The sequence below is a fragment of the Homo sapiens genome, chromosome 1 (assembly GCF_000001405.40).
Source record: "Homo sapiens chromosome 1, GRCh38.p14 Primary Assembly".
Classification (NCBI taxonomy): Eukaryota; Metazoa; Chordata; class Mammalia; order Primates; family Hominidae; genus Homo; species Homo sapiens.
The window spans coordinates 45,314,140-45,780,584 of NC_000001.11; the positions used below are offsets into that span (position 1 = coordinate 45,314,140).

The 466,445-nt window shown below is 44.0% G+C and overlaps 13 protein-coding genes, 1 long non-coding RNA gene and 5 pseudogenes across 135 annotated transcripts, besides 55 other annotated features; 9 read left to right on the forward strand and 10 right to left on the reverse strand.

Annotated features, from left to right (window-relative positions):
• Window positions 9,758–10,052: a silencer, noted in NCBI's record as "tiled region #12838; HepG2 Repressive non-DNase unmatched - State 23:Low, and K562 Repressive DNase matched - State 8:EnhW". NCBI's record gives its function as "represses a minimal TATA promoter and a strong SV40 promoter by Sharpr-MPRA in HepG2 and K562 cells {active_cell/tissue: HepG2 | K562}" and the evidence as "EXISTENCE:reporter gene assay evidence [ECO:0000049][PMID:27701403]".
• Window positions 12,756–14,571, forward strand: HPDL (4-hydroxyphenylpyruvate dioxygenase like). Its single transcript, NM_032756.4, has one exon. The coding sequence runs from the start codon at window positions 13,010–13,012 to the stop codon at window positions 14,123–14,125; it is 1,116 nt and encodes a 371-aa protein (NP_116145.1). The 5' UTR covers window positions 12,756–13,009; the 3' UTR covers window positions 14,126–14,571.
• Window positions 12,788–12,837: an enhancer, noted in NCBI's record as "active region_963". NCBI's record gives its function as "activates an Ori minimal core promoter by ATAC-STARR-seq in GM12878 lymphoblastoid cells {active_cell/tissue: GM12878}" and the evidence as "EXISTENCE:reporter gene assay evidence [ECO:0000049][PMID:35858748]".
• Window positions 12,848–13,097: an enhancer, noted in NCBI's record as "active region_964". NCBI's record gives its function as "activates an Ori minimal core promoter by ATAC-STARR-seq in GM12878 lymphoblastoid cells {active_cell/tissue: GM12878}" and the evidence as "EXISTENCE:reporter gene assay evidence [ECO:0000049][PMID:35858748]".
• Window positions 13,858–13,967: an enhancer, noted in NCBI's record as "active region_965". NCBI's record gives its function as "activates an Ori minimal core promoter by ATAC-STARR-seq in GM12878 lymphoblastoid cells {active_cell/tissue: GM12878}" and the evidence as "EXISTENCE:reporter gene assay evidence [ECO:0000049][PMID:35858748]".
• On the reverse strand, window positions 15,103–26,301 carry MUTYH (mutY DNA glycosylase). 55 transcript variants are annotated; one of them, NR_176269.1, is made up of 17 exons: window positions 26,084–26,301; window positions 20,252–20,372; window positions 19,274–19,422; window positions 19,146–19,185; window positions 18,958–19,031; window positions 18,779–18,820; window positions 18,624–18,695; window positions 18,435–18,548; window positions 18,252–18,349; window positions 18,027–18,171; window positions 17,884–17,947; window positions 17,522–17,710; window positions 17,281–17,417; window positions 17,043–17,195; window positions 16,377–16,418; window positions 15,750–15,929; window positions 15,103–15,298 (listed from the first exon to the last, which is right to left on the reverse strand). NR_176269.1 is itself a non-coding variant. In NM_001407081.1 (17 exons), the coding sequence occupies exons 3-17, from the start codon at window positions 20,364–20,366 to the stop codon at window positions 15,167–15,169; spliced, it is 1,566 nt and encodes a 521-aa protein (NP_001394010.1). In that variant the 5' UTR covers window positions 20,367–20,372; window positions 24,368–24,517; window positions 25,837–25,981; the 3' UTR covers window positions 15,103–15,166. The 55 variants fall into 55 exon arrangements, 48 of the variants coding, with proteins under 48 accessions (NP_001394010.1, NP_001394007.1, XP_047277150.1 ...); NR_176274.1 differs by having other exon boundaries at window positions 19,274–19,358; window positions 26,080–26,301; NR_146882.2 differs by having other exon boundaries at window positions 26,080–26,301.
• Window positions 15,316–16,250: an enhancer, noted in NCBI's record as "NANOG-H3K27ac hESC enhancer chr1:45795127-45796061 (GRCh37/hg19 assembly coordinates)". NCBI's record gives its function as "activates a minimal SCP1, AML or CMV promoter by ChIP-STARR-seq in naive H9 embryonic stem cells {active_cell/tissue: H9 hESC(naive)}" and the evidence as "EXISTENCE:reporter gene assay evidence [ECO:0000049][PMID:30033119]".
• Window positions 25,353–26,020: an enhancer, noted in NCBI's record as "NANOG-H3K27ac-H3K4me1 hESC enhancer chr1:45805164-45805831 (GRCh37/hg19 assembly coordinates)". NCBI's record gives its function as "activates a minimal SCP1, AML or CMV promoter by ChIP-STARR-seq in primed H9 embryonic stem cells {active_cell/tissue: H9 hESC(primed)}" and the evidence as "EXISTENCE:reporter gene assay evidence [ECO:0000049][PMID:30033119]".
• Window positions 26,021–26,689: an enhancer, noted in NCBI's record as "OCT4-NANOG-H3K27ac-H3K4me1 hESC enhancer chr1:45805832-45806500 (GRCh37/hg19 assembly coordinates)". NCBI's record gives its function as "activates a minimal SCP1, AML or CMV promoter by ChIP-STARR-seq in primed H9 embryonic stem cells {active_cell/tissue: H9 hESC(primed)}" and the evidence as "EXISTENCE:reporter gene assay evidence [ECO:0000049][PMID:30033119]".
• On the forward strand, window positions 26,031–29,834 carry TOE1 (target of EGR1, exonuclease). Of its 6 annotated transcripts, none has more exons than XM_005270413.6 (8): window positions 26,031–26,403; window positions 26,934–27,076; window positions 27,164–27,204; window positions 27,334–27,430; window positions 27,810–27,968; window positions 28,245–28,504; window positions 28,704–28,863; window positions 28,943–29,834. In XM_005270413.6, exons 2-8 carry the CDS (start codon window positions 27,020–27,022, stop codon window positions 29,561–29,563), a joined length of 1,395 nt encoding a protein of 464 aa, XP_005270470.1. In that variant the 5' UTR covers window positions 26,031–26,403; window positions 26,934–27,019; the 3' UTR covers window positions 29,564–29,834. The 6 variants fall into 6 exon arrangements, with proteins under 6 accessions (XP_005270470.1, XP_005270469.1, NP_079353.3 ...); XM_005270412.5 differs by having other exon boundaries at window positions 26,031–26,183; NM_025077.4 differs by having other exon boundaries at window positions 26,031–26,165.
• Window positions 26,042–26,391: an enhancer, noted in NCBI's record as "active region_966". NCBI's record gives its function as "activates an Ori minimal core promoter by ATAC-STARR-seq in GM12878 lymphoblastoid cells {active_cell/tissue: GM12878}" and the evidence as "EXISTENCE:reporter gene assay evidence [ECO:0000049][PMID:35858748]".
• Window positions 26,690–27,356: an enhancer, noted in NCBI's record as "H3K27ac hESC enhancer chr1:45806501-45807167 (GRCh37/hg19 assembly coordinates)". NCBI's record gives its function as "activates a minimal SCP1, AML or CMV promoter by ChIP-STARR-seq in naive H9 embryonic stem cells {active_cell/tissue: H9 hESC(naive)}" and the evidence as "EXISTENCE:reporter gene assay evidence [ECO:0000049][PMID:30033119]".
• TESK2 (testis associated actin remodelling kinase 2) lies at window positions 29,744–177,024 on the reverse strand. Of its 2 annotated transcripts, NM_007170.3 has the most exons (11): window positions 176,713–177,024; window positions 143,425–143,732; window positions 107,586–107,707; window positions 71,773–71,821; window positions 41,164–41,310; window positions 33,779–33,861; window positions 33,470–33,554; window positions 32,840–32,923; window positions 32,554–32,640; window positions 31,738–31,855; window positions 29,744–31,419 (listed from the first exon to the last, which is right to left on the reverse strand). In NM_007170.3, the coding sequence occupies exons 2-11, from the start codon at window positions 143,644–143,646 to the stop codon at window positions 30,701–30,703; spliced, it is 1,716 nt and encodes a 571-aa protein (NP_009101.2). In that variant the 5' UTR covers window positions 143,647–143,732; window positions 176,713–177,024; the 3' UTR covers window positions 29,744–30,700. The 2 variants fall into 2 exon arrangements, with proteins under 2 accessions (NP_009101.2, NP_001307729.1); NM_001320800.2 differs by lacking the exon at window positions 143,425–143,732.
• On the reverse strand, window positions 44,513–44,609 carry LOC124904849 (uncharacterized; annotated as a pseudogene).
• Window positions 45,756–45,855: an enhancer, noted in NCBI's record as "active region_967". NCBI's record gives its function as "activates an Ori minimal core promoter by ATAC-STARR-seq in GM12878 lymphoblastoid cells {active_cell/tissue: GM12878}" and the evidence as "EXISTENCE:reporter gene assay evidence [ECO:0000049][PMID:35858748]".
• Window positions 46,116–46,195: an enhancer, noted in NCBI's record as "active region_968". NCBI's record gives its function as "activates an Ori minimal core promoter by ATAC-STARR-seq in GM12878 lymphoblastoid cells {active_cell/tissue: GM12878}" and the evidence as "EXISTENCE:reporter gene assay evidence [ECO:0000049][PMID:35858748]".
• Window positions 46,326–46,825: an enhancer, noted in NCBI's record as "H3K4me1 hESC enhancer chr1:45826137-45826636 (GRCh37/hg19 assembly coordinates)". NCBI's record gives its function as "activates a minimal SCP1, AML or CMV promoter by ChIP-STARR-seq in naive H9 embryonic stem cells {active_cell/tissue: H9 hESC(naive)}" and the evidence as "EXISTENCE:reporter gene assay evidence [ECO:0000049][PMID:30033119]".
• Window positions 76,425–76,925: an enhancer, noted in NCBI's record as "H3K27ac hESC enhancer chr1:45856236-45856736 (GRCh37/hg19 assembly coordinates)". NCBI's record gives its function as "activates a minimal SCP1, AML or CMV promoter by ChIP-STARR-seq in primed H9 embryonic stem cells {active_cell/tissue: H9 hESC(primed)}" and the evidence as "EXISTENCE:reporter gene assay evidence [ECO:0000049][PMID:30033119]".
• Window positions 79,853–79,922: an enhancer, noted in NCBI's record as "active region_969". NCBI's record gives its function as "activates an Ori minimal core promoter by ATAC-STARR-seq in GM12878 lymphoblastoid cells {active_cell/tissue: GM12878}" and the evidence as "EXISTENCE:reporter gene assay evidence [ECO:0000049][PMID:35858748]".
• PPIAP36 (peptidylprolyl isomerase A pseudogene 36) lies at window positions 100,881–101,205 on the forward strand (annotated as a pseudogene).
• Window positions 129,297–129,526: a silencer, noted in NCBI's record as "fragment chr1:45909108-45909337 (GRCh37/hg19 assembly coordinates)". NCBI's record gives its function as "represses an EF-1alpha promoter that drives an FKBP-Casp9 reporter gene in an ReSE screen in K562 erythroleukemia cells {active_cell/tissue: K562}" and the evidence as "EXISTENCE:reporter gene assay evidence [ECO:0000049][PMID:32094911]".
• Window positions 159,416–159,465: a silencer, noted in NCBI's record as "silent region_829". NCBI's record gives its function as "represses an Ori minimal core promoter by ATAC-STARR-seq in GM12878 lymphoblastoid cells {active_cell/tissue: GM12878}" and the evidence as "EXISTENCE:reporter gene assay evidence [ECO:0000049][PMID:35858748]".
• Window positions 176,682–176,731: an enhancer, noted in NCBI's record as "active region_970". NCBI's record gives its function as "activates an Ori minimal core promoter by ATAC-STARR-seq in GM12878 lymphoblastoid cells {active_cell/tissue: GM12878}" and the evidence as "EXISTENCE:reporter gene assay evidence [ECO:0000049][PMID:35858748]".
• Window positions 176,962–177,181: a silencer, noted in NCBI's record as "silent region_830". NCBI's record gives its function as "represses an Ori minimal core promoter by ATAC-STARR-seq in GM12878 lymphoblastoid cells {active_cell/tissue: GM12878}" and the evidence as "EXISTENCE:reporter gene assay evidence [ECO:0000049][PMID:35858748]".
• Window positions 176,962–177,312: a biological region, named in NCBI's record as "Sharpr-MPRA regulatory region 45".
• Window positions 177,018–177,312: an enhancer, noted in NCBI's record as "tiled region #45; K562 Activating DNase unmatched - State 1:Tss, and HepG2 Activating DNase unmatched - State 1:Tss". NCBI's record gives its function as "activates a minimal TATA promoter and a strong SV40 promoter by Sharpr-MPRA in K562 cells, with weak activation in HepG2 cells {active_cell/tissue: HepG2 | K562}" and the evidence as "EXISTENCE:reporter gene assay evidence [ECO:0000049][PMID:27701403]".
• CCDC163 (CCDC163 homolog) lies at window positions 179,727–185,934 on the reverse strand. Of its 13 annotated transcripts, NR_152413.2 has the most exons (7): window positions 185,792–185,934; window positions 185,393–185,527; window positions 185,206–185,304; window positions 183,160–183,244; window positions 182,417–182,484; window positions 181,279–181,406; window positions 179,727–181,027 (listed from the first exon to the last, which is right to left on the reverse strand). NR_152413.2 is itself a non-coding variant. In XM_024453044.2 (6 exons), exons 2-6 carry the CDS (start codon window positions 185,468–185,470, stop codon window positions 180,920–180,922), a joined length of 498 nt encoding a protein of 165 aa, XP_024308812.1. In that variant the 5' UTR covers window positions 185,471–185,527; window positions 185,792–185,934; the 3' UTR covers window positions 179,727–180,919. The 13 variants fall into 13 exon arrangements, 7 of the variants coding, with proteins under 7 accessions (XP_024308812.1, NP_001345335.1, XP_024308813.1 ...); NR_152414.2 differs by having other exon boundaries at window positions 183,165–183,244; window positions 185,393–185,934; NR_033298.3 differs by having other exon boundaries at window positions 185,393–185,934.
• Window positions 185,874–186,406: an enhancer, noted in NCBI's record as "H3K27ac hESC enhancer chr1:45965685-45966217 (GRCh37/hg19 assembly coordinates)". NCBI's record gives its function as "activates a minimal SCP1, AML or CMV promoter by ChIP-STARR-seq in naive and primed H9 embryonic stem cells {active_cell/tissue: H9 hESC(naive and primed)}" and the evidence as "EXISTENCE:reporter gene assay evidence [ECO:0000049][PMID:30033119]".
• Window positions 185,956–186,155: an enhancer, noted in NCBI's record as "active region_971". NCBI's record gives its function as "activates an Ori minimal core promoter by ATAC-STARR-seq in GM12878 lymphoblastoid cells {active_cell/tissue: GM12878}" and the evidence as "EXISTENCE:reporter gene assay evidence [ECO:0000049][PMID:35858748]".
• On the forward strand, window positions 186,161–199,243 carry MMACHC (metabolism of cobalamin associated C). Of its 2 annotated transcripts, none has more exons than NM_001330540.2 (4): window positions 186,161–186,274; window positions 193,166–193,411; window positions 194,073–194,225; window positions 194,657–199,243. In NM_001330540.2, the coding sequence occupies exons 2-4, from the start codon at window positions 193,307–193,309 to the stop codon at window positions 195,074–195,076; spliced, it is 678 nt and encodes a 225-aa protein (NP_001317469.1). In that variant the 5' UTR covers window positions 186,161–186,274; window positions 193,166–193,306; the 3' UTR covers window positions 195,077–199,243. The 2 variants fall into 2 exon arrangements, with proteins under 2 accessions (NP_001317469.1, NP_056321.2); NM_015506.3 differs by having other exon boundaries at window positions 193,217–193,411.
• Window positions 194,826–194,915: an enhancer, noted in NCBI's record as "active region_972". NCBI's record gives its function as "activates an Ori minimal core promoter by ATAC-STARR-seq in GM12878 lymphoblastoid cells {active_cell/tissue: GM12878}" and the evidence as "EXISTENCE:reporter gene assay evidence [ECO:0000049][PMID:35858748]".
• PRDX1 (peroxiredoxin 1) lies at window positions 196,912–208,751 on the reverse strand. 4 transcript variants are annotated; one of them, NM_001202431.2, is made up of 6 exons: window positions 208,639–208,751; window positions 204,799–204,915; window positions 201,515–201,668; window positions 200,734–200,856; window positions 200,368–200,498; window positions 196,912–197,275 (listed from the first exon to the last, which is right to left on the reverse strand). In NM_001202431.2, exons 2-6 carry the CDS (start codon window positions 204,902–204,904, stop codon window positions 197,190–197,192), a joined length of 600 nt encoding a protein of 199 aa, NP_001189360.1. In that variant the 5' UTR covers window positions 204,905–204,915; window positions 208,639–208,751; the 3' UTR covers window positions 196,912–197,189. The 4 variants fall into 4 exon arrangements, with proteins under 4 accessions (NP_001189360.1, NP_859048.1, NP_859047.1 ...); NM_181697.3 differs by lacking the exon at window positions 208,639–208,751 and adding an exon at window positions 207,690–207,745; NM_181696.3 differs by lacking the exon at window positions 208,639–208,751 and adding an exon at window positions 207,496–207,745.
• Window positions 206,939–207,101: a silencer, noted in NCBI's record as "fragment chr1:45986750-45986912 (GRCh37/hg19 assembly coordinates)". NCBI's record gives its function as "represses an EF-1alpha promoter that drives an FKBP-Casp9 reporter gene in an ReSE screen in K562 erythroleukemia cells {active_cell/tissue: K562}" and the evidence as "EXISTENCE:reporter gene assay evidence [ECO:0000049][PMID:32094911]".
• Window positions 208,144–208,223: an enhancer, noted in NCBI's record as "active region_973". NCBI's record gives its function as "activates an Ori minimal core promoter by ATAC-STARR-seq in GM12878 lymphoblastoid cells {active_cell/tissue: GM12878}" and the evidence as "EXISTENCE:reporter gene assay evidence [ECO:0000049][PMID:35858748]".
• Window positions 212,915–213,423: an enhancer, noted in NCBI's record as "H3K27ac hESC enhancer chr1:45992726-45993234 (GRCh37/hg19 assembly coordinates)". NCBI's record gives its function as "activates a minimal SCP1, AML or CMV promoter by ChIP-STARR-seq in naive H9 embryonic stem cells {active_cell/tissue: H9 hESC(naive)}" and the evidence as "EXISTENCE:reporter gene assay evidence [ECO:0000049][PMID:30033119]".
• HMGB1P48 (high mobility group box 1 pseudogene 48) lies at window positions 216,683–218,482 on the forward strand (annotated as a pseudogene).
• Window positions 224,131–224,631: an enhancer, noted in NCBI's record as "H3K4me1 hESC enhancer chr1:46003942-46004442 (GRCh37/hg19 assembly coordinates)". NCBI's record gives its function as "activates a minimal SCP1, AML or CMV promoter by ChIP-STARR-seq in naive H9 embryonic stem cells {active_cell/tissue: H9 hESC(naive)}" and the evidence as "EXISTENCE:reporter gene assay evidence [ECO:0000049][PMID:30033119]".
• Window positions 224,632–225,132: an enhancer, noted in NCBI's record as "H3K4me1 hESC enhancer chr1:46004443-46004943 (GRCh37/hg19 assembly coordinates)". NCBI's record gives its function as "activates a minimal SCP1, AML or CMV promoter by ChIP-STARR-seq in naive H9 embryonic stem cells {active_cell/tissue: H9 hESC(naive)}" and the evidence as "EXISTENCE:reporter gene assay evidence [ECO:0000049][PMID:30033119]".
• Window positions 229,552–229,701: an enhancer, noted in NCBI's record as "active region_974". NCBI's record gives its function as "activates an Ori minimal core promoter by ATAC-STARR-seq in GM12878 lymphoblastoid cells {active_cell/tissue: GM12878}" and the evidence as "EXISTENCE:reporter gene assay evidence [ECO:0000049][PMID:35858748]".
• Window positions 229,722–229,771: an enhancer, noted in NCBI's record as "active region_975". NCBI's record gives its function as "activates an Ori minimal core promoter by ATAC-STARR-seq in GM12878 lymphoblastoid cells {active_cell/tissue: GM12878}" and the evidence as "EXISTENCE:reporter gene assay evidence [ECO:0000049][PMID:35858748]".
• Window positions 230,828–230,877: a silencer, noted in NCBI's record as "silent region_831". NCBI's record gives its function as "represses an Ori minimal core promoter by ATAC-STARR-seq in GM12878 lymphoblastoid cells {active_cell/tissue: GM12878}" and the evidence as "EXISTENCE:reporter gene assay evidence [ECO:0000049][PMID:35858748]".
• Window positions 231,568–231,747: an enhancer, noted in NCBI's record as "active region_976". NCBI's record gives its function as "activates an Ori minimal core promoter by ATAC-STARR-seq in GM12878 lymphoblastoid cells {active_cell/tissue: GM12878}" and the evidence as "EXISTENCE:reporter gene assay evidence [ECO:0000049][PMID:35858748]".
• Window positions 236,370–236,429: an enhancer, noted in NCBI's record as "active region_977". NCBI's record gives its function as "activates an Ori minimal core promoter by ATAC-STARR-seq in GM12878 lymphoblastoid cells {active_cell/tissue: GM12878}" and the evidence as "EXISTENCE:reporter gene assay evidence [ECO:0000049][PMID:35858748]".
• Window positions 236,480–236,709: an enhancer, noted in NCBI's record as "active region_978". NCBI's record gives its function as "activates an Ori minimal core promoter by ATAC-STARR-seq in GM12878 lymphoblastoid cells {active_cell/tissue: GM12878}" and the evidence as "EXISTENCE:reporter gene assay evidence [ECO:0000049][PMID:35858748]".
• Window positions 236,687–255,910, forward strand: AKR1A1 (aldo-keto reductase family 1 member A1). 7 transcript variants are annotated; one of them, NM_001202414.2, is made up of 11 exons: window positions 236,687–236,737; window positions 236,827–237,016; window positions 238,297–238,424; window positions 247,650–247,739; window positions 252,430–252,549; window positions 252,730–252,881; window positions 253,843–254,038; window positions 254,346–254,545; window positions 254,788–254,860; window positions 255,004–255,090; window positions 255,752–255,910. In NM_001202414.2, exons 4-11 carry the CDS (start codon window positions 247,656–247,658, stop codon window positions 255,815–255,817), a joined length of 978 nt encoding a protein of 325 aa, NP_001189343.1. In that variant the 5' UTR covers window positions 236,687–236,737; window positions 236,827–237,016; window positions 238,297–238,424; window positions 247,650–247,655; the 3' UTR covers window positions 255,818–255,910. The 7 variants fall into 7 exon arrangements, with proteins under 7 accessions (NP_001189343.1, NP_006057.1, NP_001189342.1 ...); NM_006066.4 differs by having other exon boundaries at window positions 236,687–237,016; NM_001202413.2 differs by lacking the exon at window positions 238,297–238,424.
• Window positions 236,940–237,159: an enhancer, noted in NCBI's record as "active region_979". NCBI's record gives its function as "activates an Ori minimal core promoter by ATAC-STARR-seq in GM12878 lymphoblastoid cells {active_cell/tissue: GM12878}" and the evidence as "EXISTENCE:reporter gene assay evidence [ECO:0000049][PMID:35858748]".
• Window positions 241,912–242,658: an enhancer, noted in NCBI's record as "H3K4me1 hESC enhancer chr1:46021723-46022469 (GRCh37/hg19 assembly coordinates)". NCBI's record gives its function as "activates a minimal SCP1, AML or CMV promoter by ChIP-STARR-seq in naive H9 embryonic stem cells {active_cell/tissue: H9 hESC(naive)}" and the evidence as "EXISTENCE:reporter gene assay evidence [ECO:0000049][PMID:30033119]".
• Window positions 242,659–243,404: an enhancer, noted in NCBI's record as "H3K27ac-H3K4me1 hESC enhancer chr1:46022470-46023215 (GRCh37/hg19 assembly coordinates)". NCBI's record gives its function as "activates a minimal SCP1, AML or CMV promoter by ChIP-STARR-seq in primed H9 embryonic stem cells {active_cell/tissue: H9 hESC(primed)}" and the evidence as "EXISTENCE:reporter gene assay evidence [ECO:0000049][PMID:30033119]".
• Window positions 268,518–268,567: an enhancer, noted in NCBI's record as "active region_980". NCBI's record gives its function as "activates an Ori minimal core promoter by ATAC-STARR-seq in GM12878 lymphoblastoid cells {active_cell/tissue: GM12878}" and the evidence as "EXISTENCE:reporter gene assay evidence [ECO:0000049][PMID:35858748]".
• Window positions 268,978–269,037: an enhancer, noted in NCBI's record as "active region_981". NCBI's record gives its function as "activates an Ori minimal core promoter by ATAC-STARR-seq in GM12878 lymphoblastoid cells {active_cell/tissue: GM12878}" and the evidence as "EXISTENCE:reporter gene assay evidence [ECO:0000049][PMID:35858748]".
• Window positions 269,328–269,387: a silencer, noted in NCBI's record as "silent region_832". NCBI's record gives its function as "represses an Ori minimal core promoter by ATAC-STARR-seq in GM12878 lymphoblastoid cells {active_cell/tissue: GM12878}" and the evidence as "EXISTENCE:reporter gene assay evidence [ECO:0000049][PMID:35858748]".
• Window positions 269,488–269,797: an enhancer, noted in NCBI's record as "active region_982". NCBI's record gives its function as "activates an Ori minimal core promoter by ATAC-STARR-seq in GM12878 lymphoblastoid cells {active_cell/tissue: GM12878}" and the evidence as "EXISTENCE:reporter gene assay evidence [ECO:0000049][PMID:35858748]".
• Window positions 269,902–304,754, forward strand: NASP (nuclear autoantigenic sperm protein). 8 transcript variants are annotated; one of them, XM_005270888.4, is made up of 16 exons: window positions 269,902–270,066; window positions 277,084–277,131; window positions 286,246–286,318; window positions 288,116–288,226; window positions 290,797–290,877; window positions 292,343–292,452; window positions 293,182–294,198; window positions 299,030–299,109; window positions 299,957–300,042; window positions 300,154–300,227; window positions 300,874–301,062; window positions 301,166–301,332; window positions 302,198–302,254; window positions 302,487–302,564; window positions 303,324–303,452; window positions 303,922–304,754. In XM_005270888.4, exons 2-16 carry the CDS (start codon window positions 277,092–277,094, stop codon window positions 304,000–304,002), a joined length of 2,373 nt encoding a protein of 790 aa, XP_005270945.1. In that variant the 5' UTR covers window positions 269,902–270,066; window positions 277,084–277,091; the 3' UTR covers window positions 304,003–304,754. The 8 variants fall into 8 exon arrangements, with proteins under 8 accessions (XP_005270945.1, XP_011539811.1, XP_005270946.1 ...); XM_011541509.3 differs by lacking the exon at window positions 303,324–303,452; XM_005270889.4 differs by lacking the exon at window positions 293,182–294,198.
• Window positions 270,298–270,597: a silencer, noted in NCBI's record as "silent region_833". NCBI's record gives its function as "represses an Ori minimal core promoter by ATAC-STARR-seq in GM12878 lymphoblastoid cells {active_cell/tissue: GM12878}" and the evidence as "EXISTENCE:reporter gene assay evidence [ECO:0000049][PMID:35858748]".
• Window positions 274,189–274,689: an enhancer, noted in NCBI's record as "H3K4me1 hESC enhancer chr1:46054000-46054500 (GRCh37/hg19 assembly coordinates)". NCBI's record gives its function as "activates a minimal SCP1, AML or CMV promoter by ChIP-STARR-seq in primed H9 embryonic stem cells {active_cell/tissue: H9 hESC(primed)}" and the evidence as "EXISTENCE:reporter gene assay evidence [ECO:0000049][PMID:30033119]".
• Window positions 274,690–275,190: an enhancer, noted in NCBI's record as "H3K4me1 hESC enhancer chr1:46054501-46055001 (GRCh37/hg19 assembly coordinates)". NCBI's record gives its function as "activates a minimal SCP1, AML or CMV promoter by ChIP-STARR-seq in primed H9 embryonic stem cells {active_cell/tissue: H9 hESC(primed)}" and the evidence as "EXISTENCE:reporter gene assay evidence [ECO:0000049][PMID:30033119]".
• Window positions 276,685–276,885: a silencer, noted in NCBI's record as "peak199 fragment used in MPRA reporter construct". NCBI's record gives its function as "represses an SCP1 promoter by STARR-seq MPRAs in K562 erythroleukemia cells {active_cell/tissue: K562}" and the evidence as "EXISTENCE:reporter gene assay evidence [ECO:0000049][PMID:32103011]".
• CCDC17 (coiled-coil domain containing 17) lies at window positions 305,905–309,915 on the reverse strand. Of its 13 annotated transcripts, none has more exons than NM_001190182.2 (13): window positions 309,597–309,915; window positions 309,418–309,513; window positions 309,078–309,273; window positions 308,816–308,978; window positions 308,612–308,695; window positions 308,410–308,528; window positions 308,102–308,209; window positions 307,738–307,856; window positions 307,499–307,596; window positions 307,142–307,345; window positions 306,764–306,974; window positions 306,584–306,694; window positions 305,905–306,294 (listed from the first exon to the last, which is right to left on the reverse strand). In NM_001190182.2, the coding sequence occupies exons 1-13, from the start codon at window positions 309,768–309,770 to the stop codon at window positions 306,136–306,138; spliced, it is 1,842 nt and encodes a 613-aa protein (NP_001177111.1). In that variant the 5' UTR covers window positions 309,771–309,915; the 3' UTR covers window positions 305,905–306,135. The 13 variants fall into 13 exon arrangements, with proteins under 13 accessions (NP_001177111.1, NP_001108410.2, XP_016855941.1 ...); NM_001114938.3 differs by having other exon boundaries at window positions 309,078–309,300; XM_017000452.2 differs by having other exon boundaries at window positions 306,584–306,974; window positions 309,078–309,300.
• Window positions 309,916–313,164: 3,249 nt separating this feature from the next.
• On the reverse strand, window positions 313,165–373,971 carry GPBP1L1 (GC-rich promoter binding protein 1 like 1). Of its 15 annotated transcripts, none has more exons than XM_047427059.1 (13): window positions 373,844–373,971; window positions 371,437–371,481; window positions 346,045–347,086; window positions 344,889–345,003; window positions 341,051–341,180; window positions 340,404–340,690; window positions 328,288–328,360; window positions 326,071–326,264; window positions 319,957–320,097; window positions 319,350–319,508; window positions 316,343–316,467; window positions 315,437–315,539; window positions 313,165–314,269 (listed from the first exon to the last, which is right to left on the reverse strand). In XM_047427059.1, the coding sequence occupies exons 4-13, from the start codon at window positions 344,946–344,948 to the stop codon at window positions 314,117–314,119; spliced, it is 1,425 nt and encodes a 474-aa protein (XP_047283015.1). In that variant the 5' UTR covers window positions 344,949–345,003; window positions 346,045–347,086; window positions 371,437–371,481; window positions 373,844–373,971; the 3' UTR covers window positions 313,165–314,116. The 15 variants fall into 15 exon arrangements, with proteins under 15 accessions (XP_047283015.1, XP_047283026.1, XP_047283025.1 ...); XM_047427070.1 differs by lacking the exon at window positions 373,844–373,971 and adding an exon at window positions 372,927–372,963; XM_047427069.1 differs by lacking the exon at window positions 373,844–373,971 and adding an exon at window positions 372,913–372,963.
• On the reverse strand, window positions 331,633–332,546 carry RPS15AP10 (ribosomal protein S15a pseudogene 10; annotated as a pseudogene). The gene has a single exon (NR_026768.1). The product of NR_026768.1 is annotated as a ribosomal protein S15a pseudogene 10 (transcript).
• On the reverse strand, window positions 336,839–337,711 carry RPL7AP16 (ribosomal protein L7a pseudogene 16; annotated as a pseudogene).
• Window positions 362,670–363,170: an enhancer, noted in NCBI's record as "H3K4me1 hESC enhancer chr1:46142481-46142981 (GRCh37/hg19 assembly coordinates)". NCBI's record gives its function as "activates a minimal SCP1, AML or CMV promoter by ChIP-STARR-seq in primed H9 embryonic stem cells {active_cell/tissue: H9 hESC(primed)}" and the evidence as "EXISTENCE:reporter gene assay evidence [ECO:0000049][PMID:30033119]".
• Window positions 365,738–366,032: a silencer, noted in NCBI's record as "tiled region #13545; K562 Repressive DNase matched - State 14:Gen5'". NCBI's record gives its function as "represses a minimal TATA promoter and a strong SV40 promoter by Sharpr-MPRA in K562 cells {active_cell/tissue: K562}" and the evidence as "EXISTENCE:reporter gene assay evidence [ECO:0000049][PMID:27701403]".
• Window positions 372,010–372,608: an enhancer, noted in NCBI's record as "NANOG-H3K27ac-H3K4me1 hESC enhancer chr1:46151821-46152419 (GRCh37/hg19 assembly coordinates)". NCBI's record gives its function as "activates a minimal SCP1, AML or CMV promoter by ChIP-STARR-seq in naive H9 embryonic stem cells {active_cell/tissue: H9 hESC(naive)}" and the evidence as "EXISTENCE:reporter gene assay evidence [ECO:0000049][PMID:30033119]".
• Window positions 372,010–372,684: a biological region, named in NCBI's record as "NANOG-H3K27ac-H3K4me1 hESC enhancer GRCh37_chr1:46151821-46152419".
• Window positions 372,235–372,384: an enhancer, noted in NCBI's record as "active region_983". NCBI's record gives its function as "activates an Ori minimal core promoter by ATAC-STARR-seq in GM12878 lymphoblastoid cells {active_cell/tissue: GM12878}" and the evidence as "EXISTENCE:reporter gene assay evidence [ECO:0000049][PMID:35858748]".
• Window positions 372,445–372,494: an enhancer, noted in NCBI's record as "active region_984". NCBI's record gives its function as "activates an Ori minimal core promoter by ATAC-STARR-seq in GM12878 lymphoblastoid cells {active_cell/tissue: GM12878}" and the evidence as "EXISTENCE:reporter gene assay evidence [ECO:0000049][PMID:35858748]".
• Window positions 372,565–372,684: an enhancer, noted in NCBI's record as "active region_985". NCBI's record gives its function as "activates an Ori minimal core promoter by ATAC-STARR-seq in GM12878 lymphoblastoid cells {active_cell/tissue: GM12878}" and the evidence as "EXISTENCE:reporter gene assay evidence [ECO:0000049][PMID:35858748]".
• Window positions 372,705–373,034: an enhancer, noted in NCBI's record as "active region_986". NCBI's record gives its function as "activates an Ori minimal core promoter by ATAC-STARR-seq in GM12878 lymphoblastoid cells {active_cell/tissue: GM12878}" and the evidence as "EXISTENCE:reporter gene assay evidence [ECO:0000049][PMID:35858748]".
• Window positions 373,984–374,053: an enhancer, noted in NCBI's record as "active region_987". NCBI's record gives its function as "activates an Ori minimal core promoter by ATAC-STARR-seq in GM12878 lymphoblastoid cells {active_cell/tissue: GM12878}" and the evidence as "EXISTENCE:reporter gene assay evidence [ECO:0000049][PMID:35858748]".
• Window positions 374,042–380,297, forward strand: TMEM69 (transmembrane protein 69). Its single transcript, NM_016486.4, has 3 exons — window positions 374,042–374,136; window positions 376,835–376,971; window positions 379,065–380,297. Exons 2-3 carry the CDS (start codon window positions 376,930–376,932, stop codon window positions 379,764–379,766), a joined length of 744 nt encoding a protein of 247 aa, NP_057570.2. The 5' UTR covers window positions 374,042–374,136; window positions 376,835–376,929; the 3' UTR covers window positions 379,767–380,297.
• On the reverse strand, window positions 380,185–436,514 carry IPP (intracisternal A particle-promoted polypeptide). 5 transcript variants are annotated; one of them, NM_001145349.2, is made up of 10 exons: window positions 436,458–436,514; window positions 431,981–432,322; window positions 426,762–427,193; window positions 415,475–415,630; window positions 413,492–413,659; window positions 405,064–405,201; window positions 402,756–402,878; window positions 400,107–400,327; window positions 385,931–386,051; window positions 380,185–380,376 (listed from the first exon to the last, which is right to left on the reverse strand). In NM_001145349.2, exons 2-10 carry the CDS (start codon window positions 432,270–432,272, stop codon window positions 380,279–380,281), a joined length of 1,749 nt encoding a protein of 582 aa, NP_001138821.1. In that variant the 5' UTR covers window positions 432,273–432,322; window positions 436,458–436,514; the 3' UTR covers window positions 380,185–380,278. The 5 variants fall into 5 exon arrangements, with proteins under 5 accessions (NP_001138821.1, XP_047275629.1, NP_005888.1 ...); XM_047419673.1 differs by having other exon boundaries at window positions 436,367–436,514; NM_005897.3 differs by lacking the exon at window positions 380,185–380,376 and having other exon boundaries at window positions 384,572–386,051.
• Window positions 436,355–436,624: a silencer, noted in NCBI's record as "silent region_834". NCBI's record gives its function as "represses an Ori minimal core promoter by ATAC-STARR-seq in GM12878 lymphoblastoid cells {active_cell/tissue: GM12878}" and the evidence as "EXISTENCE:reporter gene assay evidence [ECO:0000049][PMID:35858748]".
• LOC105378693 (uncharacterized) lies at window positions 436,810–446,698 on the forward strand. 2 transcript variants are annotated; one of them, XR_947289.2, is made up of 3 exons: window positions 436,810–437,109; window positions 440,426–440,673; window positions 446,508–446,698. It is a non-coding gene; the product is annotated as an uncharacterized LOC105378693 (long non-coding RNA). The 2 variants fall into 2 exon arrangements; XR_947290.2 differs by having other exon boundaries at window positions 440,426–440,602.
• The last annotated feature ends 19,747 nt before the right edge of the window (window positions 446,699–466,445 follow it).

The following is a 466,445-nucleotide window of genomic DNA, read 5'->3' on the forward strand; positions in this document are numbered from 1 at the left end:
GGCCAAACCTCTTTGTTTTTATAACTTCCTATCTTGTTTCATACATAAATAATCTTTGAAGTAGACAAAAATGATTCACCTTTTTTAAAGGTGAATTCACTTTTTTTTAGCAAGAATGTTTTCCTACAATATATATTTTATTTGAAAATACCCAAATAATGAAATATCTATTATTTAATATAACTATGGATTCTAAATTATGACGTTTGTCTGCAAGTATTTATTGCATTTCATTTACCTACTTTAATTGTTTACCTAGACTATTTATGAAAATTGTGATAGTCATCATTTAAAGTCATGAAACTGCCATTCCAAAATTACAGCTGAGATAGTGAAAAAGATCTGCCCTGAGTCCATCTTGCTTCTCACCTTCAAGCTGTCTTTGTTCATTCCTGGGCGTAGGCTGAACTAACTTTGGGAGGAACGTAGTTTATAGGTTAGCTTTGAAACAAAAATGGTAAAAGTCCTTTCCCAAAGCAAACTTCCTTACTAAATTCAAGATTTAGCTGTTTTCATTAAACAAATATCAATGGTTTATTTACTAAAGATTATAAAAGCAAAGATCATTCTGTCTTGGGCTGGGTTCATAGTTTTGTAACCCTTATGCCAAATATTGATGCCGTATAGTATTTGGCAGGGACAAGTATGAATTAGTTTTAAATGTTTTCTTTGAGTTTTGGTTCTCTCTCCTCAAGGAATCTCTTGGCTCTTTTCGTTTTGGGATTTACAACTCAATCCAGAGCGTCCATGACTACCACTACCTGCAACTATTAACTCCAGCTTATTTATTTTATTTTATTTTATTTTTGAGATGGAGTCTTGCTCTGTCACCCAGGCTGGAGTAGAGTGGTGTGATCTCAGCTCACTGCAATCTCTGCCTCCCGGGTTCAAGCGATTCTCCTGCCTTGGCCTCCCGAAGTACTGGGATTACAGGGGCACCCACCCCAGTTTATTTATTATTTTACTTAAGTCACGTGAACTTGGAAAAGCTTTTGTCTACTCGTTTTTCTTTGGTATCTGATTTAAGTGCTTTCTTTTTAGCCAATTAATTAGAGCTCTTTTATGTATTTTTAGTAGTGAACCATTGTATACACAACACATAAATACATACACATATTACGCATCCCGATAGATGTACATCTTATAGATTCTTAGACTTTCAGATTCTTGATAAGTTGTTTCATAACCCTAGGCAATTGTCAGCTAAATAGCCTCAAATTTGCAGATTAAAGGAAACAAGTCGAGTGAAAATCAAATAACAATTTATATCATAAGTTACAGAGATAAAAAGTCTGGTTTGATAGGGGAAATTAAAGATGGATGCTGGCCAGGTGAGGTGGCTCATGCCTTTAATCCCAGCACTTTGGGAGGCCAGCTCACCTGAGGTTGGGAGTTTGAGACCAGCCTGACCAACATGGAGAAACCCTGTCTTTACTAAAAATACAAAATTAGTCGGGCGTGGTGTCACATGCCTATAATCCCAGCTACTCAGGAGGCTGAGGCAGGAGAATCACTTGAACCTGGGAGGCAAAGGTTGTGGTGAGCTGAAATCATGCCATGGCACTCCAGCCTGGGCAATAGGAGCAAAACTCCATCTCAAAAAAATAAATAAATAAATAAAAGATGGATGCCAAATCAAACATAAAATTACAAAAATCACCAGGTGCAGTGGTTCACACCTGTAGTCCCAGCACTTTGAGAGGCTAAGGCGGGCGGATCACTTGAGGTCAGGAGTTTGAGACCAGCCTGGCCAACATAGTGAAACCCCATCTCTACTAAAAATACAAAAATTAGCTAGGCATGGTGGTGCACGCCTGTAATCCTAGCTACTCGGTGTCAGGTCTCTGAGCCCAAGCCTGCGTGTATACATCCAGATGGCCTGAGGCAACGAAGAACCACAAAAGAAGTGAAAATGGTCGGTTCCTGCCTTAACTGATGACATTACCTTGTGAAATTCCTTCTCCTGGACAATGAATCTCAGAAGCTCCCCCACCGAGCACCTTGTGACCCCTGCCCCTGCCCACCAGAGAACAACCCGCTTTGGCTGTAATTTTCCACTACCTACCCAAATCCTATAAAACTGCCCCACCCCTAACTCTCTTTGCTGACTTCTTTTTTAGGCTCAGTCCTCCTGCACCCGGGTGATTAAGAAGCTTTATTGCTCATACAAAGCCTGTTCGGTGATCTCTTCACACAGACGCATGTGACATTTGGTGCCGAAGACCTGGGACAGGAGGAATCCTTTGGGAGACCAGTCCCCTGTCCTCGCCCTCACTCCATGAGGAAATTCCCCTATAACCTCAGGTCCTCAGACCAACCAGCCCAAGGAACATCTCACCAATTTCAAATCAGGTAAGCAGTCTTTTCACTCTCTTCTCCAGCCTCTCTCATTACCCTCCAATCTCCCTGTCCTTCCAATTCCAGTTCTTTTTCCTCTCCAGTAGAGACAAAGGGGACACATTTTATCCACGGACCCAAAACTCCGGCGCCAGTCACGGACTCAGGAAAGTCTTCCCTTGGTGTTTAATCACTGCAGGGACGCCTGCCTGATTATTCATCCACATTTCAGAGGTGTCTGATCACTGTGGGGACACCTGCCTTGATCCTTCATCTTGGTGGCAAGTACCACCTCCCCTGAGTGGCAAGTACCACCTCCCCTGGGTGGCAAGGACCACCTCACTGCCGTGTCTCTACCCTCTCTTTTCTCTGGGCTTGCCTCCTTCACTATGGGCAATCTTCCACCCTCCTTTCCCCCTTCATCTCCCTTAGCCTGTGTTCTTAAAAACCTAAAACCCCTTCGACTAACACCTGACTTAAAACCTAAACGTCTTATTTTCTTCTGCAATACTGCTTGACCCCAATACAAACTCAACAATGGTTCCAAATGGCCAGAAAATGGCACTTTTGATTTCTCCATCTTGCAAGACTTGGATGATTTTTGTCAAAAAATGGACAAATGGTCTGAGGTGCCTGACGTCCAGACATTCTTCTACATATTGGTCCCACCCTAGTCTCTGCTCCTAATGTGACTTGCCCCAAATCTTCCTTCTTTCTCTCCTGTCTTTTCCTTCAGTCTCCACCCCAAGCTCTGAGTCCTTTGAATCCTCCTTTTCTACGAACACATCTGACCTCTCCCTTCCTCCCCAGGCTGCTCTTTGCCAGGCCGAGCCAGGTCCCAATTCTTCCCAGCCTCCACTCCCCCACTCTATAATCCTTCTAGCACCTCCCATCCTCACATCCAGTCCGCTTATCCGTGACTAACCCTCCCCCACCTGCCCAACAATTTCCTCTTAGAGAGGTGGCTGGAGCTGTAGGTATAGTCAAGGTTAATGCTCCTTTTTCTTTAGCCAACCTCTCCCAAATCAATTAGCATTTAGGCTTTTTTTCATCAAATATAAAAACCCAGCCCAGTTCATGGCCCATTTGGCAACAACCCTTAGACGCTTTACTGCCCTAGACCCCAAGGGGCCAGAAGGCCGTCTTATTCTCAATATACATTTTATTACCCAATCCACTCCCAACATTTAAAAAAAGCTCCAAAAATTAGATTACAGCCCTCAAAACCCACAACAAGACTTAATTAACCTTGCCTTCAAGGTGTACAATAATAGAGAAGACACAGCCAAGAGGCACCGTATTTCTGAGTTGCAATTACTTGCCTCTGCTGTGAGAGAAACCCCAGCCACATCTCCAGCGCACAAGAACTTCAAAACGCATAAACCACAGCAGCCAGATGTTCCTCCAGGACTTTCTTCCCCAGGATCTTGCTTCAAGTGCTGGAAATCTGGCCACTGAGCCTTGGAATGCCCACTACCTGGGATTCCTCCTAAGCCGTGCCCTGTCTGTGTGAACCCCCACTGGAAGTCAGACTGTCCAGCTCACATCGCTGCCACTCCTAAAGCTCCTGGAGATCAAACCCAACATTCCTTGGCTGACTCCTTCCCAGATCTCCTCGGCTTAGTGGCTGAAGATTGACACTGCCCGAGCGCCTCAGAAACCTCCAGGACCATCACAGACCCTTTGGGTAACTCTTACAGTGGTGGGTAAGTCCGTCCCCTTCTTAATCAATACAGAGGCTACCCACTCCACATTACCTTCTTTTCAAGGGCCTGTTTCCCTTGCCTCCATAACTGTTGTGGGTATTGATGGCCAGGCTTCTAAAACTCTTAAAACTCCCCAACTCTGGTGCTAACTTGGACAACATTCTTTTATGCACTTCTTTTTAGTTATCCCACCTGCCCAACTCCCTTATTAGGTCGAGACATTTTAACTAAATTAGCTGCTTCCCTGACTATTCCTGGGCTACAGCCACATCTCATTGCCTCTCTTTTCCCCAGTTCAAAGCCTCACCCCTTACTATCCCATTAAAACCTAATCACCCTTACCCCACTCAATGCCAGTATCCCATCCCACAACAGGATTTGAGGTGACTAAAGCCTGTTATCACTCACCTGTTACAGCATGGCCTTTTAAAGCCTACAAACTCTCCTTACAACTCTCCTATCCTACCTGTACAAAAACCGGACAAGTCTTACAGGTTGGTTCAGGATCTTCACCTTATTAATCAAATCGTCCTTCCCATCCATCCTATAGTGCCAAACTCATATACTCTCCTATCCTCAATACCTCCCTCCACAACCCATTATTCTGTTCTGGATCTCCAAGATGCTTTCTTTACTATTCCTTTGCACCCTTCATCCCAGCCTCTCTTTGCTTTCACTTGGACTGACCCTGACACCCATCAGCCTCAGCAACTTACCTGGGCTGTACTGCCACAAGGCTTCAGGGACAGCCCCCATTACTTCAGTCAAGCCCTTTCTCATGATTTACTTTCTTTCCATCCATCTGGTTCTCACCTTATTCAATACTTTGATGACCTTCTACTTTATAGCTCCCCCTACAAATCTTCCCAACAGGACACCCTCCTGCTCCTCCAACATCTATTCTCAAAAGGATATCGCATATCCCCTCTAAAGCCCAAATTTCTTCCTCATCCATTGCCTATCTCAGCATAATTCTCATAAAAACACATGTGCTCTCCCTGCTGATCGTGTCCAGCTAATCTTCCAAACCCCAACCCCTTCTACAAAGCAAAAACTCCTTTCCTTCCTAGGCATGGTTACGTACTTTCACCTTTGGATACCTGGTTTTGCTATCCTGACTAAACCATTATATAAACTCACAAAAGCAAACCTAGCTGACCCCATCCTAAATCCTTTCCCCCACTCCTCTTTCCATTCCTTAAAAACAGCCCTAGAAGCTGCTCCCACACTAGCTTTCCCTAACTCATCCCAACCCTTTTTCATTACACGTAGCCGAAGTGCAGGGCTGTGCGGTCAGAATTCTTACACAAGGGCCAGGACCCCACCCTGTAGCCTTTCTGTTCAAACAACTTGACCTTACTGTTTTAGGCTGGCCCCCACATTATTTCTGATACCACACCTGACCCCCGTGACTGTGTCTGTCTAATCCACTTGGCATTCACTCCATTTCCCCATATTTCCTTCTTTCCTGTTCCTCACTCTGATCACACTTGGTTTATTGATGGCAGTTCCACCAGGCCTAATTGCCACTCACCAGGAAAGGCAGGCTATGCTATAGTATCTTCCACATCTATCATTGAGGCTACCGCTCTGCCCCACTCCACTACCTCTCAACAAGCCGAACTCATTTCCTTAACTCGAGCCCTCATTCTTGCAAAAGGACTGCATGCTAATATTTATACTGACTTTAAATATGCCTTCCATACTGCACCACCATGCTGTTACATGGGCTGAAAGAGATTTCCTCTTCTCAAGGCCGCTTTATTTCCAAAGGAAGCTGGAGTCATTCACTGAAAAGGCCATCAAAGGGCCTCAGACCCCATTGCTCAAGGCAACAATTATGCTGATAAGACAGCTAAAGAAGCAGCCTGTATTCCTACTTCTGTCCCTCATGGCCAGTTTTTCTCCTCATCAGTCACTCCTACTTACTCTCCCACTGAAGTTTCCACATATCAATCCCTCCCTACTCAAGGCAAATGGTTCTTAGACCAAGGAAAATACCTCCTTCCAGCCTCACAGGCTCATTCCATTCTATCGTCCTTTTTAACCTCTTCCATGTGGGTTACAAGCCACGAGCTCGCCTCTTAGAACCTCTCATTTCCTTTAAGACATTTGCCCTGCATTTCACTCCATCCTTGGCTACCTTCCCCTTGTTCTTCGGACTCTCCTCCTAGCTGTCCTCTTGCTTGCTTATACCTGGCCCCATGAATAGCAGTGAAAGGTTATTCATAGACACTATGCGCTTTCTCATACACCATAAAAATCGAACCTCCCCCTCTACCCAGTTGCATCATCAATCCCCATTGCAACCTCTACCTCCCAGGTACAAGTGATTCTCCTGTCTCAGTCCAAGTAGCTCAGATTACAGGCATGCACCACCATGCCTGGCTGATTTTTTTGTATTAAGTAGAGATGGGGTTTACACCATGTTAGTCAGGCTGGTCACGAGTTCCTGACCTCAGGTGATCCACCCGCCTCGGCCTCCCAAAGTACTGGGATTACAGGTGTGAGCCACCACACCTGGCCAGACTACCTGTCTTTTAACTAGCTCTCTGAGCTCTGGGCAGGGCCCACACTGAATCCTGGGTTTCCAAACCGGGAGAATTATTCTGAGGCTAGACTATCTGATGTTTTTACAGTGCACTTAAAAAAAATTTTTTTTTAAAACAAAGATATTTCTAAGTGTCTAAACTACACCCTTCTTTAAAAACCCAGAGTACCCTGTGTTGCAATAATTATTATAGTCAATATATCCGGTAACACAATACAAAAGCAAGCAGCTTAAAGGCTGAGATGAACTTGTCTGTTTACACTTTTGGGGTTCTATAAGGAATAACAAGTTTCTCCCCAAAAGGGAGTCTGGCAACTTCTCCGTTTTCTTAAAGGAACCCCAGGTGATTGTAAACTATTTTAGGTCCCTCATGCAGCAGAGGGTACAAGAGAAAGGAGAGACAGGAGAAGTGAATGAAGAAAACAGAATTCAGTCAACTAAGAAGAAAAAACTTTTCCTCAAAAATAAAGGACAACGTCCTAGGACAGAAAAAATAAATGACGGCCTTTGAATACAAACACACATATGCACACGTACACACACACATCTTGGATGTTAGCTTTTAATTAAGCTGACTTTAACCATTGAGCTCCTTTAAAAAAATGTTTTTAAATTTCATTACCATTTTTGAGCTGGGACAAATTGCCGCTGTTTCAGAAGCACAGCCATTGCTCTTTCAGTTTCGCCTGACTAGCAAAAAGGTGGCCTCGTTATGTAAATAAAGCCCCTAAAGGGGCTAAAGTAGTCAAAATCCAAAATCTGTCCTCTTTTCTCCCTTTTGCTGGCTGTTTTTCTCCCTCACCACACCGCCTTTCTTTTTTTTTTTTAATTCAACCATTTGAGAGGCTTTGTTCCACAAAATTTGGAACTTTCCTTTGGATTTGATCAAGTCAGATCTTTCACGCGCGTATGTGTGAAGACATCACCAAACAGGCTTTGTATAAGCAATAAAGCTTTTTAATCACCTGGGTGCAGGTGGGCTGAGCCTGAAAAGAGAGTCAGCGAAGAGAGATAGGGGTGGGGCCATTTTATAGGATTTGGGTTGGTAGTGGAAAATTACAGTCAAAGGGGGTTGTTCTCTGGCTGGCAGGGGTGGGGGTCACAAGGTGCTCAGTGGGGGAGCTTTTGAGCCGGGATGAGCCAGGAGAAGGAATTTCACAAGGTAATGTCATCAGTTAAGGCAGGAACCAGCCATTTTCACTTATTTTGTGATTCTTCAGTTACTTCAGGCCATCTGGATGAATACGTGCAGGCTTGGGCTCAGAGGCCTGACATTCCTGTCTTCTTATAGTAATAAGAAAAATAAAACAAAATAGTGTTGAAGTGTTGGGGTGGTGAAAATTTTGGGAGGTGGTATGGAGAGATAATGGGCGATGTTTTTCAGGGCTGTTTCGAGCGGGATTGGGGTGGCATGGGAACCTAGAGTCGGAGAGATTAAGCTGAAGGAAGATTTTGTGGTAAGGGGTGATATTGTGGGGTTGTTAGAAGGAGCATTTGTCGTATAGAATGATTGGTGATGGCCTGGATACGGTTTGGATGAATTGAGAAACTAAGCAGAAGATCCTGCTACAGTTAACTACTACAGTTAACCAGCCCAACCTATTCCTTTAATTCGGCCCATCCCTTCATTTCCCATAAGGGATACTTTTAGTTAATTTAGTATCTATAGAAACAATGCTAATGACTGGTTTGCTGTTAATAAATATGTGGGTAAATCTCTGTTCGGGGCTCTCAGCTCTGAAGACTGTGAGACCCCTGATTTCCCACTTCACACCTCTATATTTCTGTGTGTGTGTCTTTAATTCCTCTAGCGCCGCTGGGTTAGGGTCTCCCCGACCGAGCTGGTCTCGGCAAGAAAGAACTAAAAAGCTAAGGGAATACCAAAACAACCAAATGGATTCTTGGTTTGGGAACAAAATCGTAGCATGAGTCATCCCCATTCCTGGGCCATCTCCTAATAATATGCCCAGGACTAATGTTCTTACCCTGCCTAATAAACTTTTTTCAAGGATTTTTAACTGACAGGATCATGGCCATTTCACAGACAACTACCCCAAAACATCTACAGATGGCATTACTCCTATAGTCAATCCGAAACCAGAAAACTCTCCATCCCCGTCAAAAGGAAGTAGCCAGAAAGAACATGCCGCCCCTCTTTTTTTTTTTTTTTTTTTTGGGGGGGACAGAGTCTAACTCTGTCACCCAGGCTAGAGTGCAGTAGCATGATCTCTGCTCACTACAACCTGCGCCTACTGGGTTCAAGTGATTCTCATGTCTCAGCCTTCCAAGTAGCTGGGATTACAGGCATGCGCCCACCACACCTGGCTAATTTCTGTATTTTAGTAGAGACGGGGTTTCCACTGTGCTGGCCAGGCTGGTCTCAAACTCCTGACCTCAGATGATCCACCCACCTCAACCTCCCAAAGTGCTGGGATTACAGGCATGAACCACCGTACCCGGCCCTTTTTTTTTTTTTTCTTTTTTTGAGATGGAGCTTCGCTCTTGTTGCCCAGGCTAGAGTGCAATGGTGCGATCTCGGCTCACTGCAACCTCCGCCTCCTGGGTTCAAGCAATTCTCCTGCCTCAGCCTCTCAGCTTGCTGGCATTACAGGCGTGCACCACCATGCCTGGCTAATTTTTCTTTTTCTGAGACGGAGTCTCGCCCTGTCGCCCAGGCTGGTGTGCAGTGGCTCAGTCTCGGCTCACTGCAAGCTCCGCCTCCTGGGTTCACGCCATTCTCCTGCCTCAGCCTCCCGAGTAGCTGGGACTACAGGTGCCCGCCACCACGCCCAGCTAATTTTTTGTATTTTTAGTAGAGACGGGGTTTCACCGTGTTAGCCAGGATGGTCTCGATCTCCTGACCTCGTGATCCACCCGCCTCGGCCTCCCAAAGTGCTGGGATTACAGGCGTGAGCCACCGCGCCTGGCCTAATTTTGTATTTTTTTTAGCAGAGATGGGGTTTCACCGTGTTGGTCAGGCTGGTCTTGAATACTTGACCTCAAGCTATCCACTCGCCTTGGCCTCCCAAAGTGCTGGGATTACAGGTGTGAGCCACTGCACCTGGCTGCCCCCGTCCTTTTTATCACTATAGAGTCTGGACTGACGGAGCAGGAGCACTGCCATCTTGGACAAGCACTGCCATTTTAAGTTTTGCCTTGATCAAAAACTGCCTAAATCCAAAGGGCATCAGCCTAATGGCTAAGGTCAGCATGACCATAAACCACAAATGACATCTCTGACCAGAAACGTTCCAAGCCCCTCCCCAGCCAGAGACATGCCAGCCCCAAGATAACCTCCCCTTCGGCTGGAGAGGTGTCAGCCTCAAGATAACCTCCCCTCCAACCAGAGACATTCCAACTCCACCATAAACTTCTCCCTGACACAGAAACATTCCAAGCTCTCTCCAATAAATACTGTTAGTCTGGGCCAGACGCGGTGGCTCACGCCTGTAATCCCAGCACTTTGGGAGGTGGAGGCAGGCGGATCATGAGGTCAAAAGATTGAGACCATCCTGGCCAATATGGTGAAACCCGTCTCTACTAAAAAAAATACAAAAATTAGCTGGGTATGGTGGTGCGTGCCTGTAAGTCCCAGCTACTTGGGAGGCTAGCAGGAGAATCGATTGAACCCGGGAGGCGGAGGTTGCAGTGAGCTGAGATCTCGCCACTGCACTCCAGCCTGGTGACAGAGTGAGAATCCATCTCTAAATAAATAAATAAATAAATAAATAAATAGTCTGTAAGAGAGAGCACTCCTGACTGAAATCAGCCAGAAGCCCCTCTCAGGTTTGATTTTTGAGCTGCTTTTTGTGTTTCTTTCCTCTTTCTTTAACTCTTACTGTGACTTTGAACGGAATGGGAGGCAGATTGGCCCTAAGCAGTTCCCAGCTTGACTTTTCCTTTTAGCTTAGTGATTTGGGGCCCCCAAGATTTACTTTCCTTTCTTACTACCCAGGATTCCTTGGGGTGAGCTGCTCATTGAGTAGGCTGCCTAGCCTTTGGCCCATGCCAGTGAAGCCCCTGTCCCCATCTCTCTAGTAGGCCACACAACACCTTCTGGGAGGTACCACTGGCATTGTATCATGAGATAAAATAAAACAATAACTAAATAGCCAGGCATGGTGGTGTGCACCTGTAGTCCCAAGCTACTTGGGAGACTGAGGTGGAAGGATTGCTTAAGCCCAGGAGTTGGAGCCTGCAGTGAGCTGTGATCATGCCACTACACTCCAGCCTAGGTGACAGAGTAAGACCTCATCTCTAAAAAAACTTTTTTCTTTTCTTTTTTTTTTTTTTTGAGACAGAGTTTCTCTCTTGTTGCCCAGGCTACAGTGCAATGGCATGATCTTGGCTCACTGCAACCTCCGCCTCCTGGGTTCAAGTGATTCTCCTGCCTCAGCCTCCCGAGTAGCTGGGATTACATCTAATTTTTTGTATTTTTAGTAGAGATGGGGTTTCACCATGTTGGCCAGGGTGGTCTTGAACTCCTGACCTCAGGTGATCCGCCTGCCTCAGCCTCCCAAAGTGCTGAGATTACAGGTGTGAGCCACTGTGCCCAGCTCTGAAAAACTTTTTAAAATAAATAAATATTAGAATATGTGGGAAAATAAAATTAATTAAAAAAAAAAACAGTAACTACAATAGCAACAGCTACTATTTACTGAACACTTACTCCACCTCACTTAATCACAACTCTTTGAAGTAGGTACTATTATTTCCATTTTTACAGATGGGCAAATTAAGGCTCAGAGGCGTTAAGCAACTTGCCCATACAGACAGTAAGTGTTGCTGGTGATTCAAACCCAGGTCCGTCTGGCTTTTGGAACTCATGTCCTCACATTCACTGGTCTGCAGAGTAGCACCAAGTACCTTTTACCACCCTGACCAGCTCCTGGGTACTGCCCTCCTGCCTGCAGGCCTGAACACCATGACATCCAGCTAGCCCCTGTCCCCTATGACATCCTTCTCCCTCTTGCCAATGAAACCCAGTAGATCAGGCTGCCTGACAAAAAAATTTCTTGTGATGCCTTGGACTGTGGCATTCATCCTAAATGCCTCCCTAACAGCATGGCCCATTGCTCCTCTAAGAGTCTGGCTCACACTCTTACTGAGTTTTTGCTTATGCCCTTTGCCCTTCTTGGATGCCCTTCCCTAACCCTTCAAGGGCCACTCAGTTGAAGTTCCAGAAGACTACAAATTCCTCAATCCAGTCATCTCACACAATTCTGGGTTTCAGAGCCAGAAGTGCCCCCACCACAGAAATCTCTGGCTCAATGCCAAGTCAGGAAGCTGCAAAGAGCAAGGAGGGCCTGTGTTCCAGTCCTCAAAGGATGGGGAAGGGGAATGACAGCCAGGCAGCTGTTCCTTTCAGATCCCGAACCGTCAGATTTTTCCTCCAAATCTTGCTTGGGACAAGGGGTTAAATGATGTTGACAGAAGGGTGATTGAAGAAAGAGACAGGACTGGTTGAGAGATTGCCCAACACTTTGGGAGGCTGAGGTGGAAAGATGGCTTGAGCCCAGGGGTTTAAAACCAGCTTGGGCAATATAGCAAGACCCCATTTCTAAAAAAAAAAATTATTTTTAATTAGCTGGGTGTGGTGGCGTCCGCCTGTGGTCCCAGCTATTTGTGCACTGAGGCAAGGAAAATCGCCTGAACCCAGGAGGTGGAGGCTGCAGTGAGCTGTGATTGTGCCACTCCAGCCTGGGTGACAGAGTGAGACCCTGTCTCAAAACATATAAACGTGTGTGTGTGTGTGTGTGTGTGTGTGTGTGTATTCCAGGGAACATTAAGACTTAGAGGCAAACTCCAGAACTTAAAGAAAAAACATGAAAGTGCTAAAAAATTCCGTGCTTGTGGAGAGAGAATTCCAACTCTTTCCCTGAACCCGGGCTGAGTCCCTTCGCTGTGAGGTTGGGGGGATGAGTGGGAGCCCAGTGCCTGGCGCCGAGTGAAGGCAGCCATTGTGAGTTCCTGGGCTGGGGAAGGGAGGCTCAGTGCCCAAGGATGTGACCAGGCGTGAGGCCCGGGGAAAGAGCAGCGCGGCGACCCCGCAGTATCCGAGGCGACAGGGTGTGGGGGAGGGGGTGGGGAGTCAAAGGCGGAGTCACGGGCTCCGCCCTCTTTCTCCTGCTTGGCGCGAGCACAGGCACCGCGTGGTTCTCACAACCAGCAGCTCGGCTCACTGAGACCCGGTGGTCCAGACGCTGCTCCTGGCTGGGGTGGCGCTGCAGGGAGAACCGCGAGCTCTCAGGGGTCGGCGGGTGACTTCTTTCCGGAAGAAAGCGAGGAACGCGCTCTGCGGGGTGAGCCGGACTCCCCAACTCCGGACGATCAGCCCAGGACTGAGAGCCCCGAAGTCCCCAACCACAAGTAAGCGGCCCCAGAAGGACAAGTCTAGGTCGCCGTCCAGAGCGCCATGGCCGCGCCCGCCCTTCGTTTGTGCCACATCGCCTTCCACGTGCCCGCCGGGCAGCCCCTAGCCCGGAACCTGCAGCGCCTCTTCGGCTTCCAGCCCCTGGCTTCGCGGGAGGTGGACGGCTGGCGGCAGCTAGCCCTGCGCAGCGGCGACGCGGTCTTTTTGGTGAACGAGGGCGCAGGGTCTGGAGAGCCGCTGTACGGCCTGGATCCGCGTCACGCCGTGCCCAGCGCCACAAACCTGTGCTTCGACGTGGCGGACGCCGGCGCTGCAACCCGGGAGCTGGCAGCGCTGGGCTGCAGCGTGCCTGTCCCTCCCGTTCGCGTGCGGGACGCGCAGGGTGCCGCCACTTACGCCGTGGTCAGCTCGCCTGCCGGCATCCTCAGCCTGACCTTGCTGGAGCGCGCTGGCTACCGCGGACCCTTCCTACCCGGCTTCAGGCCCGTGTCCTCTGCGCCTGGCCCCGGGTGGGTCAGCCGCGTGGACCACCTGACCTTGGCCTGCACCCCCGGCAGCTCCCCCACACTTTTGCGCTGGTTCCACGACTGCCTGGGCTTTTGCCACTTGCCGCTGAGCCCAGGTGAGGATCCCGAGCTGGGCCTCGAAATGACAGCAGGGTTTGGGCTTGGGGGACTGAGGCTTACAGCCCTGCAGGCCCAGCCGGGCAGCATTGTCCCCACTCTTGTTCTGGCTGAGTCCCTTCCGGGGGCGACGACACGACAGGACCAGGTGGAGCAGTTCCTGGCCCGGCACAAGGGGCCAGGCCTGCAGCACGTGGGGCTGTATACGCCTAACATTGTGGAGGCCACTGAGGGGGTGGCAACTGCTGGAGGCCAGTTCCTGGCTCCCCCTGGGGCATACTACCAGCAGCCAGGAAAGGAGAGGCAGATCCGAGCTGCAGGGCACGAGCCTCATCTGCTTGCTCGACAGGGGATCCTGCTAGATGGTGATAAAGGCAAGTTTCTGCTTCAGGTCTTCACCAAGTCCCTTTTTACTGAGGACACTTTCTTCCTGGAGCTGATTCAGAGGCAGGGGGCCACTGGCTTTGGTCAGGGCAACATCAGAGCTCTGTGGCAGTCCGTACAGGAGCAATCTGCCAGGAGCCAGGAAGCCTAAGGATGCCCAGGGCTGGGTGCAGCCAGCTGTCCTGCAGCTCTGGGGAGACCAGCACAGAACTGAGGAACATCTGCAGGAGGCCCAACTAGTGAAAGGCTTTGCCTCCGGGGGGCAGGTGTGACTTCCATTTCATCAGTGCCTGCCAGAAGCTGTGTCTCTCATTGGGCTCCAAAGAGGTGGGATTTTTTAAAACTAAAACATTTCTTATATACAGTCTATAATAAATATGTAAGATACAAAGAACAATAAAAGAATTACACACTAGGAAATAGAACATAACCAATACTTTCGAGTCCTCCCTGTGTCCCGCTGTGATTCTATTTCCTCCCACCCACTCCTCAAATCCTGTCATTATTAGCCCTTTGCTTTTCTGTATTGTTTCACTCCGTATGTAACATAACCCTAAATAAATTATTTCGTATTTGAGGTAGGAATTTAAAACAGAACAAATCTTCTCCTGTGCTTCCTCTCCCCCTAGGGAGCGACCACTCAGGTGGGGAGGGGCTGGGTGAGAGTTGAGCCCAACTACCTACTCCAGAGTGATGCCACCACTCCAATTAGAGCTGACCTGAGACGTAAACAGAGGGTGTTGTGTGTCAGCCACTGGCAGGTTCTCCCTGTAGCTGCCTTGCCTTTCTCCTGGGGGTTGGAGGGCAGATCAGTCTGGACAGAACACCCCCACTCCAACCCCATCTGCCCGGGGCTGGCTGGGAGTTCAGCCAGAGAAAGTCAGAACCAAGCAGAACGTCACCACTTTTCTGGGTCCCTCCCTCAGATATAAGGGGTGAGGGGGCTAGGGAGAGGGTGGAAGGCTGTCCAAAATAGCTACAAAAGGGCGGGCGTGGTGGCTCATGCCTGTAATCCAAGCACTTTAGGAGGCTGAAGTGGGAGAATCACTTGAGGCCAGAATCACCTGAGTTCGAAACCAGTCTGAGCAACATAGCGAGACCCCCATCTCAAAAAAATACAACATAAAATAACTACAAAAATAAGCACTTTACTAACAACAGGATTCTCAGGGAATGGGGGCTTTCAGAGGTGTCACTGGGCTGCACTGTTGAGGCTGTGTGCATCAGTGGAGATGTGAGACCGAAAGAAATTATCCAGGACTTGCTGGCCCATGCGGGGCTTTTTCCGACTGCACGGAGAGGACACCTGGGACCTTTTGGAACCCTGTGAAAAAATGGAAGGAGGGAGGCCTTGTAGTTGGGGGAGGGGGAGCAGAGAATCCTCTCCTTGTCCTCTCTCCCTTTCCCCGACTCTACTGATCTAGCTAGGCTTAGCCTGGAATGCTGTAGAGCTTTCATCCTGCCTCAAGTATCTGCCCCATCAATCAACCCTCCAAAAGGCTGCCTGAGGGAATCGAATTGTCCTAAAAATGCAAATCTGACTCCTCTCTCCTCCACCTAAAATGAGTCAGCAGCCTAGGGCTCACACCCTGACTGACCCAGCAGGCCCTGCTGACCTTTCCAGCTAAACCAACTGCTCACAGCTCCTTGAGCACTGCAGCCTGCACTGGGCTCCACCTTTGCTCACACTACTCTTGGGACTGGAAAGAACATCGCTACGGTTGATTCCCCTCCCAAACCTGAAGAAAAGGATTCATTTCTAGGACGAAGATTACCAGCTGCTTCCTCCAAACAGCCTTTCCTGATCCGTCTCCCAATTAGAACTGATAGCTCCCATGGATGGGTGTGGTGGCTCACGCCTGTAATCCCAGCACTTTGGGAGGCCAAGATGGGCAGATCACTTGAGGTCAGGAGTTCGAGACCAGCCTAGTCAACATGGTGAAACCCTGTCTCTACTAAAAATACAAAAATTAGTTGGGTGTGGTAGCAGGCACCTGTAATCCCAGCTACTTGGGAGACTGAGGCAGGAGAATCGCTTTAATCCAGTTGTGGGAGATTGCAGTGAGCCGAGATCGGGCCACTGCACTCTAGCTTGGGTGACAGTGAGACTGTCTCAAAAAAAAAAAAAAAAAAAAAAAAGAACTGATGGCTCCACAATTCATATCCCACAAAACTCAGTACAGGCATTTCACACACCTGTGACACTGGAGAGTCCTCATCATTTTTTTCCTTTCCCTCTACCCTGCACCCCACAATGGAAGGTCTCCAGGTCAAGAACTATTCCTCCCTCCAGTGAAGCCTGGAGTGGAGAATGTTCACCCAGACATTCGTTAGTTAACTGACTAAAAACCTATGGACTCAGGCCTGGGGAGACACGGTTGGGAGAGGCCTAGGAGACTTACCATACAGGTCCCTGGCTGTTGGCCCTGATACACACGGAAAACCTAGACAAGAAGACAGGGAGGTGAGGGCTGGCACTTTTTGCAAAAGAGATAAACCGGTGTTCTGCCCTTAACTTCATGTCCCAGTACTTTTGTTTAAAATATGCTTTTTTGGCCAGGCATGGTGGCTCACGCCTATAATCCCAGCATTTTGGGAGGCCAAGTCGGGTGGATCACTTGAGGCCAGGAGTTTGAGACCAGCCTGGCCAACATGGTGAAACCCCATCTCTAAAAATACAAAAAATCATGGCTGGGTGTGGTAGCTCACACCTGTAATCCCAGCATTCTGGGAGGCTGAGGCGGGCGGATCACTTGAGGTCAAGAGTTGGAGACCAGCCTGGCCAGCATGGTGAAACCTCATCTCTACTAAAAATACAAAAATTAGCCAGGCATGGTGGCGGGCGCCTGTAATCCGAGCTACTCAGGAAGCTGAGGCAGGAGAATCACTTGAACCCGGGAGATGGAGGTTGCAGTCAACCGAGATAGCGCCATTGCACTCCAGCCTGGGCAACAGAGCGATTCTCCGTCTCAAAAAAAAATGCTTTTTTTCCTGTTTACACAGTAATATATTCATGTAGAACATGTAGGAAACACAAGGAAGTACAACAAAGACAACAAAGGTAGTGCCTTTTTCATGGCGGTGGAAACAGCTGCGGTGTGAAATTCCTCCTGCGTCAGCCAGCGAGCACCTGGTGGTACGGTGGTCACTGGGGTCTGCCCTTCCAAGGCCAGCCCATATACTTGATATGTCAGCTTGATGTGAGAGAAGGTGTGGACAACCTGGAGGAAGGGTCAAGGGGTTCAAATAGGCCTGTGGATATAGCCTCAAAAGCCAACATCCTTGGCTATTCCGCTGCTCACTTACCTCCCCAAGGTGCCGGAGGTGCGTGGCTGGGAGGGGCCCAGCCCAACGCTGTAGTTCCTGCAGCAGGGCCTTGCGCTGAAGCTGCTCTGAGGGCTCCCAGGTCACGGACGGGAACTCCCACAGTCCTGCCAGCAGACCTGAGAGGGAGGGCAGCCAGGCAGGGGTCAGGCCTCAGCTGCCGATTCCCTCCATTCTCTCTTGTTACTCATGCCACTGCCCTCCACGCCCAGTATCCAGGTACCTGAGTTGGGCCTCTGCACCAGCAGAATTTGGGCCCCAAGGGCCCCAGGCTGTTCCAGAACACAGGTGGCAGAGCTCTCCTCCCTGGGGGGCTTGCGGCTGGCCTTTCTGGGGAAGTTGACCACTCCCAGGGTCTGGTCCCAGGGCTCCGAGGGAGGCAGGCACAGGTGGCACTGTCCAGTGTTGGGAGCTGGGAACGGAGATCCCCGAACCCTACTCAAGCCAAGAGGGCTTTAGGGGCCAACCTAGAGAGTGGGCTTTGGCCGGGTTCTGCAGAATCTTACTCAGGTTAGAGGAAGAACTGGAATGGGGCTTCTGACTGGGCCAGGAAGGGTTGGGGTGGGGGCTAGGTTTGGTGCTCACCACACTCCTCCACGTCAGGACTGCCCGACAGGCTCCCTGAGGCTAAGAGCTGTTCCTGCTCCACCTGAGAGGCACAGGGTTGAGTGTCATAGGGCAGAGTCACTCCTTAGGACTTCTCACTGCCCCTTCCCCAGTAGGCTTACTCTCTGGCGTGCCCGGCACAGGCTCTCCACAGGGCACTGGCTGCACAGTGGGCGCTGTGGGGTACACACTGTGGCCCCTAGCTCCATGGCTGCTTGGTTGAAATCTCCTGGCCGGGCTGGGTCCACCAGCTGCTGGGCTAGACCCCTAAAAGAAGGGAACACTGCTGTGAAGCAGAGCTCCTTTGCAGACACCCCTGAAGCACCCTTGTTACCCCAACATCCTACCAGAGCTGCTGGGAAACAAGGGTGCTGCTGGGATCAGCACCAATGGCTCGGACACGGCACAGCACCCGTGCTACGTTGCCATCCACCACACCGGTTGCCTGGCACAGAGGGGCCAAAGAGTTAGCCTGGGCTGGGAGGAAGGAGGCTGGGCACGCACAAAGTGGGGGTGGGCTGTGAGATCACCTGGCCAAAGGCGATAGAGGCAATGGCCCCAGCTGTGTAGCGCCCCACGCCAGGCAGGAGCTGCTGCAGGGTCTCTGCTGTACGTGGCATGTGGCCCCCTAGCTCCTCTACCACCTGATTGGAGTGCAAGACTCAAGATTATAAGACACCCAAGACTCCTGGGTTCCTACCCTCCTGCCATCCCCTTACCTTCCGAGCTCCCTCCTGCAGCCGCCGGCCACGAGAATAGTAGCCCAGGCCAGCCCAGAGTTGATTCACCTCCTGTGGGTAGGATCAGAGGTCAAAGAGATCACCCGTCAGTCCCTCTATTGTTCCTATTTCCCCTACCCTAGGGTGGCTCTCACCTCCAGGGAAGCACTGGCCAGGTCCTGCAGTGTAGGCCACTTCTATAGCCACAGGCAGGCAGAAAGAGACAAGGTCAAGGGTGAAGGTGGTAGAGGAAGCCTTCTCTACACCCACCCCAAAGTAGAGGCTCTCATCTGGGGTCTGACCCATGACCCTTCCCTTCCTCCCCTGGAGTCACCTGCATCCATCCGGTATAGTAGTTGATCACAGTGGCAACCTGGGTCTGCTGCAGCATGACCTCTGAGACCCACACTGGGGGAAAGGGGTTGGCATGAGGACACTGCTGACCTGCCCCTACCTGGCCCACAGCCCCCAGACCCAAGGGCCTCGAGGCAAAGTGGCCCTGCTCTCAGGAGATGTACTGACCAGCATATGCCCGCCTGTCCAGGTCCATCTCATCTTCTGCCTGTCAATGCAACCCCAGATGAGGAGTTAGGGTGGAGGGGGCTGGGTGCCTGCCTCCCACCCACTGTCCCTGCTCCTCGCCTGCCTACCCGTCTTCTCCATGGTAGGTCCCGTTTCTCTTGGTCGTACCAGCTTAGCAGGCTCCCTCGGAAGGCTGTGACTTCAGCTACGTCTCTGAATAGATGGTATGAGGAGACAGAGGCCTGCAATACCACCTCTTCCGGCTGCCTGGCCAGGCCTGCTGGGGCCCCAGGACACTCAGCAATCATCCCTGCACAGGCTGTGCATCAGGGTCTTGGGACACAGCAGCCTGTGGCAGTATGCTCCCACTTAGGGCTTCCCCCAACTAACCCCCTTAAGCTTTGGAGCTGGAGTCAGACCAGAGTTATGTAATTGTGTGTAGCTGTGGCTAAGTTTCTGGCCTTAATTTTCTCAGGGTGGTACTACTGGCTTGTCTCTGAGCCATAATGAAAACCTAATAGTTTTAGCCAGCTAGAATGTATACTGGTGCAGGACCTTCCTATTCACAAAACACTTTCAGGCTCATAAACTCATTTGGTCCCATGAAAGCCACATGAGGGAGGAAATGCTGAACTACTGCTCCATTTTACTGGTAAGAAAGCAGCCATTCAGAGCAATTGTCCCAATGTCACACAGCAATACAGTCAGAATTACACCCTCAGTGAGTCTCTTTTGTTTTGAGACAAGAGTCTGGCTCTGTTGCCCAGACTGAAATGCAGTTGCATTATCTTGACTCAGTGCAACTTCTGCCTTCCAGGCTCAAGCGATCCTGTCACCTCAGCTTCCCGAGTAGCTGGGACTACAGACGCTCACCACCACGCGAGCATAGAGAGGGGATTTCGCCATGTTACCCAAGCTGGTCTCAAACTCCTGGGCTCAAGGGATCCACCTGCCTCGGCCTCCCAAAGTGCTGGGATTACAGGTGTGAGCCACCGCACCTGGCCCTTAGTAAGTCTCTTAATGTCTTGATACGTATCACAATCCCTTCCCAGCCTGAATCTGCCTTTCATGGCCAATGAGCCTTGGGCCACAACCTAGTTCCTTACCATCACAGGCAGAAGGCTTGGCCTGACTGTTGTTCTTAGCATGCTTCTGCCTCCCTTCCTGGCTGGCTGCCTGCTTCCTGTGACCACTTCCCACGGCTGCTCGTGGCTTCCTCATGATGGCCTGAAACAAAAAGACCCAGCCAAAGCAGTCAGTCACAATGAGGCCAAATTTTGAGGCCTTCCAAGGGTGATAGCTATCTCCCTCTCATCCACCATTCACATGGGGTCCAGCTTCTCTCAAGCACTCTCAAGATGCTCACGGGTTTACTCTTGGCTGGCTGCAGCACTGAGATACAACTAGTATAGCTGAGCAAGTGGCCTCAAGGGGGCCGGCGTTACAGCCCTGGAGACATGCAAAGACTGTGAGGCCAGGGCTGGGATGGGTCAAGGATGAAAGCCTCCTGTTTGGGAGCATTTGTGTATCTCTGATGCTTACTGTGACTGTGTGTGTGGATAGGGGTTGTTTAGGTGTGTCTGGGAGAATGGGGGTAGGCGGTTTCTCTGCCTCTTAGAGATGTAGCATGGTTACACTGAAACAGCCTGTAGTAGTCATTAAGTCCAAAACCTTCATTTTATCCTAGAAGAAACCAAGGATCAGAGGGACAAAAGATCTGTCTGAGAACAGATGGCAAATCAGTGGGAGAACAGAGATTAGCTATTTTTATTCCTAATCTAGTAAACCATAGGTGGCTGACCATCAACAATGAGAAAATGTGCCTGGTTGATTTTCACTGCTCCCTAACTGTTATAATGGCCGCCTTTTCTCTAACAGCTAAAATTAGTTGATATTTTGTGAGTGCCTACTCTATGTCAGACCCCATGAAGAGCTTTACCGGATCTCTCAATCTCCTGGTGACTCTATGAGGTATGTACTAGTATCACCTCCACCTTAGTTATAAGGAAATTGAGGTTTATGGAGATTAAGCGACTTGTTCTTTCAAATCCACGACCAGCATTCTTATACTGTGATAAAATGCAGTCCCTGCTAAGCCTCTGTATCAAACTCTCCCCCCAAACCTTTGACTTTACCACCTCATTTTCATCAAAAGAGCTTGCCTCCTCCTTCAGAAAAAAAAAAACCAACTTCAAATCTACCTCCATTTGCACTGTCTTACCCTCCTCCTCTTCAGGGTCCTGCTCCTCCAATCCCGTCTAACTGTTGGAACTCAGAAACTAATACCCCAGGCCAGGCACGGTGGCTCATGCCTGTAATCCCAACACTGCGGGAGGCTAAGGCAGGCAGATCACTTGAGGCCAGGAGTTCGAGACCAGCCTGGCCAACATGGCGAAACCCCATCTCTACTAAAAATCCAAAAAAATTAGCCAGACGTGCTCGCTTGAACCCAGGAGGCAGAGCTTGCAGTGAGCTGAGATCATGCCACTGCACAGCCTGGGCAACAAAGACAGAGCAAGACTCTGTCTCAAAAAAAAAGAAAAGAAAAGAAACCAATACCCCAAAATATGGCCCTCTGACATGCTGAACTCAAGAAGCCGCAAGGTCTCTCTGATCCTTCCACCCCAGACTCTCCCAAAGCCAGGATAAAGTTGTTCTCTGGAACTCTTTATCTGCCTAAAGTCCAAACTCACTAAAAAGAATACTTGTTTTTTCTTCCCCTCCCAATAAGACTAACATGTAACCACACCTGAACAAACCCTTTCACAGGTATTGTGTACCTCAGGATCACTCAAATTCCAAAGAGAACTATTAACAAGTCAACCTCTGTCCCCATTCCATTCTCTCTAGTAATCCTTTATTGCCCTTCAACAGAATCTCCTTCTGGCCAAAGTTCGGTTTATTTAAAAACAAATAGAGCTGGACATGCTGGCTCAGGCCTGTAATCCCAGCACTTTGGGAGGCCAAGGCAGGAGGATTACTTGAGCCCAGGAGTTCGAGATTAGGCTTGCAACATAGCAAGACCCCGTCTCTACAAAAACAGAAAAACAGAATTTCTCTTCTACCCCTTGTCAGGCCTCTGAGCCCAAGCTAAGCCATCATATCCTCAGTAACCTGCACTTATACATCCAGATGGCCTGAAGCAACTGAAGATCTACAAAAGAAGTGAAAATAGCCTTAACTGATCACATTCCACCACTGTGATTTGTTTCTGCCCCACGCTAACTGATCAATGTACTTGGTAATCTCCCCCCCACCCTTAAGAAGGTTCTTTATAATCTCCCCACCCTTGAGAATGTACTTTGTGAGATCCACCCCCTGCCCCCAAAACATTGCTCTTAACTCCAATGCCTATCCCAAAACCTATAAGAACTAATGATAATTCCACCACCCTTTGCTGACTCCTTTTTTTCAGACTCAGCCTGTCTGCACCCAGGTGAAATAAACAGCCTTGTTGCTCAGACAAAGCCTGTTTGGTGGTCTCTTCACATGGACACACGTGAGACACCCCTCCCATAATCTGTTTTGCCAGATGGTATATAAACTCACGAACTCTGTAGGGAGATGGGTAATCACTTTATGGTTCTCCCAATGTGCATGTTAATAAATTTGTATGCCTTTTCTCCAGTTAACCTGCCTTTTGTGAGCTGATTTTTCAGCAGATCTTCAGAGGGCAAAGGGAAAGATTTTCCCCTTGGCTCGTAACACAATCAAATCCCACCCTCCTTCCCTTCATAGCCAAACTTCCTTCACCAAACCTGCTTACTTCCACATTCATTCTACAATCTATTCTCCAAAGAGCAAAGGAATCTTTTCCAGATCACGTCACTTCCTTCCTTATAACCTTCAATGGTTTCCCATTCTTTTTTTTTTTTTTGGGATGGGGTCTCACTCTGTCACCCAGGCTGGAGTGCAGTGGTGTGATCTTGGCTCACTGCAACCTCTGCTTCCTCGGCTCAAGCAATCCTCCCACCCCAATACCCCACCCCAACTCCAAGCAGCTGGGACCACAGGCGCACACCACCACCACATCCAGCTAATTTTTGTATTTTTGTTAGAGACAGGGTTTCACCATGTTGCCCAGGCTAGTCTCCACCTCCAGAGCTCAAGCAATCAACCCGCCTCGGCCTCCCAAAGTGCTGGGATACAGGCATGAGCCACGGCGCCTGGTGACACCCCATTATATTCTTTTATTTTCTTTCTTTTCTCTTTTTTTCTCCCTCCCTCTTTCCTTCCTTCCTTTTTTCCTTTTTCTTTCTTTTTTAAATACTGTAGGCCTTTACTATGGGTCATTAAATTCTTGAGCAAGCTGGTTGTGGTGGCTCAACACTGTAATCCTGCTACTCTGGAGGCTGAAGTGAAGAACAGCTTGAGCCCAGAAGGTCGAGGCTGCAGTGAGCTATGATTGTGCCACTGCACTCCACCCTGGGCTCAGCAAGACCTTGTCTCTTAAAGAAAAAAAAAGATTGAGCAAATATTTATAGAGCCCCCTAATATGTGCCAAGCAGTTTTAGGCACTTGGCATACTTCAGTAAATAAAACATCAAAAGTTCCTGCCCTCAGGGAGCTTATATTCTAATGGGGACAGAAAAGGAATAATGAACATAAGTAAATTCCATAAGATGTTAGGTGATAAATATTAGCATAAAAAGCAAAAATTAGACCAAGAGGGGAAAAAAAAGAGTGCCAAGGTGGGGTTTAATGTTGCAATTTTAAAGACTGTGGTCAAGGTAGACCCAAAGCATTCTAAGTGAGTGCAAAGGCCCCAAGGAGGGTGCCTGGTATGTCTGTGGTACAGTAAGTAGGTCAATGTGGTTAGAATGGAATGAGATGGGACTGAGTGGTAGAAGAGGTCAGAGAAGTAAACCAGATGAGGTGGGGAGAGGAGGGTCACAAAGTACCTTATAGGCCATTGGAGGGATTTGGCTGCCACACCCTTGCTCTTAGAAGGCAGTCCTCTTACTACAGCCTTGCAGGTCCAGTGATCCGGGCACCATCCGCCTCATCCCCTCACTATGCTCTAGCCAAGGTTGACTGAATTTAGTTGCTTAAACACCTCAAGTGTGTCTGCCCACCTTGGGGCCTCACACAATCCATTTCCTCTGTTTGGACTCTTTTATGCTTTTACCTAACACCTTATCATTTTTCAAGTCTTGACTGAAATGTCCAAATCAGGTCCCCTCATCTTATCCTATCACATATTTCTGCCTTGTAGCTCTTACCTAATGTAATTTTACATTACTTTGATTCTTTCCATCAGTGTGTACTTCCTGAATTTGACTGTAAAAAACGACTTGAGTGCAAGGACTGATTCTCTTGTTGATTGGTGTGTGTCCAAAGTCAGTGCCAGGTAAACTGTACACAATAGATACCTGTTAAATGAATTAATGGGATGGGGGATAGTCAAAAGAGTTTCCCTTTTTTAGGATAGGAGAAATCCAAAGAGTTTTTTTATTTTTGTTTTTTTTTTGTTTGTTTGTTTTGTTTTTAGAGACAGTGTGTCCCTCACTTTGCTGCTCTGCCACTCAGGCTGGAGTGCAATAAGAACATGGCTCACTGCAGCCTCGACCTCCTGGGCTCAAGCCATCCTCTCACCTCAGCCTCCTGTAGCTGGGACTACAGGTGCGCACCACCATGCCCAACTAATTTTTAATTTTCTTTTTGTAGAGACAAGGTTTCACTATGTTGCCCAGGCTAGTCTTGAACTCCTAGGGTCAAGCGATCCTCCCACCTTGGCCTCCTAAGATGATTACAGGCCATAAGCCACTGCGCCCGGCCCAAGCAGTTCTGAATAATGATGAAATGGGCTCAGTTGAGAGAAGCTGAAGATTAACTATAAACAATGAGTAACAAAGGAGCACTGGAAGGCAGAGGTGGATGGGAATCGTAGTGTTTACGGAGGGACTAGTCTCCAATAGGAATTTTTTTTTTTTTTTTTTTTTTGAGACGGAGTTTCGCTCTTGTTGCCTAGGCTGAAGTGCAAAATGGCGTGATCTCGGCTCACCGCAACCTCTGCCTCCCAGGTTCAAGCGATTCTCCTGCCTCAGCCTCCCAAGTAGTGGGATTACAGGCGCCCGCACCATACCCAGCTAATTTTTTTTGTACTTTTAGTAGAGACGGGGTTTCACCATGTTGGCCAGGCTGGTTTTGAACTCCGGACCTCAGGTAATCCGCCCGCCTCGGCCTCCCAAAGTGCTGGGATTACAGGCGTGAGCCACCGCGCCCGGCCTAGGAACCTCTTTCAAATTCAATCACCCTCTAGGTCGACTATACCGCCTAGCTGCTTCACAATTTGTCCCTTCCTCGCCATCCATACTGCCAGCCTTAATTCAAGTTCACATTATCACTTGATTGGATTATTACAAAAGCTTCCCTACCAATCGGTCGCTCTTACACCCTGGGCAGCCTCCTCCGATGGCCCACTCCCCGCCTCTTTCACTTTCTGGAGATCACTGAGCTCTCCATCCTCTCTGGGAATTTACCGATGCCCAGAACGCCCTTCTTTCCCCCACACGACCCTCTCCTAGTCTAACTCCTGGGCGTGCTTTAAGCTCAGCTCAGGCAGCGTCACCTTCTCTGGAAAGCCCAAACCCAGCCACCCCACTACCCGCTACCCGCGGCCCACGCTGATGAAGACAGCAGAACACGGAGGCCCCGCGTTCCCGCCGCGAGAGCAGGAGAGAAAGATTACCTCCCGCGAGCTCTAGCGCGCCCGGCTTTCCGGCGCACTCCAGGGGGCGTGGCTCGGGTCCACCCGGGCTGCGAGCCGGCAGCACAGGCCAATAGGCAATTAGCGCGCGCCAGGCTGCCTTCCCCGCGCCGGACCCGGGACGTCTGAACGGAAGTTCGACCCATCGGCGACCCGACGGCGAGACCCCGCCCCATCCCCGACTGCCTGAACCGCGCCAGGAGACGGACCGCAAGTCCAGCGTACCCACAGACGACTCAGGCGGGAGACGAGCGGTGTCATGGCCGCCGACAGTGACGATGGCGCAGTTTCAGCTCCCGCAGCTTCCGACGGTGAGCGGCTTCCCAGAGGTAGCCTTCAAAGCCTCTGCGCTCTGGGAGAGGGGAAGGCCTCGGGCTCATAGTTCTAGAGGCTCCTCAAGCTTCAGAGGACTGCTCCTTCCGCCTGAACTAGCCACGAGGAGACTACAAGTTCCGTTGTACACCGCGGCTCCGGCTGCAAAAGCCTGGAGCGTTGGGAGCATGGGGCTGATGGAGGCATGGCGGGAGATGTAGTCTGGAGCTCATAACGGTTAGTAGTAATAGTTGTGATTCAGTTCAGTGGAGTGGATTGAGCGTTGTGATCCAAAGGAAGGTAGGACGTATTGGGAGCTCTGGTGTGGGGCACTGCCAGGCTCTGGGGCTTACTGGGAGCTGTTGCTTGTGGCGCTGGGGCACCATGAGAACAGTAGTATGGATCCCTGTGGGATATTAAGGGAGCTGAGATCCTCAAGCCCTACAAAATGTTTCCTGCAGGACATGGGAAAAAAGAATCAAAGGTCGTCTAGTCCAACTTTCTCCTCTACAGATTGTGAAAGCGAGGTGGGAAGTAATTTACCCAGGCTCATACAAGCCAGTAGAAGACTCAGGCTTCCTCTCCCCAAATTCAGGGCATTCTCCACTCCAAGGCCTGTGTGTAGAACACGTGGGTTACAAAGGCTTGTGGGAAAAGCTACCAATGGAAACTACCCCCCTTACCACCATCACCGTGGCCTAGCTTGGTGTCTGTTCCCCTGGGCTCTTTCCTTAAGCATGAACATCCATCACCCTCCTAACCCCCAGGTGGTGTCAGCAAAAGCACAACATCTGGGGAGGAGCTAGTAGTCCAGGTTCCCGTAGTGGATGTGCAAAGCAACAACTTCAAGGAGATGTGGCCATCCCTCCTGCTAGCCATAAAGACAGCTAATTTCGTGGCTGTGGACACGGTGAGAGTTGGGAAACAAGGAGGGCAGGTGGTTGTGAAGGGGCTGGTGCTAGAGGCCTGTCACAACTCTCCCTTTACCTACCCACAGGAGCTGAGTGGGCTTGGGGACAGGAAGAGTTTGCTGAACCAGTAAGTATAAGCCCTTTTCTCTTTAGTGCCAGCCCTCAACTGTGGAGTGGGGGGGTCACAGACCTGGGTGGTTTGGGTCCTTCATAAGGCTAACTCCTAGCCACAGCAACCCCCATACCCAACCCCAAGGTGCATTGAGGAACGTTACAAGGCCGTGTGTCATGCTGCCAGGACCCGTTCTATCCTTTCCCTGGGCCTCGCCTGCTTCAAGCGGCAGCCAGACAAGGTATGAGCTGATCTCACCCCAATCCTAGGTGTGGCTGTGGGGTGGAGGGTAGAGAGATTCTAGGGAACATCAGATAGGAAGCATTTCTCTCCCAAATCTTTTTTTTTGACTTGATAGTTTTTTTTTTTTTATTTGAATAGGTTTATGGGGAACAGGTGGTGTTTGGTTAAATGAGTAAGTTCTTTAGTGGCAATTTCTGAGATTTTGGTGCACCTATCACCCAGTGTACACTGTGCCCAATGCGTAGTCTTTTATCCCTCACCTGCCTCCATCCTTTCCCCCCTGAGTCCCCAGAGTCCATTGTATCATTCTTAAGCTTTTGCATCCTCCTAGCTTGGCTCTCTGAAATCTTGATATAGCAGACTTCTCTTTCTCCCAGGGTGAACATTCCTATCTGGCTCAAGTGTTCAATCTCACTCTGCTGTGCATGGAGGAGTATGTCATAGAACCAAAGTCTGTGCAGTTCCTGATACAGCATGGCTTCAACTTCAACCAGCAGTATGCCCAAGGCATCCCCTACCATAAGGGCAATGACAAGGTAGGCCTCTAGCCTCCCTAGCCTTGAGTCTGCCCTTTCTGTGACTTTATTTCTTCCTACCCTAGGCTGGATGTCTGGGGAGAATCTGCTTCTTAGGGAGTATGGGGAATCACTAGTGACAGGGCTTGGGAAACAAGACTGGTATGAGGAGGGTGGGCAGCATTGGGTAAGGTAGAGAGAGAGCGTTCCAAGTGGGGAAGTCTGGGATAAGTGCCCAGCAGAAGAGGCTCCCTGGGGGACTCTGTCCTCCTCATTGACCCCTTTACTTTCATCTAGGGTGATGAGAGCCAGAGCCAGTCAGTACGGACCCTATTCCTGGAGCTAATCCGAGCCCGCCGGCCCCTGGTGCTACACAATGGCCTTATAGACTTGGTGTTCCTGTACCAGAACTTCTATGCACACCTCCCTGAGAGTCTGGGAACCTTCACCGCTGACCTGTGTGAGATGTTCCCAGCAGGCATTTATGACACCAAATATGCTGCTGAGTTTCATGCCCGTTTCGTGGCCTCCTACTTAGAATATGCCTTCCGGAAATGGTGAGGAAATGGTTGAGGGAAAGGGGTGGGGCCTGATACGAGTTTATTTCATTCACTTAAGATATTTATTGAGCTCCTACCATGTGCCCAGGCAGTGTTTTAGGTGCTGAGGATTCAGCAGTGAACAAAACAGACCACAAAACCCTGCTCTTATGGAGCTTATATGCTAGTGGACCATTACCCTCTTGCGCTGTTGCAGTGAACGGGAAAATGGGAAGCAGCGGGCAGCTGGCAGCCCACACCTTACCCTGGAGTTCTGCAACTATCCTTCCAGCATGAGGGACCATATTGATTACCGCTGCTGCCTGCCCCCAGCAACCCACCGTCCTCATCCCACCAGCATCTGTGACAACTTCTCGGTGAGAGCACCCACCTGTTTCTTGGGAGGGAAGGTTCTGATGCCTGGAGCCTCTTTCTAAGCCTCTTTCCCACCCCTAGGCTTATGGCTGGTGCCCCCTGGGACCACAGTGTCCTCAGTCTCACGATATTGACCTTATCATTGACACTGATGAGGCTGCGGCAGAGGACAAGCGGCGACGGCGACGACGTAGGGAAAAACGGAAGAGGGCTTTATTGAACCTACCGGGGACACAGACCTCTGGGGAAGCTAAGGATGGTCCTCCCAAGAAGCAGGTCTGTGGGGATAGCATCAAGCCTGAAGAAACCGAGCAGGAGGTGGCTGCCGATGAAACTAGGAACCTGCCTCACTCCAAGCAAGGCAACAAAAATGACTTAGAGATGGGGATTAAGGCAGCAAGGCCTGAAATAGCTGATAGAGCTACCTCAGAAGTGCCAGGGAGCCAAGCCAGTCCTAACCCAGTGCCTGGGGATGGATTGCACCGGGCTGGTTTTGATGCCTTTATGACAGGTTATGTGATGGCCTATGTGGAAGTGAGCCAGGGACCGCAGCCCTGCAGCTCTGGACCCTGGCTCCCTGAATGCCACAATAAGGTATATTTGAGTGGCAAAGCTGTACCCCTCACAGTGGCCAAGAGCCAGTTCTCTCGTTCCTCCAAAGCCCACAATCAGAAGATGAAGCTCACTTGGGGCAGTAGCTGATGCAACTTCCACCTTGCTCTCAGGTGGAACAGAGGTATTTTGGGTCTCTCTAGCCTGAAATGTCATCCTCAACTGCTACTGAGTTTAGGGGAGGGGGAATGTCTTGACAGACATCACTGCATTGCCCTGGACCGCCTCCTTTATCCCAGTGTTTGAGGTACAAGTAAGAAGGCTGACCAGCACCTGTAACACTGACTTTATTTTTAAGTCTGAAAATGTCTTGGGAAAGTTTTACAAAAAAAAAAATCAACAGAAGCAAGTTATGAAAATATTTGACCAGCTTCATCTTTGGTTATTTCTTATTGCAGCTCTGTAAGGACAGACTGTTCCCAAAGCTCCAGCCATGGCAGGAAGGGAAGCAAATCAGTCCCTGTATAAACCATTTAACCAATTGAATGTATCACATGTTGATAAATACATAGAAGCAGGCCCTAGGGCCTACAAAACCAGCCCCACTCCCAACCACAAGGTTGAAAGTCTTATGGGGCAGAACATTAAGACTCCTTTATAAATATGAAAATAGATTAATCAACAGGAAAAGGTCTTTGAATAGGTTAGCTAAGAGCCATGACCACCACGCTGCCTTGCTGTCCCCTTGCATAGAAATGTAGTGACGTGGTCTGACCATGCAGTAAGTGCAAACAGCAATTACTCAAATGTCTTAGAATACTGGCAAGAAGCACCCCAATATTCAGGTCTGGGAAACAGCCATGACCATTACGGCCTCTTGATCAGCTCCATGTTCCACTCAGTAGCTTATATGCCCCAAGAAAAGGCAAGAGACAGACCTGGGGTGGGGAAAGAACCGGGGTAATAGCTGCCTGCCAGCTCAGCCTAGAACTAGACATCCTCTGGTCCTATCTGGGGAAGTACACTGGAGAGGGTCTGGTGGGAGGCAGACCTCCTTGCTGGATTTCAGAGGCTTGGTATCAGCTGTTGGCCCTAACTAGGAAGGCCTCTCACTGCTGCCTCCCGTCATACACAGCCAATGGGCACTGGGAGCCCAGAAGTTGAGCCTGGCTTGGCCTAGCCTGCCTGCTCTGTAGGCTCCAGGGAAGAATCAAGGCTGTGCACCTAGGGGGCCATATGGTTTCAGCTGAAGGTCCATCCCCAAGGTGAGGCAGGGACTAAACCCCCTCACCCATCCTGCTTTCCCTGGGTTTGCAGGCCTATGCCTGAGGTGGAGAAGGTGGCTGGAGTTGAGCCTGCTGGCCTTTCTTCTACCTCCATCTCCTCAGAAGCACCCGCAGGGCATGGACTGGTCCCCTGGGGCCTGGACCCAAAACCATTTTCTTCCTGGAGAATGGAGCAGTCCATAGCCTCATGGGCTTGAGCAGCTGGTAGGGCAGATGCCCGGAATGGTGGGATCTCTTTAACTCTGTACTTGAGACTACTTAGGCGTGGTGGGGGCCCATCAGATAGCGATTCTTCCCGGCCCACAAATGGACAAGCCTCTTGATGCAAGAACTCAGGCGAACCAGGCAAGGAACGCCACCGGCGAATAGGTGGGGCCAGGGGCTCCTGCCAGTCAGCCAGGGGCATAGTTCCGGGCCCTGGTGCATCCAGGTCAAATACCAGAGAGATGACAGACTTGCTGGGCAGGTCAAAAAACTTGATCTTGCCCCCCATGAGGTCCTGGCGAGCACTAAAAGGGTTGACTTTGGGGGTGCGGGCAGCACCATCTCGTGGCCGGTAGTATGGGTCCAAGACACTCACTGTACGTGGGGGCTTACGGGAAAAGATATCTGACTGGCTTCGAGACAGCCAGATGGTACGTCTTGGGCATGGTGACTTGTGGGGGATCTTGTCATCCAGTGAGCTTAGTCGCTTCACCCCAGGTGCTTTCTCCAAGAGTCCTGAAGAATAATCAAGTCTGGGTTACTCTCACTAGTCATAACAAATACAAGCAGCATTTTACCACAGAATGTTTTCACTCATGAAAGCAAAGCTGATACCATGGCCCTGTTTTACCAATGAAGAAACAGACTCAGAGAGGGGAAGCAGTATGCCAAGCCACAGCTCTTAAAAAGGCCAGTACTTTCTGCATCATCTCCTTCCCCTCCCATTTGTTTCTGGACCTGGGATCCTGGCAATCACAACCCTAAGAGGAGAAGGCCCCACATCCGAATTTCCTCCCTTAGGGTTAGGTTGGGCTCCCTGGTCTAATCTCTTACCCCTGGCTGTGGGCTGCAGCTTCCTATCCCTCTCCTGCTCTTCTTCCTGTAGGCGGCTCAGAATTTCCTCCAGGGTCTTCCCAATCTCCACAAAAGATGGGCGCAGTTTGGGATCCATCTGTAGGTATCCACAACAGCCATGAGCTCTGCCCTCCATCTCCCACCCCAAAGATGGCATTTGAGTCTATTTCTGGCATCTTTGAAGATTCAGATGTGCAGCTGAGAGACCTTTTCTAAAGGCCCCAGACAATGAAGGTGATCCCTACAGTTCAGGTCAGGGAAAACACTACTGTCTACTACCCTCCCTGTCTTAGTGTTTGTCTTATCACCTTGTCACAGAACCTTCCAAAAGTATGCTCATATTAGTTTATTCTGTTCTTGAGTTCTGCTCCTAATGTGTTTCTGGGAGGTATCTGAACAAAGCCCACCTACCCCTTGATCCTAACAGGTAAGGTCCAGCCCCAGAGCTACATACATGAAGGCCAAGAAGAGCCTTTCTCATATGCCTCAGGACCAGTTGGATCCACAGTCCAACAATAAAACCGGACCAGAGTTCCATCAACACCTAACGCAAGGAGTGATGGGTCTACCCTACAGGTTGAGGACCAGATAATACAAAACAACTTCTTTCTTTCCTTTGTCCAGAGCTCTGAATAGGTTAGCTGCCAGAGGGAGGAGGAGGAGGTGTGGTTGCTGTCACTACAGTGAAAATGAGGTCCCTCATGAAGCTAATTAGCAGCCTCTCTGTACAGTCCTAACCAGGTGAAAAGGGTTCAGCCAGCCCCTGATGAAAGGCAGAGGGAGAAAGACACTCACGTTACAGCAGTTGAAAGTAAGTTGCAGAAAATCTGGGGGACAGTCTCCCACCATGTGCTGGAAAGCATCATAGTCCAGCCCGAAATTCTGTGGATGGGTATGGAAAGCATAGGTAGACAGTTCATTAATCCCCCCACCCATCCTAGCCTGCTCAGTAGAAGTGGTTGGGAGCTGCCCCTGACAACCAGCAACAGAGAGTTCCAGCAAGTCCATCCCAGGGACAGAACAGTTCCATTGCTTCAAACTAGCCCCATCAGTGGCAATGATCCCCATGCTTGCAGCTCACCTCTGTGCGGGGAAGATAGTCCGGATCGGCCTGGATGCGGGCGATGATCTCGCAGAGGATGATACCATAAGAGAACACATCTGCCTGGTGGGTAGTCGGACTTTGGTTTCCCTCTTAATGGGTTGAGGGGTAGGGTATCTGCCCCTGCCCCTGCCTCCCCTGCACCCCACCATCTAACAGCCCAGGCCTGGGCCATATTGCCCATACTTCATCCCAGTCAGTCACTGGGCAGCTGCCAGGTACCACCACTGCTCTTGGTAGGAACATCTTGGACACTCTGCTAAGAGTGGATTCTAGGGAGAATCAGCCGAGCGCGATGGCTCATGCCTGTAATCCCAGCACTTCAAGAGGCCGAGGTGGGCAGATCACTTCAGGTCAGGAGTCTGAGACCAGCCTGGCCAATATGGTGAAACCCTGTCTCTACTAAAAATAAAAAAATTAGCTGGGCGTGGTGGTGCATGCCTGTAATTCCAGCTACTTGGGAAGCTGAGGCAGGAGAATAGCTTGAACTCGGGAGGCAGTAAGCCGAGATCGTGCCACTGCATTCCAGCCTGAGCAACATAGTGAGACCATCTCAAAAAAAAGAAAAAGAAAAAAGGAGAATCAGGCCTTGAGATCCTCCAAACTTACCTTTTCATTATAGGGCTCATCTCGGAGAACCTCAGGTGCCATCCAGAATGGGGAACCCACCACGGCCAGCTTCTCACTCCCCATGCTGTGGGGTGAGATTATACAGAAAATGAGCTTGCCAATGGCTGGTGCAATGGAATCTTTTGACCATTCCTCCACCTCAAGGATGGGTACAGACGAGGACTAAACAAATTTAGGGAGCTGAGGTTGAGCTGTGACCAAGTCCTGGCCTCTGGGGAGGAGGCTAGAATTTTCCCTTAGCTTCAGCCCCCTGTCCCTTGGACCCCAGCATCCAGTAGGGCTACACACCTGACATCGGGGATCTTCTCAGCCAGGCCAAAGTCAGCTACCACTGCAGAGTAACCATTCTCATCCCTCTTTATCAGGCAGTTCTAGGGTTCCCAGGAAGGAAGAGAAAATAATGTGGCTCAGAAGCGGGGATCAGCCATAGAGTTACCACCCATTCCCCCCTTCCTATCACAGGGCACCTTGTCCTCTGCTCCTTGGTGAACCGCACTCAAGCTGACCCCACTGGTCAGGTCAGGGGCTCTAAGACAGCCAGGTGAGATGAGTTAGTCCTGGGTCTTGGGTGGCTGTCCTAGGATACACTTCACATTCCAAACACAATTACTCATCTTTGCTTTCTAAGTGCTAGGCATAATTTTAAGTGCTAGAAATAGCTAGATGAAAACAACCAAAACCCTTGTCCTCTTGGAGCTTGCAATATAGGGGAGAACAACAGACTATCAGGCCCCTGGCCTCCCTTCCTCCTTCCTCAGAAACACAGACCCAAAGCCCAGGCCTGACCTTGCCAACTTGATATAAGCACAAGACAAGTGTCTAAGCCTTCACTAACCTTCACTGTCCACAAGATCACAACCAACCTCTTCTCTGGCATTAAAAGTCTATGATCTGGCTTTATCCAACTGGCCTAGCCGCTGTCCCCCTGTTCCTGGTGCCCCTATGCACATATCCTCATCCAAACTTGTCACAGACAAGCTTGACTTACCAAACCTGAACAGGTCCTTCAAGCCTTTGCCTTTGCTTACATTGTTCCCTTTCATTTGAAATATTCTCCCAATTATCCTTTTCACCTAAGAAAATTTTGTATTTTAAGGCAAGCTACCTTTTTAGCCATGACCTCATCTTTCTCCCTCTCATCTCAACTCTTAGCTCCTCCTCTATGCCACTCCTCTTACAGTCTAGCAGAAAAGCTATGAACCCCTCAGGAGCAAGTTCTGGTTTGCCTTCCTTCCTCACAGCTTTCAATTCATGAGACAGGCTGAGAACATGCTCACTGAAAAAATGCTGTCTTCAGGTCAACCCAAGTGACCTGTAAATAAACAAAAAGCGGCAACCAGCTCTCCCCAAATAGCTGCTTTCAAAATAGCCCTACACTGCTCTGGCTCAAGAGGCACCTCACCCCACCCGCTTCCTTCAGAATAGCAGAGAGCAGGGATCCTTGGCTCACAGAAACACTTCTGGAGCCAGCAAGGCCCCATCTGACCCAAACCAGCCCTCCCTCTTCCTTGCCAGCCTTGGTATCTAGTTGCTAAGACATGCCAAGTCACCTCCTGCTTACTCCTGTCAGGTACAAATCAATCCCTTACTCTGGCCTTGACATGATTACACTATTTCCCTTCCCCAAGCTGGAAGGAGCCGTGATTTCATCACTTCTACCCTGGATCACAGGTAGACATGCCTCATCTCTGGCTTCCAGGAAGGACAGTTCTTGTGCTTGTCCTGGCTTTGGCTCTCTAATCAGTCCTGCTGGCTCAGCACTCGCAGCTCCCTGACTTTGACTGTCTGTGAGAAGATGGGCCCTAGGCCAGCCTGCCTATTAGCCAAAGCCCCAGCTATAGGGCACCAGCCTGTGAGGCAGTGGCAGCTCAGATATGTCACCTATGTCTCTTCCCTCCTAGAAGACTTTTGAGTGAGGTAGCCCTGCCTACACTAAGCAGTAAGAGAGGACCAGTCAGATTTCCCTGAGGCAAGAGGTGACCTTTTCAGTTTCAGAAAACAGCCCAGGCACTGTTGCTGCCTGGTTCCCATTCTTCATTTCCTCACACCTATTATATCACACTGCAACAGTGACTTACATGTTTGCCTCTTCACTGGCAAGGAATGATTTCATTTGCCTCTGTATCTGTAACCTAGCACAGGTACCCAGAAGGAGCTTGGCAAAAGTGTGTTAAATGAAAGTTTAGTCTGATGACTGAAGCAACTGGGCTTCTTTTAAAAGCATGTGTCAAGCTGGGTGTGATGGCTCATGCCTGTAATTCCAGCACTTTGGAAGGCCAAGGCACGTGGATCACCTGAGGTCAGGAGTTCGAGACCAGCTTGGCCAACATGGTGAAACCCTGTCTCTACTAAAAATACAAAAATTAGCCAGGTGCAGTGGCAGGCACCTGTAATCCCAGCTACTCAGGAGGCTGAGGCAGGAGAATCACTTGAATCCGGGAGGCAGAGGTTGCAGTGAGCCAAGATCACACCACTGCACTCCAGCCTGGGTGACAGTGAGACTCTGTCTCAAAAATTAAAATTAAAAAAAGCGTGTGTCAAACGTATACAATAATCATACATTCCACTCTCCATAGTGAGGACTGAGCTGACAAGAGACTCAAAAGGGTGGCCATGGATGCATTTCCTGGAAACCTACACAAATTCTTCAGAACTGGGCCAGATCAGACACCTGAAAGTGCCTGAGGTGTCCTGGAACAGCTGCACAGTCAGTATTAACACTGAATAAAGCCACCTGAGTGAAGAAATGCCAAGTCTATTAACTCATGTTCACTCTAAAGCTGTTTCTGCAACAAAAACAACAAAACACTTTCTATGTGGCTTCACCTCTTTCCCCTCACCCGCAACAAACTGACTCCCTAAACCCAGTTAGGATCAGGCAGGAAAAGACTAAGATTCTACTGAAAGACTGAACAGTTAAGAGGTTCTTTTCATAGCACAGGGAGATCAGTGACCGAACTGCCGGACTCCTAAATGCCTCAGGGACTGTTATATTTCAAGTCTCTTAGAGGATTATCTGTTTTGGTGTGATGTGTCCCATCCCTTGCCCTCAATCCTACCATGTGATCTCATACCTTTACCATAGCTCTTGTGTAATGGCCTGCTGACTTAAATATCTCCACAACTAGAGTAGAGCCCATGGAAGGTAGAGATTGGATTCCCCAATATTGTGCCCTCTAATAGCACAGCATAAATAGTTCCCAGAAGCTGCTGATGGTTTTAATTATAAAAATTAACTTTAGGGTACACTAACAGTCATTCTCTACATCCCTCCAGCATTCAACGTTGTTCCTAATTCATGTTCTCTTCACTCTGAAAATTGGCATTTTCTATTCCTCATTGTGTGGCATAGCCTAAGACCATAACTGAATAGGCTTTTCATTCCAGTGAAATCACCTAAGTGGCTTCTATGCAGTCAACAATAACAACAGAAAAGAACTAAGAACTAAAGGTGCAATTCATAATTCATACTCATTCCCAACAGTAATCACAGAAGATCAGTTGGGCAGTAATGGTATTAAGCAGAAGCAAACTACTTTCTCAGCTGCCCCCAAGAGCCAAGGCTCGGGTATGTGTGTACTGGTTACTTCTAGAGCTACTGATAAAAGCCTGTGTGTGGCTATTGGCACTTCTTCATAGTGCTCACAAACTGAATATTTTTAAAGCCACACTGCCTCCCACTTCCTTCCAAGTAAGTTCTTGGCCTTGCCACTGCAAAAGTCTGTTTCAGGCTGTTTCTTAGAAGTAATTACAAAATTAGACTGAATGGCTATATCTGACAGACATTTTACTCTTAGAGCATTATTGCAGTAGCTGCGGACATGAGTCCTATAAAGGTAATACTACTTTCAGGAGGCACGTTGATAGGAAACTAGGGATCTTTTTGCTTCTAACCACAGGCTTAGGATCATTTGGAAAAAGGCATCTTCTTCTCTCTGTCCTGGTTTACCCACTTGGAACATGTTACCTCTACTTTAAATCCCTCTTGTTAGCTCTGGTCTGAGCAGTGTGGACTGATCGCTCCTGCAAAGTCAAGGACAGCATCTGTTTTACAGACTGGGAGCACGGAGGTTCCAAGGTCACTGAAGTCGTTCAGAGATGGGGACAAAACTGGGCCTGGAACCCAGAATCTCAGCTCTGGAGCAGGCGTTTTGGCCTCTTTGCTATCAAGCCCTTCGCCCTTCCCTGAAATAGGCCCAGGAAGACTTTATACTCTCATAGGCTCTGTGCTAGGTGGTAAGAAAACAAAAGTAAATAAGAGAAGCACTTGAGAAACTCATGCTGGTGGGAGATACAGACACAACAGAACAATCAAGTGATATGGAGTGTATAATATTAAAATATAAGAAAGCCTGATACTGTCCTTAAAGAAATAAGACACAGACCCAAGATGGACTATGAAGAGATAATTTGGAAACCTCCGAGCCCTCTACTGTCCCTTTAGCTTTATTTCTCAGAGATGATAAAAGGGCAATGAACACAGACGGTATCTCAAATTGGACAGTCTGGTTCATAAGACTCACTTGTTTGTCTTCAACTTGAGATCCCCTATAGTGTACTTCCCAGCCTTCCTCTAGAGTTTGCAAACGTCCTTTGTTCTCACCACCTGGAATTATCCTCAAAACCTCCTTAAAGTCCGGACCCAAGAAAGTACAGCCCAGAAATATAGGGAGTTATTTCTCCTATGTTCCTAGTTTCTTGTCTCAAGTCAGTTGACACTGGGAATACCCATTCCCCATAAGGAAAAGCAAAGGGTAGTGGTCTTATCCTATAGTCCAAAAAGGTTATTTTTATAATACAGCACAACAAGCCCAGACAGAACCACACTTGGACACTAGCACAATGGGACAAAGTGCTTTTGGGGCACAGAAGGGAATATGATGAACTCTTAGGGAGTGGGGGCTTTCCTCGAGGAAGCCTAGCTACCCTGGCCTAGAGTGATCTTTCCTGCTCAGAAAACTTGTCGTCTATGTAGCTAAACAATTATAAAATGCTGTGCACTACTTTTTAGTTATTTGCCAACAAAACTGTACATACCTCTAGGTCAGAAGTTCCTCTTTTCTAATATTCCTTCATCCTTGGAGCCAGGTATAGGAGACACTTGTGTGTGTGTGTGTGTGGGGGGAGTATCTGTGTAACTGATACATATTTTGTCACAAACTCCTTCTATCTTAGAAAAAATGGCGCTTTCTGAGTAGGAAGCAAAGATTTGATATCTGAGTTGATTCAGTCCCATCCATTTGCCTGGAACAAATGCAATTTTCTTTTTTTTTTTCTTTTTTTTTTCCAAGACGGAGTCTCGCTCAGTCGCCAGGCTAGAGTGCAGTGGCACGATCTCGGCTCACCACAGCCACCATCTCCTGGGTTCAAGCGATTCTCCCATCTCAGCCTCCCGAGTAGCTGGGATTACAGGCACCTGCCATCATGCCCGGCTAATTTTTGTATTTTAGTAGAGGAAGGGTTTCACCATGTTGGTCAGGCTGGTCTTGAACTCCTGACCTCAGGTGATCTGCCCGCCTCGGCCTCCCAAAGTGCTGGGATTACAGGTGTGAGCCACCATGCCCGGCCTGCACTTTTCTTAGTCTTGGTTTTCCAAAACATTCTGGGGGAGAAGAAATGGCTAATAAAGAGATAAGATATCACCTTCCAGGTCCCAACTGCCTAACTGTCCAGTTCTTACAGACAGTAATGTAGATAAAGGGCTCCTTACAACTAGGCCTCTGCTGGTTCCCAGTTTCTACTTGCCAGTCTTGTGCTCCTTCAGGAACAGTGCAGCTGACTACAAATGACTCTGCCACACACCAAAACCATTCTATGTGAGGCATCCAGGTACTTACTGCTTTAGGCTTTATTGACTCAGTACTGCTGCTTTTGTTCCCTTTCAAGCTTTTTCTTAAGATGGGCTCCCTTCCCCTCCCCTTCATCTGGGGCAGAAGGAGTAGGAGTATGTGCATGCATATGTGAATATGTGTACATGTAGGTATTGAGGGTGGGGAATGAAGTGACAGCTATTCTTAGGCAGGTACAAAACTCTTATACACCTCCCTAGCAGACTTTAATTCAGTTCTTGGGCAGCAGTCATATTAGATATGTTAGATTGCCTTATAGTTCCCCCATTAATAATCAAACGGTACTATTTATATAAGCCTTGTCATGATGGTATCTTAGGCCATTTGGCTATGAGGTGTCTGTTTTGTGGCATGGCCAACTTCCTCTGAAAGCGACTCTTTTCTAACCTGGTCACACAGCAATTTGGACAGCAAGAGAGTGCTACAGAGATCAGCTGATGCCAAAGAGGAACTGGCAGGGCAGCAGAAACTCAATCACACAGGCAGAAAATGGGTCAGTACATATGGCCCTAAAAACCTGCATTCAAGTGACTAAAAATCACTGAACTCCTGCTCTTAGCTAAGAACTACATCCTGGGGCCACAGGAAAGAAAACTGATAGGCCCCTATACTGCCTTGACTGCTGTCATTCCTATAAGGCAAGAATTTCTTAACCCTTCTCATGTCATTTGCTCCTGTAACACATATTCAGGAGATTGAAGTTAAACATGAAGGCTCTCAAGATGTATGAGTTGGCTGGGCACAGTGCATGCCTGTAATCCCAGCACCTTAGGAGGCTGAGGTGGGTGACTGCTTGAGCTCACAAGTTTGAGACCAGTCTGGGTAACATGGCAAGACCCCATCTCTGTTAAAAATACAAAAGAAAGGCTGGGTATGGTGGCTCATGCCTGTAATCCCAACACTTTGGGAGGCCAAGGCACGTGGATCACCTGAGGTCAGGAGTTTGAGACCAGCCTGCCAACATGGTGAAACCCCATCTCTACTAAAAATACAAAAAATTAGCGAGGGGTGATGGCAGGCGTCTGTAATCCCAGCTACTCAGGAGGCTGAGGCAGGATAATTGCTTGAACCCAGGAGGTGGAGGTTGCAGTGAGCCAAGATCACTCCATTGAACTCCAGCCTGGGCAATAAGAGTGGAAAAAAACAAAACAAGACCAAAATACAGCCAGGCATGGTGGTGTACGCCTGTGGTCCCAGCTATTCGGGAGGCTGAGGTAGGAGGATTGCTTGAGCCGATGGAGTGGAGGCTGCAGTGAGCCGAGACCATGCCACTGTACTCCAGCCTGAGTGACAAGGTGAGACCGTCTCAAAAAAAAAAAAAAAAAAAAAAAAAAAAAATATATATATATATATATATATATATATATATATGTTGGCTCACTCAGCACTGAAAGGAACCTGCTATAAGAAAATATAGGCTTATGGTGGGGCACAGTGACTCACGCCTGTAATCCCAGCACTTTGGGAGGCCAAGGCGGGTGGATTGTTTGCAGCCAGGAGTTCAAGACCAGCCTGGCCAATATGGCAAAATTCTGCCTCTACTAAAAATTAGCTGAGTGTGGTAATATACACTTCTAGTCCCAGCTACTCAGGAGACTGAGGCACGAGAGTCGTTGAACCCAGGAGGCAGAAGCACTCCAGCCTGGGCAACAGAGTGAGACACTGCCTCAAAAACAGAAGGAAAAGATGTAGGCTTTCTAAGGACTAACTATAAAATATAATGAATTATGTCCTCTGTGATTAAATGTTAAATCTAACACAGCTTTCTTGGCAAAAGAGAAGGGTGGTATCTCTCAATGAGTTGTGAGAGTAAAGCCTTCATACCTTAGATGTGAGGTCCCGATGAAAAATGCCTTTGAAGTGAAGGTAGCTGAGGCCCACTGCTATGTCATAGGCCAGTTTTACCCTCACAGTCCAAGGCAAATGCAGGTTACTGTCTAGCAACTGTTCCAGGTTCCCGGAGTTGATATACTGCAAAACAGAAGGAAAACCCAGCTACCATTTATCAGAAATATTTAGGCTAGTGGTGAAACCATTAGAGAGTAAACACCTGGAAGAGAGAGACTGTATTTTTTTTTTAAGTTACTGAGGGCTTATTCTGCCTCCAAGCACTATGGTAGGTGCTGCACACAATGACACTTTCCTTTAAGGAGATCACAATCTATTAAGGGACATAGTCAAACAATATCATATAATAAATATTAAAATATAGTTATGTGCAGGTAGGACAACACCATGCAGCAACAAGGATAAAGCTAAACTGTGGAGGCATGTCAGAGGAAATGCAGAGAGGAAATAAGGAGTCAGAAAGGATGACCTGGAGTAGCAGGAAAGTAGCACGAAAGACACAGAGGGAGCAGCATATGCAAAGTTACAGGTTAAGTGCATGATGCATTCAGGAACTTAATTTACTTCGATATGGCCAGAGTGCATTTATAGATGAGTCAGGAAGTGAGGCTGACATGTTTTGCTAAGATATGTGAACTTTATCCTGTCTATAGGAAACAAAAGAAGCATTTTAAGCAGGAGAGCCACATGGTTATATTTGCTTTTTAAAGAAAATATTATTTTAGCCATGGTATGATAGATGGATTAGAGTGAAAAATACAGAGAAAGGGAAATAGGAGATTACTGCAATAATCCTGGTGAGAGCAGGGCATCTGAATCATGGCAATAGTGGAGGCATTGGAACAAGGCAAGATTCAAAATGTATTTAGATGGCAGAATTAAAAAAAAAAAACTTGATAATTGCCTGGATTAGAGAATGAGAGCAATAGGCTATTGGTCCCTGGATGTCATTTTTAAATACCCAGAGAGCAAGGAGAGGAGTAGGTTTTTAGAAGAAGAGGCAATGTTAAAAGAGAGTGAGTTCAGGCCAGGTGTGGTGACTCATGCCTGTAATCCTAGAACTTTGAGAGGTAGAGGATCGCTTGAGCTCAGGAGTTCAGACCGGCCTGAACAGCATAGTGAGAGACTTAGTCTCTACAAAAATAAACAGAATTAGCTGGACGTGATGGTGCACACATGTAGTCCTAGCTACATGGGAAGATCGCCTGAGCCTGGGAGGTTGAGGCTGCAGTGAGCTAAGATCATGCCAATGCACTCCAGCCTGGGTGATAGACAGAGCGAGACCCTGTCTTAAAAAAAAAAAAAAAAAAGATAGTGAGTTCAGCTGGGAGAAGTTAAATTATTAAAGGTACAGGTGCTTATTGGACAACCAAGGTGGAAATGATCTAAATAGAGTCAGTTTGAAGCTTAAGAACAAAGTCTAAGTGAAAGACAATATTTAGGAGGCAAAAACATTGAGCTGAAGCAGTCATGCATTCCAAGGTCATGCATGCCCAGGGTTTAACATGTAAGATGGGAAATCAACAGAATCCCAAGGAACAGGCAAGAATGTCAATAGGAGAACATTCTAAATGTTCAGAAGGACGGCCGGGCGCAATGGCTCATGCCTGTAATCCTAGCACTTTGGGAGGCCGAGGCGGGTGGATCACCTGACATCAGGAGTTCAAGACCAGCCTGGCCAAGATGGTGAAACTCTGTCTCTGTTAAAAATACAAAAAAATTAGCTGAGCATGGTAGCAGGCGTCTGTAATCCCAGCTACTCAAGAGGCTAAGGCAGGAGAATCACTTGAACCCGGGAGGCAGAGGTAGTAGTGAGCTGAGATCGTGCCATTGCACTCCAGCCTGGGCAACAAGAGCTAAACTCCATCTCATAAATAAATAAATAAATAAATAAATAAATAAATAAATAAATAAATGTATGTATGTATGTATGTATGTTCAGAAGGACAATGACATTCTACATGTCAGAAGGAAAGCATTCTACAAAGGAAATGACTGACAGTATCAAAAGCCATGAATGAGGAAGACGAGCTTGAAAGGTATCCACTGAATTTGCAACCAGGAAATCATTGGCAACCTTGGACAGAGCAGTTTCAGTAAAGTGGTTAAGACGAGTAAGACTGAAGTGAACAGAGGAAAGAGTAGCAGATAAGGTTATGGAGAAACTATTTGAAGATAGTCTTGCTGTTCATCATTCCTAAATACCCATGAAGGGCAGCTTTGCTTTTTTAGTAAAAAAAAAAAAAAAGAAAAAAAAGTGAATAAGGCTGGGCACGGTAGGAGGCCAAGGTGGGAGGATCACTTGAGGTCAGGAGTTTGAGACCAGCCTGGGGAAAGTGGCAAAATCCCGTCCCTACAAAAAATACAAAAATTGGCCAGGCACGGTAGCTCCCAGGGGTGGGATCATAGTAGCTAACACCTGTAATCCCAGCACTTTGGGAGGCCAAGGCAGGTGGATTACCTGAGGTCGGGAGTTCGAGACCAGCCTGACCAACATGGAGAAACCCTGTCTCTACTAAAAATACAAAATTAGCCAGGCATGGTGGCGCATGCGTGTAATCCCAGTACTCGAGAGGATGAGGCAGGAGAATCGCTTGAACACGGGAGATGGAGGTTGCAGTAAGCCGAGATTGCACCATTGTACTCCAGCCTGGGCAAGTGACGGAGTGAAACTCCGTCTAAAAAAAAAAAAAAAAAAAAAAAAAGCCTGGGCACAATGGCTCACACCTGTAATCCCAGCACTTTGGGAGGCCAAGGTGGGCAGATCACGAGGTCAGGAGATCGAGACCGTCCTAGCTAACATGCTGAATCCCCGTCTCTACTAAAAATACAAAAAATTAGCCGGGCGTGGTTGCAGGCGCCTGTAGTCCCAGCTACTCGGGAAGTTGAGGCAGGAGAATGGCATGAACCCAGGAGGCGGAGCTTGCAGTGAGCCGAGACTGTACCACTGCACTCCAGCCTGGGCAACAGAGCGAGACTCCATCTCAAAAAAAAAAAAAAATTAGCTGGGTGTGGTGGTGTGTGCCTATAGTCACAGCTACTCACAGGTTGAGGTTGGGATGATCACTTGAACCTCAGGAGGTCAAGGCTGTAGTGAGCCATGATTGTGCCACTAGATTCCAGCCTAGGCAACAGAGAGAGACCCAGTCTCAAAAAAAAGTGAGTAAGTATATGTATTTATAAATAATAATAGCAGCTGTTATTTATATAGTATCTAAATTGTTTCAGGCACTGTTCTGAGAGTTTTGCATATATTATCTCATTTAATCTGCACAATAACCCTATAAGGTAGGTACACTGGTACTTTTTTTCCTTTTTTTTTTCATGTCAGACAACGTGCAGACATTAATAAGGTTTGAGGGTAGTACACCTCACACATGCACATGAAAATCCAATCATCGTGCTATGGACTACAAAATGACTACATACTATTACTCATTTTAGAGAAGGCATTTAGAAATTAAGCAACTTGCTTAAAGTTATCCAGTTATTAAGTGGCAGAGACTGGCAGACTCTGCAGTCTGGCTCCAGAGTCCATACTCTTTACCACTACGTTGCACTGGAGACTTAGAGACCACAGCATCTGAGTAAGAGAGCCTCATGCAGCACAGGAGCTCAAAAATGAATTTACTCAAACCTTATATGATGTATTATCTCCCTCCTCCTCCCAAGGGAGAAAAAGAGGGAAATTCCTCTAAGCCTAAAATTTATATCTTAATACATATTTTTGGGTACCATTGCATTTACAAAGGACTAGGGAACTTAATGGGATAAGAGGAGAAATATCTGAATTCTAGCCCAATTCAGCCTCCTAATAGCCATTTAACTTGGACAAATCAACTAATAAGGCTATCCATCTTTCACTTTTCTCAACTATAAGTAGGTATGATAATCCCTGATTCACCTAATTTGCAGTGTTGTTATGAGAATCTAATAAAATATGTGAAAGTTGGCCAGGCGCCGTGGCTCACGCCTGTAATCTCAGCACTTTGGGAGGCCAAGGCGGGCAGATCACCTAAGGTCAGGAGTTCAAGACTAGCCTGGCCAACATAGTGAAACCCCATCTCTACTAAAAATACAAAAATTAGCCGGGCATGGTGGTGGGTGCCTGTAATCCCAGCTACTCGGGAGGCTGAGGCAGGAGAATCACTTGAACCCGGGAGGCGGAGGCTGCAGTGAAGTGAGATTGAGCCACTGCACTCCAGCCTAGGCAACAGAGTGAGACCCTGTCTTGAAAAAAAAATATGTAAAAGTTGGCCAGGCGAGATGGCTCACACCTGTATTCCTAGCACTTTGGGAGGCCAAGGCAGGTGGATCCCCTGAGGCTAGGAGTTCGAGACCAGTCTGGCCAACATGGTGAAACCCCATCTCTACTAAAGATACAAAAATAAGCAGGGCATGGTGGCAGACGACTGTGATCCCAGCTACTTGGGAGGCTGAGGCACGAGAATCACTTGAACCTTGGAGGCAGAGGTTGCGGTGGGCAGAGATCATATCACTGCACTCCAGCCTGGGCAACAGGGTGAGACTCTGTCTCAAAAAAATAATAATAAAATAAAATATGTGAAAGCGCTTCGAAAAAAATTTAAATGTCATATATTTTCTGATGTGGTAATAATATAAGCACCAAAAAGAACCAGTTGGGGGCAGCACCATGCAGCACTTCAGATCCTTGGAAGCGTCGGACCAGTTTTGGCAAGACAGAAAGAATGACTAAAAATAAATCTTCCAACTTCTCAAAAGGGAAACTTGTTGATCTGCTTCATCCTGCTTGATAATCCATCTTTGAAAATCTTAAAATAAGGCATAATGACGGCATAAGCACAGCGCCTTGCTCTCTTCATTCTAGTTGAATCTGCCCAAGATTCACATTTGAGGTGCCCATTTGCTGAAAAGAAACTGAGCTTGTGAACTTCAGGGTTATAAGTGGGCAGTGAAGCTGACATCTAATCATGCAGGCAGATTTCTTTAGCTCTGAAAGTCAAAAGGTAGGCAGTGGTTCACTTCTTTAGCATGATGACAGTGTGATATGTCGGGCCTGTCTTCAGGAGCCACTCAGGTTTCCCAACTGAGTGCCAGGCAGAAGACACTATAATGAAAAGACTGTATGTGCACTCTCTATAGGCCAGGTGACACCAGGACTCTTGGTTCTGGGAAACACTTGTTTACTCTGTTCAGCAGTGTCTCTGAAGGCCCTGGAAATCCATATGCAAAGCCAGAGGGTGGAGAGCACAGGAAAAGGTGACAAAAGATGAGGAATCACACTTGGCTAATAGATTCTGGCTTCTCCAGGCAAACTGGAAAAAGCGCAAACCAAGGACCAGAGAGGGAAAACAAATGGAATTTGCTTTTACAACCCATTTCTCTTGCCTGCCTTTGGTGAATACATTAGTTGGGCTGATAAGCCTGTAGGCCCTCAGAAACCGCTTCTCAATGTTTCAAGACCTCTGCATGCATAAGAAAAGGAAATTTGAGATTTGTCAACAAGGAAGATTTCTTTCTTTTTTTTGAGACGGAGTCTCACTCTGTCCCTCAGGCTGGAGTGCAGTGGCGCCATCTCGGCTCACTGCAACCTCCACCTCCCAGGTTCAAGTGATTCTCCAGCCTCAGCTTCCCGTGTAGCTGGGATTACAGGCTGTGTCACCACACCCAGCTAATTTTTGTATTTTTTAGTAGAGACAGGGTTTTCCCATGTTGGCCAGGCTTGTCTCGAACTCCTGACCTCAGGTGATCCACCCGCCTCAGCCTCCCAAAGTGCTAGGATTACAGGCGTGAGCTACCGCACCCAGCCAGAAGATTGCTACACGGTCTCTGTGCCCATTAGCTGGAATGTTCACTTCTCCATAAGCAACTCCCAGTGCAGACTCAGCTGGTGTGGCCTCTAAACAAATCCCTCTGCAGGAAGCAGAGACAAGAGCAACTGCATTAGCATGTTCAGCTTTCCCGGATGGGGATAACAGCTGCTTTGCTTTCATTTTCAGCTAGACTACTCCCTCGGTCAGCCCTATAAAATGACCCAAGGCATTGGTAATACATTTAATTAATACAGAAGTTTTAATATTTTTAATTGTTGTTATTTTAACCTTTCAAGTTAGAAAACTATAATACAGTCAATAAAATGTGTTATAGATACTTCAATACCTCTCAGTGGCTGTTACCTTTTTCTATACCAACTTTACCTATACCAAAACTTGCCTCACTTCCTCACGGTCTAATAAAATAACAGAGTTTCTTCCATTTCATTTGTGTTTGATACTTGGTTTCATTAAATATATACAGCCTTTTCCTAGAAGGCACTCAATAACTTTCTAAAGTGTATTGGTAATTCAACTATATTATGTAAATAAACCTTTATTACTAAAATGCAAGAAATCATATGCCAACATCTTTTTTAAAATCACCAAAGGCACAGAGAAGTGGACACTCAGTTCTCCACTCAGGAATATCAATTCAGGTTATTTCTACAAACATTTATTGAGCACTCCTCCCCCTACTGCCACTTCCATATGAGAGTAAGAACTTGTCTCTTGGCCAGGCACAGTGGCTCTCGCCTGTAATCCCAGCACTTTGAGAAGCTGATGTGGGAGGATCGCTTGAGGCCAGGAGCTCAAGACCAGCCTGGGCAACATAGCAAGACCCCCACTCAAAAAAAAGATGGTAAATTATATGTTATATGTATTTTACCACGATAGAGAATGTGTGTACAAGTGTCCCCATAGTTCTTTAGTCCCTTCCACTATGTAAGGACACAACAAAAAGACAGGCATTTATGAACCATGAAGTAGGCCCTCACCAAACACTGAATCTGCCTGTGCCTAGATCTTAGATTGCCCAGCCTCCAGAAGTGTGAGAAATAAATTTTTGTTGTTTATAAGCTACCCAGTCTATGATATATTCTTATAGCAGCATAAATGGACTAAGACAACTGCCTAGGCTAAAGAGTATAGGTTCTTCCCACATATCCCTATAGGGTCTGGTAGGTACCAATTCAGGCACAGACAAGCACATAAACATATCCATACAGAGAATATTCTGGACTGGCTCTAGGGAATATGTACCTCTCTCTGAGGTAAATGCACCCAGGACTCCAGTTCCCAATTCTTGCTGATTCTAGTCAGCTACAGTAGTTTCAACCAATTATAACTATTCAGAACAATAAGACAAAATGGTAGTTTTAAAAAAATTTGAATTACCAGTGTACTGATACCTGCAACCAAATAAGCTTATCTCTGAACAGTGGTTCAAAGGCATTCAGAGAAGGTCTGGAGAAAATATCAACTCTAAGAATTATTATTCCTTTTTGAAAAATCTACCCAACTGGCCAGGAGTTAGGGCATTTACCCAAAGAAGATAACTGTGCTGTCATCTAACTAGCAGAGATAATTTGCTACCATCTAATTAGCAACATGGTACTGAGAAAGATTCATCCATCCTTCTGTTCACCTACCCAAACACTGAAAACCTACAATGTGAAACACAAAGATAAATGGGGCCAGTCTCTGCCCACAGAGACTAGTCTAGCCTAGATGGTCTAGTAGGGATGCCATACAATCAACTAACACTTTTTTTTTTTCACACAGGAGAATAACATGATCAGATATGCTACATAGAAATATTCTAACAGTAGTATAAAAATTGTATGAAAAGGTCAGGAACTGAGGCTGGGAGAAGAGTTAGGATAACCAAGGCCTGAATAAGACAATGGCAGCAAGAATGGAAAGGAGGTTATTATCTCAGAGACATTAGAGGTAGAATCAGCAAGATTTGGTGTTTGTTCAAAGGCAAGGAGTAATTAAAGAGATAAGGTCTAAATACAAAGTCAGTCCAGTTTGGTGTTTAGCTCATAGTACACAACTCATTCTCCCATTTAACAGTATCTTTTTAAAATTTATTTTCATTTTTTACAACAGGTAGAACCCACTATCAATAACTTATCATTCTCACGCCTCCCTTAGGTTATTCCATTAGCTTTCTAACCTGTTTTCTTGCCCCCTTTTGCATCTTGAAAAGATTTAGCCCTCATTCCAATCCATTTTCCACAATATAGCCAAGACAATCTTTCTGAAATGCCAACCTGAAGCCACTCTCCTGTTAAAATTATTCAGTGATGTGCTATTACTTGTAGGATAAAACCCACAATCCTTAGAAAGGCACACAAAGCCTTTCACTCCTGCTTATAAAAGTCTGACTCCTGCTCACCTGCACATTTGTACACATTGCTGGTCCCTTTACCTCTAATATCCTTCCCCTTTCCCCACCTAGGCCTGGCTAATATTCACTCATTGTTGAGGATTTAATTCCATTTCATGGTAACCCATAGGCAGGGTTGGGGATAAGAAAGACAGTCTATGCAAAAGGAACACAAAGATAACAAAGCACAGAGATTAGTAATTATTCTTTTTTTTTTTTCTGTATAAGTAGGGGAGAAAGTATGAAGCTAAAAAGTTAAGATGGGCAGTATAATATAGTGGTGACTGCAGTTAGGCTGGCTAGGATTGAATCTCATCTCAGACTATAATAGTTGTAGAGCCCTGAGTTGGTTACTCAGTTTGTTTAATACACATCTATAAAATGGGAATAATAATAGTGCCTAACCCACAGAGTTGTTGTGAAGATTCAGTAAGTTGATACATGTAAAATGCTAAGAATAATGTCAAGGAAAGTGCTCAATATGTCAGTTATGACTATTTCTATTATTATTATTATATTTGTTATTAGTGCAGAAGTTCTGGAATACCAAGATGAAGCATCTACAGTTAATTCAGCAGACCACAGGGGCCACTGAAGGTTTATAGGTAAAGGTATAATATGATCTAATGGGGGTTGAATTACATCCCCCCAAAAGATGCATGCAAGTCCTAAACCCTGGTAAGGTAACTATAAATGTGACCTTATTTGGAAATAGGGTCTTTGCCAATGTAATCAAGTTAAGATGAGGTCACATTGGAGTAGGGCAGGCCCTTAATCCAATACGACTGGAATCCTTATAAAAAGAGTGGCAAGAGATATAGGCACACAGGGAAAATGTCATGTTAAGATAGAGGCAGAAATTGGACTGAGACATCTACAAGCCAAAGAACACCAAAAACCTACCAGAAGCTAGGAAAAGGCAAGAAGGATCTTCCCGTAGAGCCTTCAGAGAGAACAAGGCCCTACCAACACTTTGATTTTGGACTTCCAGCCTTCAGAACTCTGAGATAATAAGTTTCTGCTATGTCACCCACATTGTAGTGCTTTGCTATGGCAGCTCTAAGAAACTAATACATGACCCAAACTGCATTTTAGAAAGATCATTCTGGTAGCAGGATAGAGAAGGAATTAGAGGCAGTTTTGGAGGGTACTGCAACAGCCAGATGAGAGGTGACCAAACATCTAACTAACAGTGCTATTTATGGGCAAGAAAAAGTTGGCTATAGTCAGAATATAAAGCTTTTTAGCAACTGAGTGATAGATATGAGAAATAAGGAAAAAGAGTCAAAGACATCTCAGAGATTCCAAATTGAAAGGTTCAGACAGCAATGGAAAAAGATTTCAGAATCTTAAATGACTCAATGTGCCATCAGTAAGTCAGAAACCTGTCAGAAACCAGTATCAATGTCAAACAGCCAAATTAGTGGCTTGTTGGCACTCTACTCTTTGGAGGGGCTCTTTGCAGAAAAGGGTTTGGGCCCCGACCTAGTTTTCACTGTAGCCCAACAATACTTTTGTGCTGGCCACCGTATGTTTGTTGGTAGGCTCCAAACACAAAGGCTAGCCGACATCCCATCCTGCTGGCTTGGGTTAAGGAAGAAAAGAAAGCTTTGTTACTGCTCTGGGTAATTCCAGAACAGACATCCCAAGAGTGCCCTGTGGGAGGCTTGTGCTCCAAAGAAGCCTCCTGTTCTCAGCTCGAGGATCCACAGCCACTACAAGCGTACATCCGTATATCTGCCAAGGACTGAATTTGCCTACCGCTCCAGGAGGTTCACCAGGGCCTGCCTGACTGAAACAGTCAGTAGTAATGAGCTGACTCAAAAAGAAAAAGGGAACACTAGTTCTAGCCACAGAGTAAAACGTTGTTAATAACCCAAAATATATTTCAGAATATTTAAGTGTTTAACTCTTGGCCTTCATATATGCTTGCTGAATACCCTTCTTCATAGCTTTGCTAATTCTTATTCATCCTCCTTGTTTATTTATTTTCATTTTTTTTATTATTATTATTTTGAGATAAAGTTTCCCTCGTTGCCCAGGCTGGAGCACAATGGCATGATCTCAGCTCGTTGCAACCTCCTCCTCTTGCGTTCAAGTGATTCTCCTGCCTCTGCCTCCTGAGTAGCTGGGATTACAGGCGTGCACCACCACGCCCGGCTTTTTTTTTTTTTTTTTTTGAGACAGAGTCTCACTCTGTTGCCCAGGCTGCAGTGCAGTGGCGTAATCTCAGCTCACTGCAACCTCTGCCTCCCGGGTTCAAGCAATTCTGCCTCAGCCTCCTGAGTAGCTGGGATTACAGGCGTGTGCCACCACACCTGGCTAATTTTTGTATTTTTAGTAGAGATGGGGTTTCACCATGTTGGTCAGGCTGGTTTTGAACTCCTGACCTTGTGATCCACCTACCTTGGCCTCCCAAAGTGCTGGGATTACAGGCATGAGCCACTGCACCCAGCCTAATTTTGTATTTTTAGTAGAGACGGGGTTTCACCATGTTGGCCAGGCTGGTCTCAAACTCCTGACCTCAGGTGATCCGCCTGCCTCGACCTCCCAAAGTGCTGGGATTACAAGCATGAACCACCACACTGGCCCTTATTTATTTATTTGTCACCCAGGCTGGAGTGCAGTGGCGTGATCCCAGCTCACTGCAACCTCCACCTCCAGGGTTTAAGCAATTCTCCTGCATCAGCCTCCTGAGTAACTGGGATTACAGGCATGGACCACCAGACCTGGCTAATTTTTGGTATTTTTAGCAGAGACGGAGTTTCAACATGTTGGCCAGCTGGTCTCAAACTCCTGACCTCAAGTGATCTGACCGCTTAAGCCTCCCAAAGTGTTGGGATTACAGGTGTGAGCCACCACGGCCAGCCACTTATTCATCCTTCTGAACTCATGGAAAGCATTCCTTGATACTCCATCCCATTCTTAGTGCTAGGCTGGGCACAGTAGCTCACACCTGTAATCCCAGTACTTTGGGAGGCTGAGGCAGGAGTATTGCTTGAGCCCAGGAGTTCGAGCCCATTCTTGGTGCCACTTTAGCATCCTGCACATGTTTCTACTATTGTTCATCACACTGTACTATAACATTTATGGCAGGAACTAGGTCCTGCTCAATTTTGTAAGCCCCTTTGTAAAACTCAGTGAAATTGTTGAACAAACAAATACATAATTAAGTGCATTTAAATAAATGGAGGTGGGTTTTAAGTTCCCTCTTTTATTGGAAGCCCCACCCCTCAATTTAATCATTAAAATGTAATTTAAGATATAAAAGAGAAATGTGCTTTTAGAGGAACTTTCCAATAAATATCATGCAAAAACAAATATTTAATAATGCTGGCTGGGCGCAGAGGCTCATGCCTGTAATCCCAGCACTTTTGGAGGCCAAGGTGGGCAGATTGCTTGAGCTCACGAGTTCGAGACCAGCCTGGGTAACATGGCAAAACCTTGTCTCTGCAAAAAATACAAAAATTAGCTGGGCATAGTGGTGCATGCCTGTAGTCTCAGCTACTCAGGAGGCTGAGGTGGGAGGATGGCTTGAGCTGAGGAGGCAGAGGCTGCAGTGAGCCAACATTGCAACACTGCACCCCAGCCTGGGCATTAGAGCCAGACCTAGTCTCAAAAAATAAATAAAATAAAATAAAATAAAATAAAATGTTTAATAATGCCTACTCAGACAAAGAAAGGCTCAGGCAAAAGACTGAGTCTGATCTTCTACATTGAGGAGACCATGTTGATTAGTGTTATATTCAAAAAAACCAATTCCCAAGTAATGCATACACAGCTGAAAGAAGGAAGTATTCCAGCTGCACCCTCCAAGTTTTCTACATCTCAGTAAACGGCATCGCCACCCACCTAGAAACTGGGCATCATTTGGTTCCTCGTTCTCCTTTTTTTTTTTTTTTGAGATGGAGTCTCTGTTGACTCCGGGTTCAAGCAATTCTCTTGCCTCAGTCTCCCAAGTAGCTGGGATTACAGGCATGTGCCACCATGCCTGGCTAATTGTTGTATTTTTAGTAGAGATAGGGTTTCACCATGTTTGTCAGGTTGCTATCCAAATCCTGACCTCAGGTGATCCACCTGCCTCGGCCTCCCAAAGTGTAGGGATTACAGGCGTGAGCCACTGCATCTGGTCACAAAGCATTTTTTTTTTTTTTTTTTGAGATGGAGTTTCTCTCTTGTTGCCCAGGCTGCAGTGCAATGGAGTGATCTTGGCTCACTGCAACCTCTGCCTCCCAGGTTCAAGCAATTCTCCTGCCTCAGCCTCCCGAGTAGCTGGGATTACAGGTGCCTCCCACCACGCCCAGCTAATTTTTTGTATTTTTAGTAGAGACGGGGTTTCACCATGTTGGCCAGGCTGGTCTCGAACTCCTGACCTCAGGTGATCTACCCACCTCAGCCTCTCAAAGTGCTGGGATTACAGGCGTAAGCCACCATGCCTGGCAAAGCACTTTCATAGTTACCTCATTTGACCATTGAAATTTTTTTTTTTTTTTTTGAGATGGAGTTTCACTCTTGTTGCCCAGGCTGGAGTGCAATGGCGCGATCTTGGCTCACTGCAACCTCCGCCTCCTGGGTTCAAATGATTCTCCTGCCTCAGCCTCCCGAGTAGCTGGGATTACAGGCGCCTGCCACCACACCCGGCTAATTTTTTGTATATTTAATAGAGATGGGTTTCACCATGTTGGCCAGGCTGGTCTTGAACTCCTGACTTCAGGTGATCCACCCATCTTGGCCTCCCGAAGTGCTGGGATTACAGGTGTGAGCCACCACACCCGGCCTGACCATTGTAATATCTTGAAACATTCTTGTCATCTTTTTGTTTTTGTTTTTTTGTGTGTGTTTTTTGTTTTTTTTGGTTTTCTTTTGTTTTGTTTTTCAGACGGAGTCCCGCTCCATTGCCCAGGCTGGGCTGCAGTGGCGCAATCTCAGCTCACTGCAACCTCCGCCTCTGGGTTCAAGCAATTCTCCTGTCTCAGCCTCCCGAGTACCTGGGACTACAGGCGCCTGCCACCACGCCCGGCTAATTTTTGTATTTTTTAGTAGAGACGAGGTTTCACCTTATTGGTCAGGCTGGTCTCGAACTCCTGACCTCAGGTGATCCACCTGCCTCGGCCTCCCAAAGTGCTGAGATTACAGGCATGAGCCACCGCACCCGGCTGGTTGGTTGTTTGTTTTTTGAGACGGAGTTTTGCTCTTGTTGCCCAGGTGTGAGCCACTGCACCTGGCTGGTTTTTGTTTGTTTGTTTTTTGAGATGGAGTTTTGTTCTTGTTGCCCAGGCTGGAGTGCAATGGCGCCATCTTGGCTCACTGCAACCTCCACCTCCTGGGTTCAAGCAATTCTCCTGCCTCAGCCTCCCAAGAAGCTGGAATTACAGGTGTGCGCCACCATGCCTGGCTAATTTTTGTGTGTGTGTTTTTAGTGGAGATGGGGTTTCACCATGTTGGTCAGGCTGGTCTTGAACTCCTGACCTTAAGTGATCCACCTGCCTCGGCCTCCCAAAGTGCTGGGATTATGGGTATGAGCCACCAGGCTGGCCCAGAGAACTTAAATAACTTGCCTATGATTATTCAACTAGTAAATAGTACAGCTTGGATTTGTATCCAAGCCTTGTGACCTAAAAGCCTGGGTTTCTTCTACCCTAGGAGTGTACATTTATGTAGGGAAGCTAAAGCAAAAAAAGCTTTAATAAATGAAAGAATGGGGCTGAGTGCAGTGGCTCACGCCTGTAATCTCAGCACTTTGGGAGGCCAAGGCAGGTGGATCACGAGGTCAAGAGTTCAAGACCAGCCTGGCCAACATTGTGAAACCCCGTCTCTACTAAAAATACAACAAAATTAGCTGGGCATGGTGGTGGGCACCTGTAATCCCAGGAGGCTGAGGCAGGAGAATCACTTGAAACCAGAAGGTGGAGGTTGCAGTTAGCCGAGATTGCACCACTGCACTCCAGCCTGGGCAACAAAAGTGAAACTCCATCTCTAAATAAATAAATAAATAAAAGGAAAGAAAAGAAAGAATGTGTAATAACAAAGGTACAAAAATTCTATATAGGAGAAGATGAATGGAGGGAAACATTATGATCAAATGAGTGGTGGCAGTGGAGGCGGGCAGAGAGGATGCGGCCGAGAAAAAGAATCAGGAAAGGTTTTATGGGGAAATAAGCGGACTCTGAGGCCAGGTCTTGAAGGTAAGATAATTTTTCTTTTTTTTTTTTTGAGATGGAGTCTTGCTCTATCACCCAGGCTGGAGTGCAGCGGTACAATCTCAGCTCACTGCAACCTCCACCTCCTGGGTTCAAGCAATTCTCCTGCCTCAACCTCCCCAGTAGCTGGGATTAAAGGTGCGCACCATCACACCCAGCTAATTTTTGTATTTTTAGTAGAGATGGGGGTTTCACCATGTTGGCCAGGCTGGTCTCGAACTCCTGACCTCATGATCCACCCACCTTGACCTCCCAAAGTGCTGGGATTACAGGCGTCAGCCACCGCGTCCAGCCAGGGAAGATGATTTCTATAGGACAGAGGGAAAGAGCATATTCTAGGTTGAAGAAACCATATGGATAAAGAGGCAGGAAAACACAGACCATGTTCAGTAAACAATAAGAAATCCAGTTTGCCTGAATTATAGAGTACTTGTTAAAGAAGAGGAGAACTAGGAGAAAAGTAGTATTATAGTAGGGCATAAAGGACTAGGATATCAGGCTGAGTTTATCCTGAATTCCATTTTTAAACTCTAGCTGTGAATCAAAATAATTTGTAGAACTTTATTTATTTATTTTTAAATACAGATATCTGCATCTCACCTAAGACTTTAATCAATGAGGAAATCACTGAAGGTTTCTGAGCCAGGAAATGCCATTGATTGTTAATTTATTTATTCAATCAACAAATATGATAAGCAGCTACCATTTGTCAGGCACTGTGCTAGGAACCAGTGGATGTCAATGTAAATAAAACAATCGTTGCCCTCAAGGAATTTATAATCTACACATACAAACAGTCAGTTGAAATCAATGATAAATTATATTGTATTATGAGAGCACATAGGAGGGGTACCAAACTACTCTTGGAAGATCAGAAAAGGCTTCCCAGAGAAAATGAATTCTAAGCTGGGGCCTGAGGAATTGGTTGGGCCAGGGGGGATGAAGAGGTGTGTTCTGGGCAAAGAAAAAGTCTGGTGCAGAGCTCTAAAGGTGGAAAGGGTCATGTTCCATTTGTGGAACTGAAAGAGGTTCAGTACAGCTGTAGCACACAGTTGAGACAGGAATAGAGAGGCAAGAGAAGTGAGGAGTGAGGCCATAGAGATAAGCAGTAGCAAGATCAGTTTTGACTTTACCCTGAGGACAATGAGGAGCCACAGAAGGGTTTTTTCAGGGAGAAACAAAATTAGATGTGTATTCAAAAGTGGTACTGGCATAAAAACAGACATATAGACCAATGTAATGGAATAGAGAGCCCAGAAATAAACACCTATCAACTGGGAAAGGACAGTCTTTGCAACAAATGAGAAATGCAAATCAAACCACAATGAGATATCACCTCACATCCATTAAGATAGCTACTATCAAAAAAAAAAAACACAGAAAATAACAAGTATTGGTGAGGATGTGGAGAAACTGGAACCCTTATGCACCATCAATGGATTGTAAAATGGTGCAACTGCTACAGAAAAAAAATATGGCAGTTCCTCAAAAAGTTAAAAATAGAACTACTATATGGTCCAGCAATCCTACTTCTGGGTATGTACCCAAAAGTCTGGAAAGTAAGGTTTCAAAGAGATATTTGCATACCCATGTTCATAGCAGCATAATTTACACTAGCCAAGAGGTGAAAGCAACCCAAATGTTCATCAACCCATGAATGGATCAACAAAGTATGGTATATACATACAATAAAATATTTATGCAGCCATAAAAAGGAAGAAAATACTATCACATGCAACAACATGGATGAACCTTGTGGATATTATACTAAGTGAAATAATGTGATCCCCAAAAGACAAATACCATATGATTCCACTTATATGAGGTATCAAAAGTAGTCAAATTCATAGAAACTGAAAGTACAGGCTGGGTGTGGTGGCTCACGCCTGTAATCCCAGCACTTTAGGAGGCTGAGGTGGGCGAATTGCCTGAGCTCAGGAGTTCGAGACCAGCCTGGGCAACATGGTGAAACCCCATCTCTACAAAAAATACCAAAAAAAAATTAGCTGGGCATGGTGATGCACGCCTGTAGTCCCAGCTACTTGGGAGGCTGAGGTGGGAGAATCCCTTGAGCCTGGGAGGTGGAGGTTGCAGGCAGCCGAGATTACACCATTGCACTCCAGCCTGGGTGACAGCGAGATCCTGTCTCAAAAGTAAAAAGAAAATAGAATGGTTGTTACCAGGAGCTGGGAAGAGGGAGAAATGAGTAGTTGTTGTTTAATGGGTATAGAGTTTGTTTCACAAGATGAAAAAGGCCAGCCATAGTGGCTCACTTCTATACTCCCAGCACTTTAGAACAAGGTGAGAGGATTGCTTGAGCCCAGGAGTTTGAGACCAGCCTGGGCAACTTAGCGAGACCTCATATTTACAAAAAATAAAAAATTAGCCAGATGTGGTGGCACACGCCTGTAGTATCAGCTACTCGAAAGGCTGAGACAGGAGAATCACTTGAGCTTGGGAGATCAAGGCTGCAGTAAGCCATGATCATCCCACTGCATTCCAGCCTGGGTGATGGAGTGAGACCCATCTTATTTTTGAAAAAATAACAATTAAAAAAAAAAAGATGAAAAAGATCTGGCAGCCAGGCACAGTGGCTCAAGCCTGTAATCCCAGCACTTTGGGAGGCCGAGGCAGGCAGATCACCTGAGCTCAGGAGTTCAAGACCAGCCTGCGCAACATGGTGAAACTCTGTTTCCACTAAAAATACAAAAAATTAGCCGGGTGTGGTGGTGCATGCCTGTAATCCCAGCTACTCGAGAGGCTGAGGCAGGAGAATCGCTTGAACCCAGGAGGCAGAGGTTGCAGTGAGCCAAGATCGTGCCACTGCACTCCAGCCTGGGTGACAGAGCGAGACTGTCTCAACAACAACAACAACAAAACAAGATCTGGCCTGGTACAGTAGCTACTGTCCCTATTACGTGGGAGGCTAAGGCAGGAGGACTGCTTGAGCCCAAGAATTTGCGGCTGTAATGCACTATGAACTCTAGTCTGGGCAACAGAGCAAGACTCTGCTTCTTTCTTAAAAAAAAAAAGAAAAGAAGGCCAGGCACGGTGGTTCATGCCTGTAATCCCAGCACTTTGGGAGGCTGAGACGGGTGGATCATCTGGAGTTCGAGACCAGCCTCAACATGGAGAAACCCCATCTCTACTAAAAATACAAAATTAGCTGGGCGTAGTGGTGCATGCCTGTAATCCCAGCTACTTGGGAGGCTGAGGCAGGAGAATTGCTCGAACCTGGGAGGCGGAGGTTGCGGTGAGCCGAGATCACGCCATTGCACTCCAGCCTGGGCAACAAGAGCGAATCTCCGTCTCAAAAAAAAAAAAAAAAAAAGAAAAGAAAAAGGTCTGGAGATCTGTTGCACAACAACGTGATAATACTTAATACTAACTGCTGAACTATATATTTAAAAATGGCTAAGATGATTCAAAACAACAAAAAAAGATTTGTATTTCAGGACCACTCCAGCTGGCAATAGAGACTATAGATTTAAAGTGTGGAACAAGACTGACAAAGAGACTAGTTAAAAGGTTATGGCAAGACATAATGATGGCAGAAGGAATGATGTAAGATAAATGATTCAAGAATAGTAAAGAGGTAAGATGAACAGGACATGGTGATTGGTAAGATTTGGAAAAGGGATAGATTAGGGATAAAGGAAAAGGAAACTATCATTTGTAGAAGAGCCATTCACTATATTAATACTTTTGCAAGTTATTAATTCATTTAACAAACATTCATTGAGCAGCTACTTGTGCCTAGTATTACAGAAGATTTTAGACAATCATTCTGCCACTATGATAGAACAACTTCTCATTTTTTGAAGTTCACTAAACTAGCCATTGACACAGTACCTGCTTAATAATTATTTGTTAAATAGGAAACAGACACAAGCAATTGCATTGAAATGAGCTAAAATGAGCAAGTAAGGAAATAAATGCCTATGACTGACTCTGGAAAACACTGATCTAAGAATTTATTATCTAAGCAAATAATGGTGACCAGGATAACAAGAAAAGACCACATAAAGAGAAAGAGAAAGTAAATACAGAAAGTGCAGACAGTGATTATGTATCAGGCACAGGGATGCAGAAATGCCCCTGAGTAGTAGCAATGTGTGAGAGGTATATTGGGAGACCCTCCTTCCATGGTCCTACTTGCTACAGATTCCAAAGTTGGAACAGCTCCCAGGAGCCAACATAGAACCAACTCCTGGGAATGATACCACTTATCAAGTTAGGAAAATTACACTTGGCAAATCTATTAGAAACATATCTAGCCTAAACTCAAAAAGAACTCTGTGAATTCAAGTGTCACACTAGTTTAACAATCATGAGGGGATTAGGAGAAAGATTAGCTAGAAATCCTCTGAAGAACTTTCTAAATCCTTCTGCTGTCCTCATACTACCAATGCTGTAAAAAGATTCATCAAATGGATGGCTGAAATGACCTTGAAAGAGGCAGATATCTTTGCAGCTAACAGTTTAACTGTTAAAAGCTCAAGTGTTGGGAGCAGTACTTATTTATCCATTTTCCATTTACCCAACAAATATTTATTGCATGCCTTTATGCTCCAGTTACTGACAATTCAGCAGTGAACAATAGCCAAGCCCAAGGAGCTCAAAGACTAGTAAGTACAGGATTATAGTCAGCCAAAACTTGATTTAAATCCTAGCTCAGCTACAAGACCTTAGCTAACTTAATCTCTTTCTGAGCCTCAGATTTGTCATCTGTAAAATGGGAAAAATATTACCTATTTCATAGGATTGCATGCTAATTAAATAATATATTGAGAGGGAGAAAAAAAAAGCTTAGCAGACCCTGGCACATAGAAAACATTTAGTATGAAAAATCACTGAATGATTTTTTTATTTTTGTTACTCAGGAGATAATACAGCAGTTGAAAAATGCCTCCTTCCAAATCAATGAAACACTCTCTAATGAAAATGTTGATAAACAGGATATGAACAAGGAAGGTATCACTCAGAGTACTCCTTCAGACACCAGTACTCTATGAAGATATCTCAACTCGAATGTCCAATAAATATCTCAAACTGAACCTATTCAAAAATGACCTCTTGATCATCTCCCATTGTGTACCTCCTATAGTCTTCCCATCTCCATTAATGGCAACTCTATTTTTTAGGTGTTCAGGCCAAAAACCTCAGAGTTATCCTTGACTTCTCTCATCCTCTCATACCCCACAGCCAATGCATCAGGAAAGCCTATTTGTTTGTTTTTCTTCTGCTTTCAAAATGGATCCAGAATTCCCAGCTCCACTGCTATCATTCTGGTCCATTACCATTAACTCTCACCTTTTTTGCAGTCTTTATGTATTGCACAGACTTTATTGTAACAGTCTCTTAACTGGTTTTCCTGCTTCCACCCTTTCTCTTTTTTCAGTCATTCACCAAACAGTAGCCAGGATGATCCCATTAAAGAATAAGTCACAAAAACCTCCAAAGACTTCACAATTTATCCTGAGTAAAATCTAAAGTTCTTACAGCAGTATATATGAGACTCTGATCTAGCCAGTGTTTCCTCTCTGACCCCATCTACTACTGTTCTCTTCATGCTCTCCACTGCAGTCACATCACCCACCTTGGAGTTATTCAACCAGACCAGGCACACTTCTGCCTCCACGCCTTTGCATATACTATTCCAACTACCTAGAACACTTTGATATCCACACAGCTAGTTCCTTCACCCTTTTTTTTTTTTTTTTGTGAGCCACTGCACCCAGCCCACCTTCTTAAATTTTAGCCTCTTTTATGAGGCCTTCCCTGTCTACATGTTGAAAATTGTAAACCACCTAGCACTTAACATCACATATATTACAATTTGTTCCCTTGTTTAGTTTAACTCCTCTGCCCGCCCCCTGCTGATTAAAATATAAATTCCAGCTGGGTACAGTGGCTCATGCCTGTAGTCCCAGTGCTTTGAGAGGCCAAGGTGGGAGGATCACTTGAGCCCAGGACCAGCCTGGGCAACACAGCAAGACCCATGTCACTACCAAAAATAAAAAATATAAAATAAAGTTAAACTTAAAAAAAATTAAAACGTGGGACAGGGATTTTTATTTGTTCATTATTGTATTCCCAGTACCTGGAATAGTGCCAGACATGGTAGGAGCCAAATAAATATCTTTTGGATGAATAAATGAGCCAAAAGCAAGCAAGCAAGTCAGAGAAAAACTGTTTTAAGGATAAAGTAAACTAAATAAACTCTTCTATTATTTGTGGGCTAGCTTGCCAACCTCAAATTCTTGTTTCTCAAATGTCACAGGGAGTTACTAAAAATAAGAACAGAAATGTACCACAGTTTGAGAGTTTTTTATTACTAAATGAGCAAAGCAAAAAAATTAAATAAAAATTACTTTTTCCAAAAGCAAAGTACATGTCAAACTGTATTTGTAGAAATATTTTTTGCACATAGAAGTTTAAGTGAAATAAACTTCTAATTATGAAAGGATTTGAGATGTGACATTTCTTTCTCTCTCTTTTTTTTTTTTTTTTTTTTTTGAGACAGAGTCTCACTCTGTCACCCAGGATAGAGCATAGTGGTGTGATTTCGGCTTTGTAGCCTCTGCCTCCAGGGATGAAGCAATTCTCCTGCCTCAGCCTCTCAAGTAGCTGGGATTACAGGCCCCCGCCACCACGTCTGGCTAATTTTTTTTTTTTTTTTAGTAGAGACAGGGTTTCACCATGTTGGCCAGGCTGGTCTTGTACTCCTGACCTCAAGTTATCCATCTGCCTTGGCCTCCCAAAGTGCTAGGATTACAGGCGTGAGCCACTGTGCCTGGCCTTCACACTATTTTTGATTTCTGGCTCTTTCCGCTAGGGCTAATTCAGCTTTCTTAGAGTTGGGTCTACACTAGACCATCAACTACAAACACACACTAAGCATATACTATGGGCCCAGCCACACAGAGTATTATTATAAGCTCTATCTAGGAGACTTAGTTCCATTAGAGAACCTGGGATTTGACACAGCTTGGAGAGAAGAGAGATAAGGACATTCCTAGTACTGGAAGGGACACCTAAAGCAAGAATGTATAGAAGAGAGCAAAAAGACCCATGTAACTAAGGGAGGGATTCGTATTATCAAACGAGATTAGAGAGAATTTAGAATAGGAAACATAATTTTTTAGACAGAAGCATCACATTATCAGGTGTGCTTGATGATGATTATTCAGATAGTAGTATGTCAAAATGAAGAAAACAGGTCAGGTGTGATAGCTCACACCTGTAATCCCAGCACTCTGGGAGGCCCAGGTGGGAGGATCCCTTAAGGTCAGGAGTTCGAGACCAGCCTGGGTGATATAGTGAGACTCCATCTCTACAAAAAATGTAAAAATTAGCTGGGTGTGGTGGCATGCACCTGTAGTTCCAGCTAATGGGGAGGCTGAGACAGGAGGATCATTTGAGCCCAAGGGTTTGAGGCTGCAGTGAGCTATGATGGTGCCACTGTATTCCATCTTAGGTGACAGAGCAGCAAGACCTTGTCTCTTAAGAAAAAAAAAAAGTATTTGTAGGAATTGAGGCATGAAATAATATTATGGCTTTGGAATGAAGAGAAAGAAAAATAATCAGAAAGATATCACAAAGAAGAAAATAGGAAAAGACGGCGGACCGATTAAATTCAAGTGATGAGAAAAAATCAAAACTAACCCCAAAGAACAAAGGATTCTAATAAGAGAACAAGGATTTTTTTTTTTTTTTTTTGAGACAGTCTTGCTCTGTTTGCCAGGCTGGAGTGCAGTGGTGCGATCCCGGCTCACTGCCACCTCTGCCTCCCAGGCTCAAGTGATTCTCCTGCCTTAGCCTCCCGAGTAGCTGGGATTACAAGCATGTGCCACCATGCCCAGCTAATTTTTGTATTTTTAGTAGAGACAGGGTTTCACCATGTTGGCCAGGCTGGTCTCGAACTCCTGACCTCAGGTAATCTGCCCACCTTGGCCTCCCAAAGTGCTGGGATTACAGGTGTGAGCCACTGTGCCCGGCCAAGAACAAGGATTCTAATAATGATAAGGGCCGGGCACAGTGGCTCACACCTGTAATTCCAACACTTTGGGAGGCCGAGGTGGGCGGATCACGAGGTCAGGAGTTTGAGACCAGCATGGCCAACATGGTGAAAACATGTCTCTATTAAAAATACAAAAATTAGCTGGGTGTGGTGGTGTGCGCCTGTAGTCCCAGCCACTTGGGAGGCTAAAGCAGGAGAATCTCTTGAACCTGGGAGGTGGAGGTTGCAGTGAGCTGAGATGGTGCCACTGCACTCCAGCCTGGGTGACAGAGCAAGACTCCATCTCAAAAAATAAAGAAATGAAATGATAAGGTTGGAATGGATGGCCAGTTTGGGGAAGGTAACCAAGCTAAGCTGTACTGCAAACACTAGCAAAATAACTGAGTGGAAAAAAAGAAAATGAACTATAATGAGTAACAACTATTAATATACAGAGAGATCTGAGAGTTAACAGCATGGGATAACAGATTTTTAAAAAACAGTTTCTAAGGAAGGGCACAGTAAGAATTTTCTCACTATCCCAGCCATTAACCATTGAGTTCATGAAAGACACTCCAGTGAACTAAAGATGGTCATTGACAGATGGCCTTAGTGACTTGCTTGACCAATAAAATGCAGCTTAAGGGACATTCTGGAACTTGCAAGGCTAGGTCATAAAAGGCTTGCAGCTTCCACTTGAGTGGTTTGTACCAGTCTAACTATCCTGAGATCACCATGCTGTGGGAAGCCTAAGCCATATGGAGATGATCTAAAGAATGAGACACCATGTGGAAAAAGAGAAGAACCAAGGAGTACCATGGCACCAGATATGCAAATGAAGAAGCCATCTTGGAAATGGATTTGCCAGCTCAGTCACTCCAGCTGACACATATGGATCAAAGATCCAGGAAAGCCCTTCTGCATACCTGACCTACAAAATCACAAGCAAACTAAAATTAGAAAGCCACTAAGTTTTGGGGTAGCTTGTTATGTAACAATAGATCATGGGAGCAGATGTCTTTTTATCCTAAACCTAAAGCCTAGCAAAGTACCTAGCCCATAGTAGATTCACTCAAAATGGTGTGTATCAAGTGAATCTCTACCTTCCCGTGTATTTTCTAATTTACATCTTTGTCGTTTCCCCCTCACTTGTCCTTTTAGGAAAACCTGAATCACAGATGCAATCACTGTTAGTACCTCTGGTGTGTCTCTAAACTACCATGTGGTGGTTAACAGCTGCCAGTCCCAAACTTGAAAGATAGGTATGCCTTTGCTGCCAAAGTTAACCCAAGGCAGGGCACCAAGCAACTTCACATCTTTATCATGGTAAATAAGGATAGGAAAATATTCTGTACTGAAACACACAAAAAAATAAGAAGCAGGCACAACTAATAACAATATCACATATCACAGCACACCAAAAAAACTGGAATCAGGGTCTGCCTTGCTCACTTTTCCTTTCTTTGAGATGGGGTCTCACTTTGTTGTGCAGGCTGGGGTGCAGTGGCAGAATCCTAGCTCATTGAAGCCTTGCCCTCCTGGGCTCAAGTAATCCTTCTGCCTCAGCAGGAGTAGCTGGGACCACAGGCACAAACTATCATGCCTGGCTAATTTTTAAATTTTTTTGTAGAGATAAGGTCTCACTATGCTGCCTAGGCTGGTCTTGAACGCCTGGCCTCATATAATCCTCCTGCCTCTCAACCTCCCAAAGTGCTGGGGTCACAGGTGTGAAGCCACTGGACATGGCCTTGGCTTGCTCATTTTTATAAATAACGCATGAGTTTGGTCACTGAACCCATGGAGTTTCATTGTAAGCTGTCTGATTATATAAGGCTTCTTATAAGTCTGACAAAACCAACTCAGAAGCAATACATATCAACCCGCATAAACAAGAAATTTCCAAAGTCACTAATACTCTTTAATAAAGAAAGAAGATGTATGGTTGGGTGGGAATAGGGAGTGACAGGAGGATCAGAGCTATGTGAATAACAAACTCTCTGCAATAGCCTTTAGCTAAAAGCATTTCTTTCAGTACCAAACATCTGCTCGACTGAGATGGCTCTGTTGTAAAAAGACCGAATCACCTCGACTAGGCCAAGGAATATTCTGCAACTGCAGAATTGGCTGAGTGGTTCTCATCGCCACAGAAGAAAATAAGAATAGTTTATTTTTTTTTAAATTTTTTTTTTAGGCAGAGTCTCGCTCTGTTGCCTAGAGCTCTGTTGGCTAGAGTGTAGTGGCATGATCTCGGCTCACTGCAACCTCCACCTCCCAGGTTCAAGTGATTCTCCTGCCTCAGCCTCCGGAGTAACTGGGACCATGGGCTTGTGCCACCCATGCCTGGCTAATTTTTGTATTTTTTATAGAGACGGAGTTTCACCATGTTGGCCAGGCTGGTCTCAAACTCCTGGCCTCAGGTGATCCACCCGCCTCGGCCTCCCAAAGTGTTGGGATTACAGGCATGAGCCACTGCACCTGGCTGGATAGTTTTCTTCATGGCAGAAAAGGCAAGAGAGACCCCCAAAACATCCTGCTCACCAAGCAATTCAATTGCTGACTCTCCTGATCAGAGAGTACTGCCATTTGTGAACCCTCTCCACAACCATATACCTTACCCAGTTCCCCAATCTTCTAGCCACTGAGAGTTTCTGCACTAACAGGTTCCCAAACTGCTTGATTTTGACGGTATTTCCTTCTCTGTGCCTTTCTTAACAATATTAAAAGGAAAAAGCGCTTTGAGATGACATACAATCTATCCAGAGGCATCTCTTTCTCTTCTCTCTTTCTTCCTCTCCTCTCCATCCCAACCTCCCACTCATCTTGGCTATAGAAGAGAAAACATATACCATGTAAGTTTTTGGCAGCTACTTTTTGATTATGAGTGACAGACATCTTTATTTTAGGATGAAACTGACAACATAAAGACAGAGCAAAGAGAAAGAATAAGGTCTCTGGACAGCGTCAATTTAACCATTGAATTATATCAATACTTAATCTAATAAACTGCTAAAATTCCAGTTATATGAGTCCTTTTGTTGTTTAAAGCCCATTTAACTATTTTCTGTTACTTGCTCCCAAACACATTCTAATACACCCAATGACCAGGAAGAAAGTATCTTTTCCAAATAACCCAGAATACATAAAAAGTGAGTCAGAATTGAATTCTACAAATACTATGCATGCTACACACATAAGATCTTGTGCTTAGCACCGTGGGGAATATAAAAATCAATTAAGCACAGCATGTTGTAATAGAAATAGACTTTGAAGTCAGATGAACCTGGATGCAATCCTACTTTGGGGAAGTAACTTAATTTCTCTAAGCTTTAGTTTTCTCATCTACAAAATGGAAGAAATAAGATTATAGCATTGTGAGAATTATAGTTAATATACAGTATCAACCATAGCATTCTGCCCATAGTGGGAGTTTAAATAACTAATAGTTGTTATGGTTTAAGAAATGGGAGAAATTCTTTACTCTCCAATGGGGCAGAAAACACAAATACTTATGATCTGCTGACTGGGATATTTACAGGGCATGGTTGATTGTCAAAGGTTCCAATTCTTCGCCTTCTACTGAATCTGTGCCTTTTGACACATAACTTTGCGGCATATTCCTGATAAGGGCAGAGCATACTTCCTACCCCTGGACTCAAGCATGTGACTTGCTTTGTCCAATGGGATGTTGGCCAAGCAAATCTGAACATAAGGAGAGTCATGAAAATCAGTTGTGCAAATGGACTGTCATATTCTTGCTATTCTGGTATCATCTTAAAAAGGACAAGTCCAGTCTAGCCCACTGGCCCCAGAAGGAGGATGAGCCAGAGCAAAGTTCTCCCAGCAAATTTCAGCCTAGAGCAGACCACCAGCTGACCTGCAGATGCATGAGTGAGCCTGAGATCAGCACAACTGCCAAATCTAGCCCCACTCAGTTCAGCTAACTCTGGAAATGTATGAGAAATAAACGTTTATTGTATGCTTTTGAGGTTTTGTGGCTGGAGGGCAACAGCTAACCAATACACAGAATTATATTTTCTGTTAAAAAAAAAACAAAGATTTACACTTCCCTGATACTTGTGACTAAGTGAAAGACAAGGTTAGGTCTTGTGAATGAAAGACATACTTATGGTACATTCCTATTCTTTTTTTTTTTTTTTTTTTTTTTTAAGAGGTCTCTCTCTGTTGCTCAGGCTGAAGTGCAGTGGTACAATCATGGCTCATTGCATTCTCAACCTTCAACCTCCTGGGCTCAAGCAATCATCCTGTCTCAGCCTCCCAAGTAGCTGAGACTGTAGGTGTGTATCACCACATCTGGCTGATTTTTTTAATTTTTTGTAGAGTCTGGGTCTCACTATGTTGCCAAGGCTGGTTTCAAAATCATGGCCTCAGGCAATCCTTCTGCCTCTACCTCCTAAAAGTGTTGGGATTATAGGCATGAGCCACTGCACCCAGCCTCAATACAGATTCATATTTCAACTCATTAAATTTAAAAGGTTTCATGTGACTTTTCACCAAACCGTTTTCACTATATATTTTTTGAAACAGGGTCTTGCTCTGTCACCAAGGCTGGAATACAGTAGTGCAAGTATGGCTCACTGCAGCCTCAACCTCCTGGGCTCAGGTGATCCTCCTACCTCAGCCTCTCCAATAGCTGGGACTACAGGTGCATGCTACCACACCTGACTAATTTTTGTATTTTTTGTAGAGACAGGCTTTTGCCATGTTGCCCAGGCTGGTCTCAAATTTCTGAGCTCAAGCAATCTGCCCACCTTGGCCTCTGGAAGTGTTGGGATTACAGGCGTGAACTACCATGCCCAGACTATGCTTTCACTTTAACAAATACTAGTTTGCTTAAAAACTTGAGTCAGCTGGCCGGGCGCGGTGGCTCACACCTGTAATCCCAGCACTTTGGGAGGCCAAGGCAGGCGGATCACCTGAGGTCAGGAGTTCAAGACCAGCCTGACCAACATGGAGAAACCCCGTCTCTACTAAAAATACAAAATTAGCCGGTCATGGTGGCGCATGCCTGTAATCCCAGCTACTCAGGAGGCTGAGGCAGGAGAATTGCTTGAATCTGGGAGGTGGATTGCAGTGAGCTGAGATCGGGCCATTGCACTCCAGCCTGGGCAACAAGAGTGAAACTCCGTCCCCCCAAAAAAAAAATCTTTAGTCTATCATTACTACAGGTAGTTTAAAAATAAAAACTAAGTGTCTGACTGTTCCAAGTTCAATTAATGTCTACAATTACAAAGAAGACTCATGGAAATGGTTCAAGCCCAGGAAAGTCCAGATCACTAATGTATATGGGAAATATTCTTCCTAATAATGTCAATGTTTTATAGGTATTAATGAGTGCCATGCTTGTCTACTGTAATTATTGACAAATAAATGTGAAGAGAAATGAAGAATGGTACTCACATTACTTTGGAGGACAAGCATTCCACCAACTGAAAAGTATTTGGTGAATGTCATCTAAGTTTCAAGGACTGTGCTAGATATTTTTAATAATTTATTTTTTATTATCCTTACCATATAGTTGTGCTGCCAAGTCAAATTATAAGGCAATTAAACCTAGAAGTCTCGAAAGACCTATGCCATCAAGGCCTTTGCTGATCCCTTCTAAAAATAACCAAGAGCATTTGGCTATTTGGGCTTCATCACTACCAGTCTATTAACATCATATTAAAAATTACTAATATCATAAGCTATGTCAAAATCTCATTAATGCTGCTGGAAAGACTGGCAATAAATACTCTTCCATAAAGTACACATTGTATGTTTTATATGGCTATAAAGAAGCTAACAAGCAGCAGATTAAGTACAACATGGCCAAGAGAATATTGCATTATGATCACTCATTACTGTCATTTCCACCACAACCTGCTTTAAAATATGCAACTTAACACAGATTTTAAAGGATGTTCTTCTCTGTCGGCAAAATTAACACACCAGCCCTTCCAATGAATTCACATTTCAGAGAACAATCACACATGCAGGGAATGCATCAAATACTTTTATGCTTGTTAGCGTCAGAACTCTGGTAGACAGAAGGAAGGGGAGAATTTTATCTCTGAAGAATTTATAGACTCACTTCCAAGAAAAAAAATACATGGCAAATGTTTCTTGATCTGGGGTGCTGGTTATGGGTGTGTTCATTTGTAAAAATTTTGTGAGTGGTACTTTTCATATGTATACTTTTTCTGATATGTTATACTTCAGTAAAAAGTCTAATTTAATGACACTAACAGCGGTATAGGACTAAGTACAAAATGAAAAATATTAACAATTCAGAGTTCAGAAGAGGGACTAGTCACTGTTATTTTGTTCAAAGAGTTAACATGTATTAAATAATTTATACATGCCAGGCACTGTACTAAATAAGTATTTTATATTTCATCCTCCCAACATCCTTGTGAGGTCAACATTATATCAACAGCATTTGCCACAATTAATACTCCTTCCTTGAAACTCTTTCCTTTTCATTACAGGCCAGCACGTTCTTCTGGTTTTCTACCTACCTCACTAACTGCTCCTTCTCAGTCTGTCCTTCTCCCCAGACTTTCATTCATTCATTCATCTATCTATCTATCGACAGGGTCTCACTCTATGTATGTATGTATGTATGTATGTATGTATGTACGTACGTATCTATCTATCTATCTATCTATCTGTCTATCTATCTATCTATCTATCTATCTATCTATCTATCTATGTATCTAGAGACAGGGTCTCACTCTGTTGCCCAGGCTGGAGTGCAGTGGCACAATCATGGCTCACTATAGCCTCAAACTCCTGGGCTCAAGCAATCTTGCTGCCCCAGACTCCTGAGTAAATAGGACTACAGGTACATGCCATCACATCCAGCTAATTATTAATTTTTTTTTTTTTTTTTTTTTTTTTTTTTTTTTGTAGAGACAGAGCCTTGCTATGTTGCCCAGGCTGGTCTCGAAATCCTGGTCTTAGGTAATCCTCTCACCTCAGACTCCCAAATATTCTAGGGCTCAGCTCTTGGTCATCTTCTCTATCTAAACTCCCTGGGGCAGGTATTATTAATTATTATTATCCCCATTATACAGATGGAAACTTTGAGATACAGACAGATTCAAACGTATGTAATCAAGACTTCAGAGGCCATGCTCTTAACCTCTTCACCATTCTGTCTTCTTTGGCTTTCCATTTAAGAGGCAGGGCATAGCTGCACACATTCCACATTCTAGTGCCTTCAGTAACTGAGAAAAGAGAGAGACTGAGGCACATGGGACCCTCTTTCATAAGCTATTAAGGACTAATACCAGTTACCAAGCCAGTAAAAAACCAACACTCTTGCAAATTCTGTTAAACAACTTTCCTTCCTAAGTTTCTTCACTTTGTACTTTGGTAATTGCTTCTCAAGGAGGAATGTGAAAAGAATCTAGAACATAGATTCTCAAATCCAGATGCTCATGAAATAATCTGAGGAGCTTTTAAAAATATAGATGTAATAGGCCCTATACAAACCTATTAAACCTAGAAGATTCCAGGAATCTGTGTTTCCAAGGAGCACCCAAGCAAGGTCTGAAGTTGATAACTTGGTACCTGAATTGGCTCTAAAGAGAGTTCTCTGATCCTCGGAGGATGAATAATGACTATCACATATTCCGCCTAGCAGAGGCTGGAAATGAAACGAGAATGAAGATGTAAACTGATTCCAACAAGTAATAAGACCAACCAGGAAACCACAGCAGGGACTGTGGAATTCTAGATCAGGACAGCAAACATTACCAGGTGGTCTGGTAATTTGTTGCCATAGAGAGTTTGCAGTCAAGTGCTGTCATCCCTTGGCTTAGGATGGAGTCATATCTAGGCAGCAAGAGCTAACTTAATACTTTAATACTTGAGCACTCATATTGTCAGAGTATTCACCAAGTATTATGAGGGAATAGAAGGACATTAAGAAATACTGCCCATTCTGCACATGTACCCCAGAACTTAAAGTGTATGTGTGTGTGTGTGTATATATATATATATATATATATATAAAGAAATACTGCCATTGTTCCCAGGCAACAGAATAAAGCATTATTAACACTGCCATTTTTGCATAAACATAAATGCACATACATTTTGTTTACATATGCAAGCAACACTTACTATGGAACTATAAATGCTGAAACTAAGGCAAATACGTTACTTCAACACTTACTGATGTCTTACCTCTGTAAGTGCATGCAATTGTCCTTGATGAACACATACACCCATGAACCTAAAGAACAAGACAGAATTATTTAACAAGTGAAAAGGACACAAATATAAATTCATATAGAGAAATCAGGTTAGTTACCCATGCATTAGAAACAACCTGTGGGGTGCGGCATGATGGCTTACATCTGTAATCCCCGCACTTTAGGAGGCAGAGGTGTGCGGATCACCTGAGGTCAGGAGTTCAAGACCATCCTGGCCAACATGGTGAAACCACATCTCTATTAAAAATACAAAAATTAGGCAGGTGTGGTGGCATGCGCCTGTAGTCCGAGCTGCTCAGGAGACTGAGGCAGGAGAATCCCTTGAACCTGGAAGGCAGAGGTTGCAGTGAGCTGAGATCGCACCATTGCACTCCAGCCTAGGGGACAAGAGCGAGACTTTGACTCAAAAAAAAAAAAAAAAAAAAGAGACTGCATCTAAAAAAAAAAAAAGGAAAGATAGATAGAAAAGAAAGGAAGGGAAAGGGAAAGGCAAAGAGAAAGGGAAAGGGAAAGGAAAGGAAGAAAGAACCTGTGAAGCCCCCTGCTATCTTGTACAGCCCTGTAGACTCTTAATCTTTTTGTTGTTTTTAATTATTTCAAGAGTTTTAGGGGTACAGGTGGTTTTTGGTTATATGGATTAGTTTTTTTACTGGTGATTTCTGGGATTTTGGAACACCTGTCACCTGAGCATTGTACACTGTACCCCATATGTGGTTTTGTTGCTTTTTTTTTGAGACAGAGTCTCACCCTGTTGCCAAGCTGGAGTACAGTGGCATGATCTTGTCTCACTGCAACCTCCGCCTCCCGGGTTCAAGCAATTCTCCTGCCTCAGCCTCCAGAGTAGCTGGGACTACAGGCATGCGCCACCACGCCCAGCTAATTTTTGTATTTTTAGTAGAGACGGGGTTTCATCATGTTGGCCAGGATGGTCTCAATCTCTTGACCTTGTGATCCACCCGCCTCGGCCTCCCAAAGTGATGGGATTACAGGCGTGAGCCACCGCACCCAGCCCCATATGTAGTTTTTTATCCTTCATCCCCCTCCCAACCTTTCCCCCCAGGTCCTCAGGGTTCATTATATCATTCTTACGCCTTTGCATAAGATTTGGCATAAGACTCTTAATCTTGATTAAGATGCCAGGCTGATAAATTTCTAAATTTACCATGAAGTATCTGGTTGTAGCAAGACCTGGTGGTAAAAAGCAATGGTGGAAGAAGGAGAGTAGTCTTGAAAACAGCATGGTATAATGGAAAAAGCCCCAATTGGAAGTAAATAAACTTGATGCTGGTTTCAGCTCTGCCATTACCTAACTAAATGCTTACACACAGACACAAAGTCACTATTTCTTTTTAGTTTACACATTTAAGTGATATTTGAAGTTTTTCTCAACCAACAGGTTATATTTATATATATGAATGATTTTTAAATAAAAACCATAAATCAATGAGTATGACTGATGATGATCATAAAGTAGGAGAAGATAAACGTCTTAAAGCCATTAACAATACCCAAGTCCCAAGTAAGTTCTAGTTTAGAAGAGCAAAGGAATGGGAAGAGACTGACTACAAGCAGAGTGTAAGGCACAGCAGTGACTGTGTTAGAAAGGATCATAAAATTTCCAGGAAGACAGGGTCCATGTCATATTCTTCCCTGTGTTCACAGAACCTAACACCACCTAGTAAACAAAGAGTAAGCAAATTCAGTAAATGATTGCTGAGTGAGAAGAAACAAAGGAGAATGCCTGGTTGGCTATAATATCACAGCAGAGTTTTTAAAACATGCTGCTTCCACATTTCAACTAATGTGGAAATATCCCAGCATTTTGGGAGGCCAAGGCGGGTGGATCACCTGAGGTCAGGAGTTCAAGACCACCCTGGCCAACATGGTGAAACCCTGTCTCTACTAAAAATACAAAAGTTAGCTGGGCATGGTAGCAGGTGCCTGTAGTCCCAGCTACTCAGGAGGCTGAGGCAGGAAAATCACTTGAACCCGGGAGGCGGAGGCTGCAGTGAGCCGAGATCGTGCCATTGCACTCCAGCCTGGGCAACCAGAGCAAAACTCTGCCTCAAAAATAAATAAATTGATTAATTAATTAATAATAAAAATAAAATAAGATGGGTCATTTTTCTCTAAATGTTCATACAACTCCCCAATCACTAGAATTTTGAGGGTATGCCATTAATTTATTAAACAATTATTTATTGAATGGCTGCTATGTTGAAAGTATTAAGGACAGAGAGTAAATAAAAACTTTCATTCTAGGGTCATTCTGTTGGAGGGCAATTATAATAAAAAGATAAATTATGCAGAATGTGGTTAAATTGTATACATGAACTGCTGTTTCTAGTCAGCCTCTTTTAGAAAGACTGCTTCTCTGAGATTAAATTATATCCCTGCCTAGGAATAATTCTATTCCCATTATCCTACTATAACAAAAACAGTTAAAGTAAAATATGATAAGCTACATTTCCTGCATGATTAAGGCTTTCCAAACTATGATGGGTACTAGCAGGAATTGGCTAACTATGGCCAACTACCTGTTTTTATAAATTAAGTTTTACTAGAACATAGATATGGTATTATCTATGGCTTCTTTGATGTTATAATGGCAGAGTTGAATAGTTGTGACAGAGACTGTGTGACTTGTAAAGACTAAAATATTTACTATCTAGCCCTTTATAGAAAAAGTCTGCTGACTACAATGGTTTGAATGTTTGCTCCCTCCAAAACTCATAGTGAAACTTAATTCCCAACGTGGCAGTATTGAGAGGTACGGCTTTTTTTTTTTTTTTTTTTTTGAGACGGAGTCTCATTCTGTTGCCCAGGCTGGAGTGCAGTGGCGCAATCTCGGCTCACTGCAAGCTCCGCCTCCCTGGTTCACGCCATTCTCCTGCCTCAGCCTCCCAAGTAGCTGGGACTACAGGCGCCCGCCACCACGCCCGGCTAATTTTTTGTATGTTTAGTAGGGACGGGGTTTCACCGTGTTAGCTGAGATGGTCTCGATCTCCTGACCTTGTGATCTGCCCGTCTCAGCCTCCCAAAGTGCTGGGATTACAGGCGTGAGCCACCGCGCCCGGCCGAGAGGTATGGCTTTTAAGAGGTGATTGGGTCATGAGGGCTCTGCCTAATCCATTCATGGATTAATGGATTATTGCAGGAATGAGTCTGGTAGCTTTCTAAGAGGAGGAAGAGACTGGGCACAGTGGTTCATGCATATAATCCCAACACTTTGAGTGGTCAAGGCAGAAGGATCGCTTGAATCCAGGAGTTCAAGACTAGCCTGGGCAATATAGGGAGACCTGAGACCTCGTCATATACATATGTTAGCTGGGTGTGGTCACACACTTTTGTGGTCTCAGTTACTCAGGAGGCTGAGGTGGGAGGACCACTTGAGCCCAGGAAGTTGAGGCTGCAGTGAGCTGAGATCATGCCACTGTACTCAAGCCTGGGTGACAGCGTGAGACCCTGTCTCCAACAAAAATACACAGGAAGAGAGACCTGATCTGGCATACTCAGCCCCTTTGCCATGTGATGCCCTGAGCCACTTCGGGACTCTGCAGAGAGTCCCCACCAGCAAGAAGACTCTCACCAGATGTGGCCTCTCAACCCTGGACTTCTCAGCCTCCATAACTGTAAGAAATAGTTTCCTTTTCTTTATAAATTACCCAGTTTCTGGTATTCTAAGCAATAGAAAACACTAAGGCATTGACCCTTCCTCTAGAGCACAGGGATATCTCTCCATTTCCACCTGGGAGACATTAAGAAAGTTACCTAATCTTTATAAATCGCAATTTCCTCATCTATAAAAATGGACAGAAAAATAACACCACCTTAAAAGGTTGTTATGAGAATTAAATGGGATATTTTCAAGTATACTGTGTAGCAATGCCTAGTGTATGCTCAAATAAAGGTCAGTGGTTTTTATTTTATCATTATTAACAATCCTAAATTACATTATCCTTTACATGGCTATGAGAGTTACCTTTTCAAAACACAAAATATGTCATTCTCTTTTTCATAACCCTTCAATGGTTCCCTTCTGCCTACAGAATAACATTAAAACTTCCCATGATCCACTCCAACTTATCTTTGAAACCTCACATTTTCCCATGAGCCTTATTCTTCATCCACCTGTCCTTTTCCTCTGGGCTCTATGACCCTAGCCTACAAATATATAGTTAAATTTCCCTCATCTTAAAAAATTCTTCCGCCAGGCACAGTGGCTCACACCTGGAATCCTGGCACTTGGGGAGGCCAAGGCGGGCAGATCTCTTGAGCCCAGGAGATCAAGACCAGCCTGGAGAATACGGTGAAATATGATCTTTACAAAAAATACAAAATAATAATTGTATTTTTTATACAAAAAAATACAAAAATTAGCCAGGCATGGTGGCATGCCTGTGGTCCCAGCTACTCAGTAGGCTGAGGCAGGAGGATCACTTTAGCCAGGGAGGCAGAAGTTGCAGTGAGCCAAGATCACGCCACTGCACTCCAGCCTGGGCAACAGAGCGAGACTCTGTCTAAAAAATAAAAATAGAAATCTTCCCTTGCCCCCTCACTAAAATATGAATCTAATTCACTTTTTATTTGTTACCAAACTTTAAGAATAGGTTACATTCTCTATCTATGTTTCTAAGGTTTTTTTTTTTTCTTTAAAAAGAGTCTTACTTTGTTGCCCAGGCTGGAGTGCAGTGGTGTGATCACTGCTCATTGCAACCTTGAACTTCTGGGCTCAAGCAATCCTCCCACCTCAGCCTCATGAGCAGCTAGGACTATAGGTGTGCACCACCACGCCTGGCTAATTTTGGTATTATTATTATTATTGTTATTGTTATTATTATTATTATCATAGCGATAGGGTCTCATTATGTTGCCTAGGCTGGTCTGGAACTCCTGGCCTCAAGAAATCCTCCCACCTCAGCTTCCTAAAGTGCTGAGCTTACAGGCGTGAGCCATTGCACCCAGCCTCTAGCTACATTTCTTTTTTTTTTTTTTTGAGATGGAGTCTCACTCTGCGCCCAGGCTGGAGTGCAGTGGCGCGATCTCGGCTCACTGTAAGCTCTGCCTCCCGGGTTCATGCCATTCTCCTGCCCCAGCCTCCCGAGTAGCTGGAACTATAGGCGCATGCCACCACACCCAGCTAATTTTTGTATTTTTAGTAGAGATGGGGTTTCACTGTGTTAGCCAGGATGGTCTTGATCTCCTGACCTCGTGATCCGCCCCCCTCAGCCTCCCAAAGTGCTGGGATTACAGGTGTGAGCCACTGCGCCCAGCCCTTTTTTTTTTTTTTTTTTTGAGACAGGGTCTTGCTTTGTTGTCCAGGCTGGAGTACAACAGTGTGATTATAGCTCACTGCAACCTCAACCTCATTGGCTCACGTGATCCTCCCACCTCAGCCTCCTGAGTAGCTGGGACTACAGGCACACATCACCACAGCGAGCAAATTTTTTAATTTTTTAAATAGAGCTGGGGTCTTGCTGTTGTCCAGGTTGGTCTTGAACTGTTTGTGTCAAGCAATCCTCCTGCATTGGCCCCATATCACTCTTGAAACTTTTCTCACTATGGAAGATTCAGAGCTTCATTTATCTCTGCATTTCTACTACCTAGTATAGTGTCTGGAACACAGTAAGCTAGTTATCAGTAAAGATTTATTAAATGGCATGAATGATTTTTATGACTTGGAAACTTGGTTGAAGTTCCTTCCTTGAATTGGAATACTATATTTACTGAAAATCATCCAAGATCAGCTAAAATTTCATCTTCTATACAAAGGATCTCCTGGACGCCCTTAGCATTAATCTCTTCTCTCTCTCTTTTGTCTCTCCCTACCTCCCACAGTATAACTAGCACTTTTCACCCTACTTTGAATGACTGCTAATTAGCATTAAGTTAAGTGGTCTGGATCTAGAGTTAGACTGCTTTGATTTGAATCCTGGCTCTACCATTTACTGATGACCTCTCTGCAATTCAGTTTCTTCACATGCAAAATGTAAATATTAATATTACCTAACCCATATGGTTATTGTGAAGATGAAATAAGATAACTTGGGCTTCTGGAACATAATAAACACTAGAAAATGTTAGCTATTCTTGCTAATCTAACATTTCTGACTCCTTCCCCAGACTGGAATATAAGGTATTGATTGATTGATTGATTGACTGATTGAGACTGTCTCGCTCTGTCACCCAGGCTGAAGTGCAGTGGTGCAATCTTGCCTCACTGCAACCTCCGCCTCCCGGGTTCAAGCAATTCTCCTGCCTCAGCCTCCTGAGTAGCTGAGATTACAGGCACCTGCCACCATGCCCAGGTAATTTTTGTATTTTTAGTACAGACAGGGCTTCACCATGTTGGCCAGGCTGGTCTTAAACTTCCTCACCTTAGGTGATCCACCCACCTCAGGTGATCTGCCTGCCTTAGCCTCCCAAAGTGCTGGGATTACAGGCATAAGCCACCGTGCTTGGCCTATTTGAATATTTTTTAGCCCGGCGCGGTGGCTCACGCCTGTAATCCCAGCACTTTGCGAGGCAGAAGCTGGCGGATCACCTCAGGTCGGGAGTTTGAGACCAGCCTGACCAACATGGAAAACCCTGTCTCTACTAAAAATACAAAATTAGCCAGGTGTGGTGGCACATGCCTGTAATCCCAGATACTCGGGAGGCTGAGGCAGGAGAATTGCTTGAACCCAGGAGGTGGAGGTTGTGGTGAGCCGAGAGCGCACCATTGCACTCCGGCCTGGGCAACAAGAGTGAAACTCTGTCTCAAAAAAAAAAAAAAAATTTATTTTTTAGAGATAGTATTGCTTTGTTGCCCAGGCTGGTCTCAAATTCCTGGGCTCAAGTGATCCTCCCACCTCGGCCTCCCAAAGTGCTAGGATTACAGGCATGAGCCACTATGCCGGGCCAAGGCTTTTAAGAGTACAGATCTTGTCTCATTTGTTTCTATATACAATGTCTCACACAAAATGTTTCGTACACAAGTTGCTAAACACACATTTATTGAATGAAGAAGCAATAATTACCAAATTAACTTCACAATGTAAACTCGTGTTACATTAAAGAACATTAGAGGCAAGTACAAGGCAGTAAAGCCAAGAGGTATTTGATTTTCTTTAATCAAATATTTATAAAGAAGTCAGGCAATAGGATTCTACTAGAAAAACAATGGCTACATTTTAAAATCATGGGTTTTTCTAGAAGCTGAAAAGACCTGGTTTGGATGTGACACACCCTTGCTTTTCTTCCTCCCAGGCCCACTATTATTTTGACCACACCATCTACAGAGATGTCATAGCACATCCAGGCAGGCACTGGCTTCATAGGAGAGTTTTCTGTCTGCTTTCTTCCCACCCTCTACTCAAATAACCATATCACAATCGTGTCACACAACTCTACTTCTACGTGCAACTTTACTGCCTAACCTCTCCCAAATCATTCCTAATGGAAAACCACCACCACATCCAAAGTGGTGTCACAGAGCTGGCAAGCTGAGACATGCATTAGCTTTATATTGGAAAAAGAGCGGCCGGGCATAGTGGCTCATGTCTGTAATCCCAGCACTTTGGGAGGCCAAGGTGGGAGGATCACGAGGTCAAGAGATCAAGACCATCCTGGCCAACATGGTGAAACCCCATCTCTACTAAAAATACAAAAATTAGCCAGGCGTGGTGGTGGGCGTCTGTAGTCCCAGCTACTCGGGAGGCTGAGGCAGGAGAATAGCTTGAACCTGGGAGATGGAGGTTGCAGTGAGCTAAGATTGTGCCACTGCACTTCAGCCTGGGTGACAGTGAGACTCCGTCTCAAAAAAAAAAAAAAAAAGAGCTTGAACAGAGTTAATCACTCTAAATGTTGTAAAAAAACAATATACTATAAAGAGGAAATATTACTCATCCTTGACAGGGAAGTGACATGTGCCTAGAAAAGCACGTAACATCAACAATAAGTTTTCACTAAAGTTTTTATTGCTAACTATATCAAAAATCGAAATGAAGCCTCAAATCATTGTCATGTCACAAGACCTTAAAAATTTATATTCTGAATGATTTTTATTCCCCTATCCCCATACCCCACCCCAAATCATACCAGCTAGAATTACTTAACTCAGGAAGGGGGTGCTTTCTTAATGCATGTGCTTTGAGAGTAAGTGATTACTCAACTTTGTTATTTTTAGTTTCATATGACATACAGATTCATGTTGAGAAGGAGGGTTGCTTTTTTTTTTGAGACAAGGTCTTGCTCTGTCGCCCAGTCTGGAGTGCGGTGGCACAGTGCAATAGTGTGATCATAAGCTCGCTGCAGCCTCAACCTCCCAGTCTCAAGTGACTCTCCTGTCTCACTGTCTCAGCCTCCTGAGCAGCTGGGACTACAGGCACACACCACAGCTGGCTTTTTTTTTTTTTTTTTTTTTGGTAGAGACAGGGTCTCACTGTGTTGCCTAGGCTGGTCTCAAGTTCCTGGCCTCAAGTGATCTTCCTGCCTTGGCTTCCCAAAGTAAGCCACCACACTAGGCCAAGGATTGCTTTTGTACTTTAGACCACTGTGGAAACAAACCCATGAAGGATCTTGTCAAAATGCAGACTCGCACTCTGTAGGTCAGGGATGGGGCCTAAGAATCTGAATTTCTAAACTCCCAGGTGATGCTGATGTCGCTTGGTCTACAGACTACATGCAGTGAGTAGCAAAGCCTTTAAACAAATGACTGTTTATCACTGCTCTAAAGATAGTAAGACCAACAGGAAACTCTTTTTTTTTTTTTTTTTTTTTTTTTTTTTAAAGACAGAGCCGCACTCTGTTGCCCAGGCTGCAGTACAATGGCTCAGTCTTGGTTCACTGCACCTCTGCCTCCTGAGTTCAAGCGATTCTCCTGCCTCAGCCTCCCGAGTAGCTGGGATTAGAGGCGGCCACCACACCTGGCTAATTTTTGTATTTTTAGTAGAGACGGGGTGTTTCACCATGTTGGCTAGGCTGGTCTCGAACTCCTGACCTCAAGTGATCCGCCCGTCTCAGCCTCCCAAAAGGCTGGGATTACAGGCATTAGCCACTGCACCCGGCCCCAACAGGAAACTCTTAACTCTGATACTACTGGTAAACTAGACTTTGTCTAGAGACTAGAGTCTTTTCTATAGCATGATTTACCATTCCCCATAAAGTGTCATTATTAAGCTTTTCCACATCTTTGCCTTTTCTCAGACTGTTCCCACTACCTAAAATGCCCCTCTCTTCATTTCCACATACCTTACTTAACGATGGGGATACATTCTGAGAAATGCATTCTTAGGTGATTTTGTGGTTGCATAATCATAGAGTGTACTTACATAAACCTGGATGGTATAGCCTACAATACCCTCAGGCTATACGGTAGAGTCTATTGATCCTAGGCTACAAGCCTGTACAGCATATTACTGTACTGAATACTGTAGACAACTGCAACAAAATGGTAAGTTTTGTGTATCTTAACATATCTAAACATAGAAAAGGTACAGTAAAAATATGGTATTATAATCTCATGGAACCACCATCATGTATGCGGTCTGTTGTTGACCAAAACATCTTATGCACTGCATTACTGTAGTTAGATTCTACTCATCCTCAAATACCAGTTCAAATACTTCCTTCTCATGTTCTTCAACTACCAAGGCAGCCATTTACACTCCTTTCTTTTCTTTTCTTTTCTTTTTTTTTTTTTTTGAGACAAGGTCCCACTCTGTCACCCAGGCTGGAGTGCAGTGTTGCAATTACAGCTCACTGCAACCTTGAACTCCTGGGCTCAAACAATCTTTCTGCCTCACCCTCCCAAATATGCTAGGATTACAGGTGTGAGCCACCATGCCCAGCCTATATCACCTTCCTATAGCATCATTTCCAAGCTTTAACTATGTTTTATCACATGCCTTATAACTTTTTTACTAGACCACAAGCTTCTTAACAGCAAGATACCATTCTCTTGCCTGGCATATGACAATATATAAACGCTTGTTAGTCTTTCTCTGAAGGAGGTTAAAAATAAAAAACACTTGCTGGGTAAATTATGGTTTGTTTTGTTTTGTTTTGTTTTTGAGGCAAGATCTAGCTCTGTCAACTACGCTGGAGAGCAGTGGCACCATCATAGCTCACTGCAGCCTCAAACTCCTGGGCTCAAGTGATTCTTCACTGGGTAAATTTATTTTTATTTATTTTTATTTATTTTTATTTTGAGACTGGGTCTTGCTCTGTCACCCAGGCTAGAATGCAGCAGCGCTATCTGGCCTCCATGTTCAAGTGATTCTCCCACCTCAGCCTCCCAAGTAGCTAAGATTACAGGCATGTGCCCCCATACCTGGCTAATTTTTTTGTATTTTTAGTAGAGACAGGGTTTCACCATGTTGGCCAGGCTGGTCTTGAACTCCTGACCTCAAGTGATCCACCCGCCTCAGCCTCCCAAAGTACTGGGATTACAGGTGTGAGCTACTGCGCCCAGCCTTCACTGGGTAAATTTAAAACACAACTCAAAATTTTTTGAGTACCTATTATGTGCCAGGCACTGGCAACGATGATAATGATGATGGTATGAGATAACTCTTTTTTTTTTTTGAAACAGAGTCTCACTCTGTTGCCCACGCTGGAGTGCAGTAGTGCAATCTCAGCTTACTGCAACCTCTGCCTCCCAGGTTCAAGCAATTCTCCTGCCTCAGCCTCCCGAGTAGCTGGGATTACAGGCGCCTGCCACCATGCCTGGCTAATTTTTATATTTTTAGTAGAGACAGGGTTTTGCCACGTTGGCCAGGCTGGTCTCGAACTCCTGACCTCAGGTGATCCACCTGCCTCGGCCTCCCAAAGTGCTGGGATTACAGGCATGAGCCACCACGCCCGGCCTGGTATCAGCTAAGTTGTTTTTTTTTTTTTTTTTTTTTTTGAGATGGAGTCTCACTTCGTTGCTCTGTTGCCCAGGCTGGAGTGCAGTGGCACAATCTTGGCTCACTGCAACCTCCACCTCCCAGGTTCAGGGGATTCTCCTGCCTCAGCCTCCCAAGCAGCTGGGATTACAAGCGTGCACCACCATGCCTGACTAATTTTGGTATTTTTATTAGAGACAGCATTTTACCATGTTGGCCAGGCGGGTCTCAAACTCCTGACCTCAAGTGATCCGCCATCCTCGGCCTCCTGAAGTGCTGGGATTACAGGTGTGAGCCACCACACCCAGCCTGGTATCAGCTAACTCTTAATGAGCACTTACTATGCAGGCATTGTTCTAAGCACTTTACCTTATATGAAATCATTTAATCCTCATAATAACCCAATGAAGTAGTACTTTTATTATCCCAATCATACCAATAAAGAAACTGAGGCACAGAGATTAAGTAACTTGCCCCAAATCATACAGCTAATAAAAGGCAGAGCCGGGAGTCAAACCTAAACAGTTGATTATAGAGTCTGTGTTCTTAATCACAATGCTATATTACCTCTCTGTATAGTTATACAAAGTATATAAAGATGAGCAAGACACAATCACTTCCCTTGAGAAACTGCTACTCAAAAAGCTTTTGTGGCAGCTTACAGATCCCGATTAAAGTCCAAATTCCTTACCATGTTATTCAAAGGTCTGAATGATCTGATCCAAACCTCTCTTGCTTTATCTCCTATTACATCCACCTGCATTCTCTCTCTTTTCTTTTTCTTTTGCATTTTATAAAATTCTTATTTTTCCAACCCGGACCCAGAGCCAGCACCGCCTGCAGGCTCTGAGGCCACAGGCACCACCTGCATTCTCTATGTTGCAGTTATACAACCTGCCACTTCTAAATATGTCCTGAATCCTCCTACTTCCATATTGTTGTGAGAATGAGTCTCTCTGTCTGGAATCCATTTTTCAAAGCTCTATGAATCCTTAAAAACTTGGCTCAAGAACACCTCCAAATAACAACAACAATAATAGCACCAAACATTTATATAGCATTTAGTGTGCCAGACATGTCCACATATTAAATCACCTAACTCTTTTTGTGTTTTTTAGAGACAGGATCTCACTCTATCACTCAGGCTGGAGTGCAGTGGCGTGATCATAGCTAACTGCAGCCTTGAACTCATGGGCTCACACGATCCTCCCACCTCGGCCTCCAAAATAGCTGAGACTACAAGCATGCACCATCTCACCTGGCTAATTTTTTAATTTTTTTGTAGAGATGGGGTTTCCTTATGTTGTCCAGGCTACTCTCGAACTCCTGGCCTCAAGCAATTCTTCTGTTTCAGCCTCCCAAAGGGCTGGGATTACAGGTGGGAGCCACTGTGCCTGGCCTGTCACTGAATTCTTAAAATAGCTCTTTGAAGTTGGTTATAAGAATCTCTAGCTCAGAGATGTAATTTCAAATATTTCCAATCATAATTAATCTTTCTCGAGGCGGGAGAATCACTTGAGGTCAAGGGTTCAAGACCAGCCTGGCCAACATGGAGAAACCCAATCTCTACCAAAAATACAAAAAAAATTAGCTGGGTGTGGTGGCGTGCACCTGTAGTCCCAGTTACTCAGGAGGCTGAGGCAGAAGAAAATTGCTTGAACCCAGGAGGCAGAGGCTGCAGTGAGCCGAGATTGAGCCACTGCACTCCAGCCTGGGTGACAGAGCAAGCCTCCGTTTCAAAAAAATAATAATAAAAATAAAAATAAACCTCTACTGGAGCATTTATTAGGCCCTGCCTTCTACATCAAGTTTTACCTAATGTCTACCTCTTCCATGATATTAAAAGGTTTTTGAGGGCAGGGATCCTGTGTGTGGAAGAGAATAGCTACTTGTTCAACAAATTGCTTCCCCTTTCCTCCTGAAGTAGATTACATTTCCCAGTGTTTATTATAGTTGGTTAAGACTGTAACACTAAGTTCTGGCCAGTGGTATATGGGCAGAAGTGATTATGTCATTTCTAGGCCTGTTCCATAAAACCTCAACACTATTTTCCACAGCTTCTTCCTTCATCTGCCAGCAGATGCAGAAGATCCAGTGGAGGAACCTGAGGCCCTCTTCTAGGTGAAAATGAGCTCTCCTTCCACCTCTACCCAACCTCCATTGGACTAGGACCTGAAAAAAAAAAAAAAAAAAAAAAAACAAGCCTTTAAGCCACTAGTTAGTCCACCTGGACAACATATACCATGTAGTTTTGTGCCTCTCCATACACTTAAAACATTGCCTTGTTCACAGTTAGTTCTCAGTATTCATTGAACTTAAATAAAAGTTGAAATTTTTTTTTTTTTTTTTTTTTTTTTTGAGACAAGGTCTCCATCTTTTGCCCAGGCTGGAGTGCAGTGGCACGATCTTGGCTCACTGTAGCCTCCACTTCCTGGGCTCAAGCGATCCTCCCACCTCAGCCTCCCAAGTAGCTGGGACTACAGGTACGCACCACCACACCCAGCTAATTTTTGTATTTTTTTTGAGATGGAGTTTTGCTCTTGTTACCCAGGCTAGAGTGAAGTGGCATGATCTCAGCTCACTGCAACCTCCACCTCCCAGGTTCAAGCAATTCTCCTGCCTCAGCATCCCGAGTAGCTGGGATTATAGGCATGCGCCACCACACCCAGCTAATTTTTGTATTTTTAGTAGAGATGGGGTTTCTCCATGTTGGTCAGGGTGGTCTCAAACTCCCGACCTCAGGTAATCCGCCCGCCTTGGCCTCCCAAAGTGCTGGGATTACAGGCGTGAGCCACTGCACCAGGCCTAATTTTTGTATTTTTGTAGAGATGGGGTTTTGTCATGTTACCCAGGCTGGTCTTGAACTCCTGTGCTCAAGCAATCTGCCTGCCTCGGCCTCCCAAATTGCTGGGATTTCACAGGCACGAAGACACTGCACCCTGCCAAAAGTTGAAATTCTTATTCCAAGGCAGGTCTTTTCCTAGGACCTACTATTAGCCAGCAGTCTCCAAAATGGGTAATGAGCCGCATTATCCGTTGGAGTATGGGAAGAAAATGAAAACTTTTACTTATTTTTGATAAAAAGAGAAATTTCATTTTACTAATATTTAATTATGGGTTAATAGTAGCACATGGGGATGTGCTCAAAAATGCTTTCCTAATGGGATACTGAGGTAGGCAGACTAATGGCCCCCCAGAGATGTCTATGTCCTAATCCCCAGAACCTGTGACTGTGTCGCATTATATGGCAAGGGAAATAAATCAAAATTGTAGATGCAATTAAAGTTGCTGGTCAGAAGACTTTAAAAGAGAGATTATCCTGGATTATCACTGTGGGTCCAAAGTAATCACAAGGTCCTCATAGGTGGAAGAGGGAGGCAGAAGAGTCAATATCAGAGTGATGCAATGTGAGAAAGACTCATTGCTGGGTTTGAAGACGGAAGGGGTCTATGAGCCGAGGAATGCAAACAGCCACTGGCAGCTGAAAAAAGTAAGGAAATGGATTCTCCTCTAGAGCCTCCAGAGAGGAATGCAGCCCTGCTGATACCTTGATTTTAGCCCAGTGAGACTCTTGTCAGACCTCTGACTTATAGAACAGTAAGATAAAATAAACGTGTGTTGTTTTAAGCTACTAAGTTTGTGGTAATTCGTTATGATAGCCACAGAAAACTAATAATAGGTACATAACACAAAAAATTGTATGGGTCACTCCCCTGTGATATAACATTAACAGATCTAAAACAAATTTTAGACTTTAACTCTTTGTAAACTAGCATAAGGAAAATAACATTAACATGTTCCTTGGTGGCATTCGCATTCAGTCAGTCAAATATTTATCAAATTCACGGTTCTGTATAAAGCTCAGAGTTAAACATTAAAGCATAAATGTCCTCCCTCAAACTTTATTACCTAAACAAAGAAGTGAACGAAGAGCCAGGCATGGTGGCTCACACCTATAATCCCAGCACTTTGGGAGGCCAAGGCAGGTGAATCACCTGAGGCCAGGAGTTCAAGACCAGCCTGGCCAACATGATGAAACCCCATCTCTACTAAAAATATAAAAATTAACCGGATGTGGTGGCACACACCTGTAATCCCAGCTACTCAGGAGGCTGAGGCACAAGAATTGCTTGAAACCAGGAGGCGGAGGTTGCAGTGAGCCGGTATCATGCCACTGTACTCCATCCAGCCTGGACAACAGAGCGAGACTCTGTCTTAAAAAAAAAAAAAAAAAAGAAGTGAAGAAAGAGGTGTGACATAGTCTAAAACATATCCTTACTCTGATTTAAAAAACACTGACACTACTGGCCAAGTGTGGTGGCTCACATCTGTAATCCCAGCACTTTGGGAGGCCAAGGCAGGTGGATCACCTGAGGTCAGAAGTTTGAGACCAGCCTGACCAACGTGGTGAAACCCTGTCTCTACTAAAAATATAAAAATTAGCTGGGCGTGGTTGCAGCTGCCTGTAATCCCAGCTACTCAGTAGGCTGAGGCAGGAGAATTGCTTGAACTTGGGAGGCGGAGATTGCAGTGAGCCGAGATCTCACCATTGCACTCCAGCCTGGGCAACAAGAGCAAAACTCCATCTCAAAGAAATAATAATAATAAATAAATAAATAATAAAAATTAAAAAAACACTGACACTGCTATTACTACTGTTCATGGACCTCCTGAAGGCTGAATAACAGCACCTGGTAGGAAGAGTTCTGGGGCCACTGTATCAAAGCTGTCAAGAAAATTACTTACTGCTTACCTACAATATACCTGGAAACTGTGCTAATTGCTTTATAAATATATTACCTGAGATGAAATTACCCCCACTTTATCATCTAGGAAAATGAGGTTTGGAGTATTTAAATGACTTGACAAAGGTTAAAGAGGGTACTGGAATCTGGATGTTTGGCTCCAAAGTCTGTGTTTTGCCTTGTGATAATGAGAAAGAAAGAAAAAAAGGCCAGTGGTTCAATAAAACCACTTTTGGTTTTTGATTCATAAAAAAGAACTGCCCTTCTACGAACCAATGAAAATCTACCTGGTTTGCTTTACAAGCTTTTCTGCTGCCAACGTTGAGCAGTAAGCAGCATACATATCATAGGGGTTCTTCTGACCCATACTGGTCTTTCCAGAAAAATGTGATTCTAAAGGTTATGGTAACAACAATTAAGAGGCCTAAATAAACCTATAATACAATGTTAAAACGTGGACATAATTTTGATACTTATGTTTTCTAAAAGGCCTACATCTAAAACACTGAAACCCTGCTAATAACCATTAAAAAAAAAGAAAAGAAAAGAAAAGAGGCCAGGCACAGTGACTCACACCTGTAATCCCAGCACTTTGGGAGATCAAGGTGGGAGGACCACTTGAGGCCAGGAGTTCAGGACCAGTCTGGGCAACATAGTGAGACCCTGTCTCTAAAAAAATAAAAAAATTAAATTAGCCAGGCATGGTGGTGTGTGCTTGTAGTCCCAGCTACTCAGAAGACAGCCAGGAGGATCACTTGAGGTCAGAAGGTCAAGGCTATAGTGAGCTATGACCATACCACTGCACTTCTCTGCCTGGGCAAAACAGCAAGATCTTGTCTTTAAAAAAAAAAAAAAAAGAAAAAGAAAAAAGAAAAAGAAACAGATGCATGCAAAGATTGATGAAACCTAAATAAATTGGTGTACTATTTTTTCTTTTTTTTTTTTTGAGACTGAGTTTAGCTCTTGTTGCCCAGGCTGGAGTGCAATGGTGCGATCTTGGCTGACCACAACCTCTGCTTCCTGGGTTCAAGCGATTCTCCTGCCTCAGCCTCCCAAGTAGCTGGGATTACAGGCATGCAGCACCACACCAAGCTAATTTTGTATTTTTAGTAGAGATGGGGTTTCTCCATGTTGGTCAGGCTAGTCTCAAACTCCCGACTTCAGGTGATCCGCCCACCTCGGCCTCCCAAAGTGCTGGGATTACAGGCATGAGCCAATGCATCCAGCCTATTCTTTTTTAAAAAGTATGTTTTTCCAGAATTTTTATCTAATTTCCTCTCATAATTTTGGAAGAAAGGGACCTGTAACGTACTCTACCAGACTCCACTAACCTTTAACACGTAGCACAAAATAAATTGCTTTGCATTTTACTCCCAAATAATACAAAGATACCATCATTTCTTGGACTTGGGCTAGAAAAAAAAAATCACCAATAACAACAACAAAAAGGCCAGGTACAGCAGCTCACACCTGTAATCCCAGCACTTTGGGAGGCTGAGGTGGGAGGATTGCTTGAGCCCAGGAGTTCAAGATCAGCCTGGGCAACATAGGGAGACCTCATCTCTACTAAATATCAAAAAATTAGCTGGGTGTGGGGCACGCCTGTGGTCCTAGCTACTCAGGAGGCTGAAGTGGAAGGCTTGAGCCTGAGAGGTTGAGACTACAGTGAGCCGTGATGGGAAAAAAAAAAAAAAAGAAAGAAAGAAAAAGATGAAGAAGAAGAAAGAAGAAGAGAAGGCAATGGCTGAGATCTCAAGTCCCAGAAGAACTATGAATCTAAACCCGTAAAAAGGCAGTAATATCCTCGGGTAAGTGCAGTTCAAACATGTTTTAGAGGTATTACATCATGGAAAACTGGTTGTGCTAGGTCTTAGATAGGAGAATTCATAAGGAAAACTCAGCTGAACAGACATTAACCACCAGAGTCTCACATCAGGTGACACTAAGCAGAGCTGGTTCAGTCTCGCTTTCTCCTTTTTGTCTTTGGTTTTTAACAGTCCAATTTTAAGACAGCCAAAGGCAGAACAAACATTGCTTAGCAATCAGATCATGTCAATAGCACTACACATAATAACAAGAGGCCCAATCAAGTTCATGGTCCAATTTTACTTTTTTGGGGTAAAGCAATACAAAGATCTAAAAAGTTAAAGTCAGATCTGCTTGCTTACAAATATTAGAACAGTTTAATAAATAGAAAACAGCCAAGATTTCTGGGAGGAAAATATATACCCTCTATCTTGAATAACAAACTGAAATTAAACAAAGAATGAATTTATAAGTAGTTTAACAAAAATTTTAAATCACATTGCTCAAAACTGCCATGCAAGCGAAAAAAAAAAAAAAAAACAAGTCTCCTGACAAAGGCAGAACTATTAATACATATACATACAGTGACTTTAAATATGGCCAAAAAGCTTTTTCTTAATCCAGGAAGTTCAAAAGAGAACTAATATCCACAAACTCAAGTATTTAAGTTGTCTTCCCAAGCCCTGAAAAAGTTTCTTCTTCCTTTCCAAATTTCTCCTTTATTCTAAAATTACTTATAAATTTACACCAAAGTAACAAAATAGAAATATAGACTTCAATCTATGTGAGCACATTTCTGAAACAATACTCTCACAATGATTTATTTCTTCTCCCTCTCCCAAAGTGAATGAAATGTATGGAGGAAAGAAAATGTCAATCTACTAAGTATGTATCAAGCAATTAATATTTGCAAGGTTTGTGCTCTCCACAGATAAATATTAGAGTACTTGAAATTTTTGTAATGCCTGTCACATATATATTAAGTACAGTGCCATGCAAAGGGGATTAAGTGGGGGCTACAGAAATAAATGTGATGTTCCCTTCTTCAAGGGAACAAACGATGGTGATGTATAACATTTACTGAGCACCTAAGGACGTGTCAGACACTGTTCTAAATACTTTTACAGAGCTTATCTCATTTAATCCTTGTAAAAATATGTGATAAGTATATTTCTATTTTATTTAATTATTTTTTTTTTTTTGAGATGTAGTCTCACTTGATCACCCAGGCTGGATTGCAGTGGCGCGATCTTGGCTCACTGCAACCTCCACCTCCTGGGTTCAAGCAATTCTCCTGCCTCAGCCTCCCGAGTAGCTGGGATTACAGGCATGCGCCACCACGCCGGGCTATTTTTGTATTTTTATTAGAGACGGGGTTTCACTATGTTGGCCAGGTTAGTCTCGAATACCTGAACTTAGGTGATCTGCCCACCTTGGCCTCCCAAAGTACTAGGATTACAGGCCTGAGCCACCACACCAGGCCTATTTCTATTTTAGAGATAAGAAAAATAAAGATTAAGTGGCTCACCTAAGGGCACACAATGAGCAAATGGCGGAGTCAGGGAGTGGATTTTTACCTCTTAAACTTTAAGCTATACAGCCTCAATATATGATACTTCAGATTATTGTGACAGTAGTAATAACAATAATAAAAAATAGTGACAGGTAAGATTTAGTGCCTTTGTACTGTGATCAATTCTTTATGTATATTATCTAATTTAATCTTCCCATCAAGCTGATACAGCAGTACTACTATTATTTCCTACTTCACAGGTAAGAAAACTGAGGTTATAGATATTTCACAATTTGCTCAAGATCCCCTAAATTACTACGAGGCACAACCATCCTGAATCTCTCCTTTGAATTCCAAACTTGTTTATCCAACTGCCAAGTTGATATCTCCTGATCTCCCATTTCCAAAACTGTTCCCCACAATGTCTCCCCAGCACAGTTACTGGCAATTCAATTCTTCCAGTTGTTCAAGTCAAAACCTAAGTAATCTGCACATGTGTATGGTGGTTTGAAATAAAAAATGAATAAATTTAAAGTTTAAAAATTGACAAACAAAAAACCTAATTAAGAGGCATCCTTTATGCCTCCTTCCCTTGTGCTAATATCCCTCACCGATTTCCTCTTTAAAAAATATTCAGGGCCAGGTGCAATGGCTTACACCTGTAATCCCAGCACTTTGGGAGGCCGAGGCGGGCAGATCGCTTGAGCTCAGGAGTTCAAAACCAGTCTGCACAACGTGGTGAAACCCCATCTCTAAAAAATATATCTATATCTATATCTATATATAGATATATATATAAAATCTTAGTGTGTGTATATATCTACATATATATACACACACACACAAAAATTAGCCAGGTGTGGTGGTGTATACGTGTAGTCCCTGCTACTCGGGAGGCTGAGGTGGGAGGATGATTTTAGCCCAGCAGGAGGCCAAGGCTGCAGTGAGCCATGATGGTGTCACTGCACTCCAGCCTGGGCAACAGAGCAAGACCCTGTCTCAAAAAAAAATCTCTATTTTTTCTTGGAGAAATAAGAAAAATTAAAAGAAAGAAGATATTCAGAACCCAGCTGGTTGCAGTGGCTCACACCTGCAATCCCAGTATTTTGGGAGGCCAGGGTGGGAGGACTGCTTGAGCCCAGAAGTCCAAGACTAGCCTGGCCAACATAGTGGGTCAGTCTGTCTCTATAAAAAAATTAAAACAAAAAAATTATCCCAGTGTGGTGGTGCTCACCTGTAGTCTCAGCTACTTGGCAGGCTGAGGCAGAAGAATTGCTTGAGCCAGGGGTTGGAGGCTGCAATGAGCTGTGATCATGCCACTGCACTCCAACATGGACAACAGAGCAAGATCTTATCTCAAAATAAATAATTATGAACAGTATTTTAAAATTTCTCAATAAAATATTTTGAACCTAAAATTATGTGGTTGGCCTGCCAACTAAATGTTAGGGCAAAATAAAGACTTTACCAAATGAGTAAGAACTCAAAGTCTCCAGGGTGTGGTGGCTCATGCCTGTAATCCCAGCACTTTGGGAGGCTGAAGTGGGATGATCACTTGAGGCCAGGAGTTAGAGACCAGTTTGGGCAACATAGAGAGACCTTGTCTCTACAAAAATAAGACAATTAGCTGGGTGTGACACATTTAGGTGGTACACACCTGTAGTACCAGCTGTTGTGAAGGCTGAGGCAGGAGGATCGTTTGAGCCCAGGAGGTCGAGGCTGCAGTAACCCATGATCACACCCACTGCACTCCAGCCTGGGTGACAGAGCAAGGCTCTGTCTAAAAATAAAAATAAAAATAAAAAAATTCAAAACCCAACTCCTCTTCACCTTTACTACCACCATGTGGTCCCAGTCATCATGAGCTCTATCTAGATGATTGCAATAGCCTCCTTAAGTAACTTAAGTTACACACTTACATAGCTTCAAATAGGCATATAATAAAAAATAACAGTCCCCTACCCTGCCCACACCACATTGAATCACCTCCTCAGAGGGAACCACTTTCAACTCTTTTTAGCTATTTATTCTATTTACCTTCATACATCTAGCTAACATACACTGCCATTTCTGACCTTATCTACTGATTTTACAGTGTAGCAGCTGAGGATTTAGCATTCTTAAATATTTCCCTTCCAATATTGTTATAAGATAATTTGGGGTAAAATTGACATTCAGGGGAAAAAAATCAAGACTCAGGATTACATCGTTAAAATTATTATTATTTTTTAGAGACAGGGTCTTGCTCTGTCACACAGGCTAGAGTGCAGCGGTGTGATTACAGCTCACTGAAACCTTGAACTCTTGGGCTCAAGAGATCCTCCCACCTCAGCCTCCTGGGTAGGTAGGACCACAGGTGGTGGCCCCACAATGGGTTTTTTTTTGTTTTTTTAATCTTTTGCTGAGACAGGGTCCCACTATGTTGCCCAGGCTGGTCTCAGCCTCCCAAAGTGCTAGGATTATAGGTGTGAGCCACCGTGCCTGGCCAGCATTTACATTATTATGACTGATTATAATCACTATGAGGCCAAGTACTATATTATGATTTCACTTTATTTCTTCTATAATTGTTTGTATTTTACCCCTTTTTTCATTTGCTTAGTTATTACATGCTATCATGGTTTGGTTGTGTCCCACCCAAATCTCATCTTGAATTGTAGCTCCCATAATTCCCATTTTGGAGGGACCTGGTGGGAGGTAATTGAATCATGGGGACAGGTCTCTCCCATGCTGTTTTCGTGATAGTGAGTAAGTCTCACGATATCTGATAGTTTTATAAAGGGGAGTTCCCCTGCACATGTTCTCTTGCCTGCAGCCATGTAAGATGTCCCTGTGCTTTTCCTTCATCTTTTGCCATGACTGTGAGGCCTCCCCAGCCACGTGGAACTACGAGTCCATTAAACCTCTTTCCTTTATAAATTACCCAGTCTTGGGTGTGTCTTTATTAGCAGCATGAGAAAGGACTTATATGCATGCCTACTGCTACTTCTTTCCAAAGCCTCCAACAAAATTGTAAAATTCTTCTGAATATGGATTTCCACCCTGCCAAACATATCAGGAAATACATAAGTTCTTTCCTCACACCCCCACTTCCCAACATCTCTCCTGAATCTTGTAATCCTTCGAATCCAACCTGAACTGCTTATTTTGTAGACTGTTGCACAACAGTCATCCTGGGACTTCCCATTACCTTTATACCCACTTCTTTCTAGGTCTCAAGGCTTCCTTTTTATTTTTATTAGGGTGTTTTGTTTACTTCCCTGTTTTGAAGGGACACATCCTCCAATAGCATCATGAGAAGGGGCTCATGAGAGGCAAATTTTTTGACAATTTGCCTATCTAAAAATATCTTCACTCTACTCTCATGCTTGATTGGTAGTTCAGCTGGACATAGGATTCTAAGTAGGAAATCATTTTCTCTCAGAAAGCATCTTCCATTGCTCTAGCTTTTTTGTATGGGATTTTTTTTTAAATTTTTTCCTCTGTGGAAATGTTTAGAATATTTTTATTACCCATATTCTAAAATTTCATAATGATATGCTCTGGGTGGCTGTTTTTTCATTCATTGTGCTGGGCCCTTTCAATCTGGAAGCACATGTCCTTTGGTTCTCCCCTCCAGGTATTAGCCAGGCCCGGCACAATGGGTTAGTCTGCATACTGAATGGTGAGAACTCAAAGAGCATGAGCCTATGGCTCATATAAAAAATGTTTTAATTTTATTATATTGCCAAAGCCAAATACTTCTGAGAAAGGTTGTCATTTTTAAAAAACTGTCTTCCTTTATTTGGGTCTATTCATTTTCTCCAGGAAAAAATCCATCAATTTCCTGGCAAGTGGCAGGGTTGAGGGTAGGATAGGAATGATTCTTGCCTGCCTGAGAGCCAGGTGATGGAAGGTGACTAGAAGTCTTATGAGCCTCACCATTCCAGTATGCAGACTATCCCCCCATCTCCTCTTTTAGGTATTGCATTCTATCAGATGTTCACTAGTATGAAGTATTTCTGGTTCAATTTTTCTCCAAAAATAAACCATGTCTTATTGGGGTGGGTGATATTTAACTGATTAGTTACAAGAAATGGGGATGTTGACTTTCAGGCCCAGTTACCCCTTAAAAGACTTTGAATAGCCCTCTTATTTTTAGCCCAAGCCTGACACCCACCTTCAGTTCCTGAGCTTTTATAAGTTTCTGTGATGCAAACTGGCTTGGTTCTAATTGGCATCAGCTTCTAGAGATACTACACTATAGGCACTACAAATACAGTGGTGAAAAAGATAAACTTCTACCCTCAGAGAGCTCATTCAATACTGGAGGCTTTAAGCAATAGGTAAACAAATGAATAAGGTTCTTTTCAGAAGTAATGAGAACTTGTAACAAATATCGATGTCTATTTTAGACTAGTCAAAAAGATTTCTTTGAAGAGGGGCTATCTCAGCAGAAATATATCATATGATTCTGGAATAAAGTAAGTACAAAGGCCCTGAAGCAGGGAAAAAAGCTTAATGTGTCTGAGAAACAAGAGGGTTAGTGAGTGTGGTTAGAATGATGTAAGAAAAAGGAAGAATGATTGGAAATATGGTCAGAGCCACGTAGGCCAAATCATTTAGGGCCTGATAGGTTAAAGCCCAGAGTATGAACTTTGAAGAATGACAAAAAGCTGTATTAGGAAATTCAGCAGGGAAATGACATAATCTGATTTACCCTCTTAAAATTCAATCTGGCTATTGTGGGGTAAAAGGGGAAGACAAGAGATCAATTAGGATGGTTGGGCTAGAGTAGTAAGTGTAGAGGTAAAAAGACTCAGGACATATTTTGAAGATAATGCTGAACTACTTGATGGTTTGAAATAGGGTGTAAGAGAAAGATAATAAGAATGGTAAGTTTTTGGCTCAAGTGATGGATGAATGGTGGGAGAGGTCTGGAAAGAAGAAAGGGAATGCGGCAGGAAATTAATAGTGGTCCATAATGGGTACTCAATAATTAGTAATCATTGTTTATATTAAAAATCTTCAGCCAAGACACAGTGGCTCACACCTGTAATACCAGCACTTTGGGAGGCCAACGGGGGCAGATCACTTGAGGCCAGGAGTTTGAGACCAGCCTGGCCAACATGGTGAAATCCTATCTCTACTAAAAATACAAAAATTAGCTGGGTGTGGTGACACATGCCTGTAATCCCAGCTACTCGGGAGGCTGAAGCACGAGAACCTGGGAGGCGGAGGTTGCAGTGAGCAGAGATCATGCCACTGTACTCCAGCCTGGGTGACAGAGTGAGACTCTGTCTCAAAAAAAAATTAAGATCACCTTACAGTCTAGTGTTACAAAAGATGCTTTGTGAACTCTCTTGAGAGTCTTTCACCTAGTTACCCACCAGGATTACAATGATAAAATCAGAGAGATCCACTTTATTATTTTTTTTTCAACCTTCAACAGATGCAAAAAAACATTTTAGGCTGGGAGCAGTGGCTCACGCCTGTAATCCCAGTACTTTGGGAGGCCGAGGCAAACGGATCACCTGAGGTTAGGAGTTCGAGGCCAGCCTGGCTAACATGGTGAAACCCTGTTTCTCCTAAAAATACAAAAAATTAGCTGGGCATGGTGGCGCGTGCCTGTAATCCCAGCTACTCGGGAGGCTGAGGCAGGAGAATCACTTGAACCTGAGAGGCAGAGGTTGTAGTAAGCTGAGATTGCACCATTGCACCCCAGCTTGGGCAACAAGAGCGAAACTCCAACTCAAAAAAAAAAAATTTTTTTTTAAAACACTGCCCATTTATTCTGGAACACACTCCACATCCACATTCACTCACCCTTAAGATATTTTAAAAACCTGATTATTTAAAAATTGTTCAACATTTAATTCAATGTGATTTCTTATTTATATATTTATTTATTTTATTTTTTATTTTTTTTTTAACATACATGGTCTCACTATATCACCCAGTCTGTGTTTCAGTGGCACAACTGAAACCACCTTTGCAAAAGAGAAATCTGACATCGTTAACTCTATCTTGCCTCCAACCTCAAGCTGTTTGTCTTTGGTCATTCCTGGGCATAGGCCAAGCTAACTTTGGGAGGAATTTAGTTTACAGTTTAACCTTAAAGCAAGGATGATAATAGCCCTTCCCAAAACTAAACTACCTTTGTAAAACTAAGGAAAGGCCACAAGGTTAGGATTATGGGAGGGGAGAGAATTCTGCTAAAATGTAGGTATAGTTCTACAATTTCTTACTGCTTGGGAGTCATGTGGCTAGAGATCACAAGATTTGTGACTTCTCCAACTGCTCCTATAGATAACATCACTATTATAGAACCTAAGACTGGTTTTCTGAGAGATTTTTTTCAGACCAACCCCACCCAGACTCATGACTCATGACTCAACTGGTCCTGTAGCCCAGCCTTCCCCAACCTTTTTGGCACCAGGGACTGGTTTTGTGGAAGACAATTTTTCCACAGACTCGGGTGAGGGTCAGGTGGAGGGATGGTTTTGGGATGAAACTGTTCCACCTGAGATCATCAGGCATTTGATTCTCATAAGGGACGTGCAACCAAGATCCCTCGCATGCACAGTTCACAACAGGGTTCACGCTTCTATGAAAATATAATGCCACCGCTGATCTGACAGGAAGCAGAGCTCAGGCAGCAATGCTTGCTCACCTGTTCACCTCCTGCTGTGTGGCCCAGTTCCTAACAGGCCACAGGCTGATACCGGTCCATAACCTGGGGGTTGAGGACTCCTGCTGTAGCCCTACACAGAGGCACACTCAGCGCACAAGGACTTTTCCACACCCCCAATTAATCAGCAGCACCCATTCCCTCAGCCCTGCCCACCAAATTGTCCATAAAAACTCTAACCTCTAGAGGGCTTCAGGAAGACTGATTTAAGTGATAACTGCCTCTTTGGCATGGCTGGCCTTGAGTCAATTAAACTCTTTCTTACTGCAATGCCACGATCTCAGGGAATTGATTTTGTCTGTGCAGCTGGCAGGAAGAAGCCATCATAGCTCACTACTCCTAGGCTCAAATGGATCCTCCCGCCTCAGTCTCCCAAGTGCTCAGATTATAGGTGTAAGCCACCATGCCCTGCCTCAGTGTGATTTCTAACAACTGATCTGGTCCATTCTCATTAAACAGAAGAAATCAAAGCACAGAGGTTAAATAACTTGTCCTAGAGAATATAATTAGGAAATTGTGGAGCTGTGTGAATTGTACAAGAGAAAGAGTGGAAGAAAAGGCTGGAAAAACAGACTGAACCTTAACTGTCAGTCTAAATAATTTTTGACTCGATTTTGAAACCAATGTGAGCCACAAAAAGTTTTAAGAAATAAACTATACAACCAGAGCTGAGTATCAGGAAGAGTGAAAAAGGGCAAAGAGACAGGGAAAATAATTCACTCCAGGTGAAAGTGAAGAAGGCTGAATTACAGCCCACATATACGGGAAGGAATAGATGCAAAAGCCTTTGAATATTTAGAATCACAGCTTAGCTTCTCATTAGAAGCAAGGAATACATGATAACCAAAAATGGCTGGAATTTTTCAGGATGGATAACTGGAAAGATGGCTGTCTTAATAACTGAGACTGGGAAAATATCCTGCCATATTCTCACAGCATTAGCTAATGCTAGTCTATTTCCTACATAGTATAATTTACTTCTTAAGGAGACTCTCTGGGAGACAAGAAGCCTCTATTTCTCTTGCATTAATCATGATATTACCTAGCACAGGGAGGGACTGAGTAGTTCCAAGCAAATATTTGTGAATTGAAGGCATAGTCTTCAATTTCATATTTGGTGAATTGAAGGCATATTTGGTGAATTGAAGGAGTCTAAAAGAAATATTAAATTTCTCATGGCATAAATAACAGAGAGACCCAGTGCAGTGGCTCAAGCCTATAATCCCAGCATTTTGGGAGGCCGAGGTGGGAGGATTGCTTGAGCTCAGGAGTTCGAGACCAGCCTGGGCAATATAGTGAGAACTTTCTCTACAAAAAAATTTTCAAAGTTAGCCAAGTGTGGCGGCATACGCCTGCAGTCCCAGCTACTCAGGAGGCTGAGGTGGGAGGATTGCTTGAGCCCAGAAGGCAGAGATTGCAGTGAGCCTGGGCAACAGAGTGAGGCCCTGTCTTGGGGTCGTGGGGAGGTATGAGAACAAATCTGAGTGTATAGTTCCTCAAAAAGGCCACTGGGGAGTGGAAGTGAGTGGGGCATAGAACTGGGTTACAGATCTTGAGCATAAGACTTCCTGGCGTAAACAACCTTATTCACAAGAGACCTAAACAATCAGTCCCTGCATTCAACAAAGTACTTTATTGTTCCTTTTTTTAACTGATAACTTTGAGCAACTGATGATAAAATAACCAATCTTCACTGGGCCCATGTATAAACAGAATACACACACATGAACAAAATTTACACAAGTACTACCTCTATGACTTACCAGGCCCACACTTTTCCTCCCAAATAGAAATCTTAGGAGGAAGGGAGATAAAGGGAAAAAGGGAAACTAGGAGGTTGGGGTCAAGAAAAAGAGAACTACAAAGGTTCAGCTCACTCACTCCTGCTGGGCACACAATAGCTCTGGCAGAAGAGAACCAAGGTATGCCCAGAGGATTAAATGCCTACCACCTGGCAGATCATGCAGATAGGCTTCTTTCCCAAGTAGCCTTTCCAAAGCACTAACAGAAGAATTTTCAACTCATTCTTTTTCTTTTTCTTTCTTTCTTTCTTTCCTTCATTTCTCTCTCTCTCTCTTTCTTTTAAGCAAGAGACCTTTTCTTCAAAACTCTTATACAGAAGTTCAATATAAAAAAGATAAAAAGTGCAACTGTTCTGACTAGATGAAGCCAAGAGAACAGAAGTCTCATCTACTCAGCCACCTCCCATACCCGGGGCCAGCACCTGAGAAGGCACATCTGTGTAATCCTAGGGTTCCAAGAGATGGATTCTTCCCAATGTAGATCTAATCTCAATTTGGGGAAAAATTCTGGTTCATACTTCTGCACCTATAAAAGAAAGCTTATAATGTTTACAGCTTGAAAATAGACTAAGAGCCATACTAACAAATAGTAACCAAAAAATTTAAATCCTAAGTATTAACAGCAAATTGCTAAGACAACCAGAAAGCATTTAGAAAATACAAATTCTAAGAACCTTGAGAATAAAACATAGTCATGCTTAGTTTGGCATTTAAGGAGTCACAGGGAAGTATAATAAATGTTTCCATTACATTAATACTCGTCTGGGTAACAAAAGCCAAAAGGACTTTGTTTGCTCTAGGCCACTGGTTAGAATAATTTCCTTTTGTTGTCTTCAAAATATATAGTGAAAGTGAAGACATAAAAACATAAATGATATAAATAATTAGAAGCTTCTTTTAAAAAGTAATCCATTTCAGGCTTTTAAACCACAGTATCTTTGAGACAGATGGCTTATGCAGAACAAAAATGGTCACCATCAGAGGGCAAACCCACGTGGCTAACAATAATTACATTCTCATGTATTATACTTGCAGTGTGACAGTTCCTGTGCCAGAGGCTTTATATATATCATCTCATTTGTGGGCTTATTGGGAAGATTTAGATAGACTGAATGCTACCTTTCATACATTAGAAAACTTGGCTGAGAGCAAAGAACATTACTTTTTTAAGTTAAGGGGGATGAGGGTGGAGGTGGGGATCATTCCTAAGCAATAGGATCAAAAGGAGATAAGCTAAGAAAGTACATCAAGGAGATATGGAATAGGAATGGTAATGTTGGTCTCATCACAACCCTACATGTTTCTAGGCTGGAATACATATACCCGTAGCAAAGCAAAGGCAAAGATGTAGGTAGCCCAGCATTATCAAATACAGTAGGCACTAGCTTCATGTGGCAATTTAAATTTAAAGCAATCCAAATAAAATTTTAATTTCTTGTTTGCATTAGCAATATTTCTGTGCTTATTAGCCACATGTGGCTACTGGACAGCAGAAATATAGAACATTTCCATCACTGCAGAAGGTTCTATTGGACAGCAATGCTTTAGTAGAAAACCGTTGAATCTATTAAAAGCAACAGTAGGCACTCAACAAGTGTTTAGTGAGTAAATGAATAAAAAAAAGATAGGTGCTTTGTGGACACTGCTGCCACCGCCAGGAGCCCCGTACTATCAGCCATGGTCAACCCCACCATGTTCTTCAACATCACAGTCAAACAGCGAGCCCTTGGGCCACGTCTCCTTCGAGCTGTTTGCAGACAAGTTTCCAAAGACAACAGAAAACTTTTGTGCTCTGACCACTGGAGAGAAAGGATTTGGTTATAAGGGTTCCTGCTTTCACAGAATTATTCCAGGGTTTATGTGTCCGGTTGGATGGCAAGCATGTGGTCTTTGGCAAGGTGAAAGAAGGCATGAATATTGTGGAGGCCATGGGGCACTTTGGGTCTGGGAATGGCAAGACCAGCAAGGAGATCACCATTGCTGACTGTGGACAACTCTAATAAATTTGACTTGTGTTTTATTTTAACCACCAGACCATTCCTTCTGTGGCTCAGGAGAGCACTCCTCCACCCCATTTGCTCGCAATATCCCATAATCTTTGTGCTTTCGCTGCAGTTCCCTTTGGGTTCCATGTTTTCCTTGTTCCCTTCCATGCATAGCTGGATTGCAGAGTTAAGTTTATGATTACGAAATAAAAACTAAATAACAACAACAACAACAACAACAAAGGCTATAATAGGCCACTGAAAGAAGCAGCCAGAGGAAAAGAAACTAATAATAATAGCTAACATTTACTGAGCACTTACCACATACCAGGTACTATTCTAAGTGATTTACGTGTACTAATTTAATTAATCTTCAATAACAACTCCGTAAAATATTTACTGTCATTACCCTCATTTTATAGATGGGAAAACTAAGGCTTAGAGAGGTTAACTAAACTTTCCTAAGATCCAGGATTTGAATCCAGGCAGTTTGATCTAGAATCTAGAGCAAGCTTGTCCAACCCACAGCCCATGGGCCACATGTAGCCCAGAATGGCTTTCAATGTGGCACAACACAAATTCATAAACTTTCTTAAAACACTATGAGATTTTTTTTTTGCAATTGTTTGTTTTAGCTCATCAGCTATTGTTAGTGTTAGTGTATTTTATATGTGACCCCAGATAATTCTTCTTCCAATATGGCCCAGGGAAGCCAAAAGATTGGACACCTCTAATCTAGAGCCTTTTTTTTTTTTTTTTTTTTTTTTTTTTGAGACAAGCTCTGGCTGTATCACCCAGGCTGGAGTGAAGTGGTATGATCTCAGCTCACTACAAGTTCTGCCTCCTAGGCTCAAGCCATCCTCCCACCTCAGCCTCTAAAGTCGCTAGGGCTACAGGCGCACACCACCATGCCCAGTTAATTTTTGTATTTTTTGTAGAGAAAACAAGGTTTTCTCTACAAAAACCATGTTTTCTCTACAAAAAATACAAAAGAAAACATGGTTTCACCATCTTGCCCAGGCTGGTCTTGAACTTGTGAGCTCAAGGAATCTGTCTGCCTCGGCTTCCCAAAGTGCTGGGATTACAGGTGTGGGCACACCCAACCTAAAGCCTTCATTTTTAATCATACTATAGTACTACTTTTTAAAATAGATCAAACATAAATGTATACAGTGTAGAATGATTAAATCAAGCTAATTAACATATCTACTACCTCACATCATTTTTTGTGGTGACATATTTAAAATTTACTCCTATTCCTGGATCATATAGCAGTTCTATTTTCTGTTTTTGGAAATATACATTATTATTAACTATAGTCACCATACTGCACAACAGATTTCAGAAATGTATTCCTCCTATGTAACTGAAACTTTGTGTCTCTGACCAACTTCCCCCTATTTCCTCCCCCATCCCATCCACTCACCCCATCCTCTGGTAACCACCATTCTTCTCTCCACATTTTTTTTTTTTTTGAGACAGAGTCTTGCTCTGTCACCCAGGCTGGAGCGCAGTGGTGCGATCTCGGCTCACTGCAACCTCCGCCTCTCGGGTTCAAGTGATTCTCCTGCCTCAGCCTCCTGAGTAACTGGGACTACAGGTGTGTGCCACCACACCCGGCTGATTTTTTGTATTTTTAGTAGAGATGGGGTTTCACCGTGTTAGCCAGGATGGTCTCGATCTCTTGACCTCGTGATCCACCCACCTCAGCCTCCCAAAGTGCTGGGATTACAGGCATGAGCCACTGCACCCAGCCTCTTCTCTCTACTTCTATGAGATCGACTTTTTTAGAGTTCATACATAAATGAGATCATGAGTTATTTGTCTTTCTGTGTCTGGCTTATTTCATTTAGTGTAACATCCTCCAGGTTCATCCAAGTTGTCCCAAATGACAGTATTTCCTTCTTTTTTGTTGTTTTTTGAGACAGTTTCGCTCTTGTTGCCCAGGCTGGAACGCAATGGTGCAATCTCAGCTCACTGCAACCTCTGCCTCCCAGGTTCAAGTGATTCTCCTGCCTCAGCCCCCTGAGTAGCTGGGGTTACAGGCATGCACCACCACACCCGGCTAATTTTATATTTTTTAGTAGAGACAGGGTTTCTCCATGTTAGTCAGGCTGGTCTCGAACTCCCGACTCAGGTGATCCACCTGCCTCGGCCTTCCAAGCTTTTAGTTTGATGCAATCTCATTTGTCTATTTTTGCTTTTGTTGCTTGTGCACATCCAAAAAATTGTCTACCCAATCTCATGGAGATTTTTCTATTATGTTTTCTTTTTTTTTTTGAGACAGAGTCTCGCTCTGTCGCCTGGGCTGGAGTGCGGTGGCGCGATCTCGGCTCACTGCAAGCTCTGCCTCCAGGGTTCACGCCATTCTCCTGTCTCAGCCTCCCGAGTGGCTGGGACTACAGGCACCCACCACCACACCTGGCTAATTTTTTATATTTTTAGTAGAGACGGGGTTTCACAGTATTAGCCAGGATGGTCTCGATCTCCTGACCTCGTGATCCGCCCACCTCGGCCTCCTAAAGTGCTGGGATTACAGGCGTGAGCCACCGTACCCAGCATACATTTTCTTTTAGTAGTTTTACAGTTTCAGGTTATACTATACCATTTTATTATATAACAAGTATATCTAAAGATTTTGCTGTAATGGAATAAAATTTATTTAAAGTCAACTTTCCATGCATTTGCTAGTTCAGTTCACAGTGAAGAGAGTAAGAAAAGGAATGATAAAATAAAAAGATTAGCAGGAAAGATGCCAAAATGCTAATACTAGTTTTAGCCCTACATGCTGAGATTAAGGGCAAGTTTTATTTTCTTTTTCTTACTAATTCTATTTTCTAAATGTTTGCATTGCAATTATGTATCACTTCTGTAATAATAAAAAAATTAAAATATTACTTCTTAAGCTAGATATTACTTAAAATATGATCATCTTAAAAATTCCTAAGCAGAATATCAAAGCCTCATCTACCTCACTCTCAAACATGGTGGAAGCCCCCTAACTGATCTCTTTGCTACCAGTCTCTCTAACACTAAACCATTCTGCATCTTGTCATCAATTACCTTATCATTCTAGTTTCTGCTCAGAATCCAATCACAGATCATAAACTACAATCCTTTGGATTTATGCAAAGCATTTCTGGATAATTTGACCCAATTCTACTTTTCCACCTTTATCTACCAATACTATCCTATCAAATCCTCAGTTCTTCTAAGAGAAGCCTGGTAGAAAGAACATAGGCCTTAGAGGAGACTTTGGCCCATACATAATCTCTTGGCCTCAATGGAGAGTGAGTGTGAAGATGAAATCTTTAAATAAGTAACACACCCAGTATACAACATGCCTTCAATAAATGGTCATTATTATTATTGTCATTATTAGCCAAATAGGATTTTATTCACTGACTCCTCAAAAAGCTTTGCATTTTTATATCTGTGCTTTCTATATCACTATTTGCTCTGAGTTCCTCCCCTATCTTCTAAAATCCTTTTAAAAATCAAGGTTCATTATTATGCACGACATGCCTGCATCAAAATATTTTATGTAACCCATAAGCAGATATACTTACTATGTAATCACAAAAATTAAAAGTAATTTAAAAAAAAATTCAAAGTCCGGTTCAAGTCCCCTCCTAGAAGGCTTCCCTGACCCTTTTTTTTTTTTTTTGAGACAGAGTCTTGCTCTGTTGCCAGGCTGGAATACAGTGGCGCAATCTCAGCTCACTGAAACCACTGCCTCCCAGGTTCAAGAGCTTCTCCTGCCTCAGCCTCCCGAGTAGCTGGGACTACAGGTGCATGCCACCACACCCAGCTAATTTTTGTATTTTTAGTAGAGACGGGGTTTCACCATGTTGGCCAGGATGGTCTCGAACTCTTGACCTTGTGATCTGCCTGCCTCAGCCTCCCAAAGTGCTGGGATTACAGGCGTGAGCCGTCACGCCCAGACTTCCCTGACTCTTCAAAGTTAATATGACCCCTCACTCATTTGAACTCCTAAGGCACTTAAGAGTTTATTCTACTCAAATGGTGGTGTCTTAGTTAATTTATTAGTTCTCTTTCCATCAATGTAAGTAGAGCAAGTAAAGTATAAATTCCTTGCTAGCAGACACTCTATTTTATATATATCTTGATATCTTTCTGATGTCTGAATATATCACCAGGCATATAGTAGATGCTCAAAAAATGTGTTAATCTGGCCAGGTGCGGTGGCTCACACCTGTAATCCCAGCACTTTGGGAGGCCGAAGCAGGTGGATTACCTGAGGTCAGGAGTTCAAGACAAGCCTGGCCAACGTGGTAAAACCCCGTCTCTACTAAAAATACAAAAATTAGCCGGGTGTGATGGCGAGTGTCTGTAATCCCAGCTACTTGGGAGGCTGAGGCAGGAGAATCACTTGAACCCAGGAGGTGGAGGTTGCAGAGAGCTGAGATCGAGCCATTGCACTCCAGCCTGGGCGACAAGAGTGAAACTCCGTCTCAAAAAAAAAGTGTTAATTTGACTTATAAATTTGAAAGAAAGTCACCACAATAAAAATACTGGCTGAATATTTTTGTAGTAGACTAGGAAGCCAATAATTCTATATAAGGATAAAAAGTTTCAAGTAAGCAGTATAATTTAATTCCATAATTTAATACCATTGACCAAACATGTAAGTCATACTTAAGCCATATGAGTTCTCTCTAGCCTAATATAAACATACAAAAAATAGCAATAAATGACCCTAAGTAAATAGTACTTTAAACTTTACAAAGCATCCTGCACATAAACCCTAACTAAATATACATTGAATTAAATTGTCTTATTTGGTCTCATTTAAAAATATACTGGCCAGGTGTGGTGGATCACACCTGTAATCCCAGCCTGAACAACACAGTGAGACCTTATCTCATTTAAGAAAAATTTTTTTTAACAAAATCATTTTTGTTTTTAATATAGGGTCTCACTCTGTCACTCAGGCTGGAGTGCAGTGCTGCAATCATGGCTCACTGTAGCTGTGAACTATTGGCTCAAGAGATCCTCCCACCTCAGCCTCCCGAGTAGCTGAAACTACAGGCACATGCCATTATACCTGGCTAATTTTTTTTTGTTGTTTGTTGTTGTTGTTGTTTGTAGAGATGGGGTTTCACCATGTTGCCCAGGCTGGTCTTAAACTCCTAGGCTCAAGAGATCCACCCACCTTGGCCTCCCAAAGTACTGAGATTACAGGCATGAGCCATCATGCCTGGCCAAATAAAATTTTTTTTTTTTTTTTTTTTTGAGACGGAGTCTTGCTCTGTCACCCTGGCTGGAGTGCAGTAGTGCAATCTCAGCTCACTGCACTAGGTTCCCAGGGGGAACCTCCACTTCCCGGGTTCAAGCAATTCTCCTGCCTCAGCCTCCCAAGTGGCTGGGACTATAGGCACGTGCCACCACGCCCGGCTAACTGTTTTTTTGTATTTTTAGTAGAGATGGGGTTTCACCATGTTAGCCAGGATGGTCTCAATCTCCTGACCTCATGATCCGCCTGCCTCGGCCTCCCAAAGTGCTGGGATTACAGGCGTGAGCCATCGCGCCCAGCCAAATTTTTTTTAAAAAGAAAATATACTTGCCTGACTAAAATATCAAAATAATTAAAGCAAGAAAGATTCAGATACGGATTATTAAAAAGTGACAATTACATAAACTTATAAAAATAATTGTCCACTTTGGGAGGCCAAGGAGGGTGAATTGCTTGAGCCCAGGAACTTGAGACCAGCCTGGGCAAATGGTGGAACTCTGACTTTACGAAAAATGTGAAAATTAGCTGGATGTGGTGGTGCGCCTGTAGTTCCAGCTGCTCAGGAGTCTGAGGTGGGGAAGCTCAACTGGGCCCTGGAGGTCAAGGCTGCAGTGAACCATGATCATGCCACTATACTCCAGCCTGGGTGACAGAGTGAGACCCTATCTCAAAAAAATAACAATTCTCAAAGGCAAAATGTGTCTCCTCAAGTGAGTGCTAAAAGTTAAGGATAGATAACTTGAGGGTGTAATTTTACATTTATTGCCACTCATTGATTTAATTACAATTTCCCAAAAAGTAATCAGGAAAAGTAAATAACCACATAAAGACCAATCTCTCCTCTTTGATAAATTACCAGTCAGCAATAGAAAACAATTGTTCTAATGAGCTGCTACTAATGTTCTAATGAGAGTAAAGCAACTTAAGAGATAAAGGAAGTTGCTTTATTAAATGCAGTTAATTACCAATAAATTAAGTCTCAATGGGTAGAAAACGACCTAGAGTACCACTAAACCCCAGCAAGATAGATTCAGCATGATAAATCCTGAATCCCTCCTTTTTTTCCTATTAGTGCTATTCTAGCAAGCCTCCAATGTTTCAGTTTTCTCATTGATCAGAAGGAAGGAAAAGCCATTACCTAAGGATGTTGGGATGGGAGAGTCTATTCATGAGCTGTACTTCTTTCAGCATGTTTGCCCGGTTACTGCTCAATGTGTTCATCTTAAGAGCCATCACCTGACCAGAAGCTCGGTGTCGTACCTAGAATATTAAATAGAACAAGAAAAGAGGGTCAAGGGCAATAGTTATATGTGAGGTCAACATCTCCAAATGTACAATATGCCAAGATATTTTTGTGCCACTTTAGATAAAATATACATCTAATTACATTAAAGTATCACTTCCATGAATGAAGATGAATTATTCTACCCAAGAACAGTATTATTTCACATTGAGTTGGCCAGAAAAACACTGTTACTAACATCTCAAGAAAACATGTCTGATATACACCATGGAATACTATGCAGTCATAAAAAGGAATGAGGTCATGTCCTTTGCAGGGACATAAATGAAGCTGGAAGCCATCATCCTCAGCAAATTAACACAGGAACAGAAAACCAACACTGCATGTTTTGAACATTGAGAACACATGGACACAGAGAGGGAAACAACACGCACCAGGGCCTGTTAGCGGGTGGGGGGTGAAGGAAGGGAACTTAGAACTTAGTCAACAGGTGCAGCAAACCACCATGGCACAAACCTGCATGTTCTGCACATGTATCCCATGTTTTCTTTTTTTTAGAAGAAATAAAGAAAAAAATGAAGAAATAAATAAAAGAAATCATGTCTGGTTTGTTGCTGTTGTTGTTTTTGTTTGAGACAGGGTCTCACTGTGTCACCCAGACTGGAGTGTAGTGGCACAATCTCGGCTCACTGCAACCTCCACCTCCCAGGTTCAAGTGATTCTCCTGCCTCAGCCTCCTGAGTAGCTGGGATTACAGGCATGTGCCAACACACCCGGCTAATTTTTGTATTTTTAGTAGAGACAGGTTTTCACCATGTTGGCCAGGCTGGTCTCAAACTCTTGACCTCAGGTGATCTGCCTGCCTCGGCCTCCCAAAATGCTGGGATTACAGGTGTGAGCCACCATGCCCAGCCAATCATGTCTGGTTTTTTGTTGTTGTTGTTGTTGTTTTTGTTTTGAGACAGAGTCTTGCTCTGTCACCCAGGCTAGAGTGCAGTGGCGTGATCTCGGCTCACTGAAACCTCCACCTTCCGGGTTCAAGCAATTCTCCTGCCTAAGCCTCCCGAGTAGCTGCGATTACAAGCGCCTGCCACCGCGCCCAGCTAATTTTTGTATTTTTAGTAGAGACGGGGTTTCACCATGTTGGCCAGGCTGGTCTCGAACTCCTGACCTTGTGATCCACCAGCCTTGGCCTCCCAGCCACCGTGCCTGGCCTGTTTTTAATACCTTAGAAAAAAAAAATGAGGGAAAATTTTTAAGCTGATTCCTCATGGCTGACCTTGGTGAGTCTTAAGACACCAACAGAAAAGAGTCCCTTCTGTGGCATTCTAAGTGTGCAAAACGAAGATATATGCATGAGCCTTATGTAACACTTAATGAAACTGTCTTTATAAGATGCTAAACCCACATACTCAAAGTCTCCCCCAAGTACCATAAAAATCCATAGGCCGGGCACAGTGGCTCACGCCTGTAATCCCAGGACTTTGGGAGACCAAGGGGGACAGATCACGAGGTCACAAAATCGAGACCAGCCTGGCTAACATGGTGAAATCCCGTCTCTACTAAAAACACAAAAAATTAGCTGGGCGTGGTGGCGGGCACCTGTAGTCCCAGCTACTCGGGAGGCTGAGCCAGGAGAATGGCATGAGCCTGGGAGGCGGGGCCCGCAGTGAGTGGAGATTGTGCCACTGCACTCCAGCCTGGGTGACAGAGCGAGATTCCGTCTCGCGAAAAAAAAAAAAAAATCTATAAAAAAAAAAAATTTCATGCTAAATATAGAAAGAAGTCCGTGAACCTTTTAGAGCTAATATTGTAGTAACTCTACCCAAAGCACCTTATAATCATTTAAACACACTCAAGTTAAATACAACAAACATGGGCCACACCACTCACACTATTACCCATATGCACAGAGGAAAGTCTACTTCTAAAAGTATTCGCCCTCTATAGAACTCAATCTATTGTGCATGTGTAAATATTATTTATCATTTCAATGCACACTCCACAGGTTTCATAAACCATAACACTTTACTTGAGAAAGATTGTTTTCACCCTGTAAATGTGGTCTCATTGGTAGCAAAATAAGACCACCAGACAAAACATTTTGTGTGATTCAAAGAAGCTAAACTGAGATATGTGTGTTTCCTGCTTAGGAATTATGAATGAGGCAGTAGAAAAATCATGAAGTCACAAAGATCTTTCTCGTTAAAAAAATTTCATTTCATATCTTGCACAACAGGGACTTTACTATGCAAAAATGTCATCATCCTACGGACTTCAGGAGTATCATTTCAGTATGCTATACTCAACCAAATGGGAATTCCAAAAGAAAACATGACAACTTACTTAAACTCTTCAATATCCAAAAACTCCTTGAAATGACAATAGCTCCACAAGTTTATCATAGCTATTAATACAGGTCAGACATCACAGCTTATCTTAGAATTCAAACAGTGTTTCAGAGAGGCCAGGCAGAAGAGGGAAGGCTGTTGAGGGGGAGGCCGGGCCAAAACACAAAGAGCCACAGGAACCCTGATCGGAAAAACTAAGGCAGGCAGAACACTGGCTGCCTCTCCTCTCCTAGATCACTGAGTGAGATTTGGAACCCAGCTCTCTTCTCAGTGCATCAAGGATTCTGTTGTAATGTACCTCTTGACTGATGAAAGAGAAGTAGCTTTCCATTTCAGATCCTGCATGGATAAGTTAAAAGAAACATTTATAAACAAAGAGCTCACTGGTAGTATTTTTCCAACTCTATTTACAGAAGACATCTGTGTTTTAATAAGGACTCTCCAGCTGAAAGTCACTCTTCTTATTTTTCCATCATCTGAAAACTGTCACACTAAGATTTTAACAAAATGGCAAAACCCATGAAAAGATCATTCATCCTGACCAACCGGGATTTATCCCTGGGATGTAAGGATAGTTCAACATACGTAAATCAATCAATGTGATACATTATATCAACAGAATGAGGGACAAAAACCATATGATCATTTCAATTAATGCTGAAAAAGCATTTGATAAAATTCAACATCTCTTCATAATAAAAACCCTCAAAAAACTAGGTATAGAAGGAACATAGCTCAAAAAGCCATATATGACAGACCCAAAGCTAGTATCATACTTAATGAAGAAAAACTGAAAGCCTTTCCTCTGGGATATGGAACACAAAAAGGATCCCCACTTTTACCACTGTTATTTAACATAGTACTGGACACCCTAGCTAGAGCAATCAGACAAGAGAAAGAAATAAAGGGCATCCAAATTGGAAAGGAAGAAGCCAAATTATTCTTGTCTGCAGATGATTATGATCTTGTATTTGGAAAAACCTAAGACTACACTAAAAAAACTATTAGAACTGATAAATTCAGAAAAGTTACAGCATACAAAATCAACATACAAAAATCAGTAGCATTTCTATATGCCAACAGTGAACAATCTGAAAAAGAAACCAAAAAGTAATCCAATTTATAGTAGCTCCAAATAAAATTAAATACCTAGAAATTAAGTTAGCCAATGAATTAAAAGAGCTCTAAAAGGCCAGGCACAGTGGTTCACGCCTGTAATCCCAATACTTTGGGAGGCCAAGACAAAAGGATTGCTTGAGTCCAGGAGTTCGAGACCAGCCTGGGCAACATAGTGAGACACTATCTCTACAAAAAATACAAAAAAATTAACTGGGCTTGGTGGTTCAAGCCTGTGGTCCCAGCTAGTCGGGAAGCTGAGGTGGGAGGATTGCTTGAGCCCAGGAGGTCAAGGCTGCAGTGAGCTGTGATCGTGCCACTATACTCCAGCCTGGGTGACAGAGCAAGACTGTCTCAAAAACAAACAAAAAAGTTCTCTACAATGAAAGTTATAAAACATTGATGTAAGAAACTAAAGATACAAAAAAATGGAAAGATATTCCATGTTCATGAATTGCAACAATCGGTATTTTTAAAATTCCCATACTACTCAGATACTAAACTTTCTATGGAATCACAAAGACCCAGAATCGCCAAAGCCATCCTGAGGAAAAGAAAAAAAGCTGGGCCGGGTGCAGTAGCTTATGCCTGTAATCCCAGCACTTTGGGAGGCCGAGGTGGGTGGATCACCTGAAGTCAGGAGTTTGAGATCAGCCTGGCCAACATGGTGAAACCCTGTCTCTACTAAAAAAAAAAAATACAAAAACTAGCTGAGCGTGATGGCATGCCCCTGTAATCCCAGCTACTCGGGAGGCTGAGCAGGAGAATGGCTTGAACCCGGGAGGCAGAGGTTGCAGTGAGCCAAGATTGCACCACTGCACTCCAGCCTAGGTGACAGAGCTGAGACTTTGTCTCAAAAGAAAAAAAGAAAGAAACTGGAGGAATCACATTACCTGATTCAAATTATACCACAGAGCTATTGTAACCAAAATAACATGGTATTGGCATAAAAACAGAAACATAGACCAATGGAACAGAATAGAGAATCCAATAACAAATCCATAAATCTACAATAAACTCTCATTTTCAACAAAAGTACCAAGAACATACATTGGGGAAAGGACAGTCTCTTCAACAAATAGTGCTGGGAAAACTGTATAGTTACATGCAGAAGAATGAAACTAGACTCCTATCTCTAGCCATATGCAAAAATCTAATCAAAATGGATTAAAGATTTCGATCTAGGACCTCAAACTATGAAACTACTACAAGAAAACATCGGGGGAAACTCTCCCATTGGTCTGCAAAGATTGCTCGAGTAATACTCCAAAAGCACAGGCAACTAAAGCAAAAATGGACAAATGGGATCACATCCGGTTAAAAAGCTTCTGCACAGCAAATGAAACAAAGTGAAGAGTCAATCCATGGAATGGGAGAAAATATTTGCAAAATATCCATCTGACAAAGGATTAATAACCAGAATATATAAGAAGTTCAAACAACTCTATAGGAAAAAAAAATCTAACAATCAGATTTTTTAAATGGGCAAAAGATCTGAACAGACATTTCTCAAAAGAAGACATACGAACAGCAAACAGGTATATGTAAAGGTATTCAACATCACTGATCATCACAGAAATGCAAATCCAAACTACAATGAGATATCATCTCACCCTAGTTAAAATGGTTTTTATCCAAAAGAAGGGCAATAAAGAATTCTTGCAGGCTGGGCACGGTGGCTCACGCCTGTAATCCTAGCACTTTTGAGAGGCCGAGGTGGAGGATTACCTGAGGTCGGGAGTTGGAGACCAGCCTGGCCAACATGGTAAAACCCCGTCTCCACTAAAAATACAAAAATTAGCTGGGCATGGTAGTGCACGTCTGTAATTCCAGCTACTTGGGAGGCTGAGGCATGAGAATCACTTGAACCTGGGAGGCAGAGGTTGCAGTGAGCCAAGATCACGCCACTGCACTTCAGCCTCAGCAAGACTCTGTCTCAAAAAAAAAAAAAAAAAAAAAAAAAGAATTCTTGCAAAGATGTAGAGAAAGGGGTAAGCCTCGTGCACTGTTGGTAGGAATGTAAATTGGTATAGCCACTATGGAGAACAGTTTGGAGGTTCCTCAAAAAACTAAGAATAGAGCTACCATATGATCCAGCAATCCCACTGCTGGGTATATACCAAAAGAAGGGAAATCGGTATGTCAAATACATATCTGCACTTCCATGTTTATTGTAGCACTATTCACAATAGCCAAGATTTGGATGCAACCTAAGTGTCCATCAACAAACAAATGGATAAAGAAAATGTGGTACATACACACAATGGAGTACTATTCAGCCATAAGAAAGGATTAGAACCTGTCATTTGCAACAACATGGGTGGAACTTGAGGACATTATGTTCAGTTAAATAAGCCAGACATAGAAAGACAAACTTCACATGTTCTCATTTATTTGTGGGAGCTCAAATAAAACAATTGAACTCATAGAGACAGAGTAGAATGATGATGGTTAACAGAGGCTGGGAAGGGTAGTGTGGGGTGTGGGGGAGTGGGGGCAGTTAATGGGTACAAAAATATAGCTTGATAGAATGAAGAAGATTTAGTACAACAGGGTGATTACACTCAACAATAATTTAATTGTATATTTTAAAATAACAGAGTATAATTGGAATGTTTGCAACACAAAGAAATGATAAATGCTTGAGGTGATGGATATCCCATTTATCCCAATGTGATTATTACACATTGTATGGCTGTATCAAAATATCTCATGTACCCCATAAATATTATCTACTATGTACCCATAAAAATAAAAGTTTAAAAAAGATGCCCCAACCATCATACACAGTTATAAAACAGCAATAACATAGCTAACATTTACAGCATTTGCTACATACTAGGTACTGCTGTATAACTTCTTTATACATATTAACTTATTTAATCTTGAAGATAATCCTGTGAGACAAGTATCACTAATAACCTCATTTTACAGCCATGGAAACTGAGGCACAGAGAAATTAAATCTTTCTCAAGATCGTACATCTATTAAATGGCAGAGACACAATTTGAATACAAACTATGCAAAGAATATTGAGCCTGATACAGTCAGACCAACTGATTCAAGAAAAAAAGCACTGTGTGAACATTGCATAAATATTCTACCAAGGGATAATAATCATGATCTTGTATGTATCTCACAACATGGTCTTGTAATATAGAAAACAAAAACTGACAATGTAAGGCAAATGTGACAAATCTATGATCTTTATTTTTATTTTTTTTTAAACAGGGTCTCACTCTGTCACCCATGTTTGAATGCAGTGGCATGACCTCAGCTCACTGCAGCCTCCCCCTCCTGAGATCAAGCAATCCTCCCACCTCAGCCACTTGAGAAGCTGGGACCACAGCTGTGCACCACCATGCCCAGCTAATTTTTATATATTTTTTTAGAGACAGGGTTTCGCCATGTTGTCCAGGCTGGTCTCAAACTCCTGGGCTCAAGCAGTCTGCCTGCCTCGGCCTCCCAAAGTGCTGGGATTACAAACATGAGCCACTGCGCCCAGCTCTTAAATTCCTGATTTTTTTTTTTTTTTTTTTTTTTGAGACGGAGTCTCGCTCTGTCACCCAGGCTGGAGTGCAGTGGCGTGATCTTGGCTCGCTGCAAGCTCCGCCTCCCGGGTTCACGCCATTCTCCTGCCTCAGCCTCCCAAGTATCTGGGACTACAGGCACGTGCCACCATGCCCGACTAATTTTTTGTATTTTTAGTAGAGACGGGGTTTCACCATGTTAGCCAGGATGGTCTCGATCTCCTGACCTCGTGATCTGCCTGCCTTGGCCTCCCAAAATGCTGGGATTACAGGCGTGAGCCACCGCGCCCGGCCCCTAAATATTATGAGACATTTTAACACATCTCTCAAAAACTGAAAGCTCGCCAGGTGCGGTAGAGATCAGGAGTTCGAGACCAGCCTGGCCAATATGGGGAAAACCCATCTCTTAAAAATACAAAATTAGCCAGGCGTGATGGTGCGTGTCTGTAGTCCCAGCTACCTGGGAGGCTGAGGCAGAAGAATCGCTTGAACCCGAGAGGCAGAGGTTGCAGTGAGCCGAGATTGTGCCATTGCACTCCAGCCTGGGTGACAGAGCGCAACTCCATCTAAAAAACAGATTAAAAAAAAATTTTTTTTTTAAACCTGAAAGCTCAAGAAGACAAGAAATTAGTAAGGATATGGAACATTTCAATAACAAAAGTGGCATCTTTGATCTAATCCTTCCTCAAAGACAGGCATTTTTTTTAAAGTATATATGACAAAATTTATCAAAATGCTACTAAACAAAAATTACAGGAGGCATAACAGTTTTGGATTGAGTTCCTGCACTAGGCTTTAACAGACGAGACTAAAAATGAAAACGGAGTTACCCGTGCTAAAGTTCTACTAAGTTGTTCCACTAAGTTGTTATCTGACTTTCCAAGAAATCAGGAAAGAGAGATAACAGCCAATCACCCAAACTGACCAGCTTCAATCTTCAATTGGCATAACTAAAGTCCCTCCGCTTTAACTCTTACACAAAAGAAGTAGCCTGAAGTTAGTTGATACTAACAAATCAGTTACTTTTCTGTTGTTTGATATCCCTGCCTTTGCATTATAAGAACTTTGAAAGGGCTAATAATACACTCTCAGGTCTTTGCTTCTGCTTTTTTAAGCCCTTCTCTGACTATAAAGCCAAATTCTTCCACTCAGCTCATTGGTACACTTATTCTATTTTAGGAAATGAAGAGTTGCTGGACTCTAGAATAGCAATAAAGACTATTGAAGTCTTTAAACTATATTTATTCTAATTTTGTCCTTTAACAGATGTGGCTACCACAAAGGGACCTGAAGGAGACTGCTGAAGACCCTGAGACCCTAAGCTCTGCTAACCCCTTTTTGGATGAGAATCTGTCTTCTCATGGAGCCTAAAGAGTTGTGAAGATGGGTATGGTGGCTCACAGCTGTAATCCCAACACTTCGGAAGGCTGAGGCAGGTAGGCTGCTTGAGCCCAGGAGTTCGAGATAGCCTGGGCAACATGGTAAAACACATCTCTACAAAAAAAAATACAAAAATTAGCTGGTTGTGGTGGTGTGCACCTGTGGTCCCAGCTACTCAGGAGGCTGAGGTGGGAGGATCGCTTGAGCCCAGGAGATCAAGGCTACAGTGAGCCATGATCAAGACATTGCACTCCAGCCTGGGCAACACAGTGAGACCCTATCTAAAACAAACAAACAAACAGAAAAAATAGAGTCGTGAGTAAACCTCTCTCAGGTCTGAGCTCTGCTCTTTTGCCTTTGATCTCTCTGATCTCTTTGCCTTTTGGGATACCAAGGGTTAGTTTGTGTTGTGAGAGAGCACTTGATGATGAGACAGCTAGGGTTAGTTTGTACTGTAGCATGGCACATGACTTTTGGGTTTGTGGTGGCTGACAAGTCACTGGCAAGGGTTGCATCTTTTTGCTTCCTCTTTGGCGACATTTCATGTGTGGTTCTATAAAAGTCTTGAGCCAAGCCCCCAAGAATATGGCTGGACAGAAATGTGGGTTACACCTCACTTGCTACTAATATATGGACGGACAGAAATAGAGGTTGCGTTATATTTGTAGTTAGCGTAAAGAGCTACAGTTTTATAAGGCAGAATCACCCAAAAAATTCTGGAGATAATCCTCCAGTGACTTACACTTCCTGGACAAAAATTGAGCTTATGGCCTAGAACCCATCTACTGAAAAGTAAGCAGATTAAACAATACGAATTATTTACTCAACACCAATTTTCTTCTTTTTTGTGACTGAAAGAAACCCAACCTGGCAATCTTCCTTGCAACTAGGAGAGTCTATGTTACACAGTGCTAGTAAGAAGATGCAAGAGGCCGGGCACAGTGGCTCACGCCTGCAATCCCAGCACTTTGGGAGGCCGAGGTCGGCGGATCACGAGGTCAGGAGATCGAGACCATCCTGGCTAATATGGTGAAACTCTGTCTCTACTAAAAATACAAAAAATTGGCCGGGCATGTTGGCACGTGCCTGTAGTCCCAGCTACTCAGGAGGCTGAGGCAGAAGAATCGCTTGAACCCGGGAGACGGAGGTTGCAGTGAGCCAAGATTGTGCCACTGCACTCCAGCCTGGGCAATAGAGCGAGAACCTATCTAAAAGAAAAAAAAAAAGATGCAAGTGGAAATTGCTGCATGGAATTTCTGGGGATGCTATTGCTTTCTTGATGAAATTGTACTTTTTACTTCCCCCTTATTATAGCCTGGAACAAAGACATGATGCGCACATAAAGAGTAGTTATTAGGGATGCTCAACCAGTAAGTATAATGCAAATATTCAAAAAAATTTTCCAAAATCCAAAACACCTCTGGTTCCCAGCTTGTGGATAAGGGATACTCAACCTTTTACTGGCCACCAGTAAAAACCTTGCTTGAAGGGGTCAGAGAAGGATTCCCAGAGGAAGTCATCCTTCAGTTTTCTTCAAGAATAAGAAAGAGCTTGTCAAATAGAACAAGCAAGGAAAGGGCATACTGAGCAGGTGTAAAAGCATGTGCAGAGTCTCAGAGGAATAAGAGCATGGGATATTCTAAGGAATGGTGAGAAACTGGGTTTGGCTCAAGGCCTGGTGGGTACATGTTAAGGAATTGCAAGCTTGTGATGAGCCTAGCATGGAAAGCAAGAACCAGAAAATAAAAAATTTTTAGGGCAAGGCACAGTAGCTCATGCCTGTAATCCCAGCACTCTGGGAGGCTGAGACAGGAGGATCACTTAAACCCAAGAGTTCAAGGCCAGCCTGGGAAACATGGTGAAACCCCATCTCTACAAAAAATACAAAAAACGTTACCCAGGCATGGTGGTGCATGTCTGTGGTCCCAGATACTTGGGAGGCTGAGATGGGAGGATCACTTGAGCCTGGGCAACAAAGCAATACCCTGTCTCTACAGAAATAAAAATAGTCAGGCATAGTGGTCCCAGCTACTTAGGAAGTAGGTCTTGAACACCTGGCATTAAGGGATCCTCCTGCCTCGGCCTTCCAAAGTGCTAGGATTACAGGTGTGAGCCACTACACTAGGCCGAGTATTTATCATTTATATGTATTGGGAACATTTCAAGTCCGCTCTTCTACCTACTTAGAAATATACAATACATTGTCCAGGCACGGTGGCTCACGCCTGTAATCCCAGCACTTTTGGAGGCCGAGGCGGGCAGATCACAAGGTCAGGAGATCAAGACCATCCTGGCTAACACGGTGAAACCCCATCTCTACTAAAAATACAAAAAATTAGCCGGGCATGGTGGCAGGCGCCTGTAGTCCCAGCTACTCGGGAGGCTGAGGCAGGAGAATGGCGTGAACTGGGGAGGCGGAGCTTGCAGTGAGCCGAGATCAAGCCACTGCACTCCAGCCTGGGCAAAAGAGCCAGACTCCGTCTCAAAAAAAAAAGATATATACAATACATTATTAATGATAGTCACCATACTCTCCTATTGAATATTATAACTTTTTTTTTTTTTTTTTTTTTTGGAGATGGAGTTTCGCTCTGTCACCCAGGCTGGAGTGCAGTGGCATGATCTCGCCTCACTGCAATCTCCGCCTCCCAGGTTCAAGCAATTCTTCTGCCTCAGCATCCTGAGTAGCTGGGACAACAGGCACATGCCGCCACACCCAGCTAATTTTTTGTATTTTAGTAGAGATGGAGTTTCACTGTGTTGCCCAGGCTGGTCTCAAACTCCTGAGCTTGGGCAATCTGCCCACCTTGGCCTCCCAAAGTGCTAGGATTACAAGCATGAGCCACCGCGCCCAGCCGCTTTTTTTTTTTTTTTTTTTTTTTTTTTTGAGACCGAGTCTCACTCTGTCACTCAGGCTGGTTGCAGTGGTGCAATCTCGGCTCACTGCAACCTCCACCTCCTGGGTTCAAGCGATTCTTGTACCTCAGCCTCCCAAGTAGCTGGGACTACAGGCACGTACCCACCATGCCCAGCTAATTTTTTTTGTAATTTCAGTAGAGACAGGGTTTTGCCATGTTGGCCAGGCTGGTCTTGAACTCCTGGCCTCAAGTGATCTGCCCTCCTTGGCCTCCCAAAGTGCTGAGATTACAGGCATGAGACACTATGCCCAGCCTATAACTTACACTTTCTATCCAACTATATGTTTGTACCTATTAACCAACTTTCTCTATCCCACGCACCCTTCCCAGCCTCTGGTAACTATCATTCTACTCTTTACCTCTATGAGATCAACTATTTCAGCTCTCACATATAAGTGAGAACTTGCAATATTAGTCTCTCTGTGCTTGGCTTATTTCACTTAACATAATGACTTCCAGTTCCATCTGCGTTGCTGAAAATGACAGGATTTCATACATTTTTATGTCCAAATAGTGATCCATTTTTTATATATACCACATTTTCTTTTTCCACTTATCCATCAATGAATGCTTAGGTTGGTTCCATATATTTGCTACTGTGAATAGTGCTGCAATAAACATGGAGATGCAAGTATCCCTTTGGTATATTGATTTCCCTTCCTTTGGATAAATACCCACTAATGAGATTGCTGGATCATATGGTAGTTCTATTTTTTACTTTTTTGAGACATCTCCATACTGTTTTCCATAGTGACCATACTAATTTACATTCCCCCCAAGAATATAAGAGTTCCCTTTACGCTGTATCTTCATCAGATCTGGTTTGTTTTTTGTTTGTTCATTTTTGGGGTTTTGGGGTTTGTTGTTGTTGTTATTGTTGTTGTTTTTGAGATGGGATCTCACTCTGTCTCCCAGGCTGGAGTGCAGTGGCATGATCATAGCTTACTGCAGCCTCAACCTCCTGGCTCTAGGGATCCTCCTGCCTCAGCCTCCTGAATAGCTGGGACTACAGGCATGTGCCAGCACACCCAGTTAATTTTTGTATTTTTGGTAGAGACGAGGTTTCACCATGCTGCCCAGGCTGGTCTCGAACTCCGGAGCTCAAGCAATCGCACCTGCCTCCATCTTCCAAAGTGTTGAGATCACAGGCACTGGCCACCGTGCCTGGCCTGTTTTTGTTTGTTTGTCTAAGACAGGGTCCTGCTCTATTGCCAGGCTGGGGTGCAGTGGCATGATCACAGCTCACTCTAGTGTCAATCTGGGCTCAAGCGATCCTCCCACCTAAGCCTCTCGAGTAGCTTAAACTACAGGTGTGCACCACTACATCCAGCTATTTTTTTTTTTTTTTGTAGAGATGGGGTCTTTTTGTCTTTTTGATGGTAGCCATTCTAAATGAGATAAGATAATACCTCATTGTATTGATTTGCATTTCCCTGATTAGCAAATTTTTTATGATGTTGAGCATTTTTCGTATACCTGTTGACCATTCCTATGTTTTCTTTCAAGAAATTTCTGTTCATGTCCTTTGCCCATTTTTAAATGGGATTTTCGGGGTAGGGAGAGATGGTTTTTTATTTTTTACTGTTGAGTTGTTTGAGTTCCTTGTATATTCCAAATATTAGCCCCTTTTTGGATAAATAGTTTACGAGTATTTCCTCCCATTCAAAAGGTTGTCTCTTCACTCTATTGTTTCCTTTGCTGTGCAGAAGATTTTTAGTCTAATATAGTCCCATTTGTCGATTTTTGGTTTTGCTGCCTATACTTTTGAGGTCTTTGCCATAAAATCTTTGCCTAGACCAATGTCTTGAAGTGTTTCCTCTGTTTACTTTTCTTTCTTTTTTTTTTTTTTCTTTTTTTGAGACAAGGTCTCTCTCTCTTACCAAGGCTGGAGTGCAGTGGCTTGATCATAATTCACTGCAATCTTGAACTCCTAGGCTCAAGAAATCCTCCCACTTCAGCCTCCCAAGTAGCTGGGACTACAGGTGTGCACCACCATGGCTGGCTAATTTTTTATTTTTTTGAGTCAGGGTATCACTCTGTTACCCAGGCTGGAGTGCAGTGGTGTGATCACAGCTCACTGCAGCCTCAACTTCCTAGGCTCAACCAATCCTCTCACCTCAGTCTCCCAGGTAGTTGGGACTACAGGCACACGCCACCACACCCAGCTAATTTTTTTGTATTGTTTGCAGAGACAGGGTTTCACCACGTTGGCCAGGCTAGTTTCAAGCTCTTGAGCTCAGGCAATCTGCCTGGCTTGGCCTCCCAAAGTGCTGGGATTACAGGCATGGGCTACTGCACCCAGCCATTTTTTTTTTTTTTTCTAAAGACAGGGTCTCACTATATTACCCAGACTCATCTCGAACTCCTGGGCTCATGTGATCCTCCTGCCTTAGCCTCCCAAAGTACTGGGATTATAGGTGTAAGCCACTGTGGTCTAATTTTTTTTTTTTTTTTTTTTTTTTTTGTAGAGACAAGGTCTCACTATGTTGCTCAGTATTCTTTTTTTTTTTTTTTTTAAGACCCAGAATAACATGCTGAAACCCCTATGTTTTCTTCTAGTAGTTTTGTAGTTTGGGGTTTTACATTTAAGTCTTTAAATTATCTTTATTTTATTTTATTTTATTATTTGAGACAGAGTCTCACTCTTTTGCCCAGGCTGGAGTGTACTGGTGTGACTGGATTTGACTTTTGTATATAGTAAGAGATGGAGATCCAGTTTCATTCTTCTGCATATATAATATACCATGTTCTCAGCACCATTTATTCAAGAAAGTGTCTTGTCCCCAGTGTACGTTCTTGGTACCTTTGTTGAAAATCAGTTGGCTGTAAACACGTGGATTTATTCTGTTCCATTGGTCTATGTGTCTGATTTATACAAATATCATGCTGTTGTGCTCAGTATAGCCTTGTAATATATATTGAAGTCAGGTAGTATGATGCCTCCAGCTTTGTTCTTTTTGCTCAGGACTGCTTTGGCTATTTGGTCTCTTTTTTGTTTCCATACAAAATTTTAGGACTGCTTTTTCTATTTCTGTGAAAAATGACATTGGTATCTTCTTTTTTTTTTTTTTTTTTTTTGAGATGGAGACTCACTCTGTCACCCAGGCTGGAGTGCAGTGGCGTGATCTCGGTTCACTGCAACCTCCACCTCCCAGGCTCAAGCGATTCTCCTGCCTCAGCCTCCTGAGTAGCTGGGATTACAGGCACACACCACCACACCTGGATAATTTTTGTATTTTTAGTAGAGATGGGGTTTCACCATGTTGGCCAGGCTGGTCGCAAACTCCTGACCTCAGAAGATCCGCCTACTTCGGCCTCCCAAAGTGCTGGGATCATGAGCCACCGTGCCTGGCCTTTTTTTTTTTTTTTTTTTTTTTTTTTTGAGACGGAGTTTCACTCTTGTTGCCCAGGCTGGAGTGCAATGGCCCGATCTTGGCTCACCGCAACCTCCACCTTCCGGGTTCAAGCGATTCTCCTACCTCCCCTCCCGAGTAGCTGGGATTACAGGCATGTGCCACCACACACAGCTAATTTTGTATTTTTAGTAGAGACAGGTTTTCTCCATGTTGGGCAGGCTGGTCTCGAACTCCTGACCTCAGGTGATCCTCCTGCCTTGGCCTCCCAAAGTGCTGGGATTACAGGCATGAGCCACTGTGCCCAGCCAACATTAGTATCTTTTTTTTTTTTTTTTTAGACAGAGTCTCACTCTGTCACCCAGGCTGGAGTGCAGTGGCACAATCTCGGCTCACTGCAACCTCTGCCTCCCAGGCTCAAGCGATCCTCCCGCCTCAGCTTCCCAAGTACTTGGAACTACAGGCATGTGCCATCATGCCTGGCTAATATTTGTATTTTTAGTAGAGATAGGGTTTCACCATTGTTGGCAAGGCTGGTCTTCAACTCCTGGCCTCAATCCACCCACCTTGGCCTCCCAAAGTGCTGGGATTACAGGAGTGAGCCGCTGCGCCTGACCCAACATTGGTATCTTGATAGGGATTTCACTGAATCTGTAGATTGTTTTTGGGTAGCATGGTCGTTTTAACAATATTAATTCTTCCAATCCATGAGCATAAGATATCTTTCTATTTTTTTGTGTCCTCTTCAATTTCTTTCATTAGCGTTTTGCAGTTCTTCTTGTAGGGTCTTTCACTTTCTTGGTTACATTTATTCATAGGTATTTTATTATAATTTTTGTAGCTGTACTGTAATTGGGATTGCCTTCTAGATTTTTTTCAGCTAATTAGTGGTGTATAGAAATGCTGATTTTTGTGCATTGATTTTTGAATCCTGTAACTTTACTGAATTTATCAGATCTAAAAGATTTTGGTGGAATCTTTAGGTTTTTCTAGATATAAGATCATTTTATCTCCAAAGAGGAACAATTTGACTTCCTCTTTTCCAATTTGGATGCCTTTTCTTTCTTTCTCTTACCTCACTGTTGCAGCTAGGACTTCCAGTACTATGCTGAATAGGAGTGGTGAAAGTGAGCATCCTTGTTCCAGTTTTCAGAGAAAAGGCTTTCACAGCTTTTCCCTATCAGTATGCTATTAGGTGTGGGTTTGTCATATATGGCCTTTATTATGTTGAGGTATGTTCTGTCTATGACTAGTTTGTTGAGAGTTTTTATCATAAAGGGATGTTGAATTTTATAAAATACTTTTTCTAGATTTTGAAGGTTACCTTAACTCTGACTACCTGGAACAGTTAAATTCTGAAATGGCTGGTTTGATATGAGACAGACAAGCAAAGCTTCTTGGTTACAGACACACATAAGTGTTGCTCATAGATGTTGGGGTTTGGGGATGGTTCTGAATACTTCCAAGTAGTCTTTTTGGGAGCATTTAATTTTTGTTCCCCAAACAGTATTGGTATATACTGACATCTCAGTCACCCAATGACTCTGAAAACTGGTATGTCAGAAATACCTAATAGGCTTTCTCCTAACTTTTACCTTTAAGTAGAACATCTACTATCTCACATCATCCTTACTGCCCAGTTCTTAGCCATCTTAACAAAAGTTACTTCATATAATTCCATGACTATAGAGCTAAACTCTTTTCTGATAGAGTAGTTATTAAAACATAGAAGCACTGGCTGGGCACGGTGGCTCACGCCTGTAATCCCAGCACTTTGGGAGGCTGAGGCAGGTGGATCACCTGAGGTCAGGAGTTCGAGACCAACCTGGCCAACATGGTGAAACCCCATCTCTACTAAAAATATAAAAACTAGCCAGGCATGGTGGTAGGCACCTGTAATCCCAGCTACTTGGGAGGCTGAGACAGCAGAATTGCTTGAACCCAGGAGATGGAGGTTGCAGTGAGCTGACACGGTGCCACTGTACTCCAGCCTCAGCGACAGAGTAAGACTCTGTTAAAATAATATCACATACCACTGATGAAGACACTTTTTTAAGTTTTTAACTTTTAATAAAAGTTTTAAGTTCAGGAGTACACATGCAGATTTGTTACATAGGTAAACTTGTATCATGAGGGTTTGTTGTTCAGATTATTTCATCACCTAGGTATTAAGCCTAGTACCCATTAGTTATTTTCCCTGATCCTCTCCCTCCACTCTATGATAGGCCCCATTGTGTGTTCTTCCCCTCTATGTGTCCATGTGTTCTCACCATTTAGCCCCCACTTATAAGTGAGAATATGCAGTATTTGGTTTGATGAAAACTTTTACAGTGAGATCTCAGAAAGGCATACAGAGAAATAAACACAACCATGAAATAAGATACTGATAATCTGAGGAAAAACCTTAAGTATTTTAGATTCAGACTACAACAATAATCAACATTTAAAAGAGAAAAGATTCACTCTCTAGACAATTTCATAAGTTACTGTTTGGAAAGTTAAAAAATTAGTCAGTTTTTAGTACAGTTGTGACACTGAGGCCACCGTAGAAGCACCAGCATTTTGAGATCCAGTATCTAAGTTTTCAGACAAAGCTCCCAAACAGAAAATATAAAAACCTTTACCTATTCAAGCACAAAAATAAAATATCCCAAAATAACATAACATTCACTTACTAAAATGTTCCTCTTACTTTCCTTAAACCACAACTGTTACAACACTGCAAGAAATTTACAGTTTGCATGACAAACTGCATATGCACTAAATAATAAATGTATAACCATGAATGCGAATGAATCAATTTTTCAGTATCAAGCAGATGGCAGATACTAGCTCTTTTAGTTTCTACATCTTTGAAGCTCAGTTTTCTCATTTATGAAATGAAAGTGTAACTACTTACAAGATTGTTATAGATACTATGCAATAAAATATATACATGTTCTTAATACAGTACCTAGCTCAAAGAAATAGCTCCATAGATATCAGCTACCTATATAACAGAAATAATAACTAGCCCTTAAATAGGGTGAATTATTTATAACATTATTCTAATGCTTTACGCATAATAGTTCATTATATTTTCTCAACAACTCTAAAGGTAGATATTATTACAATCCTCATTTTGCAGATGAGGAAACGGAGGCACAGAAGTCAAGGTCAGAAAGTTTGTAAGTGGTACAGCCAAGACTCAAACCCAGCTAGGCATGGTAGCAAACACCTGTAGTCCCAGCTACGCAGGAAGCTGAGACAGGAGAATTGCTTGAGCCCGGGAGTTCAAGACAAGGCTGGGCAGCATAGCAAGACCCCATCTCTCAAAAAAATTTAAAAATTAGCCAGGCATGCTGGTGGTACATGCCTGTAGTCCTAGCCATTCAAGAGGCTGAGGCAGGAGGATCACTTGAGCCCAGCAGTTCCAGGTTACAGTGAGCTAAAGTTGTGCCACTGCACTCCAGCCTGGGCAACAAAGCAAGCGCCCCCCCACTGCCACTTTTTTTTTTTTTGAGACAGAGTATCGCTAGGTCACCTGGGCTGGAGTGCAGTGGCATGATCTTGGCTCACTGCAATCTCTGCCTCAAGCGATTCCCATTCCTCAACCTCCGGAGTAGCTGGAATTACAGACATGCACCAGTACACCTGGCTAACTTTTGTACTTTTTGTAGAGACGGGGATTCACCAAGTTGACCAGGCTGATCTCAGACTCTTGGCCTCATGTGATCTGTCCGCCTCTGCCTCCCAAAGTGCTGGGATTAAGGTGTGAGCCACCACACTTTGCCAAGGCCCCCCCAAAAAAAGGTATCATTGCTCCAATAAAAGCCTGTATAAAACATACAGAACGGACAAAGGAGGGAATGATCAATCATGCTATGAAAACTATGATAATGGTAAGAAAACAAGGCATCTCATTTCACATAATCATCAAAAATAAAATCACACCTAAAAAATAGTGGGGCCAGGGGCTGGGCGCGGTGGCTCATGCCCGTAATCCCAGCACTTTGGGAGGTCAAGGCAGGTGGATCACTTGAGGCCAGGAGTTCAAGACCAGCCTGGCCAACATGGCAAAACCCCGCCTCTACTAAAAATATAAAAAAATTAGCTGGGCATGGTGGTGTGTGCTTGTATTCCCAGCTACCCAGGAGGCTGAGGCAGAAGAATCACTTAAACCGGGGAGGCAGAGGCTGCAGTGAGCCAAGATCGCACTACTGTACTCCAGCCTGGGTGACAGAGCAAGACTCGGTCTCAAAAAAAAAAAACAAACAAACAAACAAACAAAATATATATATATTTGTACCACTGCAGGTGACAGAGTGAGATCCTGACACTCTCGTTTGCTGACTTTAATGAATCAGGCAGCCACACTGTGTGCTGTCATAGAGAAAAGGCCACAATGGCAAGGAACTGAAGGCAGCCTTCAGCAAGAACTTGAGGCCCTCAGTTCAGTGACCTGCAAGGAACTGAATGCTTCCAACAACCACATAAAGTTAGTAGCAGATCCTTCCCCAGCTGAACTTCACATAAGAGAGCAGCTCTGACTGACACCTTCACTGTAGCTTTCAGAGACCTTGAAGAAGGCAATCCAGTAATCCAGTTGAGTCAGACTTGGACTCTTAAACTACAGAAAAAGATATAATAAATATATGCTCTTTTAAATCACTACATTTGTGGTAATATTGCTTTGTTGTTGTAATTTTGTTTTTTTGTTTGTTTGTTTTTTGAGACAGAGTCTCGCTACATCGCCCAGGCTGGAGTGCAATGGCATGATCTTGGCTCACTGCAACCTCTGCCTCCCGGGTTCAAGCAATTCTCCTGCCTCAGCATCCTGAGTAGCTGGGATTACAGGTGCCTACCATCACGCCCAGCTAATTTTGTATTTTTAATAGAGATGGGGTTTTGCCATTCGCCATGTTGGTCAGACTGGTCTCGAACTCCTGACCTCAGGTGATCCGCCTGCCTCGTCCTCCCAGTGTGCTGAGATTACAGGCGTGAGCCACCGCACCCAGCCTGTTGTTTTTTAATAGAGACAGACTCTTGCTATGTTGCCTAGGCTGGTCTTGAACTCCTGGCCTCAAGCAATCCTTCTGCCTCAGCGTCCCAAAGTGCTGAGATTACAAGCATGAACCACTGCACCCAGCCAAAATTATTCTTTTTTTTTTTTTTTTTTTGAGACAGAGTCTCACTCTGTTGCCCAGGCTGGAGTACAGTGGTGCGATCTCAGCTCATTGCAGCCTCCGCCTCTCAGGTTCAAGTGATTCTCCTGCCTCAGCCTCCGAGTAGTGAGATTACAGGTACGTGCCACCACGCCCAGCTAATTTTTGTATTTTTAGTAGAGACGGGGTTTCACCATGTTGGCCACGCTGCTCTCGAACTCGTGACCTCAAGTGATCCACCTGCACTGGCCTCCCAAAGTGCTGTGCTGGGATTACAGGCATAAGCCACTGTGCCCAGCAAAATTGTTTTTGTTTTGTTTTGTTTTGTTTTTGAGACAAGGTTCTGCTCTTGTTGCCCAAGCTGGATTGCAATGGTGCTATCTCGGCTCACCGCAACCTCCACCTCCCAGGTTCAAATGATTCTCCTGCCCCACCCTCCCGAGTAGCTGGGATTACACGCATGCACCACCATGCCTGGCTAATTCTGTATTTTTAGTAGAGATGAGGTTTCTCCATGTTGGTCAGGCTGGTCTCAAACTCCCAACCTCAGGTGATCCACCCACCTCAGCCTCCCAAAGTGCTAGGATTATAGGCGTGAGCCACCTCGCCTGGCCAAAATTGTTCATTTTTAAAGAGAGACTTTTATGGTATGTGAATTATTTCTCACTAAAGCTTTTTTTTTTTTAAATTTACATTGATACTTTGCTGTGGGATGGGATTCCAGGTTTTATAGTTTTCACAATACATACCAACAGACTTACATCATGGGTAATGACGTGTACTTGAATTATCTCATGAGACTAGAACAATCATTTTCTTACAAGATTTCAAGGAAGGAGACTTTCTAGGAAGTTTCCAATTATACTCCCAAACAAAACTAGGACTATTATAAAAAGAAAGCAAGAGCCTTTTACTGTATCCCAACAGAACCACTCTTTTTTCTTTTTGACATCCTCAACAGAAGCACTCTTAATTTGAAACATTAAACAGGTTGTCGGCCACTGCTACGCTGCAGCTGAAAAGCTTTTCCACTTACTAGAGGGTAGAAGCTGGCACAATTATTCCATTTGCTTTTATTTTCACAACTGCACACACATGTGCCACTTCCACTTCCACATACTTCAGTTCTTCCCTAAATAAATTTCACTAACATCCAAATCGTTCCAATTTTCTTTTTTCTTTTTGAGACAGTCTCTCTCTATCACCCAGGCTGGAGTGCAGTGGCGTGATCTCGGCTTACTGCAACCTCCACCTCCTGGGTTCAAGCAATTCTCCTGCCTCAGCCTCCCAAGTAGCTGGGACTACAGGCATGTGCCATCGCACCTGGCTAATTTTAGTATTTTTAGTAATGACGGGGTTTCAGTATGTTGGCCAGGCTGGTCTTGAACTCCTGAGCGCAGGTGATCTGCCTTTCTTGGCAAAGTTCTGGGATTACAGGAGTAAGCCAACATATCCGGCCTACTTTCATTATTTCTAAGAAGCTAAACACACTTAAAAGAGGAGATTTTCTGTAATCTCAGCACTTTGTGTGGCCAAGGTGGGGGGATCACTTGAGACCTGGCGTGAACCACTGTGCCCGGCCAACTAAGGTCTATTTTTAAGGATGACCAGATGATCCTAAATTCCAAAACTAAATTATTTTAAAGGAAGACAAATAAACTGGCCGGGCATGGTGGTTCATGCCTGTAATCCCAACACTTTGGGAGACCAAGGCAGGAGGATCGCTTGAGGTCAAGAGTTTGAGACCAGCCTGGCCAACATGGCAAAACCCCATCTCTACTAAAAAATACAAAAAAAAAATTAGCCGAACATGTGGTGCATGCCTGTGGTCCCAGCTACTCGAGAGGCTGAGGCAGGATAATCGCTTGAACCCGGAAGGTGGAGTTTGCAGTGAGTTAAGATCACGCCACTGTACTCCAGCCTGGGTGGCAGAGCGAGATCCATCGCAAAAAAAAAAAAAAAAAAAAAAAAAAAGGCATACAAATAAACTACATAAATCCACACTCTAATTGTAAAGTAATCCATCAACCAATCTTTATTTTGCTATCTAGGACAACTAAAAGTCCTTAAGTTACCTGCACTAGAAGTCAAATATTTCCTTTTATCACCACTGATATACTTTTTATTTAACCTGACCTTTAAAGCTCGATAATCATCTGTACTTTGTAATCAAAGATAAAACTAAACATCACCTACCGGTGCACTACAGCTATTAGATCAGGAGTCGGCAATTTTTTCTGTAAAGGGTAAAACAGTAAATATCTTAGGCTTTGAAGGCCAGGTACAGTGGCTCATGCCCGTAATCTCAATGCTTTGAGAGGCCAAGGTGGGAGGATTGCTTGAGGCAGGAGTTTGACACCAGCCTAGGCAACATAGCGATACACTATCTCTACAAAAAAATTTAAAAATTAGCCGGGTGTGGTGGCACATGCCTGCAGTCCTATCTACTTGTGAAGCTAAGATGGGAGGATCCCTTGAGCTCAGGAGTTCAAAGTTACAGTGAGTTATGATCATGCTACTGCACTCCAGCCTGTGTGACAAAATGAGACTCTATTAAAAAAAAAAAAAAAAGGCTTTGAGGGCCATATGGTCTCTGTTACAAAGTACTCGATGAGTACAGATGTGTTCCAATAAAACTTTATTTCTAAAACTTTGGTCCAAGGGCTGTAGTTTACCAAATACTGTATCAGACTATATTATATGCAACCAAAAATAAACAGACCTATTCCCCCCTTTCCCATTGATAATGTTTTCACCATAAAATTAAACAATTACTTTCTAAAATACCACAAAATACATTTAACTAGCTTTCTTCTATTTTGTAATAGGCATTCATAGTGGGATAATGCTATCCCTATTGCCTCAAATGAGGAATAACAGCCAACTATGAGATTCAGGTTTAGGATTCAGATTTGAACCACACACACTGTACAGAAAGACTGAGCCAATAAATAAAAATAAAGCATTTAGGTTCACATCCAGAATCTATTTGACCCCAGCAGAGGCAAAAGTTAGTTCACCATATTGGAACATATCCACAACCTAGAATAAAATAACTCCCAGGGAAAATGAAACCGCTTTTGCAAAATTGTAACAGTAAGAGAAATCTAACATCGCTGACTCCATCTTGCTTCTAACCACATAAGCTAAACTGTCCCTGTCCATATCCGGGCATAAGCCAAGCTAACTATGGGAGGAATTTAGCTCATGGTTTAACTTTAAAACAAAGATGATAACAGTCCCTTCAGGAAACTAACCCCCTGCTTGCTTGGGGATGAAACTGCCTTTATAAAACTAACAGACTGGCCACACAGTTAGAATTATGGTTCAGGGGTCATGCAGCCAGAGGTCACAAGATTTGTAACTTCCCCAATTGCTCCTACAGATAACATCACTATTGCAAAACCTAAGACTGGTGTTTGAGTATTTTTCGGACCTTGCATTCTGATGCATCAGATGGCACCACCTGGATTGGCAACCTATAACGAGAAACCAGCTTGACTGGTCTTGTGACACCCCCAACCACCACCATCTAGTAACTAACTCAGTGAAAGAAGGCAGTTTCAACCCACTATGATCTCAACCTTGACCCAACCAATCAGCACTCCCCAATCCCTAGCCCCCTGCCTGCCAAACTATCCTCGAAAAACCCTAGCCTCTAAATTCTTGGGGAGATAGACTTGAGAAATAGCTCTCATTCTCATTGCTTGGCTTGCTCTGTGATTATTAAATTATTTCTCTGCTGCAACTCCTGCTGTTCTCAATTTATTGGCTTTTCTGGGAAATGGGTAAGAAGAACCAGTTGGACAATTACAAAAACATCTACCCTTGAAGATGGGCTTTCAATAAAAAATTAAAACTCAAAGTAGAAACAAAAAGCCACGACCAGGTGCAGTGGCTCACACTTGTAATCCCAACACTTTGGGAGGCTGAGGTGGGAGGATCACTTGAGGCCAGGAATTCAAGACCAGCCTGGGCAACATAATGAGACCCTGTCTCTACCAAAAAAAAAAAAAAAAAAAAAATCAGTGGGCATGGCAGCATGCACCTGTGATCCCAGATACTTGGGAGGCTGAGGCAGGAAGGTCACCTGAGCCCAGGAAGTCAAGGCCACACTAAGCCATGATCACATCACCACACTGCAAACTAGGTGACAGAGCAAGACCCTGTCTCCAAGAAATAAATAAACCATGAAGAAGTACCAGTAAACACAATTAATAGCAGGACTTATGATCTACACTCTAAGAGTTGCAACTAATCTGAAAAGTATATAACAAAAAAAATTTTAAAGGTCAAATTTTACTCAGCTCTTTGCAAGTATATTAGAAAAGTTGTAAGAAATTATAATTTTCTAGTAAAATATAATTTACAAAAATTGTCCTCAGGAGAAACAAAAACTTAAGTAGACCAATTATCCTAGAAGAATAGGAAAAGTTTTCCAAGTACTTGGCACAGAATTTCACAGTGGAATTCTACCAAATATTTAAGAAATAAATCATTTTAATACCACTTAAGCTGTTTCAAAGCATAGAAGAAAAAAAACTTCCTTTTTTTTTTTTTTAGACAGGGTCTCACTATTCTGCCCAGGATAGCTCAAGATATCCAAGGTAGGCGGATCACTTGAGGCCAGGAGTTTGAACCAGCATGGGCAACATAGTGAGACTCCATCTCTACAAAAAAGTCAAAAAAATTAGCTGGGTATATTGTTGCACATCTGTAGGCCTAGCTACTCAGGAGGCTGAGGCAGGAGGATCCCTTGAGCCAAGGAGCTGGAAGCACCAGGGAGCTATGATCGTACTACTGCACTCCAGCCTGGGCAACAGAAAGAGACCCTGTCGTCTCTAAAAAAATTTTAAATAAAAATAAAAAAGAGGAAACATTAAAGCTTAAATGCATATATTAGAAAATATGAAATATTAGGAAAAACTGAGATAAGAATAACATTCCAGATCCTAGAGAAAGAACAAAAAAATAGGACCAAGAAAGTAGGCAAAAGAAAGTAACCGAAGATAGAATTAGAAAACAATGAACTATAAAATGCATACAAACAGTAGGTAATCAGTACAATCAAAGAGTAATTATTTGACTGTCAGGTTCTGCCCAGGGTAAAGCTATCAGCAGGCTTGGCAAATATACAAAGTCAAACTTCCCTAAGGCAGGTACAGGGCAAAACCAAATACCCCTGCCTCCATAATCCATTTTTTAAGCTTTCCATTTATCAGTAAACAACAGCTAGTTTAAAAAAGAAAGAAGGGGTATCCTTTGAAAGAAAACATAAATTTGTGTTAAGTGTGATTTTTTAAAATGGGGCCTCAGCCAGGTACAGTTGTTCACACCTATAATCCCAGTACTTTGGGAAGCCAAGGTAGGGGGATCATGTAAGCCCAGGAGTTAGAGACCAGCCTGGGCAACATAGTGAGACCTCAACTCTACAAATAATTTTAAAAATTAGCCAGGCACGGTAATATGCTAGTAGTCCCAGATACTCAGGAGGCTGAAGCAAGAAGATCTCCTGAGCCCAGGAGTTCAAGGCTGCAGTGAGCCAAGATAGTGCCACTGCACTCCAGACTAGGTGACTGAGTGAGGTCTATCTCAAAAACAACAAAAAATGAAATTTAAAAATATAATTGCTTCTTTCACAGTAACACTTAGCTTAAAACACAAACACATTTACCAAGCTGTACAAAAATATTTTCTTTCTTTATAAGCTTTTTCTATTAAATTTTTTTTTTTTACTCTTTAAACATTTATGTTAAAAACTAAGACACAAACACACACATTAGCCTAGGCCTACAGAGGTCAGGATCATAATATCACTGTCACCCATCTCCACATCTTGTCTCAACAGAAGGTCTTCAGGGACAATAACACACATGGAGCTATCATATCCTATGATAACAGTGCCTTATTCTGGAATATCTCCTAAAGGGCCTGCCTGAGATGGTTTTGCAGTTAACTTTTTTTTTTAATAAATAGGAGTACACTCTAAAATAACAATTAAAAGTATAATGTAGTATATATATAAACCATTAACATAGTCAATTATTATCTTTATCAAGTATTACATTCTGTACATAATTATATGTGCTATACTTTATACAATTGGCACTGTGGTAGGATTATTAGCACCTGCAATACCACCGTCACGGGTAATACATTGCACTATGATATTACAACAGGTACACAATGTCACTAGGCCACAGGAATTTTCCATCTCTATTATAACCTTATAGGACCACCATTTTATATGCAGTCCATCATTGTCTGAAATGTCATTATGACTGTATATACAGGATCTATATGAGAAAAACCACAAAACTCTGATGAAAGACATCAAAGAAGAACTAAATAAAATGGAGAGATATTTCACATTCACAGATAGGAAGACTCAATGTGTGTGTGTGTGTGTGTGTATTTTGTTTTTTTTTTTTGGTAGAGACCTTGTGTCTACAAAAAAAATACAAAAATTAGCCAAGCATGCTAATGCACACTTGTACTCTCAGCTACTCAGGAGGCTGAGGTGGGAGGATCACTTGAGCTTGGTAATTCAAGGCTTCTGTGAGCCATGACCACACCACCGCACTCCAGCCTGGGAGACAGAGTGAGACCCTGTCTCAAAAAAAAAAAAAAAAAAGAAAAAAGAAAAAGAAAACAACCTGATTAAAAAATTGAACAGATACCTCACCAAATAAGATATACAGATGGCAAGTAAGTATTTGAAAAATACTCAACATCATATGTTGTGTTAGGCCATACTTGCACTGCTATAAAGAAATACCTGAGATCAAGTAATTTATAAAGAAAAGAGGTTTAATTGGCTCACAGTTCTGGAAGCTGTATATGAAACACAGTGCCAGCATCTACTTCTGGTGAGGGCCTCTGGAAGCTTACAACCATGGAGGAAGGTGACGGGGTGGGGGCAGCATGTCACATGGGGAGAGTGAGATCAAGAGACAGAGAGGAGGGGGAGGTCCCAGATTCTTTTAAACAGCCAGATGTCACATGAACAAACTGAGCAAGAACTCACTTATCACCGACGGGATGGTACTAAACCATTCATGAGGGATCCACTACCATGATCCAATCACTTCCCACTAGGCCCCACCTTCAACATTGGGAATCACATTTCAACATGAGATTTGGAGGGAACAAACATCCAAACTATATCTTATGCCATTAGATATTTGAAAATTAAAATAACAATGAGATACTACTATATACCACTTAGAATGGCCAAAATCCAAAACACTGACATCAAATACTGACAAGGATATGGACCAACAGGAACTCTTTATTCATTCCTGGTTGAAATGCAAAATGGGGCAGGGTGCAGTGGCTCACGCCTGCAATCCTAGCACGGTGGAAGGCTGAGGCAGGTGGATCACAAGGTCAGGAGTTCAAGACCAGCCTGGCCAAGATGGTGAAACCCCACCTCTACTAAAAACACAAAAATTAGCTGGGCGTGGTAGTGGACATCTGTAATCCCAGCTACTCAGGAAGCTGAGGGAGGGTATTGCTTGAACCCGGAAGGCACAGGTTGCAGTGAGCCAAGATCACACCACTGCACCCGAGCCTGGGTGACAGAGCGAGACTCTGTCTCAAAAAAAAAAAAAAGAAAAAAAAAAAGGAATGCAAAATGGCACTGCCACTTTGGAAGAGTTTGGCAGTTTTTTATAAAACTAAACATATTTTTACCATACAGTCCACCAATTGCACTCTGTGATATTTATCCAAATGAACTGAAAACTTATGTCCACAAAAAAACCCCACACATGCGTGTTGACAGCAGCTTTATTCATAATTGTCAACATATTGAAGCAACCAAGATGTCCTTCAATAGGTGAGCAGATAAGCTGTGGTAGATTGAGACAATGGGATATTATTCAGTGCTAAACAGGAATGAGCTATTAAGCCATGAAAAAGCATGGAGGATAGATTAATTAATTAATTAATTAATTTCATGCTATCAAGAGTGTGGTGATGCATAATTTCTTGAGATTGCTACATTATTATATCCAGGTGTTTCTTTAACCACTGACACCCATTTTACAAGTTTTGATGCACACGTACAAGTGCCTGGAAGTAATTTTAAGACATCTCAATTTCAAAATAGTGAAAGTGTTAGAAATGATGAAATGTAGTAGACAGTTTTTTATGCTTAACTCATCTCGAGTTTATTTCAGTGTTTGAAATTAGGTATAAACATTTAATTTTATCTTTTTTCAGATAGTTAATTGTCTAAATACAATTTTTTAATTAGTCTACTCTCCCCCCAGTGGGTTGAAATTTCATTTTTATCCTTGAATTCTGGTGTGATTGACATTTGAATAGACAGAACAATGGAATAAAACAGAAAATCCAGAAGTAGGCTGAAATATATATGCTAATTTAGTGTATGATAGAGATATTTTCTTAAACTAGTAAGGAAAAGATGAACTAGTCAAAAGATGTTAACATAACTAGGTAGTCATCTGAAAAGCAAATAGAATTGGATCAATGTTTTATACCTTACACTAGGATAAATTCCGAATGGATCAAAAATTTAAATATTAAAATTATAAAAGTTCTATAGCAGAATATGGAAGAATTAATTTTTTTAAAATTAATAGGCTGGGCACAGTGGCTCACGCCTGTAATCCCAGCACTTTGGGAGGCCAAGGCAGGTGGATCACCTGAGGTCAGGAGTTCGAGACCAGCCTGACCAATATGGTGAAATCCCGTCTCTACTAAAAGTACAAAAATTACCTGGGCGTGGTGGCATGAGCCTGAAATCCCAGCTACTTGGGAGGCTGAGGCAGGAGAATTGCTTAAACCCGGGAGGTCGAGGCTGCAGTGAGCTGAGATCGCACCACTGCACTCTACCCTGGGCAACAAAACGAGACTCACAAAACCCACAACTATGCTGCATCAAGTCCATAAAGGCCTCTTAAATAAAAAATTAAACTTCTAAGTAATGGGAATTGTCATAGTTTAATTGGCAAGAAGTACATCTTATAATCAATGGCATCTTATATTCAACGAAATCTGTCATAAAAGCATGAGGAAAACAGTATTTTCAAAACCTCTTAGGCTATATGCAAAATCCACAAGTTGTAAATGAAAAGACTGATATGTTTATTTTGTATTTATTTATTTATTTCTTTTTCTTTTTTTTTAAATTTTATTATTATTATACTTTAAGTTTTAGGGTACATGTGCACAACGTGCAGGTTTGTTACATATGTATACATGTGCCATGTTGGTGTGCTGTTGCCTAGGCTGGTCTTGAACTCTTGGACTCAAGCAATCCTCCTGTCTTAGCTTCCCAAAGTGCTGGGGTTACAGGTGTAAGCCACCACTGCCAAACCAAGGTTTAACTACATAAAAACTAAAATGATAAAAGATGGGCAAGGAGAAAATACTTGCAACATACATAATAAAGAATTACTATCAGGCAGGCGTCAGATGTCCCCAGCACACTGGAGTCTGGGATTTGGTGCTGATGGTGCCTCATCAGCATGGACAAACACTGCCTTACAGCTGGACTTTAGTGTTGGGAGCTGTTAATTATTCTAAAGTTCCATAGATTCATGATTTTATAGTTAGAGTTTATATCTACTTGTGTTTTTAGAGGAAGAACCCAAGGCCAAATTATTTTGAAGTGGGAGTGGGCTGGACCAGAGTCTTCCTGTGCCCTTTTCATGCTGTGTTTGAGGATGTGTCCATTGCTACATCCATGTAACTCATCTGGGGCAGCAGATGTGTGACAGCAAACCATCTAACATTTTTCAGGGATAAAGTTAAGCAGAAGTATGTAGTAAATATGAGTGCAAAAGTGTGGCTGAGCCATATGTGCCCTTGATTTGATTTGGGAAGCCTGAGGGAGGCAGCATTCCTAGCCACATGCTGCCTGCCCAGCACAAGGTAGGGTGGTACCCGGGGTGGTGAAGGGGCAGCTCTGTAGAGCATGGTCTGCCTTAGGACCTGAATTGTCCTCAAAGCGCATGGACTGTGGAAATTGTTCACATGAACCAGAGATATCACTCTTTAGGATTCTATTGGCAGCACCTAAACTGGCTCGACATTTGTGGAGGTGGTGTTTCTTTGAAGCACGAACCTTTGTTTTATAATAATTAAAATCTTTATTTGGTGGCTGGGAGTGGTGGCTCACACCTGTAATCTCAACACTTTGGGAGGCCGAGGCAGGCAGATCACCTGAGGTCAGGAGTTCAAGACCAGCCTGGCCAGCATGGTGAAACCCTGTCTCTACAAAAATATAAAAATTAGCCAGGCATGATGGCAGGTGCCTGTAATCCCAGCTACTCAGAAGGCTGAAGCAGGAGAATCACTTGAATCCGGGAGGCAGAGGTTGTAGTGAGCCAAGATCACACCACTGCATTCCAGCCTGGGAGACAGAACAAGACTCCGTCTCAAAAAAAAAAAAAAATTTATTTGGTATAATTTAATATAGTTTAGAAGCTATCTAATCTGGTTTTTTTTTGGAGGGGCAAACTCTTTTGAAAATATAAGTTTTGCTTTTAATTAAAAATTAAGTCTTAGTTAAAACTCAGGCTGCACAAAATTCTTCAGTTACTTCCCATTACTTTATCAGTAATATTCACCACATCTTCCTAGATGTTTATTGATTACAGTGTTGGGATCAAATTCTGCATTAAATGTATGCAAATACATTGGACAGGCTTTGTGTTTTTCACTGTGAAATGCAATGGTGGCTTGAATAAGAAAGTATCTAGAAGCCAAATTAACATAATAATGACTTCAAAAAAGAATTACTATCAGGATATGTAAAGAACTACAAAAAAAATCAACACAACAGAAGAAGGCAGGTAAGAACATAAGTGAACAAGTTTTATAAATGACCAATAAACAAAAGGACTTCACTAACAATCAGAGTACAAAAATTAAAATGAATTAACAAGTCAGGAAGTTGAAGCAGGAAGATTGCTTGCGGCCAGGAGTTTGACCAGCCTAGGCAACACAGAGAGGGACCCCATCTTAAGAAAAAGCCTGGGCACGGTGGCTAACGCCTATAACCCAGCATTTTGGACTTTGGGAGGCAGGTGCAGGAGGACTGACCAGGCCCAGGAGTTCAAGACAAGCCTGGGCAACATAGCAAGACCCTGTCTCAAAAAAAGAAGAAAAAAAAAAAGCTGAGTGCAGTGGCTCATGCCTATAATGCCAGCACTTTGGGAGACTGAAGCAGGAGGATCATTTGAGTCCAGAAATTCAAGATCAGCCTGGGCAACAGAGCAAGACTCCATCTGTACAAAACACTTTAAAATTACCTGACGTGACAGTAACATGCCTGTAATCCCAGCTACTTGGGAGGCTGGGATGGGAGAGTCACTTGAGTCCAGGAGGATGCAGTCAGCTATGATCACGCCACTGCACTGCCGCCTGGATGACAAAGTGAGATCCTGTCTCTAAGAAAAGAAAAAAAAGAGGCTGGACATGGTGGTGCACACCTGTAATCCCAGCACTTTGGGAGGCAGAGGCAGGCTGATCACCTGAGCCCAGGAGTTCAACACCAGCCTTAACATGGTGAAACCACAACTCTACAAAAAAAAATACAAAAATTAGCCAGGTATGATGCTGTGTGTCTGTAGTCCCAGCTACTCGGGAGGCTGAAGTGGGAGGATCACTTGAGTCTGGGAGGTCAAGGCTGCAGTGAGATAGCACCACTGTACTCCAGCCTAGGTAACAGAATGAGACCCTGTCTCAAAAAAAAAAAAAAAAAAAAAAGAGAGAGAGAGAGATAAACCCTCTCTAACATGGTTAATTGACTGTGACATGAAGGGTGCCAAAACCATTCAATGGGGAAAGGACAGTCTTTTCAACAAATGGTGCTTGTAAAATTTGGTATCCTCAAGCAAAAGAATGAAATTGGACCCTTACTTTATACGATATTGAAAAATTAACTTAAAATGATCAATAACCTAAATGTAAGAGCTAAAACTATAAAACTCTTAGAAGAAAACATTGTGGAAAATCTTCATGATATTGGATTTGGTGATGATTCCTTGGATTGACACAAAAAGCAAAAGGTAACAAAAGAAAAAATTAATTTGACTTAATCAGAATTTAAAATTTCTGTGCAAAAAAGGACACCATCATGGGAGTGAAAAGACAAACTACAAATTGTGAGAAAATATTTGCAAATCATATATCTGGTAAGGGATAAATATTCCCTATATATAAAATATATAAATACAATGCAATTCAAAAATGAGCAAAGGATTCAAATACACATTTCTCCAAGAAGATATACAAAAAAGGTCAACAAGTACATGAAAAGATGCTCAATATCACTAGTTGTTTAGAAAAATGCAAATCAAAACCACAATGAGATACCACTTTTCACACCAAATAGGATGATTACCATGAAAAAGAAAAATAAGTGTCAGTGAGCACATGGAGAAACTGGAACCCTTACATATTGCTGATAGAACTGTAAAATGGCACAACCACTACGGAAAACAGTCTGGTGGGTCCTCAAAAAGTTAAACATAGATTGACTAAGTGAAATAAGGCAGTCAAAAAAAGACAAATACTGTATGTTTTCACTTACATAAGATATCTAGGGTAGTCAAACTCTTAGAAATAAAGTAGGATAGTGGTTGCCAGGGGTTGGGGGGAATGGAGAAATGAGGAGTTGTTTAATGGGTACAGAGTTTCAGTTTTGCAAAATGAAAAAGTTCTGGAGTTTGGAGGCACAACCATGTGTACATACTTAACAGTTGTGTTAAGTATGTACTTAACATAATTAAATACTGTTAAGATAGTAAGAAAAAGATTTATTTTTTATTTTTTTATTATTTTATTTTATTTTATTTTTCCCCCAGAGACAGAGTTTCGTCATGTTGCCCAGGCTGGTCTCAAACTCCTGGGCTCAGGCAATTCTCCCGTCTTGGCCTCTCAAAGTGCTGGGATTACAGGCGTCAACCACAATGCCCAGCCAAAATGGTAAATTTTGTATGTATTTTACCATAATCTTTTCTTAAACATAGAATTACTCATATGACTCAGCAATTCTATTTACAGCTAAATACCCAAAAGAATTGCAAGCAAAGAACCAAATAGATACCTGTATATCAATATCCATAGCAGCATTAGTCACAATAGCCAAAAGGTGGAAACAGCCCCACCATCGACAGATAAAATATGACATATATACACAATGCAATATTAGCCATAAAAAGGAATGAAATTCTAATATATGCTACAACATGAATAACCCTGAAAACACTATGCTAAGTGAATTAACTCTAACACAAATGGATAAATATTATATTAACCCACTTATATAAGGTACCTAGAATAAGCAAATTCATAAAAACAGCAAGTAGAAGATATTAGTGGGTGGGAGTGAAACTGCCCCCACAGGGTTCACAAGAAGTGCATGCCAGGTTCTGGACAGAAATATAGTTATAATTAAGCATTAATCAGGCCGCACTTTGGCCCACTTCCTGGTTGCTAAAAGTCATATAGCACTAGATACTGACTATTTGCATTCCTATTGTTCCTACAGAATAGGATTTCTGACATTAGGGTCATAAAACTTTAAGATTTTATTTCTATCCCCATCTTTCCTATAACAGGATCTCTGACATTATAATCATAAGGCTTTTGTTTAAGGATTGCTTAATATGTTTTTCAGACCCCTGAATTCCAGCAACCAGTTTGAAGTCCCCCACAGAGGAACGGGATCTGCAAGAGAATACAGCTTCTTCATCTCCCTGTCCCATGACTTCATCCTGTACTCTTTAACAAATAAACAATTGCCACACTTCGGCCCACTTCAAAACCCTTAAAAAACCTTAGCCCCCATCTCTTACGGGAGATGAATTTGAGGTTTTCCTCCATCTCCTCATTTGGCGGCCCTATGATTAGACCTTTCTCTGCTGCAACCTGGAGTCTCAGCTTATTGACTTGCTGTGTGCATTGGGCAATGAACCCATTTACAGTTACAGAAGGGAGAATTAGTGAGTTAACGTTTCATGGGTACAGAGATTCTGTTTAGGTGATGAGAAAGTTCTGGAAAAGGATAATGGAGATGGTTGTACAACATTGTAAATGTAATTAATGACACTGAACTGTACACTTAAAAAATGGCTAAGATGGTAAATTTATGTTATATATATTTTACTGCAATAAAAAGTATTTTAGAGAAAGACACATTAGAAAGAAAGAAGCTGGAAATGGTACATAGAGACAACTCTATGGAGTTGTTTTGGTCCAAAAAAAAACAAGACATGGGAAAGTATACCTATTAATAAAAGAAACAATAGGGGCTGGGTGTGGTGGCTCTTACCTGTAATCCCAACACTTTGGGAGGCCGAGGCAGGCTGATCACTTGAGCCCAGGAGTTCAAGAACAGCCTGGGCAACAAGGTGAAACCCCAACTCTCCAAAAAATACAAAAATTAGCTGGGCATGGTGTCATGCACCTGTAGTCCCAGTTACTCTGGAGGCTGAGGTGGGGGGATCATCTGAGTCCAGGGAGGTCAAGACTGCAGTAAGCCATGATCACACCACACTGCACTCTAGCCTGGGTGACAGAGCGAAACCCTGTCTCAAAAAATAAAATAAAATAAAATAAAATAATAGAATAAAATAGGTTGGGCGCGGTGGCTCATGCCTATAATCCCAGCACTTTGGGAGGCTGAGGTAGGTGGATCACTTGAGGTCAGGAGTTCAAGACCAGCCTGGCCGAAATGGTGAAACTCTGTCTCTACTAAAAATACAAAAATTAGCCAGGTGTGGTGGCAGGCGCCTGTAATCCCAGCTACTAGGGAGGCTGAGGCAGGAGAATTGCTTGAACCCGGGAAGCAGAGGTTGCAGTGAGCCAAGATTATGCCACTGCACCCCAGCCTGGGCAACAGAGTGAGACTCCATCTCAAAAAAAATAAAAATAAAATAAAATAAAGGGGAAATAACAGAGCCAAAATATTTGGGTTTTTTTTTTCCTTAAAAGAATTTTTTTAACATGTTAATGGTAATACTTAGTAGTGAAAATACAATGTAGAAAAGAGAGGGGAGAATTTCTTAGGCAATGCCTATTAGTAGGCAAGTGGAAATGGAATGTACAATATAAACAGAAATAATGGACTTAGGAGCATGAGTAGTTGATCCATAGTACAAGGTATAAAGGCCAAGTAACTGGGTAAAGATGTGTGTTGATAGCTATTTGTAGTAATGGAAGTCTGCAGAAGTTCTCTTCTGCTTGCTTCAATTTTCTCAGTGAATTGGGAAGCAATTCATTAATTACTGACAATGAGGACTAGTGAGGAAATACTGGGATTTGATGAGAGAAGAAAAGGTACAAAATACTCTCTTGAGGGAGTGAGTGAAACAGGGAAATATGATTGCTTAGGAGCATTATGGGCTCATATTTTTTGAGACAGGGCCTTGCTATGTTGCCCAGGCTGCTCTCAAACTCACAGCCTCAAGCGAGCCTCCTGAGTAGCTCGGGCTACAGGTGCATGCCATTGTACCCAGCTATCAATTTTACTGAAGATAAGCAAACAAAAACTATATATGTGGGTGTGTGTATATATAATTTTAATATATGTATTTAAGGTGTGTGCATAATATATGTATATGCACAGAAAGAGTCCAGAAGTATACATACTGAATTGTTAATAGTGGTTATTACTGGAGAATGTATGTGTGGATACATACACACATGTGTGGCTGGGGGTAGAGGTGAGGTGGAAGAGAATCCTATGTTATTTGAATTTTTAACCAGCATATTATTTTTGGGATTCAAACAAAATATCTTAATATAAGTTAATAAATAGCTTGAAAGGAGAATTTAGAACAGTGTTCAAGATCCACAGCACCTTTATTAGGCAAATCCTACATCCTAATTAAACACAACTATCAACCTGCAGTAAATGTGACCACAGCAAGACAATATGAGAAAAGCTGAAGACTCACTCACCTTGAACACTTCAGAAAAGAAGCCAGACCCTATTTTTTCACAGGTGAAATCATCCAAACGCGTCAGTCTGGAAAAGGCACTTATAAGAGCTCGATACGAAGATGGCCAAACTCTTCCCACCTGGCTCACATTTCCTTCTCCTCCACCACCTCCTTCAAACTCTTCAAGACGCTCCACACGTGGAGGAAATCCTGCAATTGAATTCCGTTTGCTCCGATCCATAGTCTAAATAATCACTTTTTTCTTCTTTTAAGAAGGAACTCCACACATAAATTTTTGTTGAATTTTACTTCTCTTCTGGTTTGACACTAAAGAGATCAAAAAAATTTCCACTGAAATCTTTAATGAATAAATACATGTAAAGCAATAAATGCTCAATGCAAAAATATTTCCTTTCACATTCTAGTTCCTGGTTTTCAGATCTAAAAAATGTTTTATGTCTTTACCCTCAAATAACACTGATATATTTAAAGCCCAAGATATAGTCAGTCTTTACCATGAGTAGAATATCATGAAGATCACCAATTACATTCTAAGTAACAAAATAACAATGATAATATCTATCATTCATTGAGCACCTACTTTCTAGGAAACATAGTATAAGAGCTTGACATACATCATCTCGTTTGATTCTCAGATAATCCATGATATAAGGATTATTATGTTCATTTCACAGAGAGATCAAGAAATCAGTCACTAAAAGGCAGAGATAAAATGGAAGCTGGGTGCAGTGGCTCACGCCTGTAATCCCAGCACTTTGGGAGGCCAAGGCAGGCGGATCACTTGAGGTCAGGAGTTTGAGACCAGCCTGGCCAACATGGTGAAACCCCATCTCTACTAAAAATACAAAAATTAGCCAGGCGTGGTGGCAAGCACCTGTAATCTCAGCTACTCAGGAGGCTGAAGTAGGAGAATCACTTGAACCCAGGACGCAGGGGTTGCAGTGAGCCGAGATCGTGCCACTGCACTCCAGCCTGGGCAACAGAGTGAGACACTGTCTCAAAAAAAAAAAAAAAAATTGAAGTGCAAAGCCTGTCTGATTCAAAAGCCTGTGCTTCTTTCTACCAATCAATACCCTTTATAGCCTCATATAATATTTTATTTCAAAAATTAATTCCAAATATATAAAACAAACATTACAAGGAGACTTCAAAATTATATATTATATAATTTTTAAAAAAGAAAACTATATCCAAAAGCAATCTAAAAATTCACTGTTGATGAAAAAGCACAGTCCAGTAGAAGTAACTATAGAAGGCTCCATCCCATCTGGTACATAACTAAGAATAAAAGCACAAGCCTACTTTTTCTTTTAGCCTGTCTCTCCCTCTTTCTACTTTTTTCCATGAGACTCAATTGTAAGGGTTCTATGCAAAATACAACATTGTGACTCCTCAATTAGTGAAATGCTTTCATAAAGGAGGTGGATACCTACTCAGTTTACCACCACCACTTCTAACCAGCTCTGCAACTCAGAAAAGTGGCAGGAATCCCAGGGCCATCTTAGTAACATGAGTCTGCCTCCTTACCCATTGCCAGAAGTCAGCACCGTACCCAGTGTGTACAACCACAGTTTCTTTCCTGGCAATGTGCAATTGGAATTAAATAGTCCAGTCTCAATATGGCGGCTTTCTAAAATAGAAGCCATGTAAACTCAGAAGCTGCTGGCCAGGGGCATTTTCTATAATACTGCCTGGAAGGCAGAAGAAGTCAAGAGATTGAGGCCAATTTTCAAAGAAAAAAAAAGGAAGGGAACTTTTTGAATTCCCTATTCTGCTCTAATCCCCAATTCTTAAGGCCTAACTGCATCCTGAGGTTCCATGAGATCTACCTGAATCTAGTTAATCTAGTTCTACCACAGTCTTCAAAAAAGGAAGAATACTCTGAGTTCCCAAATAACAAAACATTTAAGTACCTCTATTGAACCTATGCCAAAAAGTGGCATCAGCACCACCAGACCAAATACTTACATCCACAAGAACAAAAATTTAGGGTTAGCTGGCCACAGTAGCTCATACCTATAATCCTAACACTTTGGGAGGCCAAGGCAAGAGGATCACTTGAGCTCAGGAGTTTGAAACCAGTAAGGGCAACATAGTGAGACCTCGTCTGTATGAAAAAATGTAAAAACTAGCCAGGCATGATGGTACACGCCTGTAGTCCCAGCTACACAGGTGGCTGAGGCAGGAGGATTGCCTGAGCCCAGGAGTTTGAGGCTGCAGTGAGCTGTGATAGCACCACTGCACTCCAGCCTGGGCAACAGGGCAAGACCTTGTCTCAAAAAAATTTAGGGTTATAAGACAAAAAATTTGCAGCCACAAAAAAGAATGAAATCATGTCCTTTGCAGCAACATGGATGCAGCTGGAAGCCATTATTCTAAGTGAACTAACACAGAAACAGAAAACCAAATATCGCATGTTCTCACTTATAACTAGGAGCTAAATCTTGAGTTCACATGAACATAAAGATGGGAACAACAGACACTGGAGGCCCCCAAATGGGAGACAGGCAGGGGCTGAAAAACTTCCTATTGGGTACTGTGTTCACTATCTCGGTGGTGGGATCAACAGAAGTCCAAACCTCAGCACCACACAATATACCCTTGTAACAAACCTGCACACATACCTCCTGAATCTAAAATATAAATGGAATTTTAAAAATAAAATAGAGGCTAGGCATGGTGACTCACGCCTGAAAAATCCCAGCACTTTGGGAGGCCAAGGCAGGCAGATCACCTGAGGTCATGAGTTTGAGACCAGCTTGGCCAACATGGCAAAACCCTCTCTCTACGAAAAACACAAAAAAATTAGCTGGGCGTGGTGGCAGTCACCTGTAATCCCAGCTACTCGGGAAGCTGAGGCAGGAGAATAGCTTGAACCTGGGAGGCAGAGGTTGCAGTGAGCCGAGATCATGCCATTGTACTCCAGCCTGGGCAACAAGAGTGAAATTCTGTCTCAAAGTAAATAAATTAAATAATAAAAATAAAATAAAATAGGGTCGGGTGCAGGGGCTCATTCCTTTAATCCAAGCCCAGGCTGAAGTGCAATGGTGCTATCACAGCTCACTGCAGCCTCAAACTCCTGGGTTCAGGCAATCTTCCTGCCTCAGCTACCTGTGTAGCTGGGACTACAAGCATGTGCCATCATGCCTGCCAGTTCAAGACCAGACTAGGCAACACAGCAAGACCCCTCATCACTAAAAAAATAATAATAATTTTAAAAACCAAATTTTCTTAATTTTAGAGCCAGTAGAAAACATCAACTTCAGTCATTCATTTTATATTTGAAGAAACATAAGGCCCAGAAAGTGCAAATGCTAAAAGTTAATGCTATAACCTATTTACTAGCAAAGCTAGACTTGAAACCAAAAAGCCAAGGGTAGTGTATTTCTCAAAGTATGTCTGTTGATAATGTGCTTCAAACTACCTGAGGAGCTTGTTTAAAACCCAGAGTCATGGGTCATAATAGCTTTTTTTTTGGAAACACAAGGTTTCACTGTATTGCCCAGGCTGGTCTTGAACTCCTGGCCTCAAGTGATCCTCCCACCTTAGCCTCACAAAGTGCTAAGATTACAGGTGTGAACTGCCCCTGGCCACTGTTTTTTTTTTTTAAACATCAGGAATTTTAAAAGCATTTCCTCATTTAATCTCAAAACGTGGCCAGGCACGGTGGCTCACACCTGTAATCCCAGCACTTTGAGAATCCCTTGAACCCAAGAGGCAGAGATTGCAGTGAGCTCAGATCACACCACTACACTCCAACCTGGGTGACAGAGCAAGACTCCGTCTCAAAACAACAACAACAAAAAAACCCAGCAAGGTAGGTCTGATCTCCATTTTACAGAAAAAGAAATACAGGCTCAGAAGATGAAGTAACTTGCTAAGGATACAGAGCTAGTAGAACCAGAACTGGAACCAAGTTCTATCCAGCACCAAAGCTCAAACTTCTTCCATTTCATTATTACTTAGCTCAGTATTTTTCCACTATGAGAGCTGTAGAAAGAACAGAGACTTAAGTGCAGAGGAAGGCTAGGCTGATTATAATTTGAACAGAGACAGAAAAGAAAAAAGAAACTTTAGAAAAATAAAAGATATTGAAGTAATATACAAAACATATGTAAAGTACATAAAACATCGTTGACTATATAAAACATAGTTGTCTGCTAAACTGAACAATTCGATGTTTGCCATCAACTGACTTTTTCATTTTTGAGATATAAACTCTTTAATTTTTATGTGTACATAGTAGGTATATATATTTACAGGGTACATGAGATATTTTGATACAGGCATACAATGTGTAATAATCACATCAGGGTAAATGAGGTATCCATCACCTCAAGCATTCATCATTTCTTTGTGTTACAAACATTCCAATCGTACTCTCCCAGTTATTCTAAAATATACAATGAATTATTGCCGACCGTAGTCATTCTGTTGTGCTATCAAATACTAAATCTTATTCATTCTATCTAACTATATTATTGTACCTATTAACCATCCCATTTCCCACTCAACACCCCCAACACACTACCCTTCCCACCCTCTGGTAACCATCATTCTATTCTCTATCTCCATGAGTTCAATTGTCTTAATATTTAGCTTCAGCAATGCGTAAGAACATGCAAAGTTTGTCCTTCTGTGCCTGACTTATTTCACTTAACATGATGTCCTCAAGTTCCATCCATGCTGTTGCAAAAAAAGGGATCTCTTTTTTTTTTTATTTTTTAGATGGGGTCTCGCTCTGTCGCCCAGGATGGAGTGCAGTGGCGTGATCTCCGCTCACTGCAAGCTCCACCTCCCAGGTTCATGCCATTCTCCTGCCTCAGCCTCCCGAGTAGCTGGGACTACAGGCGCCTGACACCACACCCGGCTAATTTTTTGTATTTTTAGTAGAGACGAGGTTTCACCGTGTTAGCCAGGATGGTCTCGATCTCCTGACATTGTGATCCGCCCACCTCGGCCTCCCAAAGTGCTGAGATTACAGGCGTGAGCCACCGCGCCCGGCAGAGGATCTCATTTTTTTATGGCTGAATAATCCATTTGTGTAGGTGCCACATTTTCTTTATCCATTCATTTGTTGAACATTTAGGTTGCTTCCAAATCTTGGCTATTGTAAACAGTGCTGTAATAAACATGGGAGTGCAAACGTCTCTTCGCTATACTGATATCCTTTCTTTTGGGTATATATTCAGCAGTGGGATTGCTATATCACATTGTAGCTCTACTTTTACTATTTTGAGGGACCTCCATAGTGTTCTCCATAGTGGCTGTACTAATTTACATTTCTATCAATAGTGAACGAGGGTTCCCTCTTCTCCACATCTTGGTTAGCATTATTTGCCCATCTTTTGAATAAAAGCCATTTTAAGGGTGAGATGATAACTCATTGTAGTTTTGATGTGCATTTCTCTGATGATCAATATGTTTAGGAACTTTACATAGATCTGTTTGCCATTTGTATGCCTCCTTTTGAGAAATGTCTGTTCAGATCTTTTGCCCATTTTTTAATCAGATTGTTAGATTTTTTCCTATAGAGTTGTCTGAACTCCTTATATTTTCTGGTTATTAATTCTTTGTCAGACGGGTAGTTTGAAATATTTTCTCCCATTCTGTGAGTTGTCTCTTCACTTTGTTGACTGCTTCATTTTCTGTGCAGAAGCTTTTTAACTTCATGTGATCACATGTGTCCATTTTTGCTTTGGTTACCTGTACTTTGGGGATATTACTCAAGAAATCTTTGCCCAAACCAATGTCCTGGAAAGTTTTCCCAATGTTTCCTTGTAGTACTTTCACAGTTTGAGGTCTTAGATTTAAGTCTTTAATCCATTTTGATCAGATTTTTGATTAGGTTTTTCTTCTGCATATGGATATCCTGTTTTCCCAGCACCATTCATTGAAGAGATTGTCCTTTCCCCAGTGTATGGTCTTGGCACCTTTGTTGAAAATGAGTTCACTGTAGGTATATGGATTTATTTCTGGGTTCTCTATTCTGTTCCATCAGTCTGTGTGTCTGGTTTTTTGTTTTTGTTTTGTTTTGAGACAGGGTCTCACTCTGTTGCCCAGGCTGGAATGGAGTGGCGTGATCACAGCTCACTGCAGCCTCGATCTCCTAGGGCTCAGGTGATCCTCCCAACTTAGCCTCCCAAGTAGCTGGGACTACAGGTGCATACAACCACACCCAGCTAATTTTTGTACTTTTTTTTTGTAGAGACAAGGTTTTGCCAAGTTGCCCAGGATCATCTCAAACTCCTAGGCTCAAGCGATCCACCCTCCTCAGCCTCCTAAAGTGCTGGGATTATAGGCATGAGCCACCATGCCCAGCCTATGTGTCGGTTTTTATGCCAGTATTCTCGTGTTGTTTTGGTTACAATAGCTCTGTGGTATAATTTGAAGTCAAGTAATGTGATTCCTCCAGTTTTGTTCTTTTTGCTCAGGAGGCTTTTGGCTGTTCTAGGTCTTTTGTGGTTCTAAAATTTGAGGATTTTTTTTCTATTTCTGTGAAGAGTGTCACTGGTATTTTGATGCAGACTGCACTGAATCTGTAGATCGTTTTAGGTAGTATGGACATTTTAACAATATCGATTCTTTCAATTCATGAACATTAAATATCTTTCCATTTTTTGGTGTCCTCTTCAATTTCTTTCATCAATATTTTATAGTTTATAGCCTGGCCAACATGGTGAAACCCCGTCTCTACTAAAAATACAAAAATTAGCCAGGCATGGTGGCACACCTGTAGTCCCAGCTACTCAGGAGGCTGAGGCACAAAAATTGCTTGAAGCCGGGAGGCAGAGGTTGCGATGAGCCAAGATCACATCACTGCACTCCAGCCTTGGCGACAGAGCAAGACACTGGATAAAAAAAAAAAAAAAAAGTCTTATAGTTTTCATTGTAAAGATCTTTCACTTATTTGGTTAAGATTGTTCCTAGGTATTTTATCCTATTTGAAGCTGTTGTAAATGGGATTACCTTCCTGATTTCTTTTTCAGATTGTTTGCTGTTGGCACACAGAAATGCTACTGATTTTTGTATACTGATTTTGTATCCTACAACTTTACTGAATTGTTATCAAGATATGTTTCATTCGTAACAAAATACCTTACTAACCTCCTCAGTGCCCTCAGGGTTCCCTGAGAGTGGCAAATCCTAGTTTTCCATATTACAGCACAGAAGACAGAATTGCTCATTGCAGCTCAATGGGTCTGGTTTTACATTCTCAGCTAGCTAGGAAGAGGTAAGAAACTGCTAACTGTGGCAGGGCACAGTGGCTAACTCCTGTCATCCTAGCACTTTGGGAGGCCAAGGCAGGTGGATCACTTGAGGTCAGGAGTTCCAGACTGGTCTGGTCAACATGGCAAAACCTTGTCTCTACTAAAAATACAAAAATTAGGCCAGACACGGTGGCTCACATCTGTAATCCCAGCACTTTGGGAGGCCAAGGCAGGTAGATCACCTGAGGTCAGGAGTTCGAGACCGGCCTGGCCAACATGGTGAAACCCCGTCTCTACTAAAAATACAAAACTTAGCCAGCATGGTGACACACATCTGTAATCCCAGCCACTCAGGAGGCTGAGGCATGAGAATCACTTGAACACAGGAGGCGAAGGTTGCAATGAGCCAAGATCACGCCACTGCACTCCAGCCTGGGAGATAGAGCAAGACTCCATCTCAAAAAAAAAAGAAAAAGAAAAGAAAATTAACCAGGCATGGTGGTGTGCACCTGTAGTCCCACCTACTCAGGAGGCTAAGGCAAGAGAATCACTTGAACCCATGAGGCAGAGGTTGAAGTGAGCTGAGATGGCACCACTGTACTCCAGCCTGGGTGACAGAGTGAGACTCCAAAAAAGAAAGAGAGAGAGAGAGAGAGAGAGAAAGAGAAAAGAGATGGAAGGAAGGAAGGAAGGAAGGAAGGAAAAAAGGAAAGGAAGAAGAAAGAGAGAGACAAAGAAAGAAAGAAAAAGAGAAAAAGAAAGAAAGAAAGAATGCTAATTGCAACTGAGCTGCTTTGGTAGGAGTCTTGTTAGAAGTTTTACAATAGCACAATAGACTAAATTTTGGTATTTGTATCTTGGTTCACAGCACTTTTCAAGAGGGGTAAATGTATTTCTTAAATGTTATATGCTTAGAGATACTCTTGCACATAAACACAAGAGGCCTGAATAAAGATATTCATTTCATTTTACCAGTGTGTGTAATCAGCGGAAAGAAAGGAAACAACCTAAAGTTCATCTGTAGGAGTAATAGATAATAAACTGTGGCATATTACTCAATAAAACATACAGCACTTAGATGAACAAATTATAAGTAGCAATGTGAATGTATTTAAAAAGTAATGTAGAGTTGGGGAGAAAAGCAAGTTGTAGTTAGCGATATTATTAAAATTTAATTCAAGAAAAGGTTTTCAAAGAAGTTACTGAAAAAAAATTGCACAACCACCCCACAGTATACCATTTTTATAAAAATGTATTTTAAAAATACACAAAATAATATATACTAATCGGGCATGGTGCCTTACGTCTATAATCCCAACACTTTGAGAGGCCGAGGAGGTGGATAGCTTGAGCCCAGGAGTTCGAGGCCAGTCTGAGCAACATGGTTAAACCTAATCTCTACAAAAAATACAAAAATTGACCAGGCGCGGTGGCTCACACCTGTAATCCCAGCACTTTGGGAGGCCGAGGCAGGCAGATCACAAGGTCAAGAGATCGAGACCATCCTGGCCAACATGGTGAAACCCTGTATCTACTAAAAATGCAAAAAATATCTGGGCGTGGTGGTGTGCACCTGTAGTCCCAGCTACTCAGGAGGCTGAGGCAGGAGAATTGCTTGAACCCAGGAGGCAGAGGTTGAGTGAGCTGAGATCGTGCCACTGCACTCCAGCCTGGGCAACAGAGCAAGACTCCGTCTCAAAAAAAACAAAAACAAAAACAAAAATTACCCAGGCATGGTGGCATGCGCCTGTAGTCCCAGCTACTCAGGAGGCTGAGGCAGAAGCATTAGTTGGGTCCCAGGAGGTCAAGGCTGCAGTGAGCCATGACCACACCACTGCACTCCAGTCTGGGCAACAGAGCAAGACTCTATCTCAAATAATAATAATAATAATATATATTATATATTATATATTACAGAAAAGCAGAATAGCATAGTCATGAATGCTATGACATCTACAGCCAAACAATCTGGGTTCAAATCCTTGCTCCGTAACTTCTAGTTATATGAACTTAGATATGTTATTTAACCTCTCTACATCTCTAGTTCCCTATCTGAAAAATGAAAATAAAAACAGTGCCTACATTTTATATTTATTAACTCATTTAATCCTTACAATAACCACAAAGTTATTGATTAAATGGATAGTACCTAATAAACAATAAGCATTCAACTCCTGTTTGTTATTATAATTATTAAAGATATTACATATTTATAGTGAACATCTAAAAGCATGAACTAAAAATGAAGACACTAAATTCATAATAGTATTTGCCTCAGGGGAAAGAAAGTGAAATGACAAGAAAGGGAAACAAAAGAGACATCCACTATACTAATAAAATTTTGTTTCCTTAACGTGATGAAGTGGCCAAGTGGTTAAGGTGATGGACTGCCAATAATATTTTTGTTTCCTTCTATTGAAAAACAAACCTGTGGCAAATAACACAAAATGATATATCTGTTAATTTTATCATTTTTCATTAATTAATATTTGTTAATTCTGGGTGTTATTTATTATACTGTACTCTTTTCTGCATTTAAATTTTTTTAATTTCAAAAAAGTTTAACAGGTTTGTTGTTTTTTTTTTAAGATGCAGTCTCGCTCTGTCACCCAGACTGGAGTACAGTGGTGCGATCATGGCTCACCACAACCTCCGCCTCCCAGGTTCAAGGGATTCCCCTGCCTCAGCCTCCCTAGAGGCACGCGCCACCACACCCGGCTAATTTTTGTATTTTTAGTAGAAATGGGGTTTCACCATGTTGGTCAGGCTGGTCTCAAACTCCTGACCTCATGATCCGCCCGCCTTGGCCTCCCAAAGTTCTGAGATTACAGGCATGAGCCACTGTGCTCGGCCTTCACAGTTTTTTTTTTTTTTAAGTCTATTGCTAATGCAACAGCTATGTAGCATGCTTAAGCCAAAACATTGATAACAATTTGGCAAATAAACAGCATGCCAGTGTGCAAGCCAAGCCTCTAGACTCTCAAACTTTTATTCTGCTAAATTTCCACCGTAGTTTTTAGTCCTAGGAATATATATATCTTAGGCTAAAACTTCAAAATCATGGGTGAATTTTTGGATGGCCTAACTTATTTAAGTCCACAAACTTAAAATATTGGGTGGGATCACTGGCTCACGTCTGTAATCCCCCAACAATTTTAGAGGCTCAGGCAGGATGACTGCTTGAGCCCAGGAGTTCAAGATCAGCCTGGGCAACATAGTGAAATCCCCGTCTCTACAAAAAATACAAAAATTAGCCCGGCATGGTGGTGCACACCTGTAGTCCTAGCTACTCAGGAGGCCAAGGTGGGAGGATTGCTGGAGCCCAGGAGGTCAAAGCTGCAGTGAGCCGTGTTTGGGCTACTGCATTCCAGCCTGGGCAATAGAGCAAACGTCTGTCTCAAAAAAAAAAAAAAAATTAGAGAGCTCATAACAAACACTGATATTTAGTGTAGAGACCCTATCACATGCTAAAGTAATACTAATGATTAGATAGCTGAGATGAGTGGTAAGAAGTAGAGTCCTCTCCATGGGAGTAAGAACTGTATTAATCCATTTTAGAGAAGTGCTGAGCAAGAGAAAACTTCCAAACCATGCCTTCTGCTCCCTTGGCGAGCAAACTAAATGACTATATTTTAAATGAAATCAACCAAGCTATAAATGGCTGTCAATTTATTCTGACAAATTTTAATAACTAATAAAAGGCAGCAAAGATATACACGTACAAACCCTAAAACCAAGCCCAATTTTATAAAATGTGGGAATGATTACTTTTAAAATAAGAAAATACATTATTTCAAATATATGACATTTTATGATGGTTTCTGCCTCTGGATTACCTCTCTTGGTCTTATATATTGAGTATTATCTATTGATACTAATAGTGTCCCTCAAAGTATTAATATACTTTTTTTGGAACAGAGATAACTACAGTTACCATCACATTACCAGAAAAACATAAGGCGTTATTGTCACAATGATGGGGGTGTGGGATGAGCACTACTGGTATTTTAGTGGGCAGGTGCTAGGGAAGCTAAATGTCCTACAATGCACAAAACAAAGAATTGTCCTGCCCTAAATGCCAATAATGCCCTGGTTGAGAAACACTGTGTTAGAGAAGCTTAATCATTTTTGTTCTTAGACTAGGAAATAGCATTTAGCAGTCTTTCAAAAATGCCCAAATTATGTGGCTTATAAGGACACAAGTAATTTTTTAGTAACTATGTTCTCAACTTAAATATTATAAACTTGGAAGTTCAAAACTTTTTCTTTTCTACATAGGTAGGTTTGTTTTTTCAAATATTAATTTCATTTATATAGGAGTTGATTTGTTTTTCACAAAGAAAATACAACTAAAAGCTTTGATTGGGGAAAGTAATTTGAAAAGCTACCAATTAAAAAAAAGTTAGTGAACTAAATAGCCTATCTTCAATATTATATTTTTTAATCTTTCCAAAGTAAGAATTCCAAAAATCATTTTTCAGAAATATCAAGGAAATTTTTAGGACTCTCAGACCACACTCCTGTCTGAAATATGCTTCTGGAAATAATAACTGCAGCCACTATTTACTACAGACCACGCATTCTACCAAGGGTTTTGTATGTTATCTGTAATCTTTGTGACAACTCTGCAAAGCATGTATTATCATCTCTAATTTAAAGAAAAAGAAATCAAAATCCTGAGAGATTATGACTTCTCCAAATATAAACAACTAGTGAGACTCAGGATTCAAATCTAGTAGTTTCAAACCTAAGCACTTCCCATTATAACATGTCTCCTTCAGAAATACATCAAATTTCTGTGAAAAATGATTTGTGGGTTAGCTACGTAGAAAGCTACTACTATTCCCCAACTTCCCTCAACAGGGTGAGTAAAAAGTGTACAAATGATGGCTCTACCAGTCTCTGAGGCAAAAGCCTTCCTTCAGTCATTCAATCACATTCTACAGACAGAAAAATCAGTATTGATTTAAACAGGCTTTCTAAAGAATGGATGCCATGCTGACAGGGAAAATATGCCAAATCCCAATCATTCTCTATTTTCCATTCTAATGCACAGTATCTGCTGTTTCTCACCCCTTCATTTCAGCAAAACAAAGTAGATACAACTTCACAATAGTCCAGACACAAATTTAATCCTGCAATGCACTAGAAAGCTATCTACCAACAGGTAGCTGGATTTGGCAGTGTCAGCCAGCAATCAAAAATTGTCAATGTCCATCCAAATATGGAATCATATGTGCACAAAGTTGGTAATATTATCCCACAAAGTCATCAAAAAAGATTTCTGAGAATTCAGTGGACTTTCACACCCTAGATATAAAGAGTAGAAAAAGACTGCAAACATAATATACCAATATCCTCATCACATTGTTTTCTTTCTATAATCATAAAAAGTCCCCACCTAATCCAGAATAAATTAAGGATTCATTATGAGTAATATGTAGCCCCGAAAACTGGCCACTTATTTTCTAGAATGGGAATACTGACAAGTACATTAGCTGTGTATCAATACCAAACACATGGCAAATCTACATGACAAGTCTGCTCAGCTGTTATTCTTTCTATGGACCAACACAGCTAATACAGACACGTTTCAGGATGACTATCTAATTAAAAATAAAAGCAATACTGCTGAGCTTACCTTCCTGCTGTGAAATAATGAGTTGCAGTTTCCATTCAAACCAAAGGCAATCTAGCATAAAAACTGGCATCCCTTATCTAATTAACCACGAATATACACAATGGCATATATTAGTACCAGACAGATCAAAAGCCAGTTCTTAAAAGTGTATTAGCTCTTCTAAATAAGCATCATATTTGCTGTGTAACTTCAATCCACCAGGCCCTAAGCCATGACATAAAACAGAAACTTAGGGTGAAAGTTATAAAGGCAGTTAGAGATGAACTAGTTTAATCTTTAGACCAATTCAGGAATCCCCTCTATTAGCTGACTCAAATGTTAATTGGGTAGCCACTAGGTGCAAGGCTTTAGGACAGGTGCTATAGTATTTACTGAGCATTTACTATAATCCAGATGCTTTTCCAAGTGCTTTACATTTAATATCCATAACAGTCCTATAAAATAGATGCCATTATTACCCCCAATTTACAAATGTGTAAACGAAGGCATTAAGGAATTAACTTGCCCAATCTCACAACCAAGAAGTGGTAGAAGGCTGAGCACAGAGGCTCACACCTGTAATCCTAGCACTTTGGGAAGCTGAGGCAGGTGGATCACGAGGTCAGGAGGTCGAGACCATCCTGGCCAACATGGTGAAATCCCATCTCTACTAAAAATACAAAAATTAGTCAGGCATGGTGACGTGCACCTATAGTCCCAGCTACTCAGGAGGCTGAGGCAGAAGAATCACTTGAACCCAGGAGGCAGAGGTTGCAGTGAGCTATGATCACACCACTGCACTCCAGCCTGGTCGACAGAGCAAGACTCCGTCTCAAAAAAAAGAAGCGGAGGAGCCAGAATTCAAACCCAGAGGCTGTACTCTTAATCGCTATGTTAATATTGCCTCTCTGGTAGGAGGATGTACAAAATGGAATAAAACATGACTCCACCTTTCCAAGAACTCAGTCTCCTGAAAGATACATGTAAATCAATGAATATAATAGAGTACAATAAGATAATTTTTTTTTTGAGACAGTCTTGCTCTGTTGCCCAGGCTGGAGAACAGTGGTGCGATCTCGGCTCACTGCAACCTCTGCCTCCCGGGTTCAAGCGATTCTCCTGCCTCCACCTCCCGAGTGGCTGGGACTACAGGCACGCACCACTATGCCCAGATAATTTTTTTGTATTTTTAGTGGAGATGGGGTTTCACTATGTTGGCCAGGATGGTCTCAATCTCTTGACCTGGTGATCTGCCCAACTCAGCCTCCCAAAGTGCTGAGATTACAGGCATGAGCCACTGCACCCAAACAAGATAATTGTTAATGACAGATAAGAGGGAAGGCTTAATTAAGGTACTGGCAGTGAGGAAAAAGAAGTGAGAGAAGATAAGTGACCATTTTTTTAGAGATGGGGGTCTCACTATGTTGCCCAGGCTGGACTTTACAGGCATGATCACTGCACACTACAGCCTCGAACTCCTAAGCTCAAGGGATCCCCTTTGCCTCAGCCACCTCAGCCGCCTCAGCACTACCATGCTGAGCAGAGATAAGTGACATTTTTAAAAAGGTGTTCTGGCCAGGCGCAGTGGCTCACGCCTGTAATCCCAGCACTTTGGGAGGCCGAGGCGGGTGGATCATGAGGTCAGGAGATCGAGACCATCCTGGCTAACACGGTGAAACCCCGTCTCTACTAAAAATACAAAAAAATTAGCCGGGTATGGTGGCCGGCACCTGTAGTCCCAGCTACTCGGGAGGCTGAGGCAGGAGAATGGCATGAACCTGGGAGGCGGAGCTTGCAGTGAGCCGAGATAGTGCCACTGTACTCCAGCCTGGGCGACAGAGCAAGACTCCATCTCAAAAAAAAAAAAAAAGGTGTTCAAGTCCGGGCACCGTGGCTCACACCTGTAATCCCAGCACTTTGGGAGGCCAAGGCGGGCAGATCACCTGAGGTCAAGAGTTCGAGACCAGCCTGGCCAACATGGGGAAACCCCACCTCTACTAAAAATACAAAAATTAGCCAGGCATGGTGGCAGGCACCTGTGATCCCAGCTACTTGGGAGGCTAAGGCAGAAGAATCGCTTGAACCCAGGAGGCAGAAATTGCAGTGAACCAAGATTGCGCCATTGCACTCCAGCCTGGGGGACAAGAGCAAAACTCCATCTCAAAAAAAAAAAAAAAAAAGGTGATCAAGTAGACATATGAGGTACAAGAGGTACCCAGATGACTCCAAGTTTAACTAGAATCCCTCCCATGTTTCTGGTTTGGGTAACTGGGAGAATGGCTAGCCATTCACCTAAAGGATATGATGTGTAAGGAGACGCAAATTCTTCTCAGATCTTACTGAGTTTAAGTTGCCTGAAGGAACACCAGTTAACAATGTCCAGGAGGCTGTTGGAGACACCATACTGGAGCTTAGGAGAGAGGACTAGACTGAAGATGTACACTTAAAAGTTACTAGCATGCCGGGCGCGGTGGCTTACGCCTGTAATCCCAGCACTTTGGGAAGCCAAGGCAGGCGGATCACAAGGTCAGGAGATTGAGATCATCCTGGGTAATACGGTGAAACCCTGTCTCTACTAAAAAAAAAAAAAAAAAAAAATACAAAAAAATTAGCCAGGTGTGGTGGCGGGTGCCTGTAGTCCCAGCTAATCGGGAGACTGAGGCAGGAGAATGGTGTGAACCCGGGAGGCAGAGCTTGCAGTGAGCCGAGATCGTGCCACTGCACTCCCTGGCAAGACAGTAAGACTCCGTCTCAAAAAAAAAAAAAAAAAGTCACTAGCACTTACTAAAAAATTTCCCAAAGTACAGAATATGACTCTAGGTAATACCGAGTTCCTACCATGCACCAAAGCCCAGGCACCTTCTTTTTGTGCTTAGGTGAAAGCAGGTAAGTGGTCAAGGGAACATCAATATATACAGGACAAAAAAAGGAAGAGTATACAAATGAGACTAAAAAGGAAAAACGCAAGAATAAAACCAGAAGAAAGTATATTGCCATTGATAGTAATGACAAAAACCACAATTACTTTTGCACCAACCTAATATGTCACAGAAACCAAAAGTGGAAACAACACACATATCAAATACCACAAAGTAGTATATGGTATGAAGAAAACTGTCCACTGGATTGGACACTACAGAAGGCAGAGTCAGCCTGGCCTACTAAAACAACACCAGTAACAAAGAGCTCACTACAGTAGTCTGTTCTATTATTGCAAAGTTCTGGTTGTTAAAAAGCTTTTCTTCTTTCCAATGACATAACAAAAAGCAAACGCATTGGAGTACACACTACTATGTTCAAATTCTGACTCTGAAGAATTAACAGTTAAAATAACCAAATGCAATGATGATACTTGGCTAGATCCTGATTTGAACAAACCAGCTATAAAAGACAATTAGGGATTTTTTTTTTTTTTTTTAAGATAAGGTCTTGCTCTGTCACCCAGGGTGTAGTGCAGTGGCTCAACCATAGCTCATTTGCAGCCTCAAACGCCTAGGCTCAAACAATCCTCCCGCCTCAGCCCCCCAAAGTGCTAGGATTACAGGCATGAGCCATCATGCCCAGCCAATTGGGGAAGTTTTAATAAGCACGACTACCAGACAATAGTAGAAAATTACTGTTAATTTAGTTAAGTATAATAATGATATTAAGATCATATATGACATTTTTTGGCCAAGCGCAGTGGCTCACACTTTGGGAGGCTGAGGCAAGCAGATCACCTGACCTCAGGAGTTCGAGACCAGCCTGGCCAACATTATGAAACCCTATCTCTACCAAAAATACACAAAAAATTAGCCAGGTGTGGTGGTGCATGCCTGTAGTCCCAGCTACTCAGGAGGCTGAGGCATGAGAATCACTTGAACCCAGGAGGCGGAGCCTGCAGTGAGCCAAGATTGCACTCTAGCCTGGGTGATGGAGTGAGATTCGGTCTCAAAAAAAAATTTTCTGGGCCATGCACAGTTGCTCACTCCTGTAATCCCAGCACTTTGGGAGGCCAAGACAGGAGGACTGCTTGAGGCCAAGACTTTGAGACCAGCCTGGGCAACATAGCAAGACCCCATCTCTTTTTTTTTTATTGTATTTATTTATTTTTTGAGACGGAATGTCTCTCTGTCGTGCAGGCTCAAGTGCAATGGTATGATCTCAGCTCAGTGCAATCTCCACCTCCTGGGTTCGAGCGATTCTCCTGCCTCAGTCTCCTGAGTAGCTGGGATTACAGGTGCGTACCACCACGCTGGGCTAATTTTTGTATTTTTAGTATAAATGGGGTTTCACCATGTTGGTCAGGCTAGTCTCGAACTCCTGACCTTGGCCTGCCTTGGCCACCTGCCTTGGCCTCCCAAAGTGCTGGGATTACAGGTGTGAGCCACCACACCTGGCCTCCATCTCTTTTTTTTTTTTTAATGCAGTTTCTGATCTTCTGTGTATACTAAATGTATCTATAACTTTATATGCTGGAATATGAAATAACACAAAACTAATATTGGACCCGATGCAAATAATGTGAGATGGTAAAGCACTAGGTGAATTTATGAATTTCCAGGATAATATCTCCTTTGATCAATTTTCCTAGTTAAATATGAGAAGGCCTGAAAAGGACCACTTGGGGCAGAAAGGCAACTCATGGGCTGGGTGCACAGCATGGCAACAGAGCAAGACTCTATCTCAAAAAAAAAAAAAAAAAAAGAAAAGAAAAGAAAGGCAACTCACCTTTTCTTCTGATGTTAGAGGGCTATTTCAGAATTTCAGAGACTGTGGGAAAGAAAGTAATCAAGAGGAAAGAGGAAGTTAGGTTCCTTGTGTTAGCCTGGCCTTTTTTTTTTTTTTTTTTTTTGAGTCTCGTTCTGTTGCCCAGGATGGAGTGCAGTGACGCGATCTTGGTTCACTGCAACCTCCACCTCCTGGGTTCAAGCAATTCTCCTGCCTCAGCCTCCCAAGTAGCTGGGACTACAGGCATGTGCCACCACGCCTGGCTAATTTTTGTATTTTTAGTGGAGACGGGTTTTCATCATGCTAGCCAGACTGGTCTCGAACTCTTGACCTCAGGTGATCCACCTGCCTCAGCCTCCGAAAGTGCTGGGATTACAGGCGTGAGCCCCCACCACACCCGGCCAAGAGAATATTTTTATAGCCATGAAAAATGACAGTTGCTATCAGTACACAAAGATATATGTACAAGAATATTAAAGTATAAATTGTTGGTAACTGTGATGGTTAATACTGAGTGTCAACTTGATTGGACTGAAGGATGCAAAGTATTGTTCCTAGTGTGTCTGTGAGGGTGCGGCCAAGGGAGATTAACATTTGAGTCAGTGGAGTGGACGAGGAAGACCCACCCTCAATCTGGGTGGGCACCATCTAATCAGCTGCCAGTGTAGCTAGAATAAAGCAGGCAGAAGATGGAAAAGCAGACTTGCTGAGTCTTCCGGCCTTCATCTTTCTCCCATGCTGGATGCTTCCTGCCCAAGAATGTCAGACTCCAACTTCTTCAGCTTTTGGACTCTTGGACTTACACCAGTGATTTGCCAGGGGCTCTCAGGCCTTTGGCCACAGACTGAAGGCTGCACTGTCAGCTTCCCTACTTTTTGAGGTTTTAGAACTTGGACTGATTTGTCACTGGCTTCCTTGCTCCTCAACTTGCAGACGGCCTATCGTGGGACTTTACCTTGTGATCATGTGAGCCAATCTTCCTTAATAAACTCCCTTTCATATATACATATATCCTATTAGTTCTGTCCCTCTAGAGAACCCTGACTAATACAGTAACAGAAAAATGGAGACAATCCAAATATCCAAAAATAGAGATAGATTAAATAAATTACAGTACAGGCCAGGCACAATGGCTCACACCTGTAATCCCAGCACTTTGGGAGGCCCGAGGCAGGTGGATCATTTGAGCTTAGGAGTTTGAGACCAGCCTGAACAACATGAGGAGACTTTGTCTCTACAAAAAATACAAAAATTGGCTAAGCGTGGTGGCCCATGCCTGTAGTCCCAGCTACTTGGGAGGCTGAGGCAGGAGAATCGCTTGAGCCCAGGAGCGGAGGTTGCAATGAGTCAAGATGACACCACCGCACTCCGGCCTCGGCACTAGAGCAAGACCAATCAATCAATCCATGTGCATCCATACAACTTAATATTATGTAGTCATTAAAAGAATGAGGTAGCTAGCCAGGCGCGGTGGCTCACACCTGTAATCCCAGGACTTTGGGAGGCTAAGGTGGGAGAATCACAAGGTCAGGAGATCAAGGCCATCCTGGCTAACACGGTGAAACCCCATCTCTACTAAAAACACAAAAAATTAGACAGGCCTGGTGGCACACGCCTGTAGTCCCAGCTACTTGGGAAGCCGAGGCAGGAGAATTGCTTGAACATGGGAGGTGGAGGTTGCAGTGAGCCGAGATCACGCCACTGCACTCCAGCCTGGGAGATAGAGTGAGACTCCATCTCAAAAAAAAAGAATGAGGTAGCCAGGCACAGTCACTCATGCCTATAATCCTACCACTTTGAGAGGCCAAGGGGAGGATCCCTTGAGCCCAGGATTACAGACAGGAGCCACCGCACCTGGCCGATTTTTTAATTTTTTGAAGAGGTGGGTTCTTACTATGTTGACTAGATTGGTCTTGAATTCCTGGCCAACGTGGTGAAACCACGTCTCTACCAAAAAAAAAAAAATACAAAAATTAGCCAGGCGCGGTGGCACATGCCTGTAATTCCAGCTACTGAGGAGCCTAAGTGAGGCAGGAGAATTGCTTGAACCCAGAAGGCAGAGGTTGCGGTGAGCTGAAATCGCACCACTGCACTCCAGCCTGGGTGACAGAGTGAGACTCTGTCTCAAAAAAGAAAAAAAAAATCAAAAAAACAAATACAAAAGATATAGTCATTAAACTGAATTCATACTGATATATAATAGATGGAATTTCTTTAACTTTCTGATAGAGGTTTGCTTCCTTTAATATTTTTTCCTGATAAAAGTTCAGGAAAGTAAATTTCAGGCAGGTGGATCACCTGAGGTCAGGAATTCAAGACCAGCCTGGCCAACATGGCTAAACCCCGTCTCTACTAAAATACAAAAATTAGCCGGGCATGATGGCGGGTGCCTGTAATTCCAGCTACTCGGGAGGCTGAGACGGGAGAATCACTTGAACCTGGGAGACGGTGGTTGCAGTGAGCTGAGATCACACCACTGCACTCCAGCCTGGGCAGCTGAACGAGACTCCATCTCAAAAACAAAAAAAAAAAGAAAGATTTTAACCAAATTTCAGACTAGCCAGAAGGAAGCAACCTGTAACTGTTCAGACAATACAGGTGACAGTTAAAAATCTTCAATGATATCTGTTGCTTATAAAATTCTTTAGCCCGGCATTCGAAGACTCTGCTCCACTATAATTAGGCTAATCATTATTCCCTACTCTGCTCCACTATAATTAGGCTAATCATTATTCCCTACACTTAACGCACCCTTCTGATGTAGTGTTGACTTTCTGCCTCAGCTTATATGATGTTCATGTCATTCTAGCTCTTGTAGTAATCTGACTATACTACTTACTTGGCACTCAATTAATGTCTTTTTGGTCTTCCTAGCTCCACTCTCACACTTTTTTCAATCTGTTTCACCAGGCTAAGTAAACTTCTGAGAATCATTCATGTGTCATACAAAAGTTCTGCCTCATTTGACCCCTACCCACATCTCCAGCCTCATCTATGTCCATTCCTCTATCTGCAGTCACAATCTACTCCAAACATAGAGAATTGCTATATTTGTAGAGCCCTGCTCACACTTCAATATCTATGCATGTAATATTCTTTCTCCCTGGTGTGTTCTTCCCAGATTCTTCCACATGACTCTCTCAGTAATCATCTCATGTGGGAGGTGTTCTCTGACCCCTCAATCTCATTTTCTGTGCTTTGATATCACCCTGCACAAGTCTTAGTTATTATAGTCATCATATAGTATTTTAATTGTTGCTTATCATCTCTTTCACTGGACTATGAGCTTCCAGACTATGAGCTCTTTTAGTTCAAGCTAAGGGCTTGGACTCAAACTTACCTTCAAACTATGGCAATACAAAGTATAATACTACAATATTGAGTCAAAATGTACAGTGGAGAAAAAGCAAAATAAATAGGACATCGAGATTCCACATTTTCAATGTAAAAAACATACTCCTTCTTTCATTCACTCAGCCAACATATATTTATTTAGCACCTCTTACGGGCCAGGCACTATGCCAAATCCTGGAGAGATGGTGACGACAATATAGACATACACAGACAAATAATTCTGAGAGGATACAGTCCAAAATGTTAACAATGGTTTTTAACTTTTTTTTTTTTTTTTGAGACAGAGTCTCACTGTGTGGCCCGCTCAGGCTGGAGAGCAGTGGCACAATCTCAGCTCACTGCAACCTCTGCCTCCTGGGTTCAAGCAATTCTCCTGCCTCAGCCTCCTGAGTAGCTAGGATTACAGATGCACACCACCATGCCCAGCTAATTTTTGTATTTTTAGTAGAGACGGGGTTTCACCGTATTGGCCAGGCTGGTCTCAAACTCCTGACCTCACATAATCCGCCTGTCTCAGCCTCCCAAAGTGCTGGGATTACAGGGGTGAGCAACCATACCCAGCCTGTTTTTAACTTTTTGAATCATGGGCAAATTATGAATAATGTGTATCTTCTCCTTTAAAATCTCTATTTTCCAATTCTTCCTTAATGAATATGCATTACTTTTATAATCGCCAAAAAAATTTTTAACATCCTTCCAAAATACAAATTCCTAACAAACAGTAGCAATACAAAACCCAAAGTAAATACTATGTAATGTGAAAGTGAAACAAATGTTGAGAACTTTTAGTCAGATTCTAGTTACACCTAATACAAAGAATAATAGGACTAAGTATAAAAAATACTTTATGATTTCCATAGTGAAATCATTGTGGAAGTCATTGTGAAGAAGATTCCATGAAATTGTCCAAGGAAAACACTGACCACAAGATCAATACCACCCTAGTTTTCCATACTGCAGAAAGAAAAAAAAAATTTTTTTTTTTTGGAGACGGAGTTTTTGCTCTTGTTGCCCAGGTTGGAGTGCAATGGCTCAATCTCGACTCACTGCAACCTCTGCCTCCTGTGTTCAAGCAATTCTCCTGCCTTACCCTCCAAAGCAGCTGTTACAGGCATGCGCCACCACGCCCAGCCCCCCCAAAAAATTATATTATTCTATTTTATTTAATTCAGAGGAAGAGAGAATAGCCTCCACACTTGTTCCAAAGACAAATTAATAAATAACACCATATTTAATCTGTATAATGATTTACAGTTTACAGTTCACAGAGCATTTTGATCTTCACAATAATTGTTTTCTTGTTCCCATCGGATAGATTAAAAAAATAAAGGACTGAAATGCAGAAGGCCCTTCTTTTTTTTTTTTTTTTTTTTTTTGAGATGGAGTCTCACTCTGTTGCCCAGGCCAGAGTGCAGTGGCAAGATAGATCTCGGCTCACTGCAACCTCCATCTCCCTGGTTCAAGCCATTCTCCTGTCTCAGCCTCCCGAGTAGCTGGAACTACAGGCGCATGCCACCACACCCGGCTAATTTTTGTATTTTTAGTAGAGACGTGATTTCACCATGTTGGTCAGCTGGTCTCGAACTCCTGACCTCAGGTGATCCACCCGCCTCAGCCTCCCAAAAAGTGCTGGGATTATAGGCGTGAGCCACCACGCCCAGTCAGGCTCTTCTATCTTTTTTACTCAATATCCAAAAGCTATAAAAGAAAAGACTGAGGGCCGGGCATGGTGGCTCACACCTGTAATCCCAGCACTTTGGGAGGCCGAGGTGGGCGGATCACAAGGTCAGGAGTTCGAGATCAGCCTGGCCAATAGGGTGAAACCCCATCTCTATTAAAATATAAAAATTAGCTGGGCGTGGTGGCACACACCTGTAGTCCCAGCTACTCAGGAGGCTGAGGCAGAAGAATTGCTTGAACCTAGGAGGTGGAGGTTGCAGTGAGCCAAGATTGCGCCACTGCACTCCAGTGTGGGCAACAGAGCAAAACTCAGTCTCCAAAAAAAAAAAAAAAAGAAATCTCACTTCTGTGAATTTATCCCACAAATATCCTTGCACACATATAAAATGACACATTCAAAGGCCCTTTTTACAGCATTGTTTATAATATCAAAACACTGGAAACATAAATGTCCATTATAAGGAATTAGTTAAATAAATTATGATACATCCATTCAATGGAATACTATGCAGGTGATTAAAAAGAAAATAATAATAATAATAAATGAATAAATAAATAATATATATATAGGCCACAGTGGCTCACACTTGTAATCCCAGCACTTTGGGAGGCCAAGGTGGGTGGATCACCTGAGGTCAGGAGTTCGAGACTAGCCTGACCAACATGGTTAAACCCCGTCTTTACTAAAAATACAAAAATTAGCCAGGTGTGGTGGTGCACACCTGTAATCCCAGCTACTCAGGAGGCTGAGGCAGGAGAATCACTTGAACCCGGGAAATGGAGGTTGCAGTGAGCTGAGATCGCACCACTGCACTCCAGCCTGGGTGATGAAGTGAGATTCTGTCTCAAAAAAATAATAATATATATAACCAAAAAAAAAGAATGAGGAAGCTCTCTATGTACTGATCTGGAAAGGTCTCTAAGATATATAAAGTAAATAAGCGGCCGGGCCTGGTGGCTCACGCCTGTAATCCCAGCACTTTGGGAGGCCGAGGTGGGCGGATCACGAGGTCAGGAGATCGAGACCATCCTGGCTAATACGGTGAAACCCCATCTCCACTAAAAATACAAAAAATTAGCCAGGCGTGGTAGCAGGCGCCTGTAGTCCCAGCTACTCGGGAGGCTGAGGCAGGAGAATGGCGTGAACCCAGGAGGCGGAGTTTGCAGTGAGCCAAGATTGCGCCACTGCACTCCAGCCTGGGCGACAGAGCAACACTCCGTCTCAAAAAAAAAATAAGCAAGATTGGGGGTGGGAAGTGCAGAACAGTGGGGAACCATGGGCAACTGTACATGAAAAGTGGGAAAAACAGGACTATACAATTGACCCTTGAACAACACGGGTTTGAACTGTACAGGTCCACTCATGTGCTGTAGTTATTCACAAGTGTGATCATAGCACACTATGGCCTCAAACTCCAGGCCTCGAGTAATCCTCCCACATCAGCCTCTGGAGTAGCTGAAACTACAGGCAAAGCTGTATTACATACAGATTTTTTTCAACAAATATATTTTTTAAATTTTTGGAGATGTATAACATTTTGAAAAAAACTCAGAAACAAAACACCTAGCCTAGAAACATCAAAAAAATTAAGAAAAAGTTAGGTATGCCATGAATGCAGAAAATATATGTAGATACTAGTCTATTTTATTATTTACTATAAGATATATACAAATCTATTATAAAAAGTTAAAATGTATAAAAACTTATGCACACAAATACAAACCATACATGGTGCCATTCATAGTCAACAGTAAACAAATGGAAAGGTGCAGTATTAAATCACAACTGCATAAAATTGACTATAGTATATACTGTACTTCTGTAATAATTCTGGAGCCACCTCCTGTTGCTGTTTCAGTGAGCAAGTGTTGTGAGTAGCCCCTAAAATGCTGTGTGATGCTAATCGTCTCCACGTGAGCAGTTCCTTCCTCCAGTAAAAAGTGTCACAGTAAAAAGTGATCTCTCAAGGTTCGTGCATATTTTTCATCATGCTTAGTGCAATACTGTAAACCCTGAATAACACCATGAGATCCATACCAAGTGCCACTAATGCTGGAAGTGCTCTCAAGAAACAGAAAGGTCATGACATTATACGAAAAAGTTGGCCAGGCATGGTGGCTCACACTTGTGATCTCAGGACTTTGGGAGGCTGAAGGCAGGAGGATTGCTTGAGCCCAGGAGTTTGAGACCAGCCACGGTAACATAGTGAGACCATGCCTCTACAAAAAAATAAAAACTTATCCTGGAGTGGTGGCACACACCTGTAGTCCCAGCTACTCAGGAGACTGAGATGGGAGGATGGCTTGAGCCTGGGAGGTCGAGGCCATAGTGAGCTATGATCAGACCACTGCACTCCAGCCTGGGCAACTGCCCCTGTCTCAAAAAAATAAATAAATAAAAATTTGAATTGCTTGATATGTACCACAGATTGAGATCTGCAGCAGTAGTGGTCAGCCATTAAAAAAAAAAAAAAAAAAGTAAATTCATGAAGCCAGGCTATGCAATGCCAACAGCAACAGCAGTTAAGTTTTGCGGGAAGTCAAAAATTATACCTGGGGCCAGGCGTGGTTGCTCACACCTGTAATCCAGGCACCCTGGGAGGCCAAGGGGGGTGGATCACCTGAGGTCAGGAATTTGAAACCAGCCTGGCTAACATGGTGAAACCCTGTCTCTACTAAATATACAAAAATTAGCTGGGCGTGGTGGCAGGCCCCTGTAATCCCAGCTACTCGGGAGGCTGAGGCAGGAGAATTGCTTGAACCCAGGAGGTGGAGGTTGCAGTGAGCTGAGATGGCGCCATTGCACTCCAGTCTGGGTGACAAGAACAAAACTCCAATTCAAAAAAAAAAAAAAAATGTCCGGGCGCAGTAGCTGACGCCTGTAATCTCAGCACTTTGGGAGGCTGAGGCGGGCAGATCACAAGGTCAGGAGATCAAGACCATCCTGGCTAACACGGCGAAACCCCATCTCTACTAAAAATACAAAAAAAATTAGCCGGGCATGGTAGCGGGTACCTGTAATCCCAGCTACTCAGGAGGCTGAGGCAGGAGAATGGCGTGAACCCAGGAGGTGGAGCTTGCAATGAGCTGAGATCACACCACTGCACTCCAGCCTGGACAATAGAGAGAGACTTCGTCTCAAAAAAAAAAAAACAACAACAACAAAAAAGAGGAGCCGGGCGTGGTGGCTCACACCTGTAATCCCAGCACTTTGGGAGGCCGAGGCAGGCGGATGGCCTGAGGTCAAGAGTTCAAGACCAGCCTGGCCAACATGGTGAAACCCTGTCTCTACTAAAAATACAAAAAAATTAGTTGGGCATGGTGGCGCACACCTGTAAACCCAGCTACTCGGGAGGCTGAAGAGGGAGAACTGCTTGAACCCGGCAGGCAGAGGTTGCAGTGAGCTGTGCCATTGCACTACAGCCTGGGCAACAAGAACGAAACTCCGTCTCAGAAAAAAGAAAAAAAAAAAAAGGAAATTAATGAAGCCAGGTTATGCAACACCATCACCAACAGCAGTAGTTAAGTTTTGCCGCGAGGGGGCGGCGGAGGGGGGGTCAAAAATTATATTTGGGGCCAAGGCACAGTGGCTCATGCCAGTAATTCCAGCACTTCCGGAGGCTGAAATGGGAGGAGTGTTGATGCCCAGGAGTTTGAGACCAGCCTAGGCAACATAGGGAGGCCCTGTCTCTACAAAAAAAAAAAAATTAGCCAGGCATGGTGGCATGCACCTGTGGTCCCAGCTACTCATTCAGGAGGCTAAAAAGGGAGGATCACTTGAGTCTACAAAGTTGAGTCTACATCGAGCCATGATCCTGCTACTGCACTCCAACCTGCGCAACAGCAAGAGATTCTGTCTTAAAAAAAAAAAAAATTATACTTGGATTTTCTACCGCACAGGGGTTGGCTTCCCAACCCCTGTTTTGTTCAAGGGCCAACTGTATCATTTCATTTTTAATTCTTCTTTTTTTTTTTTTTTTTTTTTGAGATGGAGTCTCCCTCTTGTCGCCTAAGCTGGAGTACAGCGGCGCGATCTCGGCTCACTGCAACCTGCGCCTTCCTGGTTCAAGTGATTCTCCTACCTCGGCCTCCCGAGTAACTGAGATTACAGGCACCTGCCACCATGCCTGGCTAATTTTTGTATTTTTAGTAGAGACGGGGTTTCACCATGTTGGCCAGGCTGGTCTCAAACTCCTGACCTCAGGTGATCCACCGGCCTCTGCCGCCCAAAGTGCTGGAGTTACAGGCGTGAGCCACCACGCCCAGCCATATATTCTTATTTGTAAGCATTCGCCTAAAGAAAGTCTAAAAGAGGCCGAACGCGGTGGCTCATGCCTGTAATCCCAGCACTTTGGGAGGCTGAGGCGGGCAGATCACTTGAGGTCAGGAGTTCAAGTCTAGCCTGGCCAACACGGTGAAACCACGTGTCTACTAAAAATTAAAAAATTAGCCGGGCGTGGTGGTGCACGGCTACTCAGCTACTCAGGAGGCTGAGGCTGGAGAATCGCTTCAACCCGGAAGGCGGAAGTTGCAGAAAGCCGAGACTGCGCCACTGCACACCAGCCTGGGCGACAGAGTGAGACTCTTGTCTCAAAAATAAAAAATAAAGGGCCGGGCGCGGTGGCCCAAGTCTGTAATCCCAGCACTTTGGGAGGCCGAGGCGGGTAGATCACAAGGTCAGGAGATCGAGACCATCCTGGCTAACATAGTGAAACCCTGTCTCTACTAAAAATACAAAAAATTAGCCGGGCCTGGTGGCGGGCGCCTGTAGTCCCAGCTACTCGGGAGGCCGAGGCAGGAGAATGGCGTGAACCCGGGAGGCGGAGCTTGCAGTGAGCCGAGATCGCGCCACTGCACTCCAGCCTGGGCAACAGAGCGAGACTCCGTCTCAAAATAAATAAATTAATTAATTAAATCAAATTAAATTAAAAATAAAAAATAAAGTCTAAAAGAATATAAAGAGACTATTCAAAGTGTTTGGGAGAGGGCATGGAACCAGGTTAATAAAGAACAGAGATGGAAGTAAGATTTTTCACTGTTTTGTTTTTTGTTTTTTGTTTTTTTTTGAGATGGAGTCTCGCTCTGTCGCCCACGCTGGAGTGCAGTGGCGCGATCTCGGCTCACTGAAGCTCCACCTCCCGGGTTCACGCCCTTCTCCTGCCTCCGCCTCCTGAGTAGCTGGGACGACATACATGTGCCACCACGCCCTGCTAATTTTTTGTATTTTTAGTAGAGACGGGGTTTCACCGTGTTAGTCAGGATGGTCTAGATCTCCGGACCTCGTGATCCGCCCGCCTCGGCCTCCCAAAGTGCTGGGATTACAGGCATGAGCCACCGCGCCCAGCCGACTTTTCACTGTTATATAAATTTATTTTTTATTTTATTTTTTTTTTTTTGAGACGGAGTCTCACTCTGTCGCCTAAACTGCAGTACAGTGGCATGATCTCGGCTCACTGCAACCTCCACTTCCTGGGTAGAAGTGATTCTCCTGCCTCAGCCTCCCAAGTAGCTGAGATAGCAGGCGCAGGCCACCTCACCCAGCTAATGTTTCATATTTTTAGTAGAGAAGGGGGTTTCACCATCTTGGCCAGGCTGGTCTCGAACTCCTGACCTCAAGTGATCCACCTGCCTCAGCCTCCCAAAGTGCTGGGATTACAGGCATGAGCCACCGCACCCAGCCCTAAATTTATATATTAAAAAAGTTTACATTTAATAACCAGTTGAATGTATTATCTATTCAAAGATTAAATGTATCTTAAAAAAAAAAACTAAAGCTCACAAAAGATAAGTAATTTGCCTTTATATTAACCATCATATAGTTAATAACAACAGAGTTGAATACAACTAAGGTTTTCCTAATGTTCTTTTCCTTTTATCACACTGCCTTTTGGAAATTTTCAGGAATGGAAGACATAAAACTTATTACAACCAGGCTTTTCTCTGAAACAGCCACTGCCTGTGATTGTTCAGGGAAAATAACACTAGTGAGACTACACTGAAGTCATCTCCATATGATGACTTTGTAAATAGTATAATAGCCATTGTTGGGTCAAAACATTCACCATCACCCACACAATACAATGTAATAATTGGGCTTCATCTACTAGAAGGAGATGAAATTCCCATAAATGCCTTTACCATAGGTTTCAAATTCCAACACTACATTCTTTTTGCAAAACAAAATGAAATGTATGACACTAAGAATATATGTATAAATACTTTCATACAGGGAAGAAAGCATAAAAGCAAGTCAGTTTTCTCCTCAAAATAAGTCCGGGATGAGCATATTTAAATGTGTAATTTTCTTTTTACAATTAACTAAAACCTTTTGAGACCAGCCTGGCCAACATGGTGAAACCCCATCTCTACTAAAAATACAAAAATTAGCCCTGCATGGTGGCCCTCGCCTGTAATCCCAGCTACTCAGGAGGCTGAGGGGCAGGAGAATGGTGTGAACCTGGGAAGCGGAGCTTGCAGTGAGCCGAGATCTTGCCACTGCACTCCAGCCTGGGTGACAGAGCAAGACCCCATAAAAAAAAATTAATTAAAAAAAAAAACAAACGCACACACACACAATTAACTAAAACCATAAAAAAATGTTACTGAGGATCCTGAGGTGGAGAGTCCCTAGCCTCCCAGCATACACACACACACACACACACACACACACACACACACATATATACATTTTTTTTTTTTGAGACGGACTTTCGCTCTTGTTGCCCAGGCTGGAGTGCAGTGGCCCGATCTCGGCTAACCGCAACCTCCACCACCCGGGTTCAAGCGATTCTCCTGCCTCAGCCTCCCAAGTAGCTGGGATTACATGCATGCACCACCACGCCCAGCTAATTTTTGTATTTTTTTTTTCAGTAGAGACAGGGTTTCTCCATGTTGGTCAGGCTAGTCTCGAACTCCTGACCTCAAGTGATCCACCCGCCTTGGCCTCCCAAAGTGCTGGGATTACAGGTGTGAGCAACCGCACCCAGCCAGCACATATATTTTAAACAGAATCAAAGCCCATCATATGTCAAGCTTACAAAGGATTTTTTGTGTTTGAGGGTCTATCCCAAACATATATCTGTAAGAGAGAATAACACATCATACATCCAGGGCATCAAGTATCTGAGGATATCACCATTAATTCATATACAAACATCTGTACCATTTGGTACTACTTTTCAACAAGTGCCAAGGAACCACCAATCCAACTCTGGGTCCCTCCTTGGTGAGCAGGCCCACCTATAGGACTTACTATCTCCTCTGCTCAATCTCCTGCTATCATGCTGGACAACTGTGACATTCATATTGATGACATATTCAACACAGCCCCCTAATCTCCCACTACTTCAATAACCTACACCTCCATTCCCCTTCAACAGCATTGAGACAGTTAAGCCAGTTTTTGTCTTTACCTTGAAATAATGAACTCTGGGCTGTCCAATTATATATTTCTTACAAAATCTGGTCTTCAACCACATTTCTGATTGTCTTTTTATTCTCTAAGTACACCAGCCTCCCTCTAGATTTTGCTTCTTATAACTCCCAGCTTGGTCCCTTGGAATGAAACATATCTCCTACACTATCAATAGCAGTGTAAAGTTGCTTCCCATTTTATCTTTCTGTCCTGCAAGTTTCCATTTTGAATCAATCCAACCATCTTTTTTGTCCTACTATTCTTAGGCTGTTGAAGAAAGTGTAAAATCCATGCTCCTGGGCCCCATTACAAATATATTATTTCTAACTAGTAGGACCCTCAATGTGGTCAACAATCTTTTAGCTCCTGAGTTTTTTTTTGCTTTTTTTTTTTTCTTTCCCCCAGGCTGGAGTGCAGTGGTACAATCTTGACTCCCTGCAACCTCAGCCTCCCGGTTCAAGCAATCCTCCCACCTCAGCCTCTCCAGTAGCTGGGACAACAGGCATGCACCACCACACCCAGCTAATTTTTTAATTTTCTGTAGAGACGAGGTCTCACAATGTTGCCCATGCTGGTCGCAAACTCCTGGGCTCAAGCGATCCTCCCACTTCAGCCTCCCAAAGTGCTGGGATTAAAAAATCCAAAGTGAGCCACTACACCTGGCCAACAATTTTTTTTGTTAAATCTTTATTCTCTTTCATTTTCCATTTAAGATTCCCATGGCCATAATACTCAAGTCAGAAACTCACCATAGTGTCTTCAGTCTCCAAACTGACTTCTCCACAGATAAGTAATCACATCGATAAGGCCATCTGTTAAACTCCCTCACTTTCCTTCCCTTCTACCACATCATTATCCATTTTCACTACTATCCTTTTGGTGTCAAAGGGCAAAATGCCTGACTGACATATTTCCTAGATGAACCTTCCCCTCACTTACAGAACTGTTTCACCTGTACTGAAAAGAAAAACACACATGTGCCATAATGGAAAGAACACAGGTTTCAGAACTAGACATACCTGCTCAAATCCTTGTCCACAGTACTCTCCACTGTAAAAGAGGGATACTGACATGTTAACCACAAGGCTGTTGTGATCTATAAAGCATCTTTATGTACCTGGCATATAGTATATTCTCAATAAAGATGAGTTTCACTAGAACCAGCTCTCCTTCACAACCAAACTCTGGAGAATAATTTTACTCATTTCTCCTCATTTATTCCTCAATCCATCATGATCTCACTACTACCTTCTTTGCCATCCCCACCCTACCAAAACTGCATTTCAGAGGAAACAAGTGACCTCCTGATTGCTAAATATAGGGCAGGCCAGGCATGATGGCTCACCCCTGTAACCCCAGCTCTTTGGGAGGCCGGGGAAGGCAGATAGCTTTGAGCTCAGGAGTTCGAGACCAGCCTGGGCAACGCAGAGAAATCCCGTCTCTACAAAAAATACAAAAAATTATCTGGGTGTGGTGGCTCCTGCCTGTGATCCCAGCTACTCAGAAGGCTGAGGTGGGAGGATCCGAGACTGCACCACTGCACTCCAGCCTGGGCGACAGAGTGAGACCCTGACACCAAAGAAAAAAAAAAAAAAGCTTCTTAACTCTCATTCAGCTGGACCTCGAAAGCACGTGACATTGATAGTCACCGCCCCCCACTCCCTTCTTGAAATCCTTTCTTTGGCTCCTATTATAATGCTGTTATGTTCTAGTTCTTGTCCCGTTCCTTTAATCTCTCTTTTTCAGTGTCTATTACCTTTCAAACAATGATGCTCCTTCTGGTCCACAGCCCTTCTCATCTTTCAGTATTACCATTCCATACTAAGGCACACAAATATCCCCCATATATTCTCTTGACCCTCCAAATTTATGTATCCAGGTCCAAGCTTTCTCCCAATTTTCAGACCCAAATTTCCAGATACCCACAGTGATATTTCAAAACACCTCAAACTCGGCTGGGAGCAGTGGCTCACGCCTGTAATCCCAGCACTGTGGGAGGCCGAGGTGGGCGGATTGACTGAGGTCAGACGTTCGAAACCAGCCTGGCCAACGTGGGGAAACCCCGTCTCTACTAAAAGTACAAAAATTAGCCGGACGTGGTGGCGCATGCCTGTAATCCCAGCTACTCGGTAGTCTGAGGCAGGAGAATCGCTTGTACCTGGGAGGAGGAGGTGGCAGTGAGCTGAGATCGTGCCACTGCACTCCAGCCTGGGTGACAGAATGAGACTCCGTCAAAAAAAACAAAAACTAACAAACAAACCCTGAAACTTAACTTGTTCAAAACCAAATTTATTACCTTCTCTCAAAATTGCTTTTTTATGCTCCCTATTTCAGATGAGATCAGGAGCGTTGAGGGTGGTATAACCAGAGACTATGTTCCCTATTTCAATTAACACTACCGATTCACACCATCAGCCAAGTCAGAAACTTTCTACTATTCTTCTCAACTTTATTTTGAAACCTCTTGGAATTTCGGGCCATTCCCTCCCGCCTGGATGAGCACACTCGTTTTCTGCCTACCTGGCCTTTCCGCCTCCACGGTCTTCACTTTCAATCCTTCCTCTATATTTTCACCAAAGATAATGCAATCATACCAAGCTCCTGCTTACAAAACCTTCAACGGCTCCCCATGCATGCAGCATGAAGTCCAAATTCCTCAGCAAGTTCTTCTCAGAGGTATACAATTTAAAGACTTTTAAATTACGCAAACCTGGATTTCGCTTGTAGCGAAATCTGAACACTGGCTTAGTCCACTCTTCACAGCGAAGAGTAAAAAGCAGAGAGGGGAAAGGAAGGGAGACGATGACAAGCGAGGAAAGAAGAGGGGGAAGGCAGTAGGGTCTGAGGGGAGGGAATTGTTTTCCTGGGTAGAGGTGAACGTTTTCGAGGGAAGAGTGTATCGGAGGGAAGTCAAGTGAAGGAACCCAGATCTCTGAGGCAGGAGCGGGTATGCGAGCAGGGAGGCGCTCAGTGGGGAGCTGGAAGTCTCTGAAACAAGAGTTTTCCGAGAAAACGAAAGATCCCTAATGCGAGCGAGGTAACTTCTAATGGGTTCCCAGGTTCTAAGGGGGAGCAGACGTGGCGGGGAGCCTGAGGGAAGTGAGAAGGAAAGGGGAAAGCGGCCAGGAAGGGAGCGTCCGCCGCCGCTGAGAGGGGGACCTCTGGGAAGCCGAGGGGTCCCGTCGGGTGCGGAGGGACGCAGGCGCCTCTGCTCCGGGGCAGAGGAGGTGGAGCGGCAGCGCGCGCGGGCCAGGCAGGATGCCCGGGTTTGTGACCCCCGTCCTCTTTTCACGTTACCTGAGGCAGGACTGAGCAGCCAGAGGGGTGCCTGCGCGGGCAAGAGGAGGAGACGGCGGCAAAGAGGGAGCATAGTAACCCTCACAGCTCGTTGGTGGCAGCGGCTCCTTAGCCTGCGGAGGCGGTGGGAGCCCCTAGCGCAGAAGCCGGCGACTCAGCTAGGCTAGCGGCGGCGGCGAACGAGGAGACTACTGCCATGGCCCCACAGTCGGGGCCGCTCCCCCCGCCTGTTTGGCGGGGCCAGGAGGACGATCCGACCAGCGAAGCCAACAGGGCAGCTGGTAGCTCTGCTGAGCTCCCGGGCCGCGAAAGACTGAAACGCCTACCCGGCCCAGCAGGGGGGTTGGGGGCGGGGTCTCGGCTGGCCACGCCCCTCCCTCAAGCCCTCCCTCAGAGTAGCCAGTCAACCGTCAACTCCTGATAAACGAGGTAGTGGAATTGCCCAATTAGCGCTAGGAATGCCACGTGGTATGAGGGTGGGCACAATGGGCGTCCAGAAAAGCCAATCAACAGCCGTAGGTGCCAACTCCGGAGGACGAAGGGAACCAATAGGAAGGAAGTCGAGGTAAAAACAGAAGAAGCAGTGTGTGGGAAAGGCGGAACCGAGGAGGAGGGAATACACCTGGGGGAAACCCAAGTCCAGGAGCCTCTTAGAGGGCGGGGCAGTAAACACAAGATGGACCAATAAAAATGTTAAACACAGAAATGATTGGTAATTGATAAAGCCAATAGAAAATGGACTAGACTGGCGCGGCTTTCGGGTTGGTCAAGGTATAGCTGAGTAAGGAAAAGCGGTAAGAATGCTGCGTCCTGCAGGATTTCAGTATAGTGAGGAGGAAAAAATATATCAATAATACCGACTTGAAATAGTAAGAGCAATCAGTAGAGCTAAACAAAATGCTAGGGAAGCAATTAATCATGACTATGAGATTCGGTTAAGTGAAAGCTTAGAGGAGGTAACACTTCAGCTAGCTTGAAAACAGATTTTGAAAGAAAGCTGGTGGGGAATAAGTTGGGATTTTTTGTTGTTTTTGTTGGTTGTTTTTTTTTTAGAAGGGTCTCACTCTGTCGCCCAGGATGATGGAGTGCAATGGAGCGATCATGGCTCACTTGCAGCCTCAAACTCCTGGATTAAGATGATCCTCCCAACTCAGCCTCCCCGGATAGCTGGGACTACAGGCACACGCCAGCATGCCTGACTAATTTTTTGTATATTTTGTAGAGACGGGGTTTACCATGTTGCCCAGGCTGGTCTGTAACTCCTGGACTCAAGTGATCGGCCCACGTTGGCCTACGAAAGTGCCGGGATTACAGGCGTGAGCCACCGCTCCCAGCTAAGAATTCTGCCCAGCTGTTCAAGGCACATATTTCTTCACTTTTTGCATGTGCCTGGACATCAGGAGCTCATAATCTCATGACTGAAGAGACTAGAACAGGAGGAGGGCAAGAGCAAGCAGTATGGGCCTTACTGTATTAGCACTCCCAGGGGTTAGAGACCCCTTTTCAGACATCTTAAGACTTTCATCCTCCTGGAAGAGTATAAGTGGTATGCATTCCTGGTGGCCATAAAGTTTAAGAAATATGGCCAGGGCCGGGAGCAGTGGATCACGCCTGTAATCCCACCACTTTGGGAGGCCGAGGCAGGGGGATCACGAAGTCAGAAGATCGAGACCATCCTGGCAAACATGGTGAAACCTCGTCTCTACTAAAAATAGAAAAATTAGCTGGGTGTATTGGCGCGTGCCTGTAGTCCCAGCTACTCAGGAGGCTGAGGCAAGAGAATCGCTTGAGCCCGGGAAGCAGAAGTTGCAGTGAGCCAAGATCGCACCACTGCACTCCAGCCTGGGCGACACAGCAAGTCTCCGTCTCAAAAAAAAAAAAAAAAAAAAAATATGGCCAGACACAGTGATTCACTTCTGTAATCTCAGCACTTTGGGAGGCCAAGGTGGATCACTTGAAGCCAGGAGTTTGAGACCAGCCTGGGCAACATAGCGAGACCCTGTCTGTACAGAAAAAAAAAAAAAAATGAGCCCAAAATGGTGGCATGTACCTGTGGTCCTAGCTACTTGGGAGGCTAAAGCCAGAAGATCACCTGAGCCCAGAGGTCAAGGCTACAGTGAGCTGTGGATGGTGCCACTGCACTCCAGCCTGGACAACAGAGCAGGACCCTGTCCCAAAAAAATATAAAAAGAAAGAAAGAAGTGTGGTAGGAGATATTGGAGAGAGAAGAGGCTGCATGTGGGTTGGGCTTAAATGCCAATATTCAAATTTGTCTTTTGTTTTTTATGCTGTGAGAGCTATTCTTGAGCAGGACCATAAACTAAACAGGGCAGTGTTTTAGGAAGATTAATTGGTAGCTCACAGAATCTCTGAAGGGAGAAGAGAGATCACCCCAGCCCAGTCCCCCTGACCAAAGGCTTTTTGGTACCATTCTTCTGGCAACAAATCATGTGCTGCCACCTGGTGACAGCTCAAATAACAATTTTCCACATTGCTATTTAATATTTCTGTTGAGGTTGGGTGTGTGGGCTCAGACCTGTAATCCCAAGGGCTTTGGGAGACTGAGGTAGGAGGATCTCTTGAGCCCAAGGGTTTGAGACCAGCCTGGGCAACATAGTGAGACACATCTCTACAAACAAAAATCCTTTTATAATTAGCTGGGTGTGGCATCACATGCCTGTAGTACTAGCTACTAGGGAAGCTGAGGCAGGAGGATCACTTGAGCCCAGGAGTTCAAGACCAGCCTAGGCAAGATGGCGAAACCCTGTCTTTACAAAAAGTACAAAAAATTAGCTGGGTGTGGTGGCGCATGCCTCTGGTCCCAGCTACATGGTAGACTGAGGTGGGAGGATCGCTTAAGCCCAGGAAGTTGAGGCTGCAGTGAGCTGTGATCTCGCCACTGCACTCTGGCCTGGGTTACAGAGTGAAACTCCATCTCAAAAAAAAGAAAAAACAAAGTGGACCCATGCAGTTCATGTTCCGTGTTGTCCAAGTAGTGAAAAGGATCAGGATCATTAGTCACAAGGCATTTTTTAATGAAATATAATAGAAAATATCAGTGTATCACTCCCACTAAGGATAAAAATTAAATCATAACATTTTTATTTCAGTTAATAAATCTACACACATATTTACTAGGTCACAATGTAAATTGTATTTCTTACTGGAAGTCACAGCCAAAAAATTCTTAAAGCCACTGGATTAGAGGCAGAGAGACTGAAAGAAGAGACCAGGGAAGAGGCTGCTACAGAAATGCAGTCTGGGCTGCTAAGGATGATGTGTGGAGATGCCAAAGAGAGCCTCAAGCAGTAGAAGCTGGGGCTAGGCATGGTAGCAGCTCACACCTGTAATCTGAACACTTTGGGAGGCCAAAGTTGGTGGATCAGTTGAGCCCAGGAGTTCGAGACCAGCCTGGGCAACATGGTGAAAACCTGTCTCTACAAAAAATATTTAAAAATTAGCCAGGCATGATAGCGTGTGCCTGTAGTCCCATATATTATTACTTGGGGGGCTAAGGTGGGAGGATTGCTTTAGTACAGGAAGCGGAGGCTGCAGTGAGCCAAGATCATGCCACTGCACTCCAGCCTGGGCAACTGAGTAAGACCTTGCCTCAAAAAAAAAAAAAAAAAAGGCAGAAGCTGGAGATGAGGAAAGGTAGCCTCCTACTGTCCAGATCCAAGTCCCACCAGAATATCTCATCCTCCTTTGCATCCCCCAGCACTACTGCCCTAGAGCAGTGTCCTACCTCATTCTACTCACCAGAATGGGAACTCCCATTACTTTCCAAGTTCAACTGAGCTTGCACTCAGAAGGTACAGCTATAGGCTGGGCATGGTGGCTCACAACTGTAATCCCAGCACTTTGGGAGGGCGAGGCGGGCAGATCACTTGAGGTCAGAAGTTCAAGACCAGACTGGCCAACATGGTGAAACCCCATCTCTACTAAAAATACAAAAATTAGCGCACACCTGTAATCCCAGCTACTTGGGAGGCTGAGGCAGGACAATTGCTTGAACCTGGGAGGCGGAGGTTGCAGTGAGCTGAGATGGGGGGCAAGGATGGGCAGGCAGTGAAAAGCCTCAGTAGATAAGACAGATAATAGCTACTTCAAGAAGGTAGGGGCGGGCAGCCCAGAAACAGGGCCTTGGAGGGGAGGGTGGGCAAAGAAGCCTTCATCCTACTATTCTTAACGAGTCCTTACAGGTCATTCAGGAGCATTTTGGGGCCCCAAAGGAATAGGTCCTCTTGCTTAAGACTCTGGGCATGGAGCTGAAAGATGCTGGGCTCCAGGTTAGAAAGGGTGCTCCTCTGGGGATCTAAGAGGAAAGAAAAGGGAAGAGAAAACAAGTCATCAGCAAGCATTGTGATATGCATAGAACTAGGCCCTAGGCCTTTCTAATAGAGAGGGACATAGAGGACTGACAGGATAAACAGCAACAGAGGTCAGTGAGTTCACAGAAAGGCAGAGACTCCATTCTACCTAGTGTTAAATAATTAGGCAGCTGGCATTCAGGCACCATTCAGATTTAGCCTCCCCCAAAACGGGAATCCTTGTCCTTATCCTTACCTGGCTTCCATAAAAGTTCCCAGCTACTGTTACTGTCCAGAAGACTGAATTAAGAGCTGGATGAAGAAACAGACATGGTGAAGGTAGTGGGCAGAGGCAGCTTAGATTGGACAACATGAATGGAGATCCTGGAAAGGGGAACAGAACCAGAAACAGAGAAGATAATGATGTATCAAGGGGGCCCTTCCAACACAGAACTGTCCTCCTTCCTCAGGCTAGGACTCTGGTCTCCTCCCTCTTTTTTTTTTTTTTTTTTTTTTTTTTTTTGAGATGGAGTCTCACTCTGTCACCCAAGCTGGAGTGCAACGGCATGATCTCAGTTTACTGCAACCTCCACCTCCTGGGTTCAAGTGATTCTCCCACCTCAGCCTCTCGAGTAGCTGGGATTACAGGCACCCGCCATCATGCCCGGCTAATTTTTGTAGAGATGGGGTTTCACCATGTTAGCCAGGCTGGTCTTGAACTCCTGACCTCAGGTGATCCGCCCACCTCGGCCTCCCAAAGTGCTGGGATTATAGGCGTGAGCCACCGCGCCCTGCCAATCTCTCCTCCCTCTGTAACATCCAAACATACAAAGGTACCTCACTGACTCTCTATCAGGTAAAGAATGCCTTTATGGGATACAACCCAGATACTCATACTACCCCAAAAGCCCAAGTCAAATCTAGGATAGCTGAACTTTGGTCCCCAGTGCCCGACCTGTGAGACAATTTCCCTCCAATGGCACAGCACCCATACCCCCTGACCTAAGGAGGTTGTGCTCCCTCCAGGCATCTTGGTCCTCTGTCCTGGTAGCCTCCAGGGTATGACCCTTGCCTTCCTGGCCACTTTGCAACTGCTCTAACATCTGCCAGATCATGGGCTCAGGTGGAACCAAACCTCTCCCTCTCTCCCTCCCCATGACTGTCCTCTTCAGCACACTTGGAACCCTCATGTCGGCAAGGATAGTTTCTCATGGCCGGGAGCAGAAAGGTTAGAAAGAAGAGCTCTGGAGAGAGAGAGAGTCAGCACAGGGAAGAGAGGAATGAAGACAGGGGCAGGAGAGGGTATCCTGGCCTCCCTGCAGAACAGGATAGACAGAGAAAGGAAAGGTCCTCCATAGAGAAATATGCAGAGACAAGTCTGAACCTAGTCCTACCTTCCAACTGCCAACCTGAGCCTGTCGTCCCTCAGCCAGCTGTTTCAGCAGCAGCTCCTGGTGCTGGCCTGCAGATGAGAGAGAATGTAAGGGGGCTGTTCCCCAACTTCTTTCCTTCTCCCTCCCTGCCTGTGACCAGCCTGCTGCCAAAAACTGAGACAGAAACATTCTGGCTCAGCCATTGGGACGCTTCCAAGCTGACTGAAGAGATTAAACTCACACCATGAGAGACAAAGAGTGCAACAAAATACTTGGCCACACTTCTCAGTAGCTCAGGCAGTTGGAGCCATGGCCACTTAATGGGAGAGCAAGAAGACTTTCCAGGCCAGGCGCAGTGGCTCACACCTGTAATCCCAGCACTTTGGGAGGCCAAGGCAGGCGGATCATCTGAGGTCAGGAGTTCGAGACCAGCTCGGCCAACATGGTGAAACCCCATTTCTACTAAAAATACTAAAAATATGAAAAAAAGTGGCTGGGCATGGTGGCGGGCACCTGTAATCCCAGCTACTCAGGAGGCTGAGGCAGGAGAATCGCTTGGACTCGGGAGGCAGAGGTTGCAGTGAGCCAAGATTGCGCCATTGCAACACAGCCTTGGCAACAGGCAACAGAGCGAGGCTGGGCAACAGAGCAAGACTCCATCTCAAAAAGAATAAAAATAAATAAAAATAAATAAAAGAAGAAGATGACTTTCCAGAAAAGGGGACAAGGAAACGCATATTCGCCCCCAACCACCTTTTACTTACTCAACTGGTACTGCAGCAACTTCAATTCCTTCTGCATAATCTCTGACTCCTCCCACAGCACTGCAGGAGTGACAGCAGTGCTATTCTAAAGTCAATCAACAAATCCAGAGTAAGAAGGCAAGTAGAGTATCTAGGGTCTTGTGAAACTCTTAGAGAGGATGATCCCCAACTTGTCCCACTACAAATGCCAAAAGTTCAAAGGCCTCAAGAAGGCAAGGCCGCACTCAGTGCTCAATGGCGCCCAGGCTGGAGTGCAGTGGCGTGATCTCGGCTCGCTACAACCTCCACCTCCCAGCCGCCTGCCTTGGCCTCCCAAAGTGCCGAGACTGCAGCCTCTGCCCGGCCGCCACCCCGTCTGGGAAGTGAGGAGCGTCTCCGCCCGGCAGCCACCCCGTCCGGGAGGGAGGTGGAGGGGGTCAGCCCCCCGCCAGGCCAGCCGCCCCGTCTGGGAGGGAGGTGGGGGTGTCAGCCCCCCGCCCGGCCAGCCACCCCATCCGGGAGGTGAGGGGTGCCTCTGCCCGGCCACCCCTACTGGGAAGTGAGGAGCCCCTCTGCCCGGCCACCACCCCGTCTGGGAGGTGTGCCCAACAGCTCATTGAGAACGGGCCAGGATGACAATGGCGGCTTTGTGGAATAGAAAGGGGGGAAAGGTGGGGAAAAGATTGAGAAATCGGATGGTTGCCGTGTCTGTGTAGAAAGAAGTAGACATGGGAGACTTTTCATTTTGTTCTGTACTAAGAAAAATTCTTCTGCCTTGGGATCCTGTTGATCTGTGACCTTACCCCCAACCCTGTGCTCTCTGAAACATGTGCTGTGTCCACTCAGAGTTAAATGGATTAAGGGCGGTGCAAGATGTGCTTTGTTAAACAGATGCTTGAAGGCAGTATGCTCATTAAGAGTCATCACCACTCCCTAATCTCAAGTACCCAGGGACACAAACACTGCCGAAGGCCGCAGGGTCCTCTGCCTAGGAAAACCAGAGACCTTTGTTCACTTGTTTATCTGCTGACCTTCCCTCCACTATTGTCCTATGACCCTGCCAAATCCCCCTCTGTGAGAAACACCCAAGAATGATCAATAAAAGAAAAACAAACCCAAAAAAAAAAAAAAAAAAAAAGAAGGCAAGGTCTTGACTATCCCTTACTCAGTCTGCAGCTCCTGAGGAAGGCCATTGGTAGTACTGCATTCTCCTGGTCCTGTTTGCATCTGGGCTTGGGCTTGGGCTTGGGTTTGCTCCCACACCTGGCTCTGAAGGCCCTGCAGTTCCTTTCTCAGCTCCTCCAGGCATTGCTCCAGGAGAAAAGCACTCCCCTTTGGGGCCCCCTGCAGCAACCTTAGTGATGCTGTAGTGGGACAAGTTAGGGATCATCCTCTCTAAGAGTTTCACAAGACCCTAGATACTCTACTTGCAAAACAAGACACATGTGCACACACAACAGGTGTGTGGCAAAATTGTGTGCATACATATGAAGCTGTGTATATGAAGAAAATAACTGGCCAGATACCTTCCAGGACACTGATCTGGTACTTCTGCTGCTCTCGCTCTTCTAGCAGGCCCTGCACTGCCTGCCTTAGTGCCTGTCACCTCCCCAGGCAGAAAAAAGCACATGAACTACTGTATAACAGCTTTTCCCGACCCCTAGTATCCTCATCTTACACAAACATCACATATACACACCAAGGATTCCAAGCCTCACCTGAGCCTGACATTGAAATTAGGATCAGAGAATAGCAACCTCACCCCAGAGAGAGGATGGGCTCTAGGACTCAGGGCAGCTCAGCCTTTGTGGAACTATGGGAGTCTCTAAAGCCCAAGGCTGTTGAGCTTGGACTCCTGACTGCAGAGGCAAGTGATGAGAGGAAATCCAGGTCCCAGCCAGGTCCCCGGCTGAGGAAATAAGGAAGGGTTAAGTGCAGGGTCTGTGTGGGGAAACAGAGTTCAGGAAAGGACAGAGTTGGAATTTGGAAGGAATAATGGATGATACGGGCACTGGAGGAAGGCACAGAAAGAGAAAGGGCTTGGAAGTAGAAAGAGACATTACTTACCTGCGGTGGAGACCCCAAGAAGATACAGCCACTGCTACAGAAGAAACAGATGCACAGGCCAATGAGCTCTGTGGAGACCCCAAGAGGATACAGCCACTGCTACAAAAGAAACAGATGCACAGGCCAATGAACTCTGAGAGTCCCTTAGCCTCCCCACGCAAACTGGGGACCTCCACCAACCCCTCACCTTATTCCGGACCACATTTCCATCAGTAGCGTTGAGAAGCACATCCAGCTGCTCAAACCAGCTGAGGCTCGTATTCATATCCTGTGGCAGGGGAGCGGCAGGGGTCTGGCTCCCTGGTGTCTTGTGCTTGCTCTCCTAGCGGGGGATACCCAAGGTATCCCCAGGAAAGGCCACCACGTTAGATGGAAAGAGGGAAGTGGGGATGCAACACTGGGGTAGGTGGATGCACTATCAGACCAAAACTGCGATCCTGTGACTAGGGAAAGGAAGGACGCTCTTGGGGAACTGGGGGAAAAGCGGGATACCGTGATGATACGCAGATATCAGGTGGGGATTGAAGGTGCCAGAACCTGGTTGAGACCTCCCCAGAAGTAGTACACTGGCGCCACCACGCCAAACCTGTGCCAGTGACAACTGCCGCCGCCGGGTTCAAAACTTCGGGTTGGTTTTGAAAGTCCGACTTTGGACTGGCTGCCGCAGCGCCACCTGGGAAACTGAGGTCGCCTCTTGCGAACACAACCGGCGATGGAGGCGGTGGAACTACCTTTCTCTAGAAGAGACACGTACATGCACACCCCCACCGTGTAGCTTGCCGGGAAACTGAGTCTTCCTGATTTCGTGTGGCTGTCTCCAAGGAGGAAACGAACTACGCATCCCAAGATGCATCGCGCATAGGCAATATGGTCCCGCTACTGGACCCATTTCCTACCTGGGAAATGGAGTCGAAGCTGACTCAAAACGTAACGGCCCAATTGTCCTTGAGACTTCATTCCCCAGCAAGCTCAGCGTGTAACGTGCGCTATGGAGCCGAAAGTCGCAGAGCTGAAGCAGAAGATCGAGGACACGCTATGTCCTTTTGGCTTCGAGGTTTACCCCTTCCAGGTTAGTTTATCCCTCCTGCTGTTCTAGGGCGAAATATATGATTGGCTTCGTTGCAACTGGCGTGAGGCCTCGGGAGCCTCTGATCCTCCTGGGTTCCTGCAGCCCAGTGTCCATGTGACAACAGGGACAGAGTTTCAGTGGGGGCTTGGGTTAAAAAGGTAGTGGTCGAGGCCGGGCATGGTGGCTCACGCCTGTAATCCCAGCACTTTGGGAGGCCGAGGCGGGCGGATCACCTGAGGTGAGGAGTTCGAGACCAGCCTGGCCAACATGGTGAAACCCCATCTCTACTAAAAATATAAAATTAGCCGGGCGTGGTGGTGCATGCCTGTAATCCCAGCTACTCGGGAGGCTGAGGCAGGACAATTGCTTGAACCCATGAGACGGAGGTTGCAGTGAGCCGAGATTGCGCCATTGCAGTCCAGCCTGAGCAACAAAGAGCGAAACTCCGTGTCAAAAAAAAAAAAAAAAAAAAAAGTTGTCGCATGTTTAACCTTTTGCCACCATATAATGCCGGATTCGTTAACGGGAGACACCATATGACCTGTAGCGTGTGTGGCTCAGATTGTCACCTATATAATTTACAAGAAGAAAGGGACCTGTGAGGCAAAGTCACCTTGGAACTTCCTAAAGGATTTAGGAGAGGGCAAAGCCTAGAAGGTTTGCATAGCTATCATTTAGGTCAGCTGAGGAAGGAAGGGCATTCCTGGTGATGAACAGGCAAACAATTGGCTGGTTTGTTCCCTCTACCAACAGAAGGATAATTCATGATATTTCCAGTCATCAGTGCTGGGCTGGGTAATGAAACTTTGTACACTTGCCTGGCACAGCAGTCTCAGCACCGCACCCCGACCCCCATTTACACGGTTACATTTCCCCACATCAGTGCCCTGTGCACTGAGCAGTTAAGTTACAAAGCTAAATCAGCTCAGCTTGAGCCCTTTGCCTGATGCTTAAGAGACTACCCACTTCCCATTCCTTCTGCTGAGTGGCTCACAGCAGTCCTGGGAGAGGATATAGAGGGAGAAGTAGGTTGGGTCTAGCTTGAGACTGGTCTTGCCAGAAAAAATGGAATTGAGCTATATATGAAAAGATAGATTGGAAGGAAGGAGGGTTATGTACATCCCAAATATCAGAAAAAGCTTGAGTAAAGGTGTGGAGATAGTGGTGTGGTGTTACCAAGTAAAAGGGCTTGATGCCTGATGTGCTGGAAGCTAATATTATGACACTGGGTTTTTGAGAAAACAAAAGCTATTTGTTGCAGATCGACCTTTAACTCTTTGAGACACCGTTTCAGTGGATGGCAGGTGTGTGGGAGAGTGAGAATGCCTATCTGGCAAGTTGAGTAGACCTGGGTATTAGGAGCTTTTGTACTGAACAAAGCCAACTGCAGCCCTGCCAGTCACCCTAGGCTCCTACCTCTCACCTCCCTACCCCCACATCCAATCAGCCACCAAGACCTATAAGACTGTCTACTGAATCTCCCAAATCCATTCCCTTGTATTCCACCCATCTATGCTGTGGTCCAGGCCACCATTTCTCACTTGGATTACTGTAATAACCTCCTTGCTGTAATTTTACCTCCAGTCCCTCCTCCACACTGCAGCCAGTGTGATCTAAAAATGATCATGCTAGTTTACTCCTTAAATCTTCAGTGGCTCTTCACTGTCACCAAATTAAATCCATATTCCTTAAATTGGTATTCAAAGCCAATCAAAATCTCACTCCTATTGATCTCTCCAGCCTTCTCTCCCTCTGATTCCCTCTACAGACCCTTCACTTCCACCAAACTAGACAATTCTCAAATATACCCAGGAATTTTCTGCCAGTGTGTTTGCTTATGCTGTGACTTGTTTATTTTATTCTTTATTTATTTAGAGACAAAGTCTCACTCTGTCCTCCCGGCCGGAGTGCAGTGGTGCAATCATAGCTCACTGCAGCCTCAAACTCCTGGGCTCAAGTGATCCTCCCACTTTAGTCTCCCAAGTAGCTGACTCCAGGCATGCACCAACACTCAGGGTCTCACTTTGTTGCCCTGGCTGGTCTTGAACTCCTGGCCTCAAGTGATCCTCCTGCTTCGGCCAGCCACCCAAAGCACTGGGATTACAGGCATGAGTCACCGCACTCAGTCTGTGACCTCTTTTTAAAATACACACCAGTGAGTTTATGTGTTTTTTGGTGAAATATAAATAATAAATAAATGCACACCAGATTCTCCTCCCTACATCAACCTGACAGTTGACCAGTTGACTTTCTAGCCTTCAAGACTTAGCATCCAAGGAAGCCTTTTCTTTTCTTTTTTTTTTTTTTTGAGATGGAGTTTCGCTCTTGTTGCCCAGGCTGGAGTGCAATGGTGCGATCTCAGCTCACCACAACCTCTGCCTCCCGGGTTCAAGTGATTCTCCTGCCTCAGCCTCCAGAGTAGGTAGGATTACAGGCATGTGCCAACATACCCGGCTAATTTTGTATTTTTTTTAGTAGAGACAGTTTCTCCATGTTGGTCAGGCTGGTCTTGAACTCCCGACCTCAGGTGATCTGCCTGCGTTGGCCTCCCAAAGTGCTGGAATTACAGGCATGAGCCACCATGCCCGGCCACAAGGAAGCCTTTTCTAATTTCAGAGGACCCTTATCTGACCCTGTCATTGCACTAGCTATAGTACAGTCATTTCTATTGTTCTTAGTGGTTCTGCCTATTAGAACTTTCTGCAGCCAGGCGTGGTGGTTCTCACCTATATCCCAGCACTTTGGGAGGCCAAGGTGGGTAAATTACTGGAGGTCAGGGGTTCAAGACCAGCCTGGCTAACATGGTGAAATCCCGTCTCTACTAAAAATACAAAATTAGGTGGGCGTGGTGGTGTGCACCTGTAATCCCGGCTACTCGGGAGGCTGAAGCAGGAGAATCGCTTGAGCCCAGGAGGTGGAGGTTGTGGTGAGTCGAGATCGCGCCATTGCAGTCTAGCCTGGGCAAGAAGAAGAGCGAAACTCCATCTCAAAAATAATAATAACTCTCTAACTCTCTGCTTTTTTTTTTTTTTTTTTTTTTGAGATGGAGTCTCACTCTGTTGCCCCGGCTGGAGTGCAATGGCACCATCTTGGCTCACTGCAACCTCTGGCTCCCAGGTTCAAGCGATTCTCCCGCCTCAGCCTCCTGAGTAGCTGAGATTTCTGCCTCTCTATTCTAAGTTCCCTGCCATATAATACATGAACCTATAATAGACATGAGGGGGAACAGACCTAACCACAACAGTCACATTATTAGTTGAGCACCGACACAGACTTCACTTATCTGTTACAGCAGTAAAACCAGCTACAATCAAACAAGTAATGGTCATCCCACTCTGTCCCATTAATGCACAACCCCAGGTAGCCTGTGTAGACCTGTGTCAAGTGTTCTGCACTATGAGTCAGAAATCCCCAGTAAGTGATGCCGGTATATACATAGCACTTTGTGTGAACAGCAGAAACCTCCACAACTACGTGATTTAGCAAGTTCATTGCAGGTTATGTTATGGGTCTTCGGTTTGGGCTTCTTGTGACATCTCTTCTCCATGTTCAGTGTGTGAATGTGGGTGTAGACGGTGTTACAGGTGAATCCAATTTCTTGGATGTCCAGGCCAAGTGGACAAAAGCAAATATTGTGTGTCCTAAAACTGAAAATAAAGTTTGCATTAATCACATATTTGCTTTGCTGATTGGTCAACCTCAAAAACACAGGCTTGCTGGCCGGGCACGGAGACTCAAGCCTGTAATCCCAGCACTTTAGGGAGGCGGAGGCGGGTGGATCATCTGAGGTCAGGAGTTCAAGACCAGCCTCGCCAACATGATGAAACCCCATCTCAACTAAAAATACAGAAAATGAGCCAGGTTTGCTGGCAGGCACCTGTAATCCCAGCTCCTCGGGAGGCTGAGGCAGGAGAATCACTTGAACCCAGGAGGCAGAGGTTGCAGTGAGCCAAGATCGCGCCACAAACTCCAGCCTGGGGAACAAGAGCAAAATTCCATCTCAAAAAAAAGAAACCAAACACAAGATTCCTGTTAGGGGTTTGTAGACTAATATGGTGTTGACCGTGGTAACAAGAAAGTCTGTCAAAAGCAGGAAAATCCCATCCTGGGCAACATAGGGAGACCCTGTCTCTACAACAAATTATTTTTTTGTTTTAATTAGCCAGCCAGGTGTGGTGGCTCACACCTGTGGTCCCAGCCACTCGGGAAGCTGAGGAGGGATGATTGCTTGAGGGAGGGAGGTTGAGGCTGCAGTGAGCTGTGATCACCTCACTGCACTCTAGCCTAGGTGACAAAGCAAGACTATCTCAAAAAAAAGAAGCAGAAAAACCCCTGATGGGCTCAAGTCAGAGGTTAAGTACGTTTCTAGCCTCTTTGGTAGCATCAGTTCATCATTAACTGATAAAAATGGTTTTTTTGGCCTGGCACGGAAGCTCACGCCTGTAATCCTAGCACTTTGGGAGGCCAAGGTGGGCAGATCAGTTGAGGCCAGGTGTTCGAGACCAGCCTGGCCAACATGGCAAAACCCCATCTCTACTAAAAATACAAAAAATTAGCTAGGCCTGGTAGCACACGCCTGTTAATCCCTGCTACTTGGGGGACTGAGGCACAAGAATCACTTGGACCCAGGAGGCAGAGGTTGCAGTGAGCCAACATCATGCCACTGTACCCTAGCCCCTGGGCGACAGTGAGACTGTATACATTTAAAAAAAAAAAAAAAAAAAGGGCCGTTTTGTTTTTAAAGACAGGTTCTCGCCTGGCGCGGTGACTCACGCCTGTAATCCCAACACTTTGGGAGGCCGATGCAGGTGGATCATGAGGTCAAGAGATCGAGACCATCCTGGCCAACATGGTGAAACTCCGTCTCTACTAAAAAATACAAAAATTAGCTGGGCGTAGTGATGCACGCCTGTAGTCCCAGCAACTTGGGAGGCTGAGACAGGAAAATCACTTGAACCCGGGAGGTGGAGATTGCAATAAGCCGAGGCTGCGCCATTGCACTCCAGCCTGGCGACAGAGTGAGAATCCGTCTCAAAAAATAAAATAAAATAAAATAAAAAAACAAAGACAGGTTCTCACTCTGTTACCCAGGCTGGTCTAAAACTCTTGGCCCCAAGCAGTCCTCCTACCTCAGCCTCCCAAAGTGCTGGGATTGCAGGCATGAGCCACCGCGCCGAGCCTAAAAACAGTATTTTAAGAAACTGCCTGGGCTGGGCCCGGTGGCTCACGCCTGTAATCTCAGCACTTTGGGAGGCCAAGTCAGGTGGATCACGAGGTCAGGAGATCGAGACCACCCTGGCCAACATGGTGAAACCTCATCTCTACTAAAAATACAAAAATTAGCCGGGCGTGGTGGCACGTGCCTGTAGTCCCAGCTACTCAGGAGGCTGAGGCAGGGGAATCACTTGAACCCGGGAGGCGGAGGTTGCGGTGAGCCTAGATCACGCCACTGCACTCTAACCTGGGCAACAGAGTGAGACTCCGTCTCAAAAAAAAAAAAAAACAAAACTGCCTGTTCTCTCCAAATTCATCTCTAGAGTTAGGGTTATATAGCCTGGAACTATGATCTCGTCTTTTGATCTGTCTGTATGGAGATGCTCTGGATATAGTAAAATTTTAATCTATTATAACCCCTTGATCTTCAGTGAAGACATAGCTTGCTGCCACTGATAGTTTCCCCTGATGACATATCAAAAGGATAAAGAAGTGCTGGTTGGGAAGAGACTGGTGGAACCACATCGTTTTGTGTCATTTGAGGATGAGTTGGACTGTGGCATGAACGGCATTGAGGGTTCAGGTGGCTTTCTCCCTCTCAGGCTTGGCTGCAGCAACATGCTTCTCCAGATTAACAATATTTTTCTGAACAACTGTCATGGCATCATATGTTGATTCTGCTTTGAGAAATCTCCGATCTTGTTTTTGTCTTAAAATGCCTTCAAGGTGTTGGACTTGGAGGGCAAGTGCGTTGACAGCCACTTTGACTGTTCCTATGCCCTCATGCACCTCAGTCAGTTGTGGATTTAGGAACTCTGCTCTGTGGGTCCTCGTTCCTGGGTTTTTAATTTTCTTTTATTATTATTATTATTTTTTGAGGCGGGGGTCTCACTCTGTTGCCCAGGCTGGAGTGCAGTGGCACGATCTTGTCTCATTGCAACCTCTGCCTACCGGGTTCAAGCGATTCTCCTGCCTCAGCCTCCTGAGTAGCTGCGATTACAGGCGAGTGCCACCATGCTTGTCTAATTTTTGTATTTCTAGTACAGGCAGGGTTTCACCATGTTGGCCAGGCTGGTCTCAAACTCCAGACCTTAGGTGATCCACCTGCCTCGGCCTCCCAAAGTGCTGGGATTATAGCTGTGAGTCACCACACCTGGCGGGGTTTTTCATTTTCATTGGTTCATTTGTAGTTGGATGAGGCCTGAAATTATTTGCTGTCAGTCAGTCCTTCAATAAATAAAATAATTCCCTGGGCCAGGCTCGGTGGCTCACGCCTATATAATCCCAGCACTTTGGAAGGCCGAGGCAGGTGGGTCCTAGCTGAGGCCAGGAGTTCGGAGACCAGCCTGGCCAACATGGCGAAACCCTGTCTCTACTAAAAATACAAAAACTAGCCAGGCGTGGTAGTGCACATCGTAATCCCAGCTGCTCGGGAGGCTGAGGCATGAGAATCACTTGAATCTGGGAGGCCAAAGTTGCAGTGGGCCAAGATCATGCCACTGCACTCCAGCCTGGGTGACAGAGCAAGACTCTGTCTCAAAAAATAATGAATTCCCTGTCAAATTCAGTTGAGTTGCTTATAAAAATGCATCACATAGCGTCAGTGAAAATTCACTGAATGAGTGAGATGGAGGCTGGGGCAAAAGTGTGAGGCCTGAAGGTTAAGGTGTGGGCCAGGCTGAGGCCTAGACTGGCCCTCTCCAGCCTGGCCTGAACTTTCTGTTTCAGGTGGCATGGTACAATGAACTCTTGCCTCCAGCCTTCCACCTACCGCTGCCAGGACCTACCCTGGCCTTCCTGGTACTCAGCACGCCTGCCATGTTTGACCGGGCCCTCAAGCCCTTCTTGCAGAGCTGCCACCTCCGAATGCTGACTGACCCAGTGGACCAGTGTGTGGCCTACCATCTGGGCCGTGTTAGAGAGGTGAGGAAGGCTCAGTTTTCCCCCAGCTCCCAAACCTACAGCTGCCTCCAGTTCCTCCACACTCAATGCAGGATCTAGACCTAGGGCTAGGAGCCACTTCAAAGGTGAAATGATACCCTAAAGCCAGGCTTGACATTCTGTGATCTTTCCTCATTCTGCCTTCTCACACACCCAGGTTCCACCACCCTCATCTAGCAGTCCCCCAGTGTGAAATAGTCTCACTCACCCTACACTGATGGGCAACTATATGAACCTCAGACCAGGTTTTCCTTGGCCTCCAAGTGGAATAGGAATGAGTCCAACATTCCCCAGGCATTGCTTTGTCCTAGACCTGCAAGCTTTATGCTGTCCTTTTGAGGACAGAACAATATTCTCCCAACACACACTCACATATACACATAACTATGTACATACCCACTGGATCTCCCCAAAGCTGACCATGCCTTCCTTCACACCAGGTGTTATGTATTTCCCTTCAAACATGTGCCCTTCTGGAAATAACTATAACTATGTCCACACTGGAGCCTCCCAAGTTAAGGTCATGTTTTCCCTTCTGAGGACAGGACCATGTTCACACACACAAAACAAACTAGGGCTCCCTCGGACAAGGTCATAACTCCCCTCATGCTGACAGTACCCTCTATTTTGTCCACTGTTCCAGAGCCTCCCAGAGCTGCAGATAGAAATCATTGCTGACTACGAGGTGCACCCCAACCGACGCCCCAAGATCCTGGCCCAGACAGCAGCCCATGTAGCTGGGGCTGCTTACTACTACCAACGACAAGATGTGGAGGCTGACCCATGGGGGAACCAGGTGAGAGGGAAAATGTAAATAGAGGCTGAGATAGACTGGTAAAGGCCTCTCCCTACCAGGTCCCACATTCCTCAGCCTTCCCTGGATGGATGTGACACAACCCAGAACAAATTAGCTTTGTTCTGGATGGGAGGCAGTCCTGTCACATGCGGTTGTCTAACTGGGTACTCGTGAGATCAGAAAACTTAGTCTGCAGAACTGTCTTAGGATACAGGGGGCACAGCAGTGTTAAGACTAGTGGTGAGACTAGGAAGCCCAGCCCTTCCCTGTGCTCAGAATAGTTTATGAAAGGGTTTGCCAAGAAAAGGACAGAGGTTTATGTAGTCAGTGTACACTGAGTGGGAAGTGAACAGGCCTAGCTTGCAATGATGGCAGTTGACTTGGTGCCAAGGGGACCTCCATGACCTTGCTTTTCTTCACCCTCTCCCCAGCGCATATCAGGTGTGTGCATACACCCCCGATTTGGGGGCTGGTTTGCCATCCGAGGGGTAGTGCTGCTGCCAGGGATAGAGGTGCCAGATCTGCCACCCAGAAAACCTCATGACTGTGTACCTACAAGAGCTGACCGTATCGCCCTACTCGAAGGCTTCAATTTCCACTGGCGTGATTGGACTTACCGGGATGCTGTGACACCCCAGGAGCGCTACTCAGAAGAGCAGAAGGCCTACTTCTCCACTCCACCTGCCCAACGATTGGCCCTATTGGGCTTGGCTCAGCCCTCAGAGAAGCCTAGTTCTCCCTCCCCGGACCTTCCCTTTACCACACCCGCCCCCAAGAAGCCTGGGAATCCCAGCAGAGCCCGGAGCTGGCTCAGCCCCAGGGTCTCACCACCTGCATCCCCTGGCCCTTGATTTTCTCCCATGTGGACCCTGATTTATGGTGGTACTTGCTAGGACTTAATTGGCTTTGGCAAAGCAAAAGGTTTTGAGTACAAGATTACTATTTTTGATAATATAGTAGAGATCTTCCATGAAGATAACAAGGCTCAAGGAAGTTAGGTTTGGCCAAGATAAAGGCCAGGGAACCAGAATTCCCATCTGCCTTCAAATGAGTTTTTTTTTTTTTTTTAGACAGAGTCTTACTCTGTCACCTAGGCTGGAGTGCAGTGGCACAGTCTCTACTCACTGCAACCTCTGCCTCCTGGGTTCAAGCAATTATCTGCCTCAGCCTCCTGAGTAGCTGGGATGACAGGTGCCTGCCACTACACCTGGCTAATTTTTTGTATTTTTAGTAGAGATGGGGTTTCATCATATTGGCCAGGCTGGTCTTTAACTCCTGACCTCGTGATCCACCCATCTTGGCCTCCCAAAGTCCTGGGATTACAGGAATGAGCCACCGCACCCAGCCAAGACTCTATCTGTTCCCATTTCTAAGCAGTTCCCCAAGATGTTGTTACAGGGCCTAAGGGGCAAATATCCTCTAAAGAGTACCTACCAGCAGGGTGTGGTGGCTCCCGCCTGTAATCCCAGCACTCTGGGAGGCCGAGGCAGGTGGATCATGAGGTCGAGTTTGAGACCAGCCTGGCCAATACAGTGAAACCCCGTCTCTACTAAAAATGCAAAGTTAGCCGGGCATGGTAGCGCAGGCCTGTAGTCCCAGCTACTCAGGAGGCTGAGGCAGTAGAATCATTTGAACCAGGGAGGCAGAGATTGCAGTGAGCCGAGATTGCATGGCTGCACTCTAGCCTGGGTGACAGTGTGAGACTCTGTCTCAAAAAAAAAAAAAAAAGTACCTACCTCAGGTAGGGACTGAATAAACACGTGTAAGGCACTTTGGAAAAATACCTGGCATATATAGTAAGCAGTATGTTGGCCATTACCAAAGGCCCTGGGAATTCTGTACTGCTGCTCATGGGTGTAGTCGGTTCTAGAGGGGTGGGCAGGTGGGAGTAGCTGAGGAAGACAAGTGGCTGGAATGGTATCACATGATACACAGAAGTATCCTCAGTTCTGAATCTACCTTGGCCTCAAGGGCCCAGGAGAATAACTTTTCCCAGCTGACAGCCTCTCTGAGGACAATGACATATGAATGAGGATCAAAACGAGCTTTGGCCAGGCACTGTGGCGCTCACCTGTAATCCCACCATTTTGGGAGGCTGAGGCGGAGGACCGCCTGAGGCAAGGAATTCAGAACCACTCTGGGCAACATAATGACACTAAAAAAGACTATCTCTAATCAAGGCTAGAACCAAGGGAAGGCTAAGAATTGCCCAGTACTGTGCAACTACGAAAGCCCTACCCAAGGCCACCAGCCTTGTCTTCCTCTTTCCTCTGTCAGTTCAAAAAGAACAGAAACCTCCAGCTCTTTTACATAGCAGGTACCAGGCATTTATCAGAAGAGGCCAAGCTTCTGGTTCCCATGCAGCCCTTTGAATAGTGTGTCTAAACAAAAATAGGTGTCCAAGTAGTCACACTGAGACTTTAACTGGTAACCCAGCCTGTGGCGTCAGTCGCAGTGCTCTGGCCAACACTATAGCAGGGCTTATTCTTCTCCCTCATGTGTAGTGAAACAAAATGTAACACCTTGGGTTCATTCAGTTCCATTCCCTATATCTACCTGTGTCAATATAATTCCCTGATTTGGAGGCAGCTCTCCTCATTTTCCCCAAAACAGGGAAAGCAAGGAGTAAATTCCTCTTAAAATCAAAAGCTAATAATATGCTTCCTAAAATAAAGACTCATCAAGGTCTCAGTTCAAGTTTAATACAAACTACAAAAGATTAATGGGTTGCTCTACTAATACATCATACAAACCAGTAGCCTGCCCACAACGCCAACTCAGGCCATTCCTACCAAAGGAAGAAAGGCTGGTCTCTCCACCCCCTGTAGGAAAGGCCTGCCTTGTAAGACACCACAATTCGGCTGAATCTGAAGTCTTGTGTTTTACTAATGGAAAAAAAAAATACAGAAGAGGTTTTGTTCTCATGGCTGCCCACCGCAGCCTGGCACTAAAACAGCCCAGCGCTCACTTCTGCTTGGAGAAATATTCTTTGCTCTTTTGGACATCAGGCTTGATGGTATCACTGCCAGGTTTCCAGCCAGCTGGGCACACTGCAAGAGAAAGGCACCACTAATTAATAACCTTCTCAATGGTATGCACCACCATTCTCCTATGGACAAAACCAGTTCTGCACCTGAACACTCAGATACCAGGAAACCTACCCCTGCAATCAGTCTTAGATCATTCACCCTTTTAGTATGAGCTAACCATTTTACAAACATATAATCATCACCACAGCCTTAAGATACTATCATGCCTAATTTATTCATGTAGCACTTGAAATTTAAATTTTCCACAAAAAAAGGCAAAGTTTAAATAATTTGCCAACACTCTCTAATCCTTAAGGGGAAAAAAAAGCTAAATAAACGACACACATAGGACTATGTAAACCCTTAACACTAAACTGTTTCTGACAGCCCTTCAGAGCTCTGAAGACAGCAAACTCAGTCTGCCTTCTCAGCATTCTTCTAACTCTACCAAACTGGATAGCCTGAACCTTATAAAGGATCAAGAACTTAACAGAAGCCCCCGCTTGTTTCATTAAGTAACTGCCATCTACCCCTTGGTAAGCAAAAGGCAGAGTTTGAAATTTTTCATAGATTTATACAGAAAGCACAGCCTTCAACCTTTTCCTGACAATGCCTAAGAATGTGCCTCAGGCTAGCCTGAAGAAAATGAGGCAAGGGGACTAATCTCTTATTTTTCTTTTTTTTTTTTTTTTTTTTTTTTTTTGAGATGGAGTCTCCCTCTGTTGCCCAGGCTGGAGTACGGTGGCGCAATCTCCACCTCCGTCTCACTGCAACCTCGGTCTCCCGGGTTCAAGCGATTCTCCTGCATCAGCCTCCCAAATAGCTAGGATTACAGGCGCCCACCACCACACCTGGCTAATTTTTGAGACAGTCTCACATTGTCGCCCAGGCTGGAGTGCAGTGGCGCGATCTCAGCTCACTGCAAGCTCCACCTCCGGGGTTCATGCCATTCTCCTGCCTCAGCCTCCCGAGTAGCTGGGACTATACAAAAATAGTGGGGCGTGGTGGTGGACCCCTGTAGTCCTAGCTACTCAGGAGGCTGAGGCAAGAGAATCACTTGAACCCAGGAGGTGGAGGCTGCAGTGAGCTGAGATCACACCACTGCACTCCAGTCTGGGCGACAAAACAAGACTCTGTCTCAAAAAAAAAAAGTGTTTGGCATTCATTGGCTCTTAAATGGTACCTATTTAAGAGGCTGTACATGTTCCAGTGGGATGGGAAGCAGCAGAGACCAACAGAGTCTGAAGAAGCAAGCTTCTGAGTTATGAAAGCCTGGGTTCAGGAGACTAACCTATATGTAGGTTCCTAGGAAAGTCCAGTTAAAGGGCCTACTTTGCCACTGCTGCCTCCTTCTTAATGCTGAACCTCATCTCCCACAAGGGGGCAGTCTCAGCAGGTGTCAGCTGAGCCATGTGTCATCTGTCCAGGCTAACTGCCCACACATCCTTCTGCAAAGGGTACCTCTTGGTTATCAGTGCTCACTGATCCCTATATAATCAGACTCTAATCCCTGTAAAAAGATTACTTGGTGCTAGCCAAGCTAGCACCTTTGGGTCTTCCCAAACATACACCACTAATCCAGACTCTAATAACTTCATTTCCTTTAAATTACAAGATCAGAGCTGAAATAGGCCTTAGAAAGCTAGTCTGGGCTGGGCGCAATGGCTCAGGGGAGGCGGAGGTTGCAGTGAGCCAAGACTGCGCCACTGCACTCCAGCCTGGGCAACAGAGCAAGACTCCATCTTGCAAAAAATAAATAAATAAATAAAAATATGAACTATATGGATTAACCTCTTCTCTCAATAAAGTTATTTAAAAAATGGCATGCTTTATCTCTAGAGGTGATTCCCAACCATTTTGTTTTGCCCTAATACATCTGTGAGATCATCCTACATTCAGTAAGTTAGATCTTTGGGAGTGACTGATTCTAAATGAGCAGGACAGAAGAGAGGAGTATGTATACTTTGAATAAAAAGCCTTTATATTCTCCTTCCCAAGCTTTTCCATTACCCTCACCCTCACAACACACTGTAATCCAGGGGCTTCAATTTATGAAGAGAGATACCCATTTTCTTATTTGGTAGCTTCTGTTCCTACTATCTTTCCCATTCTACCACTGTGGGGAAAAGAGAGATCAGATTGTTACTGTCTCTGTGTAGAAAGAAGTAGACAGAGGAGACTCCATTTTGTTCTGTACTAAGAAAAATTCTTCTGCCTTGAGATGCTGTTAATCTGTAACCTTATCCCCAACCCTGTGCTCCCTGAAACATGTGCTGTGTCAACTCAGGGTTAAATGGATTAAGGGCTGTGCAAGATATGCTTTGTTAAAACAAATGCTTGAAGGCAGCATGCTCGTTTTAAGAGTCATCACCACTCCCTAATCTCAAGTATCCGGGGACACAAACACTGCGGAAGGCCACAGGGACCTCTGCCTAGGAAACCCAGGTATTGTCCAAGGTTTCTCCCCATGTGATAGTCTGAAATATGGCCTCGTGGGAAGGGAAAGACCTGACCGGGGTCCCCCAGCCTGACACCCTGTGCTAAGGAGGATTAGTAAAAGAGGAAGGAACGCCTCTTTGCAGTTGAGACAAGAGGAAGGCATCTGTCTCCAGCCAGTCCCTGGGCAATGGAATGTCTCAGTGTAAAACCCAATTGTATGTTCCATCTACTGAGACAGGGGAAAACCGCCTCAGGGGTGGAGGTGGGACATGCGGGCAGCAATACTGCTCTTTAAGGCATTGAGATGTTTATGTGTATGCACATCTAAAGCACAGCACTTAATTCTTTACCTTGTTCATGATGCAGAGACCTTTGTTCACGTGTTTATCTGCTGACCTTCTCTCCACTATTATCCTATGACCCTGCCACATCCCCCTCTCCGAGAAACACCCAAGAATGATCAATAAATACTAAGGGAACTCAGAGGCCGGCGGGATCCTCTGTATGCTGAACACTGGTCCCCTGGGCCCCCTTATTTCTTTCTCTATACTTTGTCTACGTGTCTTTTTCCAAGTCTCTCATTCCACCTAACGAGAAACACCCACAGGTGTGAAGGGGCAACCCACCCCTTCATACCACCACTCTGTTGTCCTGTTATCAGACAGATGGCTTACCTTCCCCATGTTTGTCAGTGAACTGGAAGGCCTGAACTAGTCTCAAAGTCTCATCCACAGAGCGGCCAACAGGGAGGTCATTTACAGTGATCTGCCGAAGAATACCCTTATCATCAATGATAAAAAGGCCCCTGGGAAAAGAGATGAAAGGAAAAGCAATACAGGTTTAGAGATGTGCTTTGTTAGAATACAGAGGCTTGAAGCCTGAAGGAAATGGACTGGTCTCCACACTCCTACTGGCCTGGCCTTAGTGAGGAGGCCCCTGCATAAAGGAATGAAATGACAAGGAGTCTCTACAGATCAGGGCTCTAGATCTCTCCAAATAAAAGGCTTTCAGCCAACTGGATACTTGTCCTGATGACATACCTGAACGAGATGCCTTCATCAGCCTTTAAGACCCCATAATCCTGAGCAATGGTGCGCTTCGGGTCTGATACCAAAGGAATGTTCATGGGTCCCAGTCCTCCTTGTTTCTTAGGTGTATTGACCCTATGGCAAAAGGCAAACATACAGTTACATTCAAACTCTTGACTTGACTGTACGCATTCCTCTTTCCCCTTTCCCATATTCCTAATCTAACTTTCCAAAAAGACTGTTTTTTTTCCGTTTTCCAGCAATAAAGTGAATGCTGAGAACAGTTAAGGTAGGTCACTAGGGTACACTCAACTGCAATTGAAGCTGCTTCTTCTCTGCTGCCAGGTCATGAGAGCAATAAGAGAAAGTCAGACTTTGCACTCCCTTCAATGAGAAGGCAATACTTGAAAGTCTATTGCCAAAGCTTCCCAGTTGCTGTTTTAAAAGTTCACATGCCAGCCAGGTGCAGTGGCTCACACCTGTAATCCCAGCACTTTGGGAGGCTGAGGTGGGCAGATCACGAGGTCAGGAGATCAAGAACATCCTGACTAACACGGTGAAACACCGTCTCTACTGAAAATACAAAAAATTAGCCAGGTATGGTGGCAGGCGCCTGTAGTCCCAGCTACTCAGGAGGCTGAGGCAGGAGAATGGCGTGAAACTGGGAGGCAGAGCTTGAAGTGAGCGGAGATCACACCACTGCACTCCAGCCTGGGCGACAAAGCAAGACTCCATCTCAAAAAAAAAAAAAAAAAAAAAAAAGTTCACATGCCAAATAGACCAAGAGATTTACCATGCTAGATGACAGAAGTGAGAATCCACAGAAGCACCAATCACTTGGCAGTTGAGTTTCTTAAATTCTTCTGCCCTATCACTGAAAGCAATGATCTCCGTGGGGCACACAAAGGTGAAGTCAAGAGGGTAAAAGAAGAACACAACATATTTTCCTGGGGGGAAAATCGGAGTCATGGTTAGCATTTGACACAGACTTCCTTGCTTTATATTTTCCTATACAAAAAGAAGCAAGTTGATGGCTGACACAATAACCACTAACTGCCAAGATGCTCAATACAGATGTCTCCTAGAAGCTACTTTTAGAACCTGGTGCATTAGGAATACCTGAATGAAAAAAACTTCCAATCCCATACTTTATTCTCCTGCCTCCATGTCATAGCTACCAATACAGAGTAAACACTGTTCAGTCTAATTTTGATCTTTTCTGAGTGGCTAAAATTAACATAAACACCAAGTTCTCCAAAGATAGCAAAAGCAAGGATGCACTTATAAGCATGGCCTAATGCCAATGCTTAACAATACCCAGAGAAAGCTGAATTGCAGTACTCCTCTGCTGTAGAGATAAGACACCAATAAGAAGTCACAGCCTTTGCACTTCTCCCGTGATGAACCATAGTAATGGAACAAGCATGGTTTAAGTGATCACATGTGTTCCTAACGTGCCTGACAGGACAGGAAAAATTTTAAGCCAGGCACAGTGGTGCGTGTCTGTAGTCCCAGCTACTTGGGAGGCTGAGGTGGGAGGATCCCTTGACCCCAGGAGTTTGAGGCCAGCCTGGGCAACACAGCAAGACTGTCTCAAAACAACAGAAATATATATATACATATACACAGAGAGAGAGAGAGAAAGAGGGAGACAGAGAGAGACAGAAAAGACAAAAGTACTAGTGAGTAACAGAACTTCTAGCTGCAATTTTAATGAAGTCACTGGGATTAACCACTGAAATAACAGATCTTCAAACTGGCCAGGCAGCCTTCTCGCCACACCCACCAGGCTTAAATACTAGAACAATTCCAAATATTCACTCATTTCCAGGTAGCAGCAATGTTTGAAAAGTCAAACAGGCTGGGTGTGGTGGCATGGTGGCTGACGTCTGTAATCCCAGCAGTTTGGGAGGCAGTTTGGGAGGCCGAGGCGGGTGGATCACCTGAGGTCAGGAGTTCAAGACCAGGCTGACCAACATGGTAAAACATGTCTCTACTAAAAATACAAAAATTAGCTGGGTGTGACAGCGGGGGCCTGAAATCTCAGCTACTGGGGAGGCTGAGCCAGGAGAATCACTTGAACCGGGGAGATGGAGGTCGCAGTGACCTGAGATCATGCCACTGCACTACAGCCTGTGCGACAAGATCAAAATTCCACCTCAAAAAAAAAAAAAAAAAGCCAAACAAGCAGCCCTTTTTGACATTTACCACTTTGCAGTATCACTGGAAACTAACTCATCTAAACAACCCTTCCAGCTTTGCCTAACAAGCACTTTGGGGCCTCAGCAGGTCAAGCTCTGGAGGGCAGAGAACAGCTCCTCCTAGACCTCCTGCTTATACCCCTGGGCCCAGGTCACCTCCCTATGGTGCAACTTACCTTGTTTGCTGGGAGAAGCCCCAAGAACAAAGTGTGATTATGTCAGGAAACCTAGTCAAATGTTCTACCAAAAACTAACTCCAGGGACTAATGCTACACCACTGAGAAAAGGACACTTGACACCTGAGTTTCAGGTTAGCATTCTAAGGAATCTATATCCTCAACTGTCCCAGGAGATCGAGCTGCTCTGGAACTACAAGGTAAAGAAAGGAGGAGCCTCAACAGAACTTGCCAAGTGTCTGCATGAAACTATGACAACAGAGGCCGGGCGCAGTGGCTCACGCCTGTAATCCCAGAACTTTGGGAGGCCAAGGCAGGCGGATCACAAGGTCAGGAGATCGAGACCATCCTGGCAAACATGGTGAAACCCCGTCTCTACTAAAAATACAAAAAAATTAGCCAAGCATGGTTGCGGGCGCCTGTAGTCCCAGCTACTCAAGAGGCTGAGGCCTGAGAATGGCATGAACCCAGAAGGCGGAGCTTGCAGTGAGCTGAGATCGCACCACTGCACTCTAGCCTGGGCGACAAAGCGAGACTCCGTCTCAAAAAAAAAAAAAAAAAAAAAAACTATGACAACAGAAAGGAGAGTTGTTCCATCTGTAATATCAACTCTCCTCCGGGGTCAAAACAGGCAAGGGAAAGTGCCTAGCCCTCAGCCTAATATTAACAGCTGTGATATATACGTGACCCAAACAAACTGAACGAGCAGTGTCACAGCTCCAGAGATTTGAGTGAGCTCTGAGACTTTAAATGTAGAATGTCTCTTATAACAAGAGATAATGAGTATTTCTCCAATAATAAAATAGAGGAGGGCCAGAGGCAGTGGCTCACACCTGTTATCCCAGCACTTTGAAAGGCTAGGGCAGGCAGAGGGCTTGAGCCCAGGAGTTGGAGACCAGCCTGGGCAACATGGCGCCCAGCTCTACAAAAAGTACAAAAATTAAGCCAGGCGTGGTGGCTCATGCCTGTAATCCCAGCATTTTGGGACGCCGAGGTGGGCGGATCATCTGAGGTCAGGAGTTCGAGACCAGCCTGACCACCATGGAGAAACCCCGTCTCTACTAAAAATACAAAAAAAAATTAGCCAGGCATGATGGCGCATGCCTGTAATCCCAGCTACTCGGGAGGCTGAGGCAGGAGAATTGCTTGAACCTGGGCAGTGGAGGTTGTGGTGAGCCGAGATCACGCCATTGCACTCTAGCCTGGGCAACAAGAGCAAAACTCCATCTCAAAAAAAAAAAAAAAAAAAAAAAGTACAAAAATTAGCCAGGCATGGCAGCATGCCCCTACAGTCCCAGCTACTTGGGAGGCTGAGGTAGGAGGACCACCTGAGCCCAGAGAGGTAGAGGCTGCAGTGAGCCATGACTGCGCCACTGCACTCCAGCCTGGGTGACAGAATGAGACCCTGTCTCAAAAATAAAAATAAAGAAAGAAAATAGACGAGGAATACTGAAAAGATAATTGAGCTAGTATGTCCAGACATAATGAAGCATGTGGTTTCTCCAGAAGTGGTTTGGTCCTAGGATATATACCCTGTAATCACTTGATAATCACCACTTCAACATGAAGGTAACAACCTAAATACTTCTTCCTAGGAGACAAAACATTTTACAGTCAAACAACATTGACACAAATCTAACAAGCCACCCCTAGAATATAAAATAACTCCATCTCAATGAGCCCAGTGTTAATTCTCTCACCTTTGTAGTCAGACAGGCTGATATCTTTAAACTGACCATCTGGCATAACAGCTGTGGCTTTGAAGTTGGGGGCAGGGTGCCCAATTTTAGCATTTCCTGAAGACATCTTCCTATCAGCTAGAAATAACAGAAATGAATTAGAAACAAGCCTTAATTTTCTACATAACCAGCAGCCTTCACCTACTTAAAGAGACTTAGCTGTAAACAATCAAGGCATTGTCCAGTGTCCCTGAATACATTAAATGTTGTTTTAGTAAGAAGCTCCAGCCAGCAGTCAAGGGTCACAGTCTGAGCTTTCCAACTTTTGGAACGAAACAAGTCTCTGAATCTCAGCCTTTGTTTTCATTTAAAAACAGCAAGGCAATTTCTTTATATACTGAGATAACCTCTCATTCTTTCTGAACCATAATTAGTGCAGTGGCATCTTATTCATTATACAGAAGCAGAGAGAGAGGCAGATGAAGACTCTCAAACCAGAATCCAAATGCACAATGCCACAAACACTTTTGTTTGGCTCCCCAAAAGTCACGTTGACCTTTCCCATCACTGTGCCTCCACCTGCCTTCATAACATCAGAAGCATATTTGACTTTTCTCCAGGTAGCTTTGTCCAAGACAGCACACAACCTATAACTAATTCAACTTGTTTTATTTGTTTTTGTTTTGTTTTGTTTTTTTGACGGAGTTTCGCTCTTGGGGCCCAGGCTGGAATGCAATGGCATTATCTCGGCTCACTGCAACCTCCACCTCTCAGGTTCAAGGGATTCTCCTGCCTCAGCCTCCATAGTAGCTGGGATTACAGGCGCAGGCCACCACACCCGGCTAATTTTTTTGTACTTCTATTAGAGACGGGATTTCTCCATGTTGGTCAGGCTAGTCTCAAACTCCTCACCTCAGATGATTGCCCAACTCAGTCTCCCAAAATGCTGGGATTACAGGCGTGAGCCACCGCGCCCTTCCAGTCAGTCCAACTTTTAAGAGGCAAGACCACTGGGCGCAGTGTCTCACACCTGTAATCCCAGCACTTTGAGAGGCTCAGGCGGGCGGATCACCGGGTCAGGAGTTCGAGACCAGTCTGGCCAACATGGTGAAACCCCGTCTCTACTAGAAACACAAAAATTAGTCGGGCGTGGTGGTGCATGCCTGTAATCGCAACTACTCAGGAGGCTGAAGCAGGAGAATCACTTGAACCCGGGAGGCAGAGGTTGCAGTAAGCTGAGATCGCGCCACTGCACTCCAGCCTGGGCAACAGAGTGAGACTCTGTCTCCAAAAAAAAAAAAAAAAAAAAGAGGCAAGACCAAGATATTGATTGGCATCTGCTTAATTTCAAATCTTTAGGTATTGTGTAAGCCCTAGAATTCCCTTCACCATTTGTGAAGGTGGGTTCCTGACTTTGGGGCTAATATCCCAGGGCGAAAACAAGTATAAGAATCAATTTACTGCTGAAAAGGAAGGTTGCACTGGATTCACCCAGATCAACACCAAGATTAGTATTGAGATCTTGGCCAAGCGCTGTGGCTCAAGCCTGTAATCCCAGCACTTTGGGAGGCCGAGGCAGGCAGATCACCTGAGGTCAGAAGTTCGAGACCAGCCTGGCCATCATAGTGAAACCCCGTCTCTAACAAAAATACAAAAAATTAGCCGGGGGTGGTGGCACGCGCCTGCAGTCCCAGCTACTCGGGAGGCTGAGGCAGGAGAATGGCGTGAACCCGGGAGGCGGAGGCTGCAGTGAGCCGAGATCCAGCCACTGCACTCCAGCCTGGGCGACAGAGCGAGACTCCGTCTCAAAAAAAAAAAAAAAAAAAAAATACAAAAATTAGCCGGGGCTTGGTGGCACAAGCCTGTAATCCCAGCTACTCCTAAGGCTGAGGCAGAAGAATTGCTTGAATTCGGGAGACAGGGGTTGCAGTAAGCCGAGACCGCGCCACTGCACTCCAGCCTGGCCGACAGAGCGAGACTCTAGCTCAAAAAACAGAGATTTAACCCACTAAGCCGCGGTCTGAAAGCTTTTCCAAGTCCCAAAGTTCTTAGTTCACAATACCACAAGCAAAAGAAATTTTGTAAGCATGGATCTTAGCAAACTTTTAACTGTTTTTTAAAAAGTCCTTAACACCTTTAACGACAAAAAACAAAAACCAAAAACTAAGGCATGCTGCAACTTGGTGCCCCCAAATGGCCTTCTCGTCCAATCCTTCTTTCCCAAGTGGCCCCCAAGTACAAAACCCAACCAATTCGGGGTAAAGGCTGCTGGGATTCAGGCCGCCACCGGGCCCCTTCAGGGGATCTGCCCAGCGTAGAGGGCCACATCCCTAAACCCCACTTCAGGTGCCCCCTGTCCCTCCCCAGCACTGGAGAAAGCACCAGCAGAGAGAGTGCTTCAGCGGGGACATTTGGGCTCATCGCTAACTCCATTCCACGTACAGGAAAATAAAGACGGGGAAAGGGTACCCGAAGCTCCGCAGCTAGTCAAGGCTCAGGACCCGGAACAGCCAAATACATAGAGGCTGTCTTCTACAGCCACGAGTCTGGATACAGGTCCATTCCAGAAGCTTCCCGAACCCACCCCGTCCGGCAGGAGGCTAGTCTCGGAGACCCCCACCACCAGCCCGCCCAGACGCCGCGCCACGTGCTCGAGTTGCCGGGGGAAGACTCGACTCGAGTCCACGCTTGCCTTGGGGTTCAACCAGGTTCCCGCACCTACGTGGGGGGCCCACGAGAGGGGTGTGCGCAGCGCTCAAGCAGTCTCGGACTCCGGGCCTCCCCCGGCTGCCTCACGCATCACAGCACCCCCACCCGAGCGCGGGCGGGCCCCGGACAGGAGGAGGAAGAGGCAACAGGCAAGAAGGGCGCGCCGCGCCTCACTCCGCAGGGGCCGCACTGCCCACACTCACCAGTCCCAACACAAGTCGCAGAAACTAACCACCGACACCAGGCAAGAACAAGACGCGCAAGAGCTCTCCGGGGCGCTGCCTTTATAGCCAGTAGGGATCTCGCGAGAGTCGGAACGGACGGGGGTGCCGGAGGAGGAGAGAGAGGAGGGGGATGTGGCCCGAGCCCCGCCCGGCGCGCCCCGCCGGAATGACTCGGCGCTTTCCCTCGTTGGGGCGGGTGCGGAAAAATACTAATACCCCACCCTGTTGCGGATGGCTGAGGTTGGAGTGAGGCGCCCTTGTGGCCGCTCCCGAACCCGAACGCTTAGGTTAATCCTAGATCTCTGCGGAAAACCAGGATTCTCTTTACTTCCAGGACCACTACGCACTGTGCCCTCAATGCCCAAACTGGAGTAAGCGTCTTAGCTGCTGCCCACGGAGGACCACGTCTAACCACACCAAGCCATGAGAACTGTCTATCCAAATATTTCTTAAGTTCGCAGCCTTAACCCCAGCGCAGATCCTCAGTAACCCTCATGGCTTAGATAGCTTCCTTCATTGTTCTCTTTAATTACAGGGTTGCTGCTTTCTGTTGTAAAGGAAAATAAAATATCAGGACTCCTAAACTTACGCCAGAGGGAAAGTTCATCTTGGGAGGCTGATTCAGTTACACGACCATCCTCTCCCCGGATGAATAATTTGACTTTACAATCTTGAGTCAAAACATTACACATTAGCCAGACCCACACGGTAAGGCAAAAGGCCTCAGACATTTCCTGATGACTACCCCCCACAAACACACATACACAAAATCATAATTAATTATTTGCTCCCCTGGAAACCTTTAAAGTATGTAGCCTCCCATAAAACAAGGACGTGTCAATTGCAACTAGATCTACAATATAAAGTCTAGTTCCTAAAACTAAAGTTTGTTCTATTCCACATTTTTTTGAGACGGAGTCTCACTCACCCTGTCGCCCAGGCTGTAGTGCAGTGGCACGGTGTTGGCTTACTGCAACCTCCACCTCCCGGGCTCAAGCGATTCTCCCGCCTCACCTCCGGAGTGTCTGGGACTACAAGCACGCACCACCACGCCCAGCTAATTTTTTGTATTTTTAGTAGAGACGAGGTTTCATCATGTTGGCTAGGCTGGTCTCCAACGCCTGACCTCAGGTGATCCGCCCGCCTTGGCCTCCCAAAGTGCTAGGAATGTAAGCGCGAGCCACCGCACCTGGCCTCTATTCCACAAATTCCATAAATGTTCACTACTAGATTACCTTTCTACTAGACTACTTTCTACCTTTCTAGTAGTACCTTACTACTAGATTACCCTGAGTCCACCACATAATTGTTTTCTTCCTCCATTCCCTTTTTCTTCAAACATTCACCTTATCTTATGTAAAAATGTAGATTTAGGCCACCTAGGAGGGCGGATCATAAGGTCAGGAGATCGAGACCATCCTGGCCAACATGGTGAAACCCTGTCTCTGCTAAAATACAAAAACTTAGCCGAGTGTGGTGGCGCGCCTGTAGTCCTAGCTACTTGGGAGGCTGAGGCAGGGGAATCGCTTGAACCCGGAGGCAGAGGTTGCAGTGAGCCGAGAGCACCACTGCACTCCAGCCTGGCAACAGAGCAAGACTCCGTCTCAAAAAACAAAACGTAGATTTCCTGAGCATTAGCTAAAGTCTTTGCCTCAATCTTTCCCACCCCCACTTTTCAAGGAAAATGTATAAATACTAAAAACCTCCTGAGAACCTCTTGGGAAGAAACAGCCACAAAAGTGTCTGTGACATGGTTTAGTCAGTTTAGTCACTCATTTCAATTAACACTATCTCTTATCCATCCCTTCCACTGCAGCTGAAGGAAATCTTTCTGAAGTCTGATCATGTCACTGTTATTCGTGGTTTAAAAGCTGGGGAAGAAACAGCCACAAAAGTGTCTGTGACATGGTTTAGTCAGTTTAGTCACTCATTTCAATTAACACTATCTCTTATCCATCCCTTCCACTGCAGCTGAAGGAAATCTTTCTGAAGTCTGATCATGTCACTGTTATTCGTGGTTTAAAAGCTGGGGCTAAAGAAAGAAAGAAAGTAAAATTTAAAAAGAAAAGAAAAATAAAAAATAAAATAAAAGCTGAGGCTCTGTAGTCAATTTACTGAGTTAAAACTCCTCACTGTCAGGGCCGGGCGCGGTGGTTCATGTCTGTAATCCCAGCACTTTGGGAGGCTGAGGAGGGCAGATCACCTGAGGTCAGGAGTTCGAGACCAGCCTAACGTGGAGAAACCCCATCTCTACTAAAAATACAAAATTAGCCACGTGTGGTGGCGCATGTCTGTAATCCCAGCTACTCTGGAGGCTGAGGCAGGTGAATCGCTTGAATCAGGGAGGCAGAGGTTGCAGTGAGCTGAGATAGCGCCATTGCACTCCAGCCTGGGCAACAAGAGCGAAACTCTGTCTCAAAAAAAAACACACACACACAAACACAAAAACTCCTCACTGTAATTTTAGGTGTGAACTTGGGCAAGTCTTAAACTCATTAAACCTTACTTTTCTCAACTGTAAAATGGGAATAATATTAATACTTTATTGTGATTATCTATGTAGTTCAGTACAGTACTTAGTTCTTATTATAAATTAGAAATGTTAGCTGCTATTAGTATAACTCTTCCATCCTTCACACTTATAACACCCAGAACACAGTGTAGTTGTTTCAAGCCTTCAGACTTTTTTTTTTAAGATGGAATTTCGCTTTTCTTGCCCAGGCAGGAGTGCAATGGCACGACTTCTGCTCACTGCACCCTCCACCTCCAGCGTTCAAGCAATTCTCCTGCCTCAGCCTCCCAAGTAGCTGGGATTACAGGCGCCCACCACCACGCCCGGCTAATTTTTTGTATTTTTAGTAGAGACGGGGTTTCAGTATGTCAGCCAGGCTGGTCTCAAACTCCTGACCTCAGTTGATCTACCTGCCTCAGCCTCCCAAAGTGCTGGGATTACAGGAGTGAGCCACTGAGCCCGGCCGCCTTCAGACTTTTGTTTGAACCTGGAAAACTCTTTCCCTGGAGAAAACATGTCTTTCAGCATTACTTTCTCTCCGGCTGTTTCTTACCTTTACTCATTCCCAGGATTTACAATTCCCCTCCTTTGTGTCCAAACAATAGCTTGTATAGCCAAAAAAATCTTTTAAGCAATTTTAGTTTTACATTTCTTCCTCTGCCTGCTAGAGTGACTTTCTGGAGAGTAGGATGTGGGTGACATCTGTCTCTGTGTCCCCAAAGTCACAACAAAGCATCTGATATAAAATAGGAGCTCAGTCAGTGAGCATTCAATCAATAGTATCATGTTTCTGTCTCTGTCCCCAGCTCCCTCACTAACTCCCTTGGCCCTTATAGTGGGATAATGAATGAGGAAGTGCTGTCTCATGCTCATTGAGCATCTCAATTTTTGTTATTTATCATACTACTTTGCATAGACGTGATTTATTTGCTTTTTCCTTCTTTGCCTGAGGCTGAATAGTTAGTTGGCATTATTCCTTTTTTTAATTTTTATGTAACTTTTATTCTTTTTTATCAGGCAGCCACCCGAGCCAGCAGCCAGCGTAGGCTCAGAGAGACTCCCCTTTCTTTCTTGCAGGAGCAAGGGCAGCATGAAAGTTCAGAGCTTAATAATGGATGGTTATTGGCTATGGGCAGGCTAAACCAATACACAGTACATACAGTCATACTTCAGCCCAAAGAAAATTGCCACCTATTGTATTCACCATATGCCAGGCATTGGGCTGGGCACTTGAGTTTATTTTTCTAATTCAAGAACAAGGCCAGGCACGGTGGCTCATGCCTGTAATCCCAGCACTTTGGGAGGCTAAGGCGGGCAGATCACAAGGTCAGGAGTTTGAGACCAGCCTGGCCAACATGGAGAAATCCCATCTCTACTAAAAATACAAAAATTAGCTGGGTTTCGTGGTGTGCACCTGTAGTCCCAGCTACTCAGGGGGCTGAGGCAGGAGAATCTCTTGAACCCAGGAGGCGGAGGTTGCAGTGAGCCGAGATCGCGCCACTGCACTCCAGCCTGAGTGACAGAGTGAGACTCCGTCTAAAAAAAAAGAACAAAAGCCGGGCATGGTGGCTCAAGCCTGTAATCCCAGCACTTTGGGAGGCCAAGGTGGGCAGATCATGAGGTCAGTAGTTCCAGACCAGCCTGACCAACATGGTGAAAACCTGTTTCTACTAAAAATACAAAAATTAGCTGGGCGTGGTGGCAGGCACTTGCAATCCCAGCTACTCAGGAGGCTGCAGCAGGAGAATCACTTGAACCCGGGAGGCAGAGGTTTTAGTGAGCTGAGATCCCGCCACTGCACTCCAACCTGGGCAACAGAGCAAGACTCTGTCTCAAAAAAAAAAAAAAAGAAAAAAGAAAAAAAGAAAAGAAAAAAGAACTAAAAGAGAGTGGAGCACATTTGGCATGTGACTATAGTCCCAGCTACTTGGTAGGCTGAGGTGAGAGGATCACTTGAGCCCTGGAGTTTGAGCCCAGCCTAGGCAGTGCTGCAAGAACCAGTCTCTAAACAAACAAAGAAAAAAAAACAGGAAAAAAAAAGAGTTATCCTAGCCTAGAGAAATGTTAACAGTCTATCCCCTTAAGATCATAAAAGTGAAATAACTGGACAGAGTACTGAAAAAAGAAGAAATCTGTTGAACAAGTCTAAGTGATTTGTAGAGTCTCTCCAAAGGACAGTAAAGATTTCAGAACCATGGGGAGGAGGCTTTCTTGCAGGGTCTGATGTATACCTCTAGTTCTATTTTTAGATATATTCCATTGTGCTCTCTTCATTTGCTCACCATTAGCATGGGAATTATTCCCCTTGTTTTATTTATATTTGTAGTAACAAGTCTAGCACAGTAACTGGCATAGAAGTACTTAATAAATGTTACAATGTGTTGAAGACTTTTGAGATGTAGAATTAAATTATTTGAACTACGTTTCAGGAAGTTGACTCTGGAAGCTGTGTGATGAATGAATTTAGTGACTAGGAGATTAGGCAAAGAGAGCAATTGGGAGGCCACGGCAATGATCCAGACAAGAGAAGTCTCAGAACTGTAATATGACATTAGCAGCAGGGTAGAAAGAAGGAAATACAAGGTATATTTCTTCAGGCTTTAGGATTAATTGGATTTAGGATGAAAGGAAAGAGTAAATTAAATCCAGTTTCTTGGTGACATGAGTGATGTCATTAACCTGTGACATAGGAAACACTGGAAGAAAAGCAGGTTTGAGGTTTAAAATAATGTTAAACAGGCCGGGAGCGGTGGCTCACGCCTGTAATCCCAACATTTTGGGAGGCCAAGGCAGGAGGATCATCTGAGGTCAGGAGTTCGATATCAGCCTGGCCAACATGGTGAAACCCCGTCTCCACTAAAAACACAAAAATCAGCTGGGCATGGTGGTGGGCACCTGTAGTCCCAGCTACTTGGGAGGCTGAGGCAGGACAAGTGATTGAACCCGGGAGGCGGAGGTTGCAGTGAGCCAAGATGGCACCACTGCACTCCAGCCTGGATGACAAGAGCGAGACTCCATCTCAAAAAAAAAAAAAAAAATGCCGGGTGTGGTGGCTCATGCCTGTAATCTCAGCACTTTGGGAGGCCGAGGCAGGTAGATTGTCTGAGCTCAGGAGTTCAAGACCAGCCTGGGCAACATGGTGAAACCCCGTCTCTGCTAAAATACAAAAAAAAAAAAAAAAATTAACCGGGTGTGGCAGTGTGCCCCTGTAATCCCAGCTACTTGGGAGGCTGAGGCAGGAGAATTGCTTGAACCCAGGAGCAGAGGTTGCAATGAGCCAAGATCGCACCACTACACTCCAGCCTGGGCAACAGAACAAGACTCCGTCTCAAAAAAAAAAAAAAGCAGTAGTTACATCACTGCACTAATTTGCTGTGGGAGACAGTTACCTGACTCATCAACAGCCATTGTCTCTTCTTCACAGCCAACTAAATGTAAAAGGTAAGGCAATTCAATGTAAGTATAAAGCCCATGTCCCAGGACAGCAATCATTTTAACAGTAGGACTTGCTAACCTGATAGCAGCCTGCTATAAACTTATAAACCATTAAAATTAAACCTATAAACCATGAAACTAAATGCTCTCAGATAATTGTAACAACAAATGCAAAATAAAATAATGGACGCCGGGCATGGTGGTGCATGCCTGTAAAGCCAGCACTTTGGGAGACCGAGGTGGGCAGATCACTTGAGCCCAGGAATTTGAGATCAACCTGGACAACATGGCGAAACTCCATCTGTGGGGGAAAAGCAAGAGAGATCAGATTGTTACTGTGTCTGTGTAGAAAGAAGTAGACATAGGAGACTCCATTTTGTTCTGTACTAAGAAAAATTCTTCTGCCTTGAGATTCTGTTAATCTATGACCTTACCCCTAACCCCGTGCTCTCTGGAACATGTGCTGTGTCAAACTCAGGGTTAAATGGATTAAGGGCTGTGCAAGATGTGCTTTGTTAAACAGATGCTTGAAGGCAGCATGCTCCTTAAGAGTCATCACCACTCCCTAATCTCAAGTACCCAGGGACACAAACACTGCGGAAGGCTGCAGGGACCTCTGCCTAGGAAAGCCAGGTATTGTCCAAGGTTTCTCCCCATGTGATAGTCTGAAATATGGCCTCGTGGGAAGGGAAAGACCTGACCGTCCCCCAGCCCGACACCCGTAAAGGGTCTGTGCTGAGGAGGATTAGTATAAGAGGAAGGCATGCCTCTTGCAGTTGAGACAAGAGGAAGGCATCTGTCTCCTGCCCGTCCCTGGGCGATGGAATGTCTCGGTATAAAACCCGATTGTACGTTCCATCTACTGAGATAGGGAAAAACCTCCTTAAGGCTGGAGGTGGGACATGCGGGCAGCAATGCTGCTTTGTAAAGCATTGAGATGTTTATGTGTATGCATATCTAAAAGCACAGCACTTGATTCTTTACCTTGTCTATGATGCAAAGACCTTTGTTCACGTGTTTGTCTGCTGACCCTCTCCCCACAATTGTCTTGTGACCCTGACACATCCCCCTCTCCGAGAAACACCCACAAATGATCAATAAATACTAAGGGAACTCAGAGGCTGGCGGGATCCTCCATATGCTGAACGCTGGTCCCCTGGGTCCCCTTATTTCTTTCTCTATACTTTGTCTCTGTGTCTTTTTCTTTTCCAAGTCTCTCGTTCCACCTAACAAGAAACACCCACAGGTGTGGAGGGGCAACCCACCCCTTCACCATCTCCACAAAAAATAAAAAATTAGCCCAGTGTGGTGGTGTGTGCCTGTGGTCCTAACTAGTCCAGAGGCTGAGGTGGGAGGATTGCTTGAGTCCCAGAGCTCGAGGCTGCAGTGAGCCGAGATGGCACCACTGTACTCCAGCCTGGGTGACAGAGTGAGCAGAGTGAGACCCTGTCTCAAAAAATAATAAAATAAAATAATGGGAACCCAAATCACAAGACAGCACTCATTTTTCTTTTATTTATTTTATTTTTTTTGAGACAGAGTCTTGCTCTGCTGCCCAGACTGGAGTGCAGCAGCATGGTTTCGGCTCACTGCAACCTCCACCTCCTGGGTTCAAGTGATTCTTGTGCCTCAGCCTCCCAAGTAGCTGGAATTACAGGTATGTGCCACCATGCCTGACTGATTTTTGTATTTTTAATAGAGACAGGGTTACGCCATGTTGTCCAGTCTGGTTTCGAACTCCTGGTCTCAAGGGATTCACCCATCTCGGCCTCTCAAAGTACTGGGATTACAGGCTGAGTCACCACTACCGGGCTTATTTTTCATACAGATGATTTAGAATATGTTTATGTTAAATTTTTTTAGATTATCACTAAAAGAAAACAGTTGAATTCTTCAATTTACAAGGATTCAATTTTTAAAATTATATTTGAATGTACAGAGGCCTACAAATACCAATTTCAGAAACACTGTTATCAAGGATATCTATTTGTTAAAATTGAATGCAACTGAAAGTAACAGATTAACTGCAAATAACAAGCTTAACCAAATAGGGGATTAATTTTTCCCATTTAACAAGGAGACAGGGCCGGGCACAGTGGCTCACGCCTGTAATCCCAGCACTTTGGGAGGTCGAGGCGGGTGGATCACTTGAGGTTGGGAGCTCAAGACCAGCCTGACCAACATGGAGAAACCCCGTGTCTACGAAAAATACAAAATTAGCCGGACGTGATGGTACATGCCTGTAATCTCAACTACTCGGGAGGCTGAGGCAGGAGAATGGCTTGAACCTGGGAGGTGGAGGTTGCAGTGAGCCAAGATCGCGCCATTTGCATTCCAGCCTGGGCAACAAGACGAGCTCCGTCTCAAAAAAAAAAAAAAAAAAAAAAAAGCAAGTAGACAGGGCCAGGTGGAGTGGCTCATGGTTGTAATCCCAGCATTTTGGGAGGCCGAGATGAGAGGATCATTTGAGCTCAGGAGTTGGAGACCAGCCTGGGCGACATAGGGGTACCCATCTCTACAAAAAATTAAACAAACAAACAAAAAATAGCCAAACATGATGACGCATGCCTGTAGTCCCAGCTACCCAGGAGGCTGAGATGAGAGAATTGATTGAATCTAGGGGGTTTAGGCCACAGTGAGCCATGAATGCACCACTGCACTCCAGCCTGAGCAACAGAGCAAGACCCTGCCTCAACAAAAAAAAAGCAAAACAAAATGATAAAAAGCAAGTAAGGCAGGGCACAGTGGCTCACGCCTGTAATCCTAGCACTTTGGGAGGCCGAGGCAGGCAGATTACTTGAGGTCAGGAGTTCTAAACCAGCGTGGCCAACATGGTGAAACTTCGTCTCTACTAAAAATACAAAAAAAATAGCCAGGCGTGGTGGTGGACACCTGTAATCCCAGCTACTCTGGAGGCTGAGGCAGGATAATCGCTTAAACCCGGGAGGCGATCATGCCACTGCACTCCAGACTGGGCTACAGAGCAAGGCTCTGTCTCAAAAAAAAAAAAAAAAAAAAGAAGTAGACAGCTGTTACAGTATGTTAAGCTCCATAGAGACAGCACCAGGGCAAGTGAGAGCCTGACAGGCACAGGGTGACTCTGTGCCTCACTGAGGAAAAATAACTAGACATGAGCAAAGGAGATCCTCAGAAACCTAGAGGCAAAATGTCATCATATGCATTTTTCGTGCAAAACTTGTCGGGAGGAACATAAGCACCCAGAGGCTTCAGTCAGCTTCTCAGAGTTTTTTTTTTTTTTTTTTTAGATGGAGTCTTGCTCCCATCGCGCAGGCTGAAGTGCAGTGGCGCGATCTTGGCTCACTGCAACCTCTGCCTCCCGGGTTCAAGTGATTCTCCTGCCTCAGCCTCCTGAGTAGCTGGGATTACAGGTGTGCGCCACCATGCCTGGCTAATTTTTGTATTTTTAGTAGAGACAGGGTTTTTGCCATGTTGGCCAGGCTGGTCTCGAACTCCTGACCTCAGGTGATCCACCCGACTCAGCCTCCCAAAGTGCTAGGATTATAGGCGTGAGCCACCACGCCCAGCCAGCATTTTCTAAGAGTGCTCAGAGAGGTAGAAAACTGTATCTGCTAAAGAGAAAGGAAAATTTGAAGACATGGCAAAGGTGGACAAGGCCCGTTATAAAAAAGAAATGAAAACCTATGTCCCCCGTAAAGGGGAGATAAAAAGAAGTTCAAAGATCCCAGTGCATCCAAAAGGCCTCCTGTAGCCTTTTTGTCTTTCTGTTCTGAGTATTGCCCAAAAATCAAAGAACACCCAGGCCTATTCATTGGTGATGTTGCAAAGAAATTGGGAGAGATGTGGAATAACACTGCTGCAGTCGGGCATGGTGTCTCACGCCTGTAATCCCAGTACTTTGGGAGGCCGAGGTGGGCAGATCACGAGGTCAGGAGTTCGAGACCATCCTGGCCAACATGGTGAAGCCCTGTCTGTACTAAAAATACAAAAATTGGCCACTCGTGGTGGTGCACGCCTGTAATCCCAACTACTCGGGAGGCTGAGGCAGGAGAATCGCTTGAACCCGAGAGGCGGAGGTTGCAGTGAGCAGAGATCGCACCATTGCACTCCAGCCTGGGCAATAGAGTGAGACTCTGTCTCAAAAAACAATGACCAAAAAAACACTGCTGTGGATGGCAAGTAGCCTTATGAAAAGAAGGCTGAGAAGCTAAAGGAAAAATAGGAAATGGAAATTGTTGCATATCAAGCTAAAGGAAAGCCTGATATAGCAAAAAAGGGAGTCGTCAAGGCTGAAAAAACGAAAGAGAAAGAAGGAAGAGGAGAAAGATGAGGAAGATGAGGAGGAGGAAGATGAAGATGATTAATAAGTTGGTTCTATCACATTTTTTTTTCTGTCTAAAAAGCATTTAACCCTTCTGTATACAAATTACTCCCTTTAAAGAAAAAATTGATGCCGGGCGCGGTGGCTCATGCCTGTCTGTAATCCCAACACTTTGGGAGGCCAAAGTGGGCAGATCACCTGAGGTCAGGAGTTCAAGACCAGCCTGGCCAAAATGGCGAAACCCCATCTCTACAAAAATACAAAAATTAGCTGGGCATGGTGGTGTGTGCCTGCAATCCCAGGTACTCGGGAGGCTGAGTCATGAGAATCACTTGAATCCGGGAGGCAGAGATTGCAGTGAGCTGAGATCGCGCCATTGCACTCCAGCGTAGGCGACAGAGCGAGACTTCATCTCAAAAAAAAAAAAAAAAAGAAAAAAATTGAAAAGTAAGGCTGTGTAGGATTTGTTTTTAAACTATACAGTGTCTTTTTTGTATAGTTAACACACTACTAAATGTGTCTTTACACATTATCTTTTAGTTTTTCTAGAGACGGAGTCTTGCTCTGTTGCCCAGGCTGGAGTGCAGTGGCACCATCATAGCTCACTGCAGCCTGGAATTCTTGGGCTCAAGCAATCCTCTTACCTCAGGCTCCTGAGTAGCTGGGACTATAGATGGGTGCCACCACGCCTGGCTAATTTGAAAAAAAAATTTTTTTTTTTTGAGATGGAGTTTTGCTCTTGTTGCCCGGGCTGGAGTCCAGTGTCACCATCTCTGCTCACTGCAACCTCCGCCTCCAGAGTTCAAGCAATCCTCCTGTCTCAACCTTCTGAGAAATTGGGATTACAGGAGCTCGCCACCACACCAGGCTAATTTTTTGTATCTTTAGTAGAGATGGGGTTTCACCATATTGGCCAGGCTGGTCTCGAACTCCTGACCTCAGGTGGTCCGCCTGCCTTGGTCTCCCAAAGTGCTGGGCACCACGCCCGACCTAAAACATTTTTTTTTGTTGGCCAGGAGCGGTGGCTCACACCTGTAATCCCAGCACTTTGGGAGGCTGAGGTGGGTGGATCGTGAGGTCAGGAGATGGAGACCATCCTGGCTAACACAGTGAAACCCCGTCTCTACTAAAAATACAAAAAATTAGCTTGGCGTGATGGCAGGCGCCTGTAGTCCCAGCTACTCGGGAGGCTGAGGCAGGAGAATGGCGTGAACCCGGGAGGCGGATCTTGCAGTGAGCTGAGATTGCGCCACTGCACTCCAGCCTGGGTGACAGAGTGAGACTCTGTCTCAAAAAAAAAAAAAAAATTTTTTTTTGTTGTTTAGACAGAGACTCTTTATGTTGCCCAGACTTGTCTTCAATTCCTGGGCTCAAGCAGTCCTCCTCCTTTGGCCTCCCAAAGTGCTGTGACTATAGTTTTTTGATTAGAAAAAAAAAAAATACAAGTTAAAAACTGGTATGATCACTCCACACTGTATCAGGAACTCAGCTCACTGCAACCTCCAACTCCCTGGTTCAAGCGATTCTCCGGCCTCAGCCTCCCAAGTAGCTGGGACTACAGGCACGCACTGCCATGAGCAGCTAATTTTTGTATATTTAGTATAGATGGGGTTTCACCATGTTGGTCAGGATGGTCTCGATCTCCTGACCTCATGATCTGCCCGCCTCGGCCTCCCAAAGTTCTGGGATTACAGCCGTGAGTCTGGCCTACTTTTATTCTTATGATAACCCTATGGTCACAAAATGTCTGCTCTACTTCCAGCCTGGACAACATAGTAAGACCCAGTCTCCAAAAAAAAAATTTTTTAATTCATTTAAAAAATAAAAAATAAATGTATTTAAGTTGCTCTTTACCTGTCTTTTTTTTTAAGAGATGAGGTCTCACTATATTGCCCAGGCTGGTCTTGAAATCCTGGGCTCAAGAGATTCTCCCACCTTGGCCTCCCAAAGTGCTGGGATTACAGGTGTGAACTGCTACTCCCAGCCTACCTAATCTTTATTTGAACTTTTCTTTTCTTTTCTTTTTGAGATGGCATCTTGCTCTGTTGACCAGGCCAGAGTGCAGTGGCGCAATCTCAGCTCACTGCAACTTCTGCCTGCCAGGTTCAAGCAATTCTCCTGCCTCGGCCTCCCGAGTAGCTGGGATCACAGGCATGCACCACCACGCCTGGCTAATTTTTGTATTTTTAGTTGAGACAGGGTTTCGCCATGTTGGCCAGGCTGGTCTCTAATTCCTGACCTCAGGTGGGGACCTCTTGGCCTCCCAAAGTGCTAGGATTACATGCATGAGCCACCACGCCTGGCCTTTTTTTTGAGACGGAGTCTTGCTCTGTCACCCAGGCTGGAGTGCAGTGGCTCAATCTTGGTTCACTGTAAACCTCTGCCTCCCAGGTTCAAGCAATTCTCCAACCTCAGCCTCCCGAGTAGCTGGAATGATAGGTGCCTGCCGCCACTCCTGGCTAATGTATTTTTAGTAGAGACAGGGTTTCACCATACTGGTCAGGCTTGTCTCGAACTCCTGAGCTCAGGTGATTCACCCGCCTCGACCTCCCAAAGTGCTGGGATTATAAGCCACCGCACCCGGCTTTTTTTTTTTTTTTTGAGAGATGAAGTGGGCTGTGAGTGCTGGCTCATGCCTATAGTTGCAGCATTTTCGGGGTGCTAAGGCAGTAGAATCACTTGAGCCTAGGAATTCAAGACCAGCCTGGGCAACATGGTAAGACCCCATCTCTACAAAAATTAAAAATTAGCTATGTGTGGTGGTAGGTACCTGTAGTCCCAGGAACTTGGGAGGCTGAGGTGGGAGGATTGCTTGAGCCTTGGAGGGTGAGGCTTTAGTGAGCTGTGATCATGCCACTGCAGTCCAGCCTGGGCAACAGAGTGAGACCCTGTCTCCAAAAACAACCAAAAAAAGGAGAGATGGGGTCTTGCTCTGTCATCCTGGCTGGAGTGCAGTGGCTGATGATGGGTCACTGCCGCCTTAAACTCCCCAGCCCAAGTGAATTCTCCCGCCTAAGCCTCCTGAATAGCTGAGATTACAGGAGTATGCCACCATGCCAGGCTTGAACTTGTTTCTGGGTTTACATTGACTTCCACTCATTATTTTATTTTTTATTTTTACAAATCTGACATTTCAATTTTTTTTTTTTTTTTGAGGCAGAATTTTGCTCTGTTGCCAGGCTGAAGTGCAGTGGCACAATCTTGGTTCACTGCCACCTCCGCCTCTGGGGTTCAAGCGATTCTCCTGCCTCAGCCTCCCGAGTAGCTGGGACTACAGGCATGTGTCACCATGCCCAGCTAATTTTTGTATTTTTAGTGGAGACAGGGTTTCACCATGTTGGCCAAGATGGTCTCGATCTCTTGACTTCGTGATCTGCCCACCTCGGCCTCCCAAAGTGCTAGGATTACAGGCGTGAGCCACTGCACCCAGCCTCAATTCTTATATTTTCTATCAGATATCAACCTTAAATTCAAGTATGATTTGATAATTGTTCTTCTATTGCTGTCCTGGTTAATACTATGCTGCTTTTCATTATTAAATAAGGCACCCATTTAGGATATTGAACGCTATGGATTTTAGCTTCAAGTTTTCATTTTCCCAGAAGATGAAACTAGAGACATAAAATATTGATTTTTCTTCTTTTCTTCCCTCTTCTTTCCCCTCCAATTTTAGGGGATCAAGAATGAATGTAGAGATATAGTCCAGACCAGAGCAGTAAAGGGAACATGTCCAAATTGGATCAATCATGAAGCCAACTTGGAATACTAAAGTTGGTTTTTATCTCTAGCTACCTGATGCTTCAGCAACTGATTAATTCTCAGATTCTTTTTTTTAGAACCAAGTCTCTGTAAGTAGAAGCACTTTTCGGTTATTTCTTAATCTCAACACTATTGGCATTTTAGGTTTGATAATTCTTTGTTATGGAGGGACCGTCCTATGTGTAATAGGATGTTTAGCAGTATCCTGGCCTCTTCCCTCTAGATGCCAGTAGCACCCCCCACACACGGTGCCAACTGTCTCCCCAGGTTGAGAACCGCTGAGTTAGAGAAGGTCAAAAAAATGACTAGAGGACTCCTAGTTTATCTAACCTTCTGACCTATTTGTCCTGTTTGTCCTGGCTGGCAGGGTCAGCTCTGCCTAGAGGCAGGGGAAAAATCTTTTACTTCTTTCATGTATTCATACGTTACTTCTAGCTATCCATCCTGGCCAAAGCTTCCAGAAATTAGGAAGCTTGCTTGCCAAAAGCACTGCAATTAGGAGAGTGATGATGTCGGGACTAGAAAGACTCACACCCACTGTAATCTGTCTTCATATTGCTCTTGAGTGCCACTCTGCCCAAAATTTATCATGTTGACAAATGACAAAAGGCTCTGAAAAAGCATACACATGAAAAAGGAGAGCTTTACCTCTAGGCAAGAATGCTTCACTCTGATTAATTCCTACCCCCAACCACACCCCTCACCACAAGATAGAATCTTGTCTTTTGTGAGGTCTTAGTCATGTTCCTTTGGCCCACTGCAGGCCATAATTCTGCAACTAGAGACATCTCTAATTCTCTCCTTCCACCTTCCCCTAGAGAAATGTCAGGCCTGACAGATGGACCCTAGTTTGAGATCTCTATGACCAGAGTGGGTTCTGAGGCAGGACCAACCCTTACGGTTGAGCAGTCTGAGCATCTGACAAAAGGGAATAGTGGGTGGTCTGGTAACCTGCCCCTAACCTGCTCATCAGAGATGGTTTGCTGAACCAGGAGAAAGCTTGGCCCTTTCTAATTATAAAATAAAACAATTTCACTCAGTATATGTTTCAAACCAGAAGATTTATCTCCCCTCTTTTCTTCTTTAACTTAAACAGCCCCATTTCCCCAGCTGCTCCTTAACTGACCTGCTTTCCAAACCCCTGCTGATATCTTCCTATAGCATTTAGCTTAGTATCAAGTTCAACCTCCTTCCTTAGCTTGACACACGAGGCTCTCTACCCTCTGACCCCTTGTCACTCCTCCCTCATATACACCTCCTGCCGCTCTAGCCGTAAAGCACTATTTGCAATCCCCGGAGTGTATGTTGCAGATCTCAGTGCTCTCCCCAATTCTCTCCACTTACTCTTTGCCTAAATCCTGCTTGAAAAAATTGGGCTTAAGTGTTACCAGTTCAGTGGTAGCTTTCCTGACAACCTCCTTATTCCCAGTCTGATTTTCAGTGCCCCTTCCTCTGTATTTCCACCATACCCTGTGCATATTTCTATCATATGCTTACATAGTTCCATAATTGTTTATAATTTATGTTTCTTTTCCCCCTTTGGACCATGATCTTTGTGAGTCAAGGTTATGGTGGTTGTAAGTATCTCAGAGCATTGAATAGAAACCGATACAACCATTGCATTGAACTATGCATTCCTTGAGGGCAGGGCCATATCTTCACCTCTGCATACCAACATCTAGCATATCACCAGTAAATAGTTGGTGTTCAGTGAATGAAGAATGAATACATGAATGCTTCAGGCAGAAGGTTGCTCTCATGTGGCTAGCTACACATTTGGTGATCTTTTTTTGTTTGTTGGTTTGCTTGTTTTTTGTTGCTGTTGTTTTTGTTTTTTGAGACAGAGTCTTGCTCTGTCCACCAGGATGGAGTGCAGTGGTGTGATCTCGGCTCACTGCAATCTCCGCCTGCCGGGTTTAAGCTATTCTCCTGCCTCAGCCTCGGAGTAGCTGGGACTACAGGTGTGCGCCACCACACACAGCTAATTATTGTATTTTTAGTAGAGACAGTGTTTCACCATGTTGGCCAGGATGGTCTCAATCTCCTGACCTCGTGATCCACCCACCTTGGCCTCCCAAAGTGCTAGGATTACAGGCATGAGCCACCGCACCCGGCCTTTTTTATTTTATAAAGACAGAGTCTTGCTCTTGTCACCCAGGTTGGAGTGCAATGGTGTGATTTTGGCTCACTGCAACCTCTGCCTCCTGGGTTCAAGTGATTCTCCTGCCTCAGCCTCCCGAGTAGCTGGGACTACAGACACCCACCACCACACCCAGCTAATTTTTGTATTTTTAGTAGAGACAGCATTTTACCATATTGACCAGGCTGGTCTCGAACTCCTGACCTCAGGTGATCCACCTGCCTTGGCCTCCCAAAGTGCTGGGATTACAGGTGTGAGCCACCGCACCTGGCCCTTTTTGTTTTTTTCAGTCTGAATCTTTTTCATTCAGCCTGCTGCCCAGGCTGGAGTGCAGTGGCGTGATCTCAATTCACTGCAACCTCCACCTCCCGGGTTCAAGCAACTCTCCTGCCTTAGCTCCCTGAGTAGCTGGGACTATGGGCGTGCACCACCAAGCCCGGCTAGTTTTTGTATTTTCTGTAGAAACGGGGTTTCGCCATGTTGGTCAGACTGGTCTCGAACTCCTGACCTCAAGTGACCCACCCGCCTCAGCCTCCCAAAGTGCTGGGATTACAGGAATAAGCCACCATGCTCGGCCATATTTGGTGATCTTATTTTTGAGTGTCATGACGATGCAAAGAGGACATGTTGGAGCCAGGAGACTGATGGAATCCTGCCCTCACCCAATTTATTGGTATCTGTCATAAGTGTACAAGTCCCATATTCATGTCAGCAGAGAAAGTGCTGAACAGGGCCGGGCGCGGTGGCTCACGCCTATGATCCCAGCACTTTGGGAGGCCGAGGCGGGCGGATCACAAGGTCAGGAAATCAAGACCATCCTGCTAACATGGTGAAACCCCGTCTCTACTAAAAAATACAAAAAATTAGCCGGGCGTCGTGGCGGGCGCCTGTAGTCCCAGCTACTCGGGAGGCTGAGGCAGGAGAATGGCGTGAACCGGAGAGGCGGAGCTTGCAGTGAGCCCAGATCACGCCACTGCACTCCAGCCTGGGCGACAGAGCGAGACTCCGCCTCAAAAAAAAAAAAGAAAAGAAAAGAAAAGAAAAGAAAAGAAAGTGCTGAACAGATATTTGCTGAATTAATCAGTCTCAATTTCCCCATTTTCAAAGATCTTAGTACCTGCTTCCTTCTACCATATGTTAGCAAGAAGATTAAATATAAAATTAATATACTTATTACTATTTTCTGAGTTTGTTGGAAGCAGAGAGTGTGGTAAGTCAGCCTCCTCTAAAACGGAGCCAAACACAGCCACTTTGGATGGTGGCGTGGAACTGCTGACAGGAGTGAGCTTTACTTATGGAGAACTAATCTAAGCCTGAGAATTGCACTGTAACTTCTATCCTTCTCCTTCCTGGAGGGGGAGGGGGGGAAATACAGGCATTTTTCTTTTTCTTTTTCTTTTGAGATGGAATCTTGCTCTGTTGCCCAGACTGGAGTGTGGTAGTGCAATCTCGGCTCACTGCAACCTCCGCCTCCTGGTTTCAAGCAATTCTCTTGCCTCAGCCTCCTGAGTAGCTGGGATTACAGGCACCTGCCACCACACCCGGCTAATTTTTTTTTTTTTTGAGACGGAGTCTCGCTCTGTCGCCCAGACTGGAGTGCAGTGGCACGATCTCGGCTCACTGCAAGCTCCGCCCCCTGGGTTCATGCCATTCTCCTGCCTCAGCTTCCCAAGTAGCTAGGAATACAGGTGCCCGCCACTATGACCGGCTAATTTTTTGTATATTTAGTAGAGATGGGATTTCACCGTGTTAGCCAGGATGGTCTCGAACTCCTGACCTCATCATCCGCCTGCCTCGGCCTTCCAAAGTGCTGGGATTACAGGCATGAGCCACCACATCTGGCCCCAGAGTAGCTTTTTTTTTTTTGAGACGGAGTTTTGCTCTTGTTGCCCAGACTGGAGTGCGGTGGCATGATCTCGGCTCACCGTAACCTCTGCCTCCCGGGTTCAAGCGATTCTCCTGCCTCAGGCTCCCGAGTAGCTGGGATTACAGGCATGCACCACCATGCCCAGCTAATTTTGTATTTTTAGTAGAGATGGGGTTTCTTCATGTTGGTCAGGCTGGTCTTGAACTCCCCACCTCAGGTGATCCACCTGCCTCAGCCTTCCAAAGTGCTGGGATTACAGTTGTGAGCCACTGTGCCCAGCCCAGAGTAGTAATTTTTGTTTGTTTGTTTTTTGAGATGGAGTCTTGCTTTGTTGCCAGGCTGGAGTGCAGTGGTGTGATCTTGGCTCACTGCAACCTCTACCTCCCAGGTTCAAGTAGCTGGGAATACAGGTGCGTGCCACCACGGCCAGCTAATTTTTTGTATTTTTCAGTAGAGATGGGGTTTTACCGTGTAAGCCAGGATGGTCTGGATCTCCTGACCTTGTGATCCACCCGTCTCGGCCTCCCCAAGTGCTGGGATTACAGGCGTGAGCCACCACACCCAGCCCAGAGTAGCTATTTTTTAAGTGTGTAAGAATTGGGCCCCTACTGCCTTAGGTGGGACAAACCAGTGTGGGGATTTTCACTGGAGATGTTTTTGATCAGTGCTATAAACTGGATTTGCTGCTTCAATCTCAAGGGGGTTTTCAGACAGGGTCTGGCCAGGGAACTCCAGAGTTCTAATTAACTTCTAATTGGCCATTTAAATAATAATATCTCGGTCTGTCCAATGCTCAGAGATCCTGAAGGATTTTATCTAATGAAGAAGGTATTTTGCTTCTTACTAGTGTCCCAGGCTTATGTGGAGCTTAATTAATGTTCATTGAGTGCCATTTGCTTCTGGTGACCCTGAAATCCTGTTGCCTCTCCGAAATAGACTCAAATATCTTGTCTCCAACTGGACAAGAACACAGTCAAGCCAAGTAGCTTGGCTATAATTGGTCTATGACTAACATGGCAGCCTTATATCAAAGGCTTATTGCTAGAATCCCTAGAAAAAGAAATGAGGTAAAAGTACAGCAGGCGCCATGTCTGGCCACAAAGACGGCAAGAAGCCCCTGAAACAGCACAAGGAGCAGGCCGAGGAGATGAATGACTAAGATGACGCTTTTAAGCAGAAACAAAAAGAGAAGCAGGCCAGGCCAGGCATGGTTGCTCATGGTTGTAGTCCCAGCACTTTGGGAGGCTGAGGCTAGAAGATCACTTGAGTCCAGGAGTTCGAGACTAGCCTGGCCAAAATGGCAAAACCCTGTCTCTACCAAAAATTTTAAAAATTAGCCAAGTGTGCTGGTGTACACCTGTAGTCCCAGGACACCTATAGTCAGGAGGCTGAGGTGGGAGTATCACTTGAGCCCAGGAGATCAAGGCTGCAATGAACCATGATCACACCATTGTGAGATCCATGATCTAGCCTGGGTGACAGAGTGAGATCCTGTCTCAAAAAAAAAAAAAAAAAAAAGGGAAGCAAAAAACCAAACCAAAACAAAACAAAAGATAACATAAAAACAAAACAAAAGGAAGCAAAAAGCCAGGCATGGTGGCTCACATCTGTAATCCCAGCACTTTGGAAAGCCAAGGCAAGCAGATCACCTGAGGTCAGCAGTTCGAGACCAGCCAGACCAACATGGAGAAACCCTGTTTATACTAAAAAAAAATATATATATATATATACAAATACAAAAATTAGCCAGGCGTGGTGGTGCATGCCTGTAATCCTAGCTATTCTGGAGGCTGAGGCAGGAGAATCGCTTGAACCCGAGGGGCAGAGGTTGTGGTGAGCCAAGATCGCACTATTGCACTCCAGCCTGGGCAACAAGAGCAAAACTCCGTCTCAAAAAGAAAAAAAAAAAAAAAGGAAGCAAAAGAAACTCAAGAGCTAAAAAATGGAGGTCTCAGGGACGGGCCTGGCTGAGGTGGGAAGATCACTTGAGGCGGGAAGTTCAAGACCAGCCTGGGCAACATAGAGAGACACTGTCTCTACAAAAAAGTGAAAAAATTAGCAACGCATAGTGGTGCGTGCCTATAGCCCTAGTTACTCAGAAGACTGAGGTAAGAGGATCCCTTGAGGCCTGGAGTTTGAGATTACATTGAGCTATGATTATACCACTGCACTCCAGCCTGCACAATAGAGCAAGAATAAACTTTTGGCTGGGCATTGTAGCTCATGCCTGTAATCCCAGCACTTTGGGAGGCTGAGGTGAGTAGATCATGAGGTCAGGAGTTCAAGACCAGCCTGATCAATATGGTGAAACCCCGTCTCTAATAAAAATACAAAAAAAATTAGCTGAGCCTTGTGTCAGGCACCTGTAATCCCAGCTACTCAGGAGGCTGAGGTAGGAGAATTGCTTGAACCTGGGAGGCAGAGTTTGCAGTGAGCCAAGATCGCGCCATTGCACTCTGGGTGTGCAAAGGAGAGTCTCTGGAGCAAGACTCCGGAGCAAGACTCCATGTTAAAAAAAAAAAAAAAAAAAAGAATAAACCTTTAAAGAAAAAAAAGAAAAATCATACAGTGGCTTATCATCTCCCAGCCCAGAATCCTACCAGAGTTGGCCCTTTGGTCTTTGTTCTACTCTAAATTATGTATCACCTGGAATTAAACCAACTGATTTAAAAAAAGAAGAAGAAAAAAAGAAAGGAAATCAGGTTCTTAAAGCCCAGCACTAGTAGAGCTCAGACAAGTTACCTTTTTATCCTAATGAAGTAGGAAGGGCACCACTATGTACCTAGCACCCAGGAATGTTTAACCTTTACTCACGTTCTGCCTGGAGAAGGAAGCCAGGCTGCAATGCAGGGATCTGGCTCCTGAACTCTGTCAAGGCTGAGGCAGGGCTGGATAAGAAATCTCTACCCCCATGTCAGGCTTGTGACCAGCCTCCTCCCTCATCTTGCACAACCTTGATCCAGGGGCAGGAACTGATACACTGGCCTTTGGAAGCCGTAGGACTTTGAACTTCGTTGAACTTCGGAGCTGAAGGGCTGAACAGAGCTGGTGCCAAACCCACTTTTAGTAACCCCATAGTTTTTTTTTCCCCCCACTTAACAACATATCAAAGACATTTTTTCCACAACAATACTTACATATTTACTTTATCCTTGTTGTGTCTGTATTTATCACATGGATGCACAACAATTTATTTTGGATATTCCCTTCCTACAAATATTTACGTAATATGTTTTAATTTTTTTATATTAAAAATATATTTTAAAAATAGAGACAGGGTCTCGCTATGTTGCCCGGGCTGGTCTCAAACTGCTGGCCCCAAGCAATCCTCCAATCTTGGCCTCCCAAAGTGCTGGGATTACAGGCGTGAGCCACCACGCTCAGCTGATTTGGGTAATCTAAACAACACAGTAAACAGCCTTGTCCCTTTTCTATTATTTCCTAAAACTAAGTTCCTTACAATTGCTGAATCAGAAGGGATGGACATTTAACATTTTCATATATATTATCAAATTGCCTTATATATATGTTTTCTTTTTCTTTCTCCTACTTGTATTTTGAAGTATATATATTTAAATTTGTAATACTTTTTTTTTTTTTTTTTTTTTTTTTTTAGAGACAGGGTCTTGCTTTGTCATCCAGGCTGGAGTGCAGTGGCACAATCATAGCTAACTGTAACCTCAAACTCCTGGGCTTCAGTGATCCTCCCACCTCAGCCTCCATTGTAGCTAGGACTACAGGTGCACAACACCTCTATTTTTGTAGAGACAGGGTCTCAGTATGCTGCCCTGGCCTCATGTGATCCTCCCACCCAGCCTATGCTCCCTTCTTATCAAACCACATGTAGTTCCTGGAATGTAACATCCTGCTTCATTCCTCCACAACTTGGCACATATCAATTCCTCTGCTCAGACTACCATTCTCCAGCTTCCTTTAACTCCCTTCCCAACAACAGTCTATTTTTCCAAAAAACTCCTGGCACATGGTAGATATCATTAAATATTGGTCAGTCGAATGAATAAATCAATCACTTCTACCCACTTTTAGCACAGAGCAGCCTCTGTGGGTGACATGTGCAACAGAAGACCGTAAAATTAGGAAATGCAGTTGACAGGGGAAATCCGCACCGCCATATGACAGGCTGTCTGCTTCCGTCAGCGGTTATTCCCTTGCCTGCCTGCCCTAGCCCACACCACTTCCTCCTCTTCCCCCCACCCCCGACTTTCCAGTCCCAGTCCATTGGTTTCAGTTGGCTGCAGCCTCCTTTCCACCACTTCACTGCAGCATTGATCTTTGTAACTGCCATAATAGAACTGATTCCTACCCTGATATAACTATAGCTTCTATGCCAACAGCTGTAGCTCTACATAATCATGTGTGTGCATGTACAGGTGTAAGTGTGCTTGCATGGGTGCATGAGTGTATATGTGCGCATGCATGAGAGAGAAAGAGACTGCAACCCTGTGCAGAGTCCTCCTCCTCTATTCTGGAGTTCTGTCTCTGTCAGGGATGGGTGGCAGTTTGTAGTAGTTTCACTTGAAGGGGTAGGAGAAGAGGGAACAGTTTTCCTATTTCAACCTAGCTTGCAGCAGCCTATTTTGAATATAAATAATAATCATTACCACTCATTAAATCTCTATGTACCACCAGGCACTTTACATCCATTGTTTCATTTAATCCCCAAACAACTCAAAAAAGTAAGCATGGCCAGCTTGGTGGCTCATGCCTATAACTGCAGCACTTTTGGGAGGCCAAGGTGGGAGGATCGCTTGAGCCCAGGAGTTTGAGATCACCTGGGCAAATATAGTAAGACCTCGTCTCTACAAAAAATAAACAAAATTAGCTGAGCACGGTGGTGGACAGTTGTAGTCCCAGCTACTTGGGAGGCTGAGGTGGGAGGATTGTTTGAGCCTGGGAAGTCAACACTGCAGTGAGCCGTGATCATGCCACTGCACTCTAGCCTAGATGATAGAGTAAGACTCTGTCTCAAAAAATAAATAACATATATTTAAGAAATTAAGAATTTTGCTTTGGTGCATAATCAGGAAAAAAGCAATAAATGGTTCTGAGGACCAAGTCACTCTGGTGGGATTGGGGATTGGAGCTCAGATCCCAAAAGATGAGGTAGCTGACTGCATAATGCAGTCCCCAGGGCCTGGTGCCAGCCTTGCTGGCTCTCAGCAGCCACTTGAATGGGACCACAGGATTTGAGGGGCCTGAGAGGGAGAATAATGCCTCAGTGCACAGGCCCAGGGCCATTTCCAGTAGCTACCTGTGTAGGGACTTTCACTACTTGGGGGAAATGAGTCAGGTCTTGTGAAGTTGGTTTCAGAGCTGGCCAGAGTTTAGGAATGATTCGGCCCTAATAGGGGATTAGAAGGAACTTAAATATGTTCCTTAAATGTGCGCTCATTACAATGTCACTAGAAGGTCCACGCATAAAGTCAAGATCTTGTTCAGGCCCCCTTATCGCCCTGCTTCGTATATGGGTCCTCTGGGAACCTGAACTCTGTTCTTCATTCTCATTCAGACAGCCTAGCCTACAGTAAGCAGGAAGTGCCAGCAAATAAGTCACTGGGGTAGCTCCGGGACAAACTCAGAGACTTGGACAGCAGGCATTTATTTCTTCATCTCTTCTACCTGGCCACATTCCTCTTAGGGTCTAGAAACCCCTGCCAAATGCTAAAACGTTCAGTGAGGGGTGCTGAGAACTTAACCTTTCCCTCCCTCCTGCCTAGTTGTCCAGAAAGGGATGCTCCCTTCTCCTTCCTAGACAGCCATTCTCACTTTCTAGCTCTTCATCTGTTTCAGCCTCCTCTGTCGCCACACAAGGCCAACCCTGCACACACACATAGGTATGCATTCTGCCTGTTCTACATTAGCCCCTCTGGACTGTGAACCTTGAAGGCAGAGAACAAGGCTGGTCCTTTTTTTTTTTTTAAATTTTTGTGATGAAATCTCACTCTGTCACTCAGACTGGAGTGCAGTGAACAATCTTGGCTCATTGCAACCTGCACCTCCTGGGTTCAAGCACTTCTCCTGAGTAGCTGGGATTACAGGTGCCTGCCATCACACCCGGCTAATTTTTGTATTTTTTGTTTGTTTGTTTTGATTTTTGTTTTTCCGTCGGATTTATTTCCTCACATTACAGCATACTTTTCATATGAGCCTACACATATCAGATGGTAACTCTGGAATGGGTGAGTCTGTGACACTGACCCAGCACAGCTGTGAGGGTGATGACAGGCAGGTTAGCAGGTGCGCACAGAGGGGCTTTCTTCTAAATTGGAGGTCAGGTTAGATGATTCAGCTCCGCAGAGCTCATTCAGTGCTCCGTCTTCTGGTGGCTTCCCTTGATTTCTAATAAAAGCTGCAGATGGAGTCACTCAGTTCCACATGGCTGGGGAAGCCTCAGCAAACTTACAATCAAGGTGGAAGGCACCTCTTCACAGGGTGGCAGGAAAGAGAATGAGTGCCTAATTTTTCTATTTTTAGTAGAGATGGGGTTCCACCATGTTGGCCAGTCTCGTCTCAAACTCCTAACCTCAAGTGATCTTCCCACCTTGGCTCCCAAAGTGCTGGGATTGCAGGTGTGAGCCACCGTGCCCGGCCAAGGCTGGTCCATTTTTGTGCCCAGTGAAAGGACTAGGACATAGTATATGCTAAGTAAATGTTAGCTAAATGTATGATCCATGATCCCCCCCACAATTATCCCATTATTTTTTTTCTTTTTCTTTTTCTTTTTTTTTTGAGACAAGAGTCTCGCTCTGTCACCCAGGCTGGAGTGCAGTGGCATGATCTTGACCCACTGCAACCTTCACCATCCAAGTTCAAGGGATTCTCATGCCTCAGCCTCCAAAGTAGCTGAGATTACAGGCGTGCACCACCATGCCCAGTTAATTTTTTGTATTTTTACTAGAGATGGGGTTTCACCATGTTGGCCAGGCAGATCTTAAACTCCTAATCTCAAGTGATCCACCCGTCTTGGCCTCCCAAAGTGCTGGGATTACAAGCTTGAGCCACCGCGCCCAGCTTCCCTCCATCATTTTCTCCACTTTCATATCTCCTGTCTCTTCCACTGGACCCTTCCCCGCTGCTTAGCACGTGGTCATGCTCGCATTTCCCACATAGTGAAAAACTCTCCCTCCATCTGCATCAAGTCACTATTAACCCATAACTTTTCTTCCTCTTACTTTTTTTTTTTTTTTTGAGACAGGGTCTCACTCAGTTGCCTAGGCTTTGTAGTGGTGGGTGCGATCACAGCTCACTGCAGCCTTGGCCTCCCAGGCTCAGGTGATCCTCCCACCTCAGCTTCCCAAGTAGCTGAGAACACAGGTGCATGCTACCATACCCAGCTAATTTTTGTATTTTTTGTAGAGATGGGATTTCACCATGTTGCCCAGGCTGATCTTGAGAACCCCTGGGTTCAAGTGATCTGCCTGCCTTGGCCTCCCAAAGTGCTGGGATTACAGGCATGAGCCACTGTCCCTGGCCTTTACTGTATCCTTGAGAAGTCCTTCCTCTGATTCTCCATGTCTTCATCTCCTGTTCATTCCTGAATTCAGGTCATCTGGCTCAGGATTAACCATTCCACTGAAGGAGCTCTCCACATTGGTCACCAATGATCTTCATGTCCACCAAATCCAAAAGTTTCTGCTGTGGATATCAGACAACATGAATATAAAGACTATGGTAAGTAGTGGATGCTCAATAAAGTGGTTGTTCTTATATTCTTATTTGCTCACTTCTGTTTTTTTGTTTTTTAAAAATTATTATTTATTTTTGAGATGGAGTCTTGCTCTGTCGCCCAGACTGGAGTGCAGTGGCACCATCTCGGCTCACTGCAACCTCTGCCTCCCAGGTTCAAGCAATTCTCCTGCCTCAGCCTCTCAAGTAGCTGGGATTACAGGCACCTGCCACCATGCCCAGCTAATTTTTGTATTTTTAGTATTGATGGGATTTCACCATGTTGGCCAGGCTGGCCTCGAACTCCTGACCTCAGGTGATTGGCCCGCCTCGGTCTCCCAAAGTCCTGGGATTACGGGTGTGAGCCACCACACCTGGCCTGTTTGTTTTTAGACAGGGTCCTTGGTAAAAAGAATTTGAGGGGAAAAAAAAAAAGAGACAAGGTTTTGCTCTGTTGTCTAGGCTGGAGTAGAATGGCACAATCATGACACACTACAGCCTCGAAGACCTGGGCTCCAGCAATCCTCCCACTTCAGTCTCCTAAACACCTGGGACTATAGGTGTGCACCACCGTGCCCAGCTAATTTTTATATTTTTTGTAGAGATGAGGTTTCACTATATTGCCCAGGCTGGTCTTGAACTACTAGGCTCAAGTGATCCTCCCTTCTTAGTCTTCCACAGTGCCGGGATTACAGCCATGAGCTACTGTGCCTGGCCTGTAGGTTCTTCTTTTACGTATTTTTTTTTTTTTGAGACGGAGACTTGCTCTGTCACCCAGGCTGGAGTGTAGTGGTGCGGCTCACTGCAACCTCTGCCTCCTGGGTTCAGGCGATTCTCCTCCCTCAACCTCCTGAGTAGCTGGGACTGCAGGCGCGTGCCACCATGCCCAGCTAATTTTTGTATTTTTAGTAAAGACGGGGTTTCACCATATTGGCCAGGCTGGTCTCGAACTCTTGACCTCGTGATCTGCCCGCCTTGTGCTGGGATTACAGGCGTGAGCTACTGCGCCCGGCCCCTTTTTTTTTGAGACAGAGTTTTGCTCTTGCTGCCCAGGCTAGAGTGCAATGGCACAATCTTGCCAAACGCAACCTCTGCCTCCTGGGTTCAAGTGATTCTTCTGCCTCAGCCTCCTGAGTAGCTGGGATTACAGGGATGTGCCACCTCACCTGGCTAATTTTGTATTTTTAGTAGAGATGGGGGTTCTCCATGTTGGTCAGGCTGGTCTCGAACTCCTCACCTCAGGTGATCTGCCTACCTCGGCCTCCCAAAGTGCTGGGATTACAGGCGTGAGCCACCATGCCTGGCCTATTTTATTTTTTTTTGAATACAGGCTGGAGTGCAGTGGCGCGATCTCAGCTCACTGCAACCTCCGCCTCCCTGGTTCAAGTGATTCTGTTGCCTCAGGCTCCCAAGTAGCTGGGATTACAGGCTCGCATCAATACATCCAGCTAATTTTTTTTTTTTTTTTTTTTTTTTTTTTTTTTTGAGGGGCAGTCTCGCTTTGTCAAGAGGCTAGAGTGCAGTGGCTCGATCTCGGCTCACTGAAACCTCCGCCTCCCGGGTTCAAGCGATTCTCCTGCCTCAGCGTCCTGAGTATCTGGGACTACAGGTGCGCGCCACGACGCCTAGCTGAATTTTTTTTTTTTTTTTTTTTGAGATGGAGTTTCACTCTTGTTGCCCAGGCTGGAGCGCAATGGCGCAATCTCAGCTCACCACAACCTCCGCCTCCCAGGTTCAAGCAATTCTCCTGCCTCAGCCTCCCGAGTAGCTGGGATTACAGGCATGTGCCACCACGCCCGGCTAATTTTGTATTTTTAATAGAGACGGGGATTCTCCATGTTGGTCAGGCTGGTCTCTAACTCCTGACCTCAGGTGATCCGCCTGCCTCGGCCTCCCAGAGTGCTGGAATTACAGGCGTGAGCCACCGCACCCGGCCAAGTCTGATTGTTTTTATGAGGATGGCCTGATACATTAGACATTTGGTCCACCAGGACATCACTTATGTTGGGGAGACAGTGGGGGATAACGGGGGTGGGGAAATGGGAAGAGTTGCTCTCAGGGAGTAAAGGTGTGGGGAAAAGCAGAGCCAAACCGAGATAACCCTGTGTCTTGCCCATCCCTGCCAAGGAAAACACATACATGCAAGACACCTCTCCACTCAAACAGCACAGACTATTTCAAATCGCAGATGTGTCATTTAATTAATACCTGTGTGACTTTGGGAAAATTATAAATAGCCTTAACCTTGCTGAGTCTGTCCAATCTGTAAAATGGATTATGAATACTTTCCTCACAGGCTTATGGTGTGCTGGTAATATCTTCCTCTGGATGGCAGTTACATTGCAAAAAATAATTTAAAAAAAAGAACTGTATACATTTAAGATTTATACATTTTCTTTCTTCCTGGATGTAGAATAGGAAAAAAAGAAAAAGAAAAAAAAAAAGACTGGTGTATTTTCTGTATATATGCTATACTACGATTTTTAAAAAGGCTTGTACGAAATAAAAGAATATTCCTTTTCGGCCAGGCGCAGTGGCTCACTCCTGTAATCCCAGCACTTTGGGAGTCCAGGGCGGGTGGATCACGAGGTCAGGAGTTCAAGACCAGCCTGGCCAAGATGGCGAAACCCCGTCTCTACTAAAAAATACAAAAAAATTAGCCAGGCGTGGTATCGGGCGCCTGTAATCCCAGCTACTCGGGAGGCTGAGGCAGAGAATTGCTTGAACCAGGGAGGCGGAGGTTGCAGTGAGCCAAGATCGCGCCACTGCACTCCAGCCTGGGCGAGAGCGAGATTCCGTCTCAAAAAAAAAAAAAAAAAAGGAATATTCCTTTTCCAGGATTATTATGAAGATTCAATAAAACCATGTTTATTAAGTGTTAAGCACAGTGCCTGGCACATAACGTGCTGGGCGGGGTCTATGGTCCAGACAGGGGGACCAGGCACTTTCCAGCGCCTGGATCTGCAGACGCGAGGTCTTCTGTATTCTGGCCAATCTTGGTGTTGCAGCTGCTCTCTGGGCCTCAGTTTGCTTGAACTAAATGTAACGGGGCCAACTTAGGTGAACTTTGGGAATCCAGCCAACCTGACTTTAGGGAGAGTATGGAGCCACGGATGGCATTGTGAATCCGGAGGGCCGACACCAGAAGAACCTGCAACGTGGCATCTGCTACCTTACTTCCCCCGGAAAAGCGCCTGCGGCGGCGCCTAGGCGCGCGGTGCAATGTGGGCCAGCAAAAGGCGAGGCTGGCCCCGCCCCTTGCACCGCCCACGTGGCCAGCGCCACCTGCCTCATTGTGCCCAGGAGTTCTCCAAACCCGCGCTGCGGAGTGAGTGACCAAGTTCCGGCCAGTTCGACCTCGAGGATCCAGAGGTGGAGACGGTACTACCTCCCAGCTCTGTTTTCCATCCCCTTCAGGTCCTTCCTCGGGAGGCGGCGAAGGCGGTCCACCCTGCGCGTGATCCTTTATGCCCGGCCCCTGCCCCTCCCTCCGGGTGGAACTTCCCCCTCACCGCCAGACTTAAGCTGAGGATCGTTGGATCTCTGGCGGGGTGCAGAACTGAGCCCAGGCCACAGTACCCTATTCACGCTCTGTGCTTGTGCCAAGGTGAGTTTCTCTTGCTGCTGGCCTATCTTTCTCCCGGAGGAGATGGCCTCGATTCTTTACTACTGAAATGTAAGCCCCTGGGGTTGAGTGGAGAGCGCAGAGCACTGGAGGGGACGAGACTTGGTTTCGGATTTGAGCTCTTCTTTTTCTCTGTATGATCTCTTGCTAACTTCCCAGTTTCTCTGAACCTGTTTCCTCAGCAATAAAATGAGGTCCTACATTAGAACTGTAGCAAGAATTGAGATAAAGCTTTGAAGGCGCACAGCGCATACTAGGTGATCTGCAAGTTTTAATTGCCATCTTTTTGTTTGCTCACCTATGTGCTTTTTCCAGCTGCTCCGGCTTTCTTATGCAGGTGCAGGGATAGTTCTCAGAAGTGGGGAGAAGTGGGGATAATTCTCTTACTTAGACACCTGCTTTGGGTCTGAGAAAGTCTGACATGTTATTCTGTTGCCCCAGAACTCTGTTAAAGTAAGACACAGATCTGAACCTTCACTGGATGAGGCTACTGTTAATTAACTCTTCCCCTTCAGATCGTTCATACTCAGGGCTGCAGGCCTGTTACTTTTCCAAGATCTGTTTCCTTATCTTTAATACAGGAGCAATCTCAGTATGATTCTATCTGGTCCACTGGGATTTTTTGCCGAGTATAGTAAAGTGCTTTGATATTCTCCAAGAGGATTCTTTTCAGGTTTTCCAACAGGTAAAGGAAGAAGGTGACAGAGGCAGCGACTTCCTCAAATGTCCTTCCAGCTGGCCAAACTCAACCTGTCAAGATCTCTCCCCCATAAGCTGTGTGTGTGTGGTGTGTGTATTGTGTACATTGTATGTATGTATGTATGTATGTATGTATGTATGTATGTATGGGACAGGTACTCTAGGAGTGAGGGGTTCAGGCAGATGACAGGCTCAGACCTCAAGGAGTAGCCAGGTTTGTGGGGGAAATTTATATATAAACAGAAAAATGTAGTGATGTGCACATGCTATCAGTACATGGAAGTAGCCATCCATTTATTTATTTATTTATTTTCTTTTTAGAGATGGATGGGGGTCTCTCGGTCTTTTGCCCATGCTGGAGTGTAGTGGTGGAATCCTTGCTCAGTGCAGCCTCAAACTTCTGGGCTCAAATAATCCTGCCACCTCAGCCTTTGGACTATAAACTACATGCCACTGTGCCCAGTTAATCTTTAAAATAAAAAAAAAAAAATTCCCCCTAGCAAGCAGACTCAGAAAGAAAAAAACAAATTTTTGTAGAGACAGTGTTTCCTTTTGTTGCCCAGGTTTCAAGTGATCCTCCCGCCTCAGCCTGCCCAGGTGCTGAGATTACATGTATGAGCCACTGCACCTGGAAAGGAGCCAGAAATGTGAAGTGCTAGCTGAAGGATGAGCAGCAGCTAGCCAGGCAAAGGTAGGGTTTGGGGAAGGAAAGTGCACACACCTAGAGTCAGGTAAGTGATGTGACCCTGTTGAGTGTTCAAAGTCTGGAATACAGTCTGACATGAGGAGGTGGTGAAATGAGAAAGATAGAAGCCAGGTTTTGAGAAGCCTGGACTTTATCCTGAATATAGGGGAGAATTGCTGGAAGGGTTTGAGACTGGGAGTCACATGGTTGGATCTGGTGATGGACTGCGGGAAGAGGGACCACTCTGGAAGCCAAGATCTGTGGTTTAAGTAAAGAGTGATGGTCAGCTGGGCACAGTGGCTCATGCCTGTAATCCCAGCACTTTGGGAGGCCAAGGTGGGTGGATCACCTGAGGTCAGGAGTTCGAGACCAGCCTGGCCAACATGGTGAAACCCTCTCCGTACTAAAAATACAAAAAGTAGCTGGGTGTGGTGGCACACACCTATAATCCCAGCTACTGGGGAGGCTGAGGCAGGAGAATCACTTGAACCCGGGAAGCAGAGATTGCAGTGAGCCGAGATCATGCCACTGCATTCCAGCCTGGGCAACAGAGTGAGACTCTGTCTCAAAAAAAAATTTAAAAAGGCTGGGCACAGTGGCTTATGCCTATAATACCAGCACTTCGGGAGGCTGAGGCGGGCAGATCACGAGGTCAAGAGATGGAGACCATCCTGGCCAACATGGTGAAACCCCGTCTCTACTAAAAATACAAAAATTAGCTGGGTGTGGTGGCATGCGCCTGTAGTCCCAACTACTGGGGAGGCTGAGGCAGGAGAATCGGTTGAACCTGGAAGGCGAAGGTTGTAGTGAGCCGAGATCACACCACTGTACTCCAGCCTGGCGACAGAGCGAGACTCTGTCTCAAAAAAAAAAGAGTGGTGGTGGTCAGAGATGGGGCAGTGGCAGTGGAGGTAGATATGGATGGACTAGAGAAAGATTTAGGAATATATATTTTAAAATTCTTTTCACATACATCAAGAAGTACAGGAAGCATTATTGCAATCTTAGGTCTTAGGTTACATATTAGAGCATTCTCTTTTTCTGTAGCTATTAAGTATTAACAAGATTTAAAACCCAGCTAAACTGACAAAATCTGGCCAACATTACATATGTAAGGTGATTTTCCAAGCTGGCTTTTCTAGAAGTATAGGAGAGGCCGGGTGTGGTGGCTCATGCCTGTAATCCCAGCACTTTGGGAGGCTGAGGTGGGCGGATCACGAGGTCAGGAGATCGAGACCATCCTGGTTAACATGGTGAAACCCTGTCTCTACTAAAAAATACAAAAAAATTAGCTGGGCATGGTAGCGGGCACCTGTAGTCCCAGCTACTCGGGAGGCTGAGGCAGGAGAATGGCATGAACCCGGGAGGCGGAGCTTGCAGTGAGCCGAGATCACGCCACTGCCCTCCAGCCTGGGTGACAGAGCGAGACTCCGTCTCAAAAAAAAAAAGAAGTATAGGAGAAAGCCAGGTGTGGTGGCTCACACCTGTAATCCCAGCACTTTAGGAGGCCAAGGTGGGAGGGTCACTTGAGGCTAGAAGTTTGAGGGGGCAACACAGTGAGACCCTATCTCTACAAAAGAAAAATAAGGCCAGGCATAGTGGCTCACACTTATAATCCCAGCACTTTGGGAGGCTGAGGCAGAAGGACCACTTGAGCCCAGGAGTTTCAGACCAGCCTGGGCAACAAGGAGAAACCCTGTCTCTACGAAAAACACAAAAAATGAGCTGGACATCGTGGCCCATGCTTCTAGTCCCAGCTACCTGGGAGGCTGAATGGAAAGGATAGCTTGAGCTTGGGAGGTGGAGTTTGCAGTGAGCTGAGATCACACCACTGCCCTCCAGCCTGGACGTTAGAGCGAGACTCTGTCTCAATAAATAAGTAAATAAATAAGCTGGGTGTGGTGACATGTGCCTGTAGTCCCAGCTACTCGGGATTGCTCCAGTCCAGGAGTTCGAAGCTGCAATGAGCCATGAATGGGCCACTGCACTCCAGCCTGGGCAACAGAGTGAGACCCTGTCTCAAAAAGAAAAGTACAGGAGAAAATACTCTCCTCACCAACTACTTATCAAAACCATAATCTGATAATACTCATAAATGCCTGCAAGGAACTACAAATACTTTCTTTAGATGGCTTTTATTTATTTATTTTTTAGACAGGGTTTCAGTCTGTGGCCCAAGCTGGAGTGCAGTGGTGTGATTTCAGCTCATTGCAACCTCTGCCCCCCAGGCTCAAGGGATCCTCCTGCCTCAGCCCCCTGAGTAGCTAGGACCATAGAGACACATCACTATGCCTGGCTAATTTTCATATTTTTTGTAGAGATTAAGTTTTGCCATGTCCCCCAGGCTGGTCTCGAACTCCTGGACTCAAGCAATCTGCTTGCCTCAGCCTCCCAAAGTGCTGGGATTAACAGGCATGAGCCACCACACGCAACCAGATGTTTTTTTTTAAGGCCCAAATGGATTATACTATCAACATGTTGTCTGGTTTGCTTTAACACTTGTTATCCAGGGCTTTGGTCTTTTGGTGAGATAGAGTACAAAGTCAACACTCTATCCACAAGTTGTGCATCTGCGGATTCAACCTAGAATCAAAAATACTTGGGAACAAAAACCAACTTTAAAAATTCAAATAAAAAAATACAGTATAGGCCGGGCGTGGTAGCTCACGCCTGTAATCCCAGCATTTTGGGAGGCCAAGGTGGGTGGATCACCTGAGGTCGGGAGTTCGAGACCAGCCTGACCAACATGGAGAAACCCTGTCTCTACTAAAAATACAAAATTAGCCAGGCGTGGTGGCGCATGCCTGTAATCCCAGCTACTCGGGAGTCTGAGGCAGGAGAATCACTTGAACCCAGGAGGCGGAGGTTGCGGTGAGCCGACATTGCGCCGTTGCATTCCAGCCTGGGCAACAAGAGTGAAACTGTGTCTAAAAAAAAAAAAAATTATAACACCTATTTACCTAGCATTTAGCATTTATATTGTATTAGGAATTATAAGTATTTAGAGTTGATTAAAATATACAGGAAGATGTACTTAGGTTTATGCAAATACTATGCCATTTTATATAAGGGACTGGAGCATCCCAGGATTTTGGTATCTGAAGGGGTCCTGGAACCAATCTCCTGTGGATACCACGGGATGACTATACAGAAAGAAGAGCATGGGTTAGGCCCTGTGCAAGGTGCTTTAGATATAGTATCTCTTGAAAATATCAGAACTGAGATTCAAACCCAGGTCTGCGTAGCCCCACAGCCTAAACTGTTTCCTCTGTACTCTACTGCTGGATTTGATGAGTACAGTTTTGGACATGGCGAATCTCAGATGCCTATACATACTAGTGGAGAGGTCCAGAGGGCGTTGAATATACAGAAGTGGGGTGAGAAGAATCAAGGCCTAAGGCGATAACCGAAGACATGAACTCAACTAGGGAATGAGAAGATTGAGGAGAAAACCCTGAAGGGACCTTTCCTTTGCCTCCCACACCAGCATATGTGGGAGCCAGAGGAGAGGCCCATGCAGCTAGGAAACACTCATGTAGATATTGTTTCCTTTTTTTCCTGTGTCTTCTACTTCCCTGCAGCCAGGCAGCAACTGTAGAGCCCTTTGAGAAAGAAAGAATTCAACAGAGGGAAGGAACCTAGGCATTGAATTGGAAATAATAAAACCTGATTCCTGATAATACCCTCCTCCCCACTCAACCCACACATCTCTCTTTTACACTTGAATATAACATGAAGGTTTCCGCCGGGCGCGGCGGCTCGCGCCTGTAATCCCAGCACATTGGGCCGAGGTGGGTGGATTGCTTGAGGTCAGGAGTTTGAGACAAGCCTACCCAACATGGTGAAACCCCGTCTCTACTAAAAATACAAAAAATTAGCCAGGTGTGGTGGTGGGCGCCTGTAATCCCAGCTACTCTGGAGTCTGAGGCAAGAGAATCACTTGAACCTGGGAAGTGGAGGTTGCAGTGAGCCAAGATCGTGCCACTGTACTCCAGCCTGGGTGACGGAGCAAGACTCCGTCTTAAAAGAAAAAAAGGATAGCCGGGCGCAGTGGCTCACGCCTGTAATCCCAGCACTTTGGGAGGCCGAGGTGGGTGGATCACAAGGTCAGGAGTTCGAGACCAGCCTGGCCAATACAGTGAAACCCCGTCTGTACTAAAAATACAAAAATTAGCCGAGCGTGGTGGCGGGCGCCTGTAGTCCCAGCTACTCGGGAGGCTGAGGCAGGAGAATCGCTTGAACCTGGGAGGTGGAGGTTGTGGTGAGCCAAGATTGCGTCATTGCCCTCCAGCCTGGGCAAGAAGAGTGAAACTCCATCTCAAACAAAATAAATAAATAAAGTAAAAGATAGGCTGGGCACAGTGACTCATGCCTGTAATCCCAGCACTTTGAAAAGCTGAGACTGGTGGATCACCTGAGGTCAGGAGTTCAAGACCAGCCTGGCCAACATGGTGAAACCCTGTCTCTACTAATAATACAAAAATTAGCTGGGCGTGGTGGCACATGCCTGTAATCCCAGCTACTGGGGAGGCTGAGGCAGGAGAATCGCTTGAACCCAGGAGGTGGAGGTTGCAGTGAGCCAAGATCGCGCCATTGCACCCCAGCCTGGGTGACAAGAATGAAACTCTATCTCAAAAAAATAAAAATAAAAAAGATAACATGAGGGTTTCTGAATGCTGCCAAAGGTCCAGATAGGCAGTTCCTGACAAGCTCAGAGTCTGGAATCTGTTCACGCACAGCTAGGCTGGAAAGCAGTTGTATCAAGCAGAAGATGAGGAAGTCAAGAGCTGGCCGAGGATGATTTTCTGTCCTAGAGAAAAACATCTATGTGGCACCTTCATTCTTCCCTAGGGAGCTCTTGTTCTTTGCAGATCTCCTCCATCTTTCATCCCTGTTCCCCAAGCCTCAGCCTTTTCGGTGTTCAGTTTCACCAGCAAAAGAAAGGGAGAAGCAAGATTCAGGTTTCTTCTTCCTTTTCCCCTTAAGCCAGGGTGTTGTTCAAGCTCTCACCCCAGGTGTAATTTCAGAGCCTTCTCATGCGTGCTGGGTAATCTGCGAGAGGCCAACAGGTCATTGGGCATTAAGCCCAGGAAACCTGCCTTAGACCCTGGTGGCAGCAGGCCACCAGGTTCCTCTTGTCAAGTCCAGACTTGCTTGCTTGATCCCTTGGAAATTTGATTATAAAGAGCATTGCCCTGGTAGCTTGTGGTTTGACACTCAGATTGAAGTTTTGATTTTGTTTTAGCAGAAAAGAGTGGTTTCCAAAACCAACTTAAACTAGACTATAAAATTCTTCCTGGGTCAGAAGTATTAGGAAAGACAGTGTTGGTGTACTGGCTTTACTCACAACTTGTCTTTTTTTTTTTTTTTGAGATGGAGCCTCACTCTGTATCCCAGGCTGGAGTGCAGTGGCATGATCTCAGCTCACTGCAACCTCTGCCTCCTGGGTTCAAGCGATTCTCCTGCCTCAGCCACCCGAGTAGCTGGGATTAAGGTGTGCACCACCATGTCCAGCTAATTTTTGTATTTTTAGTAGAGAGGGGGTTTCGCCTTGTTGGCCAGGCTGGTCTCGAACTCCTGACCTCAAGTCTTAAGTGATCTGCCTGCCTCGGCCTCCCAAAGTGCTGGGGTTACAGACGTTAGCCACTGTACCCAGCCTCAACTTGTCTTATTATTATTATTATTTTTTGAGACAGGGTCTCGCTCTGTTACCCAGACTGGAGTGCAGTGGCACTATATCAGCTCACTGCAACCTCCGCCTCCCGGGTTCAGGTGATTCTCATGTCTTGGCCTCCCAAGTAGCTGAGATTACAGGCATGTGCCACCACGCCCAGCTAATTTTTTTTTTTTTTTTTTTTTGAGATGGAGTCTTGCTCTGTCACCCAAGCCGGAGTGCAGTGGCTCAATCTCGGCTCACTGCAACCTCCACCTCCCGAGTTCAAGCGATTCCTCCTGTCTCAGCCTTCTGAGTATCTGGGACCACAGGCATGTGCCACCATGCCCGGCTAATTTTTGTATTTTTAGGAGAGACGGGGTTTCACCATGTTGGTCAGGCTGGTCTCGAACTCCTGACCTCGTGATCTGCCCTCCTCGGCCTCCCAAAGTGCTGGGATTACAGGTGTAAGCCACCAAACCCGGCCTAATTTTTGTATTTTCAGTAAAGATGGGGTTTCGCCATGTTGGCCAGGCTGGTAATACCCTGACCTCAGGTGATCCGTCGCATCGGCCTTCCAGAGTGCTAGGATTACAGGTGTGAGCCACCACTCCTGGCCACAGCTTGTCTTATTACTTGCTCTATCCTACATCCTTTTAGAACCTGGAAACTAAGATTATATTTATAAAGATATTGTTGGCAATTAAATCAATCCCAAGAGTGATATTCATGGTACTGATGAGATCAAGGGAAAAGGTTGTATCTACCTCATTGGCTCTTGGTGTGAACATTCTCTCTCCTTTTCTTTCACTTGAATAGCTCCTGTTCAGTTATTCTTTAGGACTTGACTCAGGAAGAGATTCCTCCAAGAAGCCATCCTAGCAAGGTTACCCTTTTCTTGCCACCCTTGTGCAGCTCTTGTGCAGAATTTGATCAAAGCTCTTATCACAGTGTACTGATATCACCTGTTCCCATTACAAGACCATAAACTGAAGGAAGGCAGTTTAAATATTTAAATACATTTTTCTCTTGGGTTTAGCACAAGAGTTGGAACATTCAATTTACTGACAAAACGAGTATTCTTGGGCCATTTGGTGACCTCTTATTTGCATAGCTTTCCAGAGGGGGAGGCTCCAGTTACCTGCTTTGTTTGGTTGGAAATTTACTTGTATCTGTAATTAGTTACTTTTCTGCTGCACTGAAGTCATGTGTATAGTTTCCTTTCCTGGAAAGAGTTCTTCCCCTTAACTCTTGGGAATTCTTAAAAACCAGTGTCAATATTTCTTTGTCCTTGCCCTTTTCTGTAGTACATCATACTTGTGTCTACCATGAGTATCTTTTTATAGGTCTGTGTTTATTTGCCTTTTTTCCATTAGCTCCTCCTTAGATCCTTGGTTTTGCCACTTCTTTTCTCTTTTCTTTTCTTTTTTTTTTTTTTTTTTTTTTTTTTTGAGACGGAGTCTCCCTCTGTCACCCAGGCTGGAGTGCAGTGGCATGATCTCAGCTCACTGCAACCTCCGCCTCCCGGGTTCAAGCAATTCTCCTGCCTCAGCCTCCCAAGTAAGTAGCTGGGATTATAGGCACCCGCCACCATGCCCGGCTAATTTTTCTATTTTTAGTAGAGACGGGGTTTCGCTATGTTGACCAGGGCTGGTCTCGATCTCTTGACCTTGTGATCCGCCCACCTCAACCTCCCAAAGTGCTGGGATTACAGGCGTGAGCCACTGTGCCCAGCCAGTTTTGCCACTTCTTAGCTGTTGATTTGGAGCAAATAACTTCACTTTTTTTTTTTTTTGAGATGGAGTCTGGCTGTGTCGCCCAGGCTGGAGTGCAGTGGCGCAATCTTGGCTCACTGCAACCTCCGCCTCCCGGGTTCAAACGATTCTCCCGCCTCAGCCTCCATAGCTGGGACTACAGGTGCATGCCACCACGCCTAGCTAATTTTTGTATTTTTTGGTAGAAATGGGGTTTCACTCTGTTGGCCAGGCTGGTCTCTAACTTTTGACCTCAAGTGATTTGCCTGCCTTGGCCTTCCTATGTGCTTGTATTACAGGTGTGAGGCACAGCGCCCGGTCTAACTTCACTTCTTTGAGCCTATTTTCTCAACTAAAAAATTAAAGATCTGGATATGGTGGCTCATACCTGTAATCCCAGCAACTCAGGGTGCTGAAGTGGCTGGATAGCTTGAGGTCAGAAGTTCAAGACCAGCCTGGGCAACCTAGCCAGAACCATCTCTAAAAAAGTTTAAAAACATCCAGGTGTGCTGGCACAGGCCTGTAGTCCCAGCTACTTGGAAGGGTGAGGCAGGAATATCACTTGAGCTTAGGAGTTCAAGGCTGCAGTGAGCCATGATCACACCACTGTTCTCCAACCTAGGAGACAGAACCAGACCCTGAGTCTAAAAAAGAGTTCCTTTTTTAGGACTCCCTTTACCTCCCTTGCAGGAGCCCACTCGGGCCTACCAGCATGGCTGACCAGACCTCTGTGAAAGGTACTTGGAGAATCTCTGCAGTTCTTTTTTTTTTTTTTTTTTTTGAGACAAAGTCTCGCTCTGTTGCCCAGGCTGGAGTGCAGTGGTGCAATCTAAGCTCACTGCAACCTCCGCCTCCTGGGTTCAAGTGATTCTCCTGCCTCAGCCTCCCAGGTAGCTGGGACTACAGGCACCCGCCACCACGCCTGGCTAATTTTTTGTATTTTTAGTAGAGATGGTCTTTCACTGAGTTAGCCAGGATGGTCTCGATCTCCTGACCTCGTGATCCACCCGCCTCGGCCTCCCAAAGTGCTGGGATTACAGGCGTGAGCCACCGTGCCTGGCCGAGAATCTCTGTAGTTCTGACAACCTCCTGGGAACATTTATTTCATTCTCAGAGAAGTGGCCCCTTCCTGGGCCTATTCAGTTACCTGGTCTCTCTCTCATAATGGCCTTTGCCTGCCTTACACTGGCTTGAGACCTTATTTAGTCAAGACTGGGTGCTTCTGTGTGGCCACCCTGCTTTTGTTTTTAGATAGTGCAGTTCTTTAACAGAGATCTTTAGCCTGCCACAGAGAAGGGCAGCCAGGCTGGTGGTCTGGTTAGTGTTTGTCCAGGAGCTACTGGCCATGGTTGGTTTTGGGCACCCTGTCTCTGCTGCCTTTGCTCACAGGCACATATATAACCACGTGTTTGTCCTACACATCTGTCCCCTCTTCCCGGCCCATGCTTTGTAGTAGTGAGACAGAGTCTTACTCTGTCACCCAGGCTGGAGTGCAGTGGCGCAATCTCAGCTAACTGCAACCTCCACCTCCCAGGTTCAAGTGATTCTTGTGCCTCAGCCCCCCGAGCAGCTGGGACTACAGGTGCGCGCCACCATGCCTAGATAATTTTTGTATTTTTAGTAGAGATGGGGTTTTACCATGTTGACCCAACTGGTCTTGAACTCTTGACCTCAGGTGATCTGCCCGCCTCAGCCTCCCAAAGTGCTGGGATTACAGGTGTGAGCCACTGCACTTGGCGCTTTGCAGTATTCTTGACAGTGGAAATCTGAGACCTGAACAACAGCACTAACCCCAACACCATTCTCTTCCCATCTGTGTTTCAGGGGGCAATGGCGGCTTCCTGTGTTCTACTGCACACTGGGCAGAAGATGCCTCTGATTGGTCTGGGTACCTGGAAGAGTGAGCCTGGTCAGGTGAGGGATGGGGGAAGAAAAAAGAAACTTGTTGAGCCTCTGCCTGCATTTTCCTAGCAGCCCCACCCCCATACTCCCCTTCCAGCGGGGATGAGCCAGTGGGAAGAGATAAGAGAAGACACCAATTATACATCCTGGGCTTCCCCAGCTGACTCAGAGAGTGGGCTGAGGGGCCCAGCAGGGCTGGGGGCATAGGAAGGACATCTTTCTCTAACTGGATCTGCACTGAGTGCTGTGGCAAACATGGGGCCCCTCTGTGCCCATCCCTATGCTATGACCCCTAATATGGCAGTTATCACCCTGTGCTGTGATCATGTCTCCTCTCCCACACTGGGTTCTTTGAGGGCTCAGCCTCTCCCTACTGCTCAGTCCAGAATTAGGCACATAGCAGGTGTCAAGGTTTGAAGAATAACTAGGTGAATTGTATATTGTATAGACCAAAGGTCAGCAAATTTTTTTTTTTTTTTTTTTTTTTTTACTCGAGACAGGGTCTCGCTCTGTTGCCCAGGCTGGAGTGCAGTGGCACAATCTTGGCTCACGGCAGCCTTGACCTCCTGGGCTCAAGTGACCCTCCCACCTCAGCCTCCTGAGTAGCTGGGACCACAGGCACACACTAACACACGGGCCCAGCAAACTTTTTTTTTTTTTTGAAACCGAGTCTCACTCTGTTCCCCAGGCTGGAGTGCAGTGGCGTGATCTTGGCTCACTGCAACCTCTGCCTCATGGGTTCAAGTGATTCTCCTGCCTCAGCCTCCCGAGTAGCTGGGGCTACAGGCATGAGCCACCACACTTGGCTAATTTTTGTATTTTTAGTAGAGACAGGGTTTTACCATGTTGGCAAGGCTGGTCTTGAACTCCTGACCTCAGGAGATCCACCTGCCTTGGCCTCCCAAAGTGCTGGGATTACAGATGTGAGCCACCTTGCCCGGCCACAAACTATTTTTTAAAGAACAAGATAGGGCCAAGTGTGGTGGCTCATACCTGTAATCCCAGCACTTTGGGACGCCAAGGCAGGAAGATTGCTTGAGCCCAGGAATTTGAGACCAGACTGGGCAACACAGTGAGACCCCCGTCTCTACAAAAAATTAAAAAAATTCGAATGCGCCTGTGGTCCCAGCTACTTGAGAGACTGAGTTAGGGGGATTGCTGGAGCCCTGGAAGTCGAGGCTGCAGTGACCTATGATCATGCCACTGCACTCCAGCCTGGACAGAGCGAGACCATCTTAAAAAAAAAAAAGGTAGGCTGGACACTGTGGCTCACGCCTATAATCCCAGCACTTTGGGAGGCCAAGGCAGGTGGATCACAAGGTCAGGAGTTCGAGACCAGCTTGGCCAACGTGGTGAAACCCCGTCTCTACTAAAAATACAAAAATTAGCCAGGCGTGGTGGCACACACCTGTAATCCCAGCTACTTGGGAGGCTGAGGCATTAGAATTGCTTGAACCTGGGAGGCAGAGGTTGCAGTGAGCCAAAATTACGCCACTGCACTCCAGCCTAGGCAACAGAGCAAGACTCCGTCTAGGGGGAAAAATTAAGGAAAAAAAGTTAAAAAACAATTAGATTCTATTGGACAAGTTACAGATGGAGGTGATTATACACTCATGTGACCTTTTAATATGTAACCACTTAAGCTGGGTGTGGTGGCTCATGCCTGTAATCCCAGCACTTTGGGAGGCTGAGGCAGGCGGATCACCTGAGGTTGGGAGTTCGAGACCAGCCTGACCAACACGGAGAAACCTCATCTCTACTAAAAATGCAAAATTAGCCAGGCGTGGTGGTGCATGCCTGTAATCCCAGCTACTCAGGAGTCTGAGGCAGGAGAATCACTTGAATCCGGGAGGCGGAGGTTGCAGTGAGCCGAGATCGTGCCATTGCACTCCAGCCTGGGCAACAAGAGCAAAACTGCGTCCCAAGAAAAATAATAATAAAATAAATAAGTAACCACTTAAAAATATAAATGTAGTTCTTAACTCAAGAACTGTTAAAGTTGATAATTGACTGACCCCTGGTGTAGACCATCCCAGCTGAGGGGAGTCTGGGAATATGGACCTGCTCTCTCAGGGTGGACGTAGCTATGAGATTTGGCTCCTGCCTGGAATGGGGCATTTCCCCAGGGCTTCTTCCTTCTTCCTTGGAAATCTTGAGTCAGAGTGAAGAGAAGTTTGGGGATTAAGTTTCAGAGAAGCCCCAGCAGAGAGAACAGATTCTTCTATCTGGGATTTAGACTGATGTTTGTGGTGTGCTTGGATGACCTGTGTCTCTTTTCCCTTTTGCTTTCTTTCCTATAGCTGCCAAGGAGCCTGGAGCCAGGGTCCCTGTGCTTTAGGCAGGCACTTCTCACAGCCTCGGAGAAGTCCAGGAGCTAGGTCAAGGCAGAGGGTTGGGGGCCACAGACAAGGCCAAGGCGGGGCATGGAACAGCAGGGGTCAGATGTTAGGGGAAGTACGTCGGCACCCGGGTGGGGATCTTGAATACTATGTCAGGCACCCACAACAAGAGCTTTGGGTGCTTTGTGTCTAGGGCCGGGTACCCTTGTTTCTGCTGCTGATGCCGTGTTTCCAGTCTGGATTTTAGCAAAATTAACTGACCCATCCTTCTATCTGATGCCTGTTTTCTTCTCTCTCATTAGGGAGTTCTGGGTCCAGCTTTTAGCCCACTTATCTGCCTCCAGCTTTCAGCCTACTTATCTGCCTTCCTTAATCTTTTCCCCCTTCTAACCTCTTTTGCTGGCCTGTGCTCCCAGAGTTCCCAGAGTCTGTCTACACAACTCCCTGTATGTCCTTGGCCTAGGAATTTTTTCCTGTGTTTCTCTAACCAGCTCCTTAGAACCTGGAACTTGTTTCCATGGTCTATACTTCTTTTCTCTATTTATCCATCTGTCTTCTGATTGAAAAAAAAAATTATTTATTTTTGAAAATTTTTAAATTTTTATTTATTTATTTATTTATTTAATTTTATTTTTGAGATGGAGTCTTGCTCTGTCGCCCAGGCTGGAGTGCAGTGGCGCAATCTCGCCTCACTGCAAGCTCCGCCTCCTAGGTTCACACCATTCTCCTGCCTCAGCCTCCTGAGTAGCTGGGACTACAGGCACCCCCTACCACGCCCAGCTAATTTTTTGTATTTTTAGTAGAGACGGTGTTTCACCGTGTTAGCCAGGATGGTCTCGATCTCCTGACCTCATGATCCACCCACCTCAGCCTCCCAAAGTGCTGGGACTACAGGCGTGAGCCACCACACCCAGCCATTTTTTTTTTTTTTTTTTTTTTTTTGAGAAGGAGTTTCACTCTTGTTGCCCAGGCTGGAGTGCAATGGCATGATCTTGGCTCACTGTAACCTCCACCTCCCAGGTTCAAGCGATTCTCCTGCCTCAGCCTCCCAAGTACCCGGGATTATAGGCATGCACCACCACGCCCAGCTAATTTTGTATTTTTAGTAGAGACGGGGTTTCTCCGTGTTGGTTAGGCTGGTCTCAAACTCCCGACCTCAGGTGATCCACCCACCTCGGCCTCCCAAAGTGCTGGGATTACAGGTGTGAGCCACCGCGCCTGGCTTTTATTTAAAAAAAAAAATTTGTTTTCAATTTTTTGTTGTTATTTTTTTTGTGTTTTTTTGAGACGGAGTCTCACTCTGTCTCGCCCAGGATGAAGTGCAGTGGCATGATCTCAGCTCACTGCAGCCTCCCCCGCCTGGGTTCAAGCGATTCTCCTATCTCAGCCTCCTGAGTAGCTGGGACTACAGGCATATGCCACCATGCACAGCTAATTTTTGTATTTTTAGTAGAGAAAAGAATTTCACCATGTTGGCCAGGCTGGTCTCAAACCCCTGACCTCAGGTGATTCACCTGCCTCTTCTTCCCAAAGTGCTGGGATTATAGGCGTGAGCCACCACGCCTGGCCTTAATTTTTTTTTTTTTTTTAAAGAGGTGGGGGTCTCACTATGTTGACTAGGCTGGTCTTGAACTTCTGCCTTCAAGCAATGCTCCCATGTCAGCCTCCCAGAGTCCTAGGATTACAGGCGTGAGCCACTGTGCTCAGCCTGAAAAAATATTTACTGAAGCCCTCTTTATGGTAGATGCCGGGAAAATATTGTTAGTTTTTGCTAGACCTTGCTGAGATGGCTTGGGTAGGAAGGCATCTTAGAGACTGGTTGGGGTGGGAGCAGAGCAAAGGGTTTGGAGCCTCTGAAGAGGCTTCTGGTCCCTTAGACTGAAACCATCTTCCATCTTTTTTTTTTTCTTTCTTTGTTTTGAGATGGAGTTTCGCTCTTGTTGCCGAGGCTGAAGTGCAGTGGCACAATCTCAGCTCACTGCAACCTCTGCCTCCTGGGTTCAAGTGATTCTCCTGCCTCAGCCTCCTGAGTAGCTGGGATTACAGGCACCTGCCACCACACCTGGCTAATTTTGTATTTTTAGCAGAGATGGGGTTTCACCATGTTGGCCAGGCTGACCTCCAGCTGGCCAGGCTGGTCTCGAACTCCTGACCTCAGGGGATCTGCCCACCTCAGCCTCCCAAAGTGCTGGGATTACAGGCGTGAGCCACCGCGCCCAGTTCATCTTCCATCTTTTCACCTCCACTGCATAGATGTGCCTGTTATATTTCTGAGCCCCCTTCCCCCAGCATTGACCTTGGGGTGGTGACAGTAGAAGGCTGAAACCAACATAGCTGAAACCTCTGCTTCTCTCACCTGGCAGGTAAAAGCAGCTGTTAAGTATGCCCTTAGCGTAGGCTACCGCCACATTGATTGTGCTGCTATCTACGGCAATGAGCCTGAGATTGGGGAGGCCCTGAAGGAGGACGTGGGACCAGGCAAGGTAAGGACTGGGGTTGTAAATAGAGGTGGGATAAGAGAACTTAGAAGCTGAAGCTAGGGCTGGGGCCCAGCTGGAGGGAATCTGGCATCAGCTTCCTTCCAGTTCCTCTCCCAGAGTTGAGGGTGGGTGAGACCACGTGCTCATGGCTCTTCTCACTGTGGGCCCTGCCCCCTGCACTAGGCGGTGCCTCGGGAGGAGCTGTTTGTGACATCCAAGCTGTGGAACACCAAGCACCACCCCGAGGATGTGGAGCCTGCCCTCCGGAAGACTCTGGCTGACCTCCAGCTGGAGTATCTGGACCTGTACCTGATGCACTGGCCTTATGCCTTTGAGTGAGCCTTGCCAGAGCCTCATCTGGGGAATCAGGGGGTTGAGCAGGATGGTGTTAGTAACTTATTGTAAGTCACAGCAGCAGAGCAGGATAGGAACACTCATTTGCATGCCAAGCTGAGGAGCTTGACATGGGATCTTAGCCTCTTCTGCTACAGCAGCTTAGCTGTAGCTACAGGAGTTTAACTCTGGAAAAAGGAAGGCAGTCTCACATGGTGTGTACCCCAGGGTATGCACCTGTAACCCTCCTGCTCCCTTTATTCATTTAGAAAAGGTGCTGACTTTTCTGTTGAGCACCTGGGGTTACAGTAATAAGTAAGTCTCAGCAGAAGATGTGAGAAGAGCTCACCATTAGTGCCGTGCCCTGTGCTGGAAGAAGGGTGGATAACTCCCTGAGGATGAGTTAAGGAAGACTTCCTAGGGGAGAGGAGATATCTACGTCTAGGAAGAGGAGGGGGCATAGGCATTCCATGTAAACTTAACACCTGGGTTACGATCTGGAAGGATGAAAAAGCATGGCTTTTTTTGGCCAGGCGCGGTGGCTCACGCCTGTAATCCCAGCACTTTGGGAGGCTAAGGCGGGCGGATCACGAGGTCAGGAGATCGAGATCATCCTGGCTAACACGGTGAAACCCCGTCTCTACTAAAAATACAAAAAATTAGCTGCGCGTGGTGGTGAGCGCCTGTAGTCCCAGCTACTGGGGAGGCTGAGGCAGGAGAATGGCGTGAACCCAGGAGGTGGAGCTTGCAGTGAGCTGAGATAGTGCCACTGCACTCCAGCCTGGGCGGTAAAGCGAGACTCCATCTCAAAAAAAAAAAAAAAGAAAAAGCATGGCTTTTTAAAAATTCTTGGCCCTTTGTCCTCTCTGGGATTGGAGTTTGGGACATAGAGTGGCTGGATGGGCAGGTAGGGTAGAAGCCTGGCATTTGTGTCCACACTTGGTGGGGCTGTCTCTCACTCAGGCGGGGAGACAACCCCTTCCCCAAGAATGCTGATGGGACTATATGCTACGACTCCACCCACTACAAGGAGACTTGGAAGGCTCTGGAGGCACTGGTGGCTAAGGGGCTGGTGCAGGCGCTGGGCCTGTCCAACTTCAACAGTCGGCAGATTGATGACATACTCAGTGTGGCCTCCGTGCGTCCAGCTGTCTTGCAGGTAAGGACAGCAAGCAGATGAGTGGTTTAGGGGTTGTCTGCTCAAGAGCATGAGGGAGCAGACGATGGATCTGCTTAAGGGAGATAGCTAGCAAGTTGTCAGAGTGTTGGTGCAGAAGTCCTCTGCATAAAGGTGGGCATTGAAGCAGTGGGAGAGAATGAAATTGCCGATGGGAAATGGTGAGAAAAGCAGGCTGAAGGGGAGTGGAGGAGTCAGCAATAGGGGGTGGTCCAGACATGCATGTCTGGGATGGGCCAAGCAAGCTGGGTGTCACCACTTCATGGTGATGGGTTATTCTTTGGCTCAGGTGGAATGCCACCCATACTTGGCTCAAAATGAGCTAATTGCCCACTGCCAAGCACGTGGCCTGGAGGTAACTGCTTATAGCCCTTTGGGCTCCTCTGATCGTGCATGGCGTGATCCTGATGAGCCTGTCCTGCTGGAGGAACCAGTAGTCCTGGCATTGGCTGAAAAGTATGGCCGATCTCCAGCTCAGATCTTGCTCAGGTATGGGGCAGTCTTAGGGAGAGGGCCCTGGGTTGGGAGGCAAGGGTTAAGGGATTTCTTATTTCAGTGTCTGGGTGAGGCTGAGGATCTTGCCTTGTGATCTGGAGGGAGGCCACTGTAGGCATATTTCCCATTTCAGCAGGGCTCAGGTGCTCCAGGAGCTTAGGGAAGCTGCATGGGGAACAAAATAGTGCTTATGAATACTGACCCCTTTTCCTCATCTGTCTAATCCCCCAACTTAGGTGGCAGGTCCAGCGGAAAGTGATCTGCATCCCCAAAAGTATCACTCCTTCTCGAATCCTTCAGAACATCAAGGTACTTGGTAATGGGTTCTATCTTCTTTAGCTCTTTGGGACATTTTCTTGGCCCTGACTCTACCTGGCTAAAAAGGCAGTGTTGTGGAACCCCAGCTTCTGCTCACAAAGCTGGCTTTCTTGAACCCCACTCTCCATCCTCAGGTGTTTGACTTCACCTTTAGCCCAGAAGAGATGAAGCAGCTAAATGCCCTGAACAAAAATTGGAGATATATTGTGCCTATGCTTACGGTGAGGATGTATCAGCCTCCTAGACTTGGGGAATGTGAGATTTGGGGTGGGATTCTGGCCCAGGTGTGACCTAAGGCTTGCTGGTTGTGAGAAGGACACAATGTTGTGGGTGGGATTGCTATGCTGGACATAGTGCCCTCATTTCTCTTTATTGAGCTCAGGGAAGTAGTATGGCTCAGGGATAAGGCATATAACCTGTGAGTCCCAGTCCTGCTTCTTGATATCTTGTAACCTAGAGCAAGTTATTAAACTTCTCCAAGCCTCAGCTTCCTATGTGTAAAATGAGCCCAGTTCCTGACATGTAGTAGATTCTCAGTAAATGATATGAGGAGAGCCCAGAAGGCGTTGTTGACCTCACTCGAGGGATTGGGGTTGGGAGGGAAGTCGGCTGTACTTAGGGAAATAAATGGTTCCTGGCCTCTTGATCTCAGTTCAGACTGCAAACTCTTAGGGGCAGGGGTAGCTACATATCAGGCTATGGGTTTGGTGCTAGAATGGTGTTGATACTGTGGTGTTCTCTGAGGATGGGGATCCCAGCCAATGCCATCTGGCATAGTGCTGTACACAGGTGAGTTTGTTTAGGAAGATTTGGGGAAGATGCCTGGAGTCTTTGGAATGGCAACTCCTGCTGATGGAGTAATCTATCTGTCTCTCTTTCCAGGTGGATGGGAAGAGAGTCCCAAGGGATGCAGGGCATCCTCTGTACCCCTTTAATGACCCGTACTGAGACCACAGCTTCTTGGCCTCCCTTCCAGCTCTGCAGCTAATGAGGTCCTGCCACAACGGAAAGAGGGAGTTAATAAAGCCATTGGAGCATCCATATTGCTTGCTTGTCTTATTTGCCTGGTCAGGCCTGAGATGGAGGCTGTTTCCCTCAGGGATGACAGACCTCGGGCTGCTGGATGTGACCTGCCCTTGAAGCCCAAATATTCATATCCTGGTTCTGGAGGAACCTGTGAGGAGGCTGAGTAATTCTGTATCCTTGCATTAGGCACGTTGGGAAGTAGCGCCATCTACTGGCACATCTTAAGCACTGCATGCTTCCCTGGAGTCTTCTCAAGAATGCCTCAAATTGGCCACCTCAGGAGTGAGCGATCAGGGCAATGATTGTCCGTTGGTTTCAAGGCAGTGCTGGACCTGGGCCTTAAGTTTCCATCCCCCTGTCCTGACCAGTGCCTAGGTTTAGTAATTTGAAGAGTCCAAGCGACTTACATTAAGAAGTTAGGGAATCCTAGCTTGCAAAATCACAAAAGGTGGGGACAGGGGCTTTCTCCATCAGACACTATAGTCAGTGTGCATAGGTGACCTGCAGGAGGCAACAGTCCTGCCCAGACCTTGTCACTCGGCCCCTAAGGCCCTATCTTATGCACTTTTTATTGGTGGGCACCAGAGACCACTGATAAACAGGTTTTAGGAAGGTTTATGGCAAATCTCTCTAACCTCCAGTCACACGAAACTCTTTACTTTCCCAAACCATTGCTCTTTGTTCAAGAAGTATTTATTGGGTACTTATGGGTTAGGCATGATGCTAAGCCCTGGGGATATAGCTATAACCAAGACACATAAGTCCCTACAGCCTACTTGAGGAGACAGACTAAGTAATTGCATAATTAGTTTAATTACAGTCGGAAGAAGTGTTATGAGAAGTGCAGGGCGAGTAGCCTACTTATTTAATCAGCTAAGATCTGAAAGATGAATAGGGATTAATTAGTTAAAGGAGGTAAGAGTGGGAACAGCATTCCATACAAATTGGACAGCTTAGGGAAAAGTCTTGAAACTGGAAGACGCTGCTGGAAAAGCCTAAAGAAGACTTGTAGGACAGCAACTAAAAGTAAGGGGGACCTGGTGGTAGAGGCGATGGCATAAAACAATGCTGGCATTGGTAGGAACTGATGATTGGAAGGCCTAAAAGACTGTTGAGATTTCTATTATTTATTTTTTGAATTGAGGTCTCTGTCACCGAGGCTGTAGTATACAAAAATTTTAAATTTTTATAGAGATTAGGTCTCCTTATGTTGCCCAGGCTGTTTTTTGTTTGTTTGTTTTGTGATGGAGTCTTGCTCTGTCACCCAGGCTGGAGTGCAGTGGCGCCATCTCGGCTCACTGCAACCTCCGCCTCCTTGGTTCAAGCGATTCTCCTGCCTCAGCCTCCTGAGTAGCTGGGATTACAAGTCCCCGCCATGACACCTGGCTAATTTTTTGTATTTTTGGTAGGGATGGGGTTTCCCCGTGTTGGCCAGGCTGGTCTTGAACTCCTGACCTCAAGTGATCTGCCCGCCTCAGCCTCCCAAAGTACTGGGATTATAGGCGTCAGCCCTCCCAGGCTGATTTTGAACTCCTAGGTTCAAGACTCCTAAATTCTTGGCCTCCCAAAGTGTTGGGATTACACGTGTGAGCCACTACACCCAGCCGCTTCCAAATCTTTGTGAACAGTGCTGCAACAAACATGGAAGTGCAGATCTCTCTGATACACTCATTTCCTTTCTTTTGGGTATATACTCAGCAGTGAGATTGCTGGATCATATCGTAGCTCTATTTTTAGTTTTTTGAGAAACCTCTAAAATGTTCTCCATAGTGGTTGCACTAATTTACATTCCCACCAACAGTGTTTGAGGGTTCTCTTTTCTCCACATCCTCTCCAGCATTTGTTATTGCCTGTCTTTTGGATAAAAGCCGTTTGAACTGGGGTGAGATGATATCTCATTGTAGCTTTAACTTGCATTTTTCTGATGATCCGTGATGTTGAGCACCTTTTCATATGCCTGTTTTCCATTTGTATGTCTTCTTTTGAGAAATGTCTATTCAAATGTTTTGTGTATTTTCACTGGATTATATTTTTTCCCATAGAGTTGTTTGACTTCCTTATATACTCTGGTTATTAATCCTTTGTCAGAGAGATAGTTTGCAAATATTTTCTCCCATTCTGTGGGTTATCTCTTCACTTTAATGATTGTTTCCTTTGCTGTACAGAAGCTTTTTAACTAGATGTGATCCCATTTGTCCATTTTTACTTTGGTTGCCTGTGCTTGTGGGGTATTACTCAAGAAATTTTTACACAGATCAATGTCCTGGAGAGTTTCTCCGGTGTTTTCTTGCAGTTGTTTCATATTTCGAGGTCTTAGATTTAAGTCTTTAATTCATTTTGATTTAATTTTTGTATATGGTGAGAGATAGGGGTCTAGTTTCATTCTTCTGCATATGGATATCCTGTTTTCCCAGCACCATTTATTGAAGAGACTGTCTTTTCCCCAGTATGTGTTCTTGGCACGTTTGTTGACAATGAGTTCACTGCAGGTGTGTGGATTTGTTTCTGAGTCCTCTATTCTGTTCCATTGGTCTATATGTCTGTTTTTATGCCAGTACCATGCTGTTTTGGTTACTATAGCTCTGTAACAAAATTTGAAGTAAGATAATGTGATTCCTTCAGTTTTGTTCTTTTTGCTTAGTATAGCTTTGGCTATTCTGGGTCTTTTGTGGTTCCATATAAATTTTATGATTGTCTTTTCCATTTCTGTAAAGAATGTCATTGATATTTTGATAGTGATTGCATTGAATCTGTAGATTGCTTTCAGTAGTATGGACATTTTAACAATATTGATTCTTCCAATTCATGAACATGGAATATCTTTCCATTTTTTTGTGTCCTCTTCAATTTATTTTGTCAGTGTTTTATAGTTTTCATTATAGAGATTTTTTCTTTGGTTAAGCTCATTCCTAGATATTTGGTTTTATTTGTAGCTGTTGTAAATGGGATTACTTTATTTCGTTTCCAGACTGTTCAGAAATTAGTCTTGACTTAAACATCTCACCCTGCCTAACATTAACATTCTCTATAGCAAATGTCTATTTTGTTGTTGTTAACAACTTACCTGAAAAATTAGCAACAGACATCTTTGTCTAATCACTGTGGTTGTAGGAAAATCCAGGTTCTTGTCACATGAACAGGAAAGATTAGGCTCGCAGAAACTTTGAGGGGTGAGGGGGATGGAATTTATTGGGGAAAAAGGAAAAACAACACAGCAAAGCAAGAGAGGGGTTCCTGTTAACAGGCCCTCATCTCACAGATTGAATCCCAGGTTCCACACAGGAACAGGAGGGGCCAGGCTCCTCCCCACTGCAAACAGCATGAACTTCCATGGCTCCACCCCATTCTCCCAGTGCGCAGGCCAGTCAGATGTTCTCTGGGAACCCCTTTATACTTGGCTGTCTCATTCCCCCGTCTAAAGAAGTACATCTAACTGCTCTTAGAGTGAGGCTAAGGACAAAGACCAATCTTAACTGCTTCCTGCTGACAGGGGGTGCTGTTTTGGGAAGACGGCAGTCAGATCTCCCTCAGAGGCCTATATTAGGGTCCCCTGCAGAAGGGGCCATTGTCCAAGGCTCTGGTTGCATGTCTGTTTGGAGTTTGATGGCCTGAAGCTGAGAAGAGACAAACTGGGTTATTAGAAAACATGTATCAAACCAAAACAAGGGTAAGGACAGGTGAAAAATCATGAGGCCTTTTACCAGTTTGTATGGGGAGAGGGAGGCCAAAAGCCCAATTGGTAAAAAAAACTTTTACCCTTTTGCTGGCATGTCAGGCTTCTGGGTTCCCTTCCTCTGAGCCCAATTCTAAGTTAGCCAGTTTAAGGTTCGGGAAATTAACTCTTTCTCAATTTGGAGGATTATCTGAGGGGAGAAAAAAAAGGTGTTTTTTCAAAGGAGTCCCAGGAGTTCAAGATGCATTCAAAAGGAGTACAAACTGAAGGTGAATGGCTACTCATCTAGAAAGGGGCAAGCAGGCGCCCCTAGTTCCTTTCTCTTCCTACCAAATACCTGGGGTATGTGAGGGAGGGAAAGTGAGGCATTCCTCTTTCTTTCCACCATCCTTGTATCCCTGAGTCCTGGCGAATGCAACAGCATGCCACCCATGGGTGTTAAAGAGGCTTTTACCCATGTTAACTAGCGGGGCTGGGGGAGGGAATTATTCACTCTACTCACATACGCCTTATCTCCCCTGCTGTAAGTAGCCGTGAATTCCCTAGACTTCATTTACGCCATGGATACTAGCATGACTTTTATCCATGAAACAGAAAGCTTAGCTTAATTGGCAGGAGTCAGCCACGCTCACCTGTGCTGTGCCTTTTAACTTCCATTATCTTCTGCCTCTGGATCCCTCAGATCCAGTCTTCTTTCCTAGGGCTTTGACCCAAAGCTTGGAATTGAGTTTGAGACAAAAATGTGTCTTGGAGGGAGTTGCACGGACTCCTTATCATAAGCCAAATGCTAAAGTGAAGCTGTGGAATTGAGTCCTCCCCCAACAAGGGAAAGAAAAGGTTGTCTTGTGACACACCCAGATAACTGGTGGCTATAGTTATGCTTGCTAGGATTTGGGTGCATGGTGCTTGGCTTTGGTTAGCTCCCTTGGTCTTGCTTTCCCAAAAAGGAAACCCCCAGGTGATGGGCACCCTATTTATTCCCATTGCCTGGCAGGATTTGATGTATAATTGCTCAGAACAAGAATATTGATCCAGATTTCTACATTACCCATCCCTTTTGTTCTTTCTGAGCTGTAGCTGGAGATTGCTGGTTGGTTCACAGGAACAAGCAGGGTTAGTCTAAAATGCAGGCAAAGACTTAAAAACAACTAATTAGTTTAGAATTTAATGACAAATGAAGTCGGGTGCGGTGGCTCACGCCTGTAATCCCAGCACTTTGGGAGGCCAAGGCAGGTGGATCATGAGGTCAAGAGATTGAGACCATCCTAGTCAACATGGTGAAACCCCATCTCTACTAAAAATACAAAAATTAGCTATGGTGGTGTACGCCTGTAGTCCCAGCTACTCAGGAGGCTGAGGCAGGAGGATTGCTTGAACCCTGGAGGAGGAGGTTGCAGTGAGCCAAGATCGCACCACTGCACTCCAGCCTGGCAACAGAGCGAGACTGTCTCAAAAAACAAACAAACAAACAAACAGAATTTAATGACAAATGTATACGTTTTGAAACATAATTTCTTTCTCTGCAGTTCTCATTTATTTTTATTTTTATTTTTCAATTTTTCTTTTGTTACCAGTTCTCATTTCTGTTAAAAAATCATGATAGGACTGAGTTGTTTGCAAAATAGACTTTAGTCTTATACTTGGCCTGATTAGTTGCATAAAGTGCAGCAAGAATAACTATTTCTACATAGGCCTTTTAGATTGGCTTTGATGCAACTCTTTTCCACAAGGACTCTTAGAGAAGACCTTTTAAAGCCGAGCCCAGCCATGGGTCTGTATCCTTAAATACCTGTGAGTTGAGTGCTCCTCTTCTCTTAAGGTCCCAAGATAAACTTGGAACTCTGGGCCAGTTAGAAAGTGACACTCTTGGCTGGGCATGGTGGCTCACACCTGTAATCCCAGCACTTTGGGAGGCCAAGGCAGGCGGATCACGAGGTCAGGAGATCCAGACCATCCTGGCTAACATGGTGAAACCCCATCTCTGCCAAAAATACAAAAAAAAAAAAAATTAGCCGGGTGTGGTGCCACATGCCTGTAGTCCCAGCTACTCAGGAGGCTGAGGCAGGAGAATAGCTTGAACCTGGGAGGCAGAGGCTGCAGTGAGCCAAGATCATGCCACTGCACGCCAGTCTGGGCGACAGAGCAAGACTCTGTCTCAAAAAAAAAAAGGAAAGTGACATTCTTTACTGACCACAGGTCAGGAACCCTGTACAGGGACTGTGTAGGCAAGGGTATGAAGCCAGTTTTCTCCCCAAGGGGATTTTTTTGGCTCTGCAACTCGAGCTTGACTGCTTAAAGGGAAGCATACCCTTGCACTCAAAGCCTTGGTAAAACAACCAGTTTCTCCAGTTGCATCCTGTTGCAAAAGAAAATGGATTCTTACTGCACTGATGCAAACAACTATATTACCACAAGTTAAAAATACTCACAGAGGCTGGGTGCAGTGGCTCATGCCTGTAATTCCAGCACTTTGGGAGGCCGAGGTGGGCAGATCACCTGAGGTCAGGAGTTCAAGATCAGCCTGGCCAACATGGTGAAACGCCATCTCTACTAAAAATACAAAAATTAGCCAGGCGTGGTGGCAGGCACCTGTAATCCCAGCTACTTGGGAGGATGAGGCAGGAGAATTGCTTGAACCCGGGAGGTGGAGGTTGCAGCGAGCTGAGATCATGCCATTGCACTCCAGCCTGTGTTGTGGGAAGTCAGGAACCCCGAATGGAGGGACCGGCTGAAGCCACGGCAGAAGAACATAAATTGTGAAGATTTCATGGACATTTATTAGTTCCCCAAATTAATACTTTTATAATTTCTTATGCCTGTCTTTACTTCAATCTCTGAACATAAATTGTGAAGATTTCATGGACACTTTTCACTTCCCCAATCAATACCCTTGTGATTTCCTATGCCTGTCTTTAATCTCTTAATTCCGTCATCTTCGTAAGCTGAGAAGGATGTATGTTGCCTCAGGACCCTGTGATGATTGCGTTAACTGCACAAATTGTTTGTAGAGCACGTGTGTTTGAACAATATGAAATCTGGGCACCTCCGAAAAAAGAACAGGATAACAGCAATGTTCAGGGAACAAGAGAGATAACCTTAAACTCTGACTGCCAGTGAGCTGGGCAGAACAGAGCCACATTTCTCTTCTTTCAAAAGCAAATGGGAGAAATATCACTGAATTCTTTTTCTCAGCAAGGAACATCCCTGAGAAAGAGAATGCGTCCCTGAGGGTAGGCCTCTGAAATGGCCACTTTGGGGGGCAGCTGTCTTTTTTGGTCGAAGCTGTAGGGATGAAATAAGCCCCAGTCTCCCGTAGCGCTCCCAGGCTTATTAGGACAAGGAAATTCCCACCTAATAAATTTTGGTCAGATCGGTTGTCTGCTCTCAAACCCTGTCTCCTGATAAGATGTTATCAATGACAATGTGTGCCAAAACTTCATTAGCAATTTTAATTTTGCCCTGGTCCTGTGGTCCTGTGATCTCGTCCTGCCTCCATTTGCCTTGTGATATTCTATTACCTTGTGAAGCACGTGATCTCTGTGACCCACACCCTATTCGTACACTCCCTCCCCTTTTGAAAATCACTAATAAAAACTTGCTGGTTTTACGGCTTGGGGGGCATCACGGAACCTGCCGACATGTGATGTCTCCCCCGAACACCCAGCTTTAAAATTTCTCTCTTTTGTACTCTTTCCCTTTATTTCTCAGACTGGCCGACACTTAGGGAAAATAGAAAAGAACTTACATGACTATCGGGGGCAGGTTCCCCCGATAAGCCTGGGGGACAAGAATGAGACTTCATCTCAAAAAACAAACAAACAAACACAAAAGCAAAAAAGAATACTCACAGATAGTTTCCAAATTCTAGAGGAACAAGGCAGAGAGAAACAAAAAACATGCTCCAGGCCGGGCGCGGTGGCTCACGCCTGTAATCCCAGCACTTTGGGAGGCCGAGGCGGGCGGATCACGAGGTCAGGAGATTGAGACCATCCCGGCTAAAACGGTGAAACCCCGTCTCTACTAAAAATACAAAAAATTAGCCGGGCGTAGTGGCGGGCGCCTGTAGTCCCAGCTACTTGGGAGGCTGAGGCAGGAGAATGGCGTGAACCCGGGAGGCGGAGCTTGCAGTGAGCCGAGATCCCGCCACTGCACTCCAGCCTGGGCGACAGAGCGAGACTTCGTCTCAAAAACAAAACAAAACAAAACAAAACAAAAAAAAAACATGCTCCAGATTTTGTTCAGAAGAGTATACCTTACTCCTCATGCCTGTAATCCCAGCACTTTGGGAGGCCGAGGCTGGCGGATCACAAGGTCAGGAGATTGAGACCATCCTGGCTAACACAGTGAAACCCCGTCTCTACTGAAAATACAAAAAAAATAGCCAGGCCTGGTGGCGGGTGCCTGTAGTCCCAGCTACTCGGGAGGCTGAGGCAGGAGAACAGTGTGAACCTGGGAGGCGGAGCTTGCAGTGAGCTGAGATTGTGCCACTGCACTCCAGCCTGGGAGACAGAGCGAGACTCCATCTCAAAAAAAAAAAAAAAAAGAGGATACCTTACTCAATTTATTAAAGGACATAAATAGCTCAAAGTAAGTTTCCTTGACTCTGAAAAACAAAATAAGGATCAGCAATATTCCAAGCAAAAGTTAAAAAGTTTGCTTCAGTTTCTTGAGTACATTCAGTTAACTCTTGTTTTACTTGATATTTGTGAACATTTTAGCTCTTCATGAGTCCTGTACGTTTTTCCTTTATTCCAATGTCACAATCTCCAAAGTTATCAGAAACCTGTATTTGAGAGCACCTGTCAAAGTTCTATAGCTTATTATAAACCTTGTTTTGAAAAGGATTAAAACGAAACAACAATTGTCTGTGAATAACAAAATGTTCAGTGTAGTTACAGTTAGAAGCACAATTGACAAAGAAGTTTGATTATCTCCGTGGTTTACAAAAACTTAACAACCTTAATTATGATTGATAGCATATACTCAGACATTAGAATTTTAGAAATTCCATACAATTTTGGAACATGTATTATTCACCAAAATGTAACCTAAAGAAGATTGAACACAGTATCAAGTACCTAAATGTTTCAAATAATCCTGTTTAGCTCTCTTTTCTGGACACTCTAGGGGCCCTTCTGAAGTATTCGAAAAGCCAGGTGTCAGGAAAGACAATTTTGAAACTGAAGTTTTATTTTGGAAAGCCTGTTAAATATGTTAGAGGTTTGAAACACTTAAAATAGAATTCCAGATTACAATAAATTATTTATTTTGCCAAAATAATGACTCAGAAACATAAAAAGAAAAAAAAAAAACCTTTTATAAGCCTTTACAAATTTTGCCAAAGAGCAGATTAGTGCCTTAAGAGTACCTTATTGTGCTTTTATTTCAATGTTCAATTTACAGAAAAATCATACAATACACTTTTGAATTTAGTCAATATGTTCACACAGATAATTTCTTTGCAAGATTAATTTTTTTTTTTTTGAGATGGAGATGGAGTCTCACTCTATCACCCAGGCTAGAGTGCAGTGGCATGATTCCAGCTCACTGCAACCTCTGTCTCACGGTTCAAGCAATTCTTGTGTCTCAGAGTCCCGAGTAGCTGGGACTACAGGTGCCTGCCACAATGCCAAGCTAATTTTTGTATTTTTAGTAGAGACCAAAAAGCAGTTTATAACCATAAAACATTTAGCCAACCTGGTATCTGACCTGCATAATTTAGTCCAACTATTTTTTTTTTTTTTAAGACAAAGTTTTGCTTTGTTGCCCAGGATGCAGTGCAGTGGCACGATCTCGACTCACTGCAACCTCTGCCTCCTGGATTCAAGCAATTCTCCTGCCTCAGCCTCCTAAGTAGCTGGGACTACAGGAGCACGCCACCATGCCCAGCTAATTTTTTGTATTTTAGTAGAGATGGGGTTTCACCCTGATGCCCAGGCTGGTCTTGAACTCCTGAGCTCAGGCAATCCGCTCACCTCAGCCTCCCAAAGTGCTGGGATTACAGGCGTGAGCCACTGCACTCGGCCCAGTCCACTTATTTATATTTTGATGACATTGGCTTTTTACCAATAATCTTTAAGGCTGTTTTCATTTCTCAAAGATTAAAGTCAGGTGAACTGAAAAGTATCACAGGTTTTATCTTTCCTTTTATTTTTTTTGAGATGGAGTTTCGCTCTTGTTATCCAGGCTTGAGTGCAATGGCACAATCTCAGCTCACCGCAACCTCCACCTCCCAGGTTCAACTGAGTCTCCTGCCTCAGCTTCCCAAGTAGCTGGGATTACAGGCATGGGCCACCAAGCCTGGCTAATTTTGTATTTTTAGTAGAGATGGGGTATGTCCATGTTGGTCAGGCTGGTCTCGAACTCCTGACTTCAGGTGATCCGCCCGCCTTGGCTTCCCAAAGTGCTGGGATTACAGGCGTGAGCCACCACACCCAGCCTATCTTCCCTTTAATAAATATTTGATCCAAGTGCTTATCTTCCTTTAGGCCAATTAATTAGAGCTATTTCTATAGACGTCACACACAACACGTATATAACTCCACGGACAGGCAGAAGAAAACCCAGCCCCCACAAGATCCTTCATTTGCCAATCTCCTATTTGGACCATTGGCCTTTGAGGACTTTTAATTCCTGGGGTTACATGAGGAAAACAGGCCGGGCATGGTGGCTTATGCCTGTAATCCTAGCACTTTGGGAGGCCAAGGTGGGTGGATCAGCTGAGGTCGGGAGTTCAAGACCAGCCTGGCCAACGTGGTGAAACCCCATCTCTACGAAAACTACAAAAATTAGCTGTGCACGGTGGTGCTCGCCTGTAATGCTAGCTACTCAGGAGGCTGAGGCAGGATAATCACTTGAACCCAGGAGGTGGAGATTGCAGTGAGCTGAGATCATGACAGCACACTCCAGCCTGGGCGACAGAGTGAGACTCTGTCTCAAAAAAAATTTAAAAAGTACATGGATTTAAAATATACTTATTTTTTAAAATTTTTATTTTTTGTTTTTTTGAGATGGAATCTCACTCTGTTGCCCAGGCTGGAGTGCAGTGGTGCAATCTCGACTCACTGCAACCTCCGCCTCCTAGGTTCAAGCGATTCTCCTGCCTTAGCCTCCTGAGTAGCTAGGATTATAGGCGCCCACCACCATGCCCGGCTAATTTTTGTACTTTTAGTAGAGACGGGGTTTCACCATGTTGGCCAGGCTGGTCTCAAACTCCTGACCTCAGGTGATCTGCCTGCCTCGGCCTCTCAAAGTGCTGGGATTACAGGCGTGAGCCACCCTGCCTGGCCTTATTTTTATTTATTTATTATTTATTTATTTTTGAGACAGAGTCTCACTCTGTCACCCAGGCTGGAGTACAGTGGTGCGATCTCAGCTCACTGCAACCTCCACCTCCTGGGTTTAAGTGATTCTCCTGCCTCAGCCTCCTGAGTAGCTGGGACTACAGGCCCCCACCACCATGTCCGGCTAATTTTTGAATTTTTAGTAGAGATGGGTTTTTACCATGTTGGCTAGGATGGTCTTGATCTCCTGACCGTGTGATGCACCCGCCTTGGCCTCCCAAAGTGTTGGGATTACAGGCGTGAGCCACTGTGCCCAGCTATTCATTTTATTTTATTTATTTATTTTTTGAGATGAAGTCTCGCTCTGTTGCCAGGCTGGAGTGCAGTTGCACGATGTCGGCTCACTGCAAACTGCCTCCCAGGTTCAAGCGATTCTCCTGCCTCAGCCTCCCGAAGTAGCTGAGATTTCAGGCGCCTGCCACCACGCCTGCCTAATTTTTGTATTTTTAGTAGAGATGGGGTTTCACCAGGGGATCCAGGCTGGTCTCAAACTCCTGACCTCAGGTGATCTGCCCGCCTCGGCCTCCCAAAGTGCTGGGATTACAGGAGTGAGCCACCGCGCCCGGCCTGCATCCAGCTATTTATTTTTTTTTGAGATGGAGACTCACCATCGCCCAGGCTGGAGTGTAGTAGTGCAATCTCAGCTCACTGCAACCTCCAACTCCTGGGTTCAAGTGGGTCTCTTGCCTCAGCCTCCCAAGTAGCTGGGATTACAGGAGCCTGCCACCACTCCCGGCTAATTTTTGTATTTTTAGTAGAGATGGTGTTTCACTATGTTCGCTAAGCTGGTCTCGAACTCCTGACTTCAAGTGATCCGCCTGCCTCAGCCTCCCAAAGTGCTGGGATAACAGGCACCTGCTACCACGCCCAGCCTAAAATATATTTTAAAATATATTTCTCTGAGTTCCTCAAGGTAGAGTCCATGTCTTTTGTCCCCAGAACCTAGTACAAAGTCTTGTACCTCAAAGTTGCTCAGTGAATATTAATTTAATGGATGAATCGGTCACACCAGTAATTGCAGAGGTTTTCTCAGGCCCTAGCCCTGGCTGCAAGGACTTTGGAGAGATCTCCCCTCCCAACACCCTCCATTTACCACATCATCAGACTGTGGTAGCCATTCAATGAGTGCTTAGCGTGAATTCTACACAGTGCTAATTACCTGTAATTCTCACAATGTCCTTAAGCGGTGGCTACTAATATGTCTTCATTTTACACTTAACCTTAATCCCAGCTACTCGATTACAATCCGGGTTACGTGACCTGGCTCACGTCACCTAGCTAATAATGGAAGAGCCCATGTATGTTTGCCATAGGAATTGGCATTTTCACGTCCAGCTCTCTAGCCCCAAAGATTTCAACCTCTTCGAGCCTTGACAGATTGGAATAAGAATCCTCTCCAGGAATCTTTCCCAATATGCTGGAACCTAAAGGGAAATAAAAACCCCTACTCCGATCAGCGTAGACTGGGCCATGGTGAAAAGGAATGGATGATACTCCAGGTGTGAGGAATTGCAGCTTTTTAGCCTGCCAGTTATTTTTCACTCAGCCATTTGCAGGAAATGAGGCACACTGCTTTCCATAACTGATTTGTCTTGCAACTTTCTGAACAAGTCACAGCTTCCCCTTTTTTTTTTTTTTGAGACGGAGTCTCGCTCTGTTGCCCAGGCTGCAGTGCAGTGGCGAGATCTCGGCTCACTGCAACCTTTGCCTCCCGGGTTCAAGTGATTCTCCTGCCTTAGCCTCCCGAGTAGCTGGGATTACAGGAGCCTGCCACCACACCTGGCTAATTTTCGTATTTTTAGTAGAGACGGGGTTTCACCATGTTGGCCAGGTTGGAACCTTGGCCTATTTATTTATTTATTTTTGAGACGGAGTTTCGCTCTGTTGCCCAGGCTGGAGTGCAGTGGCGAGCTCTCGGCTCACTGCAACCTCTGCCTTCCGGGTTCTAGTATTCTCCTACCTCAGCCTCCCGAGTAGCTGGGATTACAGGCGCCCGCCACCACGCCCGGCTAATTTTTGTATTTTTTAGTAGAGACGGGGGGGTCTCACCATCTTGGCCAGGCTGGTCTTGAACTCCTGACCTCGTGATCCACCAGCCTAGGCCTCCCAAAGTGCTGGGATTACAGGCGTGAGCCACCGCGTCCGGCCCCTTGGTTTATTTTTCTAAGAAACAGACTAACACTGATCTCACTAGTAGCATTGTTAATATTAAACAAGATAGCTAATAGCTTTAAAGCGTCTAATCACGGTACCCCCACGAGTAGTAGTCACACAGCAAATCATAGGCAGGAGTGGACAAACAGCGCTGGGAGCATTAATTCTGGTAGATTTGGAGTCTGGGCAGGGCCTAAGAGGATGGGATCAGCGGATTGGGCCAGCCAAAGGGGGCGGGTTCAGAGGGAGGAGCCAGCTGCCTCCCGCTGCAAGCCCCGAGCTTTGAATCAAGCGCGGTAGTTTCAGCTGTAGCCAATCCTAGAACAAAATCTTTTTGCGTCAGTTGTTGCTGAGGCCTAGATCTCACCCAGATCAGTTCTAGTCGCTGCTGCTTGTACCCGTCCTCGGCCCTTGCGTGTCCGTCCGTTACGACTCAGAGGACGGAGAGAAAGTCTAAGTCACCTTCCTCAGTATCCAGGCCGGAAGGAGACTCTCAGCTACTCGCCCTGAACATGCAGAGCAGCACTGGCTTCCCTGTCTCTGGATGCCGCAGGGGCGTCCTGTCAGGAGTTGTAGTGTCAAGATTCCAGTTCTTCTTATGCGACTTGCTGGAGAAGCAGGAAGTTGCTGTTTATTGGAGAAGTCGGGCTAGGGAGGGAAACAATCCCGCGGAGCCATATGGAGAGGGCAGGAGGTGTCTAGATAGTGGTAGGCCGGCGGGGGACGGAGGGTATGGGTGGTGAGTCCTGGCCCTTTAAACCCGAGGGGGAGGATCCGGAAGTGGATGGGCGGGGCGAAGGGTCCTCGTATATAAAAGGGCCCCGGCCGCGCGGGGTCTCTAATCTGCCATTTTCTGTCCCTGAGTGAGTCTCTGGCGTCCCAAATTGCCTGTTTTTCTCGCAGGCTCTATTCCGTTCGCTGGTTCGCCACCTCAGGGGAACGATGGCCATGGAGTCCACAGCCACTGCCGCCGTCGCCGCGGAGCTGGTTTCTGCCGACAAGTAAGCGGGACTGTGGAAAGCTTAAGGCACTGGCCAGTCCGCGGGGAGGGCTAATGGACGGGGGCTCCGGAGAAGGGGCAGACCGGTGGGCGGGAGTACTTGCCTTCCCAAGAGCAGCTGTCGCTGTTCGGGAAGGCCTGGTCACTGGAGCAGTCCTTCTTTTGCTGAGAGCCTCGCGCAGCAGCGGTAACGGCGGTCGGCTGGCGCCCCCTGCCCCGCTTTTCGCGGCCGCCATCTTGCCGGGGGCAGCGGCGGCTGTATCCTTCGCCTGCCCCTCTCCTTCCTCCCCCAGCCCGGGGCGGTTGGCCGGGAGGCGGGGCCCTGGCGCGCGGGTTGGCCTTCACGCCCCTTCTGTCCCCAGCGTGTGCCTCTGGTAGAACCCCTGGATAACCCGGGAATATAACCAACGAAGATTTGGCGCCAAAAGGGAAAAAAAACCTTGCACGAGGAAGGAGGCTGGACCTGAGGGGTCGGGGTGGGCGGGGCCTTGCTGAGGGCGGGGTTTTGCGCGCGTGCGTTCGCTTCCCTCGCCGGCCCTGGGGCAGGGGGCGGGGCCTTGAGGAGGCGGGAAAACTCCATTGTTTGGGGCCGCTGCGGCTCCAGCAGGAGCTTTGGACTATCTCCGTGGGGCCGGCGAGGCTAGTTCCCCCCGACACCTCGCTCACGTCTTGTGCTGGGAGATAGTTATCGCTCCCCGCGACTCCGTGAGCCCCTGCCTGTGGTGGGGAGGATTGTCGTTCTTTAGACTTTGGAGGTGGTGTCTGTTTGGGGGGAACATTACCGGACGTAAAGCGTCTTCAGGAAGCGCTGTCTGGAGCTCTCACCAGCACTGTTTGGTTGCTAGGTGAATCGGCAGTAGTATGCACGAAGTGGAGAAGGACTGGAGGGAAACAAGATAGGATTGTTTTGAAAGCGGCACAGTGCCACTCAGGCGTAATCTGTTTTTTGAACAGTGGAGGGAAACACTACACGAGTTCAAGGAAACAAGTGCTGTTTCCCATACAGTAGGTCTGATTTCCCAATCTTGCCATATTTTTTTAGGCATCTGGTTCTATTTTTTTTTCTAATCTTGTGCGCTTTAGAGGTTAGTTGCCTTCCCTGTAAAAGGAATGGTTGCTGTGAAGTTTTTTAAATTGATATTCTATAGGCTTACACTCTGTCATGATTATGTCTTTGTTTGTTTATAGTTAGAGATTTACGTATATCTCTGCTTACCACCTTTTCTCTCTGCGTTCTTGTAGAGCAGTGGTTCTCAAGTCACCCTGAGAATCATTTGGGAACTCATGGGAAATACAATTTTAATTTCAAACTCCCATTACCTGCCTCTTTCCCCATTGATTCGATATAAGCAGTATAGATTGGGCTTGGGAGTCGTGCTATAGCTATTATAAAAAGAGCTGCTTTTTATAATGTTTCCTAGACAGCTCTAGCAGTCAGTATTTCACTGACAGCTGTGTGTTTTTGTTTTGTTTTTGCAGACAGGGTCTGGATCTCACATCCAGACTGGAGTGTAGTGTTGTGATCATAGCTCACTGCAACCTCGAACTCCTGGGCACAACTGATCTTCCCTAGTAGCTTGGGACTACAGGTGTGCCACTACACCTGGCCAATTTTTTGTAGATACAAGGTCTTAATGTTGCCCAGGTTGGTCTCAGACTCTTGGACTCAAGCAGTCCTCCCGCCTTGGCCTCCCAAAGTGTTGAGGTTACAGGCGTGAGGCACGGCGCAGGGCCAGGTGTTTTTGTTTTTGTTTTTTGAGGTAGAAGTATGCAACAAATACCTCTTGCAGGTCCCCTGTGTCTAGCCAGAGTTAGGTCATTAGTGAATTTAGTTTCCTGGCAGGTTATACATAGAGAAAGTTTATGTATATGTGGCTAGAAGAAAGCAAACCATTTAGTTCCTCACAGCATAAATTGAAAGCTAAAACTGAGCAATTATATGTGCTGGGTGTGTGGGGGTGGGGGGGCAGGGTCTCTGTCACCCAGGTTGGAGTGCAGTGATGCCATCTCGGCCCCCTGCAGCCCCTACCGTGCCGTGTGTGTGTGTGTGTGTGTGTGTGTGTGTGTGTGTGTGTGTGTGGTGTGTGTGTGTGTGTGTGTGTGTGGTGTGTGTGTGTGTCACCCAGGCTGGAGTGCAGTGATGCCATCTCGGCCCACAGCAGCCCCTACCTCCTGGCCTCAAGTGATTGTCCGGCCTCAGCCTCCCGAGTAGCTGGGACTGCAGGCGCACACCACAAGGCCCAGCTGATTCTAGTATTTATTTTGTAAAGACGAGTTTTTGCCATGTTGCCCAGGCTGGTCTCCCAACGCCTAGGCTCAAGGGATCCACCCACGTGGGCCTCTCAAAGTGCTGAGATTACCGGCGTGAGCCACCAAGCCTGGCTAGTATTTTCATTTTCATTTTCATTCTTCGTTTCCCCATCTAATTAGTGTGAGAGAACATGAAAGCAGTGTGTCTCAGTTAAGTAAGTTAGTGGGGACACTTAGAGGTAAAGTTTATAAGGTCCTCATGTTTAAGGGTAGGATAAAGAAAATGACTTGAATTTAGACTTTAGGTAAGAATGTACATTATAATTCGAGGATGACCATTGAAAGAATAAATATAACTTCCAAACCAGTAGAAAGAAAAAAAATGGAATGAGAAATAAACCTCAGTTCAGGTTTTTTAAATTTAGGAGATGAGGATCTTACTATGTTGCCCAGGCTGGATTCCCAACTCCTAGTCTCAAGCAATCCTTCCATCTCAGCCTTCTGGGTAGCTGGGACTACAGGCATGCATCACCTCGCCTGGCTTAGAATTGGCTTTGATAGCAGCTTCATTGCTTCAGTAGTGATATTGGACCACAGTTTTGTCGTCTGCAAAAAGTCTTAGGTTGGCTTTTGTCCCCTCGTGCCATTAAAGCAGTATTGTTTAAGGTGATGTATATCTACATGCTAAATTAATCCTGTCATTCTTAGCTTTCTAACTAGTTCTTAGTTGGTTTTTTTTTGTTGTTTTTTTTTTGAGAGGGAGTTTTGTCACCCAGGCTGGAGTGCAGTGGCACAATCTCTGCTCACTGCAACCTCCGCCCTCCCGGATTCAAGCAAGTCTCTTGCCTCAGCCTCCCAAGTAGCTGGGACTGCAGGTGTGTACCACCACACCTGGCTAATTTTTTGGGGTTTTGCCATGTTGGCCAGGGTGATCTCGAACTCCTGACCTCAGGTGATCAGCCGGTCTCGGCGTGAGCCACCGTGCCCGGCTGCAGTTATGATTTAATACTGCATCTTTGTTCATTTACATATCTCAACTGTGGATGGTGCCGTGTATGGTCTGTGTGTTTTGATGAATTTTAACTTTTTATAATTTGTATTTTATGGTAGTGAAGAAGACTAGTACCTACATATCTTTTATGCATTGATTACATACATTTTGTTAATTCAACATTTCTAGGCTATGAGGTTTGTCTTGAGTTTTTTCATATATATATATATATATATATATATAATTAATTTTTTGGAGAGAGAGTCTTGTTGTCTTGCCCAAGCTGGAGTGTAGTGGCCAGATCTTGGCTTACTGCAACTTCTGCCTCCCCTGTGCAAGCGATTCTTGTGCATCAGCCTCCCAAGTAGCTGAGACTACAGTTTACAAAAATTAGCCGAGCATGGGTAGCAGGGTCCTGTAATCGCTTGAAACCGGGAGGCAGAGGTTGCAGTGAGTCGAGATTGTGCCACTGCACTCTAGCCTCAGAGCAAGACTCCATCTCAAAAAAAAAAGGGCCAGGTGGTGTGGCTCACGTGGTAATCCCAACACTGTGGGAAGCCAACACGGGCATATCACTTGAAGCCAGGAGTTCGAGACCAGCCTGGCTGACATGGCAAAACCCCGTCTCTACTAAAAATACAAAAATCAGCCAGGCGTGGTTGCGCATGACTGTAGTCATTCAGAGTCTAACTCCGTTGCTCAGGCTGGAGTGCACTGGTGCGATCTAGGCTCACCGCAGTCTCCACCTCCAGGGTTCAAGCAATTCTCCTGCCTCAGCCTCCCAAGTAGTTGGGATTACAGGCGCCCGCCACCACACCTGGCTAATTTTTGTATTTTTAGTAGAAATGAGGTTTTACCATGTTGGCCAGGCTGGTCTCGAACTCCTGACCTCAGGTGATCCACTCACCTTGCCTTTCCAAAGTTCTGGGATTATAGGCGTTAGCCACCGTGCCCAGGCTACACTTCTTTTTTTAAAATTAATTTTTTGAACTAGAGAAGGGGTCTCATTTTGCTGCTTAGCCTGGTCTCAAACTCCTAGCCTCAAACAGTCCTTCTGCCTTCCAAAGTGCAGGGATTATAGCTGTGAGCCTAGCCTTGAATTTCTGTTAGCAATGTATGGGAGTACAATTTCTCCTTAACCCTATCTTTGACTATTCGATGGGTAAAACATACTTTCTAAGTATAGTTTTTTTGTTTCTCTTAAGAATGAGCGGCCGGGCGCGGTGGCTCACACCTGTAATCCAGCACTTTGGGAGGCCGAGGTGGGCAGATCACGAGGTCAGGAGATCGAGACCATCCTGGCTAACACGGTGAAACCCCATCTCTACTAAAAATACAAAAAAAAAATGTAGTCCCAGCTACTTGAGAAGCTGACGCAGGAGAATGGCGTGAACCCGGGAGGCGGAGCTTGCAGTGAGCCGAGATCGAGATCGCGCCACTGCACTCCAGCCTGGGCAACAGTGCGAGACTCCGTCTCAAAAACAAAAGAATGAGCAGTAGCAGGTGGTCAAGTGTTTGTTTGTTTGTTTGTTTGTTTGTGAGTGTTTATATTAAATCCATTAATCTATTCCCATTGGGCTTTTTTATCCTGTTGACTAAGATTCTATGTATATTTGCTAAGTTAACCTTTTGTGAAATGAATTAGATGGAGTAGAATCTGTCAATATCCTATGGTTTCTGGTTTGTTTGTTTATTTATTTGAAACAAGGTCTTACTCTCTCACCCAGGCTAGAGTATAGTGGTATGATCATAGCTCACTGCAGCCTCTATCTCCTGGGCTCAAGCAATCTTCCCATATCAGTCTCTGGAGTAGCTGGGACTACAGGCATGTACCACCATGCCCATCTCATTTTATTTTTGGTAGAGATAGGTCTCGCTGTGTTGCCCAGGTTGGTTTTTGAACCCCTGAGCTCAAGCAGTCCACCTACCTAGGCCTCACAAAGTGTTGGGATTACAGGAGAGAGCCACTGCACCCAGTCTGGTTTCTGGGTTTAAAACGGCCTTCTCCAAACAAATTACCAAGTAATTTCCCTATCATTTCCTCTAGTACTTCTCTGGATTCATGCTCATTCTAAAAATTCATAATGAACGTCATAAAACTATGAAGCCATAGCTTCATAGTTGTAAATGTAGTGACTATTAGAATTAACATTTTAAAAAATAACTGGATCAGGCTGGGCGCAGTGGCTCACACCTGTAATCTCAGCACTTTGGGAGGCCCAGGCGGGAGGATCACTTGAGGTCAGGAGCTCGAGACCAGACTGGCTAACATGGTGAAACCCCATCTCTGGTAAAAAACAGAAAAATTAGCCAGGCGTGGTGGTGGGCGCCTGTAATCCCAGCTACTTGGGAGGCTGAGGCAGGAGAATGGCTTGAACCCAGAAGGCAGAGGTTGCAGGGAGCTGAGATGATACCACTGCACTCCAGCCTGGGCAACAGAGAAGGACTGTCTCAAAAACAAAACAAAACTGAATCAGACATACCTATTGCCCAGATAGGACATGAACATCCATTTATAATTTTTATTCTGATCCAGTAGTCCTCAGAGCATGGTTCTAGAAACCAGCAGTGTGTCACCTGGGCAGTTGTTAGAAATGCAGATTCTTCAACCTTACCTCAAACCTTCTGACTCAGAAACTGTAGGGGGTGGAGCTCAAACTGTTATAACCGTTCCTCCAAATGGTTTGCATACAGACTAAAATTTGAGAAACACTGCTTTAATTCATCTTTTTTTCCAACTATACAAGTACTGCCTTAGTTCACCCTCTTTTCTATTTGTCTAGGCTTGTGCTAAGCAAGAATAGAAATAAATTTATCGGCCGGGCGCGGTGGCTCACGCCTGTATTCCCAGCACTTTGGGAGGCCGAGGCAGGTGGATCACGAGGTCAGGAGACGAGACCATCCTGGCTAACACGGTGAAACCCTGTCTCTACTAAAAATACAAAAAAATTAGCCGGGCATGGTGGCCGGTGCACAGGCACCGGCCTGGCACCAGGCCCAGGCTGAGGCAGGAGAATGGCGTGAACCCGGGAGGCGGAGCTTGCAGTGAGCCGGAGATCGTGCCAGGGCACTCCAGCCTGGGCGACAGAGCAAGACTCTGTCTCAAAAAAAAAAAAAAAAAAGAAAAGAAATTTATCACTGATAAATGCTTTACAATGATACTTAATAGTGTTTTTACTGGTTCCTTGCTTTTAATGGTATTCAATTCAGAGTCTTATATTGCAGTCATAGTGTAACTTTTTTTTTTTTTTTTTTTTTGAGACGGAGTCTCGCTGTGATATCTCCCTGACATTGTATTTAAAAAAACCTGTGTGTTATAGAAGGTTATATAGGGAAATAAAAGACCTAGTCCCTTAACCACAGGTAGTTTGAGAGGCTCTGTGCTAGACCATTTGGTCAGAATGACCTCTTAATAAAACTATTCGATATACATGACTGGCTGTGACGGAGTTTGTAGATAAGGATCCAAGACCATTTCAAGATTCTAGGCAAATGGCCCAGATAGCTTACAACCTGTAGCTGAAAGCACTGCCCTTTAAGTTGTTCCTCATCCCTGTGGTTATAGCTGTGAAGTTGCCACTTATTTTCAGCCCTGGATATTTGAGTGAGTAAGAATTAAATGAATTAAATTTGATAATGTAAGTAAGTAAATAATACTTGAGTATTTAATAAATGACAGCTCTTTTATTCCTTTATATTTTTCTGAATTTATTTTATTTTCAGGCTTAATAATTGCCTCCAGTTTTACATTTTTTCCCCTTTAATTTTTTATTACAGAATTGAAGATGTTCCTGCTCCTTCTACATCTGCAGATAAAGTGGAGAGGTAAGATTATTTACATGGTAGTTAGATTCGTATCAGAAACATAAACTAAGAGCAATATAACTTTAAAGTTATTTTTATTTTTTAATTAATTTATTTTTGATAGAGGCAAGGTGTCGCTTTGTTGCTCAGGCCGAAGTGCAGTGTGCAATCAGGGCTCACTACAACCTTGAACTCCTGGGCTCAAGCAATCTTCCCACTTCAACCTCCTGAGTAGCTAGGACTATAGGCACATGCCACTACACTTCGCTCATTTTTAAATTTTTTGGAGAGATGGGGTCTTGCTATGTTGCCAAGGCTGGTCTCAAACTCCTAGCCTCAAGCATTCCTCCCTGCCTAAGCCTTTCAAAGTGTAGGATTATAGGTGTGAACTACCAGGCCCGTCTCACCTCCTCCCCCTGTAACGTTTCCATCTTGATATGGCTATGGTTTTTTGTTTTTCTTTATCTCAGATCTACACCCGTAGTGACTATGTTTCTTAATCAGAGGTGGGCATAATAATTAACTAAAAAGCTTACCCAAAAGGTAGATGGTAGGTTACATCCCTAGAGATTTCTTGTTTCATTTTTTAGAGACAGGGTCTTGCTCTGTTGCCCAAGCTGGAGTTCAGTGATGTTATCATAGCTCACCACCACCTCGAACTCCCGGGCTAAAGGGATTCTTCTGCCTCAGCCTCCTGAGTAGCTGGGACTGTAGGCATGCACCACCACATCTGGCTAATTATTTTATTTATTTTTTAGACTGAGTTTCACTCTTGTCGCCCAGGCTGGAGTGCAGTGGCGCAATCTTGGCTCACTGCAACATCTGCCTCCTGGGTTCAAGCAATTCTGCCTCAGTCTCACAAGTAGCTGGGATTACAGGCGGGTGCCACTACACCCAGCTAATTTTTCTATTTTTAGTAGAGATGGGGTTTCACCATGTTGGCCAGGTTGGTCTTGAACTCCCGACCTCAGGTGATCTGCCCGCCTTGGCCTCCCAAAGTGTTGGGATTACAGGCGTGAGCCACTGTGCCCACCCGAATTATATTTTTCGAAGCGGAGTCTTGCTTTGTTGGCCAGGGTGGTCTCCAACCTGGGCTCAAGCAATCCCCCTGCCTTGGCTTCCCTAAGTGTTGGGATTACCAGCCTGATCTACCATGCCCAGCTGATTTTATTTGTTGAGCTTGAGATAAAATTTGGGTTCATGTGTTATGGAAAAGCTTTCTGATAAGATTGAGAATTATTACTGTTAGAATATCTTACAAATATTTTGTTTGTTTGTTTTTTGAGATGGAGTCTCACTCTGTCACCCAGGCTGGAGTGCAATGGCATGATCTTGGCTCACTGCAACCTCTGCCTCCCGGGTTCAAGCGATTCTCCTGCCTCAGCCTCCCAAGTAGTTGGGATTACAGGCACCCACCACCATGCCCGGCTAATTTTTGTATTTTTAGTAGAGACAGGGTTTCGCCATGTTGGTCAGGCTGGTCTCGAACTCCTGACCTCGGGCGATCTGCCCGTCTTGGCCTCCCAGAGTGCTGGGATTACAGGCGTGAGCCACCACACCCGGCCACAAATACATTTTTTAAGCGTCCATAGGGTTTTATGTTTTTCATGTTTGAAATCCTGTTGTCATCTTGGTTATTTAACCCTTTTCCCATTTGCCCTGAGAATACTTGCTGGTGGTGCTTGGGGCTGCTGCATTTACCCAGTGAAAACTGCCATGAAATAGCTCTCCTTTATTATTATTTTCACATCACTCTAATATATAGATTTTGGATAAAAAGACATCATTCTGTTTATAGCACTCTGTTTTTAGTAATGGTTATTTCCATTTACAAAATAGGGTAATTCTCGATTGCTGTAAATGTCAAATCCTAGAAAACGTAGCATTCCTATGTATGATGTTAACATCATTCTCAAATGGTTGTTGGCCAAAGATTCATTTGATGAATCCAATTTTTATGAAATAGGCGATTCTGATATTAGTTGTGTTTAGAAATAACTCCGGCCAGGCAGGTGGCTCATGTCTGTAATCCCAGCACTTTGGGAGACTGAAGTGGGCTGATCACTTGAGGTCAGGAGTTCAAGACCAGCCTGGCCAACATGGTGAAACCCTCTCTCTACTAAAAATACAAAAATTAGTTGAGCGTGGTGGCGGGCGCCTATAATCCCAGCTACTCGGGAGGCTGAGGCAAGAGAATCACTTGAACCTGGGAGGTGGAGGTTGCATTGAGCCAAGATTGTGCCACTGCACTCCAGCCTGGGTGACAGAGTGAGACTGTCCCCCCCCAAAAAAAAAAAAAAAAAAAACTCCGAGAACAGTTTTATATTTTTATTTTCATGCTGAAAGTCAGATTTGCTTCAGCTTCAAAGAACATGTTTATGTAAAATTAAATGAGTGCTGGCAATGAGCTGTACTTTTTTTTTTTTCTCTTAAACGGGAAAAGGGTTAAAATAAGTCTTATGAAATACTGCTTGGCTGGGTGTGGTAGCTTACACCAGTAATCCCAACACTTTGGGAGGCCAAGCAAGACCTCCATCTCTGAGAGGATCACATGACCCCAGGAGTTCGAGACCAGCCTGGGCAACATAGCAAGACGCCATCTGTACAAAAAAAAAAAATTTTTTTTTTAATTAACTGTTCGTTGTGGCACTTGCGTGTGGTCCCAGATACTGGGGAGGCTGAGGTAGGAGGATTGCGGAAGCCCAGGAAGTCGAGGTGGTGGTGAGCTATGATCCTGCCACTGCACTCTAGTCTGGGTGACAGAGTGAGACCCTGTCTCCAAAAAAAAAAGGAAAGAAACAAAATAGGGCTAGGCGCGGTGGCTCACGCACTTTGGGAGGCTGAGGTGGGTGAATCACCTGAGGTCAGGAGTTCAAGATCAGCCTGGCCAACATGGTGAAACCCCGTCTCTACTAAAAAAGATACAAAAATTAGCCGGTCGTGGTGGCTAGCGCCTGTAATTCCAGCTACTTGGGAGGCTGAGGCAGAAGAATCACTTGAACCCGGGAGGTGGAAGTTGCAGTCAGCCAAGATCACGCTACTGCACTCCATCCTGGGTGACGAGCGAAACTCTCAAAAAAAAAAAACAAACAACAACAAAATTTCTTGTGAGTTAATCTGGTATTTGGGTGGTATGAATACTGAATACTGTTTAGGGTTGATCCTAAACACAATACTTTCAAGGGGGTTACTCATAGGATGTACCATAGTATTTAAGTTTCTGGACTGACTAAATGTAGCTAGGCTATCCAAAACACAGTGCTTGATATGTAATCATCAGTATTAAACTTCACTGCCCAGGTTGGAGTACAGTGGAGCGATCGTGGCTCACTGCAGCCTTGACCTTCCCTGGGCTCAGGTGATCCTCCTGCCTTAGACTCCTGGGTAGCTAGGATCACAGATGTGTGCCACTATGCCTGGCTAATTTTTGTATTTTGTTTTTAGAGATGAGGTTTCGTCACGTTGCCCAGGCTGGGGCTCAAGCCATCTTCTCACCTCAGCCACCTGAAGTGCTGGGATTACAGGTGTGAGCCACTATGCTTGGCATAAGCATTTGATTTTTAGAGGACCAGAATATTCTGATTCTGAGAGAAACATGAAGGATGGTTGGAAAACACATTATTAGTCTCACCTTAAATTTATAACCTCTGACCTGAAGTGGGTTTTTAGTTTTGATTGGCAGTTATACCGCATTTCTCCGGTCAAGTTGTTTTCCCATTCTGCGGAACTGCTTAATCTTTCCTTCTTTTTTTTCCCCCCTTGAGTCAGGGTATTGCTCAGCCACTCAGGCTGGAGTACAGTGGGTCCTGATCCTGGCTTGGTGCAGCCTCAAACTCCTGGACCAAGAGATACTCCTGCCTCAGCCTGCCAGACTAAGTTTTGTGTGTGTGTGTGTGTGTGTGTGTGTGTGTGTGTGTGTGTGTGTGTGTGTGTGTGTGTTTTAGAGACAGGGTCTTATTATGTTGCTCAGGCAGGTCTTGAACTTCTGCCCTCCCTATGATGCTCCCTCCTTAGCCTCCTGAGTTGTTGGAATTACAGGCATGAGCCACTGCACCCAGCTGATCAACTTTTTCTTTATATATTCTTAAACATTCAACACCATACCCGTCATCTTGCTTTTACCTGATGATTTTCCTTTGTTTTATATTTGGTTCTGGATTTTTGTTTGTTCACTGAATAAACAATATGAAGAGAAATTTCTTAACACTGTGCCATAAATCTGTGCCCATATAGTCTCTCCTTTTGAATGCCTGTTCATGCTCTTATTCAGCAGTTCTCAAAGTTTTTTTCTTGTATACCTTTGGGGTCTCCAGTACTCTTTCAGGGATAATGTAAGATCAAAACTGTTATTGTAATAACAAGACTGCCTTTTTGACCACTGGCAGTGATTGTGCAAAAGTAATGGTGGATAAACCTGCTGTTACCTTAACATAAATCAAGGCAGTGGCAACAAATAGTACTAGCAATTCTTGTGTTCTTCACTATCACCTTCACTTAGAAAATGTCCATGATGAAGCGTTACAAACTGAAGTTTATTAATTCTCAGTCCTTGACTACATGGTTTTAAGGTAACCTGGCAAAATAGGAATTATGGATGGAGCGCTTCAGCATATCAAAAGTGGCTACCATGGTTTTCTTTATGAAAAGCCCTTGTGTGATTAAGAGTTGATTGAGCTACTTTTTTCATGTAACTTTACTGGCTTTTATTCGAAAGAATGTTTTATTTGAAAGTTTTATTTTTGAAAGAATGACCAACAGACAAACTTTTATTTAGACTTGATACTTAGCAGATGTTTTCTCCAAAATGAATACAGTGAGCCTGTCACTTTAAGGGAAATAACTGACAGTATTGGGTGCTAGTGATAGAATGTGAGCTTTCACATGAAAAATAAAAATTTTGGATAAGTTATATATCAACTGCTGTTGTGAGACTGACAGTATCCTAATACTTTGACTGTTCTGATGAAATTGATTTTTAAGTTGTGGTAAAACACATATAATATAAAATTTTCCATCTTTTTAAGCGTGTAAGTCAGTAGTGTTAAGTAAATTCACATTGTCGTATACCCAATCTTATCTTGCAAATCTGAAACTATTACCCAGTAAACAACTCCCTCTTTCTGTCTTCCCTAGCCCCTGGCAACCACCATTCTGCTTTCTGTCTCTGAATTTGGCTACTTTAGGTACCTCGTATAAATGGAATAATAGAATATTTACCTTTTTGTGACTGGCTTATTTCACTTAGCATAGTGTTCTTAACGTTCATCCATGTTGTGGTGTGTCAGAATTTCCTTGCTTTTTATTGTGAGTACTGCTGCTGTGACGTTGGGTTTATGTAATCGTTCATAAGTAGAAGATCTAGAATACAAGATAGACTGGTTTTTAATGTACCAGTATGAGAAGTTCATCAGTGTTTTCAGATTATACAGTACAACTAACCTTTAAGAAATTACCACTTGTTGGTCAAGTGCTGTGGCTCACGCCTGCATCCCAGTACTTTGGGAGGCTGAGGCGAGAGAATCAGGAGTTCGAGACCAGTTTGGCAAACATGGTAAAACCCTGTCTCTAGTAAAAATACAAAAATTAGCGGGGCATGGTGGCATGTCCCTGTAATCCCTGCTACTCAAAGTGGCTGAGGCAGGAGAATCGCTTGAACCTGGGAGGCAGAGGTTGCAGTGAGCTGAGATCGCACTACTGCACTCCAGCCTGGGCAATAGAGTGAGACGCTGTCTCAAAAAAAAGAAAAAAAAGAAAAGAAAAAAGAAATTACCACTTGTTGGCTGGGCATGGTGGCTCACGCATGTAATCCCAGCACTTTGGGAGGCCAAGGCAGCGGATCACTTGAGGTCAGGAGTTTGAGACCAGCCTGGCCAACATGGTGAAACCGTCTCTACTAAAAATACAAAAATTAGCTGGGTGTGGTGGTGCCCGCTTTTAATCCCAGCTACTGGGGAGGCTGAGGCACAAGAATGGTTTCAACCCAGGAGGTGGAGGTTGCAGTGAGCTGAGATCGTGCCACTGCACTCTAGCCTGGGCGACAGAGCAAGACTTTTTTTTTTTTTTTTTTTTTTTTAAGACAAATGACCACTTGTTGGGTTTGGGTGTGGTAACAGAAGAATATCCAGTTATCTGAAAGGACTGTTTAAATATTCTGTTTCCAACTACATATCTGTATCAAGTCAGATATTCCTGTACTTTAATGAAAAGAAAACACGGTAGAGTAGTGAATATGAAAATCCTGTTCTCTTCTACTAACAGACATTTAGGAGATTTGTAAAAATGTAAAACAGTGCCACTATTCTTACCAAATTTTTGTTTTGAAGAGTTATTTTTCAAAGAAAGTCATGTTATTAACATGTAACATTTTAAACTATTTAAAATTATTTTAGTTTTAATTTCAGTATGGCAAATACTGACAGATATAACTTGGATACACAGAGGCTTTTTGGGGGGCTTCAGTAACGTAACAGTGTAAAGGATCCTGACATCATAGTTTCTTTGCTCTTACATAACACCAGCATCTCCGTTTGTTCACAAGATCCCACTCATTATTTACTTAATAATAGAACTCCTTTAGTTCTTTATGCAACAATACTCTTCTTGTTTCCTATGAGATTACTTATATCAGCCCACTAGGTATCATCAGATTTAACCGTTTGTTGACCCCCTCATACTTCCCTTCGTCTATTACCTCACATCAGTTTCTTTGACAGGAAAATGTGAAAGGTGTCCACTCTGTTTATCTGCTACTACTTTTGTTCTTAATTGAAGCTGCTTCAATCAAGTTTTTCTCTACCATTCTACTAAAATAGTCTTGTTTATGGTCTTTAGTACCATCCATATTCCTTACTCTAGTAGTCATTTCTCAGCTCTCTGAGTTAATCTTGTCAGTAACATTTGACCCAATCCATTACTCCTGTTACTTTTTTTTTTTTTTTTGAGATGGAGTCTTGCTCTGTCACCCAGGCTTGAATGCAATGGCACGATCTTGGCTCACTGCAGCCTCCTTCTCCCAGGTTTAAGCAATTCTCCTGCCTCAGCCTCCCAAATAGCTGGGATTACAGGTGTGCACCACCATGCCCGGCTAATTTTGTATTTTTAGTAGAGACGGGGTTTCGCCATGTTGGCCAGTCACTGTGCCTGGACCCATTAGTTTTCTTCATACTATTTTCTTGTCTCTTTTCCTTCACTGGCTATTCCCCTCAACCCCCATTCTTCCTTGTCGTCCCTACCTCTAAATGTTGGAAGGCTCCCAGGGCTCAGTCAGTCCTACAACGTCTTTATTAGTAGCCACTCCCTGTGTATTCTCCTCTGTTAAGTCCAGTGGCTTTAAGTACCTGACTCTCCCATTTGTATCTCCAGTCCCCATATCTCTCCCAAATTTCTCCCTTTTAATATCTTGGAGGTCTAATAGGGATCTCAGAATTAACATATCCAAAGCTAAATACTGTACAGTAATTGATTGCCTTGTTTCTCACTGGCTTTTCCTTCAGTTGACTTTTTAATCAGTCAGTGGCAATGTTGTTCTAGAACTTTTCATCTAGATTGTGTAGATTTGAATCGCTGCCATTAATATTCAGTTTTCCATCTGTAAAGTGGGGGTAATAATTCAATAACTTTATGAGGTGTAGATCCTAGGATTTAAATGTAGATAAAATTTCTACATAGTCCATTATTAACACTTAATACCAGTTGCCCCGGCCAAAAAAACATTTGCTTCACCTCTTTCATTCAATAAATTATATATCTAGTCCATTAGCAAATTTTAAAATAAGTATATTCAGAATCTAACCCTCTCTAATACTCCTCAGGTTCCTGTCTAGATTTTTACGGTTTCTTTCCTTTTTTTTTAAATAGAGAAAGAGTGTTTTTGTTTGTTTGTTTGTTTGTTTGTTTGGACATAGGGTCTTGCTCTGTTGCCCACGCTGGAGTGCAGCAGTGTGATCCTAGTTCACTGCAGCCTTGAATTCCTGGGCTCAAACAGTCTTCCTGCCTTAGCCTTGCGAGTAACGGGGACTACAGGTGCATACCGTGATGTCAGCTAATTTTTGTATTTTCCTATAGAGATGCTAGTCTCTAACTCCTGGGCTCAAGTGATCCTCCCACCTTCGCCTCCCAAAGTGCTGGGACTACAGGCATGAGCCACCATGCTCAGCCTTAGACTTTTTCTTTTCTTCTCTTTTCTTTTCTTTTTTTGAGATGGAGTCTCGCCCTGTCACCCAGGCTGGAGTGCAGTGGCACAATCTCGGCTCACTGCAACCTCTGCCTCCCTGGTTCAAGCAATTCTTCTGCCTCAGTCTCCCGAGTAGCTGGGACTACAGGCACACACCACCACGCCCGGCTAACTTTTGTATTTTCAGAAGAGAGGGGGGTTTCACCATCTTGGCCAGGCTGGTTTCGAACTCCTGACCTTGTGATCTGCCCGCCTCAGCCTCCCAAAGTGCTGGGATTACAGGCATGAGCCACTGCTGCCCGGCCAGACTTTCTTTCCAACTGGTTTTCTCCCCAGTTCTGTTCTTGTTCTATCTTAAAGTCTATACTAATGTGATGCTGCTCTCTCCCTCTTCCTCACCTTTATTTCCCATAATTCTTCCCCAGCTTACTCTAGCCAGAAGAGTTTTCTGTTTCTCAAATATTTTAAGCAAGCTTCTTTTAGAGCTTTGAACTTACTATTGCCTCTGTCCTAGAGTGCTTTTCCTCTGTATTTTTTTTTTTTTTTTTTTTTTGGCTTGCCTTCTTAAGTTCTCTGCTTCAATTTGACATTGTCCCTGTGGTCTTAGCTCATTCTTGTTATAATCACAGTGTCTGGAATTGTGCCCAGCAATATCAGGTACCCAAGTATTGTTGATTGAATTAAGAAGAGGGATTATCCTTCCAAATAATTTGGTTTTCATTAATGGAACTTAAAATGTCACTGACTCTTGCTCTTTTGACCCAGGTTTTTCTTAAAGCTATAAGAAACATTAAATGAAAGTCTAAGTGACATACAGGAAACTGCACATAACTTTAAAGTAACAATTATGAGTTTCTACATATGTATACACCTGTAAACCATTATCACAATCAAGATAATGAGTATTTTCATCACCTCAAAGTTTTTTCCTCATGTGCCTTTGTACTTCATTCCCTCCCCAGCAACCATTAATCTGCTTTCTGTCACTGAAGATGGGTTGCATTTTGTAGAATATTATCTAAATAGAATCATACAGTAAGTACTGTTTCTTTTTGTATAGTTTCTTTGATTCAGCATAATTATTTTGAGATTCATCCATGTTACCACCTGTATTAATAGTTCATTCTTTTTGTTAGTGAATGACATTTTATGATGTAGATATATCACAATTTGTTTATCCATTTGGGTTTCCAGTTTTTGGCTTACAAATAAAGCTGCTGTGAATATTTGTGTACAAGTCTTTGTATGGGCATTCATTTCCATTTTTTGGGTTCACACCTAGGAGTAGAATGGCTAGATCATATGGTAGGTATATATCTAACTTTAAGAAACGTCCAAACTGTTTTCTAAAGTGATTCTACCATTACATTCTTACCAGCAGTGTTTGACAGTTCTAGTTGCCCTACATCCTCACCATCATTTGATATGTGGTCAGTCTTTTAAAATTTTAGCTATTATAGTGAATATAGCAGTATCTTATTGTGGGTTTAGTTTGTATTTTTTTGAGTGAGCAATAATGTTGGCATCTTTTCATGTGCTTATTTGCCATCTGTGTATCTTTGATGACATGTTTGTTAAAATCTTTCGCCCCCTTTTTATTGGATTGTTTTTTATTACTACGTTCTAAGAGTTCTTTATATATTCAAGTCCTTTATCAGAAGTTTTGCATATATTTTCTCCCAGTTGGGCCTGCCTTTTTTGTTTTTATAACAGTGTCTTTCAAAACCAAGTTTTTCATTTTAGTGGTGTGTCTAGTTTATTGATTTTTTTTCCTCTTGTTAATAGTTTGTGCTTTTTCTTTCATATTCAAGAAGTCTTTGCCAAAGCCAAAGTCACTAAGATTTTATCCTGTATTTTCTTGTAGAAACTTTATGGTTTAAATCTTATATTTAGAAAGCCTATGATCCATTGCAGATTAATTTTTGTATGAGATATGAGATAACAGTTGAGGTTCACTTTATTGCATGTGGATTTATAATTACTCCAGCACCATTTGTTAGATTATCCATTCCTCATTGCATTGCCTTGGTACCTTTTTCAAAATTTCAGTCAGTCATATATGCATGGATCTGTTTTTGTACTCTGTGTTCTATTTGATCCATTTGGTTTTCTTTATGCCAATACTACATTGTCTTAATCTTGAAATCACTGCCTCTTGCCCTGTTTACCTAAATGCTTCTTAATTTTAATATTTCTTTTAGCTAGTGCAATTTGTATGAATTTATGGTTCTTTTATGATACCTTTTTTATTTGTGGATCAATTAGGAAATATTTATAGTAATATACAATACAGGCTTTGTGATTAGATGAGCCGTTAAGAGAATTTTTTTTTTTTTTTTTTTTTTTTTTTTGAGGTGGAGTCTCGCTTTGTTGACCAGGCTGGAGTGCAGTGGCGCATCTCAGCTCACTGCAAGCTCCGCCTCCTGGGTTCATGCCATTCTACTGCCTCAGCCTCCCGTAGCTGGGACTACAGGCACCCGCCACCACGCCCGGCTAATTTTTTGTATTTTTAGTAGAGACGGGGTTTCACCATGTTAGCCAGGATGGTCTCGATCTCCTGACCTCGTGGTCTGCCCGCCTCGGCCTCCCAAAGTGCTGGGATTACAGGCATGAGTCACCGCACCCAACTGAGAAAATACTCTAGTCAGGCTTCTGGGAATGTTGCCTTTAAGATTTCTTTTGATTTTGTGATGGTAAATAAGTGTGTTAGCCAGGCCTTGCCAGAGTAGTCCAAAAGTTTTAAAAAATGAAACTATTGCTCAAATGTAGCAGGTATTCAAAAAATACTGATTTAAACAGTACTTGACACTAGAAAAAATCTTTTTTTTGCAGTCTGGATGTGGATAGTGAAGCTAAGAAACTATTGGGTTTAGGACAGAAACATCTGGTGATGGGGGATATTCCAGCAGCTGTCAATGCATTCCAGGAAGCAGCTAGTCTTTTGTAAGTATTGTATATTTTGCTATGATGTAATATTATGTTCTAATAAACCTTGAGTTATCAAAAATTATTTTATGGGGAAAAAGCATGAAGAGCAAGAGTTTTAAAACATTTGATTATTTTTCATGTGGTTTGTACCAGTAACTATAAGTGTAAAACTTAAATATCACCAAGCAGTTCCACCCTTTCATTTTCCTGAGTATGTAATTTGTATTCCAGTCACTACTAATTTGGGTGACCACACCTTGTCCTGGTTTATCTAGGACCCCTCTCCCCATCTCTCCACCCCCGCTTTTTTTTGTTGAGACAGGGTCTCTGTCACCCAGGCTGGAGTGCAGTGGCACAATCTCATGCTCACTGCAGCCTCAACCTCCCAGGCTCCCCAGTAGCTGGGACCATAGGTGTGTGCCACCATGCCCAGCTAATTTTTGTATTTCTTTTGGTAGAGATGGGGTTTCCCCACATTGCCCAGGCTGGTCTCGAACTCTTGGGCTTAAGCGATTCGTCCACCTTGGCCTCCCAGAGTGCTTTGCAAAGGGATTACAGGCATGAGCCACTGAGCCCCAGCCTGACTTTCCGAGTTTTAACACTAGAAGTTCTGTGTCTGTGGAAACTCTTTAGGTCCAAGCAAGTCATGATTGATAGTGCTATTATTAGCACAGCATTTTTTCATACATTTTTAGCACATTTTTCATACATTCTTAGCACTGTTGTTGGATTTGCTTAGAAGTTGGTAGCTACCACCAGGTAGCCATATAGACCTATATCCTGGAGGAAAAGGTTAGCTTTAGTGCCTTAAAGATCATTTATTTTCCCCAAAGACTTTAATGTACCTCCATTATCTGAGAGAAAAAAAAGCAAGTTAAATCGTCAAGCAACAGGCTTTTGGTCTATGGCGAGGTTTGAGTTTCCTCAAATATAGTATTAGCAATTGCAATTGAACTTGAAGGTCAATCATTGCATACATTACATACAGTTGATTACATTACATATAGTTAAGTTAAATCTTCCTTATAAAAGAAATGGTTATAACAAAGCGTTTGTGGGTTTCAGGTTTGACGCTTAATATCAATCCATTCTTTTCCTAAACCCCTACTGCCTCTGCCAACATCCAGAACAGAATCTTACTCCTGGATATCTGCAAAAATCTTTTGTCTGATTCCTGTCCTCTTTGTTCCTCTCTGTTTGACCTTAATGAATTGGGGCTCTGAGAGACTAAATTTTATCTGGTAGTATTTAGAGATTTTTTTTTTTTTTTTTTTTGAGATGGGAGTTTCGCTCTTGTTGCCCTGGCTGGAGTGCGATGGCGCGATGTCAGCTCACTGCAACCCCCGCCTCCCTGGTTCAAGTGATTCTCCTGCCTCTGCCTCCCAAGTAGCTGGGATTACAGGCATGCATCACCACGCCTGCCTAATTTTGTATTTTTAGTAGAGATGGGGTTTCTCCATGTTGGTCAGGCTGGTCTCGAACGCCCGACCTCAGGTGATTCACCTACCTCGGCCTCCCAAAGTTCTGGGATTACAGGCGTGAGCCACTGTGCCCAGCTGTATTTAGGTATTTTTATTTAAAAATGCATGGTTGTCTTACAACATAAAATGTTACCTAAGTTTTTAAGCACACATAAATACTTTCTCTTAGGTTATTTTTCCCAGATTACTGGAGAGGTCAGTATTCCCACTTTCCTGCCATTAAGGGTATTTAGGAGGAAAATTTGAGATGTCTTATTCTAATCTAGTAGACTACCCTTAAACATGACCTCCATCACAATTTACTGCTTAGATTCTCTAGTTACTCTCAATAGACTCTTAGGCCATTAGTTGGCCTGACTTTGCATGAATTCTGCCAGTATTTTACTCCATGAAAGCCAGTCTTCTTACCTTACATAGAGAAGTACTTTCTCCTTTTGTTCATTATACTTACGTAATTTTTGTCCTTCTTCCTTCTGTCTAGATATTAATAGCTAAGACTTAATACACAGTGCTATTTGTTGTCTAAACATTGTTTTCAGTGCTTTTACATACATTAACTCATTTAGTTCTTGCAATAGCTCTTTGAACAAACAGTTATTAACATTCCCATTTTACAGATGAGAAAACTAAGGCACTGTGAGAATAATTTGTCTAAGGTCTCACAGCTAGTTATGGGTTAAAGGTAGGATTTGAATCCAGTTAGAAGAACTCCAGATATTCTGCGCTTTACATCATGCCTTTCCATGGGCCTTAATCATCCTCTAGGTCCCAGCCAAAGGTCCTTTAACTATTCTGATCCATACTGACATCCATCTTTTAGCAGGAGGAATACCTATTAATACCTTAGGGCTGTTTGGCCCTACATTATGTATTACTAATTGTAGCACATTTATGTCACTTAGGATGTATATATATTATATATTGATAAAGAGCATACAAAATTTTCATGCATTGTTTAATGTCACTTTGACCTTGAAAGCAAGAGGGGTATTGGTTTTCTAGGAGTATGTTACTGGAGAAATATCAATTTATAACTGAAGAACTAGAACTAAATGTTTTAGATTAGATGGTAATTCAGATTTTAGATGTTTATTCTCTTTGTAGAGGTAAGAAGTATGGAGAGACAGCTAATGAGTGTGGAGAAGCCTTCTTTTTCTATGGGAAATCACTTCTGGAGTTGGCAAGGTATGGATGTTGTATTTAAAAACTGAAGTTTCCTTGTTAAGATTGTTTACTAGCTTTGAGATTTCACAGGAGCTAAGCAAGATTGGTTTTACCTAGAGAGTTTTGAAGGAGCTTGAAGTAGTGATGGAAGTTGTGAATGGCACTTGATACAATTAGTAGTTATATTTAAGTTTTGACTTTTGGAGTCAGTAGAAGCAAAGTTCTTTCCAGTAGTGAATGATCCAAAGTTCAGTGTAGAGAATCTTTAAAAGCACTGTGAGCTAGCTCAAAACAAGGACTGAATAGAGGACAACTGGAAAGAATTAGCAAGTGAGACTGTCCAGTAAAAAAGACTTTTACTATTGAAAAGTTCTTGGCTATGTTCTATCAGAATTTATTAATCAGAATAAGTTCTGTTTAGGGTATACAAACTAGCAAATGATGTCATCTATTTAATCTCAGTTCTGGTAAGGTTTTTTTTTTTTGAGATGGAGTCTCAGTCTGTCACCCAGGCTGGAATGCAGTGGCGCGATCTCGGCTCACTGCATCCTTCATCTTCCGGGTTCAAGTGATTCTTCTGCCCCAGCCTCCTGAGTAGCTGGGACTACAGGCATGTGTCACCACACCCGGCTAATTTTTTATTTTTAGTAGAGACAGGGTTTCACCATGTTGGCCAGGCTGGTCTCGAACTCCTGACCTCAGGTGATCCACCCACCTCGGCCTCCCAAAGTGCTGGGATTACAGGCGTGAGTCACTGCGCCTGGCCCAGTTCTGATAAGTTTTTTTTTTTTTTTTTTTAAGACGGAGTTTCACTCCTGTCACCCAGGCTGGAGTGCAATGGTGCGATCTCTGCTCGCCGCAACCTCTGCCTCCCCGGTTTGAGCGATTCTCCTGCCTTAGCTTCCTGAGTAGCTGGGATTACAAGTATGCGCCACCATGTCCAGCTAATTTTGTATTTTTAGTAGAGATGGGGTTTCTCCATGTTGGTCAGGCTGGTGTTGAACTCCTGACCTCAGGTGATCTGCCTGCCTCCACCTCCCAAAGTGATGGGATTATAGGCGTGAGCCACCGTGCCTGGTCTCTGGTAAGTTTTTAATCTCGTAATCATACAGAACTTTCTCATGATTTGCCGTGAAAATCTTGCTAGAGTATTTTTGGCTATTTAGAGAAATCGGGTGGATACAAAGTTTGGGAAATAGTATGGTCCTATTACAAATGGAATGCATATAGGTCTTGTTCTTTTGACAAGAGACATGCTTTTCAGGCGGCTGGATGGAGGAATATGCTTATTTCCTTCAGTGCTCTTGCAGTCTTAATTTATATTACTAAAGTTTTGATCATTGCTTCCTTGAATATACATAGTTTTGTATTGCCTGCGCTTGGCTTACACTTCTTGCTTTTATAATATAGGACTGTATTTTCTGTCTTAGAAAAAATTGCTAGGTTCTAGCCATCAAACCTTTGGTGCTTTCTTTTGTTCTCCTAGAATGGAGAATGGTGTGTTGGGAAACGCCTTGGAAGGTGTGCATGTGGAAGAGGAAGAAGGAGAAAAAACAGAAGATGAATCTCTGGTAGAAAATAATGATAACATAGATGGTATGTGGAGTTGCATGTGACATTCAAGAGATGCGACGTTGTATATTTCTTGTATACAGTGGTGGAAACGGGGCTCTACCTGTCCTGGATGGTCTCTCCTAAGATGCTTGGGGTGATGATGCCTGCATCTGGTGGAGATTGCAGTGGGGATAGCTGTTTACTGAAGCTGACAGCAGATTTTTGAAAGAGAATAACTTATTTTCTCAAGTAAATCCAGTTATTTCGATTGGGGTTTTTTAAATCAAAAAGATAAAAGCAAGATTAAATTGGTGTTTTAAATACTATTACAACCTTAAGTGTTTTTCTGATGCAAATTTTTTTAAACAGCCTGTGCAGTTCAGTTATTTTAATAGCAGTACTTTTAGAGCCCTTGTACATTTTTTATGTGTGCGAAAATTATATAATTTCTAAGCTGAATTTGGCTGCTATAGTTTTACATATCAGATGGGGGAGAATGAAAAGCTTGGCATCTCTTACCTAACTGGTAATCAGAATGCTCAAGTAAAACAATACCTAGTGTAACAAGCTTGGGTTTCTTTTGCAGTAAGTTGCTCTGCTAGCCGGGATGCTCCCTTTCCTTTTCTCTAGGGGGCAGATAATTTTTAGGCCATCTGCTGAAACTTGGTAGGCTTTTTGAGGGTTTAAAGGGAATGTATTTTTAGTTTCCATTTATGCCTTTATCATTAAACTCGAAGACATGTTTATGCTTCATGTTCTTTAACCATGTAGAGGAAGCAAGGGAAGAGTTGAGAGAACAGGTTTATGACGCCATGGGAGAAAAAGAAGAAGCCAAAAAAACAGAAGACAAGTCTTTGGCAAAGCCTGAAACTGATAAAGAACAGGACAGTGAAATGGAGAAGGGTGGAAGAGAAGATATGGATATAAGTAAATCTGCAGAGGAGCCACAGGAAAAAGTTGACTTGACTCTAGATTGGTTAACTGAAACCTCTGAAGAGGCAAAAGGAGGAGCAGCACCAGAAGGACCGAATGAAGCTGAGGTCACTTCTGGGAAGCCAGAACAGGAAGTACCAGATGCTGAGGAAGAAAAATCAGTTTCTGGAACTGATGTCCAAGAAGAGTGCAGAGAAAAAGGAGGTCAGGAGAAGCAGGGAGAGGTAATTGTGAGCATAGAGGAGAAGCCAAAAGAAGTTTCAGAAGAGCAGCCTGTGGTGACTCTAGAAAAGCAGGGCACTGCAGTGGAGGTAGAAGCAGAGTCTTTAGACCCGACAGTCAAGCCAGTGGATGTGGGTGGGGACGAGCCAGAGGAGAAGGTAGTTACCTCTGAAAACGAGGCAGGAAAGGCGGTTCTTGAACAACTGGTAGGTCAAGAAGTACCACCTGCTGAAGAGTCACCAGAGGTGACAACAGAGGCTGCAGAGGCCTCAGCTGTAGAGGCTGGATCAGAAGTCTCTGAAAAGCCTGGGCAGGAGGCTCCAGTTCTCCCTAAGGATGGTGCAGTCAATGGACCGTCAGTTGTAGGAGATCAGACTCCTATTGAACCACAGACTTCTATAGAAAGACTGACAGAAACAAAAGATGGCTCAGGACTAGAGGAGAAGGTCAGGGCAAAGCTGGTTCCTAGTCAGGAGGAGACTAAGCTGTCTGTAGAAGAGTCTGAGGCAGCTGGAGATGGGGTTGATACCAAGGTAGCCCAGGGAGCTACTGAGAAATCACCTGAAGACAAAGTTCAGATAGCTGCTAATGAAGAGACACAAGAGAGAGAAGAACAGATGAAAGAGGGTGAAGGTAACCGGGATATGCAAGAGCTGCAGTGGGTGGAGTACATTCTGGATTTGACTCACTAATTATGGGTAAAAGTCAGCCTTCCATTCAGGATTTTCCGTCTGCCTTTGGATTAGGAAAGGGCTAAATGAAAAGGGGGGTAGTTTAACAAGGTCGTGATAGTCAAGTAAGTTCAATCAAAAGCAGCAAGTCTTCTTTAGCTGGCTTATAAACTAACACTTTTACTAACTGCAAAATAGGCCTTCTGTGTGATTTCTGAGACTTGGCTAGCTATCAGTAACTTGTTGCAGCATACTAGCCAATAAAGTGGGATGGAAAAGGTAGATGAGGGGTGGGGTAGGTAGGGAAATAGTGGGCTAGGCTGGCAGAGAATGCTGAATGGATGTTCACTTGCATGCCTCTGGATTTTAAAATTATTGTTCACATGACTCCTTTTCTGTGCGTTGGGAAGCAGCTACAGAGCAGTAGAATCCACTGAATTGGTACACTGAAGCAGGCATGCCATTTAAATGAAGGCAGTTAACCTTGACTGTTGTATCACCAGAGTTAAAGAATTCTGGTGCCCCTCTTTAAGTCTTCAGGAAGTGTTTAGAGGCTTATTCACATTAGTTAAAACAGGCCCCCCCCACCTTCCCCAAGGCAACAGAAAACATAACCATTAGCTCTCTTCCTGTTTTCCTTCCTCATTTCATGCTTGCTTCGGCTGCTAAACTGAATTTTTGTTACTTAGAATATTATAAAGTGTGGATGCTTTCTATAATGCTATTGGTCTAAGTGTGATTAAATTTCATTAAGGTGTATAAGCCTCTAATTATTACATAACTGGCACGTCTGACTTTTGCTATCATTTGAGGATTCTACTGTATATAAGTTTCATCTAACATTGGCATTAATAACCACAGGTATATTCCAACTAATTGTTACTTCTTGTAATTGCCAGACTACTTCAAGAGTTCTCGTAAGTTTTAGATTTTCAGAGACCCATCTTCAATACTTTGAACTCATTCTGGTAAACTTCCTTCTACCTATGTGCAGGTCCCTGTACTCCAGCCAACACAGGCTCAGTAACTGGAAATGAATTGGCTAAAATGGTAGCACCATTGGGTTTCTTAATGGAGCTTTAGGAGTTCTTTATGGAAAAAAGCACAGAACTAAATTCCTCAAAAAACAAACAAACAAAACCACACACACAAAAAAACAAAACTCCCATGTCTTGATCTTAATGATTGTGAGCAAGGATGGTAAAAAGCTCTGCTGGCTGACCCCTAAGACCTTGAATGGTAAGCTACAATACAGATATCACAGTCCCTTACAGATTGTTCGAAAACTCGTTGGATCATAATTAACATTGTTAGAACTCTCATACATTACATCTGATCCTAAAACAATACTATGTGATAGGTAGTATTGCCCAAGTTACAGTGATGAGGTTGAGGTTTAAAGGTTACATGACTTGTTTAGGGTCATAATACTGAATCTGAACCCAGATCTGCCTTGAATATATTATTCTTCCCAAGTTACCACACATTGAAGAAGACAGTGTTCATCCTTTTCCTACACCCACTGCTTAGAAATTTTGTCGTGGGCTGGGCGCAGTAGCTTCACACCTGTATCCCAGCACTTTGAGAGGCCGAGGTGGGCAGATCACATGGTCAGAAGTTTGAGACCAGCCTGGCCAATATGTTGAAACTTTGACTCTACTAAAAATACAAAAATTAGCTGGACGTGGTGGCATGCGCCTGTGGTCCCAGCTACTTGGGAGGCTGAACCAGAAGAATCGCTTGAACCCGGGAGGCAGAGGTTGCAGTGAGCTGAGATCATGCCGCTGTGCTCCAGCCTGGGCAACACAGCGAGTCTCTGTCTTCCAAAAGAAAAAAAAAATCTGTCACTTATTTAAAAAGTTAACTATATTTTAAAAGCCCCAGGCTTTTCATATGCTGCATTTTTTGGTGTTGTATATCAGATACTGTTCTGCTTGTAAAGACAATACAGTTTTCCATATTTTACAAAAGAAGAAATGGGAGAAAGGGGTTTAAGTAACTTGCCCTAGTCACACAGTAAGGAGAAGCCTGCTACCCAAACTTCTGGCTTGAGTACTCAACCACTTACTTTCTGTGCTTTATTTCCCTTTACGTGGCAGCACCATTCTGCAGAAAACTTCCAAGCAGTTTTTTTCACTTAAAAATTAAAACCCTGTTTACTGCCACCTCTTGACTCTTTGCCATGTGTTGGGCTGTACATTTGCTTCTAATAAAGATAATTGGTCTGTTCTTTTTCTCTTTGAATCGGGTCTTGCTCTTTTGCCAGGCTGGAGTACAGTGGCATCGCAGTCATGGCTCACGACAGCCTCAAACTCCTATGCTGAAGCCATCTTCCTCCCTCAGTCTCTCAGGCAGCTGAGACTATGGGTGTGTATCACCATGCCCAGCTGGGGTGCAGTGGTGCGGTCTCGCTCACTGCAACCTGCATCTCCCAGGTTCAAGCGATTCTCCTACGTCAGCCTCCTGAGTAGCTGGGACTAAAGGCACATGTCCCCAGGCCCGACTAATTTTTTTGTATTTTTACTAGAGATGGGATTTCACCATGCTGGCCAGGTTGGTCTCGAACTCCTGACCTCAGGTGATCCACTAGCCTCAGCCTCCCAGAGTGCTGGGATTACAGGTGTGAACCATTGCACCTGGCCCACCATACACCATTATCTTCTCATATCCACATTTCCAAGTGGGTCCGGGCTTAGTTCCCCAAAGTTAGACCAGATGGATGGTCTTATTAACTCTGCCCATCCTCTAGCAGAATATGCAGAAAAGCTGAAGTAGATTTACATATGTAGGATAATTGATAGAAAAGTAAATACTTCATCTTCCCAATTTGTAGGAAAAATTAAATTGATATTGTTATCTTCTATTCTTACCTGGTATCTCTTCCTACTCATACCAGAATACTAGAAGACAACCTCTAATTTGAAACAAAATATCTTAATTACTTGGAAGTTTTACATCAAATTTTTAAATTAAAATTCCTATAATTGCTTCAGAAGAATATTACTGGTTCCTCTTGAGGAATCTGTACCATCTTCAAGGAATGGTGGGGAGCTAGGTTAAGGAGAAAGCCATCGCCATTACTTTTTTTTTTTTTTTTTTTTTTTTTTTTGAGACAGAGTCTTGCTCTGTCACCCAGGCTGGAATGCAGTGGCGTGATCTAGGCTCACTGCAACCTCCGCCTCCTAGGTTCAAGTGATTGTTCTGCCTCCGCCTCCCGAGTAGCTGGGACTACAGGCATGTGCCACCACGCCTGGCTAATTTTTTGTATTTTTAGTAGAGACGGGGTTTCACCGTGTTAGCCAGGATGGTCCCAATCTCCTGACCTGGTGATCTGCCCACCTTGGCCTCCCAAAGTGCTAGGATTACAGGTGTGAGCCACCGCGCCTGGCAGCCATTGCCATTACTTTAAAACCTTTCCCAACTTGTGCCCAGGTATCAATGGCAATGCCCTGATGTCCTCAGTAAATTTGTTAAAGTATCTTTTTTTTTTTTTTTTTTTTTTGAGACGGAGTCTTGCTCTGTCACCCAGGCTGGAGTGCAGTGGTGCGATAATCCGCTCACTGCAAGCTCCACCTCCTGGGTTCACGCCATGCTCCTGCCTCAGCCTCCCAAGTAGCTGGGACTACATGCGCCTGCCACCACACCTGGCTAATTTTTTTGTTTTTTGGTTTTTTTTTTTAGTAGAGACGGGGTTTCACCATGTTCGCCAGGATGGTCTCAATCTCCTGACCTCGTGATCCGCCCGCCTCGGCCTCCCAAAGAGCTGGGATTACAGGCGTGAGTCACCGCGCCTGACCCTGTTAAAGTATTTTCTAAGCTTCTTTGAAAACGGAATCTCTTTGTGGTTGCTGCTGATAAAACTCCTTTGACCTGACGATTGCTCTAAGTCCTAATTGCCATATTTATATTCCCATAGTAAGAGTGTTTGGAGATAGTGTTTGAGCTTTTTTGCTGGTGTTAAAAATGCATAATGAAAGATGGCAGAGAGAGGCATATTATATCCAATTCATGAGTTGTTTGTGTTAACAGAAAGCTTATTTTAATCACTTAACATTGTTGATTTGTCTAATCACAGTAGCGCTATTGATTAGGAGCCTGACCTTTAGATGGTTGACTTGTGAGTGTATTCAATATGGTGAAATATGGTGTTGATATATGGCTGCAGATTTTAGAGGTGTCATTAGCAAAGGTATAGGAGTAAAATAGGGGTTATAGTATTCCTTACTCAAATTCTGTATGTGCTAGAGCTGGCTGGAGTCTGTGGCATGCTCATTGGTGTAAGTCGGTAAGGACTATGCTTTTTGCTCCACATCTCTGTTGTGGGAAAGCTAGTCTCTTGAGCATTCTTGATCAGAATGGACTGGAATAATTTAACTTTCGTACTTTCCCAGGCTATTAGTATTATCTAATGAGTGGCTTAAAGATACCAGAAACACTGACTGAGGTCTCCACCTGCTTCTGGCTGAATGAATGGGAGCTTCTAGCCATTGAATAAGAGGCAGTAGCCAATGTTTCTTATTCTGAATGGTCCAGGTTGACTTTTATAAGAGAAACACTCAGCCTTTTAATTGCTGAAGGTCTGACCCATAGACTAAGATTGCACATTCTTAGTCTAGGTTACACTTGAACTAGACTGCACCCACTGACGATATATTCAGTTCAGGTGTTAACTCACTTGGATTAGCATCTGGCCTGTCCTATCTGAATATAGGTTGAGACGTGTATTGGAATCTCTGACTAGTCAGAATACGTTCTTAGTTATATTCTCAATACTGAGGAATTTTTACTTGTAGAAACTGAAGGCTCAGAAGAGGATGATAAAGAAAATGATAAGACCGAAGAAATGCCAAATGATTCAGTCCTTGAAAACAAGGTATGTTGTTAGCCACTCAGTACTGTTGTCAGCCTTTTTCTGTTTTTGGGAGACTGGAGCTCACTCTTGTTGCCTAGGCTGGATTGCAGTGGGGTGATCATGATCATGGCTCACTGCAGCCTAGACCCGGGCTTAAGTGATCGCCTCACCTCAGCCTCTCAAGTAGCTGGGACTACAGGCTTGTGCCAACATGCCCAGCTAGTTTGCAGGACTGTAGCTTACCTAGTTTAGGCACGATTATTATTTTTTTAAGAGATAGAATCTCTGTCTCTGCCCAGGCCGGAGTGCACTGGCATGATCAGGGCTCACTGTATCTTTAGCCTCCTGGGTTCAAGGAATCCTTCTGCCTCATCTTCTCAGATAGCTAGGTCTCCAGATGTCTGCCACCATGTCTGGCTAATTTGTTCTCTAATTTTATTTTGTTTAGACGGCTGTCTTGCTGTGCTGCCCAGGCTGGTCTCAAACCTGGCTTCAAGTTATTCTCCTGCCTCAGCCTCCCAAAGTGTTGGGATTATAGGCATAACCCACCATGCCCAGCCCTAGGCATGATTATTATAGATAACTGTCTCTTGATTATGGATTAGGGACCCTTTATTCATGCCTAGGATGGGTGGATATATTTGATCCTGGGGTTCTTGTGTGTTAGTATGTGAGCCAACATTTCACTGTTAAAATATCAGTGACATGGTCATGACTTAAGACAGTATGTGGACCCATTCTCTAGATTTTAGGGAGAAAGTCCAAATTTTGAATCGTATATCAACTTTTTTTAAGCTACGCTAAGTTATACATTTAGATTTGTATTTGAAAAAGATGCCTATCTTTTTATTATTTGGTTATACTTTAGTCTCTTCAAGAAAATGAGGAGGAGGAGATTGGGAACCTAGAGCTTGCCTGGGATATGCTGGATTTAGCAAAGATCATTTTTAAAAGGTAAAACTCTTGGTGCTTCTAGGCTTGGGTTGGGAGTTTGGTGGTTAAATAGAAACCAGTTAGGGTTAGACAGGTACTGTTAAGGTTTTTGATCAATTTTCCTTCTTTTAGGCAAGAAACAAAAGAAGCACAGCTTTATGCTGCCCAGGCACATCTTAAACTCGGAGAAGTTAGTGTTGAATCTGGTAATGCATTTTCCATTTTATACTCTCCTACTCTCTTCAGCTCCCTCGTTCTTCCTCTAATAGATTCTCTGGAACCGAACTTGATCTTTAAAAAGATAGGTCTGTGTTCCCTGTAGACCCTGGAACAATGAACAGTCTCTTCCAAGTGGCACTCAGTCTTCCAGTAGGTTTGTTTTGTTTTGTTTTTTTTGAGATGGGGTCTTGCTGTGTCGCCTAGGCTGGAGTGCAATGGCGTAATCTCGGCTCACTGCAACCTCCGCCACCCGGGTTCAAGCGATTCTCCTGCCTCAGGCTCTCGAGTAGCTGGGATTACAGGCACCCACCACCACGCCCGGTTAATTTTTGTATTTTTAGTAGAGACGGGGTTTCACCATATTGGCCAGGCTGGTCTTGAACTCCTGACCTTGTGATCTGCCCGCCTCAGCCTCCCAAAGTGCTGGGATTACAGGTGTGAGCCACCACGCCCAGCCTCAGTAGGTTTTTAAAAGTCATTTTGACTTTCTTTATAGCCAAGGGTCCTGGAAATAACTATAAACAAAAATGGAATGTTAAATATGGGTGCATTCCCATAGGATGGGTCTGAATTCTGGAAGTATTTTATGTTGAATGCTGTCCATTTACTTGCTCTTCTTTTTCTCTTTGTTAGAAAACTATGTGCAAGCTGTGGAGGAGTTCCAGTCCTGCCTTAACCTGCAGGAACAGTACCTGGAAGCCCACGACCGTCTCCTTGCAGAGACCCACTACCAGCTGGGCTTGGCTTATGGGTACAACTCTCAGTATGATGAGGCAGTGGCACAGTTCAGCAAATCTATTGAAGTCATTGAGAACAGAATGGGTGAGTGAAGACGAGCTGCTTCATGGTGATGTTGGATCCAGCAATTAACAAGGAAGAAAACAGTTCTTTTTTGAGCCATTACTAATCACTTTATTCTTTTTAGCTGTACTAAACGAGCAGGTGAAGGAGGCTGAAGGATCGTCTGCTGAATACAAGAAAGAAATTGAGGAACTAAAGGAACTGCTACCCGAAATTAGAGAGAAGATAGAAGATGCAAAGGAGTCTCAGCGTAGTGGGAATGTAGCTGAACTGGCTCTGAAAGCTACTCTGGTTGGTTCCGTTAACATTTTGATAATAGCATGTTTGGTACCATTTATGTTAATGTTCTATTTGCCAGGAACTTTTCATCATGACTTGGTTTCCAGGGAGTTGGTGGGCTCATCTAATTATTCCTATCAAGTAATGCAGTGGTTAAGAGGAAATACCCTGGAGCCCCAGACTATCTGGGTTTTAATTCCATACTTACGTGTGGCCATGGGCCTTTCTCTCCCTCAGTTGACCGATTTGTAAAATGGGGATAATACAGGTTGAGTATCCTTACCTGAATGCTTGAGACCAGAAGTGTTTTGCATTTCAAATGCTTTTGGATTTTGGAATATTTGCATCATACTCAACAGTTGGATACCCTTAATCTAAAATCTGAAATGCTCCAGAGAGCATTTCCTTTGAGTGTCAGTCAGTCCTCAAAAAGTTTCAGATTGTTGGATTAAGGGATGGGATGCCCGACCTGTAGTACATATGTGTAAAATATACTTCTGACAGTACTGGAAAAATAGACATTTCTTAAAAAATGTAAGTTGCTATTTCCATCTCCAAGAACTCATTTGCATAAATTAATGAGGCATTGAGAGGCATTCACCACAAATTGCCTGGTTCTGTTTTTGGCACAGACCTTTTTACCCTGCAGGTAGGATATAGAAGATTTAGTTTATTATGTACACTCTATGTATAGACTATGCTCTGGGTGGCTGCTAGACAGGCATAGGTGGGCCAGGGGTAGAACTGGATACTATATGGAGGCCACTAGCATTTCAGGTCTTAGTCAGTTGTTTGGATGGTGATGGGTTCCTGTTACAAGGCTGTGGGCGGCCTGGGTTCTATCTTCAAACTAATTTGGATTTGTCATTTCTCGCAGGTGGAGAGTTCTACTTCAGGTTTCACTCCTGGTGGAGGAGGCTCTTCAGTCTCCATGGTGCGTATTCAGGTGGTTTTTTGGTCACTTACATTAAGTCTCAGTGTTGGCTCATGCCTGTAATCCCAGCATTTTGGGAGGCCAAGGCAGGAAGATTGCCTGAGGCTTGGAATTCAACACTAGCTTGGGCAACATAGTGAGACCTTGTCTCTGAAAAACTAAAAAATTATAAAAGCCTCAGCATTGATCTCATATAGCTTGTACAATTGCTAATAAGGGCTTATTTTGCCAGATTGCCAGTAGAAAGCCAACAGACGGTGCTTCCTCATCAAATTGTGTGACTGATATTTCCCACCTTGTCAGAAAGAAGGTAAGTCTACATGTGGTGTTTCTTTTCTACCGTTTCCTCAGACTCCATTTTTAATCCCTTTCCTATAAACCCCTCCCTATAGTTGGTGCATATAAGACACTTATTTTCCAAAGGTGGTAAGGATTTGTGAGTGGAGACTGTTGTGTTTTGTTTTGTTTTGAGACGGAGTCTTGCTCTGTCACCCAGGCTGGAGTGCAGTGGCGCAGTCTCGGCTCACTGAAACCTCTGCCCCCCGGGTTCAAGTGATTCTCCTGCCTCAGCTTCCCAAGTAGCTGGGATTACAGGCGCCCGCCACCACGCCTGGCTAGTTTTTGTATTTTTAGTAGAGACTGGGTTTTGCCATACTGACCAGGCTGGTCTTGAACTGCTGACCTCGTGATCCACCCACCTCGGCATCCCAAAGTGCTGGGATTATAAGCGTGAGCCACTGCCCTCAGCCAGGGAACTCTGAACTCCTGTTCTGTTTCCTGACTCAAACACAGGAATTCAAACTTGTACAGTGATTACCATTCACATCTCCTCACCCCAACCCTATCTCCCTGTGCTTCCGGTAGAGGGGCCTGAAGTGATATGGTGGGACAGATTAATACATTCTGAGAGTACAGGTTGGCATCTGCCTGTGGCTAGGGAGAGAGACCCTTAGAGCTGTGAATCCTGATGTTCAGGATCTTTGCACCACAAGGGTTAAGGAAATGTTTTGCAGTTGTCTTTTTAAAAACATTAAGCACATTTGTGAAGCCTTCACAATTATATCTTTAGAGGAAACCAGAGGAAGAGAGTCCCCGGAAAGATGATGCAAAGAAAGCCAAACAAGAGCCGGAGGTGAACGGAGGCAGTGGGGATGCTGTCCCCAGTGGAAATGAAGTTTCGGAAAACATGGAGGAGGAGGTGGGCAGTTAAGCAGGGCTTAGCCTCTTGCCTCATTCCTTGTTCTCAGGACCTGGGGAAATCAGTCCTCTCAAGTGCATGCTCCCCACCTTGAGCCTGCTAACGATTGTTGAGTGCAGTCCTCACAGAAAACGGTACTTGTGCAGGAAAACAGTTTGGTTATGGGAGTATAGGATGACTCACTGACAAATGGAACCTGTATATTATAGGTCCCTCGATGAATATATGAGAAGGCACTTGATGGGCAAAACCATTAGGTCACTTCCTTCCACGTGATGATTATTGGCTCTGTCAGCCCCATTATCACAGAGTATTCAAGAAATACTTTGTGGTCACTGCCCTCTTAATATAGGGAGCAAAGCAGAGTTTGGGTGACTTGTATATGCTTCCTATGACTGAGGCCTCAGTTATATAAGACAGAATGGCTTAAACTAGGCTCACTCATGCCCAGGTTCTGTTTGTCTTCCAGGCTGAGAATCAGGCTGAAAGCCGGGCAGCAGTGGAGGGGACAGTGGAGGCTGGAGCTACAGTTGAAAGCACTGCATGTTAAGAGGGGGCACAGCCCTCCTCCCAAGGGAAAGTGTTTTTGTATATAATGTATTTTTTCACTTTTGGAGGATTCTTTTTGTATAACTTCAATAAAGATTGTAAGCAAAGGTTGAGGCTTTGATGGTTTTTTTCTTAATTATTGGCTGAATCTGCCTTGGAGCACTGCTGGTTTTATATATTAGCCAAAGGTTTTGTTCTGGCCTTCTGTACTGATCTGTGTTCCTGATCCTAATTCCTATCTGTCTAACGTGGAGGTGATCAAGTGTGGCTGTAGGCCTTTGTTTTCCAATGGTGCTATATTCTGTTTTCAAACACTTCACTGAACCCAGCTGTCTTGCAAACTTTCAGTGGTGCTGTCCCTGGATGGGGGCTACAAAAACAAGAATTGGTGAAGATCTTGCTCTTCAGTGCTGAAAATGGATGATGGACTTTGGCTGTGAGCCAGGCCTAGGATGGTTCTTGTCCTATATCCACCTAGTCTTCACCTGGGGCTATAATTCTGTCCTGGAAAAAGAACTCTGAAAACCTGGGTCAGGGGAATGATTCCTAAGGAAAACGGTCTGCATTTGAGCTCTGGTTTGAAAGTAGCCAAGGGGACTGATGGTGGACACTCCAGATGTGGTTGGAAGCATATGTGGGGAGGCTGGCTGGTTGAGTTTTGTTATTTTCTGTATAGAAAGGTTGAGATATATCAACACTTGGAATTGTTACCCATCTGCAGAATTGACTTCTCAAATAAAGATGCTAAAAATCTCCTTGTCTGGAATTATGTTTAAAGATCTTAAGTGGGGTCTTAGGCTGCTTTTTTGAGATGGGATCTTGCTCTTGTCGCCCAGGCTGGAGTGCAGTGGCGTGATCTCGGCTCACTGCAACCTCTGTCTCCTGGGTTCAAGAGATTATCCTGCCTCAGGAGGCTCCCAAGTAGCCAGCACTACAGGCTAATTTTTGTATTTTTGGTGGAGACGAGGTTTCACCATGTTGGCCAGGCTGGTCTCGAACTCCTGACCTAAAGTGATCTGCCCACTTTGGCCTCAGGAAGTGTTAGGATTACAGGCGTGAGCCACTTCACCTGACTGCCTGGAGCATTTCTGTGTGCGATAGAGGGTTTCAAAGGCAGAAACGAGCCCACCAGTCCAAGGATGCTGGTGGTGAGGGCACTAGTATTAATGTTAGACCTGTTGTGCTCTCACTGGTGTCTAGGGGTCAGGGCTCACTTGAGACTGAACTGCCTCTGACCTGACTCTAAGTACCAGTTAGGATCTGAATTCCAAACAATGCCTGCCCTATATCACCACCTCAATTTAGTAGTCATGACACCCATAGGGCTGCTTTTGTTGCACTGGAGGCAGAGGAAGCGATGGCCGGCCCCTAAATTCAACCCAATTTTTCAGACTAAGTAAGTTTTTCTGGGCTGGTCACAGTAACTCATGGTTGCAGGATCTCTGGCTTATCCTGGCTGTGGAGTTTCTTCCTGATGTTGCCCTTGCAGTATATGTTCCAGGTCCTGAGGCGCTTTGCCCCCTTTTCTTGGTCAGGACAGTCACGATGTAGTTTACTCCCAGGCACTTGACCTTCTCTGGTTGGCACTGGGATCTAGGGCTAGGCACAGTATCTAAGCTAGATCTCACATGTGACCCCTGGTTGGGGGAACAACCTTGGGCTGGGGACCTATCCCAGAATCAAAGTACATAAGGCCTCAGGAGCTTCCTGTTTATGGGTACATTGAGAACCTGAAAGGTTTCCTGGCAGAAATACTGAGGAAACGGATTTAAGTTTGGCAATAAAACTGGCTTTACCAAAAAAAGCAGTGGGAACTAGTGGGAATTTAAAGTTGCTTTAGTGGGAATTAATGCCCCCTAGTCACCTTTCGGAGAACTTCATAAGTGCCAGACAATATCACAAATACCTGACAAACTCATTTAATCCTTAATCTGTTTTACAAAAACAGAAGAGGTACAGAAAAGTTAAGGACTTAACGGGAGGTGGTAAAGCTGTGGTTGGAACTGGTTTTCTGTACTCAACTGCTAGATGCTTCTAGACCCAATGTCAGAACATGGAGTAGTAAACCTGTAGGTCTGGAAATAGGCCCCAGTCCTGTGCATGTTCAGATGCTCATCTCCACATTCACTTGGGTTCAGAAACTCACTGGGGGCAAGTCAGAACTGTGGTGAGGGCCCAAACCCTCATCTCTATCCTTGACTCCACTGAGGGGCTCTTCTGTACGAGGTGGGGGATCAGCAAAGCCAACTGCGGGGGTGAGGAAGCTGGCTTCCAGTGAAGATGTGCTGGACACCTGTGGAACAGGAGAAGGCAGGTTTTGAGCAAAAATGTAAAGGTTAAGCACACAGGTTTTGGAGTTAGTTAGGCTTCCTTAGAGTCTCACTTACTGTGAACCAAGTTAACCTGCTCCTGCTTTGATTTCCTTATCTGTTACATAGTAGGACTTCATAGAGATGTGAGGATCAAACAAGAAAGCATTGGTAATGACTGGCACACAGTGGTCAATAAAGGCTGGCCGTTAGCCATACCAGCCACACCGGTATGTGTAGCTGTGGTGTCCCTAGCTGCAGCTGGGCCCTCACCGGAGGTGGGTACTGGTACTCATGGACACTTGCTGGATTGATCTCTGCCAGTGTCTGTACAGCTGCATCTCTTGCATTCACCAGCCGCAGAAAGAGCTCAGCCTGACCTGCCTGGGGAGAGATGAAATGGTATTGCACTTGTACTTTGCTGTATGCCCAATCCCTGCGCACCACACTCACCTGAGGAATCCCATTCAGCTGCCCAAGGCTAAGGCTGGGGTCCAGAGGAAGGGCCCGAAGTGGGAGGCGCCAGCGGCCACTTAGCACCCGCTGATCTTGGTCAAATAGTCCAAGTGAGACCCAAGCCTTTGGCTGTGGTGCCCTAGCCCATGCTAGCCCCTGCCAGACCTGCAGCTCACAGACCAAAGATACTGATGATGAGGGTGGTAGTCTGTAGAATAACCAAAAAGCAGTGTCGGAAGCCAGAGCTACAGTCCCTTTCTAGGACTTAGCCCTTTAGAGCCAGCGGCCTCTGTATACAGATGAGAAAACTTAGCAGAATGGTGGATAAGCCTCAACTGTGGCAGAGTACCAGAGTCATGATCCCCACCTACTGACCTGGGCACAGGCTGCCTGCTGGCAAGGATGGCACAGTTGCCCATGGGCCCGGGAGCAGGAGGTGGGGGCAGGCAAAGGGCTGGGGGCAACGCTGTGGTCCTTCCTGTATCCCGTCCATCGCGTGCCAAGCCAGTCCTTAGTTGCACCCAAATCCAGGAAGCCTCAAGGCCCCGCAGGAAATCATAGAAAATGACCAGGCCAGCCCTGGGGAACACAAGTCTTAGCACAGAAATACCCAACTCCTTTCAACCTCCCTCCTCTCAGGCAGGTCCCTAACCCTATCTGGTCCTAGTGGGCTCCCTTAACCAGCAGTGCTGGCCAAGTCACAGAGGCTGTCGAAGGTGGCACGGGCCTCACCCAGGATCATAGGGTGCAGGGCCCAGCATGTCCGATGTGGGCAGGAGGAAGTGTGAGTCCAGGCCCAGGTTTCTGGTCATTGTTCCAGGAAGCTGTGGCTGTGGGGAAGAGAGCTGACTCCTCCAGAAAGCCTTGTAGCTGCTCATGTTCCCCCAACTGCTCAGAGCAGAGCTGCCTCCAACCTGTTCCCCCAACCCACCCCGTGTCCTCACAGCCTTTGCCCCACCCAAGAACTGAACCTCCGAGAAGCCTGGAAGTGGTGGCAGCGGTGGTGCCACCGGTGGCGGGAGGAGTGGGGGATCTCTCCTCCCCTTCGGTTGTAGGCTGGCATCCCCCAGGAGTCGCAGATCCTGGGGCCCTAGGAGCAGAAGAGTTAGGGTGCCCCTAAGTTGGACAAAGCAGGTAATTAGCTGAGATACCCCTCCCCCAAGAGTTGGGCCCACAAATGGGTTGGCGGAGCCCTGTGGATACAGGGATACACACGTGCAGACATGAACTAGGGGAGTCACAAACACGGGTCTTGTTCCCCATGCACTGTCTGCCTGAGCCAGGCCTGCTGGGGAGAGATAAGTGGGATGGGATAGGGTTGGGGTGCTCACTGACCCAAGGGTGCCCGACCCCTCTGCATTTGCAAGGCCAAGATTTCTGCCTCCAAGCGCCGGTTTTCAGCCTCCACTACTGGAAGCTCCCCTGAGGTGGCACCTGCCCTTCCTGCGATGAACAAGTGTGACCTGTCACCTTTGACCTCTGGTGACTGGCCGCGTCCGGCTGTGAGCAGCTCTCCAGCGCTAAGGCTCTTCGGATAAGGCTGGACTTGTCAGCTCACATGCCATCCACAGCCACAGGCCCTCCCTCGAGTTCTTTTCTCCTCCCAGGACTGACCACCGCTGGCGAGAGGCCCTCCTGTTCACCTCTGCGGGTCTGCGACCGCTGCAGCTCCAGTGCAGACGCCTCCACCTGCAACTGCCATATCTGGCCCAGCACGCCGGGGTCCCGGCCCCCGTCTCGAATGTAGGCCTCCCGCAGCGCCCTAGGGAGTGGGGAACAGGAAGGCCGTCTTTCCAGAACTGCTCAGCGCTTCGCCCTATGCCCATCTCCGGCCCCGGCTCTCACCGGATTTCGGCAGCCAGAGTTCCCGGGTTGGCCTTTTGCACTGGAGAATAAAGTTCTGCCTCTCGCCGGGAGCTCAGCGGGTTCCTGGGGTGGCAGGCGACGCGCAGGGAGACGGTAACGCATCAGAGGCCCCGGGGCTGCAGCCAGCCCGCCCCTCCCACCCCGGAGCCGCATGTTCCGGGGATCCGCTTAGTCGGGTCTCACCCTGGCTCCGCCTGCAGCTCCTGAATGCGGGCCCCCAACACCTCTAGAGCTCCCCGCGTCCTCCCGGCCTCAGCTTGTAGTTCTCGAATCTCCTGCTCCAGGCCGAAGAGGCGGGACATCCCGCCCCGCGTACAGGCCACAACTTGGAGGCGTCGGCTCAGTTCTGAGGGAATGCGGGCCGAGTCAGAACCGGCCCGAGCAAGCTTAAGCCAAACGGCGAGGGCAGAGGAGGTCCTTGGTCCCCGTCCCCCATCTCCTTCACCCTCGCCGCGTAGCTGCAGGGCCCGGCTCTGCGCTTCCATCTCCGCCACGCGCCTCGCGCGAGTCCTGAACAGCGCCCGCAGCCGCTCGCTGGGGCTTCCCACCGCCTCGGACATGGGACTCTGAGGCCGCGCCTCGGAACGTGTCCAGGGCCCCGCGAACACCCTGGGGACCTCTGTTATCCAGGGCCGCATTTCCTGTAGGGATAGCCGCAGCCACTGCACCTGGAGGTAACAGCGATCCGCGATCTCTGCGTGGGCAGAATCTGTCCCAAGTATGATCTACAGGTTTGGGGAAGACGCTCAACGTTTTGAGCCCTGGGGGAAGGTAGGTAGCTCTACCTCCTCTGTTAACCTCTTTAGAGCAGATCTACTGGCCTGCTGGTCTGGGAGGCCCTGGGGTTCTTGTGGCACGCCCTGGTGTTCTTGTGGCACAACCTGGGGATAGGGTGTAGTAGGATGAGGAATCATAAAGGTCCTGGCTCCTTTGAATCCCCACCCATGGCCATGGAGGCCCTTACCGCGGCCCGCTGGGGTTCAGTGGCAACTGATGCCTGTGCTCCAAATGTCATCTCTTGGGTCGGGTGGCCAATGCAGAAGCGCTGAGTATGGGTGGCTAACAGAGCTGAGGAGCGGAAAACCATGTCACAGGTCCCACAGGGCAGGAGCGCAGGCTCCCCAGAGTGGGAGTCCATGGGATGGGACCCGTTTCCTGAAACCAGCCAAGACCTGCAGAAGGGATCAAGGGCAGGGGAAAGGCAGAGGAGGATGAAAGAGACATAAAGCCAGAGGCAGAGAGGAAAGGCCGTGTCTATTAGGTCTGTGAGATCTTCAAGTTTGTTTGGGGAGAGCCTTAGCTCCCTGGACAGCAACCACAGGGCTGGGCAGGTCAGGAGAATGGGTGGGGAAACCTCGGCCGTTTGGGAGGAGCCACTGGCTTGAAAAAGTGTTACAAAGTCTGAACGTGGGCAAGTCTCTAATTGTAGCTTGGTTTCCCTGACTATTAATAAAGAGGAAAAAGCAGCTGCCTCCTAGACTAGGCTGGGCCCTTATCACTTACTACATCATTGGTCATTTAATAGCCTCTAAAAGGCAAGTGTCATCTTTTTCATTGCTGTACTCCCAAGTGGATGTAACAGTTTGTACCATTCTCCAATCCAGAGAACTACCTGGCAAAGGAGGCACTCTGACCTTTCCAGCATTCTGCCTGGAAACCATGTCGCACCAGGGATAGCAGTCTCCCTAACTCCCATTCCCTGATTCCTCATTTTTCAGCTGTAGACGAAGATAATCAGCACAGCCCAAGAAATGAAAGCTGTGGGCGAACAGAATGAATCTATCAGATGAGGGAATCAAGTCCAGAAAAAAACCCCTTCTCTCTCCCAAGATTGGCCAGAAGCCAGAAAGACCCTGAACTGTTGGTGAAATTCTTCACTCCACTCCCACTCCCAAAATATATGGAGGAGCTCTGAGGTGACCGCATATTTCTTAAGAAACCCTCTTTACTTTTTTTTTTTTCTTTTTGAGATGGAGTCTCGCTGTCGCCCAGGCCGAAGTGCAGTGGCGCGATCTCAGCTCACTGCAATGAGCTCTGCCTCCTGGGTTCACGCCATTCTCCTGCCTCAGCCTCCCAAGTAGCTGAGACTACAGGTGCCCACCACCACGCTTGGCTCATTTTTTGTATTTTTTAGTAGAGACGGGGTTTCACCATGTTAGCCAGGATGGTCTTGATCTCCTGACCTCGTGATCTGCCCGCCTTGGCCTCCCAAAGTGCTGGGATTACAGGCGTAAGGCACTGCGCCCGGCCAAGAAACACCCTTTTCTCTTCTTTTTTTGAGACAGTCTCGCTCTGTTGCCCAGGCTACAGTGCAATGGCACGATCTCGGCTCACTGCAAGCTCTGCCTCCCAGGTTGACACCATTCTCCTGCCTCAGCCTCCCCAGTAGCTGGGACTACAGGCACCTGCCACCACACCCGGCTTTTTTTTTTTTTTTTTTTTAGACGGAGTCTCGCTCTTTCGCCCAGGCCGAAGTGCAGTGGCACTATCTGGGCTCACTGCAAGCTCCGCCTTCCGGGTTCAAGCCATTCTCCTGCCTCAGCCTCCCGAGTAGCTGAGACTACAGGTGCCCACCACTGTGCCCGGCTAATTTTTTTTGTATTTTTAGTAGAGATGGGGTTTCACCGTGTCAGCCAGGATGGTCTTGATCTCCTGACCTTGTGATCCGCCCGCCTCGGCGTGCCAAAGTGCTGAGATTACAGGCGTGAGCCACTGCGCCCAGCCTTATGCCTGGCTAATTTTTTGTATTTTTAGTAGAGACGGGGTTTCACAGTGTTAGCCAGGATGGTCTCGATCTCCTGACCTCGTGATTCCCCCGCCTCGGCCTCCCAAAGTGCTGGGATTACAGGTGTGAGCCACCATGCCTGGCCGAAACTCCCTTTTCTAAACAAGACAGGGACTTAAGACATTTCCCTACTCAGTACCTAAAGCCAAGGTATGACCCACCAGCAGCAAGTTACAAAGTGTTCAAAGTATGTCATCTCAGTTCAGCTTAATTCCAACTGACATAAAGAGTACATTTTTAGAAATATGTTCTCAGAAAACAAGTAAATGGCAAAGCCCAAATCAAAACCTCCTTTTCAACAACTAAGTTTGTCCCAATTTTCAATGGTTAAGACTTTTGACTGGTTGACTTTACAATGGTGCAACAGTGATAGGCATTCAGTAGAAATACTACTACCATTTTTTTTTTTTTTCCCTCAAGAGACAGCTTGTAGTTCTCTAATCTCCTGCTCTAGGCCGAAGAGGCGGGAGCAGGACTGTCATCCAGGCTGGATTGTAGTGGTGCCATCATGGCTCACTGTAGCCCTGAACTGCCTTGGAATCAAGCAATCCTCCTGCCTTAGCCTCCCAAGAAGCTGGGACTACAAGTGTGTGCTACCACGTGGACCTGTCTATTTTGTTTCTGTTTTTGAGACAGAGTCTTGCTCTGTTGCCCAGGCTGGAGTGCAATGGTGCAGTATGGGCTCACTGCAACCTCTGCCTCCTGGGCTCAAGCAATTCTCCTGCCTCAGCCTCCTAAATAGTTAGGATTACAGGTGCTTGCTGCCATGCCTGGTTGTTTTTTTTTTTTTTTTTTTTTGAGACAGAGTCTCACTCTTTCTCCCAGGCTGGAGTGCAGTGGCGCTATCTCAGCTCACTGCAAGCTCTGCCTCCTGGGTTCACGCCAATCTCCTGCCTCAGCCTCCCGAGTAGCTGGGACTACAGGCGCCCGCCACCATGCCTGGCTAATTTTTTGTATTTTCAGTGGAGATGGGGTTTCACCATGTTAGCCAGGCTGGTCTCGAACTCCTGACCTCAGGTGATTCACCCGCTTCAGCCTCCCAAAGTGCTGGGATTACAGGCGTGAGCCACGCCTGGCTGGACCTGACCATTTTAATGTTTTTGTTTTTTATAGAGACAGGTCACTGTGTTGCCCAGGCTGGTCTTGAACCCCTGTCCTTTTCTTACATCACTGTCTATTCTCTCCCCTACTGGGCTGGGCACTCCTTGCATCCTCAGAGCCTTGCATAATGCCTGGGACATACAACACGGGCTTAGAAAGTATTTGTTGAATGGGCCGGGTGCGGTGGCTCACGCCTGTAATCCCAGAACTTTGGGAGGCCGAGGTGGGTGGATCACAAGATCAGGAGATCGAGACCATCCTGGCAAACACGGTGAAACCCCATCTCTACTAAAAATACAAAAAATGAGCCAGGCGTGGTGGCAGGCGCCTGTAGTCCCAGCTACTCAGGAGGCTGAGGCAGGAGAATGGTGGGAACCCGGGAGGCGGAGCTTACAGTGAGCTGAGATCGCTACTGCACTCCAGCCTGGGTGACACAGTGAGACTCCGTCTCAAAAAAAAAAAAAAAGTATTTGTTGAATGAAAAAACCTGCTTCCTTCACTAGCCATTCAGCTACCATCGTCCAACTCTCCCCCAACCCCCACTCCAAGTTCTTATTTAGTAGGAAAACAGAACAGACTTCCCTTAAAATACGTACACTGGTAAATACATGGGCACTAAAAAACAGTTTCAGGAAAAAAAAAAAACTTGGTTTCTGACTTTATTACTGGTAATTTATTGCACAGGTTTTTCTGCATCAAAAAAGTATCTGCTAAAATAGAGAAACAGTTGTGTCTGAATTCACATTTCCCCCCAACTTCTAAAAATATTTCCCCTAAAAAAGAATCCACTCATCTAATTTTAAAGAAAATATACTTCTTACACAAGACAATCCAAACTGATGCAAAATATTTATTCCAAGTTAGTTATTTTATGCAGTAGTTTCCCCCTCGAGACTTGTGATAACCACATCTTTTAAATCTGTAAATAATGTTATCAAAATAATCTTAATCTTTGAAATCTCACAAAAATTTATATTTTACAATCCACCCTGAATATCAAGGCTGCAAGAATAACACAACATTTCCTATATCCAAATATTTTACAGCTGTACCCAAAAAGGAAAAAGAAAAAAAAAACAAAAAAAAACAACCAAAAAAACCCACATATGCTTGGTTAAGGGCTAAAGTTACCCGAGCAGCCAAAAATAAAATAAAATATCCAAATTATTAGCATTAATTTAATACAATTATAACTTCAATAGTCACTTTGTCATTGACAATGATTGCTTGATCACAGGGGTGAGTGCCCCAAGGGCTGGTAGTAGAAGCTGTTGCTGCAGACCAGTGTCTCCTCTTCCCTGCACTGCCAGCTCCTACCTGTGCATCGCCCCATATATACTGGGTGTGTATGTGTGTGTGTGTGTGAGTGTGTTTAAAAAATCTGTCCCACCACACAAACTTCTCTCTATAAAGCAGATAACAGGGAAGAACAATAACAAAAGCAAAACAAGCCAATTGCTCTCTCTTTGGGATATGATTATTTCCCTTGTGAATGAAGTATTCAACAACATAAGAAAAGGAAAAGAACGATTTCTTTTGTATACTCCCTAAACACACAGAGTTTACTGGGTCAGATTTAACTGTGAGCATTTATATGCCTACTTCCAGGCATCGTCATCTGATGTTTCACTGCTACTGGTTTCGGTGTCTGAGTCCTCAAACTCTGCTTTGCAAGTGCTTCTCCAAGGGGAGAACAGACTGGAACTGCGGCTCTGCAAGAAGCCATTCTTTCCAAAGCCATTTCTTCTCAGCTATGGTTAGCATGGGAGAGAAAGAAAAAAGAAAAAAATATCAATGACTGTACTGACCCATAAGCCCTGGGAAAGGCCAGGCCTCAATTCAATTCTAGGTAGAATGTGGGGCGGGGGGTGCTTCTAAGAGACCCTCTGAGATCTCTTATACCAGTACTTTTCAAATTTTAATTTACGAGTCATCTACGCATCTTTCAAAAATGCAGATTCAGATTCAGAATGTCTGGGATGGGGCTTGAAAGTCCTTATTTCTTTTTATTTATTTATTTTTTTGAGACGGAATCTCGCTCTGTCACCCAGGCTAGAGTGCAATGGCACAATCTTGGCTCACTGCATCCTCCGCCTCCTGGGTTCAAGCGATTCTCCTGCCTCAGCCTCCCAAGTAGCTTGGATTACAGGCGCACACCACCACGCCTAGTTAATTTTTGTATTTTTAGTAGAGATGGGGCTTCACCATATTGGCCAGTATGCTCTTGAGCTCCTGACCTCGTCATCTGCCTGCCTCGGCCTCCCAAAGTGTTGGGATTACAGGCGTGAGCCACTGTGCCCAGCCATAAGTCCTTATTTCTAACAGAGTTCTAAGTGGCAAGGTCTCACATCAGCTTGTGCCATGCCCCTTTTAAGGACTTGGCCAATTGTGCTGTAAATACAGGCCACCAGAAGTTCAAGGATTTTTATAGAAACCCCATTTGTCTTGTTCACCCTAAGATCTAGCAGTGTTTTATTCAGAGAAAGAATCCAAGCAACTGCTGGATAAACTGACACAAGCTATTTAGCTTCTTAGCTCTGGCCAGAGGACCAGGAAACTACAGTGCAGATCAGGAAGCAGAGGAAGGTGAACCTGCTTCCTTAAAGACCAAGAGCTCAGACCATAGCTCTGGAACACAGCCTTGTGGTTCTGATAAGGAGTTAGAGCTGTTAGGATGAAAGAGCATACTATTTTTTGGAATCTGCTAATCACTGACACTTGGTTTTTGTATATAACACTGGGGATCCTTATTTCCCAGGCAGATTTAGGGGCCCCACTACATTTCTACTAAGGTAATCCCCCCCCCCCCCACCCGATCTTTCTCTCACATTAAACTTGCTCCCTCAGGGCAAGAACTGTCTTGACTCCTTATTCTCCTGGTTACTAACTGGTCTCTAGGAAGAAGGTTTACAACATACCTGCTCTGTCTTCATGTGGAACTCTTTGAGCTCATCCTCTGTGAGGGGAAGGCAATTCTCATCATTTTCAGGATATTCCTGCCAACCCATAGCTTTCAATAACCTGGTGGACGCAGAAGGACAGGTAAAGAGAATACAACATCACTAAGCCTAAGTGAACAGCCCACCACTTTTCACAGAAAAGTTTTCTGCCCAGGGGCAATGGATGTTAAAGAAGGAATTTTGTTTTCCTCCCTGTGGGACAAGCTTTAATTGTGGCTACCTGGGTGCTGTAAATAAATGGAGGCTCTTCACAGTTGAGAGAGGAAGAGCTAAAGAAGAGACAGTAGAAGCAAAACCAAGACAGTGTAAGGAAGAAAGAGAGCACTTGCAGTCTGGCTTTTTTTTTTTTTTGGGATGGAGTCTCACTCTGTCACCCAGGCTGAAGTGCAGTGGTACAATCTCAGCTCACTGCAACCTCCGCCTCCCGGGTTCAAGCCATTCTCCCGTCCCAGCCTCCCTAGTAGCTGGAATTACAGGCGCACACTACCATGCCCAGCTACTTTTTGTATTTTTGGTAGAGACAGGGTTTCGCCATGTTGGCCAAGCTGGTCTCAAACTCTTGACCTTGACTGATCCACCCACCTCAGCCTCCCAAAGTGCTGGGATTACAGGCATGAGCCACTGCGCCCGGCCTGAAGTTAAAAGTATTAAAGTATTGGAGAGTAGATTGTGGAAAAGATGGCTGAGTTTGAGAGAGAATGCTTGATGAGCAACAGGCCAACCTGGGGCATACACAGAGAACAAGTTATGACTGGGCCACTTCTCTCTGCATGTGGGACCTATCTATCTGAGATATCTTCTCCAGTATGTTCAAGGTCCTTAAAGGTCAGACACTGCATGCCCTGTGATGTCCTCCTCACTTACCTGTGCTCTGCTTCTAGAGAGTGTGAGAGAACCTCCCCTTCTTCCACTACAGGGAGGGCAAGACCATTTTGATGACAGCCTTCCTCCCCATTTTCCTTTGGTTCAGGTGTGCTGTTGTCCTCCAACTGCAATAAGGAAAAGGAAGGACACAGTTGGTTTAAGGTTCCTTTGTAGTAATATAAGCAACCTATGAAATCAAGGACTCACGACCCAGGAAGTGTTTTCCAAAAGACAGCCTCAGCCCACAGATTTTTTTCCCCATTTACAAATGAGGACCTGCTGCATCAACAAAACTGATTCTAAAGTTTTAATGAAAAGGCAAAAGATCCAGAACAGCCAACACAATACTGAAGAATAAAACCAGAGTACTGATATTACCTGACATCAAGACTTACCACAAAAGCTGGAGTAATTAAAACAGTATGGTAACAGTGCTCATAAGAGGTGTGGGGGGAAAAAGTGTGGTACTGGCAGAAGATGACACAAATAGTCCAATGGGACAGAACAGAGAGCCCACAAATAGACAACTGATCTTTGACAAAGGAAATACAATGGAGAAAAGATAGTCTTTTCAACAAATGGTGAGGGAACAATTGGACAGCCACACTAAAAAAAAAAAAATCAATCTAAACAAAGACCTTACAGCCGTCACAAAAATAAAGTCAAAATGGGTCACAGACCTAAATGTAAAACACAAAACTATAAAACTCCTATAAGGATAACATAAAAGAAAACTTAGATTACCTTGGGTATGACATTTATTTATTTATTTATTTGTTTATTTACTTACTTATTTTTGGAGATCAAGTCTCACTCTGTTGCTCAGGCTGGAGTGCAGTGGCGCGATCTCGGCTCACTGCAACCCCCGCCTCCCATGTTCAAGTGATTCTCATGCCTCAGCCTCCCATGTAGCTGTGACTATGGGTGCATGCTACCATGCCCGGCTAATTTTTCTGTTTTTAGTAGGAACGGGGTTTCGCCAGGTTGGCCAGGCTGGTCTCAAACTCCTGACCTCAGGTGATCCGCCCACCTCAGCCAACCAAAGTGTTGGGATTATAGGTTTGAGCCACCGTGACTGGCCTACAATTAATTAGGCTGGATTTCATTAAAATAAAAAAAATTTCTGCTTTGCAAAACACTCTGTCAAGAGAATTAAAAGACAGTGTAGTTGCTCACACCTGTAATCCTAGCACTTTCGGAGGCCAAAGGTGGGAGGACTGCTTGAGTCTAGGAGTTTAACACCAGCCTGAGCAACATAGCAAGAAGCTATCTCTGTACCAAACAAAATATTAGCCAGGCATGGTGGCACAAGCCTATAGTCCCAGCTACTCGGGAGGCTGAGGCTGAGGCATAGCTTGAGGAGGGGAGGTCGAGGCTGCAGTGAACTGTGATCATTAATGCCACTGCATTCAGCCTGGGCGACAGAGTGAGACACTGTCTCAAAAACAAATATGGCCGGCTGGGCATGGCAGCTCATGCCTGTAATCCCAGCATTTTGGGAGGCTGAGGTGGGTGGATTACCTGAGGTCTGGAATCCGAGACCAGCCTGACCAACATGGTGAAACCTTGTCTCTACTACATACAAAAAAAATTCCAGAAAATAGTATACTCTTTCATCCTCACAGGTCTAATTCCTTATCAGAACCACAAGGCTGTGTTCCAGAGTTATGGTCTGAGCTCTTGGTCTTCAAGGAAGCAGGTTGGCCTTCCTCTGCCTCTTGTTCTGCACTGTAGTTTCCTGGTCCTCTGGCCAGAGCTAAGAAGCTAAATAACGTGTGTCATGTGGTGGCACATGCCTGTAATCCCAGCTACTTGGGAGGCTGAGGCAGGAGAACTGCTTGAACCTGGAAGGCGGTGGTTGCAGTAAGCTGAGATTGCTCCATTGCACTCCAGCCTGGGCAACAGAGTGAAACTCCATCTCAAAAAATAAAGTAATACAAATAAATAAATATGGCCACATGTGGTGGCTTATGCCTTTAATCCTAGCACTTTGGGAGGCTGAGACAGGCAGAACACTTGAGGCCAGGAGTTCAAGACCAGCCTGGCCAACATGACGAAACTCCATCTCTACTAAGAATACAAAAATTAGCTGGGCGTGGTGGCGGGTGCCTGTAATCCCAGCTACTCAGGAAGCTGAGGCAGGAGAATCGCTTGAACCCGGGAAGCGGAGGTTGCAATGAGCCCAGATCGTGCCACTGCACTCCAGTCTGGGTGATAAGAGCCAGACTCTGTCTCAAAATAAATAAATAAGAAAGAATGAAGAGTCAAATCACAGACTTGGAGAAACTGTAGTCAAAGACACATCTAATAAAGGACTATTAACTAAGATATACAAAGAACTCTAAGAACTCTTAAAACTTAGCAATAAGAAAACAGACAACCTCATTAAAAAATGGGTAAGGGACCTGAACAAACACATCAACAAAGAAGATACATAGATGGATGCTCCACATGATATGTCATCATGGAAGTGCAAATTAAAACTACACACCTATCAGGAGGGCCAAAATCCAGAACACTGATAATATCGAATACTGGTGAGGAGGTGTAGCAACAGAAATTCTCATTTATTGCTGGTGGGAATGCAAAATGGCACAACCACTTTGGAAGACAGTTTGGTGGTTTCCTGACAAGCTAAACATGCTCTTACCATATGATCCAGCAATTGCGCTCCTTGGTATTTACCCAAAGGAGTTGAACTTATGCCAGCACAAAAACCTGCACATGGATGTTTACTGCAGTTTTATTCATAGTTGCCAACACTTGGAAGCAACCAAGATGTACTTCAATAGGTGAGTGATTACTAAAATAAACCCGAATTTAACATTTTTGCTGAAAAAAGGATTAAACTCACTTTACTATGTGGTCTAGAAGGCAGTTACACCTACAGACAGTATCTCTGTACATTTAAAAATCTTGCCACATCTTTATCCTTTAAGAAGAAGAAATCACGTATGTATCAAAGGAAAATTCCTAGGCTACCCCCAGAAAAGGCGGATGCTCTTACATCTTCCAGCTTGTCACAGTCTCTATTCTCTGAGAAGTCTCCATTCCGGTCATCCTTCAGAGTTTTCAGGAACTCACTCTTCCTGTCGGTGGTTCGGCGGGTCAACTTGGTCAGACGAGAGGAGCTGATCTCAATTGGAGGGGTGGTGCTGGAGGGACTCTGGGCAAATACCACAAACAGGTTGCTCCTGACAGCAAAGAGCAAGAACTGGGGTTCTCTTCTACTAAGTGCTGACTTCAAGAATCTGGTAGCCTATTTATCACTCTGTCTTAAACCAAACAATCCTTTTATTTAAGCAGTTCAAACTTCAGTTTTGCAGGGTTTATATAGTTAAGAGCAGCTGGCTTACATGGCACCTCTTTGATCTTTCTACAGACATCAGCAGAATGCCAGTCTAACATAGGATGACCTTGGTCCACCACAGAGCATCTATCCCATTTAGCCACTGCCCACTTTTGGATGCTAACAGAAAACATCAATAAAGAAACTATTCTCAGCTAAATATAGCTACAAAACAAGTGTCACAGCTATACATATTACACTTGTTATCTAAGTGAACGGGAAATGGCAATTTCAGAAAAGACTGTCCTGCTTCATCCTCACTCACCTCTTTGGGAGAACTCAGAGCTGCACCACTAGCCAGTACCACTGGTTTGGTAACAGAGATTGGACTGGTAAAAGCAGACTCCCGGCTAGAGGAAAGGGATCCTGACTTGTGCTCCATCCTGTTAGCTTTCCATGCATTAGGCTACACAGGGTGAAAGAACAAATCAGTCAGAACAAGCACACAAACAGAAGCTCAGCTTATAAAATCATAAAGCAAAGAGTGAAATGTTACATGAGAACATAAGTTTCCAGGGCTTACCTGTCTTAACATGTTTGGGAAGTATGCAACCTCTTTCGGAGGTTAGGCACTTCAAGGAAAATGGTAGATGGGATACAGAAGAGCCATTGGACATTAATAGTGACTTCCCAAAAACAGGGCTCTAGTTCAATAGTTCAATGAGTTTGGGAGGTGCCGGGGTGAAAAAAGTTCAACAAGGTTCTTCACTGTGCAATTTCTCAAAGCACTTAACTGCACATAAGAATTTGAGAGGCAGTTATGCAGCATTTTCCTAATTTATTGAATCCCAAAACTTTTTTTAGTAGTGTTTGTTAACTTTGGATGTAATCCTGATAGCCCACAAAGTGCATCACAAAATTGCTGCTTTCCAGGAACTCTGATGGCAAAAGGCTAGTTCCAGGCCAGGGTGGCTATTGTAAATGGTTGAACAATCCTGATTTATTTAGTCTGGAGGCCCGTCTACTCAACTCTGCAGGGTCTGGGCCCATTCTGTCACTCTGGCCATAACCCCAAGTATGATAGAAAGCTGGAATACTGAGTTACCACACTGTCCAAGGAGACCAAGGAAGATGTGGCAAGCCAGTGGAGTGGTGCTGAAGCAAATGAAAAACTTCCAACTTATTTTTCCAGAATGAAACACTTAGAACAGAGGACCTCCAGGACAAAGGGGCCTGAGTGAAATGGATTCCCTTCCTGGTTGCTTTCTTGATTGATGGGTATTAAAAGAAGACACAATAATAGCTTTAGGAAAGGAATTAACTTTACTATCTACCATGTACCAGGTGATGGTCAGTCTGTTTTATTTAATTCTTAAACCAATCAGGAATAATAATTGTTACGCTGACTTTTAATAGAGGATGACACTGACAATAAGGAAGTTCCACAATTTGTTCAAGGTTATTCAGCTAGTAAATGAAACCACCTTTCCACTATCCCAAAATGCCTCCACAAAGAACAAGCAAGCAGATAAGAGAAACGATGACCCAACCAGAATGAAGATTAATTTTTTTCTTGCATTGATAAAAATCTAAAGATGGTTGCTTGTGTCAGGTTAACTCTCAAAGATGATTTGTGGCTTCCCCTGAGTTGTAGTCACCAGATGTCCTGTCTTTAAAACAATGTCACTCCAGAGCACAGAAACACTTGGGTTTCTGCCACAGTAGTACAAAAGATTTACTCTGTTACATAAAACAGAATATCTATGTCTGTGCCAATTTTATTTCAACTTAATTTTCAGTAACTTAAACCCTATGAGATAGCTAGACTACCCCCTGGAAAAATCATTATGCCCCACACCTGTTTTTATTAGATGATTATACATGTAAAAGTCCATTAAAGTGAATTGTATAACCAGTTTTTTTTGTTGTTGTTTTTTAAATGTTCTCTCCTTTTCCTCTAAATTCTGAATCAACCCTAGCTTGCTCCACTTCAGAATCTTCTTCTACTGGACTAAAAATTCTAAAATCACTGGGCTCAAACTTTCTCCCACCTCCTCTGCCGTTTGCCCCTCAAGTTCAAAGGAATGTCCTCCTCCCTTTCTAGCACTTTCTTCTCTTTCCTTTTGGGTTTATCAAATATGCTAATCCACCTTATTGAAATTAGGAGAAAAAGGCCAGACTTCTTATTTTCCCTCAATCTTATATACCACCTTCTTATTGCCAAACTTCTGAGTAAGTCAGTATACATTATCTTTCACTCGTTCATTAACTATTTACTGCTTAGTTCCCTGCAATACTCACCTCTATCCCCAATTTTAGTAAAACTCTTTCATAAATAACCAAAACTTTCATCCTTATATTACAAAGGCCAGCTCTAAAAAACCTGTCTTCTTTGGGAAATGCGATATTGCTCATTATGAATATTTTCTGAACCTGTCCCTTTTTCCCTTCTTGATTTCCTGATGCTTCACTCTCTCAGTTCTCTCTTTACCTCTTGAATTCCCTTCTTTTCAATGGATGTAAGTATACTAGCATTCCAGACTCAGTACTCTTCTTCTTCTGTAGTCTGTTGAACTAGGTGAATTTCATTAGAAAAAGCAATTACTTATAACTGTTTCAGTTTAAAATGTTAAAATTGTGTAGATAATATGTAAAATTGCATCTCTACCTACTTTAACTTCTCTCCTGTTCTTTTTATACAGGCCTCCATCAAGTCTGACTTCCCCATTCACTTTCACATACCAGCCATACCGAACCAATATGGTTCCTTTACTCCAAACATACCATATTCTGCATCCATTTTCTGGTTAACAACAGGTTCCCTCTGCCGAGAATGCCCTACCTACTTGCTTTCTAATGAACTACTGTACTACTGTTTTTAAACGTCCACTTACTGGGTAATTAGGATGTTTCAAAAACTATATTCCAAGTACTTGCTCCAATTTACTGTCAAGAAGAGTTTAGCAAAATCTAATAACTTGCTTAAGATCACAACCCTAGAAAGTGTCACAAAGATTTCAACTTAGTTAAGTTTGAGTCAAAAGATTAATTTCTCAACTTCCTCTTCTATTCTTCATCCTTCAAGACAGGAGGCATTCTGGAACAGTAGAAAGAGCCCTGGTTTTGAAGTCAGACCTGAGTTAAAAGCCTGACTCTATCACTTATTAGCTATGTAACCCCACAGTGTGTATTCTCTATATCCCAGGATTAAAAGAGTAAATGCTTTAATATGTGTAAAAGCCCTAACCAAGCAACATAGTAAGATGTCAACAAATGGCAGTTCTCTTTCCTTTATCATGTATTTGAATCCCAGTTATCCGTAAAGACTTTGATGACCCTCCCCAGGCAGAGAAGCACAATTTTTTTCAAATAACTCTTTCTTCACTAGACAGTAAACTCTTTGCGATTACAGGCCAAGTATTATTTTGTGTCTCTAGTGACACAGTGTTTACTACTCAGATACTCAATAATTATTGCTAATGTTTAGATAAAATGAATGGATAAATCAACATCTGCTTATTAGTTATCTTACCTCTTCCTCCCTCTAACATCTCATATCCTACGTACCCAGAACCACAATCACATTTCCTGAAACCTGACCTTCCATATTTACCCCAATTTTCCCAGGAAGAATGTCTTCTGTTTTCTTTTGCTGCCTAATTTGCCTCCCACTATCTGCCATTACCACCTCTGCCAACTGTTACCATCTCTGCCATTCTCTGCCAACTGTTACCATCCTCTTCAAGCTTCAAGAGCAGCAGCCTTTATATTAGTTTTCCAATCTTCATTCTACCCCTGACTCACAACAGGGCTAAAGTGATCTTAAGTTTTGTATCATAATTTTTATCCTTGTAAAAATTTTTTTACCTTTTGATTTATGAGATCCTTGAGGACACAATGACATTTTCTTACTCATTTTTATATTTTCTGTAGTCCTGCAGAATGCTTGCAGACATCTTAAAGTAACACTTAAGAAAGTCTTTATAAACTCTCAAGAAATGGGACAAACATAAGTTGTGCTGGCAGGTTGGTAACAATAGCTACCATTTATTGGCACTTATTATATGCCAGTTTTAGGTATTTCATAAAATTTTCTCATTTACTCCTCACAAAAAAAAGGGGGGCATTGTTATGTCTATTTTATAGAAGAAGAAACTGAGACTGGGAAGTGAAGAAACTTGCTCAAGGACGTAAGATGAAGAAGGTGTAAGGTGAAATCTGTCTATTCCATAGCCCGGCAGTTAACTTCCATGCTCAGCTGTTTCTTTGTAATAGTTGCTCTCTTCACTTGAATTCACATTCTTTCCCTTCTACATCAGAGGAAAATAAACCCTAAGTATCCTAAACCCTTTTCAAAGATAACTGTACTTGTCAATTAGTTTTATTCCCACATATTTCTTCTTGGCCCATAATCCTTTAATGATCTCTTCCAAGTACAGTTCAAGTTGCTTCCAGTGGCTTCTTCCAACAGACTTCCTCATCCATTCACTTATCTTTTCCACTGCCTATATTCTATCTAGTTCCTTTTACTGTCAAGGTTAAAAGGTGCCACTACCTCCACATATTTCCAAAAGCCCTTGAAATACTGTTTCAGCCCTACTTTATTCCCTAAAAACATCAACTCAAAAGTCTCCTAAGATAATCACTAAGGTTTTTTCTCAGTTATTTTCCTCAACTTGTTACCCCTGTTGCTATTGCAAACTCACCCACTTGTATTTCTGTGAGAGTTTACCATTTTTTTCTGAACTAGTTTCTCAGTACTATCCCATTCTTTACTCCTCTTCTATCCTCTTCTCTTCTTCCATCCTCTTCTCTTGTATATCTAATCTACCTTGAAAACTCCAATCATTATCACTAGGATAGTAACTCCCAGTGAATTTATTCAGAGGGTGAGCACGGTGGCTCACGTCTGTAATCCTAGCACTTTGTGAGGTCAAGGTGGGAGGATGGCTTGAGCCCAGAAGTTCGAGACCAGCCTGGGCAATATAGTGAGACCCCAATCACTATTTTAAATAAATAGATGAAAGAAAAGAAAGAAAATTATTCACAGAGAGGATGGCATGCGCCAGAAGAATAATTTCTTCCCGGGTAAGAGAAAAAAGGGGCAATAAGATGCAAAAGATGGATTAGAGTTTGGCTATGAGAAACTTCACAGACCTCTGCTTACTCTGCACACTGACTATAGGACTAGCACACTATGACCCATGGGCCAAATCTTGACCAAGGCATTTCTGTATGATTCATGAGCTCATACTTATTTTTACATTTTTAAAGAGCTGGAAAAAAAAAAGGCAATGTGTAACAAAAATCATATATATCAAGCAAAGCCTAAAATATTTATTATCTGGCCCTTCATAGAAAAAAATTACCAATCCCTGCCATACATTGTTTGGAGCCACTGAAGGAATTCAGGAAGGCATGTGATATATTCAATTGTTTTTGGAATGATCATTCTGGCAGTTCTGTAGGACACAGAGACATGAGAAAATAGAAAGGTATACTAGAACAGTAAATGTGAGAAGACAAAGTCCTGAACAAGGACAGCATAGAGAGAATAACAGGGACTTTGTAATTCCTTGGCTGAGGAGAATGACTAAGGAGGAAGAGAAGAGAAGTAGCCAAGATAGTCAAGCTGAGTGATTAGGATGTTGTTGCTATTACAGAAAACCAGAGGGGCCAGGTGTGGTGGCTCACGCCCATAATCTCAGCGCTCTGGGAGGCTGAGGCAGGAGGATTCCTTGAGGCCAGGAGATAGAGACCAGCCTGGGCAACAAAATGAGATTCTGTCTCTACAAAAAATAATTAAAAAAAAAAAAAAAAAAATGGCTGGGCGTGGCGGCTCACGCCTGTAATCCCAGCACCTTGGGAGGCCGAGGCGGGCGGATCACGAGGTCAGGAGATTGAGACCATCCTGGCTAACAACGGTGAAACCCCGTCTCTACTAAAAATACAAAAAAACACCGAGCCGGGTGTGGTGGCGGGCGCCTGTAGTCCCAGCTACTCGGGAGGCTGAGGAAGAATGGTGTGAACCCAGGAGGTGGAGCTTGCAGTGAGCTGAGATCGTGCCACTGCACTCCAGCCTGGGTGACAGAGCGAGGCTCCATCTCAAAAAAACAAAACAAAACAAAAAATAAAATAAATAAAAAAAATAGCCGGGCATAATGGCGTGCCCCTGTAGTTTCAGCTACTTGGGAGGCTGAGGTCACACTGAGCCATGATTGTGCCACTGCATTCCAGCCTGGGTGACAGAGTGAGACCTTGTCTCAAAAAAATAAAGAAAAAGAAAAAAAAAAAAGCAAAGAAAGCTGTATACATATAACAGGTACTGAAAGAATATCTGGTGACTGATGCGGCAAGAAAAAACAAATTTATTAATTTTTTCCTGATTTATTCCCAAACCTCTCTTGTATAAGGTTCTTGCCCTGATTCTAAATCATACCTTGGAAGGAGGTGGTACAGGCTTAGGAACCAGGTTCTTATAGACACTTGGAACCACGGATGACAATTTGTTCCCATTTGCATGGTGAGATCCTGGTGAGGTGAATGCAGCAGAGAAGGCAGCAGCAGGATCCTCTTTGGAAACTTTTTTGATAACTAGCATCTTGGAGGGTTGCTTGGCACTAGGCGGGTTTTCTGTGAAGTACAAGAGTGGAGAGACAACAGAATGTCAAACCTGTTGTGTAACATGAAGCATAGTTTATACAAAGGCCTTAGTCAACAAAACAGCTGACAGTTGAGACAGAGGGATTAAACATTCCCTGGTATGCACTTAATAGATACTCTCAAAAGTGAGACTACTCAGGAACTGTACAAAAAAATGCAGCATATGAGGAACTGGATACTAAATTTATAAATCAGCCAGGAAGTCCAAAGATGTTAGCAGTCCTTCAGGGGCACAATATGTCTGATGGACAGTGTGATCAGTTAAGCATGAACCCAACAAGAATAAATCCAAGCGCCAGGCACTGTGGCTCATGCCTGTAATCTCAGCACTTGGAGGTGCTGAGGTGGGCAGATCACTTGAGTCCCAAGAGTTCGAGACCAGCCTGGGCTGGCAAACCCTGTGGCAAATCCCCATCTTTACAAAAAATACAAACATTAGCCAGGCATGGTGGTGCACACCTGTGGTCCCAGCTACTTAGGAGGCTGAGGCGGGAGAATCACTTGAGCCCAGGTCGAGGCTGCAGCGAGCCATGACTGTGCCACTGCACTCCAGCATGGATGACAAAGTCAGACCCTAACTCAAAAAAACAAAAACAAAACAAAAAAAAACACCTAAAAGTAGCAGCTCCTGTCAGCATGAGAATAGAGAGATGAGGTAATCAGGGATTGGAGTCTGCCATGAAACCCTCTGATGAGGCAAACTGGAGCAAAGGTATACACCATTAGCAAAGAGGAGAAGGTACATCGATCAATCTTAATCCTACAATACTGGATTCTAAACCCATCATTTAGATATGTTAAAGACTTCCCATGTTCTTGGCTATCAACATGTCTAATGAAGAAACCAGGAGAGTCCAATTTGTAAATGCCAAAGATCCCAATGCCACAGATGAGGTTTGGTTTGAAATACAGATTCCTATCGCACCACTGCACTCTAGCCTGGGCGACAGAGTGAGATTCTGTCTCAAAAAACAAAACAAAACAAAACAAAAAACCACAAACATATATATACACACACATACACATAAACACACACACACACACACACACACACGAATATTTAAACATACATATATATGAATGTTTAAGAATATATTGTTATGGGCTGGGTATGGTGGCTCACGCCTGTAATCTCAGCACTTTGAGAGGCCGAGGCAGGCGGATGATGAGGTCAAGAGATCGAGACCATCGTGGCCAACATGGTGAAACCCCATCTCTACTAAATAACAAAAATTAGCCGGGCGTGGTGGCATAGGCCTGTATTCCCAGCTACTTAGGAGGCTGAGGCAGGAGAAAAGCTTGAATCCGGGAGGCTGAGGTTGCAGTGAGCTGAGATCTCGCCACCGCACTCCAGCCTGGCAACAGAGTGAGACTCCATCTCAAAAAAAAAAAAAAAAAAAAGTAAGTGAAGTAGCAATGTTAATTAAGTTACTTTTCATGAACTTTTTCTACTTAAAATCTGCTTCCATGTTGGCTACGGTGGCTCATGCCTGTAATCCCAGCACTTTGGGAGGCCAAGATGGGTGGATCACTTGAGGCCAAGAATTCAAGACAAGCCTGATCAACATGGTAAAACCCTGTCTGGACTAAAAATACAAACATTAGCCAGGCATGGTGTAGTCCCAGCTAGGGAGGTGGAGGCTGCAGTGAGCTGAGATTGCGCCACTGCACTACAGCCTGGGCAACAGAATGAGACTGTCTCAAACAAACAGACTAACAAACACCACCAAAACAACTGCTTCCAAATTCACGGTTCTATAAGTTCTCAGTTGTCTGTATTTTGACTCTACTACCATGGTAACATTTCAGTGGTGTTTGGGGGTTGGGCGGTGGGGTAGGGGGCAGAATAACCCGCTACAGTCAGATGTTAGTTACCATGGGCAAATGCATGAGATGAGAAACAAGAGATAAAAAGAGATAAGGAATCTTTGCTCCCCTCCCTGCTAAGAAAAAATTTTAAAGTTGTGCCTTTAAAATGGCAAAATCTACCTACCCCATACTCCAGAAGGTGTCCCAATAGGTCTGCATGGCTGATGCTGTTTGCCAGCTTCTGGATTCAAGGAAGGCTAGGAAAAAAGGGATATGAATGGTTGATACAGAAAGCTGATCATTTTGGCACTTTTCACAAAGTAGCCATCACCATGGAACCTATCAAATAATTACATATTTTACATATTAGCAACACTTACTAATTTGACACTGTATTCAGAAACGTAACAAACAGAAAATATCAAAACACAAAATCAATAGGTATTATGTTAATATTAGGTTCTCCTGAGTTTCATTTCCTTTGATATAAGGGATTTCATTTATTTTAAATAAACAGACTAAATGTGCGAATTCCCACTTTCCTATAGGATATGTATGCCAAATAAGGAGGCACTGAAAGTTAGATGAACAAGAATGTGGATCATTTTCCTCAGATTAAAGGAGGACAATGTGGTCAGTGAAATGTATAGTATTCACTGCATTTCTAAGATGGGTGTAGGGCAGGGGCAGACCATATGCCAAGGACTGTGCTAGAAATACAATAAAGAGCCCCTGTCTTCACACGGGTCACAGTTTTGCTATAAAAACTTCTAGACAAGTTAAGTACAATAAAAGGTTACAAGGACGATGAAAAAAATTCATATTAGGGAAGAAGGAGTACTCAGTAAGAAACATCAATTCTACTTGAAAGAGAAGTGCTATCAGAAAAGGCTTTACTAACAGGTGATTTAAGAATCCTTAAAGATGAATTCCAAAGCTGGAAAAACGGTAATTCCAGGAACAGAAAGCATTAAAAAGAACAGAATATTCAGGTCTGCAAATAGTTCAGCATGAGTAGTGCTAGGGAAGGAGGGGACCCTTCTGTGGGGAAAGAGGTATCTGGCAAAGCAGGCAAGAGCCAGCTTGTGGAGGATTTCTTAGGGGAGATTAAGTTTTATTCTACAGGTAATGAGGATCCATCTTTCATGCAGTTAACATTATCTAATTATCAACTTACAACCGTCACTCTAGTAGCAGCTTAAAGGATGGATCTGAGGTATTTAAACATCAACTAAGAGACCATTAGGAGATCAATTCCATAGTCCGGGAGGGTAATAAAGGTAACAGAAGTAGAGAACGAGATAAGGGAAAGGGCAGGGAAGAGTTAAGAGCAATAGACTAGACTTAATAACTAATCGTATGACACTGCTGTCCTAGCCCAAACTTTACGATCTGGTAACAGGGTAGGAGAATGGCTTTTTTTTTTTTTTTTTTTTTTTTTTTTTGTGACAGAGTGTCACTCTGTTGCCCAGGTTGGAGTACAGTGGCACAATCCTGGCTCATTGCAACCTCCACTTTCCAGGTTCAAGCAATTCTCCTGTCTCAGCTTCCTGAGTAACTGGGATTACAGGTGCGCACCACCACACCCAGCTAATTTTTGTATTTTTAGTACAGACAGGGTTTCACCATGCTGGCCAGGCTGGTCTCGAACTGACCTCAAGTGATCCACTCACCTTGGCCTCCCAAAGTGCTGAGATTACAGGCATGAGCCACTGTGCCCAGCAGGAAAATGGCTTTTCAGCACAATTGCCTGTGAACATTATACAAACAACAAAAAGACACCCAGGCTCCACTACAGAGCTTCAGAATCAGAATCTCCAGGGGCAGGGCCTCTAGCAGGTATGTATTTTCCAAGCAATCAAGGTGAGAACCACTACAATAGGAGAACAAGCACAAATGCAAATGAAACTACCAACTCTCTATATAAGTGGACAAATCAGTGACAGATTTTCAAGGACAGGTAAATACATTCCTCTAGATGGAGTGGTAGAGGCAGAAGGAGTGCCCAGCCATAAAAGCTGTGGTTGTTTCCTTGTTTCATTTTAATAGGCATGTTGTACCCAGGGTTCTCAGAGACAATGCTCCTATTTATACAGTATCTTTGATCTCTTTCTACTGTTTTAAAAAATACAGTTTTAAAACTTGTAAAATATAAACAGGAAAAATATAAAACAAATGAATAAGTTAATGGGTAAAAGTTCTTTTAAACACTACATGGTTTAAGCAACATAACATTACCAGACAAACCAGAAAGACATTACAAATCTCATTAGAAAAAAACCCCAAAACTACTCATACTTATGGTGATCACTGCATTTTTTTTTTTTACTAACCCATTGTGTCTCCCTTGACACTATAGTTTTGTCTCCAAAAACAATCTCAGCTTTTAATCTACTAGTTTTTAGAAAATCTTAAGCCTCTTTCTATAAATTGGTAGTTGGTTCTAGAGGTTACAGAATCCTTAGTGGTTTTGTATTCTTCCATTAGGAGACACACACAAATAACATGTGGTTGTGCTTCTTTTAGTGATGCTGGCAGACACTGGTGCTCATAGCCTAAAACTGTCAGCTCAATACAAGATGCAAAAACAATGATCTAATTTTACAATTCTTTATAAAGTAGTATACTTCCATAAATAGGAACTTCCCCTATTTGGCAATTCAACAGTACAGTTCATATAGAAAAAATATGATACATGCTTGTTCCTAAGGTGAGGTAGGTATCATTGTGAATTCACAGATTTAAATCCAATTTGATGTGATTCAACCCTCGTCGTTATTATTATTAATTGATGCATAAAACTGTCCCATGTTTGGCCTATGGAACCCTCTTCAATTTGGCTTCTAAATCCTTTTGCTACAACCCTAAGTAGTTCTTTACTTCTTTGTTATCTAGTTTGAAAAAATATTCCAAGCTCTTCTTTTAAGTATGCTGTCTGGATAAACTATTTCAAGATCACAATCCAGGCAGTAGAGCCACTCATTGCTATGGGGTTGTTCACTGTTTTTATGTCTTTTCAGTGGACAGAACCGCCTAGAAGTATGTATTTTTCACTCCAAAGCTAAAACACCTCATAACTTATTACTGATATTCCCAATTCAAACTGAGTACCCTTGTGGATTTTACGGAACATCTATTTTACGTTTTTATTTCCTCCTACAAGAATCCTGATTCTCAAGCATACAAAGTATAGAATATCATATTTAATTGCTTTATTCCATATTATGCACAAGTTTCAGAATAGCAATGTCAGTATTTCACCAGTGACCAAAATGTTTTGTTTTTTTTGGACATGTTCTCCCCATCTTCCCACTTTAAAAAAGTTATACTATGTCCAGATTGTGAGATCATATAACTATCACATGCTAACTCTCTTTTAACCCTCATTTCTTCTTAGCTCTACAATTAACCATACATTTAGTATTTACCACCATTCCTTTTGTAATCTTTCTGGTTAGTTTGTCAGAAGCTTGTTCTTCAGTAGTTCTCAGGAAAAGTCTTGGGAACGATATTCCGAAGTTTTTTGTTTTTTTTTTTTTTGAGGCATTTTATTTGTAAATATGTATTGCATCCCTAGAAACAAAATCCAAGGATTTTCCCTCCTGTGTGTTTTCGTCTTGCTTCTTCATGGTCCATGATACCAGCTAAGGCTGTCAATATGACGAAGTCAAATGGTTGGGATAGAAGCAGATTGTTCTGCCGTTTTTCTAGATCTTTGAGTTGCAAATCAAAGCTGGGGCTCTACACTTGTTTAGCCTGCCTGTGAGGTTCACAATTTTCCCAGCTCTGTTATCATCAATGATTTCAAATTTGCCAATGTAACGATGCTTCATCATCACAGCTAGAAGTTGGACAATGACTTTGGAGCATGGCCTAGTAAGAACCGGCGTTTCCCTCTCTTTTCGGCATTGGTGATACTCTTGAGAGCAACAGGTAGGATGTTCACACACACCATTGTGGCAGCGCGAAACAATGCCGGAAAGAGCAATATTCCAAGTACTTACACATTGATGTTTGTCTGTGATCTTTATAACTGAACATTAGCTTGACAAAGCACAAAATCTTTGGCTCACATTTTCTTTATTGTAATTGTTACTCCATTTACTTGTTATAAAGCTTTGCTGTCACAGTCTATCTGGTTTTCTTTCTCTTAACAACTCAGTCTTTATGCCTGAATGGCCAAAGGATATCTTTCTTTTTTTGTTCAAGTCTAGTATTTTGTAAGAGTATGTCTTAGTCATCCTGGCTATCCTTTCAATTTGTAGATTCAAATCTAAATGTATTTCAGAAAAATGTTCCTGAATTATACTTTTCAGTATTTTTTTTTTTTTTGAGACGGAGTCTCACTCTGTCCCCAGGCTGGAGTGCAGTGGCGCGATCTCAGCTCACTGCAAGCTCCACCTCCCGGGTTCACGCCATTCTCCTGCCTCACAGCCTCCCGAGTAGCTAGGACTACAGGCGCCCGCCACCATGCCTGGCTAATTTTTTGTATTTTTAGTAGAGACAGGGTTTCAACATGTTAGTCAGGATGGTCTCGATCTCCTGACCTCGTGATCTGCCCCCCTCGGCCTCCCAAACTGCTGGGATTACAGGTGTGAGCCACCGTACCCGGCCACTTGTCAGTATTTAAGCTATTCCTTTATTTTGGTTTTCTTTCTGGGGGCGGGGTGGGAAGATCCTATTATATATCTATATTAGATCTTTTCTGCCAAACTTTTTTTTCCCAGTTTTAATTTTTTACCTATGTATTTCTCCTTCATTTAAAAAATTTTCCTTCGCTGTCTAATTCTTGAAAAATATTATTTATTCTCTTTATTCTTCAGTATTTTTCTGAAATTTTTTATTATTACTTCTTTTCAAGAGTTCTAGCCCCTTATTTTGAGTTTTCCCAGATGATTTTTTTTTTTAAACCAACTTCTTAGGATTTTTTTTTTTTTTTTTCTGAGACCAAGTTTCATACTCTTGTTGCCCAGGCCGGAGTGCAATGGTGCGATCTTGGCTCACTGCAACCTCTGCCTCCCGGGTTTACGTTCTTTAATGTCCTGGTTATCTTCTCCCTACCGCTTTTATCTGAACCTTTCCTTTCGTCTCTACTAACTTGTCTCTCTGCAGCTCAATCTGGATTATATTTCCAACAGTTTGTCCTCAGTGACGGGCTTTGTTCTGGAAGGGTATAGTGGCCAGCTAGCATGAACAACGATAGAACCCTGTGCTGGTTACCGCTTCTTAGTCACAAAGTCATCCCTTCTGCCTGTTGAGCAAAAATGTGCCTGGACACTTTAAAACTTTTCCTTTGACAGCTGGCATGTTAACTTCTGCCAGCGGAGAACAATGGAGAGATTTTTACTTCCTGTTCCTGTGTGTTTTTCAGCAGGCTCCCACAGCACCCAGTTCCTCAAAGCCAGGTTCTGACATATAAGTGAGCTCAGAGACCAGCAGCTTCCCTCAGCACCTCATCTGAGTAGTTTTGTAGCAGAGTGACACCTCTCATGAAAAGCCTTTCAGCACGCTTCCCCAGAGAAGCACATCAGCAATTACTCTGCCATTCAGTGAGCCACAACTGAGCCCTTTCTAACCAGGTATGAATCTCAGCCCTGGGGTGGTGGTAGGGAAATGGGGGACTCATTCTTGGACACACTGTCTTAGCCCTAAGGGTAGTGGCTGCTCCTTGTATGTATGCATATATGTCTGTGTGTATGTTTTTTTCTTTTTTTTTGAGACAGGGTCTCACTCTGTTACCCAGGGTGGAATGAAGTGGTGCCATCTGGGCTCACTGCAGCTACGACCTGCCAGACTCAAGCAATCCTCCCACCTCAGCCCCCTGAGTAGCTGGGACTACCAGGTACCCACCACGTCCAGCTAATTTTTAAATTTTTTGTAGAGACAAAAGTTTCACCACGTTGCCCAGGCTGGTCTCAAACTCCTGGACTCAAGCAATCGCCCTGCCTCGACCTCCCAAAGTGCTGCAATCACAGGCGTGAGCCACTGAACTGTGACTACGTGCTATTTCTATTTTCTTTAAAGATCTTTTTACTTTGTACTAGTCAATCCTTCATTACTCCAATCTTGCTATAGTTAAATTCCTTATATTAACTTTCTCTATTCAAACTACTGTGTGGTTTGAACTCTTGACTGGTCCAGTCAGATCCTTCATACCTTATCCCAGAGCCCCTGTATTTACTTGTTATTCCATTACGGAAAACTACTCCCGATTAACTGCTGCTCTTCTCAAATATGCCCTACGAGCTTTCCAGAAAAACGGTTGGCTCTGTTAGCATTCTTTATGCTGTCAGGTGCTCTGCTGCTTCCCTTCAGTTCCCCCTGCACAAATGCTAGTATTAACCAAGCCTCTTATATAGATTTTGGTGGTTTGTCCCTATCCCTTTACGGGTATGTGGGGAAATATCATTTTGCTTTGACGTAGATGGCATCTGTAGATTTTGTTGGTTCCTCAACTCTACTTGCTTTGTCTTATTTTTAACTTTACTTTAAAATAATTTCAGGGCTGAGCACAGTGGCTCACGCCTGTAATCCCAGCACTTTGGGAGGCTGAGGCAGGCGGATCACTTGAGGTCAGGAGTTTGAGACCAGCCTGACCAACATGGCGAAATCCCGCCTCTACTAAAAATACAAAAATTAGCTGGGCGTAGGGGTGCGCATGCCTGTAATCCCAGCTACTTGGGAGGCTGAGGCAGGAGAATGGCTTGAACCCACGAGGCGCAGGTTGCAGTGAGCCAAGATCGCGCCATTGCACTCCAGCCTGAGACACAAGAGTGAATCTCTGTCTCAAATAATTTTGTGCAGGAAACAAAAGTTTTCACTGCGACCTGCTGCATGAGATCAGGTATGGAATTTTCTACTTGTGGCATGACATCCACACTCAAAAAGTTTTAGACTGCAGATGCTCAACCTGTATTAATATTTCACATTTGCTTCCCCATTCTTTCTCCTGAACCATGTGCAAGTTGCAGGACTTGATGCCACTTACCCTTAAATATGTATTTCCTTAAAAGGATATCTTTTACATAATCAGAGTAATTATTAACACTTATACATACTATTATCTAATCTACAACACTTATTCAAATTGTCCCACTGATGTTTTAGCAAAAGAAAATTTTTGCAAAATGGTTTTGCCTCACCCAGTAGTTATTTAATCTAGGTTTACATGTTGTTTTTAGTTGTCATATCTCTAGTTCTTTAATCTGGAGCTTTTTTTTTTTTCATGGCCTTAACATTTTTGAAGACTACAGGCCAGTTATTTTGCAATTCTTTTGTAGAATCCTCAATTTGGGCTTGTCTGAGGTCTCCTATGATTAGATCCAGGCAATGCATTTCTGGAAGGAATGTTACAGAGGTGATGGTGCATATTTCTCAGTGCCATCATATCAGGAGGTTTAAATCTGTTTCACTACTGGTAATTTTAATATTTTTTAATACTAAAATTTTCATACAGTAAAATGTACACATATAAAATATACTCAATTCTATGAGTTTTTAAAATGCTAATACCTCCCTAACTTCTTTGAAGATTATTAACACTTCCATCAACCAGAAAGTTCCCTTCATACCCTTTCCCAGTTAATCCCCACTGTGCACAGGCAACCATAAAACCATTCTGATTTTCTTTCCCATCATAGATTATTTGGCTGTTCTGGAATTTCATATATAGTTTTTCTACAGAGTCCTTAGGATTTTCATTTCACCTGCAAACACAAAGTTTTATTTCCTCTTGTTAAACTGTATACATTTCTTTTTCTTGCCTTATTGTACTTGTTAGGACCTCTAATACAATGATAAATACAAGTGATAAGAGTAAACATATTAATATTGCTCCCAATATTAAAGGGAGCTCTGCTTTTACTGGATAATTGGGGAAGATGAAAAAGCTGTAGCCAATACTGCTGGCATCCTCTCAGAGTCCCTTCTCTCCACCAATTTCTTACTCCTCAGGTTTCAAACACATCCAAGTCTCCTAATCCTAGAACACTCTACCCTCACACCTGGCTCTTTATTCTCCAAAGAGTAGTGTATCATTCATCACCAACTTACTCTCTAACCCTTACAACCACACTTGTCAATTTTGAAAGGCCATCCCAAACTGCCAGAGTCAAAGCTCTCTCCCACACTTAGTAACAGCTACCATTTAAAAATCTGTGTTCCTGTCTATATCATGTACTTCAAAAAAGCAAAAAACAAAAACCTATCTGTCAAGGTCTGTGCTGAGTGGTTCACAAACATTCTCTAACAACTCAGGGACAATTAGGACTATTTAACTTGCCCAGGTAACAATATAGGACTGTTAATTACACGAAACCAATACGATTTTAAAATAATTTTCTAATTATACATACATATGGTATAGAAAAAAATAATACAGAAAATCTACTGCAAACAATCAGGTCCCAAAACATCTTCAATTTGTGATTTTTATCTACCTACTTTTTCTTGGTATACTTGTTCCTTCTTCAGCTAACCACTTCTCAGTCTCCCTTACTGCTAATCCACAGGTTCTGCTCTACACCTCCCTTCTTTCCAATGTATTACTCTCCTTGAGCGATTTTATTTATCCACAAACCTCAACTATTATCTCTATTTTCAAGTGCACTTCTCTAGACCTAACCCATCTCTTTGGCATCAAGAATTTGTTTTCTCCAACCAATTCTGCTCCTTCTGCTTTCTCTCTTCAAGTTAATTACATATTATTCATCAAGTCACTTTGGATAGAAATCTTTAGGAAAATTTGCATTACCTTTTTATGTAAAGAAAGCTCAACAGTGTACATTTAATCCAATTGGTGGCAAGTTCTTTAGCCTTTGCCTTTTTGAGCTTGGCAATGCGAGTCACAGACTTGGGACCCAGGACATTGCCTCCCCAGTGATGGCAGATCTCATCGTATCTGTCATTGTAATTGATCCTGATAGCTTCCACCAGCTTAGACAAACCTCCTTTGTCTTCCAAGTTAACCTGTGTGAAGGCAACCAGTGGTGCAGGTCTTTCTGTGGAGTAGACATCCCACTCTTGACTTCCCCTTGATAATGCAGTAAGGGACCCCCATTTTACGACACAGGGCAGGTAGGAAGACAACCAGCTTGATGGGATCCATGTCATATGCAATCACCACTAGCTGAGTCTTCGTGTTCTCCACCAAGGTGGTGAAGTGCTGACTCCTGCTTGAAAGACAGGTGGTCTCTTACTGGGGACATCCCCTTTGCTGGCAGCTTTCTTCTCAGCCTGGGCCAATAGCCTCTGCTTCTTTCTCTTGCTTTGCCTCTGATCTGTACTTGTGGGCCAGCTTAAGTAGCTGAGTAGCTGTTTGGCAGCGCAAGGCCTGGATGAACTGGTTAATCGCAGGAGGCATTTTCAGCTGCATATAGAGGATGGCTCTCTGCTGCTGCAACCTGATATAGCAGGGCCATTTCACAAAGCAGGTGAGGTCTCTTTTGGGCTGGGTGTCCTGTCCAATGCCAAAATTCTTAGGCCTTTTCTTAAATAGCGGATTCACCACTTTCTTGGCTCTGCTTCTTGACGACAGCAGGGGCCAGAGCCAACTTCTTCCCCTTGCCCTTCTTTCCTTTCGGCATCTTGGGTGGCGGGAGGAGAAGAAATCTTATTTTTGACTCTTCCTTCTCTAATTAACAATACCTCAGTTCCAATCCTTTAAGTTTAGTCTCCAAAACAAGGTCTTTTACAAACTGAATTTCCATTAACAGAAAAATGGATAAATAAATCAAGTGTATTCACACAATATAATATTTGCTATAGAGTAGTAAAAAAGATCTAGAGCAAGGTTTGTCAGCCATGACACTACTAACATTTTAGCCTGGTTAATTCTGTTATGAGGCTGTCCAGTGCGTTTTAAGTGTTTAGCAACATCCCTGATCTCTACATGTTAGGTGATATTAACACTAACCCCAGTTGTGACAACAAAGATGTCTCCATATAATGCCAAATATCCCCCAGCGGGCAAACTTGCCCCTAGTTGAGAACCACTAAGCTAGAGCCTCATGATTCAACACATGTAAACTTCAAACAATTTTACATAAATAAGAGAATTACAGTATGAATTATTCATATGAAGGTAAAAAAATGCACAAATTGATAAAATAGAATGTTTGTATCATTCCCACTGGGAATGTCACAGGACTGATAATGAAGTTTCTAATCAAACTATGCTAATCAGTAGCATACTACCCAGTTTAAAAGGTACAATTACTTCTACTTTACTCCACACTATTTCTTGTTTGCTACAATCTTCTCTTTTTCTTAATGAAGTACGTAAGAAATCAAAACTATTGGGGATTCAAATAAATTAGTCTTCTATATGCACAGTTGGCTATGGTTATAATATTAGATATACTCTAAATATTTCATTTCAGATACAAATTATGTTAAAATCATTATGGGTTTATTTAATCATAGAATAAAAGTATTAAAGGAAAGTTGTTTTTTAATAAGAATATACTGTGATTGCTGCATTTTTTTTTTTTTAAGAGATAGAGTCTTGCTTCCACCTCCGCCTCCCAAGTAGCTGGGGCTATAGGTGCACGCCACCCATGTCCACCAGCTCTGTTGCTAATGCTTTCATTGCTAGTTTGATATGAATTTCATCAAGTTCCTTAAGTGTAATGAGCAACATACATTGTTTTCAAATCATTCCCACTGGTCTTTCTTGGATTTGCTTGTAATACAAGTTTGCTGTATAAATAATAAAGATTACATTTGAAATTGTAGTAATTTCTGGACTATTTGTTATCTAGAACATTCTGGACAAATATTCAATATGTAAGGGCAGTATAGACCTTCCTGAGGATAAAGTTTTGAAGAACACTCACCTGGGAATAGGAATTCACATTAATATATAATTTACAGCAAGGACCCCAGGTCACTTCCTAGACTTGAGGGTAGAGGAGCTAATGCCTAAATTTCACTCCTCTTTAGGTGACTCTACTAACTGATGAAATGGCTATAACAGAAGCGACTGATCGATGTGCTACTTAAAAACAGCTAGAGGCTGGGTGTGGTGGCTGTCTGTAATCCTAGCACTTTGGGAGGCCGAGGTGGGAAGATCACTTGAGGTCAGGCATTTGAGACTGGCCTGGGCAACATAGTGATAGCTAGTCTGTATAAGAAACAAAAAAATTAGCTGGGCGTGGTGGCATGAATGCAGTGGGGCAATCATAGCTCACTGCAGCCTCAAACTCCTGGGCTCAAGTAATCCTCCTGCCTCAGTCTCCCTAGTGGCTGGGACCGCAGACATGTGCCATCATGCCCAGCTAATTTTTCAAAAATTTTTTATAGAGACAAGGATCTTGCTGTGCTGCCCAGGCTGGTCTCAAACTCCTGGCATCAAGCAATCCTCCTGCCTTGGTCTCTGAAAGTGCTGGGATTACAGGCATGAGCCACTATGCCTGGCCAACTTAAAGATACTGATTTGTTAAAATGATAATCTTTTTTTTCTTTTTTTTTTTTTTGAGACAGAGTCTCACTCTATTGCCCAGACTGGAGTGTAATGGCGCAATCTCAGCCCACTGCAACCTCTGCCACCTGGGTTCACGTGATTCTCCTGCCTCAGCCTCCTGAGTAGCTGGAATTATAGGCACTTGCCACCAAGCCCAGCTAATTTTTGTGTTTTTAGTAGATATGGGGTTTCACCATGTTGGTCAGGCTGATCTTGAACTCCTGCCCTCAGGTGATCCACCCGCCTCGGCTTCCCAAAGTGCTCAGATTACAAGCATGAGCCACCGAGCCCAGCCTGATAATCTTTTCTTAAATAAAATATATTTAAAACATTTTAAAGATACTCTGAAAATGCTACCTTTGATTTAAGAGGCCAAAAGGCATGTAATTTAACACACAATAACATCAAGTGTTACTGAACGCATAGGCAACAGCTGAAATACTCCCAATTACATGTTCATGTCACAGTAATTTTATGTGATAGAGAACAAAATCAAGAGAAAAAATGTTTTATCATAGTTGGAAAAAAGACAATTTAACATGCAAGAGTACATTTTAACATAATTATATTTGAGTAAACTTTATAAGACTTAAGAGAAATTAAATATTTTTCTAAATTCCAAAGACACAAAGATGAAAAATTTGCTACAAGTTACATAGGAGTTTTGGTCACCATTTTCAAATATTATCAACTTAACTTCTTTCCTCTAAAACAATAAAAACCTCAACTTACAAATTCCTTTTTCTGTAATTTCTGAAATGTTCTCATTACTAACAGGGTCTCATATTTCAGACATTATTTGTTGGCTTCTAACCACACATCTAAAGATTCATACTTACAAAGTCCTCCTCTTCAAACTGCAACTTTTCCACCTTGTCTTCTTTCTTTTCTTCCCTAATCTCCATAGGTGGCTTTTCCTGAAAAGCACACCCTTTCCGGGAGTGGAAGCTGCCATTCCAATGGCGATGGTTCCCTGTGCCACCTCCACTACGTTGGCTCATGCCATCATGACCTCGGGAAGAGCTATGCCAACCAGATGGGTTCCCTGTGATTCCAGCATATGCTCCCTTAGAGACACCAGAGTCCACAGAATCATGGCGGAACAGGGAGGGCTGGTGCCAAGAATCTAGAATAGTAAAGAAAAGGACTAATTAGATTGTTTGCTTCCTGATTTGGTTTACGGTATTGGCCAAAGGCCTTCAGGAGACCTCGTTAATAAAAAGTCCACACAAAAAAAATAAAAAAATGTATCTTTTCTTTGTGAGGTAATTTCTGAAATCAGTTCAACTGAACAGATGATTCATGAGAATCATAATCATAGTTAGACCTAGAAAGCCAATGTAGTTGCGTAATGACTACTAGAGAATCTAAATGAAAACTATGTTCAGAAAAGATCCTATTTCAAGATTACAGACATGTACCCACAGCCTGGGCTTGTCCTAAATGAGTAGCTTAAATATAGTCATGAAAGTTGGACATGGCTCACCTCCTGCAGTTCGTAGGGGACCATTGTTAAAAAAACCATCAGAGGAATTATGTCGACGGCGGCTTACTCCAAATCTACCTTCTCCTCTGGGTAGGTGCTCTCCGTGTTTTTCGAAGGTGGCAGTAGGTGACTAAGATGATGAAGTATGGAGAGGCAAATGGATAAATAGCTATTAGTCCTTTTCAATATCTTAATAGGCTTTGCATCAGGCCTTCAAAAAACAAGTAATAATGGTGATAGAAACTCATATTGTAAGCATATGGACCCTAAGGGTACCCACAGGTGCCTAATTTAGAGAAGTCCTAGGTTATATATTCAATTGCTAATTCACTTCCTTTATTCCAGGAGAGGAGAAAAGCTAGCCACTTCAATTGTTTGCATGAAAGGAGGCGGAGGGGAAAAAAGCCTTGCAAATATTCATAAATATAAGCTCCAAAACTTTACACTTAAAAATATTTACCTTGTAGGAGAGGAAAATCAAGATGATTGCCTCAAAAATAATTCTAAAGTTTTAGTATTTCTGGAATAAGGGTGAAGGCAACGGTTGAAATATCACCTTGGGAGGTCAGTAGTAATTACAGAACTTTTAAAAAAAAAAAAGAGATGAAGTCTCACGGTCGCCCAGGCTGGAGTGCAGTGGCACAATCAAAGCTCACTACAGCTGCTTACCCTTGAGCTTAAAGGATCCTCCTGCCTCGGCCTATGGAGTAGCTAGAACTATTGGCCCATGCCACTAAGACTGGCTAATTTTCTAAATTTTTTGTAGAGATGGGGGTCTCACTATGTTGCCCAGGCTGATCTCTCAGTCCTGGCCTCAAGCAATCCTCCTGCCTTGGCCTCTCAAAGCTCTGGGATTACAGGTATAAGCCACAGCTCCCAACTACTAGAGTTTTTACAGTTTTATAAAACATTTATTTCCAGATATAATACCTGTAACAATACTAAACTTTTGGCATCATACCCATTTTACTCATTTACACATAATGAAAGAGGTCAGAGAGAAAAAATAAGTCTTTGAGGTAACAAAACTGGAAGGAAGCAGTTTGAGAAACATTATTATAGATGAACTCTAATATCCCTTCCTATTTCAAAGAATTTTATTCTATGACATTCTTAAATGATAGAGACCAAAGTCCACAAAGCCATGAAAATATGGGTATGTTTGACAAGGAAAACCGTAAATCGGGGCATGTTTACATTTATTTTTCTTACTATCAACATCCTTGCCAATATTTTACCCATTCGAGTGGGTAAAAAGATTTTCTCCTGTTTTCTCTTAAAAGTTTTATGGTTTTAGCTTTTTAACTTATGTTCCATTTCAGGTTAATCTTTTTGTGTATGAAGCAAAGGCTGAGGTTCTTTACTCCGCCCCCATGTAGATAGAAGCTAGTTCTTCTAGCTCAAAAACACAACACTATCACTTCCCCATTGAATTACCTTTGTACTTTAGTCAAAAATCAACAAAATACATACATAAGCCTTTTTTTTTTTTTTTTAAGAGCCAGGGTCTCAGTCACCCAGGCTGGAGTACAGTAGCCCGATCACAGCTCACTGTAGCCTCAAACTCCTTGGCTCAAGCAATCCTCCTGCCTTAGCCTCCCAAGTAGCTGAGATGACAGGTATTCACCACCACACCTGCCTAGTTTTTGTTGTTGTTTTTTTTTTAAATTTTTCTTGTAGAGACAAGGTCTCACTTTGCTGCCCAAGCTGGTCTCAAACTCCTGGCTTTCAAGCAATCCTTCTGCCTCAGCCTCTCAAAGTGCTGGGATTACAGGCATGAGCCACTGAGCCCAGCCTCTACAGGCCTATTTTTGAACTCTCTATTCTATTCCTTTTATGTCTATCATTATGCCAAAACCACAGGGCTTTGCTTATTATAGTTTCGAAAATGAAAGAATGTCTTCTAATTCTTTTTACTTAAGTTCACGGTGCTAAAACAATTATTCTTCTCTGATAGATCTATATACTTTTCAGGTAGCCCACTAGCTCCAAGCTTTGGGTCAGATTAGGCCAATTATGAGGTCCTGCAAATTTTGTTAAGACAATTTGAAATGATGTTTAGAGCCGGGTGTGGTGGTTCATTGCTGTAATCCCAGCACTTTGGGAGACTGAGGCAGGTACATCGCTTGAGCCCAGGATTTCAAGACCAGCCGGGTAACATGGCAAAACCCTGTCTTCTACAGAAAACTACAAAAAATTAGCTGGGAGTGGTACTGTGCGCCTGTAATCCCAGCTACCTGGGAGGATGAGGTAGGAGGATCGCCTGAGCCAGGGAAGTCAAGGCTGCAGTAAGCCATGATCGCACCACTGCACTCCAGCCTGGGCAACAGAGTAAGACCCCGTCTCAATAAAAAAACAAACAAAAATCCCCAAATGAAGTTTAGCCTGGTACAGTGGCTCATGCCTGTAATCTCAGCACTTTTGGAGGCTGAGGTGACAGGATCGTTTGAGGCCAGTTCTAGACCACCTTGGGCAACATGGTGAGACCCTATCTCTACAAAAAACCCAAAAAAGTTAGCTGGGCATGGTGGTGCTCACCTGTAGTACCAGCTACTCTAGAGACTAGGGCGAGAGGATTGCTTGAGCCCGGGAGTTCAAGGCTGTAATGAATTATGACCATGCCACTGTACTCCAGCCTCGGTGACAGAGACCCTGTCTCAAAAATAAATGAGTAAAATAAAATTGAAACAAAATGAAGTTTAGAGCAAAAGATCATGGGTCTAGATGAGACCAGAAGCACCTTCCCAAAAGTCCACATTTTAAAATAGGAAAGGTAGGCCTTTATTTTTGGGAATGCCTACCAATTTCATCCTTCCTCTATTCGCTGGCAAAATGGGAAGCACTTTTAAGTTTACTAGCTTCCCAAACGTTTTATCAATAACTCAGGCTGATTCTTTTGTGTACTGTGACTAGGTCTGCTTTAATCTATATAAACTGGTAATTCCATTTGTGTTTACCCTTAATACAACACACATCCCCCCTGAAACTATTAAGTAGGTTAATGCCTCTAAAACAGTTTCTAGGATTTAATCTGAGATCCATGTAGTAGTTGAACAATCACTGCCTCTACCTTTTCCTCCTCTTCATCTATCGCCATAAACAAATGTGTGTTCACTCCAAAGGTCTGTTTACCCAAGTGCCATTCCCCTTTTACTTCTGCCCCTTTGACCTCCACAATAGGTTAGCAAGTACGTTTAATCTCCAAAGTGTGCTGCAGCTAATACAACACTTAACTGTGTCATGTAATGAGAAAAGCCTTAGGATATAATGAAAAAAGTGAGATACTTAAAAAAAGAAAAAAAGAAACATAAAAAAGTGAGATACTTGGCAGTAATAAGGTAGACATTCATGTGGACTGCCTAATTACTTACATCCTTCTAACAGAAAGCTATTAAGTCTATGAAAATGTTTTTGAAATCCTCACACGAGGTTGAATATATTAAAAAACATCAAGACTGGGCTGAGTGCAGTGGCTCACGCCTGTAATCCCAGCACTTTGGGAAGTCCAGGTAGGCGGATCACTTGAGCTTAGGAGTTGAAAACCAGCCTGGGCAACATGGTGAAATTCCATCTCTATAAAACAACAACAACAAAAACAAAAATTAGCAGGGCGTGGTGGTACACAGCCTGTAGGCCCAGCTACTCTGGGAGCTGAGTCAGGAGGACTGCCTGAGCCCAGGAGGCCAAAGCTGCAGTAAGCTGTGATCACACTACCGCACTTCATCCTGGGTGACAGAGGGAGACCCTGTCTCAAAACAAAATGAAACCAAAAAACAACCAAAACCACCCCCAAACCCTCTCATATTTGAGAAGTTACTACAGGAATGGAGAACAGTACCTTAGCTGACTGTGGTGTTGAGAAATTTAGCCAAGCAGGAACAAAATCATGCTGCGCCATTTAGGTCCAGTGTCTCCTTTCAGTAAGGTGAGGCATCCAACCTCATGGCCAGGATCTGAAAACAAAACAATTCAAATCACTTATGTTTACAAGAATCTGATACCAATGTGTAAAGGAATCTGTAATTATTCTAAGATTCCTCTTTACAGAAAGACCTGCCCTCTGAGCCTGTCTACAGATTACTTACCAAGCCTTATAACTCAGAGAAGTTCTAAATAAAAGCAATTTTTGTTAAAACAAAAGTTCTAAACAAAAGAAAACTGTAACATGAGCCTGGAAGATTTATTTTTTGGAGAGGAAGGGTCTTGCTATGTTGCCCAGGCTGATCTTGAACTCCTGGCCTCAAAAGATCATCCTGCTTCAGCCTCGCAAAGTGTTGGGATTACAGGTGTGAGTCACTGCGCCCAGTGAATCTGGAAGGTTTTATGAAGGAAGCTAATGAATTCTTGATTGTTACATCAAAGAACATGAAGAATTAAACATCTATTTAAAACCACAGACACTTATGAAAAGAGATTAATCTGCTTCAAGTACTCAGGTAACTTCTAGCAAAAGCAGTAGAAAAGATCTTCTTGGCTGGGCACGGTGGCTCACACCTGTAATCCCAGCACCTTGGGAGGCCGAGGTGGATCGCTTGAGCCCAGCAGTTCGAGACCAGTCTGGGCAACATGGCAAAACCTCATCTGTACAAAAATAATAATAAAGGAGCCAGGTGTGGTGGCACACGTCTGTGGTCCCAGCTACTCTGGAGGCTAAGGTGGGAGAATCACCTGAGCTGGGAAGGTTGAGGCTGCAGTGAGCTGAGATTGCACCACTGCACTCCAGCCTGGGTGACAGAGTGAGACCCTGCCTCAAGATGGGGGAAAAAAAGATCTTCCTAGAGAAGGACGATACAACCTCTCAAGAGCTTTTATATTTAGTTCACATTAATTTCTTCAAATACCAACTAGCATCAGTTTTCCTGAGATCTGTTGGTGTCTTCAAACCACCCCACTGATATTCTCCAAAATTAATTACATCAGAAAGCAGTCGGTATTTTTCATGATGCATATACATAGAGTCTTCTTTCCAAGTTAGACATATGGAGAATATTTACCCCAGAGTGTAACCTCTGTGGTCCTGTTTCTGAACTCGAGTCGGCCAGCTGGATCTCCCACAAGGTTTCCTTGTTAAAAGGGTGCTTAAGTAACCTGGCCGGCAGCACGACTTATGATGAAGCACGAAGAAGCCAGGTTCTGTGTCGATCACTCTCTCAGTCCCCTCAACTGCTCATCTTAAACTATTTGGTTCCTGACACGTTTCCAAAAGGGGAAAGGGGAAAAGGGGAAGGGGGGAAGGGGAACATAAAAAGTATTTGTTACATTTAAAAAGGGGGGGAAGGGGAAAGAGCTGTATCTATGTTCACCTCATTCAACTTCCTTGAGTTATGGCACTATGATGTTGCTTAATTAGGTAAGACATGGATATTTGCACCGAGTGCAAATACTGTTCATAACAAGGTCATAGCTAGAAAGACAGATGGGCTCAAGTGTGGACAAATAATGTCATCAAGGTAATAGATCAAAAATATTAAAGCCCTATAAAAGATCTGAGCAGTCAACTCCAAAACATCCACATGACAAAGTCCTTAAAATACAAATCTCATTACTCTTACTCATGCAACTGCTAAAAAATAGTGTGCAGATATGTATTTATATTTGCCTTAACCTTCAAAATCTAGGGACATAAATCTTGTCTTTGTTAAAAAAAAATAAAAAATAAAAATAGACAGGAATTTGCTACACTTTTCCCTCCACGAACAGCAGCTTTCAAGGCAAATTTCTTGGTATAAAGCTACTAAATGTATATTCTATGTCTTTGGCCTTTACTATTTATAAATTCAGAGCAAAGTTAAAACATTAGAACGATGGGTAGGATGGATATTAAGAAATAGTCAAGGAGAAATATAGGTCCAAAATGAGGATTTCTTCTCTTCAGTTTTCTGTGTTTCACTTGTTCTGCTCCTTCCCAAAATCTAAATTGAGCCACTGGAAGGAGATATGAAGAATCTTCTATGCTTTGGTAGAGAAGTCACTTATTATTTTGGATCCATTTCCACCACTTCACAATCATTTGAAAGGCCACACGAATCTATCACTCTGTAAATGAAAAAACAAAACATAAAATCACAGAAGGCAAAATCACTATCATATATACATATATCTGCTAAAATGAGACACAGTTAAATAATGAAATCAAGGTCCTGAGAGTCAAAACTCTTAAGTCCAATTTAGATACTACAGATGTATGTCACCACCTATACCAACAAGATGACTTGGATATAAATCTTTTTTAAGGATTTGAGAAAAGTCATCTAAACAGAGTTTGCTCTTTTTTTTTTTTTTGGAGATGGAGTTTCGCTCTTGTTGCCCAAGCTGGAGTGCAATGTCGCCATCTCAGCTCACTGCAACCTCCACCTCCCGGGTTCAAGCGATTCTCCTGCCTCAGCCTCCTGAGTAGCTGGGATTACAGGTGTGCACTACCATGCCCAGCTAATTTTTTGTATCTTTAGTAGACATGGGGTTTCACTATGTTGTCCAGGCTGGTCTCGAACTCGACTTTGTGATCCGCCCACCTTGGCCTCCCAAAGTGCTGGGATTACGTGAGTGACCCACCATGCCTGGCCTGGAGTTTGCTTTTTTATATAAAAGCACATGTAATCTCAACACTTTGAGAGGCCAAATTTTCCAATCAGCTATCTAAGGTATTCAGAAATGCAAAATAATAGGTCTTTCAGATATAGATTTTTCTCTCATAAATGGGACAGGTTGCCATGAGTGGTCAAAGAACCATATAGCTTGCTGGTATATCACCAACTACCTATTTGTTTAGTACTAGCCACAGCTAGGATCCTTGAGATATCTGTCACAGTATATTTTATATATTTATATGGTATATATTTTTAGATACCTGGCTCTCAATTCAGAGATTTAAAACTTTTATAATCTAACTTGTTAGGCACGGAGTGAAACAAAAATTTCTTCGGTAATTTCTCAACATTCTTTCAGGGGATACAAATTAGAAACAGGGTCTCACCCTATTGCCTAGGCTGGAGTGCAGTGACTTGATCGTAGCTCGCTGCATCCTTGAACTCCCAGGCTTAAGCAATCCTCTCAGAGACCTCAGCTTCCCGAGTAACAAAAACCATGGGACTACAGATATGCACCATCATGCCCATCTAATTAAAAAACATTTTTTTGTAGACACAGGATCTCACTGTGTTGCCCAGGCTGGTCTTGAACTCCTAGGTTCAAGCAATCCTCCTGCTTTGGCCTCTCAAAGTGCTGAGATTACAGGTGTCAGCCACTGTGCCTGGCTGTGGAAATAATTTTTTGATAGAAAAGAATTTTTGCATCTATGGGCAATTCTGGTCTATACTGGTAAATCTTAGTTTGGAAGATATTTCTCATATATCCAATTCAGCAGCCTTGCACTATTGTTCATGGGAATAAGTTCATAGGAATAAGAAATATCAAATTCAGGATAGTAAGTATCTCTGGGGAAATGAAGGGCAATAAAAGAGAGGCCCCAAAGAGTTTCAACTGTATCTGTAATGCCTTATTTCTCAAGTTGAGCGATGGGTACAAGATGACTATTCACTTATTGCTCTTTTTATAAACTTCTAACACTTAAAAGAATATTAGGCCGGGTGCGGTGGCTCACGCCTATAATCCCAGCACTTTGGGAGACCGAGACAGTGGATTAATGGAGGTCAAGAGTTCAAGACCAGCCTGGCCAACATGGTGAAACCCCGTCACTACTAAGAATACGAAAATTAGCCAGGCATGGTGGTGCATGCCCATAGTTCCAGCTACTCAGGAGGCTGAGGCAAGAGAATAACTTGAATCCGGGAGGCGGAGGTTACAGTGAGCCGAGATCCCACCAATGCACTCCAGCCTGGGTGACAGAGCCAGACTCTGTCTCAAAAAAAAAAAAAAGCAAAAAACCCCAAAATTGTTTTTATATAAGCCTACACCTGTAACTCTCAGTAATAGATAAATGAAACTGTCCCTGTAGTGAAGTTATTCTGGAAAAATAAGTCAAGCATCCATATGGAAAAGATATAAATAACTGTCTGGTGCGTACTTTTTATCTTACGAATTCTAGTTTAAACCACAGAGAACCTGAAGTTCAAGACAGAGAGATAAATCATCTGTTAGGGTATAAAGCTGTTGGACACAAAGGAAAATGCCTCAATTTTCAACATAAACAATTCCCTCTTTTCAATCACCACTAGGTACCTTCCGGTTTTCCAACTGACACACACCACCACCTTTTCAGTGTTTTACATACCGAATCCAAAGTTTCTATAGCAGAGTCCCAACTTAGGCAGTGACTGTAGAAGAAATACTAACTAGCAATACTTTGCTACTATTACGGGTCCTACTAACAATTACTCACCCATCACCCTCAAGAAGCTGGGATATCTGAAGTGTAAAGAGTGTGACCTACACATGCATGTGCAGAGTATGTGGTTGAGAGGAGATGCGCCATAAGTGGGGACACTTAATCAAACAGAACAAATAAAAAATGAAGAAGACAGATAAAAGAGATTTCTGTTCTGGAAGTAAAAGACTAAAAGGAAAAATCCCAAAATGTTAATAATGGTTTTATTAGAATGGTGGAATTATGGGCATTTTGTTTTATCTTCTCTATTAGTCAAAAGTTTTTGTAACGAACTTACTTGCTCTGAAAATTTTAAATTAAAGATCTTTAGTGATGTCTTTTAGGGCTGTGGCTATTTTTACAGAACGGCTAACTGGGAGACTTCTGCTTATTACTAAAAAATTCTGAGAAGAAAAAACACATCATTTAAAATTCTCTTAGAACTTTTTTTTTTTCTGAGACAATAGAGCAGGGTCCTGAGTAGCTGGGACTGCAGGTGAAAGCCACCATGCTGAGCTAATTAAAAAAAAATTTCTTGGGCCAGGCGCGGTGGCTCACGCCTGTAATCCCAGCACTTTGGGAGGCCGAGGTGGGCGGATCACGAGGTCAGGAAATCGAGACCATGGTAAAACTCCGTCTCTACTAAAAATACAAAAAATTAGCTGGGCATGGTGGCAAGCGCCTGTAGTACCAGCTACTCGGGAGGCTGAGTCAGGAGAATGGCGGGAACCCGGGAGGTGAAGCTTGCAGTGAACCGAGATCGTTGCCACTGCACTCCAGCCTGGGCAACAGAGTGAGACTCCGTCTCAAAAAAAAGGCCGGGCGTGGTGGCTCACGAGGTCAGGAGATTGAGACCATCCTGGCTAACACGGTGAAACCCCGACTCTACTAAAAATACAAAAAATTAGCTGGGCGTGGTGGTGGGCGCATGTAGTTCCAGCTACTACGGAGGCTGAGGCAGGAGAATGGCGTGAACCCGGGAGGTGGAGCTTGCCGTGAGCGGAGATGGGCCACTGCACTCCAGCTTGGGTGACAGAGCAAGACTCTGCCTCAAATAAAATAAAATAAAATAAAATAAAATTATTCCATAGAGATGGGGTTTCACTATGTTGCCTAGGCTGGTCTCAAATGCCTGAGCTCAAGCATCTCACAGTTTTTTTGTTTTGTTTTGTTTTGTTTTTGAGATGAGGTCTTACTTCGTGACCCTGGCTGGAGTGCAGTGGCATGACCTCAGATCACTGCAACCTCTGCCTCCTCCCGGGTTCAAGCAATTCTCATGCCTCAGCCTCTCAAGCAGCTGGGATTGCAGGCACCCACCACCACACCCGGTTAATTTTTGTATTTTTAGCAGAGATAGAGTTTCGCCATGTTAGCCAGGTTGGTCTTGAACTCCTGACTTGAAATGATCCACCGCCTGGGCCTCCCAAAGTGCTGGGATTAAAGGTGTGAGCCACTGCACCTGGCCTCATAGAACTGTTAAAAAAGATGAAAGATGGCCGGGCGTGGTGGCTCACACCTGTAATCCTAGCACTTTGGGAGGCCAAGGGGGTTGGATCACCTGAAATCAGGAGTTCGAGACCAGCCTGGCCAATATGGTGAAACCCCCGTCTCTACTATAAATACAAAAATTCGCTGGGTGTCGTGGCTGGCACCTGTAATACCAGCTACTTGGGAGGCTGAGGCAGGAGAATTGCTTGAACTCGGGAGGTTGAAGTGAGCCGAGATCACGCCATTGCAGGCTGAGGGAGACTCTCACAAAGAAAAACAAAACATGAAAGACTAGACTGGAGGGGAAATCAAGATTCTTTCTAATATGAGATGTCAAGCATGTGCTCTGGAGCTCAAAGGGGAGGTGTGTTCTACTGGTAGAATTTTCATAATTGTCAGTATTTGGTAGACAACATTTAAAGTTTGGGAATAGGTGAAATCCAAGGAGAACATAAAGATGGAAAAGTTGGCCAAGCGCGGTGGCTCACACTTGTAATCCCAGCACTTTGAGAGTCTGAGGCAGGCGGATCACAAGTTCGAGACCAGCCCGACCAACATGGTGAAACCCTGTCTCTGCTAAAAATACAAAAACTAGCCGGGTGTGGTGGTGCATGCCTGTAATCCCAGCTACTCAGAAGGCTGAGGCAGGAGAATCGCTTGAAACCGGGAGGCGGAGGTTGCAGTGAGCCAAGATCACGCCACCACTGCACTCCAGCCTGGGCAACAGAGCGAGACGCCGTCTTAAAAAAAAAAAAAAAAAAAAAAAAGGAAAGTTTCCAAGTCTTGTTTATTTCATTACTTCTTTTCCACCTGTTACTTTCGACTCTTCAAGGTCAAATTACTCTCTAACTTAAAAAACTAATTTTTTAGGCACTACTAGTCTCTTTCCACCATCTGCCTCAGCCTCTCCTACTGGTTGCCACTCTCTGTTCCTAGACTTAGGTTGTAATTATATCACTACCCTGCTCAAAAAGTTCTGATTTCCCACCAACAATACGACAGGATTTAAATTCCTCAGTCTAAGAGACAAGAAATAAGCCTTTCCCCCACCCCTCAAAAACCAGTCTAAAAAGTCTCCTTTAATACTCTGTCTGGAAGTAATCCCTGCCTCTGAAAATGAAATCTTCAAACACTTTTTTTTTTTAGACGGAGTCTTCTGTCACCCAGGCTGGAGTGCAGTGGCACCCACTGCAACCTCCATCCCCCAGTGGCACCCACTGCAACCTCCATCCCCCAGGAGAATCAAGCAATTCTCCTGTCTCAGCCTCCCAAGTAGCTGGGACTACAGGCGCCCACCACCACACCCGGCTAATTTTTGTATTTTTAGTAGAGACGGGGTTTCACCATATTGGTCAGGTTAGTCTTGAACTCCTGACCTCAGGTGATCCGCCCGCCTCGGCCTCCCAAAGTGCTGGGATTACAGGTGTGAGCCACCGCGCTCGGCCTCAAAGTACTTTAATTGTGCCTATTAAGCCACTAATACTCACTTCTTCCAGGACACACACAGCATGTATCTAGCATGGTACCATGCATATGGTAAGGATTCAAAAGTTTAATAAATTTTTATGAATTATAATAAAGCAAGGATGCAGAGAAATTAGAAACCTAATGTATTGCTGGTAGAAATGTAAAATGGTGCAGCTACTGTGAATAACTGATTAAACACTGAGGCACCATATGACCTAATAATTCTACTTCTAGGTATATATCCAAGAGAAATAAAAACATGTCCACACAACACTTGTACATGAACGTTCACAGCAGCCTTATTCACAATAGCTACAAAGCAGAAACAACTGAAATGTCTATCAACAGATGAATGAACAAAATACTGTATATTCACACCACAGGCTATTATTCAGCTATAAAAAGGAAATGAAGTACTGATATAAGCTACAACATGGATGAACCATGAAAATATTACGTTAAATGAAAGAAGGCAGACACAAAAACTGTAAGTTGTATTATTCCACTTATATGAAACATCCAGTCTCACAGAGCTAAAAACAGATCAGTGATTACCAGGGACTGGGAAGAGGAGGGAATGGGGTGTGACTGCTTAATATAGATGAAAATTTAGTTTGGGGTAAGAAAAGGTTCTGGAACTACATAGTGGTGATGGTTGCACAACGCTGAGAATGTACTTCATGCCATGGAATTGCACACTTTTTTAATTGCTTATGATGGTAAATCTTGTATTTTCCCATAACTAAAAAAATTATAATAAAGCAGTCAATGTTAATATTAAATACAAACACTGCCCTACATCACCCATTCTTTTTCAGATTACATAAGTACTTTTGCTCCCTCTCTACAAACTCCTTGTATCTGAATACTTGATCCAACCATTCATTCATAAACATCTGTCAAATATTTTATCTCTTCAAAACCTCCAACTTATCGGGCACCTCATATGTCAGGCGCACTATTCGGTACTTCACAACATGACCTAATTTTATATTTTATAATTAAGTTTATACTGCTAGGAGAGCACCTCCCCGGCCAAGAGTCTTATCTCAATTACCTCTACTTCAGGCTCCTTTTACCTAGATACAACACTACCAGTGCTCTTGGCTTCAACCACTCATTTTCTCCAGAGTCCAGTAGCATCATCAATTTATTCCTTCTGGTAACTTCAACTTCTATTTACACTGAGTCCACTTAACAAAAAACTGTATCCAATTCTCCAAATTAAAACAAACCCCCTTCCTAGAGCCTGTATCTTGCTCCAGGTATATCCTTTATGTGCTTTACTCTCCAGTTCTTTGAGACAGAGTCTCATTGTCGCCCAGGCTGGAGTACAATGGCTCAATCTTGGCTCACTGCAACCCCCACCTCCTGGGTTCAAACAATTCTTGTGCCTCAGCCTCCCGAACAGCTGAGATTACAGGCATGTGTGACCTGTATTTTGTATTTTTAGTAGAGACGGAGTTTCACCATGTTGGCCAGGCTGGTCTCCAACTCCTGGCCTCAAGTGATCCACTTGCCTTGGCCTCCAAGAGTGCTGGGATTACAGGTGTGAGCCACGCCTGCCCTCTAGTCTTAACAAAAATCTATACAGAATAGTGTACCCTTATTGTCTTTATTTCCTCACTCACCCATTTATTCCTCAACCCACAGAAAATTACCTTTCTCCCACAGCTCTGACTGGTACCCCTCTATTTTCAAAATATTCCCATTAAGTTAATCTAACTAGTATATGATAGGCATAAATAAGTTTGCAGAGAAATGGTTGATGAATGACAGTTTAGAAAAGATATGCGCTGAAATAAGAATGAATATATTTATAGTATTCAAAATTCTGTAGGAATATTTATGAAATTTTTTAAGTACCTAATAAATTAAATTGCACACTTAAAAACAGAACACCTAGCCAGGTGCAGTGGCTCACGCCTGTCATCTCAGCACTCTGGGAGGCTGAGGCAGGCGGATAACTTGAGGTCAGGGGTTCAAGGCCATCCTGGCCAACATGGTGAAACCTCATCTCTACTAAAAATACAAGAATTAGCCGGGCATGATGGCACACACCTGTAATCCTAGCTAGTTGGGCTGTTGAGGCACAAGAACTGCTTGAACCCGGGAAGTGGCAGAGGTTGCAGTGAGCCGAGATCACACCACTGCACTCCAGCCTGGGCAACAGAGCAAGACTCTGTCTCAAAAACAAAAACAAAACAAAAAAACCAAAACAGAACACCTGCATCTACATATTAGGCTGAACAAATGTTCTTGAGGATGTTAATGGCCGATGTAATGCCCTAAACTTGAAAAACTTCACCAGCCTAGGCAAAATAGGGAGACCCTGTATCTACAAAAAATTTAAAACTTAGCCAGGCATGGTGGTGGGCGCCTACTTGGGAGGCTGAGGTGAGACAATCACCTCACCTTGAGCCCAGGAATTCAAGGTTGCAGTAGGCTATGACTGTACTACTGCGCTCCAGTCTGGGTGACAGTGAGACTGTGTCTAAAAAAATAAAAATTAAAAGCTTCACTTAATTTCAATACATTCTCCATCTGTCATTGATACACCATTTTAATTCTGTCAAAAGCATAATTTTGAGCACATCTTCAACCATGAAATAGTTTCCATTCTATCTATACTATATAAAACAATTAAAAAGCATTGTCCTCTCTGTAACACCATTTAAGTTTGGCTCAAATACAGAGATTATTCTTTCTTTTTTTGGAGACAGGGTCTCACTCTGTTGCCCAGACTAGAGTACATTGGCACAATCATAGTTCACCATAGCTTTAAGCTCCTGAGTTTAAGCAATCCTCTTGCTTTAGCCTCCCAAGTAGCTGAGACAATAGGCGCATGCCACCAACAGTGGTGCTAGAGATGGAGGTCTCACTATGTTGCTCAGGTTGGTGTCAAACTCCTGGCCTCAAGGGGCCCTTCTGCCTCAGCCTCCCAAAGTGCTAGAATTGTAGGTGTGAGCCACTGTGGCCAGCCCAGGGATTTAATAGCTCTATGGGAAAATCTAAAAGTATGCAGCATCTGACTTTTGACCAGCCTTGTTTAATTTTGGCTCCATAAACAAAGTGACTTTAAGTAAAAGAATAACAGACATAGTTTAGTCATTTGAAAGTCTTCTTCGGGGTAAAGGCTTTTGGGTATGACCCCCCCTCCAACCCCCTGCCAAAATTGAGAAAATGACTAAGTAACATGATTTCATAAACTAATTGGATAGTTTACAATCTGTGTATTCCACAAAATAGAAAAAGAATGTAGTTCTCAGCTAAGGGATCATTAAAAATAATTTTTGATGGATTGTGAAGTGACTTTTAGTAAATACAAGGATTCAAAGAACTGAGTGGCACTGATCAAACAGTATGTAACATTCTTAGAACTTATATCCATAAAAATGAAAAACATAAGTTGGCACAAAACTGAACTCCTTTTTAGTATTTCCCTGTATCACTAGTTATCAATCTATCTTTATCTGTCTCCCACTGATCCCAAGCACACAGAACACTATCTGGAACATAGTAGATAAATATTTCCTGAATGAGTGTATTAATAAATGCTTTGGTGACTAGTAGGGCAGTACATCTTCAACTTCACAAGGTAATGTCATAATACTTCTGAACAACGTGTAACCAGTTTTCACCATCAGCAGCAGCATTTTAAGCGTTCCATCTGCTTTACATCTTCAACCAAACTACATATGGCCAGACTGGAGGTTATTCTTTGCTCTGCTGGTAGGTTTAACACGATCACCTACTGTGTGGTCTTTTAATCTATTTATCAGGTCTTTGTACTTCCCTTTTTATAGGATACCTATTCTTTTTACCATTCTTCTTTTGGTTGTTGATCTTATTAATGCAAGAGAATAAATCAGATACGAATCCTATGATTATATGAGTTGCAAATACCTTTTTCCACTTCATGGGTTATCTTTTGATTTTCTTTCCCATGTCTTGATGAGCACACGTTCTTAATTTAGATGCAATCAAAGCTGCTGGTCATTTCCTTTATGATTCACATTTCTGTGTCTTGTTTGTAACAGTTCTTCTCCAAGGTCCAAACAATTTACCTATATTGACTTCTTAGTTTTAAGTTTTGTCTTTCACATTTACAATCAGTTGGAAATGATTTGTATACGGTATGAGACCCAGGTCCAATTTCATTCTTTTCCATATGAAAAAAAAACTGTCCCAGAAGTATTCTTTTTCCACTGATTTATACAGCCAGCTCTATCATAAATTGTTTCTATATATGTATGCAACTGCTTCCAAATTTATGTTCCATTGGCTTATTTACATATTTCTACACTACTACCATATGTCTTTTTTTTTTTTTTTTTTTTTGTGAGATGGAGTCTCACTCTGTCACCCAGGCTGGAGTGCAGTGGTGTGATCTCGGCTCACTGCAAGCTCCGCCTCCCAGGTTCACGCCATTCTCCTGCCTCAGCCTCCCGAGTAGCTGGGACTACAGGCGCCCGCCACCACACCCAGCTAATTTTTTGTATTTTCACTAGAGACGGGGTTTCACTGTGTTAGCCAGGCTTGTCTCGAACTCCTGACCTCAAGTGATCCGCCCGCCTCAGCCTCCCAAAGTGCTGGGATTACAGGCGTGAGCCACCGCGCCCGGACTACCATATGTCTTAACTATCATACCTTTACAATAATATTCTGATATGTATTAGAGCAAGGCCATCTCCCCTCATAATATACCTATAAAATGCCTTAGCTATTCTTGGCTCTCTGGCTTTTTTTTTTTTTTTTTTTTGAGACAGTCTCACTCCATCACCTAGGCTGGAGTACAGTGGTGTGATCTCAGCTCACTGCAACCTCTGCCTCCCAGGTTCAAGCAAATCTCGTGCCTCACCTTCTCAAGTAGCTGGGATTACAGGCATGTGCCACCATGCCCAGCTAATTTTTGTATTTTTAGTAGACACGGGGTTTCACCATGTTGGCCAAGCTGGTCTTGAACTCCTGGCCTCAACTGATCCACCTGGGCCTCCCAAAATGCTGGGATTACAGGCTTGAGCCACCATGCCCAGCCTCTCTGACTCTTTAATATTAGTTTTAAAACAGGCCAGGCACGGTGGTACATGCCTGTAATTCCAGCACTTTGGGAGGCTGAGGTGGGAGAATTGCTTGAGCTCAGGAGTTTGAAATCAACCTCAGCATCATGGTGAAACCCCATCTCTACAACAAAGAAAATACAAAAATCAGCTGCATGTGGTGGCTTGCACCTGTAGTCCCAACTACTCAGGAGGCTGAGGTGGGAGAATTGCTTGAACCTGGGAAGCTGAGGCCGCAGTGAGCAGAGATGGCATCACTGCACTCCAGGCCTGGGTGACAGAGCGAGACTCTGTCTCTAATAATAATAAATAAATAAATAAATAAATAATTTTAAAAACAACTGTCAAATTTAAGGGGGAAAATATTGCTATGACATTGCTTGGAATGGCAATAAATCTAGATCAAAATGGGAGAACTGACATCTTCATAATAAATCTTCCAAATCATGAGCACGGTCAACTTCTTATTTAAGTCTTCTTTAACATCATCAAATAAAGTTCTAAACTTTTCTCCATAAAGATGCAATAATACCTTTTTAAAAAGATTTATTCAGGCTGGGTGCGGTGGCTCATGCCTGTAATCCCAGCACTTTGGGAGGCCAAGGCAGGCAAATCACGAGGTCAGGAGCTCGAGACCAGCCTGGCCAACACTATGAAACCATGTCTCTACTAAAAATAAAAAAATTAGCTGGGCATGGTGGCCAGGCGCTTGTAGTCCCAACTACTCGGGAGGCTGAGGCAGGAGAATCACTTGAATCCGGGAGGCGGAGGTTGCAGTGAGCTGAGATTGTGCCACTGCATTCCAGCCCAGGCGACAAAAAAAAAAAAAAAAGGATTTATTCTTAGGTACCTTTATATATATTTTTTGATGCTATTGCATTATTTCCTTTAAATGGCTGTTTACTGCTGGCATAAATTATATCCAGCAACCTTGCTAAACTCTCATTAATTCTAATAATTTGTCTATAGATTCCACAAATAATGAGAGACAGAAGAACTCTTTTTATACACATGTTAACTTTTAGGTGCCTACCAGACATCGAAGTGGAGATGTTAAGTAGATAGCTGGATAAGAGTCTGCAGTTCATGACAGAAATACAGACTGTAGACCAATTTTATTTAAATCCATGGACCCAGATGAGATCATCAACAAAGTGAACGTAAAAAGAGATGGAACCTTGACATACAGCTTTAAAGATTGGGGAGACTGAGGAAAAAAACCATCAAAGTGTGGGGACCCAGAAGCTAAGCAGAAACATGTTTCAAGAAGGTAGAGTGACCATTTTCAAATGTTATTAAATAGGATAAAAAGCTGAGAACTCATCACTGGATTCACATGGAAGTGTCAGTGATGATGTTGGATAGGGGAGGTGGTGAAAGCCTGATTCCAGTGAGTTCAAGAGGGAAGGAACTGGAGACTAAAAGTATAGACAACTCTTTTGAGAAGTGTTGCTGCACAACAGAGAAAAGGAGCATGTAGGCTAAAAGGGGATGTGTGGTCAAAATAAGTTTTTTACTGCACTGATAGGAATAACCCAGTAGAAAAAGAAAACGATGCAGCTGATACAGAAAACTGCTGAAATATCCTTCAGCAGTTCAGAGGGGTGAGATGGGATGTACCAGTGAAGACTGGCCTTCAGCAGGCTCATGAATACATAGGTGGGAAAGCAGAACACGTGGGTACTAATGCAATGAGAGCTTGGAAGGTCTACCCTGATTGCTTCTATCTTCTCAACTAAGTAGACAGCAAGACCTTCAGCTAAAAGTATGGGTAGGTGCAGAGGAGTTGAGGGGTGTGAGAAGAATTAAAGCGTGAAACTGAAGAATGAACTACAGAGATACAGCAGAGCTTCCCAGCAGAGTAAGGGCCCACACTTGTAAGCTACCATGACTTTTGACTCCCTGAAGTCTCTTGCTCTTCTCACTGACCCATACCCAATTCCCCAAATGCCAATCTAAGTTAAGATCCCAGTTCTTGCTTACTTTGCTTGTCACCCATGAAGCTGACTGTGGTTGAAAGATACACAACCATGCTTTTAAATATTTGTTTTCGGCTGGGCGCGGTGGCTCACGCCTGTAATCCCAGCACTTTGGGAGGCCAATGCAGGCGGATCACAAGGTCAGGAGTTCAAGACCAACCTGACCAATATGGTGAAACCCCATCTCTACTAAAAATACAAAAAAATTAGCCAGGCGTAATGGCACATGCCTGTAATCCCAGCTAGTCGGGAGGTTGAGGCAGAATTGCTTGAATCCGGGAGACAGAGGTTGCACTGAGCCAAGATCACGCCACTGCACTCCAGGCCAGGCAACAGAGCAAGACTCCGTCTCAAACAAACAAACAAAAAAAATTGTTTTCTACAACAAAGAACCCTAATCAATATACTCTCAAAAGTCAATGAAAGCCAGGCACGGTGGCCCAGGCTTGTAATTCCAGCTACTCAAGAGGCTAAATCACGAGAATCTCTTGAACACGGGAGCGGGAGGCTGCAGTGAGCCGAGATTGTGCCATTGCACTCCAGCCTGTGTGAAAGAGTGAAATTGTCAAAAAAAAGAAAAAGTCAATAACCTGTGAATCCCCAACTTCAATGGCTTACACTGTTTACATGTTCCTTAGCAAAACCCATCTTAAATCCCCTGATTTCCATGACATTACATCATTAGACCAGCAGTTCTCAAACCTGGATTACATCAAGCTAAAAAAATTCAAAAGATGTTTTAAGGACTGACACAGGATTGCCTATTTTATTTGGATAAGTAGAAGATTAAAAATTTTAATATCACAATTTCATTAAAGACAGTATGTCATAAAAGACAAATCTTGGAAAAAGGAACAACTCACCTTAAAAAAAAGTTAACAATCTTACATTGATAATATTCACAAAGGGCTGAAGTCTTTGTCAGAGAGCAGCAATGAGTGACAACCACTGTATTAACATATCCTGATCTTCTCCCTACCCTGTGATTACAGATGGTCCCTAACTTAGGACGATAGTTCAATTTAAGATTGTTCAACTTTACAATATTGTGAGGTGAGAAAGCAACTCAACAGAAACCATACTTTGAATTGTGATCTTTGCCCAGGCTAGCAATACGCAGTACAATATTTTCGTGTGATGCTGGGCAGTGCCAGCAAGCCATAGCTCCCAGTCAGTCACAAGGGTTAGACAACAGTAAACACCTGATACTGTACAGGGTATGTGTTGCCAGATGATTCTGCCCAACAGCAAGCTCATGTAAGCATTCTGAAAACGTGTAAGGTAGGCTAGGCTAAGCTATGATGCTTCGTAGGTTAGGCATATTAAGTGCATTTTCAACTTAACATTATTTTCAAATTACAAATGGGTTTATCCAGATGTAAGTCAAGGAGTAGCTGTACTTTTTTCGGACTCTTCCTTTCTCTTGTCAATGTAATGGTTCTTTAAATGCTTCCATGTAGTCCTTTTCTTGTTTTTCTGTGCTCTTCATTATCTCATCAATTTTCAAGACTTCAGGTCTCCAAGTGAGTGACTTAAACTCTTGCTTCATTGGGAGGCCGAGGTGGGCAGATCACAAGGTCAAGAGATCAAGACCATTCTGGCTAACATGGTGAAATCCCGTCTCTACTAAAAATACAAAAATTAGCTGGGCGTGGAGGTGCATGCCTGTAGTCCCAGCTACTTGGGAGGCTGAGGCAGGAGAATCGCTTGAACCCAGGAGGCGGAGGTTGCAGTGAGCCGAGATCGAGCCACTGCACTCCAGCCTGGCAACAGAGCGAGACTCTGTCTCAAAAAAAATAAAAATAAATAAATAAAAATAAAAAAATAAAAAATTCTTGCTTCATGGGCCCATTACAATGCATTACACTTACCTTTTTATGTATTTATCTCCCTTACAAATGGGACACACTTGGTAGGGATTAATAGCAAAGGTGATTATCTCTATCTTTTTATAGACGGGGTCTATTTAGTGGGTGCCCAATAAATGGTAATTTTTTAAAGGTGTTGACAATTCTATAAATTAGTATCCCCTTCATCTTAACTGTTCTTTTTTGAGACAGGGTCTCACTCTGTTGCCTAGGCTGGAGTGCAGTGGCACGATTACGGCTCATTACAGTTGACCTCCCAGGCTCGAGTGATCCTCCCAGCTCAGCTTCCCAAGTAGCAAGGACTACAGGCACCTATCACCATGCCTGGCTATATTTTGTAATTTTTGTAGAGACAGGGTCTTGGCCATGTTGCCCAGGCTGGTCTCAAACTCCTGGAGTCAAGCAATCCACCAGCCTCGGCCTCCCAAAGTGCTAGGATTACAGGCATGAGCCACTGTACCCAGCCTTCTTACTGTTCTTAAGAGCTATCCTTGAGCATTCCTTATTCCTTAAACTGCAGATCCTAAGACTATAGTATGTTTATCTTTAAATATTCACTAACCCTAATATTTCTTTTCAAAATCTCATGATTTGAAAACCACACAGGTTTAAGGGACTTCCTTCAAAGGACTGTATAACCTTACAGTAGTCTATATACTCATTTTCTATCTGTACATAGTTTCCCTCCTAAGTCCTCAACAAGGAGAACTCAAGGGTTATTAGTGCCTTGCTTCTTTTATTTCTAATTCTTAACAGAAAAGAGCCCAAAGCCATTTTCTACTTTAGTACTACTTATTTTATCTCCAGAAGAGAAAAATTCCTATTTAAGATTTTCTGAAGAATATGAAATTTGAGCAAGTCTTTCAATGAACCAAAAGGGGACATAAGATACCTTAAGATTTTTTTTCCCATACAGCATTTCTGTCTATTAAGAAAATACTTGGGGCTGAGCACAGTGGCTCATGCCTGTAATTCCAGCACTTTTGGAGGCCAGGGTGAGCAGACTGCTTGAGCCCAGGAGTTTAAGACAAACCTGGGAAACAGGGCAAGACCCCATCTCTACAAAAAAACACAAAAAAATTAGCCAGCTTTGGGAGGCCGAGGTGGGAGGATCACCTGAGGTCAGGAGATCAAGACCATCCTGGCTAACATGGTGAAACCCTTTCTCTACTAAAAATACAAAAAATTAGCCGGGCTTGGTGGCAGGCACCTGTAATCCCAGCTGCTCGGGAGGCTGAGGCAGGAGAATAGCTTGAACTCGGGAGGCAGAGGTTGCAGTGAGCCGAGACTGCACCACTGCATTCCAGCCTGGGCAACAAGAGCGAAACTCTGTCTCAAAAAAAAAAAAAAAAAAAAAAATTAGGCATGGTGGCACATGCCTGTAGTCCCAGCTACTTGGGAAGCTGAAGTGGGAGGATCCCTTGAATCCAGGAGGTCTAAGCTGCAGTGAGCCATGATTGTGCCACTGCACTCCAGCCTGGGTGACACAGAGAGACCCTGTCTCAAAACAGCAACAACAACAACAAAGTACTTCGCCAGGAACGGTGGCTCATGCCTGTAATCCCAATACTTTGGGAGGCCGAAGAGGGAGGATCACTTGAGCCCAGGAGTTTGCCATCAACCTGAGCCACATGGTAAGATCTCTACCAAAAAAAAACAAAACAAAGCTAAAAAAAAAAGGGCCAGTGCAGTGGCTCACGCCTGTAATCCCAGCACTTTGGGAGGCTGAGGCAGGTGGATCACTTCAGGTCAGGAGTTTGAGACCAGCTTGGCCAATGTGGTGAAACCCCATCTCTACTAAAAATACAAAAATTAGCCACGCATGGTGGCGCATGCCTGTAGTCCCAGCTACTCGGGAGACTAAGGCAGGAGAACTGCTTGAACCTAGGAGGCGGAGGTTGCAGTGAGTGAGCTGAGATTGCGCCACTGCACTCCAGCCTGGGTGACAGAGGAAGATTCGTCTCAGGAAAAAAAAAAAAAAAAAAAGAATTTTAGCCAGGCATAGTGGTGTTGTAGTCCCAACTACTTGGAAGGCTGGGGTGGGAGCCTGGGAAGTCAAGACTACAGTGAGCTGTGATGATCATGCCACTACACTCCAGCCTGTGCTACAGTGTGAGACCCTGTTTCACAACAGCAAAAACAAAGAGAAAGTACCTAATACTATGGTGATTAACATGGATATGTAAAGTCTATTATGGAGTCTAATAAACAAAATCCCTGTAGTGGCTAGGAAAAGAAAAAAATATAAACAAACAAAAATTGTATTTCTATCACAAATTCAACGACAACAATGGGATTTCTGTACCCATAAGAGGTGCATGAGAGAAATCATGTGAAGTGCTATGACATAATATAAAGCACAATATAAAACATTATCTCGAATTATTCACTAATTCATACTCTTAAAACCTGAATCAAATCATGAGACTATTTTACACCTATCAAACTGGCAAAAGAAATTCTGACACTACAAAGTGTTAATGAAGATGAGGCACAAACAAAGAATTCTCATATATTGCTGATTAGAGTGAACACTGGCACACAACCACTTTGGAAACTGGCAAACAAGTTGTAAAACCTCTATGACCCATTAATCCTAATCACCCATGACCACAAGAAATTCTGATAACATCCTACAACATGGATGAACCTTCATCCATTATGCTACATGAAAGAAGCCAGACACAAAAGACCACATGGTATACTTATATGAAACATCCAGAATAGGCAAATCCAGAGAGAGAGAAAGTAGATTAGTGGTCGTCTAGAGCTAGAGAGGAATGAAGAATGACTGGTAATGGTTACAGTTTATTTTGGGATGATGAAAATGTTCTACAATTAGTAGCAATGGTTGTACAAATGCGAATATACTAAAAACCACTAAATCGAACACTTTAAATATGTGTATTTTGTTATATAAATTACAGCTCAATGAAGCTATTCTCCCAAAAATTAAGACCAACGATTGATACGGGACTGGGAAATCCTTCGCCACCAAGGTAACACCATGCAAATTAGTTTCTTGTTCTAAGGGGAAAGATTGTTTAATATATAGATAGGACTACCTTAATAAAGAACCAATCTTAGCATTACAATGTCTTTTGTGATACAATGCAAAATGAGGAATTGCTATGCTGTATTTTAGTCAACAATGTTTAAAGGTGAATCCATCAATCTGTCAGCTATAAACTTTAGAGAAAAATACAGGAATTAAAAAAAGAACAAGCTAAATAATACCATAAGGATGCAATCATACCAAACCACTCCAGGTTAAGTGACACAGTCTCAAAATCAGTGTCACTGAAAAATAAAGACTATACTGCACTAAAAAGATATAGATAAAGTAAACATTTGCAACAAGGTCCTGAATCAGATAATGGCTTGGATAGCTAGCTGTAATAAACATTTTTTGGATCAGCTGGAGAAATTTGAATAGCACCTGGGTATTAGAAGAAATGATCATTTACTCACATGGAAAGTGGGTATCACCAACTAAAAAAAGCAAGTTGATCTCATTTAGTAAAATAAAAATAGAAACCTAAACATATGCACTTAGACTACAATCTGGAAAAAAATGCACGGAGTTGTGAACAGTAGTAACTCCTGTGTGATGGGAATGCCAAGGCTTTATTTTTGCATATCTATATAGTCTAATATTCTACATTACCCTTACATTGCTTCTGTAATAATAAAAAGAAAGAATGACACGGAGAGTTTTAATAAACCACTGATGTCCAGGCCTTACCCCAGATAAATTTTAAAAGGTTGAGAACTATCACTTTTGAGAATTGGGGCAGATAAAAGGGAAAATTGTCTGACAAGTTTAAAAAGGAATTTATCAGAAGAACCCTGGGAATTCAGAGGACGAAGCAGAGGCTCCCTTGACTTGGCAAACACGAAAAACCAAAGGAAGCTAAGCATTCAAAACCCCTGCCAAGGTCATGCCACAGGAAGAGCCTGCTTAGGAAACTGCTCCAGCTAGTAATGCCACCACCAACAGCCACTGGAATGAACTCCAAACGGTCCTTGCATCTTTGCATCTCTCACTTCTGGTGCAAGTCCCCAAAGTAAAGGGCATCTGACTGGCACAGTTTGGGTAACATGACCCAGCTCTAGCTGCCAGGGGTCCAGCACAGAAAGTTTATCTATATGGTATGTGTATGTGTGCACCCAACCTTTCCAGCATCCTCTCCCAATAAGATTCACAAAAAAGCAATACTGGAAGGGGGCTAAAATGGTAAACAGACAAAAGAAACAACAAAGAACCATTTTAAAGCCCAATTAGTAAAATGTCCAACACAGGAATCCTGCCAGTCTAGCCATTTGGAATCAACTTGAATTACTGTGCCTTCTTCTACTTCATTGTTCCAAAAAAATTTCCTAAAAAGTAATTTTAGGCAAGGCACAGTGGCTCATGCCTGTAATCCCATCATGTGGGGAGGTAAAGATGGGAGGAATTGCTTGAGTCCAGAAGTTCAAGAGCAGCCTGGACAACAGTGAGAGACTCTTATCTATACAAAAAAAAAAAAAAAAAAAAATTAGCCAGGCATGCTGGCACACACTTGTATTCCCAGCAGGGCGGGGGGTGGGGGCCCAGGATGAAGCTGAGGTGGGAGGATCACTTGAGCCTAGGAGGTCAAAGCTGCAGTGAGCTATGAACATGCCACTGCACTCCAATCTGAGCAACAGAGCAAGACCCTGTCTCTACAAAATAAATAAACTTTTATCAGTTTCAGCAGCACCAAAAGGCTCTATTTCCCTATGATTACAAGTAAACAGGCTATTTGTAACATTTTCAAAACTATAGTTTTTTTAAACAAATGAGTGATTTAATAGTAGTGACTAACAGATTGAGACACGCTTTTTTTTTTTTTTTTTTCTTGAGACAGAGTCTCGCTGTGTCACCTAGGCTGGAGTTCAATGGCACAGTCTTGGCTCACTGCAACCACCACCTCCCAGGTTCCAGTGATTCTAGTGCCTCAGCCTCCAGAGCAGCTGGGATTACAGACATTCACCACCATGCCCGGCTAATTTTTGTATTTTTAGTAGAGACAGGGTTTCACCATGTTGACCAGCCTGGTCTTAAACTCCTGGCCTCATGTGATCCGCCTGCCTCAGCCTCCCAAAGTGCTGGCATTACAGTTGTGAGCCACCATGACCAGCTGAGACATACTTTTTTTTTTTAAAAAGAATCATTTAAAAGCATCTCTAAAAATCTCTTCTTAGATGAGCTTCACTTCCAATGCAAATATTAATTTTTAAGTTAGAATAGCAAATTCTGGACCTAGATGGCTCTGTCACACACTAGCTGTGTGACTTTGAATAAGTTATTTCACCCCTTTTTGTCCCAAATACCTACCTAATTTGGAGACTCTTGAATTGTTGATTAAATGAGTGAATGTATATAAAGTGTTAAGAGTAATGCCTGGATGTTGTTCCCTGCAAAAAGAAAAAAGAATAGTGCCTAGCCTACAGTGAGTATACCATAAGTGCAAATAATAAAATGCCTAATAGTTGGAGGGTAGAAAATAGGGAAAAAAATTCAGTTTTGAGAAATTTTCAGATTGAATATGCTGAGACAACTATTCATTAGTAACCAAAACCAGGAAACAAGAACACTGAAAACCCATGATACTTGGCTCAATTTTATAACAGAATAAATATACAAGTAGGAAAAAAAAAAGGCAGGAAAGAAACTACCTGGAACAGTTAATACTGAATTGGGCACCAAAGCAAACCAAACACTCCACTTTACTTAGCATCTCAAACGAGAGTAAATAAACCATAAAGTTATTCTATGTTGCCCAACAGAGAAATTGCAAGAAAATGATACAGATGAGAACCACTGAACAAACCAGAAAATAAAAATCCCCAAATACACAGAATCACCTAACAAATTTAGTCTTCTCAGTCTTCTCTATCTCCAAATCAAATCTCAATCTAAGCCTCTATATCCAACTACCAATTTACAAGGAATCAAGAAAATCTAGAATGTGGGAAACTGCAGGACAAATGACCTGGTTTCTTCAACAAAGTACAAGGAAAAAAACTGAGGAGAAATATGCAAATTAAGGCATTTAAAATGGCAGCCAATTGCAGTTTGTGGGACCTAGATCCTGATTCAAATAAATTACAAAGGTCAACAGAAAAGTAGTACCTAAGAAAGAAAAACACCCCTCCGTGTGCAACTCATCTGTGCAGATTTCACTGAATTTCACTGGATTGGTGTGTTAAAGGATGTTCATTAAAGACAACTTCTCTAATAATCATGAAGTTCTTACCGTCAGACATTATTTTAAGAATTATACAAATATTATTTATTACAACAACCCTAGGAGAAGGTACTATTATTGTTCCTATTTAACAGATGAAGAAACAGGCAAACAGTCTCATTTAAATAATTCACTCAAAGTCACAAAGCTGTAAGCAGCAAAGCTGAGATTCGAACCCAAATGGTCTGGCTACAAAGCCAACCACTGATTACCATACTATGCCATTTCTCTGTGTGCTATGGTGGAAACTATGCTTTGGAATCACAGAAAGCGGCCCAAATCTCCATCTCTATGTTACCGAAATTACTTAACTTCTTGGAACCTCTGTATATCTCTTGTAGAAGGGTTAATATCTACTTCTTTAAATAGTAAGGAATAATAAGATTACATAATTGACTCTATTACAGCATCTGAGTTTATGAAGCCCACAATAAATGGTTCCTATTGCCCTTCCTGCCATACATGGTAAGACGAATTAAAAAGTAGAAAAATTTACTAACAGCACAAAAACTGGAAAAGCTCTACTTTCAAATTAACTAAACAGCCCCAAAACCAACTTTTCTATATACTTATAAACTTTAAAGATAGCAATAATTCAGACAATAACTTTTTTATATACCAAACTTTTAAACTTAAGCAGAAACAGAGTTTGCAAGCTCAATTTAAAGTATAGCTAAACTTAACCAAATGAGATTTTTCTGGGGGAAAAAACTTACTCCACACAAATAGACCTACTGCTCAGAAAAGGGTACTAAAACTTTGTTCATTCTGGTGATTCTCTAGGCTGACCTCTGGTTAACAAAAGGCAAAGTGGTTTTTATCTTAGAAAAGGAAGGTGAACTTAATGACTTTGTTAAAATCAACTCCTTTAAGAGTAATTGCTTTTTATGTTATCCTCCAACTATTAAGTATTATCTGTTAAACCGTAAAGTTCTTTGTTTTATGGTCATCTAGATACTCCCAATCCCTAGTTTCTTAACAAAAATAAATGATTGAGCTGTTTTAGCTGAAAAATGATTCAGCTAACAGATCAATTATTTGCCTTAGTAAAGAAAAATAATAGGCTCTTTTAAATGTTTGCCTAGCACGTTTGAAATCACCTATAAAAATTCAATTTACATAACATTAGAAATATATCTACCTCAGTTAAAGTATACCTGTGGACAAAAGTTCAGTTCCTCTTACTGAACTATTTTCCAAGTTTGATTATAGGCTGTTTGAGGCAGATTTCAGTGGGAAATAGGAAACACTAAGTCTGATTTAGAAGTAACTTGGGCAATTAGGTCTCTAACAGCACAACCACGTATTAAATTCCAGACAACAGCAACTACAGCCACTTAGGGGGTATGTTATTTTTCCCCTCATCTATCTGAACAACCATAAATACACCAAAATTTGCCTTTCCCATTAGTTTTTTTTTTTTTAGTTGGAATCCTTTAAAATTTTGTCTGCCTTTCATCTTTTAGACCAACAGTCTTACTTTCATGTTTAAAGGCAGTGACCATAACAGTCAAGTTAAACACAACAACTTAGATTGCCTAAATTTGAATATAGGCCTTTTTTTTTTTTTTTTTTTTTTTTTTTTGAGAGGGAGTCTCGCTCTGTCCCCAGGTTGGAGCGCAGATCTCGGCTCACTGGAAGCTCTGCCTTCCGGATTCATGCCATTCTCCAGCCTCAGCCTCCCGAGTAGCTGGCACTACAGGCGCCTACCACCACGCCCAGCTAATTTTTTGTATTTTTAGTAGAGACGGGGTTTCACAGTGTTAGCCAAGATGGTCTCCATCTCCTGACCTCGTGATCCGCCCGCCTCGGCCTCCCAAAGTGCTGGGATTACAGGCGTGAGCCACCGCGCCCGGCCTGAATATAGACTGTTACCTACCAGCTGGATGAATCTCTGGACTCCTTTTCCTCAACTACAAAATAGGGTATAAAACAGTATCTACTTAGACCTGGCGCTGTGGCTCACGCCTGTAATCCCAACACTTTGGGAGGCCAAAGTGAGCAGATTGCTTGAGTCCCTGAGTTCGAGACCATTGCTTGAGTCCCTGAGTTCGAGACCAGCTTGGCAATAGGATGAACCCTCCCCCTCCTCTCTAATAAAATACAAAAAAAAAAAAAAAAAAAAATTAGCTGGGTGCGGTGGCACGCACCTGTCGTCCCAGCTACTAGGGAGGTTGAGGTGGGAGGACTGCTTAAGCCTGAGAGGTGGAGGCTGCAGTGAGCTGAAATCATGCCACCGCACTCCAATCTGGGTGACAGAGTGAGACCCCGTATCAAAAACAAAACAAAACAAATAAACCAGTATACTTATAAAAGTAAACAACAAGCCGGGCGGGGGCGGTGGCTCATGACTATAATCCCAGCACTTTGGGAGGCCAAGGCAGGCGGATCACCTGAGGTCAGGAGTTCAAGACCAGCCTGGCCAACATGGTGAAACCCATCTCTACTAAAAATACAAAAAATTAGCCAGGCGTAGTGGTGAGCCCCTGTAATACCAGCTACTCGGGAGGCTGAGACAGGTGAATCGCTTGAACCCAGGAGGCGGAGGTTGCAGTGAACAGAAATCAAGCCACCGCACTCCAGCCTGGGCAACAAGAGCGAAACTCCGTCTCAAAAAAAAAAAAAAAAAAAGAAAAAGAAAAGAAAAGAAGGAAAAAAAAGTAAGTAACAAATACAAAGCACTTTAAACAGCAGTCAGTCCCTGGCACATCAGAGTTATAGCCATAAAATAAAGATATGCAATCTTCTGAAGTATGATTCACGATTGTGTCTTATCTTTAACTCAAAATTAAAAATGAATTACAAGCAGAAATGTGCACCAGATTTCTTATCATTCTAAATTTAAATGGTTGAATGTGTCCTCCTCAGCTAAGCATTTTAACAGCCACTGATGAGCAATCTAGTAAATTGAATTCGCTCAAAATAAAGGTTTCCCCAAGAGTTCCCCCCACACCACAAATCAAGAGCTCTGATAAAGACACCATCCAGAATCAACTGAATGTTTATATTAACATGTACAAACCACTGAGTACCCCCCCAAAAAATCAATATCTCACTCCAGTTTAGTAGTTAACAGTGACAAAACACAAAGCAACTAGCTTGTAATTTCTATTAAAAACTTTAAATATTTTTCCTGTAAAACCACCAAAATAATTTAACAACAACAACAAAAAATCCTAGGGGTATTAACAAAAACCAACTTTTGTATTTGAAAAAACGTCAAAAGGTACATTGAAAACTGACTCCCTAGGAAAGATGAGTTTATTTTACTATTAATTTCAAAGTTCTCATTCACAATTAGCATTTCACTCTTTTATCTTTTAAATAGATACAGGCTTCAGCACCTTTCCAAATATTGAAATTTATTGGTTTTGGTTTCCAATCTATGACTTTTTGTTTAAACTTCTGGATCTATCGATTAAAAAAAAAAAGCAAACAAAAGACAGTCTCTTGTTCAAAAGGGCACGACAATCAGGTACTCCATACCTAAAGTATGTTTTCACTTGTTAAAATGTCTTACACTATTCTAGTAAATATCTCAAACTTAATAGCACCCTAATTTCCTTTCAAATATTGGATAAAAAAGACCTTAGAAAAGATCAGCAGTCTACTAAATTACAAATATAAGTCTAATGAGGAGTGACTACCAATCACTTTACTTTTGGATAAGATTTACACAAGAACACGACTTACTACTAAACTAAAACATGAACCACTATTATTAACTGTATTTTTCTGGTAAGCAATAAATGTCAATGTTAAAAATATTTCAACAAATATGACAAGCCAACTTCAGAGCACGAAGTTGGCAGATAAAATTGACACCACAGCACAATTTCAAAACTATAAGCAACTATTAAACACACACACCACCGCACCGCACCCATTCTTATGTAAACTTTTGGAATAGTCAACTTTGTGAGCCTCACCTTTGTTTTCACCCAGCATAAGGAGAGTTAAAGGTGAGACACCAACTGCAAAAAACCAAAATATCAAAAGATTCAGTTAATGTCCCCACAGGGGAAAGGACTAAAATCTTTAAACGTTAATGTATTTAAGTAATCGAAGGGCAGGGCACTTCCCCAAGCTACAGCCATTTTGGATTCAGACTGTCTTTCGAATTTCACGGGTTGGGGAGAACTAGATTTAAAACAACAGAAAAAAAATAACACTTAAAACATTTCAGGATCGACCAGCTTTCCCTGCCCCTCCAAGGAAAGGAGGTTGGTAGATATCGGATAGACTCAATCTAAGCGAAAACACCTCGCTACCACAGAGAACCGGAAAGCTGGGGGTTAAAACTTTTTTCCCCTCAGATATCCAACATTTGACTTACACTTTTTCCTCCTTAGGTTTTCCTTTGAAGGAAAACAAAAGCCCTTAGCTCTCATTTCAAGAAGGAAAGAAAAAAACCCGTAAGCCAAGTCACTCAACGAGCACCAAGCCGGATCGCCTGGAGAGGAGCCAAAGAGCCGCAGGTGAGCGTTCCGACCCGACGACCGAAGTTAAAGTAGGAGCGCTTTCGCGGAGCCCCGGCGACGCTCGCGTGCAAAGCTCCATGCACGGGGGAGGCGGGGGTGCCGCATCCGAACCACTTGACCCGTGGGCTCCGCTCGCCCCTCTCGGGTCGGACCTATACCCAACCACCTGTGTGAGAGCTTCTTTCAACTAGTTTTAACAGCCCGTTGGTTAGGCACCGGGCGGAGCCCCGCGCCAGAACGACTCCAGGATCTCCTACTGCCCCGTTTCCCAAACTCCCACTCACCGGGCAGCGGCGGAGCTATGGCCAGGGACTAGACGCTGCGTCTGAGGACGCGTCCCCAGCTTGTCGACCCGGCAGAGGCGGCTAGTCCACAACCATAACAAAGCTCTTCCCAAAATGGCTGCCCGGCCCACAAGGTCCAGGAGGGGCAGAGCGGGTGGAGGAGGAGGAGCGACCAGCAGCACGGCCCTCCCATCCCCCGTCCGACCCCGCCTTACACACGCCCACCTGAAGAAGCGCATGCGCAAGGGACTGCTCCGGCGACCCTCCCGGACGCCAGTTCCCTACGCTGCCAACGTTCGGCCTCCAGAACGGCGGTTATGCCCTGCCCCGCCCCCGGCTCCCTTCTTCGCCGCTTGAGGCGGCGCATGGTCACCTCTGCCCCCTACAGAATTGAATCCTCTGCCTTTCCTCGTGCCGCCTGAGGCACGGACAAGCCTAGTTTAGTACGCCCCTTCTAACCCCCTTGCCCACTTCCAGGGCCTGGGCGCGTATGAATGAGTGGGTGGGTATGCATGTGTGTATCCCTTTTTTCTTCACCCTCCCACAGCCCGCCCCTTGGCCAGTGCGCGTCCCGAAACTACCTCTACAAGGACTTGCAAACCGGTTTCGGAGGAACGTGTGTTTTCCGGCCCTTTCCCACCTTCCGCTCCTTACTTCTCGTGTGCGCGTCGTTGAGACTCCAGTCCCCAGCGGGCCACACGGCCTGGCCCCGGAGGCTGCGCGGCTGCGTCGGCCGCGCTACCCGCTGGGAGTAGTAGTTCCCCTGGAGCGCAGGCGTCACTCCCCCGCCCAAGCGAAGGGCGGGATTCCGGCGAGAGCCTGCGCTTGCGACAGTGCCGTTTCTCCTACCTGAAGTCTCATTGGGTATCGCACTACTGGAAGGGGCGGCGCTGCCATGACAGAGAAGGCAATAAAACTGAAGGCCTAGCTCGACTAAAAGCGCTTACTATTAAGGAAGACTTCGCTGTGGCTCCATCCGGCACGGAAAGCTAAACCGTGTAATGGCTGGCAACCAGGAAGCTAGACTACCTAGAATCCGGAGGATTGGAGGGACTGGCCGGCGTGGGCCCCTGAGATCTCCTACTACATGTCTTCAGTTTTATCCATAGACACGGAAGGGCACTAAAATTGCCTGGTGCCATTTCCTGTGAAACAAGTCTAGATAAGAGAAGGGACTTGCCCAAGGTCACATAGCCGAGAAATAAAGCCGAGGGCAGTAGGAGAAATGATCTGACTTTCCGAACCACCCCCAAGCCTAGGGCCCTTATCACCACACCTTTCATGGAAGTGAAAATCCTGCTCTTGTGCTCTTTAACCCTTAATGAAGTTTATAGGTCCCAGCAAAGAAAATGGATGTAAGAACTGGGCTTTTTTCCCCCTCTAAATGATAGTAAAGGGCCCTAATGCAGTGAGATGTGTCCCCATAGGCCTTATAAACCCTGTTTTGCAAAGTAAAACATAAGTCCCACAGATGGCAAGCAATTCAGGTCACACTGGGCCTAAAATCCCGTCTCTTACCTTCCTTCACCACCATCATTCTGAGATTGTTTCAGTACTTGCACTCTACTTACCCGAACTCTGTGGGCAGATTCTGCTGCCTGGGAGCCCTGGAATAGAACTTCAAGGACCGTTCAACATCTGGATTCAACTAGAAATTAAGAATGGCCCCCAAACAGAAAGCCGGGCCTAGGAACCAATTAGCGCAGGTCAAGTCCCTACCCGGACTCATTTTTTTTCAGCCCTCAGGAAGTAGGGGCCTCTCTGAATCCACTTGCCGGAAGTGCCTTTCCAGTGGACCTGGGCTGTTGTTGCGGTTGTTTTCCTTCTCTCCGTGCAACGCTGGCAAGTCTCAAAGTCGCCACAGGTGCAGGTTGGGATGGGAGGCACCAAGGGTTGGTAGTAAATTTGCGACGTTGGGATGGGAGGGCACCAAGGGTTGGTAGTAAATTGGAGACGCGGGCACTCTCGGGCAGGGTTTCCCGAAGACACTGGCGTCTAAACCCCGCCTTCCTTTCTCAGAGGTCAGTTTGAAGCTGGCAGTTTGCAGTCTTCCCACCAGGGCAATGGGAATATTGAGCTTTTTCATTTATATTAGGAGGATTAAGCTTTGAGTCTCAGTCCTTAATCCCGCATCACCTGCCGTCCCTGGACTTTTTAGGTTATCACTTTTTAATACCCACTAGTTGGAAAGCACGTGCCACAGAGGAAAGGGAGTTTCCAAAGATGGGGGGATGGTTGAGATTTTAAATGGAGTGGTCTGGAAAGTCCTTAAGAAGAAAGTGATTTTGAACAAAAGTGATGGGTACGCTCTGCGGGCATTTTGGTCTGGGGCTCAGGTGGGTGGGTGTGGGTGTGATCTAAATTCTACTCGGAGGCCCAGGATTACTTACCTCCCTACTTGCTTCCTTAAGTATAGTATGAAGACATTAACTGGTATACAGGATTTCTTGACCCAGCCCTAAGATCTGTGATCAATAAATTAGTTCAATCGATTTTTTTTTTTTTTTTTTGAGACGGAGCTTCGCACTGTCTCGTGGGCTGGAGTGCAATGGCGCGATCTCGGCTCACTGCAACCTCCGCCTCCCAGGTTCAAGCAATTCTCCTGCCTCAGCCTCCCGAGTAGCTGGGATTACAGGCGCCTGCCACCACGCCCAGCTAATTTTTTGTATTTTTAGTAGAGACGGGGGGGAGGTTCACTACGTTGGCCAGGCTGGTCTCGAACTCCTGACCTCGTGATCCACCCACCTCGGCCTCCCAAACTGCTGGGCTTACAGGAGCGAGTCACTGCGCCCTGCCCAATCGATTTTTTAAAATTAAGCAGCAACTGTAGGTTTTTTTAGACATCCCATTCTCTTGGTTAAGAATGAAATTGTCAGATCTAGATCCATATTATCATTCACCTGTTTTTACTGGCTGCTTACATTAGAGTTTTTAATCAGTCCCTCCTGTGTAAAGTGCTTTGTGTCAGGGACGGTTCTCAGCTATTTACATGTAGTAACTTATTAAGTGTTATATCAGGCTAAGTGGCACACACCTGCAATCCCAGCACTTTGGGAGGCCGAGGCAGGTGGATTGCTTGAGCTCAGGAGTTCAAGACCAGCCTGAGCAATATGGCAAAACCCCTTCTATACAAAAAATACAAAAATTGGGGCCAGGCACGGTGCCTAATGCCTGTAATCCCAGCACTTTGGGAGGCCAAAGCAGGCGGATCACGAGGTCAGGAGATCGAGACCATCCTAACATGGTGAAACTCCGTCTCTACTAAAAATACAAAAAATGAGCTGGGCGTGGTGGCATATGCCTGTAGTCCCAGCTACTCAGGAGGCTGAGGCAGGAGAATGGCATGAACCTGGGAGGCGAAGCTTGCAGTGAGCTGAGATGGCACCACTGCACTCCACCCTGGGCGACAGAGCAAGACTCCGTCTCAAAAAAAAATTGGCTGGGCATGGTGGCGTGGCCTGTAGTCCCAGCTCCTTAGAGGGCTGAGGTGGTAAGATCCCTCGATCCCGGGAGGTCAAGGCTGCAGACAGCGGAGAGCACGCCACTGCAGTCCAGATTGGGTGACAGAGCGAGACCCTGTATCCAAAAAAAAAAATGTTACATCAACCCTATGAATTAGTATCCATATTTCAAAGGTGAATGAACTGCACCATAACAAGATTAAATAATTTGTTCAAAGACACACAGCTAATAAGTAGTGGAGCCAGGATTCCAACCAAGTTTGACACCAAAGTCTGCACTCCAACAGGCTATTCTCTCTCAGTACTAAGTTAATGAGGTTATTTTGAGCATTAAATGAGTTAATGCTCACCGGGCGCGGTGGCTCATGCCTGTAATCCCAACACTTTGGGAGGCCTAGGCAGTTGGATCACCTGAGGTCAGGAGTTCAGGACCAGCCTGGCCAACATGGCGAAACCCCATCTCTCCTGAAAATACAAAAATTGGCCAGACATGGTGGCAGGAGCTTGTAATCCCAGCTACTTGGGAGGCTGAGGCACAAGAATTGCTTGAACCCGGTAGGCAGATGATGCAGTGAGCCAAGATCGCGCCACTGCACTCCAGCCTGGGCGACACAGCAAGACTCTTGTCTCAAAACAAACAAACAAATTAAAAAAACCTAAATTATATTGGTTGGTACTATCGTTATTTTGAGTTGTGAACTCTTAAGCCCCAAAATAGGAGGAAAAAAGGAAACAGAAGCTATGACCTTCCAGTTTTGTTTTGGTTTTTTTTTTAATTTCACAAAAACACCACTTAGAAGACCCTTCATTTTAAAGATGAGAAAACCAGTACTCAAGCAATTTGCCCAGTGTCACACAGCTAGGAAATGGTGGAAGTATCTGTAAAATCTCTATGTGCATTACTCTTTCTATTACACTAGACAGCCAAAGCTAAAAGAACAGTTCAGATACTAAAAGGATCTATTTTGTTACTGTGTTACCGACAGTTTGAAAACATTAATGATTCTTTTCAAAGGAAAGTGTTATATTCATGAATTACTACTATTTAAAAATTAATGTATAAAATGAGGAAAATTAAGTGACACCTTGTGTTATACACAGAAACATGCCCCTGATTCAGTGCCTCTGCTTAGCTGTAACATGTTAATCAGAACTACCTGGCATCTTCCTGAACAAGACTTTCAATAGGGGCCAGTATGCTTCGCTTCATCCAGAAGTTTTCTCAAGCATCTTCAAAGGTTGGTTTGTTCAGCAGATATTTGAGCACTATTTGCCAAATATTGCTTGGGCTAGGTCAGTAGCAGTGAAAAAGACAAAAATCCTTACCCTTGTATATTCAGGTGATGGAGGGAAGAGTTAAGTAAAATACAAGTAAGTAAAATGTTTATTATATCAGGCTGGGTGCAGTGGCTCACGCCTGTAGTCCCAGCAATTTGGCAGGCCGAGGTGGGTGGGATCACTTGAGCTCAAGGAGTTCAAGACCAGTCTGGGCACATGGCAAAACCCCATCTCTACAAAAAATTAGCTGGGCATGGGGTCACACGCCTATAGCCCCAGCTACCTGGGAGGCTGAGAGAGGAGGATCGCTTGAGCCCAGGAGGTTGAGGCTGCAGTGAGCTGAGATCATGCCACTGCACTGCAGCCTGGGTGACACAGCAAGACGATGTTTAAAAAAAAAAAAAATTGGCTAGGTGCCGTGGCTTACGGCTGAAATCCCAGCACTTTGGGAGTTGAGGCAGGTGGATCACTTGAGGTCAGGAGTTCAGTACCTGCCTGGCCAACATGGTAAAACCCTTGTCTCCACGGAAAAATACAAAAATTAGCTCAGCATGGTGGTAGGCGCCCGTAGTCCCAGCTACCTGGGGGGCTGAGGCAGAAGAATCACTTGAACCCAGGAAGCAAAGGTTGCAGTGAGCCGAGATTGTGCCACTGCACTCTGGCTTGGGTGACAGAGGAATAATTCATCTCAAAAAGTAAAAATTAAAAAAAATAAGGCCAGGCACGGTCACTCACTCCTGTAATCCCAAAACTTTGGGATGCCAAGGCGGGCAGATCACGTGAGGTCAGGAGTTCGAGACCAGCCTGGACAACATGGTGAAACCCTGTCTCTACTAAAAATACAAAAATTAGCTGGGCATGGTGGCGGACGCCTGTAATCCCAGCTACTCAGGAGGCTGAGGCAGAGAATCGCTTGAACCTGGGAGGCAGAGGTTGCAGTGAGCAGAGATTGTACCACTGCACTCCAGCCTGGGTGATAGAGCAAAACTCGGTCTCAAAAAAATAAAAATAAAAATTAATACATCAACTGGTAAATGCTGTGGAGAACTATAAAGCAGGGAAGGGCAATAGGTAGTGTCAAGACGTAGGATTGGACTTACAAATGGCAGGGGATCGGAAGTAGGTAACTGAGGGAAGAGCAGTAAATATGGAAACAGGGAAATGGTTCCAAGATGGAACCATTCCTAGCATGTTTGAGTAATCACTGAGATTCTTCAATAACTTCAATTTTTTCTTTAATGCAACACTTTTTAGTTGAAGTCTGGTCACTAAAACACAGAATCAGCAGGAAAGGTTATTACTTTGCCCGTGTACAATGAAAGGCAGTGGGGATTTTAAGGCAAGGAAAAAAATACGGTCCTGGCTCTCAAGTCTACTGAGACAAAGACAAGTAAACACACAATTTTAATTCACTGTGAGAAGAATTATGATGGAAGTGTGCACAGGGTGCTTACTATAGGAGCATTAAATCAGACCGTAGAAGGGTAAAGGAAAGCTTTAAGTTGAATTTTGAATGTTGAGGTAAGTTTCCTAGATAGGAAAGTAGTAAGAGCTAGAATTCTAGGCAGAGCATACACAAAGGTGTGGAACTGTGAAAAGTATGTGGTGTTCATAAAACTAAGTTGGAAGGTAGATTTATTTTCTCCATATAAAAACAGCATTCCCACGGTAATTAGTGCTGCTGCTTTTGCTATTTATAAATAAAAGAGGCAGTTTAGAAGGCCAAATTCTGAAGATCTAGTCTTTACCTGCTCCTCTTTCAGATATTTTTCTCATGGAATAAGATTAAGTGGTAGGTTGAAATATATCACTAGTTTGTGTTCAGTGGTTTCTTTTGTACATTGTATAGCCATTTAATACTCTTACCAGCAATAATATCACTTCAGAGTTATTAGTTCATCCTTTCTGTATAGTTTGATGTGGTAATGGAAAGCAGATCTTTTTTGTTTGCTCCTTTCAAACAATCCCCATTATTTCATACTGGGATTGACTAAAATCTGATGATACATATATATATTTTTAATTTTGTCTTTTGGTTCTATTTTCTTTGTAGATACTGAAGTACTCTTTCCCAGTGGGACTAAGAACCAGCAGAACAGATATACTTTCTCTCAAGATGTCTCTCCAGCAAAACTTTTCCCCATGTCCAAGGCCTTGGCTTTCCTCATCATTTCCAGCGTATATGAGCAAGACACAGTGCTATCATACATCCCCCTGCAGCTTTAAAAAGCAGCAGAAGCAAGCACTTCTAGCCAGACCCTCAAGCACCATCACTTACCTAACTGACAGCCCAAAGCCAGCATTATGTGTAACTCTGGCAGGACTAATCCCCTTCGTTGCTCCACCACTGGTCATGCTGATGACAAAAACTTATATTCCCATATTAGCTTTTACTCAGATGGCTTATGGAGCCAGTTTCCTATCTTTCTTGGGTGGGATCAGATGGGGTTTTGCTCTACCAGAAGGTAGTCCAGCCAAACCAGACTACCTTAATTTAGCTAGCAGTGCAGCTCCTCTTTTCTTTTCATGGTTTGCCTTCCTTATTTCTGAAAGACTTAGTGAAGCCATAGTCACAGTAATAATGGGTATGGGAGTAGCATTCCACCTTGAACTTTTTCTCTTACCACATTATCCCAACTGGTTTAAAGCCCTGAGGATAGTAGTCACTTTATTGGCCACTTTTTCATTTATAATCACTTTAGTAGTTAAAAGTAGTTTTCCAGAAAAAGGACATAAGAGACCTGGTCAAGTATAAAAAATATAAAAGTCTGGGAAGTGAGGAGCACCTCTGCCCAGCTGCTGCCCCGTCTGGGAAGTGAGGAGCGCCTCTGCCTGGCCGCCTGACCATCTGGGAAGTGTGACAAGCGCCTCTGCCCGGCCGCTGTGCAACCTTCCACGTGTGAAGTGACAGCCTTGTGTGTGATCTTTTCTGTCTTCCCCAAGTTTGCATTTTCGACATTAAAGTTTACTTTTTAGTTAAAAGTTTTAAAAATATATATATATAAATACACTGTAGATAACATTTGTATGCCAGCTACACCTTTTTCTACTTCTGTTTGGCTTTTTTTCCCCACACCAATGGTAATTTATCTTCACAGATTGTTCTTCATTTCTAGAAATTGTTACTTCATGGTAATTACTTGAGCAAAAGCTTGAAAATCCCTGACAAGTACTTTTCATCTCATAGTATATTAGTTTTCACTCAGTCATTTTATGAATAATATAGTTATCCACTTAAACATTTCAATATTTTAACCATCTTGAAAATTAAAGATTAAAAATCCCCTTTGTTAGAGTCTTGTGATCATTGAAAAGAATGCACATATTCTCCCACTTCAAGCGGAAAACCTCGTATCTGTGAGTATCTGAAAAGAAAAGGTAGTTCCATTGAGTTTTCACAGGAGTTACCACTGGGAAAGGCATGTCCAAACTTATTTCACATGGTATAACCCAATTATATGAGCTAAAAGGATCTATGGCTCTAAAGTCAGTAGGGAGCAGTGTCATGAGGGAAAGCCACATTCAAAGGTAAGTTGGACATGTTTTCCAGTTTTTATTAGGATATTTGGCATGGTACAGATAACAACTTGTCCCTTACCACCAAACACATAATAGCTGGTCAAAATGATTATTTTCAAAGGAAACTATTTAAAATAAAGCCACTAGTACATATAAATTAGGAAAGAAAAGTCAAGCTGGAGCCATCTTGATATTCTAATGAGCAGGCCTATCTAGTTCTACATCTTTTTTTTTGAGATGGAGTTTCATTCTGTCGCCTAGGCTGGAGTGCAGTGGCACGATCTTGGCTCACCGCAACCTCCACCTCCCGAGTTCAAGCGATTCTCCTGCCTCAGCATCTCTAGAGTAGCTGGGATTATAGGCACGTGCCACCATGCCCAACTAATTTTTTGGTGTGTATTTTTAGTAGAGGTGGCATTTCACCATGTTGGACAGGCTGGTCTAGTTCTACATCTTTTAAATCACAGAGAAGCTTTTAGCTTTGGTGTGTTTTTGTTTTTGTTTTGTTTTGTTTAAACGCAGGGTCTCACTCTTGCTCAGGCCAGAGTGTAGTGGTGTGGTCATGGCTCACTGCAGCCTCGACCTCCTGGGCTCAAGCAATTCTCCCACCTCAGCCTCCTGAGTAGCTGGGACTACAGTTGTGCACCACTATGCCAAGCTAATTTTTTAATTTTTTGTAGAGACAGGGTCTCCCTATGTTGCCCAGGCTGGTCTTGAACTGAGCTCAAGCAATCCTCCTGCCTAGGCTCCCAAAGTGTTAGGATTGCAGGCGTGAGCCACTGCACCCAGTGCAGAAGCTTTCTTAAAACAGCAAAAGCAACACCTTAGATTTTCACTTGAAAACGTAGTCTCTAATCACTCTACTTAAGGTGGAGAAAAAAAGAATTAACAGAAAACCTAGTTTTCTGAAATTCCTAGTCTCACCAAAAAGGAAAAACATTAAAAATGGTCTAAGGATTAAAAATGGTCTAAGGATATAGATCAGGATATAGTATAACCTGGAATTTTTTTTTTTTTTAGATGGAGTTTCACTCTTGTTGCCCAGGCTGGAGTGCAATGGCGCTATCTCGGCTCACCGCAACCTCCGCCTCCCGTGTTGAAGCGATTCTCCTGCCTCAGCCTCCCGAGTACCTGGGATTACAGGCATGCGCCACCATGCCCAGCTAATTTTGTATTTTTAGTAGAGACAGGGTTTCTCCATGTTGGTCAGGCTGGTCTCAAACTCCCAACTTCAGGTGACCCACCCACCTTGGCCTCCCAAAATTCTGGGATTACAGACATGAGCCACCGTGCCCGGCCTGTATATTTTTTAGAGATGATGTTTCCACTCAGTCTCAATCTGATTCTACTCAGATTGTTTTGATAAGGAAACTCACTTCTTTGTTATTAAATTGCATGAATGCTATACAAATTTAAGACTTTTCCATAATCTGAATTAAATGAATTATTTTCCAGAATAGAGGCAAATCATATTTTTAGGCTAATTGCCTAATTTTACTTAAAAATGCTATTTTTCCAGGTGAATTACAGTGTATGCTTCTTTAAGAAAACTGATTTTTAAGTACATTTGATTAAGTACATTGGCAGGATACTTAGAAGCATATCGGATTGTTAAACATTTTGGAGGTAGATCACTTTAATCATTTCTCAAAAAACAGAATTAAATGTAAAATGAAATGTGCAAGTCCTTAAAGTTAAAACAAAACCAACTAAAAAACTTGTGCAATCCTACTACAGTTTGGTAACCCAGAATGCCACTGATAAAGTAATACAAAGAAACAAAAAAACTAGATACTTTATTAGTACATTCTTTTAAAAACAATCTTGTTAGCCTGGTGAGGTGGCTCATGCCTGTAATCCCAGCACTTTGGGAGGCCAAGGCAGGCAGATCACCTGAGGTCGGGAGTTCGAGTCAAGCGTGACCAAGATGGAGAAACCCCACCTCTACAAAAAATACAAAATTAGCTGGGCCTCGTGGTTCATGCCTGCAATCCCAGCTACTCAGGAGACTGAGGCGGGAGAATCGCTTGAACCCGGGCGGCAAAGGTTGCGGTGAGCCAAGATCATGCTATTGCACTCCAGTCTGGGCAACAAGAGCGAAACTCCATCTCAAAACAAAAACAAAAACAAAACCAATCTTGTCATTACCTAGGAATAATAAGCATATTTACAGTCACCTATTTTCAGGGATCTTCGGGACCTGTTAAAACACTGACTGCCTTGACATTACATTTCTGCCACAGCTGTGCAAAGCACACCCCTTCAAAGTGTCATTTTCAGTTGCTACTAGACAATGAGAAATTAGTTGTAGAAGTATTTTGTAAATCTGTTTTGAATCAGAATACAGATTCTCTGTAACTAGAAATAGTAAAGGCACATGAGTTATAGCTTAGTCTATAAATTATCTTTATTCTTTGACATCTTACAGATCTCTACACAGACATCTGTGACCCTTCAGACGTTCAGGATGCCCCAGAGAAGGGAACATAGAGCTTCCTGTCTGCATTACATAAACTTTTCCTAATAAATGCATATGGTTAAGTTATAAGGAAGGTATAGTTGTAGACTAAACCAAATATTTTTTGTTTTATTTTTTTTTGAGACAAAGTCTTGCTCTATGGCCCAGGCTAGAACACAGTGGTATGATCTCAGCTCACTACAACCTCCACCTCCTGGATTCAAGTGATTCTCCTGCCTCAGCCTCCTCAGCAGCTGGGATTACAGGCATGTACCACCACCTGCTGCCAATTTTTTGTATTTTTAGTAGAGACGGGGTTTCACCATGTTGGCAAGACTGGTCTTGAACTCCTGACCTCAAGTGATCTGCCCACCTCAGTCTCCCAAAGTGCTAGGATTACAGGCATAAGCCACGGTGCCCGGCCTAAACCAAATAATTTGGATATGAGTGCTACCTAATTCATTAATGCAATTAAAAGTTTTCTATCTAAATAAGTTGATGATGCTTATAGTAATATACTGAAGGACCTTAGCAAAGAAATGGGAAATCGGCAGAGTGCGGTGGCTCACACCTATAGTCCCAGCACTTTGGGAGGCCAAGGTGGGCAGATCACAAGGTCAGGAGTTCAACACCAGCCTGGCCAACATGGTGAAACTCCGTCTCTACTAAAGATACAAAAAATTAGCCAGGCATGGTGGCTCACGTCTGTAATCCCAGTTACTCGGGAGGCTGAGGCGGGAGAATCGTTTGAACCAGGGAGGCAGAGGTTGCAGTGAGCTGAGATCACACCATTGCACTCCAGCCTGAGTGACAGGGCAAGACTCCATCTAAAAAAAAAAAAAAGAAACGGGAAATCAAATCCTTAAGTCAACTAGTTAAATTTTACTGTATGCAGCCGGGCACGCTGGCCCATGCCTGTAATCCCAGCACTTCAGGAGGCCAAGGCAGGTGGATCACCTGAGGTCAGGAGTTCGAGACCAGCCTGGCCAACATGGTGAAACCCCATACAGAAAAATTAGCTAGGCATGGTGGTGGGCGCCTGTAATCCCAGCTACTTGGGAGGCTGAGGCAGGAGAATCGCTTGAATCCGGGAGGCGGAGGTTGCAGTGAGCCGAGATCACGCCTTTGCACTCCAGCCTGGGCAACAAGAGCAAAATTCCATCTCAAAAAAAAATTTTTTTTACTGTATGCAAGACCTTTAATATATATTGCTCCAACTGGCCAGTAGAAATAACTTAAAAGTAACCGCATCATACACCCAGTAAATCTTTCTCTTAGAAATGAACAGAGAACAATTCTTTAGAATGCTTCTCAGGGAGAAAATGAGAAGTTTTGAGAAGCAGTTTTGTTTGGGTCAAGGGGTACTTTCAAATTACACTTATGAGTCAGTATCTATAAAAAGTTTCAGAAGTACCTACAATTTAGCCCTCTACATCCAAGCAGTAGCTTTGCAGTATGCTCTTACTTAGGTTTGCCCAAGTACAAATAAATTTTACAAAGCTTGATAATCTAATAAAATTCCCTCTTCCTAAAGCCAAACAGATAATTTTGGTGACAACAATCTAGCAAAAAAGGAAGAATTTTTTTTTCTTTTTTTTTTTTTTTTTTTGAGACAGGTTCTCATGCTGTCACCCAGGCCGGTGTGCAGTGGCACAATCTTGGCTCACTGCAGCCTTGACCTCCTGGGCTCAAGTGATCCTGCAACCTCAGCCTCCCAAGCAGATGGGACCACAGGTACAAGCCACAACGCCCGGCTAATTTTTATATATTTTTTGGTAGAGACGGAGTCTCATCACGTTGCCCAGGCTAGTCTCGAACTCCTGAGTTCAAGCCATCTTCCCGTCTCACCTCGGCCTCTCAAAGTGCTGGGATTACAGGTGTGAGCCACCATGCCCAGCCTAAAAAAGGGAGAAATTTCTAGGTGCATACTGCCTGCTGGACTGTATAGCCCATTACAACATCTGGTCACTAAGAACCTCCTATTAATTCCTTACTTGCATTCTCAGGATCAAGACAAAAAATATGAGCAAGCAAAAACTTATCATCAAGCAAAAAGGTATCTATCTATTAAAATAGCTAGATATTTCCCAAACACCCCTCCTAGGATATCTGCTGCCAATAAAAAGTTTGGGGCTAGTGAAAACTCTTGGCATTAAATAAAAGTAGGAATCTATTTCATTGGCTTTCTCTGTGGCTCAAACTATGGCCATGGAAAATTATGCTCTGGATATAATTGTGAATATAGAGGTCTTTAAACTGTGTCATTGACACTATTCCTATATCACATAAAGTTTTATGTTACAATTTATACTGCACTGGAGAAGTAGCTAAAGGGACTATTTGCCAGGAAGCTTCTAGTAAATAATTTCTACAAATTTGTAAAATAGGAGTTGTCTACACTTAAACTGGAGAATTCTACAGCATAAATGGCATTTCTATTATTAGTAAACCTGGCAAATCTGTGTGAGCTCTTTATTAATTGGGATATATTCCATATCCATTCTCACTCATATTTTTAGAAAAATCATTCTTGAGTTTATTTTTTTTCTTTAAGAGACAGGATCTCATTCTGTTGCCCAGAGTGGAGTGCAGTGGCATGATCGTAGCTTACTACAACCTCAAATTCCTGGGCTCAAGTGATCCTTCTGCCTCAGCCTTCCAAAGTGCTGGGATTATAGGCATGAGGCCACTGCGCCCAGCCTCGTTAGTCATTTATCTACCAAATACATGGAAAACTCACAGAATCAGAGGGTCTTATCACCAAATCTATGTTTGCTTTGCAAAAGGTCAGGTCCTGCATTTTCAAAATGTTCCTTGTGCTCTGTTATGCTTTATATTTCATAGCACAGCAACGCCCCCTTCACAACGACTGGTGATCATGTTACCAATTTCTGTCCATGTATCTGAATGAGGGTTATAAACTTCAACTGAGTCCAAGGTACCTGGAGCCAAAAAATCATGGCTGGAAGATCGACCTCCAGAAACATACAGAAGACCATTGACTGCCACAACACACATGCCTGCTCTAGGCACTTTCATTGAGGCAACTTCAACCCACTTTTCCTGGTTAAGAGAGAAAAAAAAAATATGTTAGCAGTGTTATGAAATGATAGTAAAGAAATCCACTGAGAAATTCGATATCCCAGTTCTTTTTACATGTTTAAATGTAAAACTATCTAGTCAGGTAAGCATACAGATTTTTTTTTCTTTTTTTTGCTTTGTTTTTTCCTTGGAGACAGGGTCTCGCTCTGTCACCCAGGCTGGAATGCACAGCAACGATCTCGGCTCAGCGCAGCCTCAACCTCCCAGACTCAAGAGCTCCTCTTGCCTCAGCCTCCTGAGTAGGTAGGACTACAGGTGTACACCACCACACCTAGCTAATTTTTCTATTGTAGAGATGGAATTTCACCATGTTGTCCAGGATGGTCTTAAACTCCTAAACTCAAGTGATTGTCCCACCTCAGCCTCCCACAGTGCTAGGATTACAGGTGTAAGCCACAGCACCCGGCCCAGAATATTTTAAAATAAACTTGAAGTGGGCATGAACAAAGTAAATTTAGAGGAATATAATTTTTTAAAAGGTCTGATTATAAAACATGATCAGGAAATGACCTAGAACTCATACACAGGACAACATTCTAAGAAACAAAGTCTATGGAATACAAGTAGGTAATACACTCAAAAATAAGCAAATAAAAACAAAAGAACCACAAAGCTCCAAGGAGAAAGAAGCTTATAAACCAAAGGATTTTTTAAAAGCCTTTAGTATTTTAATGAGTCTTAAAAATGTCCAAGAGAATGACACAGCATGGAACACCTGACAAATTTATTTGACCATGGAATCCTTTTTACAAGGAGCATCCAGTGGAGTTAGTAATCTGCAGAACATATTTTCAAAAAGGTGGGCTAACCAGGGGTTGGGAACTATAGTCTACTTTGGTATAGCCTGAGAACAAACAATGATTTTCCCATATTAAAAGGTATTTTTTAAAAAAAGACAAAGCATATATCAAAAAAGGATATTGTGTATGGCCCACAGGCCAAAAATATTTACTATCTGGGCTTTTACACAAAAAGTTTGCTAACTCCTGTTATACATCATTCCCTGAAGAAATTTCAATGTGCTGCTATAGCCAAAATGACTAGTAGTGTCTTACTTTTTTTTTTGTTTTTTTTTGAGACGGAGTCTCGCTCTTGTTGCCCAGGCTGGAGTGCAATGGTGTGATCTTGGCTCACTGCAACCTCTGTCTCCCAGGTTCAAGCGATTCTCCTGCCTCAGCCTCCTGAGTAGCTGGGATTACAGGAACCCGCCACCACGCCTGGCTAATTTTTAGTATTTTTGGTAGAGACAGTTTCACCGTGTTGGCCAGGCTGGTCTCAAACTCCTGACCTCAAGTGATCCACCCGCCTTGGCCTCCCAAAGTGCTGGGATTACAGGCGTGAGCCACCGCACCCAGCGACTAGTAGTGTCTTACTTGAGGGAAAACGTCCATACTCAGAAAACAAGAAAGCTACTAAAGGTCCTAAGAAGTAATTAGGAGAGCAAAGAGCAAGTGGCCAGGTAATGGGAGAACAGATTATCAATCTTTAAATAAAGCATATGATGAACAAAGTTTTTTTAATCATAAATAGTGAAGACTGATTATTCATCAATGCTAGAAAGTAAATTTTTGAGGACAGGGACTTGAGCTTCTCATCCCAGTACCCACATAGGTACTAGGATAGTGCCATCATATTATAAACAGTTAGTGTATGTTTGCTGATGTGAACTTAAATAAGATTATGAAATACTAAACCAGGGACAATTCTTTGAAAGTGAAGGACTAGATTAAATTTGAAAGCTATTTGATCATCTGAAATTACACAGCACATCACAAAACTGACACAACTGAAAAATACTTACATTTTAAAATATAAATACATTCTCAAGAAGATCCATTTCTGGTTAAGATAAATTAGGATAATTTAGGTTATGTTTGTAATTAGGGAGAACCTTTGCTCTCCCACAAAATGCCCCTTGACAATAACAAAGGGACCTTAGGGCTCATCCTATATTGTTCTTCTTTCATTTCTACCAGTGTATTAGAACTACAGTTTAATTTTTAAATTTTTATTACTTTATTTTTGATTTAATTGACATGTTCTCATCTAATATAATTTGCTTTTTATCCCATGTTACCTCAAAAAAAAAAAAACTCTGTAAGAACACTAACAAGTTTTACATTATCTTTTCTGGATTTGTAACACAAATTGTTAGTAGGTAGTCAATAACAATAAAATTTCATATGCATAAAAAACAAGGTAACACATTGTCGTTGTTGTTGTTGTTATTATTATTATCATTTGAGACGGAGTCTCACTCTGTCGCCCAGGCTGGAGTGCAGTGACATGATCTTGGCTCACTGCAACCTCTGCCTCCTGGGTTGGAGCAATTCTCCTGCTTCAGCCTCCCAAGTAGCTAGGATTACAGGTGTGCACCACCACTCCCAGCTAATTTTTGTATTTTTAGTAGAGACAGGGTTTTACCATGTTGGCCAGGCTGGTCTTGAACTCCTGATCTCAGGTGATCCACCCACCTCAGCCTCCCAAAGTGCTGTGATTACAGGCATGAGCCACTGCACCCGACCATTAACAATTATTGATAAGACTTAATTTGAAACTAAAATCTATTCATTTCAAAGCCATATAGAAAAATTAGCAACAGAAAGTGCCCTCAAAAAGTTCACTTTCTATATTAGATAAACTCAAATAGGATCATGGAGAAAGGAATTTGAAATGTCACCAAAGTTTAAAACTTGTCAGAAATGAGAATCAAAATCCTTATGCTTTACAACAAGACATGAAAGTCCATTCTTGCCACTTCAACATTGTACTGGAGGTTCTAGCTAGGGTAATGAGGGGAAAACAATGAAAAAAAATGCATCTAGTTTTAATCCAGATTTAAGAAGTAAAACAATCTTTTTTGTTCGTTTGTTTTAAAGACAAGGTCTCACTCTGTGGCCCAGGCTGGAGTGCCGTGGTGCAATCATGACTTACTGCATCCTTGACCTTCCTGGGCTCAGGTGATCCTCCCACCTCAGCCTCCTGAGGAGCTGGGACTACAGGCGTGCACTACCACACCTGGCTAATTTTCACATTTTTTATAGGACAGGGTTTTCACCATGTTGCCCAGGCTAGTCTTGAACTCCTGGGCTCAAGTGATCTACCCACCTTGGCCTCCCAAAGTGCTGGGATTACAGGTGTGAGCCACTGCACCTGGCCAAAAGTTCTGAAGGTTTTACTAACCATAAGTGACATTAAAAACCATAAAATTCAAATAAGACTAAACCTTATTTCTCAAAATTTGTTCCCTGAAACACTTCCACAAGATATTCTGCAAATATCCACAGAACAAAGCAAGGGTGGTTATGTTCAAGTGAATTTGAGAGACTTGACATAAAGATTCATAAAGTACATTATTGTACTAAATTCTGTAAAGAAGTCCTGTGGTAAAGAAACTAATTTAACCTGGTTTAACCCAGATTTCCTTGAATATAGTTGACCAGGGAAACTCAAGTTACTCAATTCCTATTAACAGTGCAAAAAATTAGTATTCCATGGAAATTAATTCGGAAAAAGCTGGCCTAACCTGTAAGTCTAGGGCATAACACACTTTGTACTTCACTTTCCCAGCACTTAACACATTGTAACATAACTGACTATTTATTTCTCGTATTCCTCAATGCAATGTAGCCTCCTTGAGAGCAGTGGCTGTATATGTTGAGTTTGTTCTTGTTTCTGCCTGGCATGGTGTCTGATCCATACTTACATACTAAGAAGTCTGTATTTGTGAATGAATAAATGAGCTAATGAACAAATACATGACAGAACAGTGACTCAGTGAAGATGCAACCTCCTGTCTCCTACCTTTCTCTTCTCTTCTCTTACTATAAGCATAATTGTGTCAACCCAGGAACTGAGGGAATGAGGGAACCCTGGGGAATTCACCTAGGCAGTGACTGGATGGGTCACTGGAGATGTTAGATGGAGAAGACAGCTGGTATGGTAAGAAAATTGGCTTCATTTAGCAAATAAGTAAATTGAATGAAATATTGAGGATAATGGAAGCAAAGTCTTTTTTTTTTTTTTGAGACAGAGCCTCGCTCTGTCACGCAGGCTGGAGTGCAGTGGCGTGATCTTGGCTCACTGCAGCCTCGGCTTCCTGGGTTCAAGCGATTCTCCTGCCTCAGCCTCCAGAGTAGCTGGGATTATAGGCGCCTGCCACCACGCCCAGCTAACTTTTGTAATTTTAGTAGAGATGGGGTTTCACCATGTTGGCCAAGCTGGTCTTGAACTCCTGACCTAGCAATCCACCCGCCTCGGCCTCCCCAAGTGCTGGGATTACCGGCGTGAGACACCGCGCCCGGCGGAAGCAAAGTCTTTAACTGACAGAAAAGGTATTTACAACATGGAAAGGGAGAAGGCCTGAAAAAACCTGGTGTACTAGAATTGGAGCTATCATTATGAATTCATGGTTTTACAATATAACTGCACAAATAGATATAGAAATATTTACAGATGAATATGTGTGTGAAAACCTGTTTACATACATACATTTCCTAGCTCTGTTTACTGAGGGTGGCTATGAGGTAGAAGGTGGTGAATCAACTCCAGACAAGATTGAAGACTAGCTGAAACAGGGAAGAGGCGAAAGCAACTCTCTGTAAGACACACCCACCAGTGCCCTGTCAGTTTACCATTGCCAGTGGCAACACCCAGAAGTTACTGTCCTTTCCATGGCAACAACCCAGAAGTACCACCCTTTTTCTAGAAAATTCTGAATAACCCACCACTTAATTTGCACATAATTAAAAGTAGGTATAAATGACTGCAGAACTGCCTCTGAGCTGCTACTCTCAACACACTGTCTATGGAGTAGCCCCGCTCTGCAGAAGTAGTTACAGAGCTGTAACACTGCCACCTCAATAAGGTTGTTTTCTTCTACCACCAGCTTGCTCTTAAATTCCATCCTGAGCAAGGCCAAGAACATTCCTGGGCTAAGCCCAATTTGGGGCTCTCCTGCCCTGCTACAGCTAGAAGCAGCAACATCCAAGTAGCATTTAGTACTCTAAGTGTGTACATCTTGGTTTCTAAATACTGTCCTTCACCAAAAGGAAATAAGGCTTCTTGAAGAAATGGCTGATTCCAGGGCTAAAGCAGAAAAAGTATAAGATAAACTGAAAATATTTCTGCCGGAAAATAAAGAAATGCTGAATGAATGACAGTAATGTATCAAAAGGACACAGGAGGGATTTCCATTTCCAGACATAATAGATCAATTGTTACCAAACTTGCCCTCTGACCCTAAAGACCTAGAAAACTAGATAAAACATGAAACAAAACTTTTAGGCATTAGGCCAGGTGCGGTGATGGCTCACGCCTGTAATCCCAGCACTTTGGGAGGCTGAGGTGGGCAGATCACTTGAGGTCAGGAGTTTGAGACCAGCTGGCCAACATGGCAAAACCCTGTCTCTACTAAAAATACAAAAATTAGCTGGGCGTGGTGGTGCGCACCTGTAATCTCAGCTACCTGGGAGGCTGAGGCACAAGAATCACTCGAACCCAGGAAGTGGAGGCTGCAGTGAGCCAAGACTGCCCCACTGCACTCCAGCCTGGGAGACAGAGTGAGACATCGTCTCAACAAACAAACAAACAAACAAACAAAAAACCTCTCAGATATTAGATAACAGGCAATGTAAAACTGTAATCCCTGAGAAAATGAAACAAAGTAAACACAGCCACCTAGACTTTATGCCTGGAGGGGCTTTTTGAAAACAGGTACGCAGAAGGGGATCTCAAGCAGTGCATGATAGTCAGCTGATACAGGAGACAGAGATCAGAGTTTGGTACAGTATACAGGTCCCCTTCAGTCTTTGACTGAATACTACTAATCTATGCATGCTAAGGTGAGATTCCGTGGGTACAGGCAAAGGACAACTAATGGGAGGAGTTGTAAGCTGAGTAATTCCTAGAGCTCACACAAGGCTATGAGATATTTGAGTTCTGACCAACCAAAGTGAAGATAATTTGTTGAACACCTGGGGCAATCAGCAGAGACCCAAAAAGAGTCATGCTTTAGTAATAGGGATAAACTAGATCTAAAGGAAGGGCTACTCTAGACCTTCCCTACAAAGCCTTAAAACAAGTCTCAAGCTGGGTACCATGGCATGTATCTGTAGTCCCAGCTTACTTGGAAGGCTAAATTGGGAGGATTACTTAAGTCCGGGAGTTTGCGTCTAGCCTGGACAATACAGCAAGATCTCATCTCTGAAAAAAATTTTTTAATAATTTTTTTTTTCCAAGATGGAGTTTCACTCTTGTTGCCCAGGCTGGAGTGCAATTGCGTGATCCCAGCTCACTGCAACCTCTGCCTTCCAGGTTGAAACGATTCTCCTCCCTCAGCCCCCCAAGTAGCTGGGATTACAGGCATGCACCAACCTGCCCAGCTAATTTTGTATTTTATTAGTAGAGACAGGGTTTCACCATGTTGGCCAGGCTGATCTCGAACTCCTTACCTCAGTGATCCACCCATCTTGGCCTCCCAAAGTGCTGGGATTATAGGTGTGAGCCACTGCACCCAGCCTAAATAATTTTTTTAAGTCTCAAAAATATCAGTCTGATTTGCAAATAATTGAATTATTTAACAAAACAAAATTCAACACTTAAAAGAAGAAAACAAAATCCAAATACTCAGCAGCATAATATTTACAATGTCTACCATCTAATCAAAAGTTAATAGAAATGTGGAGAAGCCAGAAAAAATGTTACTCAAACCAGGAATTTAAAAAGTCAACAAGGCACCATAGTGCATGTCTGTAGTACTAGTTACTCAGGAGGCTGAAGCAGAAAGACCACTTGAGCTTAGGAGTTTGATGCCACCCTGAGCAACACAGCAAAACCTTGTCTCTAAAATTTTACAAGTCAACAGATACATATCCAAACATGACAGAGATGATGAAATTAGAAAAGACTTTAGGCTGGGCACAGTGGCTTACGCCTGTAATCCCAGCACTTTCGGAGGCCGAGGCGGGTGGATCATGAGGTCAGGAGATCGAGACCATCCTGGCTAACACGGTGAAACCCCATCTCTACTAAAAATACAAAAAATTAGCCAGGCGTGGTGGTGGGCGCCTGTAGTCCCAGCTACTTGGGAGGTTGAGGCAGGAGAATGGCGTGAACCTGGGAGGCGGAGCTTGCAATGAGCCAAGATCGCGCCACTGCACTCCAGCCTGGGTGACAGAGCAAGACTCCATATCAAAAAAAAAAAAAAAAAAAAGACATGACTTTAAAACTAATATTATTAATTGTTTGGGGAGCTAAAGGAAAATATGAACATGATGAGGAGAGAAACAGAAGACATAAGAAAACAGATCTTCTAGAGCTAAAAAATACAATATCTAAAATGAAAAATTCCATAGATGGGATTGGACACTGCGAACTAGAAGTTTGGATACTCTAAAGGATTAATAAACTTGAAGACAGAGCAAAACAAACTAGACAAACTGAAGCATAGAGAGAAAAGAGTGGGAAAAACTTAGCAGAGCCTCAATGGCTGTGGGACAATATTGGGTGGTCTTACATATATATATATAATTGGAATCCCAGAAAGACAAGAGAATATTTGAAAAAATATGGCAGAAAACATTCCAACTTGATTAAAGCTATAATCCCACAGATTCAAGAAGTTCAATGAATTCCAAAAAGGTTAAACAAAAATAACAAGGCACATCATAATCAAATTACTGAAGACCCATGATGAGGAGAAAATCTTAAAAGCTGCGGAAGAAAAAACACGTTACATATGGAGGAACAAAGACAAAAATTACTACTGACTACTTGTCAGAAAAAAATCTAAGAGGAAATTAAAAAACATCTTCAGGGTGATTATTTTATTTTATTTTTACTTTTTTTTTTTTGAGATGGAGTCTCACTCTGTCGCCCAGGCTGGAGTGCAGTGGCATGATCACAGCTCACTGCAAGCTCCACCTCCCAGGTTCATGCCATTCTCCTGCCTCAGCCTCCCAAGTGGCTAGGACTACAGACGCCAGCCACCACGCCCAGCTCATTTTTTGTACTTTTAGCAGAGACAGGGTTTCACTGTGTTAGCCAGGATGCTCTCAATCTCCTGACCTCCTGATCTGCCCGCCTCGGCCTCCCAAAGTGCTGGAGTAACAGGCGTGAGCCACCGCGCCCAGCCCAGGGTGATTAAAGATAAAAAAAAGCAACCTAGGGCCAGGCGCGGTGGCTCACATCTGTAATCCCAGCACTTTGGGAGGCCGAGGCAGGTGGATTACCTGAGGCCAGGAGTTCAAGACCAGCCTGGCCAACATGGTGAAACCCCGTCTTTAGGAATAACACAAAAATTAACCAAGTGTGGTGGTACACACCTGTAATACCAGCTACTCAGGAGGCTGAGGCAGGAGAATCACTTGAACCTGGGAGGCAGACATTGCAGTGAGCCAAAATCGCACCACTGCACTCCAGCCTGGGTGATGAGAGTGAAACTCACCTCCAAAAAAAAAAAAAAAAAAAAGCAACCTAACATTCTATACCCAGCAAACTATCTTTCAAAAATGAAGGAGAGTCTGAACGCGGTGGCTCATGCCTGTAATCCCAGCACTTTGGGAGGCCAAGGCAGGTAGATCACCTGAAGCCAGTAGTTCGAGACCAGCCTGGCCAACATGGCAAAACCCTGTCTCTACTAAAACAATACAAAAATTAGCTGGGCGTGGTGGTGGGTACCTGTAATCTCAGCTACTTGGGAGGCTGAGGCAGGAGAACTGCTTGAACCCGAGAGGCAGAGGTTGTAGTGATCCGAGCTCGTGCCGCTGCACTCCAGCCTGGGCAACAGAGCAAGACTCCATCTCAAAAAAAAAAAAAAAAAAAAGGAGAAAAAAAAGACAGTTTCAGAAAATGAAAGCTAAGAGAAGTTCATCACCATCACCACCAGACCTGCACTGGAAGAAATATTAAGAGAAGCTCTTTGGCTGGGTGCGGTGGCTCACACTTGTAATCCCAGCCCTTTGGGAGGCCAAGACAGGCAGATCACGAGGTCAGGAGCTCGAGACCATCCTGGCTAACAGAGTGAAACCCCGTCTCTACTAAAAATACAAAAAATTAGCCAGGCTTGGCAGCATGTGCCTGTAGTCCCAGCTACTCGGGAGGCTGAGGCAGGAGAATGGTGTGAACCCGGGAAGCAGAACTTGCACTGAGCCGAGATCATGCCACTGCACTCCAGCCTGGGCGACAGAGCAAGACTCCGTCTCAAAAAAAAAAAAAAAAAGAGAAGCTCTTTGAGCTAAGAAAACATGATGTGAGATAGAAATGCAATTCTACACAAAAGAGTTAATAGAACTAGAAATAGTAAACATATGGGTATTTATAAAAGACATTCTCAACTGGGCACGGTGGTTCACGCCTGTAATCCCAACACTTTGGGAGGCTGAGGAGGGCAGATCACGAGGTCAGGAGATCATGATGGAACCCCATCTCTACTAAAAATACAAAAAAATTAGCTGGGCATGGTGGCATGCACCTGTTGTCCCAGCTACTCGGGAGGCTAAGACAGGAGAATTGCTTGAACCCGGGAGGCGGAGGTTGCAGTGAGCCGAGATCACGCTACTGCACTCTAGCCTGGCGAAAGAGAGCAAGACTCTGTCTAAAAAAAAAAAAAAAAAAAGAGAGAAGCTCTTTGAGCTAAGAAAACATGATGTGAGATAGAAATGCAATTCTACACAAAAGAGTTAATAGAACTAGAAATAGTAAACATATGGATAATTATAAAAGACATTCTCAGCTGGGCGCGGTGGCTCACGCCTGTAATCCCAGCACTTTGGGAGGCTGAGGAGGGCAGATCACGAGGTCAGGAGATCATGATGGAACCCCATCTCTACTAAAAATACAAAAAAATTAGCTGGGCATGGTGGCATGCACCTGTTGTCCCAGCTACTCGGGAGGCTAAGACAGGAGAATTGCTTGAACCCGGGAGGCGGAGGTTGCAGTGAGCCGAGATCACGCTACTGCACTCTAGCCTGGCGAAAGAGAGCAAGACTCTGTCTAAAAAAAAAAAAAAAAAGAGAGAAGCTCTTTGAGCTAAGAAAACATGATGTGAGATAGAAATGCAATTCTACACAAAAGAGTTAATAGAACTAGAAATAGTAAACATATGGGTAATTATAAAAGACATTCTCAGCTGGGCGCGGTGGCTCACGCCTGTAATCCCAGCACTTTGGGAGGCTGAGGAGGGCAGATCACGAGGTCAGGAGATCATGATGGAACCCCATCTCTACTAAAAATACAAAAAAATTAGCTGGGCATGGTGGCATGCACCTGTTGTCCCAGCTACTCAGGAGGCTAAGACAGGAGAATTGCTTGAACCCGGGAGGCGGAGGTTGCAGTGAGCCGAGATCACGCTACTGCACTCTAGCCTGGCGAAAGAGAGCAAGACTCTGTCTAAAAAAAAAAAAAAAAAAAGAGAGAAGCTCTTTGAGCTAAGAAAACATGATGTGAGATAGAAATGCAATTCTACACAAAAGAGTTAATAGAACTAGAAATAGTAAACATATGGATAATTATAAAAGACATTCTCAGCTGGGCGCGGTGGCTCACGCCTGTAATCCCAGCACTTTGGGAGGCTGAGGAGGGCAGATCACGAGGTCAGGAGATCATGATGGAACCCCATCTCTACTAAAAATACAAAAAAATTAGCTGGGCATGGTGGCATGCACCTGTTGTCCCAGCTACTCGGGAGGCTAAGACAGGAGAATTGCTTGAACCCGGGAGGCGGAGGTTGCAGTGAGCTGAGATTGTACCACTGCACTCTAGCCTGGGTGACAGAGCGAGACTCCGTCTCAAAACAAACAAACAAAAAAAAAAAGACCACAACTGGCTGGGTGCAGTGGCTCACGCCTATAATCCTAGCACTTTGGGAGGCCGAGGTGGGTGGATCCCGAGGTCAGGAGATGGAGACCATCCCAGCCAACATGGTGAAACCCCATCTCTACTAAAATAGAAAAGAAAAAAAAAATTAGCCAGGCATGGTGGCGGGTGCTTGTAGTCCCAGCTACTCGGGAGGCTGAGGCAGGGAATTGCTTGAACCTGGGAGGCGGAGGTTGTAGTGAGCCAAGATCACGCCATTGCACTTCAGCCTGGCAACAGAGTGAAAACTCCGTCTCAAAACAAAAAACAAAAAAAACCAGACCACAACTATGTGCTGTCTAGAAGTGCAGTTTGTAAAGACACAGAAGTAGAAGGAAAGAAGAAGATAAAATATACCATGAAAACACTAATGAAAAGAAAGCTTAGAGGCTGGGTGCAATGGCTCACACCTGTAATCCTAGCACTTTGGGAGGCCAAGGTGGGCAGATCACTTGAGGTCAGGAGTTTGAGACCAGTCTGGCCAACACGGCAAAACCCCATCTCTACTAAAAATACAAAAAGTAGCTGGGTGTGGTGGCACATGCCTGTATTCCCAGCTACGTGGGTGGTTGAGGCACAAGAATCGCTTGAACCCAGGAGACAGAGGTTGCAGTGAGCTCTGATCATGCCACTGTACTCTAGCTTAGGCGTCAGAGTAAGACTCTGTCACAAAAAAAAAAAAAAAAGTAGACTTCAGTATAAAGAATATTACCAGAGATAAAAATCAAAGAATCCATTCATTAAGAAGACATAATAAACTTAATGGGTACGCATCTAATAATGGATCTTCAAAATATGTGAAGCTAAACCTGACAGAAATGAAAGGAGAAACAGACAAATCCATAATTATAGATGGACATTCCAACACTCCTTTTTTAAAAACTGACAGAACAATTGTGCAAGTAGGACAGACAAGGGAAGATCTGAATGACACTAAAAAACCAACTTGAGGCCAGGAGTGGTGGCTTACACCTGTAATTCCAGCACTTTGGAAGGCCGAGTCGGGTGGATTGCTTGAGGTCATGAGTTCGAGACCAGTCTGGCCAGCATGGTGAAACCCTGGCTCTACTAAAAAAATACAAAAATCAACCAGGCATGGTGGCGCGTGCCTGTAATCCCAGCTACTCGGGAGGCTGAGGCAGGAGAATCACTTGAACCTGGGAGGCCAAGTTTGCAGTGAGCTGAGCAGCCTGGTGACTGAGCAAGACGACGTCTAAAAAAAAAAAAAAAAGCAACCAACTTGACTTAATGGACATTAGAACACCACATTCAACAATAGCAGAATACAAATTCTTTTCAGATGTACATGACGTATTAATAAGACAGAAGCAATACAAAATATGTTTTCTGATTATAATAGAAATAAATTAGAAGTCAATAATAAAAGATTTATCTGGAAAATCCCCACATATTTTTAAATTAAATAATGTTGTTCTTACAACCCATTAGTCAAACAAGAAATTACCAGAAAAATTTAAAAAAGAAAAAAAAGGCCGGGCACGGTGGGCTCATGCCTGTAATCCCAGCACTTTGGGAGGCCGAGGCAGGAAGATCACGAGGTCAGGAGATCGAGACCATCCTGGCTAACATGGTGAAACCCTGTCTCTACTAAAAATACAACAAAAATTAGCCAGGCGTAGTGGCGGGCATCTGCAGTCCCAGCTACTGGAAGGCTGAGGCAGGAGAATGGCGTGAACCCAGGAGGCGGAGCTTGTAGTGAGCCCAGATCACACCACTGTACTCCAGCCTGGGTGACAGAGACTCTATCTCAAAAAAAAAAAGAAAAAAAAAAAAAATATATATATATATACACACCATCCGCCTTGGGCTCCCAAAGTGCTGGGTTTACAGGCATGTGCCACCACACCTGACCTAAAAAATATTTTAATATAAATGCCAACTAATTAAAAGGCAACATATCAAAATATGTGGGATGAAATTAAAGCAGTGCTTGAAGAGAATTTACAGTTTCTATTATAGAAAAAGGAAGGTCTAAAATCGATCATCTAAGCTTCCACTTTAAGAATCTAGAAAAAAAGAGCTGAGATTGTTGGGATTTGGGGAGCGCAGTGGCTCCGAAAGATCTGTAATGCCAGTGCTTTGGGATGCCAAGGCAGGAGAATCGCTTAAGACCAGGAGTTTGAGATCAGTCTGGGTTACATAGCGAGACCCTAACCATAGAAAAAAAAAAATTCAGCTGGGTGCAGTGGCTCATGCCTGTAATCCCAGCACTTTGGGAGGCTGAGGCGGGCGGATCACCTGAGGTAGGGAGTTCGAAACCAGCCTGACCAACATAGAGAAACCCCGTCTCCACTAAAAATATAAAACTAGCCAGGTATGGTGGCGCATGCCTGAAATCCCAGCTACTCAAGAGGTTGAGGCAGGAGAATTGCTTGAACCCAGGAGGCGGAGGTTGTGGTGAGGTGAGATGGTGCCACTGCACTCCAGCTTGGGCAACAAAAGAAAAACTCCGTCTCAAAAAAAAAAAATTACTCTTTTGAGAGAGGGTCTCTTGCTGTTACCGAGGCTGGAGCACAATGGCTTGATCACAGCTCACTGCAGCCTTGACCTCCTAGGCTCAAGTGATCCTCCCACCTCATCCCCCTGAGTAGCTAGAACCACAGGTGCATACCACCATGCCCAACTAATTTTGTTATTTATTATACAGTCTCACTATGCTGTTCACGCTGGTCTTGAACTCCTGGGCTCAAGCTATCCTCTCATCTTGGCTTCCCAAAGTGCTGGGATTACAGGCGTGGGCCACCACGCCTAGCAGTACAAAAAAAGTTTTTTTTTTAATTAACTTGGCAGGAGTTCAATGTTACAGTGAGCTATGATTATATCAGTGCACTCCAGCTGGGCAACAGAGCAAGACCCTGTCTCTTAAAAAATTAAAAAATAAATAAATAGTCTAGAAAAAGAAGAGCAAACTCAATCAAAAACAAATAGGAAAAATGGAAAAGTAAGAACAGAAATCAATAAAACAGAAAATTGACAATAGAAGAAAAGCAGTGACACCAAAAGTTTCTTCTTTGGAAAGAAAAAAGGGGAAAAAAATCCACGAATGATCAATATCATGAGTGAAAAAGAGTGCATCACCACAGATCTTACAGACATTAAAAGAATATCAGGATACTAAATATCTGAAATCATCCAACCTACCTCTTCAAAGGAATATTTTTCTACAGTATGAAGAGCATCTTGGGTCTCATTCCATCCTCCAACAGAATAGATGCAGTCATTGAGTGCAGCCACACCAAGATATGCTCTCCTGGTTCCCATTGGAGGAAGTGGAGACCAACGCTTAGAAAGTGGATCATAGACTTCAAAAGAACGAAGTTCTATTCCTTCATTGCTGATGCCCCCAATTACATAAATTAAACCTGGAAGTGGAATATTTTTGCTCAGATGCTACAGATAGTGAGATACAAATAATGATGAAAAGTAATGATTGTGATCTATGTTTCCAATGCCGATGCTATGTTTAATCTAGGGCTTACATTATTATTTAAGAGAGAAAATCAACTTTGTCAACTTTATCACCTCACTATTCAGCAAGTTGCAAAAAATTAGTGGAATTAATTTAAAATAGCATTGAGTTTTCAAATAACTTGAAATAATCTGTCAGCTAAGGATTTTCTATCTAATTGTCTGCTTGGTGATCTCAGGTTCCAGATCCACCCATAGATAAAACAGGAAAGGAACATGGATTTTTTTTTCCCTAAAAATGTCATGCACTTAAGCTGGGAATTACATGGCCCTCTTTAGTGACAGCCTATCTGTTGCTCAGATGGACATAAAGTAGGGAATTTAAATTTAAATAGTATATGGCTAAATTAAGATATCAGAATCAATTACTACAGTACACAGCTGGGTGTAGTGGTTCACAATCCCAGTACTTTGGGAGGACAGGGCAGGCGGATCACTTGAGCTTGAGACCAACCTGGGCAAAAAATACAAAATTAGCCAGGCATGGTGGTGTGTGCCTGCAGTCCCAGCTACTTAGGAGACTGAGGTGGGAGGATGGCTTGAGCGTGGGAGGCAGAGGTTACAGTGAGCCAAGATTGCACCACTGCACTCCAGCCTGGGCAACAGAGCCAGACCTTCTCTCAAAAAAAAAAAAAAAAAAAAATTACTACGGTAAAATATAATGTAATTTACATAAAATTTCCTTATAAACTCTGGCAATCTACAATTATTTTTGAATCTCTAGTGTTGTACTTCATCTTCTAAAGTGAGGAGTTACAAAGAATTATATTTTAAGAAATGTGGGCTAGGCCGGGCGCGGTGGCTCACGCCTGTAATCCCAGCACTTTAGGGGGCCAAGGTGGGCAGATGACGAGGTCAGGAGATTGTGATCATCCTGGCTAACACGGTGAAACCCCATCTCTACTAAAAATACAAAAAATTTGCCAGGTGTGGTGGTGGGCGCCTGTAGTCCCAGCTACTCAGGAGGCTGAGGCAGGAGAATGGTGTGAACCCGGGAGGCAGAGCTTGCACTGAGCCAAGATTGCACCACTGCACTCCAGCCTGGGCGACAGAGCGAGACTCCATCTCAAAAAAAAAAAAAGAAATGTGGGCTAAATATTAGTATAGTAAACTTGGGTTTTAGTTCCAGCCTTGCCAGTAACCAGCTATGAGAAAAGATAACTCACAACCTTCCTGATCTTCAGCTTCCTCATCTATAACTTAAAGAAGTTGACATAGATAAGTTCAAAGATCCCTTTCTAGCTAGCTCTATGATTTCAGATGGGATGATAAAAATAATAAATATAAAACAACTAGGAGACAATATCATATTAAACAGTAAGATATAGTCTGCACTGCATAATTTGCTAATGGAAATCAGAGAAGGTAACCACAGAGCAGAAAGAACTTTAGCAGGTTAGGCTGTCATACAACAATGGGAAAGTTGCTTTCTTCTCCACAGGTGCATAAAAATCAGCTCTCCAATCCTACACAGAGAATTAGGTTCTAGTTAAAACAGCTTACTACCTACCTCTCAAGAGTATAGTAGACAATTAAAATAATGTTTGTATACCACTTTAATATGCAACATAGAATCCTTTAAATCTGTCACAGGATTATATGTTATGTGAGCGGCATCACAATGTACTTTGTAGAAAAAAAACGCTAAAGAAGCCTATAGACCATGAAAATAATTTATTTTTATTTATTTTTTGAGATAGAGTCTCACTGTTACCCAGGCTGCAGTGCAGTGGCACCATCTCGCTCACTGCAACCTCTGCCTCCTGGGTTCAAGCAATTATCCTGCCTCAGCCTCCCTAGTAGTTGGGATTACAGGTGTGTAGTAACATGCCCAGCTAATTTTTGTATTTTTAGTAGAAATGAGGTTTCACCACGTTGGCCAGGATGGTCTCGAACTCCTAACCTCAGGTGATCCTCCTGCCTCAGCCTCCCAAAGTGCTGGGATTACAGGCATGAGCCACCACACCCAAAAACTGTTTCTGATACTCTCTCCCTACTTAGAAATATTTACTTAGATGTTCATGGGAGAGAAAAGACAATAACAGATAACACTTCAAATGTTTATTGTGCTAGTCAGATATTCCTGCTTACTTACAATTTTTAATTCTAGCCTTGTTTATTTCTGAAAAAATCAAATCAATTATTTTAGCAATACAGAAATAAAAGTCAATGATAGGAGGTAAAAAGCAGAACTTCTATGCTGCTAGTATCAGTCATTCAATACTAACAGACTTAAAATATACTTTTGTGAAAATAAGGCCTCAAACTCAAACAGTTTTTCAGAACTACATTTTGAGGAAAAATATTTTATAAAGTGATTACCTTGCATTTCACAGCACCCAAAGTAGTAGCGTGACACAGCCATGTTACCAACTACTTCCCATTTATTTTCATCAGGATCAAATCGTTCAATGGTGTTCCCTATCTCAGCTCCAACCCATCCACCTGTAATGAAATAGAAAAATGTTTGTTTCCGGGATAAAAGATTCTTATTTATGACAAAGACCTTAGAAAACATCTAAACCAAATACTTCATATTATAGATATCACATGAGCCAAAGAGGTTATCTGTTCCACGATCCCATGAAAAAGTTAGAATTTGACCATGAGTAGAACTCAGGTCCTTTGCATAACTGATGCTCTTTTGAGAAAAAAAAAAAAAAAAAAAAAAAGGAATTCAAGTCTTTTAACTCCCTATTTTTCACTAAAGACTAAAACAAAACAAAACAACAAAAGCCCCAAAACTTCAATATATTGCATGGAAAAGATGGTATTTTGCAAAACTACCTTTTGAAATTACTTCTGGCTATTTAGAATGTTTATCCTAATCAAGGCCAGCTCCAAACCTAATCAGAGTATACCGTGTATTTGGTGTAATTTCAGGAATTTCAAAAAGGCCCCTTATCCCCACAATAACATTTTCTTAACACTCTCCAATTCTTTTTTTTTTTGAGATGGAGTCTCACTGTGTCACCCAGGCTGGAGTGCAGTGGTGCAATCTCGGCTCAGGCTCAGTGCAAGCTCCACCTCCTGGGTTCATGCCATTCTCCTGCCTCAGCCTCCGGAGTAGCTGAGACTACAGGCGCCCACCACCACGCCCAGCTAATTTTGTTTGTATTTTTAGTAGAGACAGGGTTTCACCATGTTAGCCAAGTTGGTCTCGATCTCCTGACTTCATGATCCGCCCGCCTCAGCCTCCCAAAGTGCTGGGATTACAGGCGTAAGCCACCATGTCCAGCCAACACTCTCCAATTCTTAAAACTGAAAATATTATTTCCCACAATTAACTGAAAAATGCAGATACTTATGGAGGTAATAAAATATAATAGATTAAATTCACCTTAAGGTAACTGATATTTTTTCCACAATAGGTTTGGATGAGGGGAAGACACTGAGTTACAGTGAACTGAAGAAGGAGTGAGAAGGAGAAAATAGGGGAGGCTGAGAGCTACATCAACTTATAACTTTCCCTAGGAACAACCTTGATTGTAACATTTGTTACACAGATAATCAAAGTAGAATACCTTGCTCATAATCATTCACTACATATACAAGAATAAAAATAATATAGTACAGAACTTCCTTGTGATATATTTAATTTTTTGGTATGTGCTTTCTTATATTAGACATAATTAGGCCACTATGCAGGGTGGTAAAAATGTTATATGCTTAATTAAAATAATGAGATTTAACTACTCAGCTAAAGTACTTCACTGGATGTCTCATCTATATTTTATCTCCAGTAATACAATTTTGAGAATAAGAATTTAAAGAGCTGACAAGTGCATCTACAGCATACAGTAGCTCCAGAGATACCTGCAGAAGAATGTGTGTGACTAGCAGCTTGGTCAGCCAGCCAACTGGCCAGGCAGGCATCTACCATCTGCCCAAGAACTGATGCATCTGCCCAACAAGGCTCTGCCCTGCAGGTGCTCAGGTCCTCCTGTACCATCCCCCGCCTGAGTGCCTCCTTAGGATGGACAGCCCAGGAGCACCCCCTCCAATCCCTGACCAGCTGACCCCCACCTACACCTTCCCCTAAGACCTTGCCCAGCCTCCAGAGTATACAGATTAAAGCCAGTTGGTTTTTAAAAAAAGAATGTAAAGAGCTGAAAAGAGGGAAAGAACATCTCCAAAGTCATCAGAACCCAATAATTTAAATAATATTAGCTATCTTTATAAACATTGCATATTCTCACTTCTTTGTGGGATCTAAAAATCAAAACAATTGAACTCATGGAGATAGAGAGTAGAAGGATGGTTACCAGAGGCTGGGAAGGGTAGTGTAGTGGGGGTGGGGAGGGAGGAGGTGGGCATGGTTAATGAATACAAAAAAAAAAAAAAAAGAATGAATAAGACCTAGTATTTGATAGTGCAACAGGGTGACTATAGTCAATAATTTAATTGTACATTTAAAAATAACTAGAAGAGTATAACTGGATTGTTTGTAACATAAAGGATAAATACTTGAGGAGATGGATATCCCATTTTACAAGATGTGATTATTACGCATTATGTGCCTGTATCTCATGTGCCCCATAAATATATATACCTATTATGTATCCACAAAAATGAAAATTAAAAATACATAAACAATATTAGCTATCTTTAAACTGAACAACATAATTACCCAAAGCATAGATAGCCCCATAACACACACACACTCCTAAGCCGCAGCGGGGATGATTCATCGAAGCTACAGTTGTCCACTGTTTAGTAACTGGATCATAGCATTCAGTACAATCAAAAATCATTGAATCCTTTTCACCTGAGTTAAATAAAAGAGACAAATATTATAAAGTTTAGTAATGCCAACAGACTAGCACCATAACACAATATTCAGTAGTATTCCCTATCGTCAAAAATTCAACCATTATGTCTGATTTTATACTATTCATTAACTTTCATTTGCCTGTCAAGCAGTATTTTGAATCTAGAGCACTGTCATTTATTAAAGCCCACTTATGAAACAGAGGCACAATTTTCCTATTATCTATTTCTACCACCCAAACAATCAAACAATCCATGTAATGTTTTAGGATACAATTTGCATTTTAACACTTCTATATTTTTTTTCACATATTAGTTTTGGTGGCTGGCCCTGGTACAATTTGAGTTTTAATGTAATCCTTTTCTAACAACAAACAGAAAATGAAATTTTTCTTTTTTTGGAGACGGAGTCTCGCTCTGTCGCCCAGGCTGGAGTGCAGTGGCACAATCTCGGCTCACTGCAAGCTCCGCCTCCTGGGTTCATGACATTCTCCTGCCTCAGCCTCCTGAGTAGCTGGGACTACAGGCGCCTGCCACCGCGCCCAGGTAATTTTTTGTATTTTTAGTAGAGACGGGGTTTCACCTTGTTAGCCAGGATCACAAGATCCTGACCTCGTGATCCGCCCGCCTCAGCCTCCCAAAGTGTTGGGATTACAGGTGTGAGACACCGCACCCAGCCTGAAAATGAAAAAATTTTAAAAAGATACCCAAATTTTCATGTTTTTGATATTTATTTATTTATTTATTTTTAGAGACAGAGTCTGGCTCTGTCACCCAGGCTAGAGTGCAGTGGCACAATCATCGCTCACTGAAGCCTCAAACTCCTGGACTCAAGCGATCCTCCTGCCTCAGCCTCCCAAGTAGCTAGGACTATAAGCATGTGCCACCATGTCCAGGTAATTTAGAATTTTAAAATAAGATATTTAGGAGTAAATCTAACCAAAGATTATGCAATGCCCCTATGGATAACATTTATAAATTTTATTTAAAGTTTTAAATTGTGGAACATCTAAATAAATGAAGAGATGAATAATGCTCATGAATTATAAGAGTCAATGTATCATGAAGATTTTTGTATTTAAAAAAAAGAGTCAATGTAAAGATGATAGTTACCCCATATTGACTTAAAGATTTAATGTATTCCCAATCAAAAAAATCCATTTTTTAATAGATTTGACAAACTGATTCTAAAATTTATATGGAAGTACAAAGGGCCTAGAAGAGCCAAGCATTCTCGGAAAAGAATAAGGAGAAACAGTCTCATCATATATCAAGACATATAACAAAGCTATAGTAATTAAGAAAGGGATAGACAGAGACTAATGGAACAGAAAAGAAATTCTAGGAACAGAAACGTACCTATATGATTACTTGATAGAAGACAGAGTTAGCACTACAGAGCAGTAGGGAAACAACAATCTTTCATGCTAGAATAATTGATTATACATTGGGAGGAAACTAATGCCCTACTGCATATTATCCATAAAAACTCAATTCCAGGTAGATTACTGACATAAGTATGAATGGAAAAACTATAAAACTGTATAAAACAATGAAGGTATAGGTCCTTATGATTTGGAGTAGGGAAAGATGTCTTAAATAAGATGCAAGAAACATTAACAATAAAGGGAAAAAAATAAGAGATTTGACTACACTAAAATTAAAAATATCTGTTCATCAAAGGATACCATAAAGAGAATAAAAGATGAAGCAGCACAGTAGAAGATACTTATAGCACATATGACTTTATGAGGGTCTAGAATCCTGAATATAAACAAAATTCCTATTGTACAGAAAATAATTAACATAGCAGGCCTAAAAATGCCTGTCCTTAGAAAGGCCTACTTGGAAGATTGACCCTTTGCTGGAATCTGGGAATATGGCTGGTTAACAGTTCCCTCCACTGATACAAAATTTTCCCAAAATGGTAAGAGTGGCTCACTGTGCTTAAACTGTACAAACAATGTGGTTTATGCTGAACACACGCTTTCCTTCTGAAGGTCTGGAATTTTGGTATGTGCTAGGAAGAAGGAGGCTATGTCATCAGCTGCCTGCAAAAACCTTGGGCACTATGTCTCTAATGAGCTTCCCTGGTAGACAACACTTCCCACATGTTGTCACAACTAATTGCTGAGGAATTAAGCATGTCATGTGTGACTGTGACTCTACTGGGTGAGGACTCTGGAAAGCTGTCAACTGGTTCCTTCCAGACTTCATCACATGTGCCTTTTCCTTTGGCTGATTTTGTTTTCTACATTTCACTATAATAAATCTTAGCTGTGGAGACAATTACATGCTAAACCTTTTAAGTCCTTTTAGCAAATCACTAAAACTGGGAGTGGTCTTGGGAACCCTGATGCACCTACAAATCAACAAAATAGACAATTTTTAAAATGCACTAAGTATCTAAAAAGTTACTTCTTGAAAGAAGAAATCCGGCTGGGCGTGGTGGCTAACGCCTGTAATCCCAGCACTTTGGGAGGCCAAGGCGGGCAGATCACGAGGTCAGGAGTTCTAGACCAGCCTGACCAGCCTGACCAACATGGTGAAACCCTGTCTCTACTAAAAACACAAAAATTAGCCAGGCGCGGTGGTGCGTGTCTGTAATCCCAGCTACTTGGGAGGCTGAGGCAGGAGAATCACTTGAACCCGAGAGGCAGAGGTTGCAGTGAGCCGAGATCACGCCACTGCACTACAGCCTGGCACAGAGTGAGACTCCGTTTCAAAACAAAAAGAAACAAACAACCAACAACAACAAAAAACTGGCCAGGCATGGTGGTCTATGCCTGTAATCCCAACTACTTGGGAGGCTGAGGCAGGAGAATCACTTGAACCCGGGAGGCAGAGGTTGCTGTGAGCCGAGACTGAGCCACTGCCCTCTAGCCTGGGTGACAGAGTGAGACTCCGTTTCAAAAAATAAAAATAAAAATACAGGGTGGTGGCTCACCCTGTAATCCCAGCACTTTGGGAGGCCAAGGCGGGTAGATCACCTGAGTTCAGGAGTTCGAGACCAGCCTGGCCAACATGGTGAAACCCCATCTCTATTAAAAATACAAAAATTAGCCAGGTGTGGTGGTGCATGCCTGTAATCCCAGCTACTTGGGAGGCTGAGGCATCACTTGAATCCAGGAGGCAGAGGTTGCAGTGAGTCGACATCGCACCACTGCATTCCAGCCTGGGCAACAGAGCGAGACTCCATCTCAAAAAATAAAAAAATGAAATAAAAATAAATATTTTATGTAAGTAAAAAGCAAAAAAAGAAAAAGTTAATAACAATATATATCTCAAAAAGTTAAATATAGAGTTACCATATAACCTAACAATTCTACTCCTAAGTATATACCCAAAAGAAATCAAACTTACATCTACACAAAAACTTTTACTTGAATATTAAGTGGAAACAATGTAAATGTCCATCAACTACAGAATGAACAAACAAAATATGATTATTTCCACACAATGAAATATTATTCAGTCATAAAAAGAAATGAAGTACTGATACGTGTTATGACATGCTAAGTGAAAGAAGTCAGACACAATATTATATGATTCCATTTATATGAAATGTCCAGAATAGGCAAGCCATAGAGACATAAAGTAGATTAGCGGTTACTAGGGTTTAGGAGGAGAGATGGGAAGTGACTGCTGATGGGTACAGTGTTTCTTTCTGGGGTGATGAAATGTTCTGGAATGAGATAGTGGTGACAATTGCACAACTTTGTGACTATGCTAAAAACCACTAAACTATATTCTCTAAATGATGAATTTGGTATGTGAATTATATCTTAATTTAAAAAACCCAACATTTAGAATATGAACCCAGATATGTATGTATCGGGAAGAAACTAAACCAAAATGTTAACTGCGATTATTCTGGGTGGTATGATTATGGCATAAGGGATTTAAAATTTCTTTTTCATATGCTTCTGTTTTAACAAAATTTTGTACAACAAACCTCAATTACTTTTATAATTTTAAAAGTATTTAAAAGTTATATATTAAGGAATATCTTAAGATAGCAATGTTGACAGTATTAATAGCTAGTGAAGTCATAGCAGTTTTGAAGAGCCTCTGTAAGCACTTCTGTGGTATCAGGGGATGGAATACATACATATGCAAGTGTCACAGAAGGACCTCTGACCCTAGGTTAAACAGAAGAGTTCAAGTGATAAAACTATGCATAATTGACAGAAGACACATAAAAGGAATTATTAAAGTTGTAGTCAAAGACTATACAGAATTGTGCTCTTTATGCAGACAGGAAGTTATTGCTTAAAATTCTAATTTCCTTGTTGGAATTTTCTGTTGCACATGTCATTTCTTGATTTAATAAACAGTTCTGAGTTATATACCCTCCAAAGTAAAGATAAAAATCAAATAGTTCCTATATCACCATAATTTAAACTGACAGTACCACAGTCAGAAAATATTTATACAATTTTTGGGTGGGGATGACTCACCAAACCCTGGCCCACTAAAAAATAAATAAATAAAATAAAAATAAAAATAAATTAATTACAATTTTTTTTTATATACAGTTTGGGTGCCATGGCTCACATTTGTAATCCCAGCACTTTGGGAGGCTGAGGCAGGAGAATCACTTGAGCTCAGGAGTTCCTCTCCCTCTCCCCCTCCCCCTCCCTCTCCCTCTCTCCACGGTCTCCTTCCACGGTCTCCCTCTGATGCCGAGCCAAAGCTGGACTGTACTGCTGCCATCTCGGCTCACTGCAACCTCCCTGCCTGATTCTCCTGCCTCAGCCTGCCGAGCGCCTGCAATTGCAGGCGCGCGCCGCCACGCCTGACTGGTTTTCGGTTTTTTTTGGTGGAGACGGGGTTTTGCTGTGTTGGCCGGGCTGGTCTCCAGCTCCTAACCGCGAGTGATCCGCCAGCCTTCGCCTCCCGAGGTGCCGGGATTGCAGACGGAGTCTCGTTCACTCAGTGCTCAATGGTGCCCAGGCTGGAGTGCAGTGGCGTGATCTCGGCTCGCTACAACCACCTCCCAGCCGCCTGCCTTGGCCTCCCAAAGAGCCGAGATTGCAGCCTCTGCCCGGCCGCCACCCCGTCTGGGAAGTGAGGAGCGTCTCTGCCTGGCCGCCCATCGTCTGGGATGTGAGGAGCCCCTCTGCCTGGCTGCCCAGTCTGGAAAGTGAGGAGCGTCTCTGCCCGGCCGCCATCCCATCTAGGAAGCGAGGAGCGCCTCTTCCCCGCCGCCATCCCATCTAGGAAGTGAGGAGCGTCTCTGCCCGGCCGCCCATCGTCTGAGATGTGGGGAGCACCTCTGCCCCGCCGCCCTGTCTGGGATGTGAGGAGCGCCTCTGCCGGGCCGCAACCCTGTCTGGGAGGTGAGGAGCGTCTCTGCCCGGCCGCCCCGTCTGAGAAGTGAGGAAACCCTCTGCCTGGCAACCGCCCCGTCTAAGAAGTGAGGAGCCCCTCCGCCCGGCAGCCGCCCCTTCTGAGAAGTGAGGAGCCCCTCCGTCCGGCAGCCACCCCGTCTGGGAAGTGAGGAGCGTCTCCGCCCGGCAGCCACCCCGTCGGGGAGGGAGGTGGGGGGGGTCAGCCCCCCGCCCGGCCAGCCGCCCCGTCCGGGAGGTGAGGGGCTCCTCTGCCCGGCCGCCCCTACTGGGAAGTGAGGAGCCCCTCTGCCCGGCCAGTCGCCCCGTCCAGGTGGGAGGTGGGGGGGTCAGCCCCCCGCCCGGCCAGCCGCCCCGTCCGGGAGGGAGGTGGGGGGGTCAGCCCCCCGCCCGGCCAGCCGCCCCGTCCGGGAGGGGGGAGGGGGGGTCAGCCCCCCGCCCGGCCAGCCGCCCCGTCCGGGAGTGGGGTGGGGGGTCAGCCCCCCGCCCGGCCAGCCGCCCCGTCCGGGAGGGAGGTGGGGGGGTCAGCCCCCCGCCTGGCCAGCCGCCCCGTCCGGGAGGTGAGGGGCGCCTCTGCCCGGCCGCCCCTACTGGGAAGTGAGGAGCCCCTCTGCCCGGCCAGCCGCCCCGTCCGGGAGGGAGGTGGGGGTGTCAGCCCCCCGCCCGGCCAGCCACCCCATCCGGGAGGTGAGGGGCGCCTCTGCCCGGCCGCCCCTACTGGGAAGTGAGGAGCCCCTCTGCCTGGCCAGCCGCCCCATCCGGGAGGGAGGTGGGGGTGTCAGCCCCCCGCCCGGCCAGCCGCCCCATCCGGGAGGTGAGGGGCGCTTCTGCCCGGCCGCCCCTACTGGGAAGTGAGGAGCCCCTCTGCCCGGCCACGACCCCGTCTGGGAGGTGTGCCCAGCGGCTCATTGGGGATGGGCCATGATGACAATGGCGGTTTTGTGGAATAGAAAGGCGGGAAGGGTGGGGAAAAAATTGAGAAATCGGATGGTTGCCGGGTCTGTGTGGATAGAAGTAGACATGGGAGACTTTTCATTTTGTTCTGTACTAAGAAAAATTCTTCTGCCTTGGGATCCTGTTGATCTGTGACCTTACCCCCAACCCTGTGCTCTCTGAAACATGTGCTGTGTCCACTCAGAGTTAAATGGATTAAGGGCGGTGCAAGATGTGCTTTGTTAAACAGATGCTTGAAGGCAGCATGCTCGTTAAGAGTCATCACCACTCCCTAATCTCAAGTACCCAGGGACACAAACACTGCGGAAGGCCGCAGGGTCCTCTGCCTAGGAAAACCAGAGACCTTTGTTCACTTGTTTATCTGCTGACCTTCCCTCCACTATTGTCCTATGACCCTGCCAAATCCCCCTCTGCGAGAAACACCCAAGAATGATCAATAAAAAAAATAAATAAATAAATAAATAAATAAAGAGTTCAAGACCAGCCTGGGCAACATAGTGAGACCCCATCTCTAAAAAAAAAAAAAAATGGCCGGGCATGGTGGCTCATGTCTGTAATCCCAGCACTATGGGAGGCTGAGGCGGATGGATCACCTGAGGTCGGGAGTTCGAGACCAGCCTGACCAACATGAAGAAACCCTGTCTCTACTAAAATTACAAAATTAGCCGGGCGTGGTGGTACATGCCTGTAATCCCAGCTACAGAGGAGGCTGAGGCAGGAGAATCGCTTGAACCCGGGAGGTGGAGGTTGTGGTGAGCTGAGATCACCAGATCATGCCATTGCACTCCAGCCTGGACAACAAGAGCAAAACTCCATATCAAATAAATAAGTAAATTTTTAATGAGCCATACATGGTGATGCATGCCTATAGTCCCAGTTACTTTATTATTTAATAATTCATAAAAACAGTTTTACAAAACACCATGATTTCGACCAAGAAATATATCCTACTATTTTGTTGACTTGGTTTTTACGTATCCAGTATCCATACTGCTTGGTTTATTAAATGAATCATTATGCAGCTTTCAGAATTTAAAAAAATTCTATCATAAATATTGATCTAAATTTTGATGCCACTTTTTTTTTTTTTTTTGAGATGGAGTTTCGCTCTTGTTGCCCAGGCTGGAGTGCAATGGCGCGATCTCGGCTTACTGCAACCTCCGCCTCCCGGGTTCAAATGATTCTCCTGCCTCAGCCTCCTGAGTAGCTGGGATTACCAGCACCCGCCACCATGCCCAGCTAATTTTTTTGTATTTTTTGTAGAGACAAGGTTTCACCATGTTGGCCAGGCTGGTCTTGAACTCCTGACCTCAGGTGATCTGCCTGTCTCAGCCTCCCAAAGTGCTAGGAGGGATTACAGGCATGAGCCACTACGCCAGGCAGGTGCCATATTCTATAAACAACTTTTCTTTTCTTTTTTGAGAGAGGGTCTTGCTCTGTCACCCAGGCTGGAGTACAGTGGCACGATCATGGCTCACTGCAACCTCTGCCTCCTGGGCTCAAGCAATCTTCCCACATCATCCTCTCAAGTAGCTGGGACTACAGGAATGTGCCACCACATCTGGCTCATTTTAAAATTTTTTGTAGAGATAAAGTCTCGATATATTGCCCAGGCTGGTCTCAAACTCTTGAGCTCAAGTGATCCGCCTGCCTTGGCTTCCAAAAGTTCTGGGATTACAGGTGTGAGCCACTGCACCCCGCCACAACTTCATTAAAACCAAACCTAAGTATTCTGGCTTGTGATAAATCACAGAATTCATCTGATATGAAATATTGACCATCTTGCCCTTCCCCTTCCCCTTGCCCTTCTCTTCCCTTTCTCTTCCTTCCCTCCCTCCCTCCCTCCTTCCTTCCTTCCTTCCTGTAAATACTTATTGAGGACAATTAGATATATGTATATCACATAGCAACATATAAATCATAAAGCATATTAGAATATAGCCAACAAGACTAATTAAGAAAATAAGACATTTTTATTATTACCTCCAATAGCGTAGACCATCCCTCCCAGAACTGTTACTCCCAGCCCACTTCGAGCCTGATGAAGTGAAGACACAGTGGTCCAGTACTGGCTAAAGGTGTCAAAACGTTCTACACAGCTGAGGGCTCTGCTATCACTCCAGCGACCCCCCTGCAACCGAGTATATCCACCTAAACAAAAGAAGAAAAGGTAGTAATGAAAATCTACTGTTCTACATCTAAACATTTAGTATAACTACTATATAACAAGAAATAAATGGTTTAGAAATTACTTTCTCTATATACATATAATGTAATATTCTTAAATTTGCCAATTCCTGAAAGATTGTGGCTTAAATACAGTAAGAAGGTTAGCCTCAGTGTTTTACCACTTGGTCTTGGTTATAAATAGAATATTATATGAAATATAAATCTAGGCACTGCTTATCTGTTAAATTAGGAAAGTTTCATTATAACTTTCATTAATGTCTTTTTCAATTAAAAATAGTGAGTTGAAAGCTGTGTGTGTGTGTGTGTGTGTGTGTGTGTGTGTGTGTGTGTGTGTGTTTGAGGCAGGGTTTCACTCTGTCACCCAGGCTGGAGTGCAGTGATGTGATCACAGCTTACTGCAGCCTCGATCTTCCCTCATCAACCTCCTGATGAAATCCTTGTTTTGACTACACATCCAATCGGCAAAAAAATTTTAAGAAGCACCCAAAAGCATTATACTTAAATATTAATACATATATGTAATTATATATATGTAAATTATAAATTATCTCATACATAAGGTACTTACATAAAAACAGTATTATGTATACAGATCTGGACTATATGTATCAATATGCTATATATTATATGTATTTTAAATGCTGATAAAGTTTAATGCTTTTTTTTTCTTTTTTTGAGACAGGGTCTTGCTCTGTTGCCCAGGCTGGAGTGCAGTGGTACAATCTCTGCTCACTGCAACCTCTGCCTCCTGGGCTCAAGTGATCCTCCCACTTCAGCTTCCCAAGTAGCTGGGACTACAGGCACACACCACCACACCAAGCTAATTTCTGTATTTTTGCATAAAGACAAGGTTTCATCATGTTGCCTAGACTGGTCTTGAACTTCTGGGCTCACACCATCCTCCCACCTCAGCCTTCCAAAGTGCTGGGATTACAGGCCATGAGCCACCACATCCAGATGTAAGTTTAATGCTTTTTAAAATAAAAATGAAAAGAAGTTGTAATATGTGGCAGGGCACAGTGGCTCACGGCTGTAATCCCAGCACTTTGGGAGGCCAAGGCAGGCGGATCACAAGGTCAGGAGTTCGAGACCAGCCTGGCCAATATGGTGAAACCCTGTCTCTACTTAAAATATATATATATATATAGGTATACAAAAATTAGCTGGGCATGGTGGCGCATGCCTGTAGTCCCAGCTACTCAGGAGGCTGAGGCAGTAGAATCGCTTGAACCCAGGAGGCAGAGATTGCAGTGATCCGAGATCACGCCACTGCACTCCAGCCTGGGAGACAGAGTAAGACTACCTCAAAAAAAAAAAAAAAAAGAAGAAGTTGTAATATGTTCCTCTGATATTCCTATGGATCATCTTTTATAACCACACTTTGGAGATCATTGGTTCCTATCACTCCTAATGACTAGGATACTGTGAATAGTTTAAAAACTTGAGATTTATTTTCTTTATTTTTCACAATAATTCAAATTTTTTACTTTTAAAGCAGCACTTCTTTAGTCACTTATTTGATAACTGGATAATCTACGAACTCAAAGGTTTAGATCACAGAATAACAGATATCAAATGAATAGCTATTTCTTTTTAGACATATTTGTCATAATATATAAATGCAGTTTATAAATCTGTAGTCTGTATGTGAAATTAAATATGCCTCTTCAACACACCCACATATTCTGACATGTATAGTAATAACAACAAAATATTAAAAAGGTTTGATCTGGAACACAAATATAATTTCTATTACTTTTTTAAGGGCTCTCTCACCTACTGCATACAGGTACTTTCTTGCTTTCTTCCGAGGTCGAACCTTAGATGTCTGCAGAAAACTACAAAACTTGTTCTCTTTGGGAGATTTGCATACTTCACAGTACTCTTTCAGAAGTGTTTGCAATGCAACACGAAGATTAAAATCGGATACTCCTAAAACAATATTTAAAAAGACAATGTTTTAAACAATTTTTAAATAATATTGAAAAAACACATTTCTATAAAGATAAGATACATTTAACCATCAAGAAATAAAAAATCATCATCAAACAATGGTGTTTGTTTCCTACAATACCAAATATTGGTACTGACTATTTTAAGGGAAGTATTTTCTTCACTAATGAAGAATAAAAAAGGTTGTTGTTAAAATATATGCTTCATATATAAGCAGAATAGCAACTAAAAAATATATATGCTTCACAGTATCCCCCCATGCATAAGAATTTCCAGGCCAGACGTGGTAGCTCACGCATGTAATCCCAGTACTTTGGGGGGCCAAGTCAGGTGGATTGCTTGAGCCCAGGAGTTAGAGACCAGCCTGGCCAATGTGGTGAATGAAACCTTGCTGCTACAAAAAATACAAAAATTAGCTGGGTGTGGTGGCACATGCCTATAGTTCCAGCTACTCAGGAGGTTCATGTGGGAGTACCACTTGAGCTCAGGAAGCAGAGTTTGCAGTGAAGCAGGATTGCACCACTGCACTCCAGCCTGGATGACAGGGTGAGATTCTGTCTCAAAAATAAAAAAAAAAAAAGAAGAATTTCCAAATAAAGATTGCAAACTGAAACAAGATCACAATTATCTAACAAAATTTAAAAATTAAAATAGCCACAAATTCTATACTTACAACGTAACAAAAAAGATATAAAATTATGTCATTAACATTTAAGAATGATAGACAAAGCAAGAAAAATAAATTCTGGTGGCATGAGTACCATATCCTAAAAGGATTATGCATATGATGAGGTAGGTTGTCCTTGCTCAAGCATGCTTAGCTGAGGAGGTAAACGGCATGAGAGTCAACCTGTGTTCATTTGCCAAGTTGTAAGACCTGTTCTCCCTGAAAGGGCACTATTTCCTAATTTGCACAAAGGCATTATAATGCTAGCAAGAGATTGTCTCCTATCCTTCCATCTCTAATCTTTTCTCTGTATCCCAGACAAGAAGCAATATTGAAGAAAAATGGTCAACTAACAAAATCTTGAGAATTCTCACTAATAATAATTTGCAGACAGAATCAAGAATGAAAAGCAGAACTGAGAAAAGTTGAGGAACAAAATCATTAAAAGGGAAAGTCTTTACAAGACCATCAGTTAAGGTAGAAAGGATCACCTGGATTTGCTCTCTAACAGAACACTGTGCTAGCCAAAGTCCACACTAGTGGGATACATCTCTGGCTAGGTTAAGTAGACCCAGATATAAGATAAATAACAAGAACTCAATAGAGAGATATCAAAGTCAAGTTCCTAAGTAAGGATCTCAGCCCTAGTGGATCTCTAGTCTTCAACCACCCTCATGCCTCAGGCTAGAAAGAAGTGGCAAGGGCCAGCACAGTGCCTCATGCCTGTAATCCCAGCACTTTGGGAGGCTGAGGTGGGAGGACTGTTTGAGGCCAGGAGTTCAAGACCAGCCTGGGCAACACAGTGAAACCCTGTCTCTACAAAAAATTTTAAAATGAGCTGGGCGTGGTGGTATGAACTTTTAGTTCCAGCTACTCTGGAGGCTGAGGAGGGAGGATCACTTGAGCCCAGGAAGTCAAGGCTTCAGTGACTATGACTGCCCTACTGCATGACAGTGTGAGTGACAGAGTGAGACTCTGTCTCAAAACAAAACAGAACAAAGGTGGCAAGAACACAACACATAGCCTTCAAATTTTAGACTAGAGAAAACAAAGTAGTTGTACTAGGTAGAAAGAGTGCCAAGGAGAATTAGTTCTTGTATTAACAGAACAGAGTTTGAACAGAGTTGACATGAACAACAGTTCAGTATGAGCAAGATATCAAGAAAGAGCATATGCCTTATTAAAGTACATCCCAGGGCCAGGTGTGGTGGCTCACGCTTCTAATCCCAGCACTTTGGGAGGCCGAGGGGGGTGAATCATGAGGTCAGGAGTTAAGAGACCAGCCTGGCCAACATAATGAAACCCTATCTCTACTAAAAAATACAAAAATTAGCCAGGCATGGTGGCACATGCCTGTAATCTCAGCTACTCAGGAGGCTGAGGCAGCAGAATTGCTTGAACCCGGGAGGCAAAGGTTGCGGTGAGCCAATATCACGGCCACTGCACTCCAGCCTGGGTGACAGAGCAACACTCCGTCTCGGGGGAAAAAGAAAAAAAGTACATCCCAGGAAAAAGAAGATAAGAGAGTGAAGAATTCAGTCAGAAGAAAACATCAGCTACAAATAGACAGACTCCTCGTAAGTGCTTCACATGATACAATTGTTTAAGAATGTCGCTCCTGGCCAGGCACGGTGTCTCATGCCTGTAATCCTAGCACTTTGGGAAGCTATGGCGGGTGGATCACCTGAGGTCAAGAGTTCAAGACCAGTCTGGCCAACATGGTGAAACCTCATCTCTACTAAAAATTACAAAAATTAGCTGGGCGTTGTGGTGGGCACATGTAATCCCACCCACTTGGGAGGCTGAGGCAGGGAGAACCGCTTGAACCCGGGACGGGGAGGTTGCAGTGAGCCGAGATCATGCCACTGCACTCCAGCTTGGGCAAAAGAGCGAGACTCCACCTCAAAAAAAAAAAAAAAAAAACACAAAAAACAATGTAGGTCCTGCAAAACAAGAGCTCAAATACAGATGAGATGCATTGCTAAGAAAACAAAGTAAGAAATGAAATGACAGTATTGTAGAGTTAATAAATTAGAAACAATAGATATGACTGAAAATCAAATTACTGATGTGGAGGAAAAGCTTGAGAAAATAATTGTGAATAGAGAGAAAAAATACTGTAACATTAGAAGATGATAAATATGAATGACAAAGAAGTTCCAATAAAAGGAAGAAGACTACCAAATGAAACATTTAAAGTATTTTTATTTATTTATTTATTTATTTAGAGACAGAGTCTAGCTCTGTCGCCCAGGCTGGAGTGCAGTGGTGCGATCTCAGCTCCCTGAAAGCTCCACCTCCTGGGTTCACACCATTCTCCTGCCTCAGCCTTCCGAGTAGCTAGGACTACAGGCACCCACCCCCACGCCTGGCTAATTTTTGTATTTATAGTAGAGACAGGGTTTCACTGTGTTAGCCAGAATGGTCTCAATCTCCTGACCTCGTGATCTGCCTGCCTCAGCCTCCCAAAGTGCTGGGATTACAGGTGTGAGCCACCGTGCCCGGCCTTGAAACATTTAAAGTATTTAGAAATTTCACATAAGAAAATTTCCCCAAAATGAAGGAAAAACTAAAATTTCAAAGAGAAAAGATATATGGCAGTCTAATGAAAAAATGATCAACTTCAAAACAAATCAAGAATAATGAAAGAGAATTCCTTAGATATTCAATCAGAAAAATCAAGTCATGGCCAGGTGCAGCGGCTCACGCCTGTAATCCCAGCACTTTGGGAGGCCGAGGTGGGCAGATCACAAGGTCAGGAGTTCGAGAACAGCCTGGCCAATATGGTGAAACCCCATCTCTACTAAAAATACAAAAATTAGCCGGGCATAGTGGTGCACGCCTGTAGTCCCCAGCTACTCAGAAGGCTGAGGCAGAAGAATTGCTTGAACCCAGCAGGCAGAAGTTGCAGTGAGCTGAGATCACACCACTGACTCCAGCCTGGGTGACAAAGTAAGACTTCATCTCAAAAAAACATAAATAAATAAATAAATAAATAAATAAGCAAGTCATTAAAAAAAAAAACCCCAAAATCCAAACTATGCCTTACAAAATTTGAGGAGAGGAGACATAGGAGAATCATTATAATTAAAGAATATTGGCCAGGCATGGTGGCTCACGCCTGAGCACTTTGGGAGGCCGAGGCAGACGGATCACCTGAGGTCAGGAGTTCAAAACCAGCCTGGCCAATATGGCGAAACCCCGTCTCTACTAAAAATACAAAAATTAGTCGGGTGTGGCGGTGGGCATCTGTAATCCCAGCTACTCGGGAGGCTGAGGCAGGAGAATCGATTGAACCTGGGAGGCGGAGGTTGTAGTGAGCCGAGATCACGCCATTGCATTCCAGCCTGGGAGACAGAGTAAGACTCCGTCTCAAAAAAAAAAAACAGTATTATGCCCACCCAAATTGGTGTGAAATTTAAAAAGCAACACATAGAAATTCTCAAATATGAAGGAATTCAGGAAACACAGTAATCATGAGGCTTTCTTTAAAAAAGCACTTGATGATGAAATCCAGCCAACCAAAACAATGCATATTAAAAAAAATCATCAATGAAAAGACCATGGTCAAAAAGCTGGTAGAGAACATCAAATCCATTTAAATTCAAAACTAAAAGGACAGAGCTAGGGGAATCATGACTACAAATATATATATAAATAAGGGCTATACACCTTGACACAAAAAAAGGAGTGGAAAGAAAAATAAAAATGCTAATTACCTAATTTTTCTTAGCAAAAAGTTGATACTGTTTAAAATTGAAATACAATTTGAAACTATGATTCTTTTAATGATTTTCATCTTTTGTCCTTAATTCTACATGAACCTTTTAGAATAAATATTTCTTGGGACAAGGGAACATAAATCTGAAATTAGTTATTACTTCAGTTTCTTCTTTTGTTAACTTATAGCAAGATTTAGGTAAATTTTTTGTATTATAAATAATATGTATAAAATTATTTTTATTTTTATTCTTTTCTTCCTTATTTTTTTTTCTTTGAGACAAGAGTCTTGCTCTGTTGCTCAGGCTGGAGTGCACTGGCACAGTCATAGCACACTGCAGCCTCAAACTCCTGAGCTCAAGTGATCCTCCCCCATCGGCCTCCCACCAAGTAGCTGGGACTACTAGTAGGCACCACCATGCCAGGGTAATTTTAAATTATTTACTTATTTATTTATTTAGATACAGAATCTCACTCTATCGCCCAGGCTGGAGCGCAGTGGTGAGATCTCGGCTCACTGCAACCTCTGCCTCCTGGGTTCAAGCAATTCTCCTGCCTCAGCTTCCTGAGTGGCTGGGAATACAGACATGCACCACCACACCTGGCTATTTTTTTTTCTTTGAGACAGAGTCCTGCTCTGTTGCCAGGTGGGAGTGCAGTGGCACAAACTCAGCTCATACCAACCTCCACCTCCCAGGTTCAAGCAATTCTCCTGCCTCAGCCTCCCAAGTAGCTGGGACTACAGGTGTGTGCCACCACACCCAGCTAATTTTTATATTTTTAGTAGAGACAGGATTTCACCATGTTGGCCAGGCTGGTCTAGAACTCCTGACCTCAGGTGATCTGCCTGCCTTGGCCTCCCAAAGTGCTGGGATTACAGGCGTGAGCCACTGTGCCCAGCCTAATTTTATTTGCTTTTATTTTGAGATGGAGTCTTGCTTTGTAACCCAGGCTCCAGTGCAGTGGTGCGATCTCAGCTCACTGTAACCTCAACCTCCTGGGTTCAAGTGATTCTCCTGCCTCAGCCTCCAGAGTAGCAGGGACTACAGGCACATGCCACCACGCCCAGCTAATTTTTGTATTTTTAGTAGAGACAGAGTTTCACCATATTGGCCAGGCTGGTCTCGAACTCCTGACCTCAAGGGATCCACCTGCCTCTGCCTCCCAAAGTGCTGGGATTAAAGGCATGAGACACCACACCCAGCAACTAATTTTAAATGTTGTTTTTGTAGAAACAAGGTCTTGCTTTATTTTTTATCTTATTTTATTTTTTATTGATTTAATTTTGCTTTTTTTTTTTTTTTTTTTTTTTTGAGACAGGGTCTCATTCTCTAACCCAGGCTGGAGTGAAGTGGCATGATCACAGCTCACTGCAGCCTCGACCTCCTTGGCTCAATTGATCCTCCTAGCTGGGACTATATGCAAGCACCACCAGACCTGGCTATTTTTTTTTTTTTTTTTTTTTTTTTGTGAGATAGAGTCTTGCTCTGTCGCCAGGCTGGAGTGCAGTGGTGCGATCTTGGCTCACTGCCACCTCCGCCTCCTCGGTTCAAGCAATTCTCCTGCCTCAGCCTCTCGAGTAGCTGGGACTACAGATGCGTGACACCACACCAGGCCACGCCTGGCTAATTTTTAAAAAAAATTTTTTTGTAGGCCAGGCGCGGTGTCTCACGCCTGTAATCCCAGCACTTTGGGAGGCCAAGGAGGGTGGATCATGAGGTCAGGAGATCAAGACCATCCTGGCTAACATGGTGAAACCCTGTCTCTACTAAAAATACAAAAAATTATCCGGGCGTGGTGGCACAGGCCTGCAGTCCCAGCTACTGGGGAGGCTGAGGCAGGAGAATCACTTGAACCCAGGAGGCGGAGGTTGCAGTGAGCCGAAATCACACCACTGCGTTCTAGCTTCAGTGACAGAGCGAGACTCCATCTCAAAAAAAAAAAAAAAAATTTTTTTTTGTAGAGACAGGGTCTCACTATGTTCAGCCCAGGCTAGTCTCAAACTCCTGGTCTCAAGTGATCATCCCGCCTTGGCCTCCCAAAGTGTTGGAATTACAGTTGTGACCACCACGCCGAGCCTATTGTTGTTTTTATATTTCTGTATTACCTAAACTTTTTATAATAAGCATATTCCATTTAAAGATAAGTAAAATCATTCTCTAAAATATAAGAAACAGACATATAATCAAATATCTAATAATATTAAATTGCCTAAATTATTTCAGTTGTAAGTACAATAATATATATACTATGGAAAAAAATCTACGCATTTCATGTAATATAACTTAACCATTTAAGATTTTGCTCCCTCTGAATTTTATAGTCTCATTTTTCTACACAAGTTGCTTATATTTTCTCCAATATGATCAAAGAGGAAAAGTTTCAAAGTTGAAAAATATTATGGTTGCCTTAAAAAAAAATCAATTTACTTCTCCCTTGATCGTTGCAGTATTTTCCTTCACTGAAATACCACTAGATGATAACTACTGGGCATGCTTAAAAAACACTTCGGGACTTGAATTAGACACTCTCACTGTGTCTAATTTTAAATTATAAATTATAATTTTAAAAGGCTGTAGGAGGCGGGCGCGGTGGCTCATGACTGTAATCCCAGCACTTTGGGAGGCCAAGGAGGGTGGATCAAGAGGTCAGGAGATCGAGACCATCCTGGCTAACATGGTGAAACCCCGTCTCTGCTAAAAATACAAAAAAAAAATTAGCCGGGCGTGGTGGCGGGCGCCCGTAGTCCCAGCTACACGGAAGGCTGAGGCAGGAGAACGGCATGAACCCGGGAGGCGGAGGTTGCAGTGAGCCGAGATCGCGCCACTGCACTCCAGCCTGGGCGACAGAGCGAGACTCCATCTCAAAAAAAAAAAAAAAAAAGAAAAAGCTGTAGGAAAACATGTCCCATTTCTAGGGGACACTGCCTTGCTCCTAGCAGAAGAAATTTCTGTTAGTACTCTGTGTCTGCTACACTTGGAAAAACCAACTCAGTCATGAAAGCTTTTGTCCCACTCCTAAATTCTCACCTGATTCATGCCAATGTGTGTCTGGATAATTTCTCTCCCTTGTTTAAACATTTAAATAGTGTATTCCTATACACAATTAAATAAGGAATAAGATGTATTCCTTATTTGTGAATATACCTACTTGCTAAAATGTATTTGTAACCCCAAAATTAATATAGTAGTCCCCTTATCTGCAGTTTTACTTTCCATGATTTCAATTACCCATTAATATTTCCAAAATATTAAGTGGAAATTCCAGAAATAAACAATTCTTTTTTTTTTTTTTTTTTTTTGAGACAGGGTCTGGCTCTGCCACCCAGGCTAGAGTACGGTGGTACAATCTTGGCTCACTGCAGCCTCAGCTTCCTGGGTTCAAGTGACCTTCCCACCTCAGCCCCATGAATAGCTGGGTCTACAAGCACATGCCACCATCCCCAGCCAATTTTTCTATTTTTTGTAGACACAGGTTTCACCATGTTGCCCAGGCTGGTCTTGAACTCCTAGGCTCAAGTGATCTGCCCACCTCATCCTCCCAAAGTGCGGGGATTACAGGCATGAGCCACCGTGCCTGGCCCAGAAATACACAGTTCTTAAGTTTTACATTAGTTTTGATTAACAGCCTAACACTGTAACACAATGCCTAGGTCATTCACCTCATTTCATCTTATCACATAGGTACTTTATCATCTCATATCATCACCAGAAGGGTAAGGACAGTATAATAAGATATTTTAAGATAAAGTACATCCACATAACTTTTATTACAAATATGAACATAATTGTTCTACTTTATTATTAGCTATTATTAATCTCTTACTGTCTCTAATTTATAAATTAAACTTTATCATAGGTATGTATTTATAGGAAAAAACATAATGTACATTAGGTTCATTATCACCTACAGTTTCAGGCATCCACTGGGGGGTTCTTAGAATGTATCCCCCATGGATAAAGGGGGACTACTGCACTTGTTCTTTTGCAGTCATTCACAGACATGCACAGAGTGGCAAAAAATTTAAATCACCCTACATGTACTTTCTGGGTGAGGTCAAAGTTTCACTCTGTCTTCTCATTTCAGCTCTTATGCTATAAACAAGTATCCTTTTCCACAGTCTATTTAGTGTCATTTTTTTTTTTGCATTTTTGTGCTTTTTGTTGGTAATTTTGCTGTTTAAAATGGCCCCTAACCATAATGTTCAGTTGTTACCTAGTGTCCCTAAGTGCAAGAAAGCTATGAAGTGCCTTACAGAGAAAATACCTATGTTAGATAGAGTTTCATTCAGGGATGAGTTATAGACTGGTGGCCATGAGTTCATTGTTAATGAATCAATAATATATATTAAATAAGGTGGTTTTAGACAAAAACCTATATAGGCCGGGCGTAGTGGCTCACACCTACAATCCCAGCACTTTGGGAGGCCGAAGCGGGTGGATCACGAGGTCAGGAGATCGAGACCATCCTGGCTAACACGGTGAAACCCTGTCTCTACTAAAAATACAAAAAATTAGCCGGGCATGGTGGCGGGCGCCTGTAGTCCCAGCTACTTGGGAGGCTGAGGCAGGAGAATGGTGTGAACCCAGGAGGCGGAGCTTGCAGTGAGCCGAGATTGTGCCACTGCACTCCAGCCTGGGTGACAGAGCAAGACTCCATCTCAAAAAAAAAAAAAAAAAAAAAAAAAACAAGAAAAAAATCTATATAAAACAAGGCTCTATTGACTATGTGACAAAAATGTTGTGACTATAGGCTTGCAGGAACCTAAACCTGTATTTCCCCTAGGAGCAATTGTTCAGTATTTGCTAATTCCGTGTTTGCAGCAGACTTATACAACATAGCTACTGCAAATAACAATCAACTATATCTGTAGTAAAACAAGATATCACTCAGAAAAACCTACAAAATTATGTTAACATTGCTAAGAGTGGAGAAAAACTAATAACTCATTATTTTAAATTATGTATTTACAGAATTACACCGTTAATGCTTAGTAGTGTATTTAACTTGTAATAAAATCATTTGTAATTCAATAGCAACCTAATCTTTCAGTGCATGACAAGAGTAAAAACTTCAAATCTCAAAACCAGGTCTAAAGTAGGCTGGAGAGCAATGGCACAATCCTGGCTCAATGTAGCCTTGACCTCCTGGACTCAGGTGATCCTCCCACCTCAGCCTCCCAGGTAGCAGTGACTATAAGTGCATGCCACCGTGCTGGGCTAATTTTTTGCCTTTTTTTTTTTTTTTTTTTTTTTTTTGTAGAGACAGGGTTTCACCATGTTGCCCAGGCTGGTCTTGAATTCTTGTGCTAAAGCGATCTGCCTGCCTTGGCCTGCTAAAGTGCCAGAATTATAGGCGTGAACCATTGCACCTGGCCTAAAGTAATTCTTAGAAATAAATTTAAACATCATTTTTCTAATATAAACATAAAAACTATTTTATACTATGGTAAAACATATTTTCAGAATTAAGTTTAGAATCTAAAGATGATTCAAAGGCTACTCAGAGGCCATAATTGTATATCAATACCAAATTTATTTTATAATGAAAGGATTTACAGGATTCATTGAATTTTTTTATTTTTAGTGTATGCATTTTCTCCAAGTGTTAGGTTTTGCTTAATTTTTCAGAGTAGCAAGAGGAAATCTTTTTTTTTTTTTTTTTAATTGATCATTCTTGGGTGTTTCTCGTAGAGGGGGATTTGGCAGGGTCATAGGACAATAGTGGAGGGAAGGTCAGCAGATAAACAAGTGAACAAAGGTCTCTGGTTTTCTAGGCAGAGGACCCTGCGGCCTTCCGCAGTGTTTGTGTCCCTGGGTACTTGAGATTAGGGAGTGGTGATGACTCTTAACGAGCATGCTGCCTTCAAGCATCTGTTTAACAAAGCACATCTTGCACCGCCCTTAATCCATTTAACCCTGAGTGGACACAGCCCATTTTTCAGAGAGCACAGGGTTGGGGGTAAGGTCATAGATCAACAGGATCCCAAGGCAGAAGAATTTTTCTTAGCACAGAACAAAATGAAAAGTCTCCCATGTCTACCTCTTTCTACACAGACACAGCAACCATCCGATTTCTCAATCTTTTCCCCACCTTTCCCCCTTTTCTATTCCACAAAACCGCCATTGTCATCATGGCCCGTTCTCAATGAGCTGTTGGGTACACCTCCCAGACAGGGTGGTGGCTGGGCAGAGGGGCTCCTCACTTCCCAGTAGGGGCGGCCGGGCAGAGGCGCCCCTCACCTCCCGGACGGGGCGGCTGGCCGGGCGGGGGGCTGAACCCCCCATCTCCCTCCCGAACGGGGCGGCTGGCCGGGCGGGGGGCTGACCCCCCCACCTCCCTCCCAGACAGGGCGGCTGGCCGGGCGGGGGGCTGACCCCCCCTAGGAAATCTTAACTGAAATAATTGGTTCTGTCAACAGCAGTGGTATGTTAGTAGCTCTGTCAGTAATTTTTATCTATAACACTAATCTGCCTTAGTAATCAATCTCAAGAAAGATTTTGATAAAAATAGTGGGTAGAAATATTAAAATACTACTGCCCACCCACAGAACACAAAAGTTGTATCTTAATCATTCAATACATTTTAAAAAAAGAAAAAAAAAGAGTAATCATTCAATAAATGTCTGTTACTGAACCAAAAAATGAAAACACTCTCCCACATTTCAGAGAACACATCACTGGATAATTAATCAACTAATTCGATATATAGCAAAAAAGTTACCTTCTATATACTTTAAAAGTCTCTGAGGAGGTAATAAAGGGAATCGAATTGGGTCTAGCACTTCCACCACATGTTTTCTTCTTTTTCCCAAATCTTTCAGAATCCATTGCATTGCAGCTAAGAAGACCTGGTATTCATCCTCAATGCTAAGCTCTTCACTTCGCAAAATTTTGATCAGCTGATCTTTCGTAAGTGCCAGGAACTCTTCTCCACTATGAACCTCCAAGAAATGGACATGAATGTAGTTTTCTGAGAATTCCAAGAGATCATGGCAGGCAATTTGCTCAGAGAACTGAAAAATTCCAATGCAGTTCAGTGGATCAATTTGTCCTTTCAGAAATTCACAGCAAAGATGAACAACTTCAGTCAACTGTAGCATGTCTGCTGCAATAATCAACTCCTGGACATTATTCACACCTATGTTCACTATACCTAGAGAAGTAGGAAGACAAAATGGCCAATAAAATAAAAACAAACATTGGCTTACCATATTCAAAAAGTATTATACTTGATTTCACTGATAGTTTGATGCCTGCAGAGTAGACAGACACTAAAAAAGGCAATCAAGGATTTGAGTAAAGAGCACAAAATTTAAACGATAACGATACCTAACACATTTATGAAAAACTTACAATGAACCAGGTGCAGTATTAATTGCTTTATATGCTAATTTAACCCTTATTATAATCCCATGTGGTAGATATTATTATTTTTCTTATTTTCTTTTTTTTTTTTTTTTTTTTTTTGAGACGGAGTCCCGCTCTTTAGCCCAGGCCGGATTGCAGTGGCACAATCTTGGCTCACTGCAAGCTCCGCCTCCCAGGTTCACGCCATTCTCCTGCCTCAGCCTCCCGAGTAGCTGGGACTACAGGCGCCCGCCACTGCGCCCGGCTAATTTTTTGTATTTTTAGTAGAGACGGGGTTTCACCGTGTTAGCCAAGATGGTCTCGATCTCCTGACCTTGTGATCCGCCCGCCTCGGCCTCCCAAAGTGCTGGGATTACAGGCGTGAGCCACCGCGCCCAGCCTTATTTTCATATTAAAGAAACAGAATCAAAGTTTAAGTCACTTGTCCACAAGTTGCATGGTAAAGCAAGTTGCAAGGTAGGGGTTGACATCAAAGTCCATGCTTTTGCCATAAAAAAGAAGGAAATCATGTGCTTTACAGCAACACAGATGGAGCTGGAGGCCATGATTCTAAGCAAATTAACACAAGTACAGAAAACCAAATATCATATGTTCTCACTCATAAATGGGAGCTAAACATTGCATACACGTGGACACCAAGAAGACATGGATACACATTCGGGCCTACTTGAGAGTGGAGGGTAGGAGGAGGGTAAAGATTGAAAAACTACCTATCAGGTATTATACTGATTAACTGGGGGACAAAATTATCTACATACCAAGCCCCCAAGACACACAATTTACCCATGGAACAAACCCGCATATGTACCTCTTGAACCTAAAAGTTGGAAAGAAAAAAAACAAACAACAACAGCAACAACAACAAATAAAGTCTATGCTTTTAACATAAGGTTATATGCATGTAACAGACATTTACTGAGGCACTGGGGAGAGTAAGACAAGGTCTCTATCTTCAATTATGATAAAACGCCACATAATGTTCATTTTTTGTTTGTGCTTGTTTTGAGACAGTGTCTCATTCTGTTGTCCAGGCTGGAGTGCAGTGGCGCAATCTTGGCCCACTGCAACCTCTGCCTCCCACGCTCAGGTGAGCCTCCCACCTCAACCTCCCGAGTAGCTGGTACTACAGACACTCACCACCATGATCGGCTAATTTTCTGTGGTTTTTTTTTTAGAGACAGGGTTTTGCCGCATTGCCCAGGCTGATCTCAAACTCCTGGGCTCAAGCAATCCACCCACCTCAGCCTCCCAAAGTGCAGGGATTATACACAATGCTAGTTTTTAATATTAGGAATAACCAATAATCTATAACATAAGAGAAACTATTAAATACTTAACTACGTATACCACTTTCTTTTCCAAGGGCTTCACTTTCTTTTTTTTATTTTTTTATTTTTTTATTTTTTTCGAGACAGAGTCTCACTATGTCACCCAGGTTGGAGTATAGTGGTGCATCCTCGGCCCACTACAACCAACACCTCCTGGGTTCAAGTGATTTTCCTGCCTCAGCCTCCTAAGTAGCCAGGATTACAGATGCGCACCACCATAACCAGCTAATTTTTGTATTTTCAGTAGGGACGAGGTTTCACCATGTTGGTCAGGCTGGTCTCGAACTCCTGGCCTCAGGTGATCCACCCACCTCAGCCTCCCAAAGTGCTGGGATTACAGGCGTGAGCCACCACACCCATCTTTTTTTTTTTTTTTTTCTGAGACAGGCTCTTGCTCTGTTGCCCAGGCTAGAGTACAGTGGCATGGTCTCTGCTCACTGCAACCTCTGCCTCCCAGGTTCAAGCAATTCTCCTGGCTCAGCCTCCTGAGTAGCTGGGACTACAGGTGTGCGCCACTAAGCCCAGCAAGACTCCGCCTCAAAAAAAAAAAAATTAGCCAGGTGTGGTAGCATGTGCGCCTGTAGTCTCAGCTACTAGGGAGGCTGAGGTGGGAGGATTGCTTGAGCCTAGGAGTTTGAGACCAGTCTGGGCAACATAGCTAGACATAATCTCTACAAAAAAAATTTAAAAATTAGCCAGGCATGGTGGTGTGTGTTGTGGTCCTACAGGTACTCAGGAGGCTGAGGTGGGAGGATAGCTTGAGCCCTGGAGGTCAAGCTGCAATGATTTTGCCACTGCATTCCAGCGTGGGTGACAAAGCAAGACTCTGTCTCACAAAATAAAAAATAAAAGAGGCTGGGCACAGTGGCTCTCCCCTGTAATCCCAGAACTTTAGGAAGCTGAGGTGAGTGGATCACTTGAGGTCAGGAGTTTGAGACCAGCCGGGCCAACATGGTGAAAACCCGTCTCTACTAAAAAAAAAAATACAAAAATTAGCTGGGCATGTTAGTGCAAGCCTATAATCCCAGCTACTTGGGAGGCTGAAGCAGGAGAATCGCTTGAAACTGGGAGGCAGACGTTGCAGTGAGCCAAGATTGTGCCACTATACTCCAGCCTGGGCGACAAAGTGAAACCCCGTCACCAAAAAAAAAAAAAAGAGTAATATATATTCACTGTGGAAAAAGAACTTTAAGACAGAAAAACTAAAATGAAAAACATATTTTTCCATACACAGACATACATTGTATTAACACTGTAGTGTCTTTCTTCACATAGTTTTTCTCTCTCTCTTTTTGAGACAGTGTCTTGTTCTGTTGCCCAGGCTGGAGTGCAGTAGCATGATCATCACTCACTGAAGCCGCAGCATCCTGGGCTCAAGTGATCATCCCATCTCAGCCTTTCAAATCTTTTTTCTATGCATATTTATTGCATATCCTGTAAGACTATACATCGTTTTGGTGTGCCTTCTCTTTCTTTCCCCTTCCCCTACTCCCCTCTTCATCATTCCAGTTGTTTTATTTTATTCAGAGATGGGGTCTCACTCTGTCTCCCAGTCCAGGGTGCAGCAGCTTGATCATAGCTCACTGCAGCCTCAAACTCCTGGATCCTCCCACATCAGCCTCCCGTTAGCTGGGACTAAAGACACAAGCCACACACCCAGCTAATTAAAAAAAATTTTTTTTTGGCTAGGCGTAGTGGCTCACGCCTGCAATCCCAGTACTTTGGGAGGCCGAGGCAGGTGGATCACGAAGTCAAGAGATCGAGACCATCCTGGCCAACATGGTGAAACCCCGTCTATACTAAAAATATAAAAATTAGCTGGGCATGGTGGCACGTGCCTGTAGTCCCAGCTACTCGGGAGGCTGAGGCAGGAGAATCACTTGAACCTGGGAGGCGGAGGTTGCAGTGAGCCGAGACCACGCCACTACACTCCAGCCTGGTGACAGAGCGAGACTCTGTCTCAAAAAAAAAAAAAAATTTTTTTTTAGCCTGGGCAATGTAGTGAGACCCTGTCTCTACAAAAAATTTGTTTTACATTAGTCAGGCATGGTGGCACATACCTGTAGTCACAGCTATGCAGGGTGGTGAGATGGTAGCACTACTTGAGCCCAGGAGATTAAGGCTGCATTGAAGTGTGAGTGCACCACCACACTCCAGCCTAGACAACAGAGAGAGACCCTGTCTCAAACAAAATTTTTTTTGTTTTAGAAATGGGGTCTTGCTATGTTGTCCTGCATAGTCTTGAGCTCCTGGCCTCAAGCAATCCTCTCACATTGGCCTCCCGAAGTGCTGGGATTACAGGCATGAACCACTGTGCCCCTGTGTACATTCTCTAATGTTATTAAAACTCTTCAAAAACATTTAAGAGATAGTTTTGAGTAAAATAACATATGCTGATTATAAACACTTTGTGGAAAAAAATTACCTACAGATAAATGCTATCAAACATTCTGGCTGCTTTCTCATGTGTAAATACATATAAGTTTTTTTGGGTTGTGTTTCAAACAAAATAGGGGTTTATTTATATCCTGATTTTTAAAATTTTATATATTGTAAACATTCTTCCATAATAGTATACATATATTTTAAGATTTGTTAGATCTCATTTGTGAGATCTATACATGTATCATAATTTATTTAGCCATAAAACCTACTGAGACAAGATTTTATTCAATTATATACTACTATAAATAAAGTCACAGGCCAGGCGCAGTGGCTCACGCCTGTAATCCCAGCACTTTGGGAGGCCAAGGCGGGCGGATCATGAGGTCAGGAGATCGAGACAATCCTGGCTAACACAGTGAAATCCTGTCTCTACTAAAAATTAAAAAAAAAAAAAAATTAGCCAGGTGTGGTGGCATGCGCCTGTGTCCCAGCTACTCAGGAGGCTGAGGCAGGAGAATCGCTTGAACCTGGGAGGCAGAGGTTGCCATGAGCCAAGATCGCCCCACTGCACTCCAGCTTGGGCGACAGAGAGAGACTCCATCTCAAAAAAAGAATAAAATAAAATAATAATAATAATGTTACAATAAAATCCTGGTTTGTAAATATGTGCCTGCATCACTAATTAATTCCTTCAGATTCCTAGAAAAGGAGCACCGGGTCATAAGATATGAATTTTCAGTCACATAATAACATGTTGCTAAATTACCTTCTAGATAAGTTAGATCAATTTATATTTCCACATTAGTGCATGAGTGATTGAATCATTCTTCAGTCAAAGCAACAGACTCATGTAACATACCTGTGTAAATGAAATCTAGAAGTATCTGAAAGATTCCTGCTTCAATTCCTAGAATCGGTACAACATCTTTTGAGGACTCTTTCATTCCTCCAGTGAACAAAGCTGCAAAGTAAGGACTGCTGGCAGCCAAAACCAGCCGATGAGCTTTAAAACTTTCCTGTCCAACTTGCAGCTGCACATCACAGAAATGCTGTCCATTTCTCATCTTATTGATTTGGGCCAAGATGAGTTGGGCATGTTTATCTGATGAAAAAGGACTATCAGCAGCCTTGGGACAGTCCTCATTAGCCATGATGACGGTAGATTAATTAAAAGGACTGTTGCCCATAATCTGTTACTACCCTGAAAAACAAAATACAAAGAGATCAAGCAACAAAATTTTTTTAACATGCTTTCTATTCACACATAAGAAGCATTCTCTATACTTAAAATCTACTTAAGGACATAAAACAAATAAGGACTAAAGTGTGGTACTATTACTATTTCTAATATGGTTTCAGAGAATGAAATAAGTAGGGAAGCTAAAATAATTGGAGAATGCTTCACACAAGAAATGGGACCTGCACTAGAAACTGAAAGATAAACAGTTAATATTAAGGTATGAGGAGAGGACACTTCTTGATGGAGTAAAAAAAATAATAATAAAACACAAAGACAGAAAGTTAACAAAGCACACATCACAGAGCACACATCACAGACAACAGCAACTTTCGAAAAGCAGTTGTGATCAGTCTAACTGCTTAAAATCATTCAATGTGTACACTTCCCGTAGCACACAAAGCCCTTCGGGATTCTTGTTATAATTTAAGACTCTGTTCAAATATAACTTCCTCCAGGAACCTTTCCCCATTGCTCCTCTGGAATTGTGGAAATATGTTCCCAAACTCATCTGAGTTTGTTGCTCACCCTAAGCTTATTGGTTTTACATTCTATAGCACAGGTCTACCTTATCAAATACCCTACCACCCTACTCTTAGTGCGCGCATGCGCGCGCACACGAGCGCGCGCGCGCGCTTCAGAGCTCCTTGAAACACAGCCCTTTAAAGGCAGGTACTATCTTTCATAGCTTTAGCACCAGTATATAACATATGTTAGGTTTCCAATGTTTGTGAAATGAATGAGAACAAGGAGAAATAACAACAGCTTAGGTTGGGTTTTTTTTTTAACTTTTAACTTCTCCACATATTATGTCAATGGTAACTCTCACAATAATTAAGAGGTGAGAAGAAAAGATAATCTTATCTAAAATGAGAGAAAAGGAAACTGAAGCTCAAAGTTTCCCCAAGGATACAATGTTAGTATGACAGTCTCAGTATCTGAATCCAGGCCTTCTTACTCTAAATCCAGGACTGTTCCACCATATCACACTGCATAGGAATTATTAGGCCACCGGACACGTTCTAAATTACTTTTTAAATAAAGAAACTGCTGGGCACAGTGGCTCACGCCTGTAATCCCAGCACGTTGGGATGCTGAGGCGTGAGGATCACTTGAATCCAGGAGTTCGAGACCAACCTGACCAACATGACAAAACCCCGTCTCTTCTAAAAATATAAAAATTAGCCAGGCGTGGTGGATCAGGGCTATAATCCCAGCTACTTGGGAGGCTGAGGCACAAGAATCACCTGAGCCCAGGAGATGGAGGTTGCAGTGAGCTGAGATCACACCACTGCCCTCCGCTCTCCAGCCTGGGTAACAGAGCAAGACTCTGTCTCAAAAAAAAAAAAAAAAAAAAAAAAAAAAAAAAACCATGAGATCCTGTAATATAAGACATATGGAATAGCACAGGGAAATTTAAGATGACTAAGATTTTGTAATTTAGGTATCAATGACAATGGGTAATAAGACTTATAGTGTGGGCTGATGTTAGAAAAAAAATGGTTACGTTTATAGCATTTAAACTTATCAAAGTCAAAATAACAAGGCTGATTATCATCACTTTCTAGGAATTAACTTATTGAGAAATTTGATTGAGAGATTCGAAGGTAGCTGCTAAAACTTCATATCACCATCTACAGAATATCAACATATTACATATAACTAGCATATAATAGCAAGAAGTGTTTGAGGTGATGAATATGGTAATTACCCTGATTTGATAATTATACATTATATACATGTATCAAAATATCACACTGTACCTCATAAATGTAAATATAAAACAATTATTATGTGCCAATTTAAAAAATATCTATTTTGGGGGACAGGGTCTCACTCTGTCACCCAAATTGAAGTGAAAAATAAATTTTTTAAAGAGGGTGAAAGGGGCTGGGCACAGTGGCTCATACCTGTAAGCCCAGATTTTTAGGAGGCTGAGGCAGGCAGATCGCTTGAGTCCAGGAGTTTGAGACCAGTCTGGGCAACATGGCTAAACCCTGTCTCTACTAAAAATACAAAAAAATTAGCCAGGCATGATAGCACAGGCCTGTAGTCCCAGCTACTCAGGGGAGGCTGAGGTGGGAGGACCACCTGAGCCAGGGAAGTCCAGGCTGCAGTGAGCTGAGATGGTGCCACTGCACTCCAGCCTGGACAACAGAGCAAGACCGTGTCTCAACAACAACAACAACAAAAAGCAGGTGCGGTGACTCACGCCTTTAATCCCAGCACTTTGGAAGGCTGAGGCGGGTGGATCACCAGAGGTCAGGCGTTCAGGACCAGCCTGGCCAACATGGTGACCCCATCTCTACTAAAAAATACAAAAAATTACCCAGTCATGGTGGTGGGCGCCTGTAATCCCAGTGACGTGGGCGGCTGAGGCAGGAGAATCGCTTGAACCTGGGAGGCAGAGGTTGCAGTGAGTGGAGATGGAGCCACTGCATTCCAGCCTGGGCAACAGAGAGACTCCGTCTCAAAAAAAAAAAAGGAAAAAAAGGGGGTGGGGGCGGAGAAACCATGTATTTGGCCCTACACAGAAATGTGACCTGGAACTATTATCAACATGACATGACTGTCAGGCCTTTTCTGTTTTACATTTCTGTCAGCACATTTTGAACCCTAGTGGTTTAATTACAAGGTACCTCCTCTGTCCCCTACTTCAAGGCATCAAGCACAGCCACTGAGCTAAAATGCTGCCTCCTGCTACAAGAAAGAGTTGACTGAATATCCATTCGGGTGGCAGACAACAGAAATACTAGTCTGTTACCATGCTTCTCAGTAACTGCTGATACCATCCCACTGTCAGTGGAGTAGGAACGTCATCCCAAAAGGTGGCATGTGGAGTGACCATATTTCCAAAGGAAAAGAGCACAATTCTGTGACGTTGCATGCCTCACGTGCCCCAAACTTGAAAAGCAGATTGTTGACTGGGCAAGGTGGCTCACACCTATAACCCCAGCACTTTGGGATGTCCTGTCGGGAGGATCGCTTGATTTTTTGTTTTTTTTTTTTGTTTTGTTTTTGTTTTTTGTTTTTTTTTTTTTGAGACGGAGTCTCGCTCTGTCGCCCAGGCTGGAGTGCAGTGGCACGATCTCGGCTCACTGCAAGCTCCGCCTCCCGGGTTCACGCCATTCTCCTGCCTCAGCCTCCCGAGCAGCTGGGACTACAGGCGCCCGCCACCACGCCCGGCTAATTTTTTGCATTTTTAGTAGAGACGGGGTTTCACCGTGTTAGCCAGGATGGTCTCGATCTCCTGACCTCGTGATCCGCCCGCCTCGGCCTCCCAAAGTGCTGGGATTACAGGCGTGAGCCACCGCGCCCGGCCAGGGAGGATCGCTTGAGTCCTAGAGTTCAAGACCAGCCTGGGCAATACAGCGAGCCCCCCGCCGCAAAAAAAATTGTTTTAACATTAGCTGGCTGTGATGGGGCAAGCCTGTACTTCCGGCTACTTGGGAGGCTGAGGTGAGAGGATCGCTAGAGCCTGAGAAGTCGAGGCTGCAGTGAGTTGTGATCGCACCACTGCATTCCAGCCTAGGAGAAGGGGCGAGACTGTCTCAAAAAAAAAAGCAGATTATTAGGAAACGGTAGAAATGCCCAGAGGAACTAAAGCGGACCTATGTTTGCTGGCTTTGAATTCACTGCTGGGAACATGTGGAAACTGCTTCAGCAAAGGGGTGTCAGAAAGAATCCCCGGAACAAGTGTCAAAACACCCGTGGTTCTTTGTGCTTGAGTTGGGGGCCCGGCCTAGAGAGCTAGCCCTAAACTGCTGCTACACTAAAAGCTAATAATCGTTCCTGCGCTACCTAAAGGTCAGGGAAGGGATCTCAGACAAACGAGGCGACAACAGAGGGACTGGGGACACAGCCTCAGGATTCCCCAGTTGGGGCGGGGGAGGCAGGAGCGGTCCGGACGAGAAGGTCTGGGGAGGGCGACACTTAGACTGTCGGAGGAAGGCCTGCGGCGGCAGAAGGAAAGACAAGGAAATACACAGTTCTAGAGGCTTCTCTCACTCCAGTCCTCAGGGGTCCGGAAAGCCGGAGGGAGTAGAAGAGGAAGTTCCCAACCCCGTCACAGACGCGCCCGAACGCAGGCCCTCCTTACCCGCCGCTTCCCCTTCCCTCCGGCGCCCGCTCAGGCCCTGCGCGCGCAGTCGCGACCAGCCCCGGCCGGAGAGGGCGGGGGAAACCTGGCGGGGGTGACGAGGCGGGAGTGACTGGGCCGTACAGTTCCCCGAGAACTGGAGGCGAAGCCGGGCGGTGGGAAGGGACTTCGGACGCTTCGCGGGCCCTGGGTTTTCACTGCGCGTGCGCGAGGTTCTTCCGCTCGCGGGAGACTGGGCCGCTGGCGCCTCTCAGTGCCCACTGATGGGGCCCAGGGCTTGGGCTTGCTTCCCCAAGGATCAACAGCTTAGCTGCAAGCCTCTGCTTCTGCCTGCTGGGGCCGGCTGGCTCGCCCTTTCCATTCCGCTTGCACTCTGATTCTTGTGGTGTCCCAAGAAGGCCGCGGATCTCAGTTAAGCAGAGACGAGCCGAACACCTGGCACGGTCCTTCTCTACTGTTCTCTCGAATCGTTTTCTGAGTGCATGACTGAGCCTGGCACTGAAGGGATACTTATTTTGGGGAAGGAAGAACTCAAAAGTCCAGTTTTTTTCACTGTTGACCCTCATGTGTCACATTAGTGGCTTTCAAACTGTTTTGATCCCAGCCTACGGTGAACAAAAATATTTTACATCAAACTCAATACCACATACTTGTGAGTATATATATAGAAGTATATATCTAACATAAAATCTCATTTCTTTATTTTTATTTTTATTTTTTATTTTTTGAGACGGAATTTCGCTCTTGTTGCCCAGGCTAGAATGAATGCAATGGCCGGATCTCGGCTCACCGCAACCTCCGCCTCCTGGGTTCAAGCGATTCTCCTGCCTCAGCCTCTCAAGTAGCTGGGATTGCAGGCATGCGCCACCATGCCCGGCTAATTTTGTATTTTTAGTACAGACTGAGTTTCTCCATGTTGGTCAGGCTGGTCTCAAACTCCCCACCTCAGGTGATCCGCCCGACTCGGCCTCCCAAAGTGTATTTCTTTCTCTTTTTATGAGACAGGGCCTGGCTTTGTCGCCCAGGCTGGAGTGCAGTGGTGCCATCTCGGCTCACTGCAGCCTCGACTTCCTGGGCTCTGGTAGTCCTCCCACCTCAGCCTCCTGAGTAGCTGGGACTACAGGCCTGTGCCACCACCGCCAGGCTAATTTTTTGTATTTTTAGTAGAGACAAGATTTCGCCATGTTGACCAGGCTGGTCTCCAACTCCTGGGCTCGAGTGATCCGCCCGCCTCGGCCTCCCAAAGTGCTGGGAGGTGTGAGCCACTGTGCCTGGCCTGAAACAAAATCTTCACAAAACTATGTTTACACTTACGACCCGCAGTGCACTAAATTTTTATTTCTTCTTTTCTACTTCATTACCAAAAACTGCTAACAGGGACCTATTGTCAGCAAACATTGTCAAAGACTTGGAAATGAGGAAAAGAGAATTCTGTGTGCCCTTTCAGTGTAAGGCTGGACGGATTTGCATCCATAGGGAGCTCTGACTTTCTATTGACTAAAGTATTTCACCAGAAAACTGGTAGTACTTAAAATAATTCTTGCCCGTCTGTAGAAAAGATACACCAAAACATTGTTTTATTGACCTGTAGCATATTAAGCCATTTTTACCCTTCTCAGCAAATTCATTTAAACATTCCTGATTCTTAGCAAATTCATGCTACATTCCTAAATATCTTACTGGCTCCCTTATAAGTTAATGAGATAAATAAAATATTTGATACTTTTTTTTTATATTTGTAAGAGAGTCATGGTTTTACTCTTCAGAAAATTATACTTCAGCACTACTAAAATCAATTTCATGACTTACTCTGGATTACACTTGTGAAAGTTAAGCATACAGATTGGGCCATTCTTCTCATACCCACCGAAAATGGTGGGAGGGGAAACACTGAGGGCACATTTCATTGCTCAAAGAATGTAATTCTCTGCAACCCTGTCTGCTGAAACTGCCTGTTGTAACCTGAAACCAGTTTTACCCAATAGCTATTGAAACAAACTGCCATGACTCAAAGACTAGTTTGGTTTTTTGGTGGTTTTTGTTGTTGTTGTTGGTTGTTGTTTTGTTTTTGACAGGGTCTCTCTCCCTGTCACCCAGGCTGAAGTGCAGTGGTGTGATTGGGGCGGGGCTCACTGCAGCCTTGACTTCCTGGGCTCAATCAATCCTCCCACTTTAGCTTCCCAAATAGTTGGAACTACAGCTGCATACCAGCAAGCCCAGTTAATTTTTGTCTTTTTTGTAGAGACAGGGTTTCATCATGTTGCCAGGCTGGCCTTGAACTCCCAGGCTTAAGTGATCCACTCACCTAAACCTCCCAAAGTCCTGGGATTACAGGCTTGAGCCACTGAGCCCAGCCTCAAAGGACTAGTTTTACCCACTGCAGTCACTCACCAATCAGAGCTTGCCAGCAACCTAAAACTTTCCTAGTGCCAATGAACTTTCTTTCAAAGCCATATGTAACATTTCTCCTTTTTGTAAAACCTCAAAGTGAACCAAAGAACACCCAGTCTGTGTATATGCTTTGAATTGCAATTCTTGCCTCCCAAATAAAATGTTAACTTTAGAATTGCTTGGACCTGGGAGGCAGAGATTGCAGTGAACTGAGATCATGCCACTGCACTCCAGCCTGGGCAAAACAGCAAGACTTTGTCTCAAAAAAAAAAAAATGCTTATAGGCTGCTATAGACTAAATTGTGTCCTCCCCATAATTTACATGTTGAAGCCCTAGCCTCCAATGTAATGGTATTTGGAGCTACCACAGTGAGGCAGTGGGATGCGTCTCCCCATAAAAGATAATCGCTAGCCCCTCCCGAAGGAGAACAGGATCCCAGACGAGCCCCCAAATTTATTGGAAACAAGTGCTTGGCGTAGCCAAAAGAAACCCACACTTAGACAGAAAATTTCTCAGTAAGGCACCTTTACTTCTGCAGGATGGTGCTGCTTGCGCCTGTTAAAATCACAAGAGCACACCAAACAAAGGAGGGAAGGAGTTTTTAATCCTAATGCAGTTCCTGTTTTTGTGTCCTTCCCCTATTGACTGGGGTTGGACTGCACAATCTAAGCTGATCCTGATTGGCTAAGACTTAAACTTTTCCAAATATGGTAAACGCACAATTTGCAAAAAGAAGAAGAAGGGGGGCAGGTAGGATTGATTTACAACTTTTACAACTTACGAGCGGAAAGTTGAGTCTTTGAAGAGGCACTTAGTTGTCCCAACAATTTCCCCTCTTCTGTTCTATAGCTCTTCCTCTTCAGATTTCTTCAACAGGATTTGGCTTTGTTGTTCTTCTTGATTATCTAGGAGCAAGAACTTATCTGAGTACAGAGGGGGAGACGTAGGGGAGGATTTTGTGAGAGCTGCTTCTATGAGCCTTTGGGTTAACCCACGAATATAGGGTATGATACAGCAGCCCACAAGGATGAGTACACCTGTAACAATTGCAAGGGAGGTAATGATTGAGGTCATGAGTCCTTTCCATTTTCCAAACCACCTTTCCATCAGGCCCATAAAGGGATCTTCTATTCCAGAGTTTTCGGCTAATTCATTTGCTGGGGTGGTAAGGCCTTGTAAGGTTTTTGAGATTGTCCCATCGGGTGGTGTATTATTAGGGATAAAAGTACAACACTGGACCCCAATCATGACACAGACTCCGCCTTTTTTGGCTAACATCATGTCAAGCGCTATTCTATTTTCCCAGGCCATCTGGCTGGTAGGGCCTAATTGTTCAGCTATTCCTTTTATGGCATCTCTGGTATAATTGATGAATCGCTGCTGATTGTAGTATATATAATTTATCCAGTCTACATTTTTATTTATAGTGTACCACCAGAATAAGATACACTCGATCCCAGCAGCTATTTGGTTTCAAGTGTTGAATTCATTTGGTACCCCCGGCAGGACCCCAATGCTGTCTATGTAAACGTGGGGGTCAAAGGACCCGTTAATTGGGACTTCTCTTTTTCTTCAGGTTACCTGCTTCCTGTCTGGTTGATGAAATGCCAAGGTGAAAGGGATGGCCAATTGGATCAGAGCGCAAGTGCCACTCCAGTCGTTTGGCAGTGTACCCAATATTGGTCCCCCACAATACCACCACACATCCACTCAGGGATGGATAGGGCCGACTGACTGAAAAAAGTTTGAAAAAGTTTAGTGTCACTACATCCTATTATGTTTCCAAGGAATGTCAAATTTTCCCCTTGCCATGAGAGACATGAGGTAAAATTGGCATCAAGAGCTGGAAGTTGAATGGCCCTTGGGGGCTGTCCCATAGGGCTCCTGACCTTTGGGAAAAGTAAGAGTGGCACATGACTTGTTTCCTCAAGCTGTGGGGTGCTAGAAGAGAGCTACCATACAGTCCATGCCGGGTTGGTTGGCCCATCCGAGTGGGAGGGGAACAATTTGGATTTCTGGCCTGCCCGTTGCACAAGCATAACAATCGCTTTTATTTAGTGTGTCAACAGAATATTTAATCCATTTCAGCCAGGCATTTACATCTTGATACCCGGTTTCTATGGCTATGGTTTGGTTTAAGTCCTTGACTTCTACTCTAGCTACTTTGGTTTTGTCATTGGGCATGAAGAGAGAAATGGTTTGATTTTGTGGGTTTGGGGAGGGCGTAATGGTGGAAGATGGAGGAGGAGGAACAAAGTGCGTTTCGAAGAAGCCTATAGGGTCCTTTCCAGTGACATCTGCTCCTAGGCCATAAAAGCACTCTAAAGTGGGTGTAGGGCTGGTGGAGGTAGGGGTATTAATAAAGATAAGTACTGGGTTGCAATGGTAAGATTGGCAACTAGAGAGGGTGGTTCCTTTGATGAAGTGGAGGTAGGATTTAGGGCGGTGCAACCCTCTGAGGAGGTCCAGCCCTGATACTTAGTAGTCCATATAACATCTCCCCAAGTATAGCAAAACCATCAATGCTAAGTTCGTGCCCATTCAGTGCAAGAGTTAGTTTTGTAGGCAGTGTAATTTATCCTAGAGGGACAAAGGTACTTTTCTGAAGAGGCTAGCTATCTTTGACTTTGGAGATCCCCACAGGGCATGACAAGACAGGCATTGAATATAATTGTTTGGGGGGAGGGTGATTGGGTTACACTGATGATTAGATGTCCTTGGGTAGCTAAAGGCAGAAGAAAAAGACAGATTAAACCCTTTTGAATGTTAGTTTGGAGACTGTAGGTCCTGGAGTGAAAGTCCATGACTCTCCAAGGGGTGGGGCCTTTTTTACTCAAGTGTTGTGGGTCCATCCTTTTTCAGCCGTTGGGATTGCTGTTTCAGTGGTTAGGAGTACTAGATAAGGTCCCTCCCAGGTTGGTTTGAGCTTTCCCTCTTTCCAACTTTTGATAAGGACGTGATCTCCGGGCTGGTGTTGGTGAACTGGGAATTCGAGGGGTGGAGTTTGCGCTAGGAGGCCTTGAGTCCTGAGGGAGGAAAGGGTGGAAGACAGACCAAGTATATAGTTTTTGAGAAGCTGACCTTTTGTTTCAAATGTGGGAAGGTCAGTAGTGGAATTTAGATAAGGCAGCCCGCAGAGCATTTCATAAGGGGACAGGCCAAGATCTTTTCAAGGGACAGTTTGGATTCTTAGTAAGGCCATGGGAAGGCATTTTGTCCATGGTAACTGGGTTTCCGAGATTAATTTGGTTAGGTGATTTTTTTTTTTTTGAGACAGAGTCTCACTCTGTTGGCCAGGCTGGAGTGCAGTGGCACGATCTCGGCTCACTGTAACCTCTGTCTCCCAGTCTCAAGCAATTCTTCTTGCCTCAGCCTCCTGAGAAGCTGGGATTACACCGCACCTGGCCTGGTTAGGTGATTTTTTAGAGTTTGATTCATTCTTTCTACCCTCCCTGATGAGGGGAAGTGCCAGGGAGTATGATATTCCCATTTTATTCCTGTTGCTTGGGTTAGCCCCTTAATGATGTGTGCAGTAAAGTGGGTCCCATTGTCTGAATCAATGTTCTCTGTTAGTCCAAACCTGGGTGATATGTTCCAACAGGGCTTTGACTACATTGCTGGCTATTGTGCTTGGGAAGGGGATGGCTTCTACCCAGTGGATGCTAGTCTACTATGACTAGCAAATACTTGAGACAGCCTATTGGGGGCATTTCAGTGTGGTCAACTTGGACGCTTTAGAACGGCCTCAGCCCTGGGTTTCTTCCCCCGGGAGGCTTGCCTCTTTAGGGTTTGCTTATTAGTTTTTCTGCACACTATGCAACCATCCGCCACTTTATCGAGGGTATATATCCCTATACACCCATAGACCCTAAGGGCTGCATTGCATATAGCTCGAGGACCCCAGTGAGTTCCTTGATAAAGCTGTGACAATACTTCCCTCATGAGGGGTTTAGACAGCATTTCCCTTCCATCTGTTAGTACCCACTTGCCCTTTGGGCTCTCCTTAGCTCCTGTTTTCTTTAGTTTCTCTTGGTCTGCGTGGGAGAAGATGGGGATTGCAGCTGGAGGGGGAAGAGAAGAAGTTAGATGGAAAATGGGTGACACTTGGGAAGAGGCAGCTTGCTTAGCTACTTGATCTGCGAGGTTATTTCCCCAGCTTTCAAAAGATGAGTTCTTTTGGTGTTGGTGTTGTGGGACATGGACAACCGCAATCTCTTCCGGCAGCTGAAGATTTTCTAATACTTGCATAATTAATTCCTTGGGGACCAAATCTTGGCCCTTACTATCGATGAGGCCTTGTTCAATCCAGATCTTTCCAAAGGTATGGACTACTCAGAAGGCATACTTGGAGTCAATGTAAATAGTTCCTTCCTGATTCTGCAGGTATTTTAAGGCTTGGTTTAATGCAAAGAGTTAACATGCTTGGGCAAACCAGTTATTTGGCAGTCTTCCTGACTCTACCTCTGTGAGGGTTTCCCCACCAACTATGGAGTACCCGTTGTGCCTTTTTGCTTCAATGACCTAGGAGGAGCCATCTATAAAGAGATGACCCTCTATTTGGAAAGGGGTTTCACTTAGATCCACTCTGACTCTAGTTTGATAACTGATTAAATCTAAGCATTTATGCTCAGGTTCTTCCTGGTTTGGATTTCCTGTTAGGAAAGCAGTGGGGTTGAGTGAATTGTCAGTGGTTAGTGTTAGGTTATCCCTCTCTAATAAGATAGCTTCATATTTTAAAATTCTTGAGTCAATGAGCCATCTCCCTGCCTTCTGATTAAGAACGGTTCTCACTTGATGAGGGACACTTATGATGAGGTTTCCTCCAAAGGTTATTTTCCTGCTTTCTTCTGTTAGCAAGGGAGTTGCTGCTATGGATTGGACACATTCGGGCCATCCACAGGTTACTGGGTCAAGGATTTTTGACAGGAAGGCTATGGGCTGCCCGTGGCCTCCGTGTTTTTGGGTGAGTACCCCTAAGGCCACTCCTTTGCTTACATTAACAAAAAGGTGGAATGGCTGTTCTAAGGAGGGCAAGGCTAGAATGGGGGCAGTTACAAGCAGGTGTTTTAATTATTTTACCTATTGGATCTCTGATAGGGTCCAAAGGAGCAGGTCTGCTCCTTCTTGAGTGAGTTTTTATATAGGGGCTTTGTTTTTAAGGCATAAGAGTCAATCCACAGATGGCAATATCTGACCAATCCTAAGAATTTCCTAAGTTCCTGCTTTGTTTCAGGTAAAGGCAAAGATATGATATCTTCAATTCGTTTGGGCTCTATCTTTTGCTTACCTTTGCTGATTAGGTGTCCTAGATATTTTACCTCAGGTCCTACGACTTGAAGTTTGTTCTTTGAGACCTGTAACCCTTGTTCCCTCAGGAAATTTAGGAAGTTAACTGAAATTGCTGTTACTTGATCCTTGTTATCTCCTGAAATGAGCAGGTCATCTACATATTGGCATATGGATGAAGGCAGGGAGAAGTTTCCAAGACTTGTTCTAAAATTTGACCAAATAGATTTGGGGACTTTGTAAACCCTTGGGGCAAGACTGTCCATTGGTACTGCTGTTTTTGACCGGAGTGAGGGTCCTCCCACTCACAGGCAAACATGTCCTGGCTGTCCTCTGCTAAAAGGCAAGCGCAAAAGGCATCTTTTAAATCTACCACCGTGAACCGCTGGTGGTTGTGAGGGATTCTACTGACATTGGTGTAAGGATTGGGAACAACAGTGTGGGTGGTCTGAACTATTTGATTAATAGCCCGGAGATCTTGCACTAGCCAGTATGACCCGTCTGGCTTCCTTACAGTGTTATAAGGGGACATACAGGGTTTAAGGAGTCCGTCATGGACAAGGCTTTCAATTAGAGGTTTTAAACCTATCCTGGCTTCCAAGGGAATAGGGTATTGTTCTCTTCTCACTACTTCCCCAGGAGTTTTTAATTTGACATGGATTAGAGTAACCCGTAGCTTTCCTCGATTTCCTTCCTTCGACCATATGTTGGGATGGATGTGGCTTTCTTCTGAAGTGGTGAGCAGGTTTAAGGAAGTAAGGAGCTTTTCCTGATTAACATATAGGCCTATGCCTAATCTTAACATTAAGTCCCTTCCTAATAAATTAGTTCCTGCTTCAGGAATTAACAAGAACTTAGTAGTAACCAACTTATTCTTATATTTGACTTCGGTTTCCTCTAGAGTTTTTGCCCTGAACCCTCCCCTTTAACTCCTGAGACAGTATGGTCTTCTGCTGACCAGGCTAAACCTGATGGGAGAAAACATAGCGGGAAGCAAGCCGCTCCCGAATCTACTAAGAAAGTGACTGTCTCCGATTTGGGTCCCACTGTTAAACTTATCAAGGGCTCTTGGTGGGACACGAGATGGAAGATGTAGAGCCCCTGACCCCCCTATTCTTCAAACGTCATGAGTGGAAGGACTTTCTTTTCCCTCTCCCATTTGGGACATTTCCTCTTAGAATGTCCTGGCTTTCCACACCTGAAACATCTGTTTTCCCTTCTTCCCCTCCCTGTTCCCTGACTCTTGGTTTTCATCCCTTTGCTTCCTGTATAGGGTCTGGCAGCCAGGGTACTTAGAAGGTTTACAAGTTCTAGTTCCCTGGGCTCCCTGTTGAAGAGTTCCCTGTTGTAGGGTGTACAGCATAATTTTTGCATCTTGCTTCTGCCTTTCCTCATCCCTTCATACATATACCTCTTGGGCCTCTCTTAAAAGTTCTTCTATGGGACGGTCTTTCCAATATTCTATCTTTTATAATTTCTTTGTAATGTCTGGCCAACTATTGGTGACAAAGTGGAGCTTTAACATCCCTTGTCCCATTGGATCCTCTATGTCCAAACTTGCATATTTCCTTATCTGTTCCTTAAATCTGTTCAAGAATTCCATGGGTCCTTCATCTTTCCCTTGTTGTATATTAAATGCTCGGGAAATATCTTGGGTTTGAGGAATGGCTTCCCAAATCCCTTTAATTATCATATCTCTGAGATCTCTCATGTTTTCTTGGTGGGCCGCACTGTTATTATTCCATTGAGGATCCTGGGCTGGGAATTTATGCTCCACTGCAAGGACATTTTGACAAGAGGGGTGCTTGTGCTCCTAGACTATCACAGCGGCCCTGCGGATCATGGTTCTTTCCTAAGAAAAGAATACCTAGAATAGACATTACTTCAGCCCAAGTGTACAGTTGTGGCCCCAGAAATTGGTAAATTTGATCTGCGACTCCAAAAGAGTCATCTAACTGGTTTGAGTTCCTTTTCTTTAGATTTCTAACCTCTGAACTGGTTAAGGGGGCATTTATGAAGCCAATATCCCCTCCTCCTAGTGGTTATTTCCCTTAAGGGAAAAAGAGTTGGGGCACACTTCTTTGAGGAAGAGGGGAAACGAAAGTTTTGAATATCCCTTGGCATTGTTCTATTTCCCGTTGGAACTTTCCTGAGGAAGGGGCATGTTCGGGTGGCTGTCCAATGGGGGTGTGGGGTGTCAAGGCCCATGGGGCAGGGTTATATGGGGGAGGGACTGAGTGTTCAGCTTGGGGCAGAGGGTTAGGCGGGAGAAGGTGGTCTAGAGGATCCCATGCATCTTTAGATAGGGGATATGACTTAGCTAGGTCGTCTTTGGGGGATTTTAAGTTTGGCTTTGCTTTTTCGTCCTTTAGGGGATAGAGAAGGAGAGGTCCTTGTCTCCAACATAGAGCATAATCTATCTCCTCTTGAGAAACTGGACTTTTATCATTGACATATTGGATCAGGAGTTGGCATATCCAGTCCTTGTTCAACCCAAACTTTGGCCAAAAGACCAAAGGTCTGAGGATGGGTTCCTTAGTCCAAATAAAACAGCAATACTTTATCATTTGTTGTCTTTTCTTGTGTTTGGTCCTTTCATTATCCTTGCAGTATTTTAACATAAGGCCTAGGGGCCTGTCGGGGGAATTTTATTGTCTGCTTGGCCTCTTATAGTCCCTGTCTTACTTGGGGTATTTCCCATCCTGGGGGCTGATGAGGCTCAATCTCTTGTATTAGAGATTTCTTGCACTCCCATATCCTAAAGGTTCAACCTCCCCTTTTCCCACTGGAGGTTTCTTTCTTTTTTTCTTTTTTTTGAAGACGGAGTCTCACTCTGTCACCCAGGCTGGGGTGTGGAGTGCAGCGGCGATCTCGACTCACTACAACCTCTGCCTCCCGGGTTCAAGCCATTCTCCTCCCTCAGCCTCCCGAGTAGCTGGGACTACAGATGCATGACAACATGCCCGGCTAATTTTTTTGTATTTTTATTTATTTTTTAAATTTTATTTATTTTTTTTTTGAGATGGAGTCTTGCTCTGTCGCCCAGGCTGGAGTGCAGTGGCACAATCTTGGCTCACTGCAAACTCCGCCTCCCGGGTTCACACCATTCTTCTGCCTCAGCCTCCTGAGTAGCTGGGACTATAGGCACCTGCCACCATGCCTGGCTATTTTTTTGTATTTTTAGTAGACGGGGTTTCACCATGTTATGCAGGATGGTCTCGATCTCCTGACCTTGTGATCCAAAGTGCTGCCTCGGCCTCCCAAAGTGCTGGGATTACAGGCGTGAGCCACCGTGCTCAGCCTTTTTTTGTATTTTTAGTAGAAACGGGGTTTCACCGTGTTGCCCTGGCTGGTTTCAACTGCCTGAGCTCAGGAAATCTGCCCACCTCGGCCTCCCAAAGTGCTGGGATTACAGACGTGAACCACCATGCCCGGTCCCCACTGGAGGTTTCTTGCACTCTCGTGAGCACTCACTTCGTCCTTATTGGCTAATTCCCTTGTGAGAATTTTAGGCCCCTGTTAGCATTGGCAGGTCAGTATAATCCCCCAACTGGAAAACGGCCCTAAGCCGTATGAGGTGACCATGGAACCAAGTCTGGACTCTGCACTCGCATCACCCGCAATGGCGCATCTCACTTACACACTTTCAACCTCCAGAGACCCTGACTACCAAGGAATACTTTGTTGCCCCAGTAGGGACATTTCTTACCTTGGTCTGTGCACAGAGTTATCTGGTCACCATGGAGTTCTTAAGGATCCTCCCTACTGCCCACGTTGCTGAGAGTCTGTATTTATTTGTCACTTCCTGGGGGAATCAATCCTCCACTCCTGGGGCCACCACAATGAGGCAGTGGGATGCATCTCCCCATAAAAGATAATTGCTAGCCACTCCCAAAGGAGAATGGGATCCCAGATGAGCCCCCAAATTTGTTGGAAACAAGTGGTTGGCATAGCCAAAAGAAACCTGCACTTAGACAGAAAATTTCTCAGCAAGGCATCTTTACTTCTGCAAAAGGGTGCTGCTTGCACCTGTTACAATCACAAGAGCACACCAAACAAAGGAGGGAAGGAGTTTTTAATCCTAATGCAGTCCCTGTGTCTGTGTCCTTCCCGTATTGGCTGGGGTTGGACCACAAAATCTAAGCTGATCCTAATTGGCTAACACTTAAACTTTTCCAAATAGCATAAATGCATGATTTGTGAAAAGAAGAAGGAAATGGGGGGTAGGATTGATTTACAACTTCTGTAACTTGTGACCGGGAAGTTGAGTCTTTGAAGAAGAACTTAGTTGTCCCAACGTTGCCAGTATATTCTTCCAATTTGTGGTTTATCTATACCTTTTATTTATTGTCTCTTGTTGAACAAAAGTTCATAATTTTAGCAATTTATCAGACTATTTATGTTTTGCACTTTTGGTGTGTGCTTAAGAATGTCTTCCCTCCCCGATATCATAGAAATGTTATATTTTCTTCTAAAAGTATTATATTCCATCACATTTAATTCTTTCAGTCACTAGGGATTAATTTTTGTGTACAGATTGGGATAGGGATCCAATTTCTTTTTTTGTTTTTCCTTATGTATAATCTGTTGTCATAACACTCACTATGTATTCAATAGATCATATTTCCCAGCTGATCTGCAGTATCAGCTCTCCCATGTAATGTTTTCCTTTGGGCTAGGATCAATTCTCTATTTAATTCTATTGCTCTATTCACCCATGCCTTACTGTTTTAATTGCTGTAGCTTTGTGATAAGTCTTGATATCTGGTAGGACAAGTTTCCCTATCTTGTTCTTCGTCTTCAGTGGTGTCTTAGCTATTCTTGGTACTCTTGGTTCTTTCACATAGATTTTAGAATCAGCCTGTTAAATTTTACACACATACACACACACACACACACACACGTGGGGTTTTATTAGAGTTCCTATAAATCTATATGAGAATTTGGAGAGAACAACTTCATAATATTGAGTGTTCTTATCCATTAACAAAATTAAATTTTAGACATTTTAAGTTTCAGAAGTTTATCCATAATAATATTATATAGCTTTTATTCAATTTATTCCTGAATATTTTTTTCTTTGTGCCATTGTAAATTATATCTTTTTAAGGATTACAGTGGGGCACGGTGACTCATGCCTGTAATCCCAGCACTTTGGGAGGCCGAGGTGGGCAGATAGCCTGAGGTCGGCAGTTCAAGACCAGCCTGGCCAACATGGTGAAACCTCGTCTCTACTAAAAATACAAAAATTAGCCAGGCGTGTGGCAGGTGCCTGTAATCCCAGCTGCTCAGGAGGCTGAGGCAGGAGAATCGCTAGAACCCAGGAGGCAGAGGTTGCAGTGAGCCAAGGATGTGCCATTGCACTCCAGCCTGGGCGACAAGAGCGAGACTTCATCTTAAAAAAAAAAAAACGGTATTTAGGGCCAGGCCTGGTGACTCACACCTGTAATCTCAGCACTTTGGGAGGCCGAGGTGGGCAGATAAACTGAAGTCAGGAGTTCAAGACCAGCCTGGCCAACATGGCGAAAACCCATCTCTACTAAAAATACAAAAATTAGCTGGATGTGGTGGCAGGTGCCTGTAATCTCAGCTACTCAGGAGGCTGAAACAGGAGAATCATTTCAACCCAGGAGGTGGAGGTTGCAGTGAGTTGAGATCACACCACTGCACTCCAGCCTGGGAGACAGACTCTGTCTCAAAAAAAAAAAACAAAAAAAAAAAACGGTATTTAGATACAAAAAGTAGCCAGGTGTGATGGCGCATTCTTGTAATCCCAGCTACTTGGGAGGCTGAGGTGGGAGGATTGCTTGAACCCGGGAGGTGGAGGTTGCAGTGAGCCAAGATTGTGCCACTGCACTCCAGCCTGGGCGACAGATTGAGACTCCATCTCAAAAAAAAGAAAGAAAGAAAATGGTTTTTAGAGACCATAGTTTGGGCATAAGAGGGGGTTAACAGCTACAGTGTTAGAACATATATCATCTTAAGAAGAATCTGGGCCGGGTGTGGTGGCTCACGCCTGTAATCCCAGCACTTTGGAAGGCCAAGGCGGGCGGATCACGAGGTCAGGAGATGGAGACCATCCTGGCTAACACGGTGAAACCCCGTCTCTACTAAAAATACCAAAAATTAGCTGGGTATGGTGGTGGGCACCTGTAGTCCCAGCTACTTGGGAGGCTGAGGCAGGAGAATCGCTTGAACCTATGAGGTGGAGCTTGCAGTGAGCCAAGATCGCCCCACTGCACTCCAGCCTGGGCAACAGAACGAGACTCCATATCAAAAAAAAAAAAAAAGAAGAGTCTGAGTTGTTAACACAGTTTGGATAATAGAGCTATTTTCCTTGGAAGATTATGTTAAAGACTAGAGAATGGACACTTTCCAATTAAGCAATCTGTTTCACAAAGAAATAGCCAGAATATAATAATCAGAAACTCATTTTTTTTAAATTTCTTTTCTTTTTTTTTTTGGGATGGAGTTTTGCTCTTGTTGTCCAGGCTGGAGTGCAATGGCGCAATCTTGGCTTACTGCAACTTCTGCCTCCTGAGTTCAAGCAATTCTCCTGTCTCAGCCTCTTGAGTAGCTGGGATTACAGGTGCCTGCCACCAGGCCAGGCTAATTTTTGGTATTTTTAGCAGAGACAGGGATTTACCGTGTTGGCCAGGCTGGTCTCAAACTCCCCACCTCAAGTGATGTGCCTGCCTTGGTCTCCCAAAGTGCTGGGATTACAGGCGTGAGCCACCATGCCTGGGTATTTCTTCTTGTTTTGTTTTTTTTTTTTTCTGTTTTTTTTTTTTTTTTAGTATTTATTGATCATTCTTGGGTGTTTCTCGGAGAGGGGGATTTGGCAGGGTCATAGGACAATAGTGGAGGGAAGGCCAGCAGATAAACATGTGAACAAGGGTCTCTGGTTTTCCTAGGCAGAGGACCCTGCAGCCTTCCGCAGTGTTTGTGTCCCTGGGTACTTGAGATTAGGGAGTGGTGATGACTTTTAAGGAGCATGCTGCCTTCAAGCATCTGTTTAACAAAGCACATCTTGCACCGCCCTTAATCCATTTAACCCTGAGTGGACACAGCACGTGTTTCAGAGAGCACGGGGTTGGGGGTAAGGTTATAGATTAACAGCATCCCAAGGCAGAAGAATTTTTCTTAGTACAGAACAAAATGGAGTCTCCCATGTCTACTTCTTTCTACACAGACACAGTAACAATCTGATCTCTCTTTCTTTTCCCCACATTTCCCCCTTTTCTATTCGACAAAACCGCCATCGTCATCATGGCCCGTTCTCAATGAGCTGTTGGGTACACCTCCCAGATGGGGTGGCGGCCAGGCAGAGGGGCTCCTCACTTCCCAGACGGGGCGGCCGGGCAGAGGCGCCCCCCACCTCCCTCCCGGACGGGGCGGCTGGCCGGGCGGGGGCTGCCCCCCACCTCCCTCCCGGGTTTGTTGTGAGACAGAGTCTCACTCTGTCGCCCAGGCTGGAGTGCAGTGGCATGATCTTGGCTCATTGCAACCTCTGTCTCCTGGGTTCAAGCAATTCTCCTGCCTTAGTTTCCCAAGTACCTGGGATTACAGGCATGCGCCACCATGCCTAGCTAATTTTTTTATATTTAGTAGAGACAGGGTTTTGCCATGTTGCCCAGACTGGTCTCAAACTCTTTACCTCAAATGATCCACCTGCCTTGGCCTCCCAAAGTGCTGGGATTACAGGCATGAGCCACCATGCCCGGCCATGCTTTTTATTTCTTCTTAAAAATAATAGTTTGGGCTGGAAATGAGAGTTAAGAAAGAAAGGCAATTTAATTTAAAAACCTGCTTTGGCTGGGCATGGTGGCTCACGCCTGTAATCCCAGCACTTTTGGAGGCTTAGCCAGGCAGATCATCTGAGGTCAGGATTTCGAAACCAGCCTGGCAAACATGATAAAACCCCGTCTCCACTAAAAATACATGCACGCGCGCGCACACACACACACACACACACACAAATTAGCTGGGTGTGGTGGTGCGCACCTGCAGTCCCAGCTACTCTCGAGGCTGAGGCACGAGAATCACTTCAACCTGGGGGGTGGAGGTTGCAGTGAGCCAAGATTGGGCCACTGCACTCCAGCCTGGGTGACAGAGCGAGATGCTATCTCAAAAAAAATAAAATTAAATTAAAAATAAAAAGCCTACTTTTAGCTTTGGACAAAAAAATTTCTGTAGAATTACCAGAGGCAAAAACAAAGCAGAAATTCTGATGTTAGCCAAAGAAATGTATAACCCTGAAATGCAGGGGAGATAGAAAACAATTCAGTCATTCCTTTAGGAAGACAGTAAAGGAAAGCAATGAGAGTCAGCAAATTATATGGAGTAACTACTGCTTAGTTGGGTTGTTTGGTTTTGTTTAGAGACAAGGCCTCACTCTCTCGCCCAGGCTGGAGAGTAGTAGCATGATCATAGCTCACATATCCTCAAACTTCTAGGCTCAAGGGAGCCTCCCGCCTCAGCCTCCCAAGCACATGCATCTGCACCAGGCTAATTTTTGTTAATTTTATTTTATCTTATTTTATTCTATTTTATTTTATTTTATTCTGAGACGAAGTCTCTTTCTGTTGCCCAGGCTAGAGTACAGTGGCACGATTTTGGCTCACCACAACCTCTGCCTCCCAGGTTCAAGTGATTCTCCTGCCTTGGCCTCTCAAGTAGGCGGGTACCTGTAATCCCAGCTATTTGGGAGGCTGAGGCAGGAGAATTGCTTGAAGCCGGGAGGTGGAAGTTGTGGTGAGCTGAGATCACGCCAGGGCGCTCCAGCCTGGGCAACGGAGCGAGACTTCATCTCAAAAAAAAAAAAAAAAAAAAAGCCATTTTGCATCTAAAACATGTGTTGGTTTTTATCTTTACTTAATACAGCTTTATTTTAGTAAAGAGGAGAGAAGTGAATGCTGGCTGGACATCTTGAGATCTGGATTATATTTCCTTTAGGGGTCAGTTTCAGGGCTTCCAGGAGTTCGGTTGAGTGAATCACACCCCAAACAGGATGTCTTTCCAACTGAGTCTTTTTTTCACCGAGTACTTTCCAAAGATAATTGTCTATTTCAAAGTCAGTTCTCAACCCTGGCCACCCATTAGAAATCACCTGAGGAGTTATAGAAACAATACCATGCCTGACCCCCAGAGATACTGACTAAATTCGTTTAGGGTAGGGCACACGCTTCTCAGTAGGGCACACGCTTCTCACTGACACAAAAATAAAATCCTTGGATGGGTGTGGTGGCTCATACCTGTAATTCCAGCAGTTTGGGAGGCCGAGGCAGACAGATCATGAGGTCAGGAGTTCGAGACCAGCCTGGCCAATATGGTGAAACCCCATCTCTATTAAATATACAAAAATTAGCCAGGCATGGTGGCACATTCCTATTGTCCCAGCTACTCCGGAGGCTGAGGCAGAAGAATTGCTTGAACCCAGGAGGCAGAGGTTGCAGTGAGCTAAGATTGAGCCACTGCACTCCAGCCTGAGCGACAGAGCAAGACTCTGTCTCAAAAAAAAAAAAAAAAAAAAATATATATATATATATATATCTCCTCATGTGTTTCTAATATACAGCTAGAGATGAGAACAACTGTTCTAAATAGAGTAAAAAACTTGGAGGCTTTTGATAATTGGGCAAAAAAAAGTATACATAGAAAACTGTACATGCCAGCCTGTTTGATTATATACTCTACCAGCAAAATACATTAAGTGACTTCCAAATATATGTATATTTATTTTTGTTTGTTTGTTTGTTTTTTGAGACAAGATCTCACTCTGTTACCCAGGCTGGAGTACAGTGGCTCGATCTCGGCTCACTGCAATCTCTACCTCCTGGGTTCAAGTGATTCTCATGCCTCAGCCTCCCAAGTATCTGGGATTACAGGCGCATGCCACCACGTTCTGCTCACTTTTTTTTGTATTTTTAGTAGAGATAGGTTTTCGCCATGTTGGCCAGGCTGGTCTTGAATTCCTGACCTCAAATGATCTGCCCTCCTTGGCCTCCCCAAGTGTTGGAATTGTAGGTGTGAGCCACCACGCCCAGCCATGTATATTTATTTTTGTATAAATTATAAATAAACTATAACATTAAAATATGGGGACTGGATGCAGTGGCTCAGGCTGGGTACAGTGGCTCACGCCTATAATCCCATCACTTTGGGAGGCTGAGGCAGATGGATCACTTGAGCTCAGGAGTTGAGACCAGCCTGGCTAACATGGCAAAACGCTGTCTCTACTAAAAATATAAAAATTACCTGGGCGTGGTGGCGTACACCTGTAATCCCAGCTACTCATGAGGCTGAGGCAAAAGAGTTGCTTGAACCTGGAAGGCAGAGTTTGCAGTGAGCCGATATCCTGCCACTGCACTCCAGTGTGGGCAACAGAGTGAGACTTCGTCTGAAAATAATAATAATAATAATAACAATAATAAAGTAAAATATGGGGCTGGGCGTGGTGGTTCATATTTCTCTTCCCAGCACTTCAGTAAGCTGAGATGGTAGACTGCTTGAGTTCGGGAGTTAGAGACCAGCCTGGTCAACATAGTGAAACCCTGCCTCTACAAAAAATACAAAAATTAGCCTGGCGTGGTGGCTCATGCACCTGTGGTCCTAGCTACTTGAGAGGCTGAGGTGGGCAGATCACTTGGGCCAGGGAGATAGAGGCTGCAGTGAGCCACGTTTGAGCCCTTGGATCACTTGGGCTGAGGAGGTAGAGGCTGCAGTGAGCCACGTTTGAGCCCTTGCACTCCAGCCTTGGTAACACAGTGAGACCCTGTCTCAAAAAAAAAAAAAAAAAAAAAAAAGTTGCCTTAATATCTTGTGAAACAGTACTATGAAGATATCATTCTAAATCCAGTTCCTTTCTATACTTGACTTTAATGGATATTATAGTTTAAAAAGATAACTTGGAAAAAGATCCATGAATCCTTTCAGTCCTGATACTAAAAGATGTGAGTAACTAACTGCTATTAGCTATCTACTGCTATGTAACAATAATACCACAAATGTAATGGTTTAAAACAACACATCTTTACTATCTCAGTGAGTCAGGAGTCCTAGCATGCCTTAACTTGGTCCTCTGCTTCAGGGTCTCACAAAGCTATAAACAGCTTGTCTGCCAGGGCTGCTAGCTCATCTGAGGCACGACTGGATACAGATTCACTTTCAAGCACTTGTGGTTGTTGGCAGCATTGAGTTCCTTGCAGGCTGTGGGATTGAGGGCTCCTGTTTCTTGCTGGCTGTCAGCAGGAGGCTGCCCTCAGCTCTGCCACGTGGCCCTATGGCAGCACATAACATGGCATCTTGCTTCTTCCAGGCCAGCAAAGGAGAGATAGAATCTCCTAGCAAGATATTTAGAATTTTATGTAATATAATCACATACAGAAGACCACATACATTCAGTCACCTTTGCCATGTTCTATTGGTTGGAAGAAAGTCAGAGGTCCCACCCACACTCAAAGGGAGGGAACCACATAAGGCAGTGAACACTGAGATAAGGCAGGGATCATGGAGACGACCCTAGAGTCTGTCCCCGACACTAACTATAAAGACTTAAATACATAAATAACAGAGGAAAAAGGAAAAGCTATTTTTCATGGTAACAGGCCAACTAACAAATGAAGAAGAAATAATAGAAAAAAAATCACTATTTTTCAACCATCATACCAATAAATGATATAAATAAGAGTTATCAATGGATGCTTAAAGCCATTGCATAAAAATAGGGCCAGGCATGGTGGCTCATGCCTGTAATCCCAGCAATTTGAGAGGCTGAGGCGGGCAGATCACCTGAGGTCAGGGGTTCGAGACCAGTCTGGCCAACATGGTGAAACCCCGTCTCTGCTAAAAATACAAAAATTAGCCAGGCGTAGTGGCACGCGCCTGTTAATCCCAGATACTCAGGAGGCTTAGGCAGGAGAATCTTTTGAACCTAGGGGAGGTTGCTGTGAGCCAAGATTGCACCACTGCACTCCAGCCTGGGCAATAGAGACAGACTCTGTCTCAAAAAATAAATAAATAAATAAATAAATAAATAAATAAATAAATAAAAATAAAAATATATTGGAGAACAGATATTTACAAAATCTTGAAGTATTCCCCCACAGACCTTCACTTCCAACCACAATTTACCGGTACTCTTACATAAAACGTCTAAAAAACTGGACAAAATATTTGAGGAAACATTTTTCAAATGCTGGGAAACAGAGAGCACAAGAGGGTGATCCCTGACATAAGGGAAACCAATGAGGTGAGCCCTAGAGTTGCCCCAGCTTACTGCATGGAGAGAATTTCCTGGCCACAGTTCAAGGAGCAAGAAAAACAGAGTTCAGCATTCTCCCTGAGTTGAGGAGAGAGAGCTGAGAATTTGAGAAGGCCAAGGTGGATCAAATTTTTAGGGCAAAGTACCAGAGAGGAGAGAGCAGCACACAGAAGAGAGAGCTGGACAGAGGGAGCACTGTGAGATCTGCAGAAGGTTCCCCTCCTGTGTTCTGTTGGATACCGATCAGTACAAGGGTGTGAAAAAACTATCCAGATCTTGGGAAAGCAGATGGGAAAAATCCTATCTTCATATAGGCCAGAAATAGTTAACGTTCCCAAGAGGCAGAGTAGGTCATCAGGTAGAGTACTATGCTCAGTACTCTTCAGTAGTACTTTAGTAGTGTAGCAAAATTAGCCATAGACTAACTGCTGCACTGATTCCATTGAACAGAGCTTAAAAGCAAGGCTTAGAGGATCAAACTGTTTCCTGGAACAAAGCTCAAGAATATTTATAGGAATATAAAAATATCTAGCACCTAACAATCGACAATGTAAGGCATCTAATATCAAAAACAATCAGACATGCAAAGAACATAACCTATAATGAGGAGTAACATCCATCAGTAGACAACAGATCCAGAAATGAAACGAGTGATAGAATTAAGACAAGGACATTAAAATAATTTGTTCCAACTGCATTTCATATGTTTAAGAAAGTAGGCCGGGCACGGTGGCTCATGCCTGTAATCCCAGCACTTTGGGAGGCTGAGATGGGCGGGTCACCTGGGGTCAGGGGTTCAAGACCAGCCTGGGCAACATGGCGAAACCCCGTCTCTACTGAAAATACAAAACTTAGCCAGATGTGGTGGTGAACAACTGTAATCCCAGCTACTTGGGAGGCTGAGGCAGGAGAATCATTTGAACCCAGGAGGCAGAGATTTTGGTAAGTAGAGATTGCCCCACTGCACTCCAGCCTGGGCAACAGAGCAAGACTCTGTCTCTTGAAAAAAAAAAAAAAAGAAGAAAGAAAATAGAAGGAAGCATGTGCATGCTAAAGAGAAACCTGGAAGATATTTTGTAAATCCCAAATAAAACTTCTAGAGGCAAAAAAATAAATTAAAAATATATTGAATGAGATTTACAGAAGATTAAATACTGCAGTTCAGTTAACCTGAAGACATAGCAATAGAAACTATCCAAAATGAAACAAAGAGTAAAAAGGCTGGAAAAATAATGGCCACAGGCACAGTTGGAACCCACGAAGATGGACTGAAATCTGTGTCAGTTCTCATTGTCTCCGACCTTGATGGCATGTGTATCCTGCAGAAGCCTTGAACATTATCAACCACTTGACCTAACTGACATTTATAGAACTCTATAACCAATATCAGGAATAGATACTATTTTCTAGTATAGATACAATATTCACTTAGATAGATTATATTATTCTGGGCTTTTAAACAAGTCACAATAAATGTAAAAGGATTCATATAAAAAATGTGTTCTCTGATCACAAATACAGCTCACTACAACCTCTGTCTGCCAGGTTCAGGTGATTTTTGTGCTTCAAGTTCTCAAGTAGCTGAGATTACAGGCGCATGCCACCATGCCTGGCTAATTTTTGTATTTTTAGTAGAGACGGGGTTTTGCCATGTTGGCCAGACTGGTCTTGAACTCCGGGCCTCAAGTGATCCATCCACCTTGGGCTTCCCAAGTGCTGGGATTATAGGTATGAGCTACCATGCCTGGCCACACAAATAACATTAAATTAAAAATTGTGACATTCAAATAAATTTATATATGGATGAAAACATATACGTATTTTTTTAGTACCCAGCTGAATAATATACAGGTTTTCGTCCATAGATCCTGGCTATTAACTTCCATAGCCCTTATAACAGTTTGCAGAATCTCTCTCTCTGACCTTCTCCTCTCTCCTCTTTTCACCTGCCCAAGGCAGGACTATAACCTGATTGTGGGTCTTAAGACTCTCATTTCGAAAAGGGTCCTGCCCCATACTCTGGAGGAAGGAATGCTTCACAGGGAGGCCAAGAAGAATCTAAACAGACAGGCCTTGCTGGGTTTAGATTATACTCTTTTTGTCCAATCACATTTCTACATGGTTGTCAACCACACATATGTAATGAAGCCTCCATAAAAACCCAAAGGACAGAGTTCAGAGAGCTTTTGAATAGCTGAACACGTGGAGGCTCCTGGGCAGTGGCATGCCCAGGGAGGGCATGGAAGTTCTGTGCCCCTTCCACCATACCTCACCCTATGCATCTCTTCCTTTATAATATCCTTTATAATAAACCAGTAAACACAAGTGTTTCCCTGAGTCCTGTGAGATGCTTTAGCAAATTAATTGAACCCAAACAGGGAGATGTGGGAACCCTAACTTGAAGCCAGTCAGTCAGAAGTTCCAGAGGCCCGAACTTGTGACTAGGATCTGAAGCAGGAAGCAGTTTTGGGGACTCCAAGTAGATAGTGTCAGAAATGAATTGGAGGACACCCAGTTGGTGGCTACTGAAGAATTGATTGCTTGCTTGGTGGTGGGGGGAAATTCTCCCTCACACATTTGGTCACAGAAATCTTCTGTGTTGATGATTGTTGTGGTGTGAGAGCAGAAGAGTGTCTGGAAAATCCCCTACTATTTGTTAACTAAGTAAGATGCTTCTAAGTGACACATGAAGCCGGGTGTGGTGTCTTATGCTTGTAATTCGAGCACTTTGGGAGGCCAAAGTGGGAGTATCGCTTAAGGCCAGGAGTTCAAGACTAGCCTGAGAAATGTAGCAAGACCCCTTACTCCATTTAAAAAAAAAAAAAAAGCCATGCATGGTGGCGTGCACCTGTAGTCCTAGGTACTTCGGAGCGTGAGGCAGGAGGATCACTTGAGTCCAGAATTCAAGGGTACAGTGAGCTAAGATCCTGCCAATGCACTCCAGCCTGGGTAAGAGAAAGAGAGCTTGTCTCTAAGAAACAGAACAAAAAAAAAAAAAACAAAAAATTCTGATTCAAAGAGGAACTCAAAAAGGAAATTAGTTCAGAAGAGGTGGCTCATGCCTATAGTCTTAACATTTTGGGAGGCCAAGGCAGGAGGATCACTTGAGCCCAGGAGTTTGAGACCAGTCTGGGCAACATAGCGAGACCCCCGCCCCACCCCACCATTATAAATTTTCTTATTTTTAAAAAAATATAAATATAAATATAAATAAATGAGCTGGGCATGGTGGTGCACACCTACAGTCCCAGTTACTCCAGAGGCTGAGGTGAGAGGATCGCTTGAGACCAGGAGTTCAAGGCTGCAGTGAGCTGTGATAGTGACACTGCACTGCAGCCTAGGTGACAGAGCAAGACCCTATCTTAAAAAAAAAAAATAGAGAGATAAATTGGAAAATAATTTGGCCTTAATCAAAATGAAAACAACATATTGACATGTGTGAGATATAGCTAAGGCAGTCCATAGGGAAGTTTGTAGCATTAAATGTGTATGTTAGAAAAAAAGAAAATGTGGCTGGGTGTGGGGGCTCATGCATGTAATCCCAGCACTTTGGGAGGCCGAGGCGGGCGGATCACGAGATCAGGAGTCAAGACCATCCTGGCTAACATGGTGAAACCCCATCTCTACAAAAAATACAAAAACAAAATTAGCTGTGCGTGGTGGCGGGCACCTGTAGTCCCAGCTACTCGGGAGGCTGAGGCAGGAGAATGGCATGAACCCAGGAGGTGGAGCTTGCAGTGAGCTGAGATTGTGCCACTGCACTCCAGACTGGGTGACAGAGCGAGACTCTGTCTCAAAAAAAAAAAAAAAAGAAAAAGAAAAAAAAAATGTCCCAAATCAATGACCTAAGCTTCTGCCTTAAGAAATTAGGAAAAGGGGCCAGGCATGCAGTGGCTCACGCCTATAATCCCAACACTTTGGGAGTCCAAGAAGTTTGAGACCAGCCTGGGCAATATACGGAGACCTTGTCTCTATGAAAATTTTTTCTAAAAATTAGCCAGACGTGGTGGCTCCTGCCTGTGGTCCCAGCTATTTGGGAGGCTAATGGAGGGGGATCGCTTGAGCCCAGAAGGGTCAAGCCTACAGTGAGCTATGATTGCACTACTATGCTCCAGCCTGGGTAACAGAGGGAGACTCTGTCTCAAAAAGCAAAAAAAAAAAAAAAAGAGAGAGAGAGAGAGGAGACATCTCTACAATGTCCCATAGATATTACAACCGTAATAAGGGAATAGCATGAAGAACTTTATGCCAAAAAATTCACCAACTTTGATGAAATGCATACATCTTTTGAAATACATAAACTACCAAGACTCACTTAATAAGAAACATATAGCCTGGATAGTCATGTATCTATTAAAGAAAACCAACATTTGGTTAAAAACCCTCCCATGAAGGAAACGCCCGTCCAAAATGTCTTCACTGATTAATTCTACCAAACATTTAAGGAAGAAATAATACTAATTCACAAACAACACACAAAGTATTCCAAAAAGTTAAAGAAGACATACATCCCAACTCCATCTATGAGACCAGCATTACACTGATGTTATGCTCATGTCAGAAAGTTATTACAACTATGTCTCTTATAGCTGTTTTTGTTTTGTCAAACCAATATCCCATTAAAGTTCATCCATTGGGTTTAGTTTTACCTCATTAGTGTTTTTGTTTTTGTTTTTGTTTTTTTATGCGGAGTCTCACTCTATCATCCAGACTGGAGTGCTGTGGTGTAATCTCCGCTCACTGCAACCTCTGCCCCACAGGCTGAAACAATTCTCGTGCCTCGGCCTCCTGGGTAGCTGGGATTACAGGCCCATGCCGCCATGCCTGGCTAATTTTTGTATTTTTAGTGGAGACAGGGTTTCACCGTGATGGCCAGGCTGGCCTTGAACTCCTGGCCTCAAGTGATCCACCAGCCTCGGCCTCCCAAAGTTCTGGGATTAGAGGCATGAGCCACCATGCCCGGCCTTTTTTTTTTTTTTTTTTTTTTTTGAGACATAGTCTCCTTTGTCGCCCAGGCTGGAGTGCAGTGGCACGATCTTGGCGCACTGCAACCTCTGCAGGGCTCAAGCGATTCTCCTGCCTCAGCTGCTGAGTCCCAACATGGGATTTTGCCTTGTTTGTCAGGCTGGTCTCGAACTCCTGACTTCAAGTGATCTGTCCACCTCGGCCTCCCAAAGTGCTGGGGTTACAGGTATAAGCCACCTTGCCTGGCCACATTAGTGTATTTTAATCTAGAACAGTTCTTCTACCTTTTATTTTCTCTCATGACGTCAGTTCTTTGAGGAGAGATTACATCAGTTATCTTCTGAATGTCCTATATTCTCAATTTGTCTTATTTGTTCTTTAGTGATATAATTTACCTGTTCTTTGTGTTTCCTGTAAATTAGAAGTTTGGTCTAAAAGTTTTATTACATTCAATTAACAGACGGTGTACAGTAGCTCTCGCCAGTAATCCCAGCTCTTTGGGAGGCCAAAGCTGGAAGATGGCTTGGGGCCAGGAGTTTGACATCACAGTGAGCTATGATGTCACTGCACTCAAGCCTGGGTGACAGCAAGACCCTGTCTAAAATAACTAAATAAATAAATTCAATTAAGCATTTAGGCAGGAATGTTTAATAGGTTTTGCTGTGTACTTCATACTGTATCATATCATGAGGCACATAATGTTATGTTTTTCATGAACAGCAATGCTAAATTGGATGACTTGATTTCAATAGCAAACCCCAGATCTCTAAATTGTAAAGATTTGTGGTTTATTTTTTCAGGTTTTTCTTTTTTTGAGACTGAGTTTCGCTCTTGTTGCCCAGGCTGGAGTGCAATGGTGCAATCTCAGCTCACTGCAACCTCTGCCTCCCAGGTTCAAGCAATTCTCCTGCCTCAGCCTCCCGAGTAGCTGGGATTACAGGCATGCGCCACCACGCCCAGCTAATTTTCTATTTTTAGTAGAGACGTGTTTTCTCCATGTTGGTAAGGCTGGTCTCAAACTCCCGACCTCAGGTGATCCACCCGCCTCGGCCTCCCAAAGTGCTGGGATTACAGTCATGAGCCCCAGCTGTTTGTTTTTTTTTTTTTTTTGAGACAGAGTTTCACTCTTGTTGCCCAGGCTGGAGTGTAATGGTGCAATGTCCGCTCACTACAACCTCTGTCTCCCAGGTTCAAGTGATTCTCCTGCCTCAGCCTCCTGAGTAGCTGGGATTATAGGCGCCCACACCACGCCTGGCTAATTTTTTGTATATTCAATAGAGATGGGTTTCACCATGTTGGCCAGGCTGGTCTTGAACTCCTGACTTCAGGTGATCCACCCACCTTGGCCTCCCAAAGTGTTGGGATTACAGGCGTGAGCCACCACACCCGGCCTGACCATTTTTGTATTTTTAGTAGAGATGGGGTTTCACCATGTTGACCTGGCTGGTCTCAAACTTCTGGTCTCAAGTGATCCGCCTGCCTCAGTCTCCCAAAATGCTGGCATTATTGGCGTGAGGCATCATGCCCGCCCAAAGATTTGTTTTTCTCTTTGCAAGTAGCAACAAAATAATCTCTGGGTGATGCTTTGGCACAGTGCAGATACTCTGTTCCCTCAAAGCCTTTCACCCAGTGGTTTTAGCATCTAATGATTGCTCTTGCCTTAATTAATTACAGTCATGTGACACATAAACATACCATATGCATGATGGTGGTCCCGTAAGATTATAAAGGAGCTGAAAAATGTCTATTGCCTAATGACATTGTAGGCCATTGTAATTTTTTTTTTAATCCAGAATTTTTTTATTATACTTTAAGTTTTAGGGTACATGTGCACAAAGTGCAGGTTTGTTACATATGTATACATGTCCCATGTTGGTGTGCTGCACCCACAAACTCGTCATTTACATTAGGTATATCTCCTAATGCTATCCCTCCCCCCTCCCCCCACCCCACAACAGGCCCCGGTGTGTGATGTTCCCCAACCTGTGTCCAAGTGTTCTCATTGTTCAATTCTCACCTATGAGTGAGAACATGCGGTGTTTGGTTTTTTGTCCTTGTGATAGTTTGCTGAGGCCATTGTAATGTTGTAGCACAAGTACTTTATTATTTATTTATTTGTTTGTTTATTTATTTATTTTGAGATGGAGTCTCGCTCTGTCCCCCAGGCTGGAGTACAGCAGCACGAACTCAGCTCACTGCAAGCTCCGCCTCCCAGGTTCATGCCATTCTCCTGCTTCAGCCTCCTGAGTAGCTGGGACTACAGGCGCCCGCCACCACACCCGGCTAATTTTTTGTATTTTTAGCAGAGACAGGGTTTCACCGTGTTAGCCAGGATGGTCTTCACCTCCTGACCTTGTGATCCGCCCACCTCGGCCTCCCAAAGTGCTGGGATTACAGGTGTGAGCCACCACGCCCGGCCACAAGTACTTTATTTTTAAAGTAAATTTAGTGTAGCTTAAGTGTATATTATTTATAAAGACTACAGTAGTATACAGTAATGTTCTAGGCCCTCACATTCACTTGCCACTCACTAACTGACTCATGCAGAGCAATTTCCAGTCCTACAAGCTCATTCATGGTACGTACCCTATACACATGTGCCATTTTTAATCTTTAAAAAATTTTTTTGAAACAGGGTCTCACTGTTGCCCAGGCTGGAATGCAGTGGCATAATGAGGGCTCACTGCAGCCTTGACCTCCTGGGCTCAAGCAATCCTCCCACCTCAGCCTCCAAAGTAGCTGGGACCATAGGCACATGCCACCATGCCCAGCTAATTTTTTTTTTTTTTTTAGACAGAGTTACGCTTTTGTTGCTCAGGCTGGAGTGCAATGGCACAATTTTGGCTCACTGCAACCTCCACCTCCCGGGTTCAAGCGATTCTCCTGCCTCAGCCTCCCGAGTAGCTAGGTGCCACCACACCCAGTTAATTTTTGTATTTTTAGTAGAGACAGGGTTTTGCCATATTGGCCAGGTTGGTCTTGAATTCCTGACCTCAAGTGATCCACCCACCTAGGTCTTCCAAAGTGCTGAGATTACAGGTGTGATCCACCGTGCTGGGTCCGTCATACCTGCTTTGTTCATTGTTCTGTTGACCTTTGAGTTTGGATGTATCTGAAGGAACTCAGTAGAAGATTTCATCTGGTCTGACTGACGTCTGCAGATTCAACCACCTGCAGACTTTTTATTCTTAAGGTTTTTAAAGTTACCCAGTATAGTTTCTTGTATATAGCAGGTGTTTAACAAATTATTTTTGAAGAGATGGATGAATTTCAGCGGCAAGTCTTTTTCAAAAGCAAGTGGATAAAACGGCTAGAGCAGAGGTGAGTTTGAAGGTTCTGTTGTCATTTGAAGGAAGACCGATAATGAAGTAGGTCAAATAAATGGGGTGTGAATGTATTTGGTTTGAAAACAACCCTAATTGCTTGGGGACTGACAAGGATTCTGTCTGGGCCTGAAATTTCCTGTCTGTCCCAATATCAGCTCTGAAGACCTAGTCATGGGAACAGATCCACCCAGATGTGCTGGATGTCTAGTTCTCTGGATTATTTCAGATCAGGCCCAGTGATCAAGGTTTGGTGCAAAGAACATGTTCTCTCTCTAACAGAGAGCTGAAAAGGCCCTTTAATATCTTTGAATCCATCTCCTCAGGGCAGAAAAAGGCAATCCATATAGTATAATGGTTATAACATTAGAGGAGAGGCTCCAATGACAGAATTGCTTTAATACTTTTTTTTTTTTTGAGATGGAATTTCGCTCTTGTTGCCCAAGCTGGAGTGCAATGGCGTGATCTCGGCTCACTGCAACCTCCACCTCCCGGGTTCAAGTGATTCTCCTGCCTCAGCATCCAGAGTAGCTGGGATTACAGGTGCCCGCCACCATACCTGGCTAATTTTTTGTATTTTTAGTAGAGATGGGGTTTCACTATGTTGGCAAGGCTGGTCTCGAACTCCTGACCTCAGGTGATCCACCTGCCTCAGCTTCCCAAAGTGCTGGGATTACAGGAGTGAGCCACCACGCGCGACTTGCTTTAATACTTCATAGCTGTGTAAACTAATGCTCTTTTACTGCCCATCAAGCTTTCCTACCCCATTTGTTTGGATAATAACTTGCCCCTCTTTGTCATAGGACACGTAACTCAGCCACATCTGTCATAGTATTTCATCTCCCTGGTGCAGTAATGGGTCCACAGGGCACATGTAACCCAAGAGAGCTAATCAGAATCTTTTATTGGCTTAATCTATATACTGCGAGAGAGAATCCCTCTCCTTTTTCATTGCAGGATCTTGTCTGAGATAATGTAAGCCTGGGGCTGCTGGCTACCATCTTTCCTACGGTGGAGAGAAACCAAGTAAATGAGAGAGTATTGAATAAGACAGATGCCTAGTAGTTAGTAGGCACTTAGAAAATGTTAGATTCCTTTCACCATAAGCCTTGTAAATTCAGGGCTCAGTTAAAAAATCTTACTGTTCTAGGCCAGGCACAGTGGCTTACACCTGTAATCCCAGTACTGTGGGAGGCTGAGGCGGATGGATCACCTGAGGCCAGGAGTTCACAACCAGCCTGGCCAACATGGCAAAACCCTGTCTCTACTAAAAATACGAAAATTAGCCAGACGTGGTGGCACATGCCTGTAGTCCCAGCTACTTGGGAGGCTGAAGCACTAGAATCACTTGAACCTGGGAAGCAGAGGAAGCAGAGCTGAGATTGTGCCACTGCACTCCAGCCTGAGCAACAGAGTGAGACTTGGTCTCAAAAACAAAACAAAACAAACTTACTGCTCTTGTTATTTAGCTTTGTAGATGACAAATGGTTCTTCTTGAACCTCTATTCTACCTATAGCCTTTATTTTTTATTTTCCCCAGTGAGGGAGCTAATCTAAGAGGATCCAAGGAAGTGTTAGCAGAGGAAATCTAGGAGAGGAATTTAATAGTACTGAAGACGCAGAGATAAACAAGGTAGACATAGTCCCTGTCCTCAAGGAGTTGGTCCTTTTTTTTTTTTTGAGATGAAGTCTCGCTCTGTCTCCCAGGCTGGAGTGCAGTGGTGCAATCTCAGCACACTGCAACCTCCGCCTCCCGGGTT

Coding starts and splice junctions, on each gene's coding strand:
- HPDL (NM_032756.4), top strand. CDS start 13,010: ATGGCCGCGCCCGCCCTTCGTTTGTGCCACATCGCCTTCCACGTGCCC.
- TOE1 (XM_005270412.5), top strand. CDS start 26,114: ATGGCCGCCGACAGTGACGATGGCGCAGTTTCAGCTCCCGCAGCTTCC. Junction 26,184..26,933: donor CGGTGAGCGGCTTCCCAGAG/GTAGCCTTCAAA, acceptor CCTAACCCCCAG/GTGGTGTCAGCAAAAGCACA. Junction 28,864..28,942: donor GCATCTGTGACAACTTCTCG/GTGAGAGCACCC, acceptor TCCCACCCCTAG/GCTTATGGCTGGTGCCCCCT.
- MUTYH (NM_001128425.2), bottom strand. CDS start 26,115: ATGACACCGCTCGTCTCCCGCCTGAGTCGTCTGTGG. Junction 19,032..19,145: donor GGACAGGCGGGCATATGCTG/GTCAGTACATCT, acceptor CCTTTCCCCCAG/TGTGGGTCTCAGAGGTCATG. Junction 17,418..17,521: donor GGTGCAGAGGCCCAACTCAG/GTACCTGGATAC, acceptor CCTCCCTCTCAG/GTCTGCTGGCAGGACTGTGG.
- TESK2 (NM_007170.3), bottom strand. CDS start 143,646: ATGGATCGGAGCAAACGGAATTCAATTGCAGGATTTCCTCCACGTGTG. Junction 71,822..107,585: donor TCCCATCCCAACATCCTTAG/GTAATGGCTTTT, acceptor CTTGTTCTTTAG/GTTCATGGGTGTATGTGTTC. Junction 41,311..71,772: donor AATTGCATGCACTTACAGAG/GTAAGACATCAG, acceptor TCTGTTTTGCAG/TATATCAACTCCGGGAACCT.
- CCDC163 (XM_024453044.2), bottom strand. CDS start 185,470: ATGAATACGAGCCTCAGCTGGTTTGAGCAGCTGGATGTGCTTCTCAAC. Junction 185,305..185,392: donor GAAATGTGGTCCGGAATAAG/GTGAGGGGTTGG, acceptor TTTCTTTTGTAG/CAGTGGCTGTATCCTCTTGG. Junction 181,028..181,278: donor GGAACTTTTATGGAAGCCAG/GTAAGGATAAGG, acceptor CTTTCCTCTTAG/ATCCCCAGAGGAGCACCCTT.
- MMACHC (NM_015506.3), top strand. CDS start 186,194: ATGGAGCCGAAAGTCGCAGAGCTGAAGCAGAAGATCGAGGACACGCTA. Junction 186,275..193,216: donor TCGAGGTTTACCCCTTCCAG/GTTAGTTTATCC, acceptor TTTCTGTTTCAG/GTGGCATGGTACAATGAACT. Junction 193,412..194,072: donor ATCTGGGCCGTGTTAGAGAG/GTGAGGAAGGCT, acceptor CCACTGTTCCAG/AGCCTCCCAGAGCTGCAGAT.
- PRDX1 (NM_001202431.2), bottom strand. CDS start 204,904: ATGTCTTCAGGAAATGCTAAAATTGGGCACCCTGCCCCCAACTTCAAA. Junction 201,669..204,798: donor CAGCCTGTCTGACTACAAAG/GTGAGAGAATTA, acceptor TTTTCCCCCCAG/GAAAATATGTTGTGTTCTTC. Junction 200,499..200,733: donor GATGAAGGCATCTCGTTCAG/GTATGTCATCAG, acceptor CTCTTTTCCCAG/GGGCCTTTTTATCATTGATG.
- AKR1A1 (NM_006066.4), top strand. CDS start 247,656: ATGGCGGCTTCCTGTGTTCTACTGCACACTGGGCAGAAGATGCCTCTG. Junction 254,546..254,787: donor CCAGCTCAGATCTTGCTCAG/GTATGGGGCAGT, acceptor CCCCCAACTTAG/GTGGCAGGTCCAGCGGAAAG. Junction 255,091..255,751: donor ATATTGTGCCTATGCTTACG/GTGAGGATGTAT, acceptor CTCTCTTTCCAG/GTGGATGGGAAGAGAGTCCC.
- NASP (XM_005270888.4), top strand. CDS start 277,092: ATGTTCCTGCTCCTTCTACATCTGCAGATAAAGTGGAGAG. Junction 302,565..303,323: donor CCCACCTTGTCAGAAAGAAG/GTAAGTCTACAT, acceptor TTATATCTTTAG/AGGAAACCAGAGGAAGAGAG. Junction 303,453..303,921: donor CGGAAAACATGGAGGAGGAG/GTGGGCAGTTAA, acceptor TTTGTCTTCCAG/GCTGAGAATCAGGCTGAAAG.
- CCDC17 (XM_011540812.2), bottom strand. CDS start 309,770: ATGGACTCCCACTCTGGGGAGCCTGCGCTCCTGCCCTGTGGGACCTGT. Junction 307,597..307,737: donor CACTTCCAGGCTTCTCGGAG/GTTCAGTTCTTG, acceptor TCTTCCCCACAG/CCACAGCTTCCTGGAACAAT. Junction 306,975..307,141: donor AGCAGGCAGCCTGTGCCCAG/GTCAGTAGGTGG, acceptor GTTATTCTACAG/ACTACCACCCTCATCATCAG.
- GPBP1L1 (XM_024448810.2), bottom strand. CDS start 344,948: ATGGCGCAGCATGATTTTGTTCCTGCTTGGCTAAATTTCTCAACACCA. Junction 326,265..328,287: donor GACACCTTCTGGAGTATGGG/GTAGGTAGATTT, acceptor TGTACTTCACAG/AAAACCCGCCTAGTGCCAAG. Junction 314,270..315,436: donor TCCACATGAAGACAGAGCAG/GTATGTTGTAAA, acceptor TGCTAACCATAG/CTGAGAAGAAATGGCTTTGG.
- TMEM69 (NM_016486.4), top strand. CDS start 376,930: ATGCTTCGCTTCATCCAGAAGTTTTCTCAAGCATCTTCAAAG. Junction 376,972..379,064: donor TTTCTCAAGCATCTTCAAAG/GTTGGTTTGTTC, acceptor TTTTCTTTGTAG/ATACTGAAGTACTCTTTCCC.
- IPP (NM_005897.3), bottom strand. CDS start 432,272: ATGGCTAATGAGGACTGTCCCAAGGCTGCTGATAGTCCTTTTTCATCA. Junction 427,194..431,980: donor TCTAGATTTCATTTACACAG/GTATGTTACATG, acceptor CTACTTCTCTAG/GTATAGTGAACATAGGTGTG. Junction 400,328..402,755: donor TGGGTGCTGTGAAATGCAAG/GTAATCACTTTA, acceptor TTCCACTTCCAG/GTTTAATTTATGTAATTGGG.